General features: G+C 44.2%; 10 protein-coding genes and 1 long non-coding RNA gene across 19 annotated transcripts in view; 6 read left to right on the forward strand and 5 right to left on the reverse strand.

Annotated features, from left to right (window-relative positions):
* Positions 1–10031: 10031 nt before the first annotated feature.
* Positions 10032–34432, reverse strand: LOC308248080 (peroxisomal trans-2-enoyl-CoA reductase-like). The gene is made up of 8 exons (XM_080668060.1): positions 34245–34432; positions 25475–25608; positions 24989–25154; positions 21898–21979; positions 21349–21445; positions 19193–19303; positions 13751–13862; positions 10032–10558 (listed from the first exon to the last, which is right to left on the reverse strand). The coding sequence occupies exons 1-8, from the start codon at positions 34366–34368 to the stop codon at positions 10473–10475; spliced, it is 912 nt and encodes a 303-aa protein (XP_080524186.1). The 5' UTR covers positions 34369–34432; the 3' UTR covers positions 10032–10472.
* Positions 34433–46905: 12473 nt separating this feature from the next.
* Positions 46906–69061, reverse strand: LOC308248081 (peroxisomal trans-2-enoyl-CoA reductase-like). The gene is made up of 8 exons (XM_080668061.1): positions 68876–69061; positions 62104–62237; positions 61619–61784; positions 58529–58610; positions 57982–58078; positions 56042–56152; positions 50607–50718; positions 46906–47432 (listed from the first exon to the last, which is right to left on the reverse strand). Exons 1-8 carry the CDS (start codon positions 68997–68999, stop codon positions 47347–47349), a joined length of 912 nt encoding a protein of 303 aa, XP_080524187.1. The 5' UTR covers positions 69000–69061; the 3' UTR covers positions 46906–47346.
* Positions 69062–88056: 18995 nt separating this feature from the next.
* Positions 88057–118151, reverse strand: LOC308249208 (peroxisomal trans-2-enoyl-CoA reductase-like). Of its 2 annotated transcripts, XM_080670130.1 has the most exons (8): positions 117964–118145; positions 108409–108542; positions 107924–108089; positions 101006–101087; positions 100464–100560; positions 98516–98626; positions 91191–91302; positions 88057–88583 (listed from the first exon to the last, which is right to left on the reverse strand). In XM_080670130.1, the coding sequence occupies exons 1-8, from the start codon at positions 118085–118087 to the stop codon at positions 88498–88500; spliced, it is 912 nt and encodes a 303-aa protein (XP_080526256.1). In that variant the 5' UTR covers positions 118088–118145; the 3' UTR covers positions 88057–88497. The 2 variants fall into 2 exon arrangements, with proteins under 2 accessions (XP_080526256.1, XP_080526257.1); XM_080670131.1 differs by lacking the exons at positions 88057–88583; positions 91191–91302 and adding an exon at positions 94345–95471 and having other exon boundaries at positions 117964–118151.
* A 53-nt stretch (positions 118152–118204) lies between these two features.
* TMEM169 (transmembrane protein 169) lies at positions 118205–132446 on the forward strand. Its single transcript, XM_080668157.1, has 3 exons — positions 118205–118289; positions 126604–127000; positions 129245–132446. Exons 2-3 carry the CDS (start codon positions 126730–126732, stop codon positions 129865–129867), a joined length of 894 nt encoding a protein of 297 aa, XP_080524283.1. The 5' UTR covers positions 118205–118289; positions 126604–126729; the 3' UTR covers positions 129868–132446.
* A 2772-nt stretch (positions 132447–135218) lies between these two features.
* On the forward strand, positions 135219–239900 carry XRCC5 (X-ray repair cross complementing 5). Of its 3 annotated transcripts, none has more exons than XM_080671282.1 (21): positions 135219–135318; positions 139320–139433; positions 141181–141364; positions 142288–142336; positions 145915–146037; positions 149198–149389; positions 150534–150648; positions 151348–151486; positions 160398–160510; positions 165768–165830; positions 167766–167903; positions 169260–169350; positions 172084–172217; positions 175497–175693; positions 187812–187905; positions 189579–189648; positions 224286–224395; positions 226725–226821; positions 228565–228632; positions 238847–238921; positions 239682–239900. In XM_080671282.1, the coding sequence occupies exons 1-21, from the start codon at positions 135298–135300 to the stop codon at positions 239694–239696; spliced, it is 2202 nt and encodes a 733-aa protein (XP_080527408.1). In that variant the 5' UTR covers positions 135219–135297; the 3' UTR covers positions 239697–239900. The 3 variants fall into 3 exon arrangements, with proteins under 3 accessions (XP_080527408.1, XP_080527409.1, XP_080527407.1); XM_080671281.1 differs by having other exon boundaries at positions 135241–135479; XM_080671283.1 differs by lacking the exon at positions 167766–167903 and having other exon boundaries at positions 239682–239899.
* A 16671-nt stretch (positions 239901–256571) lies between these two features.
* Positions 256572–333402, reverse strand: MARCHF4 (membrane associated ring-CH-type finger 4). The gene is made up of 4 exons (XM_080671284.1): positions 332870–333402; positions 279009–279164; positions 273668–273860; positions 256572–258343 (listed from the first exon to the last, which is right to left on the reverse strand). The coding sequence occupies exons 1-4, from the start codon at positions 333389–333391 to the stop codon at positions 257976–257978; spliced, it is 1239 nt and encodes a 412-aa protein (XP_080527410.1). The 5' UTR covers positions 333392–333402; the 3' UTR covers positions 256572–257975.
* Positions 333403–334916: 1514 nt separating this feature from the next.
* Positions 334917–358274, forward strand: LOC308249655. Of its 2 annotated transcripts, XR_013960760.1 has the most exons (4): positions 334917–335055; positions 344800–344897; positions 357587–357736; positions 358050–358274. It is a non-coding gene; the product is annotated as an uncharacterized lncRNA (long non-coding RNA). The 2 variants fall into 2 exon arrangements; XR_013960759.1 differs by having other exon boundaries at positions 357587–358274.
* A 9951-nt stretch (positions 358275–368225) lies between these two features.
* Positions 368226–418258, forward strand: SMARCAL1 (SNF2 related chromatin remodeling annealing helicase 1). Its single transcript, XM_080671285.1, has 18 exons — positions 368226–368422; positions 369524–369560; positions 369959–370812; positions 371558–371608; positions 374751–374957; positions 376256–376306; positions 380767–380953; positions 384318–384468; positions 385520–385678; positions 388625–388690; positions 394810–394950; positions 398140–398358; positions 409368–409438; positions 413416–413518; positions 414277–414459; positions 415585–415685; positions 416527–416623; positions 417953–418258. The coding sequence occupies exons 3-18, from the start codon at positions 370017–370019 to the stop codon at positions 418190–418192; spliced, it is 2823 nt and encodes a 940-aa protein (XP_080527411.1). The 5' UTR covers positions 368226–368422; positions 369524–369560; positions 369959–370016; the 3' UTR covers positions 418193–418258.
* A 6935-nt stretch (positions 418259–425193) lies between these two features.
* On the forward strand, positions 425194–473676 carry RPL37A (ribosomal protein L37a). Of its 3 annotated transcripts, XM_080670926.1 has the most exons (5): positions 425194–425334; positions 425700–425828; positions 426356–426438; positions 427745–427830; positions 472586–473676. In XM_080670926.1, the coding sequence occupies exons 1-4, from the start codon at positions 425332–425334 to the stop codon at positions 427806–427808; spliced, it is 279 nt and encodes a 92-aa protein (XP_080527052.1). In that variant the 5' UTR covers positions 425194–425331; the 3' UTR covers positions 427809–427830; positions 472586–473676. The 3 variants fall into 3 exon arrangements, with proteins under 3 accessions (XP_080527052.1, XP_080527050.1, XP_080527051.1); XM_080670924.1 differs by lacking the exon at positions 427745–427830; XM_080670925.1 differs by lacking the exon at positions 472586–473676 and having other exon boundaries at positions 427745–427891.
* Positions 473677–534549: 60873 nt separating this feature from the next.
* IGFBP2 (insulin like growth factor binding protein 2) lies at positions 534550–554514 on the forward strand. 2 transcript variants are annotated; one of them, XM_080670928.1, is made up of 4 exons: positions 534550–535064; positions 550721–550920; positions 552039–552179; positions 554074–554514. In XM_080670928.1, exons 1-4 carry the CDS (start codon positions 534689–534691, stop codon positions 554206–554208), a joined length of 852 nt encoding a protein of 283 aa, XP_080527054.1. In that variant the 5' UTR covers positions 534550–534688; the 3' UTR covers positions 554209–554514. The 2 variants fall into 2 exon arrangements, with proteins under 2 accessions (XP_080527054.1, XP_080527055.1); XM_080670929.1 differs by lacking the exon at positions 534550–535064 and adding an exon at positions 536448–536585 and having other exon boundaries at positions 554074–554504.
* A 2876-nt stretch (positions 554515–557390) lies between these two features.
* Positions 557391–576716, reverse strand: part of IGFBP5 (insulin like growth factor binding protein 5) — a 22833-nt gene continuing 3507 nt past the window's right edge. Inside the window, exons 2-5 of one of the 2 annotated variants that reach the window (XM_080670744.1) lie at positions 567005–567234; positions 566259–566378; positions 564806–564928; positions 557391–558241 (exon numbers count right to left, since the gene is read on the reverse strand). In XM_080670744.1, coding sequence (XP_080526870.1) covers positions 558206–558241; positions 564806–564928; positions 566259–566378; positions 567005–567234 — 509 coding nt within the window. In that variant the 3' untranslated portion in view covers positions 557391–558205. Of the gene's footprint in view, positions 558242–560444; positions 564929–566258; positions 566379–567004; positions 567235–576716 lie in introns of those variants that run through there. The other variant, XM_080670745.1, reaches the window with a different exon arrangement.

The following is a 576716-nucleotide window of genomic DNA, read 5'->3' on the forward strand; positions in this document are numbered from 1 at the left end:
TTAGCACTGACTGCCTTCATCTTCTGAGATTCTTTCTCACCCATCTTCCCGCCCCTCCCCTGCCCCATCTGCATGGTAACTTCACTCTCTCCCTTCTGCAAAGCAGCTGCTGGCTCAGACTGACAGGGCCCTGTGGGATTTCAACATTCAGACTCACAGACTCTCCACGCAGAAGGAATGTAAATGAGGCCTCTGGCTCCATCCCACCTTCAAGTAAGAGCCCGGCTTACATAAATAAAACTCATATATATATATATATATATATATATATATATATATACACACACACACACACACACACACACACACACACATAATGATTTCAGAGAGGAAGGGAGAGGAAGAGAGAGATAGAAAAATCAATGATGAGAGGGAATCATTGATTGGCTGCCTCCTGCCCGTTGGACCGAGCCCACAACCCAGGCATGTGCCCTTGACCGGAATCGAACTTGGGACACTTCCGTCTGCAGGCCGATGCTCTATACACTAAGCCAAACTGGCTAGGGCAAAAATACAGATTCTTGAGTTACAACCCAAGCCTCAAATCTGAATCCTACAGCCCCCTGGGTGGCTCATGCTATTGGCCACAGATGCCAGCACCATCTGCTACCTCACATTGTGGGGTTGCCGGTGGTGTTGGAATGAGGAGTATATAGATTAACAGAAAAGCAAAAACTTGAAAGCAAAATCAGGGCAGATGAAAAATGCATCCACTCACCACAACAAAGAGGTATCTCTCAGAGAGCTCCCAACCTGTTGGGAAAATAGTGGTCTCCTCAGCCAGTTTCAACAAGATCTCTCGAGCTTTCCTTGTGTTTTTAGAGTCACTGATGGTGCTGAGTTTCGTCACTGACAACAAAGAGTCTGTTTCCTTTTGAAAACCTAAGGTAAAACAAAAGTACCTGTCAAGTAAAGTAGTCACAGGAAGGGACTGCCCTGCAGCACAGGCCCTGCAGGAGGTGGAGAGGCCCCAATGTGGATTCTGAACAAGCATGGGAAAAATGAAGCCAAAGGCACTGCTCCGTGGGCTGCTTCCAGCTCAGGGTAACCTGCTGGCGGTGTGTTTCATTAAAACTTGTTTGAGCCCTAGCCGGTTTGCTCAGTGGATAGAACGTTGGCCTGCGGACTGAAGAGTTTCGGGTTCAATGGTCAAGGGCACACCCAGGGTTGTGGGCTCAATCCCCGGTTGGGGCGGGCAGGAGGCAGCCAATCAATGATTCTTATCGTTGATGTTTCTATCTCTCTCTCCCTCTCCCTTCCTCTCTGAAATTAATAAAAGTATATATATTTTTAATTCGTTTGATATTTATTCTTGTTTAATTTTCTTTTGTTAACTTTTTCCGCAGAGTTAAGCCTCACATGCTCATCCGCTGACTGCTTGTTTCCTGGTTTTGGTGTGAAACCCTCCTCCCACGCCCTACTTTTCCTCTCCTCCCCAAGCCCCAGAATTCCAACATGCCTTTGCTGCTTGGAAGCCAAAAGGTGGTCACTTCAAGGTCCCTCCTTCTCCAAGCCCACATTCCCTTCCCTGCAGCAATATGGTTGCCTGCTTAAAATTACCCAAAGGTAGAGAAGACTCATAAATCTAAACCTGTCTGGAGTAAATGACATTTTAAAAAAGGAGACTATTAAGTCCCACCAATATTGAGTGAATAAAGGGGTCAGAAGTCCATCCCATTCCACTAGATACCAAGTAAAGGAATAGAGGCTAGCAATTTGGTACCCCAGTTTTTAAAAGTTATGATGCCAAGGTGACATGTTCTCTTTCAAAGCAGAAGGACTGAGGACTTCAAAGGTGATAAATTCATTTTTAACCATTAAAGTGAGCTTATTTTATAATGTGAAGGCTATGGTTATTGTATTGCAACCCTAGCAGAATTCAGAAAAACCAATACCCACTATCTCCTCAAATGCCACAGGGATTTTCCCCAACTTTGAAGCTTTTCTGCCTTTTAGTGCTTCTGAAAGTTTACACTGAATTTTGTTGTACTCTTAAAAAAAAAAAAAAAGGTTACTTATAAGCCATATCTCTCCCAATCTGCCTCACCTCATAAAGCTATTAGTAATTGGCCAATCACTACCATCTAATTCAATCAATGCACAACTCCAAAAAAATTCAATAGTAGTACACATATGATTCCACTGCTCTGTGCAACTTGATACTGAGGACAGATGGAGTAACAAATGGCAAAACATGTCCTCAAGACATGGGCCAGTGATAATAAAAGTGACAGATGTTTATGCTGGAGGAGACAGGAGGACAGGATTGGGGGGAAAATTTGTGCACAGTAGCCTTCAGTCATCAATTACTGACACTCCTTGTACAAAAACCCTCGTGAAGAAAGTGAAGAGGAATGATCACCACTGCTCATTTTTACCATTTCATAATCACGTACAGACTCACCTAAATCTTCTAAAACGTGTTTCCATCTATTTCTCACTTCCCTTCGAATCTGTCTCAGGATGTAGATATCATAGTTGAGTTTTTGCCACTCCTGTAGGAGAATAAAAGTTCAGTTTTATTTTCACTCTTTGGCCTCTATCTAATTCCCAGACTTAAGCTGTTTAAACATGTGTATCTCCTCTTCACTCATCTTCAAAGTATATCTAATAGAAGTGAAGAGTCGATAGGAAAACACTGGCTACCATTTCTGGAAAATCTACTCCGTAGCAGGAGATATGACACATTACATTAATTATCCTAATTAAACCCTTCAAATTACCTACTGTATCTAGTGAACTCTTTTTTTTAAAATATATTTTATTGATATTTCACAGAGAGGAAGGGAGAGGGATAGAGAGCTAGAAACATCGATGAGAGAGAAACATCGATCAGCTGCCTCCTGCACACCTCCCACTGGGGATGTGCCTGCAACCAAGGTACATGCCCTTAACCGGAATCGAACCCGGGACCTTTCAGTCCTCAGGCTGACTCTCTATCCACTGAGCCAAACCGGTTTCGGCTAAATTACCTACTGTCTCAACTTCAATGGTCTCACCTGTGAAGTGGGAATAACAAATGTGAATATTCATTTAATGTTGTAAAGGTATATCAAAGCACAATGCACGCACATGGTGTGCACCAAGAAAATCCATGTATTATCAAAGCCATTTTATAGATGAAGAATCTGAGACCCATAGAAGTTCACTGGCAAATCCAATATTGCCCAGTTATTAAGTATCAGAATAGGTATTTGAATCCAGGTTTGACTCCTCAGTTTGAGAAAATGACATACAAAGAATGGATGTCATCCTTTATTATAGGGATAAAGTAGAGCTAGGATTCCCAAGTTTCTTGATTCCCAGCCAATGTTTCCTGTATCATATCTCAGCATCACTTTCTTTCATTTCCATTCCCATGATAGAATGAATCTTTCAAGCACTGAGCAGGACTATTACAAGGTTATCATTCTGAAAACTTCAGTCTTATGGGTCATAGGCCATCATGTTGACACCAAAATAGAACTTGAATCTTTCAGGAGCATTAGACTCTTTAGTAAACTAAGCATTTCTCTTAAATGCCATTGAAATTGTTTTTAAGGGGCTCTATCTATATGGAACAGTCATTTTATAAAATACACCTTTTTCTCTTAGCAAAACCACATAACTATGCTAAAGAGCAGCATAAAAGAACATCATTCTAAAAGGCTCAATTTCAGACTCAAGTTTTATGATATTTTGACTCCTCTCAACGATGCTATTATTTTCTTACTAGGCTCCTTTCAAAATTTGCCTTGCTCACTGCTAATCAACTTTCAACTGGTTAAGAGAAATCAATTTAACTGCCATTGAAAACGTTAAAGATACCACTTGGGAAAAGAAAACTAGCAAAATAAAGTGTGTTTTGTTAAAACTGCATTTTAGATCTGTATCTGAAGATATGCCAGCATGAGCTCATGGATTTTAGCTGTTTATTAAAAGTCAGGAAGTGGGAAATTTGAGTACCCTTTCCTGGTCCTATTATTTATTTATTTATTTATTTATTTATTTATTTATTTATTTATTTATTTACCAAAGGCACACACACACTTGCATGTACTCCAGAGTGTGGTGATTGGAATCAGGGATAAAATCGGTGGCCCTAGAAGAGAGTAAGATTAACTGAATCATCTCAGAAATATGCAACCCTGACCTCATCTGTAGCATCATGTTAAAGCATATGTGTATAATCCCCTAGAGACTGTTTAAGTCACAGGGGGGAAACTCAAGTACTGTGGTTTTCATTGGATGGGCCTATTGTACTAAATTGGCCATTCAGCATTCAACATCTTGGAAGCGATATTGATTAACTACTGACTCTTGGCAAGTTCATAAGCTCACTTGTCTCTGGGCCTCATGTGCAATGCAGGGATAGTTATACTACCTACCTCATGTGCTTATTGTGAGGATCAGATGAGTTCATGCAAACCCGGAAAATGGAGCTTGGTGCCTATCCTCCTCCAAATAGTGTGGGCACAATAGAGAAACAATCCTCCAACACTCGGCATGGTTTCTATTACGAGGACTGAGGACATTATACATTGCAGGATGCAGAATCTCATTTGTGAGGATCCTCAGAAGAAAAATTTCTCTGCTCTTGGCATCAGGTACAATTTTACTTTTCCGGGAAATTATTTCATTTTTCCGGACATTGTGAATTTTGTAAATGATTGATTTCCACACTTATGTAAAAATGTGGAGTCATTTCATGAAAAACTTAGTGGTATTTTGAATCATCAATATTTTCAACTATGCTTATGTCTTCATTCATGTTTGTTCTTATCTTCTAGTGTGTGTTATCTCGCTATTTTTCAGGTGAGTTGCAATAAGTCCTTTTTAATAAAAAGAAGAGTATCCTATCTAAGAAAGAGGGAATATGCTAATTGACCATCACTCCATCACGAAGATGGCTGCACCCACAGCTGAGGCCAAGTTCCCATAAGGAGCCTTAATGAGCAATCAGTAGGGACCTGAGGCTATGCCCTCTCCTGCTCCCGTGGGGCTTGACAGGGGAACTCAAGGTGCGCTTCCCGTCCTAATGCTGGGCTAGGGGACCTCAGACTGCTCCCCGCGCCCCAGCACCAGGCTGGGGGACCTCAGGCCATGCCCCCCACCAGGTGGGGCTTGACAGGGGACTTCAGGCTGCACCTCCCCCCACCCGTCGGAAAGTGCCAGGCCGGGGGACCTCAGGATGCGCCCCCCACCAGCAGGGCTAGACAGGGGACCTCAAGCCGTGCCCCCCCCCAGCAGGGCTGGACGGGGGACCTCAAGGTGCACCCCCAGTGCTGAGTCGGGGGAACTCAGGCCGCGCCCCTGCCCAATGGGGCTTGACGGGGTCCTCAGGCTGTGCCCCCCTGCCAGTGGGGCTTTACAGGGGACCTGAGGCTGCGCCCCCTCCCGGTGCTGGGCCAGGGGACCTGAGGCTGCGCCCCCCCCCCCCCCCGCCTGGCGGGGCTTGACAGGGGACCTCAGGCCATGCCCCCCACCCAGAAGAGCTTGACAGGGGATCTCAGGCCTTGTCCCCCACCTTGCAGGGTTTGACAGAGGACCTCAAGACATGCACCCCATCCCAGTCTGGGCTGGGGGACCTAAGGCCACGCCCCCATCCTGGCACCAGGCCAGGGGACCTGAGGCTATGCCCCCTGCACAGCAGGGCTTGACAAGGGTGGGACTGGCCGGGTCTGGATCTAGCCCAATGGGGACGTCTGGCCGGATCTGGGTCTCACGCGATTTTGAGGTGCATTTGTGTGGGTGGGGACTTGACTCTGGGTCCTGTGGTGAGCCCCAGACTCTGACAGGAAGAAGGTTTTCATATATATTTTACTAATTTTCTTTCATCTCTGACACATCTATTATAAAGAAAGGGCAAATAGCAATATTAAATTATTTCCTATAATCCCCTTTTGATGTGCATGAATTTTGTGCACTGGGTCACTAGTAAATAAATAAAAATATATCACAGAGCAGCACTGTGCTTATTCTCAGTGACACTGACACTCCTCCTTGCTGGATGAAATAAAAACTAGTCAGATTCTTAGTTATCGTGATTAAGAGCCTCACACAATCAATCCTGAGATATAGTCACACAACCTAAAATTTTGTAACAAACCACTAGGTGGCTTCATTACCTTGCGATTAGAGGTCTGGTAATTTTTCTTTGAGCTTCTTAGGCTGATGCCTTGGACCAAATCTCCATTTTTCAGGGACACAGTCATCATTGGGTGATCCAGGCTTCAGACTTCAAAAAAATAAAAATCTTTCTCTTCCTGCTGTCCATCTACCAGTTTTGGGGATTTGTTTGCTATTCCTGAATACCAACACTGAATGTTACACCAATTCATTCAGTTGCAGCATCTATGACTCTGATAAAGTGTTATGGAGAAGCAATAATAGGACATTTACAAATTGCTAAGGATAGACCCACATATGACGCATTGAACGACCCTCACATGATTGGTGCTTGTTTAGATTAGTGGTATGAAACCATGCATTTCCTATATCCATATTATTACTGTCTTCTTTTGAAAGACTAGTCATGGGTAATCATATGAAAGTATCTGGAAGTTTTGTGCAAAATTTAAAGTCTTAATACCAGTAGAAGCTTGGGTAGGGTTTTACTTAAGAATTGAGTTTTGGTAAAATAAATAGTAAGAGGGGAATTTTAATTCCTCTTTAACACCTGACCCCAAAGAACAGAACCTAAAGTGACAGATGAAAAATAGTGATGTATGAAATTATCAAACTGTTGTTACTGTGCCCTCATAGTAAATTTACAGGTAAAATATTATGTATGTAAAATTGAGCATCCTATTCAAGTAGTAGACACTGAATACTCAAGTAGTAGATACAAAAATTATGTATGAGTATGAGCAATTCATTTAAATGTGGAGGAAATTTCTGTTTAGAAGAAAAGAATATTTTTCTGCAAAAAGAATTTGAAGTGTTGTGATTCATACAGACTTAAAAGTCAGTTGATACAAAACTGATATTCAGAGATCCCATGTAAATACCTCCAAAATGGTTATCTATTTGGAAAGGCACACTCCAAACAAACAATTAAAAATTGCTTGATGAAATGCCAAATTTTTGTTACATATATTTTTGCCACATAAAAAAGGAAGAAAGTAAGGATCTCCCTGGTGAAGCTGCTCAAATGGCCGTGCTTATAATATCTGGTTTCCCCTTTTGCTCCTTTCCTATTATTAATAACTAGTTACTGACTACTGTATCACCACCACTTGGAACCTGGTCTCCCACACCCAAGAACCAAACACCCCTACCCCCCCCCCCCCAAAAAAAAACCGAAAAAAAAAAACCATTGACATCTAGTGGAAACTCATCATGTTTTTCCCAAATAACCTTTATGGATAACCAGCTAACTATTTCCCATATTACCCTCTATCTAAGTAAGTAACAAGACCATTTTAGTTGCATAGTTTTGTACCTGGGGAATTTCCAAACTTACTCAAAGGTACAGAGAAGAGAATCAACCATATAATGTATGATGGATGTCACGCTGCTTAAACGACTATTACCATGTTTCCACTCTCAGTTCTCTTGCTCCCTTCCTCTCCCCCACTTGTTTTTTAAATTGAAGAATGTGAAAGCAAATCGCAGATACCCACATTTCTTCCCTGATGGGTAAGGAACTTTTATAAAAAGTAACTGCCATGCTATTATCACATCTAACAAAATGACCAGTAATTTTTAAATACCATCTATTCATATGCAACCCATATTTAAATTCCTCAATTATCTCTAAGCTGTTAATAAAAGCGAGTAAGTGGTAGAAGCTGGGATTTCAACCCAGGTAGCAGACTCTAAAATCTATAACTTATGGAAAAAGAGAGTCTACCAATAGCTCTATAGAAATGGACAGAGAAAGCCAAAATAAACAGGTGGGCTTAATAAGCAGAAGTGTGGCTTATGGCAGAAGTGTAGCTGTATTTTGAAGGCCAAAATAAGCATGCAAGGAGCAGTAAGCAAAAAGGTTTCTTAGTAACCTCAGCAAAGTGGTCTCAATCAGAAGGGGTCTTCATGGTCTTTCCTTGTAGGGCACTGACAGCTTCAAGGAAAGCAAGTTTGGAGGCTACAGATGGATACAGGTCAGAGAGCCTTGCTAGATGTAGGGAAAAGTCCCCCAGGAATGCAGTGTTGACACTGACAGCATTAGGACTTGGAAGGTCCGCACAATCTGACTCTAGGGCAGAGTGCACACATGCTTCTCTCTCTACATGGTATGTGAAAACGGCCACTAACCAACAGAGAGCCTTGGTTATCAGACAAACCATAACTACCCTTGTCCACAAGACAAGATTCAAACTATGCATACCCATCTTAAGGCAAGAGCTAGATAATCACTAGCTTTTGATCTAATATACCTTTTTTTAAAATGGTTTTGAATCTTCCTGCTAGTTGATCTTCTTCAGGCAGCTACTTCAGTGAAGTGAAACTCTTGTAAACAAGGAGCACAGAAGAAACACTAAGAGCAGAAACAAAAGTTCAAGATGAAGCTTTGCGGCTACTAGTAAGTCTTGGAATCCCAAGTAGGCACTTGTGTCCAGACACAAGGTGACACTTTTTTGTGCCAAGTCCTGGGTAGTGTTAAAAGTAAATGGGGCCAAAACAGTTACAGGATATACTCATGTGGCAGCCATTAAAATACACAGTGTAGATCCCTGCTTTAGGGAGCACAGTTGACTGTCAGCTCTGGATCCACAAAAGCATTTCCCTCGGGATGCTTCCAGCCAAAAACTGAACACAGCCAAGTTGTTAACTCAGGCCTATTCCTGTGAGCCATGGGGCCAACAAATGGGTGATTGGCTCAAGGACTTCCCATCGGCCTGGTTAACCCTTTCCTGGACTGTGTCCTGGTCTGAAATTCTTCCTTCACAGTTGTCAGAACTTCATTACAGCCATATTCAGGGGAAGCCCTGTGAGGCAGTAGAGGGAAAATCTTTCTAATAAGCAATCTGTAGGCAGTGCAACCTGTATTCACGCTGGAAAGAAAAATAGCCCTAAGTGAGCATATATACAGATGGCCCACAGCCATGTGGTTTAGCCAGCACATGAAAGAAAAGGGACAGGTAAGTTGGAAATGAGGAGGCCTGGGCCAGAAGCATGTGGACAAATCACTGAGGAGTGGGCACAAAGTGCTATTTTTGTCTCACGCATTCATACCCCCAGAAGAGGCACAGAACACCAAGGAGACCAGATGACTCAGTCAGTTGGTGTTCCCTAGCCTCCACCGCCTGCCACCACAGAACTGGCCTATGGGCACAAGAGTGAAGGAAAACTGCAAACAGGCCCAACATCATGGGCTCCCCCTTAAGCAAACCCTATGCAGTTGGAGCTGCCTCTAAATGTGCACCCTGTCCATGTAGAGACCAACGCTGAGCCCCGAAGTGGCACTGTTCCTTAAGGAAAGTGACAGGCTGCTTGAAGCCAAGGCCCCAAGTGGGCCAGTGATAGATTCATTGTTTCTCAGCTCTGTGCCAATGGATCTGGGTGGGCCCTTTAGTTTGTCTTTGCCAGCTGACACTGAGCTTTGTCAGGAGAGGGCAATGGAGAGACACTGTAGGAGGTGAAGGCTTTCCTCTCCAGACTCCAGTCACAGGCCTTGGTGGTGGTACAGGGCAGCCAGCAGCAGCAGTGTCTCTGGCACCTCCCTCAGGTAGTTGTGCAGCAGAGCCTTTGATGTGACACCTCCCATGAAGTTTCCCCTGGCACCCTAGATGGTGGATATTCTCGGCAAGTTCCAGAGGGCAGATTTCCAGCAAGTTCCACCAGCAGAACACCACAGTGACTGCCCAGCCATTAAGTTACCCAGCCATCAAGTGGGCAAGCCCGTGCCCTCCCAACGAGGTTTGGATGTCAGCTGGGAGGTGGGGTGGGGGGAATAGGGAGCTTCATCTCAGTCCCAATAAATTAGGAATTGTTCCTGGTAACTGCTAATTCCATGTTCTTTAAAGTCCTCTTTACTTCCTACTAGCCAATCTTTTGCGTTAAGAAGGTTTATAGAAATTCGACTTCATGAAAACAAACCACACATTGATAGTTACCATAAAGCTTTATTGGTCCAAAAGTGTTTGCTAGGTAAAATGAGTCATTATATAACTCCAGTTGTTGGAATCACAGTGGTGTAGCAATTTAGATTTATTACAATTAAACATTTTAGGAGATCATGATATCTCTATTATTTATTAGAAAGTATTCCACTCCTCAAAAAACTTTTTTAGAATTGAAAGTATAATCATAAAGTATGTTAATTTCCATTCTTAATTTTTTTTTAAAAGAGTACAGATTAAATGGTATTAGTTGGGACTTAAAAATGCATTTATTTCAGGAATCGTTTTGCGTAGCCAAAATTGAAAACATTAAAAAAACACAAAGTGATTTTTCTATACAAATTACATGCTCCTATAAATTACAAAAATGCATTCTTAAGATGATAAGGCATTTTGGGACAAAAGTCACCACCTTCTTTCTTTAGTTTAGAGATTGGCTTTACGCTGTAAAGACTCTTTCATCCTTTTGACAACAGAAAGGTCTCCTGTTCCCTCCGGCCAGTTGTCATGATCTGTTAAGTAAGTGGAAAACCTCATGTCACTTGCAAATCTATTAACCTTACAAGTCCTCCCAGTTTCCACCAAACCCTCTTGTTATTTTCCCTGGTTCACCCCTTTTCTCAGAAAGAAAAAAGAAATTATTAGGACAAGTAGCACAGGTTTTGAGAAAATCCTGGGTTTGAGTCCCAGCTCTGCCACTTACTAGCTTTTCAGAATTGGGAGAAGTTACTCTTTCAGAACCTCGGTTTTCTCATCTATTAAAGGGATAACCACATCTATCTTTTCAAGTTGTGAGAATTAAATGTGACATCCTATGTACAGCACTTGGCATACTGGAGACATTCAATAAATATTACTTCCTTAATAATGTTGATTTTAAAACAACCTGCTTTCTTTGTACCAGGCACATCTAGTTGCCTCCCCAGCATCCAATCCCTCATCTACTCTTTCTAATAGCCTGTTTATGCCAGGAGCCAATTTCAGCATGTCATAATTACAAGAGTTTTATCAAAAGGTTGATGAAACTTGGGGGCTCAACAAGGGCTGAGTCACATATGTGATTACCTGCTGGAACTTCCGGAAGGCACTTCCCCCAAACCTGAATAGGATGATTGTCTGCTGCCACACAACTCAGGGCTTCTTAATCTACATGTTATTGCCTCCTGTTGGCCAAACACCTGAACAGCTGTAGGCTATTCCCCAATTTGACAATGCTTCTGTAAACCCTACCCTTTGAAGTGTATTATCTCCACCTTGCCTTAAGACAAATTGTGTTACTAAAAAGCACGGTGTCCTGAGTCAAGGAAAAGGCCTTGAGCTCCTTTAGCTGAAGCTCCTCTGACCCCCCAATGCCTTTCAAAAATATCTTTCGTCTTTGGACTCCTTATTGAATTTACGCACAGCCTTTCTCAAGATTGCTGAACCCTTCGTAATGCTGGGACAAGAACCCTGGCATGTTTACACTTTCAATTCCAAGAGATTCTGCAGAAGTGACCACACTTACACCACTGACTGATGACTGACTGATCTAAGTCAACCAATGCACTCCATTCCCCTGACCATGTTATTGGTTGCGGATGGTCATTTGCATAAACTGGTCCAAACCAGAGTGGATCTCAGAATTTTGTTAGAAATGTTGGAAGAAAGTCATTCCCCTCCGCGCTTTCTCTCTGTCCAAATGGATGTGAAAAAAGAAGCATGAAGCTATAGGAGCAGCAGGCAGCCATCCTGGAACCAGGAGAGTTAGTCTTAAAGACAACATCATAGAAGCAAAAACATAAGTAAGAGGGGGGAAAAAATGTCCTAGGCGAGTTCACTGAGCTGCTGAGACACGTCTCACCTGCTTCTCAGTTATTCAAGGCAACAAATTCTTTTATGGCTCAAGCAAGCTTGAGTTGCACCTGAAAGCATCCTATCTGACCCAGGGCTTTAAGTGAACATTATCTAACTTGATCCTCCCAACAGCTTACAAATTAATACTATAAGTGAACCACCTGATGGAAGTGGAGGCTTACAGAAATTAATTTTCCCAAAGTCATGTAGCTAATAAGGATATAGCCAGCTTTCCATCACAGGCATTCTCACCAGGGCTGGCAATCGTAAAGAAAACACTACAAGGAGAGGTTAAGTATTCCTACTCATAATTTGGGGGAGTATATTCTTTAAAAATAGATGTGACTGTTTTCCTTAAACACCTAAAAAAATGGCTCAGCCTGTGTGGTTCAGTGGTTGAGCGTGGACCTATGAACCAGGAGGTCACAGTTCGATTCCTGGTCAGGACACATGCCCGGGGTTGCAGGCTTGATCCCCATGGGGGCATGCAGGATATAGCTGATCAATGAGTCTCTCTCATCATTGATGTTTCTGTCTCTCTCATCCTCTCCCTTCCTCCCTGAAAACAACAAAAAAATACATTCTTTTAAACCCTAAAAAATGTTTTTGTAATGATAAAAACAGTGTTAGAATTACAAAAGAAAATCATTACACTGGAGGCCTGGAGAAGCAGCCACCTGGAGTTCTTTCCCTTTATAAAGGAAAAACAGTGCAATTCACCTTCACAAATACTACTGACTCAACTCTGGTGAGGGAAGTGGAAGATTCTCTCCCACTCTTGCTACTTTAAATACTATCAGAAAACAATACCGCATACCATGTAGGCATTTCCCTGTTCATAACTGAGACCCTAAAAACCAAAGTATCTTATGTCCATCACCACTGATGCTATTTGTAAAGAAATATATATGGAAGGGGAAAATAATAAGTAATATTACAGTTCCATACTAATCATTATCAATGCAAAGGTCTTTACCCTTCATCAGACTGTTAGCACATGAAAAAAGTAGTTTGAACCTGGGTCCCTGATATGAAACTCAAAGACAAATGCATTACATCAACCACATTGTAATTTGCTAGCAGCCACTTAGTCAACTATCTTGAGCAACAGTTTGAATACATTTGAATTTTATATTTTCTCTGTGTTTTGGGAGTGATTAGCTTGATTGTGCCTTTTAATTTCTAAAAATTTGTTTTGTCATTTGCAAAATTAGGGTATTGGACTAATTTTTTTTTTAGGACCCTTTCAATCCCAAAGTTCTCTGGTCTAGTCATGAGACACACACACACACACACACACACACACACACACACACACACACATATTTGCGTATAATATCTACATTTGGTTGAGCCTTACAAAACTACTGTTTTAGACATCAAAAATGAATACAGTAAATTCATATGGTTTCATTTAATATATATCCCAAAGATAGTGTAAAACATCACCATAACCCCTCTCCACCTAACATGTCTGATTCTTCTGCTCAGATATACAAGCCACTTACTGGGGGAATTAAGAGGAATTCGATCTAGAAAAACAATATGGCAGCTTGCTGCCTTTTTTCTCTCTCTTCCTTAAACATATGTACTCGTATTGAGAATATTTTTCAAGGTTCAAATTCTACCAAATTACACACACATCAAAAAAAAAAATTTAAAATATGTATAAAGCTAAGTTCTATAAATAAATATATTTAGATATTTCTGTAATGAGGAATATTTCCTTTAAAAATCATATCATGAACATAAACAAGTTGCACATTTTGATGTGCTAAAGAGAAAACTCCCATCTCTTAAGTAACTACTTAAGACATGTTGAAAATATGAACACGAAAAGGGTAGTGACTACTCATCGCTTGACTGCTCACCTGGTACATCAAACATGTGAATATATAGAGACTGGCCCCCATCCACGGCCACCAACTGTCCGGTGATGAAGGAAGCTGCTGGAGATAGTAGGAAGCATACCAAGGGGGAGATCTGGAAATGGAAACACACACATGCTCACAGAAAAGCTGATGAGTCTCCTCTTTGCCTGCTTCCCAATCCTGAGTAAACGCATCTCAGAGCACACGACTACAACATGAATTCCAAGGTGTATGTGCACCATAAGTGGGCAGAACATAGACAGCGGCCTTTTTTTATTTGAGCTTCATGCAAATCAGGTAAGAGAATAAGGTGAAGACAGCAAGATAGGACAGAGCCTTTGATGGCATCAAATAAGCTACACAACGTGAAGATGGCAAAGTAAACACAGGGCTCAATTTGGGCTCCTTTCCATTTCAAACAACTCCGCTCCTTCTACGCCTTTCATTGCCCACCACAACCATACTTCTCATCACTCCCACATGCCTTTTATACTTGTGTCCCTGAAATAGTCCATGTGCCTTTGAACAATGACATGGCACATACACAGGTTATGGGCTGGATCTGCAGTAGGGGGAATTCAGGAGGTGGTCATTCACTGTTTCTATTTCTCCTCTCCCTTCCTTTCCGAAATCAATAAAAACATTTTTAATTAAAAAAATAATGAAATAAAATAAAAACTGCCACTTTTTGAATAGTAAAGAAGAATATTCACAATTATCTGAAAATGCTAATATTAATAAATGTGCCTCTGTTTCCAACTGTCCATGTGTAAGAAGCCAGATTTTCTTCATATGCTTTAATCAAAACAATGTATTGCAACAGATTGAATGCAGAGGCAGATATGAAAGTCCAGCTGTATTCTAGTAAACCATACATTAAAGATATTTGTATAAATGTAAAAAAAAATGTATTCTTTTGTTTTTGAAAATGCAGCTATTTTTCATTAAAAATAATACTGCTGCCCAGTTGGAGTGACTCAGTGGTTGAATGTTGACCTGCGGACTGAACGCAAATTGAAGAAAAGAACAGAGCAGGATCCCTTTTTGTTTAAAAAAAAAAAGTCTATAAACATGGATATTTTTGTGTGTACATAGTAAATTTCTGGAAATATATACATCAAACTGATAATGAAAGGTAGTTCTAGGAATTAAAACACATTTTCTTCAAGAATGTTATGGTTTTGCTGTTATATTTAGCACTTCAATATATCTAAAAGTTATTTTGTATGTATGTGATGTGAGAGAGAAGGTCTAATTTATTTCTAAATGAACAACACATTGCTGCAAACCTTTTGCTGAATGATCTATTCTTTCCCCATAGATCTGAAATGCCGCTTTTATCCTACAAACTCCCATAGATACATGTTACTGATACAAGAGTCCATTAAATTCCACTAATTTTAACCTATTCCAGTACCAGCACCAGATGTTGTAAATAAGTAATGCATTAGAGTATGTTTTGATGTCAGCAAGATCAAATCCCCCCATTATTCTTTTTCAACATATTTTTGGCTTTTTTTGCATAAACATTTTTCTAAACAAACTTCAGAATCAGTGTGTTAAATTCCAAAAATATATTAAATTTATACATTAATTTAGAAAAACTTGATTTCAATAACATTGATTCTCTCCATTGAGGAAGATGACATGTCTCTCTATTCTGGTGTTTAGTATTAAAATGTTTTTTGTTCAGAGCTAAGTAGACTCCAGGTATTCTAGTTTTTATTATTATTATGGAAATGATAACTTTATTTTCATTACATTTTAAGATTGATATAGCTAACATTTACAAAAACTATTAATTTTTTCATACTTAAATCTGACCACCTTACAAAAGTTGTGTATGGAATGTCATATAGTCATAATAGTCTGACTTGCTTAGGGTCCTGCCATGTGATAATATAACGTAGCTGGAAAAGTCAATGAAATAATAAAAACACGCTCTTCTTAATTCACACTGCATTTGCTCCTGAATAAAGACTGCTGTGAGCGCCGTGGCCAGTTTGGCTCAGTGGACAGAGTGTCGGCCTGCGAACTGAAAGGTCCCAGGTTTGATTCTGGTCAAGGGTACATGCCCAGGTTGTGAGCTCAATCCCTAGTGTGGAGTGTGCAGGAGGCAGCCCATCAGTGATTCTCTCTCATCATTGATGTTTCTCTCTCTCTCTCTCCCTCTCCCTTCCTCTCTGAAATCAATAAAAATATATGTTAAAAAAACAACACACTGCTGTGAGCATTCCAAGTTATAGTGGGGAAGGGGATGCAATAAGAATAGGGCAACAGCAAACCAAGATGGTGGCATAGGTAAGCACCTAAACTGCTGCCTCGCACACCAATTTCAAAACTACAACTAAAAGACAGAACGGACATCATTCAGAACCACAGGAAGGCTGGCTGAGTGGAAATTCTACAACTAGAAGGAAAGAGGAAAGCTCACGGAGAATCAGAGGTGTGGCAAAGGGCTGAGGTACGGAGACGCGCACGCAGAGAGGAAGGGCGACTGAAAGTGACTGGCTGACTTTCTCTGGCAGGAGGGGGAAGGAAGCCCCCGTCTGCACTGAACCCCAGTTCCGACTGCACTAAAACCCAGTTCCGTGCGAAACCCCATGGACCCAGGCTGATACAGGGGAACTCTGGACTGTCAGGTAGCGAGAAAGGCACACGAAGACTCGGAGACCCGGGGGGAGCTGCGGCGGGTCTGGAGGCACGCCCACATGAGTGCTCGCAGAGAAAGGTGAATGCAGAGGTTGCCGCAGGCATTTCCTAGCGGGAGTCAGAAGCTCCTGATTGCACTGAATCCCAGTTCCGGGAGAGCCCCTGGGGACCCACGCTCTTACAGGGGGAATCTGGACTGTCAGGTGGAAACTCAGGGGAGTTGCCGAAGGCAGAGGTCTGGGGGCATGCACGCAAGGGCAGGGCTGAAAGGAAGCCAAGACTGTCTGCTCCGCCCTGAGAATCCGCCCCATTCAAGCTGAGCACAGAGACTTTTGCAATTTTGCAGGTCTAATCCTATCAGGCTGTCTCCAGCACTGAACTTCTCCCAGTGTAGACACAGCTGATCCTCACAGCTAACTGGCCTGAAGGTCTATTCCTCCCAGTGATACCAACAGCAATCAAAACTTAACTACAACAATGTTGTACACACAGTCCACAAAGGGGTGCACCAAGAGTGTCCACCTCAGGTTAACTGGGAGGCCGACCCACTGAGCCATATAGGAAACCTAGCACACAAAGCTACCCTACCAACGCAGGGAAGCAGCAAAAATGCGGAGGCAAAGAAACAGATCACAAATGAAAGAAATGGAGGAAAACAAACGACTTGATATAGAATTCAAAACCACAGTTATAAGGCTTTTCAAGAATATCCTAGAAAAGGCCGATAAATTTAGCGAGACCCTCGAGGATATGAAAAAGGACCAACTAGAAATTAAACATACACTAATTGAAATAAAAAATATTATACAGAGACCCAACAGCAGACTAGAGAAGGGGTCCTCAAACTTTTGAAACAGGGGGCCAGTTCACTGTCCCTCAGACCGTTAGAGGGCCGGACTATAGTTTAAAAAAAAACCTATGAACAAATTCCTATGCGCACTGCGGGCCCGGGACGAGTCGGCTGCTAAGCAGAACAGGCAGCAGCAACCGGCGGGCCGGATAAATGTCCTCGGCGGGCCGCATGTGGCCTGCGGACCATACTTTGAGGACCCCTGAACTAGAGGAACACAAGAATCAAGTCAAAAATTTTAAAAACAAAGAAGCAAAAAACACTCAACTGGAAAAGCCAACAGAAAAAAGAATCCAAAAAGTTGAAGATAGTGTAAGAAGCCTCTGGGAAAACTTCAAGCGTACCAACATCCGAATTATGGGGGTGCCAGAAGAAGAGAGAGAGCAAGATACTGAAAACCTATTTGAAAAAATACTGACTGAAAATTTCCCCTACCTGGTGAAAGAAATAGACTTACAAGTCCAGGAAGCGCACAGAACTCCAAACAAGAGGAATCTAAAGAGGACCACACCAAGACACATCATAATTAAAATGCCAAGGGCAAAAGACAAAGAGAGAATATTAAAAGCAGCAAGAGAAAAACAGTTAATTACCTACAAGGGTGCACCCATACGATTGTCAGCTGATTTCTCAACAGAAACTATGCAGGCCAGACAGGAGTGGCAAGAAATATTCAAAGTGATGAACAGCAAGAACCTAAACCAAGATTACTCTGCCCAGCAAAGCTATCATTCAGAATGGAAGGTCACACAAAGAGCTTCACAGATAAGAAAAAGCTAAAGGAGTTCATCACCACGAAACCAGTATTATATGAAATGCTGAAAGGTATTCTTTAAGAAGAGGAAGAAGAAAAAAGTAAAGAGAAAAATTATGAACAATAAATACATATCAATCAACAAGTGAACCTAAAAATCAAGTGAATTAAAAATCTGAGGAACAAAATAAACTGGTGAATATAATAGAATTAGGGGCATAGAAAGGGAGTGAACTGATAATTCTCAGGGGGACAGGGTATGGGGGGTGCAGGAAGAGACTGGACAAAAATCGTACACCTATGGATGAGGACAGTGTGGGGGAGGAAAGGCAGAGGGTGGGGTGGGAACCGGGTGGAGGGGAGCTATGGGAGAGAAAAGGAGAAACAATTTTAATAATCTGAACAATAAAGATTTATTAAATTAAAAAAAAATAATAGAGCAACAGTTGTCTAATAATAATTCACCTCACTAGCTATAGATAGGTCGTTTTCTTATAGATCCTGGGAAACTGGAGGATGAAACAAGGCTGTAAAAAGATAAGATGCCTCAATGGGTCCATTACTCAGAAAAGAAATGCATTTTGAGAACAGACCAAGGACAGGACACGCTTTGATTTGGTTGCTGTGCCTGGACCCTGACCCCCTCCGGGAGTTTAACTCAGGAACTGACCATTCTCAGGTCCCAGGAACAGGCTGAGCTATGTGTAACATCATAGAAAATTGGCCACCTTGTTATCGGACTTGGAGCTCCTGAAGGCCGGACTGCAGATTCCACCCACCTCTTTCCACGTTACACTTGTAGCGTGCAGCTGCACGTAGCTATCTTCTCCCTCGTGTGTATACATCCAGCCAACTGGTGAGGGGGTCAGAGCAGATTTTTGAGGATGACCTGCCCCTTTCCCATACAGCCAGCATTATTGGCATAAACGCTCATATCTCATTCAACCCTGTCTCTGCTTAATTGGCTCAAGGAGTGACAGGTAGCCCGGACCCCTTGGTTGTCCGGTTACAAAAGCACAACCAGGATATTCCCCCAGATCCAGAAAGTCCAGGGAAATGGTTTGGTGGCAGTGGGAGCTATCATCTCTAACAGCCCACCACACTATGTAAAAAAGACACCAAAATTTTACTAAGTTCCAAAGTATGAAATAAAGTCATTCTAATTAGTGTTAGAAATATACCTTACCTCCTCAGGAACTCCAAGTCGTTTAGCTGGAATTCTCTGATAGGCCCTTCCAAATAAGTCTTTTGCCAAATCACCATAGTTTTCATAAGCAGTCTGGGAATAAATGACTCCCTATGTTTATATATAAAATAAAAACAAAATAAAGTATATACGATTAAATTTTAATTGTAAAGACATCAAGACAGTCTGTCAACCAATACCAAAAATTAAGTGGCTTAAGTGTAATAGAAAAGGTGACATTGCTAATATTGAGAAAATTTAACAGTGGTTGACTACTATAAATGAATTATTTGAATGCTCATTTTGTGACCTCCCCTTCCTTAATAACCAGTTAAGCCCTGGATTTTTTTCATAAAAGACTTGGTTTCTGAAAGATAATTATATGAGCAGATTAGTGGGCTCTTAACTGGGACAAACCATGAGACAGAGGAGTCTATTTTATCTTCCACTGGGCTTCTCTGTTTTACAAAACAAGACTGGGCCATGCTTATGCGGGACAAAAAATGCAATATTGCCCTAACCGGTTTGGCTCAGTGGATAGAGCGTCGGCCTGCTGACTGACGGGTCCCAGGTTCGATTCCGGTCAAGGGCATGTACCTTGGTTGCGGGCACATCCTCAGTAGGGGGTGTGCAGAAGGCAGCTGATTGATGTTTCTCTCATCATTGATGTTTCTAACTCTCTATCCCTCTCCCTTCCTCTTTGTAAAAAATCAATAAAATATATTCCAAAAAAAAAAATGTAATATTGTCATGGTTTTTTACCTAAAATATAAAGCATGTGAATCTAATATAAAGAAACGAAAAAGGTAATTGTTCAAGAATTCTTCAATATAGCTTTCATGGATTTATAAAGCCAAGAAAAGTACTCAAAACCTGTATAACACAGGATAAAGCTATTTGTTACTGGCTCAAAACTACAACAGAGATTATAGGGAGGAGGAGAGGAACAGGAGGTGTAAAAGATGAGGAAATTGCATGGTATTACTCCAAATGATAGGGGGATGATATCCTGGTTTCCCATTAAACAATTTGCAACCTTTTGATTAAAGAGGATGACATCTTCTAGAAGTATTAAGTTTTAGACCTTAAACCTAAAAATGTCTCAGGAGGAAAAACATGACTTCAATAGGTGTTTATTACACTAACAATCCACTAAAGGTTTTCAAGAAATGTACTTGTGGAGGCCAGTAATGTAAGGTAGCTGAAATAAGAATGGAACTAATATTTAATTCATTTGTAAATATTTGCATGTAATTTGAGTAAGGTAAAGTAAGCTATGAAGGACTAAAGGGAAATAAAGTTTCTGGCTATGGGCCTGTAATTTGTTATATAGGAGATTTTCTACTAATGTCAACAAGTCAGTTCATGCTTAGTTCCCACTAAGTAGCATGGACAACAATATCTATAGGTAGTATAAAGATGGAGTTACAGATAAAATCCACAGACATTACAGAGTTTCAGATTGAGGAACGATTCCTATATTTTAACAATGACCAGGAAACAACACAGAGAAGTGCATTTGAGCTGATTTTTACAGGATGAGTGAAATGTTTCATTTAATGTCTTAGTACATGGCCAACGTGTAATACTCAAGGAAGCTTAAGCTATATCTTCATACAAAAATGATAGTTTTTAAAGTTGAACATATTGTGATTTTCCCCACATCCCTTACATTAGGTTTCAGATAAATTTTCTCTTTACTTCTAGTTGCTCTTTAACTGGGAGTTTCTTCCTAAAACTTTGACTTTAAGTTTCTCTCTCTCTCTTAATAAAAGATTAATAATAAACCAAGGAATAACAACAATCCAGAAAAATTCATTCTTTAAAGTAGCGATTTTTCAACCTTCACAGTGCATTTGACTTTCTTGGGGGGTTTTTAAAAATACTGACGCTATGATTCCACAGTTCCCAGCCAAGTTTATATATTACAATTTTTAATCATTTCACAGATAATTCTAATATACAGCCAGGATTGAGAATCATTGGCTTAATTTAACCTTAACAATTTAATCAAAGAATACTGGTAAATCAAAGAATATACACATCCATTTTCAAAAGCCAATCTTTTCTAGTATACAGACAGCGACAAATATCTCTATCAACAACATAAATGGAATCAGAAGAGCACAATTTGTTCCTATAGAACATTTACCTACAGGGGCAACACAGTTGATCCTTACTCCACTGCTGGCCCATTCCAAAGCCAAGGTTTTGGTGAGGTTGTATACACCTTCTCTGGCAGCTCCACTATGCCTTTAAAAGACAAAAATATAAACACTATAATTAGCTTTTGCTGAATGTTTCTCTTATTAACTAAACTGACAGGTGTGTCAATGGCCTTTCAGAACCCCAAAAGAGCATTCTTTTCATGAAACTTTGTGTTGGATCTGTCTGAACAATGGGAAAGAATTGGGTACTTCCATATTAGAGCCAAACCACAGCTGTCTGATTGTCAAATCTCACTGTGTAGGCCCACATAACATTCCCCCAATTCACAGGGACTTAAGAGGAATATTGAAAAAATTTTTATTATGAAGAAATACAAATTGGTAATTTGAGGGTTACAAGTGTGCTTGTTACGAGTCTTTTTGGTGTGCACACAGTAAATTTTTTACTGATTATGATTTCAGTGATTGTTTTGTTTGTTTTACTTTGGCTATTTCTGAACCTTTGACACATAGGAAAAAATATATAAAAATGCTTACGCTAATTCCGGATATCCATTTTTAGTAAGCATAGTGATATTAACAATGGATCCTCCATGTTCTCTCATCCAAGAGCTGTAAACTGAAGGAAACGGACAGATGACCATCATATCAAACAGTGTGCTGACCCTTCTCTGGTCCCCTGTTCCAGCATGCTGCTTTTGTGGTATGTTTTAAATCCATATTTATATGTATTTTCTTCTTTAAGCCTGGCTGAGGTACAATTTACACATCATAAAAGCCATCTACTTTATGTGTACAATTTAATAATTTTTAAAAAATATACAGAGTTGCCCTGGCCAGTGTGGCTCAGTTGGTTGGAGTGTCATCCTGTGCACCAAAAGGTTGCTGGTTCCATAGTGGTCAGGGCACATGCCCAGGTTGCGGGCTCAATCCCTGGTAGGGAGTGTGCAGGAGGCAGCCCATCGACGTTCCACTCTTACATTGATGTTCCTCTTTCTCTCTCCCTCTCCCTTCCTCTCTCTCTACAAATCAATAAAATCCTTTAAAAATATATGCAGAGTTGTGCAACTATCAACACAATACAGTTTTAGAACATTTCCATCACCCCAAAAAGTTCCTCTGTGCCCATTTGCAGCCAAATGCATCCCTGGGCAAATACTCATTCATTTTCTGTTTCTGTAGATTCCACTCTTTTGTATATTTCACATCAATGGAATCACACAATATGTGGTCTTTTACGTCTGCCTTCTTAGAATAATGTTTGTGAGGTTCATCCACATTGTAACACATATTATGAGCTCCTTTTTGTTGTTGAATAGTACTCCATTGTATGGACACGCCACATTTTATTCATCCATTCACCAGTTGATGAACATTTGGATTATTTCAACTTTGGGGTGATTTATGTAGACACATGCTTTTGTTCCTCTCAGGTTAAGGGTAAAATCGCATTCATATGGTAACTCTATGTTTAGCTTTCCAGGGAACTGCCAAACTTTTTCAGTGTCTTCACTATGTTATATTCCTACCAGAAATGCATGAGGACGGCAGTTCCTCCACATTATTATTGTCTGACTTGCTGATTACAGCCATTCTAGTGGAAATGAGGTGGTAGCTCACTGAGGTTTTGATTTCCATGTCCTTAGTGACCAATTGTACTGAGCATCTCTAATGCGCTTATTAGCTTTTCATAAATCTTTTTTGGTGAAATATCTACTCCAATCTTTTTTTCCACTTTTTAATTGGGGTGCTTTCTTATTATCAAATTATAAAAGTTCTTCATATATTCTGGATACAAGTTCTTTATCAGATATGTGATTTAGAAAATTTTCTCCCAGTCTGTGGCTTCTCTTTTCACATTCTTAAAGGTGTCTTTTGAAGCATAAACATGTTTAATTTCAAGTCTAGTTTATCAATTTTATATTTTATGGATATATGGGAATTTTGGTGGTGGTTCCCAGGAATCTTTGCCTAACCTAAGATCAGAAAGATTTTCTCCTTTGTTTCCTTCTAAAAGTTTCAGAATTTTACTTTTTGCACGATCCATTTTGGACTATTAGTTAACTTTTATTTATAGTGTGAGGTAAGGGTCTTTTTGTATGTGGAGAACCAACTGTCCCAGTACCATTTGTTGAAAAGACTATCATTTCCCCATAGAATTGTTGGCACCTTTGACAAAAATCAACTGATCACAGATATAGTTTTATTTCTGGACTCTCAATACTTTTCCACTTATCTACACATCTATCCTTATGCCAGTCCCATGGTGTTTTAAAATCAAGAAATAAAAGTCCTCCAAATTTCTTCTTTTGTAAAATTGTTTTGGCTAATCTGGGTCCGTTGCATTTCCATATACAGTATACTTTGTTTCTTTTTTCTTTGTTTCCCTTACACAAGAACATATATCAGAAAAAAATATGGCTAAGAGAAATGTCAGAGATTTTACTGCCTATGTTTAATTCTAGGAGTCTTATGGTTTTGAGCCATACATACAAGTCTTTAATTCACTTAAGAGTTTATTCTTGTATATGGTATAAAAAGGTTATCTAGTTTCTTTTTTTTGCTTGCAGCTGTCCAATTTTCCCAACATAATTTATTGTATAGACTATCTTTACCCCATTGTATGTTCCTGCCTCCTTTGTCATATACTAACTGTCCATATACGTATGGGTTTATTTCTGGGCTCTCTATTCTGTTCCATTGATCTATGTGTCTCTCTTTATACTAGTACCATGCGATTTTGATTACTATAGACTTGTAGTATAGTTTGATATCAGGTAGAATAAAACCTCCAACTTTGCTCTCTTTTTATCAAGATCACTGTGTCTATTAGGGGTCTTTTGTGGGTCCACATAAATTTTATTTTTTTAATATATTTTTATTGATTTCAGAGAGGAAAGGAGAGGGAGAGAGAAATAGAAACATCAGTGATGACAGAGAATCATTGGTCAGCTGCCTCCTGCATGCCCCCTACAGGGGTTCAAGCCTACAACCTGGGCATGTGCCCTTGACTGGAATCGAACCTGGGACCCTTCAGTCCACGGGCCAACGCTCTATCCACTGAGCCAAACCCACCAGGGCTCCACATAAATTTTAGATTATAATTCTGTGAAATATGCTATTGGTATTTTGATAGAAATTACATTAAATCTATAGATTGCTGTGGGTAGTACGGACATTTTAATGATTGAAACATAACCTGTAATCCAAAGACAATGCCATGCTAATTAATAGTTAGTCGAAAGAATGTGGACTCTGTCTGGTATTCTTCCCAAGGACCTTACTGAATTAACAGGTCCTTATAACAGATTTATTTCTTAAAAACAAAGTAAGTGTTAGAGTTTTCTTTAATTTTATAAACAACTCTGTAGTTATCTCTTTGTACAGATCCTTAATAATTTTCTCATGATAAATTCACAAAATTATAAGATCAAAAGATATCCATATTTTATAAATACTGCCAAATTACTAGCCAGAAATGTAGCAATTTACAGTCCTGTGTGTGAGTAAATCAGGGCAGTGAATGTTGATAACGAGCTTTCTGAGCCCCTAACAGTTTCTCTTTCAGGATTCTCTATGATCTTTAAACAAAGACACCTTGAATTTTGGGGTTAGTGATCACACTTGCCTGCTTTGCACATATAGAAAGTGCCTGTCAGGTTAGTTTCAATCACAGCATGCCATCCCTTTGCACTGATGTGGTCAGCAGGAGACGTGAACTGGCCTCCTCCATTGTTTACCAAGAAATCGATCTTACCATAAGTATCTAAGGTGGATTTGACCAAATTATTTACCTAAAGAAAAACATTAAAAGTAAACTGGTTAATGACCTAATTTGCTACTTGGATGGATGGTTTACTCCAGGAGAGCTTACAATCTCTACAGCACAATGTCCACAGATCATAAAGCTAGATGTATAATTTTGCTTCCCTTCCTCTCTCCTTCTCCTGAGGCAACTTACTCAATGGACCATTAGCAAAGAACCTCCTTCACAGGCTCTGCTTCTCCTGAACCTCATCTGAGGCAGGTAACATGAGAAAACCTGAAGCACAATCAAGTGTAGGAACCACTGCTATAGATGAAAAATGAATAAAAATGGACATAGTTGCAATACCTCCTCTTCCTTACGGATGTCGCATTTTATGGGAGTGACTTGAGACTGGTTGGTGAGAGGCAGGGTGGTCTTCAGTTCGTCTGCAGTAGATTTTAATACATCAAACTTACGGGACGAAATAACCACATTACAACCTGAGGAAAGAAACAGCCAAAGGACAAGTAAATATGCTTTCATTGGTTGGCAAAATCCCACAAATAATCATGTTTACCAAATATTTCATGTGTTCCCATAAAAACAATGAATTGGGACTTCTGCTTCTGGTCAAGATGGAGTAACAGGAACTGGATTACTATCAAATCAATGAACATATCCTTAGGTGAGGATGAAAAAACAAACAAACACTCCCATCTGTAACTCTTCCTAAGTCCATATTAAGAAATTGAGCATCTTTAAAAAAACAACAACAACAACAAAAAAAACACAGCAACAACAAAACAACAATAACTCAGGATACTAAAGTGATTAACGCCTGACTTTGTCCAAGGCCTCAAAAAAGACAAGCAGTGAGCCTTGGCTGGTTATCCCAGTGGATAGAGCATCGGCCTGCATACCAAAGGGTCCTGGGTTTGATTCTGGTCAAGGGCACGTACCTGGGTTGTAGTATCCTCCCTGGCCTGGGCCCTGGTAGGGGCCTTGTGCAGGAGGCAACCAATCGATGTGTTTCTCTCACATTGCTGTTTCTATCTTTCCCTCTTTCTTCCACTCACCCTAAAAATCAATGGAAAAATATCCTCAGGTGAGGATTAACAAAAAACAAACAAAAAAAGACATAGAGTGAAAATATAAGTAGGATTTTTCACATGAATTATCAAATCAAACATTTTCTAAATTAACACTGCCTATTATCTGAGCCCCGAATGCTTCAGCAAAGTTATCAATACAAGTAGGGCTCTACTGAAACACAACTTTTTTTAACTGATACAGCTTGTACCACATACAAACGGTAACCCACTCCACCATTCTTTTGACATTGTTTCTGTAAATGATGACTTGTAAATTCACAGGTAGCTGCTGATAAACTGCCTGTTTGCTTCAAGGATTTTAGGGGCTAACTCAAAGGAAGCTAAGTCCAGGCTTCAGGCATTTTGGCTCCAGATTTGCTTACCTTCCAGATCATCACTTGACTGGCTCCAAGACCATTATTGGAGCAGATTGTGCCAACTGGCACACAGCACCTTCAAAGAGACCCCACAACCCCTCTGGTCACGTTTGTTCTGCCTTCCCCTTCCCTGTCCATAAAAACCACTGCCTGCACTGAGATGCTAAGATAGTATTTGTGATGAGAGTCCTCCATCTTCACAAGATGCCGGATCTTGAATAAACCTGCTTTCCTTCCATCAGCACCTGTCTCTAGAGCAGGGGTGGGCAAACTTTTTGACTCCAGGGCCACAATGGGTTCTTAAACTGGACCGGAGGGCCGGAACAAAAGCATAGATGGAGTGTTTGTGTGAACTAATACAAATTCAAAGTAAGGAGAGGAGGGGAGAGCAAGAGAACCGGATAGAACAGCCGGATCCAGCCCGCGGGCTGTAGTTTGTCCAAGGCTGCTCTAGAGTATTGGCTTTCAAGCAGCAGGCAGCCAAACCTGGGTTCAGTATTAAAACTTGAACTAGTGTGCAAAGGTATTACAACAAAAAACAAAACAAAACTGCAATTCTGGGCAGAACACTAGAAATCCAAATTTCCATTAAAGGAATGCTTAAGTAAATTATTGAACACCCATTCTATGGAATACGACATAACTTTGAAAAGAATGAGATACTACCATATGTACTAGCCTGGAATGAAAAATGTTACAGAGCAGTAAAAATACTGTGGTCCCAGTTTTGAAAGTAACATAATATACATGTGTGTGTATATGTGGGCATTTGGGTGGATTCACAGCAAATCTCCAAGGAGATTTAGAATAAGAGCAAAATGGGGAAACTAATTTTCTTCTTTTATATACTTCAATACTACTTGAATTTATTACAGTGTACTCATGTTATCTTATAATAAACTAGAAATGCATTAAATATAATTCTTCTCCAAATCCTACACTAAATAATTTGAATAAACATTTTATTTTTGTTTATATGAGTAGCTAGAGAAATCCAGAAAGCTAAACTTGTTTAGATATAAGACAGAGAACTAACTTGCAGATAAGGAGTTATTTCTACATCAGGCATTTGCTTTCCTTCTTGGGCTGACACTGATTCCTTTCAATCTTCAAATCAAAGTATGACATTTATTAAGCACTTTCTAGGTCCCTGGTGTTAGTAATAGCTTTGCTGTAAACCCCACAGGCTTTTGTTTGTTTCTTTGTTTTATAATGTAAATTTAAGCTTTGATTTTCAAGGCATCCAATTCAAAGAAGGCTATGTCAAATAAATACAGTGCCAGCCACAGGACTAGATAAAGAGCCAGGTCACCTCCCCTCACTCAGGCTCCTCTGTATTAGAGATCTTGGTTGATTTCAATAACTGACTATTTGAGCCACTTGCTATTTTCATCTCCTGCTTTTTATATTCCAACTCTAATGTGTGTTTTTTTCAATCCTCACCTGAGGACGTCCTTATTGAAGAGAGGGGAGGAAGAGAGAGAGAGAGAGAGAGAGAGAGAGAGAGAGGTCAGAGAAATATCCATTGATTGCCTACCATACACTCCCTGACTAGGAATCAAAATTGCAACCCGGGTATGTGTCCTGACCTGGGATTAAACCCACAATCTTTCAGTGTACAAAAGGGCACTGCAACCAACTGAGCCATACTGGCCAGGGGCCAGCTCTTACGTTTCAAATTATCAATGAAGAGTGAGCCAATGAAACCTAGGTCCCCACTCCTGACCCCAATAAAAGCAGAACCCCAAGCACTTGTGCCCCATCCCCCTCCCTCCAGTGGTGCCCTCACTGTGTGGCCCCAGGTATGCTGTGTCATTTCCAGGTCCTGTAAGGAATATAAGTTTCTTTTTTCAACATTTCCTGATGGTTATTACTAAAGGGTGTCTTATAATCATAACGAGAACCATAAAGGTGGTCCAACCTCAACATTGGTTATTGATAGGTTGACCATAACAAGCCTAGTCAGTGGAGCAAGAAAAGGTGCTGTCTTGCCTCATGAATTTTTATTTCAGTTTTACCCACTGTACCTAATGTCTGCTGTGGTTACAGAAAGAGAATGATTAACTCAAGAGCAAAGAGAAGGAACTGACTTGAATTCAACTTAAATGATCTCAGTATTCCTTGATGGAATCAGGATTCCCTGTCTAATAGCATCTGTGAAACAAAGAGGTTCCAATCCTGTTCATTATATCCTACTCTGGAGAGGTAGTACTTTGGCATCCTTTTGGGAAAAGGAACAGTCAGGATCATTAGGATGTGTAAGACAAAACAGCAATCAGTATTTTAAAAGCATGTCTAAAAATTCAACTTGTAATTCACACCAAAATATAGTAGCCTTCTCCCTGGAAACAGAATTGGCTAGCATTTATTTGCCCAATTGGGGCTTATAACAATTTTCGGGAAATAGCATTATTAATTCCGGCATTAAAAAAAATAAAGCTTAAAAAAGTCACAATAAAAATTATTTGTATATAATTTCAATGAAGGAAATCCATTTCCAATACAATATAACATTATATATACAGGTGTTTTTTTAAGGATACAAAATACTTTTAGGGAGGCACTCATCTCTTTTTTTTGTTTCGTTTTGTTTTTTTGTTTTTGTTTTTAATTTTTTATTAACGTATTATATGTATACATATCTTACCATTGCCCCCCCACCCCACTCCCATACATGCCCTCACCCCCCAATGTTTTGCATCCGTTGGTTACTCTTATATGCATGCATATAAGTCCTTCAGATGATCTCTTATTTCCCCCACCTCTCCCTAACCTTCCCGCTGTAATTTGACAGTCTGTTTGATGCTTTACTGCCTCTGTATCTATCTTTTTGTTCATCAGTTTATACTGTTTTTCATTATCCCCAAATGAGTGAGATCATGTGGTATTTTTCTTTCACTGACTGGCTTATTTCACTTAGCATAATGTTCTCTAATTCCATCCAGGTGCCTACAAATGGTAGTAATTCCTTCCTTTTTATGACAGCATAGTATTCCATTGTGTAGATGTACCATAGTTTTCTGATCCAGTCATCTGCTGACGGGCACCTAGGCTGTTTCCAAATCTTAGCTATTGCAAATTGGGCTGCTATGAACATAGGGGTGCATATATCCTTTCTGATTGGTGTTTCTAGTTTCTTAGGATATATTCCTAGGAGTGGGATTACTGGGTCAAATGGGAGTTCCATTTTCAGTTTTTTGAGGAAACTCCATACTGTTCTCCACAGTGGCTGCACCAGTCTGCATTCCCACCAGCAGTGCACGAGGGTTCCTTTTTCTCCGCATCCTCACCAACACTTGTTGTTTGTTGATTTGTTGATGATAGCCATTCTGACAGGTGTGAGATGGTATCAAATTGTCGTTTTGATTTGCATCTCTCGGATAATTAGTGACTTTGAGCATGTTTTCATGTGACTCTTGGCCTTCCTTCTGTCTTCTTTCGAAAAGATTCTATTTAGGTCCGTTGCCCATTTTTTTATTGGATCATTTATCTTCCTTTTATTAAGTTGTATAAGCTGCCTATAGATGTTGGAGATTAAACCTTTATCAGTGATAACATTTGCAAATACGTTCTCCCATACAGTGGGATTTCTTGTTGTTTTGTTGATGGTTTCTTTTGCTGTGCAAAAGCTTTTTAATTTGATGTAGTCCCATTTGTTTATTTTCTCTTTGGCTTCCTTTGCCCTAGGGGCAGTATCAGTGAAGAAGTTCTTTCTGCATATGTCTGAGATTTTGCTGCCTGTGGATTCCTCTAGTATTTTTATGGTTTCCCGTCTTATATTTAAGTCCTGTATCCATTTTGAGTTTATTTTTGTGTATGGTGTAAGTTGGTGATCTAGTTTCATTTTTTTTGCATGTATCTGTCCAATTTTCCCAACACCATTTATTCAAGAGACTGTCTTGACTCCATTGTATGTTCATGCCTCCTTTGTCAAATATTAATTGCGCATAGTGGTTTGGGTCGTTATCTGGATTCTCTATTCTATTCCATTGATCTTATGTCTGTTCTTGTGCCAGTACCAGGCTGTTTTAAGGACAGTGGCTTTGTAATACAGCTTGAAATCTGGTATTGAGATCCCTCCTACTTTATTCTTCTTTCTCAGGATTGCTGTGGCTATTAGGGGTCTTTTTTTATTCCAGATGAATTTTTGGAGAGTTCTTTCTAGGTCTGCGAAATATGCCGTTGGTATTTTAATGGGGAGTGCATTGAATCTATAGATTGCTTTGGGTAGTATGAACATTTTAATGATGTTGATTCTACCAATCCATGAACATGGTATGTTCTTCCATCTGTTTACATCTTCCTCTACCTCTTTTTTCAGTGTCCTATAGTTTTCTGGGCACTCATCTCTTTCACTGGAATTTCAAAAGGATCCATGGGGCCTCCAAAAGATTATAAGAGATCATTGTCCCATTATTTCATCCTGCTCTAATAAAAATCAAGCCTGCCAATGCAAATATATTGTTTGGCCAATGCAAAGTTACCAAGCAGGAGACTTCAAATATATGAACACCCACAAACGGTCTGCAAGGTTGAGCCAGGATCTGGCAAATCTTTGGTGAAGCCTGCAGGGTATGTGATGTCCACATGAAATGATGACTGATTCTATTTCCCTGTGAATATTCCTGATATAGGGTTTGATGTTGTGAGTGGAGTAGGCAGCAAAGGCAATGATGCTACACTAGGGCCACAAAAGAAATATTAATTTCCCATTAAAGAGATAAATATTTTCATGTTTTCTGAGTTTCAATTTTAGTTTATACTATGTGACAGGCATTAGAAACACAATAGTAAGCAAAGACAGTTTACATGTTCATAAAACATTTTTAAATGAAGACAGTTTGCCTTGGCTGGGTTACTCAGTTGGTTGGAGCATCGTCAAGTGCACCAAAAGCTTTTGGGTTCAATTACCGGTCAAGGCACATACCTAGGTTGCAGGATCAATCCCTGGCTGGGCCATGTATGGGAGTCAGCTGATTAATGTTTTCCACATCTATGTTTTTCTCTCTCTCTCTTCCCTACCTCCTCTCTCTCTAAAAAAATCAATAAGCATATCCTTTGGCAAGGATTAAAAAAAGATGACAATTTAATCCCCCATAATTCAAATTATTTCCAGAAAAAAATAGTTGCTGTTAACAATGCTGTAAATTTCCAGTCTTTTTTGGCATATATACTATATTTTCTCATTAACAAATTGGAATATTTTGTTTTGAATCCTGCTTTTTTTTTTTCCAAATAGAAGATATGCATTTCTCTACATAAAGTCTTCAATAGCAAGATGTTTAAATAGCAACATACAATAGTATTTCATTATTTTATCATTTCTTTTATAATGAATATTTAGGTTATTACCAATGTTTCCCTACTCACCACTACTTCCTCATACATAAATCTATGCTTGTGTCTGATAATTTTCTTAAGGTAATTCCCTAAGAGAGAAGTTACCAGATCATACAGCATGAATATTATTAAAGCTTCTAGATTCTTTTTTTCAAATTGCACTTTAGGAGGCTTCTAATCATTTACATTCTTGCCACCCTTTTCACTCCATCATTTTCTTTTCTTCAATGTTTAAAAATTTTGTTAAAAACAATGTGATCTTATTATTTTGCATTTTATTGCCAATAAAGTTGATTGTTTCTCATGTACTTCTTGCCTATTTATAGTTCTTCATGGCTGGACCGGGGACCTGGTCATGATGGTCTGCCCAGGGAGGGCTGGTAGTGTGTGAGTTCGTGACTTCGTGGAGGAAAGATTTCACAATATGAGTCCAAGTGACTATGAGGGTACATTTATTAAAGCTGGAAACAGTGAAACAATGAAGGACTTAGGGTAGAAGCAGCAGCAGGAGAGCCCAGGCTGGGCTGCCCTAGCTCACTGGAAAGAGGAGAAAAGGGGGCCTTGGAGACAAGTTCAGGGGGTTAGCCTGGGAGGTGTTGCCGCTATCCATTGCTCCCCTGGTTGCAAGTCTCATGGGGGCACTTAAAGTTAGAATGGGGGAAGAAGAGGAGGAAGGGAATGGCATGGACATGCTCCTCTGAGGGAGAGCTCACCCTGGGTCCTTTCTCTTGAGTGGTTTTTTTTTTCTTAATTAATCCTCACCTGAAGATATTTTTCCATTGATTTTTAGAGAGAGTGGAAGGGAGGTGAAGAGATAGATAGAGAAACATCGATGTAAGAGAGACACAGGGATTGGTTGCCTCCTGCATGCACCCCGACCAAGGCCCATGCTCTATCCACTGAGCCAAACCAGCTAGGGTTGTCTTGAGGCTTTTATCTCTCTTTCCGGTGGGAGTCATAGGGGAGGCCTCAGGGGAGGGTTTCAGCAGAATAGTCATTAGTTTTCCAGGTGTGTTCTTTTAGGGTCCTGGTCTCTACTGATTGGTCAGTGCCAGGGCAGGGGGTGCTCAGTAGTTGCTCCTGGTCCTGGCATTGCCCAGCTGGTTTTGCTGCTTTTCCTGGCCTGGGGATGCAATACAACTGAGGCCTAGATGTTATCTCTAAGGAGGTGACTTTCTGTATCAGGCTGTAAATTGCTCAGCCAGTTTTTCAGCTATCTGTCTCAATTTCCCCATTCTACTGGCAAAGGAAATGTTGACTCAGTTTTGAATTCCTTTTATTCCAGAAAATTCCAGACTCTCTTTCTTCACAAGGAACACTTGAAGTTTCTTTTAAGGATAATTTTATGAAGATGTAATTTCATGTGGTTTGTGACTGGGTTGCACCGGTGGCTTCATGAAGCTCTGCCTGGGCGGGTCAGTGTGCCCCTGGCTGCACCACAGGCCGGGTGGTGGCTTCCCCCCATCCTGCTCCATTTGGTTCACCTGGTCCATATCATTAGCCAATTTTTCTAGCAGTGTGTTTGATCTTTTCCTTACGTATTTGTGAGAGCTCTTTGTATCATACATTTGTTGTATATTGTAAACATTTTTCTTCATGTGCCTTTAATATTTCCTTACATTGTTTTTTAATTCAATGACGATTTACATTTTTATGTGGATAGATTTATCAATTTTCTCCTTCGAGGTTTCCCTTGCTTCCTTGTTCATGTGCTGATAAAGTCCTCCCTTTAGCCCTAGCTTATTTGGCTCAGTGAATAGAGCTTCTAAAGAGTCCTAGGTTCCATCCCAGTCAAGGGCACCTACCTATGTTGCAGGCTAGATACCCAACCCTGGTTGGGGCTCGTGCAGGAGGCAGACACTCCATGTGTCTCTCTCACCTCGATGTTTCTCTGTCTCTCCCCCTCCCTTCCACTCTCTCTAACATTTCCCAGGGCGAAAAATTTCCTTGAGTGAGAATGAGCAAAAATTTAAAAAAAAATTTTTTTAAGTCCTCCCTTCACTCCTTACAGTAAATGTTATGAAAGCTCATACGATGGGAGCCTCTCAATGTTACATACTTTTCAAGTTAAATGAAGTCCTCCTGTGTCCTAACCCCTCAGGAGGCAGTCTATAGACAAGGATTCGTTTTCCATGATTAACACATGTTTCCACAGGTCTCCTTATTCCCTACTTGGGACCCAGAGCAGTTTCAATTTCTCCCACATCTGTACCTCTTTGTTTTGCAACTCCACACTTTCGCAACCCGACCTAGCGCCCCTTGCCAGCCTGAGGCATCTCCAGGGAACCTTCGCTCCGGGTCCCCTGGCGCCGGGTCCTACTCACGTACCCAGCTGCAGGAGCTCGGTCGCGATGGCCTTTCCGATGCCCGTGCCCCCGCCGGTGACGATAGCCACTTGGTTCTGCAGCAAGCCGGCCGCCAGGCAGCTCTTGCCCTTAGCCCACACTGCCATGACTGCGGAGCCTCTGAGTGCTTCCAGGGAAGGCCAGTTTGGGTTGATGAGTTCCCTGGACCTTGGACTTGGGCAGGGCTAAAAGCCCACGTGACTGCCAGGGCCCCGCCCCGTCCCGCCCGCCGTCGCCGCAGCTGCGGAAAGACCACCCCCAGGCGGCGACTTCCCCAAAGCCGCCTCTTCTGACTGTCTCTGCCCCGGGCAGGCGGAGGTAAGACGTCTCGTTTGTGTTTGTTTCTTTTTTGTTTTACATTTCGATGCCATGGGAGGTGTTGGCGGGGGTGGCAGAAGGGAAGCAGACAAAAGGCGGGAGTGTGCTGTATTTTGAAAAATTCAATTCTCAGTGCTATAGCTCTCACGGTTAATTAAAATTAAATCTCCAGGGCATCTGGGCAAAGAGAGGCTGCAGCTTGGCCCCAGGTGCTGTGTGCGGCTGGCTGGGAAGAAAAGGGGCTGGCCCAGCTGAGAGGAAGAAATCCGCTTCCAGATCCTGTCATCCTCCAGAAAGGACCCCTGGGAGGGTAGTAGCGGTGCTGGGAGGAGAGCCCTTGTGCAATTATCCGCAGACGCAAGAAAATGATTTAAAAAATTAACTCGAGCCCATCTCCACCTCATTTCCCCCTCGTGAATGAAAGGAAGAAGCAACCTTTACCAGATTCGAGATCTGATCCATTTCAGCCAGGCTGCATAAACCCATGAGTCCTTGAAGGGTGCATGCTTGCTGCAAGAACGCATCCTAGGTGTGTGTTTGAGAGCCTGTCCTCCAGCTCATTCCTTATGCAGGGGAGCGAGCCTGCTGAGGATGGGGGAAATTTCTCATCCGTGTTTGGGTGTCCAGTCAAAGTGATTCATTATTCAGATTCTCCTTCTTATTGTTCACCTGGCATGGTTCAGTCAACCCACCAGAGTGAGATCACACTTGGACTGGACTGGTGAGACTTTTCCTAAGAACTTGGCAGATGCAGGGGTTGTGTCAGGTGCTGTGGTCTTAACAATCCAGGCAGGATACAAACCAATACCATTATTCTTTGGTTGGTGCCAGCACCTAATCACAAAGCAAACCGGAAATGATTGAGAGTGCACTCAGACATCTTCCTTCCTCTTCCTCCATCCCCGGCCCTTCTCTGACCTCCTTTAAGACACACTTGCCCCTCAATCTTTGTTGCTGACAGATTCCAATCTACGCTCAGTACCAAAGGGAAGAAAGCTCTTCCTCTTTGCATTTGCTAGATAGTTTACCTAGGAGTCACATCTACTGTAAAGTCAGGTATGTGGTTATGACCACATTTTTAGGAATGACACTGTCACTTCCATAACAAAGAATTAAATTTATATAGTAAAGTTCAAAGTTTTATTGCAGGAAAATTAATTCCTGGTGCTTAAATCCCAACAACCAAATATTTATTTTAACAGGAAGAGAAATATTGACTTGGTTCTGAGGAATTTCTTTTATTCCAGAAAATTCCAGGCTTTCTTTCTTCACAAGGAACACTTGAAGTTTCTTTTAAGAATACTATTATGAAGATATAATTTTGTGTGGTTTGTGACTGGGTTGCACCTGTGGCTTCATGGAGCTCTGCCTGGGCAGGTCAGTGTGCGCCTGGCTGCACCACAGCCCCTGTGTGGTGGCTGAGTGGACTGGGAAACGGGCTCTCTGGTCCTCCAGTGAAAAGCTGGCTGCACTGGCTTCAAGCCAGTGTGGACTGCTGGGATGACAGGAGCCAGTCCTCAGCAGCAAGGAAGTTGCAGCATGAGCAATCAGAAAGTTGTTTTCCAGTCCAAGAGAGCCCATGATGAAGAGACATGAGGTCTCTTTGAGAGGACTTTTGTTAAAAAGACAGAGGCATGTCTCCTCTGCCTCTGAGCTCAGCCAGGGTTTGAGAGTCTAACCCAGCCGTGGGTAAACTAAGGCCCGGATCCGGCCCGTTCTGCTGTTCTATCTGGCCCGCTGAGCCGAAGGAGCGGAGGGTTCTCTTGCTCTCCCCTCCGCTCCTTCACCAGCAGCAGTGTTAACATGGCAACGTCGGGAAACAGGGCCGCAGCTCCTTCTTCTGAGTGGGCGGATTTATAATTATGCCCGCGGTCGCGTCCCCCGACATCACCCTGGGAATGCGTAGACACGTTATCGTGGTGATGTAGGCAGACACGCCCCTGGAGAGCACAGTATCAGAGCATTAGCTAAAAAGGAGACCAACAACACTGTTCCCACTGAAGTTGATGTTTTAAAGACAAAAACCTTTCAACCCAGTCTACGTTGCCATCTACATCTACGTCCCGGGCATAATTTGGAAGTTGCACTAAAGAAAATGTTTAATTTACTGTTTACACATTTTGTTCTTTTCTATTTGTTTTAGTTTTAAATTATTTTATTATATTTAAGTTTAATTTGAAAGGCTTTTGTACCTTTCCTTTGTTAGGCAATTTTATTTTGCCTTTGCCATCTTCAATATAAGGTATGTTATTGTGCTATGATTCCTCCATTTTTTGAAGTTTCAAATTATAATAATTAGTGTTTACATTCTTCTTGTTAAAATGTTTGAAATGAATAAAACTATTGAAATAAAAAAAAAAAGACCGTACCCTTTTATGTAATGATGTTTACTTTGAATTTATATTAATTCACACAAATACTCCATCCATGCTTTTGTTCTGGCCCTCCAGTCCAGTATAAGAACCCATTGTGGCCCTCGAGTCAAAAAGTTTGCCCACCCCTGGAACCCCATGAGGCCTGACGGCCCAGCAGTAGGTGTGCTGCTCAGAGGCTTTTTGTTTCCAGATTTCACCTCTGGCCCCTGAGGGAGCCATCTCGCCTCAAGGCAGCCACGCCATGCTGCACTGACTGCTCCCCTGGTGAATCAAGTGCCGCCCTTCCCTGCACTCTGCATCACTACCCGCTTTGTCCTGGGAAAAAGGCATCCTCAAGGCCCTGATCCTTCCACACTCCCACCCTGTCATACCCCATTAGCACTGACTGCCTTCATCTTCTGAGATTCTTTCTCACCCATCTTCCCGCCCCTCCCCTGCCCCATCTGCATGGTAACTTCACTCTCTCCCTTCTGCAAAGCAGCTGCTGGCTCAGACTGACAGGGCCCTGTGGGATTTCAACATTCAGACTCACAGACTCTCCACGCAGAAGGAATGTAAATGAGGCCTCTGGCTCCATCCCACCTTCAAGTAAGAGCCCGGCTTACATAAATAAAACTCATATATATATATATATATATATATATATATATATATATATATATACACACACACACACACACACACACACACACACATAATGATTTCAGAGAGGAAGGGAGAGGAAGAGAGAGATAGAAAAATCAATGATGAGAGGGAATCATTGATTGGCTGCCTCCTGCCCGTTGGACCGAGCCCACAACCCAGGCATGTGCCCTTGACCGGAATCGAACTTGGGACACTTCCGTCTGCAGGCCGATGCTCTATACACTAAGCCAAACTGGCTAGGGCAAAAATACAGATTCTTGAGTTACAACCCAAGCCTCAAATCTGAATCCTACAGCCCCCTGGGTGGCTCATGCTATTGGCCACAGATGCCAGCACCATCTGCTACCTCACATTGTGGGGTTGCCGGTGGTGTTGGAATGAGGAGTATATAGATTAACAGAAAAGCAAAAACTTGAAAGCAAAATCAGGGCAGATGAAAAATGCATCCACTCACCACAACAAAGAGGTATCTCTCAGAGAGCTCCCAACCTGTTGGGAAAATAGTGGTCTCCTCAGCCAGTTTCAACAAGATCTCTCGAGCTTTCCTTGTGTTTTTAGAGTCACTGATGGTGCTGAGTTTCGTCACTGACAACAAAGAGTCTGTTTCCTTTTGAAAACCTAAGGTAAAACAAAAGTACCTGTCAAGTAAAGTAGTCACAGGAAGGGACTGCCCTGCAGCACAGGCCCTGCAGGAGGTGGAGGGGCCCCAATGTGGATTCTGAACAAGCATGGGAAAAATGAAGCCAAAGGCACTGCTCCGTGGGCTGCTTCCAGCTCAGGGTAACCTGCTGGCGGTGTGTTTCATTAAAACTTGTTTGAGCCCTAGCCGGTTTGCTCAGTGGATAGAACGTTGGCCTGCGGACTGAAGAGTCTCGGGTTCAATGGTCAAGGGCACACCCAGGGTTGTGGGCTCAATCCCCGGTTGGGGCGGGCAGGAGGCAGCCAATCAATGATTCTTATCGTTGATGTTTCTATCTCTCTCTCCCTCTCCCTTCCTCTCTGAAATTAATAAAAGTATATATATTTTTAATTCGTTTGATATTTATTCTTGTTTAATTTTCTTTTGTTAACTTTTTCCGCAGAGTTAAGCCTCACATGCTCATCCGCTGACTGCTTGTTTCCTGGTTTTGGTGTGAAACCCTCCTCCCACGCCCTACTTTTCCTCTCCTCCCCAAGCCCCAGAATTCCAACATGCCTTTGCTGCTTGGAAGCCAAAAGGTGGTCACTTCAAGGTCCCTCCTTCTCCAAGCCCACATTCCCTTCCCTGCAGCAATATGGTTGCCTGCTTAAAATTACCCAAAGGTAGAGAAGACTCATAAATCTAAACCTGTCTGGAGTAAATGACATTTTAAAAAAGGAGACTATTAAGTCCCACCAATATTGAGTGAATAAAGGGGTCAGAAGTCCATCCCATTCCACTAGATACCAAGTAAAGGAATAGAGGCTAGCAATTTGGTACCCCAGTTTTTAAAAGTTATGATGCCAAGGTGACATGTTCTCTTTCAAAGCAGAAGGACTGAGGACTTCAAAGGTGATAAATTCATTTTTAACCATTAAAGTGAGCTTATTTTATAATGTGAAGGCTATGGTTATTGTATTGCAACCCTAGCAGAATTCAGAAAAACCAATACCCACTATCTCCTCAAATGCCACAGGGATTTTCCCCAACTTTGAAGCTTTTCTGCCTTTTAGCGCTTCTGAAAGTTTACACTGAATTTTGTTGTACTCTTAAAAAAAAAAAAAAGGTTACTTATAAGCCATATCTCTCCCAATCTGCCTCACCTCATAAAGCTATTAGTAATTGGCCAATCACTACCATCTAATTCAATCAATGCACAACTCCAAAAAAATTCAATAGTAGTACACATATGATTCCACTGCTCTGTGCAACTTGATACTGAGGACAGATGGAGTAACAAATGGCAAAACATGTCCTCAAGACATGGGCCAGTGATAATAAAAGTGACAGATGTTTATGCTGGAGGAGACAGGAGGACAGGATTGGGGGGAAAATTTGTGCACAGTAGCCTTCAGTCATCAATTACTGACACTCCTTGTACAAAAACCCTCGTGAAGAAAGTGAAGAGGAATGATCACCACTGCTCATTTTTACCATTTCATAATCACGTACAGACTCACCTAAATCTTCTAAAACGTGTTTCCATCTATTTCTCACTTCCCTTCGAATCTGTCTCAGGATGTAGATATCATAGTTGAGTTTTTGCCACTCCTGTAGGAGAATAAAAGTTCAGTTTTATTTTCACTCTTTGGCCTCTATCTAATTCCCAGACTTAAGCTGTTTAAACATGTGTATCTCCTCTTCACTCATCTTCAAAGTATATCTAATAGAAGTGAAGAGTCGATAGGAAAACACTGGCTACCATTTCTGGAAAATCTACTCCGTAGCAGGAGATATGACACATTACATTAATTATCCTAATTAAACCCTTCAAATTACCTACTGTATCTAGTGAACTCTTTTTTTTAAAATATATTTTATTGATATTTCACAGAGAGGAAGGGAGAGGGATAGAGAGCTAGAAACATCGATGAGAGAGAAACATCGATCAGCTGCCTCCTGCACACCTCCCACTGGGGATGTGCCTGCAACCAAGGTACATGCCCTTAACCGGAATCGAACCCGGGACCTTTCAGTCCTCAGGCTGACTCTCTATCCACTGAGCCAAACCGGTTTCGGCTAAATTACCTACTGTCTCAACTTCAATGGTCTCACCTGTGAAGTGGGAATAACAAATGTGAATATTCATTTAATGTTGTAAAGGTATATCAAAGCACAATGCACGCACATGGTGTGCACCAAGAAAATCCATGTATTATCAAAGCCATTTTATAGATGAAGAATCTGAGACCCATAGAAGTTCACTGGCAAATCCAATATTGCCCAGTTATTAAGTATCAGAATAGGTATTTGAATCCAGGTTTGACTCCTCAGTTTGAGAAAATGACATACAAAGAATGGATGTCATCCTTTATTATAGGGATAAAGTAGAGCTAGGATTCCCAAGTTTCTTGATTCCCAGCCAATGTTTCCTGTATCATATCTCAGCATCACTTTCTTTCATTTCCATTCCCATGATAGAATGAATCTTTCAAGCACTGAGCAGGACTATTACAAGGTTATCATTCTGAAAACTTCAGTCTTATGGGTCATAGGCCATCATGTTGACACCAAAATAGAACTTGAATCTTTCAGGAGCATTAGACTCTTTAGTAAACTAAGCATTTCTCTTAAATGCCATTGAAATTGTTTTTAAGGGGCTCTATCTATATGGAACAGTCATTTTATAAAATACACCTTTTTCTCTTAGCAAAACCACATAACCTAAAGAACAGCATAAAAGAACATCATTCTAAAAGGCTCAATTTCAGACTCAAGTTTTATGATATTTTGACTCCTCTAAACGATGCTATTATTTTATGAGGCTCCTTTCAAAATTTGCCTTGCTCACTGCTAATCAACTTTCAACTGGTTAAGAGAAAGCAATTCAACTGCCATTGAAAACGTTAAAGATACCACTTGGGAAAAGAAAACTAGCAAAATAAAGTGTGTTTTCTTGTAACTGCATTTTAGATCTGTATCTGAAGATATGCCAGCATGTGCTCATGGATTTTAGCTGTTTATTAAAAGTCAGGAAGTGGGAAATTTGAGTACCCTTTCCTGGTCCTATTATTTATTTATTTATTTATTTATTTATTTATTTATTTATTTACCAAAGGCACACACACACTTGCATGGACTCCAGAGTGTGGTGATTGGAATCAGGGATAAAATCGGTGGCCCTAGAAGAGAGTAAGATTAACTGAATCATCTCAGAAATATGCAACCCTGACCTCATCTTTATCATCACGTTAAAGCATATGTGTATAATCCCCTAGAGACTGTTTAAGTCACAGGGGGGAAACTCAAGTACTGTGGTTTTCATTGGATGGGCCTATTGTACTAAATTGGCCATTCAGCATTCAACATCTTGGAAGCGATATTGATTAACTACTGACTCTTGGCAAGTTCATAACCTCACTTGTCTCAGGGCCTCATGTGCAATGCAGGGATAGTTATACTACCTACCTCATGTGCTTATTGTGAGGATCAGATGAGTTCATGCAAACCCGGAAAATGGAGCTTGGTGCCTATCCTCCTCCAAATAGTGTGGGCACAATAGAGAAACAATCCTCCAACACTCGGCATGGTTTCTATTACGAGGACTGAGGACATTATACATTGCAGGATGCAGAATCTCATTTGTGAGGATCCTCAGAAGAAAAATTTCTCTGCTCTTGGCATCAGGTACAATTTTACTTTTCCGGGAAATTATTTCATTTTTCCGGACATTGTGAATTTTGTAAATGATTGATTTCCACACTTATGTAAAAATGTGGAGTCATTTCATGAAAAACTTAGTGGTATTTTGAATCATCAATATTTTCGACTATGCTTATGTCTTCATTCATGTTTGTTCTTATGTTCTAGTGTGTGCTATCTCGCTATTTTTCAGGTGAGTTGCAATAAGTCCTTTTTAATAAAAAGAAGAGAATCCTATCTAAGAAAGAGGGAATATGCTAATTGACCATCAGTCCATCACGAAGATGGCTGCACCCACAGCTGAGGCCAAGTTCCCATAAGGAGCCTTAATGAGCAATCAGTAGAAACCTGAGGCTATGCCCTCTCCTGCCCCCGTGGGGCTTGACAGGGGACCTCAAGGTGCACTTCTCATCCTGGTGCTGGGCTAGGGGACCTCAGACTGCTCCCCGCGTCCCAGCACCAGGCCGGGGGACCTCAGGCCATGCCCCCCACCAGGTGGGGCTTGACAGGGGACTTCAGGCTGCACCTCACCCCACCCGTCGGAAAGTGCCAGGCCGGGCGACCTCAGGACGCGCCCCCCACCCAGCAGGGCTACACATTGGACCTCAGGCTGTGCCCCCCCTCAGCAGGGCTGGACGGGGGACCTCAAGGTGCACCCCCAGTGCTGAGTCGGGGGAACTCAGGCCGCGCCCCTGCCCAATGGGGCTTGACGGGGTCCTCAGGCTGTGCCCCCCTGCCAGTGGGGCTTCACAGGGGATCTCAGGCCTTGTCCCCCACCTTGCAGGGTTTGACAGAGGACCTCAAGACATGCACCCCATCCCAGTCTGGGCTGGGGGACCTAAGGCCACGCCCCCATCCTGGCACCAGGCCAGGGGACCTGAGGCTATGCCCCCTGCACAGCAGGGCTTGACAAGGGTGGGACTGACCGGGTCTGGATCTAGCCCAATGGGGACGTCTGGCCGGATCTGGGTCTCACGCGATTTTGAGGTGCATGTGGGTGGGTGGGGACGTGACTCTGCGTCCTGTGGTGAGCCCCAGACTCTGACAGGAGGAAGGTTTTCATATACATTTTACTAATTTTCTTTCATCTCTGACACATCTATTATAAAGAAAGGGCAAATAGCAATACTAAATTATTTCCTCTAATCCCCTTTTGATGTGCATAAATTTTGTGCACTGGGTCACTAGTAAATAAATAAAAATATATCACAGAGCAGCACTGTGCTTATTCTCAGTGACACTGACACTCCTCCTTGCTGGATGAAATGAAAACTAGTCAGATTCTTAGTTATCGTGATTAAGAGCCTCACACAATCAATCCTGAGATATAGTCACACAACCTAAAATTTTGTAGCAAACCACTAGGTGGCTTCATTACCTTGCGATTAGAGGTCTGGTAATTTTTCTTTGAGCTTCTTTGGCTGATGCCTTGGACCAAATCTCCATTTTTCAGAGACACAGTCATCATTGGGTGATCCAGGCTTCAGACTTCAAAAAAATAAAAATCTTTCTCTTCCTGCTGTCCATCTACCAGTTTTGGGGATTTGTTTGCTATTCCTGAATACCAACACTGAATGTTACACCAATTCATTCAGTTGCAGCATCTATGACTCTGATAAAGTGTTATGGAGAAGCAATAATAGGACATTTACAAATTGCTAAGGATAGACCCACATATGACGCATTGAACGACCCTCACATGATTGGTGTTTGTTTAGATTAGTGGTATGAAACCATGCATTTCCTATATCCATATTATTACTGTCTTCTTTTGAAAGACTAGTCATGGGTAATCATATGAAAGTATCTGGAAGTTTTGTGCAAAATTTAAAGTCTTAATACCAGTAGAAGCTTGGGTAGGGTTTTACTTAAGAATTGAGTTTTGGTAAAATAAATAGTAAGAGGGGAATTTTAATTCCTCTTTAACACCTGACCCCAAAGAACAGAACCTAAAGTGACAGATGAAAAATAGTGATGTATGAAATTATCAAACTGTTGTTACTGTGCCCTCATAGTAAATTTACAGGTAAAATATTATGTATGTAAAATTGAGCATCCTATTCAAGTAGTAGACACTGAATACTCAAGTAGTAGATACAAAAATTATGTATGAGTATGAGCAATTCATTTAAATGTGGAGGAAATTTCTGTTTAGAAGAAAAGAATATTTTTCTGCAAAAAGAATTTGAAGTGTTGTGATTCATACAGACTTAAAAGTCAGTTGATACAAAACTGATATTCAGAGATCCCATGTAAATACCTCCAAAATGGTTATCTATTTGGAAAGGCACACTCCAAACAAACAATTAAAAATTGCTTGATGAAATGCCAAATTTTTGTTACATATATTTTTGCCACATAAAAAAGGAAGAAAGTAAGGATCTCCCTGGTGAAGCTGCTCAAATGGTCGTGCTTATAATGTCTGGTTTCCCCTTTTGCTCCTTTCCTATTATTAATAACTAGTTACTGACTACTGTATCACCACCACTTGGAACCTGGTCTCCCACACCCAAGAACCAACCCCCCCCCCCAAAAAAAAACAAACAAAAAAAACACCATTCACATCTACTGGAAACTCATCATGTTTTTCCCAAATAACCTTTATGGATAACCAGCTAACTATTTCCCATATTACCCTCTATCTAAGTACGTAACGAAACCATTTTAATTTTAAAGTTTTTTACCTGGGGAATTTCCAAACTTACTCAAAGGTAGAGAGAATAGAATCAACCATATAATGTATGATGGATGTCACTCTGCTTAAACGACTATTACCATGTTTCCACTCTCAGTTCTCTTGCTCCCTTCCTCTCCCCCACTTGTTTTTTAAATTGAAGAATGTGAAAGCAAATCGCAGTTACCAACATTTCTTCCCTGATGGGTAAGGAACTTTTATAAAAAGTAACTGCCATGCTATTATCACATCTAACAAAATGACCAGTAATTTTTAAATATTATCTATTCATATGCAACCCATATTTAAATTCCTCAATTATCTCTAAGCTGTTATAAAGTGGAGGCTACAGATGGATACAGGTCAGAGAGCCTTGCTAGATGTGGGGAGAAGTCCCCCAGGAATGCAGTGTTGACATTGACAGCATTAGGACTTGGAAGGTCCGCACAATCTGACTCTAGAGCAGAGTGCACACATGCTTCTCTCTATACATGGTGTGTGAAAACGGCCACTAACCAACAGAGAGCCTTGGTTATCAGACAAACCATAACTACCCTTGTCCACAAGACAAGATTCAAACTATGCATACCCATCTTAAGGCAAGAGCTAGATAATCACTAGCTTTTGATCTAATATACCTTTTTTTTAAATGGTTTTGAATCTTCCTGATAGTTGATCTTCTTCAGGCAGCTACTTCAGTGAAGTGAAACTCTTGTAAACAAGGAGCACAGAAGAAACACTAAGAACAGAAACAAAAGTTCAAGATGAAGCTTTGCAGCTACTAGTAAGTCTTGGAATCCCAAGTAGGCACTTGTGTCCAGACACAAGGTGACACTTTTTTGTGCCAAGTCCTGGGTAGTGTTAAAAGTAAATGGGGCCAAAACAGTTACAGGATATAGTCATGTGGCAGCCATTAAAACACACAGTGTAGATCCCTGCTTTTGGGAGCACAGTTGACTGTCAGCTCTGGATCCACAAAAGCATTTCCCTCGGGATGCTTCCAGCCAAAAACTGAATACAGCCAAGTTGTTAACTCAGGCCTATTCCTGTGAGCCATGGGGCCAACAAATGGGTGACTGGCTCAAGGACTTCCCATCGGCCTGGTTAACCCTTTCCTGGACTGTGTCCTGGTCTGAAATTCTTCCTTCACAGTTGTCAGAACTTCATTACAGCCATATTCAGGGGAAGCCCTGTGAGGCAGTAGAGGGAAAATCTTTCTAATAAGCAATCTGTAGGCAGTGCAACCTGTATTCACGCTGGAAAGAAAAATAGCCCTAAGTGAGCATATATACAGATGGCCCACAGCCATGTGGTTTAGCCAGCACATGAAAGAAAAGGGACAGGTAAGTTGGAAATGAGGAGGCCTGGGCCAGAAGCATGTGGACAAATCACTGAGGAGTGGGCACAAAGTGCTATTTTTGTCTCACGCATTCATGCCCCCAGAAGAGGCACAGAACACCAAGGAGACCAGATGACTCAGTCAGTTGGTGTTCCCTAGCCTCCACCGCCTGCCACCACAGAACTGGCCTATGGGCACAAGAGTGAAGGAAAACTGCAAACAGGCCCAACATCATGAGCTCCCCCTTAAGCAAAGCCTATGCAGTTGGAGCTGCCTCTAAATGTGCACCCTGTCCACGTAGAGACCAACGCTGAGCCCCGAAGTGGCACTGTTCCTTAAGAAAAGTGACAGGCTGCTTGAAGCCAAGGCCCCAAGTGGGCCAGTGATAGATTCATTGTTTCTCAGCTCTGTGCCAATGGATCTGGGTGGGCCCTTTAGTTTGTCTTTGCCAGCTGACACTGAGCTTTGTCAGGAGAGGGCGATGGAGAGACACTGTAGGAGGTGAAGGCTTTCCTCTCCAGACTCCAGTCTGCAGGCCTTGGTGGTGGTGCAGGGCAGCCAGCAACAGCAGTGTCTCTGGCACCTCCCTTAGGTAGTTGTGCAGCAGAGCCTTTGATGTGACACCTCCCATGAAGTTTCCCCTGGCACCCTAGATGGTGGATATTCTCGGGCAAGTTCCAGAGGGCAGATTTCCAGCAAGTTCCACCAGCAGAACACCACAGTGACTGCCCAGCCATCAAGTTACCCAGCCATCAAGTGGGCAAGCCCGTGCCCTCCCAACGAGGTTTGGATGTCAGCTGGGAGGTGGGGTGGGGGGAATAGGGAGCTTCATCTCAGTCCCAATAAATTAGGAGTTGTTCCTGGAAACTGCTATTTCCATGTTCTTTAAAGTCCTCTTTACTTCCTACTAGCCAGTCTTTTGCGTTAAGAAGGTTTATAGAAATTCGACTTCATGAAAACAAACCACACATTGATAGTTACCATAAAGCTTTATTGGTCCAAAAGTGTTTGCCAGGTAAAATGAGTCATTATATAACTCCAGTTGTTGGAATCACAGTGGTGTAGCAATTTAGATTTATTACAATTAAACATTTTAGGAGATCATGATATCTCTATTATTTATTAGAAAGTATTCCACTCCTCAAAAAACTTTTTTAGAATTGAAAGTATAATCATAAAGTATGTTAATTTCCATTCTTAATTTTTTTTTTAAAGAGTACAGATTAAATGGTATTAGTTGGGACTTAAAAATGCATTTATTTCAGGAATCGTTTTGCGTAGCCAAAATTGAAAACATTAAAAAAACACAAAGTGATTTTTCCATACAAATTACATGCTCCTATAAATTACAAAAATGCATTCTTAAGATGATAAGGCATTTGGGGACGAAAGTCACCTCCTTCTTTCTTTAGTTTAGAGATTGGCTTTACGCTGTAAAGACTCTTTCATCCTTTTGACAACAGAAAGGTCTCCTGTTCCCTCCGGCCAGTTGTCATGATCTGTTAAGTAAGTGGAAAACCTCATGTCACTTGCAAATCTATTAACCTTACAAGTCCTCCCAGTTTCCACCAAACCCTCTTGTTATTTTCCCTGGTTCACCCCTTTTCTCAGAAAAAAAAAGAAATTATTAGGACAAGTAGCACAGGTTTTGAGAAAATCCTGGGTTTGAGTCCCAGCTCTGCCACTTACTAGCTTTTCAGAATTGGGAGAAGTTACTCTTTCAGAACCTCGGTTTTCTCATCTATTAAAGGGATAACCACATCTATCTTTTCAAGTTGTGAGAATTAAATGTGACATCCTATGTACAGCACTTGGCATACTGGAGACATTCAATAAATATTACTTCCTTAATAATGTTGATTTTAAAACAACCTGCTTACTTTGTACCAGACACATCTAGTTGCCTCCCCAGCATCCAATCCCTCATCTACTCTTTCTAATAGCCTGTTTATGCCAGGAGCCAATTTCAGCATGTCATAATTACAAGAGTTTTATCAAAAGGTTGATGAAACTTGGGGGCTCAACAAGGGCTGAGTCACATGTGATTACCTGCTGGAACTTCAGGAAGGCACTTCCCCCAAACCTGAATAGGATGATTGTCTGCTGCCACACAACTCAGGGCTTCTTAATCTACATGTTATTGCCTCCTGTTGGCCAAACACCTGAACAGCTGTAGGCTATTCCCCAATTTAACAATGCTTCTGTAAACCCTACCCTTTAAAGTGTATTATCTCCACCTTGCCTTAAGACAAATTGTGTTACTAAAAAGCACGGTGTCCTGAGTCAAGGAAAAGGCCTTGAGCTCCTTTAGCTGAAGCTCCTCTGACCCCCCAATGCCTTTCAAAAATATCTTTCGTCTTTGGACTCCTTATTGAATTTACGCACAGCCTTTCTCAAGATTGCTGAACCCTTCGTAATGCTGGGACAAGAACCCTGGCATGTTTACACTTTCAATTCCAAGAGATTCTGCAGAAGTGACCACACTTACACCACTGACTGATGACTGACTGATCTAAGTCAACCAATGCACTCCATTCCCCTGACCGTGTTATTGGTTGCGGATGGTCATTTGCATAAACTGGTCCAAACCAGAGTGGATCTCAGAATTTTGTTAGAAATGTTGGAAGAAAGTCATTCCCCTCCGCGCTTTCTCTCTGTCTAAATGGATGTGAAAAAAGAAGCATGAAGCTATAGGAGCAGCAGGCAGCCATCCTGGAACCAGGAGAGTTAGTCTTAAAGACAACATCATAGAAGCAAAAACATAAGTAAGAGGGGGGAAAAAATGTCCTAGGCGAGTTCACTGAGCTGCTGAGACACGTCTCACCTGCTTCTCAGTTATTCAAGGCAACAAATTCTTTTATGGCTCAAGCAAGCTTGAGTTGCACCTGAAAGCATCCTATCTGACCCAGGGCTTTAAGTGAACATTATCTAACTTGATCCTCCCAACAGCTTACAAATTAATACTATAAGTGAACCCACCTGATGGAAGTGGAGGCTTACAGAAATTAATTTTCCCAAGGTCATGTAGCTAATAAGGATATAGCCAGCTTTCCATCACAGGCATTCTCACCAGGGCTGGCAATCGTAAAGAAAACACTACAAGGAGAGGTTAAGTATTCCTACTCATAATCTGGGGGAGTATATTCTTTAAAAATAGATGTGACTGCTTTCCTTAAACACCTAAAAAAATGGCTCAGCCTGTGTGGCTCAGTGGTTGAGCGTGGACCTATGAACCAGGAGGTCACAGTTCGATTCCTGGTAAGGACACATGCCCGGGGTTGCAGGCTTGATCTCCATGGGGGCATGCAGGATATAGCTGATCAATGAGTCTCTCTCATCATTGATCTTTCTGTCTCTCTCATCCTCTCCCTTCCTCCCTGAAAACAACAAAAAATATATTCTTTTTAAACCTAAAAAATGTTTTTGTAATGATAAAAACAGTGTTAGAATTACAAAAGAAAATCATTACACTGGAGGCCTGGAGAAGCAGCCACCTGGAGTTCTTTCCCTTTATAAAGGAAAAACAGTGCAATTCACCTTCACAAATACTACTGACTCAACTCTGGTGAGGGAAGTGGAAGTTTCTCTCCCACTCTTGCTACTTTAAATACTATCAGAAAACAATACCGCATACCATGTAGGCATTTCCCTGTTCATAACTGAGACCCTAAAAACCAAAGTATCTTATGTCCATCACCATTGATGCTATTTGTAAAGAAATATATATGGAAGGGGAAAATAATAAGTAATATTACAATTCCATACTAATCGTTATCAATGCAAAGGTCTTTACCCTTCATCAGACTGTTAGCACATGAAAAAAGTAGTTTGAACCTGGGTCCGTGATATGAAACTCAAAGACAGATGCATTACATCAACCACATTTTAATTTGCTAGCAGCCACTTAGTCAACTATCTTGAGCAACAGTTTGAATACATTTGAATTTTATATTTTCTCTGTGTTTTCAGAGTGATTAGCTTGATTGTGCCTTTTAATTTCTAAAAATTTGTTTTGTCATTTGCAAAATTAGGATATTGGACTGATTTTTTTTTAGGACCTTTCAATCCCAAAGTTCTCTGGTCTAGTCATAAGACACATACACACACACATATCTGCGAGTAATATCTACATTTGGTTGAGCCTTACAAAACTACTGTTTTAGACATCAAAAATGAATACAGTAAATTCATATGGTTTCATTTAATATATATCCCAAAGATAGTGTAAAACAGTACCATAATCCCTCTCCACCTAACATGTCTGATTCTTCTGCTCAGATATACAAGCCACTTACTGGAGGAATTAAGAGGAATTCGATCTAGAAAAACAATATGGCAGCTTGCTGCCTTTTTTCTCTCTCTTCCTTAAACATATGTACTCATATTGAGAATATTTTTCAAGGTTCAAATTCTACCAAATTACACACACAGCAAAAAAAAAAAAAAAAAAAAAAGCATTTTAAAATATGTATAAAGCTAAGTTCTATAAATAAATATATTTAGATATTTCTGTAATGAGGAATATTTCCTTTAAAAATCATATCATGAATATAAACAAGTTGCCCATTTTGATGTGCTAAAGAGAAAACTCCCATTTCTTAAGTAACTACTTAAGACATGTTGAAAAGATGAACACGAAAAGGGTAGTGACTACTCATCGCTTGACTGCTCACCTGGTACATCAAACATGTGATTATATAGAGACTGGCCCCCATCCACGTCCACCAACTGTCCGGTGATGAAGGAAGCTGCTGGAGATAGCAGGAAGCATACCAAGGGGGAGATCTGGAAATGGAAACACACACATGCTCACAGAAAAGCTGATGAGTCTCCTCTTTGCCTGCTTCCCAATCCTGAGTAAACGCATCTCAGAGCACACTACTACAACATCAATTCCAAGGTGTATGTGCACCATAAGTGGGCAGAACATAGACAGCGGCCTTTTTTTATTTGAGCTTCATGCAAATCAGGTAAGAGATTACGGTGAAGAAAGCAAGATAGGACAGAGCCTTTGATGGCATCAAATAAGTTACACAACGTGAAGACGGCAAAGTAAACACAGGACTCAATTTGGGATCTTTTCCATTTCAAACAACTCCGCTCCTTCTACGCCTTTCATTGCCCACCACAACCATACTTCTCATCACTCCCAAGTGCCTTTTATACTTGTGTCCCTGAAATAGTCAATGTGCCTTTGAACAATGACCTGGCACATACACAGGTTATGGGCTGGATCTGCAGTAGGGGGAATTCAGGAGGTGGTCATTCACTGTTTCTATTTCTCCTCTCCCTTCCTTTCCGAAATCAATAAAAACATTTTTAATTAAAAAAATAATGAAATAAAGTAAAAACTGCCACTTTTTGAATAGTAAAGAAGAATATTCACAATTATCTGAAAATGCTAATATTAATAAATGTGCCTCTGTTTCCAACTGTCCATGTGTAAGAAGCCAGATTTTCTTCATATGCTTTAATCAAAACAATGTATTGCAACAGATTGGATGCAGAGGCAGATATGAAAGTCCAGCTGTATTCTAGTAAACCATACATTAAAGATATTTGTATAAATGTAAAAAAAAAAGGTTTTCTTTTGTTTTTGAAAATGCAGCTATTTTTTATTAAAAGTAATGCTGCTGCCCAGTTGGAGTGACTCAGTGGTTGAATGTCGACCTGCGGACTGCATGCAAATTGAAGAAAATACCAGAGCAGGATCCCTTTTTGTTAAAAAAAAAAAAAAAAAAAAAGTCTATAAACATGGATATTTTTGTGTGTACATAGTAAATTTCTGGAAATATATACATCAAACTGATAATGAAAGGTAGTTCTAGAAATTAAAACACATTTTCTTCAAGAATGTTATGGTTTTGCTGTTATATTTAGCACTTCAATATATCTAAAAATTTTTTTGTATGTATGTGATGTGAGAGAGGGGGTCTAATTTATTTCTAAATGAACAGCGCATTGCTGCAAAACTTTTGCTGAATGTTCTATACTTTCCCCATAGATCTGAAATGCTGCTTATATCCTACAAACTCCCATAGATACATGGTACTGATACAAGAGTCCATTAAATTCCACTAATTTTTATCTATTCCAGTACCAGTACCAGATGTTGTAAATAAGTAATTCATTAGAGTATGTTTTGATGTCAGCAAGATCAAATCCCCCCATTATTCTTTTTCAACACATTTTTGGCTTTTTTTGCATAAACATTTTTCTAAACAAACTTCAGAATCAGTGTGTTAAATTCCAAAAATGTATTAAATGTATACATTAATTTAGAAAAACTTGATTTCAATAACATTGATTCTCTCCATTGAGGAAGATGACATGTCTCTCTATTCTGGTCTTTAGTATTAAAATGTTTTTTGTTCAGAGCTAAGTAGACTCCAGGTATTCTAGTTTTTATTATTATTATGGAAATGATAACTTTATTTTCATTACATTTTAAGATTGATATAGCTAACATTTACAAAAACTATTAATTTTTTCATACTTAAATCTGACCACCTTACAAAAGTTGTGTATGGAATGTCATATAGTTATAATAGTCTGACTTGCTTAGGGTCCTGCCATGTGATAATATAACGTAGCTAGAAAACTCACTGAAACAATAAAAACACGCTCTTCTTAATTCACACTGCATTTGCTCCTGAATAAAGACTGCTGTGAGCGCCCTAGCCAGTTTGGCTCAGTGGATAGAGTGTCGGCCTGCGAACTGAAAGGTCCCAGGTTTGATTCTGGTCAAGGGCACATGCCCAGGTTGTGAGCTCAATCCCTAGTGTGGAGTGTGCAGGAGGCAGCCCATCAGTGATTCTCTCTCATCAATGATGTTTCTCTCTCTCTCTCTCCCTCTCCCTTCCTCTCTGAAATCAATAAAAATATATGTTAAAAAAACAACACACTGCTGTGAGCATTCCAAGTTATAGTGGGGAAGGGGATGCAATAAGAATAGGGCAACAGGAAACCAAGATGGTGGCATAGGTAAGCACCTAAACTGCTGCCTCGCACAGCAATTTCAAAACTACAACTAAAAGACAGAACGGACATCATTCAGAACCACAGGAAGGCTGGCTGAGTGGAAATTCTACAACTAGAAGGAAAGAGGAAAGCTCACGAAGAATCAGAGGAGCGGCAAAGGGCTGAGGTACAGAAACGCGTGCGGAGAGGAAGGGCGACTGAGAGTGCCTGGCTGACTTTCTCTGGCAGGAGGGGGAAGGAAGCCCCCGACTGCATTGAAACCCAGTTCCGGGCGAAACCCCATGGACCCAGGCTCATACAGGGAGAGTGTGGACTATCAGGTAGAGAGAAAGGCACACGGAAACTCGGAGACCCAGGGGAGCTGCGGCGGGTCTGTAGGCACGCCCACACGAGTGCTCACAGAGAAAGCTGAATGCAGAGGTTGCCGCAGGCATTCCCTAGCGAAGGGAGTCGGAAGCTCCTGATTGCACTGAACCCCAGTTCCAGGAGAGCCCCTAGGGACCCACGCTCTTACAGGGGGAATCTGGAAATCTGGACTGTCAGGCTGAAACTCAGGGGAGTTGCCGAAGGCAGAGGTCTGGGGGCATGCTTGCAAGGGCAAGGCTGACAGGAAGGCAAGACTGTCTGCTCTGCCCTGAGAATCCGCCCCATCCAAGCTGAGCACAGAGACTTTTGCAATTTTGCAGGTCTAATCCTATAAGGCTGTCTCCAGCACTGAACTTCTCCCAGTGTAGACACAGCTGATCCTCACAGCCAACTGACCTGGAGGTCTATTCCTCCCAGTGATACCAACAGCAATGAAAACTTAACTACAACAAGGTTGTACACACAGTCCACAAAGGGGTGCACCAAGAGTGTCCACCTCAGGTTAACTGAGGAGGCCGACCCACTGGGCCATATAGGAAACCTAGCACACAAAGCTACCCTACCAACGCAGGGAAGCAACGAAAATGTGAAGGCAAAGAAACAGGTGACAAACGAAAGAAATGGAGGAAAACAAACGACTTGATATAGAATTCAAAACCACAGTTATAAGGCTTTTTGAGAATATCCTAGAAAAGGCCGATAAATTTAGCGAGACCCTCGAGGATATGAAAAAGGACCAACTAGAAAGTAAACATACACTGACTGAAATAAAAAATGTTATACAGAGACCCAACAGCAGACTAGAGAAGGGGTCCTCAAACTTTTGAAACAGGGGGCCAGTTCACTGTCCCTCAAACCGTTGGAGGGCCAGACGATAGTTTAAAAAAAAAAATGATGAACAAATTCCTATGCGCACTGCGGGCCCGGGACGAGTCGGCTGCTAAGCAGGACAGGCAGCAGCACCCGGCGGGCCAGATAAATGTCCTCGGTGGGCCGCATGTGGCCCACGGGCTGTACTTTGAGGACCCCTGGACTAGAGGAATGCAAGAATCAAGTCAAAGATTTAAAAAACAAAGAAGCAAAAAACACTCAACCGGAAAAGCAAAAACAAAAAGAATCCAAAAAGTTGAAGATAGTGTAAGAAGCCCCTGGGACAACTTCAAGCATACCAACATCCGAATTATGGGGGTGCCAGAAGAAGACAGAGAGCAAGATACTGAAAACCTATTTGAAAAAATAATGACTGAAAATTTCCCCTACCTGGTGAAAGAAATAGACTTACAAGTCCAGGAAGCGCACAGAACTCCAAACAAGAGGAATCCAAAGAGGACCATACCAAGACACATCATAATTAAAATGCCAAGGGCAAAAGACAAAGAGAGAATATTAAAAGCAGCAAGAGAAAAACAGTTAATTACCTACAAGGGAGCACCCATACGATTGTCAGCGGATTTCTCAACAGAAACTATGCAGGCCAGACGGGAGTGGCAAGAAATATTCAAAGTGATGAACAGCAAGAACCTAAACCAAGATTACTCTACCTAGCAAAGTTATCATTCAGAATGGAAGGTCACACAAAGAGCTTCACAGATAAGAAAAAGCTAAAGGAGTTCATCACCACGAAACCAACATTATATGAAATGCTGAAAGGTATTCTTTAAGAAGAGGAAGAAGGAAAAAGTAAAGAGAAAAATTATGAACAACAAATACATATCAACAAGTGAACCTAAAAATCAAGTGAATTAAAAATCTGAGTAACAAAATAAACTGGTGACTATAATAGAATCAGGGGCATAGAAAGGGAGTGAACTGATCATTCTCAGGGGGAAAGGGGATGGGGGGTGCAGGACGAGACTGGACAAAAACTCGTACACCTATGGATGAGGACAGTGTGGGGGAGGTAAGGCAGAGGGTGGGGTGAGAACCGGGTGGAGGGGACCTATGGGGGAGAAAAGGAGAAACAATTGTAATAATCTGAACAATAAAGATTTATTAAATTAATAAAAAAGAATAGAGCAACAGTTGTCTAATAATAATTCACCTCACTAGCTATAGATAAGTCGTTTTCTTACAGATCCTGGGAAACTGGAGGATGAAACAAGGCTGTAAAAAGAGAAGATGCCTCCGTGGGTCCATTACTCAGAAAAGAAATGCATTTTGAGAACAGACCAAGGACAGGACATGCTTTGATTTGGTTGCTGTGCCTGGACCCTGACCCCCTCCGGGAGTTTAACTCAGGAACTGACCATTCTCAAGTCCCAGGAACAGGCTGAGCTATGTGTAACATCATAGAAAATTGGCCACCTTGTTATCGGACTTGGAGCTCCTGAAGGCCGGACTGCAGATTCTACCCATCCCTTTCCACGTTACACTTGTACCGTGCAGCTGCACGTAGCTATCTTCTCCCTCGTGTGTACACATCAGCCAACTGGTGAGGGGGTCAGAGCAGATTTTTGAGGATGACCTGCCCCTTTCCCATACAGCCAGCATTATTGGCATAAACGCTCATATCTCATTCAACCCTGTCTCTGCTTAATTGGCTCAAGGAGTGACAGGTAGCCCGGACCGCTTGGTTGTCCGGTTACAAAAGCACAACCAGGATATTCCCCCAGATCCAGAAAGTTCCAGGGAAATGATTTGGTGGCAGTGGGAACTATCATCTCTAACAGCCCACCACACTATGTAAAAAGATACCAAAATGTTACTAAGTTCCAAAGTATGAAATAAAGTCATCCTAATCAGTGTTAGAAATATACCATACCTCCTCAGGAACTCCAAGTCTTTTAGCTGGAATATTCTGATAGGCCCTTCCAAATAAATCTTTTGCCAAATCACCATAGTTGTCATAAGCAGTCTGGGAATAAATGATTCCCTATATTTATATATAAAATAAAAACAAAATAAAGTACATACGATTAAATTTTAATTGTAAAGACATCAAGACAGTCTATCAACCAATACCAAAAATTAAGTGGCTTAAGCGTAATAGAAAAGGTGACAATGCTAATATTGAGAAAATTTAATAGTGGTTGACTACTATAAATGAATTATTTGAATGCTCATTTTGTGACCTCTCCTTCCTTAATAACCAGTTAAGCCCTGGATTTTTTTCATAAAAGACTTGGTTTCTGAATGATAATTATATGAGCAGATAACTGGGCTCTTAACTGGGACAAACCATGAGACAGAGGAGTCTATTTTATCTTCCACTGGGCTTCTCTGTTTCACAACACAAGACTGGGCCATGGTTATGCGAGACTTAGAAAATGCCATATTGACATGGTTTTTCACCTAAAGTAAAATCACAAATAAAGCATGTGAATCTAATATAAAGAAACGAAAAATGTAATTGTTCAAGAATTCTTCAATATAGCTTTCATGGATTTATAAAGCCAAGAAAAGTACTCAAAACCTGTATAACACAGGATAAAGCTATTTGTTACTGGCTCAAAACTACAACAGAGATTATAGGGAGGAGGAGAGGAACAGGAGGTGTAAAAGATGAGGAAATTGCGTGGTATTACTCCAAATGATAGGGGGATATCCTGGTTTCCCATTAAACAATTTGCAACCTTTTGATTAAAGAGGATGACATCTTCTAGAAGTATTAAGTTTTAGACCTTAAACCTAAAAATGTCTCAGGAGGAAAAACATGACTTCAATAAGTTGTTTATTACACTAACAATCCACTAAAGGTTTTCAAGAAATGTACTTGTGGAGGCCAGTAATGTAAGGTAGCTGAATTAAGAATGGAACTAATATTTAATTCATCTGTAAATATTTGCATGTAATTTGAGTAAGGTAAAGTAAGCTATGAAGGACTAAAGGGAAATGAAGTTTCTGGCTATGGGCCTGTAATTTGTTAAATAGGAGATTTTCTACTAACGTCAACAAGTCAGTTCATGCTTAGTTCCCACTAAGTAGCATGGACAACAATATCTATAGGTAGTATAAAGATGGAGTTACAGATAATATCCACAGATATTACAGAGTTTCAGATTGAGGAACGATTCCTATATTTTAACAATGACCAGGAAACAACACAGAGAAGTGCATTTGAGCTGACTTTTACAGGATGAGTGAAATGTTTCATTTAATGTCTCAGTACATGGCCAACGTGTAATACTCAAGAAAGCTTAAGCTATATCTTCATACAAAAATGATAGTTTTTAAAGTTGAACATATTGTGATTTTCCCCACATCACTTACATTAGGTTTCAGATAAATTTTCTCTTTACTTCTAGTTGCTCTTTAACTGGGAGTTTCTTCCTAAAACTTTGACTTTAAGTTTTTCTCTCTCTCTCTCTTAATAAAAGATTAATATTAAACCAAGAAATAACAAAACATTCCAGAAAAATTCATTCTTTAAAGTAGCGATTTTTCAAACTTCACAGTGCATTTGAGAGTTTCTTGGGGGGTTTTTAAAAATACTGACGCTGTGATTCCACAGTTTGGAGCCAAGCTTACATATTACTATTTTTTAATAATTTCACAGATAATTCTAATATACAGCCAGGATTGAGAATCATTGGCTTAATTTAACCTTAACAATCTAATCAAAGAATACTGGTAAATCAAAGAATATACATATCCGTTTTCAAAAGCCAATCTTTTCTAGTATTCAGAAGCAACAAATACCTTTATCAACAACATAAACGGAATCAGAAGAGCACAATTTTTTCCTATAGAACATTTACTTACAGGGGCAACACAGTTGATCCTTACTCCACTGCTGGCCCATTCCAAAGCCAAGGTTTTGGTGAGGTTGTATACACCTTCTCTGGCAGCTCCACTATGCCTTTAAAAGACAAAAATATAAACACTATAATTAGCTTTTGCTGAATGTTTCTCTTATTAACTAAACTGACAGGTGTGTCAATGGCCTTTCAGAACCCCACAAGATCATTCTTGTCATGAAACTGTGTTTGATCTGTCTGAACAATGGGAAAGAACTGGGTCCTCCCATATTAGAGCCAAACTACAGCTGTCTGATTGTCAAATCTCACTATGTAGGCCCACATAACATTCCCCCAATTCACAGGGACTTAAGAGGAATATTGAAAAAATTTTTATTATGAAGAAATACAAATTGGTAATTTGAGGGTTACAAGTGTGCTTGTTACGAGTCTTTTTGGCGTGCACACAGTAAATTTTTTACTGATTATGATTTCAGTGATTGTTTTGTTTGTTTTACTTTGGCTATTTCTGAACCTTTGACACATAGGAAAAAATATATAAAAATGCTTACGCAAATCCAGGAAATCCATTTTTTGTAAGCATAGTGATATTAACAATGGATCCTCCATGTTCTCTCATCCAAGAGCTGTAAACTGAAGGAAACGGACAGATGACCATCATATCAAACAGTGTGCTGACCCTTCTCTGGTCCCCTGTTCCAGCATGCTGCTTTTGTGGTATGTTTTAAATCCATATTTATATGTATTTTCTTCTTTAAGCCTGGCTGAGGTACAATTTACACATCATAAAAGCCATCTACTTTATGTGTACAATTTAATAATTTTTAAAAATATACAGAGTTGCCCTGGCCAGTGTGGCTCAGTTGGTTGGAGTGTCATCCTGTGCACCAAAAGGTTGCTGGTTCCATAGTGGTCAGGGCACATGCCCAGGTTGCGGGCTCAATCCCTGGTAAGGAGTGTGCAGGAGGCAGCCCATCGACGTTCCACTCTTACATTGATGGTCCTCTTTCTCTCTCCCTCTCCCTTCCTCTCTCTCTACAAATCAATAAAATCCTTTAAAAATATATGCAGAGTTGTACAACTATCAACACAATACAGTTTTAGAACATTTCCATCACCCCCAAAAGTTCCTCTGTGCCCATTTGCAGCCAAATGCATCCCTGGGCAAATACTCATTCATTTTCTGTTTCTGTAGATTCCACTCTTTTGTATATTTCACATCAATGGAATCACACAATATGTGGTCTTTTACGTCTGCCTTCTTAGAATAATGTTTGTGAGGTTCATCCACATTGTAACACATATTATGAGTTCCTTTTTGTTGTTGAATAGTACTCCATTGTATGGACACGCCACATTTTATTCATCCATTCACCAGTTGATGAACATTTGGATTATTTCAACTTTGGGGTGATTTATGAAGACACATGCTTTTGTTCCTCTCAGGTTAAGGGTAAAATCGCATTCATATGGTAACTCTATGTTTAGCTTTCCAGGGAACTGCCAAACTTTTTCAGTGTCTTCACTATGTTATATTCCTACCAGAAATGCATGAGGACGGCAGTTCCTCCACATTATTATTGTCTGACTTGCTGATTACAGCCATTCTAGTGGAAATGAGGTGGTACCTCACTGAGGTTTTGATTTCCATGTCCTTAGTGACCAATTGTGCTGAGCATCTCTAATGCGCTTATTAGCTTTTCATAAATCTTTTTTGGTGAAATATCTACTCCAATCTTTTTTTCCACTTTTTAATTGGGGTGCTTTCTTATTATCAAATTGTAAAAGTTCTTCATATATTCCGGATACAAGTTCTTTATCAGATATGTGATTTAGAAAATTTTCTCCCAGTCTGTGGCTTCTCTTTTCACATTCTTAAAGGTGTCTTTTGAAGCATAAACATGTTTAATTTCAAGTCTAGTTTATCAATTTTATATTTTATGGATATATGGGAATTTTGGTGGTGCTTCCCAGGAATCCTTGCCTAACCTAAGATCAGAAAGATTTTCTCCTTTGTTGACTTCTAAAAATTTCAGAATTTTACTTTTTCCACGATCCATTTTGGACTATTAGTTAACTTTTATTTATAGTGTGAGGTAAGGGTCTTTTTGTATGTGGAGATCCAACTGTCCCAGTACCATTTGTTGAAAAGACTATCATTTCCCCATAGAATTGTTGGCACCTTTGACAAAAATCAACTGATCACAGATATAGTTTTATTTCTGGACTCTCAATACTTTTCCACTTATCTACACATCTATCCTTATGCCAGTACCATGGTGTTTTAAAATCAAGAAATATAAGTCCTCCAAATTTCTTCTTTTGTAAAATTGTTTTGGCTAATCTGGGTCCGTTGCATTTCCATATACAGTATACTTTGTTTCTTTTTTCTTTGTTTCCCTTACACAAGAACATATATCAGAAAAAAATATGGCTAAGAGAAATGTCAGAGATTTTACTGCCTATGTTTAATTCTAGGAGTCTTATGGTTTTGAGCCATACATACAAGTCTTTAATCCACTTAAGAGTTTATTCTTGTATATGGTATAAAAAGGTTATCTAGTTTGATTTTTTTGCTTGCAGCTGTCCAATTTTCCCAACATAATTTATTGTATAGACTATCTTTACCCCATTGTATGTTCCTGCCTCCTTTGTCATATACTAACTGTCCATATAGGTATGGGTTTATTTCTGGGCTCTCTATTCTGTTCCATTGATCTATGTGTCTCTTTTTATACTAGTACCATGCGATTTTGATTACTATAGACTTGTAGTATAGTTTGATATCAGGTAGAATAAAACCTCCAACTTTGCTCTCTTTTTATCAAGATCACTGTGTCTATTAGGGGTCTTTTGTGGGTCCACATAAATTTTATTTTTTTAATTTATTTTTATTGATTTCAGAGAGGAAAGCAGAGGGAGAGAGAAATAGAAACATCAGTGATGACAGAGAATCATTGGTCAGCTGCCTCCTGCATGCCCCCTACAGGGGTTCAAGCCTACAACCTGGGCATGTGCCCTTGACTGGAATTGAACCTGGGACCCTTCAGTCCACAGGCCGACGCTCTATCCACTGAGCGAAACCCATCAGGGCTCCACATAAATTTTGGATTATAATTCTGTGAAATATGCTATTGGTATTTTGATAGAAATTACATTAAATCTATAGATTGCTTTGGGTAGTACAGACATTTTAATGATTGAAACATAACCTGTAATCCAAAGACAATGCCATGCTAATTAATTGTTAGTCGAAAGAATGTGGACTCTGTCTGGTATTCTTCCCAAGGACCTTACTGAATTAACAGGTCCTTATAACAGATTTATTTCTTAAAAACAAAGTAAGTGTTAGAGTTTTCTTTAATTTTATAAACAACTCTGTAGTTATCTCTTTGTACAGATCCTTAATAATTTTCTCATGGTAAATTCACAAAATTATAAGATCAAAAGATATCCATATTTTATAAATACTGCCAAATTACTAGCCAGAAATGTAGCAATTTACAGTCCTGTGTGTGAGTAAATCAGGGCAGGGAATGTTGATAACGAGCTTTCTGAGCCCCTAACAGTTTCTCTTTCAGGATTCTCTATGATCTTTAAACAAAGACACCTTGAATTTTGGGGTTAGTGATCACACTTGCCTGCTTTGCACATATAGAAGGTGCCTGTCAGGTTGGTTTCAATCACAGCATGCCATCCCTTTGCACTGATGTGGTCAGCAGGAGACGTGAACTGGCCTCCTCCATTGTTTACCAAGAAATCAATCTTACCATAAGTATCTAAGGTGGATTTGACCAAATTATTTACCTAAAGAAAAACATTAAAAGTAAACTGGTTAATGACCTAATTTGCTACTTGGATGGATGGTTTACTCCAGGAGAGCTTACAATCTCTCAGCACAATGTCCACAGATCATAAAGCTAGATGTATAATTTTGCTTCCCTTCCTCTCTCCTTCTCCTGAGGCAACTTACTCAATGGACCATTAGCAAAGAACCTCCTTCACAGGCTCTGCTTCTCCTGAACCTCATCTGAGGCAGGTAACATGAGAAAACCTAAAGCACAGTCAAGTTTAGGAACCACTGCTATAGATGAAAAATGAATAAAAATGGACATAGTTGCAATACCTCCTCTTCCTTACGGATGTCGCATTTTATGGGAGTGACTTGAGACTGGTTGGTGAGAGGCAGGGTGGTCTTCAGTTCGTCTGCAGTAGATTTTAATACATCAAACTTACGGGACGAAATAACTACATTACAACCTGAGGAAAGAAACAGCCAAAGGACAAGTAAATATGCTTTCATTGGTTGGCAAAATCCCACAAATAATCATGTTTACCAAATATTTCATGTGTTCCCATAAAAACAATGAATTGGGACTTCTGCTTCTGGTCAAGATGGAGTAACAGGAACTGGATTACTATCAAATCAATGAACATATCCTTAGGTGAGGATGAAAAAACAAACAAACACTCCCATCTGTAACTCTTCCTAAATCCATATTAAGAAATTGAGCATCTTTAAAAAAATAACAACAACAACAAAAAAAAACACAGCAACAACAAAACAACAATAACTCAGGATACTAAAGTGATTAACGCCTGACTTTGTCCAAGGCCTCAGAAAAGACAAGCAGTGAGCCTTGCTGGTTATCCCAGTGGATAGAGCATCGGCCTGCATACCAAAGGGTCCTGGGTTTGATTCTGGTCAAGGGCACGTACCTGGGTTGTAGGATCCTCCCTGGCCTGGGCCCTGGTGGGGGCCTTGTGTAGGAGGCAACCAATCGATGTGTTTCTCTCACATTGCTGTTTCTATCTTTCCCTCTTTCTTCCACTCACCCTAAAAATCAATGGAAAAATATCCTCGGGTGAGGATTAACAAAAAACAAACAAAAAAAGACATAGAGTGAAAATATAAGTAGGATTTATCAAATCAAACATTTTCTAAATTAACACTGCCTATTATCTGAGCCCCGAATGCTTCAGCAAAGTTATGCAATACAAGTAGAGCTCGTCTGAAACACAACTTTTTTTTAACTGATATAGCTTGTACTACATACAAACGGTAACCCACTCCACCATTCTTTTGACATTGTTTCTGTAAATGATGACTTGTATATTCACAGGTAGCTGCTGATAAACTGCCTGTTTGCTTCAAGGATTCTAGGGGCTAACTCAAAGGAAGCTAAGTCCAGGCTTCAGGCATTTTGGCTCCAGATTTGCTTACCTTCCAGATCATCACTTGATTGGCTCCAAGACCATTATTGGAGCAGACTGTGCCAACTGGCACACAGCACCTTCAAAGAGACCCCACAACCCCTCTGGTCACGTTTGTTCTGCCTTCCCCTTCCCTGTCCATAAAAACCACTGCCTGCACTGAGATGCTAAGATAGTATTTGTGATGAGAGTCCTCCATCTTCACAAGGTGCCGGCTCTTGAATAAACCTGCTTTCTTTCCATCAGTGCCTGTCTCTAGAGTATTGGCTTTCAAGCAGCAGGCAGCCAAACCTGGGTTCAGTATTAAAACTTGAACTAGTGTGCAAAGGTATTACAAGAAAAAAAAAAACAAAAAAAACTGCAATGCTGGGCCGAACACTAGAAATCCAAATTTCCATTAAAGGAATGCTTAAGTAAATTATTGAACACCCATTCTATGGAATACGACATAACTTTGAAAAGAATGAGATACTACCATATGTACTAGCCTGGAATGAAAAAAGTTACAGAGCAGTAAAAATACTGTGGTCCCAGTTTTGAAAGTAACATAATATACATGTGTGTGTATATGTGGGCATTTGGGTGGATTCACAGCAAATCTCCAAGGAGATTTAGAATAAGAGCAAAATGGGGAAACTAATTTTCTTCTTTTATATACTTCAATACTACTTGAATTTATTACAGTGTACTCATGTTATCTTATAATAAACTAGAAATGCATTAAATATAATTCTTCTCCAAATCCTACACTAAATAATTTGAATAAACATTTTATTTTTGTTTATATGAGTAGCTAGAGAAATCCAGAAAGCTATACTTGTTTAGATATAAGTTAGAGAACTAACTTGCAGATAAGGAGTTATTTCTACATCAGGCATTTGCTTTCCTTCTTGGGCTGACACTGATTCCTTTCAATCTTCAAATCAAAGTATGACATTTATTAAGCACTTTCTAGGTTCCTGGTGTTGGTAATAGCTTTGCTGTAAACCCCACAGGCTTTTGTTTGTTTCTTTGTTTTATAATGTAAATTTAAGCTTTGATTGTCAAGGCATCCAATTCAAAGAAGGCTATGTCAAATAAATACAGTGCCAGCCACAGGACTAGATAAAGAGCCAGGTCACCTCCCCTCACTCAGGCTCCTCTGTATTAGAGATCTTGGTTGATTTCAATAACTGACTATTTGAGCCACTTGTTATTTTCATCTCCTGCTTTTTATATTCCAACTCTTATGTGTGTTTTTTTCAATCTTCACCTGACAACATCCTTATTGAAGAGAGGAGAGGGAGAGAGGAAAGGAGGGAGAGAAGGAGGGAGGGAGAGCAAGATGAGAGAGAGAGAGAGAGAGAGAGAGAGAGAGAGAGAGAGAGAGAGAGAGAGAGAGAGAGATCAGAGAAATATCCATTGATTGCCTCCCATACACTCCCTGACTAGGAATCAAAACTGCAACCCGGGTATGTGTCCTGACCAGGGATTAAACCCACAATCTTTCAGTGTACAAAAGGGCAGTGCAACCAACTGAGTCATACTGGCCAGGGGTCAGCTCTTACGTTTCAAATTCATCTATGAAGAGTGAGCCAATGAAACCTAGGTCCCCACTCCTGACCCCAATAAAAGCAGAACCCCAAGCACTTGTGCCCCATCCCCCTCACTCCAGTGGTGCCCTCACTGTGTGGCCCCAGGTATGCTGTGTCATTTCCAGGTCCTGTAAGGAATATAAGTTTCTTTTTTCAACATTTCCTGATGGTTCTTACTAAAGGGTGTCTTATAATCATAACGAGAACCATAAAGGTGGTCCAACCTCAACATTGGTTATTGATAGGTTGACCATAACAAGCCTAGTCAGCGGAGCAAGTAAAGGTGCTGTCTTGCTTCAGGATTTCTTATTTCCATTTTACCCACTGTACCTAATGTCTGCTGTGGTTACAGAAAGAGAATGATTAACTCAAGAGCAAAGAGAAGGAACTGACTTGAATTCAACTTAAATGATCTCAGTATTCCTTGATGGAATCAGGATTCCCTGCCTAACAGCATCTATGAAACAAAGAGATTCCAATCCTGTTCATTATATCCTACTCTGGAGAGGTAGTACTTTGGCATCCTTTTGGGAAAAGGAACAGTCAGGATCATTAGGATGTGTAAGACAAAACAGCAATCAGCATTTTAAAAGCATGTCTAAAACTTCAACTTGTAATTCACACCAAAATATAGTAGCCTTCTCACTGGAAACAGAATTGGCTAGCATTTATTTGCCCAATTGGGGCTTATAACAATTTTCGGGAAATAGCATTATTAATTCCGGCATTAAAAAAAATAAAGCTTAAAAAAGTCACAATAAAAATTATTTGTATATAATTTCAATGAAGGAAATCCATTTCCAATACAATATAACATTATATATACAGGTGTTTTTTTAAGGATACAAAATACTTTTAGGGAGGCACTCATCTCTTTCACTGGAATTTCAAGAGGATCCATGGGGCCTCCAAAAGATTACAAGAGATCATTGTCCCATTATTTCATCCTGCTCTAATAAAAATCAAGCCTGCCGATGCAAATATATTGTTTGGCCAATGCAAAGTTACCAAGCAGGAGACTTCAAATATATGAAAACCCACCAAAAGTCTGCAAGGTTGAGCCAGGATCTGGCAAACCTTTGGTGAAGCCTGCAGGGTATGTGATGTCCACATGAAATGATGACAGATTCTATTTTCCTGTGAATATTCCTGATATAGAGTTTGATGTTGTGAGTGGAGTGAGTAGGTAATAAAAGCAATGATGCTATGCCAGGGCCACAAAAGAAATATTAATTTCCCTTTTTTTTCTCATTAAAGAGATAAATATTTTCATGTTTTTTGAGTTTCATTTTTAGTTTATACTATGTGACAGGCATTAGAAACACAATAGTAAGCAAAGACAGTTTACATGTTCATAAAACATTTTTAAATTAAGACAGTTTGCCCTGGCTGGGTTACTCATTTGGTTGGAGCATCGTCAAGTGCACCAAAAGCTTGTGGGTTCAATTACCGATCATAGCACATACCTAGGTTGCAGGTTCAATCAATAAGCATATCCTTTTTTTTTGGCAAAAAAATCAATAAGCATATCCTTTGGCAAGGATTAAAAAAAGATGACAATTTAATCCCCCATAATTCAAATTATTTCCAGAAAAAATAGTTGCTGTTAACAATGCTGTAAATTTCCAGTCTTTTTTGGCATATATACTATATTTTCTCATTAACAAATTGGAATATTATATTTTGTTTCGAATCCTGCTTTTTTTTTCCAAATAGAAGATATGCATTTCTCTACATAAAGTCTTCAATAGCAAGATGTTTAAATAGCAACACAGTATTTCATTGTTTTATCATTTCTCTTATAATGAATATTTAGGTTATTACCAATGTTTCCCTACTCGCCACTACTTCCTCGTACATAAATCTATGCTTGTCTCTGATAATTTTCTTAAGGTAATTCTCTAAGAGAGAAGTTACCAGGTCATACAGCATGAATATTATTAAAGCTTCTGGATTCTTTTTTTCAAATTGCCCTTTGGGAGGCTTCTAATCATTTACATTCTTGCCAGCCTTTTCACTCCATCATTTTCTTTTTTTCAATGTTTAAAAATTTTGTTAAAAACAATGTGATCTTATTATTTTGCATTTTATTGCCAATAAAGTTGATTGTTTCTCATGTACTTCTTGCCTATTTATAGTTCTTCATGGCTGGACCGGGGACCTAGTCCTGAGCTGTTCTGCTCAGGGAGAGCTGGTAGTGTGTGAGTTCGTGACTTCATGGAGGAAAGATTTCACAATATGAGTCCAAGTGACTATGAGGGTACATTTATTAAAGCTGGAAACAGTGAAACAATGAAGGACTTAGGGTAGAAGCAGCAGCAGGAGAGCCCAGGCTGGGCTGCCCTAGCTCACTGGAAAGGAGAAAGGGGGCCTTGGAGACAAGTTCAGGGGGTTAGCCTGGGAGGTGTTGCCGCTGTCCATTGCTCCCCTGGTTGCAAGTCTCCTGGGGGCACTTAGAGTTAGAATTGGGGAAGAAGAGGAGGAAGGGAATGGCATGGACATGCTCCTCTGAGGGAGAGCTCACCCTGGGTCGTTTGTCTTGAGCCTTTTTTTTTTTTTTTCTTAATTAATCCTCACCTGAGGATATTTTTCCATTAATTTTTAGAGAGAGTGGAAGGGTGGTGAAGGGACAGATAGAGAAACATCGATGTAAGAGAGACACAGGGATTGGTTGCCTCCTGCATGCACCCTGACCAAGGCCCATGCTCTATCCACTGAGCCAAACCAGCTAGGGTTGTCTTGAGGCTTTTATCTCTGTTTCCGGCGCGAGTCATAGGGGAGGCCTCAGGGGAGGGTTTCAGCAGAATATTCATCAGTTTTCCAGGTGTGTTCTTTTAGGGTCCTGGTCTCTACTGATTGGTCAGTGCCAGGGCAGGGGGTCCTCAGTAGTTGCTCCTGGTCCTGTCATTGCCCACCTGGTTTTGCGGCTTTTCTGGGCCTGGGGCTGCAATACAACTGATGCCTAGATGTTGTCTCTAAGGAGGTGACTTTCTGTATCAGGCTGTAAATTACTCAGCCAGTTTTCCACCTATCTGTCTCAGTTTCCCATTCTGAGTTCCTTTTATTCCAGAAAATTCCAGACTCTCTTTCTTCACAAGGAACACTTGAAGTTTCTTTTAAGGATCATTTTATGAAGATGTAATTTCATGTGGTTTGTGACTGGGTTGCACCGGTGGCTTCATGAAGCTCTGCCTGGGCGGGTCAGTGTGCCCCTGGCTGCACCACAGGCCGGGTGGTGGCTTCCCCCCATCCTGCTCCATTTGGTTCACCTGGTCCATATCATTAGCCAATTTTTCTAGCAGTGTGTTTGATCTTTTCCTTACGTATTTGTGAGAGCTCTTTGTATCATACATTTGTTGTATATTGTAAACATATTTTTTCATGCCCCTTTAATATTTCCTAACATTGTTTTTAATTCAATGACGATTTACATTTTTATGTGGATAGATTTATCAATTTTCTCCTTCGTGGTTTCCCTTGCTTCCTTGTTCATGTGCTGATAAAGTCCTCCCTTTAGCCCTAGGTTATTTGGCTCAGTGAATAGAGCTTCTAAAGAGTCCTAGGTTCCATCCCAGTCAAGGGCACCTACCTATGTTGCAGGCTAGATCCCCAGTCCTGGTTGGGGCTCGTGCAAAAGGCAGACACTCCATGTGTCTCTCTCACCTCGATGTTTCTCTGTCTCTCCCCCTCCCTTCCACTCTCTCTAACATTTCCCAGGGCGAAAAATTTCCTTGAGTGAGAATGAGCAAAAATTTAAAAAAAATTTTTTAAGTCCTCCCTTCACTCCTTACAGTTAATGTTATGAAAGCTCATACGATGGGAGCCTCTCAATGTTACATACTTTTCAAGTTAAATGAAGTCCTCCTGTGTCCTAACCCCTCAGGAGGCAGTCTATAGACAAGGATTCGTTTTCCATGATTAACACATGTTTCCACAGGTCTCCTTATTCCCTACTTGGGACCCAGAGCAGTTTCAATTTCTCCTACATATGTACCTCTTTGTTTTGCAACTCCACACTTTCGCAACCCGGCCTAGCGCCCCTTGCCAGCCGGCGGCGTCTCCAGGGACCCTTCGCTCCGGGTCCCCTGGCGCCGGGTCCTACTCACGTACCCAGCTGCAGGAGGTCGGTCGCGATGGCCTTTCCGATGCCCGTGCCCCCGCCGGTGACGATAGCCACTTGGTTCTGCAGCAAGCCGGCCGCCAGGCAGCTCTTGCCCTTAGCCCACACTGCCATGACAGCGGAGCCTCTGAGTGCTTCCAGGGAAGGCCAGTTCCGGTTGATGAGTTCCCTGGACCTTGGACGTGGGCAGGGCTAAGAGCCCACGTGACTGCCAGGGCCCCGCCCCGCCCCGCCCGCCGCCGCTGCAGCTGCGGAAAGACCACTCCCAGGCGGCGACTTCCTCAAAGCCGCCTCCTCTGACTGTCTCTGCCCCGGGCAGGTAGGTGCAGGTGAGATATCTCGTTTGTGTTTGTTTGTTTTTTGTTTTATATTTCGATGCCATGGGAGGTGTTGGCGGGGGTGGCAGAAGGGAAGCAGACAAAAGGCGGGAGTGTGCTGTATTTTGAAAAATTCAATCCTCAGTGCTATAGCTCTCACGGTTAATTAAAATTAAATCTCCAGGGCATCTGGGCAAAGAGAGGCTGCAGCTTGGCCCCAGGTGCTGTGTGCGGCTGGCTGGGAAGAAAAGGGGCTGGCCCAGTTGAGAGGAAGAAATCCGCTTCCAGATCCTGTCATCCTCCAGAAAGGACCCCTGGGCGGGTAGTAGCGGTGCTGGGAGGAGAGCCCTTGTGCAATTATCCGCAGACGCAAGAAAATGATTTAAAAAATTAACTCGAGCCCATCTCCACCTCCTTTCCCCCTCGTGAATGAAAGGAAGAAGCAACCTTTACCAGATTCGAGATCTGATCCATTTCAGCCAGGCTGCGTAAACCCATGAGTCCTTGAAGGGTGCATGCTTGCTGCAAGAACGCATCCTAGGTGTGTGTTTGAGAGCCTGTCCTCCATCTCATTCCTTATGCAGGGGAGCGAGCCTGCTGAGGATGGGGGAAATTTCTCATCCGTGTTTGGGTGTCCAGTCAAAGTGATTCATTATTCAGATTCTCCTTCTTATTGTTCACCTGGCATGGTTCAGTCAACCCACCAGAGTGAGATCACACCTGGATTGGACTGGTGAGACTTTTCCTAAGAACTTGGCAGATGCAGGGGTTGTGTCAGGTGCTGTGGTCTTAACAATCCAGGCAGGATACAAACCAATACCATTATTCTTTGGTTGGTGCCAGCACCTAATCACAAAGCAAACCGGAAATGATTGAGAGTGCACTCAGACATCTTCCTTCCTCTTCCTCCATCCCTGGCCCTTCTCCGACCTCCTTTAAGACACACTTGCCCCTCAATCTTTGTTGCTGACAGATTCCAATCTACGCTCAGTACCAAAGGGAAGAAAGCTCTTCCTCTTTGCATTTGCTAGATAGTTTACCTAGGAGTCACATCTACTGTAAAGTCAGGTATGTGGTTATGACCACATTTTTAGGAATGACACTGTCACTTCCATAACAAAGAATTAAATTTATATAGTAAAGTTCAAAGTTTTATTGCAGGAAAATTAATTCCTGATGTTTAAATCCCAACAACAAAATATTTATTTTAACAGGAAGAGAAATATTGACTGGTTCTGAGGAATTTCTTTTATTCCAGAAAATTCCAGGCTTTCTTTCTTCACAAGGAACACTTGAAGTTTCTTTAAGAATACTATTATGAAGATATAATTTTGTGTGGTTTGTGACTGGGTTGCACCTGTGGCTTCATGGAGCTCTGCCTGGGCAGGTCAGTGTGCGCCTGGCTGCACCACAGCCCCTGTGTGGTGGCTGAGTGGACTGGGAGACGGGCTCTCTGGTCCTCCAGTGAAAAGCTGGCTGCACTGGCTTCAAGCCAGTGTGAACTGCCGAGGATGATAGGAGCCAGTCCTCAGCAGCAAGGAAGTTGCAGCATGAGCAATCAGAAAGTTGTTTTCCAGTCCAAGAGAGCCCATGATGAAGAGACATGAGGTCTCTTTGAGAAGACTTTTGTTAAAAAGACAGAGGCATGTCTCCTCTGCCTCTGAGCTCAGCCAGGGTTTGAGAGTCTAACGGTAACCCCATAAGGCCTGAAGGCCCAGTGGTAGGTGTGCTGCTCAGAGGCTTTTTGTTTCCAGATTTCAACTCTGGCCCCTGAGGGAGCCATCTCGCCTCAGGGCAGCCAAGCCATGCTGCACTGACTGCTCCCCTGGTGAATCAAGTGCCGCCCTTCCCTGCACTCTGCATCACTACCCGCTTTGTCCTGGGAAAAAGGCATCCTCAAGGCCCTGATCCTTCCACACTCCCACCCTGTCATACCCCATTAGCACTGACTGCCTTCATCTGAGATTCATTCTCACCCATCTTCCCGCCCCTCCCCTGCCCCATCTGCATGGTAACTTCACTCTCTCCCTCTGCAAAGCAGCTGCTGGCTCAGACTGACAGGGCCCTGTGGGATTCTCAACATTCAGACTCACAGACTCTCCACGCAGAAGGAACGTAAATGAGGCCTCTGGCTCCATCCCACCTTGAAGTAAGAGCCCGGCTTACATAAATAAAACTCATATATATATATATATATATGTATATATATATATATATATATATACACACACACATAATGATTTCAGAGAGGAAGGGAAAGGAAGAGAGAGATAGAAAAATCAATGATGAGAGGGAATCATTGATTGGCTGCCTCCTGCCCGTTGGACCGAGCCCACAACCCAGGCATGTGCCCTTGACCGGAATCGAACTTGGGACACTTCCGTCTGCAGGCCGATGCTCTATACACTAAGCCAAACTGGCTAGGGCAAAAATACAGATTCTTGAGTCACAACCCAAGCCTCAAATCTGAATCCTACAGGCCCCCGGGTGGCTCATGCTACTGGCCACAGATGCCAGCACCATCTGCTACCTCACATTGTGGGGTTGCCGGTGGTGTTGGAATGAGGAGTATATAGATTAACAGAAAAGCAAAAACTTGAAAGCAAAATCAGGGCAGATGAAAAATGCATCCACTCACCACAACAAAGAGGTATCTCTCAGAGAGCTCCCAACCTGTTGGGAAAATAGTGGTCTCCTCAGCCAGTTTCAACAAGATCTCTCGAGCTTTCCTTGTGTTTTTAGAGTCACTGATGGTGCTGAGTTTCGTCACTGACAACAAAGAGTCTGTTTCCTTTTGAAAACCTAAGGTAAAACAAAAGTACCTGTCAAGTAAAGTAGTCACAGGAAGGGACTGCCCTGCAGCACAGGCCCTGCAGGAGGTGGAGAGGCCCCAATGTGGATTCTGAACAAGCATGGGAAAAATGAAGCCAAAGGCACTGCTCCGTGGGCTGCTTCCAGCTCAGGGTGACCTGCTGGCAGTGTGTTTCATTAAAACTTGTTTGAGCCCTAGCCGGTTTGCTCAGTAGATAGAACGTTGGCCTGCGGACTGAAGAGTCTCGGGTTCAATGGTCAAGGGCACACCCAGGGTTGTGGGCTCAATCCCCGGTTGGGGCGGGCAGGAGGCAGCCAATCAATGATTCTTATCGTTGATGTTTCTATCTCTCTCTCCCTCTCCCTTCCTCTCTGAAATTAATAAAAGTATATATATTTTTAATTCGTTTGATATTTATTCTTGTTTAATTTTCTTTTGTTAACTTTTTCCGCAGAGTTAAGCCTCACGTGCTCATCCGCTGACTGCTTGTTTCCCTGGTTTTGTGTGAAACCCTCCTCCCACGCCCTACTTTTCCTCTCCTCCCCAAGCCCCAGAATTCCAACATGCCTTTGCTGCTTGGAAGCCAAAAGGTGGTCACTTCAAGGTCCTTCCTTCTCCAAGCCCACATTCCCTTCCCAGCAGCAACATGGTTGGCTGCTTAAACTTACCCAAAGATAGAGAAGACTCATAAATTTAAGCCTGCCTGGAGTAAATGACATTTTAAAAAAGGAGACTATTAAGTCCCACCAATATTGAGTGAATAAAGGGGTCAGAAGTCCATCCCATTCCACTAGATACCAAGTAAAGGAATAGAGGCTAGCAATTTGGTACCCCACTTTTAAAAAGTTATGATGCCAAGGTGACATGTTCTCTTTCAAAGCAGAAGGACTGAGGACTTCAAAGGTGATAAATTTATTTTTAACCATTAAAATGAGCTTCTTTTATAATGTGAAGGCCACGGTAATTGTATTGTAACCCTAGCAGAATTCAGAAAAACCAATACCCAATATCTCCTCAAATGCCACAGGGATTGTTCCCAACTTTGAAGCTTTTCTGCCTTTTAGTGCTTCTGAAAGTTTACACTGAATTTTGTTGAACTCTTTAAAAGAAAATTTTCTTACAAGCAATATCTCTCCCAATCTGCTTCACCTCATAAAGCTATTACTAATTGGCCAATCGCTCCCATCTACTTCAATCGATGCCCAACTCCAAAAAAATTCAATAGTAGTACCCATATGATTCCACTGCTCTGTGCAACTTGATACTGAGGACAGATGGAGTAACAAATGGCAAAACATGTCCTCAAGACATGGGCCAGTGATAATAAAAGTGACAGATGTTTATGCTGGAGGAGACAGGAGGACAGGATCGGGGGGAAATTCGTGCACAGTAGCCTTCAGTCATCAATTACTGACACTCCTTGTACAAAAACCCTCGTGAAGAAAGTGAAGAGGAATGATCACCACTGCTCATTTTTACCATTTCATAATCACGTACAGACTCACCTAAATCTTCTAAAACGTGTTTCCATCTATTTCTCACTTCCCTTCAAATCTGTCTCAGGATGTAGATATCATAGTTGAGTTTTTGCCACTCCTGTAGGAGAGTAAAAGTTCAGTTTTATTTTCACTCTTTGGCCTCTATCTAATTCCCAGACTTAAGCTGTTTAAACATGTGTATCTCCTCTTCACTCATCTTCAAAGTATATCTAATAGAAGAGAAGAGTCGATAGGAAAACACTGGCTACCATTTCTGGAAAATCTACTCCGTAGCAGGAGATATGACACATTACATTAATTATCCTAATTAAACCCTTCAAATTACCTACTATCTCAACTTCAATGATCTCACTTGTAAAGTGGGGATAATAAATGTCAATATTCATTTAATGTTGTAAAGGTATATCAAAGCACAATGCACGCACATGGTGTGCACCAAGAAAATCCATGTATTATCAAAGCCATTTTATAGATGAAGAATCTGAGACCCAAAGAAGTTCACTGGCAAATCCAATATTGCCCAGTGAATAAGTATCAGAATTGGTATTTGAGTCCATGTTTGACTCCTCAGTTTATGAGAAAAATGACATACAAAGTCTGTATGTCATCCTTTATTATAGGGATAAAGTAGAGCTAGGATTCCCAAGTTTCTTGATTCCTAGCCAATGTTTCCCTTATCATATCTCAGCATCACTTTCATTTCCATTCCCATGATAGAATGAATCTTTCAAGCACTGAGCAGGACTATTACAAGGTTATCATTCTGAAAACTTCAGTCTTATGGGTCATAGGCCATCATGTTGACACCAAAATAGAACTTGAATCTTTCAGGAGCATTAGACTCTTTAGTAAACTAAGCATTTCTCTTAAATGCCATTGAAATTGTTTTTAAGGGGCTCTATCTATATGGAACAGTCATTTTATAAAATACACCTTTTTCTCTTAGCAAAACCACATAACTATCCTAAAGAGCAGCATAAAAGAACATCATTCTAAAAGGCTCAATTTCAGACTCAAGTTTTATGATATTTTGACTCCTCTCAACGATGCTATTATTTTCCTACGAGGCTCCTTGCTCACTGCTAATCAACTTTCAACTGGTTAAGAGAAATCAATTCAACTGCCATTGAAAACGTTAAAGATACCACTTGGGAAAAGAAAACTAGCAAAACAAAGTGTGTTTTGTTATAACTGCATTTTAGATCTGTATCTGAAGATATGCCAGCATGAGCTCATGGATTTTAGCTGTTTATTAAAAGTCAGGAAGTGGGAAACTTGAGTACCCTTTCCTGGTCCTATTATTTTATTTATTTATTTATTTATTTATTTATTTATTTATTTATTTATTTATTTATTTACCAAAGGCACATACACACTTGCATGGACTCCAGAGTGTGGTGATTGGAATCAGGGATAAAATCGGTGGCCCTAGAAGAGAGTAAGATTAACTGAATCATCTCAGAAATATGCAACCCTGACCTCATCTTTATCATCATGTTAAAGCACATGTGTATAATCTCCTAGAGACTGTTTAAGTCATAGGGGGGAAACTCAAGTATTGTGGTTTTTATTGGATGGGCCTATTGTACTAAATTGGCCATTCAGCATTCAACATCTTGGAAGCGATATTGATTAACTACTGACTCTTGGCAAGTTCATAACCTCACTTGTCTCAGGGCCTCATGTGCAATGCAGGGATAGTTATACTACCTACCTCATGTGCTTATTGTGAGGATCAGATGAGTTCATACAAACCCGGAAAATGGAGCTTGGTGCCTATCCTCCTCCAAATAGTGTGGGCACAATAGAGAAACAATCCTCCAACACTCGGCATGGTTTCTATTACGAGGACTGAGGACATTATACATTGCAGGATGCAGAATCTCATTTGTGAGGATCCTCAGAAGAAAAATTTCTCTGCTCTTGGCATCAGGTACAATTTTACTTTTCCGGGAAATTATCTCATTTTTCCGGACATTGTGAATTTTGTAAATGATCGATTTCCACACTTATGTAAAAATGTGGAGTCATTTCATGAAAAACTTAGTGGTATTTTGAATCATCAATATTTTCGACTATACTTATGTCTTCATTCATGTTTGTTCTTATGTTCTAGTGTGTGCTATCTCGCTATTTTTTAGTTGAGTTGCAATAAGTCCTTTTTAATAAAAAGAAGAGAATCCTATCTAATAAGGAGGGAATATGCTAATTGACCATCACTCCATCACGAAGATGGCTGCACCCACAGCTGAGGCCAAGTTCCCATAAGGAGCCTTAATGAGCAATCAGCAGGGACCTGAGGCTATGCCCTCTCCTGCCCCCGTGGGGCTTGACAGGGGACCTCAAGGTGCACTTCTCATCCTGGTGCTGGGCTAGGGGACCACAGACTTCTCCCCCCGCCCCAGCGCCAGGCCGGGAGACCTCAGTCCATGTCCCCCACCAGCAGGGCTTGACAGGGGACCTCAGGCTGTGCCCCCCACCCAGCAGGGCTTCAAGGGGTTCCTAAGGTGCACCCCCAGTGCTGAGTCTGGGGAACTCAGGCAATGCCACTGCCCAATGGGGCTTGACGGGGTCCTCAGGCTGTGCCCCCCTGCCAGTGGGGCTTTACGGGGGACCTGAGGCTGTGCCCCTCCCGGTGCTGAACCAGGGGACCTGAGGCTGCATGCCCTCCCGCCAGGCAGGGCTTGACAGGGGACCTCAGGCCATGCCCCCCACCCAGCAGGGCTTGACAGGGGACCTCAGGCCATGTCCCCCACCCAGCAGGGCTTGACAGGGGATCTCAGGCCTTGTTCCCCACCTGGCAGGGCTTGACAGAGGACCTCAAGACATGCACCCCGGAGAGGGAATAATGGCGGCGGAATAGACAGACGTGTTCCGAGCCTTGTCCCGGAGCAGAAAGAAAGAACAGCTGAGGGTCGCACAAGGAGTGTTTGTTGGCTGGTTGGGAGACAGCTGAATTCCAGAAGGAGGTGGGGGACTGCTGAACGGGGTTCCCCTGACCTGGCAGCACCAACTGTGGCTGGGTCCCCTCCCGGAGTTGCGGGGTTGGACGCGGAGTCTGCGCCATCTTGATCCGGAAAGTGGAGCTTATCTGAAGCCTGAGAATCCACAACGGCGGCACCCCAGGAACAGCTGCAAGCCCCAGAACAACGCTCCCCAACTGGCGCAAGCACACGGGTTCAGAGGAGCTCTACACTCTACCACGGAAAGGTCAGATTTCGCCTGGGATAAGGTGAGGTCTCTGGTCCCGGCGGGAGAGAGGAACGCGCGTTTTGCGGGAGCTGGAGGACCAGGGAAGTCTGTGCCTAGAAAAATCCGTGGCTGTAGGGGCTGGCGTGATCTGTGATTGTGGAAAGGGGTCCTCAGAGCTGCTAAGAGAAGGGCACTCTAAAAAGCAACCCATTTTGATCTGAAGTGCAGGGACACCCTAAGAATTTCAGGCAGTCCAGACTTACGCGCAGCCCCTGCGTTCCCTGGGTGCCTGGGCTTACGCGGAGTCCCGGAGTACGCACAACTGAGCTTTTTCCTCTTGAAATTCTTGCTTCTGATTACTAAGCCCAATACATAGGATCACCCAGTTGGGGACACCCTGGGAGACTGCAGGGGAAGGTTGTTTTTCTGGAACCTGGGGATCGGAGCGGGGAGTGACCATCAGAGAGTCAGCTCTGAGGCAGACCACTCCCACAGGCCGGTGACGAGTGCCACAGGGAAAGAAGGCTCTAACACTGCCTAGAGAGGCCATAGATAGACCCGGAAGTTAATCCAGAAACACTGCCACCCAGGGGCTGAATCACAAATCGACTCTTGTGTAATCAAAAATAAAGGAATACGAGAAATTAAGACACACCGCCTGCTTAAAATCAGGACTGGCTTACAACACCGAAGAGCAGTGGATCGCAGGGAACTGCAATACTGTCTGGACTGAGAAACAGGCGTGCCAAACAGAAAAACAGAGGAAGTGAATGACCTTCACTACTTCACATTTTATTTTTACCTTTTATTTTTTTATTTTTTTTATTTTTTTTTATTTTCATTTTTTGCATCTTTTAATCAAGAAACTTTTTTTTTCTTTTTTCATCACTTGATTTTACCTTTTTAATGATTACATTTTTATTTTCAATCCGTATTATTACTACTGCTATTTTATCTTTTTTTTTTTTTTAAAGTGTCATTTTATTTTCTCTTCATTTTATTTTGGGATTAGGGTTCTACATTCTATTTATATCTTTCCTTTAGCATCGTTTTACTCTATCTCAACTCTACCTTTAGGCCATCACTCTCTTCCTAACCTCCCCCTTTTCAGTGTCCTGTTTATATTACCCTTTTACTGCTTTAGATTTTCCCTATTCTTTCTGTTTACCCCTTGTTAAAATTTCACCCTACTTACATATCTAATCTCCAATCCTCTGCTCCAAGTCCACATACACCTCTCCCTTCGCTGTCTGAGCTATCCATAAACTTGTCCTTCTCTCTGTCCTTTTGTTGTTGTTTGCTTGAATGTAGATTATATCCAATTTTTATGCTTTTTTGTGAGATTGTTTTGCTTATTCTTCTTATGTTTATTTTTTTGTTTGTTTTGTGCTTCAGCTTTCCCTTGCCTCACTCCATATTAGTTGGTGTGGTAGTTTGTACTAATCCCCAGGCACTTGTTGCTGGCATTTGCTGGGATTAGTGATTGTTCTATTGGAGTTTTATCCCCAATATATATAGTCTGTTCCCCTTTCTCTCTTAGTCACTTTCTTATCTCTCTTACTTTTTTTTTTCTTTCTCTTTACTTTCCCTTTTCCCAATTTCATTTTCTCACTCCTTTTTTCTTTTTTTCTTTCTTTCTTTCTTTCCTTTTTCCTCTTCTTCTTTCTCTCCTATCACCTAATTTGCCTTTCTCTGGTGGTCACCTTTATTGGAGGTTATTAATATTGTGAATACATTCCTGTTCAGTGCCTTGTGAGTTCTACCTGGTAGTGCTGTATTTTGTGCCTTTAAATCAACCCAGGAGAGAGAGAACTACATAACCAGACACCCAGAGAAGAGAGACCATGGGGAGACAAAGAAGCAGTCCGCATATGAAAGAAAAGCAGGCATCACCAAAAAAGGAAGTAAACGAAATGGAGGCAAGCAACCTTCCAGAAAAAGAATTCAGAGAAATGGTCATAAGGTGGCTGAAAAGAATGGAAGACAAATTCGACAATATGAGCAAGAACCAAGAGGAAATGAAGAAGAACCAAGAAGAAATGAAAAATGACATCGCTGCTGTAAAGAACTCAATAGAAAGCATCAAGAGTAGACTAGAAGAAGCAGAGGACCGCATCAGTGAGCTAGAAGACAAGATGGAAAAAAATACCCAAGAAAAGCAACTTCTAGAAAAAAAAAATTAAAAGGCAGGAGGAGAGTCTAAGGGAACTTTGGGACAACACGAAACAAAACAACATCCGCATAATAGGGGTTCCAGAAGGAAAGGAAGCTGAGCAAGGAATAGAAAACCTCTTTGAAGAAATAATGACAGAAAATTTCCCAGATATAGGGAAGAAAAAACACACACAAATCCAAGAAGCTCACAGAGTCCCAAGCAAAATGAACCCCAAAAGACCGACACCAAGGCACATTATAATTAAATTGGCAAACACCAATGACAAAGTAAGAATCTTAAAAGCAGCAAGAGAGAGACAGAAAGTTACATACAAAGGAACCCCCATCAGACTAGCAACTGATTTCTCAACAGAAACTCATCAGGCCAGAAGGGAATGGAATGAAATATACAAAGTCATGCAAAGGAAGGGTCTGAATCCAAGAATACTGTACCCAGCAAGGCTGTCAATCAAAATTGAAGGTGAAATCAGGAGCTTCACAGACAAAAAAGGACTAAGGGAATTTATTACCACCAAACCAGCAATGCAAGAAATGCTAAAGGGTCTGCTGTAAAAAAAAAAAAAGAAAGAAAGAAAGAAACAGGAAGCGAAGAAGTAACACAGGGGTAAAGAATAGGAATGGCGACAAATAAGTACCTATCAATAATAACTTCAAATGTAAATGGATTAAATGCCCCAATCAAAAGACATAGGGTAACGGATTGGATAAGAAAACACGACCCATATATCTGCTGTCTACAAGAAACCCACCTCAGAAAAAAAGACGCACACAGACTGAGGGTGAAGGGATGGAAAAAGGTTTTCCAGGCAAATGGAACTGAAAAAAAAGCTGGGGTAGCAATACTTATTTCTGACAAATTAGATCTCAAACTGAAGGACATAACAAGAGATAAGGAAGGCCATTTCATAATACTAAAGGGAGCAATCCAACAAGAAGAAATAACTCTGGTAAACATATATGCACCCAATACAGGAGCACCCAAATACATAAAAAAACTCCTGGAGGATATCAAGGGAGAGATTGACAGCAATACAATCATAGTAGGGGACTTTAATACCCCACTATAACCATTGGACAAATCCTCTAAACAAAACATCAGCAAAGAAACATCAATCCTAAATGACTCACTAGACCAGATGGAATTAATTGACATCTTCAGAACATTTCACCCCAAAGCCACAGAATATACATTCTTCTCAAGTGCACATGGGTCATTTTCAAAGATAGACCATATGTTGGGACATAGGCAAAGTCTCTTCAAATTCAAGAAGATAGAAATCATATCAAGCATCTTCTCAGACCACAGTGGCATAAAACTGGAAATCAACTATAATAAAAACAACCCAAAGAAATCAAACACATGGAGACTAAACAGCATGCTATTAAACCATGACTGGGTTACCAGAGAGATCAAAGAAGAAATAAAAAACATCATGACAACAAATGACAATGAAAACACTACAATCCAATATCTATGGGACACAGCGAAAGCAGTCCTGAGAGGGAAGTTCATAGCTCTACAAGCCTACTGCAAAAAACAAGAAACAGGGGTAATAAATTACCTAACCCAACAACTCAAAGAGTTAGAAAAAGAGCAACAAGAAAAGCCCAGGGTAAGCAGAAGGAAGGAAATAATAAAGATCAGAGCACAGATAAACGACATAGAGACCAAAGAAACAATACAAAAGATCAACAAAACCAAGAGCTGGTTCTTTGAAAGGATAAACAAGATTGATGAACCTCTAGCCAGGCTCACCAAGAAGCAAAGAGAGAGGACCCAAATAAACAAGATCAGAAATGAAAGAGGTGAAATAACAACAGATCCCGCCAAAATACAAAGGATTGTTAAAAAATACTACGAACAACTCTATTCCAACAAACTGGACAACCTGGAGGAAATGGACATATTCCTAGAAAAATATAACCTTCCAAAACTCAATCAGGAAGAATCTAAACAGCTCAACATGCCAGTAACTATGGAAGAAATTGAAGCAGTCATCAAAGAGCTTCCAGCAAACAAAAGCCCGGGGCCAGACGGCTTCACAGGAGAGTTCTACCAAACATTCAAGGAAGAACTAAAACCTATCCTCCTCAGACTATTCCAAAAAATTCAAGAGGAAGGAACACTTCCAAGCTCCTTCTATGAAGCCAGCATCACCCTAATACCAAAACCAGATAAAGACAACACAATGAAGGAGAATTACAGGCCAATATCCCTCATGAATGTAGATGCCAAAATCCTCAATAAAATTCTAGCAAATAGGATCCAGCAGTACATCAGAAAGATCATACACCATGACCAAGTAGGATTTATCCCAGGAATGCAAGGATGGTTCAATATCCGCAAATCAATAAATGTGATACATCACATAAACAAATTGAGAGATAAAAATCACATAGTCATATCAATTGATGCAGAAAAAGCATTTGACAAAATCCAACACCCTTTCTTGATAAAAACTCTCAACAAGGTGGGAATAGAAGGATCATACCTCAACATAATAAAAGCTATATATGATAAACCCACAGCTAACATCATACTCAATGGGCAAAAACTAAAACCATTTTCCCTAAGAACAGGAACAAGACAGGGATGCCCACTCTCACCACTCCTGTTTGACATAGTACTGGAAGTATTAGCCACTGCAATTAGACAAGAAGAAGAAATAAAAGGCATCCAAATTGGAAAAGAAGAAGTAAAGCTGTCCTTATTTGCAGATGACATGATATTGTACATAAAAAACCCGAAAGACTCCATCAAAAAACTAACAGACTTAATAAATGAATTCGGCAATGTAGCAGGATACAAAATTAACACCAAGAAATCTATGGCATTTCTATACACCAACAATGAACTTACAGAAAGAGAGACTAAAAAAGCAATCCCATTTTCCATCGCACCAAAAAAATTAAGATACTTAGGAATAAACCTAACCAAGGAGGTAAAAGACCTATATGCGGAAAACTACAGGACACTGAAAAAAGAGATAGAGGAAGATGTAAACAGATGGAAGAACATACCATGTTCATGGATTGGTAGAATCAACATCATTAAAATGTCCATACTACCCAAAGCAATCTATAGATTCAATGCACTCCCCATTAAAATACCAACGGCGTATTTCACAGACCTAGAAAGAACTCTCCAAAAATTCATCTGGAATAAAAAAAGACCCCGAATAGCCACAGCAATCCTGAGAAAGAAGAATAAAGTAGGAGGGATCTCAATACCAGATTTCAAGCTGTATTACAAAGCCACTGTCCTCAAAACAGCCTGGTACTGGCACAAGAAGAGACATATAGATCAATGGAACAGAATAGAGAATCCAGATATCGACCCAAACCAATATGCGCATTTAATATTTGACAAAGGAGGCATGAGCATACAATGGAGTCAAGACAGTCTCTTTAATAAATGGTGTTGGGAAAATTGGACAGATACATGCAAAAAAATGAAATTAGATCACCAACTTACACCATACACAAAAATAAACTCAAAATGGGTACAGGACTTAAATATAAGACGGGAAACCATAAAAATACTAGAGGAATCCACAGGCAGCAAAATCTCAGACATATGCCAAAAGAACTTTTTCAGTGATACTGCCCCTAGGGCAATGGAAGCCAAACAGAAAATAAACAAATGGGACTACATCAAAATAAAAAGCTTTTGCACAGCAAAAGAAACCATCAACAAAACAACAAGAAACCCCACTGTATGGGAGAACATATTTGCAAATGGTATCACTGATAAAGGTTTAATTTCCAACATCTACAGACAGCTTATACAACTTAATAAAAGGAAGATAAAGGATCCAATAAAAAAATGGGCAACGGACCTAAATAGAATCTTTTCGAAAGAAGACAGAAGGAAGGCCAAGAGACACATGAAAACATGCTCAAAGTCACTAATTATACGAGAGATGCAAATCAAAACAACAATGCGATACCATCTCACACCTGTCAGAATGGCTATCATCAACAAATCAACAAACGACAAGTGTTGGCGAGGATGCGGAGAAAAAGGAACCCTCGTGCACTGCTGGTGGGAATGCAGACTGGTGCAGCCACTGTGGAGAACAGTATGGAGTTTCCTCAAAAAACTGAAAATGGAACTCCCATTTGACCCAGTAATCCCACTCCTAGGAATATATCCTAAGAAACCAGAAACACCAATCAGAAAGGATATATGCACCCCTATGTTCATAGCAGCACAATTTACAATAGCTAAGATTTGGAAACAGCCTAGGTGCCCATCAGTAGATGACTGGATCAGAAAACTATGGTACATCTACACAATGGAATACTATGCTGCCGTAAAAAAGAAGGAATTACTACCATTTGTAGGCACTTGGATGGAATTAGAGAACATTATGCTAAGTGAAATAAGCCAGTCAATGAAAGAAAAATACCACATGATCCCACTCATTTGGGGATAATGAAAAACATTATAAACTGATGAACAAAAAGATAGTTACAGAGGCAGTAAAGCATCAAACAGACTGTCAAATTACAGGGGTAAGGTTAGGGAGAGGTGGGGGAAATAAGAGATCAACTGAAGGACTTATATGCATGTATATAAGAGTAACCAACAGATGCAAAACATTGGGGGGTGAGGGCATGTATGGGAGTGGGGTGGGGGTGGGGGGCAATGGTAAGATATGTACACATATAATACCTTAATAAAAATTTGAAAAGAAAAAAAAAAGACATGCACCCCATCCCAGTCTGGGCTGGGGGACCTAAGGCCACGCCCCCATTTGGCACCAGGTCAGGGGACCTGAGGATATGCCCCTTGCCCAGCAGGGCTTGACAAGGCTGGGACTGGCCGGGTCTGGATCTAGCCCAATGGGGACATCTGGCCGGATCTGGGTCTCACGCGATTTTGAGGTGCATGTGGGTGGGTGGGGACTTGACTCTGGGTCCTGTGGTGAGCCCCAGATTCTGACAGGAGGAAGGGTTTCATATACATTTTACTAATTTTCTTTCATCTCTGACACATCTATTATATAGGAAGGGCAAATAGCAATATTAAATTATTTCCTCTAATCCCCTTTTGATGTGCACGAATTTTGTGTACTGGGTCACTAGTAAATAAATAAAAATATATCACAGAGCAGCACTGTGCTTATTCTCAGTGACACTGACACTCCTCCTTGCTGGATGAAATGAAAAGTAGTCAGATTCTTAGTTATCGTGATTAAGAGCCTCACACAATCAATCCTGAGATATAGTCACACAACCTAAAATTTTGTAACAAACCACTAGGTGGCTTCATTAACTTGCGATTAGAGGTCTGGTAATTTTTCTTTGCGCTTCTTAGGCTGATGCCTTGGACCAAATCTCCATTTTTCAGGGACACAGTCATCATTGGGTGATCCAGGCTTCAGACTTTAAAAAAATAAAAATCTTTCTCTTCCTGCTGTCCATCTACCAGTTTTGTGGATTTGTTTGCTATTCCTGAATACCAACACTGAATGTTACACCAATTCATTCAGTTGCAGCATCTATGACTCTGATAAAGTGTTATGGAGAAGCAATAATAGGACATTTACAAATTGCTAAGGATAGACCCACATATGACGCATTGAACGACCCTCACATGATTGGTGCTTGTTTAGATTAGTGGTATGAAACCATGCATTTCCTATATCCATATTATTACTGTCTTCTTTTGAAAGACTAGTCATGGGTAATCATATGAAAGTATCTGGAAGTTTTGTGCAAAATTTAAAGTCTTAATACCAGTAGAAGCTTGGGTAGGGTTTTACTTAAGAATTGAGTTTTGGTAAAATAAATAGTAAGAGGGGAATTTTAATTCCTCTTTAACACCTGACCCCAAAGAACAGAACCTAAAGTGACAGATGAAAAATAGTGATGTATGAAATTATCAAACTGTTGTTACTGTGCCCTCATAGTAAATTTACAGGTAAAATATTATGTATGTAAAATTGAGCATCCTATTCAAGTAGTAGACACTGAATACTCAAGTAGTAGATACAAAAATTATGTATGATTATGAGCAATTCATTTAAATGTGGAGGAAATTTCTGTTTAGAAGAAAAGAATATTTTTCTGCAAAAAGAATTTGAAGTGTTGTGATTCATACAGACTTAAAAGTCAGTTGATACAAAACTGATATTCAGAGATCCCATGTAAATACCTCCAAATGGTTATCTATTTGGAAAGGCACACTCCAAACAAACAATTAAAAATTGCTTGATGAAATGCCAAATTTTTGTTACATATATTTTTGCCACATAAAAAAGGAAGAAAGTAAGGATCTCCCTGGTGAAGCTGCTCAAATGGCCGTGCTTATAATGTCTGGTATCCCCATTTGTTCCTTTCCTATTATTAATAACTAGCTACTGGCTACTGTATCACCACCACTTGGAACCTGGTCTCCCACACCCATGAACCACCCCCCCCCAAAAAAAAATATTGACATCTATTGGAAACTCATCATGTTTTTCCCAAATAAGCTTTATGGATAACCAGCTAACTATTTCCCATATTACCCTCTATCTAAGTAAGTAACAAGACCATTTTAATTGCATAGTTTTGTACCTGGGGAATTTCCAAACTTACTCAAAGGTAGAGAGAATAGAATCAACCATATAATGTATGATGGATGTCACTCTGCTTAAACGACTATTACCATGTTTCCACTCTCAGTTCTCTTACTCCCTTCCTCTCCCTGACTTGTTTTTTAAATCGAAGAATGTGAAAGCAAATCGCAGATACCAACATTTCTTCCCTGATGGGTAAGGAACTTTTATAAAAAGTAACTGCCATGCTATTATCACATCTAACAAAATGACCAGTAATTTTTAAATACCATCTATTCATATGCAACCCATATTTAAATTCCTCAATTATCTCTAAGCTGTTATAAAAGCGAGTAAGTGGTAGAAGCTGGGATTTCAACCCAGGTAGCAGACTCTAAAATCTATAACTTATGGAAAGAGAGAGTCTACCAATAGCTCTATAGAAATGGACAGAGAAAGCCAAAATAAGCAGGGGGGCTTAATAAGCAGAAGTGTGGCTTATGGCAGAAGTGTAGCTGTATTTTGAAGGCCAAAATAAGCATGCAAGGAGCAGTAAGCAAAAAGGTTTCTTAGTAACCTCAGCAAAGTGGTCTCAATCAGAAGGGGTCTTCAAGGTCTTTCCTTGTAGGGCACTGACAACTTCAAGGAGAGCAAGTTTGGAGGCTACAGATGGATACAGGTCAGAGAGCCTTGCTAGATGTGGGGAGAAGTCCCCCAGGAATGCAGTGTTGACATTGACAGCATTAGGCCTTGGCAGGTCCCCACAATCTGACTCCCACTAGGGCAGAGTGCACACATGCTTCTCTCTCTACATGGTGGGTGAAAACGGCCACTAATAAACAGAGAGCCTTGGTTATCAGACAAACCATAACTACCCTTGTCCACAAGACAAGATTCAAACTATGCATACCCATCTTAAGGCAAGAGCTAGATAATCACTAGCTTTTGATCTAATATATCTTTTTTTTAAATGGTTTTGAATCTTCCTGCTAGTTGATCTTCTTCAGGCAGCTACTTCAGTGAAGTGAAACTCTTGTAAACAAGGAGCACAGAAGAAACACTAAGAACAGAAACAAAAGTTCAAGATGAAGCTTTGCAGCTACTAGTAAGTCTTGGAATCCCAAGTAGGCACTTGTGTCTAGACACAAGGTGACACTTTTTTGTGCCAAGTCCCTGGGTAGTGTTAAAAGTAAATGGGGCCAAAACAGTTACAGGATATAGTCATGTGGCAGCCATTAAAATACACAGTGTAGATCCCTGCTTTAGGGAGCACAGTTGACTGGCAGCTCTGGATCCACCAAAGCATTTCCCTCGGGATGCTTCCAGCCAAAAACTGAACACAGCCAAGTAGTTAACTCAGGCCTATTCCTGTGAGCCATGGGGCCAACCAATGGGTGACTGGCTCAAGGACTTCCCATCGGCCTGGTTAACCCTTTCCTGAACTGTGTCCTGGTCTGAAATTCTTCCTTCACAGTTGTCAGAACTTCATTACAGCCATATTCAGGGGAAGCCCTGTGAGGCAGTGGAGGGAAAATCTTTCTAATAAGCAATCTGTAGGCAGTGCAACCTGTATTCACGCTGGAAAGAAAAATAGCCCGAAGTGAGCATATATACAGATGGCCCACAGCCATGTGGTTTAGCCAGCACATGAAAGAAAAGGGACAGGTAAGTTGGAAATGAGGAGGCCTGGGCCAGAAGCATGTGGACAAATCACTGAGGAGTGGGCACAAAGTGCTATTTTTGTCTCACGCATTCATGCCCCCAGAAGAGGCACAGAACACCAAGGAGACCAGATGACTCAGTCAGTTGGTGTTCCCTAGCCTCCACCGCCTGCCACCACAGAACTGGCCTATGGGCACAAGAGTGAAGGAAAACTGCAAATAGGCCCAACATCATGAGCTCCCCCTTAAGCAAAGCCTATGCAGTTGGAGCTGCCTCTAAATGTGCACCCTGTCCACGTAGAGACCAACGCTGAGCCCCGAAGTGGCACTGTTCCTTAAGGAAAGTGACAGGCTGCTTGAAGCCAAGGCCCCAAGTGGGCCAGTGATAGATTCATTGCTTCTCAGCTCTGTGACAATGGATCTGGGCCCTTTAGTTTGTCTTTGCCAGCTGACACTGAGCTTTGTCAGAAGAGGGCAATGGAGAGACACTGTAGGAGGTGAAGGCTTTCCTCTCCAGACTCCAGTCTGCAGGCCTTGGTGGTGGTGCAGGGCAGCCAGCAGCAGCAGTGTCTCTGGCACCTCCCTCAGGTAGTTGTGCAGCAGAGCCTCTGATGTGACACCTCCCATGAAGTTTCCCCTGGCACCCTAGATGGTGGATATTCTCGGGCAAGTTCCAGAGGGCAGATTTCCAGCAAGTTCCACCAGCAGAACACCACAGTGACTGCCCAGCCATCAAATTACCCAGCCATCAAGTGGGCCAGCCCGTGCCCTCCCAACAAGGTTTGGATGTCAGCTGGGAGGTGGGGTGGGGGGAGAAGAGTTCTTCATCTCAGTCCCAATAAATTAGGAATTGTTCCTGGTAACTGCTATTTCCATGTTCTTTAAAGTCCTCTTTACTTCCTACTAGCCAGTCTTTTGCATTAAGAAGGTTTATATAAATTCAACTTCATGAAAACTAACCACACATCAATAGTTACCATAAAGCTTTATTGGTCCAAAAGTGTTTGCCAGGTAAAATGAGTCATTATATAACTCCAGTTGTTGGAATCACAATGGTGCAGCAATTTAGATTTATTACAATTAAACCTTTTAGGATATCATGATATCTCTATTATTAATTAGAAAGTATTCCACTCTTTAAATACCTTTCTTAGAATTAAAGTATAAAGTATGTTAATTTCCATTCTTAATTTATAAAAAAAAAAAAACAACTACAGGTTAAATGGTATTAGTTAGGACTTAAAAATGCATTTATTTCAGGAATAGTTTTGTGTAGCCAAAATTGAAAACATTAAAAAAACACAAAGTGATTTTTCTATACAAATTACATGCTCCTATAAAGTACAAAAATGCATTCTTAAGATTTTAAGGAATTCTGGGACAAAAGTCACCTCCTTCTTTCTTTACTTTAGAAATTGGCTTTAAGTTTTGAAGACTCTTTCATACTTTTGATAACAGAAAGGTCCACTGTTCCCTCCGGCCAGTTGTCATGATCTGTTAAGTAAGTGGAAAACCTCATGTCACTTGCAAATCTATTAACCTTACAAGTCCTCCCAGTTTCCACCAAAACCTCTTGTTATTTTCCCTGGTTCACCCCTTTTCTCAGAAAGAAAATAGAAATTATTAGGACAAGTAGCACAGGTTTTGAGAAAATCCTGGGTTTGAGTCCCAGCTCTGCCACTTACTAGCTTTTGAGAATTGGGAGAAGTTACTCTTTCAGAACTGACATTCTATGTACAGCATTTGGCATACTGTAGACATTCAATAAATATTACTTCATGATGATGATTTTAAAACAATGTGCTTATTTTGTACCAGGCATATTTAGCTGCCTCCCCAGCATCCAGTCCCTCATCTTCTCTTTCTAATAGCCTGTTTACACTTTCAATTCCAAGAGATTCTGCAGAAGTGACCACACTTACACCACTGACTGATGACTGACTGATCTAAGTCAACCAATGCATTCCATTCCCCTGACCGTGTTATTGGTTGCGGATGCTCATTTGCATAAACTGGTCCAAACCAGAGTGGATCTCAGAATTTTGTTAGAAATGTTGGAAGAAAGTGTTTCCCCTCCCTCCCCTTTCCCTGTCCAGATGGATGTGAAAAAAGAAGCATGAAGCTATAGGAGCAGCAGGCAGCCATCCTGGAACCAGGAGAGTTAGTCTTAAAGACAACATCATAGAAGCAAAAAAGTAAATAAGAGGGGGGAAAAAATGTCCTAGGCGAGTACACTGAGCTGCTGAGACATGTCTCACCTGCTTCTCAGTTATTCAAGGCAACAAATTCTTTTATGGCTCAAGCAAGCTTGAGTTGCACCTGAAAGCATCCTATCTGACCCAGGGCTTTAAGTGAACATTATCTAACTTGATCCTCCCAACAGCTTACAAATTAATACTATAAGTGAACCACCTGATGGAAGTGGAGGCTTACAGAAATTAATTTTCCCAAGGTCATGTAGCTAATAAGGATATAGCCAGCTTTCCATCACAGGCATTCTCACCAGGGCTGGCAATCGTAAAGAAAACACTACAAGGAGAGGTTAAGTATTCCTACTCATAATTTGGGGGAGTATATTCTTTAAAAATAGATGTGACTGCTTTCCTTAAACACCTAAAAAAATGGCTCAGCCTGTGTGCTCAGTGGTTGAGCGTGGACCTATGAACCAGGAGGTCACAGTTCGATTCCTGGTCAGGGCACATGCCTGGGGTTGCAGGCTCGATCCCCATGGGGGCATGCAGGATATAGCTGATCAATGAGTCTTTCTCATCATTGATGTTTCTGTCTCTCTCATCCTCTCCCTTCCTCCCTGAAAACAACAAAAAATATATTCTTTTTAACCCTAAAAAATGTTTTTGTAATGATAAAAACAGTGTTAGAATTACAAAAGAAAATCATTACACTGGAGGCCTGGAGAAGCAGCCACCTGGAGTTCTTTCCCTTTATAAAGGAAAAACAGTGCAATTCACCTTCACAAATACTACTGACTCAACTCTGGTGAGGGAAGTGGCAGTTTCTCTCCCACTCTTGCTACTTTAAATACTATCAGAAAACAATCCCAAATACCATGAAGGCATTTCTGTGTTCATAACTGAGACACTTAAAACCAAAGTATCTTATGTCCATTACCATTGATGGTATTTGTAAAGAAATATATATGGGAGGGGAAAATAATAAGTAATATTATAGTTCCAGACTAATCATTTATCAGTGCAAAGGTCTTTACCCTTGATCAGACTGTTAGCACATGAAAAAGTCAGTTGAACCTGGGTCCGTGATATGAAACTCAAAGACAAATGCATTACATCAACCACATTTTAATTTGCTAACAGCCACTTAGTCAACTATCTTGAGCAACAGTTTGAATACATTTGAAATTTATATCTTTCTCTATGTTTTGGGAGTGATTAGCTTGAATGTGCCTTTTAATTTCTATAAATTTGTTTTGTCATTTGCAAAATTAGGATATTGGACTGATTTCTTTAGGATCCTTTCAATCCCAAAGTTCTCTGGTCTAGTCAGACACACACACACACACACACACACACACACACACATTTGCGTGTAATATCTACATTTGGTTGAGCTTTACAAAACTGCTGTTTTATACACCAAAAATGAATACAGTAAATTCATATGGTTTCAATTAATATATATCCCAAAGATATTGTAAAATAGCACCATAACCCCTCTCCACCTAACATGTCTGATTCTTCTGCTCAGATATACAAGCCACTTACTGGAGGAATTAAGAGGAATTCGATCTAAAAAAATAATATGGCAACTTCTCCCCTTTTTTCTATCTCTTCCCCAAACATATATACTCATATTGAGAATATTTTTCAAGGTTCAAATTCTACCAACTTACACACACACCAAAAAAAAAAACACCCTTTAAAAATATATATAAAGCTAAATTCTATAAATATATATATTTTTGTGATGAGGAATATTTCCTTTAAAAATCATATCATGAATATAAACAAGTTGCCCATTTTGATGTGCTAAAGAGAAAACTCCCATCTCTTAAGTAACAACTTAAGACATGTTGAAAATATGAACACGAAAAGGGTAGTGACTACTCATTGCTTGACTGCTCACCTGGTACATCAAACATGTGATTATACAGAGAATGGCCCCCATCCACGGCCACCAACTGTCCGGTGATGAAGGAAGCTGCTGGAGATAGCAGGAAGCATACCAAGGGGGAGATCTGGAAATGGAAACACACACATGCTCACAGAAAAGCTGATGGGTCTCCTCTTTGCCTGCTTCCCAATCCTGAGTAAACGCATCTCAGAGCACACTACTACAACATGAATTCCAAGGTGTATGTGCACCATAAGTGGGCAGAACATAGACAGCGGCCTTTTTTTATTTGAGCATCATGCAAATCAGGTAAGAGATTACGGTGAAGACAGCAAGATAGGACAGAGCCTTTGATGGCATCAAATAAGCTACACAACATGAAGACGGCAAAGTAAACACAGGGCTCCATTTGGGCTCCTTTCCATTTCAAACAACTCAGCTCCTTCTACGCCTTTCATTGCCCACCACAACCATACTTCTCATCACTCCCACGTGCCTTTTATATTTGTGTCCCTGAAATAGTCAATGTGCCTTTGAACAATAACATGGCATGCCTGTCGGTTTAGTCTATGGTCCTGCAGGCCAAAAGCCCAGCAACTCAGACTACAGGAGCTTTCTGCAAGAGCGACTTCAGAATCCCAGAGCATCCCCTAAAAATTCAGCTAGATCACTGATGAGTTCAGCAACATCTATCCCAAAAACCAGAGAGAAAAAGAGAAATCACTCCACTGGGTGTAAAGGAACTCCCATGGAGGCTGTTGGCACAGGCCGAGTTCTTCAAAGGGTGATCCTAAGCACCTGCACTGGAATGCTTAGGGATGCTTATTGAAATCCCAGATTCCTAGACCCTAGGTGAGAGCTTCTGCAATGTAAGCTCTGGGGTTAGGGCCCCAGAATCTACCATTTTATCAGGATCCCAAGCAGGGCTGGGACTTGGGTGAGGCTAATGAGGAGTTTAGGGTGCAGCATTTAAGGAGGTGCTTACTCTTGCAGCAGACCCTCTACTTGCACAACCCTGAGGATGAGCATGTTCTTAAATTTTGTGTCCACAGCTTCCTTGCCTCACTCTAGTCCTGGTCCTGTACTTAGCACTGTAGCCATGTGGCTATGGTGCATTGAAACTCTGAGATCCTGGAGGCCAGGCTTAGCTTTTTCTCCATCCTTGTGTCCCCAGCAGCTACTATAGAACTGAACTGTCTAAAACAGAGGCCACTAGCCATATGACACTACCAAAGCACTTTCCACATGGCTAGTCTGATGAGCTGTAAGTGACTTGATATGAAAAAAAGAATGTAAAAGATCTCATTAATTATTTTTATATCGATTATATGTTGAAATGATGATGTTTTAAATATATTGGGTTAAATAAAATATATTGTCAAAACTAAGTTCACATCTTTTTAACTTTTTTTAATGTGGCTACTAGGAAGCTTGAGATTACATATGTGACTATTGTTATTTCTGATTTTATATTCATTTTATTCATATTTTTTAGAGAGAGAGAGACAGAGGAAGAGAAAGGGATAGAGCTAGAAACATTGATGAGAAAGAAACATCAATGGTCAGCTGCCTCCTGCATACCCCCTACTGCGGATCGAGTCTGCAAACCAGTCATGTGCCCTGACCAGGAATCAAACTGTGACTTCTTGGTTCCTGGGTCGATGCTCAAGAACTGAAGCACACCAGCCGAGCTATATTTATTTTAGAATCAATAATTTATAAGTTCCCACATTATTCGGAGAGGTGTAGAGAGATCTGAGCCATGGTAATGTTAACTACCAGGTTCGGTTTACCCTGTTTAATCAATGACAACTTGCCTTGTGAACATGTTTTGTTAGTCAACCAACCAATGAAAGCTCCTCAATTCTAAAAGTCAGCCAGTTAGGAAGACTCTCTTCAATAAGCTCCTTTCTAAATCCATCCACAGAACAACCCTCTCACACATATAACTATGACCTTTGATAGTGTTTTGCATAAAATAAGCACTTAATAAATATATACGGAATGAAGAAATCTTTGTCTCTCTTCCTCCAAAAGGAGTGGATGTTGCATTACCTAGCTCGTAATCCAGTCTTTGCCCACCATTAAATAATACTGAATTGAATGGAAGCTATCTGCTAGGTAATAGACATGTAACTATTCATGATGCCTGCTTTACTTTTTACCTGGAACTCAACATGAAGCTAAACTGAACTAATGAAATTCTGGTAATTACCAAATTAAGTAGGCATTATTGTTATATCTTCAGATGAAGTCTTCTTAACTTTCATTTTAATGGAATCCATTTGATGGATGGACTTGAAGTACTAAGCCAGTGGTCAGCAAACTCATTAGTCAACAGAGCGGCAAATTGCGGCTCGCGAGCCGCATGTGGCTCGTGAGTAGTGGTTTGCCAACCACTGTACTAAGCAATTCACCATAGTTTTATCGATCAAAAAATACTAAGAGACTAGCAACTTGCATCAATTTTATGTGGCCAACACCTTTTTTAGCTCAGTTACCTGTTTATGTTCAGCTCTGTTTATCAAAGATCACATCAGGAAAGCTTTAAATAGGCTTGGGTTAGATATCAGCACCATGACCTCCGCATGGCCTTAGCTGATTACCGAACCCCATTGGCCCTTAGTAGCTTAATTTGTAAAAACGAGTATGCAGGATCTCATAAGCCAATTGAAGGTCTGCCATGTGCTGCATTCCCTTTCTGAGACAGACACCAGGAGAGGTCAATGCAGTTCCTTTTGAAAGGACAGCTACATTCTGACCCCCTGAATACCCCAGGGACCATCAATTAAAGGAAAACAATTCAGTGTTAAGCAGTTGGGCCAATGGCCTTGTGTGAAAATTCTGCCCCAAATGGAACATTGATGATTAACTGGAGCAAACAGAATATCTTGGAAACATGAGCTAGGGATGCTAGAAAACAATCAAGCAGAAGCCAAAAGTCTCTCCTTATTCTGCATCTCACAATAGCTACCATTATCTCCGCTTCCCTTCACAACCAAACCTTTTGAAGGTAACTTCTACTTCAGGCATGTCAAACTCAAAGGCTAACACGGGACAAACAAATGAAGCATGTGGCCCGAGGGCCACGAGTTTGACAGGCTTGATCTGTGAGCTGTACCGGTTAATAATGTAGATTTTGTAATCAAAGAAAACACGATAATATCAAGAGAAACATCAAAAGTGCTTTATTCAAAGTAATGTCCATCGCTAGCTACACATTCCCCCCATCTTTCAGGTAATTTGTGGATACCGTCCCAGTAGAATTTTTCTTGTTTTGAGGCAAACCATTCAGAGACCAAATTTTCCACTTCTTTGTACATTCTGAAGTGCTGCCCAGAAAGTGCGTGTGCCATCAATTGGAACAAGTGGTAATCTGAAGGAGCAAGGTCTGGTGAATATGGCGGGTGGGTTAATACTTCCCAGGCAGATCTTTTAACATGCCTTTAACTGGTTTTGAAGTGGGTGATGGTGCGTTATCATGAAGCAAAATTACTTTGCCATTTCTTCTGGCACTTTCTGGTCGTTTTATGACCAAAGCGTGGTTCAAATTGACCTGGACATTCTTTGTCTTTCATATCGAAATCATCACTTTTAAAGCGTTTATACCAGCATTCACAAGTATCTTGAGATGGAGCATGTTCACCATAAGCTTCCTGAAGTACAAGATAACTTTCAGCAGCACTTTTCTTCAAAATAAAGAATTAAATCTTCCAGCAAATGCTCTTTTTTTGGCACGAAATTCGACTTTTTTTTTTTGAAATTCGACATTTTTAAGTGTAAAAGTATCTATGATGTTAACACCTTCAGCAAATTTGACATACGAAATTTTAAAGCTTGTTGTCAATACAACTAAGTAGTATGCATACATATCAAATCGCATATATATCAACATATGTGTAACTCCATCTATTGAAAAAAATCCGTATTAACCAGTACAACTGGTACATTGTTAGTTAAAGCATGATCAGCAAAACCCTGGATGTACCTAAGGGGATTGGCAAGGTCAAAACTACTTTCAAAATAATACTAAGTCTTTATTTGCATTTTTCACTTTGTTGACATTTGTGCTAATGGTGCCAAAGCAATGGTGGGAAAGACTGCTGGAGCCTCAGCATGAGTCATGGTAGGAACACAAAACTGACCTAGTAATCCTTATACCAGTAGTCATTATATCCTTCACAGGCAAGTACCTTTTGGGCGTGGGGGGCAGTCTGATTCACATTAGAATGTCCTTGGTGAAGCAGGAAAAATTATTAATCTCGACCACTGAGCCTACACCGTTTTGATATCCTGCATAATGAAAGAGGAATTACACATTAAGCTCTGCTGCATATAGAAGTATAATGGTTGCCTCAAGGAAAAGAATGTGCAGTTGAGTTGCGAGCTAAAGTAGTCATATTTTCCAAGAAACACCATTTTTATTTGAAAGAGCAAAGTGCAGTTGCTGATCTTGGATACTTGGTAGACATTTTTCAAAAATGAACACAGTGAGACTGTCACTTCAAAGGGAAATGACTGACAGTATCTGTTATCAATGGTAAGATTTGAGCTTTCAGGTGAAAATTAGAATTTTGTTATTGTACGTCAACACTTAGAATTGTGTGTCAACATTTAGAAAATATGCATAACTCAGTGAATCAATATTTTCTAAAATCTCAATGCCTCATGTTACAAAATCATCTATGAGTCAGAGACCCAGAATAACTGTAAGAAAGACCAATGGATTCTAATGTAAGAGAGTACAAAAAGTTCACTGACATGGTTCCAGGTTCCACACTGCAACTCATCTTGAAAAACTGCCCCTTTTTGCCAGGTCGGTGTGGCTCAGTGGTTGAGCATCGACCCATAAACCAGAAGGTCACCATGCAATTCCTAGTCAGGGCACATACACAGGTTGTGGACTCGATCTCCAGTAGGGGAAGTGCAGGAGGTGGTCGTTCACTGTTTCTATTTCTCCTCTCCCTTCCTCTCCGAAATCAATAAAAACATTTTTAATTAAAAAAATAATGAAATAAAATAAAAACTGCCACTTTTTGAATAGTAAAGAAGAATATTCACAACTATCTGAAAATGCTAATATTAATAAATGTGCCTCTGTTTCCAACTGTCCATGTGTAAGAGGCCAGATTTTCTTTATATTCTTTAACCAAAACAATGTATTGCAGCAGATTGGATGCAGAGGCAGATATGAAAGTCCAGCTGTATTCTAGTAAGCCATACATTAAAGATATTTGTATAAATAAAAAAAAAAAAGGTTTTCTTTTGTTTTTGAAAATGTAGCTATTTTTTATTAAAAATAATACTGCTACCCAGTTGTTGTGACTCAGGTGACTCAGTGGTTGAATGTCGACCTGCGGACTGAAAGCAAATTAAAGAAAACACCAGAGCAGGATCCCTTTTTGTAAAAAAAAAAAAAAAAAGGCTATAAACATGATATTTTTGTGTGTACATAGTAAATTTCTGGAAATATATACATCAAACTGATAATGAAAGGTAGTTCTAGGAATTAAAACACATTTTCTTCAAGAATGTTATGGTTTTGCTTTTATATTTAGCACTTCAATATATCTAAAAATTATTTTGTATGTATGTGATGTGAGAGAGGGGGTCTAATTTATTTCTAAATGAACAGCGCATTGCTGCAAAACTTTTGCTGAATGATCTATTCTTTCCCCATAGATCTGAAATGCTGCTTTTATCCTACAAACTCCCATAGATACATGGTACTGATACAAGAGTCCATTAAGTTCCACTGATATTAACCTATTCCAGTAGCAGCACCAGATGTTGTAAATAAGTATTGCATTAGAGTATGTTTTGATGTCAGCAACATCAAGTCCCCCCAATTATTCTTTTTCAACACATTTTTGGCTTTTTTTGCATAAACATTTTTCTAAACAAACTTCAGAATCAGTGTGTTAAATTCCAAAAATATATTAAATGTATACATTAATTTAGAAAAACTTGATTTCAATAACATTGATTCTCTCCATTAAGGAAGATGACATGTCTCTCTATCTGGTCTTTAGTAATAAAATGTTTTTTTGTTCAGCGCTATGTAGACTCCAGGTATTCTAGTTTTTATTATTATTATGGAAAGGATAATTTTTTTCATTACATTTTAAGATTGATATAGCTAACATTTATGAAAGCTATTTTTTCATACTTAAATCTGACCACCTTACAAAAGTTGTGAATGGAATGTCATATAGTCATAATAGTCTGACTTGCTTAGGGTCCTGTCACGTGATAAAATAACGTAGCTGGAAAAGTGCGATGAAACAATAAAAACACGCTCTTCTTAATTCACACTGCATTTGCTCCTGAATAAAGGCTGCTGTGAGCGCCCTACCTGTTTTGGCTCAGTGGATAGAGTGTCGGCCTGTGGACTGAAAGGTCCCAGGTTTGATTCTGGTCAAGGGCACATGCCCAGGTTGTGAGCTCGATTCCTAGTGTGGGGTGTGCAAGAGGCAGCCCATCAGTGATTCTCTCTCATCATTTATGTTTGTATCTCTCTCGCGCTCTTCCTTCCTCTCTGAAATCAATAAAAAACTATGTTAAAAAAAAAAAAGACTGATGTGAGCATTCAAAATGATAGTGGGGAAGGGCAAGTAATAAGAATAGAGTGACAGTTGTCTAATAATTATTAACCTCATTAACTGTAGATAAGTCGTTTTCTTACAGATCCTGGGAAACTGGAGGATGAAACAAGGCTGTAAAAAGGTAAGATGCCTCAATGGGTCCATTACTCAGAAAAGAAATACATTTTGAAAACAGACCAAGGTCAGGACACGCATTGATTTGGTTGCTGTGCCTGGACCCTGACCCCCTCCAGGAGTTTATCTCAGGAACTGACCATTCTCAGGTCCCAGGAACAGGCTGAGCTATGTGTAACATCATAGAAAATTGGCCACCTTGTTATCGGACTTGGAGCTCCTGAAGGCCGGACTGCAGATTCTACCCATCCCTTTCCACGTTACACTTGTAGCTTGCAGCTGCACGTAGCTATCTTCTCCCTCGTGTGTACACATCAGCCAACTGGTGAGGGGGTCAGAGCAGATTTTTGAGGATGACCTGCCGCTTGCCCATACAGCCAGCATTATTGGCATAAACGCTCATATCTCATTCAACCCTGTCTCTGCTTAGTTGTCCGGTTACAAAAGCACAACCAGGATATTCCCACAGATCTAGAAAGTCCAGGGAAATGGTTTGGTGGCAGTGGGAGCTATCATCTCTAATAGCCCACTACACTATGTAAAAAAGACACCAAAATTTTACTAAGTTCCAAAGTATGAAATAAAGTCATTCTAATCAGTGTTAGAAATATACCATACCTCCTCAGGAACTCCAAGTCTTTTAGCTGGAATATTCTGATAGGCCCTTCCAAATAAGTCTTTTGCCAAATCACCATAGTTTTCATAAGCAGTCTGGGAATAAATGATTCCCTATATTTATATATAAAATAAAAACAAAATAAAGTACATACGATTAAATTTTAATTGTAAAGACATCAAGACAGTCTATCAACCAATACCAAAAATTAAGTGGCTTAAGCGTAATAGAAAAGGTGACAATGCTAATATTGAGAAAATTTAATAGTGGTTGACTACTATAAATGAATTATTTGAATGCTCATTTTGTGACCTCTCCTTCCTTAATAACCAGTTAAGCCCTGGATTTTTTTCATAAAAGACTTGGTTTCTGAATGATAATTATATGAGCAGATAACTGGGCTCTTAACTGGGACAAACCATGAGACAGAGGAGTCTATTTTATCTTCCACTGGGCTTCTCTGTTTCACAACACAAGACTGGGCCATGGTTATGCGAGACTTAGAAAATGCCATATTGACATGGTTTTTCACCTAAAGTAAAATCACAAATAAAGCATGTGAATCTAATATAAAGAAACGAAAAATGTAATTGTTCAAGAATTCTTCAATATAGCTTTCATGGATTTATAAAGCCAAGAAAAGTACTCAAAACCTGTATAACACAGGATAAAGCTATTTGTTACTGGCTCAAAACTACAACAGAGATTATAGGGAGGAAGAGAGGAACAGGAGGTGTAAAAGATGAGGAAATTGCGTGGTATTACTCCAAATGATAGGGGGATGATATACTGGTTTCCCATTAAACAATTTAGAACCTTTTGATTAAAGAGGATGACATCTTCTAGAAGTATTAAGTTTTAGACCTTAAACCTAAAAATGTCTCAGGAGGAAAAACATGACTTCAATAAGGTGTTTATTACACTAACAATCCACTAAAGGTTTTCAAGAAATGTACTTGTGGAGGCCAGTAATGTAAGGTAGCTGAATTAAGAATGGAACTAATATTTAATTCATTTTGTAAATATTTGCATGTAATTTGAGTAAGGTAAGTTCAGCTATGAAGGACTAAAGGGAAATGAAGTTTCTGGCTAGGAGCCTGCAATTCGTTAAATAAGAGATTTTGTACTAACGTCAACAAGTCAGTTCATGCTTAGTTCGCACTGAGTAGCATGGACAACAATATCTATAGGTAGTATAAAGATGGAGTTACAGATAAAATCCACAGACATTACAGAGTTTCAGATTGAGAAACGATTCCTATATTTTATCAATGACCAGGAAACATCACAGAGAAGTGCATTTGAGCTGATTTTTACAGGATGAGTGAAATGTTTCATTTAATGTCTCAGTACATGGCCAACGTGTAATACTCAAGGAAGCTTAAGCTATATCTTACTTCACATACAAATGATAGTTTTTAAAGTTGAACATATTGTGATTTTTCCCCCCATCATTTACATTAGGTTTCAGAGAAGTTTTCTCTTTACTTCTAGTTGCTCTTTAACTGGGAGTTTCTTCCTAAAACTTTGACTTTAAGTTTCTCTCTCTCTCTCTCTTAATAAAAGATTAATATTAAACCAAGAAATAACAAAACAATCCAGAAAAATTCATTCTTTAAAGTAGCGATTTTTCAACCTTCACAGTGCATTTCAGTTTCTTGGGGGGTTTTTAAAAATACTGACACTGTGATTCCACAGTTTGGAGCCAAGCTTATATATTAGTATTTTTTAAACATTTCACAGATAATTCTAATATACAGCCAGGATTGAGAATCATTGGCTTAATTTAACCTTAACAATCTAATCAAAGAATACTGGTAAATCAAAGAATATACACATCCATTTTCAAAAGCCAATCTTTTCTAGTATACAGACAGCGACAAATACCTCTATCAACAACATAAATGGAATCAGAAGAGCACAATTTGTTCATATAGAACATTTACTTACAGGGGCAACACAGTTGATCCTTACTCCACTGCTGGCCCATTCCAAAGCCAAGGTTTTGGTGAGGTTGTATACACCTTCTCTGGCAGCTCCACTATGCCTTTAAAAGACAAAAATATAAACACTATAATTAGCTTTTGTTGAATGTTTCTCTCATTAACTAAACTGACAGGTGTGTCAATGGCCTGTCAGAACCCCACAAGAACATTCTGGTCATGAAACTGTGTGTTTGATCTGTCTGAACAATGGGAAAGAATTGGGTCCTCCCATATTAGAGCCAAACCACAGCTATCTGATTGTCAAATCTCACTGTGTAGGCCCACATAACATTCCTCCAATTCACAGGGACTTAAGAGGAATATTGAAAACTTTTTTATTATGAAGAAACACAAATTGGTAATTTGAGGGTTACAAGTCTTTTTGGTGAGTGTACAGTAAATTTTTTACTGATTATGATTTCAGTGATTTTTGTTTGTTGGTTTGTTTTACTTTGGCTATTTCTGAGCCTTTGATACATAGGAAACAATATATATAAAAATGCTTACGCAAATCCCGGATATCCATTTTTGGTAGGTATAGTGATATTGATAATGGATCCTCCATGCACTCTCATCCAAGAGCTGTAAACTGAAGGAAACAGACAGATGAACATCATATCAAACAGTGTGCTGACCCTTCTCTGGTCCCCTGTTCCAGCACGCTGCTTTTGTGGTATGTTTTAAATCCATATTTATATTTATTTTCTTCTTTAAGCCTGGCTGAGGTACAATTTACACATCATAAAAGCCATCTACTTTATGTGTACAATTTAATAATTTTTTTTTACATTTATTTTTTAATTTTTTATTTTTTTTACTATTTTTTTAAATAAATCTTTATTCAGATTATTACAATTATTTCTCCTTTTTCCCCCCATAGCTCCCCTCCACCCAGTTCCCACCCCACCTTCTTCCCTTACCTCCCCCCCACTGTCCTCATCCATAGGTATATGATTTTTGTCCAGTCTCTTCATGAACCCCCCATACCCCTTTCCCCCTGAGAATTATCAGTCCACTCCCTTTCTGTGCCCCTGATTCTATTATATTCACCAGATTATTCTGTCCCTCAGGTTTTTTTGTTGTTGTTGTTTTGTTTTTAATATATTTTATTGATTTTTTACAGAGAGGAAGGGAGAGGGATAGAGAGTCAGAAACATCGATGAGAGAGAAACATCGATCAGCTGACTCCTGCACACCCCCCACTGGGGATGTGCCCGCAACCCAGGTACATGCCCTTGACCGGAATCGAACCCGGGACCCTTCAGTCTGCAGGCCGACGCTCTATCCACTGAGCCAAACCGGTTTCGGCTGTCCCTCAGGTTTTTAATTCACTTGATTTTTAGGTTTACTTGTTGAGAGATATGTATTTGTTGTTCATAATTTTCTCTTTACTTTTTTCTTCTTCCTCTTCTTTAAGAATACCTTTAAGCATTTCATATAATACTGGTTTGGTGGTGATGAACTCCTTTAGCTTTTTCTTGTCTGTGAAACTCTTTATCTGCCCTTCAATTCTGAATGATAGCTTTGCTGGGTAGAGTAATCTTGGTTGTAGGTTCTTGCTATTCATCACATTGAAAATTTCTTGCCACTCCCATCTGGCCTGCATAGTTTCTGTTGAGAAGTCAGCTGACAGTCATATGGGTGCTCCCTTGTAGGTAACTAACTGTTTTTCTCTTGCTGCTTTTAATATTCTCTCTTTGTCTTTTGCTCTTGGCATTTTAATTATGATGTGTCTTGGTGTAGTCCTCTTTGGATTCCTTTTGTTTGGGGTTCTGTGTGCTTCCTGGACTTGTAAGTCTATTTCTTTCACCAGGTGGGGGAAGTTTTCGGTCATTATTTCTTCAAATAGGTGTTCAGTATCTTGCTCTCTCTCTTCTTCTGGCACCCCCATAATTCTGATGTTGGTACGCTTGAAGTTGTCCCAGAATCTTCTTACATTATCTTCAACTTTTTGGATTTTTTTTTTTTGCTTTTGCTTTTTCGGTTGAGTGTTTTTTGCTTCTTTGTATTTCAATTCTTTGACTTGATTTTTGTGTTCCTCTTGTCTGTTTTTGGGTCTCTGTATAATATTTTTTATTTCAGTCAGTGTATGTTTAATTTCTAGTTGGTCCTTTTTCATATCTTCGAGGGTCTCGTTATATTTATCGGCCTTTTCTAGGATATTCTTAAAAAGCCTTATAACCGTGGTTTTGAATTCTATATCCAGTCGTTTGTTTTCCTCCATTTCTTTCGTTTGTGATCTGATTCTTTGACGCCGCATTTTCACTGCTTCCCTGAGTTGGTAAGGTAGATTTGTGTGCTAGGTTTCCAATATGGCCCAGTGGGTCTGCCTCCCCAGTTAACCTGAGGTGGACACTCTTGGTGCACCCCTTTGTGGACTGTGTGTACAGCCTTGTTGTAATTAAGTCTTTATTGTTGTTGGTATCACTGGGAAGAATTGACCTCCAGGCCAGTTGGCTGTAAGGATCAGCTGTGTCTATGCTGGGAGAAGTTCGGTACTGGAGACAGCCTTATAGGATTAGACTTGCCAAATTGCAATAGCCTCTGTGCTCAGCTTGGATGGGGTGGAGTCTCAGTCTTGGCTTCCCGTCAGCCTTGCCCTTGCGCGCACGTGCATGCCTTCAGACCTCTGCCTTCCCGGCTCGCGAGTCTCTGCCCGAGAGTCCAGACTCCCCCCACAAGAGCGTGGGTCCCCAGGGGCTTGCCTGGAATTGGGGTTCACTGCAGTCAGAACTGGGGCTCAGAGCAGTCAGGAGCCTCTGACTCCCTTCCACTAGGGAAAGACTGTGGCAACCTCCGCAGCTGTTGTGCGCACTGGCACGCGCACGCTTTCAGTCCTCTGCCTTCCCCGGCTCCCGAGTCTCCGCCCGAGAGTCCAGACTCCCCCCCGTAAGAGCGTGGGTCCCCAGGGGCTCGCCCGGAACTGGGGTTCAGTGCAGTCAGAACTAGGGTTCAGTGCGGTCAGGGGCTTCCTTCCCCCTTCCGCCAGAGAAAGTCAGCCAGGCTCTCAGCCGCCCTTCCTCTCTGCGCGCACAAAGACCCTTTGCCGTACCTCCAATTCTCTGTGAGCTTTTCTCTTTCCTTCTAGTTGTAGAATTTTCACTCAGCCAGCTTTCCTATGGTTCTGGATGGTGTCCGTTCTGTCTTTTAGTTGTAGTTTTGAAATTGTTGTGCAAGGCAGCAGTTTAGGTGTTTACCTATGCCGCCATCTTGGTTTCTCCCAATTTAATAATTTTTAAAAAATATACAGAGTTGCCCTGGCCAGTGTGGCTCAGTTGGTTGGAGTGTCATCCTGTGCACCAAAAGGTTCCTGGTTCCATAGTGGTCAGGGCACATGCCCAGGTTGCGAGCTCAATCCCTGGTAGGGAGTGTGCAGGAGGCAGCCCATCGATGTTCCACTCTTACATTGATGTTCCTCTTTCTCTCTCCCTCTCCCTTCCTCTCTCTCTACAAATCAATAAAATCCTTTAAAAATATATGCAGAGTTGTGCAACTATCAACACAATACAGTTTTAGAACATTTCCATCACCCCAAAAAGTTCCTCTGTGCCCATTTGCAGCCAAATCCATCCCTGGGCAAATACTCATTCATTTTCTATTTCTGTAGATTCAACTCTTCTGATTATTTCACATCAATGGAATCACACAATATGTGGTCTTTTACGTCTGGCTTCTTAGAATGTTTGTGAGGTTCATCCACGTTGTAACATATATCAATAGTTCCTTTTTGTTGTTGAATAGTACTCCATTGTATGGACACGCCATATTTTATTCATCCATTCACCAGTTGATGAACATTTGGATTATTTCAACTTTGGGGTGATTTATGTAGACACATGCTTTTGTTCCTCTCAGGTTAAGGGTAAAATCGCATTCATATGATAGCTCTATGTTTAGCTTTTCCGGGAACTGCCAAACTTTTCCAGTGTCTCCACTATGTTATATTCCTACCACAAATGCATGAGGACGCCAGTTCCTCCACACTATTATTGTCTGACTTGCTGATTACAGCCATTCTAGTGGAAATGATGTGGTACCTCACTGAGGTTTTGATTTCCATGTCCTTAGTGACCAGTGGTGCTGAGCATCTCTAATGCGCTTATTAGCTTTTCATATATCTTTTTTGGTGAAATATCTACTCCAATCTTTTTTTCCACTTTTTAATTGGGGTGCTTTCTTATTATCAAATTATAAAAGTTCTTCATATATTCTGGATACAATTTCTTTATCAAATATGTAATTTGGAAATTTTTCTTCCAGTCTGTGGCATATCTTTTCACATTCTTAAAGGTGTCTTTTGAAGCATAAACATGTTTAATTTCAAGTCTAGTTTATCAATTTTATATTTTATGGATATATGGGAATTTTGGTGGTGGTTCCCAGGAATCTTTGCCTAACCTAAGATCAGAAAGATTTTCTCCTTTGTTTACTTCTAAAAGTTTCAGGATTTTACTTTTTCCATGATCCATTTTGGACTATTTAACTTTTATTTATAGTGTGAGGTAAGGGTCTTTTGTATGTGGTGATCCAACTGTCCCAGTACCATTTGTTAAAAAGACTATGATTTCCCCATACAATTCTTGGCATCTTTGACAAAAATCAATTGATCACAAATATAAAGATTTATTTCTGGACTCTCAATACTTTTCCACTTATGTATACATCTATCCTTATGCCAGTAGCACGGTGTTTTGAAATCAAGAGATATAAGTCCTCCAAATTTTTTCTTTTGTAAAATTGGTTTGGCTATTCTGGGTCCTTTGCATTTCCATATATACTTTGTTTCTTTTTTCTTTGTTTCCCTTACCCAAGAAGATATATTGGGGAAAAAATATGGCTAAGAGACATGCCAGAGCCAAAACCGGTTTGGCTGGGTTGATAGAGCGTCAGCCTGCAGACTCAAGGGTCCCAGGTTCGATTCTGGTCAAGGGCATGTACCTTGGTTGCGGGCACATCCCCAGTAGGGGGCGTGCAAGAGGCAGCTGATCGATGTTTCTCTCTCATGGATGTTTCTAACTCTCTATCCCTCTTCCTTCCTCTCCGTAAAAAAATCAATAAAATATATTTAAAAAAAAAAAAAAAAAAAAAGAGACATGCCAGAGATTTCACTGCCTATGTTTAATTCTAGGAGTTTTATGGTTTTGAGCCATACATACAAGTCTTTAATCCACTTAAGAGTTTACTCTTCTATATGGTGTAAAAGGGTGATCTAGTTTAATTTTTCCTTGTAGCTGTCCAATTTTCCCAACATACTTCATTGTATAGACTATCTTTACCCCAGTGTATGTTCCTGCCCCCTTTGTCATATACTAACTGTCCATATAGGTATGGGTTTATTTCTGGGCTCTGTATTCTGATCCATTGATCTATGTGTCTCTTTTTCTACTAGTACCATGCTGTTTTGATTATTATGGACTTGTAGTATAGTTTGATATCAGGTAGTGTAAAACCTCCAACTTTGTTCTCTTTTTCTCAAGATCACTGTGTCTATTAGGGTTCTTTTGTGGGTCTGTATAAATTTTAGATTATAGTTCTGTGAAATATGCCATTGGTATTTTGATAGAAATTACATTAAATCTATAGATTGCTTTGGGTAGTACAACAAAGACAATGCCATGGTAATTAATTGTTAGTCGAAAGAATGTGGACTCTGTCTGGTATTCTCCCCAACAACCTTACTGAATTAACAGGTCCTTATAACAGATTTATTTCTTAAAAACAAAGTAAGTGTGAGAGTTTTTTTAATTTTATAAACAGCTCTGTAGTTATCTCTTTGTACATATCCTTAATAATTTTCTCATGGTAAATTCCTAAAAATCCTATCTAATAAAAGAGTAATATGCAAATTAACAATCACTCCGCTACACCCACAAGCCATGCCCACCAGCCAATCAGGAGTGAGTATGCAAATTAACCAACCAAGATGGCTGCATCCATGGAGAGAGCAGGAGGGAGGCTTAGGTTTCCCTGGCAATGGTGGAAGCAAAGCTTTCCACACACCCGGGCCAGCCCAGGCCTCCGCTAAAGGCTACAAAGTTTCAATTATAGAAGATAAATAAATCCCAACAAAAATGGCAGCAGCTACAGAGCTGGAGAGAGCAGGAGGCTAGGGTTGCCCCAGCAATGGAGGAAGCCAAGCTTCTGCAACCCTGGCCTGCTTTGGCCTCCGCTTAAGGCTACAAAGTTTCAATTATAAAAGATAAATAAATACCAACAGAAATGGCTGCTGCCACTGAGCGAGCAGACGGCTTGGATCCGCTCTAGGCTACAAAGTTTCAATTGTACAAGATAAAAAAATCCCATATACCAGGGCCTCCGCTTGGGTCGCTGGGGGGTGTGGCCGGCCTGCAAACCACCACAGGCCCCTCGCCCAGGCCGCCCCACGCCCCAAGGGAACCCCCACCCTGATCCAGGACACCCTTCAGGGCAAATCAGCTGGCCCCCACCCATGCACCAGGCCTCTATCCTATCTAATAAAAATTATGCAGATTGACCATCATTCCAACACACAAGATGACTGCTCCTATGTGGTCAAAGATCCTGCCCCCATGTGGACACAAGATGGCCACAACAAGATGGCCAGCAGGGGAGAGTAGTTGGGAGGAACCAGGCCTGCAAGGGAGGGCAGTTGGGGGCAATCAAGCCTGCAGGGGAGGGCAGTTAGGGGTGACCAGGCTGGCAGAGGAGGGAAGTTGGGGGCAAACAGGCTGCTAGGGGAGCAGTTAGACATCAATCAGGCTGGCAGGGAAGTGGTTAGGGCAGGGGTCCTCAAACTTTTTAAACAGGGGGCCAGTTCACTGTCCCTCAGAACATTGGAGGACCGGAGTATAGTTTAAAAAAAAAAACTATTAACAAATTCCTATGCGCACTGTGGGCCCGGGACAAGTCGGCTGCTAAGCAGGACAGGCAGCGGCACCCGGCGGGCTGGATAAATGTTCTCGGCAGGCCGCATGTGGCCCGCGGGCCATAGTTTGAGGACGCCTGGGTTAGGGGGTGATCAGGCTGGCAGGCAGAAGCGGGTAGGAACAATCAGGAAGGCAGGCAGTTGGGAGCCAGCAGTCCTGGATTGTGAGAGGAATGTCTGACTGCCCATGGGAATCAGGCCTTAACAGGCAATTGGACATCCCTTGAGGGGTCCCAGATTGGAGAGGGCTCAGGCGGGGCTGAGGGACTCCCCTCCCTGTGCACGAACTTCACGCACCGGGCCTCTAGTAAAATTATAAAATCAAAAGATATCCATATTTTATAAATACTGCCAAATTACTAGCCAGAAATGTAGCAATTTACAGTCCTGTGTGTGAGTAAATCAGGGCAGGGAATGTTGATAAATGGAGCTTTCTGAGCCCCTAACAGTTTCTCTTTCAGGATTCTCTATGATCTTTAAACAAAGACACCTTGAATTTTGGGGTTAGTGATCACACTTGCCTGCTTTGCACATATAGAAGGTGCCTGTCAAGTTGGTTTCAATCACAGCATGCCATCCCTTTGCACTGATGTGGTCAGCAAGAGACGTGAACTGGCCTCCTCCATTGTTCACCAAGAAATCGATCTTACCATAAGTATCTAAGGTGGATTTGACCAAATTATTTACCTAAAGAAAAACATTAAAAGTAAACTGGTTAATGACCTAATTTGCTACTTGGATGGATGGTTTACTCCAGGAGAGCTTACAATCTCTCACCAAAATGTCTACAGATCATAAAGCTAGATGTATAATTTTGCTTCCCTTCCTCTCTCCTTCTCCTGAGGCAACTTACTCAATGGACCATTAGCAAAGAACCTCCTTCGCAGGCTCTGCTTCTCCTGAACCTCATCTGAGGCAGGTAACATGAGAAAACCTAAAGCACAGTCAAGTGTAGGAACCACTGCTATAGATGAAAAATGAATAAAAATGGACATAGTTGCAATACCTCCTCTTCCTTACGGATGTCGCATTTTATGGGAGTGACTTGAGACTGGTTGGTGAGAGGCAGGGTGGTCTTCAGTTCGTCTGCAGTAGATTTTAATACATCAAACTTACGGGACGAAATAACCACATTACAACCTGAGGAAAGAAACAGCCAAAGGACAAGTAAATATGCTTTCATTGGTTGGCAAAATCCCACAAATAATCATGTTTACCAAATATTTCATGAGTTCCCATAAAAACAATGAATTGGGACTTCTGCTTCTGGTCAAGATGGAGTAACAGGAACTGGATTACTATCAAATCAATGAACATATCCTTAGGTGAGGATGAAAAAACAAACAAACACTCCCATCTGTAACTCTTCCTAAGTGCATATTAAGAAATTGAGCATCTTTAAAAAAACAACAACAAAAAAAAACAAAACACAGCAACAACAAAACAACAATAACTCAGGATACTAAAGTGATTAACGCCTGACTTTGTCCAAGGCCTCAAAAAAGACAAGCAGTGAGCCTTTGCTGGTTATCCCAGTGGATAGAGCATCGGCCTGCATACCAAAGTGTCCTGGGTTCTATTCTGGTCAAGGGCACGTACCTGGATTGCTGGCTCCCATCTGGCCTGGGCATTGGTAGGAGCCTTGAGCAGGAGGCAACCAATCGATGTGTTTCTCTCACATTGCTGTTTCTATCTTTCCCTCTTTCTTCCACTCACCCTAAAAATCAATGGGAAAATATCCTCGGGTGAGGATTAACAAAAAAACCAACAAATAAACAAAAAAATACATACAGTGAAAATATAAGTAGGATTTTTCACATGAATTATCAAATCAAACATTTTCTAAATTAACACTGCCTATTATCTGAGCCCCAAATACTTCAGTAAAGTTATGCAATACAAGTAGAGCTCTACTGAAACACAACTTTAAAAGGCTATTTACTTTAACTGATAGAGCTTGTCACCACATACAAATGGTAACCCACCCCAACATTCTTTTAACATTGTTTCTGTAAAAGATGACTTGTATATTCACAGGTAGCTGCTGATAAACTGCCTGTTTGCTTCAAGGATTCTAGGGGCTAACTCAAAGAAAGCTAAGTCCGGGCTTTAGGCATTTTGGCTCCAGATTTGCTTACCTTCCAGATCATCACTTGACTGGCTCCAAGACCATTGTTGGAGCAGACTGTGCCAACTGGCACACAGCACCTTCAAAGAGACCCCACAACCCCTATGGTCACGTTTGTTCTGCCTTCCCCTTCCCTGCCCATAAAAACCTCTGCCTGCACTGAGATGCTAAGATAGTATTTGTGATGAGAGTCCCCCATCTTCGCAAGGTGCTGGCTCTTGAATAAATCTGCTTTCCTTCCATCAGTGCCTGTCTCTAGAGTATTGGCTTTCAAGCAGCAGGCAGCCAAACCTGGGTTAGGTATCAAAACTTGAACTAGTGTGCAAAGGTATTACAAAAAATAAAAACCTGCAATGCTGGGCAGAACACTAGAAATCCAAATTTCCATTAAAGGAATGATTAAATAAATTATTGAACACCCATTCTATGGAATATGACATAACTTTGTACTAGCCTGGAATGAAAAAAGTTACAGAGCAGTAAAAATACTGTGGTCCCTGTTTTGAAAGTAACATAATCAACACATGTGTATATATGTGGGCATATGGGTGGACTCATAGAAAATCTCCAAGAAGGAGATTTAGAATAAGAGCAAAATGGGAAAACTAATTTTCTTCTTTTATATACTTCAATACTACTTGAATTTATTACAGTATACTTATATTACCTTATAATAAACTAGAAATGTATTAAATATAATTCTTCTCCAAATCCTACACTAAATAATTTGAATAAACATTTTTTTGTTTATATGAGTAGCTAGAAAAATCCAGAAAGCTTGATAAGCTTGTTTAGATATAAGACATAGAACTAACTTGCAGATAAGGAGTTATTTCTACATCAGGCATTTGCTTTCCTGCTTGGGCTGACAGTGATTCCTTTCAATGTTCAAATCAAAGTATGACATTTATTAAGTATTTTCTAGGTCCCTGGTGTTAGTAATAGCCTTGGTGTAAACCCCACAGGCTTTTGTTTCTTTGTTTTGTAATGTAAATGCCTAATTTAAGCTTTGATTGTCAAGGCATCCAATTCAAAGAAGGCTATCCTATCTAATAAAAGCCTAATATGCAAGTCACCTGAACTGCAGAACTGGTTGCTATGATGCACACTAATCACCAGGGGGCAGATGCTCAATGCAGGAGCTGTCCCCTGGTAGTCAGTATGCTCCCACAGGGCGTGTGCCGCTCAGCCAGAAGATACGCTCACCGTTGGAGTGTAGCAGCGGTGGCAGCAGCACTAAGTATGTCCTACTGATAGCTTAGGCCTGCTCCCCACTCCCCAAGGGTTCCTGGACTGCGAGAGGGTGCATGCCAGGCTGAGGAACCCCATCCCCCTCGCCCCCCCCTCGAGTGCACAAATTTCATGCACCAGGCCTCTAGTCCTCTCTAATAAAAGAGTAATATGCAAATTGACCATCACTGCAAGACACAAGATGGCCACCCCCATGTGATCAAAGATGGCTGGCCCCATGTGGACACAAGATGGCCACCACAAGATGGCCTGCAGGGGAGGGCAGTTGTGGGCAGTTAGGGGTGACCAGGCCAGCAGAGGAAGGCAGTAGCGGGGCGGAGGGGAGCAGTTCTGCAGTGGAGGAAAGTTGAGGGGACCCAGGCCTGCAGGGGAGGGCAGTTGGCGGGGACCAGGCCTGCAGGGGAGGGCAGTTGTGGGTGATCAGGCCAGCAGGGAGGGCAGTTAGGGGTGACCGGGCCAGCAGAGGAGGGCAGTTGGGGGAGACCAGGGCAGCAAGGGAGGGCAGTTGTGGAGGACCAAGTCCTGAAAGGGAGGGCAGTTGGGGGGGAACCGGCCTGAATGGGAAGGCAGTTGGGGGTGATCAGGCAAGCAGGGGAGGGCAGTTAGAGGTGACCGGGCCGGCAGAGGAGGGCAATTGGGGGAGACCAGGTCAGCAGGGGAGGGTAGTTGGAGGGGGGCAGGCCTGCAGGGGAGAGCAGTTGGGAAGACCAGGCCTGCAGGGGAGGGCAGTTGCGGGGGGGGGGGGGGACCAGGCCTGCAGGGGAGGGCAGTTAAGGGGGAACCAGGCCAGCAGGGGAGGACAGTTGGAGGAAACCCAGGCCTGCAGGGGAGGGCAGTTGCGGGGCGGGGGGGACCCAGGCCTGCAGAGGAGGGCAGTTGCAGGGGACCAGGCCTGCAGGGGAGGACAATTGGGGGGGGGACCCAGGCCTGCAGGGAAGGGCAGTTGTGGGGGGACCAGCCTGCAGGGGAGGACAGTTGCGGGGGACCAGGTCAGCAGGGGAGGGCAGTTGTGAGCGATCAGGCCAGCAGGGAGGGCAGTTAGGGGTGACTGGGCCAGCAGAGGAAGGCAGTTGGGGGAGACCAGGCCTGAAGGGGAGGGCATTTGGTGGGGGGGCCAGGCCTACATGGGAGGACAGTTGGGAGGGACCCAGGCCTGCAGGGGAGGGCAGTTGGGGGAGACCAGGTCTGCAGGGGAGGGCATTTGTGGGCAATCAGGCCAGCAGGAAGGGCTGTTAGGAGTGACCGGGCCAGCAGAGGAGGGCAGTTGGGGGAGACCAGACCAGCAGGGGAGGGCAGTTGGGGGGACCAGGCCTGCAGGGGAGGGCAGTTGGAGGCAACCAGGTCAGCAGGGGAGGGCAGTTAGGGGCAATTGGGCCGGCCAGGGAGCAGTTAGGCGTCAATCAGGCTGGCAGAGCAGTGGTTAGGGTGTGATGAGGCTGGCAGGCAGAAGCAGTTAGGGGCAATAAGGCAGAGGCAGGCAAGCTGTTGGGAGCCAGCAGTCCCGGATTGTGAGAAGGATGTCCAACCACCCGTCGGACATCCTTCAAGGGGTCCCAGATTGAAGAGGGTGCAGGTTGGGCTGAGGGACAACCCCCGCCCCGTGCACGAATTTTGTGCACCGGGCCACTAATATCAAATAAATACAGTGCCAGCCACAGGACTGGATAAAGAGCCAGGTCACCTCCTCTCACTCAGGCTCCTCTGTATTAGAGATCTTGGTTGATTTCAATAACTGACCATTTGAGCCACTTGTTATTTTCATCTCTTGCTTTTTATATTCCAACTCTAATGTGTGTTTTTTTCAATCCTCACCCGAGGACATCCTTATTGAAGAGAGAAGAGAGAGAGAGAGAGAGAGAGAGAGAGAGAGAGAGAGAGAGAGAGAGAGAGTAATGTCAGAGAAATATCCATTGGTTGCCTCCGATACACTCCCTGACTAGGAATCAAAACTGCAACCCGGGTATGTGTCCTGACCAGGGATTAAACCCACAATCTTTCAGTGTACAAAAGGACACTGCAACCAACTGAGCCATACTGGCCAGGGGCCAGCTCTTACTTTTTATTTTTTCTTTCTTGCTTTCTTTCTTTCTTTCTTTCCTTCTTTATTTTTGTTGTTGTTGTAAACATTTTTTTTATTAAGGTATTATATGTGTACATATCTTACCATTGCCCCCCCACCCCACTCCCATACATGCCCTCACCCCCCAATGTTTTGCATCCGTTGGTTACTCTTATATACATGCATATAAGCCCTTCAGATGATCTCTTATTTCCCCCACCTCTCCCTAACCTTCCCGCTGTAATTTGACAGTCTGTTTGATGCTTTACTGCCTCTGTATCTATCTTTTTGTTCATCAGTTTATACTGTTTTTCATTATCCCCAAATGAGTGAGATCATGTGGTATTTTTCTTTCACTGACTGGCTTATTTCACTTAGCATACTGTTCTCTAATTCCATCCAGGTGCCTACAAATGGTAGTAATTCCTTCCTTTTTATGGCAGCATAGTATTCCATTGTGTAGATGTACCATGGTTTTCTGATCCAGTCATCTGCTGACGGGCACCTAGGCTGTTTCCAAATCTTAGCTATTGCAAATTGTGCTGCTATGAACATAGGGGTGCATATATCCTTTCTGATTGGTGTTTCTAGTTTCTTAGGATATATTCCTAGGAGTGGGATTACTGGGTCAAATGGGAGTTCCATTTTCAGTTTTTTGAGGAAACTCCATACTGTTCTCCACAGTGGCTGCACCAGTCTGCATTCCCACCAGCAGTGCACGAGGGTTCCTTTTTCTCCGCATCCTCACCAACACTTGTTTGTTGATTTGTTGATGATAGCCATTCTGACAGGTGTGAGATGGTATCAAATTGTCGTTTTGATTTGCATCTCTCGGATAATTAGTGACTTTGAGCATGTTTTCATGTGACTCTTGGCCTTCCTTCTGTCTTCTTTCGAAAAGATTCTATTTAGGTCCGTTGCCCATTTTTTTATTGGATCATTTATCTTCCTTTTATTAAGTTGTATAAGCTGCCTATAGATGTTGGAGATTAAACCTTTATCAGTGATAACATTTGCAAATACGTTCTCCCATACAGTGGGATTTGTTGTTGTTTTGTTGATGGTTTCTTTTGCTGTGCAAAAGCTTTTTATTTTGATGTAGTCCCATTTGTTTATTTTCTCTTTGGCTTCCATTGCCCTAGGGGCAGTATCAGTGAAGAAGTTCTTTCTGCATATGTCTGAGATTTTGCTGCCGGTGGATTCCTCTAGTATTTTTATGGTTTCCCATCTTATATTTAAGTCCTGTATCCATTTTGAGTTTATTTTTGTGTATGCTGTAAGTTGGTGATCTAGTTTCATTTTTTTGCATGTATCTGTCCAATTTTCCCAACACCATTTATTGAAGAGACTGTCTTGACTCCATTGTATGCTCATGCCTCCTTTGTCAAATATTAATTGCGCATAGTGGTTTGGGTCGATATCTGGATTCTCTATTCTATTCCATTGATCTATATGTCTGTTCTTGTGCCAGTACCAGGCTGTTTTGAGGACAGTGGCTTTGTAACACAGCTTGAAATCTGGTATTGAGATCCCTCCTACTTTATTCTTCTTTCTCAGGATTGCTGTGGCTATTCGGGGTCTTTTTTTATTCCAGATGAATTTTTGGAGAGTTCTTTCTAGGTCTGTGAAATATGCCGTTGGTATTTTAATGGGGTGTGCATTGAATCTATAGATTGCTTTGGGTAGTATGAACATTTTAATGATGTTGGTTCTACCAATCCATGAACATGGTATGTTCTTCCATCTGTTTACATCTTCCTCTATCTGTTTTTTCAGTGTCCTATAGTTTTCTGGGCACTCATCTCTTTCACTGGAATTTCAAAAGGATCCATGGGGCCTCCAAAAGATTACAAGAGATCATTGTCCCATTATTTCATCCTGCTCTAATAAAAATCAAGCCTGCCAATGCAAATATATTGTTTGGCCAATGCAAAGTTACCAAGCAGGAGACTTCAAATATATGAAAACCCACAAACGGTCTGCAAGGTTAAGCCAGGATCTGGCAAATCTTTGGTGAAGCCTGCAGGGTATGTGATGTCCACATGAAATGATGACTGATTCTATTTCCCTGTGAATATTCCTGATATAGGGTTTGATGTTGTGAGTGGAGTAGGCAGCAAAGGCAATGATGCTACACTAGGGCCACAAAAGAAATATTAATTTCCCATTAAAGAGATAAATATTTTCATGTTTTTTGAGTTTCAATTTTAGTTTATACTATGTGACAGGCATTAGAAACACAATAGTAAGCAAAGACAGTTTACATGTTCATAAAACATTTTTAAATGAAGACAGTTTGCCCTGGCTGGGTTACTCAGTTGGTTGGAGCATCGTCAAGTGCACCAAAAGCTTGTGGGTTCAATTACAGGTCAAGGCACATACCTAGGTTGCAGGTTCAATCCCTGGTTGGGCCATGTATGGGAGTCAGCTGATTAATGTTTTCCACATCTATGTTTTTCTCTCTCTCTTCCCCACCTCCTCTCTCTCTAAAAAAATCAATAAGCATATCCTTTGGCAAGGATTAAAAAAAGATGACTATTTAATCCCCCATAATTCAAATTATTTCCAGAAAAAAAATAGTTGCTGTTAACAATGCTGTAAATTTCCAGTCTTTTTTGGCATATATACTATATTGTCTCATTAACAAATTGGAATATTATATTTTGTTTTGAATCCTGCTTTTTTTTTCAAATAGAAGATATGCATTTCTCTACATAAAGTCTTCAATAGCAAGATGTTTAAATAGCAACATACAATAGTATTTCATTATTTTATCATTTCTTTTATAATGAATATTTAGGTTATTACCAATGTTTCCCTACTCACCACTACTTCCTCGTACATAAATCTATGCTTGTGTCTGATAATTTTCTTAAGGTAATTCCCTAAGAGAGAAGTTACCAGGTCATACAGCATGAATATTATTAAAGCTTCTAGATTCTTTTTTTCAAATTGCACTTTAGGAGGCTTCTAATCATTTACATTCTTGCCACCCTTTTCACTCCATCATTTTCTTTTCTTCAATGTTTAAAAATTTTGTTAAAAACAATGTGATCTTATTATTTTGCATTTTATTGCCAATAAAGTTGATTGTTTCTCATGTACTTCTTGCCTATTTATAGTTCTTCATGGCTGGACCAGGGACCTGGTCATGATGGTCTGCTCAGGGAGGGCTGGTAGTGTGTGAGTTCGTGACTTCGTGGAGGAAAGATTTCACAATATGAGTCCAAGTGACTATGAGGGTACATTTATTAAAGCTGGAAACAGTGAAACAATGAAGGACTTAGGGTAGAAGCAGCAGCAGGAGAGCCCAGGCTGGGCTGCCCTAGCTCACTGGAAAGACGAGAAAAGGGGGCCTTGGAGACAAGTTCAGGGGGTTAGCCTGGGAGGTGTTGCCGCTGTCCATTGCTCCCCTGATTGCAATTCTCCTGGGGGCACTTAGAGTTAGAATGGGGGAAGAAGAGGAGGAAGGGAATGGCATGGACATGCTCCTCTGAGAGAGAGCTCACCCTGGGTCCTTTGTCTTGAGTGGTTTTTTTTTCTTAATTAATCCTCACCTGAAGATATTTTTCCATTGATTTTTAGAGAGAGTGGAAGGGAGGTGAAGAGATAGATAGAGAAATATCGATGTAAGAGAGACACAGGGATTGGTTGCCTCCTGCATGCACCCCGACCAAGGCCCATGCTCTATCCACTGAGCCAAACCAGCTAGGGTTGTCTTAAGGCTTTTATCTCTCTTTCTGGTGGGAGTCATAGGGGAGGCCTCAGGGGAGGGTTTCAGCAGAATAGTCATCAGTTTTCCAGGTGTGTTCTTTTAGGGTCCTGGTCTCTACTGATTGGTCAGTGCCAGGGCAGGGGGTGCTCAGTCATTGCTCCTGGTCCTGGCATTGCCCAGCTGGTTTTGCTGCTTTTCCTGGCCTGGGGATGCAATACAACTGAGGCCTAGATGTTATCTCTAAGGAGGTGACTTTCTGTATCAGGCTGTAAATTGCTCAGCCAGTTTTTCAGCTATCTGTCTCAGTTTCCCCATTCTACTGGCCAAGGAAATGTTGACTCAGTTCTGAGTTCCTTTTATTCCAGAAAATTACAGACTCCCTTTCTTCACAAGGAACACTTTAAGTTTCTTTTAAGGATAATTTTATGAAGATGTAATTTCATGTGGTTTGTGACTGGGTTGCACCGGTGGCTTCATGAAGCTCTGCCTGGGCGGGTCAGTGTGCCCCTGGCTGCACCACAGGCCGGGTGGTGGCTTCCCCCCATCCTGCTCCATTTGGTTCACCTGGTCCATAGCATTAGCCAATTTTTCTAGCAGTGTGTTCGATCTTTTCCTTACGTATTTGTGAGAGCTCTTTGTATTATACATTTGTTGTATATTGTAAACATTTTTCTTCATGTGCCTTTAATATTTCCTTACATTGTTTTTTAATTCAATGACAATTTACATTTTTATGTGGATAGATTTATCAATTTTCTCCTTCGTGGTTTCCCTTGCTTCCTTGTTCATGTGCTGATAAAGTCCTCCCTTTAGCCCTAGCTTATTTGGCTCAGTGAATAGAGCTTCTGAAGGGTCCTAGGTTCCATCCCAGTCAAGGGCACCTACCTCTGTTGCAGGCTAGATCCCCAACCCTGGTTGGGGCTCGTGCAGGAGGCAGACACTCCATGTGTCTCTCTCACCTCGATGTTTCTCTGTCTCTCCCCCTCCCTTCCACTCTCTCTAACATTTCCCAGGGCGAAAAATTTCCTTGAGTGACGATTAGCAAAAATTAAAAAAAAAAAATTAAAAAGTCCTCCCTTTACTCATTACAGTAAATGTTATGAAAGCTCATACGATGGGAGCCTCTCAATGTTACATACTTTTCAAGTTAAATGAAGTCCTCCTGTGTCCTAACCCCTCAGGAGGCAGTCTATAGACAAGGATTCGTTTTCCATGATTAACACATGTTTCCACAGGTCTCCTTTTTCCCTACTTGGGACCCAGAGCAGTTTCAATTTCTCCCACATCTGTACCTCTTTGTTTTGCAACTCCACACTTTCGCAACCCGGCCTAGCGCCCCTTGCCAGCCGGCGGCGTCTCCAGGGACCCTTCGCTCCGGGTCCGCTTGCGCCGGGTCCTACTCACGTACCCAGCTGCAGGAGCTCGGTCGCGATGGCCTTTCCGATGCCCGTGCCCCCGCCGGTGACGATAGCCACTTGGTTCTGCAGCAAGCCGGCCGCCAGGCAGCTCTTGCCCTTAGCCCACACTGCCATGACTGCGGAGCCTCTGAGTGCTTCCAGGGAAGGCCAGTTCGGGTTGATGAGTCCCCAGGCCCTTGGACGTGGGCAGGGCTAAGAGCCCACGTGACTGCCAGGGCCACTCCCCGCCCCGCCCGCCGCTGCAGCTGCGGAAAGACCACTCCCAGGCGGTGATTTCCCAAATGCCCTGTCCTCTGATTTTCTCTACCCCAGGCAGGTAGGTGCAGGTGAGACATCTCGTTTGTGTTTGTTTGTTTGTTTTTTTATATTTCGATGCCATGGGAGGTGTTGGGGGTTGGGGGGGATGGCAGAAGGGAAGCAGACAAAAGGCGGGAGTGTGCTGTATTTTGAAAAATTCAATCCTCAGTGCTATAGCTCCCACGGTTAATTAAAATTAAATCTCCAGGGCATCTGGGCAAAGAGAGGATGCAGCTTGGCCCCAGGTGCTGTGTGCGGCTGGCTGGGAAGAAAAGGGGCTGGCCCAGCTGAGAGGAAGAAATCCGCTTCCAGATCCTGTCATCCTCCCTGAAGGGACTCGGGGGAGTGTAGTAGAGGTGCTGGGAGGAGAGCCCTTGTGCAATTATCCGCAGACGCAGGAAAATGATTTAAAAAATTAACTCGAGCCCATCTCCACCTCATCTCACCCTCGTGAATGAAAGGAAGAAGCAACCTTTACCAGATTCGAGATCTGATCCATTTCAGCCAGGCTGCGTAAACCCATGAGTCCTTGAAGGGTGCAATGCTTGCTGCAAGAACGCATCCTAGGTGTGTGTTTGAGAGCCTGTCCTCCAGCTCATTCCTTATGCAGGGGAGCGAGCCTGCTGAGGATGGGGGAAATTTCTCATCCGTGTTTGGGTGTCCAGTCAAAGTGATTCATTATTCAGATTCTCCTTCTTATTGTTCACCTGGCATGGTTCAGTCAACCCACCAGAGTGAGATCACACCTGGACTGGCCTGGTGAGACTTTGCCCAAGAACTTGGCAGATGCAGGGGTTGTGTCAGGTGCTGTGGTCTTAACAATCCAGGCAGGATACAAACCAATACCATTATTCTTTGGTTGGTGCCAGCACCTAATCTCAAAGCAAACCGGAAATGATTGAGAGTGCACTCAGACATCTTCCTTCCTCTTCCTCCATCCCTGGCCCTTCTCCGACCTCCTTTAAGACACACTTGCCCCTCAATCTTTGTTGCTGACAGATTCCAATCTATGCTCAGTACCAAAGGGAAGAAAGCTCTTCCTCTTTGCATTTGCTAGATAGTTTACCTAGGAGTCACATCTACTGTAAAGTCAGGTATGTGGTTATGACCACATTTTTAGGAATGACACTGTCACCTCCATAACAAAGAATTAAATTTATATAGTAAAGTTCAAAGTTTTATTGCAGAAAAATTAATTCCTGGTGCTTAAATCCCAACAACCAAATATTTATTTTAACAGGAAGAGAAATATTGACTTGGTTCTGAGGAATTTCTTTTATTCCAGAAAATTCCAGGCTTTCATTCTTCACAAGGAACACTTGAAGTTTCTTTTAAGAATACTATTATGATGATACTAGTGGCCCGGTGCACGAAATTCGTGCACATTAAAAGTGGATTAATTAGGGGAAATAATTTAATATTGCTATTTGCCCTTTCTCTATAATAGAAGTGTCAGAGATGAAAGGAAATTAGTAAAATGTATATGAAAACCTTCCTCCTGTCAGAGTCTGGAACACACCATGGGACCTAGAGTCAAGTCTTCACCACCCACATGCACCTCAAAATCACGTGAGATCCAGACCCGGCCACGCACCCCCCCATTGGGCTAGATCTAGACCCGACCAGTCCTACCCTTGTCAAGCCCCATCGGGCAGGGGACATAGCCTCAGGTGCCCTGGCCTGGCGCCAGGACGGGGGTGTGGCCTGAGGTTCCCCCAGCCCAGACCAGGGTGGGGGGCTTGCCTTGAGGTCCCCCGTCAAGCCCCGCCAGCTGTGGGACATGGCCTGAGATCCCCTGTCAAGCCCCGCTGGGTTGGGGGCATGGCCTGAGGTCCCTCGCCAAGCCCCACCAGGCGGGGGGGGGCACAGCCTCTGGTCCCCCGGCCCAGCACAGGGAGTGGGGCACAGCATCCTATTCCCTGTCAAGTCCCACCGGCAGGGGGGAACAGCCTCAGGTCCGCTGTCAAGCCCCGCTGGGCGGGGGGCGTGGCCTGAGGTCCCCCAACCCAGCACTGGGGGTGCACCTTGAGGTCCCCCTTCAAGCCCCGCTGGGTTAGGGACAGGGGGAGGGCGCAGCCTTAGGTCCCTGCTGATTGCTTGTTAAGGCTTCTTATGGGAATTTTGCCTCAACTGTGGGTGCAACCATCTTTGTGATGAAGTGATGTTAATTAGCATATTCCCTCTTTATTAGATAGGATAATTTTGTGTGGTTTGTGACTGGGTTGCACCTGTGGCTTCATGGAGCTCTGCCTGGGCAGGTCAGTGTGCACCTGGCTGCACCACAGCCCCTGTGTGGTGGCTGAGTGGACTGGGACAGGGGCTCTCTGGTCCTCCAGTGAAAAGCTGGCTGCACTGGCTTCAAGCCAGTGTGGACTGCTGAGGATGACAGGAGCCAGTCCTCAGCAGCAAGGAAGTTGCAGCATGAGCAATCAGAAAGTTGTTTTCCAGTCCAAGAGAGCCCATGATGAAGAGACATGAGGTCTCTTTGAGAGGACTCTTGTTAAAAAGACAGAGGCATGTCTCCTCTGCCTCTGACCTCAGCCAGGGTTTGAGAGTCTAACCCCATAAGGCCTGATGGCCCAGCAGTAGGTGTGCTGCTCAGAGGCTTTTTGTTTCCAGATTTCAACTCTGGCCCCTGAGGGAGCCATCTCGCCTCAGGGCAGCCACACCATGCTGCACTGACTGCTCCCCTGGTGAATCAAGTGCCGCCCTTCCCTGCACTCTGCATCACTACCCGCTTTGTCCTGGGAAAAAGGCATCCTCAAGGCCCTGATCCTTCCACACTCCCACCCTGTCATACCCCATTAGCACTGACTGCCTTCATCTTCTAAGATTCTTTCTCACCCATCTTCCCGCCCCTCCCCTGCCCCATCTGCATGGTAACTTCACTCTCTCCCTTCTGCAAAGCAGCTGCTGGCTCAGACTGACAGGGCCCTGTGGGATTCTCAACATTCAGACTCACAGACTCTCCATGCAGTCAATGAAGCCTCTGGCTCCATCCCACCTTGAAGTAAGAGCCGGACTTACATAAATAAAACTCTTAACCAATTAACAATATTCAGCCAATATTTATTGAGCACCTGCCATGTGCCAAGTACTGTTCTCTACAGTACAGAGAACAAGACATTTAGGTATCCCTGCCTTGGTAGAGTTTATAATCTAGCATGTATGCATGTTTGGAGCAGGAATGGGAGGTGGAAAGGCTATGTGTGCCATGAGCAAACAAAAGGTCAGATAGCGAAGATCAGATCTTACGATAAGAACATGCTCCAGCTCCGTGTAACCAACTACCTTTGCTGCCAAGAATGGTTTCCTCTGTAGATGATCAGATCCTCCCTCAGTAATGAACCTGTTTCAGTGTGAGAACCTTTCAGAACCAGGTAGGGTGGCAATGACATGAGAAATACTATCACGGGACCACAAAGGAACAGGCTACCCTGTGCTCATGGCCAATTCACAGCAACTGACTGGAGGCTGCTGTTCCATCATCGTTCCAGTCACTGGACACCCTCTAAGCTACATTCCCTTTCATTTTTACATTGGTGAGACTGTCTCCCTGAGAGGGGCTAATGGTAATTTTCAGTGGTAAAATGACAAGTTTTATTTCTTAGTTGGCCTAGTACATCTAAAGGTGGGGAATCAAGATGCTATTGGGAGAGTCTGGCCATCCCAGACAGGTAATATGTGGCCCTTGGGTGACACACACACAAATCAGAAGAATTGAAAGCATAGCAGCCTAGAGCAAGACAGTTGACTGTAGTGGTAAGTTAACCTGAAAATGATGCTACCCCACCCACCCAGCCCCAGTTCAAGTTCTCTGAAAGAGGGAGATGTGCCCATATAGGTCAAAGTGCAAAAAGTCAACTCCTAATTGTTCTTAAACCATTGGAGCAGGCCACCCTGATTTGGAAGAGTTAGAAGCCAGAGGTGACAAAGTGACAGCCTATTTGTGTTTTGTTTTGGTTGGTTGTCCAGTTGGCAATTTGTTTAAATTTAGACTAATTGCAACAAGTAAAGTCAGGATTTTTCAGATGAAATGTCAGGCAACCCATGCTAAATGGACCTGCATTTCTCCATGAAAGCACTGTTGGCCAGCTCATCACAAGCAGAGAATAGTGTCTGTCTCAATCTGTTCAGGCTGCTATAATAAAACTACAGTAGCTTAAAGAAATGATTTTTTTCTCATAGTCTGAAGATTGGGAAGTCCAAGATCAAGGTGCTGGCACATCCAGTGTCTGGTGAGAGCCTGGTTCATAGACATCTTCCTGGTTCATAGGTGTCCAGCTTCTTGCTCTGACCTCACATGACAGACAAAGCAAGAAAACTCTCTGGAGTCTCTTTCATAAGGGCACTAATCTCATTCATGAGTGATGCACCCTCACAACCTAATCATCTCCCAATGACTCCACTTCCTAATACCATCACATTGGAGGTTAAAATTTCAACATATGAATTTTAGAAGGATTCAAATATTCAGTCCATAACAGTATCAAACAGTGTATTGAGCTCTCCAGTGGGTTCCAGGTGGGGCTTGAGCCAGCATCAGTGTAGTATCCTTTGTATTGGCCTGCTGGGTTTCAGGATTCCTGGCCCACCCAGATGAATCAAAACTGCTTGAACCATAAAATGGGTAATGCCATTTTATGATCTAACTCTGAGATGCATATCAAAATCTGCTTATGCCCCAGGGCTAATAACTTGGGACACCGCAGAGAGGTTGGGACATAAAATAACCGGGGGCAATCCCAGTATATTGGTTAAGATTTCTGTGTGGCTGCCTCAAGAGGCCAAAATAACCCTGGGTTAAAACAAAATAAATATTTTTTTTTCTCATATTACAGTCCAGAGGAAGAGGGTGGCTCTTAATCCTTCTTCGTCATTCCTCTGCCATCCCTACAGATTTTCCCTTGTCTGTATGGTTGAAGATGACTCATCAAGTTCACATTCTAGCCCTCAAGAAAGTGAAAAGAGGAAAGAGAGGTGCAGATGTGGAAGCTGCACATATCACATTTACTCACATCCCATTGACCAAAGACTAGTCATGACCACACTTATCTTTGAGGAATGCTGGGAAATATTGTCTTTACCAGGGAAGTCATGTGACCAGCTAAAAACCTCCATTATTAAAGAAGAAAATAGATATAGATGTAGCACTTAACAATTGTACCATAATTGAGCTTATTAAGCATAATAGAGCTTATTAATGTCTCTTTACTAAACTTTTCCTTAATCTTGGTCTTTGACAAAATCAGGTTAATCTTTAACTGCTACCATGTCACCCCATCAAAAAAATTATAAATACAGTCACTTAAAATATTTTGTTGAAAACCTACTTGTTGGCCTAATTGTATGAGCTTATAGTCTAGTAAAGGAGATAGACAATAAACAAGTAAAATAACAAGTAAGACTTAATTACAAATGTTATGTCTTATACAAGAATTAGGCTATAATGAAAAGGAATAATGAAAGGCAGAGCAGGGAGCCTATTTTAGGTTTGGTGTCAGGAAAGCCTTGGGAGTACAAAGGCTATGGCCATGTGAAGGTCCAGGGGTGGAGCAACATACCAGCCCTGTGGTAGACAGCATTCAAGAAGACTTCAAGAGGGCCTGGCCATCGTGGGTACTCAGTGGTTGAGCGTCGACCTATGAACCAGGAGGTCACAGTTCAATTGCTGGTCAGGGCACATGCCCAGGTTGCAGGCTTGATTCCCAGTGTGGGGTGTGCAGGAAGCAGCTGATCAATGATTCTCTCTCATCATTGATGTTTCTATCTCTCTCTCCCTCTCCCTTCCTCTCTGAAATCTATATATATATATTTTTAAAGACTTCGAGAGGGAAAGCAGTTGGTGCTTTTGAAGAAGAATAGGCAGCCAGTGCGATCGAGTATTGGAGGTATAGATGAAAAAAGTGGCAGAGCATAGAGTAGCAGGCCAGGAAGAGGCTGGGTCATGCAGGTCCTTAGGCCATGTGGATTTCTTTTTATAACAGTGGAGAGTACCTGGAGGGTTTTAAGCTTTAAGCTTTATGTGAACTTGATGGTGATTGTATTAATGCTTTCTGCCACAACCTGCATGGCTAGGGTTCAGGATCTGAAGGAGGGGCTGACACACAAAGGAAAACACTAGACAAGAAATATGCATTTAGAAGGCATGGGGGGCCAGGTGGAGACCTCTCTCTAGGAGAGGCACACTGAAACCTGGCCTTATCCGCTTTTTATTAAGTTTAGGTACACATCTTGCCCTCAGTAAAGCATGGCAAACAGGTAGCAGACAGACTGCCTCTAAGGTCAGTAAAGATCAGTAAGGTTCAGTAAACATTTTTTTTGAGGCTTATTAGGTCAGGAAATTGCTTCAAGCCACTGCTATCTCAACAGAACAATGGTGCTTGATGTTAGTTCTGCGAATGCCCAAGGTCCATCTACCTTCCACATTCCTTGGAGCACTCTTATGACAGTATTGGGAAAGCTGTGGCTTCCCGCACTTTCAAAAGATCTTTCTAACTACTGAGTGAAGAATTGATTGGAAGACAGCAGGAGTAGAAGCCAGAAGATAAGGAACATTTTTTAGAACCATAGATAAGAGATGATGGCTAGTAGACCAAGGTGGTATAACAATGGGTATGGGAAAAGTGGTAGATGAAGTTAAAAATTATGGAAAGTTGCCTTCAAGAATGCTTAAAACTGGTTATTTAAGCTTGAGTTTTAGAGTCTGAGCATGTTCTTTATTTTTTTTTTAAATATATTTCATTGAATTTTTACAGAGAGGAAGGGAGAGGGATAGAGAGTTAGTAACCTCGATGAGAGAGAAACATCAATCAGCTGCCTCCTGCACACACCCTACTGGGTATGTGCCTGCAAGCAAGGTACATGCCATGGACCAGAATCGAACCTGGGAGCCTTGATTCTGCAGGCCGACACTCTATCCACTGAGCCAAATTAGTCAGGGCCTGAGCATGTTCTTTAAAACCTATTTACCCACTAGGATGACTGAGAATCGGATATAATGATTTATTGAAGGTCACACTGTACAGCATCACATTCACTGACCATCTTCAGACTGGGAATGGACATGGAAGATGGGTAAAGCCCAACTTCCAGGGAAAAGAGCAGTCCTTTCTCTTCTCTTAATTCTACAGATGAAAGTCTTGGAAACAGAAAATTCTTTTTACCCTCCATCTTATGGAATCTAAAAGGAAGGGGAAGTGTTCAGAACCTAGTTCCCAGATAAAACACTAACAGCATAATAAAGTATATAAAACTGGGGAGATAATTAAGCCTTTCTCTCTTAACAGTTGCTCTTATCTTATTTTTAAATAGGTATTTTCCCTTCTCCTCTGTCCTATCAGGTCAACAAGTATACCCTAAGTATCCACTACATGAGTCCTGGGATCTTTCCACTGGACCTGAGGAAGTGTAAGACTGTTCCTGATTTCTAAAATTTTACAATCCACCCACAACCTCTCTTTACCTTGTAAACTAACAAACAAAAGAGGAAGAAGAAAGACTGTTAAAGAGTGAAAAGTGTGCATCCTCTTCACTGGTTTCCCAGCATGTGGTAGGGCAGATCCCAGGAACTTTCTGGGATCTTGGGCCAACAAGAAGCCAAGAAAGAGGTGTGCTCTGTAGAACAGTAGGGTATACGTGGTTGGTGAAGTTGTGCCATCTTTGGGTGCCTCACTGAAAGTTGCATTCATCCATTTGAGTATGCTTGTAATGTCTGACTCGATAGCCAGAAGCCTGGAGTATTGGTGGCAGCCATCTGAATCTCCATCTATGGTGGGAGTAAGAATGGTTCTTAACTGCCATTTGTCTCTAAGGCTTCCTCACCCAATTTCCTTAAACTTGTCTAGATTGATGGGTTTACTAGTACAAATGTTTTTGTAAATGACAAACATCATTGCAACACATAAAATTTTATTCACTACAATCCAGCCTTATAAAAGTATCACTGCAGCACTCAAAAATACAGAAATAGCCCAGCCAGTGTGGCTCAGTGGTTGAGCATCGACCGATGAACCAGAAGGTCAAGGTTCAATTCCTGGTCAGGTCACATGCCTAGGTTGCGGGCTCAATTCCCAGTAGGGGGTGTGCAGGAGGCAGGTGATGGATGATTCTCGTCATTGATATTTCTATCTTTCCCTCTCCCTTTCTCTCTGAAATCAATAAAAATAGATTAAAAAATTTTTTTTAATGCAGAAATGAAGTGTTATGAGAAGTAAAGCAAAATAAAGTGTTATGAGATGTAAAAGGAGGTGAAGACTTGCCAAGTTGAGGATCATTTCCCAAATTCCTTTTCAGCTCACCCCTGTTGATGGCTCTGCTTTCCTATCTTTCAGGTTGACCTCATCATTGGGATATCTTTGCATAGCCCCATCCAGGAAGAAGCTCTGGGATGTGTGGATTGTAAATTTGCCCAAGCAAGTTGGACTCTTCACAAGAAATAACCAGACGTGAGGACTAGAATGGAAGAGTTGGTACCAGTAGAAAGTCAGGGCCAGCTCCCAAGCTCCCACCATGGCTCTCTGAGGAAGGCCGTGGCAGCTGCCCTGGCCCTGGATGGGGAATCCACATTAAGTCGCAGGAAAAAGAAGAGGAAGGAGTCCCGTCCAGAATCTATTATCATCTACCGGTCAGAGAGTGAGAAAGTGGATGAGGAGCCTGGGGAATCAGAAGGTGGAGACCAGCCTAAAGAGGAAGAAGGAGCTGACTTCCTAGACTATCCTGCCGATGATGGTAAGTCTCTCTGGGGCCACTAGCTTAAAGCCATGGGAAGAAACCAAATGAGGATCCTCCAGAAGACAGACAGGCATTTGATCACTGACCTGTTTCTTCTTGTTGATACATTTCTTTTCACAAAGTTGCAGTCTTCATTTAATGAATCGACAATATTTATTGAGCGCTTTTTATGTTCTCTTCTAGGTAATATGGAGGAGATCTCTGCCCTTTTGGAACTTCTAGTGTAATGAAAGAGACTGACTTATACACAAAATTTAGTAATACAAGCCATACTGTGCTATTTGCTTAATACATGTAAGATAAAGAAACAATAATAGCTGGCTTTCATAATAATCAGGAAAATGCAAGTTATAACAACAATGAGTTATAGTATTCCCTCACATTTAGGCTGGCAAAAAATTGGGTAAAATCTGATAACATCAATGTGAGGAAGTGTACATATGCTCATACACCTCAAGTGGAAGTAGAATCTGCTTTAACCACTTTGTAGGGAAAATTGTCCATTTTTATTAAATTTAAAATATGCATTCTTATGTCCTGGAAATTCTTAGTATCTACCCCATGCAGTCTTCATTTAATGAATCGACAATTCCTGGTATCTACCCCATGCAATTTATGCCCATGTGCATAAGGAGGCATGTGTAAGAATACTTGTTGCTGCTAATGAAGTTGTGGAGTGTCTGTATTCAGCATCACTGTGTAGCAACAAATGGATGAGGCAGATCTATTTGTGTAGATGGATTCATCTCTAAACATATACCCACAGTGAACAAGCAACAACCCTGCTTTCATGCAGTTGACCTTCTAATGGAAGGAAGACAGATAGTGAGCAAGTCAGCAAATAAAAGATAATTCAGATAGTGTTTCAAGTTTCCAAGACAAAAATCACGGTGATGGAAACATGAGTAACTGGGGAGAGAGATTGCATGGATGTGCAAGGGCTCTCTGAGGATGTGATGTTTGAGCTGATCTGAATGACATGAAGGAACCAGCAATTAAAATATCTTGGGCAGAGCTTTTAGAGGAGGGAGAACAGCAAAGACAAAAACCCCAAGGTGGGAACACAATTGCTTGTTTCTGGAATAGAGTATTTTCTGTTAGTGAGTGTAGAGAATAAGGAATGGTGAGAGGTCAGAAAGGTTGGCAGAGTCAGATTACATTGGGCCTTGCAGGTCATAGTAAACAGTTAAGGTTTATTGTAAGTGCAAGGGGAAGTCAATAAAGGATTTTTAAAAAATATTTTTTGATTGATGTTTAGAGAGAGAGGAAGGGAGAGGGAGATAGAGAACATTGATGTGAGAGTGGAACATCGATTAGCTGCCTCCTGCACAGCCCCTACCAGAGATTGAGCCCGCAACCTGGGCATGTGCCCTTACTGGAAAGGAGTCAAACAGGATGTTGGGGACATGCCAACCTAAAGCTTGTACTGTGCCCTCCTCCTTCATTTGTAGAATACATTTCACATACCGAGGACCACGGACTTCCCTATTTCAGTGTCTTCAACCTCACTTCCAGAGTGGCCAAAGGATGGCTGTTTGTTGGTGGTGGTGGTGGTAGTGGTGTTGTATGTATGTGTGTGTGGTATGTATGTATGTGGGGTGTGTGTGTGTGTGTGTGTGTGTGTGTGTGTGTGTGTGAACAGAACTTAGACTCAAGGGCTGGGCTGTGCACAGAGTTGTGAGGAGGCCCCCTCTCAGAGAAGCATAGTAGTTGATACTAATAAAGCAATATTTTCACAGTGCTTGTAAGCTGGAAATAAGATCACTATAAAGTGGTGTCTGTAGTAAGTTCCTCACACTCCTCCAATCACAGAGATTGTGTCAAGATTGAGGCCCAGAAAGTAGAGAAGGAACATGAAAAACAATTCAGTCCACCATTGAATCACTGTCTCCCGTGCCATGACAGATGCTATAAAACTGGACACTAGCCTGGCCGGTATGGCTCAGTTGGTTGGAGCATTGTCTCGTGCACCGGGAGGTTGCTGCTTGGATTCCCAATTAGGGCACATACCTAGGTTGTGGGATCCATCCCTGTTCAGGGCACATACGGGAGGCGACTGATTAATGTTTCTCTCCCACATCGATGTTTCTCTCCTCTTCCTCTCCTTCACCCTCTCTCTAAAATCAATAAAACTTTTTTTTTTTAAGTAGACACTGTTGTCATCAGCCACAGCCCCAAGGGACAACACTGATGAAATGTCCACTCTTCTCATGTTGACGTCACCTCTTTTATGCGTTGCAGGTATGTGGAACATGCCTTTGGACAGTCGCTATGTCACATTAACTGGGACCATCACACGAGGGAAGAAAAAGGGTCAGATGGTGGACATCCATGTCACTTTGACAGAAAAGGAGCTGCAGGAATTGACCAAGCCTAAAGAGTCATTGAAAGAAACAACACCTGAAGGCAGAAAGGTCTGCCAGATGTCAGCAGACCGTGGGCCCCACGTGGTCCTCTGGACGCTGGTCTGCCTGCCTGTGGTTTTTATCCTCTCCTTCGTTGTCTCTTTCTACTATGGCACTATCACTTGGTACAACATCTTCCTTGTGTACAATGAGGAGAGAACCTTCTGGCATAAGATCTCATGTTGCCCCTGCCTCATTCTCTTCTACCCAGTGCTCATCATGGCCATGGCCTCTTCCCTGGGCCTCTATGCTGCTGTGGTTCAGCTCTCGTGGTCCTGGGGAGCATGGTGGCAAGCTGCCCGGGACATGGAGAAAGGCTTCTGCGGTTGGCTCTGCAGCAAGCTGGGTCTGGAGGACTGTTCTCCCTACAGCATTGTGGAGTTGCTTGAATGTGATAATATTTCAGGCAATCTCTCCAACAGGGACCCTACCCAGGAAGTAGAAACTTCCACTGTCTAAACTTCGAACACCTTATTTTCTCTTCTGGTCCCTGTAGCCTGTATATCACCTTCCAATTCCCCTGCCCCTTACAGTGCTTCCGGAAAAGTCTAGCCCACGCTGATCTGCCCACCTATTTTGATGATTCTAGGAGGGCAGGGAACAAAAAGGCAATTTATACAAAAGTTGGCCATACAATGGACAAACTCTTCTTCATCCCCTGCCCTAAAATGACCATTCATCTGGGACAAGAAGCTCAGTTTTATGTCAGTTCTGGTGCTTGAAGGTGTTGCTGGTGCTTGGAACTCAGGGGAGTATGTGAGTAAGTGTAACAGGGAGAATAAGGAGGCACTGGGGGACCAGTAAAATAATAGGGGTTGAGCGAAACATTTAGGAAGCAGGTTTACCACAGTGTAGCAAAATGTAAAGCTTTGTATGCATCACTTAGAGTTTTATTTAGCTGCATATAATTGATATCCCAAAATACGAGTGGTTTAAACAAGATAGAAGTTTACTTCTTTCTTCTATAGAAGAAGTCTGGAGGCAGACCATCAGGGGACCTGATGGAGTTACCTGGATCCATGCTTCTTTTATTCCCCTACTGTTGGTAAAATATGACCTTCATAACCTTTATCTTCCACACCTCAGTGCTGACTGCACCTGCAGCCATCTCGTCCGTGTTTCTGGCAGAATAGAGGAAGGGGCAAAGAAAAGCATATTTTCTGTGCTCAAGGAGGCTTCCCAAAGTCCCACTCAATACTTCTTATATCTCATGGGCTAGACCTTCGTCACATGATCTAACAAGCAAAATAGGCTGCAAACTGTAGTCTTTTGGCAGTTATATGCTAGCTAAATATGGGGGGTATGCAAATTTAACAGGAAAAAGAAGAATGGCTATTTTGATTGGCAAGTAAGAATATCAGTAATTATTTAAATATATTCAGATCCCAAACTGCTAATATAGTTTTATTTATTTATTTATTTAGGCCTAAATCTTAGAGATTTATATATAGATACTAGCTATATATACTATGTATAAGCTATATATAGATATTAGTATCTTGTACTTTGCAGTTAAATGACTGTAATGTCATGTGGTTTCAGGGTTTTTTAGAAGCGAAGAGTAAACAGTTGAGTACAACTATATAACAGTAGTGTACCTTTTTTCCTGGTAGTGAAGGTGGGACTGGGTGGTAATATTTAGTTTACTCTAAGATTAAAGACTGTGCAGGGAGGGATTGCATCTGTCATTCCTCACTGCCTTCCCCTCATCCCCCCAACAGGGATTGGTAGCCCTAAGCAGGAAGAAGGTAGAGTTATTTTTCTGTTGTTTGGACAAACCTCACTCAAAGCCTCACTCACTCACACTTTTCTGGAGTTTAACAACAAACACAATGTTTGTTGAGCTGGAAGACTCTTCCTGGTCACCAGGGAGTGTAAAGCAGATGAATCTAGATTGATTTTAAACTTAAAAACAAATTCATTCCTGAAGGTGTATTTCTAATTCTATTTTAATTGATTCATCACAGATCAAGCAGTTTTTGGAGGTTTGGGGCCTTATAAGAATAGCTGGTACTTGTTTCTTATTCATGTCTCAGGAAGAAGTTGAAAGAATTGCTGTGAAGCAAACCAGACTGGTTGGGCATGATCTCCCACAGAAGGCCAGAGACATTTGCTTAACGTATGGTGCTGAAACCCACCTTCAGAAGATTCCCCACAATTATTATGATGATTATTTAATCTTCACCCGAGGATATTTTTATTGACTTTAGAGACAGAAGAAGGCAGAGAGAGAAACATCAATATGAGAGAAAAACATCCATCTGCTGCCTCTTGTATGTGCCCCAACTGGAATTGCACCCCCATCCTAAGTATGTGCTCTGACTTGGCATTAAACTGGCAATCTTTTGAACCCCTAATCAACTGAACCACCCAGTCAGGGCAACACCCCACCTTTTAAATAACTATTATTAGTTTGACAAAAACAAAATTCTGTTCAACATTTTTTAAGATAAACTTGGTGCTCATTGGTGCTTTTGTAACCATATTTAATATCACCAATCTAGTGATTAAAGTTATGTATTCTGTAACAAATCAGAGTGTATGTGCTTTCACTCCTGGACAAGTTCTCATTACAATTGAACAGCCTATTTTGGATATAAGGAATGCTAATGCTGCAATAAAATTGCAGATGTCTGCTAGCATACATTGAGGGATGACTCTGACCTTCAAGAATATTTGCTGATCTTCAATTGTAGAACCAGGATGATGCACCCAGATCATCACTTGACCAGTTTTGAGATTCTTAATGGAATGGACTATGCTTGTCTGCATGTAAAAAACTTTTCAGCTTCCTCCCCTTAATCTTTTTGTTCTATTTTTCTTTCCCTCCTTTTAAAAACCTCTTCCTGCACTGAGATGCTAAGATTGTTTTTAAGGACAAGAGTCCACCATCTTCTCAGGTCGCTGGCACCTGAAAAAACCTCTGTCCTTATTTACTATACCTGTCTCATGAGTATTAGCTTTCATGGTGGCAGGCAGCCAAGCCTGTGGTTTGTTTCCCCAGTTTCACTTTTACAGAGATGTAAACAATTGAAATGAAAACAAAATAAAAATAAACTATAATTTAAATGTGCTCACTTTGTTTTTGAGTTTCTCCCAAACTGCTTTGAATGTAACAATTTGCAGAAAAAGAGTAACTATGGTGGCTGTTCTATCTCTATCCTTTATAATAAAGAGGTAATATGCAAATTGACCATCACTCCAACACACAGGATGGCCACCCCCATGTGGACACAAGATGGCCACCACAAGATGGCCAGCAGGGGAGGGCAGTTGTGGGTGATCAGGCCAGCAGGGGAGGGCAGTTATAGGTGACCAGGCCTGCAAGGGAGGGCAGTTGCGGTGGGGGGGGGGACAAGGCCTGCAGGGGAGGGCAGTTGGGGGGAACCAGGCCTGCAGGGGAGGGCAGTTGGGGGGAATCAGGTCTGCAGGGGAGGGCAGTTGGGGAGAACCCGGCCTGCAGGGGAGGGCAGTTAGGGCTGACCAGGCTGGCAGGGGAGTGGTTAGGGGGTGATCAGGCTGGCAGGCCAAAGTGGTTAGGGGCAATCAGGCAGGCAGGCAGGCGAGTGTTTGGGAGCCAGCAGTCCTGGATTGTGAGAGGGATGTCCAACTGCCCGTTTAGGCCCGATTGGTGGGATCGGGCCTAAACGGGTAGTCGGACATCCCTTGAGGGGTCCCAGATTGGAGAAGGTGCAGGCTGGGCTGAGGGACACACACCACCCCGCCCCATGCACAAATTTTGTGCACCAGCCTCTAGTACTAGTATATGAAAACCTAAGTGACTGTTAAGACTGGTTAACCGGTCGCTATGACGCACACTGACCTCCAGGGGGCAGACGCCCAATGCAGGAGCTGCCCCCTGGTGGTCAGTACGCTCCCACAGCCAACCTCCCGCTTTCCCTCCCCCAGGACTGGGAGAGATGGCCCTGATTGGCCCCAATCACTGACCAGGCCGAGGGACCCCACTAATGCACAAATTTGTGCACCAGGCCTCTAGTATATGTATAATAATCTTAATCTGAATCCTTATGTCTTGACTCTTTTCATGTACTGTTACTGGGAAACCCCCAGTTGAGCTCGGGCTGCCTGTTGCTGTGTCCAATAATGAAGGCAAGGTTGAATCATTAAGGCGTTTATGGAGGAGGCCAGCCAACCAAGAAGACAGGGTGCTTACAAGCATTCAAATCCTGTTTTACTTCAATGTGCAAGGGACAGGATTATAAAGGGGAATAGAGGTAGGGTGAGTCTGGGAACGGATGTCAGCTATTGTCCTTTAGTCATCAGGCGATGAGATGATGTTGATGAGATGATGTTTTGACTTCTGGTGTGTTGGTCTGACCACGCTTATCAGTTCTGCTTGCTGGATTCACAGCTGAGTCACCTTCTCAATTGCTTCACACAGGCCTTGAAGAGGAAACTTAACAAAAACTTGACTCCCTATTCACATATGAGAAACTTAACCCCTTATTCACATACGTATATGTGTTCTAAGATTAGAAATAATATGATTATTTTTCAGATTAATTCAGGTGCTCTATCTATCATAAGTCCCCCTATCAGTACCCCTGATTTATGGAGATTTTGTTTAAACAAAATATTTTGTTTAAATATTTTCCACAGTCACATATTTACTTAAGCATACATTAGGAAGTTGCAAACAGTTTTGCCACACTTTTCTGGGGTTAGGGAAATCAATGGCCAAGGCCAAAAATAGTTATAATTAGGGCAAGGTAAGGAGGCCATAGTTTAACGGAGAAGGGTGGGGTGAGGATGAGGCCCAAGGGACACACCTAGATGAAGTTAACATGGCCCCCACCCTAGTTGGGATCGCCACCTAGTGGAAGAAATAGGCTGTAAATGAAAATCATTTCAAAAGGGCTCTAATAAGGTGCCTAAATGCCTAGACTAGTAGTAGGAAAACTTAACCAAATTGGGAGGCATGGCTTATGAGGGGCACCCAAATAACATTGTCATTCTCCTTGCATCCACTTTCCTCATTTGTGACTGTAGTTCTCATGCATCTCTCTTCAAAAATGTCCTTTTTCCCTCTACCAGCCATAACTCATCAACCTCTTGTCCTCCCTCTTTCCACCCAATTACATAGCATACAAATCTGAACAGAATATATATATATATATTACATTATATATTTACATTAATAATATTTACATTATATATTTACATTAATAATATTTGCCTCTTCACCCTTAAGGGAGGCCTTTTGCCAGTGAAAGCAGTGCTTAAAGTCCATATCCATTCTCAGCACCACAACTGCCTCGCTGCCTGGAAGTGGGTGATTCCAAAGACGTTTCTAAGGATGGCTAAGAAGCAAACAAACACAGGTACCAGAATCTCTTTTATTTCTTCCAGGAAACAAATCTGTACTGGAAGGTGTGTGAGTGTGAGATAGGGGGAGAGAGGAAAGAGAAAGGAAGTAGAGAGGAGAAAAACAGAAAGGAGAGACTATATAGAAGACAAAATTATGGACATAAAGCATGCAAATTTCCTTCACCATGGTGAGTCTCCAGTAATTCTACTTACGTGTCATATAAAAAGTTTTAAAAATAATATTTGAGTTTTCAAAGAACTCCTTGAGTTCGCATTAAAAGCTGTGTGTGTCGATTTCAGTGAGAGGAAAGGGAAATGAATCTTTCGGATAAGTGGTTTGTATTGAGACACGCGGGCCACTCAAAGACCGCAAGCGCCTCCGCACCAGGGCGGCACACAGGGAATCTGCGCATGCTCAGAGGTCGGCGCACAGTGTCCCCGCCCTTCCCAGTCTCCCAGCCGCTCTTCCGGTTCACCTGGTTCCGAGTCCGCGGGAACTGTGTTGCGGCGCGGCAGGTTCCCGCCCGGAAGAGGCGACCGGGGCGCCTGCTGAGCGGCAACATGGCACGGTCGGGGAACAAGGTAGAGGAAGCATGGGCTTGCGCGTTGCCCGTGCTGACGATGGAAAGGGTGTTTCAGAAGCAGGAATCATAGGATGACGGCGGTGTCAAGGAGCGAGGAAAGAGGGGAGATCATGGTGGTTCATGGGCTGGATCAGCAGGGCCTGGACCGAGGGATGCAATGTGAGAAAAGCTGGAGATTTGGAGTCCTAAGACCTGAACTTGAGCCTTGCCTACTCCCCACCCCCTCCTCTGCCCTTCCATCCTCTCACTTTATTTCCATCCCACCTCCTTCCCATATCGGCTACTCCTCTCTTACCCCTCTAGTCCACCCCTAACCCTCTTTCTTTACTTCTGAGCCCGGGTTTTTAAAATCTGTATGAGAATGGCAGTTAGCCATGGTGAGCACCTACTCCACAGATTTGTAAAACTTGAGGTACTGTGAGTAAAATAACTTGAATAGAAAATATCATATTATTGCCTGTGTAATAATCTAATTTTCTCTGTGTGAGACACTGATCTAAATGCTTCATTCCTATCTCATTTAATCTTAACAAGCCCTGAAGTAAAAACTATTAACCCCAGTTTACAGGCATGAAAAATGTTGAAGTGATTAATTAGCCCAGGTCACCCAGTCCATAATTGGTAAAATTCGGATTTGAACCCAGGTGGTCTGGTTTCAGAGCCCTGGAGAATTTCTGTGTTGCTAGGAATCTTTGACCTTCAGTGTTCCAAATTAATAACAGATATTAAAATGATTTTTTAAATGATTTCTTTAATATAGGTAGAGTGGTAGTTGTCTGGAAGGGTCACTAGAGGGAGATGTGTTCCAGGGAGTGGCTCATTCACCCAAAGGCAAGGCCCTATGGGGAGGTATCTGATATACTGACAAACAAGATAGGATTTTGAGCAGCTGATCCTTATACCCCCTCAATCTTCTGTTAAGACATGTTGACTATCACGATTAGGAATGTATGTTGCCACCCCCCTTTTTTGTATATCTTCTTTCAGCTGCTGAAAACTGCAGCTTTAGTGGAGCAGCTGTTTATGGCAGGTGGGCTTGCAGCAAAATTCTAACTGTATTGCTTTGGTGCATAGATGAACCCAGTTGCTCTGCTGCCCAGTTTCTCTTTCCTGGTAGTCTTACTGCTGCCAGAAAGGAACTTGAAATATTACATAGACAGTTCTTCTGCTTCCATGCAAGAAGTTCTATATTGTGAGACCCTTTGAGGCCACTTTTTTGGATACCTGATTCCTAGCAAAAGGCTTTCTTGTTTAAAAGTAGTTTTTATGAATGTGTATTAAATAAATGCAGCAACATATTCTGGGACTCTTAAATTTTTAAATATTTTTTATGTTCAAGGCATTGAAACTATGGGATGTAAATTTTATTCTCAGAGGAATTTTGTAGTTTATTACCACCTTTTCTCCAAACATGCTATCTTTACTCCAGAAATCTTTAATATCAGTACATTAAGTTTACTATTTATAATATAAACGGGAAAAATTTAGTGTTTCTTTTCCAGGTGTTGCCTGCGATATAACCAAATCTAGAAATCATGTATAAGTTCCCTGATAGGAGCTCATCCATGTTTTTTAGACACTTCTAGGGGCGAGAGATAACTGCTTCTGAAAACTGGTTCTTTTGTGGATCACTTCTAAATGTCCTTTTTTCCTCCTTGTATGGAGTCAAACCAATCTCCCAGTAACTTCCATCTGCTGATCTATCTCTCCCAAAGACCAATTCTTTTATAACACAGCTGTCAAATATTTGGGAGGAACTCTCATGTTCCCCTAAATCTTCTCATTTGGCTTAAATATCCCTTTTTTTTAAAAACTGTTCTTCAAATCACATGTTCTTCAGATCCTTCTTTAACCTGCTAATTTCATATTCAGTTTTAATAATCTTCCTCTAAATCGAACTCTCACAGTTTATCAAAGGTGGTCTGATCAGTACAAAGCACAGGTGAAACTGTCAAAGAATGTTAACTATGAAAAGACCTTAGATCTCATTTAGTCCAATGCTGCTTTCTGCCTCCATGAATTAATAGTGAGTTTAAGTGGGAATGGTGAAGTTAAGTGGGAGTCCTTGGGAATCCAAGGACTCAGAGCTAATCTAAAAGGCTAATATGCTAAGTGTCTGACAGTCAGGGTAATGATGTCATGTAGCAATGCCCGGCTTCCTCTCCCTAGCTACTAGCCTCCTTGCAGTTTCTTCAGCCCAGGAACATGACTTGCTTTATAGCCAGGTGCAAACATTTCACACTGTAACCAAGTGTTTATGAAGAAAGTGTTTTCCCATGCCTCATCTAATTTGATCTTCACAGAAGTCCTGGAGTAGGTAGATAGGAGAGTTGGTGGGATCCAATTTTCTTTTCATTAGCTGGAAAATAGAGATTTAGAAAGCTTAGAAACATGTCCCAACTGACAAGAAGTGAGAAATGATGGACTTTGAAAATGACTTCAGGTTCTCTCACTGCACAGAATATAGTCAAACACTGCTGCAGTTAAATATTTTACCCTTTGTTCTCCCTGTGTGATCTATAATAATCTGCTTCATGTTGATAATTCCTGCTGTGTTGCTGACAATAACCTGAAAGAGAAGTTGGGGTGCTTCACTGGGCTGGAAAAAGTTTAGCTAAATCAGAAAGCAGGTCTAATTAAGCAAGTTTATTTTCTATTATATATAGAAAATAAACTTGCTTAAAAGGCTAAGTTGACTCATGTGCGATACATATAAAGCTCTCAATGGCGCCAATCACACGCATGTGTTGTGATCTCATTGTCGATCGTGAATTTGGTGGACACTTCTATTATAGAGAAAGGGTGAATAGTGATATTAAAATATTCTATTTAATTTCCCTTCAATGTGCATAATTTTGTGTACCGGGCCACTAGTTGATATAAAGATGGAGACTGGATCTCAGGTCTCCAGATTGCTAATCCAGTCTTTTTTTTTCACCATAAGCCCTTTCTTTTCTTTACTTGGATTCAATAAGCCATTGACTCAACCTAAAATATTTTGGAGGATGAAATTAGATAGGTGTGGGGGATGTAGTGCTGTAGCCATGTCATACTAGTGACTCATTTTATAATCCACTCTGAAATTATTAGTTGCTGTTTGTTCAGGTCTCCAACTCATAATTCAGTTAAATTTTGGATGTCAAATATAGATTTTATGTGTATCCCTCTTAGTTTATGTTTTCCCTATTTTCTTCATCCCCTACATACATGATTGCTGTCTAATGACTAGATGTCTTTATGTGGTTCCCCTCTATCTGTAATGCCCTTGTTTACATGACTGACTCCTAATCATTCTTTAAGACTCACCCAAGTTTCATATCCAGGCAGCTTTTTCTGCCTCCTTATCCCTCCTGTATCTCCTCCCTTGTGTGTGCTTTAGTGCCCACTGCATATCTCTGTCACTGTGCTGGTATTGTTTGTTTATATGTCTTTGTCGGCTACTAGAATAGATTTGGTGTCCTGATCTTTATTTTAGATCCTCAGTTTATAAACCAATGCAAAGTGTGTGATCACTTTTGCATATATAAATTTTAGTAGTCACCTATTGCCACAAAATGCTTTATGAAAAACTATGCCCAAAATCAGTGGCTTACAACAAAAGCTTGTGGGTCTGCAGATCAACTGCAGTTTTCTGATGTATTTGGGGCTCACCTGGTCTGGACTTAGCTCTAGCTTGCAGGTTGTTTGCAAATCTGCTTCCCCTGGGTTTATTCTTGGGCTCAGGCTAAAGGAGCAGCACCTGCCTGGAGCATACTCCTTCCTGACAGATACTTTCTAGCTTTTAGAAAACATTAGGACTATTTAAACTTTCTCTATAGTAAAAATTTATGTCTTACATCTATTCTCTAAGTAGAACACTTCCTCTCCCTTCATCATGCATCCCCTGAAGACCCGTACAGGTTATCTGGGTGAAATAAACAAAGGACATATCTCTTTTCTTCCCTTTTTTATTGGCTTTTATTAACATTTTTCAAATATTCTTTGGGACCTTGTTTCCAGGCAGCTGTTGTGCTGTGTATGGATGTGGGCTTTGCCATGAGTAACTCCTTTCCTGGTGAAGAATCTCCATTTGAACTGGCAAAGAAGGTGATGACCATGTTTGTGCAGCGACAGGTAAGAGCCAGATTGGCCTTGAACTTGTAACTCATGTTCTAGCTGCTTGTTGCCTCCACTTTATAATGCCAGGTACCAGCCTGTTTACAATGTCCAGTCTCAGTGTTTTCTGGAATCTGAGGAGTTTTCCTACATATACTCCCATGCAAGTTCAACTATCTTTAAAGCCTGATAGTTTTTCCTTCTCTTATTTTTGGCCCCTGCACTGGGTATTACAGTTTTTACCAGACACAAGAGGCATGTTGAGTCATGTTTAAAAGTACAGTCTCTAGAGCCAGATGGCCTAGGTTTGAATCCTTGCTCTAACATGTCATTTACTAATCTCGTGATCTTGAACAAGTCCTTCAACTACTTTGTGCCTATTCCAGGTACCTTTTGCTGGTAACATGCTATCTCTATTTAAACAGGCCTCAAGAGAGTCCCATGGAACCATAGGAGATGATTTTTTTAAAAGATATCATCTAAGATATCATTTAAACATGTCCCACTGGTGTGCTGGACATGTTTGAACCCCAGCAGCTGGGACCTTTTCTCCATGTACAACTAGGGATTATAATGAGTTGTTAAGAGACTGGGGAATTTATCAGACCAAATAAAAATGAAGAATGCCAGAATTTCATTTTCTCCCCATGCAGCTTTCTCCCTATTGATGTAAAAGGCTTAATCATAGATGGGAACAAGACTGCCTGTTGTGTCAGATACTGTTTTGGGTTTTTTTTGTATTTTTTATTATGAAATGTTTCATAAAAGAGGCAGATGCAGAGAATAATATAATGGGAACATATTTTCCCATTGTCTAGCAATATAAAACCCTAAAGTTTTGCCATATTTCTTTTTCTTTTTTTTAAATAAAATATTACAGATAAATGGGAAGCCCCTTGTGTATCTCTTTCCAATCCTCTTCTTTCCTCTTTTCCCTTCTCTTTTTCTCAGAATTTGTATGGTTATTACCATGCTTATTTTATACTTTTGGACATAAGTATATTCATAAATAATATTTAGTGTTGTGTGCAGCTCTCAAAACTATGTGATGTTATTATATGGTGCATGTAATTTTGCAGCTTATTTTTTCTCAACCATACATTTTTGAGATTTATTTCTGTTGATAAATATTGCACAATTTTTTTTGTTTTTTACTAGGTGGTAATGTTCCATTGTATAAATGTTCTGCAATGTTTGTTTGCCTTCTCCTGTTGATGGATGGTTTGCTTGTTTCCAGTGTTGTCCTGTTTGTTATAAACAGTGCTGAAGTGAATTTTCTTGCTCATTGTATCCTTGTGTACATGTGTAAGAATTTCTCTATGGTATATACACCTGTAAGTGAAATTCCTGGGCTATAGGATAAGAACCAGGAAACATTTTTTTTTTAATCTCTGAAAAATTTAAACCTTGAATAGTCATTCCAGAAAGACAGACTAAAATCTTTTCAAATTATCCATAATTATTTTTCATTCAGAATTAGTCTGATTTTGCTAGAATTCTTTAAGAGCAGTTACCATCCTACTATTTCCCCACCCTGAATTGTGCTGAAATGAAGGGTAGTACCTATATAGTTCATGAAAAAGTCTGCTTAGAACCTAGGAATTGTCTTTGTCCCATGGGCCATCCAGCCCAATGTACTGTTGTTGACAAAGGTCCCAGGAACCTGCCATGGGGAGGTATGGTTGTCTCTCTCCCTGAAAGATAGGTATCTAATGGCTTCCAGGTGGTACTATATGATTTTCAACCTACTAACATTCTTCTCTAGGTGTTTGCTGAGAGCAAAGATGAAATTGCATTAGTCCTTTTTGGTACAGATGGCACCGAGAATGCCCTTGCTTGTGAGGATCAGTATCAGAACATCACAGTGCACAGACACCTGATGCTACCAGATTTTGACTTGCTGGAGGACATTGAAAGCAAAATCCAACCAGGTTCTCAACAAGCTGACTGTATCCTTTTTCAGCCAAAGAAGACTTAAGCAATTTCCTTTAATCTGTGGAATCATAATTTGGTTTGGTGAGGTTCTCTGAGTCCCAGCTCTGACTATAAAGGCATTTTTGGCTCTGAGGACATGGAGGTGATGGGTGTTAGGATTTAATGGGAAATTAATCGGATTGGGTTGGGTGCCTGGATTCCAGATCCTCCAGAATAGAATCTTGCTCCTTCTTTGCACTAGTGATATTGAGAGGTTGGGAGGCATAGGAAGGGGAAGATACAAAGGGATATACGTGTGTATCAACGATGTGCAGAGGCTTTGATAGTGGTGATGGTCAGAAATGTTTGGACATAGAGACGGTATTTTTAGAAGAGTATAACATTAGCATTCTCCATGCTTTCCTGGATGGAGGATATTTCTGTGTCACAAATATTTCCATAGCCAAATTGTGAGACTTCCGTTTCTTCCACAGGTGCCCTGATTTAAAGGGGTTACTCTTATTTTTGTAACAGTTCATACTGCCTTCCTGATCACTAGGAGGTGCTGCTGTGCTGGGAGTAACTTACAAGTGCTACATTATGGCTCACTTAATTTTTAAGAACGGACTGTTAATCACAAAAATTGGGTTCTAGTCATTGTAAAATGGCATCATCATTTTTGGTGAAATCAGTGAAATACGTTAGATTACCTTTTGGATTATTTTATTTCTCATGGTTATATGTTTCAGGATGTATAGTATGATATATAGCATATGTGAGTGTATTATTAGTGAAATAAACTTTGGAGGAAGGGTCATTGGGCAGGTACTTTCAAATCATCACACAGTCAACCCAGTGTCTACAGTTTCCAACATTATGGATGTTATTGGGAAAAAAGTTGCATATTCTTGGAATAAAGGGACTGTTTGGTCAGATCTTCTGTCCTTAACTAGCTGAGTCCTGGATGCACTCATTGTGTGTATGGATGTGATACAACAAGAAACTGTGTAAGTGTCTTAATTGGAGAGAGTTGGAAATGAGCCTTTCTGCAAAAATTGTATGGCTTGATATATTCTGTGCACTATGTGATTCATTGTTAATCAAACGGCATGTTTGTGTGGCTAAGGAAACATTTGATAGAATTCAGTGGTTGAGTTCAAACTCTCATAAAAGTTTAAAAGGAGAGGAGAAACCAAGATGGCGGCATAGGTAAACACCTAAACTGCTGCCTCACGCAACAATTTCAAAACTACAACTAAAAGACAGAAAGGACACCATCCAGAACCACAGGAAAGCTGGCTGAGTGAAAATTCTACAACTAGAAGGAAAGAGAAAAGCTCACAGAGAATTGGAGGTACGGCAAAGGGTCTTTGTGCGCGCAGAGAGGAAGGGCGGCTGAGAGCCTGGCTGACTTTCTCTGGCGGAAGGGGGAAGGAAGCCCCTGACCGCACTGAACCCTAGTTCTGACTGCACTGGACCCCAGTTCCAGGCGAGCCCCTGGGGACCCACGCTCTTGTGGGGGGAGTCTGGACTCTAGGGCGGAGACTCGGGAGCCGGGGAAGGCGGAGGACTGAAAGCGCGCGCGTGCCAGTGCGCACAAAGGCTGCGGAGGTTGCCACAGGCTTTCCCTAGTGGATGGGAGTCAGAGGCTCCTGACTGCACTGAGCCCCAGTTCTGACTGCACTGGAACCCAGTTCCGGGCGAGCCCCTGGGGACCCACACTCTTGTGGGGGGAGTCTGGACTCTCGGGCGGAGACTCGGGAGCCGGGGAAGGCGGAGGACTGAAAGCGCGCGCGTGCCAGTGCGCACAAAGGCTGCGGAGGTTGCCACAGGCTTTCCCTAGTGGATGGGAGTTAGAGGCTCCTGACTGCACTGAGCCCCAGTTCTGACTGCACTGGACCCCAGTTCCAGGCGAGCCCCTGGGGACCCACGCTCTTGTGGGGGGAGTCTGGACTCTCGGGCGGAGACTCGGGAGCCGGGAAGGCAGAAGTCTGAAGGCGCGCATGTGCACACAAGGGCAAGGCTGATGGGAAGCCAAGACTGAGACTCCACCCCATCCAAGCTGAGCACAGAGGCTATTGCAATTTGGCAAGTCTAATCCTATAAGGCTGTCTCCAGCACCGAACTTCTCCCAGCATAGACACAGCTGATCCTTACAGCCAACTGGCCTGGAGGTCAGTTCTTCCCAGTGATACCAACAACAATAAAGACTTAATTACAACAAGGCTGTACACACAGTCCACAAAGGGGTGCACCAAGAGTGTCCACCTCAGGTTAACTGGGGAGGCAGACCCACTGGGCCGTATTGGAAACCTAGCACACAAATCTACCTTACCAACTCAGGGAAGCAGTGAAAATGCAGCGTCAAAGAATCAGATCACAAATGAAAGAAATGGAGGAAAACAAACGACTGGATATAGAATTCAAAACTACGGTTATAAGGCTTTTTAAGAATATCCTAGAAAAGGCCGATAAATATAACAAGACCCTCGAAGATATGAAAAAGGACCAACTAGAAATTAAACATACACTGACTGAAATAAAAAATATTATACAGAGACCCAAAAACAGACAAGAGGAACACAAAAATCAAGTCAAAGAATTGAAATACAAAGAAGCAAAAAAAAACTCAACCGAAAAAGCAAAAAGCAAAAAAAAAAATCCAAAAAGTTGAAGATAATGTAAGAAGTCTCTGGGACAACTTCAAGCGTACCAACATCAGAATTATGGGGGTGCCAGAAGAAGAGAGAGAGCAAGATACTGAAAACCTATTTGAAGAAATAATGACCGAAAACTTCCCCCACCTGGTGAAAGAAATAGACTTACAAGTCCAGGAAGCGCACAGAACCCCAAACAAAAGGAATCCAAAGAGGACCACACCAAGACACATCATAATTAAAATGCCAAGAGCAAAAGACAAAGAGAGAATATTAAAAGCAGCAAGAGAAAAACAGTTAATTACCTACAAGGGAGCACCCATACCACTGTCAGCTGACTTCTCAACAGAAACTATGCAGGCCAGACGGGAGTGGCAAGAAATTTTCAATGTGATGAATAGCAAGAACCTACAACCAAGATTACTCTACCCAGCAAAGCTATCATTCAGAATTGAAGGGCAGATAAAGAGCTTCACAGATAAGAAAAAGCTGAAGGAGTTCATCACCACCAAACCAGTATTATATGAAATGCTGAAAGGTATTCTTAAAGAAGAGGAAGAAGAAAAAAGTAAAGAGAAAAATTATGAACAACAAATACATATCTATCAACAAGTGAACCTAAAAATCAAGTAAATTAAAAACCTGAGGAACAGAATAATCTGGTGAATATAATAGAATCAGGGGCATAGAAAGGGAGTGGACTGATAATTCTCAGGGGAAAGGGGTATGGGGGGTTCATGAAGAGACTGGACAAAAATCATACACCTATGGATGAGGACAGTGGGGGGGAGGTAAGGGCAGAAGGTGGGGTGGGAACTGGGTGGAAGGGAGCTATGGGGGGGAAAAGGAGAAATAATTGTAATAATCTGAATAAAGATTTATTTGAAAAAATAAAAATAAATAGCAAAAAAAAAGTTTAAAAGGAGGAAGGAATATATTGGGAGTGAATTTTTCTGGGAGCAATAAAAGTTTGGCTTATTACAGGTTCCTTCCTATTTTTTTAAAATATATTTTATTGATTTTTTTACAGAGAGGAAGGGAGAGGGAGAGAGAGTTAGAAACATTGCTGAGAGAGAAACATCGATCAGCTGCTTCCTGCACAACTCCTACAGGGGATGTGCCCGCAACCAAGGTACATGCCCTTGACCAGGATCGAACCTGGGACCCTTCAGTCCACAGTCTGATGCTCTATCCACCGAGCCAAACCGGTTAGGGTGGTTCCTTCCTATTTGACTTAGCTAATTACCTGGAATTTTTTAAAATACTAAATAGTGTGGTCCATATGTTATTGAAATTAGATGCATAGTAACTCTGGCCAATTTTCTAATTCATTACTTTTTAATTACTGTGCTTTTAAAATACGTATCTTTGAATACACATACACAAACACATCCCTTGACTTTTAGGAATAATGATTTGCACAGAAATCTCAGGCCTAAATTTGTATTATAATTTCTCAATCTTTATATATTCTTTGCAAGATTTTGCCATTAGCCCTGTGAGAGGAATCAGACCAGGGTGTTTGGCAACTGAATCCTTACAAGGCTGATGTTGTGGTACACTGGGAGCTCTCCCTACTTACCTTCTGCCTATCTGGAGGCTGGAAGGGGGGATCCTTTTTAATCACAATGACCACATCTTTACCAGAAGATAGAGTTATGAAATGAGGGACATAATTTCAGAATACTAAGAAATTTTGCCTAAGTTGTTAAAAGTATGAGTTATAACTAGGTGACTAGATGTTTGGTAGAAACTTAACTGAGTATCAAGAATGCATGGACTTCTAGAAGGAAGGTAATTACATTTGTTAACTGTATCTAGATTTATTCCTTAGCCTCTTTCTGCTTAGTAAACAAGTGATGTGCATTTGAATCTGTAGGAACTAATTCAGGAGGATGATTTCTTAATGTGATAACTCTCTCTTGTAGAGGAAAGAAGTTTGAGAAGAGGCATATTGAAGTGTTCACTGACCTCAGCAGCCCATTCAGCAAAGATCAGCTGGATACTATAATTCATAACTTGAAGAAATCCAGTATCTCCCTGCAATTCTTGTAAGACTGTAAGAATAATGCTTGTAGACAAACCCTATGCTCTCACATGTAATGAGTGGGCCTCGTTATAGAGTGCTTGGTTCCCAGGAGACTTTGCTCTGCTCTGAGTTGGGATCTGTCAGATGAATGACTTCAGCAAATATTCACTGATTACTTTCCATGTTCCAAGAACTCTTCTGAGTTTGGTGATAAAGGGATGAAAGTCACAGTGAAACAGGAATTTAGCTTAATAGCAGATGGTTCACTATTCTTAGACTCAAAGAATTGAGGAATTAAAGGAAAATTTTGAGCATATTCAGTTCATCACTTGCCTACTTAGAGGATTTGACCCAAACAATGACCAGATTGATGGAGTTCTTTCTTAACAGTTCAAGAGAACTGTGTCTTACAGTAGGTATTTTTGGGGTAGAGAGAAATGTCAACTTGGGAATCATTTTAAACATATATAATGCTTATTTTTTATTGTTTTTCAGATCTAAAGGATACACATATGTATAGAAAAATAATTTGCTTATGTGTATTTAGAGATGAGGTATATGAATAGAGGGGGGAAATATATTTCACAGTTTGTTGGGGGAGAGAATCCCTCCCCAAAAAACTTGAATTTCCCCTCCAGGCATTTCCATTCTTTATCTTCTATGAAAGTTCTTTGACTACACTAATCCTTCCTGCTGTGTCTAGCCTATTTTTTCTTGTCCTATTTTTTGGTGAAAGCAGAGTGATATTATAGGATGTTGAATTATTAGGCTTCTGGGGACACTCCTTTTTTCAGACTGAGAGCTCTACTAAAACGTCTCCAGCTCAGAGTGGTAAGCCTTTGGCTTTAAAATGCCTGCCATGGGGAATTAAGCACCTCTTTGCATGTATGTGCCTCTTAGAACTGTGGAGGGGCATCTCCTTTCTGTAGAAAAGTAGTTCAGAATAACCCATCATACTGAAACTTGTTAAAAAGATACCTCACAGAAATTAAGTGCTTTTAAAGTGACACTTCTCTTATTGAATTGAGATTTTTTTCCAGCACTTCAAAAGCCCAGCTTGGTTTCTGTTCCCTGTTCATAATCTTAGGATGCCTTTACATGGCTGAAGCATACTGCACTTGTATTTATTTTTCTTTTTATTGAATTTATTGGGGTGACACTGGTTAAGAAAATTATACAGCTTTCAGGTCACAATTCCACACACATCACCTGTACACTGTATTGTGTGTTCACCACCCCACGTCAAGTCTCCTTCCATCACCATTTATCCCCCCATACCCTCCTTCACCTTCTCCCACTCCCCCTCTCCCTGGCAATCACCACACTGTTATTTGTGTCCATGAGTTTTCTCTCTCTTTTTAAAAAAATATCTTTATTGATTTCAGAGAGGAAGGGAGAGGGAGAGATAGAAACATCAATGATGAGAGAGAATCATTGATTGGCTGCCTCCTGCACTTCCCCCCACTAGGGATCGAACCCACAACCCTGGCCTGTGCCTTGACTGGGAATCGAACCGTGACCTCCTGGTTCATAGGTTGACGCTCAACCGCTGAGCCATGCTGGCTGGGCTCTTCTTTTTTTTTCTTTTTTGCTCAATTCCTCCACCCCCAGCCCAATCCCTCAATGCCCTCCCCTGACAGCTATCATCCTGCCTTTTCTGTCTATGAGTCTGCCATCTGTCTTTATTTTGCTTGTTAGTTCATCAGATTCCACATGAGTGAAATCACATGGTACTTATCTTTCTCTGACTTCATATGAGCAATACTGTAAAGCATGCTGAAGAGGGAAACAAACAGCCTTTTCTTCTACTTGCTCACTATTTGACCAGTTGTATTTGTGTGTGTGTGTGTGTGTGTGTGTGTGTGTGTGTGTGTGGTGGTAGTTTCTTCCTGTGCTACAAACCTCCAGCATATGAAGTAAAATTTTGGTTTTATTGTTTTGTGTATCCTGTGTATATGTGGACTGAAAAAAATACAGGCAGGGCAAAGAAGCATTGTGTTTTGAGCAGGACGGTTCCTTGGACCTTTTATTTGGGAGAATTGGAATTAAATAGGTTTTTAGATTCTTCTAACTACTGAGATGGTTTATTTCTGGTTTAATGCAGGGTAGAAAGAACTGTTATAACTTTTTCCTGACCCTTCATTTTCCTATATTCTTCCCTTTTTCCTGGTTGGTGTTATGGACATAGCAATAGCCTGATGCAAACTCTGTGTTCCATGCCCTGCTCCCTGGAAGCTCTTTATCTGATAGGTAATACAGTATATGCAGATATGTCATGCTATTATACATAGAAAAATTAAAACAAGAAGCCCTATTTTAATTATAGCAAATAAAATGATAGAGGTCTGACATCTAGATCTGGCCCCGAGGCAATCAGATTATATATATATATTTTTTAATTTGAGAGTGATTCCTATATATATATTTTTAATTTGAGAGCAACAATCAGTTGCTTTTTGGTAGTGGAGTTGAGTAATGTGAACTTGAGTGGTTCAGGGGCAACGTGGAGAAAGCCTGTCTAAGAGAGTGAAGCCAGCATAAAAGCAAAGGAAAACTAAGTATGGAGATAGAGAGGTCAGATAACCTGCATGGTGTTTGAGACTAATCATCCTAGGGCCACCTGCAACCCTGCCTTTTCAATTATTTGGTCGTTTAAGCCAATAAATTCCTTGTTTTTACCAAATGAAAGAGGCTTCGGCTACTTAAAACTGATAGAGCCCCAGCCAAGTAGTTCAGTTGGTTAGAGCAGTGGTCGGCAAACCGTGGCTCCCGAGCCACATGCGGCTCGCGAGCCGTGGTTTGCCGCTCTGTTGACATTTAATGAGTTTGCCGACCACTGGGTTAGAGCATTGTCCTGATGTGCCAAGGTTGTAGGTTTGATCCAAGGTCAGAGCACTTACAAGAATCACCAATGAATGCATAACTAAGTGGAACAACAAATTGATGTTTCTCTCGCTCTCCCTCTCTTTTCTCTCTCTCTCTCTAAAATCAATAAATTAAAAAACCCTCATAGAATATTGGATAAGAGATAAGTGCCATTTGACAGATGAGAAATTTAAAGCTCGGAGAGGTTGACATACCCATTTTCTCATAGCTAGTGAGACATGCACAGGATTGGGACCAAGTTTATAGCCTAGCTTCAGAGCCTGTGTTCTTAACTAATGCTGATCTTTTCCTAATAGTTTGCCTTTCCCAATTGGCAAGGAAGATGGAACTGGGGACAGAGGAGATGGCAACTTGCCCTTGGACAACCATGGGCCCTCCTTTCCTTTAAAAGGAATTACTGAGCAGCAAAAAGAAGGTATTCGGATGGTGAAAAAGGTGATGATGTCCTTAGAAGGTGAAGATGGGCTGGATGAAATTTATTCTTTCAGGTGAGCAGTGAAAACCTTGATTACAACTTTCAATTGTACTATATAAATTTCTCTTTTGATCATAGGGCTTCCTAATGTTTTCCTTTTTCTGGGCCACTCCTGAATAAGCAGTTCTTTTTTAATAAATATTCTGATTTCATTAAAGAAATAGTATACCAGTCCCTAATCTTTTTTTTTTTTAATCTCTGGATAATGTCACTTAATTCTCTTTACCGTTTTCTCAATGTATTTTTCATCTGTACCGAGGGGATCAATCATAGTCTAGACCACTGGTGGTCCGTGAGGTCCGAAAGGTTGGTGACCGCTGGTCTAGACTGTATGCTTTGAATGTGTTCGGTCATTAATTCCTTTCTTCCTTATTTTAGGGAACCACAAATTCCAGATATCATCTGTCATCTCTGTTGTTTGGGGGCCAGATAAAAGTAGAATTGATCTGGATTTATGTTCACATGAAGTAACACTTTACATTGTGTTTGCTACCCCTCAAGTTCTCCCCAGTAAGAAACGTAGAGCTTTCTATCTGCTTTGCCTTAAAACTAAAATATGGACTTCTAAGTTCCTTTATCCCCTGGAGAGTCTTTATTTAACTCTCTCCATTCTGTACAGATACACGTGCCTTTTATTTGGGAGAACTGGAATTAAATAAGAATTGTAGAGTTGTGAGCAGTGATGTTATAGCGTGGTGCCCACCCCATGATACCCTAAATAGGAGTTCTTATCCTCAGGTCTGTGGTTTTCAGGGAGTTTGGTGAACCCTTTCTATTGTGTGAAAACTTATTTATGAATGTGCTTTTATCATAGCCTCAAAATGTCCTTGGTCCTGAAAAAAAAAATGTTAAGAACAACTGGCTGAGTTGAAAGAAAAGATTGAACAGAGGAAGATAGAGATGTTTGTTTTTACCTGTCACTAAGCCAACTCACTTGTAACTGGCTCTCTCCCAACTTGTGATTGCCAAATTCCTGCCATCCCCAGCTGTTCCTGCTCTCTTTGTGATCGACAACAGTTCACTTTCCCTTCTAGAAAACTTAAGCACATCATTTCAGCACAATTAACATTTTAAAATTGTTGCTTTCATTGTATATTTATTTTTAATTTATCTTTATTGTTAAAAGTATTACAGATTGCCTTTTTTTTTTAATTAAGTGAGAGTCTGAGACAACTGTGTGTCTTTAAGAAAATTGAGAGGTCTTCCATGCCCTGGCCCTGTCAGCTGACCATCGGCTCTAAATTGTCGATAAAGATTTTGGCTTATAAATCAGTAAGTAGTTGGTACACATATTTTTACAGAAATGTTACCTGGCAGACAAATATGTTTACATAAGAAACTGACAATTCATGAGTGGGTTACTCAGTACTGTACTTACTGCTTCTTTAACTGCTCTCCCTGTTTGTATCATCTCTTATCTTTTAGGAAAAGGCATGCTAGAAGAGGAAGCTTTATGAATTATCTCTGATGGAGATTGATTCCCTCCTTTTTCTTTCTCTCCATAATTGTTACTCATGAGTTCCAGGCCTTTCTTTCTCTGGAATGCATAAAGTTTTGTCATTATAGTATTTGCTTTTGTTTTCTTTCAAATTTTCTTACTGATTTCTGACTAATGATAGACATCTCCCCCTTTTTTATGAAAACTGTGGTAACAAGATGTATGGTCCTCTTTTATTTTTTTGGTCTGAGGGTTTAATATAGAAAGTGTTTGAATACATGCTAATATTAATGTTTATCTGTGGTTTACCTTGGGGGAAAGATGAAATGTAGAAAGAATTATGAAGTAAACTAAAGTTTTCACAGTAGGTAAGAGCAAACAAAGCAGTTCAGCTAGATTAATTGTTCTGGATAATTTTCGGTAAAGTAGAGAGCATATCAGATTGTCACCTTTTGTCAATTGGAATCCTAGCTTTCTCTGCATTTATTTATTTATGTATTTACTTGTTTTCTTGTTTGTTTGTTTGAAATAAGATTCTACAGGAGAAAGTTAAAAAGTCTTGGACAGTTGTGGATGCAAGAACCCTGAAAAAGGAAGATGTACAAAAAGAAACTGTTTATTGCTTGAATGACGATGATGAAACTGAAGTTCCAAAAGAAGATACTATTCAAGGTATTACAGTAAGATCATCCACTTTTGCTTAAAAGAGCTGTTCTTCAAGGTGATAGGAAGCAGGCTGGGATTTGTATTATTATTGTTTAGAGATATTTCTCTGCGTCTGGAGACACAGCTCTTTGAGGGGATCATGAGACATAGATCCTTTAGCTCATCTGTTGGGTGTGAGGCAGGATGGTTCCTAGGAGTGCACTTGGGTATTCCATCTCTCTGAGCTTTTTTTTTTTTAATATATTTTATTGATTTTTTACAGAGAGGAAGGGAGAGGGATAGAAAGTTAGAAACATCGATGAGAGAGGAACATCAATCAGCTGCCTCCTGCACACCTCCTACTGGGGATGTGCCTGCAACCAAGGTACATGCCCTTGATCGGAATCGAACCTGGGACCTTTCAGTCTGCGGGCTGATGCTCTATGCACTGAGCTAAACCGGTTAGGGCTCTCTGAGCTTTAAATGTCTCATGTGACAGAACTTAATACTTGGCTTTGTTTTAAAGTTTGAAATTTAAACTCTATCAATGTGACCAAAGGAAGTTTTTTTATTTACTCTATTTTATTTTTTACTTCCATGATGATCATTTTTCTGAGTGCCAATTTAAGATTATTTTTAAGTGCTAGATATGCTCCTTGAAGTAATTTAGGGCTTAAGAAAAATTATTTGTGTTTATTGGGTTGTTTTATGTTCGCTAGGATCTTTGAAGTTGTCCTTTTTATATTATACCCATTTGATCTGTATAGTGTATCTAGATGGCACCTCTATCCAGGGGGCTTAGAAACTAGTTGAGAGTGTCTGAATGTTCAGGAGTTAAGATTAGAAGATACCAAATGATGTTTTAAGTTAGAAACCAGTGTCTTTATATAGATTTCTTGCCAGACTATGTGCTGCACAGCATAGGTTTAGTTGGCAAACCTTGAAAAAAAAAATACCTTTCATCTGTGGTGCTGTGTTGCAGTGTTTGTGGATATTTGTATGTGTTGTAGGGGCAATAGGGGAAATTGGTTAAATGTGGTGGTGGTTATGGTTTCTTTCTTTTTCCTGGTAGATTATGTGTAGACTGTAATCAGTACCCTACAAGCTCTACTAATTCTTTAAAAAAATTCCATTCAGTAGTGTAGTGTAGTTAAGAACATGAATTTTGGAGTCAGACCTAGGATAGAATTATGGCTCCATCATTTGCAAATCATTTGATCCTAGAGTAGTGACCCACCATAGTAGGAAGAATAGCATGATGAAAGGTAAAGACCAGCCCTCAGTGATGTTAAGTAGTTGGGTTGCTGGTGTATTGGGCACATACAGATTAGTAATGGAGGGTACTATCTCATAGATAGCCTGCATTTTTTCTTTTAATCTTCTCAACAACCTAATGAAGCACTCTTACTACTTTCATTTTATAGATAAGGGAATTGTGACCAAAAGACTTTCATTAATGTATTCAAAGTGACACAGCTAGCAAACTAGCAGAACTTAAACTCAAGGCTGTCCTGCTTCAGAGTCTGTGATGTTACATGCTACTCTGAATTAGGAAGGGCTTTGAATGATAGGCTGAAGAGGTTAGCCTTAATTTTGAAAGCAGTATGGCATTATTTGTAGTTTTGAGGAGCAGGTTGCCATTGCTCTGTGTTGTAGGAAGATTAATATGACAGCTGGGTGTAGGATAGATTGGAAGGAGAAGAGATTAGAGTTGAGGGTGCCAATTATTTTGGTTGTAAGCAAAAAAAAGCAGCTCTGGTTATCTTAGACAAAAGGGAAACTTTTGGATTAAGCAATGGAGAGGGAATCTTACCTAATAATAGACAAACATGTAAATTGACCGTACCTCCGCGACGCTCACAGCCAATCAGGAGTGAGTATGCAAATAAACCCAACAAAGATGGTGGGCAGCACACACATGCACAGGCACCGAGTGGCCAGGGGCGGGGCTGGACACTAGCATCGTCGCCTGGGCAACTGAGGCCTGATAGTTTGCCCGCTGTTCTGCCTTCCAAGGGGGCCTGCACCAGCGGCTCCTACAGTTCCAACCACTGAGGAGCGGTCAGACTCCAGGGCCACCGTCTCTGCAGAGCCAGGAGGCTGCTGCTCCAAGGCCCAGGCTCTGCTTCCTGCTTTTCAGACCCACCAGGACACAGGAGCAGAGCCCGGCCTTCACGGTCTCTCTGGAAGCAGCCTCCCAGGGCAAGTGAGCGGGCTGGAGATCATGCCTTGGCTCCGCGCCTTCCGGCGGGTGGGGAAGAGGCAGCTTGGCTCCTCTTCCACTCCCCAATCTACTCTCTTTCTAACCAGGGTGCCTCACTGGAACTTAACTTTCTTTGTTAAACAAGGGAACTCTGGACAACGATTGTCCAACCTCTGCGAACCTAGCGGGAGAACACATCCGGGGCCGGGTGCCTCCACCGGCCCGGGACCAGGCAGTGACTGTACACAAGCACACACCTTTCTTCCTGCGCAAGATGGATGGCTGATTAGAGAACTCTGTGGAACTGCAGGGATCTGCTGAGCAGTTCCTGGGCATCTGGTGACCAGTCCGCCTGCAAAGAGGTTACAGGAGAAAGGTGTCTCTCTGTTGCAGGCGCTTCTGGCCAACCCCTCTGACATCCCCAACGGCGAGCTTTCGCATGGAAACTGCAACGCAGGACGAGACCTGCATTTCCTCACCATTGAGCTCTCTGAGAAACTACGAAAGAGGCTTCCAAAGCTGTGACTGTGAGCGCTTCACGCAAATCCACACGACCGCCTCCCTAGCCAGCACCCAGCTATCACCCATAGGTCTTCCATGTTCCATTCACCCAAACCTATGACAGAACACCTCCATTGCTGTGAGCTTATGGGGACCGTGATGGAAGAAGGCACCATGTCTGCTCCGGGGACACAACAGTGGGGTGACTCGGTGCAGAGAACTGGCCGCATTCTCAATGCCCGGATCTGGTTACTGCATGGGATCAAGGCTCTGACTCCCCAGGCCGTGCCTTCCCAGTAAGCTACGCACAGCCCTGTCATGCACTGCACTGCTGGGCAGCATGGAGCAGATGCATGAAACTCCCCAGCCCAGGAATGAGCCAGTCTCAGGCAGTTGGTCATGAACTGGCCACTTTAGGGATGGCCCTGCTGGCGATCCCCTTACTCAATTGCCTGCCGAAGTCCTGACCCTATGGTTTGGTTTACTCCTCTTCCTCCCCAGCCCCCTCTAGAGACCCTAACTTATCTTACCTAATAATAGACAAACATGTAAATTGACCATACCTCCGCTATGCCCACAGCCAATCAGAGTGAATATGCAAATTAGAAGGCCAAAGATGGCGGCCGCCCAGCTGCTCTAGGCGCAGAGTGGCCAGGCGGGCAGGATGCCTGCTATGAGAGGGAGGGCGGGGGGCGAAGGGATCTACAGGAGCGGAGTGCTGCAGCGAAGACAAGACTGCAGACTCCAGAGTCTGCAGTGAAGATGAAGACAGCAGACTCTGGCTGGAGTCTGTAGTGAAGCAGTGAAGACGAAGATGGCAGACTCCGGCTGGAGCCTGCAGCAAAGACGAAGAAGGCAGATTCTGGCTGGAGCGAAGGCCTGGGTCCCGGGTGCCAGAGAAAAACCGGTGCTGGAAGCCAAGGGAAGAAGGCCTATTGCACGAATCTCTTTGTGCAACAGGACTCTAGTATATATATAATCATCTGAAGAAAGAATAATTCAAAAATTTCCAAATTTAGCAAAATATAGTAAAAAATATAAACCCACAGATCAACGAAGCTCAGTGAATAGCAAGCATAGGACATAAAGAAAGCTACATCAAGACACATAAAAATCACATTGCTCAACACCAATGATGAAAAGAAAAATCTTTTAAGTAGTCAGAAGAAAAGAGACACACTATACACAGGAATAACCATAGGATTACAAAAGATTTCTCATCAGAAACAGTGTAAAGGAGAAGATAGTAGAGTGGCATCATTAAAGTACTCACAAGGGGGGAAAAATCCTCTCAATTTGTAATGCTAGACTGAGTGAAAATATTTTTAAAAATAGTTAAAATATATTTTTCATATATAAAAGATTGAATTTTTTTTATTACCAGCAGATTTGTAGTGTAAAAAATGTTAAAAGAAGTCCTGCAAGCAGAAATAAAATTTTGCCAGATACAAATAATGATCTATGCCAAGAAATGGAAAACACCAAAGACAGTAAATGCATAGAAAAAAATATAATAGAAGTTTCTTATTGCTTAAATATACTTAAAGATAATTAACTATTTAAACAAATAATAATGTAATGTCAGTTTTATAACATCTGTGAAAGTAAAATACATGACAACAATAGCACAAAGATTGTCTGGGAAAAATGAAATTTTGTTATAGTGAAGTTTCTATACAAGATGTGAAGTGGTATAATATCCACTTGAAGATAGACCATGACAAGTTAAAATCCTATATAATAAAGAGCTAATATGCAAATAGTCATCATGCCATCACGCCACAATGGCTCAGACACTCAACACTGGGAAGAGAGAGGAATTGGGACCAGTCAGGCTACAGCGCAGGAGAGGGACAAGCCACCCACTCCAGGGTCCCGAGTGCCAGCAGCTGCACCTGCGCCTCTGGCCCAGGAGAGAAACAAGCCACCCACCCCGCAGTCCTGGGCGCCAGCAGCTGGGGCTGCGTCCCGGGAGAGGGACAAGCTGCCCAGCCTGAGGTCCTGGGTGCCAGCAGCTGCGCTTGCGCCTTCGCCCCAGCAGGTAGACAAGCCACATGCCCTGTGGTCCTGGATGCCTGCGACTGCAACCTGGGTGAAGCCACCCACCCACCATCCCCTGTGGCTGGGGCTGGCCTGGGTGAAGCCGGCCCAGGTACTGGGTGCCTGTGGCTGGCTAGAGGGAGGGAAGCCCGGGTCCCGGGTACAGGGCGAGGCAGAGGCAGTTAGGGGCAATCAGGCCAGCAGGGAAGCAGTTAGGGGCGATCAGGCCGGTAGGGGAATAGTTAGGGGCGATCAGGCAGGCAGGCAGAGGTGGTGATCAGGCAGGCAGGCAGAGGCAGTTAGGGGCGATCAGGCCGGTAGGGGAACAGTTAGGGGTGATCAGGCAGGCAGGCTGGTGAGTGGTTAGGAGCCAGTGGTCCCAGATTGTGAGAGGAATGTCCCCAATTGGAGAGGGTGCAGGCTGGGCTGAGGGAACCCTCCCTCCCCCTCAGTGCACGAATTTCATGCACCGGGCCACTAGTAGTTGAATATGGTTTGAGTTCAAAGAGCATAGATGTGCAACTTTTGTCTCTTAAACTTTTTGCAGTTACATACTCCCTTTGCCTTTCCTCCACTCTCTACTCCCAAATATGTAGAGTTCTTTTTCTTAGAAGGACTAGTACATGTGGGCAAAGGAATATGGTCATATGTTGTAGTCTGTTCTATCTTTTTTGTTATGTACAAAAGTTAGAGTTATTGGTTTACCTTTTAAATAGATGAATAAAAAAACCCAGAACAGTTTTCATTATAATTTTCACATTACTATTAAACAATTTAAGATGTCTGATGATAGAAAAGTTAAAAAAACATTTGGTTTCGATACCACTCTTAATCATGTGCCATACATTTCCCTGTTAACTTTTTGTTGGAAATTTTAAAAAAGACATATATAAAAGTAGAAAAACATTTAAAAATATTAAATATATGGGAGAAACCAAGATGGTGGCATAGGTAAACACCTAAACTGCTGCCTCGCACAACAATTTCAAAACTACAACTAAGAGACAAAACGGAGACCATCCAGAACCACAGGAAAGCTGGCTGAGTGGAAATTCTACAACTAGGAGAAAAGAGAAAAGCACATTGAGACTCAGAGGAGCTGCAAAAGGCTGAGGTATGGAGACGCGTGCGTGCAGAGAGGACTGGCGGCTGAGTGCATAGCTGGCTTTCTCAAGCGGGAGGGAGACGGAAGCTCCCGACTGTATTGAACTCCAGTTCTGGGCAAGACTCTGGGAACCCAGACTCATTCGGTGGGGGAACCTGGACTGTCAGGAAAACAGAAAGGCACACTGAGACTCAGGGGAGCTGCGGAAGGCAGAGGTCCGGAGGCACGCGAGCGCAGAGAGGACTGACTGTTGAGTGCGCAGCTGGCTTTCTCAAGCAGGAGGGAGATGGAAGCTCCTGACTGCGCTGAACTCCAGTTCTGGGTGAGACTCTGGGAACCCAGACTCATTCGGGGAGAAACTGGACTGTGTGGCAGCGGGCGAAACTTGAGGGCGGTTTTCTCTCAGAGGTGCTTGCAGCGATTACTGAGGGACACTGAGACCCAGGGGCCTCATAGGGCAGGGCTGACAGGAAGCCAAGGCTGTCTGCTCTGCCCTGAGACTCCGCCCCATCCAACCTGAGTACAGAGGCTTTTGCAATTTTGCAAATCTTGTCTCAAAAGGGTGTCTCCAGCACAGAAGTTCTCCCAGCGTAGACACAGCTGAACCTCACAGCCAATTGGCCTGGAGGTCAATTCCTCCCAGTGATACCAACAACAATCAAGGCTTAACTACAACAAGACTGTGCACACAGCCCACAAAGGGGTGCACCAAGAGTGTCCACCTCAGGTAAATGGGGAGGCTGAGCCACTGGGCCCTATAGGACACCTAGCACACAATGCCACTCTGTCAACTCAGGGAAGCAACGAAAATGCAGAGACAAAGAAACAAGTCACAAATGAAAGAAATGGAGGAAAGCAAACTACAGGATATAGAGTTCAAAACCACGGTTTAAAGGTTTTTCAAGAATTTTCTAGAAAAGGCCGATAAATTTAGCGAGACCCTTGAGGATATGAAAAAGGGCCAATTAGAAATTAAACATACACTGACTGAAATAAAAAATATTATACAGAGGCCTAACGGCAGACTAGAGGACCACAAGAATCAAGTCAAAGATTTGAAATACAAAGAAGCAAAAAACACTCAACTGGAAAAGCAAAAAGAAAAAAGAATCCAAAAATTTGAAGATAGTGTAAGGAGCCTCTGGGACAACCTCAAGCGTACCAACATCCGAATTATGGGGGTGCCAGAAGAAGAGAGAGAGCAAGATACTGAAAACCTATTTGAAGAAATAATGACCGAAAACTTCCCCCACCTGGTGAAAGAAATAGACTTACAAGTCCAGGAAGCGCACAGAACCCCAAACAAAAGGAATCCAAAGAGGACCACACCAAGACATACCATAATTAAAATGCCAAGAGCAAAAGACAAAGAATATTAAAAGCAGCAAGAGAAAAACAGTTAATTACCTACAAGGGAGCACCCATACGATTGTCAGCTGATTTCTCAACAGAAACTATGCAGGCCAGAGGGGAGTGGCAAGAAATATTCAAAGTGATGAATAGCAAGAACCTACAACCAAGATTACTCTACCCAGCAAAACTATCATTCAGAATTGAAGGGCAGATAAAGAGCTAAAGGAGTTCATCAACACCAAACCAGTATTATATGAAATGCTGAAAGGTATTCTTAAAGAAGAGGAAGAAGAAGAAAAAGGTAAAGATAAAAATTATGAGCAACAAATACATATCTTTCAACAAGTGAATCTAAAAATCTAGTGAATAAAAAATCTGATGAACAGAATAAACTGTTGAATATAATAGAATCAGGGGCATAGAAAGGGAGTGGACTGACAATTCTTGGGGGCGGGGAGGGGTGTGGGGCGTGCTGGAAGAGACTGGACAAAAATCGTACACCTATGGATGAGGACAGTGGGAGGGAGGTAAGGGCAAAGGGTGGGGTGGGAACCAGGTGGAGGGGAGCTATGGGGGGAAAAAAGGAACAATTGTAATAATCTGAACAATAAAGATTTATTTAAAAAAATTAAATATATGACATCAACAGATTGACAGTAACAAATAAATGCTGGATCGCCGACTCTGCCTCAAACACACAAGTTTTTTTGTTTCCTGGACAAGGTCCATATACTTCTCCTTTCCTTTTACCCAAAGCCAGAATCCTTGGATTTTGATGATACTTCTCCCCACAAAATATATAACACTGTATATTGAAAGAGCATGACCTCCCATAGAGCAGAGGCCTTGGACAGAGTGGGAGTTTTGTGTTTGCTTTTTTTTAGAAACCAAGAGCCACCCTAGCCAGTTTGGCTCAATGGATTAGTGTCAGCCTGCTAACTGAAGGGTCCCGGGTTCGATTACAGTCAAGGCACATACCTCAGTTGCAGGCTCCTTCCTGGCCCAGGCCCTGGTTAGGCAACCAATCGATGTGTTTCTCTCACATTGATGTTTATCTCTCTGTCTTTCCCTCTCTCTTCCACTCTCTATAAATCAATGGAAAGATATCCTTGGATGAGGATTAACAACAACAAAAAAGAAAACAAGAGCTTATATTTATATGAGCAACCTAATTAAAAAAAAGTAGACAATCCAATCCCAGAAATAAAATAAATTCAAGTGCAGAAAAATATTTAACTTATCAATTGAATGTTTCTAAATAGAAAAGTTTTGGCTTCTTCCATTAGGCACTTGTATGAATTTTTGATAACATTTTGTTTTGAAAATTTCCTGTGGGCATTTTCTCTGGGTTCTCCAGGTTTCTGAAGAAATATGTTCATGTTGTTATGTTTACAAATCATGGTTATATTTTAGTCAACCATGCTTTATCTTTAGAGAATAACTAGTTCATTGCATTTGCTATATTCTTTCCTCTAGGCTGGATAATCATTAAGTAACTAAATTGCAGAATATGTACTTAAAAAATGTAATTGGATTTTAATTGACTCTTTTTGTAGATGTTGTTTGTGTATCTGCTGCTTCTCCATCACAAGGGGCAGAAATTTGATTTTAGGGAATAGTATATGGAGGCTTGATCTGGAGTGTGCATGTATTGTTAGTGTATGCGGAGGGCTAATTTCAGCTCATAGAGAATGAGGCCCCGTATGCTTAACAAATGCTCTTCTCTTGTTCTCTAGGGTTCCGCTATGGGAGTGATATCATTCCTTTCTCTAAAGTGGATGAGGAACAAATGAAATACAAATCAGAGGGGAAGTGTTTCTCTGTTTTGGGATTTTGTAGAGCTTCTCAGGTACAGGACTTAGTTTACTAATTATGAACAAAATAAGTGACCTTTTTCTTGTTATTTGAGATGGTGTGATTTTGATGGGTCCTTTTATTTATAAAATGTAGTCTGGGCGTTAATGTCACTATCTTTGACTTTTTAAAAATATGTTTTTATTGATTAGAGAGGAAGGAAAATGGAGAGAGAGATAAACATCAATGATCAGCTGCCTCCTACACACCCCCAGTGGGGTGATGGAGCCTGCAACCCAGGCATATGCTCCCTGACCAGAATTGAACCCAGGACCTTTTAGTCTGCAGGCTGATACTCTATCCACTGAGCCAAACCAGCCAGGACACTATCTTTGATTTTTGAAGAGAAAATCAAGATGGAGAAAAGTCAGAAGAATAGATTTAATTGAAAGTCACTTTTTAGCTTTGCTGTCAATCATAGCTCATAGTAGCCTTAAAGAAACAGTATCTAGTTCTTTGCTATTACATTGCCTTTTCGAAACTGTTATGTATAATGGAGTGTTTATAGGAATGAAGGTCTAGCTGGGTTTTGAATGTCAGTAGACCTCTTAGAATATCATTGATTTATACTAGTCACCTTTCATCTCAATGCCCAGCAGAGAGGTCCAAGATGTGAAATTTGTTCATGTCATATGCTTTTTACATACCAATGCAGAGATACACAAAATAGACACAGTGGGAAATGCAGTAATTCACTGAAGGCCCTGGGATACCATATACTGCCCTAGAAAGGGTTATTAAAGATTCCTGGATATCTTAGATAAAATTATTCGTGAGGTGAATGAAAATGAATCAGTATAAAATGTATCTTTTCAGGCTTTATAGGGATAAAGATTTTTGTTGATTCTAGATGAACTCAATTGAGATTTATAATAAAAATAAATATTACCCAGTATATTGGGTTTGAACTTCTTCATGTTGTTTAAGCATATAGTCCCTGTGTAATTCAGTGTTAGAATAATTCATTGAAGTTGGGAAAATCCTTTTCATGATATGTGCCAGTTGTTAGATACATTTTTAAGACCCATAAGCTGAAAATTGGGAAGATTTACTTAAAGTTGATGAGATTTTAATGGTGAGAATACTTTTTGGGATTTGAGAGTCTCTAATAATTTTCTAACAAATTATACTAAATATGCTTTATATACTTCTCAAAGTGAACTCACTTTGGGAGGTATGTAAACTTAAAATTTTTGGTTATGAGTCTTTTCAGTGAAACAGAACCTTTAGTCAGACCTGTTTGTACAAACTGGCCTATTGGAAAGTAGTCTTCCTAATTCCAGACAGGCAGAAAAGACCTATTCAAAACATCTGCAGCCCTACTGTTTGGCTCAGTGGATAGAGCATCGGCCTGCGGACTGAAGGGTTCAATTCCAGTCAAGGGCACATGCTGGCTGGATTCCCCAGTGGAGGGTGTGCAGGAGGCAGCCGATCAATGATTCTCTCTCATCATTGATGTTTCTATCTCTCTCTCCCTCTCCCTTCCTCTCTGAAATCAATAAAAATATATTAACAACAACAACAAAATAAGACAAAAAAATCTGCAAGTGTAATTCAGAACTCAAAAAATTGAAATCATCTATGCCTGGCTGGGACTGGGGGAGCCTATTTAGTGAATGGCAAAGCAAGGAAGAATGAGCTGAACAAAAAGTATATTTTCCATTTCTTAAAAACTTTTTATTGAATTTATTGGGGTGGCATTGATTAATAAAATTATATAGGTTTCAGGTATACAATTCTATAATACATAATTTGTGTATTGTATTATCAAGTCGTGTCTCCTTCCATCACCATTTATCCCCCTCTATCCTCTTCTACCTCCCCTTGTCCCCCTTTCCTCCTGGTAATCACTGTACTGTTGTCTGTGTCTATGAGGGTTTTTTTTTGTTGTTGTTGTTGTTTTTCTTAATCCCTTCACCTTTTAAAAAGATTTTAACTTTTAAGTCATGAATTATTTTCTAAATTGACTTTGTTTTTAAGCTCTAAACTGTTTTTATCTTAAGTATAATCTCAGACAGGTACAATGATGATAATATAATAGCTATCATTTATTGAGTGATTATAATACTCCTGTCATTATACTAAGCATCCTATCTAATAAAGAGGGAATATGCTAATTGACCATCACTCTGTCACAAAGATGGCTGCATCCACAGCTGAGGCCAAGTGCCCATAACAAGCGTTAATGAGCAATCAGCAGGAGCAATCAGCAGGGACGTGAGGCTATGCCCTCCCCTGCCCCCATGAGGCTTGACAGGGGACCTTAGGCCGCGCCCCCTGCCCCAGCACTGGGCCAGGGGTCCTGAGGCTGCACCCCCCTGCCTGACTGGGCTTGACAGGAGACCTCAAGCCATGCCCCCCCACCCAGCGGGGCTTGACGGGGGACCTCAAGGTGCACCCCCAGTGCTGGGTCAGGGGAACTTAGGCCACGCCCCTGCCCAGCGGGGCTTGATGGTGGACCTGAGGCTGCGCTCCCCTCCCTATGCTGGGCCGGGGGGCCTGAGGCTGCGCCCCCCACCCAGCAGGGCTTGACAGGGGATCTCAGGTCATGTCCCTCACCTGGCAGGACTTGACAGAGGACCTCAAGGCACACCCCCACCCCGGTCTGGGCTGGGGGACCTCAGGCTATGCCCCCTGCCTAGCAGGGCTTGACAAGGGTGGGACTGGCCAAGTCTGGATCTAGCCCAATGGGCGGGGTGGGGGGGGGGAGGTTGGCCGGGTCTGGGTCTCACGCAATTTTGAGGTGCATGTGGGTGGGCAGGGACTTGACTCTGGGTCCCGTGGTATGCCCCAGACTCTGACAGGAGGAAGGTTTTCATATACATTTACTAATTTTCTTTCATCTCTGACACTTCTATTATAGAGAAAGGGCAAATTGCAATATTAAATTATTTCCTCTAATCCCCTTTTAATGTGCACGAATTTTGTGCACCGGGTCACTAGTTTTATATAAATTCCCATTTCATTCTTTTATGACCCTCTTAGGTAGGTGCTATGATATGTATTTTATACATTAGGAAATTGAGCTTCAGAGCTGTTAAATAACTGGCCCAAGGTCACCTAGCTAGAAGGTGGAAGAGGTGGGTTTTGAATCAGGTCTCTGATTCCAAAGCTTATGCCATTGATCAGTTGTAATCTGCCCACCAGATGGACAGCCTCATTTTTGAATAGTCTAAGTTTTACATACCTGCTTTTGTGTATTATCTTAACAAATGTATACACATCATCTTGTCAACTAAGGAAGTATAAGCCCTGACTGGTTTGGCTCAGTGGATAGAGCGTCGGCCTGCGGATTGAAGGGTCCCAGGTTCGATTCCGGTCAAGGCCATCTACCTTGGTTGTGGGCACATCCCCAGTAGGGAGTGTGCAGGAGGCAAATAATCGATGTTTCTCTCTCTTCGATGTTTCTAACTCTCTCTCCCTCTCCTCCTCCCTTCCTCTCTGTAAAAAATCAATGAAATATATTTTTTTTAAAAAAGAAAGTGTAAGCATGTACCTTGTAACAGATGAGTAGTTATTATTAAATTGATAAAATCACAGTTTTCAAATTCCCTTAAAGTGAGGGAAACTAACATTTCTGGATTGAATTGATGTGAAAGTTTTCATTCTATAAAATAGGATTTTTGGTTTGGGATATTTTTTTCTTTTTTTGAAATGTGAATTACTTTTCTTTTTAAAATTTTCAAGAGTCCTTTCAATTTGTCTTTCTCCAGGTTGTCAGTATTCTGGATATGTAATTATAGACGGATAAGAATTTAGCCAGAACTTCCCCTAAATGTCTGGCTGTCTTTTGAAAAGTCATTTAGATGCCTTAGGAAGAGATTTCATTAGCTCTTCTTTAATCAATCAAGAACTATTACAATTTCTAATAGGAGGGCAAATCTATATAAATGTAGCAAACTAAAAATATAGGATTATTCCCATATTTCTTCAAATAATGGTTCCCAAATGGGGAATGGATGTGGAGATGGAGGGAATTTGAATTACATGGGCCTCACACCCATACTTTTGAGACTTAGTCTTGAGCTACTATGACAGTGCTCATAATTTCTCAGCTTTAGAGGTGGAAGGGCAAAAGAAACACAAAACATTTTAGAAACATTGCCTTATACACCATATGGCATGTTCTTATAAATAAGCTTCAGGCTCAAGGGCCCCTAGATGAGAGAAGTTCTCTCATTTTATTCAAAAGGTGCAGGTGGGAACTCTTCAGTGTTCATTTTCTCTCTCTTTTTTTAAATATATATTTTATTGCTATTTTACAGAGAGGAAGGTAGAGGGATAGAGAGCTAGAAACATCGATGAGAGAGAAACATCGATCAGCTGCCTCCTGCACACCTCCCACTGGGGATGTACCCACAACCAAGGTACGCGCCCTTGACTGGAATCGAACCTGGGACCTCTCAGTCCGCAGATCGACGCTCTATCCGCTGAGCCAAACCGGTTTCGGCAGTGTTCATTTTCTCATCTTTGACCCCTTTGATACTGTGATAGATGAGTAACTAAAGGAGGCAAAAGAACATACAGTGTTTATTTTTGCTTTAGTTACCCTTCCTCCAGTGCTGCCCCTCTGTTTAGTTCTTTGCTCTGGTCTCTTTGCACTTCTTCATTGCTCTTAGGACCACTTAATTTTGCTGATAAGAGACTTCATGATTGATTATTGCCAATCTCGCTAGTTTCCCCCTTTCCCCTTGCACTGTGGCACTGTACTACTCCAGAAGCAATTCCCCAAATATACTTTCTGTGTTTTGTCACTCTAGACTAACACACTATTATCTCTGCCCAGGATATTTGTGGCCAGACTTTTTATTTCTGTTCCGAACACATCCTTTAAATCTTAACTTAGGTGTCACCATTGCAGAAGCCTTCCCTGAGCCCTCATGACCAAACTAGATGCCCTTCTTTTGTGCTCTTGTGGCACCAAACTGTAATACTGTATTATAGGACTACTCCTGTGTCTTTGTAGCGCTGTGTGTTAGTACTGCACTGTGGTTAATTTAATATTTATCTAAGCTCCTCAGAACAATCTATATCCTGTTCATTATTGTATTTAAAGTACCCAGAACAATGTTGATGCATATTAAATGCTCATATATTTATTGTGTTGAATCTTAGGTAATATGTTGTTTTTATTGTCAATGTTTTTCAGTAAGAACATTTTGAATGGAATTTCTTAGCAAACTGTGGCATTATGGTTTTATGTATAGCTTATTTTGGATCATAACTGATTCTTTCCTCACTTACTTTTGTAGGTCCACAGGAAATATTTCATGGGAAATCAAGTTCTAAAAGTCTTTGCAGCAAAAGATGATGAGGTGAGTTGACAATGGGTCTTTGAGGTAGTGCCACAGAATTAAATTGTCATTTCAAGTGAATTGTTTGGGACATTTATAGTTTAAAATGACATTAATTATTGTAACGGCAGTTGGGAAATTCATTGTCCTTTAACTCTGAAAATGAAGAAATGACTAATGAATTTGTCATAGCATGAGCACAAGGCCTTAGGAAATAATCCTACCATCAGACAGCCGGTGAATGTTAAAAACAAAAACATTTGAACACATGCCTTTAGTATGGGGATCTCAGGGTCCCATGATCCGAAAGGTTGGGGTCAGGTTGACATTTTCATTGTTATGGATATTGGACATTTAGTACTGGCTCTAGTGTCATGGAGATGAGCTTCACTGTCTCTCTGGACCACTTCTGTCATTGAGAAATTTGTCTTTTCCAACCCCCACCTTCCCGAGAGATTCTGTTTTCAGGCTGGTTTCTGCGTGGCTAAAAACCCATGACTCTTGCATCCTACACTCACGTGAACCTGCCCTCTCTGTAAATATTTTCTGTGTGGCTTCCAAGTCAGAACTTATTTCCTTGGAGATGCTGATCTAAGCTGGAAGATTAGAATATAGTGTCTTTTTAAGACTACTGAAGCAAGTCTCCAAATATTTGTATTTAAAATTAGTAGATGTAGAAGGCTTGTTTGGGATGAGGGGGAGGATGATGGTGTAAGGATCTAGTCCTCTTAATCCTCTCTTTCTCCTCACTTCTGAAGGGTAGCTGGCTGCAAATCTAGTGAATGGATATGCTATTATTCCATCAGAACAGTTGACATTAGGAGAAAACACTTGGTACTGCACAGATTTACTAGAGCACAATAGGCTTTAATATCCTCCAATTTAAAAATCCGAGTTCCTGGGTTTCTCCTAAATCAGATCCTGTTGGTGATCATGCAGTTTTGGGATATATTGTCAACACATCTTAATGGCATTGTTAACTTCTGCTGAATATAAGTCTGGATTTTACAAGAATGTTAAAGCTAAATATACAGACTTTTGATTCATCATCTCATGAGACTGGATAAAATCATCCCCAAGTAGAGCTTTAGAGTAAGAGAAGGAGGGAAAGGTCAAGAGCAGAGTGTCAAGTTAGTTGGAGGAAGAGAAGAACCAAGGGATGAGTGGCTCACAATGTATAATAATCAGGAGAGAGTGTTACTCTGAAGCCAAAGGAGAAAGTGCAGGGAAAGGGGATGGTCAGATGCTACTGAGAGGTCAAGTAAAATGGGAGCCAAGGGCTTAGCAATTAGGAGGTCATGGGTGACTTCAGAAGATAATTTCAGTAAGACAGTCAGGTCAGTAGATGGATTAGATTGAAGAACAATCTTGTGCTAAGCAGTGACGACAACAAGGTGATTATTTCATGGAATTTAGAGGTGAAAGGAAAGAAAGATACATGTAGTCATTTATGGAGAAAGTGGGACAAAGAAAGATTTTGTTTAGGAAGGCTGAGACTTGAGTTTATGTAGAGAGTGAGGGTATGAATTCAGAGGATAAGGAAGATTGAAGTGATAAGAGGATTTAGATGATGAAGTAAAGTTCCAGAAGAGGTAAAGTAAATGTGATCAAATGCAAATGGGTAGAGTGTGGCCTTGAAGTGGGTGATGGTGCACTTAAAAAAAAAATCTGAGTCCTAGCTGGTGTTTCTCAGTGGATAGAGCGTCAGCCTGCAGACCGAAGAGTCCTGGGTTCGATTCCGGTCAAGGACATGTACCTTGGTTGCAGGCTCCTCCTTCTCTCTTCCACTCTCTCTAAAAATCAATGGAAAAATATCCTTGGGTGAGGATTAAAAATAAATAAATAAATTTAAATCTGAAACAGGAAGACCGTGGAACACAGTCTTAGGAGTGTGTGGTTCCGTTGTGAAAACTCTCCTGTGTTGGATATGTGTTAATGCTGTATCTTTCTTACTAGGCAGCCGCGGTGGCCCTTTCCTCCCTGATTCGTGCTTTGGATGAATTGGCCATGGTGGCCATAGTTCGCTATGCTTACGACAGGAGATCTAATCCTCAGGTTGGCTTGGCTTTTCCTCATATCAAGGACAGCTATGAGGTAAAACCCACAGGGCTCTTTTTCATGATTTTTCCCCCTTCAGTTTCTTTATTCTAAAGAGTGCTTCTTAACTGTGAATGTATGTGGGAATCACTTGAGACAGCTTGTTTGTGCCGCGCCAGCACGGCCAAGGGTGAACCTGAGGGGGGTCGGCTGAAAGGCTTAGAAAAGACAGACGAGAATGAAAGACAAGAGAATGAGTCTCACAGATGTAGATCCTATCTTCCAGAGAGCTCACAGTTTAAGACAGCTGCTTCCTGTGTCTTTATTTTATAGCCAGATGCCAGGAGGCAAAGTAAGGGCGTGGTCAAGATGTTTACAACATTCTGTGGGTTTCAATCCTACTCAATTACATGCACCTGATCAAGCTTTGTTTACTTGCAGCCTATATCACTTAGGCACGTAGGGCCACGTGTTTGGACCATAGGTTCAAGCTTACAACTATAGCTGTTGACTATAATTGTGCTGGGAGGGTTCTGCCCTCCAAGCTGGGACTTGCACGTGGCCACGAGAGGACTGTGCCCTCTCATCAATCCAAGGCTTGAACCTGTCCAAACACTGTAGCCGAGCCCCACACTTGTTAAAGTGAATTCTGCTTGTTAAAGTGAATTCTGATTCCGTATTCTGGGGTGGTGCCTGGGATTCTACATTTCTCACAAACTCCTAAGTAATGTTGATGTTGCTGGCCTATGAACCACATGTTCAGTTGCAATGGAAGGACATAAGTTAATATGAGTATGTAAAGGACCTTTTTATCAAATCACTAAAGGTTAACCATGACCTCCTGTTTGCCCTATTCAGTGACCTTCTCTTTGTTATCATCCTTTTTGACAATCTCAGAACCTAATAGGAATAGATTACCTCTATTTTTTTACAACAGCCTTTATTTACTATGAATAAAGATTGAAGATGAGATTTTGTTGTGATCCTTGTGAAAGTGAGTTTGGTTAGCGATGTCCTATTTAAAATACAGGTCTGCATTTCTTATATTTTCTATTTCTCAAAGAACTTACTGTGGCAGAACTGAAAAAGGGACAGCAAATGACTTGACTTGCACATCAGCCTCCCCATCACCTATGACTCTTCTCATTTATTGTATTGGGCATACATTTTCCAGGTATTCTTTGGTAGTCTTTCTTTGAAGCATGTCTTTCATGTTTAATATTCTCTGTACTCTTTGCAGCTGTGTACAGCTAATAACGGTAATCAAAACACTGTACTTTCCATGCACCAGCATTGGGCCTTCTGATTTTCGAAAATATTTTTGTTGTGCCACTTTCACAGCATTTGGGACCAGTTTTATATTTTTTTATTAATTGGATTGTTTTTGCTTTTACCTCCTTTCTTTCTCATTAGTGTTTGGTGTATGTGCAGCTGCCTTTCATGGAAGACTTGCGGCAATACATGTTTTCATCATTGAAAAATAATAAGAAATACACTCCCACGGGTGAGTTTATTTCCATTTTGCTCACTAATTGGCTCTAAGCACAAACTGTTCTTGGGAAATCACCTGTCTGCAGTCATTGGCTGGGGCCAAGGTTTCACAGGATGGAATTAGTTGGGTCCAAGTCGCATCATATACAGTAATGAAGGTGGTTCATCGTGTGTTTTTCCAGTAATAAGGATAGGTTTGCCCTGAACTCTCCAAACACTCTCTAGGTTCCCCCTTCTGACTTAGGATTTATATCTAGGAAGCAGCTTGTTAGAAATGGATGTACATTCTCTAGTTGTGAGTAGGTTTGCCCTTTACGGAAGTGAGTTGACATATAGTATTAAACCTGGGACTTTAGTGTCATACATAAAATATGTTACAACTTTGACTTGAAGAGTAATAGTGCTGGAGATTACCTTTTCTCTTTGCCCTTTCTTTGTAGTTTCATGGTAACAGTTTAAGTCGCACTGTTCCTCATTTCCAGGAGTTACTTTGAGCTTGGCGTGGAAAGGCCATTATTAAGCATCTGGCTGCAAATGTCCGGGGCTGCACAGAATGAGTCTCACAGATGCAGATCCTATCTTCCAGAGAGCTCACAGTTTAAGACAGTTGTAACAAAATATAGTAGTGGGCCAGATTTAGAGAACATACCACAAAGAACACAAAATGACAAGCAGATGTTTTAGTTTACAAGTTTTTCTCTGTCTCATTGTAGGATTAGGGAATGGCAGGTGACTCTCAAAGCTGGTTTCTCTGTGTGTTTCTGTGGTTAGACTGTTTGGGAGAAGTTTGCAGTAGGAAAGCCAAGAAACAAATGGGCTTCAGGGGCTTGTGTCTTTCCCTTCTGTTAGAAATGAGTCCCTCTGCATCATGGGGGAGCCAGGCATGGACTTCAACACCCAGAAGCTGCCCATGTGTTAGAGCAGTCTATCCCTACCTCTTAATAATCCCAAACTTTAAATGAGCAGAACATTTTAAAAAGAGAACTTTGTTGAGAAATTATGGACATACACCATTCACTCAGGACCTAAAACATTAAATATCTCTTGACCTGTTGATTTATTTTCTGTGAGTTGACATTTTTGTTTGCATTTTCTCCATTGGAAAAATGTATTATTAAAACTGTTTGGCGTATTTCCCAAGTAGACATTTATGTAGGGGTGTGCAGTGCTAGAGTGATCTGGCCTGATACGGCCTGATAGCTTGTAATGGCAAATGAAAATCACTGCATGTTCATACACAGGTACCACCTACTATGTTGCTTACGTAGTCAGCTTACGATGGTGATGGCTGTGCCAGTGCCTGAAGTCCCCTAGAAAGTCCAAAAATGGAATAGGAAGGTTTTATGATAAATATCTGCATGCTCTTTCCTTCTGTAGTAGCTGTTCAAAAGGGAAATTTGTAACAATGACGGACAGAAGCATAATGGGTGTTTCAGGAACCGCTTATTCTTTCTACCTTTTGTCTAGTGACTGTGGATGATCCAAAATTAGCACCTCAGCTTTTAGGGACTGAACTACTGTATGAATCAGCAGCATGAAAGTGACACATGGTAGTTTAAGTAGAAGCATTTTTGAGAGAGTTGCCTTTCATCCACATTGCCTTGGGACATGTCATTTTTGTTGACTAGGTCGATTTTTATTGAGGAGCATTGCTTTCTTTTAGGTTTTAGAAAAGTCGTAAAGAAAAGGAAGTCATGTTTTTGCTCTTAAGGATCTTTAGAGTTTGAATAAGGCATGAACACAAATATGCATATATGCAGAGTGTGCTTAGTGGCATGAGGTTTGTGAGAGGAAAGGGCTCCTTCTGACTTGGGGGGGTTGTGAAGGAATCTGCTCACTCTGCTCCAATGTTTTCTTCCTGTTAAACTGTGATACAAGTTATATTAAATCCTTATAAAGTTAATGTTTTTTTCTTTTCTTTTTAAAAACATTTATATTGATTTTTAGAGAGGAAGAGAGAGTAATATCAATATGAGAGGGAAACATCAGTTGGCTGCCTCCCACACACCCCCTACTGGAGATTGAGCCCACAACCTGGGCATGTGCTGCGAATAGAGCCAGCAACCTTTTAATGCATGGGACCATGACCAACCAACTGAGCCACACTGGCCACGGCTTTTTAAATGTTTTTCTCCTTTAATTACTAATTTCTTTTTAATATTAATTCATTGAATTCTGAATATTTTGAATTGCCATATACAGGTTGGGTTTTGTGTGGCTGTGATCTGTGGTTTGTGTGGCATTCCACTGGAACAAAGTCTTTTTTTTTTTATTTATTTAAAATATGTTTTTATTGATTTTAGAGGAAGGCAGGGAGAGGGAGAAACATCAGAGAGGAACATCAGTCAGCTGCCTCCTGCACACCTTCTGCTGGGGATGGAGCCCAAAAACTGGGCATGTGCCCTGACAGCAGTCTCTTGGTGCATGTGATAATGTTCAACCAACTAAGCCACATTGGCCAGGGCTAAACGCTCTTGCTTTTGATATGATTTCCATTGTCAAAAGTTCACGGAATGGTAGAACTGGGAAGGACCTAAGAGACCAGTTACTCTAAATAACTCATTTTTACATATAAGAAAACCAAGACCAAGGTAAATGATTTGCATAACTAGAGACTGTATTTGGCAGAGCCAGGGCTGTGTAACCTGCCAGTATTGCTATGAATAGCTATGAGTGGAAAGCATTTGTTTTAGTGGAAAATAATAGTCTATTTTTCTTTCTGCTTCTTCGTTTATCCTTGTTTTAGAGTCACAGTTAAGTGCTGTCGATGCTCTAATTGACTCCATGAGCTTGGTCAAGAAAGATGAAGAGGGGGACACCATTGAAGACTTATTTCCAACCACCAAAATCCCAAATCCTCAATTTCAGAGATTATTTCAGGTGAGAAAAGAAAGATGAACCAATCATACTTTTTTTAAATGAAAGAGAACTGAGTGAAAAATTAGGGTAATTGACCAGTCACTAGCAAATGTTTTTAATCCCCTCAGTTGCTCTATAAGTTTAATGGAAGAAAGTCACCTTCTTTCTACTAAAAGAGAAAAATACTTGGAGCTTTTATTTATTTATTTATTTTTTAAATAAATCTTTATTCAGATTATTACAATTATTTCTCCTTTTTCCCCCCATAGCTCCCCTCCACCCATTTCCCACCCCACCTTCTGCCCTTACCTCCCCACCACTGTCCTCATCCATAGGTGTATGATTTTTGTCCAGTCTCTTCATGAACCCCCCATACCCCTTTCCCCCTGAGAATTATCAGTCCACTCCCTTTCTATGCCCCTGATTCTATTATATTCACCAGATTATTCTGTTCCTCAGGTTTTTAATTCACTTGATTTTTAGGTTCACTTGTTGATAGATATGTATTTGTTGTTCATAATTTTTCTCTTTACTTTTTTCTTCTTCCTCTTCTTTAAGAATACCTTTAAGCATTTCATATAATACTGGTTTGGTGGTGATGAACTCCTTTAGCTTTTTCTTGTCTGTGAAACTCTTTATCTGCCCTTCAATTCTGAATGATAGCTTTGCTGGGTAGAGTAATCTTGGTTGTAGGTTCTTGCTATTCATCACATTGAAAATTTCTTGCCACTCCCGTCTGGCCTGCATAGTTTCTGTTGAGAAATCAGCTGACAGTCGTATGGGTGCTCCCTTGTAGGTAACTAACTGTTTTTCTCTTGCTGCTTTTAATATTCTCTCTTTGTCTTTTGCTCTTGGCATTTTAATTATGATGTGTCTTGGTGTGGTCCTCTTTGGATTCCTTTTGTTTGGGGTTCTGTGCGCTTCCTGGACTTGTAAGTCTATTTCTTTCACCAGGTGGGGGAAGTTTTCGGTCATTATTTCTTTAAATAGGTTTTCAGTATCTTGCTCTCTCTCTTCTTCTGGCACCCCCATAATTCTGATGTTGGTACGCTTGAAGTTGTCCCAGAGTCTTCTTACATTATCTTCAACTTTTTGGATTTTTTTTTTTTGCTTTTTGCTTTTTCGGTTGAGTGTTTTTTGCTTCTTTGTAATTCAATTCTTTGACTTGATTTTTGTGTTCCTCTTGTCTGTTTTTGGGTCTCTGTATAATATTTTTTATTTCAGTCAGTGTATGTTTAATTTCTAGTTGGTCCTTTTTCATATCTTAGAGGGTCTCGTTATATTTATCGGCCTTTTCTAGGATATTCTTAAAAAGCCTTATAACCGTGGTTTTGAATTCTATATCCAGTCGTTTGTTTTCCTCCATTTCTTTCGTTTGTGATCTGAATCTTTGACGCCGCATTTTTACTGCTTCCCTGAGTTGGTAAGGTAGATTTGTGTGCTAGGTTTCCAATACGGCCCAGTGGGTCTGCCTCCCCAGTTAACCTGAGGTGGACACTCTTGGTGCACCCCTTTGTGGACTGTGTGTACAGCCTTGTTGTAATTAAGTCTTTATTGTTGTTGGTATCACTGGGAAGAATTGACCTCCAGGCCAGTTGGCTGTAGGGATCAGCTGTGTCTATGCTGGGAGAAGTTCGGTGCTGGAGACAGCCTTATAGGATTAGACTTGCCTAATTGCAATAGCCTCTGTGCTCAGCTTGGATGGGGTGGAGTCTCAGTCTTGGCTTCCCGTCAGCCTTGCCCTTGTGCGCACGTGCGTGCCTTCAGACCTCTGCCTTCCCGGCTCCCGAGTCTCCGCCCGAGAGTCCAGACTCCCCCCACAAGAGCGTGGGTCCCCAGGGGCTCGCCTGGAACTGGGGTTCAGTGCAGTCAGAACTGGGGCTCAGTGAATTCAGGAGCCTCTGACTCCCTTCCACTAGGGAAAGCCTGTGGCAACCTCCGCAGCCTTTGTGCGCACTGGCACGCGCACGCTTTCAGTCCTCCGCCTTCCCCGGCTCCCGAGTCTCCGCCCGAGAGTCCAGACTCCCCCCACAATAGCGTGGGTCCCCAGGGGCTCGCCTGGAACTGGGGTTCACTGCAGTCAGAACTGGGGCTCAGTGCGGTCGGGGGCTTCCTTCCCCTTTCCGCCAGAGAAAGTCAGCCAGGCTCTCAGCCACCCTTCCTCTCTGCGCGCACAAAGACCCTTTGCCGTACCTCCAATTCTGTGAGCTTTTCTCTTTTCTTCTAGTTGTAGAATTTTCACTCAGCCAGCTTTCCTGTGGTTCTGGATGGTGTCCGTTTTGTCTTTTAGTTGTAGTTTTGAAATTGTTGTGCGAGGCAGCAGTTTAGGTGTTTACCTATGCCGCCATCTTGGTTTCTCAATACTCGGAGCTTTTAGAAAGAAAGAAGTCAAGTTAGGGTGCTTTTAATTTCTTTCTCGAGAAAGGCTGTTGTTTTTTTCAGGAGGGTGTAATAAAAAGCCGATTTTCCTTTTATGTGTTTTCCAGGCTTTTCTCCTTTTTTAAAATATCCAAATAGTAGAGTTTTAATGAAGTTTATAATAATCACTATTAGGGAAGAAGTGTTCCAGTGCCACATTTGTCAAAATTTTCATAATTAAAGGTAGCATATAAAGGTCAGATAAAGAGGTTATAGTATGAAACTATTAAAGAGTTACTAAAATACAGGGAAATATGAATTTCTGAATCTTGGGCCAAAGGAATTGGGAGGTGTAGATTGGATTAAGGGAAACGGGAAGTTGAAAAGAGAGCTGACTTATGCTGAGCAAGGGGAGGCATAGGCGAGGGTTGAAGGGAAGGAGTATTCCAGTCCTGGATGAACTCAGTGACAGCAGGACATAGGCTTTTCTGAACCCCCAAAACTGAAAATGATCACGTGCAGCTTTTTCAGGCAAACTCTTCCTCACAGAGCAGTGGAGGGCCTATTTCTGAGGGGGTGGGAGCTGTGGATGGAGAGACCCTCGACTTCCTCTTAACTCACTTCTTAAAGCATCCTTAACTAGCTCAGGTCCATATTAGGGCCCGCTGTAATTTTGAGGGATCTTCTACACAAGAGAAAGTGCCTGTTTTTGTTTTTGTTTTTTAATGTTTATAATTCCTTTAAATAATGAGGGGGGAGGGGGGGAAACAACTTTTGTTCTAAAATTAGAAATAAAAAGCTTAACATGTAAGGCCTGACTCAGTGAATGCTTTAGTAGTCTAAGTGTAATCAAGTATAAATTCTTCCATGTTTTTGACAACTGGATGTCAAATGGCCTTTGCTATTTACTTGCATTTTAAAATCCTTATACTTTCCCCACAGTGTCTGCTGCACAGAGCTCTACATCCTCAGGAGCCTCTGCCCCCAGTTCAGCAGCATGTTCTAAATATGCTGGATCCCCCCACTGAGGTGACAGCTAACTGTGAGATTCCTCTCTCCAAAATAAAGACCCTATTCCCTCTGACTGAAGCCATCAAGAAAAAGGATCAACTGACTGCTCAGGACATTTTCCAAGACAAGTAAGTAATGCTATGGTTGCATTTCACATTAGACAACATAAGATTGGTGGTAATCATAGACTGGGGCTCCAGGACTGACGGTTGGTTGTGGGAGGAAGAAACTTTTGGTTATTTGACCCTGGCCTTGAAAATACTGGTTTCTCATCTGTGCATTGTAGGTCTATTTTATTCTTGTTATTCACCTGGAATGGAGAGCTACCTTCTGGACTGTTGGCTTTTTAATCAGCATCAAATTCTTGCTTAACACACACACACACACACACACACACACACACACACACACACACACACACGAAGGCTAAACAGTTTTGATTATCTAATACTAAGTTTTACCATTTTCTAAAGTAGGGTGCTAGGGATGAGAGGAGAGGGGTGAAGGTCATAAGGTTTTTTGTTTGGGAGGTTAGGTATCAGGAGAATGTCAGTGAGATTTTTGGAGGAAAAGTGGGAAGGGTAATGAAAAAACCTGGCCCTGTGTCAGTGATGTACTTGGTTATAGCAATGATGAGGTGTTTGCATTGTGGATAGCAAAATGCTTTTCATATAATTCTCAAATCAAGTTTTCAGGAAGCTATTAAATTTTTTCTTCCCTTCAGCAAATTCTTTTCAGAATCTGTATCAATTTCCATTCAAAACAAAACAAAAACAAACCATAAGAAATGGTTTTTTATTATCCAGAATCATTTGGGTGTATAACATTGATTTTTTACCAGTTTTAGGTTTGGTTATTGGTGACTTTTCCTCCCAAATCAAAATGATCTGTTCATTTATTTAGATTGGATTCTGTGATCTAGGTTTAGGCCACATTTTTTTTTTCCTTCCCACAGCTGTATCTTTATTGACAAGTAAAGCTTATTTGTAAATACCCCATTGGAAGAGTACTGAGTAATTTCCAGAAACCTTCACAGGGTTCTGTAAATTGCTAATTTAATGAATTATCTTCCAAGTTGAATAGAAAGCTTTATGCTTTCTGTGGCTTTTTAGAGATTAATACCCCTGGCTTTGTTAGAATTGAAAAAAAAAAAATAATAATCATGGGATTGATAGATTCTATCACGTGCTTTCCTGATACATTCTGGAGAGCTTTCTGTTTCTCTTTAGCCTGTAACGCTTTCTTCTACATAGAAAGGCTGTCACTGGAAGTTTACTCTCTCTCTGCTGGCCTCATCTACCTATATCCCTCGGGATTAGTACTTTAGAACAGTTTAATGAAATTTGAAGTCCTTTTCTTCCCATGGCAGCCTTGCTTTGGCCTCACCGCAGTCATTAGCTATTCTCTGTCTGTGTTAAGGCTCCAATTCCTGATCCTGATTACCTTCTGCTGTTGTGGGAAAGAAAGGGGTCATTTCCCCTTCTCCCCTTGATTAAAATGTATATTAGCTGACTATAAAAAAAAACTGAGAGGCTGTTGTTCTGTGATTTGGTCCCTGCTGTGATGACACCTTCAGCTCTAATCCTACCCCTCACTCTTTCTGGAAGCTTGAGTGTTTCCTGGGGCCTGAGAATTATCTCGCTCACCCACACCCACTCACACCCACACACACCCACTCACACTCCCATTCCCTACCTTTCTTCAGAAATCTTTGTTTTTAAGAACTGCAGAAGTGATGCATTTAACAAATATTTATTGAGTACTTTCTATATTTAATAAGAAAGATTCAGCCCCTTCTGCAAGGTTCTTGAAACCCTTAATATTTATGGTAAGGTACCCATCAGCTTTGGAGGTGGTCTCCCCAAAGAGAAGAAAATTGCTAAAAACTAATTATACTTTTGTGTATATTCAGTATCTCTGTATCCAGGGTACATATTTCCTGTGTAGGGGCAAGGGACAAAGACTGGGGAGTGAGCAAATGTCAGTTCAGGAAGTGTCAGAGGCCAACACAAAGAGCCCTGGACTGGAAATCACGAGTCTTCATTCCAGCTTTGAATTCTTTATGTGATTTTGGTTAAATAATTTTACCTTTATGAGAGTGTCTCCATCTAAAAACAGCATCATCTCAACAGATATTGTAATAATATCTCTTAAATTAATATTTAATTTAATAAGCATTTTGAACTATTTAGAAGGGAAGGCAGTAGTCAGAACCCAAAGTAATAATAGTATCATGTTTCCCAAGTTAATCCTTCCACCTGTGTCCTGAGATGTCACCTCCTGTCTAATCTGGTACCTTAGTCCAATACTAATTTCTTCCCTCTTTCTGTATTTTCAGCTTCTCCCTTTGTGCCAGCTCCTTTCCCTCACATTAACACTATATTTCTTTCCTCTGTAACAAAATAAAATAAATCTCTCGCTTCCCCCTCTAGTTACTACCTATCATTTTCTTTCCTTCCATAAGCCAGGCTAATTGGAAGAATAGTCTACACTGATTCTTTATTGGGCACTCATTGTCTCGGGTTCCTGCCCCCACTGCTTCCCTGAAACTGTTCTTCCAAAAGACACCAACTGCTTAAATGTACTTTAGCTTGGCAGCCCTTTCTTTCTTCACCTCTTAGTAGCACTTGACATTGTCAGTTATTCTTTGCCTCTTGGAACTCATATATCTTGCTTAACTTCAGCTTCTCCAGGTGTTTCTGTCTAAATCTTTGACAGCTCCTGCTTCGATTCCTCTGGGGTCTGCTTTCTTTCCCCACCAACCTTAAATGTGGATGTTTTGTAGGACTCTTCCTCACAAAGAGCTGACACTTATTGGACACAGGTATGTGCTGAATGCTTTGCTTGACATATATTACCTTTTTAGATCCTTTGGGCCATCCTCTGAAGTAGGTTCTTTTATAACCCCCATCTCAAAGCTGGAGATACTGAAGCTTAGAGAAGACAACAAACTTGCCCAAGATCACAGCTGACTACATGTTGGAGTGAGGATTTAAATGCAGGAGTCCAGCTCTAAAGCTTGCACTCTCACCCATTGTGCCACATTGCCTTCACAATGCATGTTTCTAACAGGGGTGGGCAAACTTTTTGACTCAAGGGCCACAATGGGTTCTTAAACTGGACCGGAGGGCAGGAACAAAAGCATGGATGGAGTGTTTGTGTGAACTAATATAAATTCAAAGTAAAGGAGCAGAGGGGAGAGCAAGAGAACCCTCCACTCTTTCGGCTCCGTGGGCCGGATAGAACAGCCGAACGGGCCAGATCCGGCCCGCGGGCCGTAGTTTGCCCACGGCTGTTCTAGGACCTTTGATTATTTCACATGCACATCTTCAAAAACTACTAAGTATCTGTCCATCCTGACATATTTCCAGCCTATCCACTGTATCTTAAGTGGCTGTCATTACTTCAGCTTTAATGTGTCCAGAATAGACTTCATCATCTTTTTTCTTCCATGCTCCTTTTAAACCCCAATTCATGCTATTTTTTTATTCTCTATTTTAGTGAATGACACCTATTTTCCAGGAAGTCATCACTTTTCTACTTTCCATATCTAGTTGGTTTACCAAGATGTATTAGATTTACCTCAAACCCACTCCTTTCACTTCGGGTTAATATAGTGGCTAATAGCATTGATTCTGGAATTGGATACATTTGGATCAGACCCAAGCATTTCCCTTTAATAGTGGTTAAATTGGCAAGTGGTTCTGTGTCAAGTGGCCATAACAGACACCTGCCTTTCAGGAGGCTGCATAGGAGAGTGGTTACTAAGAGTTGAGGACTAGTTGTGGACCCTTTACTAATTGTGCTTTAGACAAGGTCAGGCCCTTTTGAACCTTGGCTTGTTCATTTGTAAAAGACAATAATAATAACTAACACATAGCGTTATTGTGAAGTTTAACTGAGATACTTTAAATACAGTTAGCATAGTGACTAGTACATGGTAAGCATTTTATTTTATTTATTTTTCTATTTTTTATTTTTTTCTTTATTGATTAAGGTATTATATATGTGTCCTTATCCCCCCATTGCCCTCCCATCCCCCCCCCCCCCCACTCATGCCTGCAGTCCCCTGGTATCTGTGTCCATTGGTTAGGCTTATATGCATGCATACAAGTCCTTTGGTTGATCTTTCCCCCTTACCCCGGCCCTCCCCTACCTTCCCTCTGAGGTTTGATGGTCTGATCAATGCTTCTCTGTCTCTGGATCTGTTTTTGTTCATCAGTTTATGTTGTTCATTATATTCCACAAATGAGTGAGATCATGTGATATTTATCTTTCTCTGACTGGCTTATTTCGCTTAGCATAATGCTCTCCAGTTCCATCCATGCTGTTGCATATGGTAAGAATTCCTTTGTTTTTACCACAGCGTAGTATTCCATTGTGTAGATGTACCACAGTTTTTTAATCCACTCATCTGCTGATGGGCACTAAGGCTGTTTCCAAATCTTAGCTATGGTAAAGTGTACTGCTATGAACATAGGGGTGCATATATCCTTTCTGATTGGTGTTTCTAGTTTCTTGGGATATATTCCTAAAAGTGGGATTACTGGGTCAAATGAGAGTTCCATTTTTAGTTTTTTGAGGAAACTCCATACTGTTCTCCACAGTGGCTGCAGCAGTCTGCATTCCCACCAGCAGTGCATGAGGGTTCCTTTTTCTCTGCATCTTCTCCAGCACTTGTCGTTTTTTGATTTGTTGATGATAGCCTTTCTGACAGATGTGAAATGGTACTGCATTGTCATTTTGATTTGCATCTCTTGGATGATTAGTGACTTTGAGCATGTTTTCATATGTCTCTTGGCCTTCCTTATGTCCTCTTTTGAAAAGTATCTATTTAGATCCATTGTCCATTTTTTGATGGGGTTGTTTATCTTTCTTTTGTTAAGTTGTATGAGTTCCCTGTAAATGTTGGAGATTAAACCCTTATTGGTGATAACATTGGCAAATATGTTCTCCCATGCAGTGGGCTTTCTTGTTGTTTTGTTGATGGTTTCTTTTGCTGTGCAAAAGCTTTTTATTTTGATGTAGTCCCATTTGTTTATTTTCTCTTTAGTTTCCATTGCCCTAGGAGCGGTATCAGTGAAGAAATTGCTTCAGCGTATGTCTGAGATTTCACTGCCTATGGATTCCTCTAGTATTTTTATGGTTTCCTGTCTTATGTTTAAGTCCTTTATCCATTTTGAGTTTATTTTGTGTATGGTGTAAGTTGGTGGTCTAGTTTTATTTTTTTGCATGTATCTGTCCAATTTTCCCAACACCATTTATTGAAGAGACCGTCTTGACTCCATTGTATGTTCTTACCTCCTTTGTCAAATATTAATTGAGCATAGTGGTTTGGGTCGATTTCTGGGTTCTCCATTCTATTCCATTGGACTATATGTCTGTTCTTGTGCCAGTACCAGACAGTTTTGAGAAAAGTGGCTTTGTAATACAGCTTGGTATCTGGTATTGAGATCCCTCCTACTTGTTCTTCCTTCTCAGGATTGCTGCAGCTATTCGGGGTCTTTTTTTTATTCCAGATGAATTTTTGGAGCGTTCCTTCTAGGTCTGTGAAATATGCCGTTGGTATTTTAATGGGGAGTGCATTGAATCTATAGGTTGTTTTGGGTAGTATGGACATTTTAATGATGTTGATTCTACCAATCCATGAACATGGTATGTTCTTCTATCTGTTTATGTCTTCCACTATCTCTTTTTTCAGTGTCCTGTAGTTTTCCGAGTTGAGGTCTTTTACCTCCTTAGTTAAGTTTATTCCTAGGTATCTTAATTTTTTTGGTGCCATGGTAAATGGGATTGTTTTTTTTAATCTCTCTTTTTGTAAGTTCACTATTGGTGTATAAAAATGCCATAGATTTCTTGGCATTAATTTTGTATCCTGCTACATTGCCAAATTCATTTATTAAGTCTAATAATTTTTTGATGGCGTCTTTAGGGTTTTCTGTGTACAGCAGCGGTCCTCAAACTATGGCCCACGGGCCACATGTGGCCCGCCGAGGACATTTATCCGGCCCTCCGGTTGCCGCTGCCTGTCCTGCTTATCAGCCGACTCGTCCCGGGCCCACAGTGCGTATAGGAATTTGTTCATAGTTTTGTTTTTTTTGTTTTTAAATATATTTTATTGATATTTCACAGAGAGGAAGGGAGAGGGACAGAGAGCCAGAAACATCGATGAGAGAGAAACATCGATCAGCCGCCTCCTGCACACCTCCCACTGGGGATGTGCCCGCAACCAAGGTACATGCCCCTGACCGGCATCGAACCCGGGACCCTTCAGTCTGCAGGCCGACGCTCTATCCACTGAGCCAAACCGGTTTCGGCCATAGTTTTTTTTTTAAACTATAGTCCGGCCCTCCAACGGTCTGAGGGACAGTGAATTGGCCCCCTGTTTAAAAAGTTTGAGGACCCCTGATGTACAGTATCATTTCATCTGTGAATAATGACAGTTTTACGTCTTCTTTTCCAATTGGGTACCTTTTATTTCTTCTTGTCTAATTGCTATGGCTAGCACTTTCAGTACTATGTGGAACAGGAATGGTGAAAGTGGGCATCCTTGTCTCGTTCCTATTCTTAGGTGAAATGGTTTAGTTTTTGCCCATTGAGTATGATGTTGGCTGTAGGTTTGTCATATAAGGCTTTTATTATGTTGATATGATTCCTTCATTCCCATTTTGCTGAGGGTTTTTATCAAGAAAGGGTGGTGGATTTTTTCAAATGCTTTTTCTGCATCAATTGATATGACTATGTGATTTTTATCTCTCAATTTGTTTATGTGATGTATCACGTTTATTGATTTGCAGATATTGTACCATCCTTGAATCCCGGGGATAAATCCTACTTGGTCATGGTGTATGATCTTTCTGATATACTGCTGGATCCTATTTGCTAGAATTTTGTTGAGGATTTTGGCATCTATGTTCATGAGGGATATTGGTCTGTAATTCTCTTTCATTGTGTTGTCTTTATCTGGTTTTGGTATTAGGGTAATGCTGGCTTCATAGAATGAGTTTGGAAGTGTCCCTTCCTCTTGAATTTTTTGGAATAGTCTGAGGAGGATAGGTTTTAGTTCTTCTTTGAATGTTTGGTAAAACTCCCCTGTGAGGCCATCTGGCCTCAGGCTTTTGTTTGCTGGAAGCTTTTTGATGACTGCTTCAATTTCCTCCATAGTTATCGGCCTATGGAGATTTTTAGATTCTTCCTGATTGAGTTTTGGAAGGTTGTATTTTTCTAGGAGTATGTTCATTTCCTCTAGGTTGTCTCGTTTGTTGGAATAGAGTTGTTCATAGTATTTTTTAACAATCCTTTGTATTTCTGTGGGGTCTGTTGTTATTTCGCCTCTTTCATTTCTGATTTTGTTTATTTGGGTCCTCTCTCTTTGCTTCTTGGTGGGCCTGGCTAGAGGTTCATCAATCTTGTTTATCCTTTCAAAGAACCAGCTCTTGGTGTCATTGATCTTTTGTAGTGCCTTTTTTTTTTTTTTTTTTTTTTTTTTTTGGTCTCTATGTCATTTATTTCTGCCCTGATCTTTATTATCTCCTTCTTTCTGTTCAACCTGGGATTTTCTTGTTGCTCTCTTTCTAATTGTTTAAGTTGTAGAGTTAGATGATTTATTACAATTTTTCTTGTTTTTTTTGAGGTAGGCCTGTAGAGTTATAAGCTTCCCTCTCAGGACTGCTTTCACTGTGTCCCATAGATTTTGGATTGTTGTGTTTTCATTGTCATTCGTTTCCAGGATGTTTTTAATTTCTTCTTTGATCTCTTTGGTAACCCAATCATTGTTTAATAGCATGCTATTCAGCTTCCAAGTGTTAGAATTTTTTTATTGTAGTTTATTTCTAATATTATGCCATTGTGGTCTGAGAAGATGCTTGATAGGATTTCTGAATTTGGAGAGACTTTGCCTGTGACCCAGTATGTGGTCTATCTTTGAAAATGTCCCATGTGCACTTGAGAAGAATGTATATTTCATGGTTTTGGGGTGAAATGTTCTGAAGATGTCAATTCAGTCCATCTGATCTAGTGAATCATTTAGGATTGCTGTTTCTTTGCTGATTTTTTGTCTAGAGGATTTATCCAGTGATGTCAGTAGGGTATTAAAGTCCCCTGCTATGATTGTACTGTTGTTGATCTCTCCCTTGATATCTTCCAGGAGTTTTTTTTATGTATTTGGGTGCTCCTACATTGGGTGCATATATGTGTACCAGGGTTATAATCCTCTTGTTGTATCGATCCCTTTAGTATTATGAGGTGGCCTTCCTTATCTCTTGTTATGGCCTTCACTTTGAGGTCTCTTTTGTCAGATATAAGTATTGCTTACGGTAAGCATTTTAAAAAGGTTAACTCTTGCTATCATCACTCACTACCATTGTTTTTATCTAGACCTCAGTTTAGTCTGCTTTCCTGAGATAACCCCTTAACTAATTTCCCTCATTCCAGTCTTATCCCTTTCTAGTCCATTCTGCTACCTGAGTGGTGGTTGTTTTTTTAACATTTATCTCTATTATTGAAAATATTACAGGTGTCCCCCTCTTTTTTCGTCATTGACCCCCACTGCCTCACACCTGACTCCTACTGCTAGGCCTTCACCCCGCTATTGTCTGTGTCCATGGGTTATGCATATAAGCCTACAAGTTCTTTGATTTACCTCTTCCCATCCACCCCCACCTTCCCTCTGAGATTCATCAATCTGTTCCATGCTTCTGTGTCTTTGGATCTATTTTGTTCATCAGTTTCATATCCTTTTAATAGTAGTAAAGATGTAACCAGAATTGCCTTTGCTGTAGTCATTGACATTACTTTCCCACTCTAAAATACAGGTGATATTACAGTCTGCTTAGATGTCATAACTTATTAAATGGGAATCTGAGTGGTTTTTAAAGAAACAAATCTGATCACATTACCCCCTTGTTAAAATTCTTTAATGTAATGATTCTTAATATCTGTGTGTGTATGTGTGATGGACCCTTTTAATAATCTGCTAAGAAAAAAACTTTGACCCCTCTCCCCAGAAACATACCCTAACATACTAAGTTTTACGTCTATTTTCAGGGTGTTCACACATTCCTTGATGCCATCCTTCGACCCCTGATTAAAAACCTTTGCTTTAATGGCTTTTCGTTACCTTCAGCTTAAGATCAAACTGTTATACAAATGAGAAAACTCAGATAGGCAGAAAGAAGTATTTATCCATAATCCAGCTACCTAGAGAAACAGTGCATTTCTTCACAGTTGCTGAGTCTATAATTTAGATATTTTCTTTCCTCATCTCTCACTACTTCCCAGCATGCACCTCATGCCCCAGCCCAACATAGCGACTTGTTGTCCTCTCACAGGGATGTGCTGCTTGCCACAATGTTTTGTTAATTGCCTGTTTATATATTTATCTTTTTTATTTCGCTGATCTTCTTAAAGGTGTTGATTGAATATTAATTTTTGTATACTAGTATTTAGTATCTAGAGCTCTGCTTAGTTTTAGTGGCTGACACATTGTATTAGGTAAATATCTGGCTAAATAAATGAATTACAAAATTTATACATATTTATAAAAGAAAATGAGAAGAGGAGAAGGAACAATGAATTACCTATGGTCCAAACATCCAAATGCAGCAGCTCCTAACATTTGTATGTCTACTGTGACCCTGCATGGATAATTTCTACCTCCCAGGGCTCCATTCCTTCATAAGTAAGATGAGAGTCATTGCCCTTTCCCACTTCAAATAGACAGTCTGAGTTCAATATATGTAGAACTCCTAATAATGCTATTAAATGATTTAATCTTGATAATATTAATCATATTAAAATTTCATTACTTTCTGCTTATTCCTGGGCCTGCCTTCACCTGCTCAGTTTTGAAGAACTAGAATTTATATCTTCTTATCCTTCTTTCCCAAGAATCTTATCTTGAAAGGTTTAAGAATTCTCTATGTGATTCAAACTTGTATTCTCAGAGAACTTAGCACAGTGCTTTGCATATTTAATGGTTCTTAATACCATCTTATAAGTTAACTAGAGGCCAGGTGCACGAAATTTGTGCACAGTGGGGGATGAGGGGTGTCCCTCAGCCCGGCCTGCACCCTCTCCAATCTGGGACCCTTTGGGGGATGTCCAACTGCTGGTTTAGGCCCAATCCCAGATCAGGCCTAAACCAGCAGTTGGACATCCCTCTCACAATCCGGGACCCCTAGTTCCTAACTGCTTGCCTGCCTGCCTGCCTGATCGCCCCTAACTGCCTCTGCCTGCCTGCTTGATCGCCCCTAACGACCTCTGCCTGCCTGCCTGATTGCCCCTAACCACCCCCCCGCCCCACTGCTGGCCTGATAGCCCCTAACCACCTCTGCCTCAGCCCCCACCACCATGGCTTTGTTCGGAAGGAAGTCGGAAGTCCGCAAGATGTCTGGTTGACCTGGTCTAATTAGCATATTACTCTTTTATTATTATAGATTTGTATCTTTGGAAGGGAATAGGTACATAGTTGATATATTCATGATACTTTTTATTATAGTGTTTTCCTGAGGAGCAAACTGAAGATCAGAGAATCTAGTAACTTACTAGAGTCTAAACTCTAGATATACTAGAATTAATATGAAATCAATATTTTTAAGAAGGCATAAAATTTCAGGGCTAGGGAGTGTCAAAACAGAGACTAGAACAGGGGTGGGCAAACTTTTTGACTCGAGGGCCACAATGGGTTCTTAAACTGGACCGGAGGGCCGGAACAAAAGCACGGATGGAGTGTTTGTGTGAACTAATATAAATTCAAAGTAAAGGAGCGGAGGGGAGAGCAAGAGAACCGGATAGAACAGCCAGATCCGGCATGCGGGCCGTAGTTTGCCCAAGGCTGGACTAGAATGTAGCTCTTTGGTTTTCAAATCTTCAGCAGTACCATGAGCAGTACCATGTAGTCTGTCTCGTAGGGACACCTGGCCAAGTTGAACTGAGATGACTGCGAGGTTTTTTTGAATGGGCTCAAATTCTGGGGGAATTTCATGCTGCTTTGGGTTTATGCATTTTCCTCCATTTTTGCCATCAAGGCTTTGTGTGCTCAGTTTCTGTTCTATTTGAAGGAAAGAGCTCAGGATGATTCACCCCTTTTAATGATTCCTGGGCCCCATCCTTCTGTCTTCTATCTATTTTTTCTTTTCTTTTTCTTTTTCTTTTTTTCTTTTTGCTCCTCAAAGGGAAAAAGGCAAGTGGTGAATGGGAAAGATGTCAAGTACTAAAACTTTTAATTCATGTTTTTGTAAGGCTCTGATTACCCTAGTCCTTCATCTAGCTGTAAGAGGAGATTCATTATTGAAACAGCATTGAATAAGCCAGCTCATGCCTTATTATTCTTTGCTTTAATTTTAGGATAACCTCTTCTTCATGCCTCATTTTCTGAAGGTTGGGCTTTTGAACAAAAAAACACATCACATTTAGAAATACTAGATCCTAGTAATTTCCCTTCTCATTCAGCCATTTCTTGACAGCTGCTTTTGCCCTGGATTGATTATTTGTCTGGGAGGAAAATCTTCATATCTAAGTGTTCAGTAGCTTAAGGGAGATTATGGGCAGAGCCTTTGGATTTGATTTTTCTTCTCCTTTACAATTAACTTGACCTCCTCCTGACTTCTAGACAGGCTGTTAAAGCCAGAATATTGCTTGAAGCAAGATGTTTGATACACTTCCTTGGAGTCATCATTCTCTCACCACACAGATGCTATTGGACTCTGTTAGCATACTATCCAACACAGAATTAGTTTTTTTATAGCTTGACTTCTCTAAGAATTAGCTCTTGCATATTTGATCAAGGATTATCTTGTAAGCTTTGAAGCTGTAAGAGGAAGTTTCTAAAGCTCTCACATACATGATGAAGAAGACACAAGTCTTCTATGCACATGGAAAGCTAATAGCTATCAATTCTGAGACAGAAACCAGTGAATAATATCTGAAGATCAGATATTATTGAACATTCTTACTGAAATCTTCCGTTTCCATGACTGTGCTTGCAGTTGCATCTGTGAGAGGGCTTTGTGATGCAACTGCTGACTGTGACCTCTATGCTGTGAAGCAGCCAGGGCTGCTCAGGTCAGGGTCAGGCCGGGAGCTCTGAGGTTGGGAAAGCAAGCCAGGCTCTTTGTAAAGGAGGACCAAGTGCGACTGTTTATTTTTGACACTTGAAAAATAAAGTCGTACTTTTCACACCAGTAGTTCTGGGTTTTGTATTGTTTGCTTTGTTTAAAGGGGAAACCCCATTTATTTCTTTTCCAGGCGTGAGGAGGAACCTACCTCTAAAAAACTGAAGACTGAGGAAGGGGAAGCCAACTTTAGTCTCTCCAGCTTGGCTGAAGGCACGGTCACCAAGGTGAGCAGAACTTTTCCGGCGTGCTCTCCCCATTGCAGGAAGATGGGCTGGGGGAGACTGCATCAGTGTTTGTTAGTCCTTCCAACATGTAAGCCATGCAGGAGCATCCCATACTTCTTCCTGGAAGTAATTACTGTCAGTGAATTGCCTATAGAATGATCTATCTGATACACAGTGCACAGAGCACTATATAATACACAGAACGTGGAACATTGCTGTGGGAGTACTTTTTGTAGAGATTTTTTTGTTGACTTACTTTGCAGCTTTCTGTTTAGTTAAAATGATAGGGGTTGATGAGATGAGTCTTAATCTCCAAGTATATAAAATCTGAGTGTAACTCTTCTTTCTGATATACAACTTTCAAACAGGTTTCACAAGTTTAGGATTTCTCCAAACCAAATATCCTTCGACACCTGAGATCTTCTTTATTTAATGGAAAGGTTTTTGGAACTTGAAGATAATTGCCCTATTTTAAGGGTCATTAGTTTGAATCAATGGGTCTTAAAAATTGTCCCTTACTAGCCAAGTACACTGGGAAGGTCAGTTAGCACTAGGGCAGTGGTCGGCAAACCGCAGCTCGCGAGCCACATGCAGCTCGTGAGCCGTGGTTTGCCGCTCTGTTGACTAATGAGTTTGCCAACCACTGTCATATACTACCCTTTACCTCTCTGCACACAATATGCCACAATTGCCTAATCTTCACAGCTTCCAACTACACGGTAACATTTAGTCTAGTCCAATGGTCGTCAAACTCATTAGTCAACAGAGCGGCAAACCACGGCTCGCGAGCTGTGCCTTGCCGACCACTGCACTAGGGAATGCCTTTTTCCTTCTTCAAAAAGAAATGCTCTCAGAAAAACTAAATGTCTGAAAAATGATTTGGGTTTTATTTCAGTGTTTTATAGTGAAGGAAAAAAATTATGACCTTATTTGTTCGGAGAGCTTTTCTGACTGCTTTACCAGAGCAACTGGAAACTTTAGTATGTTTTGTGCTAAAGTCTACCAGCCATAATACAGCCCCATTGTCTTCTTCCTTTGAGCTGAATGATACTTAGGCCCTGTTTAGGTTGGGACTGGAGGATTAAAGACATAAGAATGATCAGAAAGTGCCATATAGTGTGGCAGAGATTTCCATCTTTGAAACTAGTACTGCAATAAACCTTGACACATGATCTGCTTGTACTGTTGGGTGACATCTTCAGTTTGGGCACATTTTTATATTCTACCAAAACTTTAGTGCCAAAGGATTAGCAGCAGTCCCCACCAAAAGGGGAAGTTCTGAGAATCAAACATCAGGCTGTTATTTTTCACACCATCTTCGTAGGACAGATATATTTGGAACTGGCCCCACCTGCAAAATCCTCCCCTTCCTAATTGGTTAGGTGTCAGGATGCACAGGCAGTTTGCCACATAAAGCCTTCAAGCTGGGCTGGCTAGTCGCTTGGTAGTAATACTTCTGACCTCTCTGGAAAGAAGTCAGCTTGCATAAAGAGAGGTAAGTACAGTCGGCAACTATATGTGCTAGCTTTGAACAGAACCCTGGAAATGAAAATGAATAGGAAGGGCCTTCACTCTGGCTTTGGTTTTATTTTATAAGAGGACACTTCCAACATTAAGCCATCTTGTCTTGCCTGGGGTGATCTGCAGGGTTATTTTCTGTGGGTGTATTCTAGGTTGGAAGTGTGAATCCTGCTGAAAACTTCCGTGTTCTGGTGAGGCAGAAGAATGCCAGCTTTGAGGAAGGTGAGTGATATGCCACTGGCTCTGCATTTAGGGAAGGTGTTCAATTGGGTTAAGGGATTTAAAATCTAGAATAAGAAGTATAGCCTTTTATGATAATGTTATAATCTCTATATATAGCGGTTTTCTTTTCTTGTGGGTCTTTGTGTTGTCCCTTATTAGTGGGCTCATTAAGACATTATGAGCAATGAAGATAAACTCAGTACAGATCTGCCCAAACAGAGGACTAATTTGTTAAGAAAACTGTGGGTGAGAATCTTGGAGTTTTTAGTTCTACTTCATTGAACTTCTTGGGGTTACTGTGAATGAGCTTGGAATAAAACAATTTTGTGTCATATCTTCCTGTTTTCTTAGTCTAGGCTTAAGGGTTTGAGCCCCTTTACAACCGAGAAAGACATTGCTTCTGCCCCTTGATTCAATACTTCTGAAATTGACTACATTCTCACAGTTTTCTTATCAGATATAACCTAGAATTTCATTTAGGATTGGGTTAGTATTAAAATGGCTTTCAGAATGAATAGACGGTCTTGAACTGACATTCATATACTTGAATGCATTTAGATTCCTGTTCACTCACCCCTTAAAGCAGGAGTGGGGAAACTTTTTTCTGCCAAGGTCCATTTGGATATATATAACAAAGGCCATACAAAATTATCAACTTAAAAATTAGCCTGTTATATTTGGTCAAACATTTAATTAACTCACCCCTAATGCCTTTGTAGGGCCAGACAAATGATTTTTCGGGCCTTATATGGCCCGCGGGTGGATGTTCCCCACCCTTGCCTTTTAAAGAGTGGCCGCTAGCACTTGTAGTCCTGCAGCTTTGTGTACACAGTAGTAGTCATCAGTGCTGCCCAGGGTCAAGCCTGTTTGTGAGCCACCCTCTGTGTGTGTGTGAGTGTTAATGCGTGCACAGAACTTTCTCTTCTCACTTCTTGGTGTTTTAGGGGCAGAAATGTCTAGAACACTTCACCATTTTAGTTTAATCATCTATAGTGCCAGGCATAGGTGTAGGGCAGTGGCCGGCAAACTGCAGCTCGTGAGCCGCGGTTTGCCCCTCTGTTGACTAATGAGTTTGCCAACCACTGGGATAGGGGCTTAATCACAGGGAACAACAACAGCCTGTAATTATTGGAATCGAGAATCTAGGTCAGTGGTCGGCAAACTCATTAGTCAACAGAGCGGCAAACCGCGGCTCACGAGCTGCATGTGGCTCACGAGCCGCAGTTTGCCGACCACTGGTGTAGGGTACCTTAGTACTTTGAGTTTGAGAATCCTAGCAAGATGCCTGGACATGCTCTGCTGTTGCCCAGCAGCATCTTAACCAGCTAAGCCTCAGAGAGCATGTAATCCACCAGGCCAAAGTTTGTTGGCAGCAACACCAAAGGCCAGACCTCTGAGAATTTCCTGAGGAAGACCAGCTCTGTCACCATGGTAATTCTTTTAGGTGGGTCATGGATGTTTTATGTTTTGAGATCGAAGAAGATTTTGTGTTTTTGATGAAAGGTTATGGCCTTTTTAGCTTTTGATTGTATGTTGTCAGTTACTTTGGCCAAAGTCAAGGGTCCTCCCTGTGGAAGTGATGGCCTCCCTGGTTGATGTAAGCATGGTCTGTCTCTTCAGGGGGCTGAGTCCAGGATCATCACCATTATGAAGGTACCCACTAGTGTTTACTATGTTCAAGCATTGTGCACCCACTTTGTTATATTTTTGTCTTAGTTACCTACCCCACAGAGCAGTCCCACAGTCACATGAGCAAGTGGAGAAAATATGAGAGCTGTAACAGCTGGTGCCAGAATTTGCTGAAAATTCTTCCATTGTTTTAATTGGGAAACTACTTTGATAAGTGCTTAGGGTAGAAATAGGCTCTGTCCCAGGCTTGGTTGTTCACCAATACTGGAGTTCAGAGGAGTGGGGAGCTACTAGCATCATAGAAGTAGACAAACTGGAGTTTAGTCAGGAGAGGAGAAAGGTATAAAAGCTAAGAGGGAGAGGAAGTAAAGGAATTAGGTAAGGGCACAGAGTTCTGTAATACGTTCCCAACTTATGACTGCAGATCCTAAGAGTCAGTAAAATCAGAATGCTTGGCTTGAGTGCTCTGGTGAAGAGGCAGAGTTTTGGGTCTTGAATTATTTCAGGCAGAGCAGAGAAAACACCTCAGAGCACAGGAGGCCAGAATCTGAAGAGCTCATGAGAAAGTAAACTCCTCAGAATGTTCACCTTGAGGAAAACATGTTTCCCTGAGGCCATGGAATTGGGCATTTGAAGCAGATGTATGAAAATAAGGGCAGTGACCCCTAGATGGCACATAGGTTATAAATAGGTACTATTATCCCCTCTTTACAGATGGAAAAACTGTAAAACTGGAGGAGATGAACTTTCCCCCAAATCACACAAAGATTCAAACCCATTTCTTTCTTAAATACTACATTTTTCTACTTAGTATTATTGTTTCTCCTAATCCTAATGGCCTCCTTTTCTACATGTTTTTTGTTTATACATTATAGGGTCATGAATTTTAAAGCTTGTGTCTATAGTTAGGACTTTTGATGAGTAGACTGTCCTTTGATATTGAATGTGACTGAGTGCTACATTGTTGTGATGGTGAAATGTCTCTCTGTGCCTCTGTCTAGGACTCGGTCAGTTAGATCTCCCCAGTGGCCTCACCAAAGCAGACTTTTAGCAGAGCTATGGGAAAATGGGACCACCCACTTGTTAACTGGTTCTCTTTTGTGATCCTAACCTGCCTTCCCTTTCTGGCTTCAAGCTTCAGAAATTTTGTTTCCTCAATGCTTTTTCTACCTTTGTTCTTTGTGAGCCAAGACTCACTTCCCCTGTAAGCCCAGACTCGTCCTCCAGTCTTTCAGCTGCCTCCTTGGTATCAATCATTATCCCTCCCAGACTTCTCTGACTAGGGCAAGGGAGGGAGAAGCCTGGCTCTTTTCTCCATTATATCTATTTTTAAAAATTCAGTTGCAAATACCATGATCAATAAGCGTTAGTAAGATTGTTTACCCTTAGAACTTGGCCCTTTCACCTGTTGCTATAAACTAATATACAGGTGTAATTCTGTCTGGCTTATTAATGGTGAAGTCAAACTGAGAGAATTGTGATCCTATTCCCTTGACATCAGTTGTTTACGGTAGGCAGCTACACATTTTACCTTCTGTTTTTTTGGTGTGAGGGATATTTTTTGTCCTAAGTTTATTGGCATGGAGGAGATAACACTGAACCCCAGGAATGTGTTCTTCCTGGCTGCTGATGCTCCTGTAAGCTGTCTTTGATTCTCAAGTGCCCTTCTTCTGCTAGTCTCTATCCTCCTTTCTTACCCACCCCAACATGCTATCACTACAGTTTACAATAAAAAAATTCTTGACCACAGCTGTATATGTAATAATTGTGAAAGTGGAGTTGTTTCCCTCACGCACAATTCATAAGTGCACCTGGGATCTGTAGTTGTAGGTTATTGGAAGAACCTGAGTCCACAGAGTTCTCAGACTCCTCGAATCGGAGTTATCCTGTATAATAAAGCCCAGCGACCATAACGGCAGAACGACTACTTGACCAGTTGCTATGAGGTGCACTGACCACCTCTTGGTCCTTTTCCCCAGCTGTCAAGCTCTGATTGCCGATGGCAAACGGGAACCACTGGGGTGGGTGGCAGGGGATGTAGGCAGCACCAGGCCAAGGCCCCCGCCCTGCTGGTTGCCCCACAGAGGGTGATCTGTGGCAGGGGTGGGGCCAGCAATCGGGCAGCAAGGGCTGACCTCTGTCCCTCCCCTGGCCTTCAGGCTCCCTTCGTCGGATGGCGAACGGGGAACTGGGGTGGGTGGCGGTGAGATGGCCCTGATTGCAGACTAGGCCTAGGGACCATACCTGTGCACGATTTCATGCACCAGGCCTCTAGTCTACTTATATGAACACCCTTCTCCACTAGCTCGTCAGCAGGGCTTCTTAGGAGGAACACCATGGATTTCCAATTCTTTGTCCCTTCCCTGCTTTTGCTTAGGGAGAGTGCTAAAGTGGTCAAAAGATGACAGCAAATTGGAGAAAGAAAAGCCACATTACTTCAGTCCTCCAAATGATTCCTACATGATTGAGATAGGTTTGAATTTACAGGTTTCCACTGAGTATGAAATATTATGTAAAGTAGCTGAAAGGTACCTAGTGTGTCAAAAACAGGTTCTCTGAGGGCCTTAAAAGCCAGAAAAGATGGATATTTGGAGAGAAATAAAAGGATGTAATGTAACTTTTTTTTTTTAATATATTTTATTGATTTTTTACAGAGAGGAAAGGAGAGGGACAGAGAGCCAGAAACATCGATGAGAGAGAAACATCTATTAGCTGCCTCCTGCACACCCCCCACCGGGGATGTGCCCACAACCAAGGTACATGCCCTTGACCGGAATCGAACCTGGGACCCTTCAGTCCGTAGGCCAACGCTCTATCCACTGAGCCAAACCAGCCAGGGCTGTAATGTAACTTTTAATAATATGAGATGATTCTTCCATCAACCCTACTTTTGCCACTTAGATAGTAGGTTCTTTATCAATTAGGTTTCCGAGTAGTGACAGGGTGGTGGAGCTCCATTCCACCAAAGTGAATTCACAGGGGCATGATTGGTTAAAAAAAAACAAGAAAACATCCTAAGTAGAAACAGTAGGAACTCCTATTTGGAGTCTGATAGTTAACATTAGATTTATGTACAAGTGAGCAATAAAGTGCACATATCCGTTGATTACATGATAGTCACTTTATTCTTGGCTGCTGAAGCATTTCATTTTCTCTCAGATCTCTTCCTCTCGCTGTGTTTGGACACATGAAGTCTTTTGGCCTTTGTTCTCCAACTTACCTTATTCATCAAACAACATCCTTTCCATTTTAAAGGGTATTTCTTAAAATTTAGTTAAGCAAGACCTTCCAACGCTAGATAGACTGTTGTATAATTAATGATAAAATTATATCATTCATCAAAGCTAAATAGACAAATTTTTTCAGTTATGTTTTTTGTATGGTATAGCACTATCCCATTTTCATAGAAGTTTACTTACATACATTATATGATTTTTCTGCCATTGAATCAAGCCCTAAATTGTGGTTTCTCAAGAGTTGGGATCTAAGAAACTTCCTGTGTATTTTCTTTTTTTATAGAGCCCTGATTTATGTAATCTTGGGTATGAATTATGTAACTTATCGTAGCTCTTTCCAGAAATAAGAAGGTAAAAATATGGCCTTTAGCTGTTGTTTTGCGCAGAGATGGTAAAATTTTTAAAAGTACTTTCTGTCAAATACCTTGAACATCTTGAAGGATACTAAATACAAATAGTAACTAAAAGTTTACACATCTTTACCTCCATAAAAGTTTCGTGTTTTTAACAGTTTGACATACTTTCTTAGTCCTTTCCCAAAAAAAGCATTGATTCATCTAATCATGAGAGAAAAAAAATACGATTACAAATTCTAGAGGTTTAGTCTGTACTTCATATTTTTTACTAAACATCTTACTTATTCCTCACAGGATTCCTTTTTTACTTGATTAGTTTTAAATTGTTAAACCCCAGGAGCTTCAGAATAATGGCGGCGGAATAGACAGACGTGATCCGAGCCTTGTCCCGGAGCAGAAAGAAAGAACAGCTGAGGGACGCACAAGGAGTGTTTGTTGGCTGGTTGGGAGACAGCTGAATTCCAGAAGGAGGTGGGGGACTGCTGAACGGGGTTCCCCTGACCTGGCAGCACCAACTGCGGCTGGGTCCCCTCCCGGAGCTGCGGGCTTTGACGCGGAGTCTGCGCCATCTTGATCCGGAAAGTGGAGCTTATCTGAAGCCTGAGAATCCACAACGGCGGCACCCCAGGAACAGCTGCGAGCCCCAGAACAACGCTCCCCAACTGGCGCAAGCACACGGGTTCAGAGGAGCTCTACACTCCACCACGGAAAGGTCAGATTTCGCCTGGGATAAGGTGAGGTCTCTGGTCCCGGCGGGAGAGAGGAACGCGCGTTTTGCGGGAGCTGGAGGACCAGGGAAGTCTGTGCCTAGAAAAATCCGTGGCTGTAGGGGCTGGCGTGATCTGTGACTGTGGAAAGGGGTCCTCAGAGCTGCTAAGAGAAGGGCACTCTAAAAAGCAACCCATTTTGATCTGAAGTGCAGGGACACCCTAAGAATTTCAGGCAGTCCAGACTTACGCGCAGCCCGTGCGCTCCCTTTGTGCCTGGGTTTACTCGCAGTCCTGGAGTTCGCACACTTGGGCTTTTTCCTCTTCAAATCCTTGCTTCTGATTACTAAGCCCAATACATAGGATCACCCAGTTGGGGACACCCTGGGAGACTGCAGGGGAAAGTTGTTTTTCTGGAACCTGGGGATCGGAGCGGGGAGTGACCAACAGAGAGTCAGCTCTGAGGCAGACCACGCCCACAGGCCGGTGGCAGCGCCACAGGGAAAGAAGGCTCTAACACTGCCTAGAGAGGCCATAGATAGACCCGGAAGTCAATCCAGAAACACTGCCACCCAGGGGCTGAATCACAAATTGACTCTTGCGTAATCAAAAATAAAGGAATACGAGAAATTAAGACACACCGCCTGCTTAAAATCAGGACTGGCTTACAACACCGAAGAGCAGTGGATCGCAGGGAACTGCAATACTGTCTGGACTGAGAAACAGGCGTGCCAAACAGAAAAACAGAGGAAGTGAATGACCTTCACTACTTCACATTTTATTTTTACCTTTTATTTTTTTATTTTTTTATTTTTTTTTATTTTCATTTTTTGCATCTTTTAATCAAGAAACTTTTTTTTCTTTTTTCATCACTTGATTTTACCTTTTTAATGATTACATTTTTATTTTCAATCCGTATTATTACTACTGCTATTTTATCTTCTTTTTTTTTTTAAAGTGTCATTTTATTTTCTCTTCATTTTATATTGGGATTAGGGTTCTACATTCTATTTTTTATCTTTCCTTTAGCATCGTTTTACTCTATCTCAACTCTACCTTTAGGCCATCACTCTCTTCCCAACCTCCCCCTTTTCAGTGTCCTGTTTGTCTTACCCTTTTACTGCTTTAGATTTTCCCTATTCTTTCTGTTACCCCTTGTTAAAATTTCACCCTACTTACATATCTAATCTCTAATCCCCTGCTCCAAGTCCACATACACCTCTCCCTTCGCTGTCTGAGCTATCCATAAACTTGTCCTTCTCTCTGTCCTTTTGTTGTTGTTTGCTTGAATGTAGATTATATCCAATTTTTATGCTGTTTTTGTGAGATTGTTTTGCTTATTCTTCTTTTGTTTATTTTTTTGTTTGTTTTGTGCTTCAGCTTTCCCTTGCCTCAATCCATATTAGTTGGTGTTGTAGTTTGTATTAATCCCCAGGCACTTGTTGCTGGCATTTGCTGGGATTAGTGATTGTTCTATTGGAGTTTTATCCCCAATATATATAGTCTGTTCCCCTTTCTCTCTTAGTCACTTTCTTGTCTCTCTTACTTTTTTTTTTCTCTTTACTTTCCCTTTTCCCAATTTCATTTTCACACTCCTTTTTTCTTTTTTTCTTTCTTTCTTTCTTTTTTCCTCTTCTTCTTTCTCTCCTATCACCTAATTTGCCTTTCTCTGGTGGTCACCTTTATTGGAGGTTATTAATATCGTGAATACATTCCTGTTCAGTGCCTTGTGAGTTGTACCTGGTAGTGCTGTATTTTGTGCCTTTAAATCAACCCAGGAGAGAGAGAACTACATAACCAGACACCCAGAGAAGAGAGACCATGGGGAGACAAAGAAGCAGCCCGCATATGAAAGAAAAGCAGGCATCACCAGAAAAGGAAGTAAACGAAATGGAGGCAAGCAACCTTCCAGAAAAAGAATTCAGAGAAATGGTCATAAGGTGGCTGAAAAGAATGGAAGACAAATTCGACAATATGAGCAAGAACCAAGAGGAAATGAAGAAGAACCAAGAAGAAATGAAAAATGACATCGCTGCTGTAAAGAACTCAATAGAAAGCATCAAGAGTAGACTAGAAGAAGCAGAGGACCGCATCAGTGAGCTAGAAGACAAGATGGAAAAAAATACCCAAGAAAAGCAACTTCTAGAAAAAAAAATTAAAAGGCAGGAGGAGAGTCTAAGGGAACTTTGGGACAACACGAAACAAAACAACATCCGCATAATAGGGGTTCCAGAAGGAAAGGAAGCTGAGCAAGGAATAGAAAACCTCTTTGAAGAAATAATGACAGAAAATTTCCCAGATATAGAGAAGAAAAAACCCACACAAATCCAAGAAGCTCACAGAGTCCCAAGCAAAATGAACCCCAAAAGACCGACGCCAAGGCACATTATAATTAAATTGGCAAACACCAACGACAAAGTAAGAATCTTAAAAGCAGCAAGAGAGAGACAGAAAGTTACATACAAAGGAACCCCCATCAGACTAGCAACTGATTTCTCAACAGAAACTCATCAGGCCAGAAGGGAATGGAATGAAATATACAAAGTCATGCAAAGGAAGGGGCTGAATCCAAGAATACTGTACCCAGCAAGGCTGTCAATCAAAATTGAAGGTGAAATCAGGAGCTTCACAGACAAAAAAGGACTAAGGGAATTTATTACCACCAAACCAGCAATGCAAGAAATCCTAAAGGGTCTACTGTAAAAAAAAAAAAAAAAAAAAAAAAAAAAAAAGAAAGAAAGAAACAGGAAGCGAAGAAGTAACACAGGGGTAAAGAATAGGAATGGCGACAAATAAGTACCTATCAATAATAACTTTAAATGTAAATGGATTAAATGCCCCAATCAAAAGACATAGGGTAGCCGAAACCGGTTTGGCTCAGTGGATAGAGCGTCGGCCTGCGGACTGAAAGGTCCCGGGTTCGATTCCGGTCAAGGGCATGTACCTTGGTTGCGGGCACATCCTCAGTGGGGGGTGTGCAGGAGGCAGCTGATTGATGTTTCTCTCTCATCGATGTTTCTGGCTCTCTATCCCTCTCCCTTCCTCTCTGTGAAATATCAATAAAATATATTTAAAAAAAAAAAAAAAAAAAAAAAAGACATAGGGTAACAGATTGGATAAGAAAACACGACCCATATATCTGCTGTCTACAAGAAACCCACCTCAGAAAAAAAGACGCACACAGACTGAGGGTGAAGGGATGGAAAAAGGTTTTCCAGGCAAATGGAACTGAAAAAAAAGCTGGGGTAGCAATACTTATTTCTGACAAATTAGATCTCAAACTGAAGGACATAACAAGAGATAAGGAAGGCCATTTCATAATACTAAAGGGAGCAATCCAACAAGAAGAAATAACTCTGGTAAACATATATGCACCCAATACAGGAGCACCCAAATACATAAAAAAACTCCTGGAGGATATTAAGGGAGACATTGACAGCAATACAATCATAGTAGGAGACTTTAATACCCCACTATCACCATTGGACAAATCCTCTAAACAAAACATCAGCAAAGAAACATCAATCCTAAATGACTCACTAGACCAGATGGAATTAATTGACATCTTCAGAACATTTCACCCCAAAGCCACAGAATATACATTCTTCTCAAGCGCACATGGGTCATTTTCAAAGATAGACCATATGTTGGGACATAGGCAAAGTCTCTTCAAATTCAAGAAGATAGAAATCATATCAAGCATCTTCTCAGACCACAGTGGCATAAAACTGGAAATCAACTACAATAAAAACAACCCAAAGAAATCAAACACATGGAGACTAAACAGCATGCTATTAAACCATGACTGGGTTACCAGAGAGATCAAAGAAGAAATAAAAAACATCATGACAACAAATGACAATGAAAACACTACAATCCAAAATCTATGGGACACAGCGAAAGCAGTCTTGAGAGGGAAGTTCATAGCTCTACAAGCCTACTGCAAAAAACAAGAAACAGGGGTAATAAATTACCTAACCCAACAACTCAAAGAGTTAGAAAAAGAGCAACAAGAAAAGCCCAGTGTAAGCAGAAGGAAGGAAATAATAAAGATCAGAGCACAGATAAATGACATAGAGACCAAAGAAACAATACAAAAGATCAACAAAACCAAGAGCTGGTTCTTTGAAAGGATAAACAAGATTGATGAACCTCTAGCCAGGCTCACCAAGAAGCAAAGGGAGAGGACCCAAATAAACAAGATCAGAAATGAAAGGGGTGAAATAACAACAGATCCCGCCGAAATACAAAGGATTGTTAAAAAATACTACGAACAACTCTATTCCAACAAACTGGACAACCTGGAGGAAATGGACATATTCCTAGAAAAATATAACCTTCCAAAACTCAATCAGGAAGAATCTAAACAGCTCAACATGCCAGTAACTATGGAAGAAATTGAAGCAGTCATCAAAGAGCTTCCGGCAAACAAAAGCCCGGGGCCAGACGGCTTCACAGGAGAGTTCTACCAAACATTCAAGGAAGAACTAAAACCTATCCTCCTCAGACTATTCCAAAAAATTCAAGAGGAAGGAACACTTCCCAGCTCCTTCTATGAAGCCAACATCACCCTAATACAAAAACCAGATAAAGACAACACAATGAAGGAGAATTACAGGCCAATATCCCTCATGAATGTAGATGCCAAAATCCTCAATAAAATTCTAGCAAATAGGATCCAGCAGTACATCAGAAAGATCATACACCATGACCAAGTAGGATTTATCCCAGGAATGCAAGGATGGTTCAATATCCGCAAATCAATAAATGTGATACATCACATAAACAAATTGAGAGATAAAAATCACATAGTCATATCAATTGATGCAGAAAAAGCATTTGACAAAATCCAACACCCTTTCTTGATAAAAACTCTCAACAAGGTGGGAATAGAAGGATCATACCTCAACATCATAAAAGCTATATATGATAAACCCACAGCTAACATCATACTCAATGGGCAAAAACTAAAACCATTTCCCCTAAGAACAGGAACAAGACAGGGATGCCCACTCTCACCACTCCTGTTTGACATAGTACTGGAAGTATTAGCCACTGCAATTAGACAAGAAGAAGAAATAAAAGGCATCCAAATTGGAAAAGAAGAAGTAAAGCTGTCCTTATTTGCAGATGACATGATATTGTACATAAAAAACCCGAAAGACTCCATCAAAAAACTAACAGACTTAATAAATGAATTCGGCAATGTAGCAGGATACAAAATTAACACCAAGAAATCTATGGCATTTCTATACACCAACAATGAACTTACAGAAAGAGAGACTAAAAAAGCAATCCCATTTTCCATCGCACCAAAAAAATTAAGATACTTAGGAATAAACCTAACCAAGGAGGTAAAAGACCTATATGCGGAAAACTACAGGACACTGAAAAAAGAGATAGAGGAAGATGTAAACAGATGGAAGAACATACCATGTTCATGGATTGGTAGAATCAACATCATTAAAATGTCCATACTACCCAAAGCAATCTATAGATTCAATGCACTCCCCATTAAAATACCAACGGCGTATTTCACAGACCTAGAAAGAACTCTCCAAAAATTCATCTGGAATAAAAAAAGACCCCGAATAGCCACAGCAATCCTGAGAAAGAAGAATAAAGTAGGAGGGATCTCAATACCAGATTTCAAGCTGTATTACAAAGCCACTGTCATCAAAACAGCCTGGTACTGGCACAAGAACAGACATATAGATCAATGGAACAGAATAGAGAATCCAGATATCGACCCAAACCAATATGCGCATTTAATATTTGACAAAGGAGGCATGAGCATACAATGGAGTCAAGACAGTCTCTTTAATAAATGGTGTTGGGAAAATTGGACAGATACATGCAAAAAAATGAAACTAGATCACCAACTTACACCATACACAAAAATAAACTCAAAATGGGTACAGGACTTAAATATAAGACGGGAAACCATAAAAATACTAGAGGAATCCACAGGCAGCAAAATCTCAGACATATGCCAAAAGAACTTTTTCAGTGATACTGCCCCTAGGGTAATGGAAGCCAAACAGAAAATAAACAAATGGGACTACATCAAAATAAAAAGCTTTTTCACAGCAAAAGAAACCATCAACAAAACAACAAGAAACCCCACTGTATGGGAGAACATATTTGCAAATGGTATCACTGATAAAGGTTTAATTTCCAACATCTACAGGCAGCTTATACAACTTAATAAAAGGAAGATAAATGATCCAATAAAAAAATGGGCAACGGACCTAAATAGAAGCTTTTCGAAAGAAGACAGAAGGAAGGCCAAGAGACACATGAAAACATGCTCAAAGTCACTAATTATCCGAGAGATGCAAATCAAAACAACAATGCGATACCATCTCACACCTGTCAGAATGGCTATCATCAACAAATCAACAAACGACAAGTGTTGGCGAGGATGCGGAGAAAAAGGAACCCTCGTGCACTGCTGGTGGGAATGCAGACTGGTGCAGCCACTGTGGAGAACAGTATGGAGTTTCCTCAAAAAACTGAAAATGGAACTCCCATTTGACCCAGTAATCCCACTCCTAGGAATATATCCTAAGAAACCAGAAACACCAATCAGAAAGGATATATGCACCCCTATGTTCATAGCAGCACAATTTACAATAGCTAAGATTTGGAAACAGCCTAAATGCCCATCAGCAGATGACTGGATCAGAAAACTATGGTACATCTACACAATGGAATACTATGCTGCCGTAAAAAAGAAGGAATTACTACCATTTGTAGGCACTTGGATGGAATTAGAGAACATTATGCTAAGTGAAATAAGCCAGTCAATGAAAGAAAAATACCACATGATCCCACTCATTTGGGGATAATGAAAAACATTATAAACTGATGAACAAAAAGATAGTTACAGAGGCAGTAAAGCATCAAACAGACTGTCAAATTACAGTGGTAAGGTTAGGGAGAGGTGGGGGAAATAAGAGATCAACTGAAGGACTTATATGCATGTATATAAGAGTAACCAACGGATGCAAAACATTGGGGGGTGAGGGCATATATGGGAGTGGGGTGGGGGTCGGGGGCAATGATAAGATATGTACACATATAATACCTTAATAAAAATTTGAAAAAAAAAAAAAAAAAAAGAAGTTGTTAACACTAGGCCAGCTACATGATTGATGCACAAGCTTTCCTCTCTTTTGTGGAGTAGGTTCTACTCTTTCCCCCTCAGAGCTGTGAGTTTTTTATGTTGTTTTCCTTTGATAAGGTGGCTGGACTACCCATAAATTTGAATGTATTTTTTAATGACCTGGTGGCAGCTTAGAGAATGTTATTCTGCTTTGTAGGCTTCTGGCTTTTCTTCTGTGGCTCACAGTGCGGGCTAAACATTTTGTGAATGTGTCTTTCTATTAGTAATTTGTTGAAATTAAAACACAATTTTTTAAGCTGTAAAAAAAAAAAATAATAAAAATAAAAAAAAAAATAAATAAATTGTTAAACCCCAGAACTTGATGATCCTGGCTTATTGTATCAATGACAAGTAGTCTAATTCAAAAACAAAAATCAGCTTATTTGGGATTATAAAGGGTGCTTTCTAAAAGGGTGTGTTATTATTCCACCTGTATCAGTGACCCTTAGTGTCTTGTCACATCTTCCATGTGTGTGGACTAGTGTTTTCAAATGGCTTTCCACAGATACTGCAAATGTGTGGAAAACACTAGATCAGAGTCCAGGGAGCCAGTTCTTGGTCTCTTGTGGCTTTAACTTCTTCACTGTTGCTTCAGTACATTTCACTAGATGGCACACCACCACCCTGAAGTTTGCATTTTAACATAATAAAACTCATCAACCAAATAATTAAAATGAAATCACTGAAATGAAGACAAAAATAAAAAAGACATGACATAGAAACCAAAGACCATCATACATAACCACTTTAAAGTATTTTCAGCAACTCTCCCCAAAATGGTTCTACCCATTCTTAATCAGCTTCTGAAATCCTTTCAAGATCAGAATATGTCTAATGTAGCTAGCTATCTGTTAGGAAAGAGAGCCTACTGGTAGCATAAGCATAAAAGCCTGTTTGCTGTAGTTGTGTTCCCAGTAACACTAAGATTTCTCCTGAGAGCATTAGAGGACGTCGATATGTGGCACATGAAAGTGTTCTGTTTTCTCTCACTGGTTTGTTTTCTCATCCCTGGTGGTAAAGTTGCTTGCCTTAAACCTGCTGAGTATTTTTTCCTTTTTATGTTAAACATAGGATATTTTCCCCTCTGACTGAATATGTGTAACTCATATGAACACTTTCCACGTCCAAACAACTAGAAACGCACAGAATCCGTTCCAGCCTGCTTTTAACATGGTGACCAGTCGGCTTGCACTGATAACCCGTGCCAGCAGTGCATCAAGGCAAGTGCTCACAGCTGACTCTGATGGCAACACAAAATTAGACTGGGTGCTTTGGAGAAAGGCTATGATTCTCCAACTTGCTGCTGGAGTTCACCCTTGCAGTGAGTGCTAATGGGAGTGATTTGTGAGGCAGAGAGCTGTTGAAGTACTTCTCTTACTCTTGGTTCTTCCTTATACCTCCTGTAAATCCTACAATTCTTCCTGCATGGTAGATCTTGATATCCGGGGCATTGCCCTTGGTTCTCCTGGAATTGGGCTGCTTCAAGATTGCTTCTTAAGCCCAGCTGGTTGAAAAAGGAAACTGATTTTAGATTGTGCTGATTTGCAAACTGCTTTAATCAGGGACTTGTGGCAAGCAACAGAAGATCTTAACCAATTAAGATCTTTAGGGATGGATGTTTGGCTTTTGTTAAAATAGTCACTAATCAGCTGAAATGTGTAAAGAGGAGCTTAGAAACAGCTTGGAGTCCCACTTTAATACAATAAAAGTGTTTTGGTCCTCCCCTTTTAAATTGCAAGCCCAAGGCAAAAAATATGCTGACATAGAAAGAAGTAGCAAGTGTAATTTGACATGGTTAGTCCTGTCTGTTATTCATGTCTTCACGAGACTTTAAAAACTGGTATGCATGTTTCTTTGGCCAGAAAAGGGAAGGGGGTTTGGTTCAGATATAGAACACAGTTTGGCAGGACATGAAATAGTATCAGCATAGGAGATACTATGGACATAGGAGAAAAGTTAACTTTTTTATTTTATTGTATTTTTTGTGGTTTCATATGAACAGTTGAAGAAAAATATTTAGTTAATAGTTATGATTAAAGGACCTTCTGTAGACCAAATTACCTTCTCCTCTGCCCCCCCCCCCCTCCCAACACACACAAATTTATATGTGAAGGCCCTATCCCTTAATGTGATATTTGGAGATGGGGTCTTCGGGAGGTCATTAGATTTAGATGAGGTCATGAGAGTGTAGCCCTCATAATGGAATTAGTGCCCTTATATGAAGAGATACCAGTTTGTGCTCTCACTTCTCTCCTCTCCTCTTTCTCTCTTTTCTCTCTCAACTGAAAATACAGTAGGAAGGTGATTATAAGCCAGGAAAAGAGAGCCCTCACCAAAACCTGACCATGCCAGCACTAGCCTGGAGAACTGTGAGAAAATAAATTTCTGCTGTTGAAGCCACATAGTCCATGGTATTTTGTTATGAGAACTTAACTAATACAGGCTCATTTCATTTCCTTTGTCCGATTAAATTACTGAACTTATGTAGTTTATCTCTCTATGCCTTTCAGTGATAATGAGCGGCAAGTATAACACTCAAGATAGTCCTGTTAGAGCAGTGGTTCTCAACCTTTCTAATGCCGCGACCCTTCAGTACAGTTCCTCATGTTGTGGTAACCCCCAGTCATAAAATTATTTTTGTTGCTACTTCATAACTGTAATTTTGCTACTGTTAATGAATTGTAATGTAAATATCTGTGTTTTCCGATGGTCTTAGGCTCTACAGCAGCGGTTCTCAACCTGTGGCGACCCACAGGTTGAGAACTGCTAGCAGGGTCACCTAAGACAGTGGTCGGCAAACTGCGGCTCGCGAGCCACATGCAGCTCTTTGGCCCCTTGAGTGTGGCTCTTCCACAAAATACCACAGCCTGGGCGAGTCTATTTTGAAGAAGTGGCGTTAGAAGAAGTTTAAGTTTAAAAAATTTGGCTCTCAAAAGAAATTTCAATTGTTGTAATGTTGATATTTGGCTCTGTTGACTAATGAGTTTGCCACTGGCCTAAGACCATCGGAAAACACAGATATTTACATTATGATTCATAACAGTAGCAAAATTACAGTTATGAAGTAGCAATAAAAATAATTTTATGGTTGGGGGTCACCACAACATGAAGAACTGTATTAAAGGGTCGCGGCAGTAGAAAGGTTGAGAACCACTGTGTTAAGAGTCAGGAGCCATATCCCAGATGAGAACTACCTTTGATTATCCCTTGCCCTTGGAACCTAATAGTGTTCCTTTTGGACAGTGAGAATAAGTTTACTATCTGCGCCTTAGTAGTTATCCTGAAGTAGAAACATTTAGTGTCTCCCTTCTGTCTGTGGTAAATCTCCACAAATCTCTTTGCTAAATGGATTGTATTTATTGCCAATATTTCATTGTTTATTGAAGTGTAGATTTTTACTATAAAATGTACTCATTCTAAAGGCAATTCAGCGATCATTTGTAAATATATAGAGTTGTACAATCATCACCATAGTCCAGTTAAAGAACTTTTCCCTCACCCCTAGAAGTTCCACATAATCATTTATGTAGTCAATTATTTTTCCCCACTATCACCCCAAAAGAGCACTTTCTGTTTCTATATATTTGCCTTTTCTGGAAATTTCACATAAATGGAATCAGTCAGTATTCAGTCTTTTGCATCTGTTTTTTTTTTTTCACTTAGCACAGTGTTTTTGAAATTTGTCCATACCATAGCATGTATCAATAATTGATTTTTATTGCTGAATAATATTCAATTTTATGAATATACCTCATTTTATTTATCCATTCATCAATTGATGGATATTTGGATTGCTTTCAGTTTTTAGTTATTACAAATAATGCTTCTGTGAACATTTGCCTACAAATCTTTGGATGTTTTCATTTTTCTGAGCCATATGGAAGATTTATGTTTAACTTTTTAAGAAATAGCCACTCTTTTCTAAAGCAGCTTGCCATTTTTCATCGCCAAAAGCAGTGAATGAGGGTTCTACTTTCCCACATTATTGATAGCACTTGTATTGTCAGTGTTCAGTTAAAGCTGTTCTGTTGGTGGTGTATAGGTATCTCGTGGTTTTAATTTGCAGTTCTTTAATGACTAACAATGCTGGTCATTTTTCATGTGCTTATTAGCCATTCCTATATCTTCTTTGGTGAAATGTCTTTTCAATCTTTTACTTTTTTTGGCTTATATTTTAATTTGGATTGTCTTATTGAGATGTCAAGAGTTCTGTATGTATTCTGGATAAAAGGCTTCTAAAGATAGATGATTTGCAATATTTTTTACAGTCTGTGGTTTGTCTTTTTAATGATATCTTTGATGTTTCTTAATTTTGATTATTATTTTTTTTTTGTGGACTAGCATTTTGTTGTCTTATATAAGAAATCTTTGCGTAGCCCAACTCACAAGGATTTTCTCCTCTGTTTTTTCTGAAAGTTTTAGGTCTGTAATCCAGTTTTAGTTGATATTTATAAATGGGTATGAGGTAATTACCTAGATTTATTGTTTTTCATAGGGATAACCAATGTCCCAGCACCATTTGTTGAAAAGACTGTCCTTTTCCCATCAAATTGCCTTGGCACCTTGTTGAAAATCAATTGACCATAAATGTAAGAGTTATTTCTATACTTTTCAATTCTGTTACATTGATCTATGGCTATCCTTCACTAATACAGTGTTTTGATTACTTTAGTTCTATATTAAGTTTTAAAATACTGTAATATGTCTTTCTAAAATTGTTTGGCTAAACAAAAGCCCACTGGGATTTTGAAGGGGGAATTGCCATCTTAACATGAGTTTTCTAATCCAGGAACATGGAATATCTTTCCATTTATTTAGATCTTATTTACTTTCTGTCCATAGTATTTTGAATTTTTTATTGTATAAGTCCTGCATTTCTTTTGTTAAGTTTTTGCCAAGTATTTTATTATTTTTAATGCTGTTGTGGATGGAAATTTTTGAAGTAAATTTTGGATTGTTTCTAGTATATAGAAATACTGATTTTTGTATATTGATCTTATATCTTGCATCCATTTTAAACTTGTTTATTCTAGTTGCTTTTATATACTCCTTAGAATTTTCTATATACAGGATCATGCTGTCTGCAAATAAAGGCAGTTTTACTTCTATCTTTCTATCCTGTATGCCTTTAATTTCTTTTCCTTGATTGTACAGGCTGGAACATCCAGTACAGTATTGAATAGAAATAATGAGAGTGAATATCCTTGTTCCTGGTCTTAGGGGGAAAGCTTTTAGTCTTTCACTATCAATATGATGTTAATTCTAAGTTTTTCTCAGATTTCTTTTATCAGCTTAAAGAAGACTTCTCCCATTCCAAGTTGGTTGAGAGTTTTTTATTTTTTATTTATTTATTTTTTTAAATATATTTTTATTGATTTCAGAGAGGAAGGGAGAGGGATAGAGAGATAGAAACATCAATGATGAGAGAGAATCATTGATTGGCTGCCTCCTGCACACCACACACCGGGGATCGAGCCTGCAACCTGGGCATGTTCCCTGACCAGGAATTGAACCGTGACCTCCTGGTTCATAGGTCGACTTTCAGCCACTGAGCCATGCCGGCCAGGCTGGTTGAGAGTTTTTATTATGAATGGATGTTGAGTTTTGTCAGGTGCATTTTCTACATCTATGAGATTATTGTGTGAGTTTGATTCTTCTATTAATATGCTATATTATATTCATTGATTTTTCAGTTGCTAAACTGGCCTTGCTTGCAGGGATAAATTCTAGTCAGTCATCCTATCTAATAAAAGAGTAATATGCAAATTGACCATCACTCCAACACACAAGATGGCTGCCCCCATGTGGACACAAGATGGCTGCCACAAGATGGCCATCAGGGGAGGGCAGTTGGGAGGGATCATGCCAGCAGGGAAGGGCAGTTCTGGGCAATCAGGCCATCAGGGGAGGGCAGTTGGGAGGGACCAGGCCTGCAAGGGAGGGCAGTTAGGGGTGACAAGGCTGGCAGAGGAGGGAAGTTGGGGGCGACCGGGCCTGCAGGGCAGTTGGGGGGGACCCAGGCCTGCAGGGGAGAGCAGTTGGGGGTAACCAGGCCTGCAGGGGGGGGCAGTTAGGGGTGACTAGGCCTTGCAGGGGAGGGCAGTTAGGGGCAAACAGGCTGGCAGGGGAGCAGTTAGGCATCAATCAGGCTGGCAGGGGAGTGGTTAGGGTGCGATCAGGCTGGCAGGCAGAAGCGGTTAGGGGCAATCAGGAAGGCAGGCAGGCAGGCGAGCAGTTGGGAGCCAGCAGTCCTGGATTGTGAGAGGGATGTCCGACTGCCCGTTTAGGCCTGGTCCTACCAGGATCAGGCCTAAACGGGCAGTCGGACATCCCTCGAGGGGTCCCAGATTGGAGAGGGTGCAGGCTGGGCAGAAGGACACCCCCCACCCACGTGAACGAATTTTGTGCATCGGGCCTCTAGTGGTATATAAGCTCTTTGGTATGTTCTTGAATTCATTTTGCTAATATTTTGTTAGGATTTTTGTGTATGTTCATGAGGGATATTTTTATGTAGTTTTTTTGTAGTGTCTTTTGCTTTGATACCAGAGAAATATAGGTCTCATAGAATGAATTAGGATGTATTCTTTCCTCATTTTCAGGATTAGTATTATTTCTTTTTAAAATACTAGTATTTGACAGAATTTGCCAGTGATCTGGGCATGGTTTCTTTGTGGGAAGGTTTTCAATACTAATTCATTCCTGGGAGAGTAGTTCCTTAGTGACTAGCAGCACTTGTGTATTGAATTATTATTCAGATAACATGGTAAAATTATGTCAGAAAAATCACTAAAAAGTTAAAGTATATTTCCAGTAGAAAACATGTATCTATGAATGACTATTTGCTTAATGATGTCTATCTCTGCACACACATAACTGATGGATTTTATGCATCCATTGGTTATTCAACAAATAAGACAATTTCAGATAACTTGGTTTCCTATTTTCTTTATATGAAAACTTGTTGTGGACCCAGTAACTAAACTTCAAAATAAAATATTTTATATCCTGAACATTGATTTCAATACCAAAGAAGATGGGGAAGCTAAAATTTGGGTATGATTATTATGTTTTTTAATAGAAATTTTTCTTTAAATTTATTTTGTTTAATAAACATCATAATTGTGATTTTTCAAAAAAAAATACTAATTCAGTTATTTTACTTATAGATTTTGCCAGACTTTCCATTTCTGCTTCAGTCAGTTGTAGTAATTTGTGTCTTTATAAAATTTATCCATTTAATCTAAGTTGTCTAATTTGTTGACATAATATTGTTCATATTATTTTTTCCTTATAATATTTTTTAAGTTCTCTAAGTTGATAGTGATGTCCCCTCTTTTATTTCTGATTTTGATAATTTGTTCTTAGCTTTTTAATTGGTCCAAGTAAAGGTTTATGATGTTAATAAACAAAATTTAACTGAGTAATTTTGAAGATCTAATTGGCTTTAGTAACTAAGTCAAGAATCCAGCTGGCATCTCATCATCTAGCAAGCAGAGAGATATTCCTAGGGGTTATACAAGACAGAACTTTTATAGAAAGGAGGGTGGGATAAGGAAAGTCATCTGCAAGAGAAAAAAAAAATTCATTCAAGGAAGGAAAGAGTTCAGGTGACAGTGGCTTTTTGTTGGTTGAGCTGTGGTATTTCCATTGACTGGGCTTGTTGCTGAGCCAAAGGAAAATTTTCCTTCCTGCTGGAGTAGTAAAGTAGTTGCACTTCCTGTTAGGGCGTGCAAGGTAGTCTCTTCCTATTGGAGTCTGTAATTGACTCTGAGCAGTATTATGTGAGAGCGCCCTCCACAGGCCTTCCCAACTCAGCTTTTAGTTGAGGTTTCATTTATTTAACAATGAATTTGTTTATCTTTTATAGAAGATCCTAACTTTTATTGATTTTACCCATTATCATTTTTTATTTTATTGATTCTAATCTATCTTTATTATTCCCTCCCTTTTGCTTGCTTTAGATTTAATTTGGGCTTCTTTTTCTAGTTTCTTAAGATAGAAGCTTTGATTATTGATTTGAAACCTCGTTTCTTTTCTAATATAGTTGTTTAAAGCTACACATTTTCCTTTAGCCAGTTCTTTAGCTGCACATCATAATTTATGATGTTGCGGTACATTGTATTTTCATTTTCATTTTCATTGAGTTAAAATGCTTCCTAATTTCTTTTGTCATTACTTTTTGACCCTTGGATTATTTAGAAGTGTGTAGTTTAATTTCCAAATATGTAAGGTTTCCCAAATTTCTTTTTGTTATTGATTTTTAATTCTCTTATGATTGGAAAACATTTTGAATGGCTTCAACCCTTTTAAATTTATTGAGACTTGTTTTATGGCTTAGCATATAGTCTTTTTCTGAGAAATGTTCCATATGTCCGTTAAAGGAATGTGTATTCTGCTGTTGTTCAGTTGAAGGTTCTGTAAATGTCGGGTCATTTAGGTTGATTCTTTGTTTAAATCTATATCTTTGTTGATTTTCTGTCTAGTTGTTCTCTATGATGTTTTGAGTATAAAAGTTACTCATCTTGAGACTTTGTGGGCTAGTAAGACCTTTATAATTTTTGCCTCACCTAGCTAAACAAAAATCTAGAGACCCAAGTGAATTTTTACAGAGTACCAATAAAGAAAACATTGTCAGTTCAGGTAATAAAGTATACTTTAAATAAAGGTCATCAGGTATGGGAATTTAAAAAAACACACTTAGATACATGTATCGCAAAATTATGTTTGTATTTCAGAATCCTCTGCTTCATGGGAGAAATTCATTTACATTAGTAAATGACAAGCTTACTCAGTACAGGAAAAATTGTATAGATTTCAGGAACTTGTTAGAACATAGAGGTGATTAGTTGTGAGTAATGAAACCCAATTTATATTTTAGTGACTATAGGAATGCTATTTTATTTTTATTTTTTTGACAATTGACATTTTTGTCTTACATCAGTGTGTATAGATTTAGAAAATTTTTAGATTCATTATTCACTCCTTTCATTTGTTTCTTCTTTGCCATTTCTCAGGGTTTATTTTGTTTGGTTCATTATTTATCTAACACACTGAGAAGATGATATATGGAATAGCTAAGGTTGGATTGTCCTGTAATTGTTCCCATTTCTAATTACTCCTTAGATGGACTATAATGCAGCCAGCAAGACTCATATATTGGAATTTTGTATTTAATTACAGGGAGGGTTGAATCTACAATCCAAAAATAAAATTTGCCTGTAGCAAAACTGGTTCAAATTGGTAGACTTTCCTGAGAACAGTGGGTGAAATTAAATACTTTCTAAGGTCCTTTTTAATACTACCCCTTAAGTATATGAGTAATAAACAGAAAAAAAGTAAGTGGTTCAGAAAGAATAAAAGGAAAAAGATCAATGAACTACAAGTATTTTGAGCTTCATCTTTAATAAATACCAACCCATGAAAAATGTCTTTCCATTTAGGACTCACTAAAAATAGAAACAGTTCTTTATTGTTTATTTATATGATAGCCTCTTATATGTCACAAGATGATTTAATTGCTCCTGTGGCTTCTCCTCATTAAAAAATAAGTATATGCTCATTGGAAAAAAAGTAGTAATATAGTTGTACATAAAGTTAAAAGGGGCAAGTCTCCTCTTTTATTGTCCCCCTCTCTTCCAAAGCCTCCTGATACCCACATTCCTTACCTTGCTTTCTTACTCTTTCTTCATAAGAATAACCCTGTTAATGCTCTCTATTTTAGTCAAGATGGTTAATTGTTTTAAGGCAGCAGTCACCAACTTTTCGGACCTCACAGACCACCAGTGGTCTGCGGACCACCATTTGCCAACCGCTGTTTTAGGGTATGATAAATTGAGGTTATAGCCATTGGCAGTACATTATGGGACCCCCCCCCCCCCCGTTCCCGTTTATTGTTAATCATTTCTTACCACTTTGTATCCATTTTTAATTCTCTTCTAATTTCTCATCATTTTCTAGATCTGTCTCTTCCTTTCCATCCTAACTACCACTATTCTAATTCAGGTTTTCATTACTTCACATTGGACAGTTACAGCATTCTTCTATGTTAATTATCCTTGGAGTTGTTCTCATTCAACTCATCCTATATGTTGTCTAGATTTAGCTTCTTATAGCACAAATTTGATTATGGGTCATCCCTTCTTAATTATTCCCCATGTCTTTAAAATTAATGCCCCATTCTAGGCTTTCCACGATCCGATCCCACCCTGCCATTTCAGATCCATTCACAGGTCCCCTTTGTGAACCTTGAACCCAAATCAAACTGTATTCCTGCTAATACCCTTGTGACAGTGGCTTTCCTGCTTCTGTATGTTTGCTCATGATATTCCTTCCACAAAGCTCCATTCTTTTCCTCACTCCCAAATCCCATTCTAAAGAGATGCTTGTGATTTAAGAGTTAACATATCCTGGGATGCCAATACCGAGTAGTAGTTTTATTGTAGTATGAGTCATTACCAAAGATGCTGCTGCTAGTCTGCTGTCAAATAACCTCCATCTGTTTTTCTTTTCTAAGTACTTCTGGCTAATAGTAATTTTTTTTGTTTCTTTCCATTGTTGATTTTAACAAAGCAGTGCTTGGGAATAATAACAATTTGAATTTTTGAATTACAGCAGAATTAATTCTCAGGTAAGATCAATTCATAAATTTTAGCCCTATCAAAGAAGAAGTAGAGAAAAATAACATGTCTATATTTTGAGCTTTACAATATGTAACTTTCTTCACAAAACCAGAAAAAGGTAGAGGGAAAAATTAAAGGGGGGAAAAAAGGATCTGAGGGGGTCCTTAAAGGAAAGGTACTATACTAGTATAAACACTGGACATCATTATTTATCAGTTTTTAGAAAGATTTACCACATGGAGTACAGTTGTTTTAAAATTTCTGGTACTTGGTATTTCCTTTTAGGAATGAGTCAAATTTTTGAGGTCTCATAAAGCATTGTGTGCCGCCTCCTGCTCCTCCATCATCCACGACAGCACAGTCAATCAGTGGCCACCTGCTTCTCTTCTTGCTGAGGAGTCTGACTCATCATTCACTATAGCTCTTCAACTAATACATGAATTTCCGTTCCATTCAACTACCAGCTTTTAATTGGAGCCCATTGCCAGATTGGTCTCCTGTTCCAGAGCATCTCTTCTTGGCTGCACTGTTACTATGGCTACTTGTTGTTGTTTTTTCTGCTACTTTCTGCATTAGCTTAATGACATCCACTCAGGTATGAAGCTAGACAGATACTGTAGAATTTCTACAGTACCAAACACTGTCATCTTGCATTCTGCCTCTCTCCTACTGCCCATCTGGAATGGGATCAGGTTTAGATGGTGAGGTTCTTAATTCCTCTATCTCACTTTTATTTTACTGAGCTTTGCCAAGTTTTAGAATTCTAGGACCTTAGAAAATTGTGGAGACCTTCTTTCTCTGTTTCTCTACTTCCTACCTCCACCCCCACCACATACTTTCAAGCATATGGCATATGCATTACATAAACAAGCTGAAGAAATCACCTTCTCATTTGATGAGATCTTCCTTTAGTTTCTTTCTTATCTTAGCCTCATGTCCCAGTTTTGTACTTTTTAAGTGCAATCCTTTCTGGATTGGGGGAATTAGTTACACTAGAGTGGATTTTCTTTGGTCTTTAGTTAACTGCTATATGCCCTGTAAATGTTAATTGATAACCTTCAGGTTTTGTGGGACATGTGCAGTGGGTCTTAAATGGTTAGATTGAATGCTTTTAATAAAAAATTAAAGATTATAGAATATCATGAAACCCACCCACTGACCAGGAAATAAAATTTTCCCGCTGACTTGGGAACAGATCTGGTCTTATACACCAAGTTATTTAAGATGGGAAATATTATTCATACAGAATGAAAAAGACTTGTCATAATGTTCTCTTACATGAAGTGTGCTTACAACCAGTAGGCTAACTGGATGCCATTTCTCTACTTTCTCAATTGCTTACACCATCGTCTATTTTTTAGAGTATGCTAAGACCAAGAGACTCACAGTTAGCTCAAATAAAAACAGAAATAAAACAGAGAACTCATAGTCTGTAGGAGTGGATTTTGACAATAAAGATTTTGCATTTACTCTGCTCCTTGTGCCTGGGGTTTTAATTTAACACATCAATGAAAAGGCTGCATTTACCAAGGGGGGAAATACTCAGCAGGACTTAACTTTTATTAGTGCAATTTGTAAGAAATTACAGCATTTAATGAGAAAATCGTTAAGCATGAAAAAAATGGGCTGTAATTGAACTTGTGGAGTTTAAGTGGTGAGGTTTTAATTGAGTTTTTTAGTTATTGGTAAGAAAAAAATAATAAACAACCAGGGCTGTATCTGTACGGCTGAGGTGGTCAGCACTTCACGTACCTTAGTGCAATTTCCTGTACCGCTGGTCATGCATAATATGATGGCTGTGGTGTTCTCTGTGTTGTATCCACGGACTCCTTCTGCCTGGCAGGTGAGGAAGTCGGACTGAAGTCTGACAGAACAATTTCTAAAAGGAGAAAGGACAGGCGAGGGGCAAAGAGCAGGACAGAGCCGTGCCACCTTCACATGCCAGCTGCTTAAAAATAAGACAACATTTGAATATCCTTTTCAGGTTCAAAAAGCTCTACTTTTTTCTTAGTTCTCAGTTTCTTTTGTTGCCACCAAGTGACTTCTTTTTCCCCAATAAGGCTTTCATTAAAGACTACAAAAACAAAAAACAAGAATACCAGACCAAGGAAGCAAACATTCCTGGATCTTAGATCTGAACTCTTTTGGAATGGAAGCAGAAAGATATTTAAGAAATTAATTGGCATATCTTTTGTCATTTAGAGGGAAAGTATTTAGATACCTTCTTTTTGTACTTAAATTTTTAGAAGAAGTAATATATATGACATCCAAAAGGACATGACACCCTAGGAAGATTCAGTCACTTCTAGTTCCTCTGGTTTATATCACAGTCTACACAGTGTGGCAACTCTGCTGTGTTTCAAATTTTAAACCTGGAGGGAAGGGAAGCGTATGTAGTTCTAAAGATGTTGAAGTAGAAATGAAAGTCTTATTTTTTATATAACTGTTTTCGTAGAAATATAAAAACATTTAAATGGCTGGGAAAAGCTTTAAATATGCTTGTGAACCTTTTCAGTAACTTCTTACTAAATTTCATTGTATCCTACCTTGCTGGAAAAAAAGAAAAAAATCTTTACACTTTATCTTCCCTTATTATTTAAAGAATACCTTCTTAATTTCTATCTCCTGGAAATATTCAGTGCTTTAGATGGGGTGTCCATCTCTATTTATACTAATAAAAGGGTAATATGCAAATTGGTCAGGGCGCCCTCACAGTAACGACCAAACAGCAGGCTGCGTGGGGCAACCAGGCCGGCAGGGGGTTACTGAGGGACGACCAAACGACTGAACAGCAGGCTGCGTGGGGCGACCAGGCCGGCAGGGAGGTTACTGAGGGATGACCAAACTACTGAACAGCAGGCTGCGTGGGACGACCATGTCGGCAGGGGGGTTAGTGAGGGATGACCAAACTACTGAACAGCAGGCTGCATGGGGCGACCAGGCCAGCAGGGGGGGTTACTGAGGGACGACGAAACAACTGAACAGCAGGCTGCGTGGGGCGACCAGGCTGACGGGGGGCAGTGAAGGGCAACTAGGCCAGCAGGGGGGGTAGTCGGGGGTGACCAGGCCAGGGGGCAGTGAGGGACGACCAGGCCAGCGGGGGTGGGGGGGCAGTGAGGGGCAGCCAGGCCAGTGGAGGGGGCAATTGGGGGTGACCAGGCTGGCAGAGGGGGGCAGTGAGGGGCGACCAGGCTGGCAGGGGGGCAGTGAGGGGTGAGCAGGCTGGCGGGGGGGGGGCAGTTAGGGGCAATCGGGTTGGCAGGCAGAGGCAGTTACAGGGGTGATCAGGCAGGCAGGCAAGTGGTTAGGAGCCAGCGGTCCCAGATTGTGAGAGGGATGTCCAAGATTGGAGAGGGTGCAGGGGACACCCCCCCTTGCATGAATTTCGTGCATTGGGCCTCTAGTAGGTTTATAATAACACATTGAACCCCTAGCTCCTAGGTCCACTCCTCACCCTTTCCCTGTGCACCAGGAGTAGGGAAGAGCAGGTTACATTTCCCAGGATTCCACATCTACTGGTTTCCTACTGGGTTCAGCCAATGGAAGACCCTGGTGGGAGATTGGTGGGAAGGAAAAAGGGAGGGGGGAGTCAGGGTATTCCTCTTTCTCCCTTATGTGTTAGGCAGTCCTCCATGGTTTTGGCTCCCATTGGTTCTTTGTGGGACCCGATTGTGGAAAACCTACATATTGTAACTCTAAGTACAAATTTAAGTACAAATGTGTTAAATTGAACCCCCTGAGGCCTAGGTACACTCTTCTTTCTTTTTTCTCCCCTCTGCTTCCCTCTCCTCTTCTTTGACACATTGCCAAAGGCCTGCTAAGGGCTATTTGCTGTTCTTAATCTTTGGGTTGTAGCACCATTCTCAATTGTCATTATAGCTCTTCATTACCTGTGTAATAATTGCCTACATTAAACTTTCTGGGTTAAATATTCAGTGATTTCTATTATTCTTGTTGGGTCCTGATACAGCCTCTAGCCACAGTGGCCAATTTATATCCTACTAGAGGCCCGATGCACAAAATTCATGCACATCGGGGGAGTCCCTCAGCCCGACCTGCACCCTCTACAATCCGGGACCCCTCGGGGGATGTCCGCCTGCCTCTTGCAATCCAGAACCACTGGCTCCTAATCGCTCGCCTGCCTGCCTTCCTGATCACCCCTAACCACCTCTGCCTGCCTGATCAACGCTAACCAACTCTGCCTGCCTGCCTGATCGCCCCAACTGTTCCCCTGCTGGCCTGATTGCCCCTAACCGCCTCTGCCTCGCCCCACACACGGGACCCAGGATTCCCTCCTCTGGCCAGTCGCAGGCACTCAGGACCCAGGCTTTCCTCCCTCTGGTCAGCCACGGGCACCCAGGACCCGGGCTGGCTTCGCCCAGGCTGGCCACAGCTGCAGATGGCTTGTCCGGGCCACAGGCGCAGACCCTTGGCATCCGGGACCGTGGGGCGGGCGGCTTGTCCCTCTCTGGGCCACAGCCTGGCTTGTCCCCATTCCTCTCTCGTGAACTCATTTGTGCCTGGCTGGTCCCCATTCTTCTCTCCCCAGTGTTGAGCCATTAAGGCATGACGGCGTGAGGGTGTGACGACCATTTGCATATTAACTCTTTATTATATAGGATAGGATAGTAAAGAGAGATAAGGAAGCCTGTTTGTGATCCGTTTCTGTTTTAGTTGCCTGTGCTAAAAGAGACTCATTTTCTTATCAGGCAAATGTTTCTTGTAAGTTTTTAATTTAAAACAGTGGTTATAATTTACATATAGATTTAATTGGTGGCAGATTGTACTACTTGCTTAGAGTTTTATTTGCTGATAGATAATGTTTCCTTTTATTCTCTTAATGACTGACCTGACCAGGTGCTTATTTTATTTAGATGCTTGACATTTATTGTCACTTTGTCATTTTGTTTATAAAGATGTCTTGTACTTGGTTATGTAAATCTGTTCTTACATTTAAAAATGATTTAACTGCTGACTGCAAAATGTGCACTTCTTCAATAAGCAAAATTCACATGAGGCATTTAGATGATGAGAAGAATTAAATTGGAAAACATCTTGAATGATGCTTGGGTTCAACAAAATCATTTGAAATAGCTTTCCAGTCCTTTATGTGTAGTGTGTGACAGATGAGTGAACCTTCTGCTTTTGTGACTCTGACTGATGGAGGGAAGAAACCCACGGTAAATGACTTCCTTTCACTTTGTTAGAAACATCTTGGCAGAGGGCAGAGGTGGTGAGTGAATGTAAAGTCAGAGGCCAACAAGCATGTTTTGGTCCTTGTGACTGTACGACAAGAAGAGATGTGATTCAGTGTATGGGCCTTTGGATGGTGTTGAATGTTTTCTCTAGAGAAGCAGAACATACATTTCAGATTAAACAAGAAAACTTCCTCTTACATAACCCTTCTGAATCTGGATAGCATTTTAATATAACACTACAGTATTATTATTTTGAGACTATTTTTGTGTATCAACAGTCTGTACTCATAAGATGCTGGGTTAATATATAATGCCCATATTTAAAACCTCAAAATCCAAAACAGACATTTTTAAAATTCAGAATAGACATTTTGATTTTGAAAACACATTGAGATAAAAGACAGATCTTGTCTGACTTGGCCATTTTTTATATTAGCTACTAATGAGTGTTACTGAGCCTTTGACTAATTCTGAAAAGCATTTTGGTAATAATTGGTGGTGTGATTTACTGAGTATGAAGACTAGCCCTATAATTGATGTAGAAGCAGCATAAAACACCCTGATGATCAGCATTTCCTTTTTGTGGGATGGAGAGGAAGGGGGGAGTCAAAGCCAGAGAAGGATATTATTTTTAGCCTTTTCTGAATTTTACTTTTATTTAAAGTGACAGGAAAATATGAAATGCCACTATATTTGGGAAGGGAAGTCTGTTGTTCACATCCCATTCTCATACTCAATCTATTAAAGCATCATATGTATTCGCTAGTGTTAAATGATTCATTGTAGTCAGCAAACTCAAAATAGTCTAGGGCAGTGGTCGGCAAACTGCGGCTCGCAAGCCACATGTGGCTCATGAGCCGCGGTTTACCGCTCTGTTGACTAATGAGTTTGCCAACCACTGGTCTAGGGAGAGGGACAGAATTCAGACTCATGGGTCAGATGCTCAGACTATGTGACCAATTGTTTCTAGAAGGGAAAAATCTGGTTCTTTGTAATCATTGGGTCTGTCGAAAGTGTGACTATGTTTATCTGTGTCCCTGAACCTTCTGGAGGAAAGCATAGAACAGTCTAATATGCAAACAAGAAAACTATCTATACTAAATCTATACTAATAAAAGCCTAGGTGGTTGTCACGCCCTCATGCTGTCACAATCCATCACCAGGGTAGGCAGGGCTTGATGCTGTGTGTGCGGTATGGGGGCGGGTCCTGGCAGCTGCTCCACGTGGCTTCTGCCGGGGGTCCTGTGGCCCCGTACGTGCCGCGGAGGCGGGACCCCTGGCTCTGGCCTACCTCTTTGTGGCAATCCATTGGGGAGCCCCAGAGGGGGGGCAGGGCCTACCTTTTCGGGTGATCGATCGCGGGGCTCCCGCACTGTGAGAGGGCACAGGTCAGGCTGGGGGACCCCGCATCCCCCGAGTGCACGAATTTCGTTCACCGGGCCACTAGTATCCAAATAAGCCCAGAAATACTTAAAAACTTCATTCTTAAATAGAAACTGGATCTTGACATTTCTACTTCCTTTTCTTTGAATTCCTTCATACCCCTATCATTATTGCAAATGGGTTGTTGGCTTTTGTATTTGCTTTATTTTAGTCTTTTTTGAATATTTTTTTTCCTTTGGATATTTTTCTCTATAAGATGGGTCTGAGGATTCTTTAAGTTTCAGTCCTTAATCCCGTCTACTCTTTCCTTGCAGTCTTTATGCTATAACTAGTGGCCTGGTGCACAGAATTGTGCACATTGAAAAAAAATCGGGAGCCTGGGACCATGTGCCCGGGGAGTTTCCATGACCCCTGAGCCACCAGGAAGTCAGGTGGGGAGTCTGTCCTCCTCTCCACAGCTTCCTGAAAAGGTATTTCCAAATGTCCCTTCTGTGGTCAGGGTCATGCCTTGCCGGCCAGGAGGTCCCCAGGGAACACCTTGGGCTGTGCTGGACGCTTTCCACTGCTCAGAGCCATATAAGAGACGCTTAGAGGTGAACAATACAAAGTTTGGGATCTTGGAGGGCGGGGGTGCTCTCTCGCCCACGCCCACACCCTTCAGATCCATCTCTCTGACTTTTACCCTGATTGTCAGTTGCTACCTTGTGGCCATTTTTATATTGTTGCCTTCCTCTGTAGCTCCGGGGAATAGGTAAGAGATGAGATTTGATCTTGATGCCCGAGGCAGAGTTCCAGGAGCCTGGCGGCGATATCAGGCTCATCCCGGTTACTCTGAGTATCTGCATTTCATCCGTTCCCCGGAGATTGTACCTGTAGGTTTATGGGGTATGTGCCTCATGGCAAGTTCTGGCTGAGCTGTGGGTGTCCTCGGGGTGGATACCAGCACCGCATGGAGGGGAGGGGCCCACCTGCCCGCGGGAGCCGCTGGGGATTTGCGGGGAACATGGGAGCCTGGATGCAGGCCAGGCCCAGGAAGGGTGTGATGGGTTCCACTGTGGACACGCGTAGGAGATCCGCTCATCAGATTGGGATTTTCTCACTTTTTCCGGGACTCTCTCCAGAGGTGGGGACCAGTCTGCTTGGAAGTGGCATCTGGGGGTGGTAGGAAGGAAGGAGGGAGAGGCGGATTGCAGTCCGGGGCAAGGCGTGTTCTTAGTATTTCAGTTCCACATCCGAAGGAACATGGCGATAGCTAAGGGGTGGAACCTGGCCCTGATGCCTGAGGGGGAGTTGCAGGGGGCCACCATCAGTATCAAGGTAATCCTGGTCATGTGCAAACGTTCCATACTGCATTTGTTCGCAGTAGATTGTACCTGCAGGGTATAGGAGGTGATTTTTTCATGCAACTCATGGCCCAAGTGTGGGGCTGCCTGAACCAAGCAGGTCAGGTCAGCACCTGCTGGTGCCCCTCCGCCCACTGGAGCCAACTAGTGCTCTGCAGGGATCCAGGAGCCGGTATTCAGTGCCAGGACGCTGACCTTTCTGGGAGATGGGGTCGGGGCCGGGTGATAGGTGGAAGTTGCAAAGAGCTTGCCCACAGACATGCGTGTATGTCTGTCATTGGGCTGGACTTCACCAGCATCACTCTCGAGATGGGGACTGTCCCAGGCAGTATGTGTATGTGCATGAAGCGCCTCTGTGGGGTTTTCCCAAGCCCGCATCCAGAGACCCAGAAGGCAATAGGCAGCCGCAGGGTTTGAAGGGAGAATTCCAAGGGCCGGAGGTGGCTGATCTGTGGTCATTCCGGCTACACCCCCACCACCCGGGCGTTGGGACTGCAGTCTGTTTGCTGGAGATTGCACCTGCCAGAGGCGAGAGAGGCTTGCGCGCCGCAGCTGCGCTCACCAGCCGTGAGCTCGGCTTCTGGCTGAGTGGCGCTCCCACTGTGGGAGCACACTGACCACTAAGGGGCAGCTCCTGCATTGAGCGTCTGCTCCCTGGTGGTCAGTGTGTGTCATAATGACTGGTCGTTTTGGTCATTCCACCATAACGGTCCCTGGGCTTTTATATATATAGATAGTATGTAACATTATTTATGTAATACCTTATGACACAGCAGACAACCCTGCTTTTCCAAGCTTCTCTTCTCTTAGTCTCTGTGATGCCATAGCCTCCTGTTTTTTATCCATCTCTTGTCCTTTTCTTCTTAGCCTCCTTCATCAGCTCCCTTTCCTCTTGTTTCTTCCTGTATGTCTGTCCATGGACTCCATATACTGGATCAGTTGTTTTCTTCAAACATAACATGTGCTTTCCCATCTCTATTCTTCCGCCTTCTGCTCAATCTGTTTCCTGCTATATGACAGCTAAATTTTATTTTTCATTGCCAGCTAAAAAAAAAAAACATGTTAATTCATGAATTTTTAAAAATTCAGATCAATTGATATATTCCCACAACATTATTCACTTTTACCGCCTATTATTTTTGTGTATGTGTGTTATATCCTCTATTAGAGTGTGAACTCCTCAAAAGCAAGAATCTTATCTTCAATTTAATTGAATCTTCCACAGACCATAGCATAGTGTCTTACACATAGCAGTTACACAATAAATATATACCAGGTTTAAATTAATGAAAATGATCACTAAATCAAGCAAAGAGGAACATTTACATTATAGCTTGAAAGATCCCTTGTTCTCATTCAAAGGAAATGAGAAACTTGGAATCTCTGGGATTACTGCCATTGACCTGTAAAGGCTCTTATTTGTGCCCAGATATATAACTCTGAATGAACTTTATATCAAACTGTCTGATAAAGAAGCCTGCTTTAAGTGGAATAGGAAATATCAAACATTTGTTCCTTCACCTTTCCAGGCTGCAAAAGAGAGATAGCTTTTGTTGCTTTGAGCTTCTGTCGATGGTTTTCTGCTGTGCCTACTAATCAGGGTTGTATTGTTTACCTTGTTTAAAAAGGCCCATCCGAGTGTTCTTTCTTTCCTTTGAATTGCTGTTGGATATTAATTTACTGCTGCAGGATACATTGGCAAAGATTTTCAAAATTGCAAGGAAGTGTTTCCTTAATCCCTCAAGTTTCTTAAGTTCTTTTTTTATAATGGAGATCATAATCTCCTAGTTGGTAGAAGAGATGAAATGGTTACCAGGCATATTTTCTCTTGCTGCAAAATTTTTATATTGGAAAATACTTCATCCAGTTTATAATCCTTTCCACATGCTGCAAGAGCCTTAGGAAATAAGTGGGTGGCACTGAGTTTCCTGTCTTTCATAAGGCGTCCAGCATTGGTCAGGTCACTGTGATTCAGTTAGTGGCCCTTACAGGCGAGTCTTGAAAGTACTTTTCATTAGTATTGTATGCACACATTCATAACTGTTAGAGTGCTCAGATGAGGCCATGACCATGGCAGACACGCAGTCTTAGAACATCTTGACCATTCAGCATAAATTGCTGCCAGCACTAGGGAGTGGTTTCAGGGGCTGAGTGAGGAGCTGTTAGGCCATGAAGGTGCATGTCTCCGTGGTTTGTTCTTCTGCGTAGATCATAAGGGTCAGTTTTAATCTGCTCAGCAACTTAAGTTTCCTGATGACGTTGTGTTTCTATTTTTCTCTGCTTTTATACTGAAGAATTGTTTGTCTGTTTGTAAGGCAGTCCCAAATTGCAGTCCACCTTGGAAATGATAACATTAATGTGTTTTCTCTTGCTGTAGCATTTATGACATTGCTGGCTGACAGTTATTGTTTATTAAGTGTTTATTATGGCTTGTAGACTGCTGAGCAGCATAGAGATTATTTGGGTTCAGCTGAGGGCAGAAGATTTGTAGCAATGACTTCCCATCCTAAAGGATATTATTAAATTAAGACGAGGCTGGTCTTTTCTAATTTGACCTGGGATTAGTAGAAGATGAGGTGTCCCTGCCTCATTATTTTCCACTGTCTTGCACTGTTTGACATTTATCTTAAGTGTAATTAGGGGAGGGACTAAAGGACCTATCTTTTATAAATATATCTGTAAAGGCAGTTTTAAATTACCCTAATGGTTCCTAAATTCTAGGGAAGGGAGAATAAAGCAAAACCAATAATTTTTTTAAAACCCAACAATTTAGAATTTGAAATCCCAAATGGAACATTTAGCTATAATTCTAAGCATTTTAGAAATTAAATTTTATTTCTTGACAAATATCAGTAAGTACCACCCAAACTTTTCAAATAAAGACATCTAGAATCAGCATTTTGCATCTCCAGAAAAGAAGATAGCCAAACAGAAGGATATATTCTCTCTAACAAGCATCACTTGAATGGAGAAAAATAAAACTTGTCTTGTGTTCTAGCGAGTCGCCAGCTAATAAGTCACATTGAACAGTTTTTGGATACTAACGAAACACCATATTTTATGAAGAGCATGGACTGCATCAAAGCCTTCAGGGAAGAAGCCATTCAGGTAATACTATCCTAGCCTGTCTCCTCACCCTAAACCATTGGCCATCATCACAGGGGAGACACATATAGCACCCACAAATAAGCCTGGGCTTTGGAAACAATCAGTCTCACTATGAATAGCAATGTATGCCAAGAGAAGTGGAGATGACTAACTCATCCTACTATCAGTGTCATTTCTGAGGGGGAATAAGGATGGGTGGAAGAGTGGAATGTTTTATCCCTGGGAGTGAGCTTTTTGTTATGTTATAGCCCTGGCTGTATGGTTTCTATTAGGCAAACAGGAGAGTTCCATTGTAACCCTAGTGGTCCAGTCATTATTGTAAAGGGTGGACTAATTTAAGGATATTGATGGGAAATATATATTGTGTAATTATTGAGAAGGATTTTATAAAGACAGGAGTAGGGATCTGAATGCCAGGGTGTAAAAGAACACTGAAAATCAATTACTCAGTACCTCTACCCTGCCTTTTGTGTGGGTTTTTGTTGGTGTGTTTTATTGGAAATGTTTATAAAACACTTCAAAAAATCTTCCAAATTATTTCTAGGCTTTTATACATAAGCTCTAGGCAAGAGTAAGCAAGTTTAAATTATAAAAGTAGGCACAATTGTAGTTCTTATGTCTTGTACTAATTAATATTTGCTGAATGAATGAGCAGTATAATTTTTGAGTAGTTTAGATACTTGCAAAGAATAAGAAATGGGACAATGATTACAGTTAGAATAGAATAAGAGATTTAGTAGTAGGTGACCCAAATGCCCTACAGATAAAAGAAAAACTTTTGGCAGAGTAGAGTCAGAAGAAGACGGAGGTGACTCAGTCGGGTGGAGAAAGATTTCATTAGGTGGAGAAAGGCAGTAAAAAAATACTGCTTTTTAAGTAACACTGCTCCCCCAGGCTAGATGGCGTCTGAAGACATTTCTATGTACTCCTGCCACAACTTGTCCTTAAAAGTGCCCGGTGATAGATTTCTTTAAAAAAAAAAAAAAAAAAGGAAAAATAAAAAAAAGAGTTGGAGGAGAATCAAGAGACTTTAAAATTATATCAATTAATCTTAATGTAAAGACATTTCTAATTGTAAAAAAATGTTTTATGGAATACCTAGTGGTGGTGCAAGAAATTCGTGCACAGGGGTGGGGGGAGTTCCCTCAGCCCAGCCTGCACCCTCTCCAATCAGGGACCCCTTGGGGGATGTCTGACTGCTGGCCTGCCTCTGCCTGCCTGATTGCCCCTAACCCCTCTGCCTGCCTGCCTGCCTGATCACCTCTAACCTCTTTGCCTGCCTGCCTGATCGCCCCTAACTGCCCTCCTCTGCCAGCCTGATCTCTCCCTCAACTGCCCTCCCCTGCCGGCCTGATCTCGCCCCCAACTGCCCTCCCCTGCCAGCCTGGTTGCCCCCAACTGCCCTCCCCTGCTGGCCTGATCTTTCCCCCAACAGCCTTCCCCTGCCAGCCTGATCGCCCCTAACTGCCTCTGCCTGCCTGATCGCCCCTAACTGCCCTCCCCTGCCGGCCATATCTCGCCCCCAACTGCCCTCCCCTGCTGGCCTGATCTCACCCCCAACTGCCCTCCCCTGCCAGCTTGATCACACCTTACTGCCTCTGCCTTGGCCCCCACCACCATGGCTTTGTCCAGAAGGAAGTCGGACATCCGGAAGATGGCTGGTCGACCTGGTCTAATTAGCATATTACCCTTTTATTAGTATAGGTTGGGGAAATGTAAATACTGATTGGTTATTTGCTTCTATTAAGGAATTATTATTAAATTTTATGACTACATTTTAAAGAATCTATATATTTTAGATATTGTGTATTGAAATACTAATAGATGAAATAATATGATGGAAGTTTTCTTCAAAACAGTCTGAGTTGTGGAAGAAGGTGGAGGTATAGATGAAAGAAGATTGGCCGAGCTGATAATTGTTGAAGCTGGGTGATGGGTATATGAGTGTTCAATGAGTTATTCTCTATTTTTGTTTGAATATGTCTATATTAAAAGTTAAAAAACAAAGTACCAGGCCACTAAAAAACTGTGTGGCTCTGGGAGGTTCTGTACCTTCCACAGATGGAAAGATTTCAGGTTCCTAACAAATGAAGTTGAAATTGGAAATAACAGTTTTCCATTTACCAAAGAAATATGTATATTATAGATATATATTATATGTATTTAATACTATATACAAATATATAACATATATTTAATATGTACAAATATACACATATATGTATAATTGTAATGTATATACTGCCTGTTATAAATGACTAATTCAGTATGTATAGTACTTTGGCCTGGGAGGACTTATTTTTATATTTGCTCTGACTTGCCCCCACAGTTTTCAGAAGATCAGCTCTTTAACAATTTCCTGAAAGACCTTCAAGTGAAAGTGGGAATTAAACAATTAAATCATTTCTGGGAAATTGTCATTCAGGGTAAGCTATCATTTTCCTCAAATATTGATGCTATTTTTTCTAAATATAAATACAAATTCTAATATATATATATTGTGTTGTGTGATGACTTTTGATGTGTATTTGGGAACAGCTCAGGATTCAATGAACTAAAAACATAATTTAATAAGCCTAAATACAAAGGTGTAAATAATAAGTATACATGTAAGTCCCACATGAAACTGTAGCCTGACCCGTTTCAAAGATCACAACTTTCTGTTAGATGAAGGAAGCTGTGAGGGCAGAATTGCCCCCTTCCCCAGACTCTGAGATACTTTGAGTCCTGCTGGACCCATGGCACTTTCCTTGGCCTCACCTGCTACTTTTCATTACCATGTTCTTGGGCTTCTCATAGCAGCAGACCAGCATCTTCATGCACCAAATTTGGCCACTCAGTTCCTCACTTATTTACAGTGACGAATGCAAATTAAACCTAGAAAGAAGGTAATACACTTTTTTAAAGCTTTGTGTTTGATTTTCTTCATGCCCTTTGCCCATTTTTTTAAGCAGACTTGATATTTTTTCAGAACCCAAGTATTCTGTACAAGCCATTAAAAACAATGATGTTAAAAGGTATGAAACTTTTCACTTGAAATAGGGCCCCAGAATTACTTTCAGCCTGGCTTTATGTGCATTTCTGTGGGAAGGAGTTACAGACCTATCTATCCAGCTTCTAACGGGCAGCTTTTCATCACACAGGCAACCATTTCCCTGACAGTTCATTTCTCAGCCCTTTAACTTCTACACTGGGGAGCAAAAGCAATTAGAATAGGTGGCAAATGGGGCTTCCTCAAATCACTCTTGTGTCTCTGCTGCCGACCAGGTAGATGAAAGAGATTGGTTTTGGTATTTATTGAATGTCTCCAGCATATTGTTTGCTGAAAAGAAACTTACAGGACATACACAAGATACATATTTTCTGAGAGCTTATATCCTATTGAGAGAATACACATGACTTGTGCCATTTCTAGGTATAAATGGATATTAAATGCATGTGCTTTTCTGAAAGTATTTCACGCATCAGCCATTTGAGGCAGGAGAAAATCTTAGGAAGAAGAGAAAACTAAAGGGTAGATTTTCTCTCCTTGATTTGCTCTCACTGAGCTAAAATTGATGTGCTGTGCTAAATGATAGACATGGTCATTGTAAGAGATGTTTCCTCCCGACCTTGGCCTTCCTGCCGTTCCATCAATAGCCAGTAACACTCCTGGAAGTCAAAATGTCTGCAGATTCCCATATTGGGTACCAGAGTATACAGTCATTCAGTTATCACTTATTTACTGAGCTTCTGCTGTGTACTACTTTGAGGGGAATATAAAGATGAATAAAACCTGCCCTAGAGAAAAGTGTAGTGTCCCAAAAGGAGAGATGAAATTTATACAGGGTAAGTTATACAGGGTAAGATATGATGAGAGCCATTTCAAAGGCATGAACAAAGTGATCTGAGAATTCTAAAGGAGAGATTATTTCTATCTGGATTTAAGCAAGGAAGGCTTCACAAAGCATTTGCGATGTGACTTTTACACAAGCAAAACTAGGAGAAAGGGTAATATAAGATGGAAGGAATTGGGTGAATGAAATGTCTATAATTTTATATTCCTTACAGAGAAGAGCACAATCATAGTTTTAAAAATCTCCAGTTCTAAATGGGAGGAGGTATGGTGGAAAGGAAGGTGGGGCTGGGGTTGATTCTGTACTTAGATTTTACTCTGAATTACTTTTTAGATGGAATTACTCTGATCACCAAAGATGAAGCCTCTGGAAGCTCTGTCACGGCTGAGGAAGCCAAAAAGGTACTGACTACTCCCTATCTTTAGATCAATTATTGCAGTGAATGTTATTTTCTTAATGCCCATTCTTATTTGAAGAAGTTACATTTTTTAGGGTAACTATTTTTAGTGTACCCATTTTTATTCAGTCAACAGGCAAATTGCAGCATCCTTGTGGGAGAAATTATAATCTCACTCAGTGTTCCGTAGACTGTGGTAATGTTTCAGAACTCTCTTTTGACCCCAGCTTTAGTAGCTCCAGAACTGCTGACGTCCATAGTGCATACCTAGACCCCATTCTGGCCACACATTGGTCTACTGAGGAGCTATTTTTTACAAAAAATACTGATGGCCAAACCCTTCCCCCTAGATACTTTTTGTCTGAGATGGGTCGTAAACATGGTTTTGAATTTGTAATTTTGCAGCAAGGTGGCAAAACACTGGTGTTCTAGCATAAGGCACATCTAGGTGTTTTCAGTAAGTAAAAGACCCCATGTGTGAGACCCAGGAGATTCGTATTGACCCAAATAGTTAGGCCAAGGTCTCCCTGTTGTGTGTGAGTACTGAATCCGATTCAGCTATGAGTCAAATACGTGTGGCTATGTAGGTCAATAATCCTTCATTATACCTAGGTTTTTGATAAAATTTTAATGGAATTAAATTGAATAGCTCAAAAGTGTATGATTCATAGCATTGAGCTTCAGTTTCTGTCACTGATTGACCCAGTCCTGTCAGCACAGTGCCTGGCCGCTGCCAGTTGTGTCCTAAGCCTCTGCTGTCTGCTAGGCACTGTGCTGAATGGTAAGACAGCACCCCTGTCCTCTGAAACCCAAAGGAGCAGTTACAGGTAGCAGAGGGAGGCAGTGAGACTCAGAAAACACTGTACCCCTGGAGGGAGAGCTTGGTCTGGAGTGGCAGACAGGAAATGGCAAGAAACAGCTAAGTTTTGGCCAAATCAAAAATGCCTTGAATTTTTATGAGTGATTTGGTAGAAAGTCTAATGTTGTTTGGAAGAACAGTTAGTCTAAATATGCAGGAATTTTTTAAAGCACTTCACCTGGCAAAAGCCTTTTGTTTTCAGGAAATAATATGCTGGAATTTTAGAAGCAAACTCTAAGATGCTGATTATTGTCTCAGGAGGGGTTGTCTGCACCCTCTCTGCCATAATCAGTACTATGAGGCTGCCAGTACTTGAGAGTATGTCATTCAGCGGCTGTGCTTAATTTGTATTTGTTACTTTATACAATGGCTTGCTGATATTTCACCCTCTAACTGGGTTGTATCATTCAGGGCTCTGCACAGAGGCAACCAGTAGAATGTGTGTGATAGAAGGGAGATTGATTAATTTTAAAGGATTGGCTCATATGACTGTGGAAGCTGGCAGATCTGAAACTTGTCGGGCAGGCCAACAAGCTGGAATCTCAGGCAGGATTTCTATTTACAGTCTTAAGGCAGAATTCCTTTAATTGATTGGATGAAGTCTACCAACATTATTGAGGGAACCTTTACTTTAAGTCAGCTGATTGTGAATGTTAACCACATGTACAGCAACATCTAGACGGGCATTTGACACAGCAGCTGGGCACCATGGCCTAGCTAAGTTAACACTTAAAATTAAAATTAACCACCACATAGCCTGAAGGTTTGTCAATCAGTTTTTGCTAAACAAATAAAATTAGTCAATAAAAATACTTTAATTTTAGTCACTATTGCATTAAAATATCTATTATCTAGGTGAGACTTGAGTACATATTAGTTTTTGGAAGAAGAAGGGACACTGATCTAAAAAGGTAGTTTTCCTCCCAGAAGTGTCACAGCCCAGTGGATCCAGTATGTTAAAGTTAAAGCAGAGAGACACCTGAAAGGGGATCATATGCTTCTTGCAAATTGTCTGAGGTTTGTTCTGTGTTGCCTCCCCATCAGGAATTTTGATGTCTGATAATGTAGCTATAGAGAGGAATTTCAGTTAATGACTATGTCTGGGTTGGTGTCCTGACATGATTCTAATATCAGCAGAACTGATTTCAGTTGGTTGTAATTCTGAACACCTCGTTCTTGACTCGAGAGAAAACATGGTGGACAGTAGAGTCGAGTCCAGTATTCAGACTCCCCTGTGCACACTGGCTTGTTTGCAAGATGATGATTCTGTACCTGCTTCAGTGTCATATGAACCTTTGTTTTTCAGGGTGAAGATTTAATCTTTTGTATTAGAAATGTTTTTAAATGGCACCTGTTGGTTTTTGGAGAGAAGTGTAGAAGTGAGAGTGCATATACAGACAATAATGAGGAGAACTACTGAGAGAGATTCTGGCTCATGGCAGCTGGTTCCTTGTGGGTTTTCTTTTTTTAAAAAATTCTCACCCAAAGATATGTTTTTATTGATTTTAGAGAGGAAGAGAGAGAGAAACATTGATGTGAGAGAGAATCATTGATCAGTTGCCTCCCATATGCATCTCAACTGGGGATCAAACCACACAGACCACAACCTAGGTATGTGCCCTGTTTGGAAATCAAACTGGCTACCCTTTGGTGCACAGGTGCATTGTTAGTTTCTAGTTCTGTGGAGGGATAGGACTGGAAATTTCTGGCAGGGTTTCCTTTCGGTTTTAATGGGAGAGACATGCGTCAGTTATTTCTCTTAGCCAGGTTAAGAAAGTGTGGTCACTTTTGACTGTGTACTAAAATAGTCATTTATGTTACCTTTATTATGCAAGTGTTTTAAGTTTGGTCACTTTTCAAATAATCAATTAAGGAAACTTGAGTATAATTAGTGAGGTTGAAGAGCAATCTTCACAGTGCATTTTTTTTAAATAAATCTTTATTGTTCAGATTATTACAGTTGTTCCTCTTCCCCCCCCCACCCCATAGCTCCCCTCCACCCAGTTCCCACCCCACCCCATGCCCTTATCCCCCCACACTGTCCTCATCCATAGGTGTACACTTTTTGTCCAGTCTCTTCCCGCACCTCCCACACCCCTTTCCCCCCGAGAACTGTCAGTCCACTCCCTTTCTATGCCCCTGATACTATTATATTCACCAGTTTATTCTTCATCAGATTTTTTATTCACTTGATTTTTAGATTCACTTGTTGATAGATATATATTTGTTCATAATTTTTATCATTGCCTTTTTCTTCTTCTTCCTCTTCTTATAGAATACCTTTCAGCATTTCATACAATATTGGTTTGGTGTTGATGAACTCCTTTAGCTTTTTCTTATCTGTGAAGCTCTTTATCTGACCTTCAATTCTGAATGATAGCTTTGCTGGGTAGAGTAATCTTGGTTGTAGGTTCTTGCTATTCATCATGTTGAATATTTCTTGCCACCCCCGTCTGGTCTGCATAGTTTCTGTTGAGAAATCAGCTGACAGTCGTATGGGTGCTCCCTTGTAGGTAACTAACTGTTTTCCTCTTGCTGCTTTTAATATTCTCTTTTTGTCTTTTGCTCTTGGCATTTTAATTATGATGTGTCTTGGTGTGGTCCTCTTTGGATTCCTTTTGTTTGGGGTACTCTGTGCTTCCTGGACTTGTAAATCTATTTCTTTCACCAAGTTTTCTGTCATTATTTCTTCAAATAGTTTTTCAGTATCTTGCTCTCTCTCTCTTTCTGGCACCCCCATAATTCGGATGTTGGTACGCTTGAAGTTGTCCCAGAGGCTCCTTACCCTATCTTCATATTTTTGGATTCTTTTTTCTTTTTGCTTTTCCAGTTGGGTGTTTTTTGCTTCTTTGTATTTCAAATCTTTGACTTGATTCTTGTGATCCTCTAGTCTGCTGTTGGATCTCTATATATTATTTTTTATTTTAGTCAGTGTATATTTAATTTCTAGTTGGTCCTTTTTCATATCCTCGAGGGTCTCGCTAGGAAATTCTTGAAAAACCTTATAACCGTGGTTTTGAACTCTATATCCTGTAGTTTGCTTTCCTCCATTTCTTTCATTTGTGACCTGTTTCTTTGTGTCTGCATTTTGGCTGCTTCTCTGAATTGATAGTGGCTTTGTGTGCTAGGTGTCCTATAGGGCCCAGTGGCTCAGCCTCCCCAGTTACCTGAGGTGGACACTCTTGGTGCACCCCTTTGTGGGCTGTGTGCACAGTCTTGTAGTTAAGCCTTGATTGTTGGTATCACTGGGAGGAATTGACCTCCAGGCCAATTGTCTGTGAGGATCAGCTATGTCTACGATGGGAGAACTTCTTTGCTGGAGACACCCTTATGAGGCAAGACTTGCTTCAGTGGGGCTTTGGTGCTCACTGAGTCTGCCCCCTGAGTGTGTCCCTTATGGATCTGAGGAGTTGTAATCTGAATGGTCCCACTCTGACCACTGGGTACACTGGCTCTTGGATCTCCAAGGAGGTACTAATTTAGCCTCTGCCTGAGGCCACCCAGCAGGAGCTACAGAGAGATCTGCAAATTCCTCTTCTTTGTTTGGGTTTTGGAGGTGCCCGGATGAGGCCCAGCTGTGAAGCAATGCGGGCTGCTATTGGACCTTGGGCCTTCTTTTGGATGTTCTGGGTCTCTCTGACTCAGCTGAAGTTTAATTTTAGATTTCAAAGGACCAGGCCATTCATATGCAAAAGCCTCTGCACACACTTGGGTGGGGCGGAGTCTCAGGGTGGAGCAAACAGCAATGGCTTCCCATCAGCCCTGCCCTGAGAGGCCCCCAGGTCTCAGTGTCCCTCAATAATTGCTGCAAGCATCTCTGAGAAAAAGCCGCCCTCAAGTTCTGCCCGCTTGCCAGACAGTCCAGTTTCTCCCTGTATGAGTCTGGGTCCCCAGAGTCTCACCCGGAACTGGAGTTCAGAATAGTTGGGAGCTTGTGTCTCCCTGTGGACTGAAAAAGCCAGCCGCATCCTCAGTTGCCAGCCCTCACCCTGCGCGTGCACACGCGCCTCCGTACCGTTGCCTTTACTTCCACAGCTCCTCTGAGTCTCAGTGTACTTTTCTCTTTCCTTCTAGTTGTAGAATTTCCACTCAGCCAGCCTTCCTGTGGTTCTGGATGATGTCTGTTTTGTCTTTTAGTTGTAGTTTAGAAGTAGTTGTGCGAGGCAGCAATTTCAGGTGTTTACCTATGCCACCATCTTGGTTTCTCCCTTCACAGTGCATTTAAATTCAAGATACTTATAAGTTATTTAAAATTGGCAAGCTGTCAGATTCTTGCTGTTGGTGACTTGAAAGGAAATAATTATCCAGGAATGTCCATTTTAAATGAGTATTAAATCCCAAGTTTACACTTGCACATCTTTTTTTAAAATATATTTTTATTGATTTCAGAGAGGAAGGGAGAGGGAGAGAGAGATAGAAACATCAATGATGAGAGAGAATCATTGATCGGCTGCCTCCTGCACACCCCCTCACTGGGGATCAAGCCTGCAACCCAGGCATATGCCCTTGACCAGGATCAAACCAGCAACCCTTCAGTCCGCAGGCCGACGCTCTATCCACTGAGCCAAGCCGTCTAGGGCTACACTTGCACATCTTAAGGAGAGCCATTTCCCCCACTGTATTCTAGAAATGTGTGGATGTTTGGATTCTTTGAGAAATGTAGATAAGTCAGTCATGCTGCAGAAATAGAAAGTTCTTCCATGACTTTCTATTATATCTAAAGTTAGATATAAGTAGTCACTTTCTTTTAGGTGTACCTATCCTCTCACTGCATTTTGAAGCCTCAACAAAAATATTACCACTTTTACATTCATTTTTATTGTTGTTATAACCTGTCAATTCTTTCAGTTCACTTTTTTCTCTTTCTGGTGGTTATTCTTAGACATGCCATTGACATTTGATGTTTGGTAAAGTCTTAGCCAGCTCTTGTTGCCCTTCATCCGTCAGTTTATCCTCTGGGTGTGGTGGTGGGGAGGGGTGGCTGTTTATCCTGGCAGGTTCCAGGAGCATCTGGGAAGTCCTTTGCTCCAGGCCACAGTCAGTAAAGGTCAGTGCCTTGTGAAAGGTCAGGATAGGCTGGTTCCCACTTCAAGTTTATCTTCTTTATCTTTTTTAGGTTTCTTCTTGCTAACTGTGTTAGGGTGAGAACATGCTTCTCAACCAGGAGACATTTGGCAATCTAGACACATTTTTGGTGGTTACTGTTATGCCCAGATTTCGTGATTCCCAAAGACCACGAGGGAGCCGAGTCCGATGCAAAAGCAAAGAGCCTTTTAATCGAGCTAGCTCGAGCTCAGTCCCACACACACACCCACCGGCGCAGCGGCGAGGTGGAGAGAGAGAGAGAGAGTCAGCCCCCAAACGCGCTGATTTATAGGGGGCCTGGGAGAGGTAGGAGGGGTGAGGTAGTGTCGCCTCTGCTGATTGGTCGGGATCAGGTTGCACATGGGGGCAGGGTGCGGCTTACCTTCCCCTTGCATTTCTATTGGCTAATTCAGAAGTGTGGGTTGGGCTCTTGGAGAGGTTCTAGGGCCGGAACCTGACTCCACGAGGTGGAAGATATGGAACAAAGGGAACATGGAGTCGGTCTCTCCCCGCCCTTTCAGTTACAACAGAGGGTTCTTTGAGAAATGTAGATAATGTGTTACTGGCTCCCAGTGGGTCAAGTTTTGAAACATCCTACAGTGCACAGGACAGCTCCACAACAAGGAATTATCTGGCCCCAAATGTTGATAATTACACTGTCAAGAAGGCCTAGATTAGAAGAATCTAAACAAGCCACGTTCTTAACTAAGGCAGTGGTTGGCAAACTCATTAGTCAACAGAGCGGCAAACCGCGGCTCGCAAGCTGCATGTGGCTCGCGAGCCGCAGTTTGCTGACCACTGAACTAAGGCAAAGGACATTGGCTTATGTTGCATAAAATTTTATTCAGCTGGAAAGAATCCTAATGATCTCTTAGCTGAGTTTTATTTTTTAAACTGAACGCTTACAAGGGAGCCTGATATGTGGAACAGGTAAAGGTGGTGCTCCTCAGTTGATAGGAGTGGCAGATCGAGAGCACCTGTGCCCAGGGGGCAGAGCCTGAGAAATACTGATCTTGTGCCAACTCTGTATTTTATGGATGAAGAAACTTAGGGCCTTGAAAAGTAAAATGATCTGTCTGAGATCTCATGGTAAGTCATTGCCCAGGAAGCCAGTTGTAGGACCACCCCCAGTCCTCCATTCTTTCTACCCCATATTAAAAACAATGGGGAAGGGGATTAATCCCTATGGCTTTTGGACTATCATTTCTCTTGGGATTCAGAGAGGCTGAGCTAGTCTAAATAATTATTTGGTATAAGTTCTATGGTGGGGAGGAGGATAGCTTTTTAGCACTTGCTTTCTTACAGCTGCCTAATTTAGCTTTCTTTACTGTTGTTGACATTTATTGCGTTTATACATTTGGATATGCTGATGTTGTAATCAGCCCTATGGAAACCATGTGCCTTTGATTTGGGGATTGGTGAGAGTCTGAGCAGAGGTTGATTGTTAGTTTTTAGTTCTACGGAGGGATAGAACTGGAAATTTCTGTACAAAGGTTATTGATTCCATTTCTCTGCTTGGGGCCAGGATTGTATTTCTGTGTACTTGACAAGTAACAGTTTATCCGTCTCCTAAAGATCTCCGAGTAAGGACACTCTGGGAGACCCAAGTGAGTGACGGTGGTCTGAGGAAGAAGGAGTGTGTCATCCACGTGCCCTTTCTATTTCTTTTCTACCTTTTCAGCATCTTGCAGAGGGAAAGAGCACAACAAAAGATGAGAGTTGATGCCTACCCATTTTGCTGCCTTCAGAGAATCTGTTGCTTTTATTGAGAAAGCAGGCCCATCCTTGAATTCTCTGCTCTGTCTCTCACCTCCTTGTCACTGCGCAGCCTAGAAATCACTGGCAGTTTAAACCTCTAATGAGGAGGAGTGATACATGTAAGAGATCAGCCTTGCCTGGGGCTTTGGGAAGGATAATGGACGGCAGCCCAGCTTTTAGCCATAATTTGCTTACACAGAAATGTAGAGCAGCTCTATCAGGACACTCAGTTGCAGATGCTCAGCACTGGATGGAGATGAAAGTTTGTTTGCTGCTGTTCCTCTCTTCCTAGGAATTTGGCCTAGTCTCAGAGATGTGCCATTTGTGTTTCATTATATAGATCTCCATCCTACTGTGCAGATAGTCCTGTCTCAATTTATCCTCTAATTGCAGTGTGAAAAGGGCTTTGCAGGTGGGGAGAGGATGGTAATATGGATTTTTTAGGGTTGTGTGCCAAAAAACGAGGGATTTTCTAGTTTCCTCAGTAAGCACTCACCATGGATCAGGTTACTAAGGGGTAATGGAAGATGCAGTGGCCAGTGGAGCCTTTGGCCTGCAGTTTGTTTGCATTTGGAAGATGCCGGGCATTTGTGGCTTCACAGAGGTTTAGAGCAAGACACAGCTCTACTTTTTATTCTCTTCACCCAACCAGATATCTTATCCTTTAGCCATTAAATTACTGTCTCAGGGGAAATGAGAAAAGAAACAAAATAAAAATATTTTTAATAGTTATAATAATTAGAATCATAAATAAAGATTAATTTGGGAATCTACGATAGAGCAGAGTATATAATCTTTAGACATAAACCATATGCAAATATACATGTAGATTTCTTATTTATCTGTATTTGACCCTCAGATATCTTCATTAATAATTAACCAGAATAAATAAATAGGATTAATGGTATGGAAGCTGCATTACAGTTCTGTTCTAGACTGTACCCCTACTGCTAGCATTTTCTATCTCTCCCATTGACTGTAGCACTGAACACAGTCCAATTTAGGGTCAACAAAGGGCAATGGAAAGATCCATAAATGTCTTTAGAAAAATGTAAATCCCTTAATCTCTTGGTCTGACTTGAAGATAATGAATAGTGGGGTTGCTTTGACTGTGGGTTACAAGTTCAGGGGAGGTTGCATGAAAAACAAGCTGCCACGGCACTGTCCAGGGTGCTGACAAGGGCACCTCCCAGTTCTGCACTGTGCCCATTTGGTTAACTATATGGGAGTTTTTGCCCGTGGGGAATGGAAGGCATGCAGCACTTGCTTTCTAAGACTTGCTGTGCACAGCCTCATGTTTAAAGGGTGACTTGTTGAAGAGACATATTTTGAGTCTATAAGTTTTAGGTTTCAGGGGCCTCAATTGTATCCATTGCACCATAAAAATAACAGGAATGTACACATAGGGAAAGCAATTCTTGCATTTTTTCACGTTGAGGAAGTGAGGAAAGTACAACTACACTGCTTCCTCTTGGGTGGAGGCAGCTGCAGGAGAGCAAGAGTGGGCGGGCAGGTTTGCTCACCACACGCGTGCTCTGTGTACACTGACCCGAGGAATGCTGATGGGATGCGTGCTCACCTCCCACCTCCCCTTTTAAAAGCACTCGCTCCTGCAGGCTCATCTCTGCTGCCATTTTAAGTACTTAATGCTGCCAGAAGATCACTTCTTGTGTTAGGATAGATAAGTGGTTGATAAAACCTAGCTCTTAGATGCAGTTACCATGTGCCTTGAAGAAAAAGAGTCCCCACTGCTATCTCTCGGAGGGACAGGATGAGAGAAGGGGTGTGCAGATCATTTTCAAGGGCTCTCATTACCCTTTTAAAGTCTGAGTTTTATTACCAGATCCTTGCAGACTTCTGTTCAGGCCCTGGCTTTGCTGTGGCTCTGCCTTTCAGAAGCTTCAGGTCTGGAGTATGGCTGCTGAGCAGACGGATACACAAGAAGTTTTTTCATCCACTTATTTTCAAACAGTTTCTAACACAAATGTGTTTCCAGAAAATGAATTGAATAACCTCCAAGCTCACCCATTTATTTGTTTTACATCATTGACAAGAAATTCTTCCTTTTACCTCTTTTGCCCACAGAAGAGAGGAGTTGGAGAATAGCAGATTATAATCTTTAATTCTGACCCTTTATTTTTATGATCCCTTCAAAGGAGACCAAGGCATACTGGGTTTAGGGAGTTTGGTTCTTTTCTTAACCCTAATGACCCCACATATCTCCTCTGGGAGCACAAGTGGGAACATCAGGCATCTTCCCTGCCTGACGTGGGACTCCACAGGGTCACTGTCTCCCTCTTCACAGGCACTTTATGGTGACTAGTTAGTGTGGACAGTTCAACCTCAGAATTAGTTTTTCATCCAGAGACAAACAAAGGAGCAAATAGCGAGACGACGCTTCTTGGGAGCCATCAGTAGCAGGTCTCAGGTTTGCCTGTGGCCCTGCTAGCGACTTGTATCTTCATCTCAAGAGGAGGAATGTCATTTTGGTATCATGACTGCCTTTATATTCACAGTTTCTGGCCCCCAAAGAAAATCCAAATGAAGAGAAAGCAGCCCTCTTTGAAGAAGGTGGTGATGTGGATGATTTAGTAAGTACTTTCACACAAACAGGGGCTAATCTTGGAAGTCGTCTGACCTGTGAGTATAGCACAGAGGCTGCTGGTCATAGCCTCGTTTCTTACTTGTGCTTTCATTCCTAACACACCGGAAGCTCCCACACTGTTATTTGTTGCCATCATAGATTTAATCAGGTGATTTCATAGTGGGAGTCCCTGTGCTCAGTGGTTTTAGTCACATAGTTCATCCACTTTAATCCTCCTCTTTGAAGGACTAAGAGAGCCGGGGAGGCTATTCCTGTGGTAGCAAAATGACCCAGTTCCTGAAATTGCTCTCAGCCTAAGTAAGCGATACAGCGTGCGATTTGTGTGGGTTGACAAATGAAAACCAGCCTTTAAGAAGCCTAATTCTTAAATGTTCTCACTTAACTTCATGTAAGCAAAACAGGCTGGCAGGCATTGTTGGGGTTTCTGGACCTCCTCCCATTGCGGTGCCTGGGGCTGTGTACAGGTGTTGGCCTTTGTGCTCATCTTTCAGGTGTGGGAACTTTCTGCCTTTAAGGCTCACGTGACATGACAGCCGTCCATTAACAGCTGTCAGCTTTCCGTGGAGAAGCTCTTAGCACTACAGTGAGGAGATACTTGGTATTTAACTCCTGAAATAGTTAGTGGTGGACAAGAATGCACGTCCGTGCATGTTGCCAGCGAAGAGAGCCATCGTCATTAAACTCACCAGAGCAGCAGTGGCCTGCAGTGGCCCGGCTCCTTTCTCAACATGTTGTTCCTGTTGCAGCTTGACTTGATTTAGGTCCTGGACGTGTGGGGATCGACACGAATCGTCATTACTGTCATGCTGGAACCTCTACACCGAACAGCCTGGAGGGACCGAAGCTCTGGAGACAGTCTCTGAGGTTGCGTGGAAGGAACCTCCTAATTCTTTGTGTAATGAGCACATACACATGAGGGATGTTCAGACCCGTACACGTTTATAAAGTGTCCTTGTTTTCTGATTGCTGTGTTGTTGCTTGTGGTCTTACTGGTCTCCATATATAGCACATGCGCTTTGAAATTTCTGGAAAATGGGCTTCCTCCTGACTTGGGGTGTTGGTAAGGGTGGCAGCCCTCATAAAGCTCTCTCATCGAGAACCATGGCAGGGCCCTGGGTGAGTTTCTCAGTCCTCGCAGGAGGTGTGGTCCGTCGCCTGGTCCTCTCAGCAGTAACAGCTCATACTGATCATGGATGCCCTTCGTTTCCTACAACAGAAAGCTGGGTTTGGAAAGCATTGGGTAGGGTAGGTCCTACCCATTTTTTTTTTTTGGTAAGCCTTTTAGTCCCACAGTACTTTGGCTATCTCTGCAGGTGGTTTTCCATAAGCTGGTGGGCGGGGAAGCAGTCTCCTGCGTACCCATTCTAAGCAGCGAGTGACGGTGTCCTCACGGAGAAAAGATGCTCTTTCGGCCCTCTGACATGTTAGTGACCTCCCCAAAAAAAGAAATTCACCACAGTAGTTAGGATTTTATCATTTTACTAGAGGCCCGCTGCACGAAAATCATGCACAGGGAGCGGGGGGAGGGCTGGAGGGGGGGAGGTGTCCCTCAGCCTGGCCTGTGTCCCTCAGCCTGGCCTGTGCCCTCTCACAATCTGGGACCCCTTGAGTAGGGTCCCTAGGCCTGGCTGGCGATCAGGGCCTATCAGGGCTTTCCTTCCCCTGGCTGCTGGCAGCTGGCCCCGCCCCCACCGCTGCCACTGCTTGCCATATCTGCGGCACTGCCCCCCCCCTCCCCCGCCACTGGTTGCAGCCCTCTGCGGGCGACAGGCGTGGAGTGCGATCGCTTGGCTGGCCTGGGCCTCCCTTTGCGGGGTGATCGCTGGCTGGCCCTGCACACCCGCCACAGCATTGCTGGCTGGTGGCCTCCCTTTGTGGGGTGATCGCTGGCTGGCCCCGCACACCCACCACAGCATTGCTGGCCGGTGGCCTGGGCCTCTCTCTGAGGGGTGATCATACATCTTGTGTGAGTGGAAAGGGTCAGGCTGCTGAATTGTGAAGAAAAAATCTGTATCTGCATTTATTGAGAATGTGGATATGAAACGAACTATAGAGTGTTCCATAAATGTTACCTGTTATTGATATGTATGTGTCTTTGTGTCCTATTCATGAATTCTTATGTTTTGAGGAAAGAAACCACATGCATGGGCAGTGTCTGGTCCCAGACATATGGCCTGTCTTTTTATGTTGCCTTTACGGCATTGTGTGGGGCACTGCTTCACCGTGACACACCCTTCCCTCTACCTCCTGTCTTCTGCAGCCCCCTGCAGAGCTCTTGTCTGTGTTGCCTTTGCCTGTGCCCCATGGAGCAGGAAACCCCATCGAGCCAGGTAACCACAGGGCTGCAGGTGTGCAGGGCGCCTTTGAGCTCCCTGCAGCTCTGTCCTGGCTGCTGGGGCCCACACTTGGTGAGAATCCCAGAGGCTGCTGGTTGGGAGGCTCAGGCAGGGCTCCACATCCCAGACTTTGCTCTACATAGAATCACCCCAGGAGCTTTAAAAACTGCTGCCCAGGTCACAGCCTGCCGATTGGGTCAGAAAGTGGGACCTGGCATCAGTAGTAAAGATCCCCAGCTGATTCCATGTGTGACCAAGTCTGGGCACCATCTCCTGGTGTTTCCCTTCTACTCTGGGCAGTATTTCCCTCTGTCTGCCTGGAGAGACATAGGCAGAAAGCCTGTCTGGTTGCTCCTCCTGGGTAGCTTGGAGGCTGCGGTCTCTGCATCTCAGGGCTGCAGGGGACAAAGCAGGGATTCTTCCTTTGTCCCTTTCCCACCTCGTCACTCCCCTTTCTCTTTTCTCCTACCAAATTAAATCCTAGTCAGTGAGGCAAGAGTGCTCAGTGCACAGAATTAAACAATAACCTCCAAACAGAGCAGAGGGAAGTATCCGTCTGGTCCTGCCTTGTATATGTCTATTCTGACTTTTTAGGGCCAATGAAGGGCTCTTAAGTCTAGAGTCAGTGGAGGACCCCCAAAACCCACTTTCTTCCTGGTGAGATAATATGATGAAATGATGCTAACTCCAGTAAGGGTAGTATTGAGGTTATAGAAAAAGAGGGGCTAACCTTGTGTATTAGCTTAGAACAGCAGTTTTCAACCTTTTCCATCTAATTGCACACATAAACTAATTACTAAAGTTCTGCAGCACAGCAAAAAGAATACTTTTTAATAACATATATGCCAATATGACCAAAAATAGGTATAATTTTGATTCACTTACACCACATGGCTGTTGTCTTTTTTTTTTTCTTCTTTTTTTTTTTTTTTTTACAATCTAAGGGAAAGGAGGTCAGTGCCCCTGATTAAATAGTCAGGCATTGCATGTTTTAAAAATCCTTGTGGCACACTGGTGGAAAATTGCTGGTATAGCAGTTCATTTCTGGGAGGTCCCGAAGACCCAAAAGCTCGCTCCCTCCACTGTTTGGTTCTGGTTCTGAAGTGCACCCATCTCATTCCCATAGATCAAGGCTTTGGTACTTGTTAAAATGAAGTCACTCCTAATAAATATATCCTAAAAAAACAACAACAACAACAAAAAAAACCCAGAAAGAACATATGCACCCCCATGTTCATAGCAGTGTTATTTACAACTAGAGGCCCGGTGCATGAAATTCGTGCACGGGTAGGGTCCCTAAGCCTGGCTGGCGATCAGGACCAATCTGTGGGGCGACCGGCGGGGTAATTGGAGGGGGGGGCCCCTACTGGCACCCACCTTGGCTGGCCTGGGGCCTGCAGGCTGGGGGCAGCTCCTGCATTGAGCGTCTGCCCCTGGGTGGTCAGTGTGTGTCACATAGCAACTGGTCGTTCCACTGTTCGGTTGATTTGCATATTAGGCTTTTATTATATAGGATAGCTAAGATTTGGAAATAGCTCAAGTGCCCATCATTAAATGAATGGATAAAAGAGCTGTGGGATATTTATACTATGGAATACTATGCAGCTGTAAAATAGAGTGATCTCTTACCCTTTGGGACAGCATGGATGGACCTGGAAAGTATTATGCTAAGTGAAATAAGCCAAACTGAGAAAGACAAATATTACATGATCTCACTTATTTGTGGAATCTAATGAACAAAATGAATTGACCAATAAAATAAGACTCAGGGAGGCATGGCAAGACTTACCTCGAAGTAGGGTTGGGGGGATGAGAAGAGTTAAACCAAAGAACCTCTATACTTATATGCATAGCCCATGGACATGGGCAATAGGTTAATGATTAATGAAGACCTGGAGCTGGGAAGAGGGATGGAAAGGGGAGGGGGGAATGGTAGATATCTGTAATACTGTCAACAATAAATAAGTAAGTAAGTAAGTAAATAAATAAATAAATAAATAAATAAATATAATAAAAGCCTAAGCGACCATTACGGCTCAACGACCAGAACGACTGGTCGCTATGATATGCAGTGACCACCAGGGGGCAGATGCTCATCACAGGAGCTGCCCCCTGGTGGTCAGTACACTCCCACGGTGGGAGTGCCGCTCAGCCATAAGCTGGGCTCACAGCTGGCAAGTGCAGTGGCAGTGGCGGGAGCCTCTCCAACCTCTGTGGCAGTGCTAAGAAGTAGTGAGCTGAGTGGTAAGGAGCAGCAAGTAGATGGGCGGTAAGAAGTGGGGGCTCCTGGACTATGAGAGGGATGTCTGCCTGCCAGTTTAGGCCCACTCCCCACAGGCAGACATCCTCCGAGGGGTCCCGGACTGTGAGAGGGTGCAGGCCAGGCTGAGGGACCCCCCCCCCACCACCAGTGCACAGATTCTGTGCACCAGGCCTCTAGTATAATAATAAATATAATAGTTTAACCTGTTATCAGGTATTTATCCTTCAGTGTGGATGCTGCTCCAGGGTGAGTTTTGTTCCAGGGCAGTAGGAGAGCCCTAGGCCTGAGAGGTGAAGAACAGGCACAGGATTTCCATAGACCAAAGGCAAACGATGGTTTTCTAGGTGGTGAGGTCCCTGCTGTGGCTTTATTCAAGTGAAAAGCCCACGTTGGATCTCACACTGCCATCCCAGGACTGTGGGCAGCACAAAACAGAAAAATATGGTGTCTCTGTCTTCCCAGAGGTGGTAGAGGCTCCTCAGAGCTTGGGACTTTCCTTTTTCTCTAGGTCCTGACATAGAGATGAGCACACCTTGTCACAGACAGTTGGGACCAAAGTAGCCTTGTTTATGACCAGGAATGCACCAACATCCCCTAAATGCAGGGCTCTGTACACAGCTGGAGACTCTGAGGCCTGGCCTCCCACCCTTGCTTCACACTCAACTGGCAAGAGGATGACGAGCACATCGCATGCAGTTGGAAAGTGGGGAGTTCCTGAGCGTGGGTCCAAAAAGGGGGGGAATCCCTCTTCTGAACCCAAAACTCCTCACTCCTGGAGGAGGGGGGAAAACCCTCTTCTAAGGAATGTTCCCCTGCTGCACTTGGGAACTTGAGAATCTGGCCCACCACTCGCTTCCACTTAATTCTAGTGGCCGTCCCAGGAGGAGACTCTGCGGAGAACCTAAGGAGGGAAGGCGGTGGGACTGGCCCGAGAAGACCCTGCTCTCCCCAGTGTCCCTCTCTCTAGGATCCATCAGGAAAGTTGGGCTGGAAGATGCTCCGAATAATTGCTTTCCTGCCCTGAGATGGCACCTCCATCGCCAGTCAGAGTTTTAATTAATCACGCCAGCAGATGGGCTGTCATGGGCCCCAGCAGCCAGGGTAATGAACTCATTTATTATCAGGCTCTGTCAGTGGGAGGCCGTCTCGGCTTCTGGGAAAAGAAGAGGCTCCTGACACCAGAGCCCAGGATATGTGCAGTTTGGGGAAAATCTGTGGAAATGTTCTGATTTCAGACCATGCATTGCCTTGTAAGAAGAGAGGGAAGAGGACTGTGACTCAGTCTAGAGCAAGAAGCTGTGATGGTGCTTTAAGTGGTGCTGGAGGTTGGCTTGTCCCTCTGGTACCCTCTGCACCCACCTGTTTCAGGAAGCTAGAGTGACACGGGGCCGGGGGGGAGGGGAGGGCATGGTATGCGTTCTTAAGCAGGGGCATGGCAGGATGCTTTGACACCAGTTCTCAGAGCTCCAAAGTCATGCCCTTTGGGTACATTGCTGGATTTTGTGCCCTGTGTTGTCTCATTCACCCCAGTTATAAGTGGCACGAGTTTAATAAATGCTGAATTAATGGAAGAATGGATAAGTAAATGTTAAGTGTGGGGTGCTCAGCATAGAAGCTACTATGAAGGGGGGAAAAGCCTTTATTGAGCTCAGTTAAGGTTCAAGGTTCTAAGCAGCACCTGCTATAGGGCCTGGATCTTAATGACAGTTCTTCCTTTGGGGATTTCAGTGAACTATGTCAGGACCAGGTCAGTCAGAACATGTAATAAGCATGGCCACTCCAGTATGAGAAGCCGGGGGATGGGCCAGAAGGGACAGTATGCACACCTGGTCTGTCCCCTCATTGGCTGAGGAGACTGAGACCAGCATAGTGGAAGGCTCGCCCAAGGCCATTCGGCTAGAGTCCAGCCTTGGGCAAACTACGGCCCGCGGGCCGGATCCGGCTGTTCTATCAGGTTCTCTTGCTCTCCCCTCCGCTCCTTTACTTTGAATTTATATTAGTTCACACAAACACTCCATCCATGCTTTTGTTCCGGCCCTCCTGTCCAGTTTAAGAACCCATTGTGGCCCTCAAGTCAAAAAGTTTGCCCACCCCTGGGTAGGCCAGGTGGGCCTGGAACTTGGGTCTCCTGACTCCTGCCCCCTATTCTTTCATTGTTTCCAGGCCACCTGAAGCCTCTTTCACAACCTGCTCACCTGTCACTCAAAGCAGCCTGCTCAATGTCCAGTTGGCCTGGGTCCCCTGCTATTTTTATCCTGCCCTTTGGGGTGGCATTTGTGTTTTGTCTGCAGAGCAGAATCCCTTTTCTCCTTCACTGTTCATGTGGGGGCGCCTTTGTTGCAGTCTGAACTTTGGGGATGGGATTGGGCGGTGATCCATGCCTGCTGTCCTGCGGCGGCCTCCTACCTGTGCAAAGGGACAGGTGTCTGCTGTACTCTGGGCTGTAGGTCTCCCTCTCAACTGGGCAGTCAGCAGAGTAAACAGGACTGTTTGGATGGGCCTCTTTCCTTGGAGCACATCCTCATGAACGTTCACTGGTGTGGAAAAGAGAGAACGTGCCCTTAGTCTCTACTATGAAACCAGAAACTACAAGAGCTAGGCTTCCCCATTAAATGTCACAGTGGAGCGAGCTGCTAACAACTTGATTTGCACTTTAAGAATGATAGCAACCACACAGCACTGGTTGTGCCAGGTCCTGACACAAGGCAGGGACACGGAGTGAAATTTTCAAGCTCACCCAAGCAGTAAGGGGTCCAAGCCAGCTTAGATTTAGCTTAGTCCAGCTTCCAAATCTGTGCTCTTAGCCACCTTACTGTGTGGTCTCCTCAGGAAGGCAACTCGGGCTGCACGGTTATTTTTCCCTAGCTCCTGGCAGAGGAGAAATGGAATGCTGGGCTTCTGAAGGTTGGCTCTTCAGAAGTACCTTCAACACACTGATAGTGGACCATTGGAGAACAGGATGAATGCTTAGCATTTCAAAGGCTCTTCAAAGCTGGGAAGAGGCTTAGAGGTTGCAGGTTCTTTCTACAAGTGGATGCTGGAATCTGCCCTGGCACAGAGCCCTTAGAGAGGAGAGTGGCTGTGTGTGTGGCTGAGGGACTGGACCCAGGAGCAGGGCAGGTGTTGGAAGGGGCCAGGTAAGAAAAGAGTAAATAAAGCAATAATGCTGCTGTTCTTAGGATATACACAGCCTGTGTGTGGTCTATTTTGTAGAGACCTACATGGACAGCTGGGTCTCCACAATGAAAAGCAATGGCACAGCCGAAACCGGTTTGGCTCGGTGGATAGAGCGTCGACCTGTGGACTGAAGGTCCCAGGTTCAATTCCGGTCAAGGGCATGTACCTTGGTTGCGGGCACATCCCCAGTGTGGGGTGTGCAGGAGGCAGCTGATCGATGTTTCTCATCGATGTTTCTAGCTCTCTGTCCCTCTCTCTTCCTCTCTGTAAAAAAAATCAATAAAATATATTTTTTAAAAAAAAGAAAAGAAAAGAAAAGCAATGGCACATGTGTGATGACAAATGAAAACTTGAATCTTGCCCTAGCTGGTTTGGCTCAGTGGATAGAGCATCAGCCTGTGGACTGAAGGGTCCAGGGTTCAATCCTGGTCAAGGGCATATTCCTGGGTGGCAGGCTTGATCCCCATTAGGGGCCGTGCAGGAGGTAGCCAATCAATGATTCTCTCTCATCATTGATCTCTCCCTCTCCCTTCCTCGCTGAAATAAGTAAAAAATATATATATTTTTAAAAATACCCTCGAATCTTCGTTCGTGGCAGGGGCCAGCCAGTAGGTAGTGGTAAGGACTGCGTCCACTGTAGCACACGCCCCTCTGAAAGGGATCATTGCTACTCAGTGGTAGCCATGTAAGAATCCCGACTGAGTGTCATCCTATTTAAAAAAATGTTTGAGGCATTATAAGTAGCAATTTTTATGTCAAATATCCTGATTTTTCAAGATGGGCTCAAAGGTTTGAAATTTTAAATTCACTTGTTGCCCCTGAGCTATGACTTGAAGAACCCACTGTGGAGGGTGGTGTCCTGTGGTGTTACCTAAGGTCAAGTTCAGCGTGAACCAACAGCTCCAGCTGGGAGAGGCCCAGTACCCCACCAGACCCTGCATGGTACACAGGGACAGTGGCAGGTGGCCGTGGAGTCAGACATCCCCTTTTAGGACTCTAAGACCCAGGGACAAGGAAGACACTCCCCCCAGCCCCCAAAGGGTGACACTGCTGGTTAGGTTATAGATGGCTTTAACCTAAATTGAAGGATTCAAAGGGAAGTGCCCATTCCTGGTGACTACGTGAGATAGAGCCGGCAGTTCATACCACTTACAATGGTTTGATTTTATCCCCCACAACAGCCCTGAGAGCTAAGAAACATGTTTACAGATTCACATGGGCTGCCTGACTTAAGGGATCACAGTAACTAGGATAGTAAATATCTGCCCAAGTACATGTCATCAGACAGACCAGGTCCTTGGCTCACCACTCAGCAGCCATATGGTTTGGAACAACTTCAAGCTCCTGGGTCTCCATTTCCTCATCTCTGTAATAAGTGGGAGATAGTGACTATTAGCTGTGCTGTAGGATGGAATTATTTAATGTGAGAAAGTACTTAGCATGATGCCTCTCTCCTAATGAGAACTCAATAAATGTTAGCTGTCTCTGCTCTTTCCATGTCCAAATCCTCAGGTGTCACAGCCCACGGAGCCATTATTTAAGATGCACCAGAAATGTCAAATGTACACTGGACTTCAAAGTCTCGGTATGAAAATGAGAACATAAAATACCTCATTAGTACTTTATATATTATATTGGTTATATGTTGAAATAATAATACCTAGGGTATATTGGGTTAGCAAACATCACTAAAATTAATTTTACCTGTGTTTTTTTTTTAACCTCTTTTAATGTAGCAACTAGAAAGTTTAAAATTATAGATGTGGCTCACATGAAATTCCTCTTAGACTGCATTGGTCTGGAACCTAGAATAATGCCTGATGCAGAGTGGGCCCTCAAGAAGTACATGAATGAATGACTAGTTTTCACAGATTCCTCAGGCCTTTGTCTTCTCCCTTGAGCCATGTGCCCTCCCTCTGGCTTCCCTACCCCTACAATGAATGACCGCCACAGACTCTCAGCAATCATTCATCATTAGATAACCCTCCCGCTCCCACACCCCAAGTCACAGGGGATAGAGGCCTCAAGAGATGGAGGGCCTGGAGGAGGACGTGGTCAATGATAGAGCAGAGAGTGGAACCAGAATGTCTGCCACAGCAGAGGCACTTAGACACGACCTTGTTTTTCCAGTGAAGGCCTTGATTTTTATCAACGTCTTCATAGAGGCAAGTGGAAATTCTCAGGGTCAGGCAGGGTAAGTGGTCACATGGCTACTAGACAAAACAAACTCTCAGGAGACTGCCATCCCTCCCTCTGAAACCTTGACCTTCAAATTACAGCCAAGTCTAGCCCCACCACCCACCTCTCTCTGAAGCATTGAGGTTGCAGCCCTTGAAGGCAGAAATCAACAGTGCTGTCATTTGGGGCATTCTGTCATGGCTTTAAGTAAAAGGGCCTTGGGGTGTCCTTGTAATAGTGATAATAGTATTGAAAAAAGCCAAAAGAGTTGGCAATAGCTCTTTGGAAGTCTCTGAAATCGTTAATATTATTGATCCAGAGAGGCTGCCAGTTGGCACTTGCTGGGTTGTTTTTTTTCTCTCAGTTCCGCTAATTCAATTCCTCTCTCTCTCTCTCTCTCTCTCTCTCTCTCTCTCTCTCTCTCTCTCTCTCTCTCTCTCTCTCCTCCCCCCCCCCTCTCCCTCCCTCCCTCCTTCCCTTCCTCCCTCCTTTCCACCACCACCACAGTGCAGAGAGTCAGGGCCTAGGGAACCATGTGCTAGTTAATAAAAGATTTTGGAACAATTCACTTTGAATCCATTAAATCCAAATGTGTGACAGTTACATAATGTCATAAACACAGGGAGAAGGACCAAGAAAGGCAAATGACACGGATCAAGATACACAGGAATAGTGAAACATGTAAGACAGGTGTGTGTTTTTTTTGTTTGTTTTTCCAGTGTTGATCACTTTCTAAAGCAGAGCAGAACTAGAAGCCAGGCCTTGCAAGTCACAGACACTCCACAGCTCACTCCCCAGATGCTTGGAGGCCCAAACAGAGGAGCAAATCTTCATTCTCCCTCTTGAGAATCTGAGAGTCTGGGGAAGAAAAAAGAACTGAAACCCTAATTAATGTTCAATGTGTTCAACTTAGACCAAAGCAAGTCAGCAACTAGCTACCAGTGGATAGGGCTGTGGACATATGTAACAGAGACTGCTGGGAATGTTGGTACCAGCACAAAGTAGAACTATTTCAAGGTGGAAGAGGATGTCTTTGGCTGGAGGAAGGATGGAGCCTTTCGATTTGGGGAAAGGCACCTGAAGCTCGGAGGCATGGTAAGTGCAGGTGCATACGCTGATTGTCCTTGCTGGTGACCAAACAGAGCACTTGGATGAGGAATGACCTTGAAGTTGCATTTTAGACTTAGTCTTGATGCAAGGTGGCAGCAGACATCCTTTTGGTCACGGCTGTCGTTGGTGCCCTTGCCATCTTTCTTAATCAGCAGTTTTTCAATAAAACTGAGCTTTCTGTTTGTTCTCAGGGCTCCTACGGATGTTTCCCCAGAGCTGGGAGGGCTGAGCTGTGGGAACGAGGTTTGGCCAGCTCCCTGAAAAAAACGTCCACCTGCTGAGAGCTCTAGTTGTCTCCCTGCCATCGTGATGAATGTGACACAGAGCACAAAAGAGGGGCAAGTGGAAGAATGAATTGAAATAAAGGAAATGAAGCAACCTGTGAAAAACCAGCAAACAAGCCTACATCAGCAGTGGAAGTCAATGAGGCAAACACCATCTGGCCCTGAAAATGAATGGAGCAGAAAAGGATGGCCTCGTCTCCTGGGGATTTGTGCTCCGCTGGGTGCAGAGTCGTGTCCATGCCTGCCTGAGACTAGCCTGGGTCAGGAGTGCAGGTGAGGGTGGGCAGGTGTTAATACATTTCCGCAGAGCAGGATGTTGGACAGACTTTCCCCCCTTGATAATATATCAGGGCACAGTTTCACCTAATGGAAACTCTTCAGCAGGAAGGAGTTATAGTAGCTGCTTCATTTCCATCCCCACGCAGAGCAGAATTCGGGGATTTGAATACAGTGGAGTTGTCCATGAGAGCACAGTCTGATCACTTGCACTCATTCACTCATTCAGTCCTGCATTCATCCATCCTCCCATTCACTCATCCCTCTCTTCCTCTCCTTTATGCCACCACTGCTTTAGTCCATTGCTAGTGTCTCCTGCCTGGCCCACCTGCCTCCCTCTGAGCTCTCATCCCTACACAACAACAACAACTCTTTTAAAGCGCAAAGCTGCTCTGATCCCTTCTGATCCCTCCTGATTGTCAATAACTCCCCACTGCTCTCATGCAATACCCCCCATGACGAAATTGTTCCAACCAGCTGATGTCATCTCTTGCTGCACCATCCCTCCCCACACCCCGGCCTACATTCCGTTCATGCCCACTAATGATCCACATTGTTTCTTGCTTTGGAGTCTTCTCTTATGCAGGTCCCCATCCTGGAACATCTTCCCTTTCGTCTTCTCCCACCTACATGCCTGCTGATATTACTGAGAAGCCAAGCTATGAAAATGTGCAGCTATACCTCGCAGTGCGGAGAGTGTCGTTGACAATGCCCCCAGCTGCTGCCCTGTTGGGTCTGCCACCATGTTCATGTCGAAGCCGTGGCTCCTGTGGGCTGCTCCCAGGCCATGCCTGAGCACGGTGGGCCCCGTCCAGTAAGATATGAGATTCTGCCAATGGGTAGCTTCGGTCCAAGGACTCCCTATTGGTCTGACCAAACCTTTCTTGGAACTGCCCTGCAGTCTGAGATTCCTCCTAGTCTCTCTTCCTTTCCCACAGGTAGCAGGCATGCAGTGTGGTCTGAGGGCTCTTCCTGCCTTCTCCCTCCACTGATAAATCCCTCACATGTCTAACCCTCTCTTTGCATCTGCTTTTCCATAAACCTGAACCTAGCACCACCTCTTTTTTTGAAAGATTTTCCTAACCTTCCTTGTAGAATTGAACCCTCTCTCCTTCCCACCCTACTCTCTACCTTATATGTACTTTTCATGATTGCACCAATAAGTCTTCACTATAATTGTCTGTTTATATGGCTGCCTCCATTTCCTAGAGTGTAGACTCCATGAAGCCAATGAGTCCACTGTCTTGTCTGTCTTGTTAACCTCATTGCCTAGTGTGGTGCCTGCTATATTCGCGCACATATACATGTTTATGAAATGAATGAACAATTGATCTTTGTATCCATTTATCAGTTCCAGTTGTTCTAGACCACGTGGTAGGTGCAGAAGATAGAGTATTAATGAACGAGACTCCCTTCCTTTAAAGCACTCTGAGGCTGGTTGGTGGGATTAACATGCAGGTAACTATAAGTGAGAATGGAATAACTGCTATCAAAACGGTTCTATCAAAATAAAATAAAGAGGAAGATGTGATTACTTTCCAGTGGGTGGTGGAGGAAGGAGGATGCATCAGGAAAGGCTCCCTAGAGAAAGTGCTGTTTGGACTGGGGCGTGTGGAAGCTGTAGGACTTATGCACAGACAGTATGAGAGGAGGAGCCTAGGCCAGAGAGGCAGCACACACAAGGGCACAGAGGGTGACGTCATGAGGGCTATTTGTTAATCTCATTATGAAAAATTTCCAGTACACACAGAAAAAGAGTGTGTCACTTGTTTTACCTTCTCTTTTGTGGTTGCTGCCGAAGAAGGCTTTGTTCATTTGATGTTTGTTTACTCTGCCTGATTACTTCGCGTCTCCATCTGCCTCAGAGCCCCCACCATGTTTGTTTGAGTCTCTCCACATTGTCAGTCCCCTTGACTGACTTTGCAGACTCACATCTGGCAGGCTCCGAGGCCAGGAAGATGCCTGGAGGTTTCAGGCATTTGGCTGGACAGGCAGGAGCCTTCAGTGACTATCTCCAGCTGACAGGTCCCTGGGCAGAGGACTGACTGGCTCCTAAGCCTGGTGTGAGCATGGGGAGGGGACGCTGGCAGCAGACACTGTCATCTGCTGTTGGAAGGCATCAATTGGCTGCTGCCTAGGGAGGTGGGAGAGAGAGGTAGGACAGAAAGGGGACAGAACCAACTGCCGGCAGCCTGGATGCTGCTGGCTCCATGCTGGCCAGCTTTGCCTGCAGCTTCTTTTGGGGCGCAGGCAGAGCTGGGCTGGCAGGCGGCACTCTCACCGATGACACCTGGCTGCAGCTTCACTCGGTGCCTCTCGGCAGGCAGCTCTTCCCCGGTGTGCTGGCAGCAAAAACTCAATCTCCAGGAGCTCCAGGGGCTGCTTCAGAATAACTCTGGTCTGGAGGCCTGTGGAGACCAGCGAAGGTGTGGGAGGACAGGTCTTCAGTACAACTTGAGATCTTCCTCCCTGCCCTTGCCCTCCCTCTGATAGATCAGCAAATAAACTTTCAAGTGTAAATTTCCTTATCACTGGAACACAGAAACGTGGAAGCCCCCAGGAGTCCTCTATTCCACCCCTGCAGGGCTGCCCCTCCTTCAAAAAGAAGTTCTTAGGAAAGATGAGCGAGGACCTCCTCCAAGTAAAGAGCTTTTAATCATTGTTTTCAATGGTTCCTCAATGTATCACTTGATATATGTACCATAGTTTTGTTAATTACATAAATATTACATGAATTCATTCTGATTATTAAAATTCTAACCACATAAACAAATATTTGCACTGCACATTCCCTTAACCTCACCCTGTCCCAGAAATAAGTAGCTCGAATCAGTTGGGTGGTATCAGTTGGGTGGCAGGGGTCCAGGAGGGCGCTGAGGGCTTCACTTCTCATCGGGTTGGGCGTGGGGAAGGGGTAAGGAATAGATAAGAAATGATAGAGCGGGAAAGAGGCAGCACGAGGAAGGACAAGTGGATGTTTGGCCAACCAGCTGGCCAACAACCCAATGTGACCCAGACCCCAGACTCAGATCTGAGGTGAAGCCAGTCCTAGATCCTCACCACTTAGAGTTGTCTTAAAGTGTCACCCAATTGTCCATAGCACCCCAAGCACTTCCCAGTTTCCACATGCCTTTTTTTCAAGAGGGGGTGGATGGAGATGTGGGGGGAGAAGGCTTCAGACCCTTGCACCACTGCTGTAGGATCAGACCCTTACAGGCAAAAGTTATCCTTGATTGCTTATTATTCATGGTAATAGGTAATTTGAGAAATGGCGATGAGGAAGAGAGCATAATGTGTCCTGTCCCTCCTTTCACCCCCGCAATACAATGAACTCTGCTTACAAAGCACATCATGACTCTTAGGAGGTGGTTATTGTTGTGTCCAGACCATGCCCCTGTCCTCTGTTGTACATGTTGGATCTCATACGTAAAATAAATAGTAGTAAATTACCTCATAAAAATTCCACTAAGATGTCACAGATTTGATTCTCCCAATAGATAGGGACAAGGCTTCAGAGTTGTGGGGTCCTCCTAAGTTTTGTGGGCTATGACTAGAACTCCCACTCTGCACAGCTCACTGGGAACCAGGGCCAATAGTCTAGTCCTGATAAATAGGGTAAGCTTTTACTTTTTTTTATTTTTCTAGAAGGAGAAGACTCTGTGGTCTCTATGGAACCTGGCCCTTTGTCTAAAAAATTTGGTTGGAGTAAGTCCAATGTCTTTTCTGAACTCTTCCGTGTCCAGAAATAGCCAACTTTCTATTGTACAGGCTTTCATTCAGCCAGGATATTATCTGGACAACATCAAAAATCAACTTTTAGGTAAACTAATTTTGGGTAGGGCACAGAAATAGTTTATAATTATTCAGCCGCAGTTTCCACACATTTTCCACATTTTTTTCTATAGGCCTCTGCCATGATGAGCTCCCTGCATTGGCCTGACCCAGGTTTCCCTGAAACGAGTGCCAGGTGTCCGGCAGGAGCGGAGTGGAGTGGTTACAGTCAAGCCTGGGTGGCCTGGGATGAGTTCCTGGCTGTTGTCAATGGGCTAGTTCAGTGGTCAGCAAACTCATTAGTCAACAGAGCGGCAAACCGCGGCTCGCGAGCCGCAGTTTGCCAACCACTGGGCTAGTTCCTTAACCTCTTTGTCTCAGTGTCCACATCTGTAAAATGAAGGAAATAATGACACCTACGTCATCATTTGTGGGAATACTAAGAGTGTTGATACATACTCGTGAATGGCACATGCATGGGGCAAGTGAATTCTCTGGCCACTTCTCATTGCTCTGCATCAGGTAACACCACAGGAAGCCGGGACATTTGTCTGGTGGAATGAAGGGTGATTTGCATGTCTGGAAAAGGAAAGTGGTCTCTGGCCCACAGAGATGCATAGAAAAACCCAATCTATTCATTTTGGGGCCCCTAAGTTCCATTTCCCAAGGCACAAGGAAGCTACCGTCTTGTGTGGAGTCAAAAGTGGATTTTTCTTTCTGAGCTATGATTGAACTTGAAAGCCAGGGTGTAAGTGGGAAGCAAAGGAGGCATGTCTCCTGCATGCTGAAGGCAGTCCATTCCTCTTCCAGGAGTCTCTTATTCATCCAAAATTATTTGTTCAGCACTACAATATGCCATGCACTGTTGCGCATCCTGAATATATAGCAACAAACAAAACAGGTCTTTGAGGTCTTAGAGCTTCAATCATCAAGATCCAACACATGCTAGCATTCTATGAGAATTTGTCATTAATCCGATGCCTCTTCTTCAGTATCATGACCCTGCACAACCACGAGACTCTGAAGTTACCTTGAGTCACCAAAGACAAGTGATGGCCACTACAGTTGTGGTGAAGTTTACATGTTGTTGCATCCTAATACTTTTTCTGAAAATAGATAGTCCATGTAAGACATCTATACGTTCCATAAATATATATTTTTTGTTAATCCTCACCTGTGGATATTTTTCCATTGATTTTTTAGAGAGAGTGGAAGGGAGAGGAAGAGGCAGAGGGGGGGGGAGGGAGGGAGAGAGAGAGAGAGAGAGAGAGAGAGAGAGAGAGAGAGAGAGAGAGAGAGAGGAACATTGATGTGAGAGAGACACATCGATTGGTTGCCTCCCACATGGGCTGGACCAGGGCTGGAGATCGAGCTTGCAACCGAGGTACATGCCCTTGACCAGAATCAAACCCAGGACCCTTCAGTCCATGGTCCAATGCTCTCTCCACTAAGCCAAACCGCCTAGGGCTTCCATAAATATTTAATTGACCTGAATGGCCTGTTCTGAGACCACACAGAAAAATACATACCTTCACTCCACAGGAAATATTTGTATGGTTTTGTTGGGTTTCACTTGTTTCTATGTTTTGCTTGTGTGCATCCTTTGGTCCCTTACCAACTGTTATGTCCATCAGGTGAGGAGCCTCCCTAACCAGTACACATCCTACTGATGACATCGCTCCACCAGCTCTGGTCCTGAGGACAGAGGCCCCGGTCAGGTGAAAGGGAGGAAAGATCTTGTCTGCTGCCTCACACGGCCAAGCCTTCTCCTAGGACCCTCTGATAGAGGAAGAGTCGGGGGAATGAGGTCAGGACATATTCATCCCTCCTGAGGTTCTCTCCGCTTCTGTGAAATGACCTGATGGGGTGGAAGCTCTCCAGATTTCCTCTCAACCCTGGTCTCTGCTTCCAGATTTCCTGGGCAGAAGGCAGGGTAGGGTTTGGGAGCTGTTCTTTTTTACTTGAAGGACTCCCATCTGCAAAGAAGCCAAGAAGTGGCCCGGCTTCATAAACACACACACACACACACACACACACACACACACAGGCACACACACATACATACCCCTGCCATACCCCATCTGTACCTTCAAAGCAGAAATAAAAACGCCCTTGATTTCTTGCTACGAGGAGACTTAGGGGTGGAGAAGACACAGGCAAGGAGAGGCAGGATTCCCACAGAGGGAGAAGGGGGAAGAGGAAGGAAAGCTCACATATGGAAAATGACACCAGTGGTAGGGAAAGAAATTTTATTTTCAAGCTTTTAAGAGAATAATACAAACAACAGAGAGTTTTAAAAAACCCTAAAAACTGGTTTAAAAAAGTATTTGACAGTGTCCCTTGAATACCCATGGATGGTGCAGCCATAGTGCAATGACAACAAGAAACTCTGCAGGTGGCCACCCAGTGGCCTTCCCTGGCAGGGTCCCAGGAACCAGTGGGTGGGCTCAAGGGACAGTGCTCCCTGCCAGGGTCCCTGGACCAGCCTTGGTGCTTGGGAAAGACCAGGGAGCACTAGCACTGAGGGCTTAGCCAAACTGCTCTCGGGGAGGGTCCCCAGCAGCAAGGAATACTTAGACTGGTCTTACTCCACTCCACTGGCTGGGATACATCCAGCCAACTCTCTCCCACTCGCTGTAGCAGCTTTTAGCACGTGCCCATCCCATGGGCCATGGGTGGGCGGGCAGCAGGGGAAGTCACTTCTGGATTGACAGCTTTGAAGGCTGAAGCCACAGCAGCAGCAGGACTGTGCTTGAGATGCCCATGGGAAATCTGTACTTTTCTCTAGTTGTGTGTGTGTGTGTGTGTGTGTGTGTGTGTGTGTGTGTGTCCTGTAAACATCTGTGAGCCAAATCACCATAAAATAAAGTAACAAGGGTACAAAAAGACATCCAACTCCAAACTTAAACCCTCGTTGAGCCAATCTGAAATTGGGAGTTCCACTTTGGAAGGTGTGGAAAGGAGGAAAATCCCCCTCCCTCTGGCCGCTCACACTAACACCTCCCTCCTTACACGGTCCACTCAGAGTTGCTAAAGCCATCTGAGTTAGAAATCCTGCCCATCCCAGTGAGCTCAGGGGCTGCAAAAGCTGAATGTCATCCCTGCCAGTCCTCACCTATACCTCTCCCTCCCTCCACGGCCAGTGTGTCAGGTCCAGAGAGGAACCAAAACAGACTCAAGGGTAAAGCAGGGCAGGCTGCAGGTGCTTTTCCTTCTGTGCCCTTTGCATTGCTTCTCCCTCCATGCGTGCACAAGTGGGCACCACCCTCAGGCCGGCCTTACCCTCTGCAGCCTCCACTTCCCCCAGGTATTTGAACATGGGTACATGTGGCCGGAGTTGTCGTTGCGTTTTGTTGGGTTCAGTCTGTATTGCACTTTGTTGTTGAGTTTGTATTGGTTTTCCTTGCTCTTGTTGGAGAATGGTATTGACTGATCGGAAACCACAAAACCGCACCAGCATCACTCACTGCAGTTCTAAACCTGCCCCCAGACCCCTCAAGGCCCCCCACCCTCTGCTCTGGCGCCTGGGGAGCCACCTGGCCTCCCACACCTGCTCCCCAGACCAACATCCCATCGGGCCCAGCCCCTTCCCAGCCCACCCTCCGCTGTTGTGCATGGTCACGGATGCCCTTCCAGGCACTCCTTTCACACTGTTGTGACTCTCATGACGAGCTCTCGGCTACCACCCTGGGGGCTCCGCTGCTCATGAGGTCTTAGGTGACTCAATATGTGCAGGATGGTGTAAGCACAGTGGTGATCAGAGGGAGGGCCTGAGGGCTGGCTGGCTGCCCGGGCAGGGCCTTCCTCGGGGGCAGGGGTGTCCACAGCCTCCTCTTCCGAGGAGAGGCCATTGGCCTGGGTGGACGAGGAGGTCCGAGGGTTTGTCCTGCCTCCTGACTTTTGATCCTCCAGGTCTTTTGTCTTGTCATAGTTCAGCACTTTCCACTGCTGGTTGACAGCCTGCCACCGTTTAAAGATGCGGTACACGGAGGGTCCCTCGTGGATGATGAGACCTGAAGCCGCAGGGAGAAGAAGGAAAGCCAGATAAGGAAAGCAAGTCATGGTCTCCCATTATTTATAAATGAAGATAGGTGGGGGGCAAGCTGGATTTATATAGTTTGATTTGTTCTTTTCAAACCTGCCTTTTGACTCTGAGCCACATGGTTCCCATCCCTACATTCCTAGGCTCAACGAGTTTTTAGTGGGTACAAACCACACCAAGTCCACAGAATAGCTGAGCACTTCCATGTGATACCTTTGCCTACCTCTACACTACCCACCCACATTGTGACTTCACAAGATCCAAATTTGTTGTCTTTGAGGTATAATATAAATATGTGGTGGGGCAAAAGGTAGGGTTACAGTTTGATAAAATAATACAATAATCCCATCTAATAAAGAGGTAATATGCAAATTGACTGTCACTCCAACACACAAGATGGCTGCCACAAGATGGCCGGCAGGGGAGGGCAGTTGGGGGAAACCAGGCCTGCAGGGGAGGGCAGTTGGGGGTGACCAGGCCAACAAGGGAGGGCAGTTGGAGGGGACCAGGCCTGCAGGGGAGGGCAGCTGGGGGGAACCAGGCCTGCAGGGGAGGGCAGCTGGGGGGAACCAGGCCTGCAGGGGAGGACAGTTAGGGGTGACCAGGCTGGCAGAGGAGTGCAGTTAGGGGCAATTGGGCCGGCAGGGGAGCAGTTAGGTGTCGATCGGGCTGGCAGGGGAGTGATTAGGGGTGATCAAGCTGGCAAGCAGAAGCAGTTAGGGGCGATCAGGCAGGCAGGCAGGCAAGCAGTTGGGAGCCAACAGTCCTGGATTGTGAGAGGGATGTCCAACTGCCTGGACCTAAATGGAGGGGTTCCAGATTGGAGAGGGTGCAGGCTGGGCTGAGGGACAACCCCCCTCCGTGCACAAGTTTCGTGCACCAGGCCTCTAGTTAATTAATAAATAATAATACAAGAATAAACTCTGTTTTGAGTACTCACAATTGTAAACTTACTTTTTCCCCACCCTGCATTTTTTTCCTCCCTCTACTATGTATCCATGGCACCCCATACTTAGCTGATGTTGAATGAATCATATACTTTTGAAGGCACCATGAAAGAAACCCCATGGTCATGCCATACCTGCTCAATGATGTCTGAAATTCCACTAGTTAACTCTTTGTACAACTAGCCCAACGCTACTGAAATACACACACCCCTGGGAGAACTTGGACACAGTTATATTGGCCAGTGGGAAGGTGAAGTCAGAAACAAACAATATCAGACAACCAGGCAAATAAATATTAATTGTGTACCTACTGTGTGCCAAGTACTAGAGATACTGCAGTGAGCAAGACAGGAGGAATCCTGCCCTCAGAGCTTACATTCATTCTAGTGGAGAGACGCATAACAGTCATGTAAACAAGCCAGTAGGACTATTTCAGGTACTGAGAAAATGCTATGAGAAATGTAAAATAGGGTTAAATAGACACTGGCTGCAGGTGATAAAAGGTCCTGTTTAACAGGAAGGTGGTGGGAGATGATATTTCAATTGAGACCATGCAAAGGCCTGAAAGGAGAGCATTCAGTGGTAGGAACTCCAAGTGCAAAGGCTGGGGGCTGGGAATGAATGCAAAGGGTCAGAAAAGAGGTCAGTGGGGCCAGGGTGCAGTGAGTGAGTGAGGAAGTTCAGGGAGATAAGTGCAGAGGCCAATCAATGATAGGGCCTTATAGGCCATGACAAGGAACTTGTATTTTATTCTGATATAATGGGAAACCATTGGGTTTAGTAGGAGGGATAATGTGATCTGATTTACCTTCCAGAAAGTTCATTCTGGCTCCTGTGAAGCAATAAACTGAGGAGGACAAGAGTAGGAGCAGAACACAAGAGGAAATGATGGTGGCCTAGACCAGGGTGATAGCAGTGGAGACAGTGAGAACCATTGGAATCAGGATGTATGCTAGGAGTAGAGCTGACAGGTGTGGTGTGGATCAAGAGAAAAATCTGAACAACTGGAAGGTTTTGGCCTCAGCTGTTAGTAATGGTGCCATTTATCAAGATGTGAAAGGCACAAGCGTAGGGGATGTGGATTTGTGTGGTGGTGGCAGTGGCTGTATTAGTTTCTTACGACTGCTGTAACAAATGACCACACATTGAGTGGCTAAAAATAACCCAAATGTATTCTCCTATAGGTCTGGAGATCAGAAGTCTAAAATCAGTCTTGCTAGGCTGATCTGAAGGTGTCAACAAGGCTGGTTCTTTCTGGTGGCTTTGAGTGGAGAATCTACTTCCATGCATTCTTCAGCTTCTAGAAGTCACCTTGCTTCTTCCTTGCATCAGTCCACCTCTTTGTTCCACTGTCACATCCCCTACTATTCTTTTGTCTTCAAGCCTCCCTCTGCCTCCCTCTCATAAGAACACTGTGATTGCTACATTGGGCCCACCTGAGTCATCAGGATAATCGCCCCATGTCAAGATTCTTAAATTAATCACATCTGCAAAATCCCTTTTATCATAATAAGGAACATTAATAGGTCCCAGCAATTATGACCTGGATGTCTTTGGGGGCCATTATTTAGCCACGGTGATAGTTATACTAGTATTTTATTCATGGTACATTTAAGATGTCTGATAGAAATCTCACTGGAAGGACCAGCATGGCAGTTGAACATATAAGTCTGAAGCTTAGGGAGGGGTCTGGCCTGGAGATAGCAGTCATCAGTGCAGAGGTAGAATGGCCCAGATCTCCTGGGTTAGAGATGGTAAACAAGTGAAGAGAGCCAACGACAGAGGCTCTCTGTGGCTTCTGATGTATAGAGGTTTGGTGGCGATTTGGTGGAGGTGAAATCAGCAAAGGAGGCTCTGGATGAGCAATAAATGGTGTAGAAGCAAGACCAGCAAGTAGAGACCCAGATGTCTAGAGAAATATATATTTCAGGAAAGAGAGTGTGATAACTCTTGAAAATGCTGTTGAGAGGTCAGTGAAATGAGGAGTGACCACTGGCTTGGTGGGCACCTTGAAGGTAAGATGATAGAAGTAAAAGTGCATCTTTTTCTTCCATGAAGTCATCACTAAGCGGGAAGGGATAAGGGAGGAAGTGCTGACAATTTGTGGAGAAAATAGAAAGTGAGAAATAGTTATCTTGGAAAGTGGGAGAGTAAATTTACAAGGGAGATGTGGCAGAATTATCTGATGGTGTTTGGTGCCCATTTGAAATTTGTGGCCATAAGTTTGAAATTAGTCTAGTCATTGGTTATGTGATTTTTTTTCTACACCTTCAACTGCTTGCTAGGAGCATTTGTGGAATAAGAAGAAAGCTGGATGTAATTAGTGTTGACTATTTCTCCAGGAAAGTAAGGCAGGAGAGGAGGTAAGAATTCTGGATGTTTGCAAGGGAGTAGTTATTACCCTGGGGAGGAGAGAAGTGAAGACACAAAAAGAATAAAGAATAATGAAAAAGAAAAGCTTTAGGGTCAATGACAAGAGGTCTCCATGAAGTTGGAGAATTGCCTTTTCAGCCTCTAGAAGTCACCTGTGTTCCTTGCCTCTTCCATGCATCAGCCAAGGAATCAATAAACCACAGAGATGGGGATGGGGGGTGATCATCAGAGAGTGGGATGTTTAAATCCAGACTTTGGGAGTGGTGTGGTTCTTGGTGAGGATAAGGTTTAGAGGATGACCATTTGTGTGGGGCTGAGGTGAGCAGGAGGAAAGTTATTTTGAAGTAATGAGGAGTTGGACATATTTTCTGCATCAGCCATCTCAGTGCTATCAGACCAAATGTCCTCTTTTTATAACAAATATATTTTAATATCCCCTTTTTTATCCTGAAATGAGGTTCATAAGACACTATGGTTGCTATTTAAATATATATATTGCCCTAACACAGTGGTCAGCAAACTCATTAGTCAACAGAGCCAAATATCAACAGTGCAACGATTGAAATTTCTTTTGAGAGCCAAATTTTTTAAACTTAAACTTCTTCTAACGCCACTTCTTCAAAATAGACTCGCCCAGGCCATGGTATTTTGTGGAAGAGCCACACTCAAGGGGCCAAAGAGCCGCATGTGGCTCGCGAGCCGCAGTTTGTCGACCACTGCACTAACAGATAAAGGTGGGGGGAAGCAAACAAATGGGAAATCATTTATAACAAGACTATATAAATTTCAATATAAATGCTGGGCACAACTACATTTGAAAACAAATGAAAAACCTCATATGTTTCCAAAATTCCCACTAGGGGATGGTACCACCTCTGCTGAGAACCACTGATCTATAAAGATTCTGAAGTCAAGACTGGTGGGAGGGAGTGTATGAGTCAGGTCCATCAAGGAATGTGAGTAGGCAGTCAGCAGCCAACAACATCAAGAAGGGGATCCCACCTCCAGACCCCACAGAATAGTACATGATAGGAAAAGCAGCCACCACTTGAGACAGTCATGCAAGAAATAATATCTTCAGGAGACAGTTATGTTGCAATTAAGGGAAAATGAAAGTTATACTCAGAGAAGGGCTGCCAATGATGGACCATGAGGTCCAGAGGGCACAATAGAAGGGCTGGGAAGATGGGACTGGTTGAGCAAAACAGGAAAGGGATGATTGTCCATATTGTGAGGGTGGTCTTGGAGGTTGGGACTTGTGATGGTGAGTGAGGGATGATGATGATTAGGGATGAGGCACGATGGAAATTACAGCAATTGTAAATCTAGAGGTGGCTGCTCTGGCCCCTGCGGTTAAGCAATGACTCACAAGAGCAAACAGTACTGAGTCACTCCAGCCTCCTGATGTGAAGCAAAGAGACTGGATGGGAACACCTCAAAGCCTCTCCAACCTCCAACACACTGTGATCCTAGGAGGCAAGACTGCTACCCACTGTCACTCTTGTCTCCAGGATTCCAATGGCTCCTGCTTTTGCACTTTGTATAACAAGTCTTCAAGGGTTCATTGAAGGAGAAACAGTCTCCCTGTAGCCCAGTAGATCCTAATGTGTTGAGTATGTACCCCTTTGAGGATCTCATGGAAGCTAAGGACCATCTTCCTGGAAAAATAAAAACCAAACACACAAACTGTCCTTATAATTTTAGGGAGTTCATAAATCTTCAGCATACCACTGTGGACCCCTTGATCAGCCTGCCTGATTCTGGACAGGGAGGCTTGCTCTTTACTCAGAACCTTACTCTCACCCTCTCCCAATGTGCCAACTCTCATCACTTCTTTCAACCTTTTGAATACATGCCTGTGCACCCTTAGCACTATACCATTTATTTGTTCATTTACTCCATAAGCCTTGTTTGAACACTGCTATGCTCTTTCCCCTCGATCATAAGCCTCTGAGGACAGGAGGTACGATTGAGACTTGGGCAGCTAACACAGTTTCAGGAGACTGAAAAGCCTCAATGTTTATGGAGGAGACAGGGGCCTTAGGGACAGAGAAGCAGGATTTTTTGAAGCCCTAAACTAACTCTTTCCAATAAGAGCCACTACAGTTGATTCCTAATTAGCTTCCTGATCAGACAGTTTTACCCTGATTGAATAGGGTGGCTTAAAATTTTGGTCTGAATGCTGCCTTCTAATTATCTAACTGTCTAGTGTTCAGGAAGTAATTAAACCATTTTAATGGATAGGTGGCTGAAGGGGAGGAGGTGCACCTGTTTTTGTAGATAATGCTTGTTTGGCAAAAGTTGGAAGACCACAAACTATCTCATTCACACATACTCCCTAGCACTCCCTCTGCTTCCTGCTCTACAAACTACTTATTGGTTCCAGGGATAGCAGAATTTTTTAAAATAGGGGAAGATGAGAGAGAGAGAGAGAGAGAGAGAGAGAGAGAGAGAGAGAGAGAGAGAGACTGGAATTAGAATAGAAAGAAAGAAGGTGATTGGTGAAGGGAGGCAAAGAAGGAGCAGGAAAAAATGGAAAATTAGAGGGCATGATAATATTCAAAACCCAGTAAGTTTTGGTTGTGTCCTTTTTTGGGGTTTTCTATGTAATTTAACGGTTACCTGGTAACCACCTACAATGTGCCCTTGGGCTGTATTTGTGGGAAATCCAGTTCCAGAAGCATTGCTGCCTTTGTCTTTCTAGCATCGCTCTGCCTTTTTGGCCTCCTCTTCCTCACAAAACTGTAGGCTCCATAGGTTGTCAGAACCTTTCATTTGTCATCATAGCTCCCCCTGACCTCCAGCTTAAATGGTCCTTTGCTCAGCTCAGCCCATGAGGGGAGGTGGCCATTGTGAGTGGATGGCTCCCATGCCCTAGCTCATCACAGCAGTGTCAGGGAGTTCTTCTGGATGTGGCGTCCCCATCCTCCCTTGCTGAACCTTGGCCATTGGCTCTTGTGTCCACAGCAGTGAGATACAATTTAATTCCACTTGGTATTTCCTGAGTACCTACTATGTGCTTCTATGAACACTTGGTTCCCATCAGGCATGGAGTTAAGAGGCCAATGCTAACTGAGAAGTCTGTAGAGAAGCCTCTGGTTCCCTCTCTAATGCTAGAATCCCCCTCCCTACCCCCATCTCCTGCTGGTGTCCTCATTAAATGGCATAAAAGTTGCAGACAACTCTCCAACAATGCTTCTCAAACTTTGGCATACACCAGAATCAACCAGGGAGCTTGTAAAATAGACTCACAGGCCCCACCCCCAAAGAGTCTGACTCAGTAGGTCTGGGGTGAGGCCTAAGAATTTGCATTTCTAAGTAGCTCTCCGGCAATGCCAGTGCTGCCTGTGTGTGGACAGCACTGCCTATGACATGGTTCTTATCCTGGCCCACTACCTCATGGAAGGCTCTACATTTTAAATGAAAAAGGTAACTATAAGTAACTTAAAAAATACTTCCAGATGTGACAGACATGAAAATGCCAGACCACTGGAAAAACAGATTATTCCTCTCCTAGACCCAAAGACCTTTGGGCTCCACAATTTAAAGTCAACTTACCAATGGGCATGCATTGAACATTCAGAGCACTGTCACTTTACTAGCCTGTGGCTTTAGGTAATTACTTTTTTTCTGAGTTAATTGGGGCTGATACCCCTTTCTTATAGGGTTGTTATGAGATTAAACATGGTAATGAATCCTTCATGCTGATGCCTGGCACAGTGTGGGACACACATTTAACACTCAGTGCTACATGATGTTGGTTGTGGTGGGGCCAGGAGAGGTCACAGGATAGAAAGTGCCCACTCATATCTCTTCCTCCTTCATTGCCAGCCCCATCCCCAAACAGGAGCACATGTTCTTCCATCTCCTAACTGTCCTTCCTGAGCCTCAGTGTGAGTCATTGTTTATCGATGAGTAACATGCTGGAACTGAAAGGAGCTCTAGAGACCAACCAGCTCCACAGAAGTGGAGACAAGCCTTTGCACCTGCGTCTCCTCTCCCACTGACTCCACAGAAGTGGAGACAAGCCTTCACACCTGCATCTTCTCTCCCACAGCTGAGAGCCTTCAGTAGTCACCTGGAGGGATGTTCCCCTCCCCCTGCAGATTTACAGAAATTATGAGGCAAGACACCTTGGAAGCCCCACCGTTGCCAAACACTCACCTTCCAGATGCTACCCCTCAGGACCTGCACCAAAGAATTTACCAGGCAAGTGTGGGAAAGAAATCAATATAACCAGCTATCTGGGGTGGGTTCAGAAGCTGCTGCCAGGATAGGCCTCATTGGTAATGCCACTTGCCCAATATTCTCCAGAGGTACAGCTTTGCGTTTCTCACAAGTAGCCAGGCTGCACTTTTCAGGGCCTCCCTGAGGAATTGGCGAGATGTGGGCGCAGGGGCCCCATTTGGGCAGGCTCACCTTGGCTTGAATGCTTTGAGTCTTAGTTTGATGAATGCTTTAAGTCATCTGACTCTTTCAACAAAGACTCCAAGGAGAGAGGATGCTGAAAGCACTCAGTGAGGGCGAATGCAAAGCCACCTTCTGTTTCCATCTCTCAGTGCCCAGGGAGTGGTTGTCCCTTGGAAGTAGCTTCTGAAAGAATTCCCTTCTGAGCAGGGCCCTGCTGGGCCAGTTGACCTTGGTCAAGCTGTACAGAACATTTCTCAATGCATTGGCATGAGAACATTCAAGGCACTCGTACCCAGGTCACCGCAGAGACTTGTGAGAAGAACTTTGTTGGAAAATCATTGGGTGCTGAGGCTCTTTGATGTGACATAAGCTTAACTCAGTAGAACTGAGTAGGAAAGAAAAGTATCCTGGAGCCCCAAATTGAGATGCCCATCCCTGGAAGAATGTGTGAATTATGCCCTATGATACTGTGGATTTTTTTCTGTGGGGTTTCTTTAGGAGGAGCAGAGCTCTCACCATCTGGACACATACAGACAGAATTGCGTTTCTCGGCCATTCTGGATGGTTATCATGAAGGTGTTGGCAATGATGGTGATTGATGGTGATGACAGTCAATATTTATTGAATGCTTACTGTGTCTGTCACTCTAAAATGGCTTTGCAAATACAGTATACTTTTCATAGAAACCCTGTGAAGTTGGGAATATAATCTCTACTTCACAGAAGAGGAAAGTGAGCTCAGAGAGGATAAATGCCTTGTCCTAAGACACACAGCTTATATATGAAGTAGGACATAAACCTAGGTTTATCTGAAGCAGAACAGTGCCATGTGTCTGGGCTGCTTCATTCTCTGTGCTCAAGGTCAGGTACTTCCTCCAGAGAGAGTGCATCTATGGAGAAGATAATTTTTTTTGAAATTATATATGTGTATGTATATATAATTTCTATTTGAAGTCATAATAAGATGTGTTTTAATATATGTGTCACATTGTTATAACAGAGTGGTTAAGAATGTGGGATTTGTAATCAGATGAAACTGAGTTTTAGTTGCATGACCTTGGGTGATTTACCTCTTAGCCTCAGTTTTCACATCAAGAAAATGGACATTATGCCCTAGCCGCTTTGCTCAGTAGATAGAGCATTGGCCTGTGGACCGAAGGGTCCCAGGTTTGAGTCTGGTCAAGGGCACATACCTTGGTTGCAGGCTCCTCCTCGGCCCTGGCCCTGGCTGGCGCTCTTGCAGGAGGCAACCAATCAATGTGTTTCTCTCATTGATATTTCTCTCTGTCTTTCCCTCTCTCTTCCACTCTCTCTAAAAATCAATGGAAAAATATCCTCGGGTGAGGATTAAAAAGAAGAAGAAGAAAGAAAGAAAATGGGTATTATAATAGTAACTACATCATAGGATTGTAGGGAATAAACAAGATGATGCACATAAAGCACTCTTCACAGTGCTTGGTATATAATGAGTAATAAATATTAGTTATTATTTTATTACCAGTATTATTAAATAAGTATCACATAAGTTCATTTTAAAAGAATTACTATAAAGTTACAAAAGTAGTTTATTTATACAAACATGGCCAAGGTTAAGCAATGGGTATTGAGAGGAAAAGTATGTGGGTGTCCCTTATCTGTGCTCTCTTTTATTTTCCATTAGCTGGAGATAAAACTCAAGAGCCCTGTGAGACTGTGGAGCCACAAAATGGAAGGGGCATGGGTCCCTGAATCGCTGTGTGGAGGAGAACCTCCCACTGATCAGGAACTTCTATTGCATTAATCCACTGAAATTTGGTGGCTTATTTTTTAAGTGGGAGACACCCTTATTAAAATCACTCCAGTACTAGGTTAGAGGCCACATGAGAAAAGCAGATTAGGGCATGTTTTCATGTGGTCTCCAAAATGTATTAGCTGGTTTGAGCACCCACCTTATTTATCAGATTGGGCTATTTCTAGTCACAAAGTGCTGGCAACAAAGAGACATGCCACTCTGAGTCTGTTCCAAAGACTGTGCTGCAGGCACTGAAGACAGCTCTCAAGAGGTGTTCCTAAAATATTTTGAGCTTGTCAGCACAACTGGATTAAGTGAATTACCTCCCAAGGGGTCTCCTTTGAGAGGGACAGTGCTTACTTGGTGTGTCTGCTTCTAAATCAGTCATCTTCATCCTCCAAGTATCCCAAAGCTTAGCTATGGGGAGAGGTGGTCATGCATGGGAAGCCGTGAGGGGTGAGGGAGGGCATGCGTGAGATATGAGTTAATAGTAAATTCAGAAAATTGGACAAGTCACATGCAGATAATGAAACATAGACTGAGCCTCACTTGCTGGTTTACATGGTTGATGCCTATGGGTTGTTTGTCCTCCACGCCATTAATGAGACTCCCCCCAGCCACAGTTGTCAACCTCTGAGAATTATGATATCTTCTCACAATGGACATAATTTCAAATTCCTAGGATGTCAGACACAGAAGGACCTTGGAGGTTATCAGATTCAACCCTCTTATTTTACAGATGAGTTGACTGAGTTGTAGAAAAAGGAAGTAACTTGGTCTTAGAGGTAGGTAGTGGCCAATCTTGTTTTCAGACCTATATCTTTTATTTCCTAGTCTCTTCCATTGCATCAGGCTGCCTCCTCCATATTTTCAAAGTTTTCTAACCAGGGAATTAGAAGGTTTGACAGGCAGGTCATTTCTAGCCCAAAGGAGGGAAGAAAGGAAGAAGTCTTTGTGGAATACATGTATTTTAAGTTAATATGAATTAAAATTAAATTTGAAAATGTTTTCATAGTTCTGCTGCCACCACCCCCTGCCCGCTTGCTAAAAATCAGGATTTGAATTCCTATATTTTAGAGGGCAGGTAACAGGTATCTCTAAATCAAAGGAAACAACCTGAATAGACAGCACACAGAGAAAACTTTAACAAAAAAATTTTAAATAATTTTTTTAACCATATTCCGTTGTCTTAAAGATTTGGAGCAAGCTCAGAAATGTTGCTCTCCTTCCTTTTCCTTGACCCTGGTCTACCCACGAGTAAGAAACAAACATGGTAAGGATGAGGTCCTTATGTTTGCAAAGTTGACACTTTGATGGCCAATCTCTTGGGTCTCTGAAGAGAAAAAAAAAATGTGTTTGGTGCCAAAGACCTTAATTAATTTGCTCTTGTTAAATTCTAATAACTTGACCCACTGGAGCAGAGAACGTCCCATTTGTTTTCTGTGAGGCTCTGTCAGCTTCCCTGCTGGGGCAGACAGTGTCATTAGAGATGACGGAAGAGAGGCAGGTGGAGCGAGGACGTTCAATGTAATCAGATCTTCTCATTGAGGGGACACGCATGAGGGGACCTAAGACCTTCCCAAAGAAGCACTGCTCCAAATCACAGCAGATTCTCAATTACGTGAGGACACAGGGTCAGGTTCTCTAGGCTGTGATTGGATTCAGCAAACCTTTATTGAGTGCCTATGAGTGGAACCTACTCTGATCAGGTGCCTACTAGTCTGGCCACTGATAACTTAGGAGTGCCTCCTCCTTACATACTATCTTCTCCAGTCCTCTCAGCAACTCTAAAGATGGTGGTATTATTCTATTCCACAGGAAAGGAAAGGGAAACAGAGACTTCTGTGGGAAGCCTGGAAACTATGCCATGGTGGATCCTACACCCACTATTGTGAATCTTATTTCCTTCCTGAGCTATTATTTGGGGGCCAAGAGACTAGCCCTCAACAAGGATATGGATGTCCTGCAAGAACTCACCTGCAGAGGTAAGCCAGACCTGCCTGGTGGAGACCATAGTTCCATCCTACTTTCCTCTAAATCAGTGGTTCTCAACCTTTCTAATTCCATGACCCTTTAATACAGTTCCTCATGTTGTGGTGACCCCCAACCATAACATTATTTTCGTTGCTACTTCATAACTGTAATTTTGCTGCTGTTATGAATCAGAATGTAAATATCTGTGTTTTCCGATGGTCTTAGGCGACCCTGCTAGGGGTTCTCACCTGTGGGTTGTGGCCCACAGGTTGAGAACCGCTGCTGTAGAGCCTAAGACCATCGGAAAACACAGATATTTACATTACAATTCATAACAGTAGCAAAATTACAGTTATGAAGTAGCAATGAAAATAATTTTATGGTTGGAGGTCACCACAACATGAGGAACTGTATTAAAGGGTCGCGGCAGTAGAAAGGTTGAGAGCCACTGCTCTAAATGAATGTGGTGCCAGGTGTGCTCACTGGTAGTTCTGTGGGTCTGAATATCTAGTGGAGCCTAGAAATGAAGAACCTCTGGTAGATGTTGCAGGCTTCACCTGCTTCTCGCTTCCAGAGAGCCCCTAAAAAGCTGATACTCTGTAACCACTTATGCAGTGCTGTGTGTTTTTCCTCAACTGGCAAGCACACTGCAGAGCAGGAGAAGTGACACGTACTTGAACTTTATCCTCAAAACCACTATCATCACTACTGATCATCATCATCATCATCATCATCATCATCATCATCATCAAAATCACCATCGTCACAGCCACCATAAGAATCTATGCATTTCAACTACTGCCTGTCACCTCCCTCTCCCTTCTCCAGATCACATATTACTCCCTTTTTGATTTTACCTACCAGCATTTTCTCCCGTGGACAGCCTCTCCTAGAAAAACACTGAACGGCCCAGCCAGCTTGGCTCAGTGGTTGAGGGTCAACCTATGAACCAGGAGGTCATGGTTTGATTCCTGGTCAGGGCACATGCCCTGGTTGTGGGCTCAATCCCCAGTGGGGGGCATGCAGTAGGCAGCTGACCAATGATTCTCTCTCATCATTGATGTTTCTATCTCTCTCTCCCTCTCCCTTCCTCTCTGAAATTAATAAAAATATGTATTTTTTTAAAAAGCAAAACACAACTGAGAGTCCAACTCAGTCTAAGACAAATCCTTCAGTCTCAAAGTTTTACTGTCTGAAAAAATGGGAAGAATAATCCTTGCCCTGGGGGACATGCTCTGACACTGTTAGCTCCAGTATAGCCAACAAAATGATCGAACAGCCTCTGAGCAGGAGAGACCAGAGCACCAGGTAGGCCAGAGTAGGGGTGTTGGGTGGCTCAGAGCCACAGGGAGCAGGGCAGGCCTATTTGTGAGGGCTTTTCCTGTAAGTGGACACAGGTGTATCAAAGTGGCAGGTGGCATCTGCAGGTATCCCATAAGTGACCCCTGGGACTCCTCTACCTGATGTGAGAGGGCTAATAGAAGGAACATGGGTTCCACTCCCAGATGAGCAACCTTGAGCAGGTCACTTTCCTTCTCCAGGCCCAGCTCTCTCAACTGCAAAACAAGGGGTTGTGCTGGTTGATTGTACAATCTCCTCTATGTTCAATTATCTCAATCGTCAGACCTATGGAGCCCTGAGTGGTAAGTGGTATTTATGCTCCTCTCTCTCACCCACTCCCACCAGGGAAGGAGAAGTATATTTCCCTGCCCCACTACCTCTTTGATGGAAAGCTTGTTGGTGATTTGCATTGGCCAATGTCTGTGCGCAGAAGGAGCAATGTACCAGCACTGAGCAGAAGCTTTGAGAAGCATTGCACGTGTCAACCAGTCCTCCTGTGCTCCTGCACTTGGCTAGGAGAATACACTCCTGTAGTCCCTGCTCCTTTAGCCTGGGCCCAGCAGGAAGAGATGCTCAGAGCAGGCCCAAAGCCAATGCACAGTCAGAAGCTAAGCCCAGCCAAGTCCAGCAGAGCCACAGCCATCTTATAGTCCCATGAATGGAAAAATGAATGCTTGCAGTTGTAAGGCTCTGCAATTTTGGAGTTGTTTGTTACTGCAGCCAAAGCTGACTAATATACCACATGACAGGAAAGCATGTCTCATAGAAGCTCATATCAATGACAGATCAAAAACCTGCCTGAAGGAGAATGAAGGGCAGCTGGAGGGGCCTCTACAGGAAGACCCCTACATGCCAGAGCCCCACACCTCCATATGGAGACACAACTGGTTTTTGGCATCAACAAGGCCAGGCCTCAGCAGGAGTAGGAAGGGAGTTTTGTGTAAGAGGGAACTAAATTAGAATGCCTCAAGTCATATTGCTCCCATTAATGGTCCTCTTTCTTCCACTGCCCTCCAAACCCGGGTAGTCTGTTTATTTCACTGCCTACATGCCATAATTAACAGTCTCTTGAACTAGGGGTTGATGTGTTGGTTTCACTAGCACAGAGAGGCAGCAAGATGCTTAGACAAGTTTACAAGTTCCGGCATCACTAGTCGCTGGCTATTGTCATTAGTATGCAAGTATCCAACCTCTCTGGTTCTAATATTAAAGGATTCCAGAGAAACTCACATTAATATAATCCCAGCCAAATTCTAGTTAATAGATGTTTTTCTGCCAAACAAAGCCTTGTAGCATTTTTATATAATTCATAAGTGAATGCCCAGGGAAGACAGCTGGGGCGCTCTGATGCTCTGAGCGCTATGGCCTAGGGAAAATCTGAGAGTTCCAGGTCAGGATGTGCAGGCTTCCCATCACTCAGAAAACCAGGACCACTCCCCACTCCTCAGTCACTTGGACAAAGACTTCAGAGTTGACAGCCTATGTCATTTGTTGGGGGAAAAGACCCAGCCCTCCACCAACCAACCTAACAGGAGGTTAGAGAGGGGAACATAGATTTGGGAATGGGGTAAACAGGAACTCAAGAGATGGGTTTCCGACTTTTTTCTAAAACACTGATGCCTTTTAAACAGAATCATACCTGAAATGGAAACATGTAAATAGATAAAAGAACAGAAGCTCAGGGTGACACAGGGGTGAAGAGTCGGAGCCTGCCAGGGCAGCACTCCATTCCCCGCCTGAAGGCGGCTCCTGAGGCTGGGCATGGAAGCCCAGGGCTACACACAGTGTGAAAATAATTAGGCTAGAGCAGCCGTGGGCAAACTACGGCCCGCGGCCGGATCCAGCTGTTCTATCCGGTTCTCTTGCTCTCCCCTCCACTCCTTTACTTTGAATTTATATTAGTTCACACAAACACTCCATCCATGCTTTTGTTCCGGCCCTCCGGTCCAGTTTAAGAACCCATTGTGGCCCTCGAGTCAAAAAGTTTGCCCACCCCTGGACTAGAGAAATCTTGGGCATTGGAATCAGCTTATGGAAAGCTGGGAAAAGGAGGCAGGCATCTTCAATATTGGTTCTGGGCATTTTGCTGTGAAGAGAATGAAACTAAATGTGCAGGCAGCCCTGGTCTGGTTTGGCAGCCATGGGTACACAACAGAGAAGAGGCTTTCCTCATCCGGCCAGAGGCAGATAGACTGACTAACGGACTTTTCACAGATCTTCATAGTGGCAAGCCTCCTTATCTATCTTCAACCTGGCAAGACAGATATGCTTGGAAAGATTTAGATCTTCCTTCTCTTCGCTGCTTCCCACTTACCTCCCACTCACCTCCCAAATTTAAGCCACCAGCCCCTCCTGAGCTCACAGGTTTCAAAGCTGCTGCCTTCTCTGCTTTGACCTCCCAGAGGGTGTGGTTCTGAGGGATTTGTCTAACTCGCCATCATTTGGCTTCCCACTTCCCATGGAGATAGGCCCCGACTCACCAATGCATACCACGTCCATGAACCCATACATCCCATAGCAGATCTGGAAGAGGAGGTCTTGGCGCTGCCATTTTGCCGAGGGACTGAAGGTTGACCAGATGAGCCAAGAGATACTGGCGATGAGGAAGAGGGAACCCAGGATGGCGGCTGCAATCTGCACCTTCTCAATGACTGTCAGAGAGATGGCCTGCCACTGCAGGGCAGAGAATGAATGGTTGGTAGGTTAGCTGTTGCTCAGATACCTTCATCCCATTCCCATCCCTCTTCCTTTTGTCACCCCCAAACTCTCACCACTGGTTTAGGATTTAAACCAGGGCTTTTCACTAGTGAGGCAATGGATATTCTTGCAAGTTTTTGAGTTTTACATTGTGCTTTTTTGGTGGAAGAAACCTATATTACACCAAATGATCAAAAGTCATTGTAGGGGTGGGGTTCTGGGCAGACATGGCTGGGAAGGAAGGTCTTTGCAGTTGATTATGACACAGAGAAATGGGGAGGGGGAAGTGAAAATGCAGAGCTAATGTGGGTGGTGTTCAAGGCCCAGAATATTCTTTTCAGAGCAACACTGTTTCCTTTCACACCAATAGGTGCTGAGAGGACACAGACCTTTTTTACTTTTCTACAACACCTGGCATGCCATTTAATATACATGCTGGAGATTACCAATTCAACAGACTAGGAGAGGACCCAGGATGTGGAGGAGAGATAAGAAAAACAGTATAATCTACTGACTATATATGAACACTGAAGTTTCATTTTTTAAAAAAGAAAAAATATTATACTAATAGCAGTATTGATGCATGGGTTGAAGGCAAAGGTATGGGTGAGTTTCAGCTCTGAAATTCTGCTATTCTATGACAATCTAGGTAGCAGAGGCCTGAATGACCCTGGAGTTGGATTTTAGTGTGAGATTTATTCATGCTGTCACTCAACAAACATGTGCTGAGTATTCTCTATGTGCCAGCCACTCTTCTAGGAGCCAGAGACAAAGTGGTAAGCAAGAACATACAAGATGTCTGCTCTCATGGAGCTTACATTCTAGAAAACACAGACAACCAAATAATTTCTTACAAATGTAATTTATCAGGAGTAAGAAAGGGAGGTCCATGGCGCTGTGGAAATCTATAAATGGGGATTTGACCTCCCAGGAGAAGTGATGCTTGAATTGAGTAGGAGTTGACTAGAGAAAGAGAGGGGAGGGGGCTCCACTCCCAGGGAAGAATGTGTGCAAAGGCCCTGAGAGTATGAAAACCTGGAAGAAGACCAGAGTGAGTGGAGCAAAGAGAGCAGAGAGGTTGTGGGGTGAGACACTGGAAATACAAGAGGGGAAGACCATGTAGAATCTTGAAGGATACGCACAGATGTTTGTCTTTGTCCTAAGAGTATGATGCTTTTGAACAGTTTTAAGCAGGGAAGTTGGTCAATTTCACAAGGATTAGGCTTAGGAAGATGGAAGGAAGGACAATCTCCTGATCATAGGAAGTTGCATAACACCTTGCAGAGAAGACCCCCTAGGGCATTTCGGCCTGAACCTGAGGAAAGGCAGGGTACCCTCCACCTGCCAACAGCAAGCGCTCACTCTGTGTTCAATGACCGGGATGGGGGCACTGATTCTGGGTCCGGCCAGGACTGACCAATGGCCCCCAAGGAAGTGTAACCATTGGAAAACATGTCACTTGCTAATCTAGATGTAGGACATCCGCCTTTACATTTAATTATCCCATTACACATCATTGGGCCTTTAAATTTTCCACTGCTTCCTCCCGCCTAGGGTTACACATAACAAGGGAATTTTCCAGAAGTCTGTAACCCAAACCTACAGACAGTGCTCATATACAACAAATGCTTTTTCCAGGGCCTGTCCCACTGTCTGTGAAGAGGGTTCTTGACTGGGCTTTTTTGTTTCTATCATTAAGTCATCAATAACCTCCACCTTCTCCTGCTCCAGATTTAAAAAGTCCCAAAACCAAAGGCACGGAAAAGTTCCCTTAATTCCTAAAGCCCTTTCTGACCAGCCCCCAAGCCACCTGTGGAAACTAAGCAGGGCCCTAACTACAGTCTGAAGCATGAAGAAGGGGTGGGGTGGGGGCCATCATCAAGGCTGCCCTCCTGTCTGTCCCACGTGAGGCTCCCCAAGAGGTGCAGGAGCAGAAGCGCAAGCAGAAAGCAGAGAACAAGGTCTCAGAGAGGCTGGTGGGGAGGGGGCGGGGGGCGGGGGGGAGGGCTCCAGAGGCTCCAGGCTCTGCAGCCACCAGACCCAGAGCGAAATTCTGAATGCAAGATTCTCAAGCGCCGCCTGTTCTCCAACACAGGGAACGCACATGGGGCACTGAGTCTGGGCAGGTGACCCAGTTCTAGCCGAGCTCTGCCTGGACTTGCAGAGAGTGACCTAGGAGAAGTCAATATGTCATAAAGACTCTCAAGTTGCCCTTTTGTAAAAGTGGAAATAATCAGTCCTACTTCCTAGAATATTGTGAGGGTTAAATGAAATAACTTTCTGTGCTTCCTCATATGTTTCAGCAAAAATATAGTTATGCACGTTGAGGTGGGGGCTGCCTAAAGGTAAATGTACTCAGCAAACTCAGTGCTGTGCACTATAGGGTAGAGGTAAAGGGCCAGACTCAGGAGTTAGACTCCTTGGATGCAACCCTGCTCCACCAGGATGACCCTGGGCAGATTGCTGACCCCTCTGTGCCTCCACAGTCTCATCCGTAAATTGGGAATAATAACAGTACCCACTGCATTGGGTTGTTTTCAATATTAAATGAGATAATATACATGAATACTTAGAACAGTGGCTGGCCCCCAGTGAGCACCAACTGAACATGAATATAACTGCAGCTCAGGTGTGGCAGAAAGGGTAAGAAATAGCCATGAAGTCTTGAGACCACAGGGCCACCCCGAAACTCCTTTCTCAGTGGATCTTCTGCTAGAACCAGAGTTTGCAGAGGGTCACTGAGGTAACATACTGTCATGGCTGCCATTTCTCACCACTTTGGATGGGGCCTGGGAGAAACCTCCCCACAGTGAGCAGAGGTAGCCCCGAGCTACCATCCATTGCTCTGCTCACTGGTGGTGGGGCCTGCCCACTCTGTCCTGTACCGTGGGGGGTCTGCCTGGGTTGTGGGAGCAGAAGTTGTCCCACTGAGGCTCAGCAGGCAGCTGTCTCACACTTGGCTGGGCCCAAGGAGCTCAGGACACACAACTGGGACAATTTGGGCAACAACCACACAACACTGCTGCTAGTCCAAACAACTTCCTTCTGTGCTGTCTGGAAAAGGGAAGTGACACCACTGCACTTCCAAAAGCAACAGAATTACACTAGTAACTGAGCAGTAAATTAAAAGCTCAATTTTGTCAATTCTGCCATTTGTTTGCTGTACTTATGAGATTAAAATAACCTCCCGCCCCCCTGGAAAGTTATCCCTAAATGGTTTTTTGTCTTATGCGTCAAAGGCCAATGCCTGTTAGTGAGCCAAGGGGGCACTCATGGGGAGACTGGCAGGTTTGGACCCTGACCCTTCTTCAAGGCTGGAGTCAGCCGAGAAGGAAGGGGAGAGTTGAAGCACCGGGGTGTGGAATCAGCTGTCTCACGACACTGCTATTTTAAGACACTGCAAGATTTGAAACGAATGACTGAAGATGGAACAGCATGGGGGAGGCACCTCTTGTTCTAACCCCTTGTGCCACCATCAGGATGGCTGAGGTGCCTGGGGGTTTTAATGTCTCCTTCCAGAAAAAAATGGTCCCCTCCCGGTCTACACACACACACGTACTACACACACACACACACACACACACACACACACATACACACACACACACACACTCCTTCCTGGCAGTGCCCCATGTAAGCTGCATAGTGTCTAGAATAAAGTGCCCTGGACACTGCAGCTCCAGCTTTCCAGCTGCCTCTGCCCGCTGCATGCAGAGACTCCACCCCACCATTACCACCAAACCAGCACCATCAGGGAGGAGAGTGAAGCCACTGTGCAGATGCTCAGGTTCCCACCCTCACTAGCCTACTGGCTAACTGATGATGTGGCAGCCTAACTGGCTGACCATGTGTATGTGGAGGTATTTTCAGAAGCCAAGACTCTCTACATGCGCGTGCCTCGGAGGGAGAGCTGCTCGAGTTGGAGGATTTATGAGGTGGTGCAGGGCCTGCCGGCTCCTCTGGGATGATGGATGTGTCAGGGCAGGGTGGGGGGATGGGGTGGAGGACCCCTCAGTTCTTATAGGTCCAGCCCTGTCTAAATCTGCTTGGTAGACCCCACCCCCAGCCCTGCCCCTCCCTGCCCTTGCCCTTCACAGTAGCCTCTCCCCTTTTCTTCCTTCCTTATTTTTTTAAAAATGTATTTTTATCAATTTCAGAGAGGAAGGGAGAGGGAGAGAGAGATAGAAACATCAATGATGAGAGAGAATCATTGGTCGGTTGCCTCCTGCACACCCCCTACTGGGGATCGAGCCCGCAACCTGTGCATGTGCCCTTGACCAGAATTAAACCTGGGACCCTTCAGTCTGCAGGCCGATACTCTATCCACTGAGCCAAACCAGCTAGGGCTCTTCCTTCCTTATTGCCCGTTCTTCACTTTCCCTCTGCCTCCGTCTCCTGTCTCTTCTCCATTCTTCTCTGGTCCCTGTCACACAAGTGTGATTTGCGGGTCAGCAGCATCCATTCCACACCATCAACCAATAGCTTATCAGAAATGCAGAATATCAGGCCCCATCCCAGACTCCTGAATCATGTCTGCATTTTGACAAGATTCCAGGTGAACTGCATGTACATTAAAGGGTGGAAAGTGCCATTGAATCTCCTTTCTCGTTCTTTTCTCTTTTCTTGCGCTTAGCTTTATCTCAGTCTTTCTCCTCACCCCTCCCACCCTATGTCTTTTTCTCATTCTGCTCTCTTCTGTCCTCTGGTCTTCCTTCCTTTCTTCCTTTCTTCTCTCTTCTTCTTCCTCCCTCCCTTCTTTCTTCCTTGTACTGTCCTTTCCTTTCTGCTTTCATCCATCCCTCCATCCGTCCATCCATCATCTATCCATCCATCTGTCCACCACTCTCTTATTCTCTTTTCCATCTGACTCTGCCCTTCTTTCCTTCTATATCTATTTTTCTCTCTTTGCCTCATTCCTTTCTCCTCTTCTTGCTGAGGCTTAAAAAAATAAGCAAAAGTTCTTTCATTTCCTCCTGCCCAAATGCCATCTGTGATCTTGCACACCTAGCCCACCTCATTTCTTTTCTCCAAACTGCCCTAACTCTAAGGTGAAGGCAGGGGGTGTGGGAAGCCCTGGTCCCAACACCACAGTGCCCCTAGCCAGCGGGAAGCCCCCGGTGTTACCTGCAGAGGATTCTTTGTGCTTATGGCAATGACGTGGTACTTGTAGTAGCACAGCTCACAGCTCCAGCAGCCCCGCTCGCTGATCCACTTGATGAGGCAAGGCTGGTGGGTACACTTGACGGAGCCATCGCAGCGGCACGGGCTCAGCAGCTCCCCCTGCAGGACGAGAGGCACAGGGTGGTGAGGCCCAGAATTTGGCTGGCAGGCAGGTGGGCGGGCAAGTGGGCAGGTGGTAGGCTGAGTAGCCAAGACCACGCCACTGAAACCAAACCACAGCCTTTGTTGGAAGGCACCAGACCCCACAGAGGGCACCTGGGCTCCACCTCCCCACCGTGGGAGCCAGGCAACTTCAATGGCGTATTAGCCTCCGTGCTGCCTGAGTCCTCGTGTTGCTTTGAAAATGAGTGAGTTGATTTCTATGGAAGCCTTCTGCCATCCAAAGGGGGGTCATACCCTGGTACCCCTCACAGGGACAGTATATTATTCACCTTTGTATCCTTAGCACCCAGTACAGTGCCTGAAACAGACACTATCCAGCTTTGGCAGGGGCATGCATACATGTCTGTTTGATGGACAAGAGGCTTTGTTCCTCTAGGACATGGCCAGCTCTAGCTCCGGGTGGGCAGCAGTGGCACCTGGAAGAGGGGTAGAAATCCTTGGTATGGAGTAGCTGCTGTGTGTTTCTGGGAAGGAGATAGAAGGGGGTGGGGTGGAAAGAGGTGCTGGGTGAGAAACAAAAGCCCTTATTATTCATGGCAGCATTTCCTAGGCTCATTTATTCTAAAAGGACGAACTGGGTTTGATTAATCGGTTGTTAAGCAGCCATGTCAAATTGCCGATCAGGTAAGAGACATTACTCCCAGCCCCCGAAAATGGTGCCAGCCGACAGTGAAGGCTACACCCCTTGCTCCCCAAGCAGCAGCCACAAAGCAAGAGAGCTGGGCCACCCCTGAGAACAAGGCCTGGGCCCTCTGTTGTGGCTCTGTATGTGGGACCCCCAGGGCTCACTGGAGTCACCCCCCTCAACCCAGCCTCAACATACTTATGTGAGAAGGGAGGGCATGACCTTCCCAGTGCCACATGTGGGGCCAAGAGGTCAATGGTGTGCTGCTTCCCTGAAGCTCCCGGTCCCCCACTCTCCCTTAGGACTGTGCAACCCAAAAGGCAGAATAGGGACTTTTTGGGCACTACAAACAGTGGAAAGCAAGGACACCAAAACTGTTAGAAAAGGTTAACTTTGACGGAGGAAGCAATCCCGAATTTTACCAAATAAATAAATAAATCTGCAAAGAAGCTATTTTAACCTTGGCATTTATGCAAGTTTTATTTCGTATATTTTTATGTATATTGGGAGGAAAGCCATATTTTTTTGTGTGTTTAGGGCTCTAAGAGGCCTTAACCTGGACACTTCACCATCTCCAACTGGCCATGCCTGTGTTTCCCAAGAACAGAAGTGGAAATGAGCCAGCAGCCCGACGGATTCAGGTTAGACTTGATATTCTTTGCAAGAAACTCTGTTAGAGACTAAATGGTGGAACATGGAAACTGAAGTGGTGAGCCCAGCCGGCGTGGCTCAGTGGTTGAGCATCAACCTATGAACTAGGAGATTGTGGTTCTATTCCCAGTCAGGGCACATGCCCGGGTTGCGGGCTCGATCCCCAGTGTGGGGCGTGCAGGAGGCAGTTGATCAGGGATTCTCTCTCATCATTGCTGTTTCTATCTCTCTCTCCCTCTCCCTTCCCCTTTGAAATAAGTAAAAATATTTTTAAAAGAAAGAAACTGAGGTGGTGAACATCTCTCAATGTAAGAGGGACCTCTATCGAAGAGAATGGGAAGTGACCAACCCAAGGTCACCTAGCCAGCCGTGGCATGGCCAGGATGTGAAGCCAGGTCTCTCTGACATCATCATACTCTGCGTTTCCCACCACACTCCTCTGTGTGCCATCCCTCCCACACCTGGGCCCTTTGGTCTCTTCTCTGGTTTCTCCTTTCCAGACCCCACCCCTTCCTGGCCCAGCTGAGGCCCCACCACCAGGATACAGACTTGTTTCCTCTCCCACATCATCACCCACAGTTTGGCACTTAATTATTCTCTAATTGTTTCCTCTGGGGTTGGGGCTGCTCCTGCAAACCCCATAGAACTGGACACACTGACTGGACGGGCACCAGGCTGTGAGAGGGGACCAGTCCCTGAGGTTCAAGCCTTTTGGCTGGGGGGATTATTATGATCTTGTCCTCTGAGCTCAGCAAACTCCACAGATCAAAGGGGCTTAGTAAATGGGAAGGGCACCACACACTTCCCTGTTGATCTGCTTGGAGCTCTGGGGCTCAGGGACTGTCCTGGGAATGACTAAGGTGAGAAAAATCAGTTCTTCTCTAACCCTCAGGCCCCACATGCAGGATGGGGTGGGGGGGACATAGTGTTGGGAGATAGGAGATAGACTTCTTAGGTTTGAATGCCTCTTTGCCACTTACTGGCTGTACAAACTTGGGCAAATTTCTTAACCTCTCTGAGGCAGCATTTCCTCATCTTTGCATTGTGGGCAGCTCTTACCTTCTTCTTCTTCTTCTTTTTTTTTTTTAATATATTTTATTGATATTTTACAGAGAGGAAGGGAGAGGGATAGAGAGCTAGAAACATCGATGAGAGAGAAACATCGATCAGCTGCCTCCTGCACACCTCCCACTGGGGATGTGCCCGCAACCAAGGTACATGCCCTCGACCGGAATCGAACCCGGGACCCTTCAGTCCGCAGGCCGACGCTCTATCCACTGAGCCAAACCGGTTTCGGCAGCTCTTACCTTCTTAAGAGTGGCTGTAAGGATTGAGTGAGATCAAACTCACAAAATGCTGGGCACAGTGCCTGGCACAAGTAAGACCTCTTGTGAAAATACTGCACTTCTAACTTGCATTTCCCTAAGGACTTTAATTTCATAGTTTTGTTTTGTTTTTTTACTATAGTTCCACATGATTCTCCTACTATCAAATAGGTAAGGAAGGGAGTCATTTTTAGTAAAGGATCGACTGAGCCCCAGAGAGAAGTTGAGATTAAGGAACTAAGAGTCTGCCCCTCTGAGGTGGGTAGGGGGTCAGAACATGGATCTCCTGACTTCTGGCCAGGATCGTCCTCTGTGTTATCAAGAGGTCACTGAGAGTGTTTTGGGGCCCCCATCCCTGGCGGTGCTGAAGAGAACAGCATGAGCCCTTGGATGGGTTAAGTGGGGTCATGCTAGAGGCCAGAGGCAGGACAAAGTGATCCACTGCCCTTGGCCGTGGCTGAGCTAGAGGGTAGGGAGAGAACAGGATGGATTATCCTTGCTGCCAATGACACAGCAAGCGGCAGGCACAAGGCCCCAGTCGGTTCTCCATTCACAGGTTTCTTTCTGTTTATTTTTGGCTTGCCTCGTTTTTCCCCTTCTCAGTCTGAAAGGACTTGCTTCTGGAGTCCTTAGGTTACCTGGTTGCCATGGCAGTGGCAGGTAAGCCAAAGACTTCCCCTTCTACCCACACAGTCACCAGGCATCCCCGCCACTGAGCAGAAAGAAAGAAATCTTGTCTAGCGAAGCAAAGGCAGCCCTAGCCCTGCTGCAGTGTGCAGCTCTGGGAGGGCAAAACAAAGGAGTGATGGCCCCGGCTGGTGTGGCTCAGTTGGTTGGGCATTATCCTGTGCACCAAAAGTTTGCTGCTTTGATTCCTCCGTCAGGGCACATCCCCAGGTTGCCACCTTGATCCCCAGTAGGGGGCGTGCAGGAGGCAGCCAATCAATATTTCTCTCTCACATTGATGGTTTTTTTCTCTTTCTCTTCCTTTCTTTCTCTAATAATCAATAAAAAATATTGTAAAAACACACACAAAGGAGATGATAGAAACACCTGCCTTTGGGTGTAGTTTGGAGTCCTCTTCCTTTGCTGAGATTAGTGTGATGGATGAGAGCTTGGGCTCTAATCCCAGATAGGCCCATACAATCTGTGTGACCCTGAGAAAGTTGCTTAACCTTTTTAGGCTTCATTCAGTTATTCTTTTAATCATTAAACATTGATCTGGTATGTTCTAAGTTCTGTTCTAGGTGTCAGGGATACAGCACTGAACAGAATTGTCTGAGAGAGACAGACAATAAAAAAGATAAGTAAATTATAAATTCTGAAGGTGCTATCATATGCTATGAAGGAAAATAAGCAGGGAAACTGGAAATGGGATACTAGGGAGGTGGCAGGTTGAAGTTGTAAATATGGTGGCTCTGGAAAGCTTCATCAAATGGAGGCATCTGAGTGAAGACCTGAAGAAGGTAAGGAAACAAGCCATGCAGGTATCTGAGGACTGAGCACTCGAGGCCAAGGGCGCATCCACTGCAAAGGCCCTGAGGCAGAAGCATGCTTGGCATGTCCCAGAAGAGCCAAAGTGGCTGGTGTATCTGTTGTAGAGTGAATGAGGGGAAGAGGAATAGGAGGTAAGGTCAGAGATGTAATGGGGATCAAAAATGGCACTAATCAGCTGAGGCTGTGGGTGATTTACTGTGAATGAGATGGGAAATTATGAGAGTGTTTTCAGCAGAGGACACCACTTGATCTGACCGTGCTTGATAGGATTACTCTGGCTACTGTGCTGAAAATAGACTCGAAGGAAGAAAGGGCGGAGCAGGGGACAGAAGGCTGTTGCAGTAATCAGGTGAGCAGGGGTGGCATTTTGGACCAGCATGGGAGCAGAGGCAGATCTGAAAAATGGTCAGTTTCTGAATACATCGCTAAGATACAGGTATTGAGATTTGCTGATGATTGGATATGGTGAATGAGAGGAGAAAAGTCAAAAATGGTGCTGATTTTTAGCTGAACCATGAGAAGGAGATAGTTGCCTTCCATTGAGATGGGAAAGACTGAGGGAAAGGCAGGTTTTGGAGGGTAGGTTGGCAGTTCAGCTGTGGACATGCCAACTTTGAGATGCTTATTAAATGTCTAAGTGGAGCCATTAAATAGGGATTGCAATATAAATTAGTCTGGAGTTTAGGTCTAGACTAAGATACAAATTTGAGAGGCGTTGGTATACAGATGGTGTTTAAAGCCATGAGCTTGGGTGAAATCACCAAAGGAGTGTAGGTGGAAAAGAAGAGCAGTACTGTTCCCTGGAAGATGCCAAGATGTCAGAGCTTGAGAGATGGGACCGAACCAGTACAAAAGACTGAGAGGGAAGGCCAGTGAGGTGAGAAGAGAACATGATGTTCCAAAAGCCAAAGAAGAGGAAGTGTTTCAGAAAAAAGGGAATGCTCCACTCTGTCAAATGGGGCCGGTGATGGGTCAAGTTGGATGAGAACTGAGAATTAACCATAAAATTGGCAAGTTTCCTTTGATTTCTTCTATTTTTTTCTGGGGGAAATATGAAGCACAGTCATGAGCTGGAAGTGCAGGTGGGGGAGGAGTTACTGGATATCTGAGAGTTGGAATGAATAGTCCTCCAGGGGAGTTTGAGTGATTAGAGTAGAGAAATCAAGAATGATTGCTGGAGCACTGAGGGTCCTTTCTATTAACATGAAGTGGCTCATCTGTGAAATTAGAGAATATATTTAAGTAAGAGAATATATTTAGCTCATGCCTAGCACATAGTGAGCTCTCAGTAAATGCTGGTTAACATGTAAGGGGTTATAAAATGGGATATAGCAGATCTTCCTGTCTCTAGGCCCATCTTCTCACCGACTTCAAACATCAATCAATATCTTTCTTTCCCTCCTTCCTCCTTTCTATAACATTCTTATCAATAATCCTAATGTTATAAACATTGCACAGTTTTAACAATTACTGTCGTGGACATTCTACCATCTAATAATTAAATGAGGCTAATAATTAATTCTCCAGTTTTATATAGAGAAGAATAAGGAGGGATGCCAAAAAAAGTAGGGACTCCCCAATGTCCATCCTATGTGGTCTCTGGACTTAGAGGATGGATGATTGACTTGCTGGAAAGGAAAGAACTCTGTGTGTCACTCCTTAGACTTCACGTATTTGAGAGACCAGTTAACAGTAAGGACTATCAATAACCCTTCTTCCCAGCTTTGAGGGCACAACCAAACTGGTCCATGACATTGACCAACTATCTGTGTTGCTGTAATCTGGTTTAATGGGGGAGGATTGGGGAGGGAGGAAACAGAAAGAGATCAGAGATGGGGCAGTAGGTTGAGGGAAACCTAGTAGGTTCCAAGTGTCTTTTTCCTGCAGGAGACCAGATAATTATTTCTTGAGTCCACAGAGCTGTAAGAGGTCAGTGTAGACTGGTATCAGGATCAAGAAAAATGACCTATCCTGAAGTCCTACTTACCAGCAAAGGTTGTGGTACAAGGATGAATAGGAGAGGGTGTGATTCCTGCCTCCCTGAAGGATGATAAAGCAAGTTTCCCCCTTACCTATGGGAGGTAGGCTGATCCCCAAGATGACCTTCAAAGATCCTGTAGCCCTAGGATCCATTATTATACACTGATAGGCCATTCTCATTCTCTGCATCTTGTATCGGGTAGTGTACGGGCAGCACTTTGCTTGCTGCCTGGAGCTCTTTCAGGCGAACCTTTTAGCTCTGCTACTCAGCTACAGCATTTACCATGCTCCCTTCCCAGCCAGGCCATGCCCAAGCTTCTTACTTGCCCTCTCCATGGCACCAAGGCCAAACCTTGGCTTCAGGAGACCAGCAGGGCATCAACTGGCAGAAGGAAATAAGAAATGTTGTGAAATAATTTTATTTAAAAGGAAAGAACTCTATTACTAAGTAGAAAAAAAAAGATTTAAGGCCTTAATGAGCTGTAGTAATCTATACTAAATCCAATTAACCACATAATTATTTTTAGTTTTACTCTCATACCAGCAGCTTACTTCACACACACACACACACACACACACACACACACACACATCTATAATCGGCCTCCGTCTTCATGGAAAAATTTCCAGCCTCCCTCCTCATCAGATTAAAAAAACAAAAAAAAAAAGACAAGAAAAAAACACACACATGGAGATCCAAACCAATCCCTCCAAACCATGTTTTCTCATTTTCATGATAATTATTTTTTTTTTAGCATTGCTTTTCTCCCTATAATGTAACTGGTATAAGACAAATGTACCTATTCCCTCTAACTGCCTCCAAATGTGCTCAACTGGTACTAGAAAGAACTTCACCTCACAATAATTGAATTTAAATAACATTCAATTCCATAAAGTCAGACATGATCTGCATAATAAACAAACCAAGCTATCCAAGAACTGGTGGAAAGCAAGGTCCTATTTTCTGTGTAGATTCATAATCGTATCTGTGTTACTGATGGCCTAAATGTGCAATACATAGTCCATTTGTCTGTCTCTATAACGTATCATTACCATCACCATCGTTACCAAAAGGCTCAAATTAAAGGCTGATCTGCCCTCAGACCTGTGGCTGACTCAATCAAAAACATAATTTCGATAAACCTTGACTGGCCAGAATTGGGCTATTTGTATACACCAGCCAGCTGGGCTTGCTTCCAAAGTTCCAGGCTGAAATTTCAGAGATCCAGGTCACTGTGTCCTCTTTCTTTCCCACAAGTCAGGCCAAGCCAAGGGCCCAAGTCAGTGGCAAATGAAGGGGCAAATACTCAGTTGCCCCTGGGGTCGGCCCTCCACTATCCCTATGCACTGGCATAGCGATGCCCAGCTCCAGTTGTGCAAAATCTTCATGTTATTTGAAGGGGCTCTGGTGAAATTCTACCAAAATTACTTTTCAGTCACTGTAATTAATATATCATTCAGTGTGTTTAGGGGACACGGCAGATGTTACAAGTGTAAACGAGCTGTGATGACATGTTACACTTCACAAACATTCCAAATCACAGCCCTAGACACCTGGAATCTCATGTATGGCTGACTTACAGAGTGAAAAGCAGAGTCTCTCCTGGGTGTCAGTTCCAGCTCTGTCACCCTCTGGCTGATGACCTTGGGTTTAAGCTATCTATGCCTTGATTTCTTGCATCTCAGAACTTACATCAGAATCCTGGGAAACTTGTAAAGAATTCATTTTCCCAGGCTCTACCCCAGGGATTCTGAGTCCATGTAGACTCATGCTTCCTCTCTGGAAGCAAGGTTAGCTAAGGCTCATTTTGTGAAGCTCTGGACCAGATACTCCTTAGCAACCTTCTGTCTCCAACATCGCTTTGAGACTCTTGTGTATACAAAGATAAAAATAAATGCCAGTAGCTAGAACTTATTGAGCATGTACTATGTGCCAAGCCCGTATGCAAGCTTTGACTGCTGGATCCAAATGCTAGTGCTTCTACTTACTCGATGAGGGACAGTGTGTAAATTACTTACCCACTCAATATCTGTGACCAGGGGTCTCTGCAGCAAGCTGCCTGGGCGCCTGGATATTGAGTACAAGTGACAATGGTGTGATGGATTCCAGGAGCCTCCAGGTGCTTCTCTCTGCCCTGTTATTTCAGGGGGAGAAAAGAACTACCATCCACCTGGCTGCCTCCCTGTCTCTTAGGAACCACCTCCCCAAGCCTTCTTCCTCCACATGGACGTGTTTCTCTCTCCAGTGATGGGATAGATGAAAAGGTATTAAGCTTTGAGTGTTTACTACCATTACGTCTCTTTCCCCTGCCCCCTTTCATGTAAGGCTGTGAACTTGGGTGTTCATGGCTCAAGGTGAGGGCTTTGCGATGCCCTTGGACGTGCAGGAATGGAGGGACATAATAACAGGGCAGGGAGGCTATAATGATCTTTGTCATGAAGAGCTTGTAAGGAAAGGAAAGGAAAGAAGGAAAAAAGTCTTAGTCCTATAATTTCCTTTGCCTGCTTTGTAAAGAGAATGCAGTAAACACCAAAATGGTTTTTAATTCTTTCTCTGTATGGGACTTGCATTTCTTCTTTATGATGAGCTTTGTGCCGATTATACTCCATTTGGACTGAAAATCCTGAAGCCCAGAGAGGGCAGTGGCCTTTCCTAGGTGGTGCAGGGGGTCAACGCTGAAATAGGAGAAATGACAGTCCCCTCCGGTTTCAGAACCTCAAAGAGTCTGCCCCACATCCCTGCGAGATGGATGCCTCTCAGGGGGAGACCCAACCGGAGCCAGAGCTGGAGCCGGAGCCGGCTGGCACCTCAGCCAGTTCTTTTCACACCTCTCGGGAAGTATGCTGCTCCTGAAGGCTGGGCTCCAGCTCCCTGTCAGGAGAAGCATGCGAGTAGAATCTGAATTGCTCTGGCGCATGAGGAGACTCCCGTCAGCTGACTCCAAGCCTCTGCTAAGCTCTCCAAGCAGTTGTAGCTTCTGTCATCTTGGCAATTTTACTTTTTCTTTGAAACAGTTCTATATTCCTCACTCCTGGTGCTGGGAACGAGGGTCTTCAAAGGCCCTCCTTGCTATCCCCAGCCTCTGTACAGGGATGATGTGGGGGGAGGGGATTCCAGGGCCTCCCATGCTTACCAGTGCCTTCCAGTTCTCCTTCTCAAATCCGTATATGAAAACCAGTGTGGAATAAGGCTAAGCTCATAGAACAGCCCAAGCCTCTGGACTTAAGGATGGGTGACAGGGGAGTATTTATGGACCAGCAATGTTTCTCTCCAAACGATTGAGACGGTAGGCCACAGTCTTGCTCATTTAGGAGCCATTCAGCAGCCTCGGGTGAACACTCAGCCCTGATGTTGAGAACTCATGGAGGCGCCTGCCTGTGAACACACTTTTTTAGACATGTTCAGAGTCTCAGCTTTTGCCATGGTGCTTTGGTCTAATTTTCCGTAATTAATGGCTAGTATGTAAAATATGACTTCCTTTTATTTGTCTTTAACCTCTTTTACATGACAAGGTAGTTAAGTAAGCCATCAAGATGCTTTTCAATTGCTTCCTGGGACTTGGCAACCCAAGACCATGTTCCCTCTCTACTCGCACTTCATGATTGTTTAAAAATTTATTCATCTTCCCCTCAGCAGTCATCTATCCACACTGAAAGCCCTATTTTCAGATTCCATTCTCATGTCATGCATCATTTCAATCATTTATTTCTAGACTTTCACCAATCTCTTCAGTTTTTAAGGCAAGTTTCCCTGTTATGTCCAAGATAGGCAAGGATCCACATGTCCCGAGGCTGGGGCACAAAAGGCCATATCTTAAAAATACATAGAGATTTATTATAAATCAAAAATTTCCTCATAACTGTAGCCCCCCCCCCAACACACACATCATTTCCCCCAACAGAAACATACAACCTATTTTTTTAAAATAGATTTTTATTGATTTTTTACAGAGAGGAAGGGAGAGGGATAGAGAGTTAGAAACATCGATGAGAGAGAAACATTGATCAGCAGCCTCCTGCATGCCCCCCACTGGGGATTGAGCCTGCAACCAAGGTACATGCCCTCGACCAGAATCGAACCCAGGACCTTTCAGTCCATGGCCCGACGCTCTATCCACTGAACCAAACTGGTCAGGGCACAACCTATTTTTAACTTGCATTTTTCCATTCACACTATGTCATGAAAAATTTCTCATGGTGATCCATGATTTCATGGATCATATCCAAAATTATATCCTTAAAAGACAGTCCAAGAATGGAGTTACTAATTCAAAGGGCATGGACATTTTTAAGGCTGTTGATACATGTTGCTGAATTGATCTTCAGAAGGATAAGACCAGTTTCCATCCATATCATTACAGTAAGTCAACATCTGCTGCTGCTATCCCATATTCAAGGTCTTGTCCTTTCTTCATATTCTCAAGGGTAACTGTTAGTAGTACCACAGCTGGGACCCTGAGAAGGGAGGCTCAGCAAATGCAGGCAGTCTGTTCCTTTCTGCCTTTCTTTCCACTGTAGGGGAGGAGCAGGAGATGGCTGTAGGTTTGGGGCAGAGTTAAGTGGGGAATTTGCAGCAATGCAACCCAGGCATTCTTGGGAGAGAGTTTCAGCTGTGAAAGAGAATCAGGAGGCACCTAGCCAGCTGGAGGCTGCAGAATCTCAGTCTGGGTGCTGTAGGAGGTTTTCTTCTCCAGGGAACTGATGAATGATAGGGATAATTTGGGACATTCTCGTCAAGAGTCTCAGTGTAGCCCAGTCTCTGAGATGGCCAACTACGTGGCTAAGGCACCCAGGGCGAAGCGACCCACATTAAACACCCTGCACCTGGATAATTGCCCTCAACTGCCCTTTAAGATACTTGAATATGGGAATACCACACTCCTCCCAGTGATACCCTTGTGTGACTGGGCAGCTTTGTGGTGGAAACATATCATAATCTAACCTGTGTTTTCCTGCTACATTTTCAACCTTTATCTTTTCATGACAAATGGACAATGCACACAGGCTTGAAGATCAAACAACTTTTGTCTCTGCCATTTACTAGTATCAGTTAGTTCTAGCTGCTAACTAACCTGCTCCTGAATATGTACCCCAAAATCAGTGGCTTAAAATAACAACCATTTATTCTGTTTCACAAGTCTACAGGTTGGCTGAATGGTTCTGTTGATCAGGGTTAGCTGTTTCCCGCTGGGTTTGCTCAGGCATCTGTGAGTTGGCTAGAGGCTGGCTGATCTAGGATGGGATGGTCAGTCCACTTCTGCTCACACCTCTCCTATCAGCCAGTAGGACAGCATAGGCTAGTTCACATCATGGTGGAAGCATTCCCACCAGCAAGAGAGGGCACACCCTGGTCCCAAGCACTTTTCAAGTCTCTGCTTAGGTAGTTTGCTACTCTCCCATTGGTGAAAGCAATTCATGCAGATTACTCAAAGTCAGTGTGAGCAGGCATTACCAGGAGGAAATGACTGTGGGGAAGCCTAAAGATCTAGGGACATTAGAACAATCAATCTTTCGCATTGGCTCTGTGATCTTGGACACTTTCTTTAACCTCTCTGAGCCTTAGTTCCATCCTCTGTAAAAATATAGAGTTCTTGTAGAATTCCTTGCTATAATGTATGTAAAATATCTGGCACATAGAAAACATTCCATATGTGCTCACTTCCTTCTCTTCTCCTTTTCCATCATTTGGGATTTTCTCTTTTTTCTTAAATATATTATTCCTGTGCATTATCTTCTACGTTCAAAGCTTCAACATAATAACACTAAACATTATGTCTGTGGTTTTGGTCGAAACCCCAACTCCTAGCCTGTGCCTAACAGAGCAGGCCCTCGATTCATTCTAATAATCTGGAATTTGAATACTTGACTGTCCAGTTGAGAGATGATCTCCTGCCTCTCTGATCCAGTCCCACTACCAAGAGGAAATAGAAAGGGTTAACATGTCTGCATTAACTGATGACTTAATAGAGGCAACAGGATGAGGAACCTCCACTTCCTAATTTAAAGGTGCCTTGGGGGTAGAGTAAGTATCCTGGCCTCTCCTTAGCTAATCAGGCTCCAGAAGAGACATTAATTGCAGCCAGTACATCCTGCTGGTGAGACCCAGGGCTGCCAGCTCCCTTGCTGGGGATGGAATAGAATTTTAATTGGCTGTGAAACATTGTGGCAGGAGGTTCACAAAGGAGTTGGTCCTCTCCCCTGGAGCAGGTGAGAGAAGCTTCAAGGGAAAGGCCCTGAGGAGGCACAGAGCAGTAAAGACCCTCCACATTTAGGGGCCATCCCAGGTGCAGACCCAGAGTTCCAAGTGCAGGCTGGACTCCAGCTAAGGTCAAGACGCTCTTGCATAGTGCACTTGGTATGGTCAGCCCAGGAGCGCTGAGCATGGGACTCTTTTCTTGGTGCTTCCTCTAACTTTCATGAGAAAGCACTATATAGTTTCTGTAACTTGTACAGCCAAGACAATCAGCATCCGTTTCCTCAGAGAGGTCTCCAACTATAAGTTTACCCTCCAGTGTGTGTATATGCATGTGTGTATCCATTTGTGTGGTTTGAAGCAATGGCACAGTATTTCTGTTCTGCTGTTTCTGAGCAATGTTAATATCTTTCCTGTCAAATAAATTAATGTGATAATGATTTGGGAAAGTATGTTCTTGAGGCAACGTGTGTGCTTTCTGCCATGGCAATTCCTAGAACATGCATATAATATGTGATCACATGTGTAGGTCCGTGGATGCGACTATGAAAAATAAGGCAATGTAAGCTTGTTAGCATAAACAAACAATGATGCATGTTTGCGAAGACTGTTGGGTAAGTTTTTTAGCCTCCTTGTACTGTAGTTTCTGATCATTAAAATGAAGGCAGTAGTAATAGGGCTGTTGGAAACATAATAAGATGTAGACAGCTTAGGATAATGAAGACACTGAATACATGTGCTTTTATGAGTATGTCTAGTGAAGGAGGGTGGAGGGAGTCACTGACCCTGGTGCCCTGTCAGCCTAGTGATATAGTAAACCTGTTGGCAGAAAACAGAGCAGAGAAACAAAAAAAAGTACAAGCAAAATTAATGTTTCCAGAACACTATTTTGTGGATTATAACTTGATAAAAATTCAGAATTTTCAATATTTTAAAACTTCATTAATACTTTATAATTTTATTAATACTTTAAAACTTAAAGTGATCAACTATCACTTATAACTGCCAAACAGTTTTGTTTTTATTGTATATTTTATGTTTATTACCAATTTTTTATGGAAAGCTGATCACAAATTTAGTTAGGGAAAGGGAGAGGCATTGAAGGAGACTGTTGAAAATAAAAATAGAATTTTATAATTTATAAAGATATGAAGATTAGCTTCTAAAACCAAAACAACTCAATTCCACTCCTACACTCACCACACCTTCCCCATTCTTACTTCCTATCTCCTTCTCACTGGAGCTCAGAATATAGGAATGAAAATAGTCAGAATAAAAGGAGTGGCCAGTAGAGATTGTTTTGATCTCACCATTTGGAGCCCAAGGGCATTTTGATCCTGTGTTTACAATTGCAAAGTTTTAATGGGCATTATATAGGTTTTGATAAACTCTCCTTGAGAATGTGTTTTCCACAGAGAATTCTATTAAGCCAATTTAATTTTTGATCAATCTTTTTTAATATAGAGCAATTAAACACCATTTTTTAAATATCTCTCACGTAATGTTATTTAAACTTTTCATTGGGCCAAATCATTTTATAAGTGAAATATGTGTATAAGTAAAATGTGCATTAAAATTCACTAATTACAGCTTCTGTCATTGAAAATTTTATTTTGTGGCCTTTATAATCCTTCCAAATTTAATTTTTTGGGGGATCAAAGTGTGCAGATCTGAATTTTGTCAAGAAGCTGTGAGTCTTCTGTCAGATTTTAATAAATAATACATTTTACTGTGGGCAGTTTTTAGCCACTATCCATTTTCTGGTATTGAATATTTCTAAACATCCTCAGAGTCAAGATGTCCTGGCCCATAAGAGCAAGGGTAGTTTATTAACTGCCCAGTACATGTGGGTGTTAAATAAACATGATCTCATTTAAGCCCTCAACAGTGCTGAGAGGTGAGTATCATTATCCTCACTTTATAGATAAGTGAATTGAGTGTTAAAAGCTTTATTTTTTTTTCTGTCAGTGTCTTTCTCTTCATTCATAATTATAGTGTCCACTGGCTGCACACACAACTCATAACACCTTTCACCTTGCTCTTAACAATTTCCAGTTCTCCCTCCCTCTGTCTCTCTGTCTCTCTGTCTCTCTCTCTCTCTCACACACACACACACACACACACACACACACACACACACACACACACACAGCACCTCTTTGTGCTTCTAATAAAGCTGCCTGAATGTGGGCCTCTCTCCAGAGCAGCCCACTTTCTCCTCTCTCTCCGGTGAGTCCCAGAGCCATCTCAGTGGACCACCTGGGAGGAGATCTTAGTGGCAGCACCTTGAGTGGGGCCTCCTTAGGTTCACATCCATGTGTGCCTCCCAAGTCCAATGGAAACCTGAATGAAGTAAGTGTGTGTGTGTGTGTGTGTGTGTGTGTGTGTGTGTGTGTGTGTGTTTGCACGTGGGTGAGTGAGCAAATGGGTCCCATCTCTTCCAGCTGCTGCCTGGGAGGCCAGGCCTCTCAGCCCTGCCACTCACAGTGATTCACAGGGGGCACAACCTCCAGGTGTGGGGAATTACATCTGCATGTTGTTTTATTTAGTCAGGAAAGCACATCTATTCAGTGGAATGCATCCAGACAGTTTCCTTTTTTTCACAACAAATTACAGGGGGATGAGAAGGAAAGGAAATGGAGGAAGAGAGAGGGAGAGGGGCTTCTATTTTTAAACTCTTGCCAGGCATTAGTTCTGTGGGAGTTTCTGTGAGAAAGGAAGAAGGGAGGATAAGGTGGGAGTGAGTAAAGTGGCTGAGAGGCAGGCCTAGGATAGTGGTTTTCAAACATATTTTTTTAAGTAACTGGAACCTTTCTTCAAATGTATCCTATGAAGAATGCCAATATTTAAAACAAAAGGGGTGCTGGGTTCACTGACAGAAAGGTGGGGGATCCTAGAGCCCCACCCACTTGGCCTTTCCCTGTGCACACAGAGGCCCAGTGAGAGCTCTACTAAAAACAGGCTTGAACCACAAATCAAACACAGTATAGGAAGAGGATCACATCTTCGTGTATTCATTCATTCATTCATTCATTCATTCATTCATTCATGAGCTTGTTGATAATACTATGTGCCAAGTGCCATGAAGGTGCTGGGGGATGTTGTGGCAGGTAAAACAGACCCTGGTCCTTGCATATGGTCCAATAGGATAGACAAACATTCATGAAATAATAATGCAAACAAATGTAAAACTGCAGCTTTGACAGGTGCTGTGAAAGAGGGGATACAGTGACCTGACAGGAGACTACCCTCTGAGAGCCATCTGTGGGCTGAGGGCTGAAAGACAGGCACTAACTAGATGGAGAGCAGAGAAAGGACATTCTGGGGTCCTGTGGCAAGAGGGAGTGGCAAGGGTTCTTGTTATTGATTCCTGCCTAGCAACTCATTCAATACTCGGTGGCTTGAAACAACCACCATTTACACTATCCTCACAATTTTGTGGGTCAGAAATGGACAGTGCTTGGCTGGGCCCTCTGCTCCATGTGTCATGGACTGGGCCACTTGACAGTTTGATGAGCAGATTGGCTAGTCTGGAGGATCCAAATGACTTCCCTCACACGTCTGGGGCCTTGGTGAGGATGACTGGAATCTTATAAACAACAAATGTTGATTTCTCACAAGGGAAATCCAAGTCAGCTGGGCCATATAAGATCAAGGTGCCCATGAATACAGTGTCTGGGAGGGCCTGCTCCCTGGGTCATGGGTGGCCATCTCCTCTGTGTCCTCACATAGTGGGGGGGATGAGGGAGCTCTCAGGAGTCTCTTTTGTAAGGGCACTGATCTCATTCATGAGAGCTCCATTCCCATGACCTAATCATGTACCAAAGGCTGGACCTCCTAATATTGTCACAAGGGGGCTAGAATTTTAACATATGAAAGTGGGGGTGGAGAAACACACAGTCAGTCTACAGCAGTAGCCGTGTGGTGTTCTGTATAGGTCATGGACCCTCTCAGCTCCTCAGTGTTCTCACATGCAAAGCGAATAGTGCCTTCCTCTCTGGGCCATGGAGAGTTAATGCACAGAAAGCACTTGGCACATAGCAGGTCACAAGTAAGCATTGCTAATATTATTACCTAGAGGCCTGGTGCACAAAATTCGTGCACAGGGGGGTATGTCCCTCAGCCCAGCCTGCACCCTCTCCAATCTGGGACCCCTCGAGGAATGTCCAACTGCCCATTTAGGCCCTCTCACAATCCAGAACTTCTGGCTCCCAACTGCTCACCTGCTGCCTTCCTGATTGCCCCTAACCACTTCTGCCTGCCAGCCTGATCACCCCCTAACTACTCCCCTGCCAGCAGGATTGATGCCTAACTGCTCCCCTGCCAGCTTGATTGCCCCTAACTGCCCTCCCCTGCAGGCCTGGTCACCCCTAACTGCCCTCCCCTGCAGGCCTGGGTCCCCCCCAACTGCCCTACCCTGCAGGCCCGGTTGCCCCCAACTTCCCTCCTCTGCCGGCCTGGTCACCCCTAACTGCCCTCCCCTGCAGGCTTGATCGCCCCCAACTGCCCTCCCCTGCTGGCCTGATCTCCCATAACTGCCCTCCCTTGCAGGCCTGGTCCCTCCCAACTGGCCTCCCCTGCTGGCCATCTTGTGGCGGCCATCTTGTGGCAGCCATCATGTGTCCACATGGGGGCAGGATCTTTGACCACATGGGGGCAGCCATCTTATGAGTTGGAGTGACAGTCAATTTGCATATTACTCTTTTATTATATAGAATAGAGGCCTGGTGCACGGGTAAGGGCCGGCTGGTTTGCCCTGAGGGATGTCCCGGATCAGGGTGGGGGGTTTCCTTGGGGCATGGGGCAGCCTGGGCGAGGGGCCTGTGGTGGTTTGCAGGCCAGTCACGCCCCCCGGCCACCCAAGCGGAGGCCCTGGTATCTGGGATTTATTTATCTTCTATAATTGAAATTTTGTAGCCTTGAGTGGAGACCAGGGCAGGCCAGGGCTGCAGGAAGCTTGGCTTCCTCCATTACCGGGGGCAACTCAAGCCTCCCGCTCGCTCCGTGGCCCCAGCCATCTTGGTTGGGTTAATTTGCATACTTGCTCCTGATTGGCTGGTGGGCGTGGCTGGTGGGCATAGCGGAGGTACAGTCAATTTGCATGTTTCTCTTTTATTAGTGTAGATACTCTGGCTTACACGATAGTAGAAGGATGAGATGAGATGACTGGGACAGTGAGGCAAGGATACCATGTGGCACACACAGTGTTTCCAGAAGTCCTAAGAAAATGGGTCAGTCCATGACCTTCAGGATGAGAGTGTAGTCTTTGAAGTCTAAGGACCTGGTTTGAATTCGACCCTTCCATGGCAGGGTGACCTTGAACAAATGACCTAGGTGGGAATTTTGTTGTCTTGTTAGTAGAGTTGATTATGAAGATTGGAAGAGAAGTAGGTGACCTGGCTGGCACAGAGTAGGAACTGGGTTCTTGTCCGTTTTCTGTCCTACAACGTGGCCCTGCTCTGATGTAAGCAATGCCCAAGTGTATTGTCTCAGGTGGTCCTATCTGTTAAGAGTGAGGTTTGGTGGTTTGCAGACAAGGCGGGGCTACAGGAACCTTCAGCCTCCAGCTCAGGATGTGAAACATGCTGGGAGGCCCTAGCCGGGACTGCTCTGTCCAAGACACCACTGGTGCTTCATTATGTGACCTGTCAGTCTGTCTCTGTGTACAAGTCATTTAGGTGGTTTCCAGGAAAGGATGTTTATAAGCAATTAATGATGATTGATAATGAGCTGAGTAAAGCATCATTGGTGTCTATAGATATTACTGCTCCTTGCAGATATGGGCCAGGAATGAGAAGGAGATGATAAATCATGGGATGCGTGGCTCTGTGAGTAGATGCCAATGGGGAAATTGAAGCAGCCCCAGGAGGCCCTGCCATCACGGCATCTGGGACCTGTCTTCAATGGGCTCCTCAGCGCCTGGGGGCTCTGCAGAGGTGACCCAAGACCCTTGGCACTCCATCTCCATCCAAACTTCATTCAGGGTAGCTCTATTTTAATATGCTTTATATATTCGAGTCCCATAAATTTTGTTTGAAAATTAAGTTCTGCTGATAAAAAAAATAAAAAAAGTTTGAGCCGTAGCCAGTTTTGCTGAGTGGATAGAGTGTTGGCCTGCAGACTAAAGGGTCCTAGGTTGGATTCTGGTCAGGGGCACATGCCCTGGTTTCCAGCTCGATCTCCAGTAGGGGGCATGCAGAAGAAGCAAATCAATGATTCTCTCTCATCATTGACGTTTCTATCTCTTTATCCCTCTCCCTTCCTCTCTGAAATCAATAAAAATATAAAAATAAAAAAGTTTGAAAACTATTGCATTAGTTAAACTCAGGAATTAAGATTTTGTTCGATGCTAACTTTATTTTAACCCCCACTTGGGGTTTTTCTGTTACACAAGAGGGTAATTTAAAAGTATGCAAATGAAGAAAATAATAATTATTCTTCCCTATAGTTTCCCATATTCCACTTTGCACTGTACCATTGATCACACTTTTCATTTGATTCTCACAATTGCCCAGTAAGCTATTCAGAGCAGGGCTTATTCCTCATTTGTAGATGAGGAGAATTGGGTTCAGGGCTCTGCAAGTTCCCCAGGGAGATAAAAACCTGTTTGGGAAGAGGGTCTGTCAGGCTCTGGATGGTGATGTCAGCGATGCTGCTGACTGTAGAGCAAACAACCTTTAGGTGCTTGTGTTTTTGTTAGTACCTGTGCTAAGAACTTTAGACAGTAAGTTTCTTGTTTTTCACAGTGACCCAAGAGGTATGTAATCTTGTCAGGAAATTCAGGTTCTTAGTCATTGAGTAGCTTGCTAAAGGTTACGCAGCTGAAAATCCAGGCCCTGAACTTGAGTCTAATCATGAGGAAGTTATCATACAAATCCCAATTGAGGGACAATCTACCAAACAACAGGGCTGGACCCTTCACTCTTCAAAAATGTCAATGTCCTGAATGATAGAGCTAGATAGAAAAAATCAGCTGGAAGAACAGCATAGGTACAATAGGGGATATATGAATACATACATACTCACATATGTATATGTATGAATAAATATGTGTAGATATCTACCTATAGATGTATAGATGATAGATAGATAGATAGATAGATAGATAGATAGAGTACACAATGTGTCAATATGATGAATCTGAGTAAAGAGTATATGTGTGTTTATTGTACTGTTCTTTTAGCTTTTCTCTATGTTGGGATGTTTTTAAAATTAAAACTTGGGGAAAATAGTTTTAAAGGAAAAGTCGGGCACGTGGAGTTCCTGTCCTGGACTCCAGAACTTGCTGTCTATGACAGCCACGAAAACCAGTTTCCTGAGGGTGGACGATGGGCCCACGTAACCTAGGTAAGCAGACTGGACAGGAGAGCCCTACTATGTGCCTGGTCCTGCCTAAGGTATGGCTTGTGAGCCAGGATTACACTTTGCTTCTGAAACCCTGTGTTCAACTCTCCCACTAAGCACTGTGCTTCCCCCGTTTGTCTCTGCGAGGCCCCATGAAGAGAGCTTTCAGGTTGACAGAGAAGCCCAGACTATGACGTCTGCATCCCACCCAGACAGTTATATATCATTCATAGCTCATTAACCTGAGTTAAAAAAAAAAAAAAAAAAGGAAAGCCACTCAACATAGCGAGCTGCTGATCCTCAGGGCACTGATCCTGGTTTGGTTAGAATTATACAACCCACTCTGGGCGCCCTGTTCCCAACTTCCACTCCTTTCAAAGAAGGGTGGTCGAAACTACCAGGGTTGTTCTTCATGTTTGCTTCTTGTGAATGGCAGAGGCAAAGCATTTGGAGAGGGAAGAGAAGAGCTGTCATGGCCAAAATGAAGCCTCAAGACTGTAGACTTCCACTGCCTTGCCTTTTGATGCTTCCTCACACTCATCCCCCATAAGCATGAAAAATAAAGAGTTGCTTCTAATGGCAACATATCTTTACAAAGCATCTGGCTCTGCAGATCCCATGGCACTTTACAGATGGTTTCTGGAAAACCTAGTTAATCCTCACAGTGTGTCTGTGAGGGCGTGGTTTTGATCTAAATCTACCCTGAAAATGCAGCAGAACAAGACAGGTGGAAATTATAGCAGAAGGAATGCAAGCTAGAAGAGAGGCAGAATTACCAGATGGTGTGGATGTGAAATACATTTCCATGGCAGCTGGTATTTTTTAAATATTTTTTTAATAGGAGAGAACTGCCTATAGTGGACATAAGACACTTTCTATATGCTGCTCAACCTAGAGTCTTGGAAGTATCACTTAGTCATTTTCTTCTCTCCTTGCTAGTTTCTCAGTTCCAAGCAGGAAGGCACTACAGCCATTTGAGACAAGGGCTGTGCGCTTGTGAATGGAATGGGATGGGGCTTGGAGATCAGGGAAATGGAGCTAGATCAATTTGCACTCTTGGTTGTAAGTGACAGAAAGCCCACTGAAACTGTATCAAGTGAAATAGAAAGTGTATTAAACCAAAACACAGGGAAGCCAAAGTGACTGGAACTGAGTACAATATGAGCCAGGACTATACTTTGCTTCCAGAACCCTGTGTTCAACCCTCTTCTTCCAAAATATGTTTTTAAATAGGAGAGAACTCCCTATAGTGGACATAAGACACTTTCCTTTCTATATCCCGCTCAACCCAGAAGGCCCACAGAAGGCTCACTTGCCTCCACCACCCAGGTTTCAGGTGTGTGCATAAAACCCAGCCTAACCAGTCAGTGGATAACTACCCTGGGACACAGTGATTGGCTTAGGAAATGGTCACATGACCCAAACCATCTAATGAGGATTTTAAGTTTTGGAGGAAGACACAGTCTTAGTCTGAGTTCATGAGCTGTAAGTACAACATAAACTCAAGACCATCTTGCCTCCACATGTCATGCAGCCAAATTCAGCTACATGGGTCAAAAGATGGAATTTAAACTCTGATTCTTCTGCCATTTAAATGATTTGAATTAACCCATGAATACCAATTGGAATTGGAAACTGCTATTAAGTTTGAAAGATTAATTGAAATCAAAATTGCTAGAGATAAGCACCGTTGGCTCAGCCACATTGTACCCAGTTCCAGTCACTTCGGCTTCCCTGTGTTTTGGCTTAATACACTTTCTATTTCACTTGATACAGTTTCAGTGGGCTTTCTGTCACTTACAACCAAGAGCACAAACTGATCTAGCTCCATTTCCCTGATCTCCAAGACCCATCCCATCCCATTTACAAATACACAGCCCTTGTCTCAAATGGCTGTGGTGCCTTCCTGCTTGGAACTGAGGAACTAGCAAGAAGAGGGGAAAATGACTAAGTGATACTTCCAGGACTTTGCTCCCCACTTTGTGATGGGCAAAGCATAGAATCATTGGCCTATATGACACCTTGGAGGGCAACTAACCAATATAACCACACAAGTGATGCCAGATCCCTCTCAATTTTGTCACCAGGTTGTCACCTCGCCATGACCCCAACAATGAGTATCCCTCCTCACTGAGGCTGCCCTTTCACTCTGGGGTGGTTTCAATCATCAGATAGTTCTTTCTTATAATGAAACCAAATCTAAGTGCCTGTTATTTCCAGTTGTTGGTCTTGTTTTCTGGGGTGACACAGAATATTTTGCTCTTTTTTGCTTCATAATAACCTCAGGTAGTTATGGGCAGCCAGTCTGGTTTCCCAATCCTGCCTAAGTAGTCTAGCTATTTTTCATGTCCCACAGCTTTATGTCCCTTCATCATGTCATCTTTTTATTAACCCATTCCTGGAGGTGTATGTTTTTAAGGTCTTTCATCCTGCACATAACAGATGTTTGGCTGGCAAGAGAGGCATATAGGAGGGTCCTCACTTCCCTTTTCTGGATTCCATATTGCAATGAATGTAGCCCAAGACCACATTAACATCACCAAGGGGCAGGAATGGAGAAGAGGAGAAAATAGCCTTTTTAAATAAAAAGTAATATGATAGAATGTAAAGAATATGGAAAATATTAAGAAGAAAACAAAATATTACCTATAATCATACCAGGTAGAGATAAGCACTGGTAACATTTATCCCTTCTCTTCTAATCCTTTTCCTATAAAAATATAATCTATATATATAAAAGCCTAATATGCAAATTGTCCCCTTGGGAGTTGAACCAGAAGACCAGGAGTTCGATTGCTCACTATGACATGTGCTGACCACCAGGGGTTGGCGCAGAATGAAGGAAGGCCCCAGCCAGAAGCCGGAAGGCCCCAATTGGCCCTGATTGCCAGCCAGGCCTAGGGGCCCTACCCGTGCATGAATTTTGTGCATTGGACCTCTAGTTCAAAAATAAAATTTGAACTCAAACTCTGTATTCTTAGATCTAGGAACACATCCCACCCATGTAATTAATTAATTCATGGAAACATTATTGGTAATGATTTCCTAATAGTCTATAGTGTGGCTGAATCCTGACTTTTTTCATGTTCTTATTATCAAGAACTTAGGTTTTCTCACATTTTTATTTTAATGAACTAATAATGAGCCTTTTCAGTAGAGATTTCTAGAAATAAAATTATGAGCCATTATAGGATGAACATTTGTCAGTTTCTTGCTTCTTCCTGGAAAATTCCATCCCAGAAATGCTGGGTCCATTTATTCTCCCATCCCTAGCATATGAAGCACTTGTCTTACCACATTCTGCTTAGCATTATCTCTATATATAAAAGCCTAAGTGACTGTTACGACTGAACAACTGGTCGACCAGTCACTATGATGCGCACTGACCACTAGGGGGCAGATGCTTAATGCAGGAGCTGCCCCCTGGCGGTCAGTGCGCTCTCATAGCCAATCTCCCATGGCCAGCCAACCTCCCCTGGTCCCTCCCCCTGGCCGGCAAACCTCCCGCGGTCCCTCTCCTTATCCAGCAGGCCCCATCCGGCAGCCAGCCCAGCCCTGATCAGGATTGGGAGAGATGGCCCCGATAAGCCCTGATCACCGGCCAGGCCTAGGGACCCCACCCGTGCACGAATTTCATGCACTGAGCCTCTAGTGTATTATAATTTCTTAAATTGCAATGAATTTATTAGGAGCAAATGGTATCTAATTGTGGTTTTAAAGTGAAATACTTTTAGGTTTAATAAAACAATTTTCAAATGGAGTAACATTAGTCCCTCTTTTGTGACTTCTTCCAATTTTTAGAGGTAAATGGTATTTAATTGCTCCTTGAAGTTGCATTCCCATGATTATTAATAAAGTTGAATATTTTTAGTTCATCACAACAGTTTTTAAATAGAGTAAAATCAACTATTTTGCGACTTCTCCCATTATTTTATGAATAGTGTATTGCTTCCATAAATTGAAAAGATTACTGGCATCAGATCTTAAAGATTAGAAGTTATGGTCCCCATGAGCAACCATAGCTACTATACTGGTCAGTTTTGAAGGAGCAAATGGCACATGGCATAAGGCAGCACTGGGAAACATTGAAAGACATGTAAGCAACGTTCCCCATCTTCCTCTTCCTGTTTCTAACTCTTCATTTCTCATCTTTGTTCAACCTGTTAGATATGGTCCCTGGATTTGGAACATCTCACAGTTGGGAAAGGTGTAGAGAACTGCAGTTTCGGGGGATTATGTTGGGTGCATAGATTTTTCAGGACTTCCAAAGACTGATGTGAATATTGTATGAACCACATCAAGAATATCTGATTCCCCTGCCATTTAAATGATTTGAACCAGCCAGTAAATACCATTAATTAAGGATCCACTCTAGACTAAGCCCTGAATCAAGCATTATGGGAAGCACTTAGCGCTAAAGCAATAATGGAGATAGGGAACTCCTGGTAGAGAGAGGAGCTGATGGGGCTGGTGAGCCATCGATTCCATCCCCCTCCTGCATCCCAGGTTTCATTGCTTTGTTCCAAGTGAAATGGGGATTAGGGGAGAACTAGTCTACTTTATAGTTGTGTGTTGTAATCACAAGATGCTATTTGGAAAACTTAAATTAGATCTCTAGTTCACACCTTATACCCAAACAAAATTTAGATGAATTTAGCATTCAACCACTTTTAACAAATACCTTTTGGACATCTACTATGTGCCAGACACCTGCTGGAATACAAAGCAGATATGGTTTCTGCCCTTCATAGAGTTTACAGCCTGGTAGCAAATATTGAATAAGTAGGCCGATAAAATGTGTAACTACAATTCTTGATAACACATATGAAGGAAAACAATAAGGTGCTAAGAGAAAGAAAATGTGGGCTGGGAGAACCTTCTTTAGGTTGTATAACCAGGAAAGGCTTCTCCAGGGAGAGGATGGTTAGCTGAGAGTTGAGAAATGAGAGGGAGCCACACAGTTGCAGGAGAAAGAGTGTTCCAGGCAGAGGAGATAGTGGTCAAAAGACATGTGAGTTGAGAGAGCTGCAACAACCAGGAAGAAAATACAGGTACATATGTTTTTCAACCCTGGCCTGAAGAAGGCCTTTCTAAATGTGGTTCCCAAAAAGCTGGATCACAGAAGTTAGTCCACACCTGATTTTTTTATTTCTTCATGGCCAAAACCATATAAAGATAAAGACACATGGTAAACCAGGCAAAATTGGTATAGCTCGTATGACAATGAGTTATTATCTTTGCTGTATAGAAAGTACTTCTAACTGAATATTAGAAAGGTTAACACTCCTAAAGAGGGAGGGAAAGGTCAAAGGAATTCACCAAACAAGAAACAATGGCCAATAAAGTAGGGAAAATGGTTCAACTCCTCTAATCAATAAAGAAGTGCACATAAAAACAACTATAAAAACAATTTCTCACTCATAAAATTGGCAAAGATAGAAACAATTATAATCCTCAGAACTGAGGAGGTGAAGACAGGCAAGTACGCTAGAACCTGGTGGTGGGATTGTGCACTGTTATAACTTTTCTAGAGGACAGAGAGCAAAAGTCTTAAAAATACACAAACTCCTCAACTTAGCAAACCCCTTGTAGGGATTTATCATATGGAACCACTCTCAGTTCTACAGAAGGATTTAACTGTGAGATTGTTCATTATAATACACTAGAGACCCGGTGCATGAAATTCGTGCACTGGGGGGGGGGGTGTCCCTCAGCCCAGCCTGCACCCTCTCCAATCTGGGACTTCTCAGGGGACATCCGACTGCTGGTTTAGGCCCAATCCTGCAGAGATCAGGCCTAAACCGGCAGTCAGACATCCCTCTCACAATCCGGGACTGCTGGCTCCTAACCACTCGCTTGCCTGGCTGCCTCATTGCCCCTAACCACTCTGCCTGCCAGTCTGATAGTCCCCTAACTGCTCCCCTGCTGGCCTGATTGACACCTAACTGCTCCCCTGCTGGCATGATTGACACCTAACTGCTCCCCTGCCAGCCTGATCAGCCCCAACTGCCCTCCCCTATAGGTCTGGTCGCCCCCAACTGCCCTCTCCTGCAGACCTGGTCCCCCCCCAACTGCCCTCCCCTGCTGGCCATCTTGTGACAATGTGGGGGCAGCCATCTTGTGACAACATGGGGGCAGCCATCTTGTGGCGGCCATCTTGTGACAATGTGGGGGCTGCCATCTTGTGAGATGAGGGCCTGAGGGTCAATTTGCATATTACCTCTTTATTATATAGGATTCTATCATGATAAAAAGTCAGAGGCTACCTCAAGGGGTTCATCTATACAATAGAATATGGTAAAACCAGTAAGAATGATTTTGTTAAATTTATATTTTATTGACATGGAAATGTGTTCAAGATGTTAAGTGAAAGGTGCAGGTTACAAAACAGAATTTGTGATAGGACTTCATTTTGTTTTTAAAATATTGTACATATGCATAGAAATGTCCTCAATGTAAATAATGGTTATCTGTGAGCAATGGGATTGCATGTAATTTTTACTTCCTTCTTTATACCTTCATGTGCTATATGACCTTTTTAGAATGGGAAGGCATTACTATTTTTTAAGAAATATTTCTTATTGATTTCAGAGAGGGAGAGAGAGATAGAAACATCAATAATCAGAGAGAATCATTGATCGGCTGCCCCCTGCATGCCCCACACTGGGGATTGAGCCTGCAACCCAGGCATGTGCCCTGACCACATGCCCAGGAATTGAACCAGGACTTCCTGGTTCATAGGTCCATGCTCAACCACCGGGTCAGGTAAGCAGGGCAGGCATTTTTTTTTTTTTTTCATTTTAAAATACATTTTTATTATTGATAGTACTATCAGGCATTATTTTTTTATACTAAGAAAAAGTAAAGCTGTTTTCATATTGAGGTGGGTAAAAAGTGAGTCATCACAGCCCCCTTGGGCCAGAGGGACTGGGAGATGATCCTGTCTGTTTCACTTCCACAGAGCAGGCCTATGTGATCGGCATCGCCTGAGCCCTCAGGAACAGGGCTAATTCCCCCAGGAAGCAATATCCTCCTCCAATCCCTTTCTATCCCTGGCTTAGACACAGTCACACCATCCACATAAGACCCCTGTGCGATGTTTTCTCCTGAGAAACAAAGCCCTTTGCCCACTCTGATTCATCACCTGGTTGGAGGCCAAGTCACTGAAGCCTCAGGCGCAGGTGTCTGGGTGCCACAGCACAACACGCTGCCTCCAGAATAAGGGCAGCCCTTCCGCAGTGGGGGTTGTGAAATGTCAGGCGTGATTAGAAAGGTCACTTGTCCTGACAGCTCTCTGTGCTTCCTGGAGAGCAGCCTTCCTGCTGGGAAGGTTCTTAATCTCGCTTCCTGTGGAGGGAAACACTGCTTCAGACAGGGAGTGCCCATACAGAGGCCCTGAGGTACGAGCGAGCGATTGAGTGGTGTGAGCAAAGACCCACAATAAAGCCACCATGACTGAGGCGGGAAATGAAATCAGAGGAGCAGCCAGGGGCTTTGTCACTCAGGATCTTGTTGACCGTGGGTGGGACTTTGAATTATTTCATGGGAAGCACTTAGTGCTTAAAAGATTTTCTCCCCCAAGCTTTAATGATCTAAGGAAAATCATCAAAACTACTTGTTTAGAGTTTGTCGAAAATAAAGACGTTAGACAAAGAACACACAAAAATGAAAGTCTATGTTAGAGAAATGGAATTATGGAATTTCTTTTCTTTTTTTCAAATAAATTTGGATTGCTGCAATGCTTCTAGAATAGGCTTTCCTTAAAACAAACCTTCCACCCCAGGGATAGTGTGGCGCTGCTATGTCCTTAGTACTTAAGAGTTGCACCCAATGCATGTCAGACATTCACAGATGCTTGTGGACTCATTGAGCGGAACCCTGGACACGGGTCACATTTTCTCCCTGGAGCCAGAGAATAAGAGGCTCTACAGGCCCTGCCTGAATTATGTCAGTATAATCCTAGTTTCTGTACTTCACCCTTGGAATGTAAGAGAGGATGCTTGAACCAAGATATGAATGATGGCTAGGAAGTAAGTAGGCAAAGAGAGGAGGGCAAGTGCTAATAGAATTATCTAGCCATTCCCATCCCCTCTCCTCTCAACTTGCCATAGCAGAAACCTGAGTCCTGTGAAACGGAGATGGGGCAGTACAGGAAATGGATCCTTCAGGTCTCATTCTTCTAAGAGAATGTAGCCCTGGGAACACTGAAAGTTTTATTCATTGAGGAGAAAGAAGAGACGAAGTGACTGGTGATACAGGACCAGGATAGGAACATTGGTATTTTATCCTCTGATAGATGTGTTCTGACTCCTTGGTGACCCTGCTCATCAGGCAGGACTGCCACAGTCCTATCCACTGCATTTGCTTGAGCTAGAAAAGGAGGCCAAAGCTTTGGCACATGGCTGGAGGAGTTAAGCATGGGCTACATTTCCACCCCAGTGACCAGCTCCCCCAATCCAAACCAGGTACTCTTGTCCAGTGATAACTGTCCCAGCCGTACAGAGTGGGGGGTGTGAATAGACCTCTATTAACCAGTCTCTGTAACTGAGGTAGCTGTGAAAGGTGGACTTGAGTGATTTAAAGTGTTGTGCACAATGCTGCATATTCAGAGGGGCGCGCGTGCGCGTGTGTGTGTGTGTGTGTGTGTGTGTGTGTGTGTCCTGGTGAATAAATATAAATTACCAAAGGTGGCTAGAGAAGTCCAAGGGGAGTCACAGAAATGAGAACTAGCCTCTCTTACAATGTATTTCCCAGAATCATCTTACCAGGAGAAAGCAAGAGATGGATATGAAGCCATTAGGAGAGCAGAAAATTAAAACCAGATGATTAGTGACTTGTGGTGAGGTGCCTGGAATAATCAGAGAAGTTGTAGGCTGGCTTGGGGGGGGGGGGGGGTCTCTAGAATCTGGCCCCATCCTGGTTTAGAGCAAAGGTTTTTAATCTGGGGTCCATGAATTAGCTTCAGGGGATCTCTTAACTTCCTGAAATTGTAGTGGTATTTTGCACATATGTGTACATGAACACTTTTTCTGTGGGGAGGGTTAACCTTTAGATTTGAGCATCAGATGCTCAAATTAAGAACTGCTGGTTTCAAGATATGCAGATAATCTAGGTGGGTCAGAGTGGATTCTGTAGACCTTGTCATGAGGTGTCCTTTCAGAAAACAAAGCTATTTATTATAAAGACCAAGGAAGTTGTAGTTTTCCATGAGCAGGGCCTACTGAAACTCGGAAGTATCCTTTCAGTCCCATACGGAATTTGACCACCCTGCCCATAAGAACCGAGTGGAAACTCTGAGTGGCTTGAGTTTTCTGAGTGAGGGTACTTAAAACTGAATAAGCAAAGTGTGTTCATCAACAGATGTTTAAATTGGTACTCCAGCAAGTTACATTTACATCCCTTCTGCCTGCTCAAGCTTATAATAATTAACTTTCCCCTTCTTTGCAATCATCCAGATGATTGGAACACAGAGTAGAGTGGATGATAATCCAGGCACTGGAGTCCTTCAATCGGGACTTCAAGGTTTGGTTCTTCCAGGTACCAACTGGAGAAACTGGTAAGTTATGTCATCACCCTGAGCTCCAATTTCAACACCTGGCAAAATGGGAATAACAGTATTACTACTGTAGAAGGTATTGTGAGGGTAAAATAACTCAATCCATGTAAGGTACTTAGTAGAGTATAAGTGCCTGATACAGGTTAGAATTATAGTTTACCCCACACCTCCCTGTTTAAGTTTTGTTTTTATTTGTGCTTTTGGAAATTGAGGTAAATTTTTACAAGCACATGCATCTTTCTCATAAACAAAGGTGACATTCTTTTTCTGTTGTCTATGTTGTGAAACTTCTTTTGTTTCCCAAATGTTGAATTAGACTGCAATATATAACTTACTTATGAAAAATCTCCACCCTTTCTCCCTCCAACATACAGATTCTAAAATAGCTCCTCCCCACCCTCAGCTCAATTTAAAACCTGGGAGGAACTTAGTGGAGTCTTTTTGCCCTCCCCTGCATCCAGGAGAGGCTGTGCATAAATCCGTGTTATTTTTAGGTTCCCAAGGAAAGTGTTTCTACAACCTCCCTCCTCACCTGTTTCAGCACTTAGCAACATTAACACTAGAAATCTTGGTCCCTGTGTGTCTCTGACTTTTAAGTGAGTAATAACAACTAATATGGATAAAATGCAAGGGCCACAGACCGAGAAGACATGGACAGAGATGTGCAAACTTGGCGATGTGAGTACACTGGGGAGGTGCTGAGAATGGGAGGTGTGACCCAGCTGAGACTTGTGTTCCTGCAGTGAATGAGCGCTGCTCAGCTCCAACCCATCCATCACATGTGGGAAGCCAGGTCTACAGTTGCCAGACCTTTGGATTTTTTTCTAGAGGGAAAGGCAGAAACCTGTATTTTTATGTAAAACTAGAGGACCAGTGAATGACATTTGTGCACTGGGGGGTGGGGGGTCCCTCAGCCCGGCCTTCTCCCTCTCACAGTCTGGGACCCCTCGGGGGATGTCGGCTGAGGGGGTCCTTAGTGCTGCTGCAGAAGTGGGAGAGGCTCCTGCCATCACCACTGCGCTTCCCCTGTGGCAGTGGTCGGCAAACTCATTAGTCAACAGAGCCAAATATAAGCAGTACAACGGGAGAAACCAAGATGGCGGCATAGGTAAGCACCTAAACTGCTGCCTCGCACAACAATTTCAAAACTACAACTAGCCAAAACCGGTTTGGCTCAGTGGATAGAGCGTCAGCCTGCGGACTGAAAGGTCCCAGGTTCGATTCCGGTCAAGGGCATGTAACTTGGTTGCGGGCACATCCCCAGTAGGAGGTGTGCAAGAGGCAGCTGATCGATGTTTCTCTCTCATCGATGTTTCTGACTATCCCTCTTCCTTCCTCTCTGTAAAAAATCAATAAAATATATTTAAAAAAAAAAAAAAAAACTACAACGAAAAGACAGAACGGACACCATCCAGAACCACAGGAAAGCTGGCTGAGTGAAAATTCTACAACTAGAAGGAAGGAGAAAAGCTCACAGAGAATTGGAGGTACGGCAAAGGGTCTTGGTGCGCGCAGAGAGGAAGGGCGGCTGAGAGCCTGGCTGACTTTCTCTGGCGGAAGGGGGAAGGAAGCCCCCGACGCACTGAACCCCGGTTCTGACTGCACTGAACCCCAGTTCCGGGCGAGCCCCTGGGGACCCATGCTCTTACGGGGGAGTCTGGACTCTCGGGCGGAGACTCGGGAGCTGGGAAAGGCAGAAGTCTGAAGGCGCCCGAGTGCCAGTGCGCACAAAGGCTGCGGAGGTTGCCACAGGCTTTCCCTAGTGGAAGGGAGTCGGAGGCTCCTGACTGCACTGGGCCCCAGTTCTGACTGCACTAAACCCTGGTTCCAGGCGAGCCCCTGGGGACCCACGCTCTTGTGGGGGGAGTCTGGACTCTCGGGCGGAGACTCAGGAGCCAGGGAAGGCGGAGTCTGAAGGCGCGCACGTGCCAGTGCGCACAAAGGCTGCAGAGGTTGCCATAGGCTTTCCCTAGTGGAAGGGAGTCAGAGGTTCCTGACTGCACTGAGCCCCAGTTCTGACTGCAGTGAACCCCAGTTCCAGGCGAGCCCCTGGGGACCCACGCTCTTGTGGGGGGAGTCTGGACTCTCGGGCGGAGACTCGGGAGCCGGGAAGGCAGAGGTCTGAAGGCGCGCATGTGCGCGCAAGGGCAAGGCTGTCGGGAAGACTGAGACTCCACCCCATCCAGACTGAGACTCCACCCCATCCAAGCTGAGACTCCACCCCATCCAAGCTGAGCACAGAGGCTATTGCAATTTGGCAAGTCTAATCCTATAAGGCTGTCTCCAGCACCGAACTTCTCCCAGCATAGACACAGCTGATCCTTACAGCCAACTGGCCTGGAGTTCAATTCTTCCCAGTGATACCAACAACAATAAAGACTTAATTACAACAAGGCTGTACACACAGTCCACAAAGGGGTGCACCAAGAGTGTCCACCTCAGGTTAACTGGGGAGGCAGACCCACTGGGCCATATTGGAAACCTAGCACACAAATCTACCTTACCAACTCAGGGAAGCAGTGAAAATGCGGCGTCAAAGAATCAGATCACAAACGAAAGAAATGGAGGAAAACAAACGACTGGATATAGAATTCAAAACCACGGTTATAAGGCTTTTTAAGAATATCCTAGAAAAGGCCGATAAATATAACGAGACCCTCGAAGATATGAAAAAGGACCAACTAGAAATTAAACATACACTGACTGAAATAAAAAATATTATACAGAGACCCAAAAACAGACAAGAGGAACACAAAAATCAAGTCAAAGAATTGAAATACAAAGAAGCAAAAAACACTCAACCGAAAAAGCAAAAAGCAAAAAAGAAAAATCCAAAAAGTTGAAGATAGTGTAAGAAGACTCTGGGACAACTTCAAGGGTACCAACATCAGAATTATGGGGGTGCCAGTAGAAGACAGAGAGCAAGATACTGAAAACCTATTTGAAGAAATAATGACCGAAAACTTCCCCCACCTGGTGAAAGAAATAGACTTACAAGTCCAGGAAGCGCACAGAACCCCAAACAAAAGGAATCCAAAGAGGACCACACCAAGACACATCATAATTAAAATGCCAAGAGCAAAACACAAAGAGAGAATATTAAAAGCAGCAAGAGAAAAACAGTTAGTTACCTACAAGGGAGCACCCATACGACTGTCAGCTGATTTCTCAACAGAAATTATGCAGGCCAGACGGGAGTGGCAAGAAATTTTCAATGTGATGAATAGCAAGAACCTACAACCAAGATTACTCTACCCAGCAAAGCTATCATTCAGAATTGAAGGGCAGATAAAGAGCTTCACAGATAAGAAAAAGCTGAAGGAGTTCATCATCACCAAACCAGTATTATATGAAATGCTGAAAGGTATTCTTAAAGAAGAGGAAGAAGAAAAAAGTAAAGACAAAAATTATGAACAACAAATACATATCTATCAACAAGTGAACCTAAAAATCAAGTGAATTAAAAACCTGAGGAACAGAATAATCTGGTGAATATAACAGAATCAGGGGCATAGAAAGGGAGTGGACTGATAATTCTCAGGGGAAAAGGGGTATGGGGGGTTCATGAAGAGACTGGACAAAAATCGTACATCTATGCATGAGGACAGTGGAGGGGGTAAGGGCAGAGGGTGGGTTGGGAACCAGATGGAGGGTAGCTATGGGGGGAAAAAAGAGGAACAATTGTAATAATCTGAACAATAAAGATTTATTTTTAAAAAAAGAAAGAAAAAACAAGGAAACACTCGGCAGACCAAAGAGTAAAAAAATGCCCACTGCCTGCATGTAGCCCATGGGCCAGTTTACTATCTCTGCTTTAGAATTTACAGAGTGTTTTCACATTTACTATCTCATTCAACCTTGAATATACCTGTAGTCCACATCCATTGAGCACCTACTAAGTGCCAAGATCTTTAAATGGATCATCGATTGAATCCTCACAACAATCCATACCCATTTATAAGAAAAGAAGCTGAGGCACATAAAACATAAAGCAACTTTCCCAAAGGCACAGCAAGCAAGTGGGGGCGGGAAGAGGTGGACTCAGGTAGTTCGAGTCCACGGCCTGTGTCCCTTACTTCAAAAGAGGTGAGACAAGCATAAAGAAAGAACACCAGGCTGACCTTGGACTATTCTGTGACCTTCACTCTTGTAGTTCCTGAGCTATAGTACAAGAGGACAGGCCTAGTCACTAAGACCCTTCCCAGTGAGAGAAGAAAATGATTGGCTTCTGACACAAGAGAAGATGCCAGGAAATGTAAGGTGCAATGTGACATGACCCTGCCCTCCTCAGCACTTGCCTCAGTTCCTTATCTCCACCCGCCCTCTTTCTCTGGTCCTCCAACAGCAACTGGGAAGAGCCCATGACCCCCTTCAGAAAATCTACCCATCCTTCCAGCTCTTGCTCCCTTGACATTTGCACATTGCAGGGAATTCGGGTTGCTCTGACTCTAATTAGCAGGCGCTAAGCAATTTCCACATTTCTTAGTAAATATGTGAAAACACAAAATCCATTCATTCTTTCATCCCTCCCCCACCTTCCTCCTTTAAGACACACTTTTCTCTCTTAGCTGCTCTGCTGAGAAGTGTTTTTCTTCAGCAAGAAAGAAGGTGGCATTAACTAGAGTCTGGCAGTTTTACAATCCTTTCCAAATCCTCATCTGCCCTCCTGGTCATTCATCCATCTGCTCACTCGTTATTCCCACTACAGGGCAGGCACTGACTGGAGTGTTGGGTTTTGGTGGGGTCTCTCCAGTACAAAGCTGGCATCATGAGGGATCCCATGGAGACTTTCCAGGGGACCCCATTATCACCCAGGATTCTCCTGGGGTGACAGGGGACCATGGAGCCCCGGGGGAGTTGTGCATTTAATTTTCACCCTCTCTCTGGGCTACTCCTGGGATGATTCTTAAACAACTCCTTATACCAGCAGCAGCTGGCTCACCGGCTCCACCCCAGCACCTGCCCACTTTCCTTCAGAGTAGCCTGGATGGAGAAGCCCAGTTTCCAGCCAGAGCTGCCTCCTTCCTTCCCACACCTCAGACCCCAGGCCCCAAACAAAGGAAGCAGGAAGTGGAGAGGGTGGGGCCACTGTTCATACCCAGCTCCCCAGCATCACAGAGCCAGATGGGTTTCACAGCCTGAGCTATGGGAAGCAGCCTTTGATTGTTTTCATGGCCAAAATGAGGGGCCTCTGGGTGGGCTGGGAGGACACTTTTCCATCTGTGTTGTTTGTTTTAATCTAGGGTGACACGTGAATATAAAACTCAAAATTATTTTGAAGGGCTGGCAGTTCAGTTTCAACCAGGAACTGGCAGGTGATGCCTCCTCGCCTTCACCCTGACAGTATCTTTAGGGAGAGGCCGAAGCTGAGGGGTCTTCCCGGCCTGCATCTCCACGTGAGTGAATGTAATGAGCCCCACCTGGATCCCATCAAAGCCAGCGATACCATCTGATCCACACCCTCCCTTCCTAAGGATCGCACGTGGCTGCCCCACACCTGTCCTAGCCACCCTGCATTCCTTCATTGCAGCAGACCCAGCCTTCCCAGGCTCCGAGGACCCCATGACCAAAAAGGTAAGTAAAATTATCCTCGGCCCTCAGGTAGAGCTCCTGGCTGTAGGAGAGATATAGAACCCAAATCATTTCAAGAGAGGAAACGAGGATGGGGTGTGCATAAACGAGTATTGGGGACACCAAATATGGGGGCTGGCAGGAACTCAGAAGCCACACTATCCCAGTCTACTCAGTGATATGAAAGCTGAGACCCAGAGAGGTGAGGCAGCTTGCCCACGGTCACCCAGCAGAGCAGCCCGGGACTCACAGTGAGGCCTCCTGGTTTCTCAAATTGGACATCTGCACATTTCCATCCGGGCTCCACAGTTTCCTCTCCATCCCTCTCTCTTCCCTGAATCACTCAGCTTCTCAAAGCACTAATGACCTCCCTTCTGCTGTCAAATCTCCAAGATTTTACCCTCTTTAAGCGTCAGGCCCCCCAAGTGCCTGGGGCCCAGGAAGCAGTTGCTAGGACCATTCCAAGGAGGCAGGCAGGCAGAGAGAAGTGCCAACGGAATCATTTTCATTAATTTATACCATTTGCAGCTCCTCCAATCTTCCTGCTGCCTGCTGGTCCTTCCATGTCCTGACTGAGATTGCTGTTCTATTTGTTTCTATTGTCTGAGAAATCAAATGGTTTTGATTACACCCACGGTCTCTCGGTCTCCCGTGCCTGGCTATATGTTGGCTGCCCACAAGGCACAAGGCACCATCTGTATTCCTCTGCCACTGGTTGCTGGAAGAGGCCTGCTTGCTGCTGAGAAGCTGGGGCCCAGGGATATACCCAGACCAACGCCTTCCCCCCCGCCCAACCCCCACCCCTGTGATCCAGTATGAATTGAAGGGTGCAGGGAGAGCTGAGTAAAAGGGCAGGATCCAGGGTGGGCCAGTTTCCTGTTAGCTTCAGAGAATGGGAAGGTGAGTGGAAGGAGAGGAAACTAAATTTTTGAGAACATAAGGCAGTTAGTCAGTCAGACAATAAACAACACCTACTCTGTGCCAGGCCCCGCACCCAACACTGGGGACTCAGAGGTGAACTCAGGCACACACTCCTGTACATCTGAGCATCAATGTTTCTCAAAACATTTGATAGCTGAACCTGCACAGACACCAGTAGCTGCGTCCCAGAGACTCCCTATTGTGGCTGGGTCTCAGTGAGTTCGGAGAGGGAGAGTCCCAAGGGAAGAGCCCCAGATAGCAGCTGCTCACAAGCCGGCAAAGAAGAACTGCAATGTTACAGCAATATTGAATATCAACCATATACACAGAGCATCACATGAGAGGGTTGGGGAGGGACTTCAGCAAACTGCCATAATTAGAGGCAAGAGCTCATAGTTGTCTCTTGGGAGAAAGAGGCCCAATGATTCTGGATCTTACAATTTTTCAGCAGTGTGTTCTGGAGTGAGTGAGTGAGTGTGTGTGTGTGTGTGTGTGTGTGTGTGTGTGTGTGTGTATGTGTGTGTGTTCTTTCAATTAAAAAAATTATATACCCAGCCTTGGCCAAAGAACATGTATCTTTGCCCACACAAGCCTGAGAGCCCTCTAGCCTTAGGACCCTAGAAGCTGGCCAGACTTGACAAGCTAAACTATTCCCTCCAGTTGAAAAATGAAAAACAAACAACAACAAAAAAACAAGGATGAGTTTTCTGTGGGTTGCAGAGCTCACAATGGCACCTGTCTGGTACACGAGAGGGCAGCCAGTTGAACCCAGAACTGCCTATCTCCAAGAGGGAAAAAGACCCCTTTGGATGCAACTATGTTCTGATGCTTTAATTGGCACCTGTCCTGTTGAGGGATGGGCAGGGGCTAAGAAAGGTAGACCTGCAGAGGGACCAGCAAGGGAGGTGGAGTGGCTGTGACTGGTCTAGGATGGCTATGGAGTTGTGAGGAAGATGAAGGTGTATGAATCTAGGTAGAAGTGGGAATGGGGTAAGTGTTCTGGAGAGATTCTGGAGTTTATTTCAGCCTGAGGAAAGAGCAAATTTGGGTCATGGTCAGGGACCCTTCAAGGAGAGTTGGGGTAGACTGAGGCCCTGTTTTCTAGATGCCTGCTGGAAGGTCCCCATGCCCCTTCCCTGTCTGCACCAAATCCCAGGCGCATGCTGGTGACCATGCACAACAGTTACCCTGCCCTTGATGTCTGCTGCGTCTGGGCCTGAGCACATCTGCTTCCATAGGTCTCCCATGGAGCCAACAGCTGGTGGGTGGGCTCCTGTGATCCCCTTCTGCAAGACCTTATTGTGCTGACAATGATAAGAGGAAGGGCCAGCCAGGCAGAAGGCACTGCCCAGGAGAAAGAGACAGGAACGAGTGGGTCTGCAGAAGGAATGGCAAGTTGTCCCACAGTCCAGAAGGACAGGGACTTGTGGAAAGTAAAGGCTTAAGTGGAAGGCTGTGGCCAAGTTGAAGGACCCATAGGGCTCTGGGATGAGAGTTGAAGTATTTCATTCATTAGGCAATAAGGAGCCATAGAAGGTTTGGTAGCGGAGTGTCTGATGAATTAGGATGCTAGAAGCTAAATTTGAGTTCCTACCCTGTGCCAGCCTCTTTAAATATCTTTTACCTAGCTTTATTTATGTTCTTTTTATATATTTCAACCAATCCTGAAAACAGCCCTGTGAGAAAAGTATCCCACTTTGCAGGTAATAATATTGAAGGTTGGAAATGTCAAACAACATTCCTGAGGTCATTTAGCTTATAAATGACAGTTTGATATTGTCACTGACTGGGGGATTGGGAGAGTTGTTAGAAGGTTATTGTAATATTCTGGGTATGGATAGCAAAATCAGAAAAGGAAGCAAGGGAAATGTAAGGAGGGTTGAACGCTGGAATCCCCAGAGTGGGACCTAGTGACTGATTAGGTATCGACATAGCGAGAGGGAAAAGTTACAAAGGGTCCAGGATGGGGATAGGAACTCTAGAGAAATCATGATCAATATTGGGAGTTTGAGAAAAAGACTCAGTTTTCAGAAGATAGTCTTACTGTGGTTTTAGATATGTTGCAGGAGTATGGGAGGTGTCGTTTTTTACTTCCCAGTTTGGCAGTATGGAAAGGCAAACTAGAACAGAAGTTTCTCAACTTTTTTTTTTTTAATCCGCAGCAAAAACTCACATTTTATAATACTTACCCTTCTGACATGTAATATACCTGAATTTTTTCCTATTCTATTCTAGTCTATTTCATGGAAGGGCAGAGGGTGGAGAAAGAGAATGCTGGTTGTAGCTAAACCATGCAGTTGATTTCATGACCCCCAGATGGGGAATGGCCCAGAGTTTGGACAAGATGTCACCAGAAGCAGATGGAATGGATGTTGAGTAGCCAGTCTTTGTATTCACCACATATGGACATCCACAAGGACAGAACTGAATAAGGAAAGCATATACGCAAGGAGCGGAGATCAAGCGTGTCTCATATGCAGAGGAATCAAGAGGGGTTGGGGCTTCTAAAAGGCAGCTTGTTTTTAAATTAGGTCATCAGGGACCTCCCAAGGATTAGTTTCAGTCATTGGGGGAGGTGGTGTGAACAAGGGGGGTGGCAATGGATGAAGTGAAGTTCCATGGAGATGAAAGGTGCTAGGGTGAGCCAGGACAAAGAGCACTGGTGTAGTCATTTGGGAAGGAGGCAAATAGGAGGGAAAGGGAAAGACTAGGTAAGACAGACATTTGCAGAAGCGAAGAAGGAGTCATGGCAGGCAGAAGGGGGGAGATGCTGGAATGTGAATGATTGGCCCCAATTGTCTCAGTAAATAAAGTAAGAGGCAAGGTCATCTGCTGAGAATGAGGTTGACACTTGATGAAAGTGGGAAATGTGTGGAACAGCTGCTAGGAAGCATCAATAAGCAAGGAAATAAGGTTCATTCTGAATGATTGGAGGGCCAGTCTGGATAACCTGGTCTGTGAAAGTTGTGATTGGCTGGTTTTGGAGACCCATGCTCTCTCCTCTCAGCTACTTCCAGAGAAGTGGCTCCCTTCCCTCCCCAGAGTTGCACCCTGGGCTCCATCACCCAGAGGGGTCAAGATGTGTTGTTGATTCCCTACTAAACCTAACTGGCCAAAGGACACAAATCATTATGTCCTGATTTTTTTAAAAAAAGAATCTTGCCTCTAGGCTTTCCAAAATAAGCTCCTTCTTTTAGATTTCTGATTCCACTTCCAATAAATCTCTTGACAGCACAGCCTAGCCCATCTGGACCAATCAATCAGCCCTTATCATCACACGGTATTTTTCTCTCCTTCCTCTCCCTGGGATTCACAACCCTGTCTGCACATTGGAATCATATGGGGAGAGTTAAAAATACTGATGCCTGGTCCCACCCTAGAGACTGGCTTAATTGGTCTGGGTTTGTGGCTGGGCAACTGTAGAATGTTTTAATAGTTTTAATATGCCAGCTCAGGATGAGAACTACTGAGCCCCTTGCTACTCAGTGTGACCTATGGACCAGAAGCACCCATGAACCTGGGTGCCTATAGAAATGCAGAACCTTAGGCTCTATTCCAGACCCTGCGGTTCAACAAGGACTCCAGGTGGTTCGTATGCATATAAAAGTCTGAGAAGCTCTGGGCTAGAAATCTAACGTCTTAAGCCATCCTTCCTGCCCTGTGTAAGATCAAAGAAAAGGGTTTCAGAGATCACACCTCCTTGATTCTAAGCAGCCTGATGCAAATAGCTGATGGCTGCTTTCTCCTGGAATGTAAAAACAGGCACCCATCAGCTAATCCATCACCAAGTGTTTCCCCACTTACAGCTAGCAGACACTGAGTGTCAGAGGTGTTGTCCTGTATGTAGCAGTCTACTGTGTAGCTAATTGGAGCATTCTTGTGGGTTATCAACTGTCCAAGTTTGTCTAGAACTGACTCCGTTTTAGCAGTGGATGTCCCACATCTTGGAAAATTTGTCAGCCCCTGGACAAACTGGAATGGTTGGCCAACCCATAGTAAGCAACATTTAAAACTGATTTTACCCCGCACCACCACCACCACCATACACATATACATACATACACACCATCAAAGTAAGGTCTTCTGCTTCTTTAGCACTCAACACCCCCAATAAACATATATAGTTAGGAGCTACAGTGTTTTTTGTGCATATAGTTAGTGCTTAGAAATGTTGGTTCCTTCATTCAACGAAAATCCATTAAGTAACCTCCATGTGTCGGCCTCTGTGCAAGGGGCTGGGAAGCAGCAGCATCAAGTAGACACAAAGGCTTATCAAAGTAGAGAAAATAGTAGAATAAACCATGTAGCCCTCAGCCGGTTTCAGCGCATTTAACACATGGCCAGTCCTGTGTCATCTATAGTAACTAGTTTATTTGGAAGCAAATTGCACCCATCAAATGAACAAACACTTTTTTACTTGAATTGCATTTATAGGAAGGCTGACGATTACTTTAAATCACGAGGAACCTCACTCTATGTTTTATGAAGGGGAGGGGAAGAACATTTGAAGGCATAGCACATACTCTTCCAGAGCCCACTGTTGGGTGGGTTGGTTGGTTGGTTGGTTGGTTTTGTGGGGTGGGGTTGGGGGGATCAAATTTTGTTTTATCTGGCAAACACTTAATGGGTGTCAGAAGCAAGAAACAAGACAGCAAGCATTGCAAATATGTCAGCATGGACTGCAAAGACTAGACTCTCTGAGCTCTCTCTGGAACCAAGATGCGCAAAGGCAGGAACAGCCGAACAGACCCCCACCCTCGAGTGCCCTTTTCTTCTATAGTAAATAGTTGCATTCCACGTGCAGACACATGCCCATTCCCTCACCCCCTCGTGTACCTGCTCATTCCCACCTACCAACACGCATACCACAGGAGCGGACACCTCCGCACTCTCAGGCACACCTGCTCTCCTTCACCTGCAGCTGCCTGGTTGGGCAGCTGTTTTCTAAACATGTTGCAGAACTCAGAGCCCCAGCCCTGGAAGCTTTTCTAAAGTAGCACATGGCTCCATGGAGGCTTAAATCTGTGGCTCCTGGAGGGATCACCACGGGATGAATCAAAATATATAACCCACACTCAGTGTGCCGGAGAGCTGCCTTTGGGGTGTGAGGTTAAAAGTGTTAAAGAACACTGCATAATGGCCAACTCTGTTTATGCTGATGATTAACTCTGTTTATAGGCTTAAGATCCCAGAGTGGGGAAACTTTCCTGCCCACTCACGCCTTTTTACTGCTCAGGTGTCTCTCTCAAAGCACTAGCACACACACTCAGACCTGGGGAATGCGGGAGGCCTGTTTGCCATTCTCAGATAGAGGGGGAAGGAGAGACCAGAAAGAAATTGTAAGTTCATTGTATGTTTGTATTTCAAGACCAGAAAGAGAGCTAATGGGTATCAGGAGTGCTGTTTCCTGAAATTCTCACGGCCGTTCTATGGAGTATTTCTGTGTATTCGCTCATGGTACAGATAGAAGCCACTGTGATTCAGAGGACTTAATTGATTTGCCCAAAGCCACACAGCTAGGAAGTGCTAGAGCCTGGATTCTAACCAGAGTTTTTGTAACTATCAAACCCAGGCTGTTTTTCCTATACTAGTAATTCCTAATTTTTCCAATGAAAATAGCTCCCATCTAAGTCATTTTTATTTTTTAACTTTTCATTTTGCAATAATTTCAGATTCATTTTAAAAAATTATAAAAGTAACACAAAGGGTTCCCACAAACCCTTCACTTCGTTTTTCCAGCGGTTAGTATCTGTAGCACAATGATCAAAACGAGGAACTTCACATTGATCTGATACTATCAACTAACTTACATACCTAATTCAAGTGTCACCAGCTGTCCCACTGAGGTGCTTTACCTGGTTCAGAACCAATCCAGATCACACATTGTATTGAGTTGTCATATCTCCTTAGATGCCTCCAATCTGGGACATTTCTCCCATTGTTCTTCATAACTTTGACACTTTGGGAAAGTACTGGCCAATTGTTTTGTAGACTGTCCTCAGTTTGGATCCCTTTCAGTTTAAAGCTTCACAAAGCCTCAAGTGACTACACTTGTACTTTAAGTATCTGTTGATTGAGCCCTATCCAGATTGGCTCAGTAGATAGAGTGTTGGTCTACAAACTGTAAGCTCCTGGGTTCAATTCCAGTCAAGGGCACATAACTTGGTTGCAGGCTCCATCCCTGGTTGGGGCTTGTGTAAAAGGCAACCAATCAATGTGTCTCTCTCACATGGATGTTTCTCTCTCTCCCTCTGTCTCTCCCCTTCCCTTCCACTCTCTCAAAAATTAATGGGAAAATGTTGTCGGGTGAGGATTAACAAAAAAATAAAAATAAATGTATTTAGTTATCTAGGTTCCTCATCATACTGAAATAAGTGCTCTTTTTTAAAAAGTATCTGTTGATTAAGAATGTGATACCTTTTGACAAGTAGCTGCACTAAAGTGAAGGATGCTTTTGATTTTGTTCATCACAATGGCTCCCATAGGCAATTGGAAAGTAGTATGCAGGTCTGTGAGATAACTTTTATTTAGATTGCCAGCAATGCTTGGGTGTATTTAATTTCATCTACTCCTATGATATCTTGGCGGCTCCTCTTGAAATTAGCCCACAGTTATACACACACTGAGGCAGAAATTCTCAAAGAAAGTTAAACAATAGCAAACTGGTGGGGTGAAATAACAATATTAAGTGTGAATTTATTATATGTTTGTATTCCACACTATGCCAAGACTTTCAAAAAAAATACTTTCATTGGTTTTGAGAGAGAGAGAAAGAGAGAGGGAGAGGGAGAGAGAAATATCAATGTGAGAACACAACAGCTGCCTCCTCCATGCCCCCTACCAGGGATCAGCCCCACAACGTGGGCATGTGCCTTGACTGAGGATCGAACCCGAAACCTTTTGTTATATGGGATGATGTTATATGGGATGACGCTTCAACCAACTGAGCCACACTGGCTAGAGCCTATGCCAAGACATTTGCATGCATTATATAATTTGAGTCTCACTACCACAGACACTATTACTATCAACCATTCCCATTCTACAATGGAGGGAATGAGAATTCTATAAGTGACTTGCTCAATGTCACATATCTGCACAGCCACACTGGGATTTGAAAGCAGTTCTGCTTGGATATGAAAGCCCCATGCTCTTATCCAATGTGCTAATTTTCTCCTAAAGCTTTTCTGATTCTTTGCTTCCATTGTTCCTATGCCTAGAACAGTCTTCATTTCCCATTTTCCAAATTCTTTCCCTGATCCATCTTTAAGGCCCAGTTCTAAGTCCATTCTTCCAGGGAGGCTTATTCTATCAGCAGAGGAAGGAGTGGGTTTATCCCAGCCCCAGGTATGGCTCCTATACCTGCTGTGGCATAAAAGAGGACAGCAGCACAGGAAGGGACCAGACATTCCTGAGTACAACCTCCTCCTTTTACAAATGAGTAAACAGTAACAAGCTGTTCATAGACTTCCTCCTGTGGGTCAGACAGTGTGTTATCTCATCTAACTCTCCCAACAACCCTAAGAGGGAGATGCTAATACTGATACTGTTGAGAGAGAGACTTTTTGAGATCACTCACACCTGAACTTCCTCTCTGTCCAGGCACCCAAGAGGATGTCACTCCCCAGCCCTCTTGCCGTTAGGCAAAGCTGTGTTTCTAGGTCCAGCGAGCTGCAGGCAATAGTGATGTCATTCCTGAGCTGAAGCACTTCATTGTTTGTACTCAGTGAGCTGTGAGGGAGCAAGCTGTGCAACATCTGTGGGCCTGCTCTGGGACTAACTCAAGAATCCCCTCCGAATATAATTCAGGAGCGGGAACTGATGGTTGGATTAGTCGGGAAAATTGACATTAGCAGGGCAACAGACAAAGCCCCAGGTTTCAGTGACGTACCACAGTGCCATGAGGTTAGACTTTCCCTTCTTGTGGCTATCCCATCTGAAACTAGTAGCTCTCAGATCACTGAGGCAGGACAAAGAAGTGAAAGAGGCATCTTGTCCTGCCTCGGTCCTGAGTGACATTCACTTCTTTCCTAGTCACATGGTCCTGTTCTCCCCTCTTCCAGTGCCCACACCCCTGTTCCTTGTAATGTCTGGGGACCTCAGGGCTGGTGGAGGGATTTCTTCTCCCCATTTAGCTGCCTCCACAAACTCCTGCCTCATACACAGTGTGCCTGAAGTGATCACCTACTTCAGAATTTTCAAATTGAATTAAAAATGCAGATTCTGGGGCAACCCCTGAGACAGGGGCCTGGGATTGTGCATCTTCCCTCTTCCTGGGCACTTCTTGGTGCCCATAGATGTTTCCAAACTGTTATTGTAAAGTGTGCAGCCCAGGTCAGTGTTACCCAAACTTCAGTGGCTTCTACTTTTCAACGTATTCATGGGGCATCTATACTATTATTTTCTTTAGACTTAGCATTTTTCTCTAAGTATCTCATATTTTTGCTTCAATAAATTTATTTATAAAGGAGACTTGTTGCCACTACCATAAATTTAAAAAACTGGTATCATTTACCAAAAAAAAAAAAATAGACAAGCTATGGTATATCCATATCATAGAATATTATTCAGAGATAAAAAGAAATGTGCTATAGAGACATAAAAAGACATGGGGGAACTGTAAATGCATACTACTAAGTGAAAGAAGCCAATCTGAAAAGGCTATAAACTGCATGATTCCAACTACATGTCAGTCTGGACAAGGCCAGGCTGTATTGCCAAGAGTTCCAGGTCGGAGCGGAGGGATGAATGGATGGGTTTTTAGGGCAGTGACACTGCTCTGCTGATACTATAATGTTTGATCCATGCCATGATGCATTTATCCTAACCCTTAGAATACGCAACACCAAGAGTTAACCCCAAAGTAAACTATGGACTTTGGGTGATAATGTGTCAATGTTGGTTCGTCCGCTGTAGCAAATGCACCACTCTGGTGCGTGATGTTGATGGTTGGGGAGGAGGTGGGAGGACTGGGGGACAGGTGAGTATATGGATACTCTATACTTTCAGCTCAGTTTCGCTTTGAACCTAAAAGTGCTTTTAAAAAAAAGTAAAGTCTATTAATTTTTTAAAAGAACAGACATACACAAATACAAACAAAACGAGATTAACAGATTCCAGCTAGATATTACTGTGCACCCAAGGCTCCAAGCCTGACGCCTTCTCTCTTTGTTTACAAAGGAGGCTGACAAGTGTTAGAAAGGTGTTAAAGACATATTACCACTCTAATGAGATTTTTTTAAAATCCTGGACATAATAATAAGGCATGAGAGCAAACTGAAAAGAACAATGTTCTCACTTGATCAATGTTATTTAACATCACGTCTGTCTGGGGTAGCCATCCCATCCCAGACTTTCCAAAACACTAGTCTAGGGATGAGCCTGAATGCAAACATCTTGCTGTCACATTTTGAGCAAGCAGTGTGTGTTTTTCTGCCACTTCCCCTACATGTTCCTCTGGGTACATGGTCTGCTACTGCCCCTAGGGACTCAGAGCCCAGGAAAATGTCTTTCTGCACAGTTCATACCCAGAAGAGAGTGCTGTTCAATAAAGATCTGTCAGGAATGTGGTAGTACTGGGGATGGATAAAGACAATTATGTTGGGAATGAGGGACCCAGGCAGGCTCCGCTGAGTCATTAGTACAGAGGCAACAGTTGCTGAACAGAGACACTGGCTCTAAATGTGCATCCCTGATGTCAAGCACAAACACAGCTTGGTGCTCGCTGTGGTCGAAGCACAGCCTTACAGCATCTGATTTTTTTAATGCTTTCGTAAGAGAGGGGAGTAGGAAAGGCAGCAGTGTGATCTAGGGGCCCCACTGCAGCCTCTGAACTACACTTATAGAATGGGGTAAATATCACTCCCATTTAATGAACAGCTGCTTTGTGCCTCGAACTTTCATAAATCATGTCCATGCCTTAGGACAAGTGTTCAAGCTCAGAATTTTATTCCTGTTTTGTAAACAAGGAAATCTAGATCCAGGGAGGTTAAATAAATTGCCCAAGATCACCCAGTTGAGAAGGGCCCCAATTGGGATTTAAAGCCATGTCTTTCTGACTTCAAAGCCTCTGTTCTTCCCATTACCAGGCAATAGAATGAGAAAAGCTCTGCTGTTGGCCAAGTGGTCTCCAGCCAGGGTAATGGTCACTATCATTGTTAGGACAAGAATAATCACTATTTGTCCTTATAGAATCAGAACACTAGGCTGGACAGGGTAGAAGGGTGTGTATAAATTAAAGTGCCTACACTTGGCACTTTAATTTATACACACACACACGTGTGTGCACACACACAAATGTACCTTCTACCATGTGTACACTAGGGACCAAATACAGCACTATTAGTCTGGAATGAACATGTGGCAGGAGGGAGAGGAAAGGATCAATAAGTACTGAGCCCTCCTATATGTAGAGCCCTATGTTAGTTGCTACGTTGGCTTCAAGAGGCTTCTTTTGGAGAAACTGATGTTGATTTTCTTTTTTTTTTATTTTTATTTTCTTCAACCACATCCAAAGGAACCTTCCCATAGAGAAGAAAACTGATTTGATCTGTCCTCCTCAACACCTCTGAGCATGGGTCCAGGAGAAATCCGCATGGAGCCATGAGCTGAGTCCAGGACTGGGGCCCATGATTCCCCCTTGTGGGCTTAGATCACATGGAGTGGAACAGAGCTCATATTTGCAGATCCCCCATTTTTTCTGACAGTTTGCATCTACCTGAAACTCAAATTGTAACTTATTCAACTTTGCCTATTTTTTCACGCGGCAGCCAATTCCATGTGCAACCACTTTTACTTTTCACATATGCAGAGGGAGGTATCACATGTGTACTAAACATAATTGCACATGTAGACTCTAGCTTACATATGATACATCTCAGAGGGGGATGGTGTGCAGCTCAGGCCCCACAGTATCCACTGGCCAGCTCCTTTACATCCGGGCTCCCTTCCAACTTGGCTTCCTTCCCAGCAAATAAGAAGCAGCTCTCTCATTCCCACACTTCTTCTAGTATCCTCTCCCCCTCAAACTACTCTCCCTCCCCCAATTCACAGGCCACAACTGGGCTTCTCCAGCATACCAGCTGGAAAAGAGAGAAGGGAGAGAAAGAGAGAGACAGAGAGGGAGAGAATTTCCAGTATCTCTCCTTTCTTCTCTAAGGCTGTTTTGAAATGCATATTTCCCTCCTGCCCTACCAGCTTTATTAAGTAACTCTGTATGGGGCACTCAGCTAGAAGCCATCCCCAATAAATTAGCCAACCCACCACAAGGAGTTGTAGGCTGGCAAGTGAAGAAGGATTACCCCTAAGTGCACACTTTTAGAGGATCTACTGACAACTGAGGTGAGAATCATTCCACAACTGTCAAGACACCAGGTGTCTCTCCTATTCCAATCCCTAATTCGGTCTGTGGAAGAGAGACAGATGCACTCAGTGCTTTATTTGTGTGTTTGTGTGTGCATGTAAGTAATAGACAGCTAAATCTGGGAAATAGCCAGGGACCCAATGGTGGAGTTTGAGCATTCCCAATAAAGACTTAGAGCACTGGTGAGAATCCTGAGTGAGGAAAGGGTCCTTGGAGCTTCCAGATTAAATAGGACCAAGACTGGCTGAAGTTGGCACTGAAAAAATACTATGGAAAAACCCAGGTGGGAAAGTGAAAATAGCCCATTTATGACTCTGGGAGTGGGGGGTAACTGGGCTTCCCCTTTTCTGGTTCTGCATCCTTAGGTCCATGAGGGGATCTGTTGCCTATTGTTCATGAAATGCTAGTTCTCCTACTATGGTATGTGCATGTTGTCAATTCATGATTGCAGCAATCACGTGATTGCCAACAAGTTGGGATTTCTATGAACTGCAGGATGGCGATTACTCTTTGAGTTCTTTGCTGAAGATATATTTACACATGCCATGTACTGTATACACTGGGATAACATGACCCCTTAAATTGGAAAGGGGTGCAGGCTCATCTCTTTCTGCTTGAATTAAAAATATCTCTAGACCCTCAAGCAATGTCATTGTGATGAACCCAACTCTCAAGCTCAGAAGAGGCCTTGATGGTCACTAGTCCCAGTCACCCATTTGAATCCCCCTCTAAAGCAGCCTGTACTCTCTTGGGACAGCCTTGGTAGAAAGTGCTTTCTAATATCAAAGCCCAAGTTAGCGTCTCTGGAGATTCCATCATTGGCCAAGGCAATGCCTTTTGTGATTCCACTGAGCAGATCTGCCCCCTCTTCTACACAGCACACTTCTAGCATTTAATTCCAGTGAATATTTCTCTCCCTTGTACTCTCTTCTCCCCAGTTCCCCTACCTGTGGAGCTGCCTGATGGATAAGCTCTAGAGCAGTGGTTCTCAACCTTTCTGATGCCGCGACCCTTTAATACAGTTCCTCATGTTGTGGTGACCCCAACCATAAAATTATTTTCGTTGCTACTTCATAACTGTAATTTTGCTACTGTTAATGAATCGTAACGTAAATATCTGTGTTTTCTGATGGTCTTAGGCTCTACAGCAGCGGTTCTCAACCTGTGGGTTGTGACCCACAGGTTGAGAACTGCTAGCAGGGTCGCCTAAGACCATCAGAAAACACAGATATTTACGTTACAATTCATAACAGTAGCAAAATTACAGTTATGAAGTAGCAACGAAAATAATTTTATGGTTGGGGTCACCACAACATGAGGAACTGTATTAAAGGGTCGCGGCATTAGAAAAGTTGATAACCACTGTGAGGCTCATTCATTCAACAAATATTTTAGAGTATAAAGCAAGTGCCAGCCTCTGGATTGGGAGCTGATAACCCAATCATGAGTAAATACACAAGTTGCTGCTTCCAGGGATCTTAGTCCCTCTGCATTGCCTTCCTTAAACCCAGGACCCCACTTTGGCCTTTCTTCAGCTGCACCCTTCCCAGAGGGTGAGGAGTCTGCAGGGTCAGGGAGTCAGGCCCCTCTTCTAGAACATGCTCTGATTACCTGGGGCCCTGGAATTTCTGTCCTCAGTTTGCTCCCAGAACCTTCAGGCTTCTTTTCTTCAGTTAAACAGGGGAGAGTCAACAGGCTGCTGTCTGGTGGTGGCATGCTTGGATGACCAGCTAGAGTGTCCACATGATGTGTCCAAGGCTCATCATGGAGCCAGCAGTGGGAAGAGAGTTAGAGTGGCCCGTAGTCTAAGGGCCAGATATCCCCACTTGTCTGGCACAGAATTAAGAGGAATCTAACAGTTGTTTTCCAGAATGTTTTGCAGGTATATTTGTCAAGATAGGAGGATAAGATGCATTTAGTTTGCTGGATTTATGATGTTTAAATATATTGGCCTATGCCATGTGAGCCTCTTATCTGAGGGTCCATGAATGTTAGGGATGGGTCTGTTATTTGTGGAGACAGATATTAATTAAATAATCACACACAGAAATGCAAAATTGAACCATAGTGCTAAGAAAATAATGCACCATTTGGCTCTCTTCTAAAATGTTCGACTTGATCTCCATTCCCAGGGTTCTCATTGCATCTTGGGGCCTCCAAAGCCCTTCTCTTATTCCCCAAGAACCCCAAACACTAACTAGAATATTCCACACTACTCTTGACCCTTCTGAATGCAGAGCTCCAGAGAGGTCGACCCCAGGAAGAGGAAGAGGTAGATGAAGCCTATTAATCTCTTCCAGACTCATTTCCTGATTTCCATTACAGGTGTCCTGCCACCACCACTACCATGATGGGTTTTATTTCTGTATCCACCTCAAAGTGCTCCACTGCTAGCCCAGCCTAGGAGCCGGTTTTACCTCTTTGTTGAGATACCCATGTGTCTCAAATCTCTTAGGTTTCTAGCTTTCTTTCTTTTTTAATATGTTCTTTTTTAATTTAGAGAGAGAGATAGAAACACTAATGAGAGAGAAACATCAACATCAATCCACTGCCTCCTGCCCATCCCCCAGGCATGAGACCGAACAAAGGGACCGAACCAACTGAGAATCGAACTGGTGACCTCTTGGTGCATGGGTCAACACTAAACTACTGAGCAACATAGCCAGGCTGCTTCTAGCTTTCTAAACTCAGTCTAAGTCTATTTCATCTCATTTGGTATCCAGCATCCACACTGAAGAAGCCTTCTCTGACTAATTAGAGAAAAAGTAGCAAATTCTCCCACTTGCCTCTTTGCATAGGCACCCCACACACTAGCTGCCTTTAAGCATACATCCCTTTCTTGTAGCCGATATTACTGCAATTCACTTCGACTTGCTGTCTGTGTGTTCTTGATCTCTATCAGCCTCCGTGATGTCTGGGTTAGATTGTGCAACTCCCAGAGGGCAGGACCACATGGGCCATGTGTCTTTACACTTTGCTCAGCAGAGCAGCAGGCATAGGTGGGCACTTAATATTTTTGATTGTGGAAGCAGAGGAGCAGCCCTGTGCCTAGACCATTGTGAGTGCACAAGAAAACAACCCACTAACACAGCCAGACCACAACCATAGCGCTCCTCCTGCCAGACTGGGAGCCAGGGCACATTTTTCCTTTTAAACGAGGCAGGGGGAGTATTCTCTTGCATTTGAGACAACAACACATTGTGACAGCACTGATGCTCATAATGACCTTATAAATTGGGGGCTATCATCGACCCAAGGCACAGGGAGGCTTGTTCAGACCTCGAACTAGGACCATCTGACTTCAGAGACCTCCGCTAACCAACCAGGGTTCACTGTCCCTCAAAGGGAACTAGAAATGAAGAGTGAAGGATTGGTGACTGGGCTCTTGTCTCACACTCTCATGGACCTTGACCCTGATACAACCTGAATGAATGGCTGAGAGGAGGAGAGTGGGTACTTGGTCAGCTTTCTAGGGTGAAGCCAAGTTGTCTCTCAAAGCATTTGTTCACACCTGCTCATCGCCCTCCTTCTGTTTCTCAAACATGCTCAGCTTGTTCACACTAAGGCCTTTGCACCTGCTGTTCCCCGCCCCTGAAATGATTTCCCCCAGACCTATGCATCAGGGGGTCCTCCTTACCACATAGGTATCAGCTCAGAGGGCACCTTCTTAGGAAGGCTGTTCCTGATCACTGTATCTAATGTAGCTGCATCTTTCCCAAGCCCCGCCCCCTTTCATTCTTGTCTAACTCATTTTCCTGTTTTACTTTTTTCAAGGCAGTCAACACCATCTGAAATCACTTGATTTATCTAGTAGTTTGTCAATTTCTGTATCTCCACTAGACTGTCAAATTCAAGAGAGCAGAGATCTCAACTGTTTTGTCTATTCCTGGATATTCAGTGCCTAGAACAGCATCTGGCACACTGTGAATGCTGAGTTCATGTGTATTAAATGCATTTATGAATGACTGGTGCGAAATCCTGTATAAATATGTGACACTAGCTGGATCTTTCAGTTGTCCCTCACCACATATATTGTCAGGAAGAGACCACATCTTCATGTTTGGCAGTCTTTTAGCCCTTGGAGTAGTGGCAGATGACTGAGGAGCAGTTTGGTCCCTTTGTCTGACTGCAGGTAAAAGACCAAGACATTCAGCCCTGAGATTACAGTCTATCTCCACGCCTTTCAGGGTCACATGTGGACAACTGCTGGACAGCTCTCTTCCTGAGCAGAAAGAAACTAAGATACTGAGATCTCAGCTTCTCTCTCCACCCCCACTCTCCCTCTCCCTTCTCTAGAAAGTTTTCCCTACCTCCTCCCTCTTTTGTCTCCCTTCCTTATTGAAATGCTGTGGGGGGAAATGAAGAAAAAGTGGGGAAATGCGTTCCCCACATCTAAGCTACATTGCTTTTAATACTTCCATAACACGTTCTCATTATAATCTCCTAGCTCCTGCACAGATAAAGCAAACCCCAAAATGTAATGATAATATACAGGAAATACTTGATTTGATCCAGTCTTAATGCTGTCACAATATCCTATTTCTACCACATAACAGAGCCCATTCCTCTCTCAGTGTTGTTAGCTTTTTTAGTCAATGCTTTCTTCATGAGAATAATAAGCGAGAAAGAAAATCTTTTAATCTCTGACCCAACCCTGTAGCACATGAAGTGTTTCACAATATGCTTAATGATGTCATTCTTTTTCTTTTCTCAACAAAATACTGCTTTTTCATGATCAAAATACATGCAATTATTAATTAATCCCTTTCAAGGCATTTTCATGCTCATTATCTCCTGGGTCTTCTCAACAAATATAATAAAAGGAGGGTGAGCAGAAAAGGGTGGCTTGAAATCACAGAAGTGGAAAAGGAACCCGGTGACATAAAGCTATTTGGACTGCACACACCCATCAAAATAATCTCCAAGTCATGCTGTTCTCAATGTACTAGAGTACTCCCAGCAGCCCCTGTGACATGCAGCCCTGAGCCAGCCCATATGGGAGAAGAAAGAAATAGCTTAAGAACTTAAGAAAATAAGTAATTCCTTGTTTGGGAATGGATGAGGCTCTTGATTGGGGCAAGATCCTGACCAAGTGGTCCCCAAAGTGAGGTTCCCTCTTGCTCTCAGCCAAGCCACTCTACCTTGTGTCTCTGCTGGAGACCCAGCACTGGAGGTGACACAGAGGGCTGGAAAAAGGGCACGGAGCAGGGACCCTCGACCTTCTCCCCTAACCGAAGTCCTCAACTCTGGGCAGTGCTTTATTTGGGACTTCAGGCAATCCTCATCACAAGAAGAAGGAATCCAGCCCTCAAACTCTCAGAGATATGTATTCATCTGGATATCTACATCATCTTCCCTCATAATGCCCAGGGTGTGGCCTCAGTCATCATCTGTCCATGAAGTGCTTTCCCCATTCAGAGCAGAAATAAATGAATGAAAATGTCAGCCAAGCCTGCCTCTTACAGAGCAAGCCCCCAACAAGAACCAGGATTACTCGGGACACCAGCATGGCCATTTGTTCAGAGAGCACCTAGAAGTCTTCCCTCCACTTCCAGGAAATCCGCAAAGAAGTGGCTGATGTGATAACATAACCCTGCCCAGGGCCCAAGTGAGTATTCTTTCCCCAGAATGACTATCTAGATCTGATGTTCAGATCTGAGATTCTGTGGAAAGAGTTGCCACAATATGACTCTGGAAGAATGTGCACATGCTATCCAGCACTGCAGACACTAGATTGAAAGTGGAGCTCAAAGGGGTGGGGTAAGTATGTGAAAATCTGAATGAATGGGGTAATGAGAACTCTCAAACTCAGGAAGACTCTGGTCTGTGAGGTACTTGCCATCCTCTATCCTGGATGGGGAGAGTGGAAGGGACAATCTCAGTTGATGTGTTTCAGGCCTGAGAAGGGGAATAGATATAACAAGATTCTCTATTAGTTTCTCTATTTCCCTTAAATTCACTCTCACCCCACTTACCTACCTGCTTTCAACCTAGGAAACACAAGTCTGCCAAGAAGTGTCTTAGCAAACTGTAGTCTCCTTGGACCTAGAATCCTTCTCCATTTCCTCTGCAGTGATTAAAACACATTGCTGAGAAGGCAATGTAATATGGGAGGGAACAGTCTCTACATGAAGGAACAGGCACAGGCTCATTGGGTTTCAGTCTATAAGAATAAGGAAAGTGGACAAGATCTCTGCTCACTTTCATGGAGGGAAGAAGTTTGAATCTGGGACTGAAGACAAGCTGGGGAAAATGCCACTCACAATAAATCAGACAAAAGGACATCTTCAAGACAAGTGTGAATGGACCGCCGAGTTTCTTCATTTCATTGCTCCTGACTTCTGGATCTTCTCTTTTGAGGACACTTATGGAATTTTCACATGGAACTGAAGATACTAGCTTTGGAAGGAAAATGCAAACCCTGGGATACAACTGAGCCACCAAACAGGCTCTACCAGGAATCAGACCCTCTTGGGGCAAACTTAACCAAAAGGAACATCACTGAGAGGCTTAAAACTTACAGTCCTCACATTAGACACAACATAATGGTTCCCCAGAGCAATCTGCGAGATCTGGAGACACTACAAGGAAGCAGGAAAAGGAGGAAATGGCCTTACCTGTTCTGGGCCCTGAAAGCAGATTCGGCACAGCGGGGTCCTCATGCCACTGTCCAGGCTGCTGCCCAGTGAGTAGCGGTCCTCAGCCTTCCCCTTACAGAAGTCATCTGAGGAGGCACTGCTGAGCAGTGAGGCAGGTGGCTCTGTGGCTGAGACATCCCAGTCATCTTCCACAGAAGAAGGTGGCAAAGGTGGTGGAGGTGGCAGAGGAGGGGTCTCCCTGCCCACCCCTTCTCGAGGGCCCCTCCAGCCTGCCCACCCCCCGGCACCCAGAGCCGGAAGGGTATTGTTGTTGGCGGTCAAACCTGGGGGCTGGGGGTCTCCGTGCATGGGCAGGGGTGCTGGAGGGGGGCGCCGAAGTAGGAAAACCTTCAGGTCATTGAAGAGCATGCGGCAGCGGCACTTGAGGAGACCCTGGTGGCGCAACATCTGGGGAGCTGGGGTGCACAGTCCAAAGCGGTACCAGGCACAGCAGTAGCAGCAGCACCACCACCAAAGCAGCCCACTCAGGGGCATCAGCATGTGCCCAGTGGAAGCGGAGAGCCCGGGAGGGGCAGCTGAAGTCTTTGCAGAAGATAGGATGGTTTTGAGGGGTCCACAGAGTATCTGTGTTATGCAGGAGTCTGCTTTCTCACTGGTTCCTCCAAGTGGCAAATAAATTACCCCGGAGACTGAAGACTGCGAGTCACTGATTCTGAACTTTACCTGGAAAGCCCAACAATAAAAGCTTCTCTTGCTTCAACCCCACCTCACCGCAACCTTAGGCTTTGCTCAGGGTGCCTCCTTTCTGCCTTTGACCTGGGGGCACTGGTAGAGGGAGGGGGATAAAAAATGTTGAGGATAGTCTGTTAGGGCCTTGAGATGTAGGTCTAATTGTTAGAAAGTTCCCCAGGAGAGGATTATTGGGTTGTTCTCAAATTCATAGACAATGGGCAACCTTTCTTCTTGTATATAAAAAGGTGGGAAAGATTATAAATCAAATTTGGAGTGAACTGAGCTGGGATTAGGGTAAACTAGCTCAATGAAGAATTGAAGACTGCATGTGTGAGAGGGGAAAAATTGTTTCCTCAGGTAGCCAGAAATTGGTTGTGGAAGGTAAGATAGGAAGGAGAGGAGGTTGGGACAAGTTTTAATTCTCCTGGGCAGAAAACTGGGGCAATTAACCCCAGAAGCACCGGTGTTGCTTTTAAGAGAGCAGTTGGATTGGGGGAAGGGATTACAGGTGAACTTGGCCAAGGGTCTTGTGCTTTGCCGCTGCAGGCTGCAGCCGAAGGGCTGCACAAACAAGGGAAAGCTAATCGGGAGAATAAAGGTGGGGAAATAAGGAACCGAGGACGGGGAAAGAAAGGAGGAAAAGAAAAGATGTTTTAACCCTTGCAAAGCGCCTTCTTCCTGGAAGAAGGGTGTGTAAGGGGGAAGGGAGGGCGGGAGGCAGTGGAGCAGAGAAAAGGGGTAGAGAAGAAGGGCGTGTAGAAAGGGACAGAAGGAAGTAGTTACATGACCTCAGCCTTTAGCCCACCCTGCGACAGTCTGTAAATCCTCGGACCCCTCCCCTGGGCTCCATCAAAGGTCCCTTCCGGCGAGGGGCGAGGGCCAGGAGAAGGGCAGGTCCGGGCTGGTGTGTGGCCTCGCGTTCTCCTCTTCGTCCTCCGCTGGACGGTGGTCGCCCTCCTGGTCTGGCTCTGGGTCTGCCCGCGGCCGGCGAGGCTGCTGCGAAGGCGGTGGCGACTGCTGGTCGGCGTCTGGGTGTCTCCGGGGCGGGGGCTCCTCTGGCTGCCGCTCGCGGTCCGGCGTGGCTGCGACTCCAGGCTTCATGATCCTCCTCCTTCCCGGGGGGCTGGCCCTGAGCCCCCGCGCCGGGGCAGCGCTGCCATGCAACCAGAGGCGAGGCCGGCGTAGGGTGGGGGAGGCTGAGGAGTGGGAAAGGGAGGTAATAAAAAATGAGATGGTACTAGTGGAAGAGGAATAATTCGGTTCTCAAATAATCGGAAAGAGTGCTCCTGGAGGGGTGGGAGCGAAGGAGGGCGGCTGCGGGGTCCTCACCGCAGCTCTGCCCCCGCTACCTCCACCAAGGGCGGCCTCGCCGGCTCTCTTCGCCCCCAGCCCCCACGCCGCCACTCCCTTCTCGCCACCGCCTCTGGCTGGCTGGGCTCGCTGTTGCTACCTCTCTCCGCAGATGCAACGAGGTAAGAAGGCTGGTTTGCGGTGCCGGTTGAAGGTGGGGAGAGGGAACCGAAGCAGTGTGGCCCAGGTGGGATGTAGTCCACACTTGGCTCCAGCTTGGTTCTCGCGACTCCCCAAAACCGTATATAAATATATCTCTTCTAACAGGGGAGAGGAAGCAAATCAGATTCCAGGCTGCTGCCAGGTGTTGTCTCGTCTTCCGCCGTTGCTCAGCACCCGCCGCCTCGACCGCTGCCCCTTGGCTCAGGTCCCAAAGGGTGGTGCTGGAATAGAGGTGGCGTGGGCTGTGAGTTGACTGTCTGAGGACTGGAAACGGTGTTCGTGGAGCTAAGAAACCTCCCAGTTATCTCTGCCTCTGCCTCTGCCGCTGCCGCCGCCGCTGCTGCATTCAGCACCCCAGGCGAGTGGACAGCTCCCACCCAGACCCCGCGTGCCCTGCAGGTGGGGGCCTGGAGCAGACGCGGAGGGATGGAGGAGGGAAAGAGGATGAGAGGGAAAGAGGCTAGAGAGAAAGGGAGCCAGAGGAGAGAAGAACTGAGCGAGGGAGGGACCAAAGGAAAGGGAAGGAAGGAGGAGAGGGAGGGATTTAGAAAGGAAGGGAGGAGGGAGCGAAGTGGAGGCAGAGAGGGAAAAGGCAAGTGGGCTGGAGGGGAGCAATTCGGGTATTAACGTGTATTTTCCCCCAGCTGGAAAGTATCAGTGGAGAGTAGGGTTGTAGAATTTCTTCCCACTGTACACTATCACCGCCCCCACCCACCCCTCAACGCACATACACAGACTTCTACGTCTGAACCGGAGTCCATTGCTCTGCTCATATAAACATTTTAAGCAGATAACAATCTCCAAGCTTTGGAAGAGATAAAGTTTTATGAATCTCGAGCCGATACTGGCACTTAATGGAGAACAAGCCCTTCATGACTAGGAACTTATGAGAGGAAATACTTCAAACAAGAAGGGGAATGCTAGCACCATTTTTGCCAGTTTCTTCTAGAATTTAAGCTCCAATGACAGAGATTTATTAAAGGGGGTCCATTTCGATCCCATGTGTCTAGGTCAGTGATGGCATGTAGTAGGTGCTCAATACATATTTGTTGAATGGATTATGACCACCACCTATATCACCAGAGTCATCATTAATTACTCCAAGACATAGACCTCTTTCAATTGTGGAGCATAAGAATCTAAAGTAATGTTACAGCCTCATCTTAATATCTCCAGCCTTTCACTAAGCCACTGACACAAGGTAATTTGAAATGGATTTGAAATTTCTTTTCTTATTCTTTATCTGACTCATGTCACCCTACTCCATTCTCCTCAAAAAGTTTCTAGTGAGCAGGAAAGTAGAAAATTAGTCCCCAAATGTGATGAGCAAGAAAAAGAAAACTTAAAGTGGTCTGTACAAATGCTCAATGTTTGCAGCATTGCTTTCTTGCCTCTCCTCAGAGGCCTCTCTCTCTCTCTCTCTCTCTCTCTCTCTCTCTCTCTCTCTCTCTTCTCTCTCTCTCTCTCTCTCTCTCTCTCTCTCTCTCTCTCTCTCTCACACACACACACACACACACCTCCAGGGCCATAGACTTGCACAAGTTATCCCAGTGAGTCATCCACACAGCTGTGGCAATGTCCTTAGAAATGGTGGAGCCATAGACAGAATAGCATTCAAAATCTCTGCACCAAAATATCATTGGCATGAAGTTCAGCCCTATGAATCAAGAGAAAATTACCCCCTTTGCTGCCATCTCCTTGAATGATTCCTTCTTACAAGCTCTCAGGAGCAAGGACCTAAGTCTAGGTCTTGGTTAAGCCCGTGTGGCTGCTTGTTTGAATCAAGCTTCAGTACCCACCAAGGCAGTGGAGACCTGGCCCAGAGTGAGGGATTTGAAGATGCTGCTGATGCTATTAATAAGTACAAAATAATGTGTATATTATTGGTATCAGCACATGACCACTGTGCTGTAAAAAGCATTTATTTGTTTAAAAAAATCCATCTGTTCTCAAAGCAAATTCTCTGGGCTCCACATCACCCTGTGCCTGCCTCTGTTGTGTAAATCTCACTGTATAATAATGGTCTCATCATACATTCATCTCCCTTTACAAGACTCAGCTCCTCGAAGGCAGGAACCAGTATTTGTATTTGAATCATCAGCGCATCATATAGCACCTACTGGTAAAGTCTGGTGGGTGACCAAGAAAATGAATACTGATTGAGTGAGTGAGTGGATGAATGAATGAATGGCCTTTTTGTTTAGTGAAGCTACCATGTATGCATCTAACTTGAAGGGGAGAAACGCATACATGTGAGGGCTTTCATACATGATGAAATATCTGTTTTACCTAAAGTCAGCTATCTGTTTTTGTGCTGGTAAAATGCTAGCTCCAAGTGTGGCATGCAAGTAAATTGGAACAGGAGATAGAAAAGCCATATGAAGTCTGTATTCAGAGTCATAGAAAGGGGCAATATCTATAAGAAGACTGTCTTTCCTGACCCTCCCACTGAAATCAGGATATCTAGAAAGAGAAAGCTGCTAAGGATGGGAAGCAACCACAGGACTGTCTTCAGAAAGACTGAAAGGCTTGAAAGTTCTGTTTTAAATATAATGTAAATCCTGAAAAGCACTTCACTGAGTTAGAGCCTCCTTGTGCTTCTGATGAAATAGCGGTTGTGAGCCCCAAGAGTAAAAGCCACAATAAAGAAAATGTTAAATCAATGAGTCTCCATTTAAGCATTAAAAAAATATTTACTGAACACTAATCATAGGCAAGGCATTGTGTTGGGAGATGTGGGGGACACAAAAATAAATTGGAATTGCATTCTCAAGGGTCTAGTACTATAAATGTTTACATAAGCATAATAGAAGGTATAAAATAATAAATGCTACAAAGGTATTCAATGTTGTGGAAGTGTTTAGAATAAGGTGGTAATTAATGCTTACAACTGGGCAGCAGTTAGGAGAGAAGTGGGAAGGTTAAGATGCCAGAGCTCTAGGGATGCCCTTTTCAGTAAGTAACATCTGAACTGAGTTAAAATATGTAGAATTCAGAGGAGGGAAGCATATTGTGGGAGTGGAAATGCTGGATACATTAGCTCTTCCATTCAACTAGAGTGGAAGGTACTTGAAGGTAAGTAGCTGGAAGTGAAGTCAGAAAGTTAGGCTGGAGCCAGATCACAGAAGACCCCAAACACCACTCTGGGAGATTTATTCATTGACCAGGTACTTGTATTAATGGGTTTAAAGAGTTGGAGCTGAAGGTGAAGGGCAGAAATAAACTTTATCTCTGAGCAGGTTAATTAACTGGATGGGATTTTACTGCTAACAGGTGAGAAGCAATCAATATTTTTCATTTCATGCCAGAAAGTTCTCAGCTCCTTAATAGATTTATTCTTTTAAATGAGGTTGTTTTCAGATATATTTCATTACATGTGGAGATGCTGGGGTCATGTGAATTAGAGCAGCAGAGGAATGAGAGCCACCAAGGAATAGTCTGCAGGAAGAAAAGAGACACAGAGTTTCTAAAAGAATTATTATGGAGGCCATTGCACTGGTTTCTCCAACCAGGGGAGCCCTAAAAGGATCCCATGCTAGCAGCTATTGTTTCTTCTTTACCCAGACAGACAGTATTCAGGCTAGCAGGCATTTTACAGGGGCTGGGGGGAAAGTGAGCCAGAATTCAGGGGTGGGCAAACTTTTTGACTCGAGGACCACAATGGGTTCTTAAACTGGACCGGAGGGCCGGAACAAAAGCATGGATGGAGTGTTTGTGTGAACTAATATAAATTCAAAGTAAAGGAGCGGAGGGGAGAGCAAGAGAACCCTCCGCTCTTTCGGCTCCGTGGGCTGGATAGAACAGCCGAATGGGCCGGATGCGGCCCGCGGGCTGTAGTTTGCCCACGGCTGGTAGTTCTGTACCTAAGATCCTACAGCAAAGTATGTGTCAGACAAAGGCTAGAACTTGTACGTCTTCTAATCCTCAATACAGTTTGCTTTGCTCTCCATCCTATTGCAGTTGACTCTCTTCAAACATAAAGTTCTTTAAAAATAATTACAGAGTCCTAGCCGGCTTGACTCAGCGGATGGAGCATTGGCCTGCGGACTGAAGGGTCATGGGTTTGATTCCAGTCAAGAGCACATACCTCAATTGTAGGCTCAATCCCTGACCCTAGTCAGGGTGAGTGTAGGAGGCAACCAATGGATGTGTCTCTCTCACATTGATGTTTCTCTCTCTGTGTCTCTCCCCCTCCCTTCCACTCTCTCTAAAGATCAATGAAAAAATATCCTCGGGTGAGGATTAACAACAAAAATAATAGATAATTGCAGAATTACTGTTCTCATGCAAATTATTAATAGCTACCATGTACTGAGCCACACACCTATTCATGTGTACTTAGAAACACTTGGGCACTTATTAAAACTAAAAATTCTTAAGGAGTCACTCCAAGTTTACCAGATAAGGCTTTCTTAGGGAGCAACCTGGAAATCTGCATTTTTACATGTGCCTTGAGCAAGTGATTTTCGGTCCTCAAAACTACTTAGGTGGTAGGTATTTTCCACATTATTTTTGGATAAAAATATAACAAGCTCAGAGAAACTAAGTCTAAGGTGATACAGTTGGTGAACACCAAAGTTGAGATTCTAATTGCAGCTTCTCTCAACCTAAAGTCTATGCTGTTCTTAGGATGCAACACTGAATTTTAAATTAAAATTTCAGGTACCAGATACAGTACCCCATACAGTTATTATCTGTCTGACATACTGTGTCCCATGTGAAAAGATAATTCAAAATTCAGGTTAAGGTGTAGCAGGCAGCTTCTAGAAGAGCTCTCAATCATCCCCACCTCCTGGTATTCATGCCCTTGTGTAAGCCCCTCCTTTTGAATGTAGAGCTGGACCTAGTGACCTGTTTCTAATAAATAGAATACAGCAAAAGTGATGGGATGTTCCTTCAGAGATCAGGTTATATCAGCCACTGTGCCCATGCTCTCTGCACCTCAAGGTACTCTACTCTGACCTCAGAGTTTGATCATTCACAAGACAATGCAAGTGTAATGTGAGTGCTCACCAGGAAAAATAACTATTTTGGTGTGTGTGATTGGTGGGCTAAGCTTAAAACCTGGGAGAGCTTCTTTCCAGCCTGTGTGCTGTAAAGATTGCCATGGTGCTTATTAAAAGATTCCTGGGTAGATTCTTACCTCTAGGGATTCTGACTTATTTGTCTGGAATGGGACTTGGGGTTGGTATTTTGTTTTGTTTTGTCTAGTTCCTTGGGCGATTCTGAAACCAAAACTGATGGCACTTAGCTCCACAGTGGAGAACACTGGCTCAGATGAATTTCAAAGCCAGGCTCCTACCCTCCCAGTTATCAGGCACCACAGAAGCAGGGCTGGCCACACCCCTGCTAGGAGTTGATCTTCTTCTCCAGACATGAGTGAGTAAAAAGCAAGTTCCAAACCAATATCCAAAGAAGGCAAGATAGTGACGTGGAAAAGGTGCAGAGAAGGTATTTATGTGTTCACCACTGGAGTCGGGACCATTCCTGGGGACAGGAATGCATCAGATGAAGGCTTTGCTCTCACAAAGTTCAGATCCTAGTGTAGAAAACAGATAAGTGGGCAAACAAGTAAGTTAATTCCATATGTTGATAAGTGCTATTAAAAAACTAAACAGGGTAACATGATAGGGAATGACCCACTAGCACGTGGGTGGACTGGCAGAACTAGGTGGTGAGAAAGGGCAAAATAAACTTTTGTTGTGTTTTATCGTGTTAAGAAACAGAAAATGTGGAGCTATTTATTACTGCAGCATAACTTAACCATCCCAAGAATGGAAATAGAGGCTTGGGTTATAGAAACAGCTTGGCCCCTAATCAGCTGTATGACTTCAGGGACTGGCTACAATCTGGGCCTCTGTTTCCCAGTCTATAAAATGTCTGCTTGGGATCAGAAGAGCAATGTGGTTCATTCTAACTTCTCCAGTCTATGAAATACACAGCAGCCACCTGAATTTGAGCCAAACCTGCATATGTGGGTAGAAAATATGTCTCTGGTTTCCTTCTCACTTCATGTTCTGGTCACTTGATACCTTCTCAGCACTTCCTCTTCCTCTCTAAGGCTGCTGACTGGTGCCTGAAGCCACCTGTGTGGACTCCTCTCTCTGGCACAGCCTCAGTCCAGAGCCTTCTGTAGGAGTTTGCAATTTGGGATGCTCCTGGAGGGAATGGCTGGCCAGCCTGCCCAATGTCAGCCACAGCCCTGCTGCTCATCTCCTGTACCGATGACTGCGCAGGCTTCTCTGAGCTCTTTTTCTGGGAAGACAAATGGTATTATTAAATATTCAAAAAGCCTAAAATAAAGCAGTGGACATGAAAGACAGAATCGGCTTTTCCATTGTGCTGAGAGGGCAGTTGCCTGTGCAGAGTGAGGCTGGGACAAAGTGGGAGGTGGTCTTAGCCGAAGATTTCCCAGGCTCCTCTGGATGTGCCTCTGATGTGTCCATCCCAATCTGGTCCCAGAACATGAGGGCTTTTGTCCATCAGAGGGAAAAAGCTCTGCCCTCTTTGGTAACATATCATCTTGTCCCAGTGACATATGACCAATCATAGAATTCTAGGCATCTACAATGCATGTGTGTGTACACATACATACATCATCCAAAATAAAAATGTAATCTGTATTCGTACCACAAACTCCCCCAGTTCACATGTGTGCTGATACTCACATCCTGCAAACTTTAGCCATGCACACATAACCCATTTTAACAGAGAGCCCACTTAATTCAATGTGGCTTTAAAAAGAGCCTGTTTGAAATGACTACCCAATGTGCACATGTAGGTTGATAGCCAGACAGATAGAACTATTGATTTTTAGATACATACATAGCAATAATAAAACCTTGAACTTATGTAGCCTCCTTCCCTTGGGAAATTCACAAGATATGTCAGGGTTTCCCTGTGTGGAAAGCACAAAAGTTTACCTGTGCCTGAGATGTGAAGCGAAATGGATATAAACACAACGAGAGCCCCTTAGCATCCTGGTTTATGCCACCTTGTGCCTCATACACCCGAGCATCTGAATTCACAACCCCCTAAAGTGGGGAAGACTTGAGATCTATGAATTATAACAAGATGGCTATAACACCATCCATGTGCATGCTGGATCACATGATCCAAGTAATATTACCTGGAGATTTTTTTAAAAATTGTACCTACATTTCCTGCAGTGTTTATCATTTCTACCTTTTCAGATTCATATAGTTATGGCTATAGAGAGCCATTACATGAATATATAACTGTGTGAAAATCCATGAAGCTACCCACTTAAGATTTGTGCACTTTGCTCTTGTGTAAGTAAATACCAAATACTTCAATGTAAAAATGTAAGAAAACACAAAGTTGCCTCTTGAAATCCAGAATGCATTCTCATTGACCAGAGTCCAGATAGTAAAAGGTACTTAGTATGTGGGTGTGTCACAGAGTCTGTTACAGCAGAGAGGGTGGGACATGGCGTCCTGACTGGATGGCTCATGGTTGTGTGAACTTGGCCACTTCACTTAACCTCTCTGTGCTTGTTTCCTGCAAACAAAATAGAACCAACCTCATAGAGTGACACAAAGACTAAATGTGAGAAAATTGTGGATAGCCTCTCACATGGCGTCTGGCATAGTCCACTCAGTCACAGTTGGCTATTCCCATTATGATGGTGGCGACCCCCTACTCCTCCTTGGGGATCATTTATGTGCCACAAACTTGGCCCCCATCAACCATCTGCAAAAGCAAAAAAGATTAAATATAATCAGGGGCCTAACTAATGATTTTTAATTATCTGTTTGCCCAACCCCATCCACAACAGCCAGACAAATAAATTTTGGGTTTCCAAACCCCCAGCTAGGTAGGCATTGAGTTTTTCAACTTCCTCAGCAAACATGACCTCTTCCCATCACCAGTGGCCCTGCCTATCATGCTGTTATTACCTCTGCTCTCCTTTTATGACCTTGAGCCTCCACCTCCTGCTCCTGGTCCTATCTCCCAGAAGATTCCCTTTATGGACACCCCTGCAGGTGTGTGTTAAAAAAAAAAAAAAACACAAGACCAGCCAGCATTCCAATGCACTCATGTAGGGAATGGCATGTGAGTGGGGTGTGTGAGTGTGTTTGTGCAGAATGAACAAAGCAGGGGCTGTGTAAGAAAGGCCTGGGTATGCATCCGAGGCATATCCCTAATGCAAGTCACTTGACCTCTCTGAACCTTAGTGTCCTTATCTAGAAGATGGGACCCTTGGAAGGTTGTGGTGAAAATGGACTGAAAACACACATACCAAGTAATTGCCTAGCACAGTGCCTGGCATTAACACTGAGGAAGAGAAACATGGACTAGTGGAAACTAAGGTGTTTGTTGCCAATTCCTTGGGTAAGAGATTGTTTGCAGTTCTGTTGGGCAGGATAACTCCTTATTAACCGAAATAAAATCCCATGCTTTCTTGAGAATTACCTTCTCCAAACGTTTTCATTGAGAGTTGGTCCTGGCTAAGGCTGGCAAGATTTGTGCAATTCACACATATTCGTGAAATTCAAGAACATTGTCTCTTACTGACAGACCATAATGACTGCAATAAACAGGAAAGATTCTGTTCTAATAAACAAGTAATTATAGTTGACAATAAATGTGTAAACATGATGCTAATTAGCAGATCCTCTCATTGCTGTTCCCAGTGTGGGGACCCATGTGCACATGCTTGGGAATATGGGTAAGAGCGGGTGCTGTGTTCTCATCCATAGGAATATGAATATGTGAGCAATAGGGGCCACCTACTTTGTCAATCTTTTTTTATTAGAAAATGTTATCTTCTTTATTCAAGAAAATGGGGTCACTTTAGCACCTTGGTTTCCAATGTAATCCCTTTAAACTCAGGTTTCCTAGTAACCTGGAGGGACTGTGATTATTACACAAAGTGCCTTTAGATTTGGGGACACTGGCCTCATTACCTGGCTTTTTTCCAAACTTAGATACAGAGACATGGCCTGCCGATCTTTGGGATTTGGGAGTGATGGGTGACAGAAGGCTGAAAGGAGAAGATGGTTAAGATTAATAAATAGTCTTAAACCCATAAATGGTTTTTATTGAACCGTGAAAGAGAGAAGCCACACAGGGAGACAGTGACCCAAATGAAGACCCTGCCTGCTTGCAGATGGAAGGGCTGTATGGAACTTCTATTTCAAGGCAGAGAGTATTCCCATTCATGCTTCCCTAGAGATGGATTGCAAAATTGTTTTCAATAAGGAACAGCTACAATTAATTCCCAAAAGCAAAAATCCTGAAGGACCTAACTATAAAGTTTTCTAAGGAATCCTCTTTTTTGTTTTCTTTCTTTGTTTATTGATACAATGAGCAAAGGAAAGATAGGTATAATTTTTTGCTAACCTCTTTCCTAAATATTTTATTCCTCTAGTAGGAGTCCTCATCAACATCACTTTTCTTTCTTAGGTCCCCTTTATCTGATCACTTCAAGGCCATAACTCTATCTGAGAAATATTCTTGGATAGTAAGACAGAAAGAAGCACTATTGTTCATTGCCTAAGGACAATGACTTTTGGTCCAAAAAGAGTTGGTTTTGATCCCAGTTCCTCCACTATTTCAGTCAGGATAGGTTTGGTAATGAACAGCACCATATTTTCTATTTCTTTTTTCTTTTTTCTCTTTTGGCTTTTTTTGTTGTTGTTGTTAATCCTACCTGAAGATATTTTTCCGTTGATTTTTAGGGAAAGTGGAAGAGAAAGGGAAAGACAGAGAGAAACATCGATGTGAAACTGCATAAGCCCTGACCAGAGCCCAGGCTGGGGAGAAGCCTGCAACCAAGGTACGTGCCCTTGACCAGAATTGAACCCAGGACCCTTTGGTCCACAGGCCGACGCTCTGTCTGCTGAGCCAAACAAGCTAGGGCCATATTTTCTATTTCTTAACACAATAAATTTAACTGCAGGGCAGCTGCCTTCATGAAGAGGCTCAGCAATCTAGACTGCTTAAATCTTATGGCACCCTCTCACCCTCTGCCCCCATTTCAAAGCATGCTCATGTGACCACAGTGGCAGACAAATCAGGCATTACAGATCACATGCCAGCTCTGAAATGTGTCATCCCAGGAGTACCTTGTCACTTGAAGTCTCAGCCCATTGGCAACACTAGTCACAAGACCCTCTCCAATTACAAAGACAGATGGGGAATATAGTTTTCCATATTTCCAAGAAGTATAAAAGAATCAGAAATATTGGTGGCCACTGGTATTAACCACCATAGCCACATACCAGTTGTTTTATGTTGGGTAAGTTACTTAACTCTCTGAGCCTCTTTTATAGTTCCCTCTTCTATGAACTGGGAAGAACAATAGTATTGAACCCAAAAATTCCTTGTGTGGATTAGATGAGATAAAGCATAGCATAGTTTATGCATACTATAAGTGATCAAGAAATGGTAGTCACCATTATCAAATCTAGCATGGTAGGCACACTTTCTACTTGCTTATATTAAAGAGAAAAAAGGTTGACAGGAATTGGAAAGAGAGAGGGAGAATAACCCTTGAATATACCATTTTAACTAATAGGCTTCCCAAGAAGTCTAAGCCTTAAAAAACAGGATATTCTTCAGGCTCATGAATATTGGATGTAATTGAGGCTCATAGTCTAACATGAGAGGATCTTGTATCCGCCACCTGCCTGCTGTATTCATCAGGATTCTTGGGGAGACCAGACAACACACTCAGAGGCTTTCTAATGAAGATACTATATACAGACAGATGTATTAGTAAGATTAAGTGAACCAATGGGGAGTGTTGAGACACCCAAGAAGGTAACAACGGGGAGTTAATGCCACCTTTAGGCCTGAAGGAGAAAAAGGAGGAGATAGTAATCCTATATAATAAAAGTCTAATATGCAAATTGTCCCCTCAACTGGGAGTTCAACCAGGAGTTCAACCACTCGCTATGACGAGCACTGACCACCAAGGGGCGGCACGGAACATGGTGGGTGTCAGCAACACGGTGCTGGCCCCGATGGGCCCTGGGAGCGGGACCATGACGGGATGGTGGGGCAGGTGAGTGGGCAATGCCAGGCCAAGGCGGATGTGAGTGGGGCCTGATTGCCCTGCCGATCACTCCTCAGATGGTGACCAGCAGTGGTGATAGGGGGTGGGGCCGCCACCTGGCTCCCAGGCACTAAGGGAGCCAGACAGGAGCCTGATGACTTAGGCCAGTGGTCAGCAAACTCATTAGTCAACAGAGCTGCAGTTTGCCGACCATTGACTTAGGCGGAGGGGGCTGCACAGGGCCCAGAGGTCAGCTGGGACCTGCCCTTCCACACCAGACGCTTGTGCTTCAATCGCCATCCAAGCCTAGGGACCACACCTGTGCACGTATTTTATGCACCAGGCTTCTAGTATGAAATAAATGAAAGTGGCACCATGGAAGGAAAACCACCCAACAGAAGCACTGGGCATAGTAGGATGTAGACACTGCCAGAATCATGACAAAGCAGGGAGTAATCATGAGGAATAAATATCTGAATCTCTCCTCCTTCCCTTTCATCTTCTGATAATGCCAACTGTTAGCCAAAGCCAACCAGAAGCCAGAGAACAAAGAGAGCTGGGTGATGCAGTCCTAAGAGCTCAGCTGCAGGGCACAAAACCAGGTATGGTTGGGAACACACAGCACACCTGTCTGTACCACAGCTCGCTCACTCTTGGCACCTTTCTTAGCTGACACCTCCTTCCTCCCTCACACCCTTTTCTCTGTTCCTTCTGATTTCACTTTGCCAGGTTGACTGAGCATCTCCTTAGGTGAAAAGTGCTGCTTGGATAGAGGTAATTAAAGCCACAGGAATGACCATGTGGAATGAGTAATTCACAGGCGCCAGCCCAGAATGTTCCTAGACAGTTCCATTGACCTCCTACTGCTGCTGCTGCTATTTTGAGTCTAAGCACAAACACAGTTTTTTTCCTCTGTAGTCTCTTGGTGGTCATCTGCTGTTTTTGTTGCCCAGCATCTATTCCCCTCATCTTGATTATCATCCCCAATTCTCTCTGGAATATCACCCTTTCCTTCCCCACTCTCAGCTCATGTCTTTGGGTAGAGTTGACTCATCCCTGGCTCAGAGGTGGAACATGTGACCTAGGCTTAAACCATTCATTATCTCTCATTCCCTTGTACATAGTAATTGGTTCAGGGGTGGACATGTGATATAGTCAGACCAATAAAATATAGTGAGATCTTACTAGGACTATTGCTATGTTCCAGGTAGAACACTGTAGAAGACATTATGGTTGACTTTCTACTAATCATCCTAGGTGATTATCTAAGCAAGGGACTTTCAATCTCAGCACTACTGACATTTTGGACCAGATAGTTCTTTGTTATCAGGGACTATCCTATGCACTCTAGAATGTTGAGCAGCATCTCTGCCCTCTGCCCACTAGATTCCAGTAGCACTGCCCATTACATTTGTGACAACCAAAAATGTCTTTAGATATTGTCAAATGGCTCCTATGGGACATCTTCCCTGGTTGAAAACCACTAGTCTAAGCTAACCATGGTAATTTTATTCCACTTGCCAGTGATTGGTTGAGGAATGGGCAAGTGAGGCAGTTCTGTTCCATAAAATATGAGTAGGCAGTTCTGTTCCATAAAATATGAGATTCTAGAAAACATTTTCTTTTCCTGAAGAAAGAGTTGGAGGAAGACATAGTTTTTCCTGCACATTGCTATGTCCAGATATGACAATGATATGTCACCATGAGGGGAGCCTTTCTGAGAAAATAATTGATATTGAAAATGAAGGAGTAGAAAAAAAATGGGCCCTTGATGACATTGTTGAGTCACTTAATTAACCAATCTGTACCTCACCATGTCTTTGGATTTCTTCTTATGTGAGGTGAAAAGTTTCTTTATTGTTAAGCTAACTTGAGTCAGATTTTCTGTTGTTTGCAGCTCAAATTCAACATGAATGTATGTAACTCTGAGAGTTTTGGGATGTTCTCTTGTGATCACAAAGGGAAATCCTACCTAACATGAGAAAATACAGAGGATGCAGAGCTGAGAGGAGGGAGAAGAAATGAATTTTAGTGACAATGGTTCAGATATATGAGACAATACATTTTCTTTGCTTGGCTTTAGTCCATTGGAGTTGAGTTTTCTGTCCCTTGCAATAAAAAGGGGTCTAAAAGATACAGGTGGAATAGGAATAGAGCCTCCAGCATCAGAAAGTCACCTCAGAACAGACAAAAGAGAAAGCACTTTGGATGACAGCTACACTCAAGTTAATCTGAACCCTTTGACTATGACTATATCAGCAAATAAAGTAAATGAGGCACCACCCAATCTCCCCAGCCTGCCTTTCCCAAATACAACAGAATACTTCTGCCTAAAATATTAATGAAATTAAGGAAAGTATGGGCCTCAAATATAAACACTTGTCACAATTTCAAATCCTGCTGACTCATTATAGATTTTGCCTACATGCTCCATACAGATATTTGGTCTTATTAGATGATACTGGATCTATAAAAGGAAAGAGTTAAAAGGAAACTTAGATACATCCTATCCCACTTTCTCATTTTACAGAGGAGGAAACAGGCCCAGAGAGAGGCATGATTTCCAAGGTCATGCAGTTACGAAGTAGCAGAACCAGGGCCAGAAGCCTTATGTCTTGACTATTCTACCCCTATTCATTCTCCCTCACTTCACCTTCCCAACACTGGGTCCCATTTTATGAAGCAGTCCATGCAGAAATTGGGCATTTGGCCTGACTTTCCCAGCATCCGAATCTTATATTAGTGGCACCCATGGGAACACACACTTTAATATCTTCTTTCTGGAGCAGCTGTGTCAGCAGCCCTGGGAAGCTCTGGGACAGGCGGGAGGGACCCTCACCCTTGGCTGGGACAGATGGCCAGTCTGACAAGGCTGGACTGGCCGCCTGCTCTCCTTCAGGCTGAGTCGGAGCCAGCTGGATGCTGGAGGGCAGAATAACTGGAGACAGCAGAGTGGGAGGAGGGGCTCTCCCAATGGCAGGAGGCACAGAATCTTTTGTGCCACCAAAAAATTGAATCCAAATTTAAAGCTGACACACAGGTGGAGTGGGCGGGCCCCTGTGATTTGATGGGTTCTCTAAGGTTCTGGTTGCCTAAAAATACCTTCTCTACCCACCTGCCTAGGACACCCTCCCTTCTTATCAGGCCTGCAATTCCAACCGTTGTTAGAGTCATGAAGGTTTTAGATGACAAAGGATGGAGCATGTTTCCCAGCAGGTCACCGTTAAAGCAGGTTTCCTGGAAATGGAAGGAAGGCCCTTGTGTCTGCTCCTTTTAGCACAAAGAGCTAATACTGCCAGGGGCTGAAAGAAGACAAGAGTGGCCTACTTTGCAATTTCGCCTCCTACAAAGGCACCAATCACTCCATTCATTCGTGCCCATATGATCTGGGCCTTGAAGAAATTAGGCAGTAGACTTTAGTGAAAATAAGGCCAAGAGGCCCACAAACAAGACAACATAGTCTGCCTTCTTTGCACTCCTATTTCATTTTTTTCTGTATGGAAATCTGGGTCCAAGTGAGATAGGGTATGTGGCGAAACGGCTGTAACCAATAAGGGCTACAAGAACTATTAAGGAGCTAGGAAGGCCAACCCCCAATGAATTTATGGCTTACAATCAGCAGAAGACCAGCTCCATTCAACATGGTGACTAATTTCACCTAGGAGTAACCCCTAGCCTCATTAAGTGCTCATTGTAACACATTAGCATACTAAATGACACACCCCACACTGCCATGGTGGGCAAGGGAAATCCCATATAAGGTCACACTATGGCCAATGGGGCTCTTCAGAAAAGTCTCCAACCCTTTCCTGGAAAAATACTGCATATCCCTCCCCTTTGTTGAATGCCTTACCCCTGATTAAATGAGACTCAATTGAAAAAGTAAACCCCACTAGGGTGGGCTGCTCTGCCTGTGGAGTAGCCACTCTCTGTCCCACTGCTTTACTAATAAACTTTTTCACTTTAAACTCTACGCTGGCTCGTCTTTGAATTTTTTCCCACATGAAGCCAAGAAACCCCAGTGGGTCATAGACTTTTGGGTCCCCAGACCCCCAGAAAGTCTGCACCACAAGTTTTCCTTGTGCTTGCTGCAGCCAGACATCGCAGTGTTTCTAAGTTCTATAGGGCTCTCCAATTATTGTTGCTGTTGTCCCATAAATTCTTTCCCATTTCTTGTCAACACTTCCCCTTGGCCAACCCCAGAAAAAATTAAAAATCCTGGCATGCTCTTGAGAAATATCGGGATGAAATGGTGGGGTGCAGGAAGGGGCAGTGAAAGAGATTCATGACCCTGATGATTGATTCTGTCCACCCCATTCTGACAGGTGTGAGCCTTCGCTCTGCTCTGTCAGAGGCTGGGCTGAGGGAGGAAGATGGACAGGAGGGTCAGAGGGAATCATTGCTGGCAGGAAGAGCCTGCCAGGCGGCAGAGTGATTAATGATCCTGGGCTTGTAGAGCACACAACAGCCAAAGGAGGGGTTGGGCCTTGCGCTAAGAATTTATAGGCTCTGGCATGAAAGGGAAGCTCTCTGAATACTTAAGATGCTTGGTATAGGCCTTATTGGTTGGAATCAAGGTGGGTACCTCAATTGGGTCAGATAATTTATTCATTCACTAGCAAAGTGCTAGTGGACAGGACTAAAGAACTCAACTGAAGGAATGAATTCATATCCCACCATTCTGTGATTATCTTATCTGGGCCAGACATACCTGGTGGGGGAAGGGGTGGGGGAGGGCTTGTCCTTGAAGCATTTGGACATTCCCATTGTCAATCATCCTGGCACAAATTTAATTGGATGTTAGCTATAAGGATATAAGAAGAAGAATGTACATTGGAAAACAAAAAATATTTGTTCTCCCTGGAGTAGGATATCGCTCCTGTTGGTGTCCCAAAGCCAAGAACAGCTCTGGGGTATTTGTAATGTGAATGCCTGCTGGGGCAGAGGGAGGGCTGCCCTTTGCCAACCTAGGCAAGCCAGCAGCCAAGCAAGTAAACAGATCTGGAGGATGCACCTGATACAGAGCAAGAGATTTTAATATTTCTGAATTTTCATAATTTCTTTTATTAATCCCAGACTTAGAGAAAAGTCTTCTTAAGATTCAAAGACTGTCTCTGAGATGCTGTAGCGGCTGAGGGAACCATCCCCTCCTTGAGACCAGAAAAGTAGAATGAGTGGCCATCACATGGCAGCTGTATCTAGTAGGAATAGCATGAGGGTCAATGGCCAGAGCAGTGGGTCAGGATAAGGCAGAGTGAAATAACCTCACGGACTTGTTCCTGGACATGGGTAAGGCAGATCTCCAGGAAGCTCTCTGACATGGTTTGAGGGTCTCAGAGGGCTGGGATCTCAGCTCAGGCCACTGTGATGTGAAGCACTTTCTTTTATAACACCAGACATGTCCTGAGGGGCCCGACATTGTGTTGGGCTCTGCAGACACAGGAATGAATTAGACATGATCCCTTCCCTCAGGACCTTCTTGCCCACATGACTCTACCCCGGCCCTCCCAGGACCTCAGGTAGGAAAAGGCATCTGAATCCTGGGCTCAGAGAGACCACTTGTTTTCATGGCCATCATCCATGTTTCCAGGCCCTTGGCTCAATTTTAGGAACCACAGCTTTACAAGATCTGGAAGAGAGGCTGGAGAGTGTCTGGCTCAGTCCTCTGATGTAACAGACTTAGAGGCATCTAAATGGTAAGATCTGGTGGGGGAGAGGGCATCCAGACCTGTTCCCTGGCGAAAGGGAAATTTTTGCAAGTGATATCAGAGCATCACCCTGAAAGAAGGCGAATCCTGTGGTCAAGTGTGGAGGCTCAGACACAAGGATTCAAAGCCTAGTTCTGGCTCTGTGGCCATGGCCACAACTGAATCTTTGAAAACCTTCATTTTCTCCTCTGATCATGGCAGCTACCCCCCCCCTCCCCCCCCGTCCCCAAAGGAATCTGTTGAGGACTAAATGAGAAAAATCTGTGTCAAGGGCCTCATGCTGTATATGGTACATTAAAAACGCTCTGTGGATTTCAATTTATTTTAAAAAAGCTTTTTCTCAAAATGTGTAGGAGTGGAATTGATTTGCCTTTTTTTTCTGCTTCAAGTACATGTCAACTGTAAACCTTGCTACTTTTAATATCATCAGTCATTACTAATCGATGAGAATATTCTTGTTGAAGCTCTTGACTCTTCCATTTTCCTGCACCTCCAGTACTTTTTCCTGTAGCTCTCAGCTTCTGTTATAATACTTTAGGAAAGATGGAATGTTCTGGTAATCTATTGCTATATAACATTACCCTACAATTTAGTGGCTTAAAACAACACTGGTATTCATTATGTATCATGAGTTTATGGGTCAAGATCTTGGGCTCCATTCATCTTTTGTTCCATTTAGTGTTGACAGAGGTTACTTAATGATACTCTGTTTGCATTGGTACAAATGGCTAGAACTCTGGGCTTAGCTGGAATGGTCAAATGCTTGCACATAACCTCTCCAGCATGGTGGCTTAAGGTAGTCAGACTTCTTACATGGAGACTCAGTGCTCTACCCAGCTTCTGCATTCCTAGGATATCATTTCTACGATGTTTAAGCGATTCTCCAAAGCCAGATTCAAGAAGAAAATAATTAGACTCTACCTCTCAAATGTAAGAGTAGCGAAGAATTTGCAGCCATACTTAATCTACCAGAGGTGATGAGAGCAACATTTTAAATGTAAATATACAAGCCACTGGGGGGAAAATAAGAACTAGACATGATTGTCTATTCCCTCAATGGATGGAGAAACTCTCTAAGCATGAAAGTATTGGAAAATACACAAAGGAAATTTTTGATAGAGTGCAAATGCCTGTATTTCCAAAGCATTGTAATTAAAATGAAGCCATAGGAAAATAGCTACAACATATACTAGGTCAATATCTCTAAGGTAGAAAATGGATACAAATCAATAAGAAAAAAATAAGTTCAGTACTAAACTAGGCAAAGCAAATGAATGGACAATTCCTCCAAGCAAGAAATGCATATGACTAATAAATATGTGTAAAAAATTAAATCTTAGTCCAAGAATAGAAATAAAAAATATTTTGTAATCTCTTTGACTTTGGCTGACCACAAATACTCTATTGGGTAGTAGCAAAGATGTTGGGAGTCAGGCATTCTCAACAACATCCTGAAAATCAACTTGACAATATATATCAAAAGCTTTTAAAATGCCATATTCTTTGAACCACTAATTCTACTTCCAGGAAGTTATCCTAAAGAAATAATTATTAATGTGCTCAAAGATTTAGAGATGAAGATATTCATTACAGTATTGTACAAAATAACAAAAAATGAAAAAAATCTAACAAGACATTGCTTAAATAAATTATAATATATTTGCATAATATACTAGTAATTCTACATAGCCTTTAAGAAAAAGATAAAATGTGCTATTGACATGAGAAAAATTTCACAATGTATTGTTAAAGAAACACTATGCAGAATGATTCCATTTTTGCAAGAAATGTTATATTTATTTACATAGAAGAAAATGTTGGTATCAAACAAATATAATTGTTTCTACTACTCACAGCCATTTATAGGCACAAATCTATTGACTATTTCACTGTGACTGTCATGGATTGAATTGTGGTACCCTAAAAGATGTTGCAATCCTAACTCTCAGACCTTTGATTATGACATTATTTGGAAATAGGATCTTTGCAGGTGATGAAGTTAAGATAAGGTCATTCGGGTGGTCCCTAATCCAATAAAAAGAGGAATTTGGACACAAACATACACACAGAGGGAACACCATGTGGAAATGAAGACAGGGATTGGGGTGATGCAGCAGAAGCCAAAGAAAGCCAAAGAGTCCCCCAGACCAACAGAGGAACCAACCCTACTGACACAGTGATCTTATCCCCTCCAGAAATGTGAGATGTTGATTTCTGTTGTTTAAACCACCCAGTTTATGACAGCCCTAGTAAATTAACAGACTTGTGATCCTGCCCACCAGATGAGTCTGCCTGGCCCAAGCTGGAATAATCAGTCTTCTTGGAACTTGGAATTGGGACAATAACAGACTGAGCCAATGAAAATGAAACATCATGGAAACTCCAGGCAGACAGGAGGGCAACGTGTAAACGAATGAATGAGCAAAAAGAGTGGTCTTCAGAGAGAGAAGATTAAGCAGGTGAACAGATGAATCAGAGGTTCCTTGGGAGGGAGATCTGAAGGCCCCACAGAGCCAGAAAGAGCAGTTTTGGTGTCTGGTGGAGTTTAGGTCTCTTGAGGCCCAGGGATACTCTGTAGGTTTCTCTGGAATCCACTGTGGCATTGATAATAGCCCTGTGTTTAGGGCAGCCAGAGTAGATTTCCATTCCTTACAACTCAAAGAGCATTGATGAAAGCAGTCAAGAAAGATACATAGCAAATACCTGATATTTCCAGAAGCTCATTCTTACTTCATCCTTAAGGCTTATCATAGTTTCTAATTTTGCTACAAGAAACCCATATAATGAGTTTCATGTTTTTAAGCTAACTAGATTAAATCATTTATTCATTCACTTAACAAACAGTTGTTGAGAACATCCTGTGTGCATGTGCCAGGCACTGTTTTAGACGTTAAGGATGTAATACACAAACCCACAAAAATCCTTGCCCTCGTAGATATAAAAATAAAGAAGATAGATAAACATATAGTATGTTAAATACTAATAAGGGTTATAGAAAAAATAAAGCAGAAGGAGTTGAAATTGTCAAGTGAGGTGAAGAATTTTAACTTTAAATACAGCTATCAGGAAAGGTTTCAATAAGAAGGTAAGTTTGAACCAAGACTTGAAGGAGGTGAGGGAGCAAGTAATTTGAATGTCTGGGGAAAGGGTGATTCAGGCAGAGAAACCCACAAATGCAAAGTACCTGAGGCAGGAGTGCACCTGGAATGTTCCAGAAAAATCAGGGTGGCCATTGTATCTGCAACAGAATGAGAGGGCAAAGACTAAGAAAAGGGTTCAAAGATGTAACTGGGGAGAGGAAGGCACACCACCTAGGGCCTTGTAGGTCATTGTGAGGAGTTTGAACTTTTTAGATTTATCTATCAGAGTGTAACAAATTATCTCAAGACATAGTGGCTTAAAACAACAGCAAACATTAGCACCTCACAGTTTCACTGGTTTAGGCTTGAGATTGCAATCAAGATGTCAGCCAGGGTTGTACCATCTAAGGGCTTGAGTGGAGCTGTAGGATTCTCTTCTAAGATGGGCCACTCACCTGACAGGAAGGTGGGGCTGGCTGGTGGCAGGAGGCCTCAGCTGCTCACCAGATGGGCCTCTCCAAAAGGCTGCTTTAATGTCCTCATGACATAGGGGCTAGTCCCCTTGGCTAGGACTAGCCCCCACTTCTGACCCAAGACAGAAGAAGGTGAAAGCCTCAATGTCTTCTATGACTGGGCCTTAGAAGTCAGATTCCACAATATTTTGCAATATTTTATTGCTTACACAGCCCTATTCAATATGGAAGAGAACAAACCAAAAATGTGAATGTTGCCTGCCGGTGTGGCTCAGTGGTTGATCATCGACCTATGAACCAGGAGGTCAGGGTTCAATTCCCAGTCAGGGTACCCACCCTGATTGCAGACCCAATAGGGGGCCTGCGGGAGGCAGCTGATCAATGAGTCTCTCTCATCATTAATGTTTCTATCTCTCTCCCTCTCCCTTCCTCTCTGAAATTAATAAAAATATACTTTTTAAAAAAGAATGTGAATGTCAATAAGCAAGCATCATTGGGAGCCCTTTTGGAAGCTGGCTAATACAGTTATTCTATCTATAATAATAAAAGCATAATATGCTAATTAGACCGGACAGTTGAATGACCTTCTGGACCTCCTTTCGGACATCCTTCTGGACGACCTTCCGGATGAAGCTGGGGCTGCGAGGGCTGAGGCAAGCCGCCGAGGCTGTGAAGGCCAAGCCCCTTGCACAAATTTTGTGCATCGGGACTCTAGTTTAAATATAATTTCCAATATATGTAAAGAGAGACAATTTGCCAAGTTCAGCTGCATTCCCCTTGGTAGGATTTATCTAAATATAACCACATTGAGGAACCAAATAATTTCTCCAATTCTCACTTCCAAGGGACCTCATCTGTGATAGCCAATCTTTAATCTTAAATCCTCTCCTGGCATGTTGTCTCCAGAATGAAAACATCTTACTAAGATTCTTTAGTTTAAATAATTCAACTTGAGCTGGTTTGAACACAAAGAAATGGGAATTTGGGGAAGGATGCTGCAGTGTCTTACAGAAACCATGAAGCACTGAATGGCCGAACCCCACGCAGGGCAGGAAACGGGGTGCTTCTGGAGACCCCTGCACCCACAGTGCATGGCTTTTCCTGGGAGTGCTTTCATGTGACTCAGCTCACAGCCCAGGCTCCCATGCCAAGCTCAAGTGCCAAGCTTCTGTGAAAGATCATCCAATGGGCTTGAATGGGTCAGGTGTGCCCCCCCCTCCCCCCCCCCCCCCGCCACACACACACACAGAGAACAATCAACAGGTACAGAGGGTATATGATGCACACTCCACACCTGAGGGCTCACCTTGAGTACTGTATGGGGCAAGTTTCCAAAGAAGAGTGAGTCTTTGTGAGCTGAGCAGCCACCCCGGGAAGTGTTTTCTGTAAAGCTCATAAACATATTGTACTCAGACGGTCACTGTTGAGATTTACTCTCTTGCATTATTGTATGCATGTTTGTCTGTATTTTTACATAAAATTATTTTGTTATATACCAAGCAAAATGAACAAAAATTCTTTCATATCATCCCAAGCCCAGTTCAAAAGCTCTTAATTGTATCAGGGCTGGATTTTTGTTTTGTTTTGGTTTGGTTTGGTTTTACATTTAAATTTCATGGTTGTCATTTAATTTGATTCACATTTTTCACTTAATTTCATTTGATTCACATTTTAAATTTCAGTCTAGCCCAGGATCATTCCCCTATGGGACATTTTGGAAAGGTGGGGAGTGTTTTGGGTTGTCCCAATGATGGGTAGAAATCCCATACCTGACAAGCAGAGGCAGGGACCTGGGCAATTTTGTCCTTTGCAATCTGGGTGACAATTCTGTGCATGCCTTCCCCTGTGCTCCACAACTTTAAAATGTCCCGCTAGACATTATGGGGTTGGAAACTTACTTGTAAGTTGAGCTTTAGAATGTAATTCGGTTTTATATGTAAACAGAAGGACTTTTTTAAATGGTTCTTAATATACACTAAGTATACACTAAGAATGGCACTACTATGTAAATTACAGGAAAGTATACTTTATTTTGCTCCATGCTTTACCAGGAGTTGCTCACTATTGTGGAAAATCTTATCACTAACAGAAATGCTGCTAATGGAAACCGAGTCTCCAATATCCCTGCATTAGTCTTCATTCATAGCTGTCACATTGGTGGTGATTGTACTTTTGGGAACTCGCATCTATTTCATTATGTCTTCCAGGGTAGTCCTCGCTGAGCTGCTTCCTGTTGAAACACACCCCTCAGTTCCACTTTGAACTCTAAGCGCCTCTCAGCCCCTCTTCTTATCATGCCCAAGGCAGACACGGGAATCTCCAGCTGCTTTTTCCTTAGGATGGCACCTGACATCCAGGTTTGGAGTGGGGACAGGCAAGCGTTTGGACCTGGATTTCCTGAGCTCCCTGATATTTGTGAGGGAGAGGAGGATGCATGCCCCTGTGTGTCACAACAGAAAGATAACCAGTGGCGGTTTACGGGGAGGAAACTTTCTATTGTCTCACTCCTGCCACTGCTGCCACCCATGGCTGCCACCATCATCACCTTATAACAAAGCTGCTAATTCACTGGCTTTGGATTTAACTTACATTTCCCCAGTGCCTCCCCTATGCCAGCCCCTGTGCCAGACGTCTCACTGTGAGGTAGGCAGATTTGTCCCTGTTCCGTAGGCAAGAAAACAGAGACTCCGTTTCTACCATATGGAAACAATCCTGAGAAGTCCTCCCAGAACCTTCACCCTGCTTCCAGGAAGGGGCGGAGGGTCCGTTCCAAGTTCAGACAAACCCAGGTCTCCTCTCTTTCCATTCTCTTTGTCCCTTTTTTGTGCCTGTGCGGGCTCGGAGGAGAGGGCTGGGAGGAGTTCTGGCCAGATGGCGGGGTAATAAATAAATCTGATTTAATAATGTGTTGCTCTCCTCTTAATTAAAAGGCTTTTCCCTAAACGACTTGCTGATCACACAAGCAGCACACACTGGCTGGGCATGGATTGGGGGACGGGGGAAATCTGGGCTGAGATGAGGAGTTAGATGAAGAGGCCCCAGATGGGCAGAAACAGCCCACCCTACGCACACAGGCATCTTCAGGGACTCTGACTTCAGGTCTGAAGTGTGTTCAATCTGATGGCAGAACCTTGGGGTGCTGGTTCTTCTTGGGCCCTGTGTTTGTCTAGAAGCTGACTTAACCATAAGGCTTTTGAATTTCTGGGATCAAGATATAAGCTCCATTTTATCTAATACATGGCTTGGAACTCAGTTATACCCCGTCCCCCCTCCAACCAGCCCCATCTGGCCTTGGGAGTGGTTAGATGGCCTCTGGACCATTTGCACATGCAAATGTGACTTATTCACTTGATGTATAGGGGCAGTGGCAGGAGTGGGGTTGGGATGCCCGTTGTTCAAGCATTGTCAAGATCTGCAATTGCAATCAAATGATGCTCTTCAATAAACTCTCTATTTCTTCTGTGCAATTCAGTCCCTGTGACTAAAATCTGCTTTACAGTAATTATCATACAGAGGCATCTTTTCAAAGCCTCAGATGTAATTAGAACGTGTTATTGATAAAGTGTTAGCTGAAGATTTAGACTTGGAGTTTGTTCATGAGGGACTGCTTTTTTTTTTAATATTGATACCCCCCTTTAATTACAGTTGAGAGTTAGATTGAGATGCCAAACTCAATCAAAGTCCACATAACACCCCCACCTAGGGACTCCCGGCCCTCCCTTCCTCGTTCAAACTTGTCAAAAGGAGCCCAAAGATCATGTTATTTGGGAAAACAACCTGTCAATCTATAACTCTCTCTCTTAAACATTATTTCATTTAATTAACCACATTTTCTTCAGCATTTGTGATTCTGTCAGATCGAATCATCCTTGCAACCACCATCTCCCCTATTATTTCTGGATGTCAAATTCCCACGAATCCTTCAAAGGCCAGTTCAGACGCCTTAGCCTTCGGTCACTTAGCCTTCCGTGTTCTGTGCTCCCCGTGTACCCACTGTCACACCAGCCAGCAAGCAGCTCACCAATGCCCACAGCAATTTCTTCCTTTTGTGTTACGTTTCTGACTCACGTCTGCTTTCCTCCCCTAGACGGGAAGCTCCTTGAGACAAACATTTTCTTTTTAGTGTTTGTATTCCACCCATGAACAACAGTACCTTGCACAGAAATAATAAAGACTTGAGTAGCAGAGGCTTCTTATTTTGTTTCATTCATCCGCTATTATTTATCAGGACCACAGTGTTCATTGTACTTTAAATATTAACGGAGTAATAACATATCTATCATTAACGTACTATGTTCCATGTGATGAGCTCAGTGCTCTACATTGTCTCATTTAATCCTAACCGGAAGTCTCTGGGCTAGGCACAATTATTTCCATCTTAAAGACAAGGAAACCAAAATATAAAGAAATTAACTTACTTCAAGGCAAATTCAAACAGCAGAATGCAGAACAGCGGGTACAGCATGTTAGCACTTATTTAAAAAGGATGAAGGGGTAGATATGCTTTAATTAAATGTGTATCCAGAAAAATATGCAAAAAAAGCATTGCTATTGGTTGCCTGTTGGGAAGGGAATGTGGTGGCTAAGTGACAGGGATGGCGGCAAAGGCAAATTCAAGTGTTTGGAAACACCAAAGGTCATACAATTTGGGCATGGGGTATGGGGGGTGGGCTTTAAAGAAGAAAATAATGCCGAATTAGGCACAGAACCTTAGAAGAGGCCTATGCAAATAAGGGTCCCTGAAGTCGAAGCGTATTTAACTTCATGTTAAATCTGCTTTTGGCTGGAAGAAAACATTTCACTATTATGCTCTCGCATGTATATGGAGTTTGAATCATGTGAATGAATTGCCTATTCAAAAAATATATAGTTTTAAAAATTATTATATGTAAGTGCTACCTCTCCAACTGACAGCATAAGACAGAACTTTAAACTTTTTCAAAAAGCAAATAATTTATTGTTTCAGCAGAGAAGGGTGTGCCTGCAGCAAGCTGTGGGGGGGGTGGGGGGGGAGAGTCGCTGAGAAGGAATTACGGAATCATCTGCTCACTAGAAGCTGGGCAACGGAAGGTCAGATTTACTTCCAGCATGTGGAAGTCTCCAAGGCTTGAGTATGCAATACTTGACTACACATCACTTGCTGTACAAGCAGGGTTAAGAAGAGAGTCCCTGCTCTTTCAGAGGCTTAACAAGAGAAAAATGAAATAAAAACTCAAAAGACTATTGAGCTGATTGCTAAGAGGGAGCTGACTTCCAGGAAACAAGCGCTGGAGGACCAAAGAGGCGAGTGAACTGGATGCTAATGCTCTTTTCCAAATGGATCTGATGGCCCGTGGTTTTCTGTTATTGCATCTAGGAGCGGGAGGCCCCTTACTGTAAACTACCTAGAAAGCATCCATTCTCTTAACCACTCAATTAGGATAATTTACCCTCTTGATGAATGGGACTATTCCTCCTCTCCGAGTCCTTCAGAGCGTGCCTCCCTCTAATGCAGATGTAAATAGGTCTGCTGGAAACAGGCGGTCAGCCCTGGCCCTCGGCACACTAACGCCTGAACGGTCACCCCTCAGCACGGGCTCTGCGGAAGGAATTGATCACAGGCCCCTCAGGTCAACAGAAACATAAAACACCTCGCAGCTCCCTCCATAGATCTTCCTCTTGTGGACAGAACCAATCTGAACTTGCAGAGAATTTGGAGTGGACACTAAGGAGAAACGTCTGTCAGTAAGAAATGTGAAATACTGGCCTCAGGGAAGGAAGGAGTGGTCTTCCCCCCCCCCCCAGATCCACAGGAACCCCACACTTTGGATGGTTATTTAGATACTGTCTCAGTGACTGTGGAGACAGGATGCAGCCCTCGAGGCCTCTTAAAACTTCCACTGCTCTTGAAATTCCTTAACAATTGAAGGACCTTTTGTTTGTTTCTATTGAAGGGGAGGCCACATAAGTAAAAAAAACGAACAAATGAGTGGGGAAAGGCCAGGGAAAGGAACTATAAAGTGTTTCACTTGTACTCTTTTTTAAAAAATAGATTTTTATTGATTTTTTACAGAGAGGAAGGGAGAGGGATAGAGAGTTAGAAACAATGATGAGAGAAACACCTATCAGTTGCCTCCTGCAAGCCCCCTATTGGCGATCACTGCCGCAACCAAGGTACATGCCCTTGATCAAACCTGGGACCCTGTAGTCCACTGGGCTGACGCTCTATCCACTGAGCCAAACCAGTTAGGGACACTTGTACTCTTTCAGAACTGCAAACCAGGAGCAATTCAACACATACAACACACTACTAAAAATAGTTTTAGTTCCATGATGTGGGCAGACTCCATATGGGTAACATCTCTGGGTTCTTATTTACTGTTGCAACCCCTGTGCCTTTGCACAGTATGTGGCCCATAGTACATCCTTGAATTGTTGTTAAAGGAATATATGCATGAATGGATGAACAAAGTGGAATTTGACATATTGGAGGAGCAGAGAGAAAAGAAGGAATAATAAAAAGGTAATAAAATTTAAAAGAAAGACATAAAAAAAGATAAAGCATAAATATAGAGAACCAAGAGATAAAGAGGGTCCCAGAGGGACGGGTAACCGTGACATTGGCTGGCTTTCCTGGACTATTATTTGCCCCCTAGTGGCCTTCAGGGATATTGCACCAAGCCAATGGCAATCCAAAGTTAAATTACACTGTACTGTATCTCACCTGTAGACACAAAAATGGGGTGTCACCCCTGGGCAATTTCCCGTGGGATGGATAAAATTATGTTAAGAGTAGAATACTGAGCGAAGTCTGGTGGCTGTCCCCTATGCTATGGGACCTACGGAGCAGCACAGCAATGAGGAGTAGGAAGTAAGACACCTGCGATGGAGTTTGGGCTCGTGTTACCTAGTATATCCATGAACAAGCTACTTAGCTCCTCTTTGACTCCATTTTTCATTAATAATAATGAAAGAACGTAATTGTTCCAATTCTTACTCCTGTAAAGAAGCTGTCTAGTATACAGGGGGGAAAAATAGTAGTTCATAAGAAAGATCAGTTGACTATCCCAACTTTCTAAGCAAACTTCATGTTCACTGCAGTGGGGCTCTGTGTGTGTGTGCAAGCGCGCATGCTGGACTCAGACATTCAGGCTCCCTGAGAAGGAGGCATGGTGCTGGCGTCTCCCCTCCAAGCAGCTTTCCAGATCAACCATCTAGCCAGGCCACCATCCATCTCTTCTTCAGGCTCCTGCCACAGCTTCCCAGAGGCCTTGCTGTCCAGAGCACTTGCCTTCGTCCAGAGCAGGCTCCACTCAGCAGCAAGAGCAATCTTCCTAAGACACACGTGAATCCACTTAGGGACTCCCCACAGCTCTCAGAACGGAATCCAAACTTCCTTTGCTGGCCTGAAATTATTGGTCCTACTTGCCTCTCCAATCTCATATTGTGTCCCCCTCCTCCTCTCACACCATCCTGCAGCCACACTGGCCTTCTATCGGTTTCTCAAGCACACCCAGCTCTTTCCTGCCCGGGGCCAGTGTGCTATCCGTGCCTCTGGTTCAGAACCCGCCTCCCTTTGACATTTGCATGGCTGCCTCTTCTCCCCATTCAGGTCTCAGCTTCAATGCTTCCCCTTAAGGAGGCCATTCCTGACCACTCTGAAATAGTTCCCCCTTGAGTCTCTCCTTGGGACCCTCCTTTAGGTCTTTTAGGCTTTTACCATTTAGTTGGTTTGTTTGTTTGGCTGGCCTCCCCAGCTAGACTGTAAGCTTTATGAAGAAAGGGTAACATCTCTGGGTTCTTATTTACTGTTGCAACCCCTGCGCCTTTGCACAGTATGTGGCCCATAGCACATCCTTGAATTGTTGTTAAACAGATATATGCATGAATGGATGAATAAAGTGGAATTTGACATATTGGAGGAGCAGAAAAAGTGAAAATTTAGAGCTCTAAGAAAACAGGAGCAGGGTGTCAAGGGCGATGCTTTTGGCAAAGAATGTACAAGCCATCTTAGCAGAAAACGTGCCAGATTTGAGAGGCTTGTGAAATAATCACAGCCACCAAGACCAAACAGTTTGAGAAATTAAGATGTGTGGAGAAACCTTACACCAAATTATGGGATGCACCGTAGATATAATATTGGAGTTTCTGTCTTTATTTTTTTATTTATTTATTTTTTTAAATATATTTTATTGATTTTTTACAGAGAGGAAGGGAGAGGGATAGAGAGTTAGAAACATCGATGAGAGAGAAACATTGATCAGCTGCCTCCTGCACACCTCCCACTGGGGATGTGCCCGCAACCAAGGTACATGCCCTTGACCGGAATCGAACCCGGGACCCTCCAGTCCGCAGTCCGATGCTCTATCCACCGAGCCAAACCGGTTTCGGCAAGGAGTTTCTGTCTTTAAAATACATTTAGAGTTTGGGGGTGGGAAGGAGGTCTCGGGGAGGCAGATGAGAGGAGGGAGAAAAACTGAACTATCAGACTCAAAGCTATTAAGTCCATCAGAACAGAACAAACACCCAGGAAGGTGAATTTCTTGGCTTATAAACCTCCTCATTGCTCCTCTGTGCTTTGGATATGCAAATGCCTCTGCCTGCTGATCTTGCAGAGGAGGGAACAGCCTCCTTATCCACCCAAAGTCTTGCATCTGCTCTGGGATCTTATCACAGTGCTCAAGGTGTAATTAACCTGAGTGATGACATGCCCTTGAGGAGGCTGTCAAATCTTCCTACCCAAAGGCTGTCAAGGCCTCTCCCCCGGGGATCAGAAATGGGAAGAGGGAAGCCTCGAGTCTCCATCACTGGCATATGAGCTCCTGGGAGGACTTAAATCTGTTGTGAGTGCCCAGATATACCATAAGGCAAGGGCAAGCCCGCAACAACTATTTGTATGTTTAATTACTAGTAGTGTCTAGAAAGAGCCAATGTTGAGACTGAGGTCCCCTGTTTAAGCCTGGCCTCTGCCTAGTCTGTGATATGGTGTTGGAGAGTGGGAATTTTTGAGCATGCTTACTACTACCATTCCAGAGAGGCCGTGGACTATGCCCCAGATAGAGTTGTCAGTGCTGACACCAGGCCAGGCCTTGAGATACGGTCTCATGGCCCCTTCCCAGCACATAGGCCTTCTTTCATAGAACACTGTCAGCTTTCTGAAGAACAGGATGACCCTGTGAATAACATGGTCATCAATGGCATGATCCTGACGTTGCTTAGGAAAAACTGTTTTGTCTTGGGTTACTTGCTCTGCAAAAACAGGATGTGGTTAATGTGCTTAAAAGTGGTCCTGCACAAAGGGTCGGGACTGCTCTCTGGACTCCCTGCATGGAGAAAGGCAGAGCAGTCGCCGGCCGACCTGCCGGCCAGCCGGCCGGCTAATAAAAGCTCCCTAAATTTTAATTTGGTCTGGACTCCAGTGGTCGTTCACTCGAGTTCACTCCACAACAATGGGGCACTGGGTTTTTATAACACAAAATTTTTATTTTTATTTTGGTAAATGAAGGCATTTATAACCATCATCACTTTACTAAAGAAAAGCCAGTTAAACATTAAAAACAATGAGATGGATTCTCAAGTCATTTTATATAATTACATATAATGATATAATTACAATTTATGTAAATTTCATCAATCATCTTATATACGGATGAGCAGCTAATCTGGCCTCTATTGCCTCACCTAGGAAACCAGATAGGCTCTAAAGTGTCTTCTAGCTTTAAAATTTGACGTAGCAGTATGTCTGTGATTCATGTATCTTTCATTGTATATTTGTTTGCTGCTCAATTAAGTCCTGTGCCACTGGTAATAGGAGTGAACTGTTTTTATGATTGTCAGATAAAATATAGAACACCCAGTTAAATTTGAATTTCAGAGCAACAAATACTTTTTTAGGATAAGCATGTGCCATGCAGTATTTGGGAAATTTGCTAAATCTGACAATTTTAGCTATTTGTCTTCCACTCTCCAAATACTGTAACCTTTTGGAGGGACAGGAACTAGATCTCTGCCATCTCTGGAATGCCTTACAATTGTGCCTGCTGTTATGCCCAGATTTCATGATCCCCAAAGACCACCAGGGAGCCGAGTCCGATGCAAAAGCAAAGAGCCTTTACTCGAGCTAGCTCGAGCTCAGTCCCACACACACACACCGGCGCAGCGGCGAGGTGGAGAGAGAGAGAGAGCCCCAGACCCCAAACACGCTGATTTATAGGGGGCCTGGGAGAGGTAGGAGGGGTGAGGTAGTGTGGCCTCCGCTGATTGGTTGGGGTCAGGTTGCACATGGGGGCAGGGCGCGGCTTACTTTCCTCTTGCATTTCTATTGGCTAATTCAAAAGTGTGGGTTGGGCTCTTGGAGAAGTTCTAGGGCGGGAACCTGACTCCACGAGGTGGAGGACATGGAACAAAGGGAACATGGAGTCGGTCTCTCCCCGCCCTTTCACCTGCCAGGTTTTTGGATTCACAAACATTATTGGATTTTTTGGAGGGAAAAACAACTTTTTATTTGGGTAAATGAAGGCATTTATAAACATCATTTTACTAAAGTAAAGCCAGTGAAACATTAAAAACGATGAGATGAATTCTCAAGTCACTTTACATAATTATGTATAACAGTATTGTTATAAATTTATAAATTTTATAAATCATTTTAAAAATTTAACTTTAGAAAATACTCATCACATTATCCTTTTGCTTGTGTGTTTCCAAGGCAAGCAAGTGACCCTTCACCTTTGAACTAGCCTGGCACTGCCCAGCTGACTGTGTTTGGGGGCTTCAGTTGTGTGGTGTTTATTTGAAAGTCTTGCCCAAGTTTTTTACTTTTTTGCTTTAGCTGCCAGGAAGCTCCGAGTTAAATTGGAGCTCAACTGCTCCAACTATTCTCCCCTCTCCCTGCATTCCTGGGTTCCTATACATCCCTCTAGGCCTTTAAATAATTTAATGAATGAATTTTCACTGTAACTTGCCTCAAGAACTTTGGAAGTATAGGAATTTCAAAAGAAGACTTGAATATGTTAAAACCTCAATAAATGATGCTATTGACAAAGCAGAGATGAATATTGAGTGGTATCTGATTAGTTTACCCTCTGTAGATGATTTTTTTTACTGAATTCTTATTTTAATTTCCCATTCTTGGAATTTTAGAATGTTAGAACTGGAAAGGTATGTACATCTTCTAAGAAGTCCAATTTCAGATTTGGGGTCCAATTGGGATTCGGGAGATAAGATCCATGAATTTATAGGAATTCTAGGATCCAAGGTTCACTCATCCATATGCCGTCTTAGCATATATCAAAGGGCAGTATATCATTTTATCGATGCAATGAGTGAGTACAACCGAGTGAAGTGACTGTCACATGAATCAGTGGCAGGCATGGGTGAAGTGCACAGCCCCAGCTTTCTTAGCAAATTAACTGACTCTGTGGGAGACAGGAAGGGCAGGGAAAGGTGTTCATCCGTTTCTGTTCACATTAATAGTAGGAAGTGAGTGCCTGCCAGGTGTAGAGAAATGAAAAGACCTAAGATTTACCTCAGATAATAGCAACATCCCTCTCCCATCTGTTCTGAGATTTCACAGTTCACTAAGCACTTCTCCCACATTATCTTGCTTTGATCCTCACCACAAGGAGATTTAGCAAGATGGTAATGTTTTCTATTTTACTTTACAGATGAGAAAATGGAATAACAGTCACTGTGTTTATGTGGCCAATAAAAGGGGCAGAACTGAGATTTGAACGTTTCTAATAGTAAATGTCACTCAAGTCCAGCAAGACAGGCCAATGGCTTTGTCATTTAAAAAAACTGATTACTGTTTCAAAATTCACACAAGGTGTATATGATTATTACAAGAAAATTCAAAGACTTCAGAAAAATGTAAATTAAAACGTAGAAGAGTGTATCTCATCCTACTTCGAGTTCTGAAGAGTTTGGTGAGTTTTTTAATTTATTTTTTTCTATGAGTTTACATGTATTTATAGATACAAAAAAAATTTTAATGGCCAAAACTATACACATTGCTGTGCTTTGCTTTTTCTTAAAAATGTCTTGGCCATTTTCCAAAATTCTGAAGTAGAGATCTACCTCTTTGTTTTAAGATGAGCCATATTTGAAAATAGAATAGCACCATTCATGTGTATACTGATAGAATACTGTATTTACTACCAATGTGTAAAGTGGAGTTGACTGTGTAAGGGAAAGGGTGCTGGTGCTGAGAAATGGAGTAAACTGACGCAGATAGTGTCAGCTGACTAATTTTCCCTCAAAAATGGGGGTATCAGAATCAGAAGCACAAATAGCCTAAAAAGACCCTGAAAAGGTTATCCAATAGCTGCCTCCGTTTTCCCATCTGTAAAATGGGAATACAAATAATATGTGTCCCATAAGGGTAGGATGAGAATTAAATAATTCACATTAAACGTTCAGCAAAGTGCCTCATGATGACAATGACAATGATGGTGATGCCAATTCTCCAGTGGAGATGGAATAGCGAGTGGGGCTTAAGTTGTAAGGTTATCAATGCCAGGAAGAATGCCCCAGGGGGGAACTTTTTATTAAGGGCTTCCAAACAGTTCCGACTGGGATGCCCTCTGGAGACCACTCTGACAACCCTCTGGAGACCGTTCTCACAGCGAGACTCCAGATTTGTAAACCTCGACGTCCCAGGCTTTCATGATCTGGTGCTTGACTTAACCTTTGAGGAAAATCGAGGACTATAATTCCCAGGGTGCACCACTTCAGCCCCGGCCTCGCCCACGAGCTTACGTCTCTCCAGGTCCCCTGCCCAAACTACAAATCCCAGAAGACCCTGCAGCACAGCTCCGGTCTCTGGGTTCACCACGCCCACTTTTGAAGCGTAAGTGTGCCCGTGTTGCCCGCTGGGAAATGTGCCAAACACCCTTCCCTTTTCAGGCCCAGGCGCTGCAATCAGGCGCGCGAACGGGCAGCGCTCGGATGCCGGCTCCTAACCGCCCACTCGGAAGCGCAGTCTGGCTCGGGAGGACTCGAGACGCGCCCCGGCTCGGTCCGCCGGAAAGGTGGCCGAGCTCCAGGCCTTGCCGGACTAGAAGGTAGACGGGGAGGCGGACGAGACCAAGTGCCAGCCTGGAGCGGGGAGGAGGCTGAGGGGAAGGGTGAATCCAAGCGGAGATAGTAGGGGTGGAAATAGGGCGTGGCTCTTCACTAACGGGCCGGCGTAAAGCGCGCCCCTAAAATTAGAATTTTAAATGTCCCATCCGGGAGAGGAGGAGGGGCTTCCATATAGGTCGATGGCTTATGATTTGGGACTGATGAGTGGAACTTCACCCCATGGCCTGGCCTTCCCTGGCCCATGGAGGCAGATGGCACCCCGGGCCGTGGGCGCGGGGAGTGCAGGAGGTGCAGGAGGGCCCCAGTTGGAAAGTTAGGCAGGAGTGTTGTTGGGAAGTTACCCAGGGCACCTGAGGCTTCAGCTATGTCCCGGAAGAAAGCCTTCCCCAGCCCCTTCCTAACTCTTGGCGATTGAAGTGGAAGGTCTCTGGGGATGTTTGGGGTTCTGAGCAGAGGGAATCCCAGCAGGAAGGAAACCTTTGAACCTCGGAGGCCTAAACAGTGCTGCCGGAGTGCCCCCTATGTCATTATAAGCATTACATCCTATTACATGGGGTGGGGGCTGTTTAGTCTGAACCAATCCAGAGAGATTGGTGTCCAGCTCCCTGGCTGTAGACTATTGTAAAAGTGGCCCTGCTCATAGAAAAATGACTTGAGTAAATTAATTTTAAAAAATAAGGTACAAAACAATGTATATATTTCCCTATAAGTATATTTCCCAAATATGGGACATGTGTCTATGGCTATGGATAGAAAAATAATCAGAACTATACTGTACTTTAAACTCTGAAGAGTGGTTATTGATGGGTGGTGAAATTACAGATTAATTTTACTTTTTGCATCTTTATGTAGCATCTGAATCTGTACAACGAGCACGCATTACTTTTTATTCCCCCTTATTTTTCCAAAAGAGTCACTGGATTGCTCTGAGGGGGTGCATTTTGGAAGGCAGGCACTGCTCTGTGGCTTGCATCTGTCCGGCCCGTGCAGGCTGATTTTCCAAGAATGATAAGAGGATTGAATTGGCGGAGTGAATTTAGTGTGCAGTCTATGTGAGGCTAATGCTTTTTTTCTTCTTCTAGGTTGGAAAGCGTCTCTGTTAGCAAGTCTCACACCATGGTATGTGGTTGTTTTGATCTATGTCTGTCTAATCCATTATCCTTTCTAGTTTGAAATGTTCTTCTGATTATCTGGTGGATTTGGTTTGCACTGCATAACTTCCTTGGGATCTGATAACTCAGTTGGTTAGGGGATGAGAGGGAGAAAAATATTGTAGCTGGAATGCCTCTTCAATTTTGGATTTGATCCTTCTTTTTTCTCTTTTGTCAGGGTATCGTTCTAGCCTATGCTACCTAGTATTCCTGTGTGTGTGGGGGGCGGTTAATTATAAAAGAAACTTTAATATATCCACTATTGTGCTACTTGTGCATTTCCTGGGACAAAAGTTTGTTAAAATCAAGGTAGGCACATGATAAATACATACATCTCATGTTTATTTCAAATTTTTTCTTTCCCAGCTTTTACCACATTTCTGATTAAAGATTGACGTTCCTGCAAAAGCATTTTCCTGTTAAAATGTCCTTGCCTCTTACAGAGGAGCAAAGGAAAAAGATTGAAGAGAATCGACAAAAGGCTCTGGCCCGTAGAGCCGAGAAACTAGCAGAACAGCATCAGAGTGCAGGATCAGGCTCCTCCATTGCTGCCCTTCCTTCCCAGTCCAAGCAGGGTCCTTCTCACAGTCTCCCCAGGGATTCTTCTAAGCCAGTGAGCCATGGTGTCGTTTTCAAACAACAGAAAACCAGTGGTTCATCTCACCATCCCCACAGTTTTCATCCCAGCACTCTGGAGCAGGCAAAGGGGACATGGAAGAGGCCAGAAGAGATGCTCACAGCCTGCCCACACCACAGCCCACCAAGTCAAGTGACTCTCACTGGGATCTCCCCTCCCTTGGCACAAAGTCCTCCAGAGGTTTCCAACCAACAGCTCTTGGGTCAAGGTCATCCTCAGGTTTCCCACGGGACTAAATCAACACCCTTTGCTAACACAACTCATGAGCCTTTGGCCAACGCAAAGAGTTCCCAGGATACACCAGCTTCTTCCTCTGGACAGCTCCCCAGGGAAGCTCAATTAGAGGCCAAGGCAGCCGGACCCTCCACCTCGGGGCAGAACATTTCTGACGTCCATTGTGGCTCTGAGAGTGTGATGCCCAGGACTGAAGGAAGACTCCCACAGAAATCGGGGGCCTCACCTCACAAAGCAGTAAGCTCCCAGGAGGGAATATGTGTAAGGGATGGAGACCGTTTCCAGGTAAAGATTGGATACAACGCAGAGCTCATTGCCGTGTTCAAGCGTCTGCCCAGCAGAAATTTTGGTAATGCGTCTTCATTCAGTCTAGTTTTTCACATTTTTTTTTTCTATTTCTAGAATCCCTTTTAATCTAGCAGTTTCTCATAAATATGAAGAGGGTGCATTGGCACATTCTGTCTAACCAGTTGTTAACATTTTTCTATTTTAGTCCATGTTTTCTTTTGTCATAAACGTTCCTTCAAACAGCTGCCAAAATTAGTGGCTGCCACACAGCCATATGGAGAATGGATGAGTGTTTACTGAGAGACCAGCTCCTCTGCCAGGTGCTTCATATGCCCTGTAGCACTTAAGCCTAACAATTTTTTTAGATAACTAGATGTTATTTTGAAGGTGATGAGACTGGCTCAGCACGGTAAAGTTACATGCTCAGGTTGGTTTGTCTGAAGGGCAGAGCTGGAATGTGGCTAGCTCTGCCTTGCCTCAGTGCACGTTCCTTCTCATACCTGAGCTTTGCCGGAGTACACAGGTCCCACCTCTGCCCTCAGCCGTCTGAGGTGAGGCCCATAACATGTCAGAGCCTGGGTTAAATTTCTTGATATGGAATAAAAAGCATTATTCTTATTTATATTTCCTATTTGTCCTGTACAAGGATTTTGTAAATCAGTGGGGGCTTGTTCAGCCAACTTTTCTGAATTTAGCATTCATTCATTCATTCATTAAACAAGCTTTTATTGAGTGTCCAAGTACAAATTATAACAACAGTCATCAACCTCATTGTGGACAGACCAAGTATTTGTGTTTCATTTTAGATCCTGACACCAAGATGTGGAACTTCAGCATGTCCGACTACAGTGCCCTGAGTAAGTAGGTGTGTTGTCACCCCTCATGCAGGAAACACTGGTATTGAGACGTTTCTCTGGAGTAGCGGATGTGGTCGGAAGGCTTTCAGGCCACCGTCCCAGTGCTCTTCTTCCTTCTCACTATGGCCAATCTACTGAGGCAGCTCATTGGGTGATAGTCACTGGTAATATTAACAAAAGCTGGCATTAAATGGAGACTGGTATGTTCCAGGCTGTTCTAAGCCCCTTACATGTGCTATAACTCTTTTATTCCTTATGACAACCATTTTACAGATGGGAAAACTGAGGCCCAGAGAGGGTGTGTAACTAACATAGGGTCACACAGCCAATAAGTTGCGCAAATAGGATTCAAACCCAGACAGTCTGACTTCAGGGTGCATGTTCCCACTGGATTGCTGGCTCCAGCCATGACAGGCAGCTAAGCCAGCCACTGCTCTCAGAAAGGTTTACAGTTCATCAAACCACCCAAGTCCTCACAGCACTCTTTATACAGCTAGATAACTAGAGATTGCAGGGAGGGGCATTGCCCAGGCAGGCTCCAGCCAAGGTCAGGTCTGGGGAGACCAGGTCAGGTTGTTGTCAGGGCCCCTGGGTGCACACACCACTTTTGAGATTTTGTTGACTGTCCCTACTCCAGGGTTTTTGTCACCTTCTCCTGGTGCCTGAAGTCTGCTCCTCTGCCCTGGGTGTTCTCACATCTCCCAGCAGCCATTTCTATCCCCTCTCTTCCCTCCCAGTTCAAAGAGGGAAAAGATGAGGATACATGGTGAGGTCACTCCTCCGACTTGGGGCACCAGTAGTTTCTGGAGGGTGATGGTCAGCTCCCCGCAGAAGTTCCTGTTTCTCTCCTTGACCTCCCCATCTTGAAATGTGTGACACTTTGTGATATCCTTTTCTTTGGTAGCTGCCAGTGAACTTTTTTTTTGGGGGGGGGGGGGGCTCATTTTTACTATTAATCCATTTGTTAGGTGTTGGGAAGGGGAGACCCAGTGCCCTAAGTTAAGAATGCAGGTTTTGACACGCTGTGTTCTCATGGTTGCTCAGATTAAACCATTGTTTTCCACTGTCTTGATTTAGTTTGTTTTATTATCTTTTTACTTCTGTTCTCTGACCACACTGCATGGTGACCTAAATGACTTCTGTGTTTGCAAATTCATTTATGTTTTCTGTGTAATATGCTTGCCTTCAGTTATGCTTCACATATTTTTTTTTGAAAACTATTTAACAGGCACAAAAGTCTGTTCATAGCTTTTAGAAGAATTTTACTGATTATTTGTTTAGCTCCTCTGTGTCCTTACCAGTGTTTTGCACACTTAAGCTGCTGTCTCCCAAGATATATTAACACTCTCGCAATGATCATGGATTTTTGCATTTATTCTTATTTTTAAATTTTCAGATAGGTTCATGATTGTTGTGTCTTCTTAGTAGATTATAGTTTTTCATCGATATAACATGTAAAGCGTGGTCTACCAGTCTTTCCCTCATTTTGCTTCGGGTATACCTCTGGATTTTGCCTTTTCAATCCTATCACACACTCATCATATGGAAAGTATATCAACGTGCAAAGAAGAAACACTATCCCCACAAACTCCCCACTCACTTAACCTCTATTAACATTTTGGTTTTGTGCCTTCCAGCCTTTTATCTGTGCATTAAAATATACAGATTTTTACGTATGTAATGTGATTTTTATCTTGTATAATTCACTTAGTGTTCCAGCATAGCATTTTTATTTTCATGCTAAATGTTAACAGTAAATGCTGAGTGACAAAAATGCCCATTATCAGACCACTTTGACTTCCAAACAAATGATTTCATATTATTGACCTCAAATTTTTTGTGTATTTCTGTCTTTTCCAAAATTTCTTCCAAAAATTATTATTGATTATATGATATTTCATTCTATAAATATGTCATAAATTGCTTAAATCATTTTTTCTTTATCTGTTTTAATTTGCTCCCAGTTTTTTTTTTCAATGTTAAAGCTATAAGAAACATCTTTATCCATAAATTTTTGTATTTTCAATTGTTAGTTGGGGGAGATTCCTAGAAGTTGGATCATTTGATCACTTTTTAGGGCTCTTGCTGTATATCACCACATTATTTTTCAAAAGAATTTATTCCCAACTGGCAATGTTGATATCTATTTTTTATAAGTTAAAAAAGGGCTTTTTATTTCTCTTATTATTTGTGCAGTTGAACACTTTTTTCAAATGTTTATTAGTCATTTCCACCCTCTTTTCCATTAGGTTACATCTCTATCTTTTGTGGTCTTGGGTTTGTTTTTGTGTGTGTGTGTGTGTGTGTGTGTGTGTGTGTGTGTGTGTGTGTGTATATATATATATATATATATATATATATATATATTGATTTCAGAGAAGAAGGCAGAGGGAGAGAGAGATAGAAACGTCAATGATAAGAGAGAATCATTGATTGACTGCCTCCTGCACGCCCCCACTGGGGGTCGAGGCCACAACCCAGGCATGTGCCCTTGACTGGAATCAAACTCGGAACCCTTCAGTCCACAGGCTGACACTATCCGCTGAGCCAAACCAGCTAGGGCATGGACTTGGTTTTTTTTAAAGTATGGGCTCTGCTTGCCTTTCTTACAAGTATCTTTACTCGGTAGTTTTGCCTTTTAATTTAGTTTGTGTTTTTTGACAATTTAGTTTTATGTAGTCAAATCTATTAACCTATAAAGTACATCAGTAATAGGTGAAATAAGGTTCAAAACTGTGCTTCTGTGGCCTGATGGGCCTTTGTCTCTGTCCCTTGTTCTCTAAGCAGAGTAGGGGCCTGGAAATAGGGTTAACTGGGCGATTCTGGTGTGTTGACTTCAGCAACAGAAATGATCTAATAAACTTGCTCATTCTGGTGAAATCCCTCTTCCCCCTGTTATTTTCTGACTTGTAAGTGTTTTAATTTGAAAACTTAAGGAGCAGAAGAGTAATGTTCAATAAATAGTGAATTTTCCAAAGCCTCAATTAAAGCATGCTTGCAAAGCTTCCCAATCCAACAGTACCTGCCATGTGTAATTCCCTATGACCTTGTCCCTGCCCTCGTCCTTTGCCTGTCTGAGCATCCAAGGGCCATGTGAAAGTCATCCACCTTGTCACATCTGTTCTCCTCTTCTCCTTTGCAGTGAAAGCAGCCCAGCGCCTTCACACGGTCACCCTGCAGCCTTTGGAAGGGGCCAGCAGTATGGCACAGACCGGCCTGCCTTCAGCTCCCTCTCTTACCTTTGTCAAAGGGCAGTGCATGCTCATCTCTCGGGCCCGCTTTGAGGCAGATATTGGCTATTCACAAGAGTTGATTGCACTGTTTAAGCAGATGGATTCTAGAAATTATGGCAAGTAATTGGCCCCTGCCTGCTTCCCAGGGTGGGTAGTGGTCTGTGGTCTCAGAGTAGGGTGTTTTTCTCTCAATTTGAACACTCAAAAATGGCTTTCTTGGTAGAGCCTTCCTGGTCTCCTCTTGTAGAGAGGTGATGCCTAAATTGTTCAGATAGTGAACAGTTGGCCTGTTTTGTCCTCAGAGGCCTCCCAAAAAGACCGCCCCAATTTTCCCCAGTCACTTGGTCAGTGTTTTCTTGGTAGAAGCAGGTAAATTCCTGCTTCAGCCATTTAAACCTGCCTGTTTAAATTTTGTAGCAGAGCTAGAAAAACAGATGGTTGTCATAAAAATAAATGTCTTTCTGTAGACTAAGACCATAGTTCTCAAACTTGAGCATCATCAGAACCACCTGGAGGGCCTGGTAAACCCAGATTGCTGGGCCCTGCCCCCAGAGTCAATGTTGATGCCTACTTCCCACCCAGAGATACTGAATTCATTGGTTTGAGGTGGGGCACTGGTAGTTTTAAAAATCTTCAGGGGAGTCTAATAATCAGCCAGGATTGACAACCACTGGCCAAAACCAAACAATTTTGCTTTATATGTTGTGAGGTTCTTCCAAAGCTGTCCCATCTGAATAAAGGGCAGAAATCAGCTTCAGAATTCTGAACTCCTGGAGTTCATACTTAGCATGGGCCATGTGGTTTTACAAAATGGTGTGGCTCATATGGATTAACTAGAGGCCTGCTGCACGGATTTGTGCACTGGTGGGGTCCCACGGCATGGCCTGCAGGGATTGGGCCGAAACTGGCAGTCCAACATCACCTGCTGCTCCTGCCTGCCGCTCCCACTCATCCCGGCCCCGCTGCGCCTGCCACAGGCTTGCACCCAGTCAGTCCCGATCGGGAGAGGCTCACACTGCTGCAGTGGCACTCACCAGCCATTAGCCCTGCGTCTGGCGCCTGTCGGTAAGCTGAGCAGGGCTCTGGCTGTGGGAGCACACTGACCACCGGGGGGCAGCTCCTTCGTGGAGTATCTGCCTCCTGGTGGTGAGTGTGCGTCATAGCGACTGGTCAAACAGACATTTGGTCGACTGGTCGCTTCGGGTTTTATATATAGAGATATTCACATTCTTGAAATGGTTTTAGCCTTCCCCTGGGCAAGTAGAAAGCAAGGCCTTAAAACCTCTTGCCTTTGAGACATCATGGTCACCACACCATGTGAGCTCTCTGGAGGTTTAGGAAACCAGGGACTGAGTGTGAGGACGCAGCAGAGGCAGGCTGGCACGTTTGCTTATTTTGTTTCTTCTTGTTGCAGATGTCAAGACCAGGAAGTGGAACTTTCTCTTGGAAGAGCACAATAAACTAAGTGAGATGCCCACCTTGCTTGTTTTATAGCATGCTGTTGTTAAGCTTTAATTATCTGCCTTAAATTGAGTGTTTTAAAAGATTCTCCTCCTCCTTCCCCCGTGATGACTGCGCATGCTGTGTACAGGACTAGGAAAGGTGGAGATGTTTTCAGGCAGCCCCAGCCCCATCCGCTGAGATAGTGGCTTTACAACAGCCCAATGAACAGGGGCCTCTACTTCCATCAGTGTGAGGTGGTACTGGTCAGATTCCAGAGGCCGGGAAACCTCCCTCCCGCCCATCATGGAAGTGTGGGGATCAGAGGTGAGCGAGGATTGCCTCGCTTAGATGGAAGCTGCTTTGGACGCCCTCTGAGGACAGGCTCTCAGATTACTTCTAGAACCAGATGATTGATGAAGGTGGGAGGGTCTCAGCAATACTGGGCTCCAGGTGGGCTGAGGTCTGCCTGAGGTGTGGCCTAGGCCAGGGCGCACAGCTTTAATGAGCACTTTGGAGATGGACCAAAGGAAGGGATATGTGTACAGATGTAACTACAAGAAGGAGAAGCCAGTTTGGACTTAACATTTTTCTTCTCTGCCTGCTTGGGTGGGGTAATACAGTATGTCTGAGGAAGGGGGACATGGTCTTATCTCAGCCTGTCCTGAATGTCAGTCTAACACCCATCTTCCATGCTGTCGCAGCTCTACAGAGGGTTTGCTGCTGGCATCAGCATTCCTCCTGTTTGACCCCGATGACTTGTGGGCCTCCCAGCCAGTGTTCGCACCGGTCAGGCCAGGGAGGCTGAGACATCGGCCCTCTTGCCCACCCGGCTGGGGCTTTAACAAAGAGGAAATCTGGGTTTCTTCCCTCTTTCTCCTCCTTATGTGACTTACTATGGGACATCAGGCGTATTATTCGACATTCTGGGTCCTCTTTGTCCTTTTAGTAAAAAAAAAAAAAAAAAAGTGGGGAGTCTTTAATCCATACCTGCCCTTCTGCCAGAAATTAAATATAAGAGAAGGGCTTTGATCCTTGAGGAAGACTTGTGGCAAACTCAAGGCTAAGTTTGAATATGATGAGATACTTAGTATCAGGGAACACTAGCTGAAGCAGAAAGGATCTGAGACTCCATGGCTGCTGCTGTTTGGAACTTGTGATTCAGAGCGAACTCTGGCCAAAGCCAAATTTTTGGTGAGCAGTAAGAGTGAGTTTTTCCCTCTCATCCCTTTGTCTTTCAACCACAGAAAGACATAAATGTGTTAGCTATAAAGGCTTGACTTTCATGGAGGGATAAAAAGCAGGATACTTACAGCATTCGCAGGTGAATGTAACATTGAAAACCATGACTCTCGACTCACACAATATCATACAATGGTTCCACGTCTTTAGTGGGCCACGTATTCTTCGGAAGATGTGATGAAATAGCAATTCTTCATCCAGAAAACCGCACACAATGGCCAGACATACAGTTTGTGTTTGTCATCAATAATCCCTTGGATCTGGAGTTAAGAATTCTAGATTCAGAGTTCAGATTACTGTTTTCCGTGCTGTCTGGTCATTCCAATGTCTTGTGGAAGCTAAGACTGATTCTCCCTATTTCATAGATTGGAAAAAGCTTAGGCCCAGAGACAGGAAATGTTGTTTTCCTTATTGGGAGTATTGCAGGTCATGCAAACTCAGACTCAGTCTAAACATTGAGATCTTGAGTTTGTATCATGACCTGTATGGAAATTTAGAAGCCAGACCCATGCACTACGAGGCTGAGGAGACAGGGCCCTGCAGAGTGTCGCAGGTCCGGGTGAGCTCTGGTTCCATCACTATCGGACAGGACGCCTCTCCTCATCCCTGGGGCTGGTTCCTCTGTGGAAATTAGATGACTGACCCTGAGCTAGTGAACATGTGCATGGAAAACTAATTAAAAATGACAGTAAGACCTTCTGAGTAGATGAATGCTCGTTGATGACCTGGTGATAATTATTTCCTCCAGATTAGGTGACTAAGTTTTCCTCTCTCTTTTCTAAGTGACTTGAGGCCTTTGCCCACAGTGAAATTGGCATAAGGCCCTTTGTTTCCCCAACTGTCACAGTCCAGAAGGACTCTGCATCCCCCTCAGCAATCCTGTCTTGTCAGCTGCTATTTGAAAACATTCCCATCTCTCTGCTGGGTGGCTTAGTGGTGATCTGCCAAAGCGCTTTCACAGAAACCACTTCTAGATGGCTCATGAAGCCAAGCACGCTCCTGCCACCTCCCAGCACAGGGACAGGACACAGCCACCGTCGACAATGCATGGGGCTTTCTCAGAAACACACCCCATTGGCCCAAGTAGCAGCACAGGGATTTGGAGACAGTGGTTGGTAGGAAGCAGAGTGGAGGTTCTTTCCTCTTGAGTGGCTGAAAGAACGTAACGCTTACAAAGCACCGTATTTCACAGCGGCCGGATCATCAGCCGTGTCTCAGTTTTCGTCAGGTATTTTGAGTTCTGAAGGTCACTAGGATTATAATGAAAACGGTTTCTGAAAGCACGTGGAGTGCTCAGTCTCCTGATGTGTGGCGAAATCAGCATGCTCAGATTTAATTTGGAGGCATAAAATGTACTTCTGCATCAAGATGGACAGTCTCTTTATGATGAAGCCGCCAACCTTACCTAATTTCCTATCCTGGTGATTCTGTTCTTGCCAACTGTTCCCAGAAATAACTGGTACATATATTTAGTGAAGGACAAAATGGATTTAAATGTATTGAAAATACAAAGCTATTTAAGGTAGTGGGTGGCTCAGTCCTCCAAATTCACATCAATATTTGCAATTGTAGCCAATTGGTTGTGTGGCAAAACACCTTGTAATATTTTGTGAAGATATTAAGCAAAAACATGACCATATGGAATAGAGAACCAGCAACCTTAGAATTTCAAATAATATTGGGTAGAAATGAAACATGCCCAGTTTCTCTTTACTGGATTCCTGAGCACAGTAAGCCCCTTGCTTTTACTATGACTCACCCAGGGTGCCCCTGAAAAGGAAAAGGATAAAGAGCAAATGAGGATCTGTGAAATTCTAACTTGATATTTCAAAGGACAATGCTAAAAGGGAAGAACATTAGAAAGCTACAACCCATAGGACAGCGGGCTGTGATTGGTAGGTTAATGACTCTTCTACCACCAGCGATCTCTAAGTCTATCATCTTTTCTCTAACTTGGATTTTTTTAATCTTCCCCTGCCCATTCCCCCCAAATTGTATGTTTCATTTGTATCCTGGTTTATTCTTTTTCCTTTTCTCCGTTGAAGAAGTCTTTTACCTCTTAATTTTAAAATCAGGTGAGGCTTAAATTCTTTCAAAGAGTAAGATCAGTGAAATTAATTTGCTTCCATTTCCATGTAGATCTCAGGTAATTTATTTTTCCCACTTGGGTTAATGGCTTCTGACTAGAAAAAGAGATTTCCCCATCCATTGTATGGAGGTCTGGTTCCTCACACTTGAAAGGAAAGTAGAGACCCCTAAAGATGAGCTGTAATGGAAAGTCAGACTGAACTTATCAGGGTTGGTAAATGTTTTTTGTAAAGGGCCAGAGCGTAAATATTTCAGGCTTTGTGGGCCATGCGGTATTTGTCCCAACTACACAACTCTGTAGCATGAAAGCAGCCATGATAATCCATAAACAAACTGGCACAACTGTGTCCAGTAAACCTTTATTTACAAAAACAGGCCAATTTGGCCCACAGGCCTTTGCTTGCCAGCACCTGCTTTGAAGGCTGGGTAGGGAGCTAGCAGGCCTCCTCAGGACTAATGGATTTTCTGGCTGCCTCACCACTGAGATCACTACTGTAAAACTTAACCTCTCAAGGGGAGGTCATCATTCTCTTGCTGAAAGGGTCAAGAGTGTGCAGGGCCACATGAATTGTTATCAGTTGTGGCCTTTATGTGGACTTTGCCCTTTGTTGTTGTTTGGAAGTGAGTACCATCTTACTGATCTTTCTCAGAAATGCCTAGCATCTTCTCTGAATGGAGCTCAGTGCTTCCTTGCCTGTTGACAGCAGGTGACTTAGAGTTCTCTGACTTCTCAAACGTTGGAACCAAAATAAAATATGAGGAGAATGGAAAGGAGACAAGATTTTTTCATTTTAATTCTTGCTTTTTCTGGGCTGATTTTTTTCCTTATTTGAATGGGAATACTAAGATAATTTTTTTCTACATTACTTTAGGTTAAAAAAAATCAGTCACAAAATCACTTTGTATTACTTTCTAGTGTTTGTGTAGAATAGAAAATCAATTTTGTGTGACTGATTACCCTCATATTTGCAGAAATTAAGGAACAGAGAGGGAAGACTTGTTCTCTAGCACGCATCTGTCAGCCCTGATTTTCTGTCCAGTTAGTTTTTTAAGTTGGCATGCAGCAGAATTTCAGCCATTGAACTTTGTATTTCGTAACCCCTGGATCTCTTGGACATAACACCCCAATGCATATGCCTCTCTTCTTCCTCCTAGTTGAAAGAGTGCGCTGCCTCCCACAAGTGCAGCTGAATCCTCTGCCCAAGACACTCACCCTGGCCTTTGCTTCTCAGCTGGAGAAGACGTCTCTTTGTCTCACGGTGGACGTCCCTGAGGCCGACCTCTCTGGAGTGGACCCCAAGCTCGTGTCCAGTCTACTGCCCTTCCAGAGAGCTGGAGTCAAGTAGGTGCCTGGTCTTCCTCTTGCTCCCTTTCCCTCGCATTTCATCCCTCCCCACCAGCTGTGTTCAGATGCTCCTTCCTTTGTGAATGCTCATCTTTCACAGATGTCTGGAAGCGGTGAGGCATTAAGCAGCCAGGCGTGCTGTTACCAGAGCACTACCACTGATTTCACATTCTGTGAGTTAGCAGGGCTCTGCGTTGCAGGTGTGCAGAAACCTTCTCAAACTAGTTGAAGAAAGATTTCTCAGTGCATGTCATAGAAAACCCAGAATCCAAAAGGATCTCATCAGACTCTGTCCCTCTCAGCTCTGCTTTCCTCTTAGTTTGCTTTATTCTCAGCCTGATGCTACTCAGGTGTGGCAGCTGGGGCTCCCAGGGACTTCCAGCTCACATCCGTCAGCCCAGCATCCCAGCGGAAGCACCTCTTTCCTCGGAATCCCACGCTGAAATGCATGGATCTGGACCTAGTCAGTCATTGTGGCCCAGAGCTTGAAGTCTTGTTGGTGAGGCTGGATGATAGGCCTGCCCCACAAGAATTACTTGGACTGAGAATGGCAGGTGGTAGTTTTCCAAAAGAAAGCTAGGGTGCACTTATTATAGAAAGAAAAAAGATAAACTCGTGGCCTGACCTGTCCTTTTTTCCAGAGTTTCTTGGGAGAAGCAAAACGACAGGTTTGAACTTGCCTTCTAGTGAATATATGGGAGGTCAAGGAGAGGGAGAAGGTCTTGATAGTCCATCCAGAAATATGAGAGCTAGATGTGTTGGTAGGCAGTGTGGTTGGAGAAGAGCCCTGTGCATGGGAAGGAACTGAACTGCCAATGGCACTGGCGAGCAAAGGCAGTCTGCCTGCGTGCAGCCCACTGTGGTGTGTTAGTTAAAGCTCGGCTACTATCTCAGACAGGATTCTGTCCTGGGTGTGGTTTTGGCACAGCACACCTTAGTGTGTTCCCATGGCCCCAGCCCCGCCCACCCTCTCCTCTTCCTATCCTTCAGCCTCTGTCCATCTGAGGTAACACACTGTGCCATTTCGGTCCTGCATCTACTGTGATCTGTGATGTCCTTTGGGCCGCGTTTTACCCAGACTCAAGGCAGTTTTTTCCTTTGCTCTTTTCTTCCTCTGGCTCCTTCATGACAATGTTGCCCACTCTGACTTCAGCATCAAATGCTTCATGGCTCCAGTAGAGATCCATGGGCCCATGTGGTACCTGCTGGCCTTGCCAGTTAACCTCCTCACCACTGGGGGCGCTGTGCGAAACACCAGGCCGGTGCGCATAGAAACAAAGCTCCCATCTTTTTCTCTAGGGCTCTGAAAGTGCTATGGTACTTACAACCTTTCTTCAACACTTTCTAATTAAATCCAGATTTTAACTTTCATTCTCTGGTGTTGGGGGAAGAAGGCTATGAATTCCACATGTTTTTTTTTTGTTTTGTTTTTGCATGTAAGAACTCAGTTGAAAACTCCCTTATACTTATGGAGTAAAATCTCTTAGATACATATCAGCTTCCTCTAATGACTAAATGGTCTCTCAATAAACCAGTGAATCGAGGCTCTGGCAGACAGCCACCTGCCTAAGGTCTCTTAGCTCCCACAGTGAAATTGGGGCTTAAATCACGTTTTCTGATGAGGGCAGAGCTTCTGTTATGAAGTCTGCCCTTCAGAGGAGGCATCAGCTGTGTGATTGTTTCTCTGTTTACCCAGGTTTTGCTTTGTTCTCATTTTTGGCCACTTGGTTCCTGAGCTGGGCTACCTCAAGGCAGGGAAAAAGGAAAGACTGTGAAATTCAGGGTCCATTCGCTTTGAACATGACCAGATAGACTGAAGTGCTTCAGTGCTCCCTGTCTGCCCTGGCTGCCAGTTTTGTAAATCAGAAAGTAAGATAGAGAATAAATATTTTCACACTTGCCCTCCCTCCGTCTGAGTTGTGGGTTCATCCTGAAAATGGTCCAGAGATTTAACCCAGGTCCGAGGTAGGTGTGCCAAGAAGAGGCCTGTTCAGGGAGGTGAGGTGGCAGGCTGCTGGGCTCCCTGCCTTCCCATTGAAGGAACGTGGTGGCCATGGCCTGGGGTGCTCCCTCTCATTGGTGGGCTGTTGTGACTGCTGGGAGGACAAGGAAGTGCAACGATGTGACGCCCGTTGTCTCTGTGTGCCGCTGAGCCCAGGCGTGCTGGCCTCATGCCACCCACAGGTCTGCATGTCCATTCTCCACCTTCATCAAACACTGACCTTTCCAGGCATTTCAGAAAGGCCACGTGCAGCCTAGAATTCTTGTCGGCCAAAGCAGCTGCTAATTAAAAGAGATTACGTTCTCTGTCTTTACTGTGTGAGAAGGAAAGAAAAAGAGTTAGTCATCTTGCTTATTACCAGGTTTCTGAGCAGATGATCAATTTTTCAGAAATCATCTGAACGGGGATGGGTGTGTGGAGCAGGAGACCAGACAGCTGGCACTCGGGATCCCCTCAGCGTTTCACTGAGTCATCAGATGACTTGAGCAAGTCATTCTTACTGTTGTGCCTTTTTGTCAAATAGTAACTATAAGAGAAAATTCCTCTGACCCTGTTTTAAGTGCTTTACTTATTAACTTCATTAATTCTTGAAACAGTCTCTGGGGTAGATCCTGTTATTCCCATCTATGGCTGAGGCACCAGGAGGTTAGATAACTTACCTTTGAGTGGTGGAATGGGGATTCCAGCCCAGCAAATTGGGCTCCAAAAGAGTGGACTACACCCTTATTTACAAACCATTAGCAAGAATTGTTGCACTGGAAGACTTGGGGCCTGGAGACTGCTGACTAGTGAGCACCTTTGCTGCGGTTGCTGCTCCCTCTTAGATAAACTCCCTGTTCCACCCTGTCCTCTGGCTTCCCCCTCCTCTGCAGCATGTTCTGTCTTTGCTGGTTCCTTCCCTCTGCCCTTTGCACAAAGCATCCTCTCTAATCTTCATCTCTAATTTCTCTCCTCCCCTCTAGGTAGATCTCTTGTGTGAACAAGGGTACCCCGCCCAACCCCTTATTAGAGACTGTTTCCCACTGTCCTTGCACACCCCCGGGCCTCGCCTACATTGGGCTGAGGGTGACTCGTGTTGCAGACTTTTATGACCTGATTATCTTACAGAGCTTCTCCCTACCTTTGACCACCATTCTACATCTTCTCGATTTTGACTCCTTTTTAAATTATAATTCTGCTCCCTGATTAGCTCCTGCTTTTCCCTCTTTGGGGAGCAGATCTCTTCTCATGAGCAGGGCCCATGCTGACTGTGCACAGCCTACACCGAGCCATGCACACGTATCACTTTTCATGGTGGCAGGTAAACTTGTGCCCCTGGGGAATATGTTGTGTTACTGTCTTTACCTTGTCTGCTTCCAGTTTTGCCATCTCAAAAGGAGGCCGCCTGCTGCTTGCTGATGACATGGGCCTGGGGAAGACCATCCAGGCCATCTGCATCGCCGCCTTCTATCAGAAGGAGTGGCCGCTCCTGGTGGTGGTGCCCTCATCTGTGCGCTTCACCTGGGAGCAGGTCTGTGCTCTTTGTGTTCAGATGTTAACAAAGACGCTTTTCCTCAGGGTTAGAGGAATCAAGTAACAGCTTGGGGACAGGGCCTGGGATCTTTAAAGTCCTGCTTCAGCTGAAGGCAGAATGGAGAGGAGATGCCCCCTGAGCCTGGGCTCATGGGCTCCAAAGTAGAGTCCCGTTCTACCTTCAGGGAAGGAAGCCACGGAGCCACAGAGCTGAGACTCACCTCATTCTGTTGGCAGACACTTCCTGTTAGTAGCACCTTTCATCTGTACTGCACTTAATTTTCAAAATATTCCTCCTTTAGTACCCATAATCCCATAATAGCCATGTGCAGCAGGCGCAAGAGATATTACCCCATTTACAGATGAGAACACTGATCTCAGAGAGGGTAAGCTCCACACTTCCTGCTAATGTGGAGCAGTGCAGAGCCTAGAGGTTGCGTGCCAAACTTTCTGGCTCAGGGCTTTTGCTCTCTGTGGAAAGGGGTGAGGGCAGGATGTTCCCTGTCTACCAGGGACCTTTATGGCTAAAAAATCTGACATGAACTTAGCTTTATTATCAGTCAGCCTTGAGCTTTGTCTGCCATACGTCCAGGGATCAGAGTGGTTCTGTGACATGAATAAAAATCCAGATAAGCCAACTTGATGAAGAAGGAAGCCCCATGCCTTATGCTACCTGTGGCCTTCACTTCTGTGACCCCTAACTAGATGGCAAGTTTCTGCAGAGAAAGAACGTGACTCTTTTAAGAGGAATTTTTAGCAAAGCTTGGTACACTGAAGGCACTAATGGTGATAGAGTAGCTGCTTGACTAGGAAGGAAGTGTTCTGCTAGGGAAAGTGAGGGGAACGAGTGGGTGAGAGGAAGATGGAAAGGTAGCTGTTTTGGGGACAGGGTACAGCCACTGTGGGAGGACATGGAGGGGCGCTGGCTTTTCAGGGAGCTCTGTGACATTGGTCCACAGTGAGAGTGCAGTGGTGGGTCGCTGTGGTCACAGCCGGTAGCTGCCGGGCCAGGTCATCATTTTGGGTTTGTTCTCTGCTGTCATCCCCAGGCCTTCCTTCAGTGGCTGCCGTCCCTGAACCCAGAACACATCAATGTCGTGGTGACCGGCAAGGATCGCCTGACAACTGGTTTGGTCAACATTGTCAGTTTTGACCTCCTGAGCAAGTTGGAAAAGCAGCTAAAAACTCCTTTTAAAGTTGTCATTATTGTAAGTGACTTGGAAAAGTCTTTAAGTACTTGATCTCAGTGGAAACTTTCTTCTTTCATACCTGTACTCTCATGAGTCCGACTCGATCTCTAGTAGAACAAAAATCATGGTCTCATTTTGTGGTGAACCAACATTTCATTTCTCTCAATTAGCAGTTCTCAGCCCTGACTACGTATTAGAATTCCAGGGGATCTTTTTGAAAAATGTGATTTACTAGGTCTGCACTGGGGTTTCAAGCCTGTCTCTCCCCGATGTGAGGTCGGCTGTGGAGGCCTGTGTGTGGACTCCGGACCGCCGGGGCTCCAGGAAATCCAGCCTTGTGCCTTCATCTGGTGCCCTCTTATCAGAACAGCTCAGAACTTTTCCAACAGTTCATATGTTTTCTTCCAGCCAATAGAAGGACACTCCCTCCCCTCCCAGAAAAGCACTCTTTATTCTAGTCCTTTTTTAAAAGATGACTTTACTTAAGTCCAGATGTGACGGCACACCTCTCAGGGACTGGCTTTCCTTCTTTTGGTCTCTAGAGAGACTTGGTCCGTGCCCCCTGTCAGCACTCACTGGATGCCATGGCTCAGAAAAAAAAGTTCTGGAGGGTGTGCAGCTTCTTGTGCCCCCGCCCCATCTGTCCAGTTCCCACTCCCAGTTCAGGAACCACTAACCGGCATTCAGAGGCACAGCCTATGATGGGTGATTTCCAATGGACGTTTACCCTCCGTGTTCCTGTTGGTGAAACAGCGAAGCCCAATGCCTCCAGATGATACACAAGGTTCTTTTTTACTCAGATATGTGAATTTTAAAAGCTAGTGGTGTTTTCCTTCTCTAAAAAATAGAACTCTCTCCTGATTGTGTCTTCTCAAATCTTGATACTCAAGATTAGAGTGTGTGTGTCATATAGAAGGAGAGAAAGGAAAGAGCTTTAGGAGGCCCTGGAAGTGGGGTCTGAGTCGCACAGGTCAATAAGGGACCTGTGCTTTGAGCAGTAGGGACTCGGTGCTTTGAGACGGGCCTGGCTGTTGGGGGTTGGGAAGTACATTCACCCATGTGTTCATCTAACTAGCAGTTGTGCACCAGCTTCGATCCCCACACAGCACTGTGCACTAGGACAGTCCAGTAGGACAGACAGACACATGCACAGCTCATTAGAATACATCTTAGTGCTTTCATAGACTTGTGAACCAAGTACTGTGGCAATCAGAGAAGGATCTGTTATTATGATTTGGACATGAGAATCATACTGTTCATAGCATAAGCAAACTTAAATGTTTATATTTTTTATAAGCTAAAAAAATAAATCTTTGGGGGAGTCATTTCTGGTTTGGCACAAATTCAAGTGTGGTGAAAAAAATGTCAGCAATCATGTGAAATAAAAACATTGAAAGAAGTACCCCAGGATGATGGTGATGCTTCTACAATGTGTAGGAAGACTAAAGCCTTCATTTCTCATGTGTGTTCCTCTATCAGGTACTTGATGTATAATAGCTGATCTTACAATGGCCCCTGGGCAGAGACTGTCCCATTTCTCAGCTGATGAAAACTGACAGTGAGAGAGGTTACATAATTTGCCCGTAGGCACGAAGCTGGCAAAGTGGAGCACTGATCACAGCTGGATTGTGTCTGGCTGCAGATTTCCTGTGTTTCTGTTTCTGACTCAACACTTAATCAGCCATGTGATTTTTAGCAAATGACTTACCACCATGGATGGTTTGTTCTTGAGTGAATTAAGGTCCCTGTCTCCCCCTACTCCAGAGGAATGTTGAAGGAGGGAATAAAGTGACGGTCCTGAGATGTCACTTTTATATATGAAGGAGAAGCTACTCCTTGTGGTTAGTTATAATAGTGGTCTGTTGTTACCCATTGGTAAAAGGGTCCATTCCCTTCCATATCTCTGGACTTTGTGCTACTTTCTCTATAAAACCCTTTTTCTTGGCTGTCAATATGGGCTTATCCTCACACAGGAGTACAAATGTTATACCCCAGGTTTGTGGGAATACATGCAGTGACATTTGGAGATTCATCTCACATTCCTGTATATTGTGTTTTGAGCTCATTTTTTTGGTTCATCTTAGCTGAAATAGAACTGAGGGATGGGTCTTATACGTCATCTTTAGGTCTTTAGAGCCAGGATCTTCCTTGTATCCGCTGAGTGCTTATTAAGTGGCAGGACTGTTCTAAGGGCTCTATGTGTCTTAGCTTGTTTAAGACAACCCAATATATTGGGTGCTGGTATTATACCCATTTTACAGATGGAGAAACTGGCACTGTAGAGAGGTCAAATAGTTGCTCAGAGTCACATAGCAAGTAATTCGACTGTGACCAAAATAGAAAAACTTTCCCCAGATACTAAGAATATATTAATTCCTCATTGAGCTTTAGAAAACATGATATTTTTTAGTTTGCTTATGCACAGAATGCAGAGCTATAAATAACCAGGCTCCATGTTCTAAGCATGGCAGGAATTCTGTCTTCCTCCCTACTCCAAGTTCCCACAGTACTTTGTCACGCCTGACTCAGTGACAGCACTCATAATATCATCTGATCAGTTGTCAGTGTAGCTGACATCCTGCCAGCCCCTAGGGAGCGAGGCCTGGGCCCCAGTGTAGGGCACACAGTGGGTCTTCAGCACATTTTGCTTTAGTGCCGGGCAGATGTTAGGTGTGTGTGATACAAAGAAGAAGCCACCTTTCGGCAGTTTGTTCAACGCTGCCTGAGAGGTGGATAGGACAGAGGAGTCACTAACCCCACTGTGTAGGTGAGAAACTCTCAAAGAGAGAAAGCGACTTGCCCAACATGTGGTGGAGAAACTTTCCCAGGCCCACAGCTGTCTGAATGAGAAAGGGCTGAGGGAAGAGTCCTCAACATGACGCTTGCTAGGGTCAAGCTTAACGTGGGCTGTTTCCTTCTACATGGGATGTGACCTTGTTCACCTATGTGACTGTTTCTTTTCAGGATGAGTCTCACTTCCTCAAAAACATGAAGACGGCCCGCTGTCGCGCAGCTATGCCCCTCCTCAAGGTGAGTCCTGCCGAGAGTGGACTAGGAGTCTGAGCCCACTCGGCCTGGAGATCCCGCTGTGGTTTGCTCTGGCTGACAAAGGGTCCAAGGAGAGCAGAGGCTGCAGGGTGGGGATGGTGGGCTATGGATGTGACTTAAGGCATCTCTGCTCAAGGCTGTAGTGCTCGATTCCACTTCCTTCCTACCATCCTGCTAAAGAACTTGTGGTCGATGCAGTGGTCCCAGCCTCTTAGAGATGAAGACCTGTTGATGGTCAGGACTGCACTCCAGAACCTCCTGGGCTCCTGGGCAAGGCGGAGGGAGCACCTCCAGCAGCGTGTCCTGAGCAGCTCAGCGGAAACTGCCTGTCTTCTAAGTGGCTGTGGGGCAGAGCTCTCGGTGCTTGGAACCGAGGGAGATGAGTTATGCAGACAGGCCAGTGGGTACCAGCAAGAAGCGCTGGCCAAGCTGAGACATGCCCTGTAAGCTGAAGCCCTTTTCTCAGGCTGCCCTAAGCAGTTTTGTTAACAAAGGAGGGTCAGCCATCCACATCCCTTTCTGGGGTGGTCTGAGCTTGCGCCTGAGTACTTTGGCTGGTTGAGTCCTGGCTGTGAGCAGGCATGTATGTGTGTATGTGCGTGTGTGTGCTTCAGTGTAGCTTCAGATCTTCATGTGAAATTATTCTGATGACCAGTATAAGCGCCCTGTCTCATCTCACGCACTTCTGTGCCCAGGTTTTGTGTCCCAACAGAGGGAAGGCCCCCCAGAATTTCCTTCCATCTTTTTGCAGTGAGCTTTTTCCTAATATTGGGAGGAAGTAGTGCAGGTGGAAAAGTAGCTTTTTCTCTCATAACAAGGCAGAGATCTCAGAGGTGATGTTGGGGAAATCTACTTCTGTTTGTATAGATTGAGAAAACAGGAGTGCATGTTTAACCGTCTTTGTGTTTCACCAGCTTTCGTTGCTTAAAAAAAGCTTTGAGTTATACTGAAACTAGGGAAAGCTAGTTTGTCAAATGTTGGGGGAGCTAAGTAGCATTTGAAAAATAACTTAATTTTTCCACCTCCCCACAAAACACACACAAGTGTCTACTCATTTCAAGTTTTGTTTTGTTTTAGGAGTAGCAAGTTATATGATAATTACAAGTAATATGCTACATTTTCCAAAGGAGGATTATGTCATTTGCTCCAACTTTAAAAATAAAAGTCCTTTACTTAAAAACCTGGATCCTATGCTCATATTACCCATAAATAAGAGAGCCATTTGTGGACACACTTAAATGAAATGTTTTCCCGTACTGCTGACCCTTGTTTCCTTTTGAAAAATGTTAATAGACCTCAGTACTGTGGTTCCAATATTACAGCCATAACTAAAAATAAATCTGTACCCCGGATTGTTTAGACAAAAACTGCACATGGATAGATTATATCATTAAAGGTATAATGGGAAAGCTTCTTAGCGACTGTCTTGTTAATATTTCATTGCCTGGTCAGGCACTCTTGGCCACACACTGGGCCCCGTACTGGGTCTGAAATATGTGTTTCTGAGCCGGATCTCTTAAAGCAGCATTTACATCTTTAAAGTGACTTATTCAAAGCAAATCTTTTAACTGCTAACTAGTATATATTACTCTGCATTTGCTGTAGAACTTGGATGAATTAATGATAAAATAGGAGCCATGGGTCCAGTCTGCTGCTTTTGAAGGTGTGTGAAAGCCACTCTCTTCCATAATGTTGACTTCACATGATGCTGGCCTGCTGTCAGGATTGGGCGGAGGGGGAAGAGGCAGTTTGTGTTATTCTGTTAACCAAACCTTTCACTCTCTGCCATATTTTCATCTAGGTTGGAATTTCTCAATCTTGGCACTACTAACTCTTGGGGCCAGATAATTCTTTGTTGTGCGGAGCTGTCCTGTGCGTTTTGGGATGTGTAGCAGCATCCCTGGCCTTTACCACTGAATGCCACTTGTGCCCCCGTGTTGTGACAGCCAGAATTGTCTCTAGATGTTGCCAAACATCCCCTGGGTGGCAAATCACTTCTTCCCATCTCTGTTGAGAACCACTGATCTAGATACTCTAAGGAAGTGACTGAATATTTTTGGAACAAGAAGAGAGTTAGGAAAAAGTAAAATGTGCCTTGGAAAAGCCATATAGGAAGGGATGAAGGCAGTCAGTTATGTGGTGGAGGAGCAACTAGACTTTTGGGGATGATCTTTTTGTAGTGTATATAGATGTCAAATTATCAAGTTGTACACCTAAAACTTTATAAGGACCTAACTTAATACCACTTGACTGTCCTCTAACGCATGCATCTCTTAGCACTATATTCTGGTAATGTATTTCAAGACATTTAATAGTTCAAGATTTTTCAGCAAATGTGCATGAAGGGGTGATGAGTTTATATCATACAGTCTGTGAGGTAGCCGGGCCAGATGGTATCGAGAGGGTTTGTAAATGACGACAGCAGGCTCAGGTTGTAAAAAACTGTGTCATTGTCCCCTAGGAAGTGTGACAGCTCTCTTTCTCCATGGCACTATTTGCCTGGACTAAAGCAAGGTTCTATTTTTATATATAAACTAGAGGCCCAGATCCCTTGACCTGGCCTGCGGGGATCGGGCTAAAACCGGCTCTCTGACATCCCCCGAGGAGTCCTGGATTATGAGAGGGCGGTTCTCAGGTGACGCACCCCAGAATCGGGCTCCTCTCTGGTTTTGGATGTGTCACCGGAGAACTGCAGCTGCCAAGTCACCGCAGCTCTGCAGCTCCTGCATTGAGCGTCTGCCCCCTAGTGGTCAGTGCGTGTCATAGCTACCAGTCAAATGGTTGACCAGTCGCTTAGGCTTTTATATATATAGACTAGAGGCCCTGTGCATGAAATTCATGCACGGGTAGGGTCCTTAGGCCTGGCCAGTGATCAGGGCCAGTCGGGGCCTTCTGGCTGCCAGGCTATCGGCTGGGGCCTTCCTTCGTTCTGTGCCTCCCCCTGGTCGTCAGCACACATAGTAGCAAGCAATCGAACTCCCAGTCTCCCAGTTGAACTCCCAAGGGAACACTTTGCATATTAGCTTTTTATATATATAGATGTGGTAGGCAAGACAAAGCTATAAAGAACATTTTAATAATCATCTTTAAACCCTCCAACAGTGAAAACCATTATGAACAGTTTGTTTATTTTTCTAACATGTAGGTCATAGGGCAAGATCATCATTTTTAGTGGCTCGTGAGCATTCAGTTCCATGGACACTCTTCATAATTTAACCCTTGGTATTGGACATTGTGGTGCTATTATAAATAGTTCTGCAAATGAACATCATCTATATATTCGTAGCTTTATTACTTTAAGACAAATTCCCCTACACAGAATTGCTGGGTCATAATTTTACCTTTTGGTAGATGCCCCTGAGGTCCAGGCTGACCAGGCATAACCGTCTCCACTCCCACTCAGCCTGAATCACAGGTTCTTTTTCGCCACTGACTCCACCACTGAAGGTGTCTTAGCAGTATCTTCTCTTTTGAGCAGTGAGGTATGTTTGGGTTTTCTTTAGCTGTTATTTACAGTGCTTTTTATTGTTTTAACAGTATTATAACATTATTAACAGTATCCGATTGTTTATTTTAGAGGGAGAAAGGCCCTCAGAGTCCCACCATCCTTTCCTAATAAATAATTGTTTCTCTTTTGTGTGAGTACAGTCTACTTCTTGTATGAACTTAAAACAACTAAAGTTCTTTTCTCTGCAATAGAACATTCTCTCTGCTCATTTAAAAAAATCTAGGTGTAGGTTATCTACTTTGAGTTGTTTCGTTGGATTCTCCTTGGTAAATTATATATTCCTATTTGTCCTGCTATTCACCTGCAGGGCTGCCCCGTCTCAAGACCCACAAGGAAACTAAACCTGATCTTTAGGTCATCTGACCCAACAGTGTCTGCTCATGTGAATCACATAATTTCTATCAGATCAAATATAAATTATTTTTTATATGGTTCCTGTGTAGGTTTCTTGGGTGTTGCTTTCTTTCGTTAGAGGAGTTAATTATAAAGTGTTCAATTTAGTGTTGATTTATGTAGTTTTGTGCATTTATATTTTCCTAGAATGGAAGTTCTCAGAGGTGGAGGGTGACATATAAATCATGGCAGCTGGGCACAATTGAAGGCACTGTGGGTGACAGTGGTGACAATACGAACATGTTGGGGCTGAGCAGGGAGCAGCCTAAGCCATTTCATAACAGATGCGACTCCGTTGTGGTTTCTATTCAAAGCTGGTTTCTATTTCCAAAATGCTGCCTCTGCTTCCTAACACCCGCAGACGTCCATTACCAACGGTTCCATTGCCCCCTGGTCTGGGCAGTGTATGGGGGAACTGAGTCAGTGTTGGTCTATTCTGTAAATATGAGGTGGAGGACCCTGGAGAAGATTTTCACCCCCCCAACCCCCCCCCACACCCCCACTCCCACCCCCACCTCCCCACCGCCCCCCCTCCCCCCTCCAAGCTGAGAGCTGCTGCCCAGGCTCCATCCCCGGCAGCAGTAGCAACGACCTGGGGAATAGGTTTAGCTGATGAGCTGATTTTCTCTTATTGATAAGACTTTTCATTTTCCTGGTTTCATTAAAATGGTGTTGAACTACTAAGGCAAGCAGTGCTGCAGACGCCATTCAAGAAGCTCATTGTTATTTTAATGAGTCTGCATTAAATGCGCAGGAAATTAGAGGTCCTGGGTAATTGAACTGTGGAAAATTATAGCTGGAGAGGCTCACAGCTCTCCTGTCATAATGGAATTCAGTAGAGGTGGCTGCTAAGAGGGCAAAAGTGCATCTTGCGAATTGTATATACTGTATATTCATAAGGAGCCATTTCTCTTCTCTCGGTTGCACTTTTATTTATTTATTTTTATGAGGCAAGTGTATTCATTTGAAAACCTAATTTCCTCCCTAGGTGATTTATTGCATGCAGTTGCTTTATACTCTTTACACTACTGTCATTAACTCAAGGTTACAGTGGTTAACAAGCTGTTTCTAGACAACCGAGCTCCACAGTAGGGTCCCTTCCCAGAGCTGAAATGAATTTTACCTCCCGTAATCTTTGGTGATTACTTGTTCTAATACAATGGAACGTGTCTTTTTTTTTTTTTCTTTCTCACCCTCTTTTCCATCTTAATAATAAGAGGTAGGATATTTGGGTCTAATCCCCTTGGACCAGATTGGTGTCAGGGTAGTGAGAAACCTGAAGTTCATCAACCAACTGTGTATTCCTACTCTGCCCACTGATGAGCTGTTGCAGACCTGGACTGAGGAAGGTAAATGGATCCGTGTCCCACCTTTAAAGTCCTTAGTACCTGCAGCTTCAGTCAGGGATCTCCAGCTCAGAGTATTGTGCTGCTAAGTTAGTGAGGGCCTTTTTTTCCCTCTAAAGAAAATCAAATCATGGTTTACACACTGCGTCCTGGGAGTGAGGTAGGGCTGGTCCTAGGTGTCATTATCTACTCCTAGGTTCAACATGGATGTCAGGATCCATGCTGCAGTGCAGGCCTGCGGCTGTACCCCTGCTTCTGCTTCCTCTTCCAGTGCAGGGTTCTTTGGGTTTACTCTATGGTCCCAGGGCACTAAACAGCTTCCTTCTGAATAGTTTTCAACATATGGTGAACATTTGTTAGTTACTTACTCCGTGCCGGGCACTGTGCTACAGAAATGAAGGAACAGAGCCTAGCCCTTGCTGTCAGAAAGCTTGAAGCCTAGTGAGGGAGACAGAAGATACAGAATTCGGTGTCACATACTAAGTGGCAATGTGGAGATGGCAGAGGGTGCTACAAAGGCTGCTTAGGAGATGGCATCCAACTGCTTACACAGGCCATGCCCTGAGGCTCTGGGCACACATGTGCTCTGTTTCTCTCATCACAGTACCTTCATTAGAGATCCCAGGTTGTGGGCCACACCTCGCTCCAGAGCAAGGCTGATCTTTACAGTCTGTGGAATCTGGACCCACCTTAGTTCTGCGATGCTCAAACTCGAGAACTCCAGCAGTCAGGATGCCCAGGAAGTGGAAGACGTTTGTGTTGGTTTCTGGGCATTGTGCTGTCCCTGGGGCTCTTATCTCATTGGGGCATTTGGGAAATTATGTTCTCAGCACCTTTGTCTGTTTGTTTCCTAGATGGCCAAGCGTGTGATCTTACTGTCGGGCACACCAGCCATGTCACGACCTGCAGAGTTGTACACGCAGATCATTGCCGTCAAGCCAACCTTCTTCCCTCAGTTTCATGCCTTTGGACTTCGCTACTGTGATGCCAAGCGGGTACTTATTCTCCCCTTCCTCACCAGCCCCCCATCTGTCATCTGATTTTGACCCCTACCTTTCTGTTTCTTCTCTTTGTCCATGGTATGATGAGAAGAGCACTGACAGGGAGCTGAATTAAGAATTTTAGCTCTGCCCTGCCCCTAATTCTGACCCGGGAGTGTCCTTGGAGTAAGATGAGAGCAATCCCTCCTACTTTTAATGTTTATGGTGGTTCTAGCTTAGTGTTTTCCAACAGGGACCATGGCTAACGTGTAGGTTCATAGAGCTCAGAACCAGCAGCTCTTGCCGGAGAGAATGGCTCCGAAGCGAGCTGGGGGTGGACCGAGGCGGAGACAGAGGGAAGAGAGTAGATGAGGCTGGTGAAGGTCACTTGGCATGGGGAGGAGTATGAAAAATCCTCTGAAAAGGTGAAAATATATGCAGTGAAGGCAAAGGAGGCCTTTGAGCAGGTGGCATGGGAGCAAGATCCCGTACCTCGGGTGGGCTCTCAGTGAACCCTGAGTCTCCATGGGGAGCGCTGCCTCTGGCCTGCACACTCAGGAGCTAGTCTGTGCATCTCCGTCCTCCAGAAGCGGCAGAGGGAGCCTGTAACCACAACGATCTTTGCAATGAAAATCTCGGTTTCTAGAACCTCAGTTTTTTGGTGTGGTTTTGTTTTTTGTTTGTTTGTGTTTTGTTTTGTTTTAGTGAAAAAAGAAATGTATGTTTAACAACATGGGGAAATACAAGAGTGAAAAAAATAGGATCCAAAATGTTCCCTCCCTTCTGTTCTACCTTCCTCCCTACCTTCCTTCCTCTCTCCCCTTTATTCTTCTCATATCTGACTGGAAGGTAATGTACACTAACATGATTATTTTTATAAGCAGAGAAAGTTAACATTTTAAAAATGTTTAAATTACATTATTCACAAATCCCAGATTCCTCCTGCTGGGCCATTGCGTTCTTCCGTGATCATTAATCTGATCAAGCAGCTGAGCGTGGGACACTGTCCTCCTCCCAGGTTCCTCTGCATCTCTCCGGAAGCCCCAATTCAAAACATTGACTCCTTGTTGCCAGTCGGTCTGCTGTGACTTTGTAAACTTTGAGCCACACCCTGAGCTTCACCTGCCTCTTTCTTGTGGGCAGGGGCCCTGCCATAGACTGGCTGGACTCCAAAACCTCATTAATTCAGACCTTAAAGATTCCCACTTTGTGATCAAATCACAAATATACCCAGCCACTATTTGTATCAAAGACACTGACTTTGGAGAACTGGCTGGGACTCACTCGTTGCCTGTTGCCCATGCCATTCATGAGAGAAGAGCCTTGCTCTGCAAGTTCATGATGTAAATCAGACTGTCGGCCTTATTGTTAAATACTTTTTTAAAGAAAATAAAACTTTTTCAAGTACTTTAAAAATATCCACTTACATTCAAACTAAGTATTTATAATATAAATTGTAGTGCTTTGTAAAGTTAGTTGCAAACTATTTTTAGCCTGCTACTGAGACAGGAAATTTCTCAGTTATTAAACATACTTCTTTAACACTTTAATACATTTGTGATGCACTCTCCCCTTGGATCAATCCAGATTGTATATACTTCTCATGTTTCCTCAAACCCCTTCATGTGTGATTTGTATCTTAGTCCTCTGCAAATAATCCACTTTCTGAAAAGGATCTTCTTCTCTTCCTTGACTGTCTGGGCCCGTGGGATACTGTTCAGCCAGTGATTGAAGGGGCTGAAGATGGAATTCATTGCCTTTACTCCCCAAACTGTGCCCTCCTGTGTTCCTAGACTCCTCCACCCTCTCCAGTTTCTCGTGCCATCCTCAAATTCACCCTTTCCCTCCTTCTTGCTGCTTCTTCCTGACACCACCCAATAAAACAGTCAGGGGCAGTGCCTTCCTCATCTTTGTGTTCTTTCTCCCACCTAGCCTAGTGCCTGGGGTTTTCAGTGAAAGCTTGTTAGACTGTGATTATTTTGAAGTCCAATTTAAAATCTTTGGTATGGGTTTTTAACCTGCAAGATGAAGAGCCGATAATATTAGCACTTGGGAGCATGATATCCAGATTAATTATATCCTCTTGTTCCCAGCATGATTTTTATTCTGTGCAGCCGGTAGCCCAGGGCTCCCATTTTGTGTGTGTGGCCAGCTTCTCGCATTAATAGAAGCCCCTGAAGAGAGTACCCCATGCCGAGCTCATTTCCAACCCCATAACGTGAAGGCATTGGCTGAACTTCCAGTTGATTTCAGAGTATTTTTTTTTTAAAGAAACAATTTTTGATTATTTTATTTCTCTACCTTTGACTTTCTCTTTGTATTCTCAATTCAGCAAAGGTTTCATGGACACCTACCATGTCTCCACAATTATACTAGGTCCTCTGGCCCTGGAAAATTAACTAGGTGCACCCTTACCCAGGTGGTGCACAGTCCAGGGGAGGGGGGCCCAGAGGGGGATGAGTGGCTAAAAATTAAGGAAGCAGACACCCTGGCTCCCTGACTGTGGAAGTCAGTCCTGTTTCCAGGAAGATTGTTAGTGAAAGATGGGGTTATTTTAACTGGTAACATCTCTAGCAGTGTGGCAGGGAGTAGACATTCTTGCTCACTGCCCCCCCTGATCAAATGAAGGAGCCAGGTTTACGCAGGACCTCCTCTGGTTTCAGCCAGACGGGCAAAAATCTGTGTTCTGGCTCCTCCCCTTAACCCCACCACCACCATCACTGCCGTTGTGTTTATGACATTGCTCTTGAATGTGTTGGTGTGACCATACTGAGAACAACAGGTGTTTACATCCCTGTAAATCTCATCAAATAAAGATCGCTGACATTAGGTGTTACATTGTACAATGGGCCCTGTAGGATGAGCCCTAGGAATGTTATTTCTGTATTTAGTGTACAGGAAAGTGTTGCAAGTGTCTTGTTTGTTTTTTAATGTAATGGACACCAAACCGCTGACATCTTGCATTTGCTGCTAGAAAGCAAATTAGTGCCAAATTGTAGAATGCCATGATAGGTGATTTTTGTCCACCTCATTCCTGACTCCCCTTTCCCTTTTCCTTCCTGTTTCTCATATGGTGTTGTATTCATCCTTTAAAGCCACTTGATGTTCGCTGCACAAAGCCGGGGAAGAGGAGGTTGTGAGAGGCGGTGACAGCCCTATTCCTGGGCCCTGGGGTCTCACGATTGTCTCGGTTCTCCTCCACAGCACACCTGGGGATGGGATTATTCTGGCTCCTCCAACCTGGGGGAGCTGAAGCTGCTGCTGGAGGAGGCGGTCATGCTGCGGCGCCTCAAGTCCGACGTCCTCTCCCAGCTCCCAGCCAAGCAGCGCAAGATGGTGGTGGTGGCCCCGGGCCGGATCAGTGCCAAGGCCAGAGCGTCCCTGGATGCTGCAGCCAAGGAGATGACCACCAAGGACAAATCTGTGAGTCTGGGGCTGGAGACCGGGATTTGGAAGTTGTGTTCGCAAGTGTTTCTTCCCAGGGGGAGTTCTGTGGAGATTACACAGAGTTCTCTGAACCTGCCTCTCCGTCACCACTCCCTGGGCAAGGACAGTGAGCCCGCTTCATTTCTCAGCCTGACTAATCTACTTTGAAAATCTTTTAATTTGCAGTTTTATGCTTATGGAAATCACTGTTGATGGGTGGTTATTGGGGCAACCTGCAGGATGATGATATATATTCCGAATCTCTCAGAGTAAGTTGGAATTTATGCTTAGTGTATTTTGAGAATGCCTCAGTATAGGAACAACTGCTAGAAATTAATTCTATGTGTATTTGATATATATATTAACCCTCTAACCATCCCATATCATTTGCTTTAGTCATATAATTTGCTCAAATTAACAGTTAACAAAATCGAGTTCTCAAACCTTCTTAATCCTTTGTCTCCTTATTACAGTCATTTATGGTTGGCAGGAGGTTGGCAGGATCCTCATTTTACAGACAGGGAAACTGAGGTTTATAAAGGCTATGATTTGCCAAAGATCTCGTGACTACTGTGTGGCAGAGCTGAGGCTATATCCAAGCCTATTACCCCTATATTTTAGGGCTATTTCCACTATGGTGGTTTTATCATTTCAGAACTTTCATTTCATATCTGTTGTTAGTGTCTTACTATGCTAAGTACCACAAGATAATCTACACCAGCTCCATTTCTGTCCTTGTGGGATGAAACCTAGCAATTTTCATTGCCAAGAAAATGACATTGACATTTTTGACATTATCATAAAGCATTATCTGGGCCTGGTATTACCCTGCATGAAGAGACTTAGATCTAGATGAGCTCTCAGCCTTCTGGAAGATTACAAAACAGATAAGAATGACGAGACAGAATGTGTGGTGTGTGTGTTTTGTTAATGTTATTTTACCATGTGATTGAGCAGACTAACTGGTAACTTTTAAGAAACAGAGGGGGCCTGGTGGGTGTGGCTCAGTTGGCTGAGCTTTGTTCCATACACAGAGAGGTCACTGGTTTGATTCCTGGTCAGTGCACATGCCCAGGTTTCGGGCTCAATCTCCAGTAGAAAGAGTGCAGGAGGCAGCCAATCGATGTTTCTCTCCATTTCCCTTCCTCTCTCCCTAAAATCAATAAAAACATATTTTTTAAAAAGGTAATATTAAAAAAAGAAATATAAGGTAGGCTAGAGGATACATGGATCAATTATCAAGCTGTATTAATTTTTGCCATATTACGTATAATTATCTGGATGGCCTAGAGTCATCCAGAAAATTATACGTAATTGTGAACTCTGAAAACTCTAGGGCCTAGAGTCTAGGGTCATATCAGAGTTCACAAGTTGATGTAGATGTACAGACCAGTGGTTCTGAAGTTGTATTTCAGTGAAACCACGAGTGGAACCAGAGTATTCTGTTGCTAATATCAGTCTTGGTGATCTTTTCTGGTTTCTACAAATGAAAATTCAATGAATGGAAATTTTTTCTCAATTTTAAGTTTTTTCTTATAACTGTCTTAAACCATTAAGGTCTAACTTCTGTCTTCTGTGAACTCTGCCAGATAAGAAAGTGAATGAATAAGTACAGCAAACAGAACATGATCAGAGAAAATTCAGAAGTGTGATATTTTTAGATGCAAATTTGTCAAATGCAATGTTTTAGTTCCTTGCGTGTGTGATGGGAATAAGTCTATCTGCATTTCGTGGGCTTTCCTGGAGAACACCCTTGCCTGCACCTGGTCCACCTTCTGAACCAGGTTGAGAGCCAACGTAAACAACTGAAAAGGCAGTGGGCATTAGAATTGAGGATGAAAGTCCCATTAACTGGCCAAGAGGCAACTATAAATTGTGCCGTGTGGCCACCAAGAAAGAGGTGTATGGGAATTCTGTACTTAGTGCAGCAAGATTTGAAAGCATTTTTTTTTTAAACTTTCATCATTTTTTTTAACTTTCAACTTGCATCATTCCTCTGGTTAGGTGAGTGCTCTTCCAGTGGTTTCAGATGTAACCTGAGAGTTTGATTTCCTGAGTTTACAGGCTGTGCTGTGAAATTGGATAGGCTGAGCCATGGGAATCAAGAATGTTGGGTGTTTTATAACTCTGGTAGCTATGCAAGTCCCTTAAATTATTTGGCATACTTTGATGTTTTCTTACCTAAAAAAGGAAGCCATGGCCTGCCTCATGGGCTTGGTTCTGGAAAAATACATCAGGAGAATGCCGACTGCTCAGAATCCCTCCTGTAGGGTGATTATCATCCCGCTTCTTCAGCATCCCAGAGTCTTAATGGTATTTTGCAGATTATGAAAATGAAGGCTAATTTGCAGTGTAATTCTTAGAGAATCCAGCAGAGAAAGAGCCTGGAGCCCTCCCCAGACCCATGCTTGAGAGTTGCTGTCTGCTTCCATGGGGTCCTAGGAAAATGAAGAGTTTGTCCCTGAAAGAGAAATTGAGTTGATACAGATTACCTTCATTGTGATGCTGAAGCCAGATACTACCTTCTTTCCGATAATAAGTCCTTGAAAATGTGGTTCTCCTTTGTGTTCTTAAACGTAAATTCTTTTTTATAGTGGAAAATCCAAGTAGAAAACAAGTTTATGAGCCTGGCAGTTTGGACCATCAGAACCTTTCCTACTCTAAGGCCACCGATTCGGCACCGCCCTAACTTAACTCAGAAGGGGAGTCAGTGTCAACTGGGGGTTGGACTAGATGGCCGTGGACACCTTTCCAAACCTTGACCAGCCATGAAATCCTGAGCCAAAAGAGTTAAATGGGCAATCATTGTTTCTTGGTTTTGGTCAAATAAGGAGGCCCTGTGGATCTATAGGAAGTCGCCCTCCCCCGCCCCCCATTTTTATAGTTACTCTTTAGGCCCGGGTTTCCCTGCAGTTTTGTACAATTTCATGGCTCCAGCAAAGCACTGCTGACCCGTCAAGAAGTGGGTTTTCCTTTGTTTCCTCACACCTTCCCATCTGGAGGAAGACATTTTTTAAAAAGCTTTAAGTCACGGAAGCCAAGGTGAAACAGCCGATTTATAAAATGTAATGTACGGCTAAAGCCTTTTCTCATTTTCAGCTGAAATAATAGATACTCTTCACCGGCTAAGAAAAGCTGGCTCTAATCATCTTTTGTCTAAAGCCATTTTTTGATCAGCAAGACCAAGAACAGAAACATGGAACAAGTCCGCGCAGACTTCCTGGTGACAGTATCAGTTCACCCTTCCACTGCTTGACAGTCCGTTCAGATTTCCAACATAGAAAAAGAAATTGGAAACCCCAGTGGGTCTAATTTAATAAAAGTCCAGCGGACAGGGACAAAAAATGCAGGTATTTTAAAATTTCCTGGCCCATGGCTAGCAAAAGAAATGAGATCATTAATGGACTAGTATTCTGTCTACCCAGTTTGGGGGAGTTCTTTTTTAAAGATGAAACTATTGATTTCTCCCACATTAAAAATGTAATAGATGCCTATTGTATAAAATCTGAAAAATAAAGTACTTACAATAAGTAATATTTATTAAACATGCTTTATAATTACACTATAAAATTGATTTACTTATCTCTTATATCACCTAATTTCAGCATTTATTATTATTTGGATTTTTAAATGTATGTATATTTTGCTTTAAAATACATATTATTATATATACATTTATACTAATAAAAGGGTAATATGCTAATTAGACTGGATTGACCATATGTCCGACATCCTTCCAGAAAAAGCCATGGTGGTGGGGGCAGAGGCGGTTAGGGGTGATCAGGCTGGCAGGGGAGAGCAGTTAGAGGCGAGATCAGGTTGGCGTGGGGGAGCAAGCAGTTAGGGGGTGAGATCAGGCTGGCACAGGGGAGCAAGTAGTTAGGGGCGAGATCAGGCCGGCAGGCAGAGGCAGTTAGGGGCAATCAGGCCAGCAGTGGCGCAGTTAGGGGCGATCAGGCTGGCAGGGGAGCAATTAGGGGCAATCAGGCAGGCAGACAGAGGTGGTTGGGGGCTATCAGACCAGCAGGGGAGCAGTTAGGGGCATTCAGGCTGGCAGACGAGCAGTTAGGGGCGATCAGGACGGCAGGGGAGCAGTTAGAGGCATCAGGCCGGCAGGCAGAGGCAGTTTGGGGTGATCAGGTAGGCAAACAGAGCGGTTAGGGGTGATCAGGCAGGCAGGCAGGCAAGTGGTTAGGAGCCAGTGGTCCTGGATTGTGAGAGGGTGCAGGCTGGGCTGAGGGACACCCCCCCCCCCGCCCCCATGCACAAATTTCATGCCCCGGGCTTCTAGTTTATATATAAATATATATAACTTATGTGTGTCATAAGCAACGTATATATATATTTAAAGCAGAATTGGAATCATGTAAACATACATTAAGGTTACAAAACCGTAACATGAATACTTTTCCATGTTGTTAAATGTTCTTTTAAAACAGGGGTGGGGAACATCTATCCCAAGGGCCGAATAAGGCCCGAGAAATCATTCGGTCTGGCCCTGCCAAAGCATTAGGAGTGAGTTAATTAAATGTTTGACCAAATATACCCTGTTTCCCCAAAAATAAGACAGTGTCTTATATTAATTTTTGCTCCCAAAGACACACTAGGTCTTATTTTCAGGGAATGTCTTATTTTTCCATGAAGAAGAATACGGTACACATTTATTGTTAAATGAAAATAAAGGAAATTTATTACCTGTATACGGTACGGTAGTACGGTAGTTGTCAACACAAACCAGACAAACTGTGAATCCTACAGTATCAAGAATTTACTCATTTATTCAATGACAGTCATGTCATCATCTGGAACATCATCATAACAATCCAATTCCTGAATTTCCTGGTGAATTTCTTGTGACTCCATTTCTTTCAGAATCAGTGGACCAAATCTCTCATATTTAGCAATAGCACTGTCTTTAAATGAGTACTTCTTGTCAAGGTAGCCTGCTCGTGGTGCATTTGCAATGCAACTGTCAGTGATTTTCTCCCATGAATTCTTCACCCAAGTCACAACTTCTTGCAGTTTAGGTTTCACAAAGTTTCCACGCTGATTTCTCTCCATTCTATTTTCAATGTAGTCATTAATTTCCATGCGCAAATTGTCTTTGAATGGCTTGTTTATTGCAATATCAAGAGTCTGGAGATAGGCCATCATTGCTACGGGAATCATTATCTGATCTATTTTTCTTTCGTGAAGAAATGTCTTCATGTCTTTAGCGCGGTGAGTGCTGGCTGCATCCCAGACTAGCAGACCTCTTTGGCTCCCTCGCATAACAAGCGGCAGCATTAAATTGACCCATTTCCTTATAACTGCTTGTGTGGCCCAGGCTTTTTCAGTTTGAAGAATAAAAACACCCAAAACACGTTCAATCTTTTCCTTCTTGCCCTTAGAAATGATTAAAGGTGGGATTTTAGTGCCATCCAGACGAATTGCCAAAATACAGGAAACACGTGCACTTTCGTAAGCAGTGGAGGGAATGTACGCTAAGGAGACACCCCGCTGTTCAATTGTTGTTTGAGATGATTGGCCCATAAACACTGCAGTTTCATCCATAGCAATCATGTTGGAAAGATTGTATTTAGAGAAGTCAGCATCATCAATAAAGGACTTGAATGCAAGTGCTCACTTAATAACTTGAGTATCTTCCAACCTAAACAATGTTGTAGATCTTCTTAAAGACAGTTCACTTCGCTGAAGGAAATTATCCAGCCAGTGTCGTGATGCTTTGAAGTCTTCGGGGGCTATGTCAAACTGTGGTGCCATTGCAAGGGCAAATTCTTGAATCTGAGCCCTATTCACAACCAAAGCCTTTGCTCTCCTGTCAACAACCCATTCACAGATCAGGTCTTCCAGCTCGGAAAATAATGGTTGCCGACCTGATCCACACTTGCGCTTTTTAGCATTTCCCTTGTCCACTTGTTCAGTGAGGTTACCATACTCTGCTCGCCATTTTCGGACCATTCGGATACTCAACATCTTCTCTTTGCAGAAAGCAGTAAGATTTTGGCCCCAAGAGTCTTCCATGATTCCTTTCATGTACTCCAGAGTAGCTTTTTCTTTTTGCGCTCATTTCTAGGGGTAAAAAAAAAAGGAATTGGGGTATCAAGGTGGGGGGAGGGGGATCACTCAAAATGACACAGGGGGGATCAGAGGGGGGAATCAAAATGGCACAGGAGAATCAGAGGGGGGATTACCATTTTAGTAACCCCTTTTGATCCTCCTGTGTCATTTTGATTGTCCCCTCTGATCCTCCTGTGTCATTTTGATTGTCCCCTCTGATCCTCCTGTGTCATTTTTATTGCCCCCTCTGATCCTCCTGTGTCATTTTAAGTGATCCCCCTCCCCCCACCCCTGTGCCACTGAACACCTTCACCAGACATCCCCTCTACCCCTTTATCAGACATTTACCCCCTGGGGCCTGCCTGGGGACTGTCACTGGGCTTGCTGGGGCCTGGATCTGGGCTGGAGCAGGGTCTGCCACTGACTGAGAACCTTCAGTCATCATGAAGGCAGCCGCGAGCATCAGGTAGTGTCACCAGAGACAGACCAGCACTCACCACCTTCGCCGCGTCCCGTCCGCTCTAATCCTCCTGTTCTTCTACACACATCTGTGAAAGTCTCCTCCTCTCTCCCGCCCCGCGCTCACCGTTCACTCCGACCTCCGCTCCGCCTCCACACAGCAGTGACGTCAGGACTCCGCGTAACGTCACTGGTTGCTAGATACCAGTCGGGGCGGCCCTAGCGACCAGTTTACGGTAAATTAATTTTCATTCTGAGATAGAGCCTGGGGGCCTTATTTTCGTGGGATGCCTTATTTTTCACTCAGAAGGAAACCTGTAAGTAGGTCTTATTTTCGGAGGATGTTTTATTTTCGGGGGAACACGGTAGCAGGCTAATTTTTAAGTTGATAATTTTGTATGGCCCATGAATGATGTTATAAATATCCAAGTAGCCCTTGGCAGAAAAAAAGATTCCCCACCACTGTTTAAAAACCATAATATTTAAACATAGCTTAGTATTTTCTCACATGGTTATATTAAAATTTTGCCAACCATTTTTAGTTGTATATTTAAGTTAATTTAACTGTTCACTATTCTAAGTATACTACACTGGAAAAGTAGCTTACATGTAAACTTATGCACATCTGATAATATCATGAGAATAAATTTTAAGGAATAAGTTGCTGGGTCATCAGGTTGGCATGGTTTGTTGGTTTTTTTATACCAATTTATACTTTATTTTTTATTTTTTGGGGGGGGTTTAGTTCTAGCATTTCATTTTTTTTAATTTAATAAATCTTTATTGTTCAGATTATTGCAATTGTTCCTCTTTTTTCCCCTCATAGCTCCCCTCCATCCAGTTCCCACCCCACCCTCTGCTCTTACCTCCCCTGCACTGTCCTCATCCATAGGTGTACACTTTTTGTCCAGTCTCTTCCCGCACCCCCCACACTCCTTTCCCCCTGAGAATTGTCAGTCCACTCCCTTTCTATGCCCCTGATTCTATTATATTCACCAGTTTATTCTGTTCATCAGATTTTTTATTCATTTGATTTTTAGATTCACTTGTTGATAGACATGTATTTGTTGTTCATAATTTTTATCTTTACCTTTTTCTTCTTCCTCTTCTTAAAGAATACCTTTCAGCATTTCATATAATACTGGTTTGGTGGTGATGAACTCCTTTAGCTTTTTCTTATCTGTGAAGCTCTTTATCTGACCTTCAATTCTGAATGATAGCTTTGCTGGGTAGAGTAATCTTGTTTGTAGGTTCTTGCTATTCATCACTTTGAAAATTTCTTGCCACTCCCGTCTGGCCTGCATAGTTTCTGTTGAGAAATCCACTGACAGTCATATGGGTGCTCCCTTGTAGGTAATTAACTGTTTTTCTCTTGCTGCTTTTAATATTCTCTCTTTGTCTTTTGCTCTTGGCATTTTAATTATGATGTGTCTTGGTGTGGTCCTCTTTGGATTCCTTTTGTTTGGGGTTCTGTGCGCTTTCTGGACTTGTAAGTCTATTTCTTTCACCAGGTGGGGGAAGTTTTCTGTCATTATTTCTTCAGATAGGTTTTTAGTATCTTGCTCTCTCTCTTCTTCTGGCACCCCCATAATTCTGATGTTGGTACGCTTGAGGTTGTCCCAGAGGCTCCTTACACTATCTTCAACTTTTTGATTCTTTTTTCTTTTTGCTTTTCCAGTTGAGTGTTTTTTGCTTCTTTGGATTTCAAATCTTTGACTTGATTCTTGCGATCCTCTAGTCTGCTGTTGGGTCTCTGTATAATATTTTTTATTTCAGTCAGTGTATGTATAATTTCTAGTTGTTCCTTTTTTATATCCTCGAGGGTCTCGCTAAATTTATCGGCCTTTTCTAGGAAATTCTTGAAAAACGTTATAACCGTGGTTTTGAACTCTATATCCAGTCGTTTGCTTTCCTCCATTTCTTTCATTTGTGATCTGTTCCTTTGTCTTCGCATTTTTGTTGCTTCCCTGAGTTGGTGGAGTAGCTTTGTGTGCTAGGTGTCCTATAGGGCCCAGTGGCTCAGCCTCCCATTTACCTGAGGTGAACACTCTTGGTGCACCCCTTTGTGGACTGTGTGCTCAGACTTGTTGTAGTTAAGTCTTGATTGTTGTTGGTATCACTGGGAGGAATTGACCTCTAGGCCAATTGGCTGTGAGGATCAGCTGTGTCTATGCTGGGAGAACTTCTATGCTGGAGACACCCTTATGGGACAAGACTTGCAAAATTTCAAAAACCTCTGTGCTCAGCTTGGATGGGGCGGAGTTTCAGGGCGGAGCCAACAGCCTTGGCTTCCCGTCAGCCCTGTCCTATGAGGCCCCTAGCTCTCAGTGTCCCTCAGTAATCGCTGCAAGCACCTCTTAGAGAAAGCCTCCCTCGAGTTTCGCCTGCTGCCAGACAGTCCAGTTTCTCCCCGAATGAGTCTGGGTTCCCAGAAACTCTCCCGGAACTGGAGTTCAGCGCAGTCGGGAGCTTCCGTCGCCCTCCTGCTTTAGAAAGCCAGCCGCACACTCAGCCGCCCGTGCATTCAGCAGCCAATCCTCTCTGTGCGCGCACGCCTCCAGACCTCTGCCTTCCGCAGCTCCTGAGTCTCAGTGTGCTTTCTCTTTTCCTGACAGTCCAGATTCCCCCTGAATGAGTCTGGTTTCCCAGAGTCTCGCTCGGGACTGGAGTTCAACGCAGTCGGGAGCTTCCGTCTCCCTCCCGCTTTAGAAAGCCGGCCGTGCACTCAGCCGCCTGTGCATTCAGCTACCCGTCCTCTCTGCGCACGCGGCTCCGTACCTCAGCCTTTTGCAGCTCCTCTGAGTCTCAATGTGCTTTCCTCTTTCCTTCTAGTTGTAGTTTTGAAATTGTTGTGCGAGGCAGCAGTTTAGGTGTTTACCTATGCCACCATCTTGGTTTCTCCCTGTGTTTTTTTTTTTTTTTTTTTAATTGATTTTATAGAGAGAGGAAGGGAGAGAAACATTGGTGTGAGAAACATTGATTGGTTGCATACTGACCAGGGATCAAACCCACCACCTTTTGGTGTAAGGGACAACGCTCCTACTTAGCCACACTGGCCAGGGCGTGTTGGACATTTTTGGAGGCTTTGGTACACATGGACACATCATTCCCAAAAGGTCAGCCAGTGTGCCATCCCACCAAGCCATACCCACCTTGTGATAAATCTTAGGGCATAGTTTCTGAAAGTGCCCTTCACCATTTATTATGCCCTCTCCCTTTCTTATTAGCAGGTGCAGAGTGAGTGAGTGTGGGTGGGAAGAGTTTTGACAGTCTCCAAAGGACACAGGAGAGCTGCAGACTGAGGATGCCTGGGGTACGATCTGCAGACACTGCAGTGAGGTCATCCTCGGGGAGCCTGGCTCTGTCCCCCTACCAGGGACCACAGTAAGAGGGCCTGACTTGCTGCAGGGGACCCTTTGAGGGTACATGAATGGACTTCATGAGCTCATTGGCCACAGGCAAAGGTTGCACATGTGTCCAGAGCCTCATCAGGATAAACTGGGCCTATAGCTGAGAAACAAGTTCAGATGCATCTTCAACAGGAGTTCCCGGGACGTTTGAGCTGTTCGGTTGGACTATGGCCATCCATAGGAGGGAAAGTGCCTGCACTGCCGGGACACGTATAAGTGAGATGGGTGCACTCTCTGCCAGTGTCCCCCCGAATTCCTGTGGTTCCTGGGTATCTTTCTCCTTGTCAAGACCTAGAGGAAAAATACTGTTTAAAGCAAGAAGCCCTTTTGACCAGGCAGCATTTTTGCTAGTGGAAGGAGACAGCTGCCCTGCGTCTCTGGGAGCGCAGCATGATAGTAAATGTTACCTTGTATTCTGATGAAACTATTTGAGCATCTCCTGTGTTCACATTCTTTATTAGGATCTATTTAGGTGCAAACTGTAGAGAAAATGTGTTTTGTTTTGTTTTTCTCCTGGGAAGTCATTTACCTTGTGTGGGAGACATACCAGAAACACTTGACTAATGGTTTGAGATGATGCAAGAATAAACTAGTCACAGTCCATTGGAATTGATTTAGCAAGTCTTGGATGGAGATGAGCTTATCAGTTGAGTATGGACACAGCTTGGCAGTAGAAGGGGGAGCAAAGGACGTGGGCAGTGCCATGTCGTGTGTAAGTTGTCCTCAAGCCGTAGTGAATAGGTGTGCTTAGCAAGGCTGCACGTCTGCCTTTCACACGAGCACGGCATGCATGGTGCAGCCTGCCCTGAAATGCCTTTCCAAAGAACTTCCTCATGCCTTGCCCCTTGGATTCTCACACCAGTTCTCGGAGGGTGACAGAGTGGCTACCATGTCTCCAAGGACAGAACGGAGCTCAGGTAGTTCTGTGGCCGAATTGAGTGGTAAGTCAGGGTCTCAGCTCTGGTAACTGGTGTTAGAGCTTTAGGATTTGTAAAGCTCATAGTAGTGATAAGCATGTCAGCTTAGCTTAGAGTCCTCAGAGTGGGAGACTTAAACCCTCAACTTCTCTTCCCACAGAAAGGACAGCAGAGAGAAGCCCTCATTCTCTTCTTCCACAGAACAGCTGAAGCCAAAATCCCATGTGTCATGTAAGTGGTCACCGAGTATGGACTTCTCTCTCATCTTTAAAAAGAAACACCTGTTATCTCAGTCTACCAGAATGGTGGTGCTGCTCTGCGAGAAGGGATCAGAGACTTGGTCACTGCCACCTTGAGTGTGAGGGTTCGGGCCCCACAGCCTCCTCACGCACAGGCATGGGCAGGTTTGCCTCGAGCGCTGCCCACTGTGGCGGGTCCCTGTGAGATTCTGTCTTAACCCAAGTGAGCTGGAGCTGCTGTCACTCATGAGAGCGTGGGGTGACCCAGACACTAAGGGAAGTTTTTCTCTTGCTAAAAGTACTGCTCACTAGCCCGTAGGAAAATATGCAGGGTTTCGTGAAAGAGAAGCTGCCTTACTAGTATGTGATTCTCTGTTCTTCTCCAAAGACATGACATTTCAGTCATTCTTACCTATGGGAAAGCAGAATCTCAATTTGTTCAAGTGGCCTTTGCCACACTGAGTTCTCCTTCCGCCATATAACTAAGTCTGAAGTAATTTCTATTCTTAAAATTATCCACTGACTTAAAAAAAATCTCAATTGTCTACCCTTCTTAAGAAAGAAACACCCACACTTGTTCGACATCACCAGGGCGGAAACCGGAGGCCGTTCCAGTGATGTGCGGTTTGCCTCATTTTCCATTGTTTAACATTCATGTGCGACTCCGGCAGGATAATGATCCAAGTGATTAAATTTCAATGAAAATGAATTTGGTGTGGGTTGAGCAGAGCCAGGTTGGCTGCAGGGACCAAGATCTGTGGGTGAATTGAGACCCACAGCCTCCCCTCCTCACTCAGCCACCAGCCTTCAGGCCTCACCAGCCTCTCCCTCCACACCCGTAAGTGCAGTAAGAGTGAATTCACCATGGTGTTCAGACCTAAGATTCTCCACAAAGCTGCGGAATGCTGGCCAGCTGTCCATCACCCTCTGGGCATGGCCTTTTCATTTACAACACTGTGGCAAACTCCAGATGTGTGTTTATGGCCTGCAAACATCTCACAGAAACAATCCGAATTGCCCTCATCCACCAGTCCATTTCTCACGTGCTGCCAGATATCAGATGGCAAGGGTGTCAGTCCCCTCCCTCAGCTTGTGAACTACAAAATCCAGGGTTGGTGGAGTGCTGGGCCTAGAAGCAACCATTTTCCTTAGAAATTGTAAATCTAATCATTTGCCACCTTATAAATAAACTTGGTAATATCTTGTCTTAGTCCATTTAGGCTGCCATAAAAAACAATACTATAGACTAATAAACTATGGTGGCTTAAACAACAAATATTTCTCATAGCTCTATGGTTCTCAACCTTTCTAATGCCGCGACCCTTTAATACAGCTCCTCATGTTGTGGTGACCCCCAGCCATAAAATTATTTTCGTTTTGCTACTGTTAATGAATCGTAATGTAAATATCTGTGTTTTCCGATGGTCTTAGGCGACCCTGCTAGTGGTTCTCAACCTGCGACCCACAGGTTGAGAACCACTGCTGTAGAGCCTAAGACCATCGGAAAACACAGATATTTACATTACGATTCATAACAGTAGCAAAACGAAAATAATTTTATGGTTGGGGGTCACCACAACATGAGGAGCTGTATTAAAGGGTCGCGGCATTAGAAAGGTTGAGAACCACTGCTCTAGAGGCTAGGAAATCCAAGTTCAAGGAGCCGGCAGATTCAGAGTCTGGCTTGCAGACAGCTGTCTCCTCATGTGTCCTCACATGGTGGAGGGGCCAGAGTACCCTCTGGGATCTCTTTTGTAAGAGCCCTAACTCCATCACCTCCCAGAGGCCCTACCTTTCAGTACCGTCACACTTACGAGTTTTGGGAGGGAACACAAACATTCAGTCTATAACATACCTTGTACACATTTTTTCAAAATTCCATTATAAATTATGTAGTGCTTTATCGTTTCCAACAGTTTTGATACCTGTTAACTCATTTCACATTTACAGCCTCTTTGTGATATCAGTAGGATAAGTCATATTAAACCCATTTCTTAAATGCAGAAACTGAGTACATCTCATGGGAATCTCTGGACCTGAGAGTCACATAGCTAGTAAGTAGAAATTAGATTATAAATCTTAGCCCTGGCCAGGTAGCTCAATGGGTTAGAGCATTGTCCTGATACGTCCAGGTTGTGGGTTTGATCCCCGGTCAGGACACATAGAAGAAGCAACCAATCAATGGTTGGAGCAGCAGGTTGATATTTCTCTCTCTCAAATCAATAGAGAGTTAAAAAAGGAGAAATGGTTAAGATGGTAAGTTTTAAAAACATCTCAAAGCTCTAATATTCTCTATTTGGGTTTTTTAATTTTTTGTTTGTTTTTGCTGTTATCTGTTTTCATTTTAATGGGCATCTTTCAATACAGAAGCCAAGGTTATTGTGGTAGGTGAATATTTCCAGCCTGGAGACTTAGGTGTGTGGGGAAGGGCAGAGCAGAAGCGTGTCTGCAGTGTAGAGGGGAGTGAGGCACTCGGCATATTGGGGCCTGTGGTGATTATAAGCTGGCCAAGTTAATTTTATGGCCTTGTGACTTTTTAATACTGTAGCAATAAACATTTTTGCTTATATCATGGCAAATTTTATGTATCTCAAACTAATTAGGTTCTGTTTAGTACCAATGATCCACAAATTAAACTCAAATCCGTACCCTGGCTGGCCATAGTGATGTTTGAAAATAAATCTTAGATGTTTAAAGGACAGTCCACTTACCTTTCTACCACCTGCTTAAAACAGGAAACCTTAGATCTGTCCTGTTCTAGGGTGGACAGTGTCTGTTCTCTGCGCATCCTACCTGTGAGGATGGCCTCAGGCAGAGGAGGGCTCCTTCTGTCCCGGAAGCTCACCTCCCTGCTGCCCTGCAGGAGCCACTGTGAGCTGTGCTGGAGTGTGAATCCTCTCCAGGGGTGCTGCCAGGTGACTCTCCCCTGCCTTTAAGGCCCCTGCTAAAGATAAGGGTGGGAAGTCAAGAAGAAAACACAGTGCACCCTGGCCCTTGTGGCTCAGGTGGTTGGAGTGTTGTCCCGTACACCAAACGGTGGCGGGTTCTATTCCTGGTCAGAACACATATCCAGGTTTCTCTCCCACATCGAGGTTTCTCTCCCATATCGATGTCTCTGTCTCTCTCTCTCTCTCTCTCTCTCTCTCTCTCTCTCTCTCTCTCTCTCTCTCTCTCTCCCCTTCTTCCCTCCCTCCCTTCAGTCTTCCCTCTTTCCCTCTTCAACAAAAATTGAAGAAAATTACATGAAACAACAAAAAACTATTTTAAAAAAGAGAGAGAGAAACACAGTGCATAGAGGAGAGAAATAAATTAAAGGGAGAATAAAGACCAAGCAAATCAGGTCCTTCACCCTATATTGCTTTGCCTCAGGAAAGAATTCCTTTACCACTGACTGACCTGCTGGCCCTGCAGTGGGTGATCTAATGCAGGAGGGAGCTGAGAGCTCTCCCTGACTGTCTCTTCAGGATTATTACGGAGATCTCAATAGTACACGTCCAGAAATTTGATTACTGACAAGAATCCCGTAATCCCTTGCCTAGGCATTTTTCAGATCTATAGACAACACTTTAATTTGTATTGAAAACACATTATAATGATGTTAGCAGCCAAAGTGCAAACTGTTAATTACCTTCATGATCCCAAGTAATAAGAATGTTTCAGTAACATATCAGAGATACATAAAACATAAGGCTTCAATTTCTTTGTATATGGGAGATGACCAAAAAGTATGGAAGAACTCACGCTGCACATGGCAGAAGATGGCTTGCTTCCCACAGCTCCTAATCTCTCTTCTATTCAAGTGACCTGGCATGAGGGAAAGGGGGAGAGGTGAGCTCTCGGGGAAAGGAGAGAATGGGCCAGGCAGGGCAGATACCCCAAAGGTGTCTGATACAGGAACAGTCATTTTTCAGTAATTAACCTGAGCGGGATGAGCAGATGTTTAATTTGTGTTGTCATTGTCAAATGCAGTGAATATATCCTGGACCTGCTGGAAAGTGGAAGAGAGAAGTTTCTAGTGTTTGCACACCACAAGGTGGTTCTGGATGCAATTACTAAAGAGCTTGAGAGAAAGGTAAGCTTCCTTTGAAAGTCCACACCAGATGCTTTTATTGTTTGTGGCGGCTGCTAAGTTGTTCTGAGCAGGTGGAGGTCAGGTCAGCAAAGAAGTGAGAGGATAGTTTCTGGAAGCATTGCTAAATGTTTCTGAAGAATCATTCTTGCTTGTAGAACCACGGGGCAGGTCAGAATATTCCAGCAGTGCATTTAACTTCCTCCATACTCTGTACAGATAGCCCAGGAATCTTGCTGTGGAAACATCTCCCAGTGGGTCTTCCACCATTCTGTGTAAATAATTAGAAAATTGACAAGAGATGAGGTAGCAGAAATCGTATTTCTATGTGGAGACAAGTTCCTCCTTATCACTGTTGAGGTGGCTTTGTTAATTGCACACGGCCGTGCATAGACTTCAGTACAGTTTTGTGGCCCTCAGTAAATCGGGTGAAAATCTTCCTAGAAGATTTCCTAGGAAAACTTAACACATATTTTCACCCCTTTTTCTTTTTTTTTTTAAATTTGAGATCATAGATTACCTTTTGTCTTCCTTCATCTTTTACATTTATGTACTATTTTAAATGTGCAAAAGAGTATAGAGAAATATACAACAAACTCCTGTTTCCCTATTCAGATTGAATAAATGGAAAGGTTTGCTGTATTTATTTCAAAGTTTATATTTCAAGTAATAAAATACCTCAGTAGCCCTCTGTTCCATTCCCCTTTCTCCCTCCCCACCTATAACCTCCGTCCTGACGCCTCCCCCTGCTGCTCCTGCAGAAGGTGCAGCACATCCGCATCGATGGCTCCACCTCCTCCGCAGACCGGGACCAGCTGTGCCAGCAGTTCCAGCTGTCTGAGAGGCACGCCGTGGCCGTGCTGTCCATCACCGCCGCCAACATGGGCCTCACCTTCTCCTCGGCTGACCTGGTGGTGTTCGCCGAGTTGTTTTGGAACCCAGGGGTAAGGGGCGCAGAAGACGTGAAGCCCCGGGCATGCTCCTGGCTGCAGGAGGGAGGAGCTAGTGTCGGTGGGTAAGGCAAGGTTTCTGCAAGCTGTCCCTAGGGCCAATGATCTTCCATCCGTCTCCATTAGCCCTCAAGAGCATGTACTTTCCACATGTCAGTCTTCACTTAAAGAAGTGAAGACTCGCACATCTATTGGCTAGCTCTTAGATCTTCTAACCCCCTATGTAGTAGTATCGACTATCTTATCAATGGGGAAACAGAAGTTTTAGAAGGCTAGAAGGATGCATAGCTAGGTGCATAGCTGTCACCAAAGAGGGTAGCTCATAACAGCACCAGGCCGCTGCCCGGGCCTCTGGCTTTCCATGGTGTCCCTTTTATTAGCCATTGCTGTAAGCTGCTCTAGCCAGTGTGGCCACAACAGGGCGACGGCTGTGGGTGTTCCCTGAACATGGTCACTAGCCCTGTCTGCTCAGCCAAGGGCTGTGACAGCAGATAGAAGGCATTTGTTTGGTCTCATAAAATTTTCTCCTGAGCTCCAGAAAGAGTTTGTTTTTCCTCGCATGTTCTCACATACTGTGGCTCTCACTGGCCGCACAGGGCAACTTCTGTAATGATGGGTGGGCTTCGGGTGGAAAGCATTTTATAATGGAAACAGGCTCCTGGTTTTCATTATTCCTCCAGGGCTACCTCCGTGTAAGTGCCACCCTGTCCCCCTCACAGCTGGCCTCTCCCTTTGGTGCAGTGTTGATTTAGCTAAGAAATGACTTCTTATTTCACGGAGAGAAGAATGGAATGTGCCAGTTTCCTTCGTTTGCCCTTCATCCCAGCCTGATGGCAGAGCCAAAGCTCGCTCCCCCTTCACAGCGCTGAGCACCGGGCCCAACATGAGAGGCCCTCACAGCTCTCCAACTGCAGTTTAGTTCCCCAACCGGTGTTCTGTTTGGTTCTGTCTTTTGTCAGATGACAGGTCATTTGTAGGTAGAGGCCGGCAGGTCCTCGGCAGTGAAATCCTTTGAGGAAGAAGTGTTGTGCTGGGACTTGGGGGCCAGGGGCTGCCTGCTGTGGTGGGCTGAGCCGCTTCAGGCCTTGCCCTACATACCCTGACCCCCGGGCCTCGCAGGTGCTGATGCAGGCCGAGGACCGGGTGCACCGCATTGGACAGTCGAACTCCGTGGGCATCCACTACCTCGTGGCGAGAGGCACGGCTGACGACTACCTCTGGTACGGCTGGCCACTGGCCCGGCAATTGGGCTTGAGCAAGGGTGGACACCAAGGATGTATTTCCTTTCCTCCCTAAGGGCTTCTGCTTTTGCTAAGGGCTTCCTCCCACTTTCATCATCAGCACGTCCGGCTCCCCCCGCCAGCATTCACTGGGGACGTGCAGGGTGCATGAGGAAATCATACAGGAATAAGGAGGTGTGGCTCCTTCCCTACTGGCCTGAGACAAGGGAGGAGACTGATTGTGATACAGCACTTGCTGAGACTGGGTGCAGCCCCCTTGACCCTTTATGACGAGGCTGGGACAGCTGCTGGGCCATCGGGAGAAAGTGGCTCACCCCGGGCCTGGTGCTGCTTCATCGGCACAGCTGGGCTCATGTCTGGTATCTAAGCAAAAATCCCAGCATGCCCTTCCCATTTCGCCCTTCCTGATAGTAAGTTTCCTGATTCTCTCAGTTTCCACTGCTCATCTGTTTCCAGCCTCATGACTGAGGGGTCTTACCTCTGCAGCACATGTTGCTCATCCCTACTTCCTTCTCTTGGTTTAGTGGGTTTGTTAATTGGGCAGCTCATAACAGCACCAGGTTCAGAATGTGCAGTGAGGCAGCATTTATTTCCTACACATCTTCTAGTAGAGAGAATTTTGAACCTGATGATACAAGTACGAAATTGGTTGGTTCACAATTGAGAGGAGGCAGATACTTCAGGTGGGCGTTTGTGCCTTTAGAGATACGATGATGTGAAGCAGCAAGCATGTCACTGCCCCTAAGGACAAGGAGGGTGGCCCGCTTTCATCTGCGTTCTGTGCAGGTTGGATTCACTGCAGCTCATTTCTTCCCAACAGGCCTTTGATCCAAGAGAAGATTAAAGTTCTGGGTGAAGCCGGGGTTTCTGAGGCCAATTTTTCAGAAATGACAGAAGCCACTGATTACATCTACAAGGTAACAGCCGCACATGGGGCTGGAGGAGGCATTAAGCTGCCTGCCAGCCCTTGGGCCTGAGCAGGAAGGCATGAATCACTCCTGGGACCGTCCCAGCCCAGGAGCTAGAGATGATGGTCTGCAGTCAATCTCAGGCCAGTCCACATGTGCTTCCTTTATGGACAAGTGATGACACTGACTCCTGCTTTGGACCTTCCCTCAGAGAGTCTCATAACACCAGGGCTTCCACATGCTGCCCCTCCCATCAGACCATCCCAAACTGGCAGAAAACTCCCTGTGTAGCTGTTGAGTTATTGCAAAAAGTACATAGCAACACCTAGCAGGGCTGCCCCCGGAACATGTCCTCAGCGCAGAATGAGGCATGTTCAAAATCAGGTATCGCTTTTATACCACTTATTGCTGCTCAGTCATTGCATTTTGTTCTCAGTGTCTCCCATTTTATAGGGGGGTAAACTGAGGCATGCAGAACAATGTGATTTGCCCACAGTCACAGGCCTTGTTTTGCCAGCCCCTCTTATGACCTAGGAGAGAAAGAGGCCAGTGCCTCCTTCCATGGCCAGAGGGGCCTTATCAGAGTGCTGAGAGGAGGCTTGTTGGCCTCTGGAAAGGACAGCTGGGGCCAGCAAGCCTGCCCTGGCCTAGTGCTCCAGCCCAAAGGCTGCCACGGTCTCTCCCTCCTCTGTTTCAGAGTTTCAGCGAAACTCGATGGAGAGGAGCAAGGAGCACTTGCAGAGGCTTGCATTTCCACTCAGGTGGTTGACATGGAAGCAAGGACGCAGGCAGTACTGCCTGCTGGATGGCGACTCCCGAGAGAATTGTTTGTAACGAGAGCTTAGAGGTCGAGCCTAACGCAGGGAGGTGACCTTGCGGTTTCTGGTCAGGAAATGGAGGTGCCGTCTTTTTCTTGTGGAAATACCAATCTGACCTTGGAATTTGCCTGCTCTGAGTTAGCAAATACGCATGTTAACAGTTATTTCTCCCTGGAACAGGCTGCCTGCATGTGGCACTTCCTTGGCCTTGCTGTTCCGATGGAGGGTGATGAGAGCCCAGGACAGTGAGGGGCTGGCCTTAGTGGCCTTTGATATCACTTCCCATCTGAAAGGACAACCATGTCTCTTTTTTTTCTTTATCTAATGAGCAGGAGAGAAGATGTCAGACACTAGGCAGCAAGGCTGTGTTAGTGATGAGCGGCCTGCGCTCACCCTCACACAGCGCCCACCCGACACCAGGAGATGTGCGGCCCCTCCCTGTGTTCTCCCACCAGCCACATGGCAGGGAGTCAGGGTGCAGCTGGGTCCTTTCATCTTTCCTTTTCTTTCTCTGATGAAGGACCCAAAGCAGCAGAAGATCTACGACCTATTCCAGAAGTCCTTTGAGGAGGAAGGAAGCGATAAGGAGCTCTTGGAGGCGGTGGAGGCCTTTGACCAGGCAAGTGCTTCAGGAACGTCTGGAAGTGGCTCCCAGGACCTGGGAGACTGTCTGGATGGAGAAACAGCGACGGGCAGACCAGAGAAGAAAAGGAGATTTGAATTTTTTGATAACTGGGACAGCTTTACCTTTCCCCTGTAAGAGGGGCAAAAAAAGCATTTAAAAATCATGGAATTCATTAATAAAATATAACTTGTTTTTAACACCTGTGCTCCTTTTATCATCATACGGGTGCTGGTGCTAGTCTCTAGTCGCAGCAAGTTTCCAGGTCAAGGGTCAGCATTTCCTTTCCAGCCTCACAATGTGTGGGTTTGTTCGGGTCTTAATTAACCTCAGATTTCCTGGTTGAGAAATAGAGACAGTTGGTTGTAGTAGTGGTTATTCGTGTTGTTTAAATAATGAAGTGCTTCCTCCACATCCTCCAAAATGTGAAATTTTAAAATTGATTGACCAAAAAAATATTTATAAAGCACCTACTATGTGCCAGGCACTGTTCTGGGTGCTGGCAGTAATTCGCAGAACACGTGAGAAAGTGTACACCTTTGCAGAGACTATCAAGGGAGAGGCAATCCTATCTAATAAAGAGGGAATGTGCTAATTGACCATCACTCTGTCACAAAGATGGCTGCACCCACAGCTGAGGCCAAGTTCCCATAAGGAGCCTTAACGAGCAATCAGCAGGGACCTGAGACTACACCCTCCCCCACCCCCGTGGGACTTGACAGGGGACCTCAGGCCACTCCCCTCACCAGCCAGGGCTTGACAGGGGACCTCAGGCCACACCCCCCACCCGGCAGGGCTTGACAGGGGACCTCAAGGTGCACTTCCCATCCTGGTGCTGGGCTAGGGGACCTCAGGCTGGGGGACCTCAGGTCACGCCCCCCACCAGGTGGGGCTTGACAGGACCTCAGGCCCTGCCCCCCGCCCCAGCACCAGGCCAGGGGACCTGAGGTTGCGCCCCCCTGCCTGGCTGGGCTTGACAGGGGACCTCAGGTCATGCTCCCCACCCAGCGGAGCTTGACGGGGGACCTCAAGGTGCACCCCCAGTGCTGGGTCAGAGGAACTCAGGCCACGCCCCCATCCAGTGGGGCTTGATGGGGGACCTGAGGCTGTGCCCCCCGTCTGGCAGGGCTTGACAGGGGACCTCAGGCCATGCCCCCCACCCAACGGGGCTTGACAGGGGATTTCAGGCCGTGTCCCCCACCTGGCGGGGCTTGACGGAGGACCTTAAGGCATGGCCCCCGCCCCAGTCTGGGCTGGGGGACCTCAGGCCATGGCCCCCGTCCTGGCTCAGGGCCAGGGGACCTAAGGCTACACCCCCTGCCCAGCAGGGCTTGACAAGGGTGGGACTGGCCGGGTCTGGATCTAGCCCAATGGGGGCGGGAGGGCCGCCAGGTCTGGATCTCATGCGATTTTGAGGTGCATGTGGGTGGGCAGGGACTTGATTCTGGATCCTGTGGTGAGCCCCAGACTCTGACAGGAGGAAGATTTTCATATACATTTTACTAATTTTCTTTCATCTCTGACACTTCTATTATAGAGAAAGGGCAAATAGCAATATTAAATTATTTCCTCTAATTAATCCCCTTTTAATGTGCACGAATTTCGTGCACCGGGTCACTAGTAGTTATATATCCCAGGAAGAGAAAGAAGGAACTATGGGTAGAGCAGGAGTTGATAAGTTTTTTCTGTACATAACCAGATAGTATTTTTGGCTTAATAGGCCAGGACATTTATATTGGCCAGGACATTTCTGCTGTAAGAGTGCGAAAATAACCATACATAATCTGAAACAAATGATTATGGCTCTTTTCCAATAAAACTCTGGTATGGACATTGAAACTTGAATTTCATATAATTTTCATGGGTCACAAATGATTACTCCTTTGATTTATTTTCAATCACTTAAAAATGTATAAACCATACATAGCTCACAGGGCTTGCAAAAGCAGGCAGTGGAGAGGGTTTGGCTTGCAGACCATAGTTTGTTAACCCCTGGTTTAGAGCAGCACTGTCCAGTATAATGTAAGCCACATGTGTGATTTTAATATTCTAAGAGTGTTTCAGAAAACAAAGGACCCAATCATTTTATTTAACCCAATATTGACATTTCAACATATCATCACTAAAATTATCTCTCCCTCCCACACTCCCCAGTCTCATCCCCAAGGTCCTCCAAAGCAAATTTTATTTATACCATGTAGCCTATATATTTTCAGGTAAACCATCTGAAATGTACTTCCGAAATTCATTGAGAGCTGTCGGCCATCTCTGTGTGATTTAGTAAAAGACACTTGGATTTAGTTATATGGAGACTGAATACCTTTGGGTTTAAGGAAGGATTTCCACACTAACTCCTTTTCCTTCTGTACTTTGCAGCTCAGCCCCGACACATACACCCCAACAGCCGCTGTGTTTTCAGGAAATGTCAATTGAATGAAGAAAATATGGGCTCATCTCACCCCACTCCTGTCCCTGCCATCCATTGTCCCCTTAAAGGCTTTTACTAGAGCCCCCAAACTCTCCCTCGCCTCTGCCCCAATCCACTGGCCCCGTCTCTGCCTCCCTCACCAGGGTCATTAAGTGGAGTCTTGTTCCCTGAGTGACCATGGTTAATTTCCGCCTCTAGGGCCTGGCGTCAAGAAGATCCTGTTAGCCTTGATCCATTTGTGCTTGAATTAATGATGTCCTGTCCTTCTCGGCTCCGCACAAGCCTTTTTCTAGGTCAGAGGGAGCTCTGGGAATCAGAGCTGGAGGTGCTGTTCCCTCGCTGCTGGCTCTTGGGTTTTGCCTTATCTGTGCATTCTTTTTTTTTTTTTTTTTACAGAGAGGAAGGGAGAGGGATAGAGAGTTAGAAACATTGATGAGAGAGAAACATCGATCAGCTGCCTCCTGCACACCCCCCACTGGGGAAGTGCCCGCAACCAAGGCACATGCCCCTGACCGGAGTCGAATCCGGGACCTTCAGTCCTCAGGCCTACGCTCTATCCACTGAGCCAAACCAGTCAGGGCTTATCTGTGCATTCTTGACTGTTGAAGCCTTGATGCTTTATGAAGCTCTTTTTAGGTGAAGTTAAATTGAAAGGATAAAAGAAATCTAACCATGTTTTTTACCCCATTCTCTTACTTTTTATCAAGTTCAGGATGACAAGGTAAAAAATGGCTTGGACACTTAAAGGGTTTCATGGGAGCAGTCTCTCATGCTTACGTTTTACGTTGGTTTTGCGTTTTCCTCTGGGGTCTCAGTGAAGGAAATGGATTCCTAATCGTAGCAGAAAGCATTGAGAAGCCCATGAGTCAGTCTTTTGGGTCTTATGACAGCCAACAGTTACTTGATTTTGCAACACCTTACTCACATTCATCCCCCTAACCCATTAAACAGATTTTATTGAGTACCAGGTATTCTTCCTCTCTTTCTACTCCCCCTTTTGAGAGATAAAATATAATACACAGCCGAAACCGGTTTGGCTCAGTGGATAGAGCGTCGGCCTGCAGACTGAAAGGTCCCGGGTTCGATTCCGGTCAAGGGCATGTACCTTGGTTGTGGGCACATCCCCAGTGGGAGGTGTGCAGGAGGCAGCTGATCGATGTTTCTCTCTCATCGATGTTTCTAGCTCTCTATCCCTCTCTCTTCCTCTCTGTGAAATATCAATAAAATATATTAAAAATCTAAAAAAAATATATATATATATAATACACAAAAGAGTTTACAAAACACCTTTGCAATCATGACCCCAAGCTTATGAATATAACAGTACTATAAACTGTATTGTTTGGCCTTTAATGTTTAGATTTACAATCCACTTAGAGTTTATTTTTGTACATGGGGTGAGGTAAGATCAAGTTAAGTGCTTTCCATATGAATATTTAGTTAACTCAGCACTACTTATTGAAAAGACTTTCCCTTCTTATACTGTTCCGTGGTGGTTTCTTTTTCACTGTTACAGATTTGATATGAAAATTAATGTAGAAATGTGTAAGTTAAAAAATGTCAAAGTCCTACATTCTCATTCCTTCTACTCTTATCCCTAGTTCCTAGTGGTAATAACTAATATAAACAGGGATGGAGCCATTGGTAGCATATTCCCAATGCATACGATTATATAGAAATATACAACAGGTCCTCGAATTACATCATTTTGTTCAACGTCCTTTCATTATAACTCTTGTTTATGTCAATTAGCCTATGATAAAATTGGTTTTCTTATATGTTGTTTCACTCAAGGTCACAGAACCTATTGCCATTAAGTGGGGATGTACTGTATGTAGAATTTGTTCTTACAAAAACTGTATCAAACTCTTTTTATTGAAAATGGCTCATTTCACATAATGTATTTGGCCATCTATATATGTAAAGCCTAAGCAACCGGATGACCGGACAACCAGCTGGTCGCTATGATGCGCACTGGCCACCAGGGGGCAGACGCTCAACACAGGAGCTTCCCCTGGTGGTCAGTGTGCTCCCACAGCGGGAGTGCCGCTCAGCGGCGCAAGCCTCTCCCACAGACACTCCCCTTGCACCCCCAGCTATGGCGGCAGCAGGTGCAGCGGGGCCGGGATGAGCGGGAGCGGCACGGTGCCCAGCCCAGGCTCCTCCCCAGCCGCCTGCCGCTTCACACATTACTTTATGCTGTGCGGGATCGACACGGACAGCAGGCTGGAGCCCAATGAGCTGGCGGGTAAGGCCCGGCTGCGGTGGCATGGAGGTGCACTGATCCCCGCAGGCCAGGCCGAGGGACCCCACCAGTGCACGAATCTGTGCACCGGGCCTCTAGTAGTTTCATATTGATCTATCTGATCTCTTTTAAGGGTTGAAGAATAACTCCATTCCTGATGTATGTGTTGCCTGGGTCAATGCTCTGTGAAACCTCCATTAAAACAACAACTAGAATACATTTATAGTGAATCTCTGGAGAGAAGAAAGGAAAGAATCCATGCGCTGAATGCATTTCAGACACTGGATTCTTTCTGTGTCCAAGACTCAGCCTTAGCAAACTTTGGCCCCTTCTTACTGAGTTGGTCCTTCCCTGCAGAGCTTGGACCACAGGTTCTTAACAATTATGTGCAGACTCTGCTCATGTCGGTGGCCACCAGACACTTCAGTGAAGGGTAAGCAAGAGTTCTTCAGGCAGGAAGTGAAGGAACAACATGGAGCCTGGGTCTCCAGATAAACCATTTCTGAGTCCAGCATGAGATGAGTTTGGGATGATACTTGGACCTCAGATTTCTCTGAAGGATAAAATGTTCCATATGTCCCCAAGAGAACTGGTTGACTCAACAGCTTAAAGAATTCTTCTCTGGAAGCGTCCTTTATTTTTCTAAAGGTAAAAGTGAATTTTGAGTGCTTCTGGAGAGCAGGGTGATTCACCAGAGATTTTTACTGGGACTTTTATGGATATGCATTACAGTTAACAATCTGTACACCTGATGGTCCCCTGATGGGGATGGAGATTTATTAGCCAACAGATAAGACAAATAGAGATTTTATGAGAGGCACAATTCTCTAAAGCCACTGAGAACTGATTTCATGAGAGTGCTATTTGTACATCCTCAGGCTTGCTATTTAAAAAGAATTGTTCAGTTTTGACAAAATTGCGCTGAACATGAACAATTTCCTCCTATTACGGAGTGTCTTGTTTTCAGCCATTCTATTGCATTCTTACTCATGCAAGGGACGGGGATGAGGCAATGGTAAATGTTCTACATGATGATCTTAATTAGACTCTGGAGCCAGCCCAGGAGAGTATGTGAGGCTGGCCTTGCTCACCCACTCACCCAGGGCAGGTGAGTTCACTGCTTGGCCTGGACGCACGGACTGAACATTAGAGTGCTTGTGTTTTAACGCTCCTGCTATGAGTCCGTTTTTGCACTGATGTGAATACTTTTTTAAAAAATTTATAGTTTTCTGAGAGCAGGGCATAGTTTGGGTGGAGAAGTTTCCAGAAATCATCCCCCAATTGCAGTGTGTTCTCTACTGGGGAAGGAGGGACTTGCTCCTGGGCCCCTTGCTATTCTTCACCCTAAAGAGGAAAAGGGTACTTGAAGCCTGTGATGGCACTGAGAGAACTTGGGCAATCCTGCTCCCTTGGGGGGCATCAGGTAGCTGCGACTAATAGGTTTATTTTGTTAAAGGTAAAGAAATTAAGGAGAAAGGTAATGGGCATATTTTTAAGGGAAAGTAGAAAGCAGATCTGTTGTAATCTCCTGAGTATGGCAGAAGAGGAAATAGCATTGAATAAGCATCAGGAGATATTGAAATCAAGTTTTATCATCATCTTAACAATAATAACCATCATTTAGAAATGCCCACTAGGCACTTCATAAAAGTTATTTCATCCTCCAAAAAACCTTACAAGGGGAATACTCACTTTGCAGCTGAGGAAATCATGTGATCTAGCAGAAAGAGAATTGGTCTGTAAGTCGTTTATTAGCTGTGTGACCTTGGGCAAGTCATTTTGACCCCCATGGGCCCCAGTTTCCAGTATGGGTTAATTATCCCTAAAGCCTTTTTTAGTTCTGATGTAAGTGGGTTGACCCGGACAAATTAAACCCTTATAAACCTCACCATCATACCATGCAAGATACCATTTCCCCATTCAACAAATATCCATTACCACAGACATGCCAGGCTCCCTGCTCAGTCCTGGGATGCAGGGGGACACATAGGCCCTGCCTTCGTGGAACTGCAGTGACCTGGTGTTGTTGTGTTTTTTTTTTGTTGTTGTTGTTGTTTGTTTGTTTTTTACAAATGGATTTTATGCTTCAGAAGAGTTTTAGATTTATAGAAAATTTGTGGAGATACTCCAGACAGTTCTCGTGTTATTAACATCTTACATTAGTATGGTACATTGGAGTGGAGCCTTGGTTTTTAGTCATCACTGTGCCAGCCTCCTGCACAGGGCCTGCTGCTTTTAGGCGATACGATGTAGAAAAAATGCGATTTGGAGTCGTAAGATTTAAGCACTTCTCTAATCCACGAGCCAGTGAGCAAACCCCTTAAAATTTTCCTTGTCCATAAAATGGAGGAAATGGCTCCTGCATTGCGGGATCGGCGAGGTGTAAGATAATGTGGATATGTGCCACAGTTTGCGAATCACCGAAAACCGGGATGAAAGACTTCTTGCCACACTTCCCAGGAGGCCGCGCGTGCGAGGAGACCTTCGGCCCATAGAGCTCAGATCCTAGCTAGGCCTCACACGCACCACTTCCGTTCGTCTGCCTAAAACCGCGCCTGCGCGCTGCGCCGCTTCCTCTCGGCGTCCGACCTAGTTCGCGGCGAAATGGTGAGTATTGGTCCCGATGAGGCCTCGGTGTCTATCCACCCGCATCGGTTCTTCTGTCGGTTTCTTCGCCCTAATCCACCTCTGCTCGCCTGCCCTGCCCTGTGTCCTCGGCCGCTGTGCCCTCGCCGCTCCTCTCGGACGCCAGCTGCGGTGGAGGGGCGGGGCGGCTGATCCGGGCCGGGTTCGGAGGGAGCCCTCGCAGCGCCGGGCTCACCCTGGGCCCCGGGGTTGAGCAGGGGGAGCCAGGTCACAGGCAGGGGCTGGCTGGGTGGAGAAATGGTTTCGGAGGGGCAGGGACCTGGGGGAGGAAGGGCAGGCTTTCCGTTCCTGGGTTTTAATATCGCTGGTTTCTTAACTCTCAACAGGCTAAACGCACCAAGAAGGTCGGAATTGTCGGTAAATACGGGACCCGTTATGGCGCCTCCCTCAGGAAAATGGTGAAGAAAATTGAAATCAGCCAGCACGCCAAGTACACTTGCTCCTTCTGTGGCAAAGTACGATGTTCCCTGGTGGGGGGAGGGAGCGAAGGCGTCCTTCCTGGTGAGGCCTGAGGTTGATGAGCCCTGGTTCCTGGTGGTTGAACAGTGAGAGTTGTGCACATTATGGGTGACCAGTCATAAGATGGTCGAGTATTGCTGCTAATACATAATTTGGAAAGCGTTTTTCACTTAGAGTAAACCACTTGGGAACTAAAGGGCAAAAAATAGTGACAGTCCCAGCTTAAGCCAAACCTGCTTTGTGGAAATGATTTTGTTGGTCTCGTCAACTGGAGTTGTAGAGGTTTTCATTTAATATTTTCATGTCTACAAAAGTACTTGATTACAGCAGTCCTTGTTGGGAGTGGTTCACATCTGGCAATATCACCACGATGAATGCATATTTTGCATGAGAGAACTTACAGGTATTGGAAACACATCCTCACTAAACACAGCTTTTGTTTTCCAGTGTAAGTGAGGCCCCTGGGTGTTTGTAAGATAAACGTTTTATTTGGCTCATAGGGAAAATTGGTTGTCTTTTGCAGACTAAGATGAAGAGGCGAGCTGTGGGGATCTGGCACTGTGGTTCCTGCATGAAAACAGTCGCTGGTGGTGCCTGGACCTACAAGTGAGTCCATTTCCCTGTGGTATTTGAAAGTGTGGACCAGTCATAGTCCCAGCTGAACGCGATGGGCTGGTTTTAACTCTCCGCAAGACTGAGAGTGAGAAAGGAAGGATGCTTTTGTATGTTTTCCCAGGACTCTTGAGTTGTGGTTTGCTTTGAGTTATTTAAAGAATAGAAAGAAAACGAGAAAAAAATCAAATCTGGTTCACATTACTTAAGAATTTTAAAGTTCTAAGGGTCATTGTTATGAGCACTATCATACTGTACCAGGTCCGATAGTGGGACTATTAAGGGGTCACTTATCTCATTACTGTGTATGGGAACTTGAGGGCATCTGAACCACCACCCTCGGTGTTGGTTGGCCTTTGTGATCCTGACTAGGGCCAGGTGATATTGCTGAGATTAACTCTTACTTGATTGCGTGGGCTCTTAAGTTGATTCATTTCTTGGGTGACTCTGAAGGGGTCTAAACTTGGAATTCTTTGTTGACCTTGAAGGCTAGGTGTTCTTTAGCCACTGTCTTGCACTGTCCAATATACTAGCCACCTCTATATAAAATGATTTGGCTAGTGTGGTTAAAAATTGAATTTTTAATATACTAGCCACCTCTATATAAAATGATTTGGCTAGTGTGGTTAAAAATTGGAATTTTTAAGTTTAAAACAGAAGCGCTGTAAAATTGGAAAATGTTGAGATAATTATAATGAATATATCTATAAGCGCCTTGTGGGGTTTTATGAGGACAGAAGGGAGAGGGGTGTGCTCTTGGTTGTGTTAGTAAAATGAATTAGCATTCATGTGCCTGTGTTATGGGGTGGGGTAAGTGTTTTTTAACAGCTGGCTTTCCAAAATGTAAATTTAGTTTGTTTTCTTTCTTTGTTTTGTTTTTAATCCTCACCTGAGGATATTTCTCCACTAATTTTCAGAGAGAGTGAAACATCGAGTGAGAGAGACACATCAATTGGTTGCCTCCTTGTACTGGCCTTGACCAATATTGAACCTGCCACCCTTCAGTCTACTGGCCGAAGCTCTAACCATTGGGAAAGCCAGTTAGGGCAAACATTTTCTTGATACCTCTTATTTATTGTGCCATTTTAATGAGTTTAGGTCAGTCTCTTGCAACCATTCTTCTGTGTTAATGTTTTTATGCTCTGTTGCCTGTCTCATTCTGCAAGAACCTGGAGACATGACTCTTAAAGGATGCCATCCATCAAGATTGTACTGTACAAATGAGGCAGGTCTAATCATTAGCCATTTCACATATTAACATGGTTCATTATGGTGGAACCAAATTTGTTTTTCTTTCCAGCACCACTTCTGCCGTCACAGTAAAGTCAGCCATCAGAAGACTGAAGGAATTGAAAGACCAGTAGAAGCTCCACAGTTTGAAACATTGTGAGCCTATAATAAATGGGTTAATTTATGTAACAAAATTACTTTGGTTGTTCATTTTATTAATTAGACATTCTGGTTTATATTGTATTAATTTTGCTTTCTCAAAAAAAAAAGGACTTGGAAATTAAAATCCATCTAATTTTTCAGTAGTCAGTGATATATAACATAACAATATAAGCCTTTTAAAGGTATGATGGGCACATACTTCCTCCTTTGGTGTTTTGTCTGACCATTGTATCAGCATCTTCAGAAAATGGGGAAACAATTAGAATTTCACAACAAATTTTGCAAATCATACATACCATTCTCCATTTTTCAGTTTGCACACAAGGATTCCCAGGAATGAATTATTCAATTTGCTGTAGATGGTCACACTAATGAAGCTTGTAAGTTTTTCAAAGTTGTGAATAGTTAAGATTATGATTAACTTTCTTCATCACTTTTATTCATTCCACCTCTTAAATGCTCTGTAAGGCCTATGCACAGGTTTATCCCCTCATTCAGCACTGAGTGGGCATAGACTATCAAAGTAGCAAACACCCTGTGCCAAGCTTATTAGACCAGTCAAGCTTATTAGAAGAGAGAGAAGGCTTGATGTATTGATTTGCTCATTTGTGGGCAATGGTTAATGGGTTAGCCAACTGGTTGCAAAGAACAATAAACATTTTGACAAGGATATTGCAGAAATAGGTGGGTCGAATTCTTAGAATGAGTACAGAGTTGATGTTCCCTAGAAAGCATACGTTGGATATTGCTGTCCCTAACCAGATAAATTAAGATAACCCATTCAGTGGGTGTCTGCTATCTTACCCAGCCACTATAATAGGCCCATGAGTAAAATCACAATTGGCAGAGATTGAGCCTGTGCATGAGAGAAAAAAAAGATGGACCTTGTATCCTGGGTGACTTGGTTTTTGCCTCTGAATGAGAGGCCAGTGGTGAACTGATAGGACACCATTTCCTATAGGTACCATTTAGTGAAGAGATTACATCAGATGCCTTCCATCATGCAAAGGAAAGCAGTTTGTCTTGGGGATAGACATGTCTTGTGGGTGTGGACTGGCCTAGAGTATGTCTGCCAATATTGTCACTCAGGGACTTAAAACATATCTTGCCCAATCCTGTGATATCCCGCAGGGGTCCTCAAACTGGCCTGCCGAGGATCTGGCCCGCCAGGTGCCGCTGCCTGTCCTGCTTAGCAGCCGACTCATCCCGGGCCCGCAGTGCGCATAGGAATTTGTTAATAGTGTTTTTTTTTAAACTATAGTCCGGCCCTCCAACGGTCTGAAGGACAGTGAACTGGCCCCCTGTTTAAAAAGTTTGAGGACCCCTGCATACAGTATAGTCTGACAGAAGTGAAGGAATTGCAGCAATTGGCTCACACTCAAATTTTTTTTACCATGTGTGCCCCATCTAGCCATAGCTTGCTTACTAGACTTAATAATTTGCTAAAGATTGTATCAGCTGGGAGCTGCTAACTCACTATTGGGTTATGTACTATCCTACAAGATACATTATATGCCTTAATCCTATCAGTACTTCGTGCTTTCTCCATCATAGCCAGGATTCATGGGTTAACAAATGAGATGGAAGTGGACTCACACCGCTGAGAATTATCCCAGTTGACTCATTGAAGGCATTCTTGCTTCCCTTGCTTGTGACCTTGAGTAAGGTGAGTTTGGAGAACTTAGTGTCTAAGGATGCAATGTTTCTTCAGGGAACACAACCTTGGTTATATTTAAATTGAAACCTTGAGATCATTTTAGGCTCTTTTTAAATTTTAATTTTATTGATTTGAGAGAAACATTGACCTGCTCTACCTATCCATGCATTTATTGATTAACCCCTGCATGTGTCCTGACTAGGGACCAAACTCAAAACCTTGGGGCATTGGGATGACCCTCCAAACAACAGCTACCTGGGCAGGGCCATTTGGGTTCTTTATGCCACAGAAAAGAGTCTCCAGACACATCACCTTTAGCATCCAGCTCTGTGCTCCAGGAGATTCCTTGCCCTATATGGGCTGTAGCAATGGTTCCCTTATTCTCTGGCTTCCGGTTAGGTTCCATAATTGGAAAGCACCAGTAGAAGACTTAGCACATGAGAAGAAAGTGGAGTTGTGATGTTTATTTCCCCTACTTATCCTTGCAGCCTTGCTGCAGGTAGACTATTGTACAGAAGAGGAGAGCTGTGAGGCAGGCAGCTCTTTCCTGTATCTATAGCTACTCTTGAGATTTAGTAACTACTCCCTCCCTTTACTCCTGTAGGCCTAGGATGGTAATGGCTTCCTGCTATTACTAATCCTGTCAGACTTCATCTGTTATTGATTTCCCTTAACCTGACTACACTTGACCTTAGTCCTTTAAATGAACTTCCTTAATTACCCAATTTGAGTGTCCTGTTTTCTGCCAGGACCCTGAACAAACCAGATGTTTCATAGTAACCTGTTTTGACATTTCTAAAGCAGAAATATTCTGCATATTTTTTCCTATTCTAACTCATCTATTATTCCTTTTCCTTGTGTCCTATAGTAAGACATTTTTGTCTCCCCAATTCTCTTTGTGCAACATCTCCATTCTATTTGGTTATAGTAGGGTTTCCAATAACAGGATCCCTTCCTTTTGCTTGGACACAAAAGGATGGTCACGTGATTCAATTGCTGTAACTGGTCAAATTATTCTAGAAATTTATAAATTGGGTAGAGTCACACACACACAGAGGCAGCTAGTTGAGTCTTAGTAGAAGTACCCTGAGAGTCCATGAATATTTGCCTCTATACGCAGTTACTCTGGTTCCTGCTTAGATGCAGATTAAGAGAGCATCAGTGACTAGAAAAATAAGTTTAAAAAAATTCAGAAGCACAATAAATAATGGGAAGGAACGAATTAAGTATAAGAGACATAGGAGATGCAATGAAGAGTTCTAATAATGTGTAAGAGGAGAGAGGAGGGATGATAATGGCTCAGTTTTCCAAAACCAACAAAAAAGACCAAGCCACAAATTCAAGAATCCCTGTAAGCCCAAGAATATCATAATATGAAGACCAAACACAAAAGGAGTATCTGAAAAGTAACTGATAGAAAAATAATGAGCAGCACTAAGTAGACTTGTTAAGAATAGATTCTACAAAATAATAGGTTTATATCTTCAAAGTCAAAGTTCTTAAAATTCTGTACTCAGGAAACATTTAACCAATATGAAGGTGAAATAAAAATTTTAAACAACAACAAAACACAGCATTTATCACCATAGACACACCCATTGGACAGAAAGTAAACAACCTGAGGAGGAGATGCAGGAAGGGAGGAAAGTCAACAACAAGGAGAAATACAGAAGTACATACATGTGAATATAGACTAAATAATGGCAATAAATTTTGGGATAATATTAAAATGTATTACGCCCTAGCTCAGCCTTGGGCAAACTACGGCCCGCGGGCCAGATCCGGCTGTTCTATCCGGTTCTCTTGCTCTCCCCTCCGCTCCTTTACTTTGAATTTATATTAGTTTACACAAACACTCCATCCATGCTTTTGTTCTGGCCCTCCGGTCCAGTTTAAGAACCCATTGTGGCCCTCAAGTCAAAAAGTTTGCCCACCCCTGCCCTAGCTGTTTTGGCTCAGTGGATAGAGCGTCACCCTGCGGACTGAAGGGTCCCAGGTTCAATTCTAGTCAAGGGCACATGCTAGGGTTGTGGGCTTGATGCCAAGTAGGGGGTGTGCAGGAGGCAGCTAATCAATGATTCTGATCATTGATGTTTCTATCTCTCCCTTTGCCTTCCTCTCTGAAATTAATAAGAAAATATTAAAAATAAAATTATTACAACAGCATATACAGAGGTGGGCAAAAGTAGGTTTACAGTTGTAATACCAATAAATATGCAATAGCAATAATATAAGAATAAACTGTTTCATGTACTCACAACTGTAAGCCTACTTTTGCCCATCCCTGTTTGTCAATAAAGATGGTAAATAGTGTTAAAATGTTCTAAGGTTCTTGAATTGTTCAGGAAGAGGTAAAACTACTAATCAAATGTATATTGTAATCTCTGATAGTCATTAAAAGAATAGAAAATAATGTATTAATAGAGTGGTAATAGAATTGAAAAGCACTTAATCAGAAGGGATGGGAAAAGAACTAGTAGAACAAATAGTGCATAGTACAGTAGATTAAGCATACACATGCATCTACCTATATGTGTATGTATGTATAAGTATTAACATACTAGAGGCCCAGTGCACGAATTCATGCATGGGTGGGGTCCCTCAGCCTGGCCAGCGATTGGGGCCAAAGGGCCAATTGGGGCAGGTTGGCCGGGGGGAGGGACCACAAGAGGTTGGCTGTGGGAGCGCACTGACCACCAGGGGGCAGCTCCTGCGTTGAACGTCTGCCCCCTGGTGACCAGTGCACATCATAGCTACCAGCTGGTCATCCGGTCATTAACATTCACTTAGGCTTTATATATATATATATATATATATATATATATATATATATATATATATATGCTTTAATTAAAATGTAAACATAGTCAAATTGGATTACAGACACAAAATTTAAAGAGTAAAGAAAAACCTGAAGAGTAAGGAATCAGATATCTATCTTACCTAATAATAGAGAAACATGTAAATTGACCGTACCTCCACTACGCCCACAGCCAGAGTGAGTATGCAAATTAACCCAACAAAGATGGCGGTTAATTTGCATACATACCTGGTTCCTGGGAACCTCCTCGGCACCCAGGTCACTCCCAGCCGGCCATCGGAGGGGCCGAGCCTGTGATCGGAGGGGCGGGGCCGGGGGGGGGCGCTTCCCAAGCCTAAAGCCTGGGGCTTGGGAAGGGGCTGAGCCTGTGACCAAACGCAGACCATCCGGAAGTTAGCGCTGGGTTGCCCAGCTGCAGCCTGGCGACCCAACACTGACTGCTCAGGTGGCTGAGACCCAGAAAGTGAGTCAGGGTCTGATCTGCAGCCTCAGTGGAAGCTGTTGATCAGTGTACTTACCTCTCTCTCTCCCTCTTTCTTTCTGATCCTCGCTATCAGCCAGGCTTTCTTTCTTTCCCGGCCTCTGTGGGGGCTGCTGTTAAGCCCCGCCTCTTTGATCAGGCCCAGAGATAGGCCTGGAGATGCTGACTAGCATAGGAACTGACCAATGAGAACCAAAGGTGGGTGCTGTGGGGAGCCAATGGCTGTCTAGGAGGCAGAGCTTTTGACGCTGACTGGCATAGGAACCGAACAATGAGAACCAAATCTGGGTGCTGTGGGGAGCCAGTGGCTGCCTAGGAGGTGAAGCTTTTGACGCTTGCATAGGAACCGACCAATCAGAACCAAATTGGCCAGCAGAGGAGGGAAGTTGGGGGTGACATCAGGCCTGCAGGAGAGGAGAGTTAGGGGTGATCAGGCTGGCAGGCAGAAGCAGTTAGGGGCAATCAGGCAGGCAGGCAGGTGAGCAGTTAGGAGCCAGTGGTCCCAGATTGTGAGAGGGATGTCTGACTGCTGGTTTAGGCCCAATCCCTGGGATCAGGCCTAAAATGGCAGTCGGACATCCTGCAAGGGGTCCCCAATTGGAGAGGGTGCAGGCTGAGTTGAGGGAATCGCCCCTCCGTGCACGAATTTCGTGCACTGGGCCTCTAGTATATATATAAAAGCCTAAGCGACGGTTCCACTGGCCAACTGTTCCACCTGTTGCTATGATGTGCACTGACCACCAGGGGGCAGACACTCAATGCGGGGGCTGCCCCCTGGTGGTCACTGCACTCCCACAGCGGGAGCACCACTTAGCTGACCAACGGGTGCCAGACAAGAGGCAGTGAGCCTACCGAGCGGCGGCAGTGGCAGGCACAGCAGTGCTGGCATGAGAAGGAGCGGCAGGCAGTGTTGGACTGCCGGTTTTGGCCCGATCCCCACAGGCCATGTCGAGGGACCACACTGGTACATGAATCCATACACCAGGCCTCTAGTCCTACTTAATAAAAGGCTAATATGCAAATCAACCGAAAGATGGAATGACCAGTCGCTATGATGCACGCTGACCACCAGAGGGCAGATGCTCAATGCAGGAGCTGCTCCCGGTGGTCATTGTGCTCCCACAGGGGAGTGTTGCTCAGCTGGAAGCTGGGCTCACGGCTGGCGAGCACAGCGGTGGTCGTGGGAGCTTCTCCTGCCTTCTCGACAGTGCTAAGTATGTCTGACTGATGGCTTAGGCCCGCTCCCCCTGGAGAGCGAGCCTAAGCTTGAGTCAGACATCCCCCGAGTGCTCAAGGACTGCGAGAGGGCGCAGGCCAGGCTGAGGGACTCCCCTGAGTGCATGAATTTCATGCACCGGGCCTCTAGTCATAATAATAAAAGACCAAGAGGCTTCATGACCAAAATGAACAAATGACCAGTCACCAGGAGGTGCATGGAGCACCTCTCGGCCCGGCGCCCTGTGGGAGGAAGGAGGCAGGGTGCCTCCTTGTGCGATTTCGTGTGCTGGGCCCCTCGTGTATATATATATATAAAAGGCTAAGTGACCGACTGTACATCTGACTGACTGACTGGTCAGTACATATGATGCACACTGGCAATTTAAAAATAAATGTTGACTTGTGCATGCATGATACATATAAAGCTCTCGCTGGCGCCAGTCGCATGCGACACCAGAATGTATCTGAAGACCAACTATTGGCACAATGTACCTCTGAAGCTGAAAGAAACCAATGTCATCCTATATAATAAAGAGCTAATATGCTAATTAGACTGGATGGCAGAACGACCTTCCAGGACAACCTTCTGGAACGAAACGACCCGTGAGCGGGGGGTGGGGCTGCAAGGGCAAGGCAGCTGGGGCTGCAAGGGCGAAGCAGCTGGGGCTGCAAAGGCCTACCCTTGCATGAATTTTGTGCATCAAGCCTCTAGTTATAGAATATTATTTATTAATTAATTTATATATTATTTTTATATATTTTTTACTAATTTTCTTTTATCTCTGACACATAAAGGGCGAATAGCGATATTAACGTATTTTGTATTTTAATTTCATAAAGCTAAATTATATATATATCTAGAGGCCCAGTGCACAAAATTTGTGCACTGCGGGGGGGTTGTCCCTCAGCCCAGCCTGCACCCTCTTCAATCTGGGACCCCTCGAGGGATGTCCAACTGCCCATTTAAGCCCAATCGCGCCTAAACGGGCAGTCGGACATCCCTATCACAATCCAGGACTGCTGGCTCCCAACTGCTCACCTGCCTGCCTTCCTGATTGCCCCTAACCGCTTCTGCCTGCCAGCCTGATCACCCCCTAACCACTCCCCTGCCAGGCTGATTGATGCCTAACTGCTCCCCTGCCAGCCTGTTTACCTCTAACTGCCCTCCCCTGCAGGCCTGGTCACCCGTAACTGTCCTCCCGTGCAGGCCTGGTTCCCCCCAACTGTTCTCCCCTGCAGGCCTGGGTCCCTCCCAACTGCCTTTTCCTGCAGGCCTGGTCGCCCCCAACTTCCCTCCTCTGCCAGCTTGGTCACCCCTAACTGCCCTCCCCTGCAGGCTTGATCACCCCCAACTGCCCTCCATTGCAGGCCTGGTCCCTCCCAACTACCCTCCCCTGCTGGCCTGATCACCCACAACTGCCCTCCCTTGCAGGCCTGGTCCCTCCCAACTGCCCTCCCCTGCTGGCCATCTTGTGGTGGCCATCTTGTGTCCACATGGGGGCAGGATCTTTGACCATATGAGGGCAGCCACCTTGTGTGTTGGAGTGATGGTCAATCTGCATATTACTCTTTTATTAGATAGGATAGAGGCCTGGTGCATGGGTGGGGGCCAGCTGGTTTGCCCTGAAGGGTGTCCTGGATCAGGGTGGGGGTTCCCTTGGGACGTGGGGTGGCCTGGGCGAGGGGCCTGTGGTGGTTTGCAGGCCGGCCACGCCCCCTGGTGACCCAAGCAGAGGCCCTGGGATCTGGGGTTTATTTATCTTCTACAATTGAAACTTTGAGCAGAGCCAAGCCTTCTGCTTGCTCCATGGCAGCAGCCTTTTCTGTTGGGATTTATGTATCTTCTATAATTGAAACTTTGTAGCCTTAAGCGAAGGCCTGGGCCGGCCAGGGTGTGTGGAAAGCTTGCTTCCTCCATCACCTGGGGCAACCCTAGCCTCCTGCTCTTTTCAGCTCCGTGGCTGCCGCCATTTCTGTTTGAGTTTATGTATCTTCTATCATTGAAACTTTGTAGCCTTGAGTGGAGGCCTGGGCCGGCAAGGGCAGGCAGAAAGCTTGGCTTCCTCCATTGCGGGGTGAACCCAAGCCTCCCTCCTGCTCTCTGTGGCCGTAGCCATCTTGGTTGGGTTTATTTGCATATTGGCTCCTGATTGGCTTTGTGGGCGTGGCTTGTGGGCATGGCTTGTGGGTGTAGCGTAGGTACGGTCAATTTGCATATTACTCTTTTATTAGATAGGATATATATATAATATATATATATATATATATATATATATATATATATATATATATACTATTTTGACATGTACTTTTTTGCAGTAATGTAATTACCGCATGAATCTTCTAATTAATTTCCTTTCAATGTGCATGAATCCGGGCACCGGGCTACTAGTAAATAATAAAACATAAGGATGCAGACACATTAAAAACAAAGACACAGGAAGGTTTAAAGTAAAAGGATGAAAACCATGAAACAAGAGGTGTACTGATATTTGACAAGTGGACTTTAAGGCAGAAAGCATTGTTAGACAAAGAGGGATAGGACATTTACATTGTTAAACATATAGGGAAAATGTCTACATGGATTTTCAGCATTTTTGAGCCATTGATAAAGATATGAAGCACTAGATAAGTAGGTGGTGATGGCTCTGAAGATGTTCTTGAGGAGCAAATTGAAGAATTAATGGAAAAATGTATAGAAACACTGATTAGAGAAAATCAAGGAGAACCGATAAATTCTACAAAGTCAGTGTGATGTTCAAGAAGATCGAGCCAGCTGGAATGATAAGCTGGAAAATGTGAATTCGTTAATTTTTTAAATAATAGATATTTCTATGAAGCAAAAATTTTAAAGAAATGTTTTAGCAGCTCAAGATATAATAGTAACGCTAATCATTTTTAAAAAACTAACCTTTCAAGCTGAACTGGAGCCATCTTCTTGTCTGTGGTTTGCTCTCTGTACTGAAGCCTGCTGTACTGTTTTGTGTCCTGGATTGACATTAAACATGGATATATCCTGCCCTAGCCAGTTTAGCTCAGTGGATAGAACGACAGCCTGTGGACAAAAGGGTCCTGGTTCAGTTCCAGTCAAGGGCACATATCTTGGTTGCAGGCTCCTCCCTGGCCAGGGCCCTGGTCAGGGCTCATGCAGGAGGCAACCAATTGATGTGTTTCTCTTACATCGATGTTTCTCTGTCTTTCTCTCTCTCTTCCACTCTCCCTAAAAATCAATGGAAAAATATCCTTGGGTGAGGATTAACAACAACAACAAAAACCAACAGGGGAAAATAATAATCCTTGTGTATGTCACTATAGAGTATTCATTACTGATTTTGTGTACTGACTTTGGAAACAACCTTCATAGGATGCCACAATATAGTCACGAGTTCTCTAGATGTTTTTGAAGGTTTACATAGTGCACTTTGGCGTTGGAACCCAATGGATATACATATATTCTTTGGGAAACTAGTCTGTAAATCAGGAAAGTACCATTCCTTCAACAAAGCAGAGAAATTGGGTCAACATGTACTGGCTGCAGGCATCATGTATAACGCTAGGGGGCGATACAATATAACTAGAAAAAAGGAGCATAGCCTGACAATTAAGTGTAAGGTCAAGTTTCTATGTCATAATGTGACCAAGCAGACTAAGGAAAAGAAAAAAGAAGGCCAAAACGAGTTCAGTTTAGGACAGACAACCTACTAATATATAATTAAGATGAACTTGGGTGTATTTTCTAGGATCTGCTAGTTTGAAGAGAAAACTTGAGTTTAGTATTTTCATTTTAATAATATTAAGAACTATTTTTACCAGTTGTAAAAAGAAAACTCTTCAGCAGTGGTAATACATCATTAAAATATAGGGTATCCCCCCCCCCAAATGTATTGATACTTTGGTAGTTATTAATTCCAATGGGTTAAACCTGAAAAGAAAGAAACATCACTTGAGCTATCAACTGTTAAGTGTGTATACATTTTTGGGAGGGGGAACCCTATACATTTAGTTGAATAAAATTTTATTAATCAAGAACTTTTCAAATTAGGGTTTACAGGTCTCTGATCACATATTCAGAGACTAAAGGAATTTTTTTTCTCTTTGAAAAGGTCAGTACAGGAAGAAAGTATTAAATACACCATCAAAACACTTGGCTTTGTAATTGAATAACTAGAGCAATGAAGACATGAACCAATGGGGGGTGCTAAACGAGAGTGTGATCCCCCTAAAATAAGTCAAAAACTTACTTTCATGCAGGGAGATACCCTAATGGTGCTAACCCTGGGCAGAGCCAATGGGATGCTCAGTGGTAGTATAACTTGGAAGGCAGTCAGTAGGAGAGGGCTCCTTTCTGTTTAGGGGGAGCTGTCTGTGTGTGTTGTGTGTGTGTGCACGTATGCACATGAAATGGTGCAATTTGTGCCCTGGCTGGTTTGGCTCAGTAGATAGAGCGTTGGCCTGTGGACTAAAGGGTCCCAGGTTCGATTCCGGCCAAGGGCACATGCCTGGGTTGCGGGCTCTATCACCAGTGGGGGACGTGCTGGAGGCAGCCGATCGATGATTCTCATCATTGATGTCTGTCTCTCTCTCTCTCTCTCTCTCCCTCTCCCTTCCTCTCTGAAATCAATAAAGAAATATATATTTTTTAAAAAAGAAATGGTGCAATTTGTTAAGACTCAAAGGCCAATATTACAGGGGTGAAATGTGGATCTTAACTTATCTTTCCTAATGTTCTTTCTTCTAATCTTTTTTTTTCCCTCCCAAGCAACTATGTAACTGATCAACGTAAGGCTGTCCTGCTCATAAATTTCCCTGCATTAGTTTCTAAGTCGTGATTAGCAGTTGGAGGTTTCATTGGTAAACCTAATGCATGCACCTTGCTTTGAGCCTGGCAATATTCTAAGGGCTTGACCTGTATAAACTCATTTAATCCTCATGACAGCCCTGCACTGGGTACCTGTGGAACCATATTTTGTTATTTTTTAACAAGGCCCTTCATGACTTTGCTCCTGCTTCCCTTTCCAACCTTCTCTAGTGCCATGTCCTGTTTCCATGCTGAACTTTCTGCTACTTGAATGCACCATGCTTTAAGTTCAAAGCTAGTATTGGTGGTAAAGAAGTTATATGTTATGAATTGGTTTTAAAGAAGTTAAATTGTATGTGTACCGTCACACACTTCAGAGAGGGATAATAATGTGGGTAAAGGATGAGCTTTGGAGGCATAATTATATCACCCAACTTCCACTCTGTCATTTACTAACTTCAGAGAATGTTCATTCACTTTTTACAGATAGAGACGGAGGTTCTCTGAGAGGCATATTGTGAAGGTTTTTGATGGTGGGAGTGCCATCCTACTCAAGATACAAAGACAAAAATAGAGTAAAAACAACAGAATGGGAAGGAAAAAATGTTTTCAGGGCATTATGGTAACAAGTACAAACAGGTCCCCACTGATTAAATTAGGGCAAGTGCACATTCTGACTAAGGAATCTGGGCATATTTTCTATAGGGAAGATGAGTGCAGAAAATGGACAGCAGGGGGAGCCCTTGATAAGTTTTGCTTCTCAAGTCTGTTCTCAAAAGAATGAGAAAGTGTCCCATTCCTCGTGCTCCCCAACACCAGCTCATTTCCCTCTCTACTAGTATTCTCATCTTTATTCATCTCATTTATGATTATGTCACTTCCCTAAAGAAGCTCCTATGATGTGCTAGCAGCTGTGCCTCTTCTTACAAGGCCCTGTGAGGCTGTTGCTTTACTCTTCAGTAGATCAGGAAACCATGCCTGAGAAGAATTAAATAACTGCCCCCGTTTAGTTACACAACTGATAAGCAGCTCATTCAGGGTTCCAGATCTTAGGGCTCTGGGATTCTAAAGGGCAGCCCCTTCAATCCAAAGTCACTTCTCTGTGTCCCTGGGCCCGTAATCCTCCTCTACAAATGCAATCCGGGGGACAAATGGAGTTAAAAAGAATCTCTCAGAGTAGCTTGGTTCATTTTAGGAGGGGCAATTTAAAAACAATGCTTTAACTCAAAGGAGGTGCCCACACCCAGCAAGCCAGTAGGAAAGAAATGTAGGGGCTGGTGGCAATGGTAGTATCAGGGGTGTGGATTTAAGTTTTAAAATCTGCCCCCCATAATTTCCATTTCCCTCCTCTCTCTCTTATAAACAATTGATATTATCTTAGGTTTATGTCCAAAGCTTTGCACATATAGCTTCAAAATCCTTCCCTGGCTGCCCCCGTCCCACCTCCCTGAACTCCACTGTGGCAGCCACTTGTGTCAGTACTCAAACTCCCTTCTATGAGTGAGGCTGGGTCAGCACATTTGGGGACCCCCCCCCCAAACCAAAGAGCTCTAACTTCACATCTTTAGTTGCTACAAAATAAAGACTCCCATCTTCTCTCCTTCTGGGAACCCACCATGTAGCTCAGCCTGGGACCAAGTCCTCGGGGGGCTCAGGAAAGACTTGGTGACAGGCTGACTGATGGGCTCCCACCTCTGCCTGCCCGCCGGTCCACTCCTGCAGGCTCTGGCCCAGGTCCACTGTTAGGCTGCCTGAGGGTCTGCTTCTTTTGTTGAGTCAGCACCAATGAGTTTGGGTCAAGATCAGCTGGGGTTAGGGGTAGTACTGCAGGACACTGGGAAGGGAGGAAGAATTTCATGGCCCAAAGGAAGACATGGCAAGGAACATCTGAATGGAGGGCACTGGGGTTGTGGTCAGAGGGGCCTGAGCTGGGAGCTGACCTGTTGATGTCATTGACAGTTGGCTATTGGTGGAACGCTATATTGTAGAAAAATATAAGGGGCTGCTCATATCATATTGCTTATGAGCCTAAAAAAATCCAATCTCGTCCCTCTCATGCTTCAACTCTACTCTTCTAAGACATGCCAAAATGGAACCAATATCCATGAACACTATGAATGTAAGTTGATGAGAAGGCAGATGAGTGAAATTCTCAGATACACACCAGCAGCACTTCAGCCATCCTTTTGCCAGAGCTGCTGAAGATCAAAACAAAGTGGCTGATGACATAGCAGGTAGGTAGAGTGACAGAAGTTTAGAGAAACGGAGTAGATGGGAAGAGGAAACCAATAATGCTGTTCTTGCTAACAGTCAGACAAGGCAGTTATGGCAATGTTGTCCCCAGAGCCACAAACCTCATGGCTTCCTGGAGTCATATCACTGGAAGTGTGCTTAGAGGTGATCTCATCCAACCCCATCATTTTAGAGAGAAGGAGGTGCAGATCCAGACAGTGCAGTGACCTGCCCACAGTCCTACTAGATGGCTGCAGAGCCAGAGCCTCATTCAGGGCTTTTTCCATGACAACGGAGGCTCACACCTGCAACCAGCCTTGGGACGAGTTCGGGCTTGTTTTGACACAGGTTAATGGATGAGAGATTCCTTCCTGTCCAAGGTCTGAGAAACTCTGGAGGCCCTTGGTGATATCTCTGTTCCGCTAGGAACCAGTGTCTTTTCAGGCCAGTTGGACTCTTGAGCTTTTCTTTAATATATTTTTATTGATTTCAGAGAGGAAGGGAGAGGGAGATAGAGATAGAAACATCAATGATGAGAGAGAATCATTGATCAGCTGCCTCCTGCCCACCCCCTACAGGGTATCAAGCCCCCAACTCTGGCATGTGCCTGACCAGAATCAAACCCAGGACCCTTCAGTTTGCAGGCTGACACTCTGTCCACTGAGCCAAATCAGCTAGGGCATGAACTTTTTAAATTCTCAACAGCAAGTTCATTAAGAGATAGGGCCATATAGAGTGAAAATGTCCTTTTAAGAAAGCCTTGGGTTTTTGTCTAACAGAAGGAAGATGGATGCATAGGGTCCATTCATTACAGGGTCTCACTAACTTGGCACGAGGCATAGAAAGTCTGTGTGTTCTGCCGATATTCTTCCGTGAAAGGAGCAGGGCTTCCATTCTTGGGGAAATTCCTATGCCTTGCTTCTCTCTGACCACTTCTGTGAGGATTAGTAGGATAGAATGAACAAAATTCCCTAGGACCTGGGGCTGCAAACCTGAGTCCAGAGCCACATAGGAGGCCACACCTCCTCACCCTGGCCTCACTTCTTCTCTAAGCCATTTCTATCCATATGTAAAAATCTGGCAAGGGCAGAAAGGCTTTCTGCTTTAGCAGCACATTTCTCACACAGCAAGACAGCGACTTTGGAGAGGGACAAAGCTGAAGGGACCTTCTAAACCCGGGGGAGGCATGCCTTCCTCTATAGACCGGGGCATCCATTCCATTTCTCCAGTGCCTTCCTCTAAGATGACCAGAACTCAGCACAGATGATTTCCTTAACCCCCAAACTGTAGGGCAATGGTGAAAATGGGTCTTGGTTTAAGAACTGAAGACCTAGGGTAGCTGTTATAATATGGTAATGTCACAGAGTCTTAGGGTCCAGAAGGACAGGACCTGAGAGATGACCCCACAGATGTAGCACCAATGTCAAGAGACTAGTCTCTGGTGTCAGACTGTTTGTATCCTAACTTTGATTATTCTTAGTATCTTTATTCCCTTGGTATCTGACCTCTCCAGGCCTCTGTTCCCTCATCTCTAAAATGAGGATAATAATAATACCCACCTGATAGGGTTGTTGTAAGGATAAAATTAGATACTTTTTTTTAAAGTGCTCAGTCTGATTTTGATTAAGATTTGATATTGTTGCCAAACTGGCGTGGCTCAATGGTTGAGTGTCACAGTTCAATTTCTAGTCAGGGCATATTGCCCAGGTTGCGGGCTTGATCCACACTGTGGGGTGTGCAGGAGGCAACCAATCAGTGATTCTCTCTTATCATTGATGTTTCTATCTCTCCCTCTATCTTCTACTCTGAAATCAATTAAAATTTTTTAAAAAAAGATTTGATATTGTTATGTTATTCTTTCCCTCGCTTTATTTATTTTTTTAATTTAATAAATGTTTATTGTTCAGATTATTACAGTTGTTCTTCTTTTTTCCCCCCATAGCTCCCCTCCACCTGGTTCCCACCCCACCCTCTGCCCTTACCCCCCCACTGTTCTCATCCATAGGTGTACGATTTTTGTCCAGTCTCTTCCCGCACCCCCCACACCCCTTTACCCCCGAGATTGTCAGTCCACTCCCTTTCTATGCCCCTGATTCTATTATATTCACCAGTTTATTCTGTTCATCAGATTTTTTTATTCACTTGATTTTTAGATTCACTTGTTGATAGATATGTATTTGTTGTTCATAATTTTTATCTTTACCTTTTTCTTCTTCTTCCTCTTCTTAAAGAATACCTTTCAGCATTTCATATAATACTGGTTTGGTGGTGATGAACTCCTTTAGCTTTTTCTTATCTGTGAAGCTCTTTATCTGACCTTCAATTCTGAATGATAGTTTTGCTGGGTAGAGTAATCTTGTTTGTAGGTTCTTGCTATTCATCACTTTGAAAATTTCTTGCCACTCCCATCTGGCCTGCATAGTTTCTGTTGAGAAATCCACTGACAGTCATATGGGTGTTCCCTTGTAGGTAACTAACTGTTTTTCTCTTGCTGCTTTTAATATTCTCTCTTTGTCTTTTGCTCTTGGCATTTTAATTATGATGTGTCTTGGTGTGGTCCTCTTTGGATTCCTTTTGTTTGGGGTTCTCTGCGCTTCCTTGTAAGTCTATTTCTTTCACCAGGTGGGGGAAGTTTTCTGTCATTATTTCTTCAAATAGGTTTTCAGTATCTTGCTCTCTCTCTTCTTCTGGCACCCCCATAATTCGGTTGTTGGTACGTTTGAAGTTGTCCCAGAGGCTCCTTACACTATCTTCATATTTTTGGATTCTTTTTTCTTTTTTCTTTTCCGGTTGGGTGTTTTTTTGCTTCTTTGTATTTCAAATCTTTGACTTGATTCTAGTGATCCTCTAGTCTGCTGTTAGATCTCTGTATAGTATTTTTTATTTCAGTCAGTGTATGCTTAATTTCTAGTTGGTCCTTTTTCATATCCTCAAGGGTCTCGCTAAATTTATTGGCCTTTTCTAGAAAATTCTTGAAAAACCTTATAATTGTAGTTTTGAACTCTATATCCAGTCATTTGCTTTCCTCCATTTCTTTCATTTGTGATCTGTTTCTTTGTCTCCCCATTTTGGCTGCTTCCCTGAGTTGATAGAGTGGCTTTGTGTGCTAGGTGTCCTGTAGGGCCCAGTGGCTCAGCCTCCCCATTTACCTGAGGTGGACACTCTTGGTGCACCCCTTTGTGGGCTGTGTGCACAGCCTTGTTGTAGTTAAGCCTTGATTGTTGTTGGTATCACTGGGAGGAATTGACCTCCAGGCCAGCTGGCTGTGAGGATCAGCTGTGTCTATGCTGGGAGAACTGTGCTGGAGACACCTTTATGGGAGAAGACTTGCAAAAGCCTCTGTGCTCAGCTTGAATGGGGCAGAGTCTTAGGGCGGAGCAGACAGCATTGGTTTCCCGTCAGCCCTGCCCTAATAGGACCCTGTGTCTCAGTGTCCCGTGATAATCACTGCAAACACCTCTGAGAGAAAGCCGCCCTTGAGTTCTGCCTGCTGCCAGACAGTCCAGTTTCTCCCCAATGAGTCTGGGTCCACAGAAACTCACCCGGAACTGGAGTTCAGTGCAGTCGGGAGCTTTTGTCTCCCTCCCACCTGAGAAAGCCAGCCATGTACTCAGTTGCCCGCCCTCTCCATACACGCGTGCCAAGGTTCCTCTGCCTTCCGCAGTTCTTCTGAGTCTCAGTGTGCTTTTCTCTTTCCTGACAGTCCAGTTTCACCCCGTATAAGTCTAGGTCCCCAGAGTCTCACCCGGAACTGGAGTTCAGCGCAGTTGGGAGCTTTTGTCTCCCTCACGCTTGAGAAAGCCGGCTGCGCACTCAGTTGCCAGTCCTCTTTTCTCGCGTGCGTCTCAGTACCTCTGCCTCCTACAGCTCCTCTGAGTCTCAGTGTGCTTTTCTCTTTCCTTCTAGTTGGAGAATTTCCACTCAGCCAGCCTTCCTGTGGTTCTGGATGATGTCCATTTTGTCTTTTAGTTGAAGTTTTGAAATTGTGCGAGGCAGCAGTTTAGGTGTTTACCTATGTCGCCATTTTGGTTTCTCCTCTCTTTCCCTCACTTTAAAAGCATGGAAACTAGGGCCCACCGAGGTATTTTTAAGAAATCTATTTTCTTAAAATCACAAAACCAACCTGGTTGTGTGTGAACATTTTCACTGATTAAAAATTTGGGACATATGGGCGTCTGGACACAATCCAGGAAAGGTCAGGTTATGCTGCAGTAACAACTCCTAAATGGCAGGGTTACAGCAGAAATGGTTACTTGTTGCCTCCACTCCCTGTTCACTATGGGTCATCTTGGGTCTCTATTCCTCTCATTATCGTCCTTGTTCTGGGACCTGGGCATTTGAAACACAAATTGATTCTTACAGCATCCATCTAAAAGTGACTCTGATCACTTCTGCCCACATTTCTTGACTAAAGTGAGCCACATGGCCATATAGGAGTTTAACAATGTGGGTAACATGATCCCCCTACAGGAGGTAAACAGATATTGGTGAAGAATTATACAATTGATGACAATATGCTATGTAAACAAAGATAATCTTAGTGTGAGTGACATAAGCCAATTGAAACACCTGCCCTAAGATGTCAAAATTGGTATTAAAAAAAAGAGACCTTCCACAGCATTAAAAGGAACATCTATGGATGCCACTCCTTGAAATAATTTTTCAAAACCCCTAAACCATGGACAAGGTCAAAATCTCCATTCCTTGAGAAACAACCACACATGGTTATGTGGCTCATCCTAGGATGAGAGGGTCTTGGTACTGGAACATCACAGAGGGTCACTGCCCTCTCTTATCTCATTGCATACCCTTTGTGGTTTGTTCCATTAACTGCTGCTGATTTAGTGCAGATCAGTGGTCTAGATGGTGGGAAGAGAAGGGGACACGGCTCTTGTCTTCAAGGAATAGGGGAAGCTTCCTACTGGTGGGAAAAGACTAGCAGTAAAGTCAGCAAGTAGAATAGTATAAAGTCTGGGAGCCAAGGGCCCACAAAGGAGGGTCACATAATCTAGCCTGGCAGTGACAGAAAAGTCCACATGGGAAAGCTGATGGTGCTGGAATCTCATTCTAAAGGAGGGGTGGGAATTACGCAATTTGGTTGAAGTTGTGAAATGATATTGAGGACAACACATATGTCCTTTAAGAAGCAAGTGTTCAGATTCCTGGTATTTCTCATTTATTAGCAAGCATCTTTTTAAATATATGTATATTTTTTATTGATTTTAGAGAGGAAGAGAGAGAGAGAAACATCAATGATGAGAATCATTGATTGGCTGCCCCCTGCACGCCTCCTACTGGGGATCCAGCCTGCAACCTGGGCATGTGCCCTTGACCGGAATTGAACCTGGGACTCTTCAAGTCCACAGGCCGACGCTCTATCCACTGAGCCAAACCGGCTAGGGCTAGCAAGCATCTTTTTTGAGTATTGAATATTGGTGATATATCAGGCAATTAAACGATACTTTGTGTGCAATAGCTAATTAGGGACTTAACTAACCTGAAGCCAAGGTTCTGAAAGAATGGGTCTGGGGTCACGTACACGTGCAGACTTGTGGGGTCCACCCCAGAGTCTCTAGGTGTGGAACCCAGAAACTGGCATTTTAAACAAATGCCTATCACAATTTTGTTACACTCAAAATTTGGGGATTATTGCATAAAAGGCAGTAATAATATTGATGCATATGGAAAGGACCCATGGAAAATGGGATGAATATGTTAAACAAAGAAGTACATTAGACTAAAAAATATTTGTGTTACCTGTGAGTCAGGGGCCAATGCCCTTTGGAGTGTGGTGCAAAGGTTGGGGAAGTTGGCATTTATGTGTCCAGGCTGCTGTTGACTTCAGTTCAGGACTGTCTTTCCAAGCTCTGTGTCCACTGTGCTCTTATGCTAACAAGGTTGTTGTCTTTTTTTATTTTTTTATTCGTGTTGCCTTTTATCTCTTCTAATAAAACAATTTAATGGTAGAATCTGGTACTCATTTTGTGTGCAACAGCTAATTAGTGTAAAGTGATTAGTGAATGAGGAATAATGACATCTCTCTGTTGGCTTAGAATTGACAAAGAACTTAAGAGTGTTTTATCTTCAGCCAATACTGTGGAGGTAAGTCTCTTACGTGCCTCATTTTGCAGTTGAGGAAACTGAGTTTGGAGAGGAGGAGCAATCTGCCCAAGGTCATATAAGGTAGTTGGTAAGCTAGCTGTGCTGAAAAAATTATGGATTTCTTTGAGAATTTAGTCTTTGGTATTATTTCTTTAAAATAAGCACTGGTTTGGTCTGGAAGTTGTGGAACCACAAAAGAGAGTCACTTAATCTGTCCTGGCAGTGTCAGAAAAGTTCACATGGGAAAGCTGATGGTGCAGAAATCTCATTCTTAAGAAGGGGTGGGAATTATGCAATTGGTTGAAGTTGTGAAATGATACTGAGCAAGTATAGGAATTAATTAAGTGGAAAATGGATACAATCAATGAATAACGCATTGACACTTGTGCATACCAAGGACTGGTCAGTGAGTGTCTAATTGGGTGGCTGTGTCTCCTGCACATGCTCTCTGAGGTGTAGGATTGAGAGTGTCACACAGCAGGCCCTTTGCTTCCACATCCTGTACATCAGACAGTTGGCCTTGCCTAGCAGAACTCCCTTGGGCCCCCAAAAGGAAAGAGAAATTGTGACTCTAGTACAGAGAAGCTTTTCATCTTGGCCATCTGGCTGCTTTTCCAGACTCGCCTCACCTTCATCTGTATGTTTATTCACAGCATTCCCCCCCCCACCCCCACCCTCAAATAGAAATGAAAATGAAGCAGCATGAGAGCAGTGTGCTCTGTAACGGAAAACAAAGGCCCTGTTGGCAATTGCTTCTGCCTGGATCAGCCTTCAAGAAGCACCTCCCCCATTTGTTTTACTTAATAGTAATTCTTTTTGGGAAACCTGGGAAGGGGTTTTGCACCAGCCTTGGTGATTCATAGAGTTGCCAGAAGGGTTGATGGGAGGCGCCAAAAGAGGGAGGGGCAGCCCCTGCACAGCAGGTTATTTCAGGAATGGTGTTGGAGGGGGGAAGCTGGGGGGGGGGGGAAGGGGGGGGAGACAGATCAGAACTCCTGGCTTCCATCACCTCCTGGCTTCCATCACCTCCTGCATCAGCATCATCTGTGGAGTGAGAATGGGCAGGAGACCCGCTCTGTTTGACTGGCAATGAGGAACACACCTCCGTTCCCTTAGGACTGGTGTTTGGAGAGTGAATTGGTTTGAGAAATAGTAGGGGTGAGCTCCTACCTCTGTTGTCTCTAGCTCACTGAGGTGCTCATTACTATGAGCTTTGCAGGCATTAGGAAACTGTTAAGTCCCCAAAAAGAAGATGCCAAAAGGAAATTGCAAGATCAAAATTAATATATGTTTAATTAAACTTCTTACGTCACCTTCATTAATTATGAAATCTAGCAATGAAAAATTTCCCATAAAAACAACTTTAGTTGAGGTTTTTGTATTTTGCAGGAATTCTAGGGAACACAGTTATTAAAATACCAGGGAACCATAAGCAACCATAAATTTAATAAGTTACTGATAGTCAAACCTCTTCAAAAGCAAATTTAGAAATATGCTTTTGAGATATGTGAACACAATTCATTTAATGCGGGTGCATTTGAGCCTGCTTGGTTGGTGTAGAGCCTCCAAAAGAACAGGTTCCCGGTCCTAGGAAGCACTTGTGGTGAACACACAATACAATATACAGATGATGTGTTATAGAATTGCACACCTGAAATCTATATAATTTTATTAACCAACTAGAGGCCCGATGCACAAAATTCATGCAAGACCAGGCCTTCCTTCCCCCAGCTGCCAGCACCGGCTTCCCTCTGGCACCCGGGACCTGGCCTTCCCTCACAGCCCCAGCTTCGTTGGGAAGATTGTCCGGAAGGACGTCTGGAAGGATGTTCAATCTAATTAGCATATTACCCTTTTATTATTATACATGTCACCCCCAGTAAATTCAATTAAAAACAAAAAATCCCACAAATTTTACTCAGTATTGTGGAGCCTGGGGCAGGGAGTTCCTGGGGTAGGGAGCATGCCTGTGCTGGTTCAACATTCCAAAGGAATATGATCATCACACAGCGAAGGATTTTTAATGGGGGGATTTTAGGACATAATGAAGGAGCCACAAGAGTGGAGCTGTTGGCCTCAAAGGTTGAGAACAGCTGAGGGGCAGCAGGAACAATAATCCTCTTGATTTCATTAGTGAAATAACTAAAGCTTAGAGAGTTAAATAACAAGTAAATGATAGAGCCGAGAGTGAAACCCAGAGGGTCTGATTTTAGACATCATATTCTTTTTTAAAAATCTTTATTGTTCAGATTATTACAGATGTTCCTCTTCTTTCCCCCCATAGCTCCCCTCCACCTGGTCCCCCCGTCCCACCCCATGCCCTTACGCCCTGCCACTGTCCTCATCGATAGGTGTACGATTTTTGTCCAGTCTCTTCCCGCACCCCCTCACACCCCCTTTCCCCTGAGAATTGTCAGTCCACTCCCTTTCCATGCCCCTGATTCTGTTATATTCACCAGTTTATTCTGTTCATCAGATTTTTTATTGACTTGATTTTTAGATTCACTTGTTGATAGATATGTATTTGTTGTCACTTTGTTGTTCATAATTTTTATCTTTACCTTTTTCTTCTTCTTTTTCCTCTTAAAGAATGCCCTTCAGCATTTCATATAATCCTGGTTTGGTGGTGATGAACTCCTTTAGCTTTTTCTTGTCTGTGAAGCTCTTTATCTGACCTTCAATTCTAAATGATAGTTTTGCTGGGTAGAGTAATCTTGGCTGTAGGTTCTTGCTGTTTATCACTTTGAATATTTCTTGCCACTCCCTTCTGGCCTGCATAGTTTCTGTTGAGAAATCTGCTGACAGTCATATGGATACTCCCTTGTAGGTAACTAACTGTTTTTCTCTTGCTGCTTTCAAGATTCTCTCTTTGTCTTTTGCTCTTGGCATTTTAATTATGATGTGTCTTGGTGTGGTCCTCTTTGGATTCCTCTTGTTTGGGGTTCTCTGTGCTTCCTGGACTTGTAAGTCTAAATTTCTTTTACCAGGTGGGGGAAGTTTTCTGTCATTATTTCTTCTAATAGGTTTTCTTCTGGCACCCCCATAATTCAGATGTTGGTACACTTGAAGTTGTCCCAGAGGCTCCTTTCACTATCTTCATATTTTTGGATTCTTTTTGCTTTTCTGGTTGGGTGTTTTTTAGTTCATATTTCAAATCTTTGATTTGATTCTTGGGGCCCTCTAGTCTACTGTTGAATTTCTGTATATTATTCTTATGCTTAATTTCTGACTGGTCCTTTTCCACTTTTTTTTGGCATTCTCATTAAGATCCTTGAAGGTCTCAGTTTCTCGGAGGTTTCTAGAAGATTCTTGAGTAACCTTATAACTGTGGTTTTAAACTCTATATCCAGTAGTTTGCTTTCTTCCATTTCTTTCATTCATGACATGTTTCTTTGTCTCCACATTTTGGCTGCTTCCCTGTGTTGATGGAGTGGCTTTGTGTGGTAGGTGTCCTATAGGGCCCAGTGGCTCAGCCTCCCCAGTCACCTGAGGTGGACACTCTTGGTGCACCCCTTTGTGGGCTGTGTGCACAGTCTTATTGTAGTTAAGCCTTGATTGCTGTTGGTATCACTGGGAGGAATTGACCTCCAGGCCAGTTGACTGTGAGGACCTGCTGTGTCTATAATGGAAGAACTGCTGTGCTGGAGGCACCTTTATGAGGCAGGACTTGCTTCAGTGGGGCTTTGGTGCTCATTGAGTCTGCCTCTTGAGTGTGTCACTTATGAATGTGGAGGAGTTGAAATCTGGTAATATCTCACACTGACCGCTAGGTACACTGGCTCCTGGATTTCCAAGGAGGTGCAAAATCAGCTACTGCCTGAGGCCCCCCAGCAGGAGCTACAGGGAGATCTGCAGATTTCTCCTCTTAGTTTGAGGTTTGGAAGTTTTGGAGCTCTCAGACCCAGCTGCAGTTTGTTAGGTTAGGCTGCGAAAGGACAGGCCATTCATATGCAAAAGCCGCTGTGCACAGCTTGGGTGGGGCTGTAAATTGGGTGGGGCGGGGTCTCAGGGAATCACCAGGGCCAAGAAAACAGCAATGGCTGCCAGTCAGCAATCTCTGCGTCCCTGCATCCCGTGCCCCCACGCAGTAACAATGATCCCTGCAAGCATCTCTGTGAGAAAGTCACCCTTACTTTCTGACCCAATGCCAGACAGTCCAGTTTCTCCCCATAGGAGTCTGGGTCCCCAGAGTCTCACTGGAAACTGGAGTTCAGAGCAGTCAGGAGCTTGTATCTCCCTTCGGATTGAAAAAAACAGCGTACCCAGTTGCCAGCCCGATTTGCGTGCCTCTGTACCTCTGCTCTTCTGCACCTCTACACCTCCTACCCAATCTCAATGCGCTTTTTTCTTTCCTTCTAGTTGTAGAACTTCTACTCAGCCAGCTTTCCCATGGTTCTGGATGATAGTTGTTTTGTCTTTTAGTTGTAGTTGTGGTGTGGTTGTGGGGGCAGCACATACAGGTGTATACCTTATGCCGCCATCTTGGTTTCTTAGACACCATATTCTTAACCTCAAGGTTATCATGCCCTGGATCCAGAAAGTATCTGCCACTCTTTTTTTTTTTTATGAGCACTTACTCGCCACCATGATAGGTACTGGGGTGAACAAGAATACAAGGTCATGAAAAGAGTCCAACAGGGATACAAACAAGCATGTAGGTCATTGCACTACAATGGGGTTAAAAAAAGATTTTTCCTCTCTAAGGAATTTGTCTTAAAATCCCCATCCTGCACCTATGCAGGCACCCAACTGCACTCTGACTGGGGGAGGCTAGGGGATTTGTTGTTTTTTGAAGATGCACAGATTTTAACACCAGTGAGACCTGCATTGAAAGCCTACCTTCACCTCTTAACAGCCTTTTGATCTCAAGCAACCTTGGAGTCTCGGTTTCCATATTCGTAAATGGGTCTAAGGATGCCTGGGACACAGGAAGTGTTGTGGCGTCAATAAAAGCATGGCTGGCTCGGCCTATGTTGCTCAGTGGTTGAGTGTCGATCTATGAACCAGGAGGTCTCTGTTTGATTCCCAGTCAGGACACATGTCTGGATTGTGGGCTCGATCCCCAGTGTGGGACATGCAGGAGGCAGCCAATCAATGATTCTCTTTCATCATTGATGTATCTATCTCTCTCTCCCTCTCCCTTTCTCTCTGAAATCAATAAAAAATATATTTAAAAAAAATAAAAGCATGGCTGCAAACACACCGGGAGTATGCCCAGTAGGCAGCCGGTACTCAGCATTGTCCAAGGAATCTGCATTGGCTGGGATGGTTCTGTAGCTTGCCATCTGGTACAGCTTGTATCCTGAGACACACTGAAAGCTCTGCTGTTACTTTTACTTCCTTTATATTTCTACAGAGCTGGACACACAGCTAGTGCTCAAAAATTTTCACTGAATGAAGGAATGCTACAAAGAGCAAGATCTGTTCTTTGGAACTCACCCCACAGGCAGGGTGAAGGCTGCTGTAGAAACCTGGAGTGTGTATGCAACCTGAGGGGGAGGCCTGCTTTCTGCAGGAGCCTGAGCAGGTGGGGGCTAGAGCAGCCAGGCCAGCCTCTCATTCCACACATCAGGAGCTGAGGCTGGGACAAGGAGAGAATTGCCTGAGGCCCTCCACTGCCACCTCCCCTCCCCAGGGCTCTGTGGAGCCAGGCCTCTGCAGGCTGCCAGGTGGAGGCTGGACAAAGCCTCCTGGGGCTTGAGGCCACTGCACTTTCATCAGTCCCAGCCTGCCTGTCCCTGTGAGGGGCCCGGGCACGTTCGCAGCTGAACAAGATGGGGCAGGAAACCATGAATCAAGGGATGAAGTTGTTAAAGCAGGCGAGCTGACTTCTGGGTCTAAATTCTTTGCCTCTCCTTCCAGGCGTGCACTGGCCTGTCCCTGCCGGCAGAGTCTGGAGGCTGCCCTCAGTTCTGCCTTGCAAATCTCTGTGGGAGCTGGTGACAGCTATGACTGCCCAGGCTGGCTCAGGTGAAGGAGAAGTTGGAATCCGACTGAAGTCGAGGCTGCAGGGATGGGACAGCGCCCTTTGTAGCAGAACTTCTGAAAGTGTAAAAACCCTTCTTAACTTGACAACCTTACAAAAACCCGTGGCGGGAAGGAGTTTTAGACACCTGGGGGCATGGACTTGGGAGTCAAGCCTCCTCAGGGTCAGACCCCAGCTCATTTGGTATCTGACCTTTGTCAGGTGACATAACCTCTCTGAGCCTCCATATCCGCGTCCACAAATAGTCATAATGATGTCTAGCTCATGGGATTTTAATAAACATTAAGTGAGTTGAGAGCGCACGGACCCTGACCTGGACTGTGCAAGCCATGTCTTGCGTGGTTTAGGGTTCGGGATCTGGAGAAGGGTTGTGCGCAAATGACAGAGACGAGACAAGAAATAATAATTTGGAAATATGGGGTCCAGGCAGGAAAGCCCAATGCAAGAGAAAGGATTTCCACTGGTGCTCAGACCTTGCCCACCTTTTATTCAATTTTGGATACACATCTAGCCCTTAGGCAGGTGATTGCGGTAACAGACAGACTATCCTAAAGGTCAGTAAATATTAGAAATATTTACTCTGAGACTATTTGGTCAGGAAATTGCTTGAGCCACCATTGTCTGGACTAAGCAATCAGTGCATAGCTCTGGCCCTTGCCAGGGGCTCAAGGTTCACCAGCTTTCTGGGCTCCTTGTTTACACTTCTCTGATAGTGAAGACAATGGGTGACTTCCCACACTGGACTATCTGTCATCCTCAGTAGTGGAGGAGTTATTACTCTTGCTTTATCATCCAGAAGGAAACTAGCAATGGGAGTGGAGAGTGATCTCCACTCCCCATTTCCACCCAGAGCCTCAGAAGCCTATTTAGAAGAGATAGTCATGTAGGCTTTTTACAAGGGCCGACCCCTTGCTCTTGGCTCCAGGGAACTCATCCTGTTTGTGTCCAGGTCAATGGAACACTCTTGCACTGAGCGCCGACTTCGTGTGGGGCTCAGTGCAGCAGGAGTGGGGAGAGGGCAGACCTCCCAGTTCCTCACAAGGTAGGTATCTCCTGAGGAGGAGAGATCTGATGCAAACTCAGCACCATAAACCAAAACAGCATGTGGAATAAGACTTCCTAGGAAGGCCGTCCTGTCTGCCATTTATTGAGCGCCAGGCCCTGTGCTGTATGTTCATATGTTAATCTTATATACACAAACCCACAGAGAGGCTTATTATCTTCCCCATTGAACATGTTGGGGGAAAGGGGACAGGGAGGCTGGGCACACAAAGTGGACAGAGAACGGGACACACACTCAGGTCTGGCTCATGTGGGAACAGGACTTCCTGTCAGGCCTGGAGCATCTCTGGAGCCCAGGATGTGGTTTTGGCTGTGAGGGTTGGGGGCACTTCACAGAGAGGGCAGCTTTTGAGCTACTCACCTGAAGTAGATGTAGACGGGAAATAGGGGTGGGAGTGGGAGGATTCATGCAGAGGGAGAGATGGGAGCAAGTGTCCCTGGGCGGGAATCTGGAATGCTCTAGGCTTATTTGGGGAACCAGTAAGTGGCCCCTTCGGCCCAAGGAGGATGTGTTCTATACGTGTCCTCCATGATCTCTCTAAAGGCACAAGGCAGGGCTGGGGGAGAGGCAAGGCCTGATGACTTCACAGCCCAGAAAGAAATAGGGACTTCCTTGCAACAAAGAGCTCATTGGAAAGCAATCTGCCATGCAGCGCATTTAATTCTTAAGACTTGTTTTTTCATCCATTCATAATTCCTCTCCCAGTTTCTAGATGTGGCTTTCCTTACACTGGAAACAGTGTCAGGCATGGAGCAGGGTGTCAGCTGGCTCTGGGTGACGCTGGGTTGGGTCGACTCCCCTCACTTGTCTTAGTCCCCTCAAACATAAGATTAGGGGTTAGGTGATCTCTGGGTCATTTCTAGTTCTAACCTCCCAGATTATGGCATGCTACTCCTGTTTTAGTAAGGAGGCACCTTCCCTCCAGTGCAGGGCAGGTGAGGCACTGCAGAGTAACCCTGGATGAGTGACTGGGAAGTGTGGGGGTGGGACTAGAGCTTCCAGCTTTCAAGTTGTCAATGTGCTATTTAGATAACCCGTCCCTTACTGAAAATCATGGCGGTCCACATTCTTTGTTCATCCATTCACCAACACACCAACTTTTTAATCAATTCATTATTTATTCACTCCTATCCTCTGGAGCCAGGCTGCCCGGGTTGACTCCCAGGCCTACCAGCTCTGTGACCATGGCATGTTACCAAGTTCCCTGTGCCTTAGTATTATTCTGCGTGGAGATGGTAATGAAATTTATCTCACATGGTTGTGAAGGATTAAATTGGTCGGATATATAAAGTGCTTAAAGCCATTCCTGGTGTGTAGCCAAGCACGAACTAAGTTTTCCTGTTAGTATCATCATGTAGAGTATTTCCTGAGTGGATGCTGTGTGCCAGGGGATGTGTTAGGAGCTGTTCCTTTGTGATACCTGCCCCTTCCCTATAGCCCTACACAGCAGGCATTACTAAGCCTGCTTTTCATAGGAGGAAACTAAAGTTTGAGGAGTTTACCTGACTTGCCTGAGAAGGGCCACCGACCCCACGGGCTGCAGAGGACATGTCAGCAGGCCTAAGAGGAGAGACAGCTGGGAAGAGCGGGCAGGCCATCTCCTGCCTTGTCACTTAACATCCTTCTCACGTTACCTCCCTGCTGCACTGTTTGGTTCTTGCTCAAACCCGGACTCCTGCTGGTGTCATGCTTTGAGCTATATAACCTGTCAGCACATGAGGACCATTTGCAGGGACTGGGAGAAATGTGATTTAGGAGCAGGGGGAGAAGATCAGTGGGCACGGAAGCCTACCCCTCTATGGATCACCTGGAGCTGCTTCTCAGCCAGGCCAACAGGGAAATGGCCCGCTTCAGAACATTCAGGCCCTTAATACTTAGATAAGTAAAGACACACATGTCCCAGCTTATATTCCAGGCATATCTGACCGAATAGACTGCACTGTAGTGCAATTTCCTGTCAGGTTTTAGTTCTCTGGCCCAATGTTGTGCAGATGGTGTCCTCTGCTTACTGGAAGTGGGTGAGGAATTGATAAAAGAGAAATCTGAGACATTTGGGTATCACTTGAGCTGCAACTTGACACTATGGGTCTGATTGAAAATCCAGCAGTTCTCTTGCAGGACCCTTTATCCCTGCTCGCCCTTCACCACTGAAGGGGCTGCTAAATTCCCACAGCTCTCTCCACACCCCACTGTTAGCTCAACTGCTCCCAGGAGATTTGACCAGATAATTCTCCTCATTAAAGTCCCAGGACTTGTGTGCATATATGCACACAGCGCCCCCCCTCCCAGCCCCCCACCACTCCCCTTCATTGATGACTTCCTGCCTGCTACCCACTGAACCTTCCTGAGTTTCTCACTCACACTTTCCATGGAAAAAAAATCTTCCTCCATCCTTAGAGCTCCATCTCCTTCCTCCTTTGGAGCCTCCTCCAGGACATCCTCCTTATTTCACACCCCTAGCTTTGGCTCATCTTCTCATTGTCCTGGTAGCCTGTGCTTATAGTAAAGTCTGCTCTTAACACAGAAATCGAACTTTCTTAAAGTTTCAGGATGCCCCTCCTGCTCCCCGGCCCCTCGCCCCGCTCCAGGCCCTATCATCCTGTACACCTGAAGCCCTATTCCTTCTGTACTTCTGCTGATTTCAGTGTTGATTGCAGTTTCCAGGACCATGTGGGTCTCCACAGCACCTCCATAGGGGGCTGACTGGAATTTATGAACCCCTGTTTCCCACCCCACTCTGACTAGACCAATTTTAGTTTAACCAAACCTATGACTATGTTTTTGTCTCTTGCCTTTAATAATGATCTTGCTTTCAGGAACCCAAGAGCCCAAACAGAGTTACTGACCCACCCAATGATATCTCTCATGAGGTCCCTCCTCAGGGCTCTGGTCCATGTGATGTGGGAATGTGGATTCCTTGGGGATACCAGTTTTGCTTCTCAAGCCAGGTGGAAGCATTGGCCTGCCCCTCAGACCTCACCTCTCATGGAGGGTTGGTGTATACAAGTCTATAGAGTAGAAAAAGTATGTTTTAGGTCTTGTGTCTTAATCTCTTTAAACCCCAGTTTTTCATCCCATTGATTTCAAGCCCTGGTCTTGTCAAGGATGAAACCATCCACCACACTGTTGCTGTACTACTCCAAACCTCGTGTGGGGCTTGCCATCCTCAGAGATCAGCTGAGAATGCTAAGGGGTCCTCAGGGTTCCTGAAGCCAAGGACAAGGCAAAGGCATGCAGTGGTCAGGTCACCTACACAACGGCCCTGTGCTGCTCTCAGGCTTGATTCCCCTGGTTCCTCTGAGGCACCCCTGGGCCACTGCTCCCTGTCTGAGTCGGCTCTGTGGACTGGGTGGCTCAAACAACAGAAGCTTGACCATCTCACAGTTCTGGAAGCTGGAGTCCAAGATCAAAGTGTTGACAGGGTTGGTTTCTTCTGTGATCTCTCTCCTGGGCTTCTTCCTGTGTCTTCATATGGTCCTCCCTCTGTATCTGTTTGTGTCCAAATTTTCTTCTTTTCAGGACATTAGTCATGTTGGATTAGGGCCCACCCTAATGACCTTGTTTTAACTTAATTACTTCTTTTAAGACTCTGTCTCCAAATAGTAACATTTTGTGGTACTAAAGGTTAGAACTTCAACATATTAATTTTGGGAGGTTTGCAACTTAGTCCTGAACACTTTCCTCTTTTTAAATATATGCTGCCTGGTTTTAGGGCATCGTGGACCCTCGTTTGGAAGACATTTTTGTAAAATGGGGTTAGTAAGGATACTGATCTCTTGAGGTTGCTGTGAAGATTAAGTGCCTATGAGGCTTAACATACCCTAGCTCATAGTAAATGCTTAGTAAATGTTAGAACCATTTAAATAAATAAATAAAGATGATGATGATGATGGCACCACTGTTATTAGCAGATGTCTTGGTAATAACAGATTTCCTTTTTTATAGCACCCGATGATCAGTTTGCTCATGTTACTTTCATTTTGCTCATTTCTTTCCAAAAGGCTTCCCTGTGGCTGCCCACACCCCAAAGCTCAGGTCAAAGCTACTCTTCACTGTGCTGTGAGGCCTTTGAAGTGCTCTGGCAGGAGGAGGCAGTGAGCCTGTCCCACCTCTTCCATCTCCTGGTAACCAGGGCCCTGAGGCTCCCTTAATCACAGCTCTCACTCAGGCAACGGCTTTTGACCTTGGCATCTTCCCCTGCACTGTGCCAGGTGCCTGGGGGGCTGGCAGCTCTCCCAGCTGCCAAGCTGACTCTCTTCCATCATGCAAGTGATCTGGGAAACCCCATCTCCCCTCCAGCAGGGGATCAATCTCCCTTGACTCATCATAGGAGAGTACTACTGTGTGGACACACAGGCCTGCTACCCTCCCCTGCACACATTTGGCTCACCTCAAAGCCCCTTTTGATACAGGCTTTCTGCTCAAGGCTTTCTGTCTACTTGCATTCAAGTGTCCATCTCTGTCAGCATTTGTTAAAATGTGAACTTGTAAGGTGGGTCTCATTCCATTCTCTGTTCTGTGCATTACATGTGCATAAACATGCCCAATGGAGGGGCTAGGCCTTACATTTGACAAAGCTGTTCCGCATGAGCACTTTCCCTCTCCTCCGCCCTGTCTTATGCGCCTGTGCTTTTGTGGCTGCTATTCCGCCCTCCTTAGAAGCACCCTGGTAAGCGCCTGTCCTAAGGCAGGCCTGGGCATAGATAGGCTTTGTGAGATGCTTGTTGACCTCCTCAGGTTGAGTTGATGAGCCCCTCGTTGGGGGCTCTACTGTACCTTTGAAGGCATCTTCTCTGAACTTCCCATACTGCACTGTGACTGTCTGTGTAGCTTTCCTGGCTGGCTTCTTGAGGGCAGGCATTATGAGTCATTTACCTTTGCATCCCCATGCCCCGCACAATGCCTGGCTACAGATGAATGAAGCCCATGAGGAGGGCTCTGGGCACTAACTATGCTGGGCAGTGCCTTCCATGGCATTTTCTGTTCAGCCTCACCTCTTCCTTTGTCCGGTTTTTAGCCTTAATTCCTTTCAAGGCTCTGGCATGAGTCTCTGAGCTCATTTTCATGATTGCTTTAAATATTTGGGGCTGTTGGCATGCCAACAGGGGGACCCACACTAAGGAGGGAGAGGAATTCTCTAGCTGCCTGGGTCCTGCCTAAACACAAAAATGTGCCAGAGGCAGGGGAGCGTCTGAGAAAGTGCCAGATTGGGTTGAACTAAATCACTTTTCTACCTGGCTCAGGGAGCAGGAATTTTGGCAGGAGACAGAAAGTGAGAGGACACAGAGGCCTGGGGGCGATTGGGTGTGTGTGTGGCGGGGGGGGGGGGGGGGGGGGGCGGGGGACGGGGGGAGGGGCAGGGATGGCATTCCGGGAAACCCAGGAGGAACCCTGATGGAAGTGAAAGGGCAGCAGCGGCAGGTCTGGAGATGCAGTGACTGTGCCTGAATCAGTGATGAGCCTCCTGGATGCAGACAGTCCCGGGAGCCAATATTGAAAACCAGGTAGACAGGAGGACAGGAGGAGACTAAAAATCTTGTCATGGAAAAACTTGGAGGCCGCAATAAAAACAAAAACAAACACACATGAGCATCTGTGTAAGGAGAGGCCTCACAGTTCACCCATTCAGCCCTGCTACTTGAGAGATCAGGAGACAGAAGTTCAGAGAGGAATGGGGTGACCAAGTTTGAGGGTTCATGTTGGTAGGACCAGGACTGGAGCCCAGATCTCCTTCTTCCCTTCCCAAAGCTTCTACCTGCTCAAGGGCTGGAGGGGAGCTAAAATGATGTCCTTCAAATTTTCCCCAACAGGTGTTATAAATACAATAGAAAGCCCGGCTTCTGCTTGGTGAGTTCTTGCTGCATGCTAGGCACAATGCTAAGAGGTTTATCTCAGAGCAGCCATCTGAGGGAGACAGTTAATAGCCTCATTTCAAAGATGGGGAAACAGAATCAGAGGCTAAATGATTTGCATAGATCAACCAGCTACTGAGCACTAAGGTTCAGATTCTAACTCAGAGACTGCCTGATTCTAGAGCTCATGCTTTAAACAGCTACTTTCTACTTTTTAAAAAAATTTAATAAATCTTTATTGTTCAGATTATTACAATTGTTTCTCCTTTTTTTCCCCATAGCTCCCCTCCACCTGGTTCCCACCCCACACTTTGCCCTTACCTCCCCCAACACTATCCTCATCCATAGGTGTACGATTTTTGTCCAGTCTTTTCCTGCACCCCCCATATCCCTTTCCCCCTGAGAATTATCAGTCCACTCCCTTTCTATGCCCCTGATTCTATTATATTCACCAGTTTATTTTGTTCCTCAGATTTTTAATTCACTTGATTTTTAGGTTTACTTGTTGATAGATATGTATTTGTTGTTCATAATTTTTCTCTTTACTTTTTTCTTCTTCCTCTTCTTAAAGAATACCTTTCAGCATTTCATATAATTCTGGTTTGGTGGTGATGAACTCCTTTAGCTTTTTCTTATCTGTGAAGCTCTTTATCTGACCTTCCATTCTGAATAATAGCTTTGATGGGTAGAGTAGTCTTGGAGCACCCATACGAAATCAGCTGACAATCGTATGGGTGCTCCCTTGTAGGTAATTAACTGTTTTTCTCTTGCTGCTTTTAATATTCTCTCTTTGTCTTTTGCTCTTGGCATTTTAATTATGATGTGTCTTGGTGTGGTCCTCTTTGAATTCCTTTTGTTTGGGGTTCTGTGCGCTTCCTGGACTTGTAAGTCTATTTCTTTCACCAGGTCGGGGAAGTTTTCTGTCATTATTTCTTCCAATAGGTTTTCAGTATCTTGCTCTCTCTCTTCTTCTGGCACCCCCATAATTCTGATGTTGGTACGCTTGAAGTTGTCCCAGAGTCTTCTTACACTATCTTCAACTTTTTGGATTCTTTTTTTTTTTTTTTTTTGCTTTTCCGGTTGAGTGTTTTTTGCTTCTTTGTATTTCAAATCTTTGACTTGATTCTTGCATTCCTCTAGTCTGCTGTTGGGTTTCTGTATAATATTTTTTATTTCAGTCAGTGTATGTTTAATTTCTAGTTGGTCCTTTTTCATATTTTCGAGGGTCTCGTTATATTTATCGGCCTTTTCTAGGATATTCTTGAAAAGCCTTATAACCGTGGTTTTGAATTCTATATCCAGTCGTTTGTTTTCCTCCATTTCTTTCGTTTGTGATCTGTTTCTTCGTCTCCCCATTTTTCACTGCTTCCCTGAGTTGGTAGGGTAGGTTTGTGTGCTAGGTTTCCTATATGGCCCAGTGGGTCGGCCTCCCCAGTTAACCTGAGGTGGACACTCTTGGTGCACCCCTTTGTGGACTGTGTGTACAGCCTTGTTGTAGTTAAGTCTTGATTCTTGTTGGTATCACTGGGAGGAATTGACCTCCAGGCCAGTTGGCTGTGAGGATCAGCTGTGTCTACACTAGGAGAAGTTCAGTGCTGGAGACAGCCTTATAGGATTAGCCTTGCCAGATTGCAAAGGCCTCTGTGCTCAGCTTGGAAGGGGCAGAGTCTCAGGGCGGAGCAGACAGTCTTGGCTTCCCGTCAGCCCTGCCCTTGCTCGCGAGTCTCCAGACCTCTGCCTTCTGCGGTTCCCGAGTTTCCGCCTTACAGTCCAGATTTCTCCCGTAAGAGCGTGGGTCCCCAGGGGCTCGCCCGGAACTGCGGTTCAGTGCAGTCAGAAGCCTCCGACTCCCCTCCACCAGGGACAGCCTGTGGTAACCTCTGCAGTCAGTCCTTGTGCACACTCGCGCCTCTAGACCCCTGCTGCCGCAGCTCCCCTAAGTCTCCGAGTTTCTGAGTCTCTGTGTGCCTTTCTCTCCACCAGACAGTCCAAACTCCCCCTGTATGAGCCTGGGTCCACAGGGTTTCGCCTGGAACTGAGGTTCAGTGCAGTCGGAACTGGGGTTCAGTGTAGTCGGGGGCTTCCTTCCCCCTCTCGCCAGAGAAAGCCAGCCAGGCACTCTGCCGCCCTTCCTCTCTGCGTGCGCGTGTCTCCGTACCTCAGCTCTTTGCCGCTCCTTCTCCGTGAGCTTTCCTCTTTCCTTCTAGTTGTAGAATTTCCACTCAGCCAGCTTTCCTGTGGTTCTGGATGGTGTCCGTTCTGTCTTTTAGTTGTAGTTTTGAAATTGTTGTGCGAGGCAGCAGTTTAGGTGCTTACCTATGCCGCCATCTTGGTTTTTCCAACAGCTACTTTCTAAAATCTTTCTTGCCTGACCTTTACAGAGCTCCGGAGACTGGATCAAAGAAGGATGGCCTGGAAGTTTTAGTTGCAAATACAACAAACCAGCCCTCCTGACAGTGAAACTTGAGGCAGATAGGTATGGGTGTCTGTAAGGGGCAAGACTGTTTTCTTCCCTAAAGACTTTTCCGTGCAAAAGGGGCCTGTTGCTAGTAGAGTGGAGATGGACAGATGACCTGGGGTTGGCTGCTGATTCAAGAGTGGGCTTTGAGATGAGGCAGCCCCAAAGAGCAGGAGAGGAAGGAGACAGAGATTCCTTACTCACTTCCTGAATTGGTCGCTGGCTTTAGAGCTCTGCTGTCTAAATGAATTTTTAAAGGAGGACAACAACCTTAAAATTCACACACTCCACATTTACAGAGAAACTTCAAGCTCACAAAATGCTGTTTCACATATTCTCATTGATGCTTACAACAAGGCTGGGTTACTATTCCCACTTTAAAGATAAGCACACTTAACTCAGAGAAGTTGAGTAACTTGCTCAAAGTCACCCAGCTAACCTGCAGCAGTGCCAGGACCAGAACCCTACATGGAAATCCTTCATCTTGACATCACTTCCACTGGACAATGGAGCTGGTGGAGATGTTGCTGGAAGCTTCATTGTTTTCTCAGAAGCTGATGATCCTACTCCCAGCTCTAGGCTTGCCCTGATTGGACTACAGAAAGTCCAGTTTTCTTCTCCGTTAGTTGGTTCAAGAAAGACCATGTGACACAATTCAAGCAAAGAGAACTGTAGTATGGGGGTAGGGGGTGGCAGGGCGTTTAGAGAGATCCATCCTAAAGTTGATCAAAGGAAGGTGAGTGCAGAGGAGAAAGCTGGTTGGCAAGAGGATCTACCTTATGATAAAAGTTTGAGTAAGGATGATAGTGTTGGAAATGGAAAGGAAGAGACACTCCAGGAGATATTGAGAAAAATGACGTATTGATCTGATGACTGCTTATGTGTTGGAGGATGAGGAATCCAAAATGCCTTTGAAGTTTCAAGCTTTGGTGACAAGAAGATGGAAACCAGGCGAGTGCCTGAGGAAGGTGATAGGGAGGGAGCAGGATATAGTGAATTTGGTGTTAGACTTGGAGATTGGAGATGGTGGGATATGCACGTGAAGATGTAGAATTGGGACATTAGTGTTGAGTGAAAACTAGAGGTGTCAATTAGAAAGCTGAGGGGATGACTGGAGTGGAGGAGATCTCCAAGAAAGAAATGTGGAGAAAGAAGAGGAGACTGCTGAGGCTTGGAGCTGAAAAAACAACCCACATTATATGGTCCCAAGAAAGGGCGTGCAACAAAAGAAATGGAGGAAATATCAAATATCAAAGGAGAACCCAGGAAACGGAGAGAACCAGGGAATTAAGGGTTTCAAGAAAGAGGGGTCAATATTGCTAAATCCTACTACTGCAGAGAAATCTAGGTTGGTGAAAGCAAACATCTTGGGTATTTTAGAAGAGATCAGGAAGACAATGGACAACCCAGTGTCTTTATAAGTTGCTCGTGGGAAAGTAAATTGGCATAATCCTTCAGAAGGCCAATCGGGCAATATGTTTCAAAGGCCTTAGAAATGTGTAAAATTGCTAATCCAGAAATTCTCCTTCAAGGAATACATTAACCCCAAAGACAATAATTAAAGTTTATTGAGTACTTCCTCAACCAATGACAGGATAGCACTGTTAAGCACTTTATATTTAATAATTTATTTTATCCTCAGGACAACTCTATAAGTACATTTAGATTGTTTCATGTAAAAGAATACTTTTTACAAGTAAATTTTCATTTTGCAAATAAATAAAATAAGGCCTAGAGACGTTATATCACTTGAGCAAGATCTAATGACTAAAGCATCTGACATTGGGATTGAAATTTAGTGAGAACAGCTGCAAGGCCATTGTTCTTAACTATCAGGACATCTTGGTTCTTGAAATGATTAGAAATGAACACAAGGCTGCGCTCGGAGGGTGTTCGTTTTAGCGTTATAATAACAGGAAACAATCTAAATGCTTAACAGCTGGAGGTTGGATAAATAAAGCCTGACTTCTAAATGAGAGCATGCTATATAGATGTTCAAAATCACGTTGTAAAAGAATACGCAATGACATGAGAAAATGTCAGTGATACATTTTTAAATGAGAATAGCTGTTTTAAAAACAGTATGATTCAAAATATGAAAAAAGAAAGATATTTGTTATTGTTCACATGTGTGTGCACTGGCAGACAGATCTGGCTTCTGTACCGGATTGCTTATGCCACCACCAGTACCACTTTCCATCCCCACCCTGCTTGGCATTCTCACATCCCAATCAATTTGGGGTGATTATCCATATGCATCTGGGTTGAATGAAGTGCGCCATGTTTTAACAATGATAAGCAGGATGAGTGGCCGAGTTCCATTCCCAAAATGTCATTGTTTCCACTCAGGTCATTCTGAGAACACTTTCTCCATGAAACAAGATCCTTAGGGAGTGTTGACTAACGGAAATATTTGGGTGAAGATTATGGGATACTTTAGATTCATGGTGGCATTTAAGAATAGGCTTGGATGGGTCTCTCCAATGGAGGGGATTCTGGAAAGTACCTAAAAAGAGGGTGTCTTGCCCTTTGGATCATGGAAAGTAGGCCATCAGTTTTATGTTGCAAACAGCTGAGCCCCAAGATGAGTCAGAAGCCCCACTAATCCTCTTGGCTTTCTGTCCTATGCTTCACCCCAGCTCTATATCCATGTTCAGGCAAAGCCCCGAGCTGACTGCTTAGAAAAGTATTTAATTGAGATTCCTCCTGCAGTGCTTATTTCTGTGCCAATAAGGCCTTTGCTTGCCATGGGCAGCTAAATATATTGGATGTTTCCTCTCCAATGCCAACCTAGTTTTTTAAATATTCCCAAGCACATCTTCCTAGCTTTCCCCTTAGGGAGAATTTACAACATCCGCCCTCTGTAACCCAGAAGAAAAAAAAAGTGGAGGAATCAGGGGGTTGTGCTTGTGCAGATGCAGTTGTCTGATAGCACCTTGCTCTGGTTTCATTTACTCGCATAGTCCTCTCGGAGAGGGCCTGGGTGAAAGGTCTTTCCAACATCTCAAGGTCTTTAGTGTCTCATATAGGCTTTACTCTGTGTGATATCAATAAGGCAAGTCAGAGAATGGGCTCCTCATTTTATAGACGAGGAAACTGAGGCCCAGTGTAGTTGTCTGTTCCACAAAAGGACACTGAGACTCACTTCTGAGAGAACAGTTGGTATCTCACATCCTTTCAGACTCTAGAGTTCTTTCTGTTCTCTAACTTTTATTTATTTTTTATGTTTTAAATATATTTTTATTGATTTCAGAGAGGAAGGAAGAGGGAGAGAGAGAAATAGAAACATTAATGATGAGAGAGAATCATTGATTGGCTGCCTCCTGCACGCTCCATACTGGGGATTGATCAAGCCCACAACCCAGGCATGTGCCCTGACCGGGAATCGAACCGTGACCTCCTGGTTCATAGGTCAACACAACCACTGAACCACACCGGCCAGGCTCTGCTCTCTAACTTTTATCCATTTCAATTATGTAAATCATTGCCTCTCCATTTATGTTTTTTCCTTCTGGATGTCTAGAAAAATCTGAAGTTGGATTTCCTATTCTTCTTGCCACTGCATAGCAGACAATAGAAGTATTAGGGCATTTTGAAAGAATGATCTGCAGGAGTTGTGGCAGACTTCCATCTCTGTTCAGGAAATACTGCCTTGGTCATCTTGGCAGGAAGCTGAGGTGGACATGGGAATTTTAGGGTGAGCAGATTTCAATTCGGGGGAGTCTATAGTTCCCCAAGTCTTATTAACATAGGTGCTGAATACCAGATGTTCCATTGGTTCTGCGTGTGGATGCTCTCAACCTTTCCTAGCAGCCTTTCTCCACTGGTCTGGAACCTTTTGGGGCATTCCAAGCCCCCGCATCTCTCCCCCCGCCCAGGGCTGGCCTGCAGTCAAGCATCTTCACATTCTGCTGCTTCCATCTGTAACTCCTTTCCTCGATTCCTGCCACTGGCTGCTGCTGGGCCTGCTGGCTACTCTGACGCCCAGAATCCCACACAACTCTGCCAGCCGACGCCCTAGTAAACTGCAGCAGATAAAGGTGGGCTTCCTGGAGGCAGAATACACAGGCAAGAGAATCCATCCCAGGCACCTCTGCCCGCTCATCAAAGGACACCTTAAAGAAAAAGACCTCACCAGCCGGGAGGAGAGATTTGTCAGAGGCATAATTGAGGACAGGTATTTTCAATAGCTCAAAAAGAACATTCCTAGTGACCTTAGAATTCTAAGATTCTCTATGGCCCTGACTGTCCCTAAGACATGAGACTTTGCCTGATATGGAAAAGTCTCTTATTTTTCTTCTGTAAAAAGGTGAGGGAGTCGAACACAATGTTTGGGGCACTGGGAGCTGACCATTTCAGGGACCCTACTAGGACTTAGGGAGCACAGGTACTCAGCATGCCTCTGGCTTCCTCTGCACAGCTTGCAGAGCTGCCTTTCTCCAGGCAGCCCTAGTCAGGAATGCAGTGGCAATCTTAGGAAATATGAATAAAGTGAGAAGAGGGGTCAAGTTAAATAGAAGTGGAACCCAGCCCTGCCCTCCAGAGATGTGCCCTCCCTGGAGACATCTACACAGAGGCTCTTGACCAGCCAGACTTGTCCAAAATTGACCAAATTGCCTTCTTCAGACATTCCCCCCTTTAACTGCTCAGTCTCACTGTGCACAATAAACTTCCCTTGCCATCCTGGCTCAAACCAGGAGTCATCCCTGAGTTCTCCTCCCTGTGATCCCCCACACCCAAGCCATTGGTGAACCTCCTCATTCCTGTCTCTGATGACTCTCCACTCACTCCTCCTACATGCCCATTAGCATTTCATTCCATGAAACTCTAATATCAGAACCTACAGTTAACCCCATTTCTGATGAAATCATGCCCACCTGCCTCTCCCTGACTTCCCATTGTCTCCCCACCATGTCCCTGCAACCCCTAGCCCCCCATCACATCATTCTGTGGGGCTGCTTTCCACAGCTTCTCTCACCAGCCTCTTCTTGTCATCTCTCCCACAAACATGGCAGGTTGGCGCCTCCCTCCACACCTGGGCCTGAAGTACCAGCCTAGGCTCTGCTTCCAGCTACCAATCCTTCAAAGCCCATGTCCTCTGGGAAGCATCCCCAGTCAGACCATCCCCCTTATGTCCTTACTATTTGTGGGTTGATTTTTTACAACCTGGCACTGATTTGGCAGTTTATTACATATTACTAAGTGTTGTCTTTCCCACAAAGTGATAATCTTCTTGATGGTGGGGTAATATCTAATTGAATCATCTCTCTACTGCACCCAAGGCAATGATGTGGAAATAGGAAAATTAAGTTTTATCAAGGGACTTTAAGACATTATCTGGAATCCTTTCAACCCTAAGAGCTGGGTATTTTTTTCTCTGTTTTGTAGATGAGGAAACTGAAGCTCAGAGAAGTATTTTTACATGCACAGCTGGTCAGTGGCTGTGTCAGGATTCAAAACCAAGTCTGCTTGATAACGAAGCATCTTTCACTACTCCATGTCTCTATCCAAGGTGGGGTGTAGGGCTCTCAGAAATGCATTGAATTAGAAAACAATTTGGCACATGAAGCTGATGTGTGTTGGAATCATTGCTAGCACTGGATTCATGTGTGTTTCTTTTAATCCCACCCTAAAAGCTTGAATCTCAGATTGGTCTACTCCAGCACTTCTTTTTTCTTTTCTTTTTTTTTCGAAGAAGCTAAGAACAAGTTTTATTATTGGTGTCCATTTTAAATGTCCTATTTATTTTCCTGGAAGCATGGTTCTCCTAAAATTTTTGCTTGGTAAGAAGTGGCCCAGCATGTTTGATGTCGCCTCTGAACTGAAGAGCCAGGGAAGAGGCTGTGAAACTGCTGTATGTTCCTCTCAAGGCTGGTGGGACAGCAGGACGTGCTTCCGCCCTCATGTGATTAGACTGCAGTCAAAGGAACAGGGCAATGAAGCAAATTCTTGAGATGGAACTCAAATATAGATCCACTAGAGGCCCGATGCATGAAATTCATGCAAGGGGCTCGGCCCTCGCAGCCCAGCTGCCTTGTGGCCCTGCGGCCCCACCCACTGATCATTCTGGAAGATCATTCAGAAAGGTCCTTCTGCGAGGTCGTTCTGCCGTCTGGTCTAATTAGCATATTAACTCTTCATTATATAGGATACTAGAGGCCTGGTGCACGAAAATTCATGCACTGGGGAGGGGGGGCCCTCAGCCTGGCCTGTGCCCTCTCACAATCCCTCGGGGAATGTCCACCTGCCAGCTTAGGCCCGTTCCCTGGGAGACTGGGCCTAAGCTGGCAGTCAGACATCCCTCTGGCAGCCTGGGAACTGCCGTCGGACATCCTTAGTGCTGCCGAGAAGGTGGGAGAGGCTCCTGCCACCACCGCTGCGCTCACAGCTGTCAGCCTGGCTTGTGGCTGAGTGGAGCTCCCCCTTGTGGGAGCGCACTGACCACCAGGGGCAGCTCCTATGTTGAGTGCCTGCCCTCTGGTGGTCAGTGTGTGTCATAGTGACCGGTTATTCCCGGTCGTTCAGCCATTAGGGTCAATTTGCAGATTACCCTTTTATTATATAGGATACCTCAGACAGCTTCCCAGATGTCAGGAATTCCCTCCTGAGTCCCAAAGAAAACTATTCATTTGCACTGGATTATGAATAAAAGGGAGAGGTGAGGAGAGCCCCAGAGCGTGAGTGCTCAAACACAAATTAGGAGGAAAATAAAAAGAAAACAAGGAATTGAGGAAAATGAAAAGGAAGCTTGTAGAATGTTTTCTCTATTAAGGGGGATAGAAAATACATCTTAAATCTTCAGAATTGGAAGGGAAGCAATTTTGTCTTAAGCAACGACCCTCTCCAAATCCTTTTTCATATTCCAACAGCATGAATGCAAGGCCTGGTGGTTTAAGATTTATGCTGAGTTAAAGAAATTAGCTTTAACCTGTCCTTACTGCCCACCATTCTGGAACTTTCTAATTAAATGGGTCAAGGCCTGGGCTCTTTGTGCTACTCTGGCCTGGACTTTGGTCCTTCCACAGCAGGGGGAAGAGGAGGATTAGTTGACTAACTTCGTCTCAGTCACCCAGTGGTTTCTTGACCTTGATTCTCAAGGACCTTCACTCTAAAAAACAAAGGTTTCTGGGGCTAATATTACATAGAATTAGCACAGAGCTCTCTGCACTTCTCAAAACACCATCAGGCTTGCTGCTTCTCTGGCTCTGCCTCTGGGTAGCTCTTTATTTGCCCCCTCAGTCTTCCTTTGGTTCCAAGAAAGAGGGGATGCAAAGGCCCGATAACCTGGAGGAGGTGACATTGTAGCAGCCCCATTTCTCTCTGTTCTGGCCTCTGGGTATCTCACAGCCACACAGACCACAGCCCTTCTGGAGCCTTGGGAAGAAGGCCTGTCTCTGCTGTTTGCACTTGTCAAGGTTGAAGGTGGAGGGCAGGCATTTGCCATAGTTTTGTCCAGACAACAGGTCCATGTGCCCCAGTTCTCTAAGAGAAAAAGCCTGTCTCCCAGAAGGCGATGCGCCATAGTGGAAACAAAATGGGTTGTGAAATCATATCTTACTGGGTTCAAGTCCCAATATAACTGCTAAATATTGTGTAATCGGTAGCCTTTCTGAGCCTACGTGTGTAAACCTAGGGTTGTTTTGAGAAGCGAATAAGATAGGTGCCTGATACAAATGCCAGGCACATCATTCTCCTTTGGTTCTACCTCAGTGTAGAGAGAGCAGGAGCCCTTGGTTATTTCTCCAGGTTCATTCGCTACTTCTGTCCTTTTACTGAAACACCAAGACCCTCCCCATTTAGGGCACTGACGCTGATGCCTCCTTGGCTTGGGTCTTGCTGTCACTGGGCCTCCTCGTGGCTCCTTTACTCCATTCAGGTCTCTGCTCAGACATCACCTCCTCAGAGAGATTTTCCAGACCAGGCTGGCTAAAGCAGCCCCCAAGCACTCTCCATGCCTTGTCCACTTTACTGGTCTTAGTAGCATAGCTCTCACCACCCCTGGCATTCTGTTGTCTCCTCCAGGAGGTCATCAGCTTCCCAGGGCAGGGATTTTGTTTGCCTGTTTTTTCACTTTACTGCCAGTGTCTGTGACAGTTCCAGGCACACACTGTGCAGTTGTCCCTCAGTATCCACAGGGGATTGGGTCCAGGATCCCCCACAGATACTAAAATCTGCAGATGCTCAAGTCCTTTATATAAAACAGTATAGTATTTGCATATAATCTATGTACATCCTCCCGTTTACTTTATATCATGTCTAGCTTACTTATAATATCTAATACAATGTAAATACAATGTAAATGGCTGCTGTACTGTATTGTTTGTGTAGTAATGACAAGAAAAATAGTCTGAACATATTCAGTCCAGACACAACCATCATAGGCCTAACTACAATGGTACATGTTACAAGAACACATCTCCCCCTCCCCCTGAATATTTTCAATCCATGGTTGATTGAATCCACAGATGCAGAACCCATGGATATGGAAGGTGAGCTGTAGTATATATTCAATAAATATGTATTTTTTAAATGATCTTAAGCCAGAAATATTGGGAGAGTAGATCCTGTTGCTGGGCGAGGGACACAGGGTCCCTGCTGCTTGAGGGGCGTGTCTGGGCAAGTCAGCCCAAGCAGAGTTTATCCTTCTCTGGCCCTTCACCTGGGTGCCTGGGGCAGGTTACAACTTGTACAGTCAGTGGGGTGCCCTGGGGGATGAGCTATATGGGTGTAGGGGAACTCTAACACTTTTGGCTCTTGTGCCCAGACACCTGGATTCAGATGCCAATCCTCCTGCCACTGTGCGGCCACAAGACTCAAGTGAGCCTGCACCTTCCCCTGCCCGGAGCCGTGCTTGTTATCCTGGCCATGGGGCACATGGGTGTGTGTGTGTGAGGAGAGGACACGAGTGACTTCCCTGTAACCATGTCACAGCTTCCCACGTCGTCCTTTTCACCTAATGGGAGCATGGTAGTGTGGCGTGTCTGCCTGGCCATGCGACGTCACAGGAAGCACAGTTCCCACCTTCACCAAAGCGGCACTGGGGACTAGGGGAAGGTCCACTTTTTGTGGGGGTGGGTGGGATGCTGAGCTCAGGAACAGGACCGGATTACCTTCGCTCTGCAGGTCTCTCTCAGCTGCTGGCTGCTTTAGGGGACCGGTTGTAGATGCCCTATCGGGGGTTCTGTGGAGGAGCTGGGCTGGAACTATTTTCTCATCAAAGACGAGCTTGAGTTTGAGTGTTTGAGTACCTCACTGACCAGTGGGCTGGAGGGGGCACTGGCGTGGAGTCAGGAGAACTGGGGTTTAGTCTCAGCTTTTTCAGGCCAGCCTCTTTCTGCTCTAAGCCTCAGGGTCCCTGAGTCTGAGGGGCTGGATTTCCAGTGGTGGGGACCTTCTCAGGGGCTCATGGGCATTTCAGTCCCCTGAGAAGACCAGGCCCACGGGGCGGCACTGATTCAACAAGCAGGACTAGCTCCCTCCTCCCCTTTGTCATTCCTCAGTCCCTTCATCATTTCCATGGAAAGTGGCCTGATGCTCCCGGGAGGGACATCTGTGTGGTCCCTGCCATCTTCTGGTTTCGAGCGCTGGCTCCAAGGAGTCACAGCGCATACCCTTTGCTCACACACACCTGGGGCTCTCAGGGTAGGAGGTTGCCCAGAGCCCTCGGGGACAGAGTGGTGGAGGGGGAGCCCAGAGACTAGACTGTCCACACTGTGGGGGCTGGGGGTGGCCAAAGACAGACACGGCCTTTCCTTTCCCAGGCCAGACAGGCTGCTGCTCATGGAGAGGGGTGATGCTCACCCACAGACGTCTCCTCCCACCCGCCTGGAGAGTGCCATACACTGTAACCAGGTTGGCTTGGAGGAGCCCCCAAGAATTGATCTTGTCTGTGCCCCTCTGTGGAAGTTTTAAAACATGGCCCCCACATTCTTTGACCCTCCTCCCCTTGAGAGGTGGGATCTGTCTCCCCTCCCTGAGTGCCTGCCTTGTGACTATGTAACAAATGAAGCCAGTAGACAAGGTTTGGTGAGTATCTGAGCTCAGGCCTCACTAATTGGCACTTCCACTTTTTGTCTCCTAGGATGCTTGCTGCCAGAACCAGCCGTGCCTCCAAGGAAGCCTGTGGGGAGGGGAAGTCCCTGGGGAGGGAGAGCTCATGTGGACGGGAATGGATGTTCTGAGCCCACGGCCCTGGCTGAATGCCCAGTGCCAACGTGCCTGCCCTGTGAGTGAGCCATCCTGGAGACTTCAGTCCAGCCCCCCCACCTGACAGCGTGTGGAGCAGAGACCCCATGTGGAGCTGCCCTGCCAAGCCCTGCCCAAATTGCAGATGCTTGTTACTGTTCTAAGTGACAAAATCCTGGGGCTGATTGTGATCGGGCAGTAAAAAACTGGCATGCCTATTGCTGGGACCAAGGCCCTCAAGTCCTCAGACAGTTGCTTGTATTTTTCTGAGAACAGCAGCCACTCAACCACCCTGAGACTTTTCTTCCTCTGTCAGACTCTTAGCTCATCTCTCTGAGTGAAGATGATGCTTAGTAGGAATTTTATTCCTAGAAGCCAGTCCTCCTCCCTACTCATTTCACATCTCCTGCACAACCCCTTCCCTCCCTCCTTCTTTGTTTCTCTCCCTCCAGCAGGCACCTTCTTCTCCCCTCAGGCTCCTGCAACTCCCCCAAGGGACTTGACACATGGCTTGGTGAAGTCTTGGGGTGTGCGCTGTGTGCGTGCATATGTGTGTGCCATGTGAGTGTGTGTGCAGGTGTGTGCAGAGGACAGTGTTGCAAACATTGGAGGTGGGCAGCAGGTAGTAGAGCAGCTGAGGATCGTGACTGCTGATGTTTTTGGTGGGTCCATTGGAAACCAACTGTTTTTCTTTTAAGAGATTTTAAAATTAAAACCAGCCCTTTCTGGTTATACCATCCTGCATTTTTCAAATTTTCTACAGTGGATTACTTTTGTAATGAAGAAAATAAAACTCACTTCCAATTCCAACACGCAGAACTGACCAGAATTCACATTTTATTGGATGTTTGAGATCCTGCCATAAGCATGGCTCTGTTTTGGCTTTTCACTGTGCTATACATTTTAAGAGTCTCTCTTTCTCAATGTTTTCCCAAACCTAATTTTTAATGGCTTAATAGTGTTCTAGAATAAATAAAAAATTTACTTAATTTGTTTATCATAATTTATTTGACACATCATATATATATCACAACCCAAATGTCAAATAAATATGTACACATATCACATATCCTTGCACATAAATCTTTACATCTTCAAACATTTTAATCTTGGAATGTTTTCACTTCGATTCCTGGAAGTGAAAGTGCCAGGTAAAACACTGGACATTTGGGAAGCTCCTGACAGGAGTACAAAGCGGCAGAAACCACCCCTTCTGAGACGTCTGCTTGGCCTCAGGAACCATCTCCTGACTGTCTGGGCACCACTCACTCTTTCATCTCAGCAGGGATCGGAGATGAGGGCATAAGGGAACAAAAGATATGGCAGAAAGAATGTGGCTACTTACTCTGTGCATATTTGAATGGCTAGGGAGATGCTTGTTTTCTTGCCCAACTTAATATGATGAAGGAGAGAGGGAACTAACAATGGGTAGAAAACTTCCATCCATCACCTCATTTAATCCGTACAAGGACCCTGAGTTCTTATTGTTCCTGTTTTGAGAGGAGGAAACTGGGCTCGGAGAGGTTAGATAGCCTGTCCAGAGTGAGAGCTGGTACGGGGAGAGCCCAACGTGAACCCAGGACAGTCCAGTGTCAGTGCCGTGCAGTGAGCGGCCATCTGGCCCCTGCATCTCCATAGCAATACAGGGGACAGTGAATGGGCTTTGTCTTTCCCTCCCCCCTTCCTCCCTGCCCCAGTTTTCTCTTTCTCCCTTTGAATAGGAGGGGCTGAGATGAAGACTAAGGAACCCTTTTCCAACTGTCACAGGATGTGGGACACCATCCCCTAGAAGTTACTGAACCTCTTTCTCTGCAACCCTGACCTTCGGAGGACCCTGGCAGGCAGAGGATTTCACGGGTTGCTGGGACGCCCTTTGTGGCTGGTCTGACCTGCATTCTTCCAGCACATGTTGTCTAGGAGCATAAGCCCTGAGCATGTGAGATGAGGGGAGGAAGGGCGTGGCTGGCAGGGAAGCCACAGGGAGTTGAGCAGATCAAGGAGTAGTAATAATGTGGCCGCTGGCTGTTAGGCCTGCCCTCAGAGTCTGCCTTGTGGAGGATCCCAGAGGGCAGCCAAGAGCAGGAGGATGCACCTGAGCTCTGTGTTTGGAACCCAGCATGCTGCAAGAGGACTGGCCCTTCATCACAGCTTTGGTCCAAACCCTCACTCTCCTGGCCACTAAGTGCATCTCTTATCCCTTCAGATTTACTTTGCAAAATTTCTCCTAGGGGTAGGAGTACATCCCAGATGGACCCCATGTGGCTTTGTTTAGATGCCTCATTCCATTTGGGTCACTTCATCTGGAGGTGACATTCCATCTGTTTAAAAACAGTAAAAATGACTTTAGTCTTAGACCAATCTGAGCAAATAGCCAATTCTGAAGGCAAGAGCAGGCTTCTAAAGGTCCTCGGCTGGGCCATGTGTTAACTCTCTAGTTGCTGGATTGGGGAAGGCCTGAAGGTGCCAGGAGAGAGAGTGGAGTGTTCAGGGGCAGGACTGAGGCCCAGGGTAGTGGGTAGTGGCCATTTATCAAGTGGTGCAGATATTTTGCAATATTTTAAGAATGTGTATGGGTGTGGCTGGGCTCTGCCTAGAATGGAAAAATGAAGCCCTGCCCATGAGCTCTTAGGGTCCTTGCAAATGAGTCTATCCTGACTCCTCAGGAGACTGGCCACAGGTCCTCCTTCCTCCTCCTTCTGCACCTCCGTACAGAGCCTAACTATGGTTTCTGGAGTCATGTTTCTGCAGTCACCACATTCCAGCTCATCAGAGATGAGCTTAACATGGCCTGTTTCCAGTTTCACAAATTAGGGGTCCTCATCCTCAATACCCCCACAGCATATACACTCCCTGTCGCTTTCTTCATGGCCAATACCCAATCAAAGGTGGTTACAAATATTTTTTTGGGGGGTGGGTGGGTGGGTGAGAACCACTTAAATTCCTGTGGTTCTCAAAGTCAGTGTGGTTGACCAACAGGCTCTTTCTCCAGAGGATTTGAGCATTCTTCTCTTTCTTGGTGGCAGGATATTTACCTGAAAATCCTGAAGCCGGGCTTCTAGTCCCAGTTGCACCATCACCAGCTACATGGCCTTGAGTGAGAATTCCCCCTCCCTGGGTTTCGTTTGCCTCCTTCGCAAACTGAGGTCTAGAAAAGTTGATCTCTCAAGCCTGTTCAGCTTTTAGACTATCACTCCGTGTTTCCCTTTCACCGCTGCAGGGATGGAATATTCATCATGGCTAAGAAGTAGGTTGGGGAACCAGATGGTTTGGTTCAAATGTTTGTTCAACTACTCTACCCCTATTAGCTTTGGAATAATAGTAGGATAGTTGTATGGGTCAAATAATACCAGTAAAGTGTTTAGAATACTTGGTTCTTAAAAATCTCTCAGTAAACATAACCTGTTTTTGCTGCCTCTGGTGAAGTGTAGGTTTCATGAAGGCTGGGTCTTATTCTAATTTATTAATTGATACCCAAAGCCACCATATCCTGAGCCTTCGTTCAGTAACCCTGTGAGCAGGTTACCACCAGGGTCTCCATCCTGTATGAAAAGGAACAGAACTAACACTCATTGAGATTTTATCTGGACCAGACCTTGTACCAGATACTTAGCATACAGTTTTTATTTCATCCTCACAAACATGACAAGAGATAAGTATCATATCCACCTCATTTTATTCCTAAGGAAATGGAGGCTCAAAGAGATGAAAGCCACACTAGTAACAGTAATTATACACTCAGACCAGGTCTGTGTATGTGTGTGTGTGTGTGTGTGTGTGTGTGTGTTTTGGGGAGAGGGGGGGCGCAGAACGCAAGCCCATGCCAGGGCAAACAGAAGGAATTCTTTTGGAAAGACAATTCCATATCAGTCCAGGCTTTTCCCAGGACAGAAAGCTGATACCTGCACGTAGAGAAGGAAGCCATCCTGTGGGCAGAGGGCCCAGCAATTCCCCTAAAGCCATCTCCCTCTCCTTTCAAGCCAGGCTCAGAGATCCAAACCACAGAGGAAGATGAAAGATGTTGTTTATTAAGTCCTCCACCCTGGGAAAAAGAAGATAAAAATGAGAAAAGGAAGAAAGAAACAGAAAGGGGTGGGGGGAGAGGAAACAACCTTTGACAAATATTTTCTGTTAATAAATTCCATTTTGCTTCTAAAATGTTTGCCAACTATCTAAGTAGGAAAAATTTTTCACATACCATGGCAGACCATTGCCGAAATGCCTCTCCAGCCCGCCTGCCCACAGCCTCTATTTCCATAACCTCCCAGGAGGCAGCCTCTTGTGGACTCTTGTCTTCCTCTAGGAAGACATGCCTTTTCCATGAAAACATTTGGGGAGGGGGAGTGGGTTACACATACTTCCTTCCCAGCTTGGGGAGAAGATGCCCTGGGAGCCTTGTAGGTCTTCATGTGTCCCAACTCCCCTCTTCTCCCCCTTTCCTGCCCCTTCCCCTTTCCTCCCCTTATCTCTGTCTGTCCCTGACCCAGAGTAGAAAATTCTGCCTCAGTCCAGGTTTAACCACCTCTTTCCAGTCAGGAGCAACTCTCTCTTACCTCTCTCCCTTAGTTCTTCTTCTTCTTCCTCCTCCCAAACTTAGTTTTATTGAGTTGTGAGGGAAGAAGTTCTCAAACCCTCAGTGTAATCTTCCTACACATCTGACACTTTGTCTTCATGCATTTATGGATTCAACAAATTTTACTGAGGGCCTCTGGGTGGCTTCCATTTTTGAAAAGTGCATCAGGCCTCAATGTTGGGTTTGGAGAAAAATCTAGCTAATGTCAGTTTGTTTTATTGCATTTGCTTAAGGATAAGACCTCTTGAAGATCCTATGGGTAAATCTGTATCAAAACACAGAATCCATCTGGGGAATATCTGGATGAAAAGGAAATGCATTTGTCAACATCATTTTGCCAAGTTGGAGAGCAAATGTGGATCTCGTTAAACCTGAAGTGAGGCCAGAGGGTTGACTATCTTTTCCCCTGATGGATCCCCTGGCTTCTGCAGTATTGTTCTCACTCAGGCCAACTAGGAGAGTAGCATCTGACACAGCTCCTTGTCTCAGAAGGAAGCATGCTCACTCTCCTATGGCCTGACCTTGGTGTTGCATTCTCTTATTTTTTCCCCTCTGATGTACTTTGGAGACTTTTTAGAGAGCCTGATGATTTCTTATTCTATTAGGTTGTAGAATCAGGGCCTTTGGGTGAGCAGGACATCTCCATCATGATACGCAAGCACTAGCCTCTATTTACAATAACCCTTCCTTCCTCTCTCCCTTCCTTTAGCAATTATTTATTGACACGAGGTTCTAGGTCCCATGTATGCAATGATGAACAAGACAGATTTTTGTCTTGCTGGACCTTATTTTCTGGTGGAAGAGCTAGATTCAAGACATCAATATAGGTCAGTTGGTATAGTGTAGCAAGAACCATCTTTAACCTTTCCGCTACCATGTTTTACTCCTTGCAATTTAAAGCTTTATTTGAGGGTCTGATCTTTGACCCTGCAATTCTACTTATTTATTCTAGAATTTATTCTTATTTATGTGTGAAATGGCACCTGCATACAATCATTTGGTATAGTAATGTTTATAATAGTAAATGCTTAGAAATACAATACAGCAGTCCCCCCCACACACACACACACTTATCTGCGGTTTTGCTTTCCAAGGTTTCAGTTACCCACAGCCAAGTGTGTCCAAAAAAATTAAATGGAAATTTCCAGAAATAAACAATTCATAAGTTTTAAATTGCATGCCATTCTGAGTAGTGTGATGAAATCTCATGCCGGGATGTGAATCATCCCTTTGTCCAGTGTCTCCATGCTATATACGCTACCAGCCCCTTAGTCACTTGGAAGCTATGTTGGTTATAAGATCAACTGTCATGGCATCACAGTGCTTGTGTTCAGTTGACCCTTATTTTACTCAATAATGCTGCATTCACATAGTGTTTATTACTGTTCAGTATATTGTTATAATTGTCCTATTTTATTATTGTTGCTGCTGATCACCTACCATGCCTAATTTATAATTTAAACTTTCATAGGTATGTATGTGTAGGAAAAAACAGTGTTAGTAGGGTTGGGTACTATCCAAGGTCTCAGGCATCCACTGGGAGTCTTGGATAAGGGAAGACTACTATATCCCAAAAGCCCATCAGTAGAGTATTGATGAAATACACTGGGATATATCCATATAATGGAATTCTATCCAGCTGTTAAAATGAAAAAGGAAAACCAACAAGGAAGCTCTTTTTGTACAGACATGAACTAATCTCCATAACATATTATTAAGAGAAAACATCAAGGTAAAGAGCAGGGAGTTTAGAGTGTTACAATTTTTGTAAAAAAACAAACAACAAATAGTGTGTATGTATTTGGTTGTTAATGTATAAAATATCTCAGAAGACTACAAGAGAGAGGAACTATTTAGTTGTGGGATGTCATTGAAAAGAGACTGTTCACTGTATCCCCTTTTGTAGCTTCTGACTTTTCAACCTGTGGATATAGTACTTATTCAAATATTTCCATTTTACTTTAAAAAATACAGCAAGGGGAGGTGGGTAGAGTGGGAATCCAAAGCATGGATGCCCCTTTTAAGGCTGTCAGCAGCTATGCAGTTTTATCCATTATCAGTGTGGGGAAATGCAGCTTTAATATTGTCAGACCTTCCCATTTTATAAGAGAAGCTGGAAATAATATGTTTGAGGAATCTTCCAATTTTGAAATGTTGGCTAAATGAAGCAGATTTATGAGTTTTGTCCAGTCTGGGTCCATCAATGTGGGATCCTGTGGTAGGGACTCTAGAATCCCTGATTTTATTTGGGAGAAAGGGAATGAAAGCCACCTAGGAGGAGGCAGCAGCATGGCAGGGCAGCCGGATGGCAGGGCAAAGGCAGGTGGAGTAGAGACCATGTGGTGAGGGTTGGGTAGAAACAACAGAGTCTGGTGACAATTGGATGTGAAGGATTAGAGGACAAAGAGAGGTGGAAGAGGACTATTTCCAGGTTGGGCAGTTTGTAGGATGGAGTGATTTATTGGCAAAATGCAAAGAGAATGGCTCTGAAATCAGGGAGACCTGAGTTCTTTCTGCTTCTTCACCATTTGGGGGAAAACTGGTATTTCTTATCATTAAATATAGATACTAATACCTACTTCATAAGGTAGGTACTAAATAAAATAATGCATGTAAAATGTTTATAGTTCTCAAAATGTTAGTTGTTGTAGACATTTGGTATTTTGGTTTTCATCATTCATTCTCTCTCCTCCCATTTTCCTCCCAGTCTGTGTGGTGCTGGTAAAGGTGACTCTACCCCCAAAAGGAAGTGGCATGAAGCTCAGGTCTGGCCAATGGGTCAATGGCATCTTCCTAGTAATAGTAACAGGTTCAGGAATGCTTGTGTGACCCAAATCCAGACCAATCTGAGTCATTGAGACCAGTCCTGGCACTTCCATTGGAATTGCAATGGAGGTGAGGTGGGAGCCTGGATGGCTGTGGCCACCTTGCCACCTGGGGGAGGCCTATCTGAGACGGAACCACCAGAGGTAGCAGAGCTGAGCAATAAAGAGAGAAATCCGGGTCAGGGAAATGATTAATGTCCCTGAGTCAGGCCTCAACTCCATGCTGAGTACTCAGCTTATATCTGAGCTAGTACATTACTTTTTGTCTTAAATAAATGCATTTGAGCAAACAAACAAACACAAGCATCTGTGGACAGAGGACAGGAAACTGTTCAGCAGACCACTTGGTGTTTGGTGCCCTGGTGTCCTGGGATTCCCCAGTGTCCTCAACCCCTGGAGATGGTGTGGGGTGGGAGGCAGCATTCTGACCTGCTGCATTCCTGCAACCGCATTTCAGAGACTTCCAGGTGAGTGAGACTGAGACACACAGTGTGAGTCAGAGGTGAAACGGGGAGCTGGAGAGGCTGCAGAGAGAGAGGTGGAGCATCAGTGCTGTTTCTATTTCTGTGCAGGGCAGCTTTGTGGGGAGGCAGATTCCGGGGCGCCAAAGCATGAAGGCCACTGCCCAGAGCTCCCATGTCCTCCGTCACGTAGCCCTATGAGCACTGAAACAGCAGCACCCAGACGTGGCACCTACACAGAGACATCAAAGGGTTGAAGTTGTTCAGGCAAGAGAAGATGGGGCCTGAACTGTCCCCAGAATGATGGCTTGACAAGTGGTGTGGAAAGTATGTGTGAATGTCTGTTTTCCCATCTCCACGTTCAGCGCAGGGTAAGGCCTGTTCAACTCAGTAACATGCAGAGGAACCTGAACAGTGCCTGGCACATGGGAAGAGCCAGAATAAAACCTTTCACATAGAAACAAAGTGATCGACTTTAGCAGACTCCTTCTTCTCTTCCTGGAAGAGCAACCTAAGCAAGCAGGCTAAACCTGGGACTACGATGTGAGGGAAACCCGGTGGGAAGAAAGGAGTGTGGACTGGGACCTCTTAGAGAGACATGGGGGAATTGGGATTAGTGGCCCTGACACAGGGTCTCCTTGCCGGGCTTTGCTGGAACTTCAGGGAGAAGGGACAAGCCTACAAGTCAAAGGATCATGTTTGGAGAAGGAAGACAAGTGGGAGCTCACTGGCATCTCAGCCCAGCTTCTCTGCCTTTAAACACCAGTGAGTGTGAACTTTCTATCGGGAGGATACTAGGCCCTTCAGCTACTGTCCAGAGCTTCTGCATGATTCCCACATCAGCTTCTGGATGGTCTGCCCCCTTCCTGCTCTCACCCCCTCCCAGCTCTGTCCCTGGCAGGCAGTCCCTGTGTCATAGAGGGTAAGAAGGAATGAGTTTCCACCCCACACTTCAGACCTCCCCTTGGCAAAAAAGGAAATTCCATCCTTCTCTAGAAGAATGGGAGAAAAATGACAACTGGAATGGCAGGGCTGGAAGACTTAAAGGCCTCTTGGGATCATTAAAACCTGGCTTCTCTCCCTCATAGCATCATTGATCAGCATGTGGCTGAGAGTTCAATTCAATGTATCTATTCATTCAGTAAATACTGAGTGATCACCACACACCAGGTACCATGTTATGCATCGGGGATAGAAAGCTCACCAAAGAATACTTTCTATCTGCATACACTTGATGGGGAGACAGACAAGAAAATTAATTATACCGTAGGGTGGTACTTGTACTGGAGGACCCAGATGCAATGGGACTCCAGCAGAGGGCTGTCTTCTGTGGGCTCACGAGCTCATCCATGCATTAAATGTGTGGTACCAGATCATGAGAGAAAGGCAAGGGGCTTTGATATGCCTGTCATGGTCACATCTTGAAGAGAACCTTTGACCCAGACTAGGCTCGAAAGCAAATGCTGAGTGGTGGTTATCAGCCGCCAATGAGCATCAGAATTAGAACCTGATGGAGAGCTGACTTTGAAAAGGCAGGTTCCCGGACCCAACCCCAGGAATTCTGATTCAGTAGGTTTGTGGTGGGGCCTCAAAACCTGCATTGTAAGGAGTATCTGGGGTTCATTATGATGCAGATGGTGTGTGAGCCAGGCTTTGAAGAAGGCTGTCTTTACAGTCCCTGATGACTCCTATGTGCTAAAGTTTCCCCAGTGTAGGTCCCTTCTTTGAGCAAGCAGACGAGCCTGGATTGGGCCTTCTCTCCCAAGATACAGGCTTCTACTTTATGAGACTAGCTAGTCAAAACTGCGGGCTGGCCCTGACTGGTTTGGCTCAGTGGATAGAGCGTCGGCCTGCGGACTGAAAGGTCCCAGGTTCGATTCTGGTCAAGGGCATGTACCTTGGTTGCAGGGCACATCCCCAGTAGGGGGTGTGCAGGAGGCAACTGATCAATGTTTCTCACTCTCTATTTCTCTCCCTCTCTGTAAAAAAAAAAAAAAAAAAAAAAAAAAAAAAAAAATCAATAATAAAATATATTTAAAAAACAAACAAACAAACAAACAAAAACCCTGTGGGCTGTCTGTCTGTCTAACAGACTATTCACACAGAGTTATTTATGATTTAATTGTTTGGGGAGAAACACTGTGAAACTGCAGTATCGAGTCTAAAAAGTTTTCCATTGCAAAAACATCCAAATGCCCTAAATAAGAAAGCACTATGTGGTATTAATTAAGAGCACAGGCAGTGAAGTTAATTTCCTAAGTTTCTATCTGAGTTTTCTCAGTTACTAGCCATGAGACCTCGAGCAAGTTACTTTATCTCTCTGTGCCTTAATTTCCTCATAAAAAAAAAATGAGACTGATAATAATAGCACTACTCAAGGTATATCCCAGGAGTTAAATGAGTTAACATGTATGCACCTCAGCATGGTACATAGTGCTTCCAAACAAGAGATGCTACCTGTTACTAACAAACCTGAGTGTACAAAACCTCCAGGAGCTAGAAACCTAGAGGAAACCAGAAGTGAGTGCATGGCTGCCCTTTGCAGTTACCATGGGGGCGGAGGAGTGGGGTCGGTGTCAGAGCCGGTCTTATTTACATGCGGGTTTGGGTTTTAATACTGGTCAGGGACAGAAACAAGATTTTGAGCCTCTGGAAGATGGAGTGTTGGCACTGAGATTTCCACATAAAGCCAAGACCGTGGAAGGACAACCTCCTTTGAACAATCATAGACCAATCTCTAGCAGAGAAAAATGGAAAGAGAGCTTGTTTTTCTTGAACTGAGCTCAAGGTCAGAAGGGGAAGTGTCTCTCTTAAGAATTCCAAACCATTGGCATGAGTCCTCAGTGGGTTTTAATGAATAGTTCCTGTACAACCTAGAAACCCCTAGGGTAAGAAATAACATAAAAATTTTGTCTGGGCCAATGATGCTCTGTTAGAAGCAAACACTTTGATTACACTGGTTTCTCTAGTTGAAAGCCTTGCTGAGGATGAGTTCGCAGTCTGAAATTACACAACATGCAAGGAAAAACCATGAGCAAGAGTCCACAGATCCATCAAACAATAGGACCACACCTCTCAGAACTTTAGATTATAAATCCATCAGAGGAGACCATAAACTAGGCTTGTTCAAATGACTTCCAGCATGAAATAAGGCTTCAAAAATATAATATCTGGATAGTGAACAAAAGTGAGGCAGATTTTAAAAATAAATTTTAAAAAGCTAGAAATTTAAACAATACTCATTAAAATTTAAAACTTGCCCTGGCCGGTGTGACTCAGCAGTTAGAGTGTCAGCCGGTGCCGGGGTTCTTTTCCCAGCCTTACAAAGGGTTCGGCATTCTGGAGAAAGGGGCTGCGCATAGATGATTAAAGAGTCCAGAGACGAAAGATAATTTTGAAAGGCATTGGGGGTCAGAGGAGCTTCAGCTAAAAGGAGCTAAAGGTCTCCTCCTTGTCTCAGGACCCTGCTTTTATTAATACAATTTGTCCTAAGGCAAGGTGGAGATATACACTTCAAAGGGTAGGGTTACAGAAGCATTGTCCGTTTGGGGAATAGCCTACAGCTGTTCAGGTGTTTGGCCAACAGGAGGCAATAAAATGCCCTGAGCTGTCTGGCAGCAGACAATCCTATTCAGGTTTGGGGGAAGTGCCTTTTAGCCAGTTTCCAACAGGTAAACTACATACGTGGCTCACCCTTGTTGAGCCCCCCAAGTCCCATCAACCTTTTGATGAAACTCTTGTAATTATTACATGCTGGAATTGGTTCCCGGCAAGCCAGCACACCAAAGGGTTCGATTTCTGGTCAAGGGCACATACCTGGGTTGCAGGTTTGATTCCCGGCCCTGATTGGGGCCCATGTGGGAAGCAACAAATCAATGTATCTCTCTCCCATCGATGTTTCCCTTTCTCTCTACCCCCCTACCCCGCCCCCCATACCTCCTTCTCTTCCACTCTCTCTAAAAATCAATGCAAAAAATATCCTCAGGTGAGGATTAACAACAAAAAAAAATTTTTTTAAACACAAACTTAATAGTAAATTAGACATAACTGAAGGAAGGGTTATTTAACTTGGAGGGAAATCTAGGAAATTATCCAGGTGGAGCCCAGAGATGGAAACTATGAAAAAGATCTTAGAATATGTGGAGATAAAATGAAAAAGTCTAACATATATCTAATGGGAGTTCCAGAAGAAAAACTAAAGAGAATGGGATGAGGCAGTGTTTGAAGGGAAGACACCTGAGAATTGATGAGAGATGAGAATGTTTAGATTCAGGAATCACAACAAACCCCAATATAAAGAAAGAAAGCCAAATATTCATTTAAATACCTTAGGGAAATTGCAAAATACCCAAGGCAAAGAGAAACTTTACAGATGAAACCAGAGAGAAAAGACTGAGCTCATTACAGTTGGGAATGCCCTGGGAGAAGTCACGAAGACCACGTGGGCTCCTGGGAGTGGAGCCTGAACACTGTGGGACCCTCGGATGTGAGAGAGGGGTGGCTGAGGCTGAGTCTAGGACAACTGCAAAAGCAGACAGGGAAATTGCTGTGGAAGGCTGCAGGGAACTTCTGCATCATTGTAGGAACCCAGTGAGACACATAAGAAGGCTTGTTAACTAAAAAGCGTTTTCCAAAGGTTTGTTTTGTAGTGACTGTGGTGTGGAAATGAAACTATTCTGGGACTTTTTGTTCCCAACTCCAAACTGCTGTACTTTTGTTTTTCCCTGTCTTTTCTTTTAAAATAGCACAGAAATGTTTTTGCAACAATTGCAGTTGCTTTGAGAAAAGAGTTAAATCATTTTGAGCAAATGGTTGCTCTTTCATTCTGATTAACTGTTCCATGGTCAGTGTTGATGTTTTTTGATGGAAATCACAAAGGTTACCCTACTTCCTTTTCCTTCTCTATTATTTCCTCAAATTAGGCAGACCATGCTTGGGAAAACGAGAGTATGCATTGGGCCAAACAAGAGCATGTTCTAGACTAGGCTAAGAGGATGTTCCTGAAAATCTTGATTTCACATACAGGTTGGTCTTAGTGGCCTCCAGCTGCCTGGGTTGTTGTTGATAAATGGGAAGTTACTAAACATTTGCTTAGAAAATGAAGGATACAGAATTAGGCACATAAAGAATCAGGCACAGCCTGCCAAAGAATGTGAATAAATTAGCAAAGGGAATGGCCCCAGGGAAATGAGGAGATGGGTGGTACCACTCCACTCACCATATCTCCCTCCTGAGAGCTTTTATCTCGCTGGCCTGTGTCAGTGAGGATATAGCTGGCCCAGGGAGAGCTTATGCTTTTGACACATTTTTATGGAGTGATAACTACATGATACTCACTGCACTCAGTGTGCTAGGGACACTGTAGTAATCCAGGCAAGACCCCTGCCTGCTCAGAGTTCAGAATCTAGTGAGAGACACAGATAAGTAATTATGATGTAGCTTTGAATGTGTGGTATGAGGGATGTGGTATACACATGGCAATAGGGAAACATAGCTGAGGCTTAAATGAATCAGTAAGAGTGGCTGAGAGAAGGAAAGAGCAAGAGATATTAAAAGAAGTGTACATTGTTTACCTTTTCTAGAGCACCAGAAATGAGAGGTGAACAGTGATAAATATGCTGGAAAGGCAGGCACGAGTCAGCCCAGAAGGACTCTGTTAGCCATGGTCAGAATAAGCCTTGATCTTGAGGAGCCAGAGAGCCATTGAAGGAAAGTAACCATGCAGGGAAGTAACCTGATCAGATTGTATTCTTAGAAAGCTCACTCTGGCTGTTGTCTGGGGATCCCATTAGAAGGGAGCAGGTAAATCCATTGGGCAGCGATTGCAGGGTTGCAGGCTGAACCGGATGGCAGCAGTGGAGATGGGAAGTATGAGGATTCAAGACACGGTTGGGCAGGAGAATGAATAGGGATTGGTGATGGATGTCGACTTTAGAGAGAGAGAGGATACAGAATGATGTTCAGGGTCCTGGTTTGAACATTAAGCAGATGATAGGAGGAAGAACTGTGCCTATGACTTCCTGGAAGCAAAGGAGGGATGGGGGTGATAAGAGTCTGGACAGAGCAATAGCCTGAATGGGGCAGCAGAGATAAGGCTCAAGAAAACCCAGGCCAGCTTCATGGGTATTCTATCCATGCGGCTCCCTGGGCCCCACACTCAGAAGGGCCCGGTGCTGGGCTTGATGGTCTACTAACCATCTTGAAATCTAGAATGATTTTGTCTTTGAACTTGTGTTTGATAAGTAAAAACAACAGAGCCTTCCCAAGAGTACAGCAGATTGTGCAGACTCTATGTCCTCTTCTCTGCTACCCTTCCACATAGCATTTGGAGGCCCAGGAGCACCAAATCCCAGTGGGCACACCATGTGCAGCAGTTCGGTGAGACGCAAAATGAGTACAAGATAAGCGTGTTATGGAAGTTGGCTGCTGTCAGTTCCACTGGCCCCAGAATTCCCTATTCCTATTCCATATCTGCATGACTGCCACTGAGTAAGTAGGGCACTGACAGCCCTGGTAAACCACACTTTCCATTCGAATCGACTTGCTTTACTAATGTTACTTCCCTATGGGAGCCAACCATTTATGCTGACAGTGACAACAGGAGCAAAGGGACAGGGCAATGCATCATTCCTTTTCTTCTGAGTCCTTCCTTCCTTATTACATTGAAGGTAGACAGTACTGGTAGGATGTGCACATATCGAATGCACTAGCATTAGTTTTGCTCAGTGTTTTCATGCTTTTGGTAAGTGTGAAATAAGTATACATGTATGAGCTACAAAATACAAATTGTGTAATTTTGGTGATTCTGCATATCAGTTAATATTCTTACATTTAAAACTGGCATTGCACAATATAAAAGGAACAATATAATTCATGCTAATAAAAATCTATTTTCTTACTCAGAACACTTAATAGCAAATAAAAATACTATGACAATGGAAATGTAAAATGGTACAGCCAGTTTGGAAGACAGTTTGTCAGCTTCTTACAAAACTAAACATAATCTTGGCATATGAGCCAGCTGTTATACTCCTTACCCAGAAGAGTAGAAAACTTATGTCCAAACAAAAACCTGCACATGAATGTTTATAGCAGCTTTATTCATATTGCCAAAATTTAGAGGTGACTAAGATATCCTTCAATGGAGAAATAGATAAATAATTTGTAGTACAGCCTACATCCAGACAATGGAATATAATTCAGTGATAAAAAGAAAGGAGCTCTCAAGCCATGAAAAAACATAGAGGAAGCTTAAGTGCATATTGTTAAATGAAAGAAGATAGTTTGAAAAGATTACATACCAGTTAATAATGCAGATTTTGTAATCAAAGAAAACATGATAATTTTAAGAGAAACATCAAAAGTGCTTTATTCAAAGTAATGTCCATTACTAGCTACACTTTTCCCCCATCTTTCAGGTAATTTGTGGATACCGTCCCAATAGAACTTTTCTTGTTTTGAGGCAAACCATTCAGAGACCTAATTTTCCATTTCTTCATACGTTTTGAAGTGCTGCTCAGAAAGTGCGTGTGCCATCGATTGGAACGAGTGGTAATCTGAAGGAGCAAGGTCTGGTGAATATGGCAGATGGGTTAATACTTCCCAGGCAAGATCTTTTAACGTGTCTTTAACTGGTTTTGAAGTGTGTGATGGTGTGTTATCATGAAGCAAAATTACTTTGTCGTGTCTTCTGGCCCATTCTGGTCGTTTTACGATCAAAGTGTGGTTCAAATTGGTTATTTGTTGTCAGTAGCAATCAGTATTAATGGTTTTACCGTTTTTTAGAAAGCTTATAATTCACCACACCTTCCTGATCCCACCAAACGCAGAGCATTGTCTTCTTTCCGAATCGATTTGGCCTTGCAGTCAATGTTGATGGTTGACCTGGATCAACCCATGATTTTGTGCATTTGGGATTCTCAAAATAAATCCACTTTTCATCACCAGTCAAATTCGATGCAAAAAAGACTTTCTTTCGTGCTGTTGAAGCAACGTTTTACTGGTGACTTTTCGGTTTTCCATTTGTCTTTTGTTCAGTTGATGTGGCACCCATTTTCCTTCTTTTAAAATCTTTCCCATTGCTTATAAACGATTAGAAATTGTTTGCTGAGCAACGTTTAATCTTTCTGCAAGTTGTTTTTGAGTTTGACCTGCATCTTCATCCAATAATGCTTGTAATTGTTGGTCTTCAAACTTTTTCAGTTGACCTAGACGTTCTTTGTCTTTCACATCGAAATCATCACTTTCAAAGCATTTAAACCAGTGTTCAGAGTATCTTGAGATGGAGCATGTTCACCATAAGCTTCCCAAAGTATACGATAACTTTAAGCAGCACTTTTCTTCAAAATAAAGTAACGAATTAAAACTTCCCGCAAATGCTTCTTTTTTGGCATGGAATTCGACATTTTTAAGCGTAAAAATATCTATGATGTTAACACCTTCAGCAAATTTGACATGAAGTTTTGAAGCTTGCTGTCAATACAAAAAAAAAATAGCATACATATCAAATCGCATGTATATCAACATATGTGTAACTCCATCTATTGAAAAAAATCCACATTATTAACCGGTACACCTGGTACTATATGATCCCAACTATGTGACATTCTGGAAAAGGCGAAACTGTAGTCAGTAAAAATGTCAGTGATTGCCAGGAGTTTGGGAGTAGGAGGAGAGGGAGGGATAAATGGTGGAGCACAGGGGACTTGTAGGGCAATAAAACCATTCTGTATGATAATGTAATGGTGACTACATGACATCACATGTTTGTCAAAATTCATAAAATGTACAACACAGGAGTGAACTCTAGCCTGGCCAGATAGTTCGGTTAGAGTGTCATCCCCATAAGCCAGCCGTGGGCAAACTACGGCCCGCGGGCCAGATCCGGCTGTTCTATCCAGTTCTCTTGCTCGCCCCTCTGCTCCTTTACTTTGAATTTATATTAGTTCACACAAACACTCCATCCATGCTTTTGTTCCGGCCCTCTGGTCCAGTTTAAGAACCCATTGTGGCCCTTGAGTCAAAAAGTTTGCCCACCCCTGCTAAGCCAAGGTTGGGGAGTTGACCCCTGATCTGGAGACATACAAGAATCAACCAATGAATGCATAAATAAATGAAACAGCAAATTGATATATAAATAAGTGAAACAGCAAACTGATGTTTCTCTCTAAAAATAAATAAATAAATAAATATTTTAAAAACAAAGAATGAACTCGAATGTAAACTTTGGATTTTAGTTAATAATAATGTGTTCATATTGGTTCACCAATTATAACAAATGTACCACGCAAATTCAAGAGTGGAGAGGGGGTATATGGGAGCTCTCTGTACTTTCTGCTCAATTTTTCTTTAAAAAAATAAAGTCTGTTACTTAAAAAAAATAAAAGAAGGATAAAGAAATCCTAGTCCTATACCACACTGACTACTGAGATGGGGCCAAGAATCAACAGGGTAGAGAAATGATGTCCACTCTAGAAAGGCATCAGAATGACCGGGTCCCTTTCCTTGTCAAGAGTGAGTGGAGTCATCAAGGACCCAATCCCATGTCATCTTCTCCCCTGGTCGTTGCCTGGACTTCAGGTGTGCTTTGCTGATGGATGCTCATCCCCTACTCTCTGCTCTACCTTCAGCTTGCCCCCTTTACAGAACTTAGGAGCCATATATGCTCCAAATCAACAGTAGATGGTGAGCGACATTTCTTGCTGGATAACCAAATAATTGTTGGCATTATCAGAAAAGACTTTAGTATCATCTCTGTCACTCATTGGGTAACCTTGACCAAGTGCCTTCACCTCTCTGGGACTCAGCTGACCTATGTATAAAAGGAACATGGTAGATGGAGACAAGTTAGATCATTTTCCAAGAAAGCTACCATAGAACCTCATGTGTAAAAAGATATAAATGGGGCTTCTCTGATTGAAGACAGGGAAAGATAAGAGAGGGAGAACCTAGAGTCCCAAACCACCACTCACCTGTCCTTCTGACCCACTGATGCCCTTGAAGCTCCGGAATGTCTAGAAACCTCAGGATACCATGGAACACAATTCAGAAATCCCTATCTGGTCTATCGCTCTTATAAATAGAAGAGCAAGGGGCTTATTCAAGGTCATACAAGGAGTCAGTGGTCGTGATGGAATTTGGTCCCAGGTCCCCTGACCTCTAGTTCAATGCTTTTTCTTTTCACTGTTTTGTCCCAATCCTGCTGTGGCCACTTTGTGTTTATTGAGTGGAAAACACCCTACCAGCCCAAACATGAGCTCTGCCCTCTGGAAATGGAAACAGCAGCCCACACACAAATCGTTGCCACCTCCTGTCAATGGCACCCACACAGGGTGCCAGCAAGATGATCTTGACCCTCGCAGGTTATTTGTGTTTATAACTAAGTATAAGATTCCTGGTAAAGATTTGTCAGGGATTTCAATGAGCCATTAGTTGAGTCTAAAGCAGCGTTAGCATTTGTCCTCTGTAACAGCACAGTGCTGAGTTATGCTGTCTTGCATTCTTATGGCCTAGTTCTTTCAAGAGTATTGGTCATATCTCTTCAACTAGCTGCTCTATTCCATAATTAGGCAATTCCCCCAGACCTGGTTTGGTGTTCTGTACACAGTTGGTGCATCCAGTCAATTATGCTTCTTCTCAAGGCCATTGTACCTTTTTCTGCTCACAAAATGGAAAGAGGAAGAATGTCAGAAGATGTTTCCTGAGGCAGCAAATTTTGAACCTATCAGAAAGGAGAGAGCTCCACTTCACCCAGCATGGCATAAGTGAGAAGAAGGGAAGTTGGCAGCCAATCAGGGTGTACTACAAAAATCCCAACCACCTGTTTGCTACATTTACTGTGTGGCAGGCACCATGCTGAACCCTGCAGATGCATGGTTTCTGGGAGTGCTAAAAACAAGCTTGGATGAACTCCTCCCTGCCTCATTGTACAGAGGAGGGATCTGAGGCTCAGAGAGGGGAAATAACGTGGACCAGGCTTCAGAATTACCACTAAGACCCAGGTCTAGCTGACTCCAAAGCTCAAGTTCATTATCTCCATATCAAGATGACCCAGGGCAATCTAATTGGGTTTTGAAAGATTTTACCGGTAGAAAAAAACAGCTGTGTATCACAAAAAACAGCTATGTGCCTGATCTTTGCCCTTCAGCCCACCTTTCTGTCTCCCCCTCCTGCAGCCTATTTTTTTTTTTAAATATATTTTATTGATATTTTACAGAGAGGAAGGGAGAGGGATAGAGAGTTAGAAACATCGATGAGAGAGAAACATCGATCAGCTGCCTCCTGCACACCCCCTACTGGGGATGTGCCCGCAACCAAGGTACATGCCCTTGACCGGAATCGAACCTGGGACCTTTCAGTCCGCAGGCTGACGCTCTATCCACTGAGCCAAACCGGTTTCGGCTCTCCTGCAGCCTATTACTAAAGAATTTAAATAGGACACCAAATGAAAGGTCTAGTGTGGAGCCAGCAAGTTTGTAAGCCAGACATATTAACATGACCCAGAGACCTTGGGGGATAAGGGAAGCTGGGGGCGGGGGCGGGGGGTGGGGGGAGTGTGCTGGCTGATACATTAGTACGTCCCAAGATGGGGTAATAAATACATAAAATCTGCAAAGTTTATCCCAAAGGTCTTTAAAACGGGAACATTGTGATCCTGCTGAACAGTCCCTCAGAGGCAGACAAGATGAACTAAAGCTTTTCCAAAGTTCCCCAGGGTTCTGAAATTGTCACAGATGGTAACTTAGGAATCTCTTGAAGTCAGACAGACATAGGATTCAATCTGAGACCCATATCCTTAATAGCTGAAGGGTTTGGGGCAAGTTACTTAAGCCCTTAAACTTCAGTTTGCCATCATATCTGAGGAATACTAATAATACCTACCTCGGAGGGCTATAAAGATTAAACAATATTCTTGCTGACTGTTTAGCATAGTATCTGACATATTGCAAGCATTCAATAAAATGTTGAAATTATTGCAATTATATATTTAATATTCCCCAGTTCAGTTCCTCATCAAGTTTAATATAATTCTTTAGATAGCTGAAGTGACTAAACTGGTCCCTTTTGGGCTCAGACTCCAATGCACAACTTTGCTCTTGCTCTGTGATTCACATTTGCTTTGTCATGTTTTGTTTGTGTATTTGGAGGCTTACCTGAAGGCCCTGGTGGGAAGATAGTAGTGTGGGCTCTTTCCAAGGATAGACCTGGTGGTAGCCCAGAAGGAAAATTACTCAGACCCCAGAATCTTTAACTTTCTTAAAAGCGACTGAAGCTGCCAGAATATCCCAAACCATAAAATCAGCTCTAATTTGCATCAGCCTTCCCACAACTATAGACTCAAAATGTCTGAGCTAGAGTATTTTATAGAAATTAGAAGTCATCCAGTTCAACTTCTCTGTGTCACAGATCAAAACACTGAGTCCTAGACAGCAGGTGGAACTTGGACTAGAACCACTGATCATTAGAATTATAAGGCAATTAATAGCACCATGAAAGGCTGAGAATGAGACCAAGTCCAGAGATTCTCTGGATCTGGTGGCCTTTAGATACCGCCCCCCCTCCGCCCCGCCATGTCTTCAGACCTGTGGCATTCTGCTCTGGGCTCTCAGTATTCTTCATCTCTGTCTCTCTTAGTGGAGGATGTGGGGAAGAAAGGAGAAGGGGCAATGACCACATCTGTATTGTCCACTGTGGTATCTACAGTGATTACACCTGATGCTCTGTAAATATACACGAAAGGAAGGAAGGAAGGGAGGGAAGGAGGGAGGAAGGGAGGGAGGGAGGGAGACAGAGATATGCAGCCTATTAGATCATTTGGAGAACTAGACCAGGAGAGGTAATCTGGTCAAAAGGCCATTTAGGCATGTCTGAGTATTAGGAAAGTAACTAACATACATGGTGCCTCCAATGTGGATCAGGCCCTGTGCTTGGCCCTTCCATGTGGTGTATCACAGATTCCTCATTACTACCCTATGCTTCAGGCATTGCCTATTTCACAGTCAGGGATACTGAGACTCTGAATAGCTTTAGGGTTTAGAAAGAGGTAAAGCCTTCTTAGAAAGAGTTTACATAGATGAACTCTCCTTCTCTAGATACCTTGTATGCTGATTATTCTCCACTGATCTCCACTGCCCACCAGAGTCATTGTATGCCCCTCTCTTCTGCTCCATGACCTGGGATGCTGACTTCTACGGAATACATCACTCAGACTCCCTTGCCCTGGCCTTCTGTTGGGAGGAACTGGTTAGAGATTAGGAAGCAAGAGAGAGAAAGTCAAAGCATTTATTTTCCTGCTTCCTTTTATGCCTTGCAATCCTCTGTGGCTACAGCTCTTGTCAGATAACCCCTCTTCCACCATCCTAGTTCTGCCCCGACTTGGTAACAGCATTTTCTCCCCTGTCCTCAACAGCCTGCCATTGCTTCCACACTGTTGCTAAGTCCTAGGTGCTTTGCCATCCCTTCACAGTTCCCTGAACTCTGCCCATATCTCTACAAATAGTCCTTTCATTTAACTTTCTTCAGTTTAACTCTTTTGAATGACATGCCCTTCTCCTTCTCTGTGCCTTCATCCATTCAGTTTCCAAAATATGCAACAGAGTCTCCTCCCTTTCTTCCAATCCAGAGCTTCCCAAACTTCCACACCATTCTCTCCCTGCCCACCACCCCAGTCCTCCAAGAAGTCTTCTCTGACTAGTCCCATGCTCAGTTATCCACTGCTGTGTACCCAACCATTCTAAAATGTAGTGGTTAAAACTAACACCATTTATTAGTTCTCACAGTTCTGTGGGTTTACTGGGTGGCTCTTCTATTAGTCTGGCATGATTGTCCCATGCAGCTGTGTTCAGTGGGCAGATCTGCAAAGCCCCAGACTTGGCAACAACAGCAGAAAAGGCTGGGTCTCTCTCCATGCTGTCTTTAATCCTCACGAAGACCTGTCCATGCTTCTTCACATGCCAGTGGCAATGTCCCAAGAGAGTGAAAGTAAAACCTGCAAGGTCTCTTAAGAACTAACCCAGAAGGTCTCACAGTACTACTTCTTATACATTGCATTGATCAATGCAGGTCATAATGCCAGCCCAGGTTTATGGGGTGGGAAAATAGACCACCTCCTCATAGAAGCACCTATAAAGTGAAACAGCAAAGAGAAGTGGGCCCAGGGGAGCATGATTCACCAGGGGCCATTGTTGTAACCATCTGCCACATAGAGCAATTGTCAGGTCCTAGAATATTGCAATAAAAAAGGACCAGAATATTGCAATCAACAGGGACCCGGGATCTTGACTTCTAATCCAAGTGTCTTCCCACTGAACCAGTTATTCCAAACCATCACTCTAAACTCTCAAGAGATTCAAGCACATCATGGGGCTGAATGGGGCTTCCAGCATCTGCCTATCAAATGTGGAGTGTGCCTTCTCCCCTGAGCAAGCCTGACATTCTCCAGCTCTTCCCCAAGCTTTGTACACCATTTATACACATTTAGCCTCAACAGATCCTCCATAAATTTTTACAAGTCGATGAAAACTTTTTTTTTTCTGCAAAGAAACTGAATAAGAGCAAACACTTCATCAGAGGAGGGCATGTCTGGGACAGCAGCCATTTTAAAAGAACAGTACATAAGCAGTCACAGCCAGTTTACTTAGCCTTACCATTCATGCCTAACTAATCCCAGGAAAAATCCACTCTGCATCATGTCCCAGAAACTCACTTTGTAAATGATCCTTTAAGATGTGCACATTTTGCATATTTGAAGTGTATAATACATATTTTTTAATTAATTTATTTTTTTTAAAATAAATCTTTATTCAGATTATTACAATTATTTCTCCTTTTTCCCCCCATAGCTCCCCTCCACCCCTTTCCCACCCCACCTTCTGCCCTTACCTCCCCCCCACTGTCCTCATCCATAGGTGTATGATTTTTGTCCATTCTCTTCATGAACCCCCCCATACCCCTTTCCCCCTGAGAATTATCAGCCCACTCCCTTTCTATGCCCCTGATTCTATTATATTCACCAGATTATTCTGCTCCTCAGGTTTTTAATTCACTTGATTTTTAGGTTGGCTTGTTGATAGATATGTATTTGTTGTTCATAATTTTTTCTCTTTACTTTTTTCTTCTTCCTCTTCTTTAAGAATACCTTTCAGCATTTCATATAGTACTGGTTTGGTGGTGATGAACTCCTTCAGCTTTTTCTTATCTGTGAAGCTCTTTATCTGCCCTTCAATTCTGAATGATAGCTTTGCTGGGTAGAGTAATCTTGGTTGTAGGTTCTTGCTATTCATCACATTGAAAATTTCTTGCCACTCCCGTCTGGCCTGCATAGTTTCTGTTGAGAAGTCAGCTGACAGTCGTATGGGTGCTCCCTTGTAGGTAATTAACTGTTTTTCTCTTGCTGCTTTTAATATTCTCTCTTTGTCTTTTGCTCTTGGCATTTTAATTATGATGTGTCTTGGTGTGGTCCTCTTTGGATTCCTTTTGTTTGGGGTTCTGTGGGCTTCCTGGACTTGTAAGTCTATTTCTTTCACCAGGTGGGGGAAGTTTTCGGTCATTATTTCTTCAAATAGGTTTTCAGTATCTTGCTCTCTCTCTTCTTCTGGCACCCCCATAATTCTGATGTTGGTACGCTTGAAGTTGTCCCAGAGTCTTCTTACATTATCTTCAACTTTTTGGATTTTTTTTTTGCTTTTTGCTTTTTCGGTTGAGTGTTTTTTGCTTCTTTGTATTTCAATTCTTTGACTTGATTCTTGTGTTCCTCTATTCTGTTTCTGGGTCTCTGTATAATATTTTTTATTTCAGTCAGTGTATGTTTAATTTCTAGTTGGTCTTTTTTCATATCTTCGAGGGTCTCGTTATATTTATCGGCCTTTTCTAGGATATTCTTAAAAAGTCTTATAACGGTGGTTTTGAATTCTATATCCAGTCGTTTGTTTTCCTCCATTTCTTTCGTTTGTGATCTGATTCTTTGACCCCGCATTTTCACTGAATCCCTGAGTTGGTAAGGTAGATATTTGTGCTAGGTTTCCAATATGGCCCAGTGGGTCTGCTTCCCCAGTTAACCTGAGGTGGACACTCTTGGTGCACCCCTTTGTGGACTGTGTGTACAGCCTTGTTGTAATTAAGTCTTTATTGTTGTTGGTATCACTGGGAAGAATTGACCTCCGGGCCAGTTGGCTGTAAGGATCAGCTGTGTCTATGCTGGGAGAAGCCCGGTGCTGGAGACAGCCTTATAGGATTAGACTTGCCAAATTGCAATAGCCTCTGTGCTCAGCTTGGATGGGGTGGAGTCTCAGTCTTGGCTTCCTGTCAGCCCCGCCCCTGCGCGCATGTGCGCTTTCAGTCCTCTGCCTTCCCCAGCTCGAGTCTCCGCCCGAGAGTCCAGACTCCCCCTACAAGAGCGTGGGTCCCCAGGGGCTCGCCTGGAACCGGGGTTCACTGCAGTCAGAACTGGGGCTCAGTCAGGATCCTCTGACTCCCTTTCACTAGGGAAAGTCTATGGCTACCTCCGCAGCCTTTGTGCGCACTGGCCCGTGTGCGCCTTCAGACTTCTGCCTTTCCCAGCTCGCGGTCCGAGGCTTCCTTCCCCCTTCCGCCAGAGGAAGTCAGCCAAGCTCTCAGCCGCCCTTCCTCTCTGCGCGCACAAAGCCCCTTTGCCGTACCTCCAATTCTCTGTGAGCTTTTCTCCTTCCTTCTAGTTGTAGAATTTTCACTCAGCCTGCTTTCCTGTGGTTCTGGATGGTGTCCGTTCTGTCTTTTAGTTGTAGTTTTGAAATTGTTGTGCGAGGCAGCAGTTTAGGTGTTTACCTATGCCGCCATCTTGGTTTCCTTAATTAATTTATTTTAAAAAAATCTTTTTTGTTCAGATTATTACAGTTGTCCCTCTTTTGCCCCCCATAGCTCCCCTCCACCTGGTTCCCACCCCACCCCATACCCTTACCCCCTCCCCCGCCCCGCACTGCCCTCATCCATAGGTGTATGATTTTTGTCCAGTCTCTTCCTGCACCCCCCACACCCTTTTCCCCCTGAGAATTGTCAGTCCACTCCCTTTCTATGCCCCTGATTCTATTATATTCACCAGTTTATTCTGTTCATCAGATTTTTTATTCACTTGATTTTTAGATTCACTTGTTGATAGATATGTATTTGTTGTTCATAATTTTTATCTTTACCTTTTTCTTCTTCTTCTTCCTCTTCTTAAAGAATACCTTTCAGCATTTCATATAATACTGGTTTGGTGGTGATGAACCCCTTTAGCTTTTTCTTATCTGTGAAGCTCTTTATCTGCCCTTCAATTCTGAATGATAGCTTTGCTGGGTAGAGTAATCTTGGTTGTAGGTTCTTGCTATTCATCACTTTGAAAATTTCTTGCCACTCCCGTCTGGCCTGCATAGTTTCTGTTGAGAAATCCGCTGACAATCGTATGGGTGCTCCCTTGTAGGTAATTAACTGTTTTTCTCTTGCTGCTTTTAATATTCTCTCTTTGTCTTTTGCTCTTGGCATTTTAATTATGATGTGTCTTGGTGTGGTCCTCTTTGGATTCCTTTTGTTTGGGGTTCTTTGTGCTTCCTGGACTTGTAAGTCTATTTCTTTCACCAGGTGGGGGAAGTTTTCAGTCATTATTTCTTCCAATAGGTTTTCAGTATCTTGTTCTCTCTCTTCTTCTGGCACCCCCATAATTCTGATGTTGGTACGCTTGAAGTTGTCCCAGAGTCTTCATACACTATCTTCAACTTTTTGGATTTTTTTTTCTTTTTTCTTTTCCGGTTGAGTGTTTTTTGCTTCTTTGTATTTCAATTCTTTGACTTGATTCTTGTGTTCCTCTAGTCTGTTGTTGGGTCTCTGTATAATATTTTTTATTTCAGTCAGTGTATGTTTAATTTCTAGTTGGTCCTTTTTCATATCTTCAAGGGTCTCGTTATATTTATCGGCCTTTTCTAGGATATTCTTGAAAAACCTTATAACCGTGGTTTTGAATTCTATATCCAGTCGTTTGTTTTCCTCCATTTCTTTCGTTTGTGACCTGTTTCTTTGTCTCCGCATTTTGGCTGCTTCCCTGAGTTGATAGAGTGGCTTTGAGTGCTAGGTGTCCTATAGGGCCCAGTGGCTCAGCCTCCCCATTTACCTGAGGTGGACACTCTTGGTGCACCCCTTTGTGGGCTGTGTGCACAGCCTTGTTGTAGTTAAGCCTTGATTGTTGTTGGTATCACTGGGTGGAATTGACCTCCAGGCCAATTGGCTGTGAGGATCAGCTGTGTCTACGATGGGAGAACTTCTGTGCTGGAGACACTCTTATGAAGCAAGACTTGCTTCAGTGGGGCTTTGGTGCTCACTGAGTCTGCTTCTTGAGTGTGTCCCTTATGGATCTGAGGAGTTGTAATCTGGATGGTCCTACTCTGACCCCTGGGTACACTGGCTCCTGGATTTCCAAGGAGGTGCTAATTTAGCCTCTGCCTGAGGCCACCCAGCAGGAGCTATGGAGAGATCTGCAGATTCCTCTTCTTTGTTTGGGGTTTGGAGGTGCCCAGATGAGGCCCAGCTGTGAAGCAATGCAAGCTGCTGTGGGGCCTTGGGCCTTCTTTTGTATGTTTTGGGTCTCTCTGACTCAGCTGCAGTTTGTTAGGTAAGTTTAGATTTCAAAGGACCAGTACATTCATATGCAAAAACCTTTGCACACAGCTTGGATGGGGCGGAGTCTCAGGGTGGAGCAACCACAATGACTTCCCATCAGCCCTGCCCTAAGAGGCCCCAGGGTCTCAGTGTCCCACAGTAATTGCTGCAAGCACCTCTGAGAGAAAGCCACCCTTGAGTTCCGCCCGCTGCCAGACAGTCCAATTTCTTTCCGTATGAGTCTGGGTCCCCAGAGTCTTGCTCGGAACTGGAGTTCAGAGCAGTTGGGAGCTTGTGTCTCCCTCCCGCTTGAAAAAGGCAGCCGCGTACTCAGTTGCCAGCTCTCTCCACACGCATGCCTCTGTACCTCTGCACTTTACTTCTGCAGTTCCTCTGAGTCTCAGTGTACTTTTCTCTTCCCTTCTAGTTGTAGAATTTCCACTTAGCCAGCCTTCCTATGGTTCTGGATGATGTCCGTTTTGTCTTTTAGTTGTAGTTTTAAAGTGGTTGTGCGAGGCAGCAAGTTCAGATGTTTACCTATGCTGCCATCTTGGTTTCTCCGTATAATACATATTTTTTGCCCTGCTCACCCAACCCTTACCCCTGCATTTAAAGTCCTAGAGGAGAATCTGTTTGTTGCTTCTTCTCAACTGGTGGCTGCCAGCATTCCTTGGCTTGTGGTTGCATCACTACAATCTTTGCTTCCATGGTCACATTGCCCCCTCCTCTTCTGTCTGTGTAATTTCCCTCTATCTCCCTCTCTATCACATTTGTGATAATCTTTAGGGCCCACATGAACAATCCAGGATAATCTCCTCATTTTAAGATTCTTAATCACATCTGTGTAAATGCCTTCCCTTCTGCCCCCAAATAAAGTAGCATTTGCAGGTTCCAGGGATTAGGATGTGGATGTCTTATGAAGGGTCATATTTCAGCCTGTCACACACACCACCTTATTAAACAGATGGGAAACTGAGGCTCTACAAGGTGAGACAACCTGCCCAACATTATAGAGAGAGCAGAGGTAGAGGCAGGCTTCCAAACACAGGGTCTGAACTCAATCCATTGCTCCATCCAGTCCTGCAAGCTGTATCCCAGACAAAAGCAGGTGAGAGAAGGACCCTGCTGAGGAGGATGCAGTTCAGCAAGGACTGTGTGGTAGGAGAACCCTGTTACCATCTACTTGAGGTGACACCAGAGACTCCTACTTGTGGTCAGGCAATTTTCTGTAAGCAAGAAATGTGACATGAGTCTCAGATCCAGAGAAACCGAAGTGATTTTGGAAAACGTCTCAGGTGCAAAGGGCCAGGGCTGCTGGATAACCTTTGGTGATTCCACTCAACATTCTTAATCTGTATACAGTGCATCTCTTCATGCGTGCAGCAGTGGACACGGAAGAACTTGCTATGTCTTGTTCAAAGAGACACTGGGAGGCAATTGGATTCTGAAGATGGTGGTCTGTGTTGTGGTTTGGACCTGGGTGTGGCAGCAGAGGATGGGGTTGGGATTCTGGACAGTGCTTTTCTGTTTGAGGAAGTAAAGTCTTGCTTCAGGCACAAGAAGGTAGGGTGACCAGCTCACCCTGGTTTGCCTAGAACTCTTCACATTTAAGCACTGAAAGTTCCACCTCTATGAAGACCCTTGTTCCTAGGCAAGCATCTGAGTATAATGAGAGTATCGAAATCTATTTCAGATAACAAGGTCACAGCCACAGCTCTGTCTCCTTGGAGAAGGAAAAGTGCTGTCTCTGTAACCTGCTGCCAAATAGGCAACGTAAGAAGAGATGCATTTGCTGCATATGAGTTTGGCTGCCCTAGCAGAAACTCCAAGCCACAGTGGCTTTGACATAATAGCAGGTTATTTTTCTTCCACTTAAAACCTCGGGCTCACCTAGTTCAGGACTGGAGTGGCGGCTCCATGGAACAGTGGGGCCAAGTTCTTTCTCTCTTGCTGTGCCACCATCCCCAGGGTGTTGCCTCATTGTGTCCTGTCTGGCTTTCCCGATCCCTCATGTAAACAATTCCCTATATTAAATTCCCTCTAAGTGTCGAAGAGGTGTCTGCTCTCTTGATTTGGTGCTAACTGATAGAGTCTTGGACCTGAAAATGTTAAGAACCACAGAGAGAGGGATGGGTAAGGGAACACCACAAACACATCCACTGAGACACATCTCTAGAAGGGAGACAGAACAGAGGGCCACGGGCAGTCAGGGGCCAGATCGGAGATGGGGAATGTCTTGCCTTGTGCTGTCCATGAGTAGGCACTTTGAATTGGGTGAAGCTGCAGAGCTTCAGCCTGGTTGGAGGCTGTACCAGTGGGCTCTGAGTGGAATGCACTCAAAGAGAGCTTGGGTGAGGAGGAGGGTGAAGTGGGGTGAGAGGGTACTTGGTAGGCTGGCTGCAGAAACAGGAGTTGGGGCCAGGAAGGATCACAAAGGGACAGGCAGTGGGGCACTCAGAAAACCTGCTCAGATATCCAGGATATTGGAAAGCAGAGGGAGGGCAGCAGAGTCATAAAGGGAAGTGACAGAGACTCTGGACAATGAGGTAGGTCAGCAAGGTGATCAGTTAAGATCCCTATCATAGTCTGAACTGTGTTCTCCAGAGTCATACATTGAAGTCCTACCCCTGGCATCTCAGAATGTGACTGTATTTGGAGATAGGGTCTTTAAAGAGGTAATTATGGTAAAATGAGGTCAATAGGGTCTGCCCTAATCCAATCTGCCTGTTCTCATTATAGGAGAGATTAGAGTATAGATATGCTCAGAGGGAAGAACAAATAAGATTCGGTGAGAAGGCAGCTATCTACAGGGCAAGGAGAGAGGCCCCGGAGGAAACTAAACCTGCCAGCACCTTGATTTTGGATTTCTAACTTCCAGAGCTATGGGAAAATGAATTTCTGCTGTTGAAGCTACCTAGTGTGTAGTATTTTATTAAGGCAGCCCTGGCAAACTAATACAGTTGCTTATTTACCAAAGCATTTTCAATCCTTCCCAACAAGTCTACCTGGGAGCATTTTACCTGATTGAACTTTTCTTTTGCTTTTGCTCTTTGTTTTTTGTCTTAAGAAAATTAAGAAGTACATAAAAATCTGAGGAATACTAAATACTCATGCTCTCATTATGCAGAATTAGCAACTGTAAAAATATTTTCCTATTTGTTTCAAGCATTTTTGATAAAATAGTTAAAAATATTGCAAATATGGTTTAAGTCCCTCTTACCACAAGCCTTTCCTCTTCTCCCCTCTTCAGAGCCGATCACTATTAAGGAACCGATGTGCATTCTTTCAATCCATGTGTTCATGAAAAACATTTGGAATTGGTTTGCATGGGTTTTTTATTTTTTGCAATCATGATCCATGTCTTGTGAACCTTGGATCTGCTATTTCCTAACCTCATGCTTAGTATTTTCCAAAGTATAACAGGTAAATCAAGGTACACAAAATCAGGATGACTGGTACAGGGACCAGCAGGGCATGCAATACTATTGAATATAATGGTGATAAAGACTATTCCCTGTAGACCAAGTCAAAGAGAAGTCTCAGGATGGGGCTAAATTTTTAATACTTGCTAATTTCCCTCTTTAGCACAGAGAAAAGTACAGGTTCTTTGTTTCCAGCAAGCAAAGATATCAGGCTAGATTTTCATACCCTTGTCATTTTCCACAAATTTATTTTTATGATCACCTTCTATTTAAGGTGAGTGATATTGGTCTTTCATTTATGACACTAAGATAGAGTTATCCTATAAAATAAATGTAAGTGTAAAAAATAGATTTGAAATAAAAATACTAAGCCAAGCATAAGGACATAGAAAATTAGTGAAGGGTGTTCATGAATAGGATTTTGGGAAAAGCCAGATACACCAATGGATGTGCTGAGATATCTCATTATGGAACATTCAGACTGTGGAATGAGCTCTATACATTATTTGCTGTAATGCCACAACCCTCAAGAAGAGATGATTAGCCCCCTTTTACAAATTAGGAAACTGAGGCCCAGCCCCTTATGAGCTGACTCCAGAACTCATGTGCTTCAGCTAGGCCTACTACCTGGGAGGCTCGTCTTTGCCTATGAAATGGGGCTTCAGGACACGTAATCTGATGAACTCAAAGGGCTATTGAGAGGTCAGAAGAAAGGCCGGGATGTGATGTGCTTTGAAACCTGTGAAGTGATGTCCGGGTGCTTCATGGGCTTGTGGCTGGTGCAGAAGGACCCACACTTCGTTTGATGCTCTACTGCTGCCATCTTGAAGTTCTTACCACTTTCAGCTGTGATTGTGTCTGTACGTGAAATCCAGTGGGACAGTGGAGTGTGCACAGGAAGCCTGGAGCCTCTGCTCGCGTGAGGTCTGCTTTCACACTCCAAGTCCCAGTTCCTGGGCCTTGTCTGCCCCCATCCCAACCCAGAATGGCTGCTGCCCTCTGCCCAGCATATTGGTGGGCCATGCTCTGCTGTTAACCTGCCTGGCCTGGGTGCAAGCAGGGAGGGTTGGAGTAGGGACAACTGCAGTAGGGACACCTGGAGACAGCCTTGTGGTGTCATCTAGGGGCCCAGGATACCCTGGCACCAAGGTCCCAATTCCTGGGGCAGCTGGCCCAAAGAAAGGGGAGATGGACTTCTCAGCCCCTGCTGGGCCCCACACATTATGTAGCCAGCCTTGAGTTCTGAATACGTGTAAGGGAACACTTGATGTGTGTGACCATGTGGAGAAGCAAGGATCTATCAGGAAATCCAGGAGGGAGGCATCAAGGGGAGAGAAATCCACACAGATATGGCAAAGTGTCCGTGAGAGAGACCCAAGCCTAACTCCCCTCCACAGCCATCAACTCTCTGTGGGGCAGTGTTTCTGCATTTGTGAAATGGGGAGGCTGGGCCAGAGGAGGGGCCTGGGCCACAGTCTGGTCTCTGGGAATAGAATCTAGGGACCCTCTTCCCAGAAAACTGCCCAGACTCTCAGTATTCTGTGTGAAACTTCAGGGCACCAAAACTTGTGCAGAACCCCATGGATGGACCACAGGGACTATGGGTGAGGAAGTCCTGGGCTGGAGTTCTCTGAAGCACCATCAGCAGGAAGGAGCATGTGCCTGAGAAGGCTCAGGGCATGGGAGGCTGGCTGCTGTCAAGCACCGAGAGAGACTGGAAGAAACACCTTAAAAAGTGGGCAAGAGATCTGTGAGGTTAGAGTGAAGAAGGTGACAGAGTGTGTGGGGGCTACCCACATTTCCTGGGAAACCAGGCAGTGAGTTATAAAAAAAAAAAAAAAAAAGAAAGAAAAACAGGAAAGAAAACAAAGAGAGTCCATACTCCTAGAGGAGAAATTGATGACTTAGCAGAGAAAGACATGGACAGGCTGCAGGAGGCTGCAGGAAATAGGAGAATTCTGTGAAACAGAGCTGACTCATGAAATGTTTGCACTAACGGGCCTCTGGGGGGCTTACCTAAATTCCACGGCGGGAGTGACAGCAGCGGCCTGGTCTCTGATGGGCCATTGATTGGATCCTGGGGCCAGCTGGCCAGAGCTCTGGAAAGAAAGAGTGGGTACATGCTGTCTCCAAAGAAAGCAGCTCCAGGGCCTCAGGGAGAACTAAAGAGGGAGGAGGAGGACATTGGAAGTGAGTGAAGCAGCAAATGGCAGGTCAGCTACACTCCAATTCAAGAAGGAAGATCAGTGCCCAGGAAAGGAGCAGAGAAATGACGGTTATGGCGGGGAAGTGGCTGCCGCAGAAAGGGCAAAAGTAAAAATGGGCATTTCTGATGCGCACGGGAGATGTGATTGATAAGTCAAGGGTTTGTTTGTGGGAGAAGACGTCAATGCTTGAGTTACACATTTCACAATCTAATCGCCAACTAACAATACATACAAAACAAGACCCAATGCTATTTATAGGCTCTTGGGTCGAGGAAGAAGGCTCTTCGAGAAGGTGACCAGGCTGCGCCCATGAGTGGAAGGATTTTTCTGGAGTGTGGGCCCTCTGGGAGTGAGAACCATGGGGCTGGAAGAGCATTTAGAATCAGATCTGGGTTTTAGTTTATACTCTGCCACTATTAGCTCTGCGATTGTAGTTATTTAAGTTATTTAAATTCCAGTTTCATTATTTGTTATAGAAAGTAACGTTTGTCGTGCCTGTGTGCAGGGTGGTTACAGGCTCCATGGAAAAAACGTGTGCGTAATAGCTTTGTAAACTGTAAGGCAGCCTTCTCTATTGCTTTGCTCATTTATTTGTTTATTACGCATCCAAGTACCTTCATTATCCCAGCTAAAAAATAAATGTGTGCACAAAGTTAAGGTCAAAATACTATAATCATTCAGGCCACTTGGTCCTTCCCTTTATTACTGTGTTCAGTGCAATGAGGGCTGGAATGGGGCCTCTGCCAGTCATTCTTCTACTTCCTTATTCTTTTATTGGATCCAGCATTCATTCTGCACAAGGCAGGACCCTGCTGAGGGTCAGACATCTTGCAAGTCACCAGGGGATTGAATGGGACATTATCTGTCTCCAGGAAGCTCAACAATGGAAGGAGAAGAGACTTTCCCCACCTCTCTTCACCTCCATTCACACTGGAGCTCATTGAAGTTTCATTTTGACCAGCAAAGCAGGTTCTAGAGATTAATTTGACTTCTGCCTGGGCCACTGCTGGCTTTCCTCATTTCCATTTCCCCAAGACTCTTCTGTTTTCTGCTTAGGGTGGAAATTAACCCCATCCTTGGAAAGATCAGTGGTTTGTGTTTTTGTTTTTTTTTCCAATTTGTCACAGTTATGCCCTAGCTGGTTTGGCTCAGTGGATAGAGCATCGGTCTGTGGACTGAAAAGGTCCCTGGTTCGATTCTGGTCAAGGGTACATATCCAGGTTGTGAGCTCAACCCCCGGTAGGGGGCGTTCAGGAGGCAGCCAATCGGTCAGTGATTCTCTATCATCATTGATGTTTCTATCTTCCTCTCCCTTCCTCTCTGAAATTAATTATTTATATCTATCTATATATATATATGTATATATATATACATATATATATATATATATATATATATATATATATATATTGTCACAGTTATAATATATAACTTGCCTTGAACCTGTCCCATAACTGATTGACTTTCCCTTCATTCTAAGCTTCTCACTAGAATTATAACACTCTTCATTTTCATTTGGGCACTACCTACTTTTTCCTTTCTCCTTTGTGACCTGGTTTCCACATAGGTGGCTCTGGAAGTGCCATTTCAAGGTCATTGATGGTTACCTTTTATTCCAAACCTATGGATCTTTATTTGCTCATGTCATATTTTCCTTGACTGTTCATCTTTTCTCAACTTTAACCTGTTTGTCAGACTTAGCTCCAGGTACTGTTGCAAAGCCCTGCTGTGATCACATTACTGTCCTGCTCAAAATTCTTGGAGGATAAAAGATAAAAACATTTTTCTAACTCTTATATTTCAAGTCCACCATGACTGGCCTCTAACTTTTCAGCTTCTCTAGCAAACCCTCCACTACAGGCAACTGATCTATTTACTACTAGCTTCAAAATAGGTCCATTCATGTCCATTGTTGCCTTCCAGAATTGGCTCAGTTCAAGACACCTCATTTCCTCTTCTTTCCTATATGAGCCATTCCTTGAGTTCCCAGAAAGGTTATTCCATCCTCATGTATAGAGTCTTTCTCATTTTCTCCCAGCCCTACTTCTTTATCTAAAGTCCCATGGGAATTGGTCTGTGCTTCCTTACTTGGCTCTTTCTTTCATGTCTATGCCTGTCTCCCAATGAGGCAAAGACTGTGTATAACCATAGAGCCTGATAAATGGCATTCCATGAATGTTTGCTGATGTTGACAAAGATGAACTAGAATGTCTGGGTCAGTCCTGAAGATGTCATCTACTTGCCATCCTGCACCTCCCTCTCTGGCAGATGGAAGACCAGAGACCCTTTCCCATAGAGAGGGCTGGCACACAGTTGTGGGACCTCCTCCCTCTTCAATCCTTGGGTGCCACCCCAGGCTCCCAGCCTACGTTTATTCTAGCAGAATCTGGTCTCAGCTGATTTCCTATGACATTCCTCTGGGGACTCTAGAAAGTGTGAGCCCTATAGTATCTCATTACATATAAGGACAGGAAGGCCTCCAGAGGAAAAGTAATGAGTCCAAGGCTACCGTGCTGATAAATGGCGGAGTCAGGTTGAGAATTCATGTCTCTTACATCCTAATTCAGGATGCTCCCTTGCAGGGGCCTGGGTGAAAGCTCAACTTTAACTCACACAGGAGGAAATGGGAGACCACACAGTATCTAGGAAAAGACCATAGCTTTGGAGGCACCTAGATCTGCGGCTTCCTAACGCTTTGACTTTGGACAAATGACTCAGTTTTTAAAAAATATATTTTTTATTGATTTCAGAGAGGAAGGGAGAGGAAGAGATAGAAACATCAATAATGAGAGAGAATCACTTATCGGCTGCCTCCTGCGTGCTGCACACTGGGGACCAAGCTTGCAATCCGGGCATGTGCCCTGACCGGGAATTAAACCGTAACCTCCTGATTCATAGGTCGATGCTCAACCACTGAGCAACACCAGCCAGGCAATGATTCAACTTTTTAAGCATCAGTTTCCTCATCTATAAAAATAGGCTCAATAGCATCTCCCTCAAAGAAGTACAATGAGAATTAAATTAGTTGACATATAGAATACGACATTGCTTGATTTTTGAATTCTGACTGTAATTTCTTGGCTGAATAATGAGGGGTCTGGGGAGAGTTACTTGACCTCTGAACTAAGAACCCTACCTATAAAACAAGGATAATAACTTGTTTCAAAAGATTAAAGGAAGATATGGTGCTCAGTGCAGCGTCTGACACATGGTGACCTTTCTGCTATTATAGACAGTCTCCCTGTGTCTGGCACACATCAGACATCCAAAGAATGTTATTTCCTTCACAAGCAAATACTGTAAACATGATAATGGGAACCACATTTTAACTATGAGAGAGAGAGAGAGAGAGAGAGAGAGAGAGAGAGAGAGGGAGAGAGAGAGAGAGAGAGGTGTTTTCTGGGACTTCAGAACATTTTAGGTAACCACTGTTACTAATTCCCAGCCCTCTTCCGTTACTGATGTTTGTGTTTCTCTCCTGCAGGAACCTATGAGTAGGTCCAGGTGGAATCTTGTGTTTTTCCAAAACAGAGGACAGTATTGGGCACACAGTAGGTGATCAAAAATGTTTGCTGAATCATAGATTGGCTCTTTAGGAAGAAAAAAATTGAAGCATTGCTTGGAAAAGGCAATACAAAGTAGGATGAACATTTATTTGGTGGGATAGAAATCTACAATAATAAAATCCTAGAGTGTGTTCAGTGTCAGGTACTGCAATGATGTGTTTAGCGGTTGCCGCAAACCTTATGAGGTGTGTACTGTTATTTACATCCGTTTTATGGAGGAAGAAACTGAGGCACAGAGAGGCTAAGAAACTTGCTAGAGGTTATCTAACTATCATATCACTAATAGCCCTGGGATTAGAATCTGGGCAGCTTGGCTATAGAGTTTAGTCTTCCATCAACTCTTCTCCCCTTCCCCTCACGATATGCCTCGGGCAGCGGGGAAGATTAAATGAGTAGAAAGAACACTGTCCCACACACAGCAGATGCCCACAAACTCTTAGCGCCTTACACGTCCCACCCACTCACACAGCTTAGGCCATCAGAGCTCCATGGAAAGTTAGTAAAACAAGAGCAATTACTTTTGTCAGAAGTGTAGCAATAATAATAGAATTTCCTTTTTTTTTTTTTTTTTAAAAAAGGCATTTTTTTTTTTTGCTGACTAGTTAACTGAACTCCCCTTGTACCTTCTATTTCCATCTCTGCGACCGAGATCTACATGATGCGGCTTTGTTCTTTGCATCCACATCTGTTTCCCTGGCTGGTAGGATGAGCTACTTGAGAAAAGAGACCCGATCTGCCTCCACTTACTGCCGTGCCTAGGACAGTGCCTGGCATAGAACAAGCGTTCCAGAAATAGTTGTGGAATTTTTTAACTAAATTAAGTTTTCAGAGTGGAAAAACAAGAATGAAATAGCCCTTGAAAAAACAGAAAGTAATCTTACTGTCATAGTGCCAATGATTTATAAGATTTTATGCCTCCTTTTCATTAGGCAAAAAATACATGTCCATGGTGGAAAATGCAATTATAGATAAGCAAAGAGCAAAATGTTGAAATCACCTATGATTCCATGATTAACATTGTAATTTATTGCTTTTACTCTCCTTTGGCTTTGTTCATACCCACTCCTAATCTTACATACAGACAATTTGTGACCTATTCTCTAGCCATTTTTACTTCTTAACTCATTTTTATATAGGTTTTACTTTGTACCTATTTGTTTAATGGAGCATCTTTAGTATTAATATTCATTGTAAAAAGTTTGGAAAATAAAAAAGCTGGTAATAAGAAAGAAATAAAACAATCTCAGTACCAGAGTTAATGTCTGGGTCGCTCTCTCTCTCTCAATTGGAATTATATACATGGTTTTGTGTGCTTTTTTAAAAAAACAAAACAAAACAAAACCCTCACAATTATTCAGTGGCTATTTATTTTCTGGTGGTTTCCAGTGTCCTTCAAAAGCAGGAATCTCCATTGGTTGTAATTCTATTAGTTGGATGTTACCATTTTAAGCAACTTTATTGAAATAAGATTTACATAGCATTATGTTCACTCCCTAGTAAATTCTATGACTTTTAGTAAATATATGAAGTTGTACAACCATCACCACAATCCAGTTTTCAAATATTTCCATCGGCCCTGATGGGCAATTTTAAGCTCTTACATAGGCCTAATAGGAGAGAGGTCTGGGGACTGGAACCATCTTTCTGCAGATCCAAACCTGACACAGGTAGTCACCTCCTTTCCCCAGCACAGCAGGGCAGCATTGCTGAAAGTGGGAGTCAGGAGATCTGGCTGCAGGGTGTCCTTAGAAGTGGCTGGGCCACCTCTTTTCCTATATCTTCCTGGGCCCCTGTCAGGGAGACAGACCTTCCCACACCTTGACTTGTCAGATAATTTTAATTTTTGCATCTGGCATTCATTTATTTTCTCTTTCCTCTTTCTTGTCCTTCACCATCTCCCTCCGCCATCCACGGAGGCTGAGACAGGTCCCAGCAGTTCATCTATCAGGCATTTCTGAGCCTTCCATCACTTAGATGCCAGCTCCATTTCCCCCAACTCTGGCCGCTCTGCAGTCTGGTCTTCAGTCTATGACCAGGAAGGATAGAATTTACAAGGAATGGCGATTTAACTTAAAACAGTGGTTTCAAAATTTTTGACCATGACCTACAGTAAAAAAATACATTCTACATCAGTAGTTGCCAACTGGTGGTCCACAGACCACTGGTGGCCCATGAGGTCCAAAAGGTTGGCGACTGCTGGTTTAAGGAAACCATTGGAGCAGCGGTCACCAATCGGTGGTCTGTGGACCACTGGTGGTCCCTGAGGTCTGAAAAGTTGGCAACTGCTGTTCTACATCTTAACCTAGCACATACACTCACACACACCCACTCACCCCCTCACACACACCTGAAACCCTACTTTTACAGAAGACCTTACTTTTCCTACATGTGCTACACTAATATTTTCTATTTTCTTTCTTTTTCATACACATTTTTCTTTGTTGTTTGATTATAATAAACTAGGGGCCCAGTGCATGAATTCGTACACCTTGAAAGGAACTGTGGGCCGCGAGGCTGTGATGGGCACAGAGGTGGGTCTCGGCCCATCCTCCATACCCCCACTTGGCTCCTCCCAGCGCGGCCCCTGGTCCCCTGTCTGCTGGCAGCCCAGCTCCCGCCACCACCACTGCTCCCACGCGCTGACAGCGCCGGCCCTGCTGGCACCCACTGACGGCGCAGAGCGATTGGGGCTGGTGCTAGCAGCAGGTGCGAGTGGGGCTGGTGCCATCAAAGGGTGCGAGCAGCAGCTGTGCCCCAATCACACCTCAGGAGCAGGGGGAGGTGGAGAAGCCCTTAAGGGTGATCAGGGCCGGCAGCCTCCCCTTGCACCCGCTGATGGCACCAAGTGATCAGGACTGGCGCTGGGTGCTGGCAGCGGTTGCGAGCGGTGGCTCCAGTGCTGGCCGCGGGTGCAAGCAGGGACGGCATTGTGCCAGCAGTAGGTACAAGAGCCAGGTGGGACCACAATAGCGTGGGAGCAAAGAATTTTCAGTAACCACCAGAAGCTCACTCCAATGACAGCAACCATCGCCCTGCCCTCGTCTGGCGCCCTCGCTCACCTGCTCTACTATCCCGCTGCTGCTGACTCCTGCCATGTTCCACACACGCCCCCTAGTGGTCAGTGCATGTTATAGCGACTGGTTGTTCGGTTGTTCAGTTGTTCTGGTTGTTCCGCCATTTGGTCTATGTGCATATTAGCCCTTTATTGTATAGGACTAGAGGCCCGGTGCATGAAATTTGTGCACGGGGGGGCGGGTCCCTTGGCCCAGCCTGCACCCTCTCCATCCTGGGACCCCTCAGGGGATGTCTGACTGCCGGACATCCCTCTTATAATCTGGGACTGCTGGCTCCTAACTGCTCACCTATGTGCCTGCCTGGTCACCCCTAACTGCCCTCCCCTGCTGGCCTGGTAGCCCCTAACTGCCCTCCCCTATTGGCCTGGTCACCCCTAACTGCCCTCCCCGGCCAGCTTGGTCACCCCTAACCACCTCTGCCTTGGCCCCCACCACCGTGGCTTTTTCCAGAAGGATGTCTGGAAGGATGTCCAGTCTAATTAGCATATTACCCTTTTATTAGTATAGATATTTATTTCAAGTGCTGTGATATTGTGCTTTATAATAAATATACATTTGGTCATTCAGATAAATATATTTCTCATATGTATTTAATCTTTGTCTACAGTTCCTGGGTCACAACTCCAGAATTCCTAGGAATTTCCCAAGTGATGAGAGTGATAAAGGTGTCTCTTATTATGCAAATGAGGTGACGTGAGAAACACCTAAGGATGAGAGCTGGCTTTGAGGAGAACCAACTAAGTGATTCAAGAATTGGAACTTTGCGTCCCACCCCACATACACCTGGGGAAGGAGGGGAGAAGGGCTAGAGCAGGGGTGGGCAAACTTTTTGACTTGAGGGCCACAATGGGTTCTTAAACTGGACCAGAGGGCCGGAACAAAAGCATGAATGGAGTGTCTGTGTGAACTAATATAAATTCAAAGTAAAGGAGTGGAGGGGAGAGCAAGAGAACCCTCCGCTCTTTCGGTTCCGCGGGCCGGATAGAATAGCCGAGTGGGCCGGGTCCGGCCCGTGGGCCGTAGTTTGCCCACGGCTGGGCTAGAGATTTAATCAATTGCCAAAGGCCAGTGATTTAATTGATCATGTCCATGTCATGCATCCTCCATAAAAACCCAAGAGGATGGGGCTTAGAGCTTCTGGGTGGGTGAACACGTGGAGGTGCTGGGAGACTGGGTGCCTGGAGAGGGCCTGCAAGCGCTACACCCCTCTGACATACCCTATTCTGTGCATCTCCTCCATCTACCTGTTCCTGAGTTACAGCCTTTTACACTACACCAGTAATCCAGTAGGTGACTCGTTTCCCTGACTTCTGTGAGCCATTACAGTAAATTAATCAAACCCAAGAAAGGGGTTGTAGGAGCCTCTATCTGTAGCCAGTTGATAAGAAGTACAGGCAACAACCTGGACTTGTGATTGGCATTCTAAGTTGGAGGGGGTTACTGGAACCTCCAATCTATAGCTGCTAATTCAGAAGCCCAGGTAAGAGTCTGGGCTTGCAGCTGGCGACGTAAGTGTGTCTGTTTGGCAGGGCGGGGTGGGGGTGGCAGGAGGACTTTAGCTTGAGGACTCTGGTGCTATCTCCAGAATTGTGTTGAAGTGTGTCAGAATTGAGGAGAATGCTTGGGTATCTTGCTGATGTCCTAGAATTGCTTGTTTGTACGGGGGGCCCATATGTTGGAATTGGGTACAAGGAACCCTTTCTAAATGCATAATATTATACCTATTACAGTGATTTCACAACACACTAATTATTCCTAACCCATAGATTGAAAAGCAAAGACCTGAAGGTAGGCAGTGAGAGCACATTTATTATTGGTTTCTAAATCTGTGAAGGGTGGTTAATAAATAATTATAATGATAGCTAACAGGCACAGTTCTAAACACTTTTATAGGCAATGTCTTATTCAGCCTTACAAATCCATATGGTACTATTCCAGCATTTCCATTTTACAAATGAGGAAATGGACACACTGCGAGTTTGTATAACTTTGTTCAAGCTGGTCATTGGCAGAGCCAGCATTCAACCCCTGGCAGCCTGACGCCAGAGTCACAGTCCAATTTTCTGCTCCTCCTGCACAGGCTGAGGGGTAAATGTGAGAGTCATCCGTTTGTCACTTTGAACTTGGTGATCCAGGGACATAAATGGCTGGATGCAGCTCCTGCCACTTCTTGGGGGATGGTCAGCGATAAGCAGACTTGAAGCAGAGAAGTACCAACCTGGCAGGACAGGAGGAAGCACCAAGCAGAGGCAGCAATCACTGAGTCCAGACCCTCATCCTCTATGGGCCACTGAGGCCCCGGGACCCACAGAGCTGCAGGCAGAGCTTGGCAGGAACCCAGGGGCTCTGGGCAACGAAATCTGCTCTCTTCTTCCAACAGCCTCCCTGCGGGGGTGTAAGAAGCCAAGACAAATGGGCAAATATTTGTGGTTGTCTCTGGGGATTCTTGTGGGCGACTTCATGAGTTCCTGGAGAAAGGGGCATGTGTCCAACTCCATTCTGCTGTCCCCCAGCACCTAGCAGCGGCTGGGTACACACATACCTACGTTAAGCATCCCCTAGACCACCCATGTCTTTTTATTGTGAGCTGCCTTGCCATTTCTCTGCTAGTCTTTTTTTCGAATTTGTCATTCACATCTTGTGTTTTCGTTAATTTTCATTGCATTTTATATCCCCCAACCAACTAGAATCTCAAGCACCTTGAGAATATGAAATGTGACTGTTTAACTTACTACCATACACTCACTTGCCTATGTTATAAGTAGACATTGGATAAGGATAGGAACAGACTGTGCGGGAGGAGGGGAGCAGCTGGAAGATGGGGACCATATTCTTCACTTACTGAGCAGTACTTCTTGATTCCCAGCTTGAAGATGTGCACTCACATGCTCCCTCTGCTGCCTTAGCAGCAGGCAGTGACTCCTCACCCCATGGATCAGAAGAGTGAGTGTAGGGGTTCAGAACAGGCTCCCCAAGATGTGCCACTTTGGCATGTGGATTATTTTGAGCTAAAGGCAGTTGAGACCCTGAGGGCTCAAGAAACTTTTACCTCTCCCTTAAATAATTTAAATTGGGGGTGAAGGGAAGGAACATACTATCCTCTGCCCTCAAGTTTCTTCTGGCTGGTCTAATAATCAAACAGACATGAGACAGATCAGCAAAAGAAAATAACCAAGTTTAATACATACATATTGTTGGACAGGCATGAGCACGGCAAGGGCGATGGACCAGGTACAGAAACTCACCAGGGCAGAAAGCCCTGGATGCCTAGCTAGGGGCAAAATTGGAAAACAAGGACCATGTCCCCAGGGTAACTATCCTCCCCTAGCGTATCACTGGTCATGTGGCTTAAACACTGACCTAAAGATAGCATCTAAGCCTCAGTTGTATCTCAGCTCCAGGCCCATAAAAGCAGCAAACCCAGACAGGTGACACTGTGGGTGCCTCAGGACCAGCTACACTGACTAGTGGTGGCACTGACCATCAGTGGAGACGAGACCTTGAAAAAGCACACCGGGAAAGCTGATGAATATTCTAATGAGACCCTCCCTTGAGGCCTCCCTTAAGATTTCCACCTGCAAGAGAGAGATACTAGTAAATGCCCTCAGGATGAAGAATCCATGGCTTGCTTTCCCCAAGGATGCACTCCAGCGCCATTCCCTTCCCACTTCTTCCCTCTGAGGGACCCAGGAGACTTGCAACCAGGGGAGCAATGGGCAGCGGCATCTTGTTCTGGGCTAACCCCCTGAACCTATCTTCAAGGCCCCCTTTTCTCTGACTTCTCAGCGAGCCAAAGCAGCCCAGCCGAGGCTCTCCTATTACTTCTATGTACCTTCCTTGTTTCACTGTCCTAAGTATATTTTTGTTGCCGTCATCAACCCAGTAGCCTTTGGCTCAGCGCTGTGCAGTCTTCCCTTTGGATATCGCCATCCGCCTTTACCTTTTCTTGAAATAAATTAAATTTTTCTTTATTCACCATCTGAGATGGCTATTTAGCCTGTCCATGCACCACAGGCTTTAACCTTTCACATATGTATGAGAACCCTGCATACATGAGAGTTAGAGACCCCACATACATGAGAGGTTCAAAGACAGGAAGGGAACATGGGCATATAGACATCCTGAGCTAGGGATGAGGTCAGGTGCCTTTGGGTCTTCAAAGGGTCATTGCAGGATGTAAGAAAAGCAGACCTTTGGTAAAGAGAAGTTTGCCCTGCCATAGAGGAGGGTGAAAAAGGTTATCGCTGATAATCTTTTACGGGCAAGGCTTCTACTAGTTATTCACATTCTTCTAGGCAGTTAAGGGTAGCAGGCAGAAGTGTCTCCTGAGCCTGCAGCTAAAGTTGCCTTTAGTTCAAAACAATCTGCATACCACAGAGGCACATCCTGGGGTGACTGTTCTGGACCCCACAGGGGCTTTGCCCATAATAATAGTTATTACCCAAAAGTAACATTTTATGACCTATGTTTGCAAGGCAAACATCTAATTACTGAACATCTGCTCTTCTCATCCTACAAATGACCCTCCTCCCCTCTGAAGTCTGGGGTGCCTTACCTCGCTCCTTAGCTCATGCCATAGATACCTCATTTTACCTTTCTGTCTCAACCTATCATGCATGTGGGGATCCAGTACCTATATATACTATAATTAAACTTGGTAGCTTTCTCTTGTTAATATCTCATGTAGACTTAATTATTGGCCAAGCGAAGGAACCCACAAGGGGGAGGAACATTTCTTCCTCCACAACAAGAGCAAGGACCTCAGTGGGGTGGTAATTTGATTGAACCTTGGGGCTTCAGGTCAGCTTGTGGATAAAATAAAATCGGGGTCATTAGGCCTGGCAAATCTGGCCATCCTGTGTCATTTAAAATAACTGCACGGCCCTGTCTGGTTTGGCTCAGTGGATAGAGCGTCGGCCTGCGGACTGAAGGGTCCCGGGTTCGATTCCAGTCAAGGGCATGTACCTTGGATGCGGGCACATCCCCAGTGGCGGGTGTGCAGGAGGCAGCTGATCGATGTCTCTCTCTCATCGATGTTTCTAACTCTCAATCCCTCTCCCTTCCTCTCTGTAAAAAATCATAAAATATATTAAAAAAATAAAATAAAATAACTGCACGTTTGCTTTTGGATCCTTTCCCTGTGCCTGTATTTCTGAGGTTCCTTTGCCTTCTGGCTTCTAGAAACTCGAGCTGATGGGAGAAACTGGGTCTTTGGAGAGCGGGGAGGCCAGACCCTTTCCCCGCATTCCCTCCATGTCTCAGGCAGCAGCAGCTGTCACCTCTGGGCAGCCCCCGGATGTTATTCTAGCTCCTGCTGGGTGTAGGGTGGCCAGATTTAATAAATGAAACACAGAGCACTAGTTAAAGTTAAATTTCCAATAAACGAAAGAAAATGGTATATTCCATTCTTATTATGGTAAAATGCATATAACAGAATTTATCACTTTAATCACTTAAAAAAGTATAATTAATTCTGTGGCATTTAGCACGTTATATACTAATTTTTTTATACCGAAAACTATGCATTTATCTGAAATTCAAATTTAACCAGAGTCTTGTATTTTATGTGGCAACCCTTGCAGAGAATCCTTGCTCCTAAGCATCTGGAGATCCCTCTGGAGCTTTCCCTGACCTCTGCACCAATGTCCTCCTTTCTGAGTAAAAGACCCAGAGTTCATCCCGCCTGGGCCTGGGAAATACCCCATTCAAATCAAATAAGGGCCCCAAGCGAGTTCACTGAGCAGTTCTTGCATCTCACCCAGCCCTGCTCTATCCTCAGCCTCATTTTCCTCTGCAACTCTTAATCCTCTTCTGTCCCAGAAACTGCCAGGTGTTCTTTAATTCTCAGGTGCACCCCACCCCATCGCCTGGGCTAATTGGTTCCTTGTGTCTATCTGCCTGTGTCACACAGCCCTTCCCCCGCCCCCTCAGTCCCCTCCGCCCCTCCTTCCCCGTCCCCCAGGCGCCGCCTGTCACCGCCTATCACCGCCCACCTGCTTCCCTGCCTCACAGCCCTTCTGGCTGAGCCTTCCGGTGGCACGTCTGGCACGTCCCCAGCGTCTGCAGGCTGTCCCGCTCCCTCCCCGCCCCCTTTCAGGCTCACAAAGGAAAGAAAGGGGTGGCTATTGTTGCATTCACTCCTTTTATTAATGAGTGCAGGAAGAAAACCAGCTGGCCCGCAGACATTGCTGCTGAGCTGGGTGTTGCAAAAGGAGCCAGAATCCTAGCGTTTAGCTTTGGAGGGACCTTTGGAGCTAATTAATCTCATTTTTGTACAACACAGGGCACCTCTCCCTAAGTCACCCAAACCAGAAACACAGTGGGAGCCTCTCTCAGGAATCCTTAATGTGAGGGTGAGCCCTGGAGGTTAACACTTCAGACTTTGGAATCCAGACAAGTGACTTTTTTTTTTTCAATCCACCCCAACTCAGTCCTTCACGTCCACAGGCCTGAGAGAGTGTGGTGAGGTGAGCAGGTGTGGGGCCCCCTGCTGCTCCGCTGGCGGCCGGGGGGGGGGGGGGGGGCGGGGGAATGGAGGGGGACCAGGCACTTATAGAAACTGAGAGTAAGCATTCGGAAACTTTCGAGCAATTTCCATTACTATGCCATCCAAGCACGGGATCGTGTTTCCAGTAATTGATTTTATTACTATATTTTACAGACAGGGCGTCTGTGATGAATTGGGGTGAGCCTGGCTTTCACTAGGGTGATTTGAGAAGCCTCTTTTGGAGTACCCACTCTGGAGCCGAGTCTGGGTTGGAAAAGAGGTTAGGGTCCTTAGGCACCTGGCTTCACCTCTCCAGGTATCTCTCGCTCTGTAAATGGGGATAATGATGGCTCCTACCTCCTGGGGTTGCTGGGAGAAATGGATAGAAGGACCAGGGAGTGCCTGGCACAGTGAAGTAAGGTGTAGCGATTGTCCTTATTCTTGGGTGTTTACTGCTCTGAGTTGACTAAACTACCAAGATCCCTGTCCACTGACCCTCTTTCTGGAGATTTCTGAGGACATACCTTCTTCGCTGTTATAGTAATTACTGATCTTAAATTTCTCTCCCTAAATGTGGAAACATTTCTATCCCCACCCCCATAACTTAAGTCCCAGGACTAGATGATGAAACCTGGGGTTGCAGAGTCAGACTCAGCAGGGGGTCTACCATGGGAAAGGTCTAAAATGATTCCCTTAAGGCAGTGGTCAGCAAACTCATTAGTCAACAGAGCCAAATATCAACAGTACAACGATTGAAATTTCTTTTGAGAGCCAAATTTTTTAAACTTAAACTTCTTCTAATGCCACTTCTTCAAAACAGACTCGCTCAGGCCGTGGTATTTTGTGGAAGAGCCACACTCAAGGGGCCAAAGAGCCGCATGTGGCTAGTGAGCCGCAGTTTGCCGACCATGGCCTTAAGGAATTGTTGGGACATTCTCTTTTTCATTTCCACTCTATACTCCACCCCCTACTTCATTCCTCACCCCTACCCTCAGCAAATTGACATTAGCATCTGCACAGCATTTCCAAGATATTTAGATCCTACATGGGGGATCTGAGGGCCTCCAAACTTTCACTCACTTGGGCCCCCTACCTATGTGGATAAATATTAAAATTTACTGTTATGTACTAGTATAACAAGCTATCCAGAGAGTCTGGCATGTAGAAGGAGTTCAGAAAATGGAAACTCTTGTTTCTGCTTTTATCTTATTCTAGCTCTCTGGGTGCAGACTCTTAAACCTTTCTTGAGCCCTTCCCTCCTTTGCCTTGCCTACAACTCAAGATCATGACCATTACTCTTGTCTTTTCTCTGTAGATATGGCCGTAGCTTTCTAACTGGCTTCTCTGCCCTTCCCTGGTCCCTTTCAAACCTCTTTTCCCCACATCAGGATCTACCTAAAGTGCAATTTTCCCATGTTGCTCTTCTGATTAAAACCTTCAGTGCCAATCCAGTGTTTCAACATGAGAGGGTTCAAAATTCTTCTTAGTACTTGCTCCAGGACCCAGAACCTCCCTAGCGCTCCAGCTCCATTCCCACCATTCCCAGTCTTCTACTTGGCTTCCCAGCAACACCAACGACTAGCGGTTCCCATAGGACCTCAAGCTTGTCCAACTCCATACCTACATCTGTGCCATTCCAATGGCCTTTCTAATCCAACCAACTCTTATCTGTCTCTAAACTCAGGTCCAAAGTCTCACCACCTCCAAAAAGGCCTTTTCATGCTGAGGTGGGTGGCCTGCAACATTGCCCTGAAATCTTTAGCACTGCTTCCATCCCCTCATCCCCAATCTGCTTTGTTAGTGTGGCAGGAGTTTGAGGATAATAACTATATTTTTATATCCCCAAAGCACAGTAGGGGGTTAACCAATGTATGTAGAATGAATGAATAAGTGAAAGAATGGCTCTGATGTTTCCAGTTTTGCAGCCCAGACGTTCACTTTTCCAATGAAAAGGTGAGTAGGTGATATGGAACAGAACTCTCAGGTGCAAAACTCCAAGCTCTGTGAGGCTGGAGGGTTTCTGCTCAGCATTTTTCTAGAGATAGGCTTGACTAGTGACTCATTTCACCCCCGTTCTTTCTCCTGGATTTCACATTGCAGTGGCTTCTATTTTCAACATAGGTGCAGTAGCCATATGACCCAGACCGAGGTCAAACATGCCATCTTTGTCCCTGCTATACACCAAGGACACCCTGCCTACAGCTCTTGATCCCCTAGCCTTTCACTTTTTACAAAAGGTAGGTTCACACAGACCAGATGGGAAGATCGTTTTAGAAGAATGGGGTGCAGCAATGGTGCTGTGAAAGGGTTAGTCACCCAGCATATCATGTTGGACCAGGCCCTGGCGAGGCCCTGGGCACACGGTGGTGAGTGCTACAGTCAGTCCTTGTGCAAGGAGCTTGGAAGAACTGGTTAGAGAGGGAAGGAGCCAGGAGAGGTACAGAGACCTCATGCAGGCCTGGAAGGCAGGTCTAAAGCTTTGGGTCTTTAGCCTAAGGGCAGAGGGAAGCCACTGAAGGATTCTGAGTAGAATCTGAGTTGATCATATTTGTGTTTGGAAAGATTCCTCTGTGGCTGCTACATGGATTGCAGACTGGTACCGAGTGGAGTTTTCTTAACAGGAAGGCAGGAGAAGAAACCTCCTTTGGTGTATTCCAGTCATTCCTGTGTTCCCTCCCATGTAAGTACCACCAGGGCAGGGACAGTTGTCCATTTTGTTCACTGCTCTATCCTAAACAATACCTGGCAAGTAGCAGATGCCCCCCGCCCCGTAAAGGTCTGAATGCCTCCAAACTCCCCAAGTGCTCAGGGCAGCCTGATGTCAATCTCAGATCTTTGGTTGGCTAAAGAAGGCATTGATCATCTGTATTCATTTGACCAACTTCTCCTGGGGCCTGGCATGTGCTTATGACAAGGACACAAAGGAGCCCATTGACTCAAACGAGAGAAAGGCGAAGCATCAAGAAAATGGGTGAGGCAGGTTAATGAGGGCTGGTGTCTACAGTACAGAATGATGACTTTCTAAAAAATGGATCTGTTGGATGTCCTTTGATCAAGGTCAGCACAATCGCATTTGGTGCCTGCCATCTGCAAGCTGTATGACTTTGGGCAAATCACTTTAACCTCTCAGAGCCTCACTCGCCTTTGTAGGGATATTGTGAGAATTAAATAAGAAATGAGATGAGATTATTTTTGTAACTCACTTTGCTAAGAGATGGGTACATAGCAGACCGCCCAGCTATGCCACTGTCCTCCCACTCCTCCTTTCGCCTCCCTCCTTTTCTTCCTCCTTTCTTGTTGTTATGAATATTAGCTGGCCAGCCACCCTGGTGTCTCTTCAGAAAGCCATTAACTCTGTTTAAATGAGTCACTCCCTGCTTCTACTCTCTTATAATTACATAGAGTTGTCCACATGTGAAACAGCACGATCGCAACTCTGACTGCAGGTCCTCATGCCCTTGGTTTGGGGCTTTATTAGAAGCATGTCTGTTTTCTCTGTCTTTGGTGACTTCCTATGTGCCGCGTGTCCTCCTGCCTCCCCTTGCATCCCATGTGCAGCTGCATGGGAGAATGGCGGCCCACCCAGCCCTTGGGTGCCTTCCCCTCCAGGCCACTTCAAAGGAAAGTTTGCATTCTCCTCAAAACCTATATTTTAAGTCAAATCCTTTGAAATAAGCCCGCCAGACTGGATGGAAAATCTGTCCAGGCATTTTTATGTAAAGTGGAAACAGGAAATCTTATTTTTATAAAAAAGATCATTCCAGAACCATACACTCGAATGGAGAAGGCTGGGGTCAGCCTGGGGTGCGTGTTACAGAGAAGGCCTGGAGGGGCAGGACTGCAGGCTGCCCGCTTCCTGGAAGGTCAAGTTAAGTTCTCGCCTAACATTCCTGTCTGAGTGGCTGAGCACACCTTTGGGAACTCGTGAGGTCTGACTCCAGCCCCTCTTCTACGTCCTTGCCGGGGCAGTTTGGGTGAGTAAAAGGACCAACTGCCTGAAATGCACCCCCTCACCTCACACTATGGCCTAGAAGGGACTGGAACCCAATAGGATGAGGCAGAGTCATAAACAGCTCTACTGGCTGCATGACATTGTGCTTATCTCCACAAATATTGACTCTGGAGGATCAAACAAGTGGCCCCCAAAACAATAATATTTTCCATTAGAGAGAAGGCCCTGTTCCAGACAGCCAGAACCAAGCAGGCAGACAGGCAGCGGCGGGCACGCACCTGCAAGGTGAAGGTCTCCGCAGGGCACCATTCTGGCTCAGTGGGTCCCTCAGCCAGGGAGGGTTGGGGCTCAAGTGCAGACAGATGTTCCTGAAGAATCTCAGGCACCTCACAATCTGGATCAGAGTTTTCAAAGTCAGAGGACTGGTCCAGAGGCAAGAGCCCCACAGGAAGTCCCAGCTCGGGTTCGGTGGGCATGGAGTTAATCCCCTCTTTGGACTAGACATCCCTCCAGAGACCTTTGTGCACGATTCCAATCGATCCTTACAGAAGCCTCCTGAGCTAGGTATTCTAACCTCATCTTGCAGATGAGGAAACTGAAGCTCCAAGCAGTCTGGTGACTTGCCAGAAGTCACCCCGCAGGTTAGCTGGCATTGGGACCCCCCAAATAACTGCTTGAAATATGTTGTGTTCATGTTGGTTGTTTCGAGCTATGAAGTCTTTGGTGTTATCCATTCAGACGCCCCTTTTACACACTGAGGGTCCAGAGGCCAGGATTCTGGACAAAGAGCAGGTGCTGAGGTCATTGACTTGGCTGAGCCTCTGGGTTGTTTACTATTATAAATATAATCATCATAATAATTATTATTTTACATTTTTTATTTTTTTCAATTATAGTTTACATTTAATATTATTTTGTATTAGTTTCAGGTGAACAGCATAGTGGTTAGACAATCATATACTTTCCAAAGTGTTCCCCCTGATGTTTCCTGTACCCACCTGGCACCATACCTAGTTATTACAATATTATTGACTCTATTCCCTATGCTGTACTTTACATCCCTATGACTATTTTGTAACTGCCAGTCTATACTTCTCAATCCCTTCACCTTTTTAACCCAGTCCCACACCGCCCTCCCCTCTGGCAACTATCAGTCTGTTCTTTGTATCTATGAGTCTGTTTCTGTTTGTTTGTTTGTTTGTTTATATTGTTTCTTTAGATTCCACATATAAGAGAAATCATATGGTACTTATTTTTCTCTGATTGACTTATTTCATTTAGCATAGTACCCTCCAGTTCCATCCACTATCACAAATGATAAGGTTTCATTCTTGTTTATGGCCAAGTAATAGTCCAGTGTACATATGTACCACAGCTTTTTTTTTATTGGATGGGAATAATTATTGATTTGACATTCTGGCTTGTGGGCAGGAGGTACAATTTGGAAATTATTGACAAGATGCCCAATGCTGCACCCCACTCATGCTTGTGTGTGTGTGTGTGTGTAATGGTGGTAGGGGATTCGTTGTGATTCTAAACATGATTTTCTGCCCAAGCCCCAGACAGTGATACCTTAGGAGCTCATGGCCACTGGTTGTCATTACTTAACTTGCCTAAAATATTTAACTTGCAAAAAGTAGTATATTAAACAGCAGAGTTCCCAGGACTCTTTTCTATAGAAGGGAAGAGTTGGGTCAAAGAAAGAGGCTTCTAGTAGTGGTGTGGGCTGAACATTAAAAAAAAAAATCCTTACCTGGCCGGTGTGACTCAGTGTTTGAGTGTTGACCTATGAACCAGGAGGTCATGGTTCAATTTCCAGTCAGGGCATATACTGTACCTGGGTTGCAGGCTCAATCCTCATTGTGGGGCATGCAGGAGGCAGCTGATTGATGATTCTCTCTCATCATTTATGTTTCTATCTCCTCTCTTTTCCTTTCCTTTCTGAAATCAATAAAAATATATATTTTAAAAAATCCTTCATGAAGATAACAATAGTGGATAAAAATAAGCAGAGAAAGCAAAAGAGATCAACCTAAATAAGCTACGAAGTGACGGAGAGGAACAACAAAATAGAAGCTAGAAGTAGTTGCACTGTGACGAGTTGCAGAGCGGAGAGAGAAACGCTCTGCAGAGGGTGAGGAGGATAAGTTTCCCTGGAGGTGGCAGCCAGAAAGATTTCCAGTGGGGAGCAGGTGCACAAGGACGCGGTGGGTCTTGAGAGGGGCCTGTGGGAAGCTGTGGAAAGGAGTCAGAGCAGCAGAGGGGGCTGAGCGCTGGGAGACACCCCAGGGACAGGGATGCTGCTGCTTCTAATGGTCTGGATGTCCTGCTAACCACCAGCCCCAGAAAAGCACTTCCCAACAGGCATCTGCTGTCCACAGCCAAAACCCAAGGGGAATGTGGCGTTGAGATGTGGGAGTGGAGAAAAGGATTCCAGGAGCACCCTCAGAACCAAAGAGCCAGGCCTCTGGCTTCTAACACCACCTCCAGGATGCCTTCCCAGTCCACCATAGATTCGCCAATGACCTTGGGCTGCAGAGCGCACCCACCCCCATGAGCCCTTCAGAGGCTCATTGTCCCCTTGCTTTGCATTTATAGCTCAATAGAATTATAATAAGAATGATAATTCCCATAGGCTCTTTTATTTGTGTATTTCATGTGGGTGGGTATTGTTTCTCTTAATAGACTGCACATTTCTCTACTATTTCTGTTACATCTTTGCAGTATCTGGTGCAGGGCTCTTGTTCTTTTGAGTTCTATTCCTTCATCTTTTAGCCATTTATACTTTTCATAAAAAAATTTCCATGCTTATTAAACTTTATGCCATTCTCCTGGATAGGTTGTTTATTAAACATTCCCTTTCTACTTGATCGCTCTTTATGCTGCCCATTGCCCTTCATGGGCTTTCTATTATCTCGTGAAGGCAGAGCTGCAGGCATTTCGTCCCCAATTTGTAGATGAAGGAACTGAACCTTAGAGACGTTGCCTAAAATACTTAACTTGCAAAAGATGAAAAAGCCTCACACATTTTGTAATGACACGCAAACTGATTTTAGGTGGTATACCAAAGGTCATCTTTTATTTGACAAGTTATGTATTTTTGTTTTCATGTGTAAAGAAAAAGTAGTATATTAAACAAGTGGTTTCAGATACATTGCTTGCAGTATTTTATTTAAGAAAATGACTGAGTTGGGTTTCATGATAACCTGAAGGAAATAATCATTCCAGGTGGTGCACAAATCAGAGGCAGGTTCCCAAAGTGACTGATGTTTGGGAAACGCTGCTCAGTTCTGTACCCAAGGGCACTCAGTCCGTGGGCTGTGTTGCCTGCCCACATCTCGGATTAAGAGGAGGGAGTGCCAACTGGAGTGATCGGTGTTGCGAGAGTGAAACCATAGATTCATCCAATGACCTTGAGCAAGGGGGAGCTTCATTTCTTTAGGCCGAAGTTCTTCCATACATGCAAAGCGGACTCACTGAGGCTATCCACACATAGGCACATAGGGAGAACGGGGTGAGCTCCATGTGCTGCAGGCAAAGCCAGGCAGAGGGGGGTGTGCAAGGAGAGGGGTGCACCCAGCTCTCAGTGCCCTGGGGAAGTGAAGGAGATGTATGGAAGACACACAAAAAGAAACAAATAATATAAATGCAGACCTTGAACAGTCTGCACAGAGCTCATTCCTGAGTGGCGGCCTTAGGAGCCATCAGTGGGGACAGAAGTGTGACCCACTGTCAGGAAGGTGCTCTACCAGAAGAGGAGCAAGAAGGACATTAGAAGAGAGTCCTACACCACAGGGAGCTTCCTTCATCCCACACAGGCCTGTAGAGAATCTCCAAGCTCAGGGTCACCCTCTTCCTCTAGGGAAGGATTCTTTGCTACGCCCTCACCCCAAGTGACTTAGTTTCCAACCTGGATGATTTCATCATTTCCTCCCATCCTTCTCTCTCTCCCTTCTTCCTCAACTTCGCTTGAGACTGATTGGAGAAGGGAGGTTGAGTAACTCCAGAGCAAAGGCGGAACAGGACTGCTGTGTGGTTGTAGTGTGTTGTCCACACAGCCTTCCCCAGGTGGGAAAGAGGTGGGGAGGCAGAAGGGTGCCATGCAAAACCATTTTTTTTTTTTTGTCACCAACACCAGGCAGCAATTTTGTACCAGACCAAACTGCCTACGTGCCTACAGCAACTTCTTGCTCTCCCTGACTCTCTGCTGAGACAATACATTTCCTGGAAAGGGGAGTTAGGGCCATAATGTATGTGTGACTTGAAAGGAGTGAGGGCCTGGGGAGGGGAGAGGTCTGTGTGCTCAGCTGGACACACAGATTCTGGAGCCTGCATAGCAACATGCCTTCACAGTGGGCTTGGGTTTCACCTGAAGGAAGGTTCAGATTTTTTTGTTCTTGGGACTTTGGGGGAGGCTGTTGCCTGCAGGGAGTAGGAGGCAGCTGAGCCAGCGCCTGGCGAGGCTGGCTGGGTCTCCTCCCATCCTTTATTTGTTTGTCTTTGCCTGCTTCTCAGGGGCCTCCAGGGGGTGAGGGTGGGGGGGAATGGGGAGATGAGATAATTGTGGGGCCTGAGCAAGTTTGCTCAGACTGTATTGTGTGGCTGAGATCCACTGAGCAAGCAAGAGAGAGAGACCCCCTGGGAGGAGCAGGGAGAGGGAGAAAAACCAAGTACAACAATTCTAAAGTGATCTGAAAGTTACTAAAAGGAAACATGAAGACTCAAAACCAGGAATCTAGAGAGGGGTTGGGGGCGGCAAGTATGAGAAGTCCTTCCCCCAGTGGAGGGCCAGGGAGGGGGGACAGCAGGGAATTGGGGCGGGGGGGGGGGCGGGGTGCAGGGGACACCTCCAGACAGATTTAGGATTAAGAAGTCCATTGTTTCAAGAGATCCCCTGTTGGAGTTGGAATAAGATGGCGGTTATTTGCGGGGGTGGGGGTGGGGGAGCCGCTGCTGATAGGTTTCTTTAAGGATTCCAGATAGAGCATCGCATAACAGTTGTAGGCTTGTTCCTAGAAAGAAAAGCTGCAGCTGGGAGGGGTGGGGACAGACCCCTCTAAGGGAGGTAACACTCTGTTTGAAACCTTTTTAAGGAAAAGCCAGTTCTCTAGCTCTGATTTGCAGCATCTGCCTGGCCTCCTCTCCTGCCTTCCTTGTCCCAGGGAGTGCTTGTCGGCTCTGTGTCTTGTCCTAGATGACCAGAAGGGTCTGCCAGGACCTGGCCGGGTGCACACTTGAGACTCTCTACTGATGACAGTGGGGACCTGGACACCTCACTGTGGGGCTTTGGGAGGGAGTAGGGACCCTGAGAGTGGGGACCAAGAGGGAGGCTTTGGGAACTGGGACGCTTTGCGGCTGGTCTTTCCAACAGGCATCCTGTTGCTCCCTTGAGGTCACATGTGGGGACGATACAATGAGTGGTGAGTGGGATGCAGGCTGGGAAGTAACACTCCAGGGTCTATATTCTCTCCTGGGCCTGATAGTGTTTGAAAGAAAGCGGCCTGCTCTCTGTAATTATGGAGGCCCTAGTGCAGGGGTGGGCACACTGCAAACCTGGGGTCGATCTGGCCTCTGTGTTTTCATGAATAAAATGTTACTGGAACCTAGCCATGCTCACATGTTTGAATGTCATCCTTGGTTGCTTTGGGGCCACAATGCAGAGTTGAGTAGGTGTGGCAGAGACCATATGAAGCTCGCTACACCTAAAATATTTACTGCAGGGCCTTTTACTGAGAAAGTTTGTTGACCCTGAACTAGAGAATTCTAGTGGAGGGATTCTTCCTTCACATGCAGTGGGTTCCACAGTCCTGAACCATCAAGCATCTTGACCTCAACAACCTTTCAAAAGAGGAGGGTAAATGTGTGATTTTTTGATGGGTAGCCCCTCTACCCAAAGCTTGAAGCTCTTTGTAAAACTGAGCCGCTGGGGCAGGGAAGGAGTGGGTGACCCAATGGAGGGAGATGGGTTAATTCCTTTCATTCCTCCTAGCCTGCCTCTGGAGAGCCTCAGACGCCCCTCCACAGGGAAGGACCAGCAGTTTGAGAAGTGACAGCCTGGCCTACATACAGATGTTCTTATCAAGGAGAAGGGTGGAGGTCGTGCCTGCTGTGCTTTCCAGAGGTGGCTTCCACATGATCTTTGGTTGATATTTGGATTCCAAGAAGCCTTGCAGCTTCCCCCTGGCCTCATGGGACACACCTGGCATTCCCTCTCCAAACCTACCTCTGTGCTCTGAGAAACCAAATCACGTGGTGGAGCCACAGGTAGGGGCTGTTGTTGACTCAGCTCAGCTGCCAGCCAGCAGCCAGCCTCCACTGCTGGCCGAATGAGTGAGCAACACTCTGGATGCTGAGCTCCGTCAGGCCTTCAGATGACCCAAGTCCTGCTACTGTGACCACATGAAAGAGCCCATGTGAAAATTACCCAGTTGAGCCCAGTCAGTCGACAGAATCACAAAAGATGATACAAATGGCTGTTTTAAGATATAAGCTTTGGGGTAGTGGCCACATACCTGGGAGTTAGCAGCAGATCTCGAATCAGGGTTCTGCTTGCTCAGCTCCTCTGGGAACATCTGGTTCTGTAATATTCTCGTGGGTGACTGTGGACAGGTTACTTGACCTCTCTAGCCTCATTTGACACGTATGAGAATTAAAGGAAAAATGCTCGTGAACATGTTTGCATAGACCAGTGGTCCGCAAACCGTGGCTCGCGAGCCACGTGTGGCTCTTTGGCCCCTTGAGTGTGGCTCTTCCACAAAATACCACGGCCTGGGCGAGTCTATTTTGAAGAAGTGGCGTTAGAAGAAGTTTAAGTTTAAAAAATTTGGCTCTTAAAAGAAATTTCAATCGTTGTACTGTTGATATTTGGCTCTGTTGACTAATGAGTTTGCCGACCACTGGCATAGACTTACTGCTCTTATCGTTGTTCCTCTTTTCTCTTGTCATTGCCCTTGACTGCCTGTTACTATGGCCATCAGATCAGCCAGACCACCTTATGGCAGGGAGAGGTTCTGGACCCCCATGGCCAGTTCTGTGCCTTCTTCCAGGCCTCCGAGGGCCACTGTGCTCTGATGTTTTCTCCTATTTCTTTCTTGATTCCCTTCAGGGCACTTCCTGGAGGCTCCATGTACCCAGGTGTCCCCTTCCTGCTTCACTACACACCAGGGATAGCTCCCATCCCTTCCCATCTAGCTTGGTGAGGTCCTCCTCCTGCAAACATCTCCCCAGCTTAACCAGAGGAAAGGATGTCCCTGGTGTTTTCCTGTCCTCACACTGAGGAACTCAGCCTCGTGCGCCACGCCTGCATGGTGCCAGGGGATATGGTCCCTCCTCATAAGCACGAGATAAGAATAGCAGCATGGCTACCTATTGTTGAGGCTGCATGCTGGGCAGAGTGCTAAGAACTTACTTGGATTGTTTCATTTACTCTCTCTAGCAACGTTCTAAACTAGGTACCATTATTATCATTCCGTTATTAACAATGAGGAAACAGAGGCTGGAAGAGGTGAAGTAACTTAACCCAAATGGCATAGCCAGTGAGTGGAGGAGGAGCTGGACATCACTCTGACAGCTGGCCTGGGTGCCCTTTCTCTTGAGTCCTCCACCAGCCGCCAGCGCTCACATTCTCGCATTCTCATCAAAAGGATCACCTTTTGGTGTCCTCTCCATTTGAAATATATTTTTATTGATTTCAGAGAGGAAGGGAAAGGGGGAGAGAGATAGAAACATCAATGATGAAAAAGAATCATTGATAGGCTGCCTCGTGCATGCCTCCCACTGGGGATGAAGCCTGCAACCCACCACAATAAGAGACAACTACATATCCACCAGAATAGGTGCATTGCAAAAGAATGGAACATGCCAAGTGTTGGCAAGAATGGGGAGCAAGCAAAACCCTCTGTAGCAATTCAGAATTAGTCTTTCCAAGACGTGCCTCTGTGACACATGAATTATTTTGAGTTAAACCTTCGGGCTGAAGAGAAACTCCTGCCCATCCCCTTTTCTTTAACTACTTGGAAGAATTTAAATTAAGGACCTTGTCCATAATAAGAGTTATTACCAGAAATAACTTTTCATGTACTATTTATAAGGCAGTGCAAACATCTAATTACTGAACCTCTGCTCTTCTGCAAATTGCCTCATTTTAATTATTCAATCAGTCAAAAGAACCAGAGGAGGGAAGGGGGACATTTCCCCCTCCCAGCACCTCATATATTGTGATAAGGGTATAGATGTACACATCTATTGAGCAAAACTTTCTGACTGTATCTACTAAAGCTGAACACATGCATACCCCATGACTCAGAACTTCTTCGTCTAGGTATAGATCCAACAAATGTGCACACATGCTCAAAGAGGACAGCAGCTGTGTTCCTAAGACTCCAACACTGGAAACTATCCAAATGCCCATCAACAGTGGAACAGATGCATGTATTGTGGTGGAGTCCTACCCTGGAACACTACCCAACAGTGACAAGTACCCAACAGCTACATGCAAGAATACACCCGAATTTCACAAGCATAATGCCGAGCAAAAAAAGCCAGAGAGGAAAAGACTACATATTGTATGTGTTCATTTTTATGAAATGCAAAAACAGGCAAAACTCATTGTTTCTGTAGAAGTCAGGATCATGGCTGCCCATGGAGCGGGGAGGTAATGACCAGAAGGAAGTATGAAGGGGGCTCCTGAGTGAAGTTACTCTTCTCTTTCGGTTGGGATGGCCAATTTTGAATATTTATCAAGTTTATGATATGTGTACTTTTTTGCACGTATGTTATAATTCAATAAGATGTTTTGAAAAATATTCCTCTCCTTCTGATTGCTTAATGGAAAAAAATCTCAGCTGGGCTCTGGCTTGCCTAATGCGTCCCTTAGACTGGCTCATCTTTTGTTAACCAGGCAGAGTGCGTGCGCAGGCTCAGAGGCCTCAGTAAACAACACTATCCAGCTTGAACTGAATGACTTCTGTCTCCTTGTGTTTGTTTTTGTGGTTGCTATCTATATATGGCCATCAATACAGCATTTCCATTTATGGTAGTGATATAAACTTTATTTTTAAAATAGCTTTAAGTAAAAAAGAAAAAAGTGAATTGACTTACATTAAAAATAGTATGTAAATAATAGTACAAGTAGTTCTTAGTCACAGTAAACCTTGAAAGGGTGGAGTTGGTGAAATACTTTTCAAATGGAAGAAGGCAGAGGTTAGAGGGAGGGGAGAAAACCAGTTTCAGCCTGTCCCCATGTCTCAACGAGTCCTCACTGCACAGCACAGACAGACTCAGGCCTAAGGACATACATAACCCTTGCAGAGGACTCATGAGGAATGCAGAGCAAGGGATGCTCCAGGAACAGTGGGCAGAGCAGGGACTAGGAGTGGAGGACCTGGTTCACTCAACAAGTGTTTATGGAGCCTCTGGGTTCCAGGCACTGTTCTAGGCCAGCCTATGTAACCTGGCTTGGGGCCTTGGCTAAGCCCCCTCTGCTTCTCTACGCTTCAGCTGATGAAGGAGGTTCTGTGATTGATGCCTTTCTGGAGTGGAGCTCTGAACCTCATGGCGGTTAGAAAAGGTCTTAAAAAGACGGGGCTGTTGTTGTTGGTGGTGGTGTGTATGTGTGACTATTAACCAGAGAACCAGGAGAAAAGAATTGGGGAGTAGTCTTCAGACTCATTGGCAAGAGAAAGCTCATTGAAACTTTGCATTGGTCTAATTAGACTCACTTTACCTGCTCACCTCCAGGGTTCTTGGCTAGGAGACTGAGAAATTTTTACAGAGGTGGAAGGAGAATCTCAAAAGGAAAGTGAGTAGCCAAATGAACAAATAAATGCCTCCCCTGTCCTCTCAGTACATCCATCACAATCTTTCATCCCCAGCTGCTGGGCATTGCAATGGAGATTGAGAATGAAGAGCCCTGCCAGGAGTATTTTTAGAGATGGTATCACTCACCACATTTAGTGACTGTGTACTAGGTGCCAGGCACTATATTTTAGATCCATGCCCCATCCAACATGGTAGTCTCTCTACATGTGACCATTGAGCATTTGAACTTTGGCTAGTTCAAATTGAAATGGGTTGTAAGCATAAAATACACATCAGAACTTGAAGATTTAGTATATTTTTTAAAAAGGGAATGTTAAAACTCTCAGTAATAATTTTTAATATTGATTCTACATTGAAATAATAATTTGCATATGTTGGATTGAATAAAGTATATTATTAAAATGGGTTCCATCTATTTCTTTTTTACTATATTTTAACGTGTGGTTTGCATTAGATTTCCATTGAAGAGTCATGCTAGACACTGTCTTACTTTGAAGGCGCTCAGACTCCAAGCATGATAGCAACAGAAACAAATGTTACAGGCAGGCAAAAGATGCCAGGGCACACCAAGGAGGCGTGGCCAACAACCTCCCCATGCCTGTCGCTTTTTACTGCTATCAGATCTGGACACCATTCTAGTGATTTCCAGATGTCCAGCTCTGTGTATTTCACTCCTTTACTCACACATGGATGCTGTACCCCTCTGCCCACCAAATGAAGCCAAACCTCCACGCAAGTAATTAGATTCGGCTTCCTTTTTCCAACTTCACTTTCCCATTTCCATGTCCTGGCTTTGGCCGATCTCCCTGCTCTGGGTGCCCTTGCTATCCCTACATTTCTCCTGGTAGACGTACAAGCTTCAATTTCATATCTGATGTACCCATGAAATCTCCATCACATCTCCATCTAAACATGTCTCCTCCGCAAAGCCTCTGACAACCAAAGCCTTCATCTTACCAAAGTCTCTCCCATAACATGGTTAGTTTCTTAAGATCAGGAACTTGCCTTGCTGAGCACTTACTTCATCATCAGGGCCAGATGGCCGCTTGGTAAATAGCTGTTGAGTTGCATCAAATGGCTCTGAGTCCTAAAGTTAGAAAGGGCTGGAGTGGAGGGCTCCAGTGGGGGGAAGTGTGGCATAGAAGTACAGTAATTCACTGCTTAACAACAGGGATGCATTCTGAGGAATGTGTCATCAGGTGATTTCTTCATTGTGGGAGCATCATGGAGTGCACTTAACCTATTACTCCAGGCTATAGACCTGTACGCATGTCACTGTATACAGCAACGCAAGATATAATCAAGCACGAGAGAAAGTAATGCAATCAGGATACTCAGCCCGGCCAGCATGGCTCAGTGTTTGAGTGTCGACCTATGAACCAGGAGGTCACGATTTGATTCCTGGTCAGGGCACATGTCAGGGTTGCGGGCTCAATCCCCAGTGTGGGGCGCGCAGAAGGCAGCTGGTCAATGATTCTCTCTCATCATTGATGTTTTTCTCTTTCTCTCCCTTCCTCTCTGAAATCAATAAAAACATATAAAAACTATTTAAAAATAATAATATATAGTATTATGTACTGTGCAGAATTGTACCTACTCTACTTTTGCACAACTGGCAGCACAAGTTTGTTTATATCAGAATCACCACAAACACATGAGTAACGTGTTGGGCAAGGACATTACAATGGCTGTGAATTGAATAAAGTATATTATTAAAATGGGTTCCATCTATTTCTTTTTTACTATATTTTAACGTGTGGTTTGCATTAGATTTCCATTGAAGAGTCATGCTAGACACTGTCTTACTTTGCGTAAGTCTTACTTAACTGTCTTACTGAGCGTTAAGCATGTTTCAGCTCCATCATAATCTTATGGAACCACCTTTGTACATGCAGTCTCTTGTTGACAGTACTGTCCTTCTGTGGTGCATGACTGTACTGAGAAATTAAACCTGGCTGGGGGCAGCTTAATGGTCCGTCCCATACCAAGAGAGTCTCCCAGACAAGGGTCTCTGTTAGGGTCACAGCCTGGGGAGATGGCAGGTCCAGCTGGAATGCTGCGGGGGTTGGAGACAACTTGGATGGATGACTCAGTAAATCAAACAGAACACTGAAGTGAGGCCATCCTGCTCCATCCATCTACATTATTGGAGAGAGCTATAGATACTCCAGGGTGTTCTCTCACACCCTCCCCAACACCCCTGAAGCAGGGCTTCTGGGATCTTTCCTGCAGCAAATGCCTCCAGATCTGTAGGGTAGGGGCCCAGGTGACTAAGGGATCACTTTTTTTCTTTCTTTTCTTTTTTTTTTCAGGGGAGTGCAGAGTAGGCAGCGAGGAAGGGAGCAGGTTTCTTAGTGTCCAGAACTTATATCTTACCAGGTGCTCACAGGGTTGGGGAACTGCCATGGTCACTAAGGGGGGCTGTTAGGGGTTAAGCTGGTCTAGAGGATGCGAACCTCCTCCCGACTCAACACCAAAATCATTGTCCCAAGCACACATCAGCGGGTCAGTGAAAACCCAGGATAGAGGGAGTCGTTGGGGTTGGGAGTGAAATCTACTTAAGGTCAAGACCATGCCTTTTGTCCTTTGCATTTCCCCAGCAGTTAGCCCAGTGCCGGCCACACGGGAAGCTGGCAAACTAACTCAGGAATTGAACCGAAAAGAGGAGACAAAAGCGCTCACTCTCCATTCCCGCGCCAATACTACTGAAGCCCCCAAGGGATTCTTACTCTCCGGGAGTCGGAGCCCAGGGTGGAAGGGTGTGGAGGGACAGAGGCCAGTGTGTTCACGGACTTACAGAGCGGGACGAAGTGGGGGTGGGCCTGCGCGCGGGAGCGTTGGGGAAAGGGGGTGGTCTCCAAAAGGGGGAGGGGAGAAAGCAGGGGGCGGGGAGAAGCAGGGCCCTTTATGACGCGGCTGCAGCGCCCCGGACAGAAGCCCAGGAGGCGGTTCCTGTGCTCACGGCCCGGCCACCTGCCCGCTCTCTCGCCGCGTCGCGCTCCCCGTGGCCAACATGCTGCTGAAACTGGGTGGCCCCGCGCTGCCGCTGCTCCTGCCGCCGCTGCTGCTGCTGCTGCTGGGCGCCGGCGCGCACGCCGAGGTGCTGTTCCGCTGCCCGCCCTGCTCGCCCGAGCGCCTGGCCGCCTGCAGGACCCAGTCGGCCGGGACCGGGCGGCTCTGCGCCGAGTTGGTCCGCGAGCCGGGCTGCGGCTGCTGCTCAGTGTGCGCCCGAATGGAGGGCGAGACGTGCGGTGTCTACACCCCGCGCTGCGCCCAGGGGCTGCGCTGCTATCCCCACCCCGGCTCTGAGCTGCCCCTGCAGGCGCTGGTCCAGGGCGCCGGCACTTGCGAGAAGGGCCGCGACTTCGATGGCACAGAGCCGGGTGCAGGTAACGCGGGGGAGGAGCACTAGTTGGGAGAAACTTGGAGGGCAGCGTGGGGCCGGGCTGGTGGCTGCTCTGCAGGGAAGGACCTCAGAGACCTTGTTAGCGGAGGTAGAGCGGAGTCCTTGGCCAGCCTCGGGGAACTGTTGGGAGGGGGACCAGAAAGTCAAGCCCGCGAGGGGACTCGAGTGGAGTTAGAGTGCAGGGAGGAGCCTGGCTAGTTATCTGTGGGGAGGAAAGGCACCCCTGTTATAATGGTTTCCCCGGGTGGAACGTACCCTGACTTCTGTTTTGGAGGGTGGGGGCGTTTACTGTGATGGAGGGGGTTGGTCAGATCCGTGGGAGTAGGACCTCAGGGTCCTGGAAAGGTCCTGGTGGAAGGCGCTGCTGGGGTGGAGGGTGGAGGTGGCGGGTGCCGGTGACACCGGAGACTTCACGTGAAAAGAGGGGATCTCTCGTGAAAGAGGGGCGCAAGGAGAAGGCAGTGCGCGTGGAGGGACTCCTGCTACTGGAAGTGTGAGGTGGGAAGAAAGGACTTGTTGGTACTTAGCAAAGTGGGTTTCTTAGAGGGAAAAAAAAAACCCGGATCCCGCTGTTTTTTCACGTAGAGAACGAAAAGGCTCTTACTACTACTGTGTTGGATGGAAAAATAAAAGAGGGGCAGGCATTTGCGGGGGCGGGGCGGGGGGGGGGCGAGGAAGAGACCCCAGCAGCTGAGTCACTGGAACTGAAGCCGGGTCGCCAGGTGCAGTCCCCGGGCCGGGTGGGGGCAGCCGTCCTGCCCAGTTTAGCACCTGGGCCCCTGCTTGGAAGCTGGAGGGCGCGTGCCTGGGGGGTGGGCGCAGCTACTTTAACCGGAGGGACGTGTATCCATCGCCCCCCCCGCCCCCCCCACTGCCCCTCATTCTAATTTGAGAAAACTTCCTATCCGATAGAATGGGAACCCTGAGATTCTTTGTAAGGGGCCCTCATGTTTTTTGAGGGACACAACCAAACTATAAGGACCTCACTTGTTTTTTGTATGTTTTTAACATTACAAAAGCCTCCTGCCACAGTGGTCTTGAGGAAGCTGTAATTCTTTTCTTTCCTCTTGGAGACAGTGGTGAAGTGTGTCCACTGCCTGTTGTTTAAAAAGCAAGGGAGTCTGACCAAGTTTCTGAAACTTGAAAAAAGAAAAAAAGAAAAGAAAAAGTGAAAACATTCTTGCTTCTCAGTTTCTGGTCATTGTTCAACTGCTCCCTCCCCCTCAGCCAGACTCTCCCCCCCCCCCCCCCACTCCACTGTCCCTCAAGCCTACTGTTGTTTCCCCCCTGTCCTCCTTGAGAATGGACTTAGGGGTCAGAGTTGAAATCTTTTCCTATTTCTCTGGCGCTTTTTGACCTTGAGTGCAGAGCAAGTTCGGTCTTCCTGGGTGCAGACTCCAAAGGAAACACCTCGGTCCCTCTCTTCTGCCTCTGGCTCACTTCCCTCAGCCTGCCTCAGAGTGAGCCCTTCCATCCTCCTTCTCTTAGAAAGTAATACTAAAAGGTAAGCGACTTGGAGAAGCTCCTCTCACTGCGGGCGCCCATCCCTCAGTCCTGCGTTTCTCCCCCATCACCCCCTCGCACCCCGGGGTCCACCGGGGAGATAATGCGGTTTCTGACCTGACTCGGACAAACTGAACATCTTTCTCAGCAGGGTCAGCTTTGCAAAAGGCCTGAAAGCTTATAGAATCTTTTGGATCTTGACTGTTTTTAATAAAGTGCATGGTACATGTTCTTCCTAAATGTTTTACTATTTTTCTTTCACGCTTCTTACCTCTTACACTCAGCCTGAAAACCGGCTCTCCTGCTCCCCAACCCCCAGCAGCAGGTTAGGGTCTTCAGAAGGGAACAGAAGCAGAGACTCTCCTGTCCGGCCTTCCTGGAGCTGGAGGGGGGAGTTGTCAGAGCCCGGGGACAATGGGGTGAGTTCATGGGAAGAATGCCCCTCTGGATTTTCGTCCTGGATATGCTACTCCTTTCCCCCAACTAGCCCCCAGCTGCCTCCTCAGCATGTGCTCCTGACTGGTAAGAGGGGACAGAAGCCAACATGGGGGTAGAAGCCTAGTGGGCACATTGGGAAGAAGTGACCAAGAGCAGGGTGCCTGAGGCATAAGTAGGGATGGGGTGATGGGGGCACTGTGGGGAGAAGCCTGGGCCTGCAGGGGTGTCAGGAGGAGAGAGGGGCACATTTTGAGGCTTCTGTGCTCAAGAGGATCTTGGGCTGGGGCAGGGAGGGGCACTGCATAGAGAGCACTTGGGTCTGACTTGGGTGCGACTGAGCTTGGCCCAGAAGAGACTTGAAACACTGAAGGCTGCTGCCTCCTACTCTTCCCCCATCCCTTCTCCCCCATCTGAAGAGTGAGCCTCCCCCTCCCCCTAACCCCAGCCTGCATTCCTCTTTGAGCAGGTTGCTTTTGAGAATTTTAAACATACCCTCTCGTTTTGAGGCAGCAAACCCCGGCAGTTCCGGCTTCACTCTTAGCTCTTTTGTCTTTGTTCCCGGGCTCAGGGGCTGTGTCTCTGGCTTCCTGGGAGTGGGAGGGATGCAAGGGGGTAGGGGGAGGGGAGAGGCACTTCAGCCGGTGCTGAGCCTGCATCCCCTGGGGGTGATGGGCTGGGATTTGTTGATTCAAAGAAACCGGAAGTCAGATTGGGGTATTGGAGTGGGTGGTCTGGAAGAAAAATGGGAGAGGGACCCTGAGGTCTGTGTGAAGTCTGTACCTTAAAGGTATGGGGTGGTGGTTGGTGGTGGACAGGGCAGAAGGGCCTGTAAACGTTGGAGAAGAGGGTTTGGGCCAGGCCGGGTCCTTTCAGAATTCAAGGCCTCCCTCAGCAGCTCCCTGCCTCCTTTCCGAACCTGTACAATGCTGGGGATTATGCCCAGGGGCGGAGCCGCCCAAGTGGCCACATGTTAAGGTGCTATAGAACTGAGCAGCCATTCACAGTCCTGGTCTAGGCGAGCGGGCAGGCCTGCCTGTGGGCGCACACACTCTGCTTCTGCAGTTGCTGGGGGAGGAGAAGGGGCAGAGGCAAGCACTGATTTACAGTGAGTGGTTCAGTGCAGTTTCAAAAAAAGGGGACAAAAGCAACAGGACTTCTGGTTCAAAGCACTGCTTTGCATCTTGTCTTGCATAAATTTGCATACTGAGTTGGACGTGGTAAAATAAAATAGACTTAGGGAAGGAGTGAGACCCACTGTCACTGATTGCTAATACCACTATCTCCCCCCACTCCCCCAGCCTCCCCTTTTTGGACAGGGCATGCAGAACTAGCTCTGCTAAGCTGCTCCCCCTGAGTCACTGCCCCATTATGGGGAGATGGGGAAGTTGAGGGGGGCTGTTCCTGGATCCCTTTTCTTGGTTATGGGGATCAAGCAGAGGAATTGCTCTGTGCTCTCTGGCCTTGGAGGCGGGGCTGGCCTGGAGGGCGTGGTTCAATAGGTCCTGAACCTGCTAGGCAGGCAGTGGCCCAGGTCTGCCAATTGTGCTGGAGGGAGCTTTGAGAAAAGCAAATCCTGAATAACAATGTCAAAAGATCTTACAAAGACAAAAGCAAGGCTAAAGATTCTAAGTGAGAATAGGGGATAGAGTCTTGAGGGGAGAAGAACCATCTGGTGTGGTCAAGAGGATTTATGTATGCAGTGGTTCTTGGCCAAATTGGACTATTGAGCTTCCTGGCAGGCAAAGGGAAAAGGGAGGTTTATGTGGTTCTCACTGTTAGTTTGCCTTAGCATTGAGCTTTAAAATAAAAATTTCCGACAAACCAGTCCTTTGGATTGGGTAGGGGGGCAACATGGAAATTAGTCAACCAGGAGCATATTCAGTCACTGAGTGTCAAACATTTGAGGGCTCACTCTGAGAGAATCATTGCTCTCTAGACCAATTGTCAGGTCAAATTCCAGTTGCTTCTCAGATTAGCTGTCCTCTGCCATAGCAAATGGGACACACACCTGTTAAGTTTTGATATTAGGACGTTCAGAAAATTCTTGGCTCTAATGAAATGCAGAATAGGAGCTTTATTCTCAACCTGCAGGGGCGGGGCGGGGGGGTGGTTTTGGTAGGACAGGCCAGGGGCTGCTAAAAGGATGGAGCAGAAAATAAACAGATTATGCCCACATTTGGTTTTGTTTTTGGCTCTCTTCAGGTTCTATAACACTACAAAAAGTTGTTATTATTTTTAAAGAGACTCCATATCTAGGGGCTATATTTAGTTTCAATCTCTCCTCTGTGTTCCCAGCTTCTTTTTTTCCTCCCCTGTTTTCTACATCCTGTCTTCTCAACACCCTCTAGAGCAGGGGTCCTCAAACTTTTTAAACAGGGGGCCAGTTCACTGTCCCTCAGACCGTTGGAGGGCCGGACTATAGTTTTTTAAAAAAACTATGAACAAATTCCTATGCGCACTGCGGGCCCGGGACGAGTAGGCTGCTAAGGCGGGCCGCATGTGGCCTGCGGGGCCGCAGTTTGAGGATGCCTGCTAGAGACCCTTCTCCCCTATGCCCCTCCCAACGGGGACCTGGTCTAAGCCACCTGCCTGAACTTGAGAAATAGCATGGAAAATATATTGGCCCAGCCTTTCTTGAGATCCAATTAGAGGGAGACCACGTAGGTGATTGGGGACTGGAATGTTTGAAACAAATTGAATCCTTACATGAGGTGGGTGGTTGGCTGGCAGTGCAGGGACAGGCTTTGTAGGTGCGGGGAGTATTTCAAATCTATTTGAAACATTTCCCCCCAAGATGGTTGGTTCTAGGGCTGCTTCTGCTAAAACCAAGCACAGAGGAATAAGATTAGTTATCTTTTCAATCCACCAGGGAAGCTGGTGATCTGTTGGCAGATGCCCCGGGCCCCTCTGCTTCTCCTTGCTATCCCTGGCCAGCATTTTGCTGAGGTGGCAGGCAGCTGCCAGGAGATGGGTTATCCTCTCATCTGTTCTTATCTTGTTATAAACTGGCTTCTTTGCCTGCTTTGCTAACTTCTGTCTCTGGCATCCTTTCGAGGGAGGCTTTTTGCCCCCATTTCATAGGTGTGGGACTTGAGCTTCGTCAAGGGCACCTTAGAAGGTAAGTAATAGGATGAGAGACGAACCTGGCTAGATACCTTTCCTCTGACTAAGGGGAACTGTTGGCCAAAAAAAAAAAAAAAAAAAAAAAAAAAAGCAAAAAAAAGCCTTTGACCCTGTCAGCTAAAAGGTTTGTTCATGGACACCTGCATGTGCAGGTGACATACGAGTCTCGGTTCATCATGGCCAGGTTCAGGTTCAGTTATTTGCATGCCCTTGCCTCCTTCAACAGGCCCGAGTCCTGGAGCTTGGGGACTTCAGAAATGGAAGTGGCCAGTGTGCAGCTGTCAGGAGAGAAAAAAGGGTCCAAGGTGGGCTCCTGGAGTGAAGAACTGGAGGGCAGGAGGGACTGAGAGAGATGAGGGTGGGAGCATCCTAGCCTGTGCAGGCCTGTCCCTGAGAACCCGAGTGGGGATGGCTGAGGGCTTCCCCGTTGGTGAAATAGGCATGATTGCATGTCTTTTCTTTCCATTTTAAAATCTATTTGAAACATTTACACTGAGATATATTTGTAGTACTTGCTTACACCATCTTTTTTTTTTTTTTTTCAGTTACAGTTTATATTCAATATTATTTTGTGTTGGTTTCAGATGTATAGTGGTTGACCAGTGGTCGGCAAACTCATTAGTTAACAGAGCCAAATATCAACAGTACAACGATTGAAATTGCTTTTGAGAGCCAAATTTTTTAAACTTCTTCTAACGCCACTTCTTCAAAATAGACTCGCCTAGGCCGTGGTATTTTGTGGAAGAGCCACACTCAATGGGCCAAAGAGCCGCATGTGGCTCACAAGCCGCAGTTTGCCGAACACGGGTTTAGACAGTCATATACTTGACAAAGTTTTTACCCCCAATATTTCTAGGACCCAGCTGGCCCCGTGCATAGTTTTTACAATATTATTGACTATATTGTGTCTCTTGCATGGAGTGCATGTGAGGGCGACTGTGCTAGAGGACAGTGTCTGGCGCATAGCTTCTCACAAACGTTGCTGCCTTGGTCTTGACAAGTGACATCTCCTTCCTGATACTCAGCTAGTGGGCCTTGAACATGAAGGCCAACCGGCTGTGTCAGGCAGGCCACTTGTCACTAAGGTTTTACCGTGACATGTAGGGGCCCAGTCAGAGATATATTTTTTCTGAGCTTCAGTTTCCTTATCTGTAAATCAGGAATTGATAGAACCAGCTCCATTGGGTCATGCCTACACATGAGTGTACATGTGTGCTTATATGTGTGTGTGTATAAAGAGAGATCATACATAAAAAGCTTAAGCACTTGGGTTTTTAAATTTTCTTTTGTAATGAGTCACTTGATTTCTACTTCACCTAGAAAATGGAAACATCCATATCTCTGACCTACTTTCACAGGCAGTGGTGAAGCCCTTTGCAGAGAGGGTAAGGAAATGATACTTTAAATGAGGATAAACCCAGTCGACAATAAACAGTGGTTTGAAGTTAGCAGGCTTGCACTTTTTATGGACCAGTTAAGCAATGCTCTTTGGGGCCCATACGCTAATGTCTGGGACTGACCATTCTTGGTATGGGAGCTTCACTCAGAAGTGCCTGGATGGGGTGGAGGGACGGAGGGGGGACAGAGGTGGCCCCAGAGTTGGGATCCTGGATGCTTGTGCTGGCCTTGCGGCTCAGAAACAGGTGACACGGCTGGGCCTTGCCTTCCCTGCCAGCCAACCTATAGGATCAGGCCCCCGGCTGCTGTGATCTAGGAACTGGAGGCCACATCTCGGTCGGCAAGCTGCCTTTTCCCTGGGAAACCTGCAAGGACTCAGGCTTCGGAATAATGGGGTTATGCTCAGCCAGCTCTAGCACACTTAGGATGTAGGGCATGCGTGAAGGGGACATTTTTTAAAAAAATATATATTTCTTTATTGATTTCAGAGAGGAAGGGAGAAGGAGAGAGAGATAGAAACATCAATGATGAGAGAGAATCATTGATTGGCTGCCTCCTGCACGTCCCCACTGGGGATCGAGCCCGCAACCCAGGCATGTGCCCTTGGCCGAAATCGAACCTGGGACCCCTCGGTCCGCAGGCTGACGCTCTATCCACTGAGCCAAGCCAGCTAGGGCGGGGACATTTTTTTGAGGTCCTCAGAACCAGCGAAGACCCCACGGCGCCCATTTCCTGCTTCAGGAAAAGGGGCTTTCTGATCCATCCTGACTGAGCTGAGGGTGCCGGAAAGTTGAACGTGATCCTGGCAAAGAAACTGGATGTTCCCTCCAAAAAAGTGACGTTTTCTTACTAGGAGCCTCCAGAGTTTACCTCACTCTTGGGGCGGGGGTGGGGGGCGGTTTGGGGGGGAATGTTGGGGATGGTAAACGGTCTCAGCGGGGCTGTCGAGAGCAGGAATGCTTTTGGGATGCTGGAGTTTGTCCTAATGTCTGTTTCATCTGTGGTCCCGGGGAGCCCTGGGAGGGGCAGCCTGTCTGGGAACAGTGATGACTGTTCTCAGGCATCTGATGGAAGTGAGGCCTCAGGAAGCAGAGGAGATGGATGCTGAGCCTTCATGGGCCAACGTGTGCTTGTGAGGCCCAGCACAGTGGGGACAAAGCACAGCATTGCCGCTGGGAATCGGGGGTGGCCGGTCCCTTAGATTCTGGGTCCACAGGTGGGTAGTCCATCCAGAGAAATGTCTTTGCTTTTAGGTTCCAGAGTGACTGCCCCCCCCCACCCCCCCGCTGCCCAATGAGCAGAGTGTACGGACTATAGGACACGTTTTTCCACGGACATCCCCCTAGGCCTCTCCCCCACTTGGCTCCTAACCATCGGCCCAGGCCTGTTCCTGAACAAAGCCTGGCGCGGCTCCTAGTGCCAGTCAGGACACAGGGAAACCTTGCTTAGAAAGCTGCTCCCCCGGAAAGAAGTACAGAGTGGACTGTAGTCCGGAATTGTTTCTCTTTGCTTTTTTTTGTAGGGGGAGGGGGGCATTTGGCCGTCCTTCAGGCCCCTCTGGCCGCCAGCCCCACATCTCTTCCTGGCTGTTGGGAGGGAGCAGGAGAGAGATTGGGGAGAGGGGCTGGCAGGCCTCCAGCTGGGGCCGAGAGAGCTGGCCCACAGGCCCTGGTTAAGTTGGCTGGAGAAGGGCCTGGGGAGGTTTCTAATTAGTGGACGGGTGTAGGTGTGTCAGCCTGTGTTCATTCAAGGAACTGAGCTCGGAGCCAGGAGGCTGGAGAGGGGAGGGCGCTGAGCCCAGGAAGGCCTTAGTAATTTGGGGAGGTGGGGGTGGAGGCGAGGCAAGAGGAGCTTGCTCAGCGTATCCATTCTGATAGGAGTGAAGAGATGGGGACCTTCCAGCCGGAGGAATCTGAGTTGGATTGTGTGGGTGCAGTGAGCACAAGGGCAACCTCGAAGGGTAAACGGCAAAGCAATGATAATTTTTTTTTTTTCCTAGACAGGTCCATTTCTACCAAAGTGTCTGTAGGTTTTTTTTTCTTTTTCTTTTTCATTTCTGTTTTAGCCTCAGGAATCTCTTCACTTGACAGATAAAGAAATTATGTCTGGCTGCATTCAGGTTCAAAGCCAAGGCAAGCACAGACCATCACGTATGGACCAGAATGGAGTCCAGGTCTCCAGCTTCTCATTCCAGGGCTCTGTTCCATCAGAGGCACACAGGCAAAGAAGCAGTGGATTATATACTGCTGCTTGGAAAAGCTCCCTTTCCCTGGGAGGCAGTAATTAAGGCATAACTTCTCAAAAATGTCCCTCTCGGCAGCTCCCCAGGATATTGCTTTTAGGTCTATTGTCATGACTTCTGGGTGGAGGTGCCAAGTTGCCTCTGGTTGGTGACCTTGCTTTCTGAGTGCCTGAGGCCAAGATAAAATGCAAATGACAATTCCCTGGTACCCTGCCCCAGCCACTGCCTGATAAGGCTGGGTAGTTTCTATAGCAACAGTGCAGCAGTGGAAGGGGGTGTGTCAGGCAGATAAAGCTGGAAGGGGATGGGATGCGTTTGCTGGAGGCTTTTGAGGATGAGAGGGGCCAGCTGGCATAGGACTGATGGTTCCTTCACTGGGAAGAGAGGTCCTGTGGAGATGGGGAGGGGGTGAGGTGATGGGGAACAGAGGAAATGAAGTGCTGGGGTTAAAAGGTCTGGTTGAGAGTCTGTCTTTAGGTGATGCCAAGTGACCAGATGCCATTCTGGTTGGTTAAGAGCTATGACGCTAAACAGCCTGGGTTTGGTTTTTGGCTCTGCCATTGCCTACGTGACTTTGTACAATTGGCCTCAAACCATATGACTTTTTTTTTTTTCGGTCAAATGTGAGAGGGGATAGAAGTTATCAGCCTCATGCAATTGATAACACCAAGTTATGTACACAAACCACTTAACACAAACTCGGTGTTAGAGGCTCTGATGTGGTCATGCAGGTTCTGATCCCTCCTTCCTTCCTCCTCTGGTCTCCACACACAGCAGAAAAGGAATGCACATGCCTGGTTTTGGATGTTTTCTGATTGGCCAAGTTTATGAAGAAGAGATACTTAAGAATCCTGGTCCTCAGTGTGGCTTCTCCCACAGGTGTGCTTACTTGGGCGCTGCCTTTTGCCTGGAAAATCCAGAATGGAGTCAGTGGTGGAGGGTTTTCCCGTGGGCAGTCATGGCCTTCAATGCCACTGTTACTCATTACGGTTCTATCAGTGGCTGACGGCTGGCCATGGCCCACGGATGCCCCAGAGGAGAGGAGTCTCACTTGGCTCTGCTGGTTGCCTCTGGTTCCGTTTGCTGCCTCGAGACCAGCAGAGCACAATCCAGGGAGACAGCTGATGTGATGCAGTCTTTTATCAGACAAAATCCGTGAACTTGTGGTTGAAGAGAACGGAAAGCATGGTGACCTATTTAAAGGTACTTATTTATATTCAGGACACTTCTTGTGCTGGCTTAAGAGTGTGGCCGGACATCCTGGACATCTCTGCAGGTTTTTAGTTTCTTTTTGCATCCTCCGGGTTCAATTTGTCAGGCCTGGAGTGTCTGACAACAGCCTTATTGGAATGGAGAAGAGGCAGTCGGAAGGGGGAGAGTGGTAGTAGAGAGGTGAGTAGGAGCCAGTTTTTATTCCTCTGTGAGAGCTGGTCTGCTGGGTCACACCATTGGAACTGAGCATAGGGACGATTGTTTGATTGGGTCCTGGGAGAGGGAAGTCTCTTTCTTCCCCCATCTCATGCTTCTGTTTGCTCTTTGCCTTTCTGTACTCCTAACCACTCCTGCTGCTCTGGGGCCTAGATGGTTAGGGAGGGGCCAGGAAAGTGAGCCATGGTGGTACTCAAAGCGGGAGAGTGGTACTCGAGCTAAGATGCTCTCTGGACAGTCAGCTTTCCTGATGTTGAAACAGATTGAGCACATACTATGTGCAAATTCTGAGACTAACTGCACAAAAATGCAGCTGTCCTTGCACACGCCTTGTGATCCTGGAGGGCAGCAAGAAAAACATTTGAAAAAGTTGAATACTATCTAAGAAGAAACCAAGTCAGTGGAGATGTACACAAAGCTAATGCAAGTAAACGGAAATTCTTTTTGCCTTTTGACCCAGGCCCTTGGGAAGATCCTGATGTGAAAAAATGAGAGTCCTTTTTGGAGAATAAAGTCACAGAAGTAAGAGAAGCACGTCTAATGGGTATCTGCTTCTTCAGTCTGGGAAGAAGAAAGCACATCTTCCTCCTTCCATAAAAGGAAATTGAGCGCACAGAATGTCTCCCTTCCTGTACTCTTTTCATTCTCTCTCTCTCTCTCTCTCTCTCTCTCTCTCTCTCTCTCTCTCTCTCTAGAAGTTAAGTCCAAGTTTGTATCTTCAAGAAGTTTCCATCCTTTGGAGGAGGAAGGAAAAGCGTGGACCCATGGCTTTTTGCCAGTGCACTCAGGCTAGGGAGCTGGGAAGGGAGTTGAGTCCAAATACAACAGTGCCTTGCTCAGGGAGGCCCCTCCTCAACTCAGTCAAGGGGTCTTCAGACAATTGGAGTTCCTATTGTCCATCTTTCTTTCTCCAAAGGTTCCTCCTAAACTGTACCGGAGGAAGAATGTGCAAATTGTCACTTGTTTTAGTTCTTTCCCATGAAACCCTTGGGTGGCTTCTAACCTGGATCTCTCCTGTTTCAGTTTAAGGCTATTGCCTCTCTTGTCCTCAAGGAACCAGAACAGGTGTCTCCCTCCCACTGGGCATGGCTGACCCTTCGGCATCCACCTATTGAAAGACTCTTGGGTACAGTTGCTAGTAGTTTTACAAGTACAACTAATGCTCTAATGAACATTATTGTGCAAGTGCCCTTGCACACATGTCTCAGAGGAGCAGAATTGCTGGGTCAGGCACATTTTCCCTGCTCCCATAGCCTCCGATCTAGGTTTGCACCAAAGCACACTCTATACTCACTTGGGCCTTTAGCAGGTAGGTCACCTTGCCAGGTTCTTGGGTGGCTTTATTTGAACCAGAGGAGCAGTGTTTGGGAACCATGAGAAGGAGTAAGCTGATAGTGCTGTTTGCCATCTTGATACCAATTTCTCTGGCTCGTCAAGGACAGCCTGGCTCGCAGAGTCCTGGAGGAACTTGGCTGAATTTGAGCTTGTTTTTGTTTTCTCAAACTGTCTGCCTTCGCCCTGACCCTCCCCGGGTCCTTGTGATTCCAGGAATGACCTTGGTGTTTATAAAGCAGCCCTGGGGGAGTGCATAGGCAGGGAGGCTCTGCAGAGGCTGCGCTATTTCTGCTCACTCAGGAGACGGCGCCATGAGGGCATGCTCTAGGAATCCCCATGATGCCTGGCCAAGAAGGGCTCCTTTGCGTGCATCCAAGCACACACGTGTGCCTGTTTATGAACCCGCGGGTGAGTGGAACGAGCTTACTTGACTGTGTCTTCGCAAAATGTCTGTGTGAAGCCATGTCTCTGGAAAACAAGAGGCATCTTTCTCCCACCACCAAGAAGTTCTTCAGAAAACTGAGGCAGGAGAGGGAATCACAGAGGAATGGGGCCCTGCAAAGCCAGAGTTTGATCTTGGTCTAGGCTTCTGTCTGAAATTCTGAGGCTGGAGTCTAGGATGCCATTTTTAGATAGCTCTTCAGTGGATTTCTGATGAACAGCTATGTTTGGGAACCAGTCAGCTCGTCGAGCTCCCTGAATTTGTAGATGAGCACACTGAAGCCCACACATCTTAAATTCCTTGTTGGCATCACTCAGAGCCAGGCTAGGTAACATCACAAACAGAGCCAGCGCCGTTCTTCCTACCATACTAGACCCGTTGGCCAAGGCTTTGAGTTAGGATTTATTATTCCCATTTTTCAGACGTGAGAAGTTAGAGCTCAGGAAAGTTAAAGAGCCTGGCCAAAATGATGGTTGGGTTCTAAGTGGCAAAGTCAGGACTGGAATTCAGGCCTCTTGACTCCCAGAGTTCTTTGCCTAGTTGGGCTTATTAACGAATTATCCACTGCCATGGATGTTAATAGAGAAGTTTTTCAGGAGGGAGGGAGATGACAGTATTTATTCATTTGCCCAACATATGTTAAAGTTAAGTGTTTTTTGGGAGAAATCATCAAAGAAGGATGGAAGTGGGAAGGCAGCTAGCATCTTCTTGGCCTGTTAGCCGGAATACACTGGTGAAGGCCTATGACCTGTTGAAGGAGGTAAACCCATTGCGGGGAACAGCAGATTCATGGCAGCATTAGATCATCTATATGGTACCACCTTCTCTCAGATGTTCACATAACCATGAGACAGTCTAAGGAGAAAGTTGGAAGATGACTAGGTTTTTTTTCAGAAGAAAGACAAGAAAGAAGACACCTGTGGTGAAGATGTGTTATGGTTCTGGAAAAAGGTCTCCTTTTCTCACCACGCCTCACACTTGAAGCAGGATGAACTAGAGGTTGCTTGTAGCTCCTAATGGAATGCTGAGGTCAGAGCGTCACCCTAGGACAGTGGTCTGCAAACTGCGGCTCGTGAGCCACATGCGGCTCGCGAGCCGCGGTTTGCTGCTCTGTTGACTAATGAGTTTGCCGACCACTGCCCTAGGAGAAAACGAGGTTTCCTGAGTGCAAGGATCTGCTGGACACAGGTTCTCATTCATTGAGTAAGGCCGCCAGCACTGTAAAACCAGGGTATGAAGTCTTCAAAGCTCTTTCTCCTGGAGCGTCAGCTCCCAGCTCCCTCCTTGGCTGGCTTAGTGAGGCTGGGTCAGAGGATAGTGTGTGGACCCCTGCCAATTGTGAAGCCCCTCTGATGACGGCAGAGAGGTTGAGCATGCTCCTAGAGACCCAGATGGTAGTCCTGGGTGTGCTATCTGTAAAATGGGACAACTTGTCCATCTCTTCCCATTCCACCAGCCTTTCTCATCTCCAGCTGTCCTTTAGGCACCTAAGGTGGAAAGGTGTGGCCACACACCTGAAGCAGGACGGGACTTCTCCAGGCTCTGACAGCCCTCCCCAAACGAGACTGGGGCTCTCCGCTCTGCCTCTCTGTCTCCCCCACTTCTCTCTGGAAAAGCTTGACCTTCTGCATATAATCAGTGTCGACCCATTTTCTTGGGAATCTGTGTAGAGAACAGCCAATGCTTACTAATCTTCAGAGGACAACCTCTGCACGGGCCTTGGGGGGGTCCCTCTCCGTCTCCAAGACCGAAGCTTTTTCCAGCCATACGATTTGGCTCACTAAGAATTTTTTCTTGGAGTAACCTTTGCACTGTAGCCCACGGAGCTGCATACATAAGTGGTTACTTAATAAATATTATTCTGAACCTAACTCTTTTAGGCAGAAAAAATGCAACTTGATATTTTTGTGTTGAGAGCAAATTCCATCTCTAGCTGGAGTTCTGCATCTGGAATGTTTTCTGAGGACGGCTTCTGTCACCTGTGTGAGTGCATGGGAAGAACTTGGTGATGTGTGGTAATGGCCTTGTCTGACCGAGTGTGGGAGGCGGTGTGGGCACTCCCTCCCTCAGGGTGGCAGGGATGGGGGGATGGAAGCAGCTCAGAGCTAGCCTCCAGTGTACTGTAAATGCACACAGCATCTCTTGGAAGCCTCCTGGCCACCCACTGGAGGTGGCTGCTGTTTTGTCTGCATTTTACTGATGAGCAACAGAGGCACAGAGAGCTTAAGCAACTTACCTGGGGCTGCACAGCTAAGTGGTGAAACAGGGACTCGGGCAATTAGACTTGGAAGTCTGAATTTTTGAACCTCTTTGGCTGGGGATAGTAACAGTCAAGGAATGAGGCTTTCCCAGCCCACAGTCCTTTCTGGTCTCCACCCAGTCAGTTAGTTCGTTCCCCTTCCCAGGGCTTTATTTCAAATGTGGAGCGTCATCATGTGCGGCAGCAAACCAGGCCTGTGGATGTCCTCGTCTGATTGGCATGTTCGTTGGCAGGGGTGAGATCAATACAGGAATGGAAGGAAACATGCCTTTGAATCCAGGTGGCCTCTGTGCGGGTGGACAAGCTGATCCTCACCTCAGAGAGGTGGGGCATCTCGGGACAGCTCCTCCGGGGAGAAGCCTGTTCGAGAGGCCCCGTCTTCTGTACCTGGATCAGAGCTTCCTTACTGACTTCTGTGGGCCTGAGACACTTTTGCCTTTGGGGGCCCCTTCCTCCATAAGAAATACTCTAAAATCATATTTTATAACTGTGTCTTATGACTACAAACGTGTCAGTGTTGTATATGAAAACATTTTCTTGGAACTAAAAGCTTATTTTTCCTTCTGATTTTAAAAGATATCGAAACACTCACTACCCCTGGGCACTGTGCCTGCTATGCCTAATGAATGAGCCAGCCCTGCCTAGAGACTGCAGCACACACTCATCTGGGTGCCTCTCTTCATCAAACTTGTTTCCAGGCCCACGGAGGGCCCGGCCTTGTCCTGAGTGCTGACTTCTAGGACTTGGCCGAGGGATGCATCTTTGGCCCCGTCAGTGGTTCGAGCACCGGAGCTGGGCACACAATAGGAGCTTTTCTCTGTTGACTGACTGGCAGTTTAAGAAAGTCGAGACTTAATAGATGTTCCCTTGGACAAATGTCAGGATGTGATAAGATGAAACTTCAAAGTTGAGCAGGTCGTCGTTCCTGTTCTTGGGGCTCGTGGTGTAATGGGGAACAAATCAGCGTACGGGGTATGCCTGTAGCAGCCACAGGGGACCAACAGGAGGGGCAAACAGGCAAACGAAGAGTCACAGCAGGGGGTGTTGGAAACTAGGTTCTGGTAGTGACGGTTCCACCTCCATGTTTTAAAATGTCACCCAATCCATGCCCTTTCAGACCATAAATGATGAATCCCTTAAACTGGGGGTTAGTGACAGGTGACTCTGGGAGGTCTTTCTACTGGAGAATAATGGACCCCAGGAGGGACTCAAACCCTTCCACAGTGAGGGCCTTGAAGACCCAGTGATCCTTCTGGGATCCACTTCCCAGGATGGAGGCAGAACAGAGCAGGCATTAAGGGAGGTTCTCATAGGGCCCACCTAAGAGTTGCTGTGAAGCAGAAATTGGTCATCCATGAAATCATTCAGCACAATTGCTTAGCTGTTAGTTCTCTGCGTCCCCCTTATTGTCAGGGGTCCAGACAGTCCCTGGAGGGCCCATCTCTCTGGAACTTCTTTGTTTCTCTGCAGACGATGACTACCATGAGGTTGAGGACGGGACCATCATGGGAGGTGGAGGCAGTGCCGGCCGGAAGGCATTCACCTCGGGCATGAAGGAGATGGCTGTGCTGCGGGAGAAGGCCAACGACCAGCATCGCCAAATGGGCAAGGGTGGCAAGCACCCCCCCGGCCCGGAGGACTCCAAGAAGCTCCGGCCCCCATCTCCCAGGGTCAGAGGGGGTCGGGTCTAGTTGGAGGGGTGGGAGGACATGTAGAGGGAGTCTCACAGTGGGGAGGGCACCCCAATAAGATCTTATGTTCTGTGTTGTCAGCAGGCAAACAGGACTTTTCCTTTTCTTCCCTTAACACAGTGGTTCTCAACCTTCCTAATGCCGCGACCCTTTAATACAGCTTCTCATGTTGTGGTGACCCCAACCATAAAATTATTTTCGTTGCTACTTCATAACTGTAATTTTGCTACTGTTATGAATCGTAATGTAAATATCTGTTTTCCGATGGTCTTAGGTGACCTTGCTAGCGGTTCTGTAGAGCCTAAGACCATCGGAAAACACAGATATTTACATTACGATTCATTAACAGCAGCAAAATTACAGTTATGAAGTAGCAACGAAAATAATTTTATGGTTGGGGTCACCACAACATGAGGAGCTGTATTAAAGGGTCGCGGCATTAGGAAGGTTGAGAACCACTGCCTTAACACATTCAGTGACCTTGAGAGCAAACGGCAGATCAGCATCTCTTTTGAGGGGCCTCAGTGTCTTTGGCTGTGAAATGGACAGGGCCTATGGTTTCTTGAAATCCCTTCCTTCTGAAACCTCCACATCTCTGTGTGGCTTTGGAACATAGGCAGGAACATGTATGCTAGAGGTGGCGATGGAGCCACGTGAGCTCACTCGCTCACTCGTGTTGCGATGTGCTCCCCTCCCTTGGCTTCACCTCCTCTCTCCAGCCCAGCTCTGCTGTCTTGGATCTTGGCCACTGATGGTTTATGGAAAGGAATGGAGCTTGGGCCATTCCTACTGGGCTAGGATAGAGAGATCCAGAGGCAACCACCTGAATTCAGTGTTTGCAAGTAGATTCCATCTTGAACCCTGAGAGCCATTGACGCAGATGGAGGAGAGGAGTGACAGCTCACAGCCATGTGACTTTCAGGGGTGGATGGGGCACATGATATGGTAATGAGCTCACTGGGCTGGGGGTCAGAAGTCCCTCGTTTCACCAACTACCCGTGTGGCCTTGGGGAAGTCCCTTCCCATGCATGAGCTTCTTTCTGGGGTCGCTCCCAGGGCCATCTCTAAGCCTCCTCTGTGCCCGCCTGCACCCACAGACACCCTGCCAGCAGGAACTGGACCAGGTCCTGGAGCGTATTTCCACCATGCGCCTTCCGGATGAGCGGGGCCCTCTGGAGCACCTCTATTCCCTGCACATCCCCAACTGTGACAAGAACGGCTTGTACAACCTCAAACAGGTGAGAAAGGATCTCCCCAGGCCTCTGGTGTACCTCAGTCCTGCCCCACATGCCTGAAACCCTCTGAGGTCTGAGAGCTGAGCGCCTGAAAGCCAGGCTTCCCACCTGGCCTCCAGCCTGGCAGAGGCTGATTCCACTTACCCAGCTACCCGCCAGCAGCACTCGGTGTCCAGGTTGGGAGGGAGCCTCTTGGAGAAGAGAGGTGGGCTTACACCAGTGCTTCTCAGCCTTTATTGAGCATTCCTTACCCGGAGGTCATTCCCAGGCCAGACACCCAGAGACTGCCATTCAGAAGGTTGGGTGGGGACCAAGAGTTTGCATTTCTAGCAAGATGCTAGGGCATGCTGATGGCGCATAGACCGTGCTTCCAGAATCATTGATCTAAACTGCTGACCAAGTAGCCTCTCTGATTGTTAAGGATCTCAGGGACGGAGGATCAGGATGGAGAAACGCCACTCAAAATATTTCTAAAAACCGGTAATAGAACAGCATTGTACGTACATTAGAGAACGTTGGGGAAGTGTAAGTAAACCACCAGAAACCTCCCCGCCTCCCGCTCCGTTCCAGTGGCTTCTGATCACCGATGTGCACAGTATTTCCCTTGGACATTGTCAGTGTTGTTCACATAGCCACATACAGTCTGTACTGATGACTGGTAGTGGCTGTTCAATATTTGCCACTTGCCTTTTGACCAGTCCACTCCTTTCCTCCTCCAACTCATCGCCTGGATGGGGAGAACCAGCACATAGATGTGCCTTTCACTCCAGACAGAGAGAAGGCATGGGAGGGGGTGGTTGGGAGAAAGGGGTGAGGAGTGCGGGCTCCCCTGGACATCCTATTTTCAAGCAGCGGCGGCTCTGAGCCCTGGCCGCACAGACAGACCTGCTGGGCAGCTTTAAAAACACGGGTGCCCGGGCCACACCTCTGGAGTTTCAGATTTTGTGAGTCTGGGTGGTTGCTGGGCACTGGGATTTTCAAAGGTCCCCCTGGTGATCCTAGTGGGCAGTCAGGACTGAGGGAGAGGTGGCTGCGCAGAGCCAGGAGATGGGGTGCGGGGTTCTGCTGATCCTGAGTGGGGGTGTCTCACTTCCCCACCTCCTTCACAGGGCAGGCGCCTTGCCCCTCTCAGTGTCAGTTTAGTGTTTAACGCTATTTGTGCAGATGCCCTCTGAATGTAAGCCAGCTACCTCATTGGGAGCTCAAGAAGAAATCGTGATCTCTTCTAAGCAAACAAACACACAGGCAGTGTGGGTAACTAAGAGGGTTTGCAAGAGTCATTCATTTATGGGTAGAGCTGGGACCCTAGGGAGAATGCCAGGGTGGGTATGTCAGCGATGGCTCTACGAGCTGTGTGATGTTGGGCAAGTTCCTCACCCCGCCTGTGCCCCTGTATCATCATCATCTATAAAGTGGTGACATAAAGAGCACTCACACGGTGGCTGTGAGAATTGCAGGATTATACGTGTTAGGTATAAATTGTAACGAGCAGCATATAGGTTGCTGACATGGTGCCTGGCGCCTGGGAACACCTGTGCTAGTGTTGCCTTTGACCGTTTACGAGCATCGTCATCTCACACTCTGATTAAACTCCATACTGGACCCCCAAGGCGGGACCTCCTGCCGCTGGGGCAGAGCCCTTTCACCTCTGGGCGTTCCCAGCAGCCTTGCACATCCAGTGCAGTCCCAGGGCCAGCAGCTTTAGTGTTAGCGATGCCCAAGGTGAGGCTCACCCCTACCCCCCTGAACAGGAAGCTGCATTTTGGCAAGTCCCCCGGCGCACAGTGAAGCGGAGACGCACCGTCCTGCAGCACGGCTCAGCGCGCAGCCTTGAGCGACTTAATGAAAGCTGGCAGCGGCAGGGTGTCCTTCATGGTTTCCTCTTCTCTCTCTTCAGTGCAAGATGGCTGTGAACGGGCAGCGTGGGGAGTGCTGGTGCGTGAACCCCAACACCGGGAAGCTGCTTCAGGGATCCCCTACAGTCCGTGGGGACCCGGAGTGTCATCGCTACTACAATGAGCGGATGCAGTAAACCACGGCCAGCCAGTGCCTGGCACTCCACGCACCCTCTCCAAACACGGGCAGAGAGGAGAATGCTTGGGTGGTGGGTGGGGGAGGGCTTCCCAGGAGTTTGACACATGTATTTATACTTGGAAAGAGACCAGCACTGAGCCTGGCACACCCGCTGCCTTGCCCCTCCCAGTAGGAGAGGTTGCACCCCCTTCTCAAATCCCTGCTGGAAGGGGTGCCTGCAGAGGCAGAGCTGGGGTCCAGGTTTGGGAGGGGGAAGAAGAAATCTTTATTTTTGAACCCCCGAGTCTCTTGCTTAAGAATAAAGAAAAGAAAAATAAATTGCGTGTCTTTTGCCTGAGTCTTCGGGGCCCCCCGACTTCTAGGGAAGTGGGAAAGGCCCAGCCTTGGTTTCCCACCATGAAACCGGAAGGAGAAGGATGGGGCATGAGGAAGGCAGATCTCCCTCCAATGGTCTCAGCCTGTGGGAACTCAAGGTGTGGAACCCTCACTTGTAACTCCAGGACCCAGTGTTTCTGCCTGGACTCCCAGCTGAGTCCCTGGCCCTCCCCCTCTGCTGCCCACCCCACCCCCCTGCTGGGGTGGGCACTTGGGGGAGGGGAGGCGGAGCAGGCGTCTCTCTTCCCTCAAGCACATTCAGATGATACTCCAAAGGGAGAAACACTGGAACTGGGGGCCTTTGGCCCCTCAAATGAGAGCTCTCTTTTGCGCGGGAAGATGTCCATTCAGCTCCCAGGGACAGGGAATGGGCTGCTGTGGGCCAGCGTATTTACGGACGCACTGCCTCCGAATCCAGGGGCAGCTCTCTGAGGGGCCCACGTCACTGGACCCAGAACAGCAAATATTAAAAGAGCCCAGAAGATGGAGGCACAGATGTGCGCCCCCTTTCTGAAGCAGAATTCCATGCAGGAGCTCTACACACTTCGTTCTGTTGGGCTCAACCCCTGGTGAATTACAGGGGGCTGCTGACTGCACTGGGCCATGGGGGAAGGCAGACACTGCCCACGCCTCCTCCCTCCCCCAGCACATAGTGCAGAGCCCCACTTTCATGTGACCCCCTCTTCTGGGTCAGGGTCTGAGTCCTTCCTGCCACAGGAGGTGACGGGCAGCTCTGGAGAGGCAGAGGACACCTGGGCCTTACCTGGGTGAGATGAGAAGAAAACCAGGTCCCCCAAAGTGACACATCCCCGCCTACCTTTGGTCTCCTAGCTAGTGGCTGGCCACCCGGGAAGTACATTCATTCAGTTAATCTTCATGAATCCACAAATGAGGTGCTATCACCAGCTCCACTTTATAGGTGAGAAAAAGGTCCCTAGTGGTGCCCAAACTCCAGCCCCAGACCTGGAAGTCTCTGACTCCAGAGTGTGCAAGCTGCTCAGCCTGGAGTTATACCACCCCCTGTGGGATAATTGGGGGGCCTGCAGTGCTTTGGGCCCCTGGTTGGATCTTGGGGTCTGGTTTTCTTTTATTCAGTGCTGGGTGCTGGCCACCCCTCTCCTGTCCCCTCAGCTACAGTCAGCAGCTCCTGGCTGCTGTCTTGGGGTTGGGCACCCCCTGTTGGCTCTGTGGAGAAGTGCAGCGCGTAACCTCGGGTAACATTTGAATGACTGAGGGTGCCTCACATCAAAGATTCTGATCTGATTGGTCTGAAGTGAAGCCCAGGCAGGTGTTTTATTTTTTAAAGGTTTCCTGGATGATTCTAATGCATAGCCAGGGATGAGGCAAGAAAAATGCTGGCGTCAGGAGGCCTGGGTTTGAATCCAGTCGCACTGCTTATCATGCCACTGCTCTGGAGCTATGTCACTTGCCTTCTCTGAGCCCGTTTTCTTCATCTATCTAATGGGGACAATTTCCACCTCAAATAACAGGGTGGAGTCAATGTGAGGTGGCGGATGCGATCGTGCTTTGAAAACTATAGAACTGTATGAAATGGGAGGGATATCATGGGATTATTGCTGGGGTCAGCCTTCGTGTCAGCCCCCATGCCCCATGGTTGCCTGCTTGCTTGGGTCATTTCTGGAACATTTTTGTGAAATGCTCCTGAGGATGCCACAATCTTCTGCCAAGTTCCATGTCACTTGCCACAGTCTCCTTGTTTGTGCTCTAAATCCTCTGAAGAGGTGGATTTGGGGGTGGGGACTGGAGGTGGGGGTGAGCAGCACCACCACTGTGGCTGTAGCTACCAGAACCACACTGATGTATAAATGACCTAGAAACCTTTGCAGAGGAAAGGCACAGTTGCGCCCATGTATGAAGATGGTTGGCTGGGCAGGGATCTTGGAGATGTCAAGCTATTGCTCACTTTCCAGAACCAGCCTCCTTTTTAAAGTTTAAAAACCTGGCAGTGGAAAGATACTGGGGTTATACTGTCACCGAGTGGTAGAACAGGAAACTGCAATTGACTTTACAGGGCCTCCAAGTGTATTTTGCTTAAGACAGCCGTGGGCAAACTACGGCCCGAGGGCCAGATCCGGCCCGTTCGGCTGTTCTATCCGGCCTGCGGAGCCGAAAGAGCGGAGGGTTCTCTTGCTCTCCCCTCCGATCCTTCACCAGCAGCAGTGTTAACATGGCAACGTTGGGAAACACGGCCGCAGCTCCTTCTTCTGAGTGGGCGGATTTATATCCGCCCATTCAGTAGAAGGAACAACCTCTCAGTCTTCCAGAGGCTCCTTGTAATGCCCGCGGACGCGTCCCCTGACATCACCCTGGGAATGCGTAGACACGTTATCGTGGTGATGTAGGGAGACACGCCCCTGGAGAGCACAGTATCAGAGCATTAGCTAAAAAGGAGACCAACAACACTGTTCCCACTGAAGTTGATGTTTTAAAGACCAAAAACCTTTCAACCCAGTCTACATTGCCATCTACATCTATGTCCTGGGCATAATTTGGAAGTTGCACTAAAGAAAATGTTTAATTTACTGTTTACACATTTTGTTCTTTTCTATTTGTTTTAGTTTTAAATTATTTTATTATATTTAAGTTTAATTTGAAAGGCTTTTGTACCTTTCCTTTGTTAGGCAATTTTATTTTGCCTTTGCCATCTTCAATATAAGGTATGTTATTGTGCTATTTTTCCTCCATTTTTTGAAGTTTCAAATTATAATAATTAGTGTTTACATTCTTCTTGTTAAAATATTTGAAATGAATAAAACTATTGAAATAATAAAAAAAAAGACCGTACCCTTTTATGTAATGATGTTTACTTTGAATTTATATTAGTTCACACAAACACTCCATCCATGCTTTTGTTCCAGCCCTCCGGTCCAGTTTAAGAACCCACTGTGGCCCTCGAGTCAAAAAGTTTGCTCACCCCTGGCTTAAGAGGTGGTCCCAGGAGTCCACAATGAGTTAACTTGGAATGCTTGTTACACTTGGGGGGATCAAAGAACTTATTCCAGAGCTAGAACCTTAGGAAGGGACCTGGCAATACACATTAAAACATGCCTCCTGGGCTATTCGGATTTGTAGAATCACCTGATTTCTAGGTGACCTGATTTGTAGGATTCAGGGTAAAATGAAAATACAGAGCCCCTGCTTCAGAAATTGTTAAGAATTTCAAGACAGCAGCAGCAGAGCACTAAGCCAAGCACGGGTCCCTGCGTGACGACATAGGTTACACGCCCACAAAGCAGGCCCCGAGCTTGTGCCTCTGAATTTGGAGAATCACCCTGCCGTGACCACATCTGCCAGGTGTGTCTTGAATACTAGCTACATGTGATGTGGTAGTTGAGAGCATGGGCTTGGAGGGGAGGCAGCTGTTGAGACGAATTTGAACTCTCCTACTTATGGCTTATGTGACTGTGGACACCTTTCTGACCTCTGGACCTCATTTATTTCATCTTTAAGTAAGCTTATAGGATGCGCTCAATTTGGGCATGTTGAATTCAAGTTGCCTGGGGGATTTTGGGTGGAGAAGATACCCATGACTTTCCCTCATCCTCATCTCAACAACCAATTCACGAACAAGTCCCATCGATTCTAGCTCCAAGACATTTTCATATCCACCCTCGTCTCGCCCCCTCCTCTGTCACCTGTAGAGAGAGAGAGGGAATGGTTGATGGAGGAGGTGGAGGAGCAGCAGGTGGGGGGAGCAAAGGAAGGGGGCTGTCCTTGGAAACAGGGGGACTGATTGGGGAGGGAAGAAGAACATCATGGCGCTTTTGTGGCTAACTCTGTAGGATTTGAGGTGGGAAGATGAGGACGGTCTCATAAGGGTGTTGGTTTTCTCTGACAGGGAGAAGGCAGTTGGGGAGAAGCGTGCCAGTGTGCTTAGACCTAAGGGGAACGTGGGAGGGAGACAACCCAGGTAGGAGTCCCTAATAGGTTTTTCAGGCAGGATTGGAAGCTCACAGGATGGTGGGACTTTCTCCCTCAGGGCTCAGCAGGCTGTGCAGGAGTGATGAGATTGGCTGGTGAGGTTTCTCCAGGGCAAGCAAGACCCCCCACCCCCGACAAGTCGGAGCTGTCAGTGGAACCACAGGCTCCAGGGTCCTCAGAGAAGGAAGCAGAGCCAGATGGTCGATGGATCAAATAAACTAACAAACAAAAACACAGACCAGAATTTCCATTGTCCCTTAAGTAAATGCTAACACTGCCTCCTTGCCACCCCCCCCCCCCGGCATTCCTCTCACCGTAATAGTAGAGTATGATTGGAATAGGAGGGTGGGCTTTTCAGATTTTTCCATGTGGAACACTTTAGGTGTCGAGGCTCAAAGTGTGGTTTCAGTGGATGGAGGGGAGACCTGCTAGAGTTGAGGAGTGAAATAGAACCATGTTTCTAGAAATGTTCTATTATAGACACGAGACTCCAGTCCAGTCTTAGGATCATAGGACCCCAGGTGGATGTGTGATCACTAAGGTACTGTGTGGGTTGTCCAGGGTGGGGGTGGGAGAAGGGGTGGCAGATGGGAGCCAGAACTCTAGGAATTCCTAGATGAGGGTGTAAGGGGAGGGAAGTGGCGGGTTGAGGGGGCGGGCATGGACACAGCAATTGAAGAAGAGTCCTGCCCACACCCCCTTCAGGCAGAATGTGGGTGACAGCAGCTGCTGGTGGAGAGGCCAGGAGGCAGTCCCGGGGCAGGTCCTGTGGGGTGACCCAGTCCAGCATGGCCTTCCTGTACCTTACTCTTCCTGTCCCCACCATGGGTCAACACCCATGCAAAGGAAAGTGGGCCAGGCACCCGCCCCTCTCTGCCTCCCAGCCCAGCTTTTACACTCTCACCTTTGCCTTCACTGCTAGGCCTTTGCTGAAGACCACACGTTTGCAAAGCTGTGTGTGGGGTGGAGAGGTCTCAGGGGCACAGCGACTTTTGGGAAGGAGTGGGCCCAATGACCAGCAACCCCCTGGTCAGGCAGGGGCACTCCCAGTTAATTCACTTGACATGTGATTTGCAAGGGGCAGGGCACAGGGTTCAGGTGGGGCGGAGTGGAGATGCCATGGATGGGGATGTCCCTGTAGGGAGTGGTCAGGGACTCCAGATGTGTGCTGCAATGGGCTCCACAAAGGAAGAGGGGACCTGGGGCTGGGAAAAGAGCTGAGAGGAGAGGGGTCTAGGGGGAACCGTAGCAGGGTGCCTATGGCAGCAGGACAGGTGGAAACGATGCTCTTTAAGCCCCTGAGAGGCTGAAATCAGTCACCAGCCATTTCATAGCTTCTCTCTCCACTGGGCAGAAACAGCAGTGGGCTGGGGAGGAGCGGGAGGTAGGATTTGCCTTGGACAGAAGTTCCCAGGAGTAAGTGACTGAGGAACATTCTAGAAATGCCTTCCTTAAAATCCTCTCCAAAGAGAAGAGACTCATCATTTGCTTACGGATAGATTAAGGCCACTTTATTTAATAGCAGGGGCTGAAATTAAATGATAAGAATATCATAGTAATAACAGTAGCTGAACATGCATTGATATTTGGTATGCATGAACTCATTGAGACAGATTTGAAGGGGTGGAGAAGGGGGCCCCCAAATTCTGGATGGGCCTGGGGTCCCCTGGGTTCTGCCTCTGCCTGGTCATTTGTCCTTCCCTCTGGATGTGGCCCGAGGAGAGTCCTGGGACCTGGAGGAAGCTGACGCAGGCTAACTGAATGCATCACTTTATTAAATAAATGCTTTGTCACGACAAACGACAAAGATCAGGAGTAACATAAATTATAAGATGAATAAATAGTATACAGCAATCTTCACCTTTTTAAGAAAACGTGAGATCCTCTGTTGTGTTTTTTTTTTTCTCGTTTTTATTTCCTTAGGTACAAAATGCTAAACAGGAGGTGAGTTCTTCCACATTCAGGCGGATTATTTTTCCTGCATTTTTTTTTTCACCATTAACTGGTTTTGTTTGTTGATTTGTTTATCCATCTTTTCACCAGTAAAGATTATGAGCATTTGTTTTCTTTAAAAAAAGTTGAAGACAAAAAAATAGGAGAAAATAGAGCTATGGTATGTATGTATGTATGTATGTATGTATGTAAAACTATTGAGAACTACAGTAATATGTGCTGTGGTTACTGCTGTCTAAAAAAAAAAAACAAAACTGAAAAACCAAAAACCAAAAACACAAACCGGTAGGCAACTCGGAATCTGAAGGATCTTGTCTGATAACTGTCTATCCATGTGGGCTACTGTGTGACGGCGCTGGTGGCGGCAGGTGGGACTCAGGCTGGTGTCCGGGGACCAGAGGAGTGGAGTGAACTCGCCCTCCCACCTCCCCTTCCCCATTCAGAAGGAGCTGAAGAGAGGAGGCCAGAGTCTGTGGAGATGGCTAAGTCATGTACTCCACTAGGAAACCAAGGAAGTATGTTTCAAAAAAGACACAAAAACCTAAGAGAAAAACAAAGTGGAGAAAAGTGCAAAATATGTCTTGCACTTTAGTGGTTTCAAAAATAAAGACAGTACAACGCCCAGGTTGCTGGCAGGTCAAACCCTGTTCCCTTAGTCCCACCACTTCTTAAAACGTAGCCTCCTTTCTCTTGGAAGCCACAAAAGTCCTCTCTGAGAGCAGAGGGTCCTGCCTCTCCTTGGCCCATGGGGATGCTGAGCTGGAGCCCTCTGGGGGCTGAGCCCATGGACCGGGAGATCATTGCTTCCTTGTGAGGAGGCCTGGCAGTTGCCATGGCAGCTGGGTGGCTGCTGGAGAGTTAAGTGGTGGAAGAAGGGAGTGCGTGGTGTACATGACCCACCTCTCCCAGACCCCAGAGGAGGCTGATCCTTGCAGGGGTACAGTGGAGACCACCAAAGTGGTGATGGGGACATGGGCGAGGGGAGAGGTTGTGGGACCCCACAGCCTCTGGGCCTCCCTTCCTCCCCGGGTAAGGGATGAAGTCTCCGGGCCTGTCCAGGCCTGGCTGTCTGAGAAACTTTCTCCCCAGATGCCCTTCCTTGCCAGGGTAGGGAGGGCTCTGGGGGAAGGAGGATCAGTCCTGGCTAGGCCTCCCTCCATTGGGACATCAGGTATGGTCTACATTGCTTGAGTAAGGCATGAGTCAAAAGGGAGCTGGGATGAGACCTCCTGATGGGGAAGGTCAACACTTAGACTTGAGGCCATTGAGAAGCTATAGCTTCAGGCCGCTAGGAGAGCACTCAGAGGCCTAGGCAGCCTGGAGTCAAGGAGAAGCCTGCGGCTGGCAGCGCTCCACATCTGCCTCCTCTCCCACCTGCCGGGGGACAGCTCCATCATCCCCAGTGACTCTCTCCCGTGGTCTCTCCATACTGGGCTCAGGCCGGACCTCCCCTGGGAGAGACTAAGTTCCATCCATCAAGAAGGTCCAGGGTCCTCTAGGGATTGACCAGCTGACCAGGATCACTCCCTGCAAACACTGGGGACTCACAGGTGTGTAGTCGTCATGAACGTTGGAGTCCTGAAGAGACTGGTGGAGTTGAGCCAGACCATCGTCCCCACCTTGGGCTGACAGCAAAGAGCTGATGTCAGGAGCCCATTCAAAGTCCAGTAAACAGTGGTAGGGGGTGGGGCGTGGGGAGAGCCCCGCTTAGGAACCAGGTCCAGGCCTAGGGAGGGGTGGGAGTAGGGCATGCAGTTCCTGGCTCAGTCTTTTCTTAGGGGGAATGGCACCCCAGTATCCACTTGGCAGAACCCAGTTAGATGACTGCTCAAGATCCAAAGGAAGGATGGGCAGAAAGAAGAGGGAGGTGGGGAAGGTTCAGGATACTGGCCTACAGCATAGAAATGTGAGTCGGGGTTCGGGGACAGTGGCACAGGGAGATGGGGTATGCTGACACCGCAGGTCAAGTAAGTCCTTGCAGCTGCCATTCCCGTCAGGTCCTTTGTCCTATGAAGATCGACCATCTCTCCCACCTCCAGCCAACTGTCCTGTCCTGGGGAGCAGGAGACATCCCCCACGTTACACAGCTGCAAGTTTTCCGCTAGCTGGACTAGATTGGCTTCTTTGCTGTCCCTCTTCATTGCCCCACGTTTGGTGTTGGAGTGTCTCCACGGTGTCATGCCATCGGGAAAGAGTGGAGAGGGCTGTGCTCACAGTGAGAAAAGGTGTCCTTGCCATTGTCCAAGCCCCCTTTCCTGGCAGGCTAGCTCCAGCCACAGGGGACAGCCCCCAGACCACCCACTTGTTGAGGAAGTCAGTGGAGAATGGGAGTGTCCTTGGTTCAGAATGTGGCTGCCAAGTGACAGCACCCCAAGCATCCATTCCCTGGCTGTCCTAGGCCTTTCTTCCATCCTCACCCCAGGGAGGAAGCTGAACTGGCCAGAGTGAATGAAAATTCTCTGGCCTCAGTCCCTCACTGCTGGGTGAAGATGGGCATTTGAGCACAAAGTCTTGTCCCTTCAAAACATGGCCAGTCTCTACTGCTCTTTGCTGTGGTCTAGATGCTAAGTCTAGAACCCTAAGGTTACCTATCCTCCCTGGCTCTAAGGCCGAGAGTTAGTTCATTTCTCATTTGTAACCTGTACCCCATCTTCCTCTTGAATCCCAGAGGGCTTATCGGGTGGGGAGCCAGGGGAGTTTCTCTGGTTTTTCTCCTTTTCTGTTGCTTTGCTTCAAAGCTAGAATGGGGCCATCAGCCCCTTTCCCTTCACTCCATCTATCTGGCCTGAACAATTACTTTACAAACTTCCCTGTATTGAAACTTGTTCACCTCCACATCCCTCTTTGCCATCTCTTATTTCCATCTCTCTCCTGCTCTGCCAGCGTGAAGAGTGAGAGAGGCTTTCAAAATGCAGACTCTGCCCAGATGAAGTGGAAAGGCCCGGTGGGACCAGTAGGTCAAACTTGGTCATGTTGGGCTCGCTCAGTGTGTGGTTGGAGATGGTTACTTCTGGAGGGTCTGAGGAGCATGGTGGGTGCACACAGAGTGCTCTCATCCACCTGGCTGGGTGGTACGTGTGAAGACGTGTGCACGTGGGAAATCATGAAAAAAATCCAACACTGTGTCCCACAAAAAGTTGAGTTTGCTGCTCATGGGAGGCAGGCAAGACTGGTGTTATGGGTCATGTTAAAAGAATATGAGTTGTCTTGGTTTTCCCAGAATGAGGAAGCTCCTCAATGCCCCCGTAGAAACTATTTGAAAAGTTAATAATACAAATCTTTGAAAGAAAGAAAGGAAGGAAAAAAAAAAAAAGAAAGAAAGTAGATTTATATGCCTATATATGACTACATGGAGCCTTGTAGATAAATACAAGCCCACTTATTTTTCAGCCTATCCTCCCCCACAGAGGCTGTGCTAGTTGTGAATCAAATGCACTGAGGGGCCGAAACCACATGCTTCAGCTTGGAGTTCTGGTCAACCAGGAGGAACAAGTCTTCCCACTGTTGACTGTGTATTAATTTCCAAAAGTTTGCACAGGGAAATGTGCACACATATGTATGCATACTTATGTATCTGCTTAGGAAAATCTATCTATCTAATATCACTCAGTTTTTAATTTGTTTTGTTTTGAGGGGAGTGGAATGCATTTTAGCTTTTATAAGTTTGTGGGGAGAGAACACCTAGTGGGGCAAGCAGAGGAAGGAGAGTTCGAGCAGCCCACATTGCTGGTTGCAGGAGGAGCTAGACCCAGGAGAAGCGCTGACACCTTTTGTCTTTGCCTTGCTCCCTCTGTGACCAATCCAACCTGGGAAAGCTCCAAGTGTGTCATCAAATACTACATCTTGGGCCAAAACTTTAGCGCCCAAACGTCTCCCCAGCTCAGGCCAGGGTTGCACATGAAAGGTGGGGCTAGCCGTGAGGCCTGGGATCTTTCCTTGCTGCCCACATTCTCCCTTCCTTTCCTAACTCTGTTCATTTTACTCTCTCTTGTACACACATGCCTTCGTCCCTTCTCTTCCTCTTGTTCTTCCTCTCTTCTCTATTCATTCAACTTGCCTCAAAAAGAAAACCATTTAAAGGGTGGGTGGGTGGGTGGGGGAATCTCCTTAACTTTTTTCATCTCCATTGTTGCCATTTTCAAAGTTGAGACCTTGCTAGAGATTCTGAGGTCCTCAGTTTCCTCAGTTAGATAGATATATGTATGTTTTCCCCTTAAATGAGATGAAATGAGTGGCGTCCTGGGGTGGAGGGAGGCATTGGCTGGAGTTGGGGCTGGGGGTGGGGTGGGGTGAGGGGAGGAGGAGGAGGGGACGCATCACTCAACATTGCTGCTGTCGAAGGTGTGGCACTGGAAGTCCCCTTCGACATACTCCATGCTTGGCAGCTTCATCCCGTACTTGTCCACGCACCAGCAGATGCCACGTTTGCGGCCACGGGAAGGCTTGCACTGGGGGTGCGGACAGGGAAAGGCAGTGAGGATGGCTGTGCCTGCAGGAGGCTGCACCCTCGCCTGGCCCTTCGTCTTCCCGCCCCAAGACAGACTTTCACCCCCAGAGAGTTGAGGGGGGCTGTACCCCTGCCCGGGGTGGGTCTGGAGAAATGATAGGTTAGTCAGTCTGACCTTGGCTATCCCCTATAAACACGTTTTATGTGACCCTTTCAGGATCCTCCAACTTGGTATTCTCCAGAGAGCTACATGGACTGATGATCTGATACTGATGATGATGATAATTAATAATAATGATAATGTTAATAGGTATCACTTCTGCAGGTTTTTACCATGTACCAGCACTGCTATTTAACATTTACTACATAGTAGGTACTGTTCTAAGTGCTTTACAGAGATTAATCCATTATTCCTCACAATCGTGTGAAAACAATAAGCACAACTATTCTCCATTTAGATGAGGAACCGGAGGCAGAGATTTAAAAAAATAACTGGAATAAAAGGACACAGTTAGTGAGTGGGAGAGCCAAGAACGGATCCAAGGCTGCCTGGCCCCTGACCCCTCACTTAGATGAGGGTATGCTTAGAGCATCAGTGTCACATGGGAGGGAACTTGTTAGAAAAGCAAAGTTCTCAGAGTCTCTCCAGACCCACCGATCAGACACTGGGGAGGGGGGTCACCCATTAGTGTTTTATCAAACCTGCCCGGTGATGCTGATGCCCAAGGAAGGCTGAACACCATTGCCTTAAGGGAATGCGGACCCAATTTAATACGTTAAGCACCACTGGTTAGCCAACAGTGGGGCAGTTCAAAGGGTAGCCTGGCTATGAAGGGGACACACAGTGATTTCAGGTGGTACATGGTGAAAATATGCTTTAAAGTCATATATATGCATATATCTATGTGTGTGTATCAGAAAATAACATACAACATGGGATGAGACACAGTGATGTCAAGTTTTCTTTTAAAATTCATGTAGCCCTGGCTGGGCAGTTGGTTAGAGCATCGTCCCAGGGTATGATCCCCAGTCAGGGCACAATATAAGAATCAACCAATGGATGCATAAGTAAGTAAAACAACATAGCATTGTTTCTCTTTCTCTCTCTCTCTCCCCTCCTAATAAAATTCATGTAAATAAGGTGAATCATTAAAAGTTAAGTAGATTGTAGCACAGGGAGGAATGGGAAAATCACATTTGTGTTATGGATATTTCAGGTTTGAAAAACACTATTGTTAAAGACATACATTTTAGGCATTTAGAGGTAGAGGTTTCCTGGTGAGTGTCTTTTCAGGAGCCCTTTGAACTTGGGGGCATGGGACGGGGCATACCTGCTTTCTCTTGTAGAATCCCTTGCGGTCACAGTTGGGCAGGTACACTGCACGGGGCACCATCCGAGGGCTGGCTTTGAGCTCTTGCAGGGAAGCCTCCATGTGTCTGCGGCAGGGGCCCTGTGTGCGGATAGGAGGGATGAGAGGCATGGCAGGACCAGGTGGAAACCACCTACGTGTGCAGAACACGTGGCCCGGGGGGCAGGTGGGGGGGAAACAAAAGTTCTGTGGGGAAAGCCACCACCTTTTGTTCCAATTAGCTGCTACCAAAGACCTTTCCTCCTCCCACCTGTTATGCACCGGGTGTATAAAGTGTGCAAAACCTGCATTTGACCAGGCACAGAGGCACACTGTCCCATCTGTTTCCTGCTCCCCACCCTCAGCTCTTCCATGCCTCTGAGTGGTTATGTCTGGAGGCGGCCCTCTGCGGATGCTCTAGGAGAATGGCCAGCATCTGCCTAGGTGAGGACACAGCCCCCAGCCATTCACACTCGTGGCACTTGCTCTGTGCTCCCTGTGGCTGGCTGGCACTTTCCCTGCGTACTGCCTCTACGCCTGCTCACTCAGACAAACCCTGGGTCCTGATAAATGTAAGCTCTAAAAGCTCTCTATTGTAAGTGGCAGGTCCTTCACTAGGTCTAGCATCTCCTGCTGCCACGAATGCTCATTTAGAAGCAAGTCAGGGCGGTGACAGAGGCTGCGGGGCATGGATGCCGACGAAATTGGGGGGGATCCTTGAGACTCACCTGCTCGGATTCCTGTCTCATCTCAGGGGCAGCATTTGCCCGGGTCTGAGCGGTGTTCTCAGCTCCCCCCACAAACTTGGCCTGGGTCAGCTTCTTTCTGCGGTCTTTCTTCACTGCCTCGGCCTTCAGCTCGGAGATGCGGGAGTGTTTGGGCCGGAAGATCTTGGGGGCGTAGGTCTCCTCAGCCACCTCAGCGGTGGTTGGGTCCTCGTGCTCCTGGGATTCTCGATCTGCAGGGAGAAAGAAGCAGAGCATCAGCCTCTGGGGCGGAGACTCAGACGTGCAGAGCCGAAGACTCTGAAGCTGGTTCGAAGAGAAGGGGTCTTTGCCCTCCTGGAGCCTAAATGAGAACCAGGGCATAAGAGTCGGCTCTCATGTACGTGGAGGGGAGTTGCTGGCAGGACTGGAGTCCCATAGTGCGAATCTAGGAGGACTTCATGGAGTTGGGGGTGTGTTGAAAAAGTCAAGCTGATAAGCGAGGGAAATTTGACAGGAGGGAGAGGACATTCTGGGGGCAGGAAAGAGGAAGGGGAGGGAAGTGGCCTTTGGGAGGGCTCAGGCCTGGTCAGGGGCTTGATTATGGGGCTAAGTAGATGGTGCAGTGGCTAGAGGTGTGACTTTGATATAAGAGCACAACCTGGAGATCTTGGCTGTCGGAGGAAATAGGGGGCAACCAGGGCGTGGACAAGAAAGGCCACATGTAACTTCCTGTGGGGTCTTTATGCTTTCAGAGCTGCTGGACTTGAGCAGCTTGGATTTGGGGAACTGGGGGCAGGAGGGTCCTGGGGGTCTGGACTAGCAGGAGAAGGGGACCTGGGAAGCCAGAGATATGGGGCTTGGAGGGGAATAGTGGGTGGGGGTAGGGGGGAATGCGGAACCCTGAGGCCTCCCTCCCTGCACTGGCTCAGAGCTGGCTCTGTGCTCCGGGCCCTGGATGGGCTGGAACATAACATAACTCCAGGCCAAGAAAGGTGACAGCTGGCTGGGCTGGCACAGTTATATATAGGGGTGACTTGGTGACAGTCTATACTTAGCTGACTTATGACCTTTAAAGAAGTAGGACTTTGTTCATTTATTTGTTGACCTGTTAATTCCTCCCCCCGCCTGCCCCCAGCCTTTTCTCATTCCACAGATTTCCATTTAATTCTTATCTCACAGGCACCCTCCTCTGGGTCCCCGTTTCTCCTATCAGTTCCTTAGCCCCACCAGCCTATGCAGACCCAGGGGGAGGGGTAGGATATGGCCAGGAGGCCCGGTGCAGGGGGGCCCTATCTTCATTGCCCTCTTTTCAAATTCAAAAAAAGAACAAAGGGCTTTGAGGTGACCCTAAATGACTCAACTGGGGTGTAGGAAAATCCTATTACCCACCCACTTAAGGGCAAGGCACTGTGACGGAAAATAGGAGAGGAATCCGAGCAGGTGGGATGAGGGGAGGTGTTGGGGGAGAGAAGATGGGCGAGAAGGCACTGTTTGTGTCCCCAGAGCAGGAACTCTCAGCCTAGGGGAAGTTACAGGTGTGTGTTAAGAAAGGCATTTGGAGACCCGGCCAACCTTGGTCAGGATGGCAGGTGGCAGGAAGCACCTAGGCACCTGTTTGCAGTTGGCTCAGATTTGCCACATTTAATTGGACAGGTACCCTGTCCTAAAGGCCCTGGCAGGGAAGTTGCCCGCCTGGAAGAAGCCTCTGCAGGTTTGCAGGGCTCTGGGAGGTTAATTGATTTGGGCTACCACCCAGGAGAGGAAGAGGACGGGCAGAAAGCAAACAACAAAGACAGGGGCAGACTCTCCCTGAACCAAATTCAACACCAGGATCCCTGACCCCTACTTTTGGCCTTTCAGTCCGACTTCCCACCTCATCTTGACTCAGTACTCGGACTCTACTGTATCCAAACCTGCTGTGATGATTCATCAACACATGATGTGCCGGGTTGGTGGAATGCAGCCTTCCAGGAATTAGCTGATAGAGTGATGCTCTGGGGTAAACCTACTTTTCTTGGCTGTGGGAAGAGCTAGAAAGGGGGCGGGATGCAGGGAGGAGCACTGGTGGTTTGAAGGACTCTGTACAAATAGAAAGGCTAGGGCTCTCTTATCTAGTAACTAAGGCCCATACCCGAGGCTCAGGTCTTAGGGAAAGGTGGGGTTGGAAGTGGGGGAAGAGGAAAAGCCTACTATGGCATGGATGGGTCTCTGAGCCAGTCTTACTGAGGGACCAGAGACACTTCCTTCAACCTCTCTGGGCAAAACTAAGCATTCTAATCTTCAAAACACATTTGACCACTGGGGTAGGGGAGAGGGCAAGAGATGTTGCCATTGAAAGGCTGGGGGCATTCTGGGGTACATGGCCATACCCCTTCTCCAATTAAGACTGTAACTAGATGAAGTGAGGGGAGGAGGGAGAGGGGGCTGGGTGTTGACCATGGGAGAGAGATGAGTGTTTTCTTCAGGGGCTGCTCCAGCCTGGCCTGGAGGACCAGCAAATTGTCTTCAGGGATATGTGTGGGATACCTGCAAAGCCAAGCTCAGATGTCGCCTCTCCAATGGGAGAGACCCCAGAAAGCTGCTCACCTCCAGGGGTTTGGACCAGCGCCTGGGATCCTCCCCACAGGCCATCTAGTCTCTTAGTCTTTTCTCTGAAAGTGTTCAAGTTGCCTTGGGCTAAGCAATGATGACACTAGAAAACAAATGTAGATTCCTGCATCCACTTGAAGGAGCTCAAAACACTTTTGCAAACCCTCTCTCCTTCCATCCACTGGCCTCACCAGGGCGGGCCTCCTGGGAGAACACCCTCCCCAGGATGCCAGCTCTTTTGCTGCTCTGAAAGGCAGGCTTAGAGCTTTGATGTGCCTCCTGGTTTTTGGTGCCACTTAACCCCATGTGACCTATTTCTTAGGCACCCGGAGAGTTGAGTATCAGAGATACTCATCAAGGTCTTGTGGTCACCTGTAGGCTCCAGAGAGACAGTGGAAAGTTGGAGCGGAGCCAGGGCAGCACCAGGGAGATGAAAGGGCTGGAACGCAGACCCAGAGCTGGAATGCCAGAGCCAGCAGGCCCCACTCAGCTGCTTTGAGTCATAAATAGGCTTTTGATTTGGGAAGGGTTTAAGTCTGAGATAAAGCAGGAAGGCACAAGTAGACTGGCAGCTCCTGAGCTATTTCATCAAGAGAAAGCAGACTGAGGTTGTGGAAGGGATTTAGGTGGCCCTGTGCCTGAACAGCAAGGAACAGAAGAGGGCACTGGGTTCTGGAAGCTGCTGGACAAACATGTCAAATCCTCCACATGGCCAGTAGGTGGGGACAGAGACTGAAGACCACACAGCATGCCTGGCTGCTTATTGCTAGGGACTGTAAGTAATTTTTAAAATTTGGAATTTGTGTGCCTGTTTCTCTGACAACCACCAAACCCTCTCCTTCTCTGTGTGTGTCTGCAGCATGTATTTAAAGAGTTAGGGAGATGGACAAGCGAGGACTGGAAAGGACTCACAGGGGGAGGGTGGAGAAGGCAGGTGTGGGAACTGGAGGGGGAGTGGGGCAAGACTCTATGTGCATAACCCTCAGCTGTTTCTTTCATCTGCAATTGAAAAATGATCAGGGGAAGAAGTGAAACATATCTGGCTCCTCCCTTCCCATCTCTAGTTGTCATTTCAAAAGGATTCTGCAGAGGATGGGAGATGTGGAATGCTCAGTATTATTTCCTTCTTGCTTAGTTCCATGATCTTGCCGATGACAGAGCGAATGAGAGCTATCATATTGTCCTGATATTTACCTTTGGGATGGGTTGCCAACCAACCAGCTCTCTGATAGCCCAGCCCCTGCCATGTTATGCTGGCCATTGCTGCCCATTCACACTGGTACAGTAACATTCACCGAGGCACAGACAGGTACATGGGCCCTCCCTGTGCTCACATGAACACCCGTTTGAGGACTACACCGTTCTCATGTCCCAGCAAACACAGACGGCATCTAGGTGCAGGCCTGGCCGCTATGTACCCAGAGGCACCCTAGGGTGGGCAGATCTACTCACAGCACAGGTGCCCAAAGCATACTCCCCATCCAGACTCCACCACTGTCTTCAATATGCCCTCTTGCTGCTGCTGTTATCTGGTAGGAACAGGATGCTTTAGCAACATTGACAGGCATATGTTCTTAAGAAATGTTTTCATACCACCCCCTCCCTGGTTATAGAGATGGATGGTCCAGCTGGGGACTTGCTGCTCCCTGCAATCTGACCTCCCACCCTGGGGCTCTCAGTCCCTCCCTGGCATCATTAACAGCCCCCTCCCAGGCTGGTGGTAGTTCCCATTCTATCTTAACCTCATAATCTAACCTCAGAGAAAACTGGGTGGCCCAGACCTTGTGACTTTGTTTCGGAAACAGAAGAAACTGAGGCGTACTTGGAATTCACAGCTCAGGAGGAATGTAGGGCTTTGCCAGGCCACCTGGACCTGGAGAGAGGAAAGTCTCTTTCTTTAGCCAGAAGACAAGATGGGTTCGCCCAGAATCTCTCTACGAGGGATGAAAAGGGAGCCGGGTTTCCACTGGCTCTCATCCTGGCTCCCTCTGTGGAATTTAAACAATAATCTCAGAGCAGAGGCTCATCATTTATCTTTGTCTCTCTGGTGAATGGTACTCCATAAATAATCTTTAAATGGAGAGATGCATCGATCTACGCAAGAGACAAAGTGAAGTGGGCCTAGAGGCCTTTCTGTCTGTAAGTTGGAGTACCTTAGAGCTCAGTGGATGCCCTGAGACGCCATCTCACTGGGGCCACTGTCTTTAAGCACAGTAACTTCCACAGAGGGAGTGAGGGGGCAGAGCAATGAGCCTCACAGGACAGGGACAGATGGAGGGGTCCCCTGGATTGGCGGGGCTTCTCTCTGCTCTCAGGCTTCACTGTCCAATGCAGTAGCCACTGGCCACATGTGGCTATTTAAATGAATAAATAGGAAATCAAATTACAAAGTCAACTCTTTAGTTGCTCTAGCCACATTTCAAGTACTCAATAGCCACACCTATCATTGCAGAAAATTCTACTGGACAGCTGGTCAGAGGGCACAGATCTATGGCTGGGTATGGCTAGATGCTCCATGTCCCCTCCCCACTCTGCCCTGTTTCCTAGCCAACTGCAGCCTCCTGCTCTTTGCTACGACCCAAGGCTATAGGAAAATGATGGGTCTGCTGCTCACTGTTTAAAAAACCATAAGGCATGTCTCAGTCTCCGGAAGTCTGACTGTTTCCCAGCTGCAGATGCCAAATGGCTCAATTACACTGCATGTGCGTGCCTCTGCATAGAGAGAAAGGGGACGGGGCGCGAGGGAGCGGCTGGGAGTGGCTGGGAGCCTTCCAAGGGAGCTGCAGCACCCCTCCCCTCCTGCCCATTCCACCCCTAACCAATGTCTGCCTTGTCCCAGTCCCTCTGGAAAGACACTGTTTTCTTTTCCTCTGTGGTCAGTCACAGATGTGTATGTTCTGGGCTCCTTTTAACGAGAATTATGAGCTGAGAAGGAAAAAAGCACTGACTTTCCAAGAGGAAAGCAAACCCAAACAACCGCCATCCTCAGGTGCCAGATGGGAGGAGCTGCAAGAGGACGCAGAGGGGAGTCCTGTTGACTTGGGGTGAATGGCAGCAGTGGGAGCAGGTTCCGAGTCAGACAATGGGGGCAAAAGGCTTGCCTTGCTGAGCTCCTTTCCAGCCCCCATCCCATTTCAGGCCAGGAGAACTAACGTGGTCAGGCACCTAAACCAACAGCAAAGTTGACCAGCGTGGGTGTGTCACATCTCTATCCTGCACGGAGAAATAAGGACATCATATAGCAAAGCGGATAAACATAGCCAGACTACCTGTCCTTAACATCCAGCTACTCTTCTTGGGAGGAAGACGAGGCTGCTGCTGATAGTTCATAAGCTTCAGTGCAGATTTACTTTGATCCCTCTTAGTCTCTTTCTCCCCTCTCTTTGCCTCAGTTTTCTCATCTGAGTTATGGGGAGGATGTCAACAGCCCCTTCTCCACAGGGCTGTTATGGGGAATAAGGGAGCTGGTATGTGCTAATTACCTCTCAGCACAGGTCTCTGTTGCCTCTCACTTCCCTAGTTCCAATCATCAACTAAAAACTTGGTTGCTTGGCACCTGGCTGACTGGTTTCTCCTTGTACACCACAAGCTCTAAGGCTTCCTGGATGCAGACCATTCTGCCAGAAAGTGATGGCTCTATCTTTGTCTCTGGGGAATCGATGGCCAACCCCAGGTGAGAGGGACTTGGCACAAGAGCTTCTGGGAACCAGTCCCCACACAGAGAACTCACCCTGGGAGTTCGTGCCTCTGTCTACTCCCATTCCTTCACACCGCACTAAGGCACTGGATTTTCCCTACAGTGGAGAGAGCAAAGGTGGCCAACCACTCTCCACAGGGTAGAGGTGGCAGCTGTCAAGTTGGTGACACTTCCCCAGATCGAAAGGTGGGGTTGCACTCACATCCAGGGACCAGAGGTAAAAAAAGGATCCTCTTCATTTCCCCCCCACCCCGCCCCCTCTCCCCTGGGGTCAAGCCAGGATTCAGGACTCTAGTACACATTTCTTGATCCCTGGGAGACAGCTGGTAAGAAATGCACCTCTAACCAATTATGTACTAATGCACGACTCCCAAGATGAGTGTCTCCAGGCAGGTTTCTCTAGGGGCGGGAAGATGGAGCATGCTCATAGAAATGTCTATCTTTTCCCTACACACCCCACACTGGAAGGTAGTGGAAGGACTAGGTAGGGAGCAGACTCTGAATGGAAGAATGGGAGATGAGGAGGGGGAGGAAGCTCCGGCTCATTTCTCTGACCTGGCAACACTCCCACTCATGACTCAGCAAGCCTATTCAGAACATTACAATTAGGCAGCCACATTCCCTGCATGACCTACATGACCAGAAGGGGGAGGCAGGGAGCAGGTAGTTTGAACTCTCCCTAGTCCCCCTGAGGAGACAGGCTTTGGTATGAGTCAAACAAGGGAATCATTTCCTGTCCATTAATCAAAGCTCAGACTCTTCTCTGACTCTTTGTGGGGCGGAGGAGAGTGTGGAGAGAGCAGTTCCCTCTCAGGTGCGGGAGGGGCTTGCTGGTGACCACCTGTATCTACTAGAAAATTTGACAGATGTGGCTTGTATTATATTTCAATCGCAAGTGCTGTTCTAAAGGGTCTGGAATGAGGGCCATCTTTGCTGGGGTCAGAGAGACATTACAAGTGTGGTGGTACAATCCAGGTTTGGAATACCTGGAGCCCACATTAAACATCTCTGCATGCCAACAGAGGTCAGATGGGGCACCTTCAAGTTCTGAGCTCTTATTTCATCCTCACAACCTTCACTATGGGATGATGTCATCAGGTGATATTTGCCAAAGGCCTCATTGCAGGTTAGGCTGGGTCCAGGCAAGAGCCCTGGTGAGTAGTGAAGAAAGCCAGGAATAGCAAAACGGAACCCTAAAATCAATAGGGATGAGCTGAATTCTAGTCCTCCTTCTACCACTAACCCTGCATCTAATTTTGGGCAAGTGACTCCGCACGCTGGGCCTCAGCATCCCCATCTGTAAAATGAGGGCCTTGACTTCAAGGATTGTGTGGGTTCCTTGAGCTTTAGCATTCTTTGGCTAATACCCAGATAATTCCTGGAGAGATGTTAGGAGCTTGCTAAACCAAGTGGTTAGGCAGGAAAGGGCACTTTGCCCCATATAGAGATTTCTACTCACTCCTTTGGATTTATATTAAAGGGAGAGAGACAGACAGAGAGAGAGAGAGAGAGAGAGAGAGAGAGAGAGAGAGAGAGAGAGAAAGGTTGTAACAGAAATCATGGAAAAAATGGAACTTGAAAAAAATGTGGGGGACTCTCTGGATATAGGGGAAAGTGGAGTAGACGCTTAGGAATGGCTTCCTTGTTTATTTACTTATTTATTTTCACAGGTATCGAATTAATCGTTGTCTTGGAAAACATATACAGCTGGCAATTTAAGGATGATCTCTGGGGATTTGCAACTTTTGGACCAACTGTAGTAAAACTGCAAAACAAAAACTCCAACAAAACCCCTTCAGATTGCCTCCTTGTCTCTTACCACAGCCATTCCTTTTCCTGGTTGGTCCCTCCTTGGTGCCTGGACCCTTTATGGTGTTCTTCCAGCTTCTGGATGCAGTGGGCCTGGCATATGGTGATCCTTCTTTAAAGTTTTATTTTTCACACATTAAATAACTCAAAGATTCAAAGGCATTGCTCAGGTACAAAGTAAAATCTTTAGACAAGAATCACCTTTTCTTCTCCGTAGCTCCTCCCTCCCCTATTAAAGGTACCAGGGCTTCTGTTGGGATTCCTACCCCCATGCCCTTCGCTGTAACCCTTCCGGTAACCTCCGGCTCCTGGCATCAGCCCCTTCTCCCCCTACAGCTGCAAGCCCACCTGTCGCCTCAAATCCAGCCCAAGCCCTGGGACTAACTCACAGCTGCTCTGACTTAAAACTCAAGCCTTAGGGGATGCCTTGGCCATTGGGGGATGGAGAATGGGAGGGGGGAGTTGGAGGGAGGGACAAGGAAGGGAAAATTGAAATGGAAAGAAAATGTGGCCAACTGTGCTTGCTCCTCCAGCCAGCAGAGAGGGGTGGGGGTGGGGTGGGGGAAGGTAAGAAAAGTCAAGTTAAAAGCAGCATCTCTGGTCTTCCCAACCCCGTTTTCCTTGGCGCAGGGCACAGTCAGCCTCTCAAAGACTTGTTTCAAAGGGAGGCGGTGCGTGTGGGAAAGGAATCTGCCTTCTTCAATTTTCCATGATCTTGTTCAACCCAGACACAAATTTGGCCACGAAACCTAACTCTGGAACTGGACTTCAGCATGGCATTTGGACCAGGTTTGGAGTGGAAGCTAGGGTGATGGAGGCCAAACCCCTAAACGAAGCAAAGGCTTAATTTATTTTTATTGAAGTTTTTTTTTTTTCTTCCCCAGAAGCATATTTTCTTTCTTTCTCTCTTATTTCTCAATGACGGTACTGAAACCCAGAATCAACTTCTTCCCGCACCCCCAATTTAATGTTTCCCTGGCACAGAAGAGATCTCCCAGACTAGGGCAAAGATGCGTGCAGCCCTCCCGCCCACAAAGCCACAAGAGTCCTGCAAACAATGCCCCAGCAAAGCCCGGCCCTTCCTCGACTCGATCCAGCTCACCGATATTATAGAGCTCGGCCCACCCAATAAATAACTCGTCTCTCGCCTCCCTCCAGCCTCAAACACTCTGCCCTCTTTTTCTATATGTATCTGTGCCCCTCAATTGGACGAAATAAAATGCAGGGCCCCGCGCGCTCCCAGCCCCGGGCTCGCGGGGCCCACTCCCTCTCGGTTGCACAGCAACGCGCGCAGCAAACACCAGTTCTCAGCCGGCCCGCCCGCCTTCCGCCCTCCGCTCCTCCTCCCAGAAGCTCTGGCCTCCGGCCAGCTCGCCCTCCTCAGCTCCCCATTACTAATTCAAAGACGCATTCTTTTGGAGGGATTGAAAAAAGGTATAGATCTATCTCTCTATATGCATATATGTTTTTGGTGTGTGTGTGTGTGTGTGTGTGTGTGTGTGTGTGTGTGTATGTGTGATTGATACCTTTATTTATATTTATATGGAAACCGCGGAAGGGAGGGGCGCACCCAAGTTCGCACTGCTGTTTTAGGGGTGGCGGTGTGGTAGTGTGTGTTGGGGAACAGGAATTCTGCTC

This window comes from Plecotus auritus (assembly GCF_963455305.1).
Source record: "Plecotus auritus genome assembly, chromosome: 5".
In the NCBI taxonomy this organism is placed as follows: Eukaryota; Metazoa; Chordata; class Mammalia; order Chiroptera; family Vespertilionidae; genus Plecotus; species Plecotus auritus.

Bases quoted from the DNA above. Each gene is read 5' to 3' on its own strand.
- LOC308248080 (XM_080668060.1), bottom strand. From the start codon at position 34,368: ATGGCAGTGTGGGCTAAGGGCAAGAGCTGCCTGGCGGCCGGCTTGCTG. The intron at 21,980-24,988 runs GCAAGTGTGATC...CGTTTCCTTCAG, and splicing joins TTTCTATATGTGCAAAGCAG to TTTACAGCTCTTGGATGAGA. The intron at 10,559-13,750 runs GTGAGCAGTCAA...CTTACTTAACAG, and splicing joins TCACATGTTTGATGTACCAG to ATCATGACAACTGGCCGGAG.
- LOC308248081 (XM_080668061.1), bottom strand. From the start codon at position 68,999: ATGGCAGTGTGGGCTAAGGGCAAGAGCTGCCTGGCGGCCGGCTTGCTG. The intron at 58,611-61,618 runs GCAAGTGTGATC...CGTTTCCTTCAG, and splicing joins CTTCTATATGTGCAAAGCAG to TTTACAGCTCTTGGATGAGA. The intron at 47,433-50,606 runs GTGAGCAGTCAA...CTTACTTAACAG, and splicing joins TCACATGTTTGATGTACCAG to ATCATGACAACTGGCCGGAG.
- LOC308249208 (XM_080670130.1), bottom strand. From the start codon at position 118,087: ATGGCAGTGTGGGCTAAGGGCAAGAGCTGCCTGGCGGCCGGCTTGCTG. The intron at 108,543-117,963 runs GTACGTGAGTAG...TTCTTTCCTCAG, and splicing joins GACCGAGCTCCTGCAGCTGG to GTTGTAATGTGGTTATTTCG. The intron at 108,090-108,408 runs GTATTGCAACTA...GTTTTTCTTTAG, and splicing joins ACATCCGTAAGGAAGAGGAG to GTAAATAATTTGGTCAAATC.
- TMEM169 (XM_080668157.1), top strand. From the start codon at position 126,730: ATGGAAGAGTTGGTACCAGTAGAAAGTCAGGGCCAGCTCCCAAGCTCC. The intron at 127,001-129,244 runs GTAAGTCTCTCT...TATGCGTTGCAG, and splicing joins AGACTATCCTGCCGATGATG to GTATGTGGAACATGCCTTTG.
- XRCC5 (XM_080671281.1), top strand. From the start codon at position 135,441: ATGGGCTGGATCAGCAGGGCCTGGACCGAGGGATGCAAT. The intron at 142,337-145,914 runs GTAAGTGTCTTA...TCTCTCTTGTAG, and splicing joins GTGATACAACAAGAAACTGT to AGGAAAGAAGTTTGAGAAGA. The intron at 165,831-167,765 runs GTGAGTTGACAA...CTTTCTTACTAG, and splicing joins TTGCAGCAAAAGATGATGAG to GCAGCCGCGGTGGCCCTTTC.
- MARCHF4 (XM_080671284.1), bottom strand. From the start codon at position 333,391: ATGCTGATGCCCCTGAGTGGGCTGCTTTGGTGGTGGTGCTGCTGCTAC. The intron at 279,165-332,869 runs GTAAGGCCATTT...CTCGTCCTGCAG, and splicing joins GCTTTCAGGGCCCAGAACAG to GGGGAGCTGCTGAGCCCGTG. The intron at 258,344-273,667 runs GTGAGTCGGGGC...CTGCGGCTTCAG, and splicing joins CATGGACGTGGTATGCATTG to GTCTCATCATCCACGAGGGA.
- SMARCAL1 (XM_080671285.1), top strand. From the start codon at position 370,017: ATGTCCTTGCCTCTTACAGAGGAGCAAAGGAAAAAGATTGAAGAGAAT. The intron at 374,958-376,255 runs GCAAGTAATTGG...TTCTTGTTGCAG, and splicing joins GATGGATTCTAGAAATTATG to ATGTCAAGACCAGGAAGTGG. The intron at 409,439-413,415 runs GTAAGTGGTCAC...TGTCAAATGCAG, and splicing joins GCCAAAATCCCATGTGTCAT to TGAATATATCCTGGACCTGC.
- RPL37A (XM_080670924.1), top strand. The intron at 425,829-426,355 runs GTACGATGTTCC...TGTCTTTTGCAG, and splicing joins CTTGCTCCTTCTGTGGCAAA to ACTAAGATGAAGAGGCGAGC. The intron at 426,439-472,585 runs GTGAGTCCATTT...TTTGTCTCCTAG, and splicing joins GGTGGTGCCTGGACCTACAA to GATGCTTGCTGCCAGAACCA.
- IGFBP2 (XM_080670928.1), top strand. From the start codon at position 534,689: ATGCTGCTGAAACTGGGTGGCCCCGCGCTGCCGCTGCTCCTGCCGCCG. The intron at 535,065-550,720 runs GTAACGCGGGGG...GTTTCTCTGCAG, and splicing joins TGGCACAGAGCCGGGTGCAG to ACGATGACTACCATGAGGTT. The intron at 550,921-552,038 runs GTCAGAGGGGGT...CTGCACCCACAG, and splicing joins TCCGGCCCCCATCTCCCAGG to ACACCCTGCCAGCAGGAACT.